This window comes from Talpa occidentalis, unplaced genomic scaffold, assembly GCF_014898055.3.
Source record: "Talpa occidentalis isolate TD23 unplaced genomic scaffold, MPIMG_talOcc4v2.1 talOcc4.7, whole genome shotgun sequence".
Lineage (NCBI taxonomy): Eukaryota > Metazoa > Chordata > Mammalia > Eulipotyphla > Talpidae > Talpa > Talpa occidentalis.
The window spans coordinates 7,328,589-7,864,915 of NW_023605083.1; the positions used below are offsets into that span (position 1 = coordinate 7,328,589).

At 45.2% G+C, this 536,327-nt stretch overlaps 11 protein-coding genes, 2 long non-coding RNA genes and 1 pseudogene across 41 annotated transcripts; 7 read left to right on the top strand and 7 right to left on the bottom strand.

The window, feature by feature from the left end:
- Positions 1 to 7,053: 7,053 nt before the first annotated feature.
- HSPA5 (heat shock protein family A (Hsp70) member 5) lies at positions 7,054 to 11,653 on the top strand. The gene is made up of 9 exons (XM_037493806.2): positions 7,054 to 7,107; positions 7,189 to 7,395; positions 7,491 to 7,722; positions 8,128 to 8,265; positions 8,585 to 8,697; positions 8,789 to 9,179; positions 9,309 to 9,546; positions 10,131 to 10,298; positions 10,736 to 11,653. The coding sequence occupies exons 2-9, from the start codon at positions 7,274 to 7,276 to the stop codon at positions 11,296 to 11,298; spliced, it is 1,965 nt and encodes a 654-aa protein (XP_037349703.1). The 5' UTR covers positions 7,054 to 7,107; positions 7,189 to 7,273; the 3' UTR covers positions 11,299 to 11,653.
- Positions 11,654 to 13,208: 1,555 nt separating this feature from the next.
- RABEPK (Rab9 effector protein with kelch motifs) lies at positions 13,209 to 32,135 on the bottom strand. 6 transcript variants are annotated; one of them, XM_054688640.1, is made up of 8 exons: positions 32,073 to 32,134; positions 25,783 to 25,841; positions 23,723 to 23,880; positions 21,343 to 21,495; positions 18,293 to 18,454; positions 17,217 to 17,366; positions 13,832 to 13,981; positions 13,209 to 13,518 (listed from the first exon to the last, which is right to left on the bottom strand). In XM_054688640.1, the coding sequence occupies exons 1-8, from the start codon at positions 32,121 to 32,123 to the stop codon at positions 13,229 to 13,231; spliced, it is 1,173 nt and encodes a 390-aa protein (XP_054544615.1). In that variant the 5' UTR covers positions 32,124 to 32,134; the 3' UTR covers positions 13,209 to 13,228. The 6 variants fall into 6 exon arrangements, with proteins under 6 accessions (XP_054544615.1, XP_037347915.1, XP_037347913.1 ...); XM_037492018.2 differs by lacking the exon at positions 32,073 to 32,134 and adding an exon at positions 31,814 to 32,055; XM_037492016.2 differs by lacking the exon at positions 32,073 to 32,134 and adding an exon at positions 31,598 to 31,799.
- A 36-nt stretch (positions 32,136 to 32,171) lies between these two features.
- Positions 32,172 to 62,226, top strand: PPP6C (protein phosphatase 6 catalytic subunit). The gene is made up of 7 exons (XM_037492019.1): positions 32,172 to 32,337; positions 49,556 to 49,651; positions 53,408 to 53,473; positions 54,754 to 54,895; positions 60,032 to 60,111; positions 60,283 to 60,492; positions 61,425 to 62,226. Exons 1-7 carry the CDS (start codon positions 32,263 to 32,265, stop codon positions 61,671 to 61,673), a joined length of 918 nt encoding a protein of 305 aa, XP_037347916.1. The 5' UTR covers positions 32,172 to 32,262; the 3' UTR covers positions 61,674 to 62,226.
- A 5,286-nt stretch (positions 62,227 to 67,512) lies between these two features.
- On the top strand, positions 67,513 to 191,219 carry SCAI (suppressor of cancer cell invasion). Its single transcript, XM_037491844.1, has 18 exons — positions 67,513 to 67,639; positions 68,333 to 68,377; positions 126,787 to 126,918; positions 144,037 to 144,132; positions 144,659 to 144,745; positions 145,882 to 145,980; positions 148,454 to 148,550; positions 149,515 to 149,613; positions 150,313 to 150,465; positions 159,295 to 159,396; positions 159,630 to 159,731; positions 160,322 to 160,400; positions 162,321 to 162,420; positions 168,377 to 168,458; positions 178,799 to 178,871; positions 182,843 to 183,016; positions 183,193 to 183,293; positions 190,378 to 191,219. Exons 1-18 carry the CDS (start codon positions 67,587 to 67,589, stop codon positions 190,522 to 190,524), a joined length of 1,821 nt encoding a protein of 606 aa, XP_037347741.1. The 5' UTR covers positions 67,513 to 67,586; the 3' UTR covers positions 190,525 to 191,219.
- Positions 191,220 to 200,046: 8,827 nt separating this feature from the next.
- On the top strand, positions 200,047 to 237,102 carry GOLGA1 (golgin A1). 6 transcript variants are annotated; one of them, XM_037495096.2, is made up of 24 exons: positions 200,047 to 200,121; positions 200,664 to 200,720; positions 200,946 to 200,996; positions 201,855 to 202,155; positions 207,478 to 207,568; positions 209,429 to 209,503; positions 210,348 to 210,445; positions 211,954 to 211,986; positions 214,299 to 214,427; positions 214,741 to 214,910; positions 215,393 to 215,504; positions 217,889 to 218,014; positions 219,967 to 220,062; positions 222,926 to 223,021; positions 223,858 to 223,989; positions 224,471 to 224,566; positions 229,626 to 229,715; positions 230,522 to 230,624; positions 230,736 to 230,881; positions 231,329 to 231,472; positions 233,330 to 233,389; positions 233,736 to 233,906; positions 234,404 to 234,490; positions 234,990 to 237,102. In XM_037495096.2, the coding sequence occupies exons 4-24, from the start codon at positions 202,021 to 202,023 to the stop codon at positions 235,068 to 235,070; spliced, it is 2,271 nt and encodes a 756-aa protein (XP_037350993.1). In that variant the 5' UTR covers positions 200,047 to 200,121; positions 200,664 to 200,720; positions 200,946 to 200,996; positions 201,855 to 202,020; the 3' UTR covers positions 235,071 to 237,102. The 6 variants fall into 6 exon arrangements, with proteins under 6 accessions (XP_037350993.1, XP_037350996.1, XP_054545640.1 ...); XM_054689665.1 differs by lacking the exon at positions 200,047 to 200,121 and adding an exon at positions 200,198 to 200,574 and having other exon boundaries at positions 200,649 to 200,720; XM_037495095.2 differs by lacking the exon at positions 200,047 to 200,121 and adding an exon at positions 200,198 to 200,574.
- Positions 221,370 to 476,097, top strand: NR6A1 (nuclear receptor subfamily 6 group A member 1). 16 transcript variants are annotated; one of them, XM_054689674.1, is made up of 14 exons: positions 221,384 to 221,414; positions 344,908 to 344,949; positions 345,666 to 345,717; positions 349,868 to 350,020; positions 355,559 to 355,628; positions 355,969 to 356,034; positions 445,230 to 445,472; positions 456,248 to 456,303; positions 461,601 to 461,755; positions 462,086 to 462,313; positions 463,613 to 463,867; positions 472,282 to 472,403; positions 473,894 to 474,046; positions 475,729 to 476,097. In XM_054689674.1, the coding sequence occupies exons 5-14, from the start codon at positions 355,610 to 355,612 to the stop codon at positions 475,815 to 475,817; spliced, it is 1,386 nt and encodes a 461-aa protein (XP_054545649.1). In that variant the 5' UTR covers positions 221,384 to 221,414; positions 344,908 to 344,949; positions 345,666 to 345,717; positions 349,868 to 350,020; positions 355,559 to 355,609; the 3' UTR covers positions 475,818 to 476,097. The 16 variants fall into 16 exon arrangements, with proteins under 16 accessions (XP_037348285.1, XP_054545649.1, XP_054545646.1 ...); XM_054689671.1 differs by having other exon boundaries at positions 345,683 to 345,717; XM_054689673.1 differs by lacking the exon at positions 221,384 to 221,414 and adding an exon at positions 338,507 to 338,961 and having other exon boundaries at positions 345,683 to 345,717.
- ARPC5L (actin related protein 2/3 complex subunit 5 like) lies at positions 237,896 to 244,507 on the bottom strand. The gene is made up of 4 exons (XM_054689681.1): positions 244,303 to 244,507; positions 240,739 to 240,810; positions 239,661 to 239,837; positions 237,896 to 238,453 (listed from the first exon to the last, which is right to left on the bottom strand). Exons 1-4 carry the CDS (start codon positions 244,450 to 244,452, stop codon positions 238,391 to 238,393), a joined length of 462 nt encoding a protein of 153 aa, XP_054545656.1. The 5' UTR covers positions 244,453 to 244,507; the 3' UTR covers positions 237,896 to 238,390.
- Positions 246,561 to 251,213, top strand: RPL35 (ribosomal protein L35). The gene is made up of 4 exons (XM_037493724.2): positions 246,561 to 246,616; positions 247,011 to 247,147; positions 248,026 to 248,107; positions 251,031 to 251,213. Exons 1-4 carry the CDS (start codon positions 246,614 to 246,616, stop codon positions 251,178 to 251,180), a joined length of 372 nt encoding a protein of 123 aa, XP_037349621.1. The 5' UTR covers positions 246,561 to 246,613; the 3' UTR covers positions 251,181 to 251,213.
- WDR38 (WD repeat domain 38) lies at positions 251,218 to 255,231 on the bottom strand. 2 transcript variants are annotated; one of them, XM_037493723.2, is made up of 9 exons: positions 255,071 to 255,231; positions 254,490 to 254,610; positions 253,279 to 253,395; positions 253,103 to 253,179; positions 252,674 to 252,754; positions 252,343 to 252,474; positions 252,085 to 252,234; positions 251,674 to 251,721; positions 251,218 to 251,580 (listed from the first exon to the last, which is right to left on the bottom strand). In XM_037493723.2, the coding sequence occupies exons 1-9, from the start codon at positions 255,137 to 255,139 to the stop codon at positions 251,503 to 251,505; spliced, it is 873 nt and encodes a 290-aa protein (XP_037349620.1). In that variant the 5' UTR covers positions 255,140 to 255,231; the 3' UTR covers positions 251,218 to 251,502. The 2 variants fall into 2 exon arrangements, with proteins under 2 accessions (XP_037349620.1, XP_037349619.1); XM_037493722.2 differs by having other exon boundaries at positions 253,082 to 253,179.
- OLFML2A (olfactomedin like 2A) lies at positions 276,787 to 305,738 on the bottom strand. 2 transcript variants are annotated; one of them, XM_037492345.2, is made up of 8 exons: positions 305,634 to 305,738; positions 297,505 to 297,768; positions 292,339 to 292,446; positions 287,852 to 288,070; positions 285,340 to 285,589; positions 283,484 to 283,714; positions 282,288 to 282,473; positions 276,787 to 280,898 (listed from the first exon to the last, which is right to left on the bottom strand). In XM_037492345.2, the coding sequence occupies exons 1-8, from the start codon at positions 305,736 to 305,738 to the stop codon at positions 280,294 to 280,296; spliced, it is 1,968 nt and encodes a 655-aa protein (XP_037348242.1). In that variant the 3' UTR covers positions 276,787 to 280,293. The 2 variants fall into 2 exon arrangements, with proteins under 2 accessions (XP_037348242.1, XP_054545643.1); XM_054689668.1 differs by lacking the exon at positions 305,634 to 305,738 and adding an exon at positions 302,578 to 303,032.
- On the bottom strand, positions 343,172 to 400,466 carry LOC119230856 (uncharacterized). Of its 2 annotated transcripts, XR_005121821.2 has the most exons (5): positions 400,111 to 400,466; positions 369,919 to 370,022; positions 358,958 to 359,065; positions 350,810 to 350,888; positions 343,172 to 343,633 (listed from the first exon to the last, which is right to left on the bottom strand). It is a non-coding gene; the product is annotated as an uncharacterized LOC119230856 (long non-coding RNA). The 2 variants fall into 2 exon arrangements; XR_008549736.1 differs by lacking the exon at positions 358,958 to 359,065.
- On the bottom strand, positions 434,099 to 434,248 carry LOC119233224 (U2 spliceosomal RNA; annotated as a pseudogene).
- A 13,869-nt stretch (positions 476,098 to 489,966) lies between the features above and the next one.
- NR5A1 (nuclear receptor subfamily 5 group A member 1) lies at positions 489,967 to 513,576 on the top strand. The gene is given in 8 exon segments (XM_037491623.2): positions 489,967 to 490,294; positions 494,090 to 494,206; positions 494,340 to 494,481; positions 496,299 to 496,616; positions 496,619 to 496,920; positions 503,380 to 503,499; positions 505,182 to 505,329; positions 511,411 to 513,576. Coding segments are annotated over 8 exon segments (1,665 nt in total). The 5' UTR covers positions 489,967 to 490,024; the 3' UTR covers positions 511,659 to 513,576.
- LOC129144805 (uncharacterized) lies at positions 512,215 to 514,292 on the bottom strand. The gene is made up of 3 exons (XR_008549444.1): positions 514,216 to 514,292; positions 513,860 to 514,049; positions 512,215 to 513,706 (listed from the first exon to the last, which is right to left on the bottom strand). It is a non-coding gene; the product is annotated as an uncharacterized LOC129144805 (long non-coding RNA).
- Positions 514,293 to 536,327: the final 22,035 nt, after the last annotated feature.

Here is a 536,327-nt window from a genome sequence, read left to right on the forward strand (position 1 = left end):
AATGTGTTTCAGTCAGTCTGCCTGTTCTGTTCCCCACTCTATCTCTGGTGAATCCTCTCACCCCAACCCCGCATCTATGGCCTGTACCCCAGCTCTTGTATGCATAAATAAATCTTTTTTTTAAAAAAAGAACTGGGTTACAGGCCAGAGGTGCATGGGGTGGGTGAGAGGACTCACCAGAGACAGAGTGGGGAACAGAACAGGCAGAATGACTGAAATACACTGCTGAGGGGAGCAGCAGGCAAGTCAGGAGAGGTCTGCTGCGCCATGTGGGTAGCTCTCTGGCCGGGGATCAAACTTGTGCTGCAGTGGTTGTGGATAGCTTCATAAGTTGGGTCTTAATCCCTTGCACCAGCAGGGAGGCCCCCGCAAAATGTTGTTGAGGGCGGTGAACATATTGCATGGTAGATGGTTAAGTAAAAAGAGCACTGGGATGGTCACTTAATTGCTCTGGGTCGTACTCTGTCAAATACAAAGAACTTGAATTAGAAATTCATTTTCCAATCTACCACCCGGCACGCCCAAGGAATACAACCCACATATTAGAACAATGGACCACTACAACAGTCATTCTTGTGGAATGGAGAGTAGGTATTATTCTTATCACCTGTTACACATGGGGAAAGAAACTGGAGATGTAAAAAGTTGGTCAAAATCAATAAACAGTCCTCCTCCAGGTTCTGGAAAGTTACAGCCTGCAAGATTAAACTTAGTATCCCATCCAAAAAGTCAAATTATAAACCAGTTGTATAAATATGCCACTTTCATGAATAGAGACCAATACCCCCAGAGATTCCCATCCAGTGGTTATAAGGGTAAAACCAAAGGTTGCAGATGAAAGCTTTGTTTGCTATAAAGCAAAACACAAATGTAAGCTGTTAATAGTATGACTCAAGCAATACAGTTCAAACTGAAGCAGCAGGCAAACATCTAAAACAGCCTATGTTAAAGACCAATATGCTGTTCTGTATTCTGTGACTTGCTTTTTTCATTTAATAATAAATCCTTAATAAAGGATTAAATAAATCTAATTTATTTAATTTAATAATTGCATATCAGTACATAAAAACTACATTATTTTGAAGCTTTACATAATATTTGCGTGGTACACTATGCCACAGTTTATTTAACACACCCTATTAATGAACACTTAGTTTGACTCATTATGCTTTGAATAAACAAAAATATATATGAATTAAGTACACATTTTTAAAAAATATTAATTTATTTATGCATACAAGAACGGGGTTACAGGCCAGAGGTGTCAGGAGTTGGGGGTGGTGAAAGGATTCACCAGAAACAGAGTAGGGAACAGAACAGGCAGATTGACTGAAATACACTGCTGAGGGAAGCAGCGGGCAAGTCAGGAGAGGTCTGCTGCACCATGTGGGTTGCTCCTTTGCCGCCTGGGGATTGAACTTGTGCTGCAGTGGCTGGGGGTAGCTTCATAGGTTGTGTCTTAAGGGAGGCCCCTACACATTATTTTTAATAGGAAAATTTTTCTAAAGTTCTTGAATTTGTCAGTGAAAAAATGCCAAAGACATGCACAGAAATTGTCCTCATCAGGTGGCAGAAAGTATTCCTTGGGCAAAATCTTTTTTTTACTTTACAATCCAATGAAGCAAGGGACTGGACTCCAGTTACAGCCTTGCGCCATGTTCTCTGCCCTTAGTTGTCCTGCACTGGCCCCCACTGGCAGGCTCAGAAATAGTAACACTCAGAGGTTTGTTTACTGTGAAGCTAATGGAGTTTATGACTTAGGGCCCCTCATTTGCCTGGGACCTTCCAAGGTCCTGGCAATGTATTTACATAGTCATACAGATTGATAACACTAGCCGATGAATTTTATATTAACAGCTAAGTCAAGGACAACAAATAAAAACCTAAAACTTGAAAATACTAACATGAGAAAACTGACTCTTATACAATAAGGTTATAAATCATGCTACTCACATTTCAGCCCACTGAAGTCTATACTAAACCCCATTTTTCTCCCAGTACCAAGAATGATCCAATGGCTAGGATCTGTAATGTTAATGCAACATAACACGGTGGTGTATTTGAATTTAACCTATGGTCAATTATAATGCATGAAATGTATTTAATGTAATTATATAATGTAAAATATCTCACTGACATTTTTGTATTCTTAAGTATTACTTTTAGTTTTCCACATTTGGTAAGTTTCTAACAGCTTTTTTAATAACAAGAAAATGTTGCTTTTGAACAAAAAATAACATGCTTAACAGTTTACTCTTTGAAACACATAGGTAACAAGTTTAAAGACCATACAATGTTTTATTAGATTGATGTATCACAATGTCATTTCAAAATGGAAACACAGCTGAGTTCAATCCCTGGCCAGGTCTTCTGCCTCACCCGCTGCTCCCCTCAGCAGTGATTTCAGTAGATGTGCCTGTTCTGCTCCCCACTCTATCTCTGGTGAATCCTCTCACCTTCACCTTCCCCCATACCTCTGGCCTACACCCTAGCTCTTGTATGCATAAATAAATAAAATAAATCTTTTTTAAAAATGATGGAAACTAAATACAATGTATAGTCCTGGTTTTTCAGCTAAAGGTGACATCACCATTGGTAGCTGAGTAAGGAATACATGAGCTCTATTTGCAACTTGCTGTGAGACTGAAATCTTAAAAAAAAAAAAAAAAAAAAAAAACACGTGCGCACACACACACACACACACAGGAATAAAGACACATTCTATATTGTAAGAGCAAAACATAAAATAAAAAATGACTGAATTTTAAAATAGAAATAATTACAAACTAAGAAACTCAATAGAGAAAAGGGTACAATGTCAGAAAAGAAATAGAAATGACCAATAAAAATTGGAAAAAGTACAACACTTCATTTGTGATCAAGGAAATTAAAACCATAGTTAAGATGCCATGAACATACCCCAGATTGAAAAATGAAATATTTGTTTTGTTTTTTAAATTTATTTATGCATACAAGAACTGGGGTGTAAGCCAGAGGTACTGGAGGTGAGGGGATTCACCAGAGACAGAGTGGGGAGCAGAACAGGCAGAGCTACTGAAATATACCACTGAGGGGAGCAGTGGGCAAGACAGGAGAGGTCTGCTGCGCCATGCGTGTGGGTAGCTGGCTGGCCAGGGGATCGAACTCCTGCCTCAGTGGCTGCGGACAGCTTCACAGCACTGTGCTTAATCCCTTGTGCCACCAGGGAGGCCCTTCTTTGAACTTTTGTAAGTGCAGGAATTTTCTTCTTAGTCTTCACCTTTTATTTATTTATTTATTTTTAAAGATGTATTTATTTATGCATACAAGAGCTGGGGTGCAGACCAGAGATGCAAGGGGTGAGAGGATTTACCAGAGATATAGTGAGGAACAGAACAGGCAGTTTGACGAAAGTACACTGCTGAGGGGAGCAGCAGGTGAGTCAGGAGAGGTCTGCTGTGCTATGTGGGTTGCTCCCTGGCCAGCCAGGGATCGAATGCATGCTGCAGAGGCTGCGGACAGCTTCATAGGTTGTGTTTTAACCCCCTGCGCTACCAGGGAGGCCCCTCTTCACCTTTTAAAAAACGAATTCTATAAGTAGTAGAATACCTTCCTCCCCCATCCCCACGCAATTAAAAACAAGTAACAAGTAACAAATAGTACCTTTTCTACTCTTCGCTTTTTTTTTTTTTTTTTTTTTTTTTTTTTTTGTGAGAGAGATTTATGACATGCTGCATCAGATGTTGTGAGAGAGAGGAAAGACCACAGGGTTTTTAGATGCATAAAAATTTTATGAATCAATAGCTGTGACTTAGGAAAAGTCATTTGATCTTTCTGAGTAACTGTTTACTGGTCTGTAAAATGTATGTAATATGCCTCCTCATAGAGCTGTTCCTTATGATTAAGGTAATATATGGAAAAGTATTTGATTAAGGCATTTTAAATTTATACATAAAAATGTTTCTTTTGACTTTTTTAAAGCTTTCCTTTGACTTTACATAAGCTTCAGGGTCTCCCTGATAGCCTAGGGGTTAAGTGTCAGCACAATCACATCTACAGCCTGAGTTTCATCCCCAGCCAGGGAGGTGACCCACATGACACAGCAGACCTCTCCTGTCTTGCCCTTTGTTCCCCTCAGCAGTGTATTTCAGTCAGTCTGCTTGATCTTTTCCCCCACTCTGTCTCTGGTGAATCCTTTCACCCTCCCACACATCTGGCCTGTACCCTGGTTCTTCTATAAATAAATATATCTTTAAAAAAATTCAAAGAAACACTACATGATTTATACCTAGTATTGCTTCTGGTTCAAATGTCAGGGAAATACTTTACTATCAGGATCTAAATATTCAACTTGTCTATGCTCTACACCTTTAATTCCCTTTCAGAAAGAAAGATTTAGGGGCTAAATAACATCCAATTCTCATTAATTATTTTTTAAAGATTTATTTATATATACATACAAGAACTGGGGTACAGGCCAGAGTTGTGGGGGGTTGAGAGGATTCACCATAGACAGAGTGGGGAACAGAACAGGCAGACTGACTGAAACACACTGCTGAAGGGAGCAGCGGGCGAGTCAGGAGAGGTCTGGGCCATGTGTGTCAGCTCCCTGGCTGGGAGCAAACTGGTGCTACTGTGGCTGAAAGCTTCATAGGTTATGTCTTAACCCCTTGCGCCACAAGAGAGCCCCCAATCCTAATTAATTCTAACTGTTCTTATTTTCTGTAATCAAACAGTAAACAAACCTATTTTCTTACCCATAGGAGCACAACGTCTCCTTTTTTCTACTACCCATCATCAAACATTTGCAAAATATGTAACTACTCCATACCCTAAAACAAAATGTCTCATAAACCTGAAGCTCAGGATGACAACCTAGACTGCAGAAATTTAAGAACGTCAAGGCTCCAATCCTGGCTCAGTATCTTCTCAGCTGTGTGATCTCCTGGGCGAATTTCTTTATCTCCTGGGGCTTTAGATTCCTTAACCCTAAAATAGGGATAAAGGAAAAAATGCTTTTATAAGGGTTATAGAAGATAATGCACATGAAGTGTTTAGCATGGTGTTACAGCACTTAGTAAAATATTGATAACTTGGCACTGTTGATATCAGCATTTAACTGTCAGCAAACTAGGCTTATCTGTGCACTTTCTTATTCACTCCTTATGGTCACACTGTGGAATATATGACACATATAATATATAATAAATTGTCTATGTTTTTTAAAAGATACTACAACCACCAGTATACACAATTCCCTTTGGAAATAAGCCAGATACCACTTTTCTAAGTCGTAGAAAATGGAGCATTGTAAAAGGTAACTCTATTAATCAAGGGTGAGGTTGAAAGTTTTGTCGTCAATGGAAATGAACAGTGATATATGTATATACATGTGTATATGTACATATATTACTTTTTATATGAAGTGATGTGAAGCAATTAGTATGCTCTTATCATTTTTAGCTTGCCTATGGACTGATGAAATCTAATGAAGGGTCAGTGTTACAACAGTATTACAAGCCCTGTAGAAAGAGATGGATGATGCAACTTCCATAGTAAGAATGGAGTTAACTGAGTCACCAGTGTAACCTTTGAGGAGCACTAAATGGGAGGGAAACTCCTGAGTATTGACTCCTACACCCCAAGAGTGAACTGTAAGATGCTTCAGTGCTATGTGGACAGTGTTGTCCATACCCATAAATCTCAGTATAATGTCCCATACCTTTTCCATACATATTTCAGAATACTTCGTATCAGGCCTTTTGCCTGCCCATGGTGGTATACCCTCCAAAAACACTACTAGAATTAATTTTTAAAATTATTAAGAGCACTGGCTGGAGTAAAGCCGACTTGGATATTAATCCTAACCCCATCATCACTCACTAAGAGCTCTGTGTCTTTAATAGTTAATACTTTCTTTCAGAATTAATTTTCTCATCTGGAACATGGGAAAGGCCTATCAATTACTGAGCTGAAGTGCAAGAACTGAAACAGATCGGAATTGACCCCGGAAACATAAACAATGTTTGGGCTATAGTAAGTCTAAGGTAAATAGTATAGTACTTTGTTTTTGCTACAGTAGTAGGGCATTCTCAGGAGGCCTTTTATTTATCAATTGCACTGAAGCAGAATTAGACAGGAAAGTATCAAGAATGAAAGCTAGAGTTACAATGAGAAAGTACGAGAGGAAAGGGAAGGCTAGAGGTGGCAAACTGGAAAATGACACTTCTCGGGGTGGGAGTGAGGGCACGGGTGTGCAGAGAGCTGCCGCAGTGGGGAGGCGACTCTGGGCTGGGGGCAATTATTTGGGCCAGGTCTGTCCTGTGACTGACCCTGGGGCAGGACAATGTGAAGAGCCCTGGGATAGAAAGAGACAGCTGGGTGGGGGTATAGGGGCGACATAACTGGCTAGAAGGAGCAACGGTTTGCGGCCGGGCAGTGCCCGCAACAGGCCCATCTCAAGGGCGGCAGGCCGGTGTGCAACAAAGGCCCTGAGGCTCGGACACTCCGGGACTCGCAGAGGCTACGAAGGGCAGAGATGTGCCGGGAAGTGATCCCAGCATCTACGCCGAGACCCGCCTGCCCGGAATGGGCGGGAGGCCGGGAGAAGAGAGCGCTTCTTCCCGCTTCAGGATGCGGGTCGGGGGAGGAGTGGGAGGCCGTGGGCGCGCAGAGGAGTCCAGTCTCACCGCCCCGGGGCACTCAGGGACGCCGGACGAGACCCGGTTCCCCAGGGCCCAACGGGGAGGCGGGATCTCAGCGGTTCCGGCGGAAACGACCTCGGAGTAAGAGGTCAAAAGTGGGACAGGCAGCTGGTGAGCCAATGGAGCCAGCGAACAGAGAGAACGTGGCCTCCCATTGGTGACTGTTGGGCGCGGTCAGCAGCCAATGAGCTCCCTCGATGGGCGGAGCGATGACGTTGTTGCGGAGGGGGCCGCTTCGAATCGGCGGTGGCCAGCTTGGTGGCCTGGACCAATCAGCGACCTCCAACGAGCAGTGCCTTCGCCAATCGGCGGCCTCCACGACGGGGCTGGGGGGAGGGTATATAAGCGGCGTCGGCGACGGCGCGGTCGACGCTAGCCCAGACCTCACTGACTCGTCGACTTGGGAATTTCGTGAGCGTGAGAGGTAAGCGCCGCGGCCTGCCTTTCCGGACCTGTCCTTCGCCTGCCCGCCGCTCCCCCTGAGCCCGGGCCCTGTCGCTCTCAGGCAGCTTCCGAGCGCCCCGGTGCCGCGGCCTGTGGCTGGATTGCCTGCGACTCCTGCTGACCGAGTGGCGACGGGCGCCGCCAAGATGAAGCTCTCCCTGGTGGCTGCGGTGCTGCTGCTGCTCGGCGCGGCGCGGGCCGAGGAGGAGGACAAGAAGGAGGACGTGGGCACGGTGGTTGGCATCGACCTGGGGACCACCTACTCTTGGTAAGTGGGTTCAGGAGAAAGGGGGGAATGGGGCGTGGCCTTCGGGGCGCGGCGAGAAGCTGGGGGCTCATGTCTCTCCTCGGGGTTTCCGCCAGCGTCGGCGTGTTCAAGAACGGCCGCGTGGAGATCATCGCGAACGATCAGGGCAACCGCATCACGCCGTCTTATGTGGCCTTCACCCCCGAAGGGGAGCGTCTGATCGGGGATGCAGCCAAAAACCAGCTCACTTCCAACCCCGAGAACACGGTCTTTGACGCCAAGCGACTGATCGGCCGCACCTGGAACGACCCGTCGGTGCAGCAGGACATCAAGTTCTTGCCTTTCAAGGTAGGACGCACGGGGGTTTGCTCACCCAGGTGTGGGGGCGGGGGGAGCAGTTTAAGATGAAGAAGTGAGTGGGAACGGTGTTGAGACCTAGAACCCAGACGTTGTGTATGCATCCATACTAGCTTTCAATGATCTGTGTGTGTGTTTAAAGAAACTTAAGATGGTAAAGTTGGCTCAGGTAGAAACTTTATCTTTGAGTGCTCTGTCCATAGCTGTAGGATTGAAAGATTGAGTATAGTTGAAGGGGTTTGTCTTTGTAAAATGTCTTAACTCTTTAAGTTTTTCTGGTCAGTATTCAGCTATGAAAGACCAAAATGAACCAAGCTTTGAGGGAGGGAAAGGGTCTTTTAAAGTTTGAAGTGTCATTGCTTCCTCCTCTAAAATGATAATCATTCTTTGAAATAGGTGGTTGAAAAGAAAACGAAACCATACATTCAAGTTGATATTGGAGGTGGGCAAACGAAGACATTTGCCCCTGAAGAAATTTCTGCCATGGTTCTCACTAAAATGAAGGAAACTGCTGAGGCTTATTTGGGCAAGAAGGTAAATATAGTTCTAGAACAACGTTAAGTAATTTGCCATTACTCTTGAGTTGACTGAGTTGTGTAGATACTTTTGTCATTTAATAATGAATTTGACACGCATGTTTATTTAAGGACTGTAGGTTAAACAAAATACTTAGATACTTTCACATTAAGTTACTTCATGCTTGCAAATTTGTGCATGTGAAATAATATGTATTATATCCTCCTGCCTTGAGAACAAACTGGCTTGGAAACTGAAGTGGTAGTTTATAGTGTAACTTAAATAAGGCTAAACCATGTAATAAAGTACACTTAATTACTTTTCGTTACCTTTTTAGGTCACCCATGCAGTTGTTACAGTTCCAGCCTATTTCAATGATGCCCAGCGCCAGGCAACCAAGGATGCTGGCACTATTGCTGGACTGAATGTTATGAGGATCATCAATGAGCCGTAAGTGTTAAGTTTAAGGGTATGGCATATTTGCCAAATAGGGGGAATGTAAACTTGACTAAGTTTTCTTTTTCTATTATTTCCCTAACAGTACGGCAGCTGCTATTGCTTATGGCCTTGATAAGAGGGAAGGGGAGAAGAATATTCTGGTGTTTGACCTTGGTGGTGGAACCTTTGATGTATCTCTTCTCACCATTGATAATGGTGTCTTTGAAGTCGTGGCTACTAATGGAGATACCCATCTTGGTGGAGAAGACTTTGATCAGCGTGTCATGGAACATTTCATCAAACTCTACAAAAAGAAGACTGGAAAAGATGTACGGAAAGACAACAGAGCTGTTCAGAAACTCCGGCGTGAGGTAGAAAAGGCCAAACGTGCCCTGTCTTCTCAGCATCAGGCAAGAATTGAAATTGAGTCCTTCTTTGAAGGAGAAGACTTCTCTGAGACCCTGACTCGGGCCAAATTTGAAGAGCTAAATATGGTATGTCCCTTGTTTTTTGCTTTACTAATGAGATCTAGTTAAACTCTGAACTTAGGACGATGCATTTAGACATTTAGTCATGTCTAGGTCGAACAGACATCATCACCATAATTACGTCTCTTCTTCCAGGACCTGTTCCGTTCTACAATGAAGCCTGTCCAGAAAGTGTTGGAAGATTCTGATTTGAAAAAGTCTGATATTGATGAAATTGTTCTTGTTGGTGGCTCTACTAGAATCCCAAAGATTCAGCAACTGGTTAAAGAGTTCTTCAATGGCAAGGAGCCATCCAGGGGCATCAACCCAGATGAAGCTGTAGCTTATGGTGCTGCTGTCCAGGCTGGTGTACTCTCTGGTGATCAAGATACAGGTAGGTCACTGTCACAGAACCTTCTACAGTGCTTTAACACTTTGATGGGGAAAGTAATATAATTAGCTATTTTAGAAAGCAATAGAATGCAAGCAGCAGGATCACACAGCTAGTTAAAGGGTACAGTGAGAACAAGATCTGGTGCAGTGTCAAGATCCTTAGCAACTGTATTTGCTATTTTTTAAGATTTGTTTATTTATGCATATAAGAACTGGGGTGTAAGCCAGAGGTGCTGGGGGTAAGAGGATTCACCAGAGAGTGGGGAGCAGAACAGGAGGATCTACTGAAATACACTGCTGAGGGGAGCAGCAGGCAAGGCAGGAGAGGTCTGCTGCGCCATGTGGGTTGCTCCCTGGCCAGGGATTGAACTCCTGCTGCAGTGGCTGGCAATAGATAGCTTGATAGTGCTGTCTTTAACCCCTGTGCCACCAGGGAGGCTCTGTATTTGCTGTTTTTAACATGATTTTGCATAGCACCTAATCAAGTGGCAAAATGGAGAAGTGAACTGTCATTGCTTGTGGGGAGATGGCATGGTAGGGCTCTGATGACCCTTAAAACTTACCTTGATTAATTTATCTTTGCAGGTGACCTGGTGCTGCTTGATGTATGTCCCCTTACACTTGGTATTGAAACTGTGGGAGGTGTCATGACCAAATTGATTCCAAGGAATACTGTGGTGCCTACCAAGAAGTCTCAGATCTTCTCTACAGCTTCTGATAACCAGCCAACTGTTACTATCAAAGTTTATGAAGGTGATTGTCTACATAGTTGATCACTGTATGCTTTCAAAGACTGCAACTTCTTAATCTATGATATTGATGTGGCTAAGGAAAAAAGTGTTTGCTCTTCTCAGATTGGGAGAGTTCGTAATTTGACCAAACTGTTGAATTTGGTAGAGTTTGGTACAAAAATCCATTTTTTTAGTTACCCATTAAAGTAACTTCTTTCCCATTAAAGTAACTTCTGAGCTGACACCTGAAAGAATAAGGGTCCACAGTGCTAGGAAGAGGGTGAAATTCAGAGTTATGGGGACTGTTAGTGCCATTTGCTGCTCCTTATGGACCGGTGCTGAGCCACTTCTAGCATTGTAGAGTGTCCTTGATGCTAGGTTTCCAGCAGACTGAAATGTAAGGATCCAGAAATGCTATTTGAACTTAATAACTAATTTCTTTTTGTGTGTAAATTCTAGGTGAACGACCCCTGACAAAAGACAATCATCTTCTGGGAACTTTTGATCTGACTGGAATTCCTCCTGCTCCCCGTGGGGTCCCACAGATTGAGGTCACCTTTGAGATAGATGTGAATGGTATTCTTCGAGTGACAGCTGAAGACAAAGGTACAGGCAACAAAAATAAGATCACAATTACCAATGACCAGAATCGTCTGACACCTGAGGAAATTGAAAGGATGGTTAATGATGCTGAGAAGTTTGCTGAGGAAGACAAAAAGCTTAAGGAACGCATTGACACTAGAAATGAATTGGAAAGCTATGCCTACTCTCTAAAGAATCAGATTGGAGATAAAGAAAAGCTGGGAGGTAAACTTTCCTCGGAAGACAAGGAGATCATGGAAAAAGCTGTAGAAGAAAAGATTGAATGGCTCGAGAGTCACCAAGATGCTGACATCGAAGATTTCAAAGCTAAAAAGAAGGAACTAGAAGAAATTGTTCAGCCAATTATCAGCAAACTCTATGGAAGTGCAGGCCCTCCCCCAACTGGTGATGAGGAACCAGCAGACAAAGATGAGTTGTAGACACTGTTCTGCTAGTGCTGTAATATTGTAAATACTGGACTCAGGAACTTTTGTTAGGAGAAATTGAGAGAACTTAAGTCTCCAATGTAATTGGAATCTTCACCTTGGAGTGGAGTTGAAAATGCTATAGCCGAAGTGGCTGTTTACTGCTTTTCATTAGCAGTTGCTCACATGTCTTTGGGGTGGGGGGAGAGGAGGAATTGGCAATCTTAAAAAGCGGATAAAAATAAAGCTGGGTTAGGGCGTGTGTTCACCTTGGAAATGTTCTATTTAACAATTGGGTCATGTGCATCTGGTGTAGGAACTTTTTTCTACCATAAGTGACACCAATAAATGTTTGTTATTTACACTGGTCTAACTCGTGATGAGCTAATTAGATCAGTCATTTGAGATTGGGGTGGGTGGGTGTGTGTGTGTTGCGGAGGGATATTTGGAATACTGAGGTAAGGAAATCTAAAAATTCAGTACTTGAATTTGCCCTAATATTAAGAAGAGGGGTATCCTTACCTAGGCATGGCCATTTCATAATACCCGAGTAGGGTTTTCTTGAACATGAAAATTACTATTTCCCCCATTATTTTTCTTTCTTTCTTTTTTTTTTTTTGTGGGACCCTAGCTGGCAGCCAGGGAATGAACCAGTGCTGCAGAGGCTGCGGGCAGCCTCGCAGCCCAGTGCTCAACCGCTACGCCACCAGAGGAGGCCCTCCCCCATTATTTTTCTAAAGCTGTTTTCTTAGTGGCTTTCTATTAGAAATACTGCTTTAGAGCAGCTTAGATTCTCTTTAATAATTGGTGGTGATAATTACTGCTGTTAACTTTGTAAGCATGGATCAGCTCATAGCTTAGGATGTAAAAGGCATGTTTTGAACCCTAGCCATATCAGAACGTCCATCTCTGAAATCTGGAAACTGTGGAAACCTACAGCTGGGGGCCAAAGGCAGCAGTTTGTGACAAGACAGTCTCAAGGTTACTTGCGTTGGCTTCCTGAGGAAAGGGATAGTGAATAAAGGGCAGGCGCTCTGGTGCTATAATGAAGTTCGATATTGCCCACAACCCCCAAGGACAGAGACAGCTAGGCAAACAGCAGAAGGTTAATTTGGTGCCTCCCTGGTGGCCCAAGGGGTTAAGTCTCAGCACAGTGAAGCTATCTGCAGCTACTGAAGCTGCAACACTGGGAGTTCGATCCCCAGCCAGGGAGCTGACCCATGTGACAGCAGACAAGTCTCCCCCGCTGTTTCCTTCAGCAGTGAATTTCAGCCAATTCGCCTGTACTGCTCCCCACTGTCTCTAGTGAATCCTCTCACCACCACCCCCCACACACCTCTAACCTATACCCCAGTTCTTGGATGCATAATTTTTTTTTTTTTTTTTTAAGGTTAATTTGCTAAATATGGCAAAACTGGGACCTGGTCCCACACACTTTATTGAGACTCATCTTTGCTTCACTGTCCCCAAAGCCTCCGGGCAGGACTGGAGAGTAATACAGGCAGTTCTCAGGCCAACTTCAATATAAATTGTAACACTTGTTAATGTGGGCAGTGGGAAAGTCAGGGTCAGGCTCATTTCTTGTCTCCAACAGCTCATTACCAAGTGCTAATGGCCTGTACCTTTCAGGAACAGCTACTGAATATTAAAAGGATCTGTCAACCTCTAAGTGTCCACTCTGATTTCTACAGCTGAGTAGCAATTGCAATTCTGTAACATTTTTGTGAGTAGTCTTAACCAATCATACCTACCTGGGTTATGTTACTGGTAAAACCCTTCATAACAGAGGTTTCTGCACTGGGCTATTCATTTCTTCACCTTACCTAATTAGAGCAAGGGAGGTATGTAGTGCAGGGAAAAAGTTGGAGATTATAAAACAGCTAAGGTTTCATGCAACTTTTCTGAAGGTAACTGACATTCAGAATTAATAAAAACATGGCTTTTATTAGTCAACTACGGTCACAATACAATCATCATAGATTTCCCCCTCTGTATTCATCCCACCAAACACAAAACAGAGCAGTATGTCAGTATGACTTTCCTCCAGTGAGTCACCACTTGGGCACATTCCCTCAGCCGCAGAATTCCCTTTGTCAGCACCACAATTCAGAGTGACAGAATCTGAATCTTCTTTCTCAGGAGACATCACTGGCCACGGAATGATACACATAGAATGGTCCAATCGTCCAGCAGGTAGAAAGGTTTCAAATTTAAGCAGGGTCCAATGCTGCTTTTCTGTGTTAGGGAAGACACACACGTACAGAGTTAAGGGATTTCTAGAAATGATCAGTGATTTGCTGTATCAGCTGAGCCCTAACAAAAACAGGAAATAAATGGTGGGGGGGGGGGGTTGGGAACCTAGTGACCGTATTATGGCTTAGATAATGTCATTTCTCTACAAGTTTTTATTTCTTTGGATTTGTTTTTTCTTATTTTTAGTTTATTTCTTTGGATTTTTGACCTCTCCGGACCAGTCAGTTAAAGTGCCATACTTTTCAAAGAATGGGTTCACCCTTTTATTTAAAACCTCCAGGGGGCACCTGCTCACCTATGTGATACTGGTACATTGTGTCCAGCGCACCTGTGGGTGTCATCCCTCCGAAGACATACATGTGTTTTCCCACAGCCACAGCTGAGTGGGCAGCACAGCCTGTGGGAGCTGCCCCAGAGGGACTTAGCTGCTGCCACTTCATGTCACCTGCCAAGAAAAAGAACAAATAAGGCAAAACATGGTCGAAACTGTGGTTTCACACTTACCTATCAGACTCCAGCAATTTGCAAACCAATCACTGATTGGCATTTACTAAGAGCTGTGAGAGTTCACTGTGTGAAACAAAATTATATGGGGTGGTCCAGGGAGGGAGGTGCTCAGTAACCTCTATTTTCAACCAACATCCCAGTGATTCTGGTACAGGTGGTCTTTGGAGTACACAGAGAAATGTGATGCCCTCATGGTGACCAACAACATTAACTATTTTGGAGTCAAGCGATGAGGTTCCAAGAATTGTGTTCATGTGTGTGCACTTGTGCACATGTTATAAACACAGTCCTTTAGGGCCTCCCCAGTGGAGCAGCGGGTTGAGCGCCGTGTTGTGAAGCTGTCTGCAGCCTTGGCAGTGCAGGTTCAATCCTGGCCAGCGAAAATCCCACATGGTGGTGCAGACCTCTCCTGTCTCACCTGCTGCTCCCCTCAGCAATGTATTTCTGTCGTTTGCCTGTTCTGCTCCCTGCTCTGTCTCTAGTGAATCCTCTCACCCTCCCACGCCTCTGATCTGTACCCCAGCTCTTGTATAAAAATAAATAAATCTTAAAAATAAAATAAACACAGTTCTTTAGAAAGCAATTTTGTGAACACTGGCTTGACCCTTTAAATACCTCAGTCACTTAATTCTTGTAACAGTGCTATGAAATTGCTATCCTGCCTACCCCCCCTTTTTTCTTACAGAGGAGGAAACAGGACTAGAGGAAAGGGTAAAAGATTTGTCAGAGATCCCACAGCTAGCAAGTGACAGTGCCAGAACCATACTCAGGTCTGACTCCAAAACCTGTGTTCTTTTTTTTTTTTTTTTTTTTTATAGAGGCATGTTTTATTTATTTATTTGTTTGTTTGGTTGGGTTTTTTTTTTTTTTTTTTGTTTATACATGCACTGGGTACAGTCAGAAGCGCGGGAGGGTGAGAGAATTCACCAGAGCGGGGAGCAGAGCAGGCAGAAGGACCGAAGTACACTGCTGAGGGGAGCAGCGGGCGGCAGGAGAAGTCTGTGCGCCATGTGGGACCCTCCTCCGGTGGCCGGGGAGCAGCCGGGGATTGAACCGGCGCCGCAGAGGCCACAGGCAGCTTTGCAACCCAGCGCTCAACCGCTGCGCCACCGGGGAGGCCCCAAAACCTGTGTTCTTATCCCAATCTCCACAAATGCTCTCAACCTACTTGTGCAGGAATATTTACATCTTTTCTTTCTTTCTTTTTTTTAAAGATTTATTTATTTATGCGTACAAGAGCTGGGGTACAGGCCAGAGGTGTGGGGGGTGAGAGGATTCACCAGAGACAGAGCGGGGAACAGAACAGGCAGACTGACTGAAATACAGTGCTGAGGGGAGCAGCAGGCGAGTCAGGAGAGGTCTGCTGCGCCTTGTGGGTTGCTCCCTGGCCAGCGAATCGAACTTGTGCTGCAGAGGTTGCGGACAGCATCATAGGTTGCATTTTAACCCCTTGTACCACCAGGGAGGCCCAATATTTACATCTTTTCAAACGAGCATCTAAATGAGGCAAACTGTCACTCAATTTGAGGCTTAGAGAACTACTTTGGTGGAAAGGAAGAAGAGGAGCCAGGATCTACTACCTTGGCACACAAGAAAAGGACTTTCTTTTTAAAAATAAACATTAGAACCCCATTTGACTCCCTGCAAGGGACACTTTCTTGGAGTTATTTTTCATGTGTCAACTCAAGAGATCTCAGAGTGGGAAGGAAGAATCACCCAATCCAGTCAAAATTCTAGCCAATACAGGAATCCCAGCCAGAGTCACCTGGTGTCAGATGTCACCAAGCCAGAGAACCAGGCTTGCCCAGGCAGCCTGATCTGCTGCACAGCAGATCGTGTGCCTTCTGTTTCAATTCTTGCTGGAGCAACACAGAACATGGTATTCCTTCATCTGTCCACTCATTTACAGATATGCCCTCATCATCCTTGATATGCCAGTCACTGTGCCAAGTGCTGAAAATATACTTTGGAAACAAGGAGACAAAAATCTCTGCCCTGATAGGAGCTCACAGTTTGAAGGAAGGAGTCAGGACCATGGCCTGAAGAATGGGTCTGGACTCTGCTGGGCATCAGCCCTGTGGACACTTCAAGGAGATTCTCATGTTCTTCTCAACTTTCCCTTTCTACTTGCTTCCTCCTGTTTTTTTAAGTGTTCAGTAGAAAAATTCTGGGTTAAAGACAGAGTTATCAAGCTATTGCCAGCCACTGCAGCATGAGTTCAATCCCCAGCCAGCCAGGGAGCTAACCCACATGGTGCAGCAGACCTCTCCTACCTTGCCCACTGCTCCCCTCAGCAGTGTATTTCAGTAGATCTGCCTGTTCTGCTCCCCACTGTCTCTGGTGAATTCTCCTACCCCGCTGCACCTCTGGCCTACACCTCAGCTCTTGCATGCATAAATAAATAGAAATAAATCTTTTTAAAAAACCCCAAAAACTTGGGTTTAAAATGATAAAATAAACACAAAATATAGTGAATTTTAATTATTATTATTTTTAAATAATAATTTAAACAAGAGAAGTCTACTGTGCCATGTGGGTTAACTCCCTGGCCAGGAATCGAACTTATGCTGCAGTGGCTGCTGGTAGCTTCATAGTGCTGAGACTTAATCCCTTACACCACAAGGGAGGCCCCCTGTAGCGAATTTTAATGAAGGATCAGGATTGTTCAAAGTGAGCAAACACTCAGGAAATGTTTGCTTCCATCATTATTATCAAAGCCATATTTGACAGAACATGGTAAAAATTCCGCTGGTTGGTCAAACTACCTTCACTAAGAATAAGGCTAAATTCTATCAAAGCACATTTTATTTATTTCATTTTAAGAAGACAAGCCCACGGGCCTCCCCTGGTGGCGCAGCGGTTGAGCGCTGGGCTGTGAAGCTGCCTGCAGGCTCTGCAGCGCAGGTTGGATCCCCAGCCACCGGCGAGGGTCCCACATGGCACAACAGACCTCTCCTGCCATGCCCACTGCTCCCCTCAGCAGTGTATTTCATCACTCTGCCTGTTCTGTTCCCGGCTCTGGCTCTGGTGAATTCTCTCACCCTCCCGTGCTTCTGACTGTACCCAGTGCTTGTATAAATAAATAAATAAATCTTAAAAACAAAAACAAAAAAAAACTATTGCAAAAAAAAAAAAAGAAGAAGACAAGCCCTAATGCCTTTTACTCTACTTACTTATGTCAATGCAGTGGAGATCATCATAGAATTTGTCCCCTGACAAGCCTCCATGGATGAAGAGCTTTGTCCCCACTGCCACCATCACATGGCCATGTCGGGGGGATGGAGGCTCTCCAAGTGTCTCTGGCTGTGACCAGGTCAGAGTGCCTAGAAAAGTAATTCACTGACATCAGATGACAAAGCTGAGAAATACACCCAACCTCACTTCCCAGCAAGCAGAGATCCTCCAAGCAGAAAGTGATCTTGGGGAGGGTTATTCACTCCAACTCACTAACCTAATCTGGGTCTCTTTCCCTCCACAGCCTGTACAGCCTCTGCCTGAACACTTCCAGGGCTGCAGAATTCACTACCTAACGTGCCTGCCCCTTCTTCTAGGCATTAGGAAACCATCCCTTGCTTTGAATAAAAAGATCTTCCCCTAGGCCTCCCTGGTTGTGCAGGGGTTAAAGTCTCAGCGCTATCACGCTATCACTAGCCACTGCTGCAAGGGTTCAATCCCTGGCCAGGGAACTGACCCATATGGTGCAGCAGACCTTTCCTGTCTCACCTGCTGCTCCCCTCAGCAGTGTACTTTAGTAGATTGGCCTGTTCTGCTCCCCACTCTGTCTCAGGTGAATCCTCTCACCTCCCATATATATCGCTGGCCTACACCCCAGTTCTTCTATGCAAAAAATGAATAAATAAAATATTTTTTAAAAAGGTAATACAGAAAGTATGTGTCAGGTACAGGGTCCAATGAACTACAGTAGAGGATTTGGGGGCTTTCATTGTGGGCATGGCATAATAACATATTTTTTAAGAAGTGTGAATCTATACCCCTAAAACATATATAGTATTATAAAACGATTCCTTAATAAAATAGTAAAAAAGAAAGTATGTATCAGATCAGGACCTGGGTTCAGGTGCTGTGGTTTCTAAATTCATGCTTTTAACTACTAAGATCTACCCTTATTCTAGCAAAAATAAGACATAGAATAGCATCTATAATCTCTGTTCCCTAAATCAGGAAAGCCGCAGCCCCAGGCAGCCCTGACTTAATTAATGACAACCCCAAGGTGTCCACCAGTTCATACTTGCATCAAACACATGAAGTTTCACATCTTGCACAGGCTGGGCGCCTCTCTCTCCACCCCCAAAGACATACAGCTGGTTTCCAATAGCTGCTGATGATGTGTGGAATGTTCTTGGAGATGGTGGGGGGCTGGTCACCTCTGGCATGGTCCAAGTCCTGGTTTCTGTTCCAGAGAGAAGGCAGGCACCTAAAATATGCAGGCTGTGGGGCCCCTGACCTTGACTCTGGGGCTAGGCAGAGTCACCCTTCAAGCCCCAAACCCCGATGGGGACAGCAAAGCAGACAGGGATCTTTGGTGGTAGGGATCTCATGTTACCAAACTCGAGGGGCAGGTCTACAATACGTAGAATTTGCCAGAGAGACTCATATTCCCAAGATTGAAGAACCACAATTACAATTAAGAATGAAACCAATTTGTTTTTTGGAGGCCTTCAAACACGTTTTCTGAACCCTCTTCCACTCTGCTGACTACCCTGCCCTGTGCCCATGCAGAGGGGCCCAACATGTTAAAATTCCTTCCCACTAGATGCTAGAAACCAAATGTGCCAAATTTCCCAAGATATATGGCCACTAGGAGAACGTAGACCATGTTATCACAGCTTCACTAGTACTAATAATAGTTCCTACCAACAGTAAGTACTAAATAAATATTACTTCACCCATTTTACAGATAAGAGAATTGAAGCAAAGCCAGATTAAATCACTTGTTTAAGGGGACATGGCTAAATTGGGATTCTAATGCTGTCTTAATAACACCAATATCTATGTTCTTTTCATTCTTCTGACTTGAGAATAACATTTCCCCACCTAGGTAGATGTATCCACAAGCTTACCTCTTTTTGGAAAGAAGCATACATTTTACAAACACAGATACAGTAATTGAGTACTTTCTCCAAGCAGAATCATTGCCGGGAGCACTCTGCCATTCCCCCTATGTTCATTTAACCCTGGGAGGTGGGTGGAAAGCAGCCCCACTTTACAGATGAGGGAAGTGAAGCTCAGAAAATTCAAATCCTTTCCCCCAGGTCATAGAGCAGGGGGGTTGAACTCAGATCTGTCAAGACTCTCATAGTTACTCCACCACAGTGTACCTGGAATTATTTCTTGCCTGGGAGATTATATGTCTTTTGTAAAGGTCTTCAGTCAATATATAAACAGCTGCCTGAAGCACTGGTAATATGTATGGGACTTAAATCTGAACCTGGAGACCAAATAAGTCTCAGCTAATCAAAAGCAAAATGTAATTGTCTCTATAGCTACAGGTCTTGGAGAGCTTTTAGATTGAGGGGATTTAGAAGGTTCACAACCTCCAGGATCAGAAGATTCTGTGTTGTGTTGCTGCCAAGCCAAAAACTAGGACAAAAAAAATTACAAAGGAATCTAAAGCCACATGAGGGACTTGCCTTAGTAACAAAAGCAACTAATGACTCACATTTTTCATATTTCTTGGGCATGTATCAAATTATACTTTCTAGGAGAGAAAAAGGATCTGGTACAAAATCAATTCCTTTGACAGAAGCTTTCCAAATTCTCAATGTATTTTATTTAAATGGTTGCCATCATTGAAAATTTAAAAGCTTGGTTTCCAGAACTGATTTCCATCTGCCAAGCCATAGCTACATCAGCCACAACAATTATAAAGCAGTAACTGTGCCGAATATTAAAGTTAATTTAAATATTTGCCAGACTTACCAATGTAGGAATAAATGTTATTATCCCAAAGTGACAAAAAAACAACTATTGTGTAAATAAATATATTGCTGATGGAAGTAGCTGGGCAAGAGCTGGTTTTTATGTGAAAAATGTCCATGTTATGAGCAATGAACAAAATGCATATTTAGACAGTTAGATAAATGTTTCTTTTTCCTAAATCAGTCATGTATAACAATTATAAATTCAATTCCAGTCAGGAGCAAAACACAGTATTAAACACTGCTGGAGAGAAGATAAATTGGAAAAACCTTTCTGGAGAACAACTAGGTAACATGTATCAAAAGTCTAAAAGTTCACAGTGTTTCACTTAGTCTTTATTTCTGGGATTGAGTTGTGAAAGAATTTGAAGTATAGTCAGTGATTTCTGAACAAAGATGGCCATGACTTTGTCCACAAAGTATTAAAAATGTTTACAAAGGGCCTCCCTGGTGGTCGGTGGGTTAAATCTCATCACTGTCACTGTTATGGCCTGAGTTCAATCCCCGGCTAGGGAGCTGACACGCATGGCGCAGCAGATCTCTCCTGTCTCGCTTGCTACTCCCCTCAGCAGTATATTTCAGTAGGTCTGCCTGTTCTGCTCCCCATTCTGTCTCAGGAGAATCCTCTCATCCCCTGCATCTCTGGCTTACACCCCAGCATGCATAAATACAGGGAGAAGCACTGCTAGGTCAGCATTTCTTAACGTGTCAGACCAGATAATTGTTTATTGTGGGAGCACTTGTGCTGCACCTCCCCCTGCAGTGACCCTTAGGGCTAATGGCTTGCGCCACGGTCCCTAGGTCCGGCTGGGCACCTGACCACCCTGCACGCTTCTCTCAACCCTGAGGTGGCCTCATCGTCTACTGCTGTGCTGGTCCGCAGCACACTTGTGCGCATTAGAGGACGCACAGCAGTATCTTCAGCCTCTATCCACCAGATGCCATGAGCAACCTCTCCACCCCAAGTTATGAGAACCAAAAAATGTTTCCTGTCATGACCAAGAGTCCATTGGGGGCCCCAATTGCGACTAGTGACTTAGGTTCTAGTCTGACTCAGTTAATGATTCCTCGGTCTCTTTAGGAAAGTCACTGCTCTTTGCTGGACCTGGGTTGCCCTCTCCATACTGCTGTTCTCTGAAGCTCTTCCAGCTCTGGCTTTTAAGAAGTTGATAACTGTACATGTCAGAGCAATAAAGCATAATTTCATTATTTTCAGATTCTGCCAGAAATTAAAATTCCCATTTTCTATGAGGTCGATAAAGTTAGACATATTAATCAATACAATCCAAATAGGTTTTAGTTTGGTATTTAGAATTAGGTTTACTTATTTAAGTAATTAAAATAATCATTGGCTACTTACCAGGATTTAGCACTTGCAGGCAATTTCGATTTCCTGACTGGTCGGCACCTCCAAATACCCAGATGCTGTCCGGGGTACAGGAGGGAATGAAGCTGGCATGTTCATATCGGGGCAAAAGGCCTTCCAGGGTGGCTAAGTTCCATCGGTGTGTTCCTAGAAAATATTTCACTCAGTTCCTAGACTGGGCTGCCTACTTCTACTTTTTTTTTTTTTTAAAGATTTATTTATTTATGCATACATGAACTGGGGTACAGGCCAGAGGTATGGGGGTGGTGAGAGGATTCACCAGAGACAGAGCGGGGGACAGAACAGGCAGACTCACTGAAATACACTGCTGAGGGGAGCAGAGGGCGAGTGAGGAGAGGTCTGCTGCGCCATGTGGGTAGCTCCCCGGCTGGGGATCAAACTCGTGCTGTAGTGGCTGCGGATAGCTTCATAGGTTGCGCCTTAACCCATGCGCCACCAGGGAGGCCCTGGGCTGACTACTTCTAATACTGGTTGACCAATTTGGGGCAGGGTAGAGAAGAGGGTCAAACACTTAAACAAGTAACTGCAGATCACTCAAGGGAATGTGGTCGACCTCTAAAAAGTTCAGGATGTAACATGGAATAACAAAGACTGCAAGTGCATCATTAGTTTGTCCTGCCATTGTGTATAGTACACAGTGATCACCATTCATTTGTTCATTCACTCAGTCATTCATTCATCTAATATTTATAAAGCTCCTACTCTGTGCCAGGCACTATAGTAGTGGCTGGGGATAAAATGATGAGCAAGTTCCTTGTTAACAAGGAGCTTATACCCCTGCAAAGAAGACAAGAAACAATCATGTGGGAAGGGGAGATAAAAGGGAATAAATTGGGAATGCACAGGATACTATGGAAATAGAGAGTGGTTATGACTTTGTGATTTCTATTAAGAAGTGTATATTTGGGGGGCCTCCCTGGTAGCACAAGGGGTTAAGTCTCAGCACTATGAAGCTATGCAGATAGCAACCACTGCAGCACGAGTTTGAACCCCACGAGGGAGCTACCCACATGGTACAGCAGACATCTCAGGTCTCCCTGCTGCTCCCCTCAGCAGTGTATTTCAGTGTATTTGTCTGTTCTGCTCCCCACTCTGTCTCTGGTGAATCTTCTCACCACCCCCCTGCACCTGTGGCCTCCACCCCAGTTCTTCTATGCAAAAATAAATAAAAAATAAATAAAAAATAAATAAAATCTTAAAAAAAGAAAAGAAAAAGAAATATCTATTTGGTCTTCATCATTTCTGGCTGGTGTTGCAGCCGGAGCTAGAAGTGAAGATTGAGACGAGTGTTGGAAGGAGACATAGGAGCAGAGAAGCAAAAGCAGGGTCTCCTTTACAATGGCACCGAAACTAGTCCAGAGGCTTCAGGGGAAGCTTCCTAATGGAAGTAACATTTAACCCAGGATCTGAAAGATCAACAGTAGCCAAACAATAAGGAAAGGGAAGAGCTTTTCAATCAGAGGGAACAACATGTGCAAAGACTTAGAGCTGGGGGTTCAAGATGTGTTCAAGGAAATGAAGGCTATTCGGTGTCATAAACATGGGCTTGAGAGAGCCAAAAAATGAACCTGGGAAAGGCCTGAAATGTGGAAGTGATGTGGTCAGGTGTGTATTTCAGGTTCTACTCCCTGGCTAGGTGTGGAAAATGTACTGCACTGGGGCAACCTTGCAAGCAGGGAGACAAGAACAGAGCTGTTGTAATAGTCTAATTGAGAGTAGTGAGAATAGACAGACATGGATGAAAAGAGAGATATTTAGTGTGATTAATTGGATGTGTGGATGACAGAGGAGGTGAGGTCATCAATGTCGCCCAGAGAAATATCTGATGAGGGCCTCCCTGGTGGCGCAAGGGGTTAAGCAGCACATTATGAAGCAATCCACAGCCTCTATATCATGAGTTTGATCCCCGGCCGGCCAGGGAGCAACCCACATGACTCAGCAGACCTCTCCTGATTCTCCCGCTGCTCCCCTCAGCAGTATACTTTGGTCAATCTGCCTGTTCTGTTCCCTACTTTGTCTCTGGTGAATCCTCTCATCCCCCTCACCCCCAACTCTGGCCTGTACCTCAGCTCTTGTATGCATAAATAAATCAATCTTTAAAAAAAAAAATCTGATGACAGAATGACTGGATGTTCAGGACTTCTTGGGACTCTTTCCTGCCCAACAAGGAGGTAATGCTTTGATGGGTGAGTTTAGCAGTCTGCTGAGACTGCATGGATCTCTTAGTGATGTTCATTTTCTTTTATAAACTGCTATCTGGTCTGAACTGGTGTGCTTAGGAATGGTCAGGGCTGGGCAGCAAAATCCCTGCTCTCTGGCCACCAGGCATGTGCCCTGCAGCTGCTGGACTTACCCAGATCCATGGTGTGCACATCTGAGAAGCTCCTGTTTGGATCTGCTCCCCCAACAATAAAGACCTTCCCTCTCTTGGCATCACCAACTGGGGGCAAGTATGAGCAGCTATGGCCAACCCGCGCACAGGGGCTGTCTCCAGGGAGGGCCAAGATATACCTGCCAAAAGGAGGACACATTCAGAAGGCCTGAGCAGAAAGTAAATGTGCAAAGTGCTCTTTCTATTCCTCATGAAATATTCACCAGCATGAGGATCTTGCACATACACAGACACTTTAACTTGTATCCAGCAAAGCAGTCTGATTAATAACAGTATCTTCCATTTGCACATAACCTCTGACTTTTTCAATATGACCATTGTTTCCATCTCACAGTAGCCTAGTGGGGATGCACTATCTGTCTCATTTGGCAGATAGGAAAACTGACACCAAGAAATGTTCACTGATATGTCCAGACACAGGGTGGTAGATACAAGCACAGGTGAGGTCGGACAGACCAAGTTCGTCCCAATCCAGGCACTTCCTAGTTGTGTGACCTTTTGGAAGTCACTTAACCTTTCTCAACCTCAGTTTCCTCATTTGTAAAATGAGGAGAGCAACAGCTTTTACCTGGAGAGGTGATTGTCAGAGCTAAGATGAAGTTTTATAATAGTGCAAGGAAGGACCCAGTGAATGGGCCTAGAGATCTATGTGCAATCACATTAGCCAGTGATACATCCCTCTGACCAGGAATGTTCTTAAAAAGCTTGACCTGATGAGAGCCAAAGCTAGAACTTTGAAAAATCAAATATAGGACCCAATCATTCCACTCTTAAAAATTATTCTGATCACTGACTCAGAAAACATTTACTTTAAGCTTCTTGCAGAAGAAAATTCCGTTGCTGGGCCTACCTGGTGGCACAAGGGTTAAAGTCTCAAGGCTATCAAGCTATCACCAGCCATTGTGGCCTGAGTTCCATGCCAGCCAGGCCCAGGCCAGGCACAGCAGACCTCTCCTGTCTCACCCACTGTTCCCCTCAGCAGTGTATTTCAGTAGATCTGCCTGTTCTGCTCCCCACTCTGTCTCTGGTGAATCCTCTCACCCCCTGCACCTCTGGCCTACACCCCAGTTCTTCTATGCATATGTAAATAAATAAATCTTGAGTTAATAATTTTTTTAAAGATTTATTTATTTATACAAGAACTGGGGTACAGGCCAGAGGCATGGGAGGGTGAGAGAATTCACCAGAGACAGAGCAGGGAGGAGAACAGGCAGAAGGATGAAGTCACTGCTGAGGGGAGCAACGGGTGAGACAGGAGAGGTCTGCCGCGCCATCTGGGTATTTCCCTCGCTGGCCAGGAATCAAACCCACACTGCAGAGGCTGCAGACAGCTTCACAGCGCGGCGCTCAACCTGCTGCACCACCGGGGAGGCCCCCCAAAGAAAAGATTTCTGAGGGGAGAATGCCATGGTCAGATTTATGTTGGGTGAAGACCAAGAGCGGAGGCAGGAAAGTCAGCAGAGGCCCTCCAAGGTCTTACAGAGGATGGCCTTCTCTCCCTCATCACTCTGTGTGTCCTGCTTCAGTACCACTCACATTTCATCACCATCACCAGTTTAGTCTGTAGTCCCCACGACACTGAGATTATTCACCTTTGTGCCCTCAGCACCTACACACCAGCTGCCTCTGCCAGGCCAGTGTTAGTTGTCAAATAAAGGGTTGGTTGAACACGCAGTCAAGAAACAGTGAAGCCTGTTTATTCCAAACTCAATTCCCTGAAAATCTTAAAAATGAGCCACAGCTTGGGGGAAGACACAGCATTGGAGCTGAGGGTGCCAGATGGTCAGTGCCTTTCTCTTCCTGGTAAATGGATTTTAATAAAATCAACATCTGCTCTGTGATAATTATTGCCCCACTATCTTTCCTCCAAAGACCTTCTCAGACTGTTTGAGTCTAATTACCAGAAACTGCAGTCAGTTTCATCTCTACACTTTTTCATTGATGATCAAACATGTTAGTAAACTACTTATAAATGAAACAAAAACTCATGTTTTTCTGTGTCTCAATCCTTCCTTACAGACCATGTTGCTTTCCTGGGCTTGTCTCCAGGCTCCAAGACTGGCAGCTGCTTCATGATGTCCTACGCAGAAGAAATAAAAGCACTTTTTAGACATTTATGATTATTTTCTGCCTAAAACACTGAACAAATCATATTCCCCCCTCTTTGAAATCTCTCCTGTTAGGATGCCAAACATTAAGGATGAGTTAATTTGAATAAGCACTGCCAACTCTTTGATATAATCAAATATTTGGGAGGCAATTTTAACAACTTTCTTAACACAGTTTCAGAAGTTTTTTGGCTAGAGTTTTCTGTGTCTGTGATTTCATGAAGGAGGGGTATATATCAAAATAAAATTTCAGGGGCCTCCCTGGTGGCGCAGGGGGTTGAGATGCAACCTATGAAGCTATCGCAGCCACTGAAGCATGGAGTTTCATCCCCGGCTGGCCAGGGAGCAATTCACATGGCACAGCAGACCCTTCTGGCCTCGCCCGCTGCTCCCCTCAGCAGTGTGATTCAGACAGTATGCCAATCTGTTCCTGCTCTCTCTGGTGAATCCTCTCACCTACCCACACCTCTGGCCTGTACTCCAGTTCTTGTATAAATAAATAAATCTTTAAAAAAATAAAATTTAAAAGTCCATAAGATATTTATCAAAACTAACACATTCTAAAGGCTGAGAAAATACTGAACTCTAAATAAATCCTAGCCGCCACAGGCATTCAAAGTCTTCTGGATCCAACCTTCTTTCCAGGAACTTATGTCCAAAATTTTGAGCTATACTGAATTGTTCTTGCTATAGTATTTGTTGTCTAACAGGGCAAGTCCTTTCATAACTTGTAGCCTGTGCTATTTCCCCCATTTCAAATGTTCCTTTCCTTTTGGTCAACCAGCAAACTCCTAGTCAACCTCCAAAGCCCAGTTCAAATGTCCCCTCCTCAACTAACTCTTCCCTGATTTGTTGGTATCCACTTACACCTTCAGGTTATTTCCTTCTCTGTCCTCTGAAGGTACCCATTAAGCCACCATCACTGCAGGCACCACCCTGAGTGTAATTATCTATCTATCTAAAATTCCTAGACTAAATTCTAGGAATTCTAAAGAGCTGGGCGTCTGATTCAGGGTCCCCACACAGAGTAGAGGTGAGGGTTAGTGAGGAAAGAAAATGCATGAGATTTCTGAGAGATGAATGGCGAAACCCGACAAGCATCCTCAGCCACTGACTGCTGCCCCTAAAGCCCAGAGCTCAGTGGGGTCAACTTCGCATGGAGCAGGACATCCTGCAGCCACCTCTGCCAGTCTCCTCCACCTCCCCCTTAAGTCCCAGACCCGCATGGCAGCGACAGGGACCTGAGACAAGGTCGGAAGAGCACAGGCTAATGCCTTCGGTTAGTGTGGCCGGGCCGGAGGCAGGGATCTTCCCCGACGCTTTCCATCCAGCCGGGGCCCACTCCCCGCAGCCCCTGCCCGGAATCGCGCCAGCTCCTGGGCCCGAAGACCCCCCGCAGTCCCCTGGGCCGCATTGCTTTACCTGCGGAGGCTCAGGCCGGACCCGGGCGGTGGCTCCGCCCCAATGGGGGCTGGACTTGGGCCCTCGCCCCGCCCCCAGACCCCGGAAAAGCGCGGCTGTCAACCGCTCCCCTGCTCCCCGCCCCCGGGGCGCGGCCTTGGAGGGGGCAGGGAAGGGTCCTCCCGGCCCGGGTGTCAGCCAGGCTCTGCATTTTGCTGGAACTAAACCTGCCCAGCCGTCCCTGGGGCTCTCCCTCCCCCGCGGGGTAAATAAGCCAGGGCTACTTGGAAACGACTCACAGATGAAAAGCTGGGGGCTGGGTGTCCACTTGGGTGACCCAGTTCCTTGGGCAGCTGGGCGATCCTTAAAGGGCCTAGGCTATTTTCAGTACCCCACGTTGTTAGGGATTGCTTGTGACAGGGAGAGTTAAGGGCACTTTCCTTGGAATGAGATCTGGAGGCACAGTCTTAAGGCTAGTTTGAGCTTTGGCGCCTCAAACAGCTGACTCATTCCCTGATTCGCATCTGTCGCTATGCCAGGGATGCCTGGGACCATGCTGACCGAGACTAGCTAGGCCCCTGACCTCCAGAGGTTTACAATATAACTAGAGAGATGAAAAAACAAACAAAAATAAGGAACTAAGTACAATCGTTAAAAAAGTGCAAGGAATAAAACATCCATCAAATTAGAGTATTCTTGGGGAAGTTATTTTTCTCTTGAGTCTGAGGGACGTCCATCTGCAAAATGTAATTAGTAAGATTTCTGGTAGCAGGTTGTGGTGGGTGTAAAGGGCAGGTGCCAGCAGCAAGTGCAGAGCGGGTCCCTATGAAGTGTAATGCTATGGCGAGTGGTAAATGAACTCTGGACACCGGTCCTGAGTTAGATGTTTTCTCTGCATCACTTTTGGTTTCCTTCATAACCACAGGTTACCTATGGCTTCACCTGTGTGTATATATCAGAGAAATCTACAGTCACTTAAGAGGGCTGAGGCCAATCACTGTTCTAGGAAAGAGAGAATATAACTAAGGAAGTCCACGGAACTCCAAGACAGAGTTATGATGGGATAGTGAGAAACAGTCAGACATACTCAGGCTCAAATTCAAGCTCTAGCAGTAATCATCTAACTCTGACACATGACAAGTTTATTTCCCCTTTTGAGCCACCCTTTCCTCCTCTCTAGAAGGGGAATAGTACAGCCAACTTCACAGAGCGCTGTTGAAGATACGATAGTATAGTTGAAAGGCCAACCTGCTAAATCTTGAAACCATAATGAGAATTTATAGATGAAATGGATTTTGAGGTCTGCAGCTGTCCTCACTGCTCAAATATGCTATTTCAAACACCTGGAGTCTTTGTGAGTTCTCATATAAATAGAAAAATCCCCATCAACTGTCTGCCACAGGAGTTTAGGAGTGCTCCGTCATTTGCTCTCTTTTCGAAAGAAAACCAAGGCCAGGTAGGCTCTGCCATAAGTCCATGTGTATCTAGATGGTGATTTCTGCTCAGAGTCACAGAATGTCCCCTGTATCCTTTGGCTAGGTCTATTTCAAGGTGTCACACTGCACTAGCACATAAACAAGAAAAACTGGAAGGGTTTGCAGGCGAAATAGCAACCAATTTTCATTGCGGGGGCTATGCTTTTAGATAAGAAATCATGTCTCAGAAAGTGCTAGAAGGAACTTTTGAGATCTATTTTTTAAATGGAAATTGAGGCCTAGGCACAGCAGACCACTCCTGTCTCCTGTCTCCCCTTAGCAGTGTATTTCAGTGGATCCACCTGTTCTGCTCCTCACTCTGTCTCTGGTGAATTCTTTCACACCACCATCCTCCTCTTCACCCCCTCTCAATCCCTGTACCCCTGGCCTACACCCCAGTTTTTCTAGCCAAAATAAAATCTTTTAAAAAGGGGCCTCCCTGGTGGCACAAGGGGTTAAGATGCAACCTATGAAGCTATCTGCAGCTTCTGCAGCATGAGTTTGATCCCCGGCCTGCCAGGGAGCAACCCACATGGCACAGCAGACCTCTCCTGAGTCGCCCGCTGCTCCCCTCAGCAGTGTACTTCAGTCAATCCGCCTGTTCTGTTCCCCTATCTCTGGTGAATCCTCTCACCCCCCACACCTCTGGCCTGTACCCCAGTTCTTGTATGCATAAATAAATAAATCTTTTTTTAAAATCTTAAAAAAAAATGAAATTGAGGCTCAGAGAAGTTAAAATGACTAACTCACATAAATAACAGAACCAGGAGCCGAGATCACTGAAGACTGAGAACACATTCCACTTAGCAAGTTCTATACACTGTCTCCATCCCAAACCACCCAATGTGCCTATGATCTCTCCTAAGAGCATGCCCAACACCCTGAGGGATGCTTTCCTTCCTCTCTGCTGTGATGTCAAGATTGAGATTCAGTGAGTGAGGTAGGTCTGTAGGAGGGAACTTCTTATTGCCAGATCATTTGGTAATGAGGACCCCCAGCTATTTTCACTGGAAAGGCACACCATCAGCTTATTACCTACCTGTTCACTATCAGCCAAACAAACAATGATGCTGGTGACACCTTCCTCTTAAGCACTATATAGTTCATAAACAACATCATATCCATCTCCCTATTTGTTTTCCTTCCCAATTTTGAGACGGTATCTTGAGTAGGATTCATTACTGAGGCTCGAGATGAAAAGTGAATTACTGGTTTTCCAAAGAGGGCTGTTAAAAAAAGAAGTCAAACAGCAATTCCTCATTCGGATTTTTTTTCTCCAAGAAACTCTGTGCATATTATCTCTTTGATCCCTCATCTCCTAAATCCTAGATGTACCTCTTTAGAAAGGTCCTTCCTACCCCCACAGTGTTCAGAGCTTACACTTACATTGTACTCACTTTGTACATGCTATTGTTTTAAGCCCTTTCCATATTTTAACTCTGTTAACTTCAGAATGAGTCTGTGAGGTAGGTAATATTCTTATCGCCTCCATGAGGGGTAGGCACTGTTATCTCCATAAGTTGAGAAAACACAGAAAGGATAAATGACTTTGTCAAAGTCACAGAGTAAATAATAGAGCCTGGACCTGTGTTCTAGTCCTCTGGTGCTGGAGTCTCTACACTTTACCTTCACTATATTGACAAGCTAATGAGGTCTCTTCTACTCCACTTTTCTTTCTCCCTATATCCCTTTTCCTTTTTTGTACAAATTACTTTGCAATGAATGAGTTGCTCACTCGTATGTTCATTGTTTTCCCCATGAGCATCTTAACTATCTTACTTACATAACTATTTGTTAAATAAATGAAGAAAGGTATGCTTGCGGCATCATCATTTTCCAACAAATTTAAAAAAATTAATTTTACTTTGAAACAATTTCATACTTACAAAACAGTTGCTTGAGTGATCCAAAGAACTTTGCCCAGAGGCCTAAAGTTAAGCCAAATGTTCCCCCAATATACCCAATATATCTTTTTTTAAAAGATTTTTTTTAAGATTTATTTATTTATGCATACAAGAGCTGGGGTACAGACCGGAGGCACGAGGGGTGAGAGAATTCACCAGAGACAGAGTGGGGAACAGAACAGGCAGATTGACCAAGTACACTGCTGAGGAGAGCAGTGGGTGAGTCAGGAGAGGTCTGCTGCGCCACGTGGGTAGCTCCCCGGCTGGGGATCAAACTCGTGCTGCAGTGGCTGCTGATAGCTTTATAAGTTACATCGTAAGCCTTTGTCCTCCCCCCCCCCCCAATATATCTTAGAGCCAGAGGAGATCCAGCCCAGGTTCACTTACATAACAGACTTATTGATACCTGCTACTATTGGATTATATAACAATTTCCTAATTGGTTTCTCTGATGCAATCATTGTCTCCTACTGTCTCTCATAGCAGCCAGACCGAGTCCAGATATGCTCCTGTCTTAGAGCCTCCCCATCCACATTTTCCTATAATTTCTCTCAGGTCTTTGCATGGTTAATTCCCCCACCTCTTTCTTGGTTCTTAAGATGTATCACCCCATCTACCTTACCCTAATTTTTTCCCTCAGCACTCAAAACTTTCTAATATGCTATGCCGTTACTTATTATATTTATTATGTTCGGTTTTCTCTAGTAGAATAAACCATGGTTGAGAATAGGAATGTTTATCTATTTTGTTGAATATCCCAAGCGCCTACAACTGTACCAGGAGCTTACAGAGAGTGTTCAACAAATAGCTGTTGAACGGACCGAATGTTGGTAAACTGAGTGCCAGGAACTGCCCCGGCAATGCGGAGACCACAAGACAAAAACTCCCTGCCCTCGTGGAACTCACACTGAAGGCTACTTAAGCCAGTCCGACCAATAATACACCAACCTCGGCTCCGCCGACGGTTTCCAGCGAGATTTGGCGGTCAGCTATTCATGAGGATTAAACGGAAAAACAGCTCTGTCTAGCATTGAGCATCAGAAACGCTTTAACGTGCATTTCCCTTCCTGCCGGGCTGGAAGTCTGGTACCTCTGCCACAGGTAGAGGAAAGGTTTTCAAAAGGCCTTGGAAAGGGGCAAATAGGGTATGATGGCCAGGCTTACCCCAACTTTTAACTGATGATGTTCTGGTGACAGAATGCTTAAGAGGGTCGGAGTGACAAACCAGAAAATGAGAGTCGCCTGCTTCTCTGCTTTGCATCGGAAAAGCCACGCTGGGTCCCTAGAGGTGTAACTCTGAAGGAAGGGAAGGACTAGCTGGCCACTACCGAAAACTACAAGTCCCAGCACCCCTCGCGGCAGACAACTACGGATCCCAGCAGGTCTCACTCGCGGGACCGTGTCGGCCTCTAGCGGCCCGTACCCTGCGTTCGGCGGGCGAGGGCTCGGGGCGTGCCGAAGCCGCGGGGAGCATCGAGTCCAGCTTGACGCCGCTGCGCAGACGTCTCTCGCGAGCCGGACGTGACGTAGGAAGACTTCCGGTTCGGCCTCCGCCGCTATCGCCGCTACTAGAGCCGCTGTCGCCGCCGCCGCTGCCGGGGCTTATTTCTAAAATGGCGCCCCTGGACTTGGACAAGTATGTGGAGATCGCGCGGCTGTGCAAGTACCTGCCGGAGAACGATCTGAAGGTGAGCCCTGCCCGGCGCGGGCGCCGCTGGCGGACTCACCCCTTCCGGCAGCGGTCCCGCCGGCCCGCCCTTCCTCTCTCTGCGGGACCCCGACGGACATCCCGTCCCGTCGCGGCGGGCGCCTGACGCGGGCCGGAGCGCCGGGGCCGACTCGGCGTCACGCGGAGCGCCGGGGGCGCCCGTCCCCCGAACGCCGTCCCGCTGCCCGCGGGGTCCGCCAAGGATGTGCGCGGCCTCGGCCCCGCGGCCGCTCGCCCTGACCTTCGGGCTGCCCCGGGCGCCGAGCCCCAGCAGCTTCGCTCGGGAGACGCCTCCGTCCGGCCCCTTCCCTGTTCCCGGAGCCCGGCCGGGCCCCGGCGGGCAGCGCCCGCGGGGTGGGGCGCCCCGCGGCGGGGGTGACAGCGCGGGGGCCGGGCTGACAGGAGCTGCCGCGGGCTCCCGGGAGCGGCCCGCGCGGGCTTCGGAGCCTGAGGGGTGGGCAGGTGCCGGGCCGGGCGGCGGGTCGTGCCGCTTCCCCGCCGCCCCTTCGAGGCGCTGCTCCGAGGAGCGCCGCTTCTCCTCGGCGGCTTCAGAGAATTCCCTTTTCAGGGGCTGTTGAGCTCATGGAAGTGGGGAGAGCGGTAGGTCCTCTGAGTGCGAGTGCTTAGCTGTCTCCCAAGTTTTTTCCCCTGAACTCCTTCTTAACTCGGAGATTTCATTTTCTTGGCTTCCTTTTTTCATTCATTTTCTTGGTTTTCTAAAGGAGAGGAGTTGGTCTTTATTGCTGCCGAGTGCAAGTGACAGTCAGTGTGCGTGTGGTTAAAGGAATGCAAGGCTTCGATAGATAGACTGCTTTTCTTGAAAAAAGTGTGTTTCTTTCAACCAGTGCTAGGGTGTCTAGCAGAGTTTAGCGGCTACTGCCAGTACCTGCTTTTATTTGCTTAGTCAACTTTGGTTTGCTACGTAAACTTGGTAGTTGTCAGTTCGTTTTATTATTTAAGCTGTGGGTGTAAAGCAGTTTGTCCATAGATTCTTTATCTTAAGGAAGATAGTACTTTTTTTTTTTTTTTTTGGCTATTGCTTTTGGTACAGGAAGTTGATGTTTAGCATCAGTTAACAGTATGCAGAATATTTAAGGCCACAGGAGCTGTTATGAATGTAACTTATTTGTGTACATTCAGGTTAGTTATATGCACTATGTGATAGGGAAGTCATTCTTGGGCATTTCCCAAGAATTAAACGGAAAAACAGCTTTGTATAGTATTTAGCATCAGAAGTGCTTTAACGTGCATTTCCCTTCCTTCCAGGCTGGAAGACTGGTAGCGTGACGTCTCTGCCACAGGGAGAGGAAAGGTTTTCAAAAGGCCTTGGAAAGGTGCAAATAGGGTACTATGGCCAGGCTTACCCCAACTTTCAATGTTCTGATGAGAGAATGCTTGGTCAACTTTGGGTACAATACAATTAAGATTCATGGAAAACTGGGGCTCCCTGGTGGCGCAGGGCATTGAGACAACCTATGAAGCTTTCGGCAGCCACTGCAACACAAGTTCAATCCCCAGCCAGGGAGCAATCCACATGGGGCAGCAGACCTCTCCTGTCTCGCCCGCTGCTCCCCTCAGCAGTGTGTTTCAGTCAGTCTGCCTGTTCTGTCCCCCACTCTGTTGCTGGTGAATATCTCACCCCGCACATTCTGTCCTGTACCCCAGTTCTTGTGTGTATAAATAAATAAATCTTAAAAAAAAAAATAAAAGATTCTTGGAAAACTAACCAGACCTCTTTTGGTAGCACTGTTAAAATTCCGTAGGTGAAGTTCATTTTTCCATATCAATGAATTGATGTGAAATTTCTATTATTGATAATGCTGTTGTAAGCCTATTATGAATGTATCTTGATATTAACTTGAAATTGGATACTAATATGATTTGGAAGATAATCAATTGGGATTTCTTTAGGTTTTAGTTTGATAAATAATAGATTTTCTTCCCACCTTAAGAAAGTATAATTATAAAACCATTTCATTTCTCTTTGCAACATAGTTGGATTGTCCTTAGGGTGTATCTGTTTCTTACTCTTCTTTTTTAATCATCTGGGCAACTACTAAGAAAAAAATTCTGAATTTTTCTCTGTAAGTGAAGGCTTTTTTTCTTTGTCTTGGACATTTATCCGATTAGGTTGCTTGTGCTGCTCATCTCTGGTGTTTTCAAGAAAATGTAATTTTGTTTGTTGGCATGAGATGCAAATTAATAGTAGACAAGCCAAGAAAGTATTCCAGGAGCATCTTTTCTGATGCTTTGAAGCCAAAATAAAGATTCTGTCTGAGGAAGAAAACATTGGGGCCACTTAATGGTCGTGATGACAAAGATTTGTCCCAATAGAAAACAGAAATTCACTGGAATTTTTAATTGACGTGAGTTTTAAATCGACTAAAATAGTAAAGAAATTATAAATACATAGGATGTTCTAGATCTAATTACAGTTTCTCTGTATCTAAACAAAGTGGTCAGATCACCACTTCTGGATCAAATCTGTTGATATATTAACTGTTCTGACTGAATAAGGATGGAATATGTAAGTGAGTGGACCGGATGCAATCTTTCTTATAAAGCACTCGTGTGATACTTATCACAATGAAGATATCAGAGAGGATTTTGGAAGATGTAGATTTCATATCTGATGAAGGGAGCGGGGAATGATAAAAGGCAGGTTTACTGAACGCTTAAACTTTTTTTTTTTAAGATTTATTTATTTATGCATACAAGAGCAGGGCTACAGGCCAGAGGTGTGGGGGGTGAGAGGATTCACCAAAGACAGAGTGGGGAGCAGAACAGGCAGATTGACCGAAGTATACTGCTGAGGGGAGTAGCAGGCGCTACAGGAGAGGTCTGCCGCGCCATGTGGGTTTCTCCCTGGCCAAACGGGATCAAACTCATCCTGCAGAGGCTGTAGACAGCTTCATAGGTTGTGTCTTAACCCCTTGTGCCACCAGAGAGACCCCTGAATACTTAAACTTTTTAAAAGTGGTTTTTTTTTTGTTTTGTTTTGTTTTTGGCCAGGGGAGGGATTCTGTAGTTTAGAGATTATCTGATCTCTTGGATAGTTATTTATTTATTTATTTTTTTATAGAGGCATGTTTTCTTTGTTTGTTTGTTTTTTGTTTATACATGCACTGGGTACAGTCAGAAGCGCGGGAGGGTGAGAGAATTCACCAGAGCCAGAGCGGGGAGCAGAACAGGCAGAAGGACCGAAGTACGCTGCTGAGGGGAGAAGCGGGCGGCAGGAGAGGTCTGCGCGCCATGTGGGACCCTCCTCCGGTGGCCGGGGAGCAGCCGGGGATCGAACCGGCGCCGCAGAGGCCGCGGGCAGCTTCGCAACCCAGCGCTCAACCGCTGCGCCACCGGGGAGGCCCTCTTGGATAGTTATTAAAGGCAACACAAAGTAAAGAAATTACATACATATAGCAGCACTGTTTACAATAGCTAAGCTTTGGAAACAACCCAAATGCCCAAAAATAGATGACTGGATCAAGAAGATGTGGTACATATACACAATGGAATATTACTTAGCATTCAAAAAAGATAAACACATGCAATTTGCAGCAACATAGATGGCGCTGGAAGGGATCATGCTCAGCGAAATAAGCCAGAAAGAAAAAGAAAAATACCAGATGGTCTCACTCATAGCAGGAATGTAGAAAACTTAAATAAGAGACCAAGGAAAAGAATAACTATAAGAAAGTAAAAATCAAAATCAACAAACAACTATGAACCAGAGACACTCTGTTGGGGTGGGGGGGGGAGGGAAAAAGGGATTGGGGTCAAAATAAAGAGGTTGCGATTGTATGGGGAATATAAAAATAAAATTAAAATTAAAAAAAATTGCATACAGAATACAGAATTGTTTTTGTTGTTCACGTTTCAGATACTAATCACTGTAAACCCCAATACAATATACTAACATAATTTTTGCATTTAGAGGGGAAGTATTTCTGGGTTAAGTGGAAAATTATTTGGATGGCTTCTGGAAGATCTTCATTTTAAGCAGCTTTGTCGTGAAATATTTCATTTAGAAATATGGTCTTTTTTTAGTTTGCTGTCTTCTGCGTTCACTGAGCAGAACTTGTATTGATCATTGGAACCCAGTTTGTTCCAGGGTTCTTAGGTTATTCTTTCTTACCCAGCTGTTATATGGATAGACACATGACACACAGCACTGCCCCCCTACAGCTCCAGTAACTACGAAGAAGAGGATCAAGCTAGGAGGCTTCTTGGCCTGACTAAGGGTCTGGTGGAGCATGGTTGTGGGATAACTCTTGGGCCAGGAAAAAGGAGAACAAATCAGCAAGGTCCAGGATTATTCTCTCTCTCTCTTTTTTTTTTAAACTGAGGAACTGAAGATGGTTATCCTGGTAGTGTCTTAGAGTTGCAATACAAGGAGTTGTGTGATTCCATAGTAACTTTTATGGATAATAGTTAACATAACATGTTAACTAAACATAACATGTTAACTAAACATAACATGTTTAGTCTGAGCCATCTCTGAGTTTTTCTTTTTTTTTTTTTGTGGGACCCTCACTGGTGGCCGGGGATCGAACTGGTGCTGCAGAGGCCGCGGGCAGCCTCGAAACCCAGTGCTCAACCTCAGTGCCACCAGGGGAGGCCCCTCTGAGTTTTTCTTAAGAGACTCTCCGCTCTACAAAGTTGTACCTCTTTCTGTAATGCCTCCATAAAGCTTTGAAGAATTCTCCCTTGATTTTTTTTTTTTCTTTCTGAGATTGGGTGAACATCTTTTGTACCTCCTCATTCAATTTCTCTCTGATTTTATAGACTCATATGTGAGTTATGATATCTGTCTATATATATATAAGATGTCTTTGTCCTTCCAGACTTGAAGCCTGTTAGTCTTACCACTCACGGCAGTCCCTGTCTTCTTGGTTCTTCTGCTTACCTGAATTTTAGATTTTGTATTGTGTTTTTCTTCAGGTATGCAAGGAAAACTGAACAGAGTATTGCTGTTAGGACATCCCATGGCTTTATATGGGGCTAGCATCTGTCTTTTAGGCCTCAGAATCACATTTCCTATGTCTTCAGAAAATAGTCTGTAAAAATGTCCAATAGAAATAAAATATTCAGAAATCTGAGCCTCATAATTTTTAGTAGCTATGTTAAAAAATGTAAAATGGAATAGTTGAAATTAATTTTAGTAAAAATTTTTCAACCCTATTTCAGTATGTAATGAACATAGAATTATTAATATGTTTTGTCTTTTTTGGTACTAAGTCTAAAACATATGGTGTATATTTTACATTTACCACACATCTCACTTGGGATCAGCCATATTTCAGGTATTCAGTAGCTACATGAGGCTGTAATTATTGTACAGGACAGTGCATGCCTCTATAAAAAAAAAAAAAAGTTAAAAAAAAAAAAAAAGTCCCCAGCCCCTTCCCAGCGGTTTCAGAGCTGGGAGTCAGAAGTCATCTAGTTCTGCACCGTTCTCAATTTACTAAGGGGAAATTGAGCTTTGAAGAGTTTATAATCTCTCTGAGAATGTCCAACTAATTGATGAATAAGGTTGGAAGGCCTCTTTATGCTGAGCTCTTTTTGGTACAGTTAATAACCTTTCCAGTATGCTTTTCTTGGTATGTCTTCTACTTCATTACCTTTCTTTTTAAGCACATTGGGTTGCTCTTCTCTCAACATGCCTGGTAGTTCCCTGCTTCTTTGTGTCAACTCAGTCTTTCATACTTACTTCATAGCACAAATGTGTCATTTAGTGTGCACAATAGTCCTGTGAATTGAGTATTAATATTTGCCCTATTTTAGGGTTAAGTAACTTTCTGAAGTCAGTCAGGTAGTAAGTGGAGGAGCTGAGATTCAGACTCCAGGGTTCACATCCACAACTACCACTTATGCTTCCTCCGTAAAATACCCTCTGTGTTCCCTTTGAACACTAACTTAGATGCCCCTTTTTTCATTCAGGGTTACTATATTCCACAGCTAGAATTGTTAGCAATGATTAGAATTTACATGGCTACTTACAGTTTTCAGAGCACCTTCATATTGTGTATCATTTACACAATCTTTGTGATAGGCAGAAGTTACCAGAGGTCAGACTTGATGTGATTTAAGTGATTTTTTTTTTTGCCATAGTGATTCTACAGAGTATAAGTCTGAATTTATGTGCTCTTAAAAATTTCCATCGTTTCCTTTCTATACTAACATTTGTCTCATAGCTCTTTATTATTCCATTTTACCGCTTACAGTGATCTGTCTTATAGTAAATATGTCTGTTTCTACCATTAGACTATAAGCTTCTTTTTTTTTTTTTAAAGTTTAAAGACTTTATTTATTTTTTTTATAGAGGCATGTTTTATTTATTTATTTGTTTGTTTGTTTTGTTTATACATGCACTGGGTACAGTCAGAAGCACGGGAGGGTGAGAGAATTCACCAGAGCCAGAGCGGGGAGCAGAGCAGGCAGAAGGAGCGAAGTACACTGCTGAGGGGAGCAGCGGGTGGCAGGAGAGGTCTGCGCGCCATGTGGGACCCTCCTCCAGTGGCCGGGGAGCAGCCGGGGATCGAACCGGCGCCGCAGAGGCCGCCGGCAGCTTCGCAACCCAGCGCTCAACCACTGTGCCACCGGGCAGGCCCTTCTTTTTTTTTTTTTTAAAGATTTATTTATACATAAAGAGCTGGGGTATAGGCCAGAGATGTGGGGGGTGAGAGGATTCACCAGAGACAGAGTGGGGAACAGAACAGGCAGATCAACTGAAATACACTGCTGAGGGAAACAGCGGGCAAGACAGGAGGGGTCTGCTGTGCCATGTGGGTTTCTCCCTGGCCAGCCACGGATCAAACTCTGCTGCGGAGGCTGCGGAGGCTGCGGATTGCTTCATAGTGCGGTGCTTAACCCCTTGCGCCACCAGGGAGGCCCTAGACTGTAAGCTTCTTAAGGCCAGGATCTTGTTATGTTTTCTCCAATCTTAGGATCTGCTACTGCCTTGTGTGTGATAGACCATCAGTTAAGGTTTGTGGAATCAACTGTATACTACTTTTCAACAAACATTTCTTTAAACGTCTCCTTGTGTCAAGTACTGTTCCCTGTGATTGCTAGAGCTGGAACCCAATGCTTCCCTCTCTCTTAGAGAGGTTCTCAATATAGTGGGGGACATAGACAGCTAAAGAAATGATTATTGCGTGGTATAGGTGCTCTTGTAGAGGGCTGTCCAAGATATTGGTGAACATTGTGGAAAGCAGCATCTAACTTGGGAGCCAAAGATAGTTTCACATTGGAGAGCAGTAAAAGGATGAGTAGGTACACAGGATGGGAAGGTAACACCAGCAAAATAAATACTATGTGCAGTGGAATAGCTTAATTTGAAAGAACATGGCTTGTCCAGGGAACTTGAAGTAGTTTGGTTTGACTGGAGGTGGTGCTGCGAAGATAGGCAGAGTCCAAAACGTGGAAGACTGGACTGGTGAACTTGGATTTTTATTTTTTGACTTTGTGCTGTTGTTTAAGAATGTGGCTAACTAAAAAAGAATAGTAGATTCAAGGAAAACTAATACTGTTCCAATTGTAGGAATATGTATGACAAAATCATAAAGATGTCTGAGCGGAGTTTGGGAAACACTGCCATAAACTGTGTGTGCTCTTGAGAGATTTTTTTTAAATATATATATATATATATATATATATATGTATTTAGATTTATTTATTTTTTTTTTTTTTCTATAGAGGCATGTTTTATTTATTTATTTATTTGCTTGTTTGTTTGTTTTGTTTATACATGCACTGGGTACAGTCAGAAGCGCGGGAGGGTGAGAGGATTCACCAGAGCCAGAGCCGGGAGCAGAGCAGGCAGAAGGACCGAAGTACACTGCTGAGGGGAGCAGTGGGCGGCAGGAGAGGTCTGCGTGCCACGTGGGACCCTCCTCCGGTGGCCTGGGAGCAGCCGGGGATCGAACCGGCGCCGTAGAGGGCTCGGGCAGCTTCGCAACCCAGCACTTAACCGCTGCGCCACCGGGGAGGCCCCTAGATTTATTTTATTTATATAAGAGCTGGTGTACAGGCCAGAGTCGCAGGAGGATGAGAGGATTCACCAGAGAGAGAGCGGGGAGCAGAACAGGCGGACAGACCGAAGACACTGCTGAGGGGAGCAGCTGGCGAGTCAGGAGAGGTCTGCTGTGCCATGTGGGTTGCTCCCTGGCCGGCCAGGGATCGAACTCATGCTGCAGAGGCTGCGGATTGCTTCATAGTGTGGTGCTTAACCCCTTGTGCCACCAGGGAGGCCCACCCTTGAGAGTTTTTTTTTTTTTAAGATTTATGTATTTATTTATTTATTTATTTATTTATTTATTTATTTATACAAGCACTGGGTAGAAGCGCGGGAGGGTGAGAGAATCCACCAGAGTCAGAGCGGGGAGCAGAGCAGGCAGAAGGACCGAAGTACACTGCCGAGGGGAGCAGCGGGCGGCAGGAGAGGTCTGCGCGCCATGTGGGACCCTCCTCCGGTGGCCGGGGAGCAGCCAGGGATGGAACTGGCTCTGCAGAGGCTGCGGGCAGCTTCGCAACCCAGCGCTCAACCACTATGCCACCGGGGAGGCCCAAATTTTTAACAGACAATGACAGTAGGTTTTGGAAATATTCTGGCCTGGAATGGGGCAAAAACCAAAAATATTTTAGAAGCAATAAACCAGGTGACATAACTTGAAATGAGTCAGTGACAAATGTTTATGTTGGAAAGTAAATGATAGGACTTGTTGACAGATGAGGTCTAAGTTGTGTGGGGTAGAGCAGCATTCGGTGTAGTATCTTAGTTTCTGCCATGTATTATTTAATGAATGCTAAAATGATGAAGGAATGCATGGGAGTTTGGTTTGTGCTGTGCTGAGTTTAGGATGCTGCCAAGTCAGACATTGAGGTGGAGGTGTCCACATGACTGGTACACAGGTTGGTTAGGTAACATATTGACTGCCAAATGTGCTCCAGACACTGTTCTAATAATATTAAAATCAGGAGAAAGATCTCGATAAGTGGTTTTCAATCGGGGGTAATTATTTCCCACAGAGGATATTTGGCAATGTCTGAAGACATTTTTTGATGGTTGTAAATTGGGGGTAGAGGTGCTGAGGTATAGTAGGCAGAGATGTTGCTAAACATCCTGTAGGGCACAGGATGGCAGCCCCTCCCCTATCAGAGAATTATCAGTAGTGCTGTTTGAGAAACTGGTTTAGAGTAACTATACAGATATAACCGAGTTATTAAAGGTGTGTATATCATTGTCATCTTGGATTCCTACTCTTCATTCCCAGTGATTTGTAAACTATATTTGTAGATTACAAAGGCTCTGGAAAATGTAATTTTAGATAGATTTTACTTCCTTTTTTAAGATTTATTTATTTATGCATACAAGATCTGGGGTACAGGCCAGAGGTGTGTGTGGCGAGAGGACTCACCAGAGACAGAGCGGGGAACAGAACAGGCAGACTGACCCAAATACACTGCTGAGGGGAGCAGTGGGCAAGACAGGAGAGGTCTGTTGTGCCATGTGGGTAGCTCCCTGGCTGGGGATCAAACTCGTGCTCCAGTGGCTGCGGACAGCCTCGTAGGTTGTGTCTTAACCCCTTGCGCCACCACAGAGGCCCTAGATTTTACTTCTTAAACTAATGGTACTTTATAGATACCAGTATGTTGAAAGTAAATAAAGAAAATGATATGTTGTGATCACCTAAACAAAGAATTACAAAAATTTAAAACCGAGTATATTTGAGATGCAAGAGTGAACAGAGTGACAGGGGAGAGTAGAATGCAACTGTGGACAGTATCTTTTTTTTTTTTTTAAAGATTTATTTATTTATTTATACATGCACTGGGTACAGTCAGAAGCGCGGGAGGGTGAGAGAATTCACCAGAGCCAGAGCGGGGAGCAGAGCAGGCAGAAGGACCGAAGTACACTGCTGAGGGGAGCAGCGGGCGGCAGGAGAGGTCTGCGCGCCATGTGGGACCCTCCTCCGGTGGCCGGGGAGCAGCTGGGGATCGAACCGGTGCTGCAGAGGCTGCGGGCAGCTTCGCAACCCAGCGCTCAACCGCTGCGCCACCGGGGAGGCCCTGTGGACAGTATCTTGAGGAAAAGGGAGAGACGTTCTTAGGGTCTCCTAAGAATGGGGGGTTATGAATTCTTGCTTAAGGATTAGGAACTGTAGGGATTGATGAGTGTAGTTTGCCCTAAATTTGGAATAAGATCGATAATCTCGCTTCAGAGACTGTTTGGAGCAGTAAGAGAATCCATGCTTCTTACGAGCCAAACAGAGCAACATTACAAAGGACTTTGGAGCAGAGGGTCATGTGTCTTGCCCCTGGCCAGGCTGGGCTCTGTGAGGCCACTGCATATTTAGTTGACTGACCTGCTAGAGACTTAGCTCTTTAAATATCCTTGATTGGGATCTGCAGAATTGGCAGTCACAGGAGGCAGCTATTACTTTACTCAAATTAGCATGCCTGGCCTGGGGTTGGAGGATGCTGCTGAAGTAGTTTACATGTGCTCTCCAGACACTCACTGGCCTTTGAGGTTGGCAGGGTTTCACAGTGATGATCTTTAGTTTATGGTCCAATATTACTTTTCTGATCAGCACTGGGGGTGTGGGTCAGCCACCTGCAGTGACTTTGCAGTTCAGGAGGCATTATTGGCTAGAGGTCCAGTTATTTGTGGGTGCAAAGTTTGGCACATTCAAATATAGGAATCATGGAGTCCCTCAAAAATCTATGCCGCAGTTAGTTTCAAAATGTGATTAAATACACAAGTTTTCCGCTCACCTTTTAGTGGCCTCTTGGTTGGTTTCCAGTTTTGGCCTATTAATAAATAAAGCTACAATGAACATTGTGTCCAAAATGTTAATTCACTTTGTTCCAAAAAGGAGGGTGGTTTACAGAGATGAATTTAATATAGCTAGATAAATTTCATTCAGAATAAGTAAAAGAGAAAAAGAGAAAATAAAGATAGGCTAATAAGATGGAATCAACAGTAAAAATAAGACTAATGTATAAAATGAAAGCTCTGAAATTTTGGTTATTTGTATGAGATTAGACCTTAAGCTTCTTAGAGCCTACAGAAATATGGAAACTGATCAATGAAAAATGTTTGAGATACAAGATGATAAAAACAAGCTTCTCGGGGAAATCACATCTTACTGTAACAGGAGCAAAGAGATATTCTTCCCCTGAGTTTTCCTTGAAGGCTACTGTTTAATTACACTATCTTTTGCACCTTTTTTGTAGTCTAGACAATGGCACTTTGGCGAGGACTCTTTACTATAATGCTGTATAAGGTCTTGGTTGCGAGACTTTAAAATGCATTTGGGGGTAAAGCAATTGGTTAAAGAGGATAGTGTGATTACGTGGTGAGGACACATCTCTGGAGAAGTTATTCAGGGTGGAGTTTATGGTAAGTTGTTTGGGGAACATTTTAAACATCTTTAAAGTAATGTGTACATAGTGAAAGGTAACTAACAGTTTCCTGCCAGTGGGCAAGAAATTAACATTGTAAATAGAGAAATTTTCTCTCTGAGTGATGCATTGTGGACATGGGAGATGAACTTCTGTGGTGCAAATGTGTCAGAGGTTATGTAAGGGGAAAACATTCAAATTATATTCACGGTATGGCAACCTAGTCTTAAAATATATAGATCTGGAGCTTCCCTGGTGGCCTAAGGATTAAGTCTCAGCACTAACAACACCATGGCTTGAGTTCGATCTTCTGCGCCCAGGGAGCTGACCCACATGGCGCAGCAGACCCCTCCTGTCTTGCCTGTTGCTCCCCTCAGCACTGTATTTCAGTAGATGCGCCTATTCTGTTCCCCGCTCTGTCTCTGATGAATCCTCTCATACCCCTGGCCTATACCCCAGTTCTATACAAACTAAAATAAAAAGTCTTTTTTTTTTTTTAAAGATTTATTTACACATATAAGAACTGGGGTGTAGGTCAGTGGTGCAGCAATTGCTGCTGCAGTTGCTGGTGATAGCTTGATAGCACAGACTTTAACCTCTGTTCCACCAGGGAGACCCTTGATGGAATTCTTTTTGAGGAGGAGGTTTTTGAGGAGAAATTCTCTTATGAGGCAATGGAATTCACTTTGATGAATGTTCCTGAAAAAATATTGCAGATAGTATCCATCATAATCAGAGAAATGCACTGATATTTTTTATTTTTAAAATGGCATAGTATCAAGGCAGAGGAGGCAGGGTGGGCAGTTAGAAGCGGGGTGAGTACAGTGGACTATGGTGGAGGGCTAAAGTGATAACACCTTAGGGGAGAAATCCTATACTGTCAACGGACTAACAAAGATGTAAAACAATGGTACTTCATTAAAAAATATAATAAAATGGCATAGCATCTATCAGAGAAGACATTTACAAAGTATTAATTGTGACTTTATGAAGCTAAATTAAAAAGAACAGTGCTCTTTGGCAAGATGAGAAGGGAAGTGGTGATGAAAAGCTTTTAAAAAATGCAGGTCAAACATGACATGTTTATTCTTTTTTTTTTTTTTAAGATTTATTTATTTTTATACAAGAGCTGGGGTTCAGGCCAGAGGTGCGGGAGGATGAGGGAATTCACCAGAGACAGAGTGGGGAGCAGAACAGGCAGAAGATCCAAAATACACTGCTGAGGGGAGCAGTGGGCGAACCAGGAGAGGTCGGGAATCGAACTGGTGCTGCAGAGGCTGCGGGACAGCTTCACAGCGCTGCGCTCAACCCGCTGTGCTCAACCTGCTGCGCCACCAGGGAGGCCCTATTCTTTTGAATTATCCTTAAGCTAGATGGATGTGAGTTAGGGCAAAAAAAAAAAGTTGCAAATATCAGCTTGTAAACTTTGGGGGCTAATTAATATAAAAATAATAAAAATTATATATCACAGATTTAATGGGTTATAATAGAAATAGCATACTGTACAACATTGATCTTTTGAAATTAGCTGGAAGGGCAGCCCTCTCTACCTGTAAGGAGATAATTGAGTTGATGTGGTCTAGGTGGTAATTATTATTTTTTAATAGGTTGTATACATGAATATATATGCTATTTATATAATATCAATGTATGTAATTTATACATCTTGTATATAATTTATTTAAAAATAATAGCTTTATTGAGATGTAATTCAAATGTCATAAAATTAATTTTTTTTTTTAAAGATTTATTTATTTATACAAGCTCTGGGCACAGTCAGAAGCATGGGAGGGTGAGAGAATTCACCAGAGCCAGAGCAGGGAACAGAGCAGGCAGACTGACGAAATACACTGCTGAGGGGAGCAGCGGGCACAGCAGGAGAGGTCTGCGCGCCATGTGGGACCCTCGCTGGTGGCCTGGGATCAAACGGGCGCTGCAGAGGCTGCGGGCAGCCTTGCAGCCCAGCGCTCAACCGCTGCGCCACTGGGGAGGCCCCTATAAAATTCATTTTAAAGGCATACCGTTCATTGAGTTTTAGTTTAAATTCATGGAGTTGTTCAACCATCACTATAATCAGTGTTCTCGTTACCTGAAAGAAAAACTCCGTATCCATCAGCACAACCATCCAAAATCCTCCTCCAAATCTCAGCCTTAGGTCCAGCCTCTAATCTGTTTTCTTTCTCTATGAATTTTTCTGTTCTGAACATTTTATATAAATTGAATCATACTGTTTTGTGGACTTTTGTCCACTTAACATATTATTTCCAAGGTTCATCTATGTTTTCATTCCCTTCTGTGACTGACCGATATTTCATGGTATGTTTGTACATTTCTTTATCCATTTATCTGTTGATGGAAATAGGTTGTTTCCATCTTTTGGTCATTGTGAATCATGGTGCAGTTGACATCAATGTACAAGTGTGTTTGAGTCCCTGCTTTCAATTTTTTTGAGCATATATAGGAGAATGAAATTGTTGGGTCATTTGGAAGTCTTCTTGTAGCATTTTTTATATTTTTATTATTTATGTATGTATTTAAGATTTATTTTTCATGCATACAAGAACCGGGGTACAGGCCAGATTGGCGGGAGGGTGAGAGGATTTATCAGAGACAGAGTGGGAACAGAACAGGCAGACTGACTGAAACATACTGTTGAGGGGAGCCGCGCCATGTGGGATTCTCACTGGCTGGTCCGGGATCGAACAGCTTCACAGCGCTTTGCTCAACCGCCTCCGCCACCAGGGGAGGTCCCTGTAGCATTTTTTTAAATATATTTTTTTACTTTTTACATCATTGTTCATTTTTAAAGAACATTTGCTTCCCCCACCCCTATAGGTAGCATTTTGAGGAACTGTCAAACTGTTTTCTATAGCAACTACCAGCAGTGTATGAGAGTTTCAGTTTCTTCACATCTTTGTCGGCACTTCACATCTTTGTCGGCACTTGTTATATTCTGTTTTTAACAAACAGTAGCCAGGGCCCTCCCTGGTGGCGCAAGGGGTTAAGTCTCAACACCATGAAGCTATCCACGGCCACTGTGTCATGATTTCAATCAGCATGAGTTTGATCCCCAGCCTGGGAGCTGATCCATTTGGCACAGCAGATGGCTCCTGTCTCACCCGCTACTTCCCTCAGCAGTGTATTTCAGTAGATCTGTCTGTTCTGCTCCCCCACTCTGTCTCTGGTGAATCTTCTCACTGCCTCCCCCCCTTCACCTCTGACCTATACCCCAGCTCTTTTATGCATAAATAAATCTTTAAAAAATAAAAAACGATAGCCATCCTAGTACGTATGGTGTTGTATTCCCTTATTTGTATTTATTTATCTAATGACTAATTATATTGAATATTTTTTCATGTGCCTAATATGTATCTTCTTTGGAGATACTTCTATTCAAGTCCTTTGTCCATTTTTAATTAGGTTGTCTTTATTGTGAGTCATAGGAATTCTTTATATATTGTAGATATTTAACTCTCATTGGATATGATATATGATTTCCATATATTTTCTCCCAATCTGTGAGTTGTCTTTTCATTATCCTTTTATACATAGAAGATTTTAATTTTCATCAAGGTCTCTCTCTCCCCCTCTCCCCCCCGCCCCAGTATTAACCTTTATCTAGATCATTGTAGAAGTCTGCTAACTGGTTTCCCTACTTTTCTGTCTTTTCCTCTTCCCTACTCCTCAATTCCCATAGTCCATTTATAGCAGTATAGCAGACGTAAGAGCATGCACTCCTTTGCTCAGAAACTTCTAATGTTTTCTCATTAAAAGCCCAAGTTTTTACATTTAGCCCTGAAAGACATAAAATACATGGTATTCTCATATTTTCTCCTTATTCAGTTCATTCTTGCTTTACCAGCCTTGATATTGTATCTCAGATAGCAAACATGCTTCCACCTCAGGGTTTTTTTTTTTGTTTTTTTTTTTAAGATTGATTCATTTATGCATACAAGAGCTGGGGTGCAGGCCAGAGGTACGGGTGTGTGTGTGTGAGAGGATTCACTAGAGACAGAGTGGAGAGCAGAATAGGTGGATCCATTGAAATACACTGCTGAGGGGAGCAGCGGGCGAGACAGGAGAGGTCTGCTGAGCCATGTGGGTTGCTCCCTGGCCTGGGATGGAACTCATGACACAGTGGCTGTGGATAGCTTCATAGTGCTGAGACTTACCCCCTTGCTCCACCAGGGAGACCCTCTAAGTGGTTTTTATTGAAACCTGAATTTTACAACTGAAGGAAATGAGAGGATAGCTTTCATTATAAAGCCAAGACTCAGAGTTCAGAAACATTGTTTAGCTCACGGGTACTTGTTGCTATTGTGAATAATGGATAGCCTATAGGCTGGGATCTTAGTTAAAGCATCTGAGGGGTGTGGGAATTTAACATAAGAAGGAACTAGCTACTCAGGCCAGGACCAGGACTCTAGACTGAAAGGGAGATGTTGGGTTGAAGATCAGGAAATTATTCTAGTAATAAGAACAAACCATCTTATTTTGAAATTTTCTAAATAGCTCTAGTTCCTCTCATTTTCTCTTGGGGGGCCTTTTTTCTTCCTCCTTCCCCTTTCTAATTGTGAGTTCTCTCCTATGCCTGCCTTTGTAAAGTGTTACAGACATAGCTGTAAAAGTGTGTCTCATATTTATGTAAATTGTAGCATTTAGATTTCTTAATTAATGTTTAAAATCATTTCATTATGCCTTTTTGGCAGACCTGTTATAGAATCCAGGAGGGCCTCTGGCTGTAGTATAAGCTGTTGTCAGATGGAAGGATGGTTCCCCTCCTATTCGCTCGCTCTTTCTTTCTTTTTAAGATTTGTTTATTTATACATACAAGAGCTAGAGTATAGGCCAGAGATGAGGGGAGTGAGAGGATTCACCAGAGACGGAGTGGGGGCAGAATAGGCTGATCTTCTGAAATACAGTGCTGAGGGGAGCTGCAGGTGAGACAAGAGAGATCTGCTGCGCCATGTGGGTCAGCTCCCTGGCCAGGGATTGAACTCATGACTCAGTGGTTGGTGATTGCTTGATAGCGCTGAGACTTTAACCCCTGCACCAACAGGGAGGCCCTGAACATAGATTTTCATTGTCAGGAGTGCAGTAGCTAGGTCATATGATAAGTGCATGGTTTGCAATTAACTTTAAAAATTAGCAGATAGGGCCTCCCCGGTGGCGTAGCGGTTGAGCGCTGGGTTGTGAAGCTCCGTGCAGCCTCTGCGGCGCCGGTTCAATCCCCGGCTGCTCCCCGGCCACCAGAGGAGGGTCCCACATGGCGCGCAGACCTCTCCTGCCGTCCGCTGCTCCCCTCAGCAGTGTACTTTGGTCTTTCTGCCTGCTCTGTTCCCCGCTCTGGCTCTGGTGAATTCTCTCACCCTCCCGCGCTTCTGACTGTACCCAGTGCATGTATAAAACAAACAAACAAACAAATAAAAACAAATAAATAAATAAAAAAAATACGTGCCTCTTTAAAAAAAAGATTAGCAGATAAAAACCTATTCTTGTTAAAATTTTTTTTAACAGGAAAAGCTTTCTTTTTGGTAAAAATCGCCAGTTTACAGTTTCTTCTAAAACAATCTTCTAGAATCTGTTTTTGGAGCCAGAGAGTTTGCATTTCAGAGTTGTCATTGTATCATCTTTAGGCTTTATGAGATGATAGAGGGAATCCCTGGAATCCCAGGGCCCTCAAAAGGTAGTTTCTTTTGCTATCAAACAATATGTACATATTAGTTATTATCTATTTTGCACTCAATACTTAGTGTTAATATTGGAATGAAAGATTACATTTTATTCTCTTTCAGCGGCTCTGTGACTATGTGTGTGACCTCCTCTTGGAAGAGTCAAACGTCCAGCCAGTATCTACGCCAGTAACAGTGTGTGGGGATATACACGGACAGGTAAGATGTCAGGAGCAGAATTTTAGCTTTTGTATAGTCCATAGTTCATTGTGTTTACAATTGTGCTGTAAGAATAAACCAAGTAATATTTTTTCCTGGTTCTAATAAGAAAATTGAGGGGTTGCCTGTATTATCCAGTACTTTGCATGTACAGCTATGATCAGAAGGCAGTAAGTTTGGCACAAATTAAAACTGTTCAAATTAATTGAAATCGTAAACATATATATATATATATATATATATATATATATATATCTTCAGTTAAATTTTTAAAAAAATTTATTTTTGCATAGAAGAACTAGGGTGTAGGCCAGAGGTGTGGGGCAGAGGGGTTGTGAGAGAATTCACCAGAGACAGAGTAGGGAACAGAACAGACGGATTGACTGAAATACACTGCTGAGGGGAGCAGCGGGCGAGACAGGAGAGGTCTGCTGTGCCATGTGTGTAGCTCCCTGGCTGGGGATCGAATTCCTGCAGCAGTGGCTGCGGATAACTTCATAGTACTGACGCTTAGCCCCTTGCTCCACTAGGGAGGTCCCTAACCTTTGTTTTGAGGTTAACAAAATGTACTTTTTCACATATCTCAGGTCAGTTTTTTCAAAATTCTGTGAGATTGAAACTTTTTGTAAAGAAGGGGAAAATTAGCCAAGCTCACCAGCTACTGAGGGACAGACCAGAGATTTGAAACTCATTTGGGTGCCTGGTAGCCCATGTTATTTTAAGTGCCATCAAACTGCAGACATGTTTCTCTTGTATGTCACCCTTTAAAATAATTGCTAATGGAAAGTTTAGAATTTGAGGGACCCTAAACTCTGACAACTGATTAAATCAAATGTAAAATGTATCTTTTGACATTTCTATAGTTGTCTTCCCATTGGGCTAGTTCTGGAATTGCAGGATTGGATTAAGAGTATAAACAAACTTGTTGGCAAAGCATTGGTTGGGAGAAACATTGAAACAGTGTAATCTAGTGAGGAGATTGTAAATTTCAACATCAGAGCATGTTTTAAGTCCCCCTTTGGCTACATAGTAATTATTTAAGAAACCACTTGAGTAGGTCACAGTTCTTTGTCCTTGAGACTCTGTAAAGTGGCATAAAAACAATTGACAGTAAAATTGCTGATGCATCAGTTTGAATTAAGGGAGTGATACTGGACTAATACTCATCACTAGCATGTATGCTTGGTAAAATAAATTTTAAGGACGCTCCCTGTTCTATGGCAAAAGCAACTGTTTTATCCATTTTTTAAAAGATTCATTTTATTTATACAAGAACTGGAGACAGGCCAGAGGTGCTGGAGGGTGGGAGAATGCACCAGAGACAGAGCAGGGAGCAGGGCAGGCAGAGGACCAAAAACACTGCTGAGGGGAGCAGCGGGCAAGTCAGGAGAGGTCTCCTGTGCCTTGTGGGTATCTCCCTGGCTGGCAGGGAATTGAACCCACGCTGCAGAGGCTGCAGACAGCTTCACAGTGCTGTGCTCAACCCGCTGCGCCACCAGGGAGACCCACCATCTTTTTTGTATTCCCTTCCATCCTTTGTGTGTAAACATAGTCAATTTTTACATAGTAAGATTGTTTTTTTTTTTTTTTTAAGATTTATTTATGCATATAAGAACTGGGGTACAGGCCAGAAGTGTCAGGGGGGTGAGAGGATTCACCAGAGACAGAGCAGGGAACAGAACAGGCAGATCCACTGAAATACACTGCTGAGGGGAGCAGTAGGCAAGTCAGGCAAGGTCTGCTGCGCCATGTGGGTTGCTCCCTGGCTGGGGATCGAACTCATGCTACAGTGGCTGTGGATAGCTTCATAGGTTGCGTCTTAACCCCTTGTGCCACCAGGGAGGCCCTACATAGTAAAGTTGTATAGTTATGTAATAGGTATAGTTTTTCCTAATAATTTTTCTATTTTGCTGTAGTTTTGCCAAAACCATTTATGACTGCAATAAGGTACTTGAGTTGGTAGATCTACTTTATTTAAGATATTCCCTTATGTTAATCATAAAGATTGACTCTTCCGTTCTTATAAGTAATGTTGTAACACTTTTTCTGTTGAGCTATAGATATATATTTATATATTTTTTATATATTTAGATTTATTTATTTATTTATGCATACAAGAGCTGGGGTGTTGGCCAGTGGTATAGGGTTGGGGGCTGGGGTATATGTGAGGGGATTCACTAGAGACAGAGTGTCTGCAGCAGAACAGGCAGACTGACTGAAATACACTGCTGAGGGGAGCATCGTGGGAGAGAAAAGAGGTCTGCTGCGCCATGTGGGTCACCTTCCTGGCTGGGGATCGAACTTGTACTGCAGTAGCTATGGATTGCTTCATAGTGCTGACACTTAACCCCTTGCACCACCAGGGAAGCCCTCTGTTGATATCTTTTTATAAGCATTTGGCCTTTTTCTTGATTTTAGGATATAGTCACAGAAATGGCCAAAGTAACACAAACACACACAGTCTGTATCTATGCAATGATGTATATATCAAGTTACATCTTTTTTATTGCTCAAACTGTGTGAATGTATGTATGTATACGTGTATATACACGTATAAATGATATGTGATATAGGTATACATACCATAAATACATTTGTGGGGTGAGAAGTGGGCATTTCTATTCCTTTCAAAGGAAAGGAACTCCACATAAAGAAATGCATAGCATTTTTTTTTTTTAAGATTTATTTTTATTTATTTATGCATACAAGAACTGGAGTGTAGGCCAGAGGGACAGGAGTGAGAGGATTCACCAGAGCAATGAGGCTTTAATCCCTGTGCCAGCAGGGAGGCCAGACAGCACATATTTTGAACAAATAATAGTACCACTCAATTGAGATTAAATGTTTGTTTACTATTTGCTTGTTAATTTTACAAAGACAGGGCACTTTTATTTTAAATTTTCTATATTTTTATTCTCAGCAAGTAATGATTTCAGATTTATGAAACATTGTTACAAAAGGTAGTGCCTTAGTTCTTTCAGTAGTTAATGCTGAAATTTTGCTTTTGTTTACCAGAACTAAGATTCCTTTACTGATTTTTGTTAGAAGTTTAAGCAGTCATTTTGTTTTCAAGTGTAAAAGACAAATGTTAGGAAATTATTAGTTGTATTCTAGTCAATTCCTTTAATCCATAATCCTTTTTCAGAAAAATACTAACATTTTCTTTATGAGTTAGGATTAGGATAATTTGGTTGATTGAACTCACCCAATACACAATTTGCTAGTTACCAGTTTACAGAGTATGATGAAATACACAAGTCTTCTATTTTGTTGATTGTTCAGAACATACTTCACAGCTATGGAGCCTAGGGTACACATTTCCAGTAGTAGAGTATAGAAAGTAAATTTCATGTAAATTCATTTTTTCAAAAAATTCTTAGCCATTTGTTTCCTTATCTTTTGTCTCAATAGATGCTGAGTATGAGGCAGAGTATCTAGGTTACCTTACTTACAGAGTATGTATCTCATAAATGATGTCAGAATTCTCAAGTTATTGGGAAATGTATGAGAGAAATTTGGGGGCTGGGGCTATAACTTTAACAATTACTTTGCAGGTAACTGTGAACTTTAGTTTGTGCTTTTTTTTCCCCTTGAAGACTTGGAAGCTGTGGGCATGGCAGTTTTGCTTATAATTTATTTCTTTTTATAAATGTAAATATTTGAATCAGTAAACTGCTTCTTTATACATTTGTTCTCAGTTTTATTTTACTCTTTCGCAGGAATTTGTAATCAGTATATATTGCCTTTATTTTATAGTTTTATGACCTTTGTGAACTCTTCAGAACTGGAGGCCAGGTTCCTGATACAAACTACATATTTATGGTATGTTTAAATTAATCTGTGGATTGATGAATATACACATATACACTTTAGCTGTTAAGATATTTGCTTATTTTCCTTTTGGAATACAGTATTACTATGGAATTTTTTCTGAATCCTTTTATCATTTTCATTACTTTTGAAAGTTTCTGGGTCACTTTCCCATTCTATATTTTTTTTTCTCAGGATTTATCTTTATGCATACAAAAACTGGGGCTGTAGGCCAGGGGTGCAGGGTATGAGAGGATTTATCAGCAACAGAGTGGGGAGCAGAACAGGCAGATCTACTGAAATACTGCTGAGGAGAGCAGCAGGTGAGACAGAAAACGTCTGCTGTGCCATGTGGGTTAGCCCCCTGGCCAGGGATTGAATTCATGCTGCAGTGGTGATAGCTTGATAACTTGATAGCACTGACTTAACCCTGCATCAATAGGGAGGCCCCATTTTCCCATTCTTTTAGCTCTTTTCTTATTGGTCTAATATTGGACCAAGTACATTAATGGGATGTTTAAATAGTATGTGACCATATGCAGTTGTTAAATACAAAACTAAACCTAGAACACTTAATTTTAATTATGGTACCTCCTTTTACCAAAAAAAAAAAAAATAATAATAATAACAATAAGTTGGTAGCTATTCTTACACAGTTAAAATGATTTTTGAAATTCATTTTAAAACTCATGATTCACACATGACCTTTTAGAAAAATCAATTAAGTAGCAGAAAATTTTAAATTGTGATTTTTATGGGAAAATCCTTGAGAGGATTACACAGCAGGTTTCCTATAGCCTTCTTTTTTTTTTAATTTAAATTTATTTATTCATACAAGCACTGGTTACAGTCAGAAGCGTGGGAGGGTGACAGAATTCACCAGAGCCAGAGCGGAGAACAGAACAGGCAGACTGATGAAATACGCTGCTGAGGGAAGCAGCGGGCACGGCAGGAGAGGTCTGCGTGCCATGTGGGACCATCGCCAGCGGCTGGGGATCCAGCTGGCGCTGCAGAGGCTGCGGGCAGCTTCGCAGCCCAGCCCTCAACCGCTGTGCTACCAGGGGAGGCCCCTCCTATAGCCTTCTTTTGACTCATAAGACTAGCACACACATTTACTTGGAACAGCAATTTACTTCCATTTGAATTTTTTGTTAAAATTTTTTCCAAATAATGTGTAACTTCATTTTTCTTATTTTGGATTATTTGTTATTTTGACCTCCAGTTTGTGCACTTTAGTATAATTTTTAAAATATTATTGCTATTGTTTGTAACTGTAAATATTTACATTACAGGGTGATTTTGTAGACAGAGGTTACTATAGTTTGGAGACCTTCACTTATCTTCTTGCACTAAAGGCTAAATGGCCTGATCGTATTACACTTTTGCGAGGAAATCATGAGAGCAGACAGATAACACAGGTGTATGGATTTTATGGTAAGACCTTCTATTTTTCCAATTCTGAATGCTGTTTCACCTTCCTCTTTGCGGAAAAAAAGCCACACAAGTCTATATTTGCTTTATAGTAAAATACAGAAAATATCTTTTTCCACTTTCTCACTTTTTCTCCCTCTTCTCCCAATCATTTGAAAATCTTACCATAGAAAGAACCATTTTTGGGACTGTATATTCTAAATCAGTCTCAAAGTGGAGTCCTCAATTTACCTCATTGGAAATATCCAGGGTGCTTGTTTATTTTCTTTTATTTTTTTAAAGATTTATTTATTCATGCATACAAGAACCGGGGTACAGGCCAGATGTGCGGAAGGGTGAGAGGATTCACCAGAGACAGAGCATGGAATAGAACAGGCAGAGAGACTGAAATACACTGCTGAGGGGAGCAGTGGACGAGACGGGAGAGGTCTGCTGCGCCTTGTGGGTATCTCCCTGGCCTGCCGGGATGGAACCTGCACTGCAGAGGCTGCGGACAGCTTCACAGCACTCAACTGCCTGCACTACCAGGGACGCCCCAGGGTGCTTGTTTAAAATGTAGATTGCTAGGCCCCACAGCAGACATTTCAGGGTGGGATTCTAGAATCTGCTAAAGGTAAAGGTTCTGTAAACCATAGTTACTTCAATTAAAAAAAATATAATTAAAAAAAAAAAGTTTCAAAAAAAAATGATGATAGTTCTGAGAACTATTCTCTCTGCATATGTGTGTGTATATGTGTGCATACCTAGATGTACACACTATCCTGAAATGGGATTATACCTGCTCTTTTTCACAGTATTACGACCAACATTTTAACTTCATTGATGTTATGTTTACTGTTGCATTTTATAACATCGTATGGATTTACTGTAATTGATTTAACTAGTACTTTTAACATTGGACATTGGGGTTGTTTTTTAAGTTACTGTTACACACATAGCTGAATGAATATGCTTTTACATATATGTGTATATATAATGTTATATATATATGTATTAATATCTGTGTGCTTGGTACATGTGATATCCCAAGGATACAAAATTAGCCTTTTACATATATATGTAACATATATGTAACATATATGTGTGTGTCATAAAACTTTTAGGTGTTTGAAAACTTTAAAAAATAAGGTTTGGAAGCTCTTTGGTGGAGATGTGTTGAGTTACTAATAGGAATTTTCCTTGAGCACAATTAAGGTAGACATTAAGAGATTTTACTGGATTATTTTCTTTGTTTATGGAGCTGGAAGGGATCATGCTCAGCGAAATAAGCCAGAAAGCAAAAGAAAAATACCGGATGGTCTCACTCATAGCAGGAATCTAGAAAACTTAAATAAGAGACCAGGAAAAAGAATAACTATAAGAAAGAAAATATCAAAATCAACAAACAACTATGAACCAGAGACACTCTGTGGGGGTTGGGGGGCGGGGAAAGGAGGGATTGGGGTCAAAATAAGGGGGTTGCAATTGTATGGGGAATATAAAAATAAAATTAAAATTAAAAAAAGAGATTTGAAAATATTGATCTTTAAACTTTAGTTGTAGATTATTTTGAATTGTGTTCTGTCATTATAAAGATAAGCTAAACGCTCTTATATTTAAACTTGTCAGCCATATTATTAAGTTTAGGAATTTTGATAATTGTTTCTATGTACCAAAAGCCATTTTATTTTACTAGGTTTTTGTTTTTTTAAGATATATTTATTTATGCATACAAAAGCTGGGGTAGAGGCCAGAGGTGTGGGGGGTGAGGGGATTCATTAGAGACAGAGTGGGGAACAGAATAGGCAGATTGACTGAAATACACTGCTGAGGGGAGCAGTGGGCGAGTCAGGAGAGGTCTCCTGTGCCATGTGGGTAGCTCCCTGGCTGAGGATCGAACTTGTGCTGCAGTGGCTGTGGACCGCTTCATAGGTTGTATCTTAATCCCTTGCGCCACCAGGGAGTCCCTTATTTTACTAGTTTTTTTTAAGAATTTTTTTTTTATGCATACAAGAGCTGGCGTTTAGGCCAGAGGGGTGTGTGCGTATGTGTGTATGTGTGTGTTTGTGTGAGAAAGGATCCAGCAGAGACAGAGTGGGGAGCAGAACAAGCAGATTGACTGAAATACACTGCCGAGGGGAGCAGTGGGCGAGACAGGAGAGGTCTGCTGCACCATGTGGATCAGCTCCGTAGCCGGGGATTGAACTCGTGCTGCAGTGACTGCAGATTGCTTCATAGTGCTGAGACTTAACCCCTTGAGCCACCAGGGAGGCCCCCCAAATGCCATTTTAAATAAAAGTTTTTGATTCTTTTATAAAATAATGGATAATTTAGATGATATATATTGTTGACTCTGTGAAAGGAACTGACTCCAACTGCCTGACATTAATGTTACACAAATAATTACACCTTAGATTTTGACCAACATTTATCACTATAGGACAAAAGGAATAAAGTAGGGAAAGGAAGATGACATTTTAATTAAGATGCCTTGACTGAAGAAAATGACAACAGCATAACATCTAATACTGAATTTTCTTGTTCCCAAAGCTGTCCTCTTCTAATGAATTTCATGGCTTTGTTTAATAAAGGGGAGCCCACTAACTCCTTAGGTGTGAGGTAATTTTAGTCATCATAGGACTGAGTACTGATTTTCAAATAGTACTGATTAAAAAAAAAATAGGTCTGCAGTTCATACTGACAAACATATACCAAGTGGTTATTATGAACCAAAGGCTGTGCATATGTATCAAGATGAAAATGCAGATTCCTGCCTGCAAACAGTTCATGTTAGAACTTTCTCATAGCAAATTTATGTAAGGTTCATAGAGATAGAGACAACCGTGAAGATTGACCATACCCCATAGTCTTTTGTCCTCTATGCTTTCCAGCTTTACTGAATGCAATAGTGATATGCCCTGCCCCCACTCCAAATTAAGGAAGAAGTCAAATAGCATAGCTTACATGGTATTAATTAAAAGAAGAGAACTATACCTTATTTTTTTTTTTTTTTTTGGTTTGGATTTTTTTTTTTTTTAATAATAAATTTTATTTTTATATTCCCCATACAATTGCAGCCCCCCCATTCTGACCCCAATCCCTCCCCTCCCACCCCTGCCCCCCTAAAAGTGTCTCTGGTTCGTAGTTTTTTGTTGATTTTGATTTTCACTTTCTTATAGTTATTCGTTTTCCTGGTCCCTTATTTAAGTTTTCTAGATTCCTGCTATGAGTGAGACCATCCGGTATTTTTCTTTTTCTTTTTGGCTTATTTCGCTGAGCATGATCCCTTCCAGCGCCATCCATGTTGCTGCAAATTGCATGTGTTTATCTTTTTTGAATGCTGAGTAATATTCCATGGTATATATGTACCACATCTTCTTGATCCAGTCATCTATTTTTGGGCATTTGGGTTGTTTCCAAAGCTTAGCTATTGTAAACAGTGCTGCTATAAACATAGGGGTGCAGGTGTTCTTTGGAATTGATGTTTCTGTGTCCTCTGGGTAAATACCTAGGAGTGGAATTGCTGGATCATATGGAAGCTCTATGTTTAGTAGGTCCAGAAATCTCCACACAGCTCTCCACAGTGGTTGGACCAGTTTGCACTCCCACCAACAGTGCAGAAGAGTTCCTTTTTCTCCACGCCCTCGCCAACATTTGTTGTTGCTAGTTTTTTTAATATGTGCCATTCTCACTGGTGTAAGATGGTATCTCATGGTAGTTTTGATTTGCATTTCCCTGATGACAAGTGATGTTGAACATTTTTTCATATGCCTGTTGGCCATTTGCATTTCCTCTTCAGAGAAGTTTCTTTTTAGCTCTTCTGCCCATTTTTTGACTGGATTCTTTTCTTTGTTGTTGTTAAGTCTCATCAGCTCTTTGCAGATTTTTGTGATCAGTCCTTTATCATTAGTGTTGGGTGCAAAAATGGAGAACTATACCCTATTAACTGTTGTTGACAGTAAGAGAATGCTAAGCTGAGAAAATGTAAGGCAATCGGTAATCAATGTTACTATAGATGTATTTACTGAACCTCAATTATTTAGTTGCACAATTTGACCAAAAACTTAGAAGAGACAACCTAGGCCTGAGAAATGTTGAGATAGGAATTATCCATACTCTTATAATTAAGATGCTTTAGTTTGCTTTATTATCTTGCTGGGGTAAGGAAGTTGTGTTAAATAAATTACACTATTTGATAGAATTGCCTAGTATTAATAACGTAGTAGATGAAAGCATTTGCTTTGGGCTATGTGAAATTAATATTCAGTTATTTATGGTTATAACATTTTTTAAAATTTATGCATATAAGAACTGGGGTATAGGCCAGAGACGTGGGGGGTGGGAGGATCCACCAGAGACAAAGTGGAGAACAGAACAGGCAGACTGACTGAAACACGCTGCTGAGGGGAGCGGCGGGAAAGTCAGGAGAGGTCTGCTGCACCATGTGGGTTGCTACCTGGCCGGGGATCGAACTCGAGCTGCAGTGGCTGAGGATTGTTTCATAGGTTGCATCTTAACTCCTTGCGCCACTAGGGAGGCCCCGATTATAACATTTTTTTTTTTTTTAAAGATTTATTTATTTATTTATACAAGCAGTGGGTACAGTCAGAAGCGCGGGAGGGTGAGAGAATTCACCAGAGCCAGAGCGGGGAGCAGAGCAGGCAGAAGGAGGACACTGCTGAGGGGAGCAGTGGGTGCAGCAGAAGTCTGTCGCGCCATGTGGGACCCTCACCGGCAGCTGGGGATCGAACCGGCACTGCAGAGGCTGCGGGCAGCTTCGCAGCCCAGAGCTCAACCGCTGCGCCAACGGGGAGGCCCCGATTATAACATTTTGACCAGGGATTTTAGCTGCTTCTTAGGGTCCCTTCTGGAATGAAAAAAAAAAAAAAAGGACCACATTCTTTGGATGCATATGTATGCATATATATAAATATATATGTATAAACTTAAAAATACATGTGCATTAAAAAATAGACATCTAGGATCCTTCTGGCTATATTTAGAGAAACTACTGGAATTAAATATGTTTTATAACTTCCTGTCCTTATTTAGGCTGAATTTTCTGTTATCATGATGGCTGCTCCAGTATTGAATGTATTGTTTGTTTTTATTGGCAGATTTAGAATTTCATTAATGAGAGCTCTTACACTTTTTTCATAGATGAGTGCCAAACCAAATATGGAAATGCTAATGCCTGGAGATACTGTACCAAAGTTTTTGACATGCTCACAGTTGCAGCTGTAAGTTGATACAAATTTTTTTGAAACAGCAAGTATTTTTTCCCTGCTATTATACTTTGCATATTTTTTTCTAATTGCCACCTCATTTATATCGATATCATTAGCATTCACTGATGAATTTAAATGTGACTGAATTTATTATTAAATACTCAATTCTTATCCTTTTTGCAGTTAATAGATGAGCAGATTTTGTGTGTTCATGGTGGTTTATCTCCTGACATCAAAACACTGGATCAAATTCGAACCATTGAACGGAATCAGGAAATTCCTCATAAAGGAGCATTTTGTGATCTTGTTTGGTCAGATCCTGAAGATGTGGATACTTGGGCTATCAGTCCCCGAGGAGCAGGTTGGCTGTTTGGCGCAAAGGTCACCAATGAGGTAAAATCAACATTTTGGAAAAGTAATTTGTTGGTTGCTAATGGACTATAGAAAAAACTATGGTAGCAATAATAATAACTTATCTAGTTTGCTTGAACTATGGTAGCTGTGGATATCAATTTTTTCATGTGGTTTATCACTTACAGTTATTTTTTCTTATAGTTATTTTTTTAATGGCTAAGTGAGATTGTGCAGTGAAAGCAACTTCCTTCAGTATCCAATTGATATTAGTAAAAGAGATGTTCCTTTTCTCTCAAATACTGCAATTAAGTAGTGAAATAGCAAGGGTAGATAGGTAACATGTAGTATTTCAAATTGAGATTAATTAACATATTAGTTTTAGGTTTGTGGCATAATGAGTTGATATTGTGAATAGGTAGCTTTTTTAGGATCAACTATTTTCAGTGAAAAATACACACATACTCCCACCCCCACCCCCCGATGACCTACAAATGGGAAGTAATCCATCATAACGGAGGCAGAAAGCTAGGTTCTGATCCCGTTGATGCAACATAACTTAGGTAAGTTATTTATCCTGTCTGAGCATATGTTTCTTTAAGTTGCAATAGGAGAGTAAATATCTTTGAGAATTTTTGCAAGAACCATACTGAACCCTCATTGAAACCAATAGCAATACATTTATTATTAAACCATAAAAAAGGAAATTTTGTTTCATATCTGATAGTATTTGTAAAATTCTTTTCTTCTGGAAACTTCTAATTGTGTGACTATATGATTCCTATAACTCTTTAAGACATAAACATTCATGACTCTTTGTTTATAGCTTATTGAAATTATTGGGGATAATTGTGGCCTGGGTTCTATATCCTTGAGAACTTTTAGTAGTAACAAGATTTATATTTAAATGATTATTTTCTTGTATATGTGACTTGATTTAAAAAATACTTAATGACACCTTTTTTAAATTGCAGTTTGTTCATATCAACAACTTAAAACTCATCTGCAGAGCACACCAACTAGTGCACGAAGGATATAAATTTATGTTTGATGAGAAGTTGGTAACAGTATGGTCTGCTCCTAATTACTGCTATCGATGTGGAAATATTGCTTCAATCATGGTCTTCAAAGATGTAAATACAAGAGAACCAAAGTTATTCCGGGCAGTTCCAGATTCAGAACGTGTTATTCCTCCCAGAACGACGACGCCGTATTTCCTTTGAGGCCTTCACCCATCCTGCTGACCCAATTTTCTGCCCTCTTCTTACCCCAACTTCCGTGTATTACCCTCTACAATATACTTTTTATTGAGCACTTTGCTGCTGAAATGCTGCCTCTTGCCTTTTTTTTTTTAATTTAAAATAATCTAAATTTATTGTTTGTTATGGTATAGATAGCATTTTGTTTTTCTATCAGTTTTCTTCCTCATCCCATCCCAACCTTGGACTCATTTGAGGAGACTTGAGAAATGTCTTAATACTCACACTGCTGCATGTAGCTCTTGCTTATTTACTGGTCTGGGGAAAACAGGATGTTTCCTTTTTTAAAAAAGCCAGTTGACAGAACAGAGTACACCGAAATATTCTTCCTTTTATATCATTCAGCCTTTGTTGTAGTTTGGTAAGTTTTAAAAAATTTCAGCAGCAAAGTTGTTATTCAATGGGCATGATGGACTGCAAATGCCTCGAGTTGTGTATACCTGTCCCAGCTGTAAACTTCATTGTCCTTTGTTGGATGATATTTTAAATGGATATAAAATAAATTGGTCTAAAGGGCTGCCCTCGTTGTGTTTTTAAATTTTAGTTAAAAACTGCTACAGCTTATGACTTTGTACATTAAGATAACTGTATTGATCCTTTTTCAGATTCCTTGTATTTTTTAATAAAGTAATCTTAAATACAACCCAGATAGGTTAAAGTGTTAAAAATTTTAAACCGCTTACATTGTTAGCTTAAAATTATTATTATTTTCTTTTTTCCTAGAGTTCTTGACCCTTTGGTTATTGAGTTTAAAACTTCAACTGAAATTCAATACTTTTTATTTTTTAAAAAAATCACTAAACTGTGCCTAAGAACATAACTGCCATATTAATGTTTTGGTTTATATTCTCCATAGTAATAGAAAAACATTTGATACATGTAATGCTGATGTGTGCATCTGATACAAAGTTGAGTAAAATGTGGTCAGTCCAGTTTACAATCTATCACAAGCATCATTCAGTAAAATTTATGTACTTTTCAATAGGAACCATTCTTCTCTTGCTGTTAACACTTGACCTTAACTTTTAGAAAGTGTTCATTTCTTAACTGCAACTGGAAAGGTTGAAAAGTCAGGACTCTTGTATTTGTAAACTGTAATCTGAAGCAGATTTTTTAAAGTGTAGAAAGAAACAAATTGTCCTTTTTTGTAAAGGTCTGTGATACCATGTTTCGGCTTTCTGTAAGTAATTTGAATATCCAAAGGGTTGTGATGATCAGTTCTTGATATGCAACTGTCCACTTAATAAGGACAAGTGTTCAGTATCTCTTATGACTATGCGCATAAGCTGTTGGAATTTACCATTGTGTAAAATAGTTGGTATCCCTTTACTACTATAATTAATTTTTGTCGTTCCAGGAAATCTTTGTGAAGCCAGCCAATTAATAAGCACTTTAGCATCTGTTCAGGTAGTTTTGAAAACCAACTTTTCCCTGTCAGGAGAGGAACTTCCAGGTCACCTAAAAATGCAATAAAAATCTTTGTAGTCTAAGCTTCTTGGCACATAATTTTTCATCAGGGTTTTCTTTTATTAAATGAGCACAATACTTTTTTATTTTTTCCCTCAACCACCCAGCTCCTTGTATAGTTTTTAATTGTATATCTGTATGATAGAAGTGGCAAGGACATTTGCTGTACACACTTGAACTGTTGGGTCAGTAGCTTGGTATTACTGCCCTGACCCCAGTGTAATTCAGGGGGAAAGGTATTTTTATCTTACAGGGATATGTATTTTAGTAAATGTGAAACACTGGAAACTAACGACACAGACAACTTGGTGTGGTCTTTAAGCAGCTCTCTGCAGTATTTTTTCTGTTACCATAAGTTGTATTTAAATGCTTGCTCTCATTGCTTTTAAGTTGTACCAATAAAGCCAGTAACCTTCGGCTCTCCCTTCCCATTTGACACTCCTTAGCTCAGATTGGTGTAGTTGTTTTAGTTATCCCTGTAATGTGACTCTTACTTTTAAGTCATGGTGTACTGCTTTTGTTTGTCATTAGTTGGGCATGTGCCAATAATATTCTGTCCGTTCCTAATTGCCATCTCTGTTTTGCCCAGTTTTTTTTCTTCAATTGAATAATGGCTTTTTGCATGAAAAGAATAGTTTTTACTATTAGACATGTAAAGGGGAAAGAGAGTGAATGTATTGGACTGTAAGTTTGAAAGGAGTGCTTGCATCCCTCTAATAAATAAGGGCTATGTACTATATCGAATAATCATGTGGTGGAAGATACTTGCAAGTCATAGATTTGTAGGCAGGAGCATCTGTTACTCCCTCTAGGCTGAATGTAAAATTCCCTGTGTTGTATTAATGGGGGTAATAACTATTTTTATTTGCCTATAATATACTTGGTTTCTAATAAAGTGTCCTAGGCTCTAGTGAGAACTGTCTACTTTTAATTGCCAATTATTCCCTTTCCTTATTTGCCTGATATGCTCTTGGCTAGCTTTTTATAGGTTAATGCTTTTTCCTGAAAAATCTCACCACTCTAAATGTGTTCTTTTGGGTGTGATCCTAAAAAGCCTGGATCAAGAGCACATCTAATATGCAACCTGCATCAGCTCCTACTCCGTCTGGATGTCTACAACTGTTGAAAGATTTTTGACGTCTTAAACCCTGGGATTTGCTCTTGAAATAAGGTTTGAAATACTGTTGAATACTTGTGTTTTTGCTTTGTAAGCCCAGCACCAGTTTTTGAAAATGCCTGTATTGTGAAAGCAAATCCGAACTCTTTCTGAGCCATTTTCTTTGTCAGAAGTAGAAGTGCTTTCCATTATCTTCTAGAAAATTGTATATCTGGAATTGAAGAGATTTAACAGCAAGAATCCAGATTTTTAAATGTAATTGTTTTTTAAATGCTAATGTCTGTAAAGCACCTTCAGTTCTTTGGATGAATGGTGCTACATCCTCTCAGTGTAAATTAATAAAGAGATTATAGGAGGTTTGTCAGACTAATGCTTAGTCTGTAGTATGTTCTGACAAGAAGTTAGCATTTTATATAACACAGTTTAAATTAAAAATGCTTATTCCTTCTCTTGGTTGCTTGACTAGTAAACAGAAGTGAAACTCTTCCTTGTTCTGTATTTGACTCTGAGCTAAGTGTTTTAGTTCTTTAAAGGCAATATTCACTGTTACATCTTGGGTCCAGGTCCCAAAATCATGCATCATGAGATGGTCACAACTTTTTCAGTTGTGTTTTTACAGTGTGCAGTCATACTGATGAAATGTGTATCAGTAAACATTAAAAATGATTAGGAAAGCCCCTTAGTACGATGCTAAACACAGTAGATGCTTGGGGAAGGTTCGTCCCTTTTTCAACTGAAGTGTTCTATTTACTTGTCAATGGATGGATATGTAACATTTTCCCCTTGTGAGAGTAAGCTTATGCTGGCTTAGATCATTGTAGTGTTTTCTTAACTTAAAAATGCATGAAATTTATGAATTTGTGTCAACAAAATTATTTCCTACATAAGTATATTCTACTCAATCCCTGGGCACCCACTGTTGTTCTCAGCACTCTACTTTTTAAATTGGGAATGGGATATAAAAGACTGCCCTAGAGCATTGTGGGATAGTGGAAAGAATATAGGCTTTGGGATCCGATCTAAGTAAAGAGCCAGCTCTGCCAGTAAGAGTAGCTAACCTATATTGAGCACACTTAGCTAGATGCTGCACATGCCTTATTTCTACAGCTCTATGACTACACTGTCTTTTTTTCCTTCAGAGAAGGAAACAGGCTTAGAGAGGATAGGTAGTTTGCTGAAAGTTGCCCAAGAAAGCTGGAATTTGAACCCTCGTAGGCCACACGAGAATACATCTTAAACCCTCATAGGTAATATTGGTGTGGTAGCAGTGACCCTGTCTGTGGAAGTTCAATTTCTCTGAATCTTAGAATTCTATGTCTAAAATGGGATTGATTTTAGGATTAAAAGTAGTTCACATAAAGCACCCTGTACCTGTCCTAAAGCTGCCAATTATTGAAGGCTTACTCATATACCATTTGGCCAAATTCAATGCAGTTGGGAAGTAAGAATAATCCAAGGCAATATGTAGTTGATAACACAGTTTAGCTTATGTAAGAACAAATGTGGAGAAGGAAGTTCGATGTAGAGTGGAGTAATTGGGAAAGACTAACAGGATATGTGAGTTAAATGTGGACGAAGGATGGGATCTGTATTTCTTACTAAAAGCATAGACTCAGAGGTTAACTAGAATATACATGATACAAAGACAACTTGAGGGTGTTACTTGGGAAGGCATTATAAATAGCTGGAGTTCTGTTGACAGTAGCCTGTCATGCATTGGCCAATTATGAAAGACCTTGAAAACTACACAAGATTTTAACCCATGTTTTAGGAAGAGTGAGTGATGTTCTAAAATTAGTCTCCTAATGAGTTGACCTCCCCATCAGGATCCCTCACATCTTACTCCCCTAGCCCCCACCACCCTGTGTGACATAATTCTGGGGTTTTCCCCCCTTTTTTGAGTGATGATAATGGGATTGAGGTGGTTTGTGGTTCTTTGATTTGGGGATTACATTAAATGCTAATTTGGGGAACCAATAGAGGTTTCATAACGTTTCCCCCCATCAAAGCCATTTAAGAAATCTCAATACAATTTACTGCTTCGTAGAGTGAAGGTCACTTTGAACATCAAAGAGCCATCATAAAATAAAGGACAACCCTTACATAGAGTAAATTTGTGAACAACTGGTATCCTCATTTTTTTGCCATTTGTGAAGATCAGTAAGGCTGTCACATTTTTGATGCATGAGTGCTCTGATAAAATGGAAGTAGTTTAAATTTTACGCCTCCTAGCTCCAAACAGATGCCAAGAATCTACTAAACAAGGAATGTAGAAAGGTTGAAAGGATACCACATTAAAGAACAATTTTATATGTTAATAAGCTAATTTTCCAAGATGAACTTGTTAAAGTAGAAAAGGAAAGGTAACTAGTACTGTGCTTATGTGCTTGTAGCCTGGCATGCTTAGGTCTGTCAATAATAAAAATGCAGTGAATTTTAAAATAAACTGGCTTAGAACATAATCATCTGCAGTACTACAGGATGGCTAGCACACACCCAAGTTGTATTTAGACGTTTCAAAATGGAACACATTGCTTTTAGTCAAGGCTTCAATCCTATTTACAATGTTGAGGTGTTTTTTCCCCGCCAAGGTAATTTTTTAAATCTCTTGCTTTCTTGGAAACGTGCACCCAAGCTTATGCTCTTTTCTGCAGAGGACTGAGTGAGTAAACCACGCTTTATTTTGGTGAATTCTTAGAATGTCTAGCTGGGTCCTCAATGATGGCTCTCTGAGCTTTGAGGACATTTCAGCATGATGCAGAGATGGGCTGCACACGCGGTGGTTAAAAATGAAGCTCATTTTGGAGAGCCGCCTCGCTGTTGCACCTGCCCGAGAAGTTTGGGAAATGCAGGGCTTGGCTTGGAATCCTGGTGTGGTGCAGTGCTGGGGGCGCCAGCAGGTGTGTGGGATGCTGGATGCAGAGCCCGGAGAACCTGCCGGCAGGTGTCTGGCGCCGAAGGTGCAGTTCCCGCCTTGCGGCGCACGGTGGCGCTCCGGTCCCCTCGGCGCTCCTCGCGCTCGCTGAGGCTCCTCCGCCGCCACCTGCAGTCTCAACCAAACTCTGGGTGGCGGGATGTGACGGCCCGGGCGTCCAATCAGCACCCGGGGTTTCGGCCGCTCTAGGGAGCTGGCCAATGGGAGCCGAGCAAGGGCGCGGGGGCGGGCCCGGCGGCAAGCCCGGCGGAGGCGCGAGACCCCTCCCGCCCCTCCGCCTACTCCAGCCTCCGCCGCCCCGGCTTCCCGAGCGAGCCTGCGGCCGCCGGAGCAGCTCCCGCGGCGGAGCCGGAGCCGAATGGTCAGAGGAGCCCGGCAGCCCCAGCAGCCGCGGAGTCGCCTGGCCCCTAGGTGGGCCGCGCCGGGGGAGGCCGGGCTGCAGCGGGGCGGGAGCGGCCCGGGCAGCGGCGCGGTGCCGCGGAGCATTCGGGGCGCCGAGGCAGGAGGGGCGGGGGGCTCGGGCGCGGGGAGCTCCGGGGGGCGCCTGAGGGCGGAGGGGCGGGCTGGACGGCGTCGCGTCCTCGAGGTCGGAGGCGAGGGGCGTGTGAGGGACGGGGCGCGCAGGGGTGAGCCTGGGGGCGCGGGCGGGAGGGGCCGGCGCGCGCCCCGCGGAGGGGCCGTGGAATGTGGGGGGCGCGGGGCCTGGAGGGGCGGGGTTCTCGGGGGCTCGGCGCGCTCGCCAAGGGGTGGGCACGGCCGAGGGGAGGTCGGAGGGGCTGGCGGGGGTGACGAGGCAGACAATGAGTAGGTGGAGGTGGGTGGTTTGGGGGAGCTGGGCTGTGACAGATAGTTGCTGAGGATGGAGCGAGGGTTCAGACGGCAGAGCGGGGTTTGGGCTGCTGAGAAGACATTCGGGGAGCAGCGAGTCCCAGGATGGCTTGGTAAATAGGGGGCAGCGCTTCAGGCGTCGGCGAGGTCAGGTGTGGCTTTAGCGAGCCTGTAGTCCTGCAGGGTGCACACGGGGCTCCTGGCTGGCTCGGTGGGGTCTGGCGATGTGTTCCTGTTGGTTACTTTTAGTTACCATCTTATTTGTTTGGTCTGTAGACTGACGGGCACAGTGGAGAAACCACCTCGAAAACGGAAAAGCAGGTAAGGCAAAAGGCCTTCCTATTTTGCTTCGTGTTTTTCCATTTGCTTGGCTACACCTATGCTGTGCTGCATAATTATATACTGTCAGCGGATGAAGTTTTTTATTTCGCTCCTGTCCTAATGAATTCAATGCATGTAAGATCTTTTTTTTTTTTTTTTTGAGGACTTCAAAAGTCCTGTACACATTTTTTTTTGTTTGTTTCCAAGATAACATGGGAAAGAGATGTGGGTAATTTTTGAGAATTTACAGTTTTCTTTTACTTTAGTCATAATAATTTCAACTTCTCCACTAGCTCTGTTAAAAAAAAAAAAACAATGTTTATTGAACATGTACTATGTGCCAGGTACTGTGTGCAGATTCTAATTATATATTTTCTTCTGTATTCCTCTAAGTCCGCAAGGAAGTATGTACCATTATCACCGTTTTGCAGAAGAGGGAACTGAGGCATAGAGAGGCCAGATATTTTCCCAAGATCATACATCTAAAAAATGATAGACCCAGCCTTTCAATCCAGGCTGTCTTATTCCACAGCTTACGCCCTGACCTTTATACTATAACGCTGCTAATAAACATGCAGTTGAAAATAGGTTTTCTTATTGCTTTGTCTCTTTTCACTGTAGATAAACTAATAAACATTTGAATCATGGGGAAATAGAAACAGTGGGCTTCTGTAGTCTATAAACAAGTGGATTATTCCTTGAATAATGAAGAAGAGCATATATCTGGCACATAAACATTTTCTAGGGCATTCCATGTGTCAGGTCCTACATAGCAGTTCTGTGTAGTTATTGCAAGATTCCTCTTCACAAGTGTAGGCACTGGCCTAGAGAAAGTTAGCTAGAGTAGTGAGGATGTGACAAGTAGGATTCCTGTCATAATGAATACTTAGTAAGTTATTCATGTTAGAACAGTAGGTAGGTGTGAAATGCTGATGGTGGCAGTGCCAACAGCCCAAGTTCCTTTGCCACTCTTAGGCCTGCACTGTGCAGTATGGTAGCCTCATGTGATGGTTGGTCACTGAAAATGTGACTCACATGACTGAGGAACTGAATTTTTAATTTAATTTAATTGTAATTAATTTAAATTTAAAGACTGAAACTTGACTCCTTTTTGGAAAGTGTTTAAGTATGTTTGGAACAGCTTGGGTTTGGGTATGTGAATCTAATTTTTCATCTGTAAATTTTAAGAAATTTAAATAACAGTAAAATATTTCCAGTGAACATTTCATGGCAAAATGAGATGTGTTCAAAGTATAAAATACATGCCAGATTTGAGGTTAGTACCAAAAAATGTCAAATTTTTCAATACTGATTTTTATACTGATTACATTGTGAAATAATATATTAGATATGTTGGATTAAATAAAAATATTACTAAAGTTTTACTTTTTTTGGCTATTTTTAACATGGCTGTCTGAATATTAAAAAGTACATATATGGCTCGTGTTATATTTCTTTTGGACAGCCCTTATTTAACTCTCACTACCCTGCTACTGGCCCCTCGTAGTAAACTTTTTTTTATTTAGATTGATTTATTTATGCTTACAAGAACTGGGGTACAGGCCAGAGGTTCAGGGGGTGAGAGGATTCACCAGAGATAGAGTGGGGAGCAGAACATGCAAATTGACAGAAATACACTGCTGAGGGGAGCAGTGGGCAAGACAGGAGAGGTCTGCTGCACCATGTGGATCAGCTCCCTGGCTGGCCGGAATCGAACTCATGCTGCAGTGGCTGTGAATGGCTTCACAGTGCTGGGACTTAACCCCTTGTGCCACCAGGGAGGCCCTCATTTGATGGGGTTCCCTATGTGTTCACGTCTATAATTCACTCACTGCATTATCTAAGTTGATCTTGTAATTCTCTTGCTTAAGATCCTTCTGTGGTTCTCCCATTGGTTATTGGACATAATTCAGATGGTTGAACCTATTGAGACTACCTTTATCTCACTCCTTCCTACCTTTCCATCCATAGCTTATTACACTGGGTATGGAAGTTCTCAATAATGGGCCTCTTAAATATCTAGTATTAGGGCCTCCCTGGTGGCGCAAGGGGTTAAGCACCGCACCATGCAGCAATTCGCAGCCTCGGCAGCACAAGTTTGATTCCCGGCGAGCCAGGGAGCAACCCACGTGTTGTGAAACTGCAGCCTCTACAGTGCAGGTTCGATGCCCGCCAGCCGGGGAGATACCCACATGGTAGGGCAGACCTCTCCTGTCTCACCCGCTGCTCCCCTCAGCATTGTACTTTGGTCAATCTGCCTGTTCTGTTCCCCACTCTGTCTCTGGTGAATTCTCTCACCCCCCTGTACCTCTGGCCTATACCCCAGATCTTGTATGCATAAATAAATGAATCTTAAAAAAAGAATAAATGTTTAGAATTAAATGAATTATCTTCCTGGTGAATATTTCACAAGGAGTTAATTGCTGAATGTAGCTCTGCATTCCCTTTGCCATTCCCAGAACTTATATTCTGTTTGCATAGGGGTTTTTGCACATGGTTTCTCTTTCTCTCCAGCATACCTTCTTTTTGCTGCTTGACAGGCAAAAATATTTTAAGATATTTAGAAATTAGCTTAACCATTAACATCCTCAGGGTGGACTTCCCCACCTCACCTCCTTCCTGTGCTCAACCTTATTTGCTCCCATGCTAGCTTTTACACACATCTGTGTTTTATGGTTTGGACTAAATTTGAATCCTAGCTCTGTCAAATATAAATTGTGAGATCATATGCAAGTTAAAGAACCTCTCTGAGCCTCAGTTATCTCCTCTGTATGATGAAATAATAATAGTTCAACCCTTCTAGGGTTGTAAAGGGCTTAGTACCCTGCCTGGCACATATGAATTATACAGTAAATTTCAGGTTTGAAAACACATCAAATATCTATAATTTCCCACCTCTTTTCAAATTATATGTGTATGTGTGTGTGTTTATGTGTGTGTGTGTGTATATAGCCTAAAGGAGTAAAAATAATGATATTAAGGCAAAGAAGAAATGAGAGAAGAATAATAAAATTAAACCAATGGCAAAGTTAGTGTACAGACTATAGAGTATTGCACAGTCATTAAAGGTGGGTTCCATATTTGACTCTGAGTTTCCTAGAACACAGCCAAGAAGAAAATGAAGCTCAGCTTCCAGATTCATGGTGTCTATAAAAGTAAACACATGTTGTTTAAGAGAAGCACAACGTTTTTTGACTCTCGGATCTAAGCAGAATTTCTTTCACTGGTTTTCATAGTGGGGACACTACGTGTGTGTGTGTGTGTGTGTATGCATGTATTTACACATATATAATTTTTACACATATATTTTATATATAATATGTATTTTACATATATATATTTACATATATATAATTTTTTTTTGGTATGTGTGGGGAAATCCCAATGATAGATATAGTAGTGAGTGTTTAAAGATGGCTTATTAAAATGATCTCAAGCTAGGTTCAGGTAATGTCAGTGAACATTCTTTAGAGCTCCAAAGTATGTGATTTAGAGCTAGCTCACAGATGGTTTTGCTAGGATCAGAGATAAAGGGAGATGAATAAGCTGCAAGAACACTGCTTATCCCCAGACCTAGAGGAGTCCCAGGCACCTAGAAAATGGTTGACTGGTGTATTGAATGATTCAGTCATTAAGTCATTCTCAATGAATATTACTTTTTGTGACCAGGATTTGGTAAGCCTCAGGCAGCAGTGAGTCTAAGCCTATATTCTCAGTCAAGAATCATGAGGGTGTGTGTTCTCAATGTCTACTTAAGGTCAGATCTTCACCAGGAAAGGATTTTGACTTGAAGGGACAGCCAGCATACATCTCCAAAGAAGTCCTGTGGGCAAGACTAAGACTCAGAAAAGCAGTTTGGGGACTGCTCTAAAAATAGAAAACAAAAATGGCCCGTTAAAACCCTAAAGATAGGTTATAGAGAAAAGGAGTAATGGTTGTTGCCGGAAATTTTTTATAGTTGTTATTCTCAGCTGCTTACTGTGGTCATAGAAATTCTCAATATCAAGTGATGTGACTTCATGGTGAACACTTAAAGATGAATTAACTGCAGAATGCAGCCTTAGGTATTCCTTTGAGTTGGCCTGCTGTGTAGACCTTTTAACTCTTATACTGTATACCCAGTTATATTTTGGAAAACAGTTGCCAAGTTTTAGGGCAGTGGATTTTAAGCCTTTCTTTTTGATAAACATTAGTGTCCTAGTTATCCTTTGAAAATATTACTTGTGCAGACCAGACTATACGACAGTTAAAAAAAAATAAAGATAATTTGAGACAAGCAGGTACTTCATATCCTATTGTTATTCTTCCCATGTGTTTTTATTTCCCAAATTAAAACTTATATTTCCTTATCTTAGTTGATCTTTGTGCCCCTAGCACTGCAGGGGTGCTCAGGAAACTGTAGTGAACCAATAAATGAATTGGTGGTGAGGGGAAGTTAGTGTGGGATCGAGCTTTGGTGGTCCAAAATAATGTGATACTATTCAGTGCCCCTGATAAACTGTACTAGAATGGAAGAAATTATAGAATTAGGAAATTGGATCTTGTGTAGTTTTGGAAAATTCTGAATTCTTCAATATGTCTGTTAATAATGTCTGAGTTACGAGTTAGAGAATTCTTTCAGATCCTATTTGCAACAAGATCTGTTTGTTTGGATAGGATTCATGTGATTAAAATTTTACTGGATGCTTTGGGGTTTTTTTGTGTGTGTGTGATATGTTTAAAGTAAAGGAATCTAAGCATTGTGATGGTATTTGTGATTTGTTTGATTTATACTTGAATTCAAAAATATTGAAATGCTTCAGGGTTTTAGGGATGTAGCCATGAGTGAGATATGGCCCCTCTTGGGGAGCAGCACATGTAATTAGCGGGCAAGAGAGAGAGACACACAAAAAGAGTATATAACTCACACACGGTAATGATTGTGTGTATATATGCTTATACACACACACATGCACGTATGTATAAAGGGGTTCTAGTAATTCTGCATGTTGGTAGTGAGGGCAATTTCTGTAGACATCATCTAGTTCCCGGGGGTTAGGTTATTTTTGGTGGTTGTGTGACTGTTGTAATGGCAGACAGAGCAGCATGGATATAGACTGCCTGATGATGGGGTGTTAGTAAGCTGAATTCAGGAGCTGAACCTGGGCAGTGTCAGGTCTGGGAAGAAAGGTGTTTTTAAAAACCTGGGCAATGGTGTCAGTGTTTAGAGATTAAGTAGTGTTATTCAGCTGGGGGAGATTTCCCTCCAGGGGGACATTTGACAATGTCTAGAGACATTTTTTGGTTGTTATAACTAGGGGTGTCTAGGGGGCAGAGGCCAGGAATGCTGCCAGATTCCCTGTATTACACAGCATAGCCTCCTACATCTAAGAATTACTTATTTTAGATTGTTCGTGATGCTGAGGTTGAGAAATCCTGGTCTTTGAATCCCAGCTCTTCCAAATGACTTTGGTGCTTGGGCAAAGTGTTTAACCTCTGAACCTGTTTGCTTTTTTGCAAGATGCAGGTTGCAATGTTACCTGCCTTAGACACCTAGGATTGTTACTCCCTAATAGCGTATAAACTGTGAGTGCAGGTTTTGGTCTGTCTTCTTTACTGTTCTAGTCCCAGCACCTGCAACATGCCTCACATAGCATAGGTACTTTAGCAGTAACTCTGCTGGAGAATTCGGTTCAGTGGCTTATTAAGAGAATCCAATGAATTAATAATTACCTGTTTTACCTTGATTCAGTAAATCACTGTGACTATGGTTTGTTTAAATACTTTTATTTTAAAAATCAGCTTTATTGTGGTATTATTTGCATATAATAAAATTCACTCATTTTAAGTATACAATTTTAAAATTTTTTTACGAATATATGTTGTTGTGTCACCTCCCACTTCAGTTTTCACACAGAACATCGTGGCTGCTATGATCCCCACCCCCAAATTTGCACCTTGTAATCATGGTTCTGACAAACTACTGATCTTTTTCCTCAAATCATGGTCGTTTTGTTTTTTCTATAACTTCATATAAGTGAATCCTTCAGTATTTAGTCTTTTGTACACTTGGCATAATTCTTCGTCGTTTTATCCATGTTACTGTTCGTGACTGTAGTTAATTTCTTTTTATTGCTGAGGAGGTATTTATTCCATTGTATGATTTTTCTACAACTTGTTTACACTAGTTGATGGACATTTGGCTTGTTCCTAGTTTGGAGCTAGGATGACTACAACTGTTATGAGCATCTGAGTGAAGTCTTTGTGCAGACATGTGTTTTCATTTCTCTTGAGTAAATGCCTACGAATGGATTTGCTGGGTCTTATGGTAAGTGTATGTTTAACTTTTTAAGATATTGCCAAAGTGTTTTCCACAGTGGCTGTACCATTTTTATATTCCCACCAGCAATGTATGGGATTTCATTTGCTCCATATCCTTGCCAGTAGTTGGTTATTGTCATTCTTTTTCTGTAGTTACATACCATAAACTGTACATAGAGTATACAGTTTTATGTGTTTTGATGCGTATGTCCACCCTTGAAACCATCCCCACGGTCTGTATTCAGGGCCTGTAGAGAGATCCAGGAGCTGTACCATCCACATGGTTGTAATTTTAATTTTTCTTACTTTAATGACTAATGTTGATGTTGAGCCTCCTGTATTTGTTTCCAGTGATATGACAACTTTGGTGAATTTCTGTTCATGTGTTTTGTCAAATTTTTTATCCATTGTTTGTCCTCAGAGTTCTTTATGTAGTCTGGAAACAAATTATCTTTTTTTATTATATATATATTTTTAAGATATATTTATTTATTTATATAAGCACTGGGTATAATCAGAAGCACGGGAGGGTGAGAGAATTCACCAGAGCCAGAGCGGGGAACAGAGCAGGCAGACTGACAAAGTACACTGCTGAGGGGAGTGTGGGCACGGCAGAAGATGTCTGTGCGCCATGTGGGACCCTCGTCTGCTGCTGGGATCGAACCGGGGCTGCAGAGGCTGCGGGCAGCTTCGCAGCCCAGTGCTAAACCGTTGCTCCGCTGGGGAGGCCCTTATCTTTTTTTTTTTTAAGATTTATTTATGCATGCAAGAACTGGGATACAGGCCAGAGGTGTAGGAGGTGAGAGGATCCACTAGAGACAGAGTGGGGAGCAGGACAGGTAGATTGACTGACATACACTGCTGAGGAGAGCAGCGAGTGCTCCAGGAGAGGTCTGCTGCCTCATGTGGGTAGCTCCCTGGCCAGGGATCGAACCTGTGCTGCAGTGGCTGCTGATAGCTTCATAGGTTGTGTCTTAACCCCTTGTGCCACCGGGGAGGCCCTATCTTTTTTTTTTTAAATGAAGTAACATTGCTTTACAGCAATGTTTATGTTTTGGGACTACCTGTTCACACATCTCCAAATGTGTGTTACCACACCATGCCCAGCACCAATGTACAAATAATCCCCCATCACAGTCCATTAGGTCCCCTCCATCTTTTGCTTCCACCTACCCCTTCCCTTCTGGTAACCTCAGTTCTATAGTCACAATCTAAGGATTTGACTTGGTTTAATTTTGTCTGTTCGTTTGCTTGGTTTTTTATATTCCACATATGAGTAGAATATAAGGTATTTTTCTTTCTCTTTCTGACTTATTTCACTTGGCACAGTCACCTTCATTTCCACCTGAGTTGTCACAAATGACAAGACTTCGTCTCTATTTTATTTTATTTTTTTAAAGATTTTATATTTATTATTTTTATACAAGAACTGGGGTACAGGCCAGATGTGTGGGTCAGTGAGAGGATTCACCCGAGATAGAGTGGGGAACAGAACAGGCAGACCGACCAAAATACACTGCTAGGGGGAGCAGCGGGCGAGACAGGAGAGGTCTGCCCTACCATGTGGGTAGCTCCGCGGCTGGCGGGGATCGAACCTGCACTGCAGAGGCTGCAGACAGTTTCAAAACACTGCGCTCAACCACCTGTGCCACCAGGGAGGCCCTCGTCTCTCTTTATAGCTGTGTAGTATTCCATATTGTGTTTATACCACATCTTCTTTAGCCACTCATCTGTTGACATTGATGGGTGCTTAGGTGGTAGAAACAAATTCAAGTTTGGAGGCATAAGATTATATTAGGGGAGGGCCTCCCCGGTGGCGCAGTGGTTGAGGGCTGGGTTGTGAAGCTGCCCGCAGCCTCTGCAGCGCCGGTTTGTTTGTTTTTTTTTTTTTTTTTTAATAGAGGCATGTTTATTTATTTATTTATTTATTTGTTTGTTTGTTTGTTTTGTTTATACATGCACTGGGTACAGTCAGAAGTGCGGGAGGGTGAGAGAATTCACCAGAGCGAGAGCGGGGAGCAGAGCAGGCAGAAAGACCGAAGCACACTGCTGAGGGGAGCAGCGGGTGGCAGGAGAGGTCTGCGCACCATGTGGGACCCTCCTCCGGTGGCCGGGGAGCAGCCGGGGATCGAACCGGCGCCGCAGAGGCCGCGGGCAGCTTCACAACCCAGCACTCAACCGCTGCGCCACCGGGGAGGCCCTGCAGCGCCGGTTTGATCCCCGGCTGTTCCCCAGCCACCAGAGGAGGGTCCCGCATGGCGCGCAGACCTCTCCTGCCGCCTGCTGCTCCCCTCAGCAGTGTACTTTGGTCCTTCTGCCTGCTCTGCACCCCGCTCTGGCTCTGGTGAATTCTCTCACCCTCCCGTGCTTCTATCTGTACCCAGTGCTTGCATAAATAAATAATAAATAAATAAATAATAAATAAATGAATGGATAAATAAATAAATCTTTAAGAAGATTATATTAGGGGAAAGGTAAGCTTATTTTGGCTATGTGGAGTGTAAAATGCTTCAGTGAGCCATCTCTAACCAGGTGGGTGAAGACACAGGATCTGGAGCTGAGAAGAGGTAAGGCTTGAAGTCATCAGTGATTCAAGTCTTGAAAATGTATGAATTACCCTAGCTAGGCCATGTTGAGTAAAAGGTGATGAAGACAATGGAATGTGACAGTAATGTGGAGCGGGTGTAGACCAAACTGCTTCCAGTCCTTAGTATATTCTTTCTTTGCAGTATTTTCTATCCATTGCAGCCTCTCTGTAGGTAGTCAGCAAGCAAGTAGTACTTACCTCTAGGAGATAGATCTGGTAGATCTCTGTCGGTGTCCTTCAGTGAGAAACTGAGATTCTGGAAGTAGTTATATGGAAAACTAGGGAAATGTTTTTCAGTCTATACTGAAACACAGGAATATCCTCTAACTTAGAGTTTCTTTGTGATAGTGTTGTTTTTTGTCTCGACAACATCCCTATAGAAGTGCTGGGGGTTTGGTAAAGCTGTTTCTTACAGTAGGTGTCAGTGAAAGCCTAGGGCATAAAGCCAAAACACTGCTCTGTGAAAAGAGATTCTGCAGGGCCCCAAGATAGCGTGGTCAAGTAGTCAGCAGTTTCATGGTAATATTTTATTCAAAAGTAGACCTTAGAATAACTCAAGCAGTGATGTTGAAAGGTATTCAAAAAGAGCCAAAGGTTCCCTGGGACTAATTCAACATTCCCTGAAGGGTAGGATGCCAGAAGAAGGCTAAGTCGGCTAGCTTCCAACACCCCATTTCTTTTACATACATACTTCTGTATATGTGCACTTATATATATATATATTTTAAGATTTATTTATTTGTTCATACAAGCACTGGATACAGTCAGAAGCACGGGAGGGTGAGAGAATTCACCAGAGCCAAAGCGGGGAACAGAAGAGGCATACCGATAAAATACACTGCTGAGGGGAGCAGCGGGCGTGGCAGGAGAGGTCTGAGTGCCATGTGGGACCCTTGCCAGTGACTGGGGATTGAACCAGCGCTGCAGAGGCTGTGGGCAGCTTCACAACCCAGCGCTCCACCAGGGGAGGCCCTGTGCATTTATATTTTTAATAAGGAAAATTTCAGATACAAATTTAAAATACTATAATTGTTTGTCATCCAGCGTCAGCAATTATCAACTCCTTCCTGTTTCATCCATAATCTCCCTGATCCACATGAAGCATAGTACATGTATATTATTCATTGAATTACTTCATATGTGTTTTTGAAAGATAAGGATAGCTCCATAATACTATTAACAGTTACTTAAAAATTAGCAATATTCCCTTAACGTTATTAAGCATCTCATCAGTGCTCAGGTTTCTGTAGTTGGCTAATGATTTAAAAAATAGTTGTTTATTCAAGTCAGGATTCAGATAAGATTGGTAACTTGTAATTTGTTGATTAGATCTTAAGGTTTTTTAGTCCATAGTTTTCCTACTCTGTCTCTTTTTCCCCATGCTGTTTATTTGTTGATAAAAACACATTTGTTATTAAGAGTTTGCCACAATCTGAATATTTAATTTTCTAAAAAGTTGAGGTATAACTTATTTTTTAAAATATTTATTTATGTATACAAGAGCTGGTGTGTAGGCCAGAGGTGTGGGGGGTGGTGAGAGGATTCACCAGAGACAGAGTGGGGAGCAGAAAAGGCAGATATACTGAAATACACTGCTGAGGGGAGCAGCAGGGAGACAGGAGAGGTCTGCTGTGCTGTGTGGATCAGCTTCCTGGCGAGGATCGAGCTGGTGCTGCAGTGGCTGCTGACAACTTCATAATGTTGAGCCTTAACCCCTGGTGCCACCAGGGAGGGTCCCTGAGGTGTAACTTATATACAGTAAAATGTACTTGTTTTAGTGTGATGCCATTCTGTGAAATTTTGACAAGTGCGTACACTTGGGTAACTCCCACTGCAGTCAACAGAGAACAGTCCACCACTCTCTAGAACCCTCTTCCGTCTCCATTGACTGATGGCAGCTGTGAGCTACTTTTCCTGTCTGAATTTTGCTGACTCCCCAACCCCATCATATCACTTAGCATGTTTCTCTGTTCCCTGAGAGTTTTATAAGTTGGTAGTTAGATCTGGTTTTGCAAGCTTGATGACATTCAAGTTTAACTTTTTTTTTAAAGAACATTTCATAGGAGCACTGTGTACATCCATCACAGCTTCTGGTTTTTTGATGTTAGGAACCCATGGTATTCAGTGTTTATATTTGTATTTTCTTTGTGGGTTATAGATGATGATATTCTTATTCTTTCATTTCTAAACAGAAGGGTCCCTTTGTTGACTTAATTTTTAAATTTTTTATTTTGGAAATTAACGTACAGTGAAATATAATTTTTGTGTGTACAGCTGCATGAAATTGAACACCTGCATAGTCCTGAGTTTTGAAAGTGCAGAACATTTCCACTACCCCCCAGCAGCCACCAGGGCTGTCCCTGCCAGTTACATCCTTCTGCACTCTGGTCTGTTCCCCTTCCCTTCATCAATTTTTGATTTTCCTTAGGTACAGTTTGTAAAAGGAAAAGCGGGATAAGTGCTTGTTCTCTCCTCTCCTTTGTTTACCACATTTTAGTATGAGTTGGTTCCCTAGCATGGGCCAAAGGAGACTTTGATTCTTTGTTGTTTTATTAATAATTCCATTATCAGCCTGTGGATTAAAGCATGTTCAGTGGATTTCAATCCATTATGATTATTTTTCAAATGGATGTTCACATTGACCGTGCTTTGACCAGTGGGAACCCTTTTAAAATTAGCTTCTGGGTCCTTCTGACTCTAGTGCATTTTGGTAGCTTCCTTGCTTCCTGGTTGGACAAGGTATTCCAGGCCCATCTTGTATGTTTTCTGCTCAGACCTAGAATTAGCCATTCTCCAAGGAGAACTATTTCTTGTGGCATCATTCTGCTTCTATCTTTTTTATATCCTGAGCTTCTATTTGGAAAAAAAGGATTGTATAACCTAAAAGTAGTTTTGAAAGCTGCAAAAAATGAATTTTATACTCTGTTCTTCAGTAATCATTGGATAGGAATAATATTAAAAAATTTAGGTTTTTGATAAAAGCTGAGTAGCACACACTTGAGAGTTATATTTTATGTTAAGCTTTTGAAATACAGGTAATCTATGGTAGAATAGATTTTCTTCTTTTTTATGGAAATTTTGGATCCCTAACTTAAATGGATGGCTTTCTCATAAGGCCATGATTTTTCTGGGAGTAGAGCTGAGGGGTGGAGGTGGGGGTGGGAGGACCCATGCAGGTATACATGTAACTAATTGCTTAACATACATTGTATATATTAGGAGAGTGTAGGCTGGAAAAAAATACTGTTATTTTTTATGTAATGATGAGAAAAATCTTACTATTTTGATGGGGCAACTTGTTTGGAAATTTTTTGGAAACAACCAAGATTCATGAGTAATAAAAATATTAGTAAATTATGAACTACATGCTAACTACGGCTCTTAACATCACAAGATAAAGTAACAAAGAAATACTACATTTCCAGGGAGCTACCTACATAGTGCAGCAGACCTCGCCTCTGTTTACCCACTGTTCCCCTCTGCAGTGTATTTCAGTCAGTCCACCTGTTGTGCTCCCCACTCTGTCTCTGGTGAATCCTCTTACCCTGCATATCTGGCCTACACCCCAGTTCTTCTAAGCAAAAAGAAAAAAAAATCTGAGAGCCGGGGAAGGGTAGCAGCAGTCCGTGTCGCTATGACTGAGAAGCACAGTGTCTAAGAGGATGTGGGTCCTTGTCGCATGCCTTTAATAGTTGTAACCAGGGGGCTCCCTGGTGGTGCAGTGGGTTAAGACTCAACCTAAGAAGCTGTCCGCAGCCTCTGCAGCACTAGTTCGATCCCCCTCCAGGGAACAACCCACATGGCGCAGCAGACCTCTCCTGTCTCACCTGCTGCTCCCCTCAGCAGTGTATTTCAGTCGATCTGCCTGTTCTGCCCCCCTCTTTGTCTCTGGTGAATCCTCTCACCCCACTGCATCTCTGGCCTGTACCCCAGCTCTTGTATGCGTAAATAAATGAATCTTTAAAAAAAAATAGTTGTAACCAACTTCAGGCACAAGAACCAGCCTGCGCTGGGGATTCTGGTGAGAGGTTTCTGCATTCCCAGGTACTTCACACACCTGTTTGTTTCCCTCTGCAGACTTTTCATTTATCTAGGGGAGGGGAGTTTTAGGTTCCCTCTCTTATGGTTCCCCAGTGAACTCCCCCCTTCCAGGTAAGTCACCCTCTTTTTTTTTTTCTTGTTTCTGCTTTCTTCCCCTGAAAGGCAGCATCTGCCCACCTTTTCCTCAACATAATCTCCTCAAGGAGTTCACGCTTTCAGAAAACAAGCACAGGCCTCCCATGAGGCAGAGACTGTACTGTCTTCTTGGGGCTCGGGGCACACAGTGAGAACAAAGCAGCCATTGCTGACTAAATAATTTATCCAGCTACTCCCACCCCCCCCAATATTTTTTTTAGTCCTAGTGGTGGTTTTAAAAATCTTTCCATACAGGGCCTCCCCTGGTGGTGCAATGGTTGAGCGCTGGGCTGTGAGGCTGCCCACAGCCTCTGTAGTGCCGGTTCGTTCCCCGGCCGCCGGGGAGGGTCCCACAAAAAAAAAAAAAAATCTGTCCATACATTCTTTGATTCTCTTTTCTTTAAAAAATGGAGTTTAATTCTCCTGCCCTTGAGTTTAGGCAGGATTTAGCAATTTTTTTCCCCCAATAAGTTTTTATTAAGGTTATATTGGTTATGACATTATATAGGTTTTATGTAACTCTCTGTGAACAGTCTATCAGGATCACCCCCAGGTATGTAGCTTCCATCCATCACTGTGCCTCAGTTCCTTTGCCCTTTTCACCCCACTTGTTAAGCCCTTTCCCTGTGGTAACTACCAACTTGTTTTCTGTAGCTGAGAATTTGTTTTTGTTGTTTTGTTAGTTTGCATTGTTTCTTTATATTCACAGGTGACTGGAATCATTGGCATTTGTCTTTTTCTCTTGGGTTTATTTCACTTAGCTTAATACCATGTTGTCATAAATGCCAAGATTTCATCTCTTGTAGTGGAGTAGTCTTCCATTGTGTGTATGTGCATATGCCATCTCTGCCTTGTCCATTCTTCCATAATTGGACACTCAAGTTGTTTCCATATCTTGGCTACTGCAAATAAAAGCCTCTGGTGTATGCCAGAGGCTGGGGGAGAGGCGAATGGGGAGTTGTTTAATGGGTATAGAGTTTCAGTTTTACAAGATTATAACGGCAGCAGGGGATGGAGCAGGTTCTCTATGATTCGAGCAGACGGGGTAAAGGAGAAGTCCTGGAGCCCTCAGTGGCTTTTGCAGGCTTTTATTGGGATTTTACTGGGTACACAGCAGGCAGGGGGACCAAGGGGCTGGGGGACTGGCAGGCCTCCCAGCCCCCAGCAAGTCTTCACTCTGTCTAGGCTCTCTGGCGTTCTCTGGTGGTCTCTGCTTCTCTGCTTCTCTTCTCTGCTCGTCTCATGATTCTGCTGGCGTCCCCGTGATGCTGCCCTTATACGCTCAGTCTCTCAGCCCAGGTGTACCCACTTGCGCATGCCCACACCCCACTCCAGGGGCCCGCCATCAGGCATACATTCAGGACCCCAAGGATCCATCATCAATTCTAACAGCGGGAGGTCAGAAAAGCCTGACACTTTTTCACTTACCCTACGAAGATGAAGGAGGCATGGGGATGGATGGTAGAGGTGGTTACACACTAATGTGAATGTATTTCATGTCACTGAACTGTACACTTAAGAGGGAACTTCTCCTTCTCGACTGCTTGACTTGGGGCATTGGTCTTTTCCTGCCTTTGAACTTGAGCTGAAATGTGCTCTTTTTGGGACTTGAGCCTGTTGGTTCTCTCTCAGGTTGGAACTTACACCATCAGGCCTTTTAGACTTGGACTGGAACTATAACATGGGTTCTCTGAGGGTTTAGCTTGTTGGCTACAGATCTTGGAACTTATCAGTCTCCATAGTTGTGTGAGCCAATTACTTGTAATCTGTCACTTTGTCTATGTCTATCTTAGTTACACACACACACACACACACACACACACACACACACACACACGTTCTGTTTCTCTGGAGAGCCCCAACCCATTCATAAAGAGTTGTAGCTTCTGCATCTCTAGCTTGGGTTCCCTTCTTGGATTCAGTCTGCCAGGGAACAGTCACCTTCACCTCAAGCTGAGCAAAAGTAGAGGTGTTCACATTTTCATAAATTTGGCAACTGTTTTGGAAACATTTCTCTGAAATTCCAGGCACTGTTCTCTGTAGTCTTGTTTTGCATTTGGCTTGCTTTCTCCTAAACTCTCTCCATGTACTCCTTGGGCCTTGAGAGTGTATGTGCCTGTTTGGTAGAGTGTGGGAGGACTTTAGGTGGGAAGCTTATGAGAAAGGTACTCACTCATGGTTTCCCAAAAGCTGCAAAGCGGCAGACTTTGTAACTGTGTGATTCTGGATGGGATTTCCAAAAGGTGGACTTACCAGATAACAGACTTAGAGAACTGCTCAAAACAAAGAATTTAGATTTAGAATGGTTGCCATCATTAACCTGTCTTTGTAACAACAGATAAGCAGATCAATCTATTGGGGTAACTTCTGGCTGAGGATAATAAAATTGTCAACAAGGAAGAGAATTCTTCATTTTTTTTTATAAAATAGGAATATGTATCTATATTTTCCCAAGCCAGTTTTAAATCATTAAGGTAGAAGTTGAAAAGAAAGAGGATGCTTTTGATAATTCATAAGGAATTGTAGAATCCGTGCTGGAGATCAGTGTCAGTTCACCCACAGCACAGTAGGGAAAATCCTACTGTAACATACCTGAAAAGGAACTTCTTAAAAATTCCTCAACCTTAGTCTTGTCAAATATGGTTACTCACATGTTTACCAATAACTGACATGTATTCAGTGTTTCCTAAGAATGTTATATAAATTGAATGTCTTATGTACATTAATGTTGTCTAGAAATGCTCTTATGACAGACTAGAAATAGCACTTAGTAGAGATATTAGTGAAATTGTGGCTCTAGTGTCATTATTGAATTTTCTCAGTAACCATGTAATAATTGTCATATAAATGTGCACAGAATTGTTGCCCTTGAATAAATGCTCTTATACTTGAAAATGTTTGAAACTACTGGCGTCAGTATCTCTGATGAGGAAAAGGGATAATGGCTTAAGGATGGGGTCGTTGTAGAAAAATGTGTTTAAAGAGCATATGGGGTTGTATGCTGGCGAAATCTCCAGAGCTTTGACTGGTTCCTAGTCACTCCTTTCTTTTTTTCCCCTATGTGCCCTGGGGATTTGATTCATCTTTTTTTCCCCAACATCTGTTATGTAATCTGTTGTTCTCTCTGCCCATAAAGCCTTCTTTGAAATAAGATGCAGGTGCCTCAGCTTTTCCCTTACCTTGTTAACTCTGAAAGTGTTCAATGCTTTTTTTTATTTTTAAGGGTTTTTACATAAATTCTAGTAACAACAGAGAATGAAATGAATGAGTAAAAATTTCTGTACTTGGGCCTCCCCAGTGGCGCAGCGGTTGAGCGCTGGGTTGCGAAGCTGCCCGCGGCCTCTGCGGTGCCGGTTCGATCCCCGGCTGCTCCCCGGCCACCGGAGGAGGGTCCCGGGTCCCGCATGGCGCGCAGACCTCTCCTGCCGCCCGCTGCTCCCCTCAGCAGTGTCCTTCGGTCCTTCTGCCTGTTCTGCTCCCTGCTCTGGCTCTGGTGAATCCTCTCACCCTCCCGCGCTTCTGACTGTACCCAGTGCATGTATAAACAAAACAAACAAACAAACAAATAAATAAATAAATAAATAAAAAACCATGCCTTAAAAATTTCTGTACTTTAGAATTAGCTTTACTAAAAGTAAGAGGTTTCCCTAACCTTCATTATGTTAAGTTGGAAAAGCTCAGTTTTTTATGCAGTTGCTGCTGGAATAAGGATGTCAAAAGTTTCTTCTAACTTGAATGTTTAATCTTTAGTGAGAGATTACCCACTTTCTGTATTTTATCACTGTTCTGGGAAGCACCTAATCATCCTTTCTTCTTTTGTTCCTGAAGAGCATGACTTTAGACCACTGAATTTCTTCTTTACTGGGCAAGAGAAGCTCCAGACAATTGTTTTCCATCTTTTTAATCCCTTGCTTTTTTGCATGGCAAGTGTCCTTAATAAAAACGAGTAAACCTTATTAACAGAAAGTCACTTTCAGTCTATATTTTGATACAGAACCATTCCATTGGTGTGATAGGTTGTATTTCCCAAAGATGTCTGCAATAGAGTCTTTCATTCCACAAGTTCTACTAACAAATGTGACCTTGACAGTCTTCCCATCTGGTCGGGAGGGCTGTGTCCCCTCTATGACTGCCTCCACCAATAGAGAGTGACTCACACAGCACTATATGACTTCTGAGGATAGGTCATAGGAATGCCACGTGCTTCCACCTTCCTCTCTTGGGATACTCACTCTTGGAACCTAACGACGAGGCTGTGCTGTCAGAAGCTCAAGAGAGAGACCTTGTAAGAGAGAAACTGAAGCTCCTGGCCTTTCGCCCCAGCTGGGCTCCAGCTGACATCCAGCACCAGCCTGCTAGCCATGTGAGTCGTCCTAAAAGTGGATCCTAATCCTCCAGATCCCCATCATGCCGCCCCAGCCGTGTGTCCCTGGAGAGCAGAAAAGAGCTGTCCCTGTTCTTCCTACCCAAATTGCAGATTCAGGAGACGGTAAAACATTGTTTTTAAGTCACTGAGTTATACAGCAGAAGAGAACTGAGTTAATTGGCATTTTGCTTTGCCGGAGTTTAGAGTGGAGATCATACAGGAAATTGCCTCAGCTTTAAGAATAAGATGCATGCGTATCTTCAGGGGCACTGCTAGTTTAGTAATAGAAGAAAAATAGATTCTGGGTCCTCTTTCCCTTGTAGATGTTTTATCTCTTTGGCTTTCATTTTACATATTTATTATTTTTTTTAATTAGAGAGTAGTATAAAACAAAGTGAAAATCAGGCAATAAGATCCTTGTCCAGATAACGGCATTCTCTTATATTTCTAACTGAGAAGACTGTGTGCAGGTTAGTAGTGAGTGGTGATTTTGAAATGATTCAGGCCAGGTGTTTGACCTTGGAAAATGACCTCTTTGTAACTCAGTCTCTTCATCTATAAAGTGGTTTCTACTTCATAGGGTCCTTGTGAAACTTCAGTGATATACAGTGTCTAGATAGCGCCTGTCACCAAATGTTGGCTGTTTATTAGTACTGCTAATCACTACTACTATTATTGGCATTATTATTTTTAGACTAGGGAGGGGAAGGATACCAGCAGTAAGGTTGCAGTCAGAAATGATGGGAGTTAGGGACAGAGGCAGATTGGGAAGTCTGAAGGGACTAAGAAATTAATAAGCTTGCTTTAGATTTTTCAAAGCTCGCCAGTTCATTTAAGAGGTGAACAGAATGACCTCTTTGGGAAAAGAGATAGAGAAATGTCAAAAACAGGGTAGGGGTGGGCTGGGACTGGATTTTGGACTTTTACTGATCGATCAGTCAGTGATGTCTCAAATACATTACCTTTCTTACTAGTTCATTTTTTAATAAGCCTCTTAAAATTGTTGATGAACACATGCAATAAAATATATTACCAGTTGCACTCACTATGTGTTTCTTTAATCAGTTCTTAATTGTTTAAGTGTGTAGATTGATTACAGAGTAGAATAAATGAACTATATGAAGGAGGGGACCAAGGGAAGCTAACTTAATTCCCAGGGTGCTGTGCTTATCACCAGATAAAATTTGTATTTACTACTTCATTAGAAGACAGATGTCTTAGTGCAATTTACAATAGAGAAACTGAGGCTCAGGGCAGTAAAGTGATTTACCCAAAGTAATAACTAGGAAGTGGAAAACAAACAAACAGTTTTTGTCTGCCATCCTGCAATGTTTACTATTACAGACTAAAATAATGACACTGGAATTAAAAACAAAACAACTCTGGTCTATGGGGGTTTTCCTATGGGGGTTTATTAAAGTCCCACTAGGAGAATGAAGACAGTCCTTGATGTGGATGTATTTGGTTTTCAGTGTGTCAAACTTCCTCAAGCTTCCAAAGCCATTATTTTCTATTTTTTTAAAAAAATTAATTTCTGCATTTGAGATAGTGTAGTTTCATCAGACATTTTTCTCTTATGGCTCAGGTAATTAGGTAAGAATAGTTGTTCGAGGTAACCTAGTACATTTTACTTTTAAGTGTCAAAGAAAATAGAAACAGTTGAAAAGAATTTTGTTTCTAGACAGTTCATGCTGTTACAGGTCTCTTAGATATAATGTTTAAAGGCAGAAATGTAAGCGATGTTACTTAATTTTGCAGCATAGCAGACAAACCTGATGTAGGAGGTTACATGATGTCAAGTAATTTGAAATGTTACTGAGTGATAAATACCTCCAGGACAGGAATGTGGCGTTTGATTGAACCAGCATAGTATTTGTGAAGGTATCGGATTTTTCTTCCTTTTCTTATATTTCAGTTCCTTTATCCTTTGAAGCATGTGAAATAAATTGTTCTATTTGCAAATTGACACAAGATACAGAATAAGGAAAATGGCAAAGGAGCGTTCAGTCATTCATTTTCATAAATTATTTAAAATTTTTTTGTTCATTTTATAGAAAATGCTAGCTTAGAAAATGGGGTAACTAAGAGAGAGTTCATGAGCAATTTATTCAACAGAGAGTATTTACTCAACAAATATTCAACAGATAAGCTAAAAAACCTTTTTTTTTTAACATTCTGAGGACTTTAGATGGACAGTGGACATTCTCACGAATACTGAAAGCAGAGAATGGTTTTCTTTTAATATATTGTTGATGATTTCATCTCAGATTTTTGCAGGTTCTTATAAACTGGTAAAAAGTCTGAGTTTTTAACTGTAGTACAGTTGAAATTTAAACAGAAATTTTAAACATCTCAAGTTAAATTCAGTTTTTTATATTTTACTCTGTCCAATACTTTTGATATGCCTTTCTCTGCTCTATTTTTCTTTTTAAATAAAAAATGCATATGTATACATTTTCCTTCCTTCATTCTGGGTTTTGCTGTATCTTCCTTTGCCAGAATATAAGCTCTGAGGTCAAGGATATTTCTTTGTTCATGAAGGACAGATGGTATCTGAAATATTACAGGTATTCAAGAAATGCTTTGTTGGGTCTCCCTGGTGGCACAGGGTAAAGTCTCAGTGCCGTTAAGCTATCGCCAGCCGTTGCACTGAGGCATGAGTTTGATCCTACACCCCAGTTCTTGTATGCATAAATAAATGAAATAAATCTTTTTTTAAAATGCTTTGTTGGAATAATATTATTAATTAACTTATTTTTGTATAGAAGAACTGGAGTGTAGGCCAGAGGTATGGGGTAGGGGGTGAGAGGATTCACCTGAGACAGAGCAAGAAGCAGAATAGGTGGATTGACTGAAATACCTGCTAAGGGGAGCAGCGAGTGAGACAGGAGAAGTCTGCTGTGCCATATGTGGGTTAGCTCCCTGCCTGGAATCGAACTCAGGCAGTAGTGGGTATAGCACTGATAAGTCAGTGATAGTGCTGAGACTTAACTCCTAGGCCACCATGGAGGCCCAAGAATATTATTTATTTTTAATTATTTGAGATGAAATCTTACATATATACAAAAAAGTATATGTATGCATTACCTGTGTATACATAACTTACTATGTATACTTTAAAGAAAAATAAAATAAGCATCTTTGTTCCCACTGGCCAACTTGGGAAATAGTATGTTATTAGTACTTTGAAAGTTCCTTATATGCCTCTCTCCTATAGGACTCAATTTCTTCCCTCCCCTATCAAAGGAAAACACTATTTTTCTTTTAAAGATTTATTTACTTAAGCATACAAGAACTGGGGTGTAAGCAGAGGTACGGGGAGGTTGGGGGGGTGATTGGATCCACCAGAGAGAATGGTGAACAGAACAGGACTGAGTGAAAATACACTGCTGAGGGGGGGAGCAGCAGGTGAGTCAGGAGAGGTCTGTTGCACTATGTGGGTAGCTCCCTGGCCGACTGGGGAATCAAATTCGTGCTGTAGTGCCTGGCCATAGCTTGATAGTGCTGTCTTTAACCCCTGCGCCACCAGGGAGGCCCCGGAAAACCCTTGTTTTGAAATTGATTTTGTTCCTTGCATCTTTTTCATTCTTTCACTGCATAGGAATATAACTGTAAACATATTGGTTAGCTTTAGATGTTAATCTTTACATATATCTGGAAACATACAGTATGTAGCCTTCAGTTTGCTTTTAACACGAGGAGTTTAAGATTTGTCATGGGCACAGATTTGATCCATTTCCACTGTTACATTGTAGTCAATTATGTGACTATGTCAGTTTATTCATTCTTAGGTCTATGGGTAATCAAATTGTTTCTGTCACAAACAATGTAACCACAAACCTTTATGAAGTATCTCCTGCTGTACATGTTTAGAGTATAAATCTAAAGACTTTTTGGGTCAAACAAGATGGGCATTGTCACCTAAATATTGACAATTGTTTTCTGAAGTGGTTGCACCAATTTTTGATCCCATCAGCTACTTTTGTGACTTATAATATTTCTTTACCGCCTTGCCAGCATTTGGTATTTTAGCATTTTAGCCATTGTGGTTGGTATATAATACTTTGTGGCTTTTTGTGCTTAAATAACCACGATTAAGTACTCCATAACTTCTTTAGCCTCAGAATCATGTTAGACGCCAGCATCTCATTTCTGGTAACACATGATTTTTACATGGTATTTGCTTTCTATGACAGAAACTACTGAAAAACAAGCTTTACAACCATGGGTCATTATTGAAAGGAACGTAAGTGGTCCAATGTTAAAACTGATCTACCTAGGGCCTCTCCTGGTGGCGTAAGCAGTTGAGCGCAGCTCTGTGAAGCTGTTCGCAGCCTCTGCAGTGCCGTTTCCATCCCCACCGGCTGGCGAGGGTCCCACATGGTACAGCAGACCTCTCCTGTGGTGCCGGCTGCTTTCCTCAGCAGTGTATTTCGTCAGTCTGCCTGTTTTGTTTCCTGCTCTGTCTTTGGTGAATCCTCTCACCCTCCTACGCATCTGGCCTGTACCTCGCTTCTTGAATAAACAAACAAACAAATAAATAAATAAACTGATCTACCTAGATTTTGTAGTTTGTGTAGCAGCCAACAGATGTCACTGTGTTTCCCTTGAACCTTTAAAAGGTCCTGCAGCATCCTTGTGAACTTGCTGTGGTGGTTTGAGGTGTCTAGGCACACAGTTTGGGAACTACAGTTGGAATGTTAATCATGGTTACCTCTAGATAGTATAATTTTTATTGATTTCTCTATGCTTTCCGGATTCTCCACGTTTCTTTCATAATGAACAAATAACACCCATGAGAGATCAGAGAAAAAATGATAAATACACTATTAAAAAATAATTTATTAACTGAAGTCTAGCAGGTCCTCAAATAACATCGGTTTTTTTGAACATTGTTTTATTATAAAGCTGATGAGAAAAAACAAATTCCAGGCAATACTGAATGAACTGTTGTTATCCTAACACCTGTTTTCCTTATACATCACTGTATGTCAAGCTCAGTTCCAAGAACCTAGCAATGACATTAAGTGAGGACTTACTGAACTTTATTTAACTTTAATCTTTGCCTAACTTTTTTTTCCTGTTCTGCTCAGGGTATCACATAACTTGCAGTTATCTTATTTATTCAGGAACTTCTCAGTGGTGACAATTTCTCAGATCTTGTTTTTGATGACCATGGCTGATTTGAATACCTGTCAAGTTGTTTGTAGAATGTCTTTGAATTGGTGAAGTCCTCTAAGATAAAATGCCATTCTCATCAGGTCATAACAGAGTCCATGCTGTCCAGGTGACTTTCTCTCTGAATGTTAGCCTGGGTTACCTAGCTGAAGTAGAGTTTGTTGGATTTCTTCCTATAAAATTCCTTTTTTTCATACTGTACTATTGGATAGGAAGTCACTGTGTGTATTTCACACTCAATGGGTGTTATACTGCACTTCCTTCAAGGCCAAGTACACAAATTATATTAATTCCTTTCATAGGAGATTCAGTTATTCCTTTCCTTTTTATTTATGTGTTTATTCAGTCATTTATTTACATGATTGGACTCATGGATTTTTAAAAATAAATTCTCTGAATTGTAGCGCTCTTGTTCTCCCTGGATTCGGCTCCATCTTTTCAGCTTAGGACATCCCTTGAGCCCTTTGTGGGTTCCCCTACTCTGCTCCATACTCTGGAAATCTCAAGCTTGTGAGCTGGGGCAACTATAGAACTTGCTTCGTTTACCCTTAGAGATCACTGTTCTTTACTGCATTCTGTCCAGTGTCTTGAAAACTATTGTTTAGTCTATTTTGTCTGTTTTATGTGGTGTGGTTTTTTATGTAGGAGGATAAATCTGGTTCCTGTTACTACATCTTAGAAGTGGAAATTCTTGAAATATTTTTTAGAATCCTGAATAAATGTTTAATTTTACTAAATGCTTTTTCTGTGTCTATTGAGAAACCATGATTTTCCCCTTCTGTTAATGTGTATTGAATTACATTGATTTTTTTTTTTCTAATGTTAAACCAACCTTGCATTTCTAAAATAAATGTAGTTAGTCATGGTGCTTTATTCTTTTTCTATATATTACTGGATTTGATTTACTAGTATATATTTTTAAGATTTATCTGTCTGTGATTTATCTATCTGTTCATGTTCACATACTACCCTTTAGGTTTTGTCACTATCCTGGTTTTATAAAATGGGTTGGGAAACGTTACCTCTTTTTATCTAGAAATATTTGCATAATATTGGATTTTTTTTTTTCCATAAATTGTTAGGTGAATTCTCTGGTGAAGTCATGTGGTGATTTTATTTGGGAAGCTATTTAAATACAGATCTATTTCTTGAACAACTGTAGGACTATTTGCATTTTTCTTTTGTTTTTGACTGTTTTATTCAGCTATTCTGGGAAGGTAGGTGATCTGTTTAGGGTCATAAATCTAATAATGAATAAACCTTCCAGCCCTATACTTATTTACACTATGCTGAACTAACGTAATATATACTTAAAATTTTGTAGAGTCTTTTATGTTCTCTAGTGGATTATAAACTAGCAGGCAGGTTCTATATCTGATGAAACTTAGTAACATTTGAGGCTGAGGGCCTCAAAAATATATTTGAATTAAATTAAAGCATATTTAGGATTTACATTGAGATTTTAAAAGAATAAAATATGATTTAAGTACATAATTGTTTCAGTAGTTTATTTGGACACTGTAGTTTCTAAACTATCTGTTTTAACTCTTTGGCCATGAGTTATCACTGGTTAGAGTTTGTATTCAATAAAAAGGTATGAAAAGTAAGTTGAAAATACTGGTTTTCAACTTTGGAAATATCACTTACATTGTTGTATTTACTTTTTTCTGTTGTACTCATTTTTAAAAACCCAGCACAATAGATATCTGCCTCTGATTATAAGACAGTTGGAAGAAAGAAAAATAGCTCTAGTCTTGAATATGATTTTCCAAAACTGTTTTTTTGGTTTCTATTTAAAAGGGAATGTAATTTGAATTAAATCTTCTGTTATCAGGGAAATTTTAATGAATATGTAATATTTCTATTTCATAAAATGTGTCCATCTTGTTATGGAAGATTCAGTTTAAGATCCACATGTTAGTGAAGAATGGGAGTTTGAATGGGAAGAGTTCAATTGAAGGTCTGTTTCTGTAAAGTATGTAGTGGTTGCCAAAAGAAATATTACCTAGCAGCAGTTTACATGTGCCAAAAGAGGCCAGGGAAGTCTTGTAGTAGAAATTGTACAGAGAAGCTGTCAAACTATATCCCTAAGGATGTCAGATGGGAAACAAATCTTGTGATGCTAGAGAATTTTACTGGATGGCTAGGCCCTTGGAAATGAATCTTCTGATACGTGTATTTTTTAACCATGTATTTGTGTTGAATAAACTTCCAGTTATGTAATTTAAACTTTACAAGAAATTTAAACCAAAATGTAATGCATTTTCTAAAATCATGTTATATGTAACTATTAACATATTTGAATTCTTTTCCTACAAAGTGTTTATCCTCTGAGATTAAGGTTTGGAAATGTATTAGGAGAAGGGTTTTATGTTCTTGGGAATAAGACATAGAAATATAAGAAATTTAAATTTCCTTTTCTGTGACAGAATGGAAAATGTAATAAAGCAATTGTGCCAAAGTATTTATTCATGATTCTTTTTATATTTAATATTGCAACATTTTCCATTTTTACTATACTCATTCAGGTTTCTGTACAGAATCATAGGAATTTTTAGCATAAAGAACCTTTAAAGGACATCTATTCTTTCATTTTGTGAGAAAGAGAAGCAAGGCAGGTGTCATTAAGATATAAGTTAACATGCCTAGTGTCATGAAGGGAACTGGGACATTTGAGCACTTGGAGAGATAGAGTATTTCCCTTATTGTTATATTGGTGAGTTATTTGAAATTATAAATGTGTGGTGACAGCGTTGGTTTTTCTCACCAGTGGATGACTTCTAAAAGTTGTATCAACTTTCAGCTCACTGCTGGCAAAAGTAAAAAGTATCATTATTCTTCAGGGAACAAAAATAGTGTTGACTCTCAAAATAAGAATAGTTTTAGATGTTTAGAATTGAAAGGTTATTATGAAATGGTTTAATTTGAGTTTTCGGGGCTGCTTCTCCATTGGTGACATCCCTCTCTTCTGTTATGAGTGCCCCTTAAAATTCACAGATATGTCTTAGACTATCTGTGTTATAAAACATTGCAAGAAGTAGAAATGACCCTGTCATTTCAGCTCTAGGTGGTCCTTGCAGTTCTATTGTATGGTTGAATCTTCTCTTGTGAAACAATTAAAATCAGTCTGGTTCACTTTTGGGTCACAGAATGTTGATATTAATTAATTTAAAAATGCATACAATTCCTTACATCATCAAAGGCCTTTTTGAAGAAGCAAAAGAAGATTGCCATTTAATTAGAGAAAAGTTTCTTTTTACAGAAAAGTTTTATTTTGAGCTCAGATTGCAGCTGCATTAGAGCTGGAACAGCAGAGCAGAATGTTGGATTGCAGTTAAGAGAGAGGGCTTTGCCACATACTAGTTCTATCCCATTGGCAAGTTACTTCACTTTTATGTGTCTCGGTTTCTCTTACTGTAAAATGGGAATAATAATAGTATGTACCTTATTGTTGTGTTTTGAGGATTAAATGAATACTTGTGAAGTGCGTAGAAGAGTATTTAACCTATGGTATGCTATTATTCTTACAGCATGCAAATCTCTTAGAACAGATTCTGACTGGATAAATATTTAATAAATGTTAGCTGTTACTGTTATTAGGCTTTATTAACCAGTATGTTATAGACTCAGGTTCTTTAGAGTAAATTTGATGGCGTTAGCTAGCATTTCCCAAAGTACAAGAAGTAATTCAGTATTTTACAATCCACTTTCCTAGTCATAAGTATTTCCTCTCTTTCCCTATGCTTATAAAATCCTTTACTCTTCCTCCCTCCCTAGAGTAGATGTCCCCAAAGCCCCATCTAGTCACAGCATCAGGCTTAAAGTGCAGGGACTTGTGATAGTCTTTTTTTTTTTTTTTTTTAAAGATTTATTTATTTATTTATACAAGCACTGGGTACAGTCAGAAGTGCGGGAGGGTGAGAGAATTCACCAGAGCCAGAGCGGGGAGCAGAGCAGGCAGAAGGACCGAAGCACACTGCTGAGGGGAGCAGCGGGCGGCAGGAGAGGTCTGCGCGCCATGTGGGACCCTCTCCAGTGGCTGGGGATCGAACTGGCGCTGCAGAGGCTGCGGGCAGCTTTCCAGCCCAGTGCTCAACCACTGCGCCACCAGGGGAGGCCCGACTTGTGATAGTCTTGACCTCACTTCTTCATGTGGTTCTTCCTGGGCTTCTGCATGTCCCAGCACTTGCTGGAGGGAAGGGGCAGGGTAACTGCGGTCCACCCTGCTCCTCCTCTACCCTTCCTTCCCTGTCTCTGCCCCTTCTCTTTTCTCCCCATAGCCTTCCTTCCCCGTACCTCCCCCTTTTTCTTTTGTATTCGTTTTTTTCTAGTACTATTTTAAGTTCTAATCTCACACACACACACACACACACACACAATCTTTTAAATTCATTTTCTTGCTTTGGATCAATCATTTTACTTTTAATCTTTTATCTTTGAATTCTTGGTTCACGGAGTTCATTCTTTTTAAAAAGCTTGATTTATTCCACAAATGAGAAGAAATGTACCTGAAGTATGTACTTCTTCATCTCTGTGTTGAATTTTATCTTTTTCAGCTTATTTTTATATCTTACATAATTTTGTATTGGTCCCAAATAACATTCCACTTTTTTAACAGACATGAATGTAAAATCTGTTTCTATCACTTGCTTTTTTTGACTTTCAGCAGTTTGCTTCATCATTTTGAGACTTGGTTTTCTTGTTTTTTTTTAAGATGTTAAAAATATTTTAAGATCAAAACATTTTTATGTTACTAAAATAAAATAGGTAGGTATTGAAATAAATATTTTTTATGTGGCCATCCTGGGTTCTCTGTCCTAGAATTTCATAAACAGGTCAAATTTAGATTGCTTCAACACTTCTAAATGCTACGAGGACTCCATTTTGTAACCATGCTTCTCTAGTTCAGGTTGTAGCTATTGGGAAAAGTCACCTTCTATGTTGTTATCTCCCATTCCTCTCCCAGACATGCTCATCTTCATCTAAGCCAGCCCAGTTTTCCACAGGGAGCCCCTTCAATTCATCTTGCTCCTCCAGGAGACCCAAGTCTATTTTCTCTGACAGTGTATCCCTCTGCAGCCTAAACCTCTCAGGCTGGAAGGGAAGTAGGAATTCTTGCTCTTCCTCACCACTGCTGCCACCTCAGGGGCTGACCCTGGTTTGATTTTTAAAATACTCTTGATAATGTCTTCCTCATAGTGTTATTATAAATTTGAGTTCACTTTTTTTTTCTGATTGATTGATTGATTGATTGATTCGAGCACTGGGTACAGTCAGAAGCGTGGGAGGGTGAGAGAATTTACCAGAGCCAGAGCAGAGCAGACAGACTAACGAAATACACTGCTGAGGGGAGCAGCGGGCGTGGCAGGAGAGGTCTGTCATGCCATGTGGGACCCTCGCTAGTGGCCGGGGATCGAACTGGCACTGCAGTGGCTGCCGGACAGCTTCGCAGCCCAGCGCTCAACCACTGCGCCACCAGGGGAGGGCCGAGTGTTTCTCTTTTAATAATTAAAAAAGCAGAAAAGGTTAAGCTTATACAGATGAATGGGATGAGAACAGAACTGCTGATGAGAGATTTAAAAGAAATGTTCATGTCAGGGACTTGTTAAAGGGACAGAGGGACAGCAGGACAGAGAGATGTGACTGCATTTTAGGCATTACCTTTAGGACCAAAGGAGGCAAGCTGATCCACTCCACAAATTTCCCATGAGGAACCAGGTGCTTCAGCGCTGGAGCTGAGGTAGTGAGCTGAAATGGGGCATCAGTTCAACATCTGAATCCTGAAAGCATACCGTATCCCACCCTATATTATGCAGCCTGACAACTGTCTCCCCAGCACCCGCTCAATTATGCAGAATAAGCTGAAGGTGTATGTGGGGGGTGTCGCTGTCATTAGAGACATCTTAGGATGGAGTGAGACATGGCACAGAGTGAGGATTATCTGTGTACTTAGCTGTGGTCATCTCGCTGGCCACCAGACTTCTGCAGTTCATTCCAGAGACTGAAGGGATCTTCTTCAGAGAAACTAAAGAAGCCACAAGCAAACTTTCTCAGATTGACATTTGAGGGTAGATGATGAAGGAACTTTTTCCTCTAGGGAAGCTCTCTGATTGAAAACCCTCTATATATTCTTTGTATTCTGTGGCTGCAACTCAGATCTTTAAGTCCCTCGTTCTAGAGGCATAGACAATGGGAACCGACCACTATACCATGAGGCACAAGAAAAAGGCTTCAACACTAACAACAGAGACGAAAAGAAACATATCATTAAAAGAAATCTGGGGGACACAGAGATAAGACAGACTCAGAATGCAACTATAAAAAGACAAACAACCAAAACAAAGTAAAAATTTTCTAATTTGTTGTTTCATAGAGATAAGGATTTATAAAATAAGGACTAGAGTCCTTGAAGATGGAACAATTTGGGAATGAGAAAGCTATTGGTTATATGTAACTATGGTAGCTCAAATTTTAAAAAGGTGTGTGTGTTTTTAAATGATAGAAAGGTGATGTTGACGATACCTCCCAGAAAGAAGAAGGAAAACCAATGATAAAAAATAGGAGGGAAGAGATGGCACTTTTAAAAATTAATTGAGGTAGCCCAAAGACAGACTAAGAAACTCTAGCGGGGAGAGACATGCATAATGTAGGGTGGGATACAGTATGCTTTCAGGATTCAGATGTTGAACCGATGCCCCATTTCAGCTCACTGCCTCAGCTCCAGCGCTGAAGCACCTGGTTCCTCTTGGGAAATTTGTGGAGAAAAGAGAAAAACTGTATTAAACAACAACAAAACAAGAAGTCAGTCACAGAAGTCCACATGTTGACCTCTTCCAGCTATATTGAAATACCCTGTTAGGGACACATTCATGGACAAAGAAAGTAGATTCACGGTGGCCAGGGTGAGAGGCTCATGGAAGGTGGGAAGTGACGAGTCGTGAGTATAAGCTTCCTTTTTTGAAGTGATGAAAATGGATAGATAGTGGTGGTCAATGTAGAATCTTGTGAATATAATCAAAACTACTGAGTTACACACTTTAAAAGAGATGAACTGGGGACCTCCCTGCTTCTAGGCCACTGCTACCAGCTGAGTTCGATCCCCGGCCAGGGAGCTACCCACATTTGGCACAGCAGACCTCTCCTGTCTTGCTGGCTGCTCCCCTTAGCAGTGTATTTCAGTAAATTGGCCTGTTCTGCTCCCCACTCTGCCTCTGGTAAATCCTCTCATCCCTGCACCTCTGCCCTACACCCCAGTTCTATGCAAAAATTAAAAAATATACATATAAATTTTAAAAAGAATTAAAAAAGAGGTGAGCTGAATGGTATATGAATTATAACTCAATTAAGCTGTTATAAGAAATACCCTAAGTGTTATGAATGACTTCCCTGAATGACTAATAAAAGATTGTTTTGTGATAAAATATGACTTGGAATTATAAAGCAATTAACCACCTCCACATCAGGTGATGACAGAGAAGCAGCTGAGAAAAAATTGCCTGAGCCTCCGGCATACACCAAATATGGATTTGCTAGTGTATGGCTAAATACAAGGTTACATTTTTGTTTAGTCTAGACTTTGAGGGGATCGGCTGTTTTGTTTTAAATTTGAAGATGTTTGTTAGTTTGAAATATATGTTTTGTGCCTGTAACAAATTTTTACTCCAGTGGGTTAAAGCAACTATTGTAAAGTCAGAATTTGACAGAATAAAACCCGGTCCCTTTAATTCCAATCATCGTCAAATCATTCACTCAACACATAGGAGAAAGAACTCTATTGCACAAATGTCCTGTCTCATTATTGATTAGATAGAAATAGATGCCCTTTGGGAAACAACATGAATTACTTTCAAAATGTATTTGGTGGTTTGCCTGATTGGGTCAGCTCAATATTTTTATCTTAGACCTGACATTTGCTATTTCTGGTGAATATTTGTTTTAAAAAATAGTCTAGCCATCATCCATATTTCTGGAATTGTACCAACACTGCTTTTGCAATTTTATTCATACATTTCCCTAGCTTTATCAACTTTCGTTTATTGCTAGTCTGTGTTAGATCTTAAGGTAGAAATGGAAGCCGAGAGTGATTATCATGTGAGTATCCACTTTGCAATTTCCTTTAATCATTAAAAAAAGATGATCTTAATTTTATAGTATGATTTGACCCATGGGGTTATTTGAAGTAATGCTAAATCCCTCCTAACTTTGTAAAGGTGCATGCTCAGTGATTAATTTGGGAAGTATTTGACTTAGCCAACTACTTTTTTTTTTTTTAAGATTTATTTTTATTTATTTATACAAGCACTGGGTACAGTCAGAAGCGCGGGAGGGTGAGAGAATTCACCAGAGCCAGAGCGGGGAGCAGAGCAGGCAGAAGGACCGAAGTACACTGCTGAGGGGAGCAGCGGGCGGCAGGAGAGTTCTGCACGCCATGCGGGACCCTCCTCTGGTGGCTGGGGAGCAGCCGGGGATCGAACCAGCGCCGCAGAGGTTGCGGGCAGCTTCGCAATCCAGCGCTCAACCGCTGCACCACCGGGAGGCCCCTAGCCAACTACTTTTTGTGTCAGCTCTACCCACTAGCTTAGAGAGAATTATCTTAAAGTGATGTTAGCTGTCTGCTGTAGTAAACAGTATAAATAACTTTTTTAAATACACTGTCAGAAATCTCTACATTTTTCAGCATTTGTAAATTTTTTGCTTTTCTCTCTTTTTTAAGGATTTATTTATTTACGGGCCTCCCTGGTGGCACAAGGGTTTAAAACGCTACCTATGAAGCTATCTACAGCCACTGCAGCAAGAGTTTGATCCCTGGCCAGGGAGCAACCTACATGGCACAGCAGACCTCTCCTGACTCGCCTGCTGCTCCCCTCAGCAGTGTATTTCAGTCATTCTGCCTGTTCTGTTCCTCACTCTGTTTCTGGTGAATCCACACCCCCCCGCCCCCACCCCACACCTCTGGACTGTACCCCAGTTCTTGGATGCATAAATAAATAAATCTTTAAAAAAAGATTATTTATGCATCCAAGAACTGGGGTGTAGGCCAGAGGTGTGGGGGGGTGGTGAGAGGATTCACCAGAGACAGAGTGGGGAGCAGAACAGGTGGACTGACTGAAACACACTGCTGAGGGGAGCAGTAGGGTGACAGGAGAGGTCTACTGAACCATGTGGGTCAGCTCCCTGGTGGGGGATTGAACTCCCCCTTGTGTCACCAGGGAGGCCCTGTTTTTCTCTTAATGTATTGAAAGCCTGCAGAGATGACCTGATTAGCAGAATTAGACTGAAAAGATGGAAGGGGATTAAGATCTGTTTGAATTCTGAAGCCTAGAGCCTAGATGAGGGAATGACAAGGGTGGAACAGTAAATCTCAAAATGTTTCTGACTTCAGATGCACTTGGGGGGCCTCCTTGGTGATGCAAGGTGTTAAGATGCATCACTGTGAAGCTGTCCACAGCCACTGCAGCACAAGTTCGATCCCTGGCCAGGGAGCTGACCCACATGGCACAGCAGACCTCTCTTGTCTTGTCCGCTGCTCCCCTCAGCAGTGTATTTCAGTTGATCCGCCTGTTCTGCTCCCCACTTTGTCTCTGGTGAATTCTCTCACCCCCTGAACCTCTGGTCTGTACTCCACTTCTTGTATGCATAAATAAATAAATCTTTAAAAAAAAAAGGTGCACTCTGGACTCATCTCCACTAAGTTTGGGAGTTAGCTTTTTGAAATTAGTTATAGCCATGTAATATGTACACCTCATACTAGAAACTACTTTGTCATTTTTCTAGTTACTTTTAAACTAGATGGGTTTTAAAATAATAGGAAGAGTATGTGTCAGCCCTTTTGTACTTTGGACTAGAATAAATTTTCCCTGGTCAGCTTGACGAGGAGTTGAATTCCTTCTCTAGTGACTGGCTTTGTATTTGATTGTAGTTTTCAGTGTCCATTTCTGCTTGTGGAGATAATCCTGTTAGGACACATTACCAGCTGTGTATAAAGGTGTAGCTATATGAGCATAAAATTAGACATGCTTCCTGCCTTTGGCTCACAATCTAAACTTAGTAGGTGAGAATCTCCTTTCCTCGATGTCATTAAAAATAGAAGATGCCCATCTGTCTGGAATAGTTAAGATACAGTTCTGCCGACAGGCCTGGAGGATGAACTATATAATGCTGATTTTCTTTTAACCCCAGGAGTCTTAGAAAATTAAGTTTGTTTTTTTTTTCAATACAGAGGCCAAGAGTATATATTTTTTAGTGATTGACCTTAAATTATCCTGTAAGTTTTTGGAAATCAGGAAAACTTAAGATAATTGAATTTTGAGGAAAAGTGTAAGAGATGAGATGAAACAGTATCATCTGATTAAGAAAATTGGTTTTGAAGTGAAATCTAATTCTAGTCTTATATTTATAATTTACTGGTTCCATGAGAAAGTTATTTAACTTCTCTGAGATTATAACCTCATTTATACAGTTGGAATAGTAAGGCCCACTTTATAGGGTTGTTGAAATGAATTAAATGACTTAATATTTATAAAGTACTTCCTTCAGTTACTGATGTAAAAGGCATTATTATTCTTCACATTAATGTTATTTCTGGTCCCTTTTATTAAAAATCCTGCCACCTCACTGTTAAAAATCTTAACGTGGAACTCAGACTGTAATATGGGATCAGAAATAAACAGGGAATTCCTAAGAGTGTTTGAAGTCATGGAAATAATTTAAATGAGTACTGAAAGTCATCCCCAAGGACTGACTGTATTTAAGGGATGCAGAAGAAATTGGGAAATTGAAAAAGCCATCAGTGAGGTATAAAGAAAACTAGAAGAGTAATGCGATAGCAAGAAATGGATCCCTCATTCATTCATTATATCAGTGATTGATGTAAATTTAACTATTTACTGACAGGCACATACATTTCTTGTGTTTATTCCTTGCTTCCAAATGTAGGAATGTTCAAGTCTAAACCAAGCCTAAACCAAGGTAATAGTGATAGTTCTTATGCTTTCTTCAAATGAAAGGTGTGTATTGTTTAGTTTTTAAAAATGATTTTTAAAATTTAAAAAAATGATTTCTGTCTTAATTTTGTAAGAATTACATCATGGTTAGTTTAATTTGGGAGTGTTAACCGCATATTTATATTTCTCCCGCATTTGTATATATGTTCTTAAAGGATGTCAAGGATATATCAAGTGGTGTCAGAAATAACTTCAAAGGAACTGCAGTCGCTTTTCCACATCTCAAGAACATTCCCTACAAGTCAATCTGGTTTTAAAAACCGTCTTAAAAAGCATTTACATCAAAGGCAATATGGGACACATTTATCTATGTTAGCATATATTATTTTTAATCTGTGATTTTCCCAACTGAGAAGAAGTGGAAACAAGAGGGAGATTTTTGATATTGTAGGTGTACTTGCTTATTAAGAGATAAGAGTATAGACACACAACCCAGGAATTATCTTACTTCTGCTACAACAACAACAAAACCCTCAGATCTCTAGTTCTAGCCTATGTAATTGCTTTTGGCATAATAGCTATTACCTCAGACAGACTGAAAGTTTAATAACTAGATTGGAGATTTCCCTTCACAGTGCACAAATAGGAAAAACACCACCATAGATCTTCTCTCCCACATCTGACCTCCTCCATTCCTTTTTTTTTTTTTTTAAGATTTATTTTATTTATTTATGTACACAAGAACTGGAGTGTAGGCCATAGGTGTGGGGGTGGTGGTGGTGAGAAGATTCACCAGAGACAGAGTGGGGAACAGAATAGGCAGTGAAATACACTGCAGAGGGGAGCAGTGGGCTACACAGGAGAGGTCTGCTGTGCCGTGAGGGTGAGCTCCCTGGCCAGGGATCGAACTCAAGCTGCTGTAGCTGGTGATGGCTTGATAGCATGAGACTTTAACCCCTGCGCCACCAGGGAGGTCCTGAACATAGATTTTCATTGTCAGGAGTGCAATTGCTAGGTCTTATGATAAGTGCATGGTTTGCAATTGACTTCAAAAATTAGAGGCTAAGAACCTCCTGTTAAAAATATTTAGTCATGGGCCTCCCTGGTGGCGCAGTGGTTGAGTGCTGGGTTGTGAGGCTGTCCGCAGCCTCTGCAGCACCGGCTCTATCCCTGGCCGCTGGGCAAGGGTCCCACATGACGCGCAGACCTTTCCTGCCATCCGCTGCTTCCCTCAGCAGTGTACTTTGTCAGTCTGCCTGCTCTACTCTCCCCTCTGGCTCTGGTGAATTCTCTCACCCTCCTGCGCTTTTGACTGTACCCAGTGCTTGCATAAATAAATAAATAAATCTTTTAAAAAAAAATCTTAAAAAAATATATATAGTCATTTTTTGGGTGAAAATCATTTTACAGTTCCTTCTAAAACTGTCTTCTAGAACCTGTTGTTTGGAGCCAGTTTGCATTTCAGAGTGGCCATTGTATCATCTTTAGGCTTTATGAGATGATAGCGAGAGCTGACAGAAATGTAATCCAGGGCCCTCAAACAGTAGTTTCCTTTGATATCAAACAGTACCTCCTTAAATCATAGGACTCTAAGGAGGAGCATCCTGATTTTTTTTTTTTAAGATTTATTTTTTATTTATATAATAGCTGGGGTACAGGCCAGAGGCGTGGGAGGGTGGGAGGATTCACCAGAGACAGAGTAGGGATCAGATCAGGCAGACGGACCGAAAGCACTGCTGAGGGGAGCAGCAGGCAAGGCTGGAGAGGTTTGCCGCGCCATTTGGGAATCTCCCTGGCTGGCCGGGAATTGAACCTGCGCTGCAGAGGCTGCAGACAGCTTCACAACCCTGCGCTTAACCTGCTGTGCCACTGGGGAGGCCCAGCATCCTGATTTTTTTTTTAAAGATTAATTTATTTATGCATACAAGAGCTCGGGTACAGGCCAGAGATGCAGGGGGTGAGAGGATCCACCAGAGACAGAGTGGGGAAAAGAACAGGCAGACTGACTGAAATACATTGCTGAGGGGAGCAGTGGGTGAGACAGGAGAGGTTTGCCTCACTAGCATCCTGATTTTTTATATGAATTTTATATGTCCTAAATATATTGCATGTTTAAGTCTTTTTTTTATTTTTAAAGATTGATTTATTTATGCATACAAGAACTGGGGTAAAGGCCAGAGGTGTGGGAGGTGAGAGGATTCACCAGAGACAGAGCGGGGAGCAGAACAGGCAGACTTGACTGAAACACACTGCTGAGGGGAGCAGTGGGCAAGACAGGAGAGAGGTCTGCTGTGCCATGTGGGTTGTTCCCTGGCTGGCCAGGGATCGAACTCATGCTGCAGAGGCTGCGGATTGCTTCCCAGTGTGGTGCTTAACCCCTTGTGCCACCAGAGAGGCCCACATGTTTAAGTTTTAATGTATTGAATGATATCTATGTTGTGTGAGTATATATTTGTATATATATGAAATGTTAATCTTTTTCAGGCTTTTAGACTTAGGAGTTTAAAGAAATAAAGAAGGGATATAATTTAGCTATCATAAAATTGTGAATTACATCTTTTTGGTGTGCTTTGAAGTCAGTTTATATGTAATCTTCTCACGGATGGCCACAAGTATAGGAATGAACCAGTGAAGTTCCCCCCTCGCTTTAAAATTTCTTCATTTCTCAACTCCAAAAATAATTTTGATATTTACACCTTAAATTATAGGCAATGATGCATCCTGAAAAATAATGAGGTGTATATATATTTTACTATATGGTCTGTGGTGCATGAAATATTTTAAGGCAAGGTGTGTAGTTTATATCATATAATTCTGTTTCATTTGAGAGAATCACCATATATTTGTGCAGAAAAAAAGGGTTGAAAGTGTGTATCATTGTTAACTGTGACGAGCTCTAGGGAATGAGTTTCCCAGATAACAGTTCATGGGAAAGTGACTTACTCGGAAGGGTTACAGGGACACTTGGTAGAGAGTAAGGAAGTGGGGCTGGAAAGAGAAGGAGGTTGGAGTCTAAGCAAGGATGTAACAAAGATCAGGCAAAGCTCCAGGGAGGGCTACTGGCTCGGTTTCTGCAGGGGGTTCTAGAGCTAAACTGAAGAGTTGTCACTCACAGAGTCAAAGAAGGAAGGGCCACTCTTTCTACCCCCATACCCATGTGTAATGTCCAGTGAGTGCTGGCAGCCTCGGGGTAGCCCTCCTGCAAAGGCTTGCTGATGCTGGCTCTTGGGAGTAAATGCAGTGTTGGGGGAGATGTAGACAGTTGTACCTGTCACCCAGGTTAGAGAGTTTAGTTCTTATGTAGCCTGGGTTGTCTGGGGCTGATTCGGTAGCTCCCTGGGTTACAGTTCACTTCTGTTTTGTTGGTCTGTCATCACCAGGTTGTTGCTCACACCCACATGGTTCAAAAGGCTCAATACTAGGTCCATATTCCTGTTCGATAAAAGGGGAAAGATTGGAAGGAAGAAGGCACATTAATTCCTCTAAGGACAAGTTGTGGATTTTATACACATCACTTCAGCTCAAATATCATCAAGCAAATCTGGATGCAAGGAAGAATGGTTGGCCTTAGGCCCAGTTAAAAATAGAGAGATAAATAATAAGTAAATTTATAAAATGTGAAGTGGTAATAATTACTTTGGAGAAAAATAGAGCAGAATAAGGAGGGAGATTGCTGTTTTATGCAGAGTGGTTAGGGACGGTTTCTCTGGTAAGGTGATTTGACCAGAGACGAGAGTGAAATATGAACTAGCTCTGTAGCTATTTGGGAAAGAGCTTTCCAAATCGAGATTATAACATAACATGAGACACAAATGTGCAGCCTCTTGGCATGTTTGAGAAACTACAAGGAAGCCAGTGCAGGCAGACAAGAGTGGCTGAGAAAGTAGGAAGTAAAATCTTGGTTGCGGCGGTGGTGGTCAGGCTGTATAAGACCTTGTGAGCCTTTGTAAAGACGGCAGGAGGCTGTGCGAAGGTTTTGAGCTGAAACATGTTCAGGTCTGACTTACATTTTTTTTAAAGATTTATTTATTTATTTATTTATACAAGCACTGAGTACAGTCAGAGGCACGGGAGGGTGAGAGAATTCACCAGAGCGGAGAGTAGAACAGGCAGAATGACAAAACACACTGCTGAGGGGAGTAGTGGGCAGCAGGATAGGTCCATGTGGGACCCTCTCCCAGCAGCCGGGGATCGAACCGGCACTGCAGAGGCTGCGGGCAGCTTCGCAACCCAGCGCTCAACCGCTGCACCACCGGGGAGGCCCTGACTTACATTTTGAAAGGATGTCTCTATCTGCTGTGTTTGGAAAGGATGTCTTGATCTGCTTGAGTAACTGGGAGAATGGAATTGCCTTTCACTGAGAATAGGAGGGTTATGAAGAGTAGATTTGGGGGGAGGGGTGACTGGGATCCAGTTTGGATATGTTTAGTTTGAAATGCCAGATGGAGATGTCACATATGAAGTTGGATGATGGAGTCTGAAATTCAGGAGAGCAAGCCAATGTGTAGATTTAAAAAAATGGAAGCCTCTCAGTGTGTATCAGTACTTAAAGCCACGAGAATGCTTACTGTGACCTACAAAATGAGAGAAGAGAACATTTTGGAGGTTTTCCTTCTAGGGTTGGGCAATGAGGTGAATCAGCAGGGGAGACCAGAGGGAAGGCAACCAGGGAGCTAAGAGGACAAAATGATGTCTTGGAAGAGAAATAAGAATATTAAGAAGAGAACGGCCAACTGTGCCTGGTGCTATGGTGAGTGACGTAAGGTGAGGACTGAGAGCAGCCCTTGGGCTGACCAGCATGGCGGTCTTTGCTATTGACACGTAGTGCTTCAGTGCAGTGATGGGAACAAGTGTGTTTGAGAGAATGGGAGGCACTCAGAGACAGTTTTTTTGAGTATCTTTTCATGAATTACACTGTGAAGGAGGAGAGTAGAGAAATGTATAAAATTTAGGAGAATGAGGGCCTACCCGGTGGCGCAGCGGTTGAGCGTGGGTTGCGAAGCTGCCCTCAGCCTCTGCAGTGCCGGTTCGATCCCCGGCTGCTCCCCGGCCACCGGAGGAGGGTCCCACATGGCGCGCAGACCTCTCCTGCCGCCCGCTGCTCCCCTCAGCAGTGTCCTTCGGTCCTTCTGCCTGCTCTGCTCCCCGCTCTGGCTCTGGTGAATTCTCTCACCCTCCCGCGCTTCTGACTGTACCCAGTGCTTGTATAAATAAATAAATCTTTAAAAAAAAATTTAGGAGAATGAGGGATTTTTAAGTGGGAGATGACATGGCCGGTTTGAAGGCTGGTGACAATTGTGTTGTATGGAGGAGGTGACTGGGAGTAGAGGAAGTATGCTTGCTGGACTGATGTCCTTGAGTGGCAGTATGGGATGTGAGAGCCAGTGGTGGAATAGAGGCTTTGCCCTTCGTTGGAACACAGTCACTTCAACCTGGGGGCTTAGGAGGGGAGAGTAAGGTTTCCAGTTACAGATGACAGCAGGTGGTCCAGGGCTGGTTGGCTGTTTGTGGAAGATATTTACTGCTTGCCTGGTTTTAGTGAGATAAAGAACAGTTGCCATCTGGTGAAAAGTTAGGATAGGGGGTGAGATATTGGATGTCTGAGGAGAAAGCGTCAGATAGTGCTCGAGGAAGGTAGAGGATGAGTGGTCTAGGAGAATGTGGTGGCACTGCCCATTTTGAGGTCATGAATTGAAAATGAGATGTCAGTGTGATTGTGTTTCTGTAGCCCAAGTGTGAGCTCAGTGGAGGTAGAAGGTTGGGCTTATAAATAAAGTTATAAATAAAACTAACTGTTCGCTTAGCTGCTTTCAGAAGGTTGGTGATGTGAATGATATTCAGAATTTCAGCTTTTTAATTATACTTGCTTTTGGAAGGCTAAGATTAGTGGGTGATAGGTCATTAAAACAAAACAAAAAAGGAAAAAGGTTTGGTACTGTTCCAGGAAAGGTTCTTTGTAGAGAATTGTAGACCCTAATTCCAGCCAACTTAAGCAGAAAAGGAATTTATTGGAAAGCCGTCAAGCACCTCAACACTGATGGAAAGACCAGAGAATCTGGTTCAGAAACAGATAGGAACCAAGGGAATTGAACGATCTGGAATTACCACCATGGACACACTGCTGGAAGACCTTGGTGACAGATGCTGCTGTGGTCTGAATGTTTCTGTTCCTGCAGAAATTCTTACGTTGAAATCCTAAGTCCCATAGGTTATGGTGTTAGTAGGTGGGGCTTTTGAGAAGTGCTTCAGTCATGACTGTGGAACCTGAAGATATTGGCGCCTTGTGAAAGAGAGTCTGGAGAGACCCTTTAGCCCCTTTCCACTATGTGGGCCTACAACAAGAAGTGTGGGAAGCAGTAGAGTCTTTACCTGACTTCTAGCCTCCGGAACCATGAGAAACAAGTTTCTGCTGTTTATGTGCTGTCCTGTTTGTGGTATTTTGTTATATCAGCCTGGACAGACTAAGACATGCTGCTGTTGCTGCTGTTGCTCAACTCTGCTAGCCCATCTATGGTGACTTCTGGAAATATTTCTCATTGGAGTCACTGACTCTATTCCAAAGATCTCTAGAGAGATTTTCTAGGCAGCTTTCTGGCCCACCTGTCACTCTGCAGGTGCCTCTCTTTTTCTTTCTCCTTTTCCTAATAAACCTGTCCTTTTAAAATGTGAAAAAGAGGCCTCCCCTGGTGGCGCAGGTGGTTGAGTGCAGCGCTGTGAAGCTGTCTGCAGCCTCTGCAGTGTGAATTCGATCCCAGCTGACCAGAGAGATACCCACATGGCGCGGCAGACCTCTCCTGTCTCACCCCCTGCTCCCCTCAGCAGTGCTTTTGGTCCATCTGTCTGTTCTGCTCCCCACTCTGTCTCTAGTGAATCCTCTCACCCTCCCGCACATCTGGCCTGTACCCTGGTTCTTGTATGCATGAATAAATAAATCTTTAAAAAAAAGAAAAGATAAAAAAGAAAAAAAAGAGATTCTTTGGCTGCTACATTAAGAAGGAAGTATTGAGTTCGGTAGCAGAAGTGGGGTCATGTGAGGTTTCAGTTTAGATGATAGTAGCTTAGATTAGGATAATGGTAGTGGAGAGGAAAAGAAGTGAATCCATTTGTCAAAAGATCCATTAAGCTGCTGCTAAAATTCTTATCTTGGGAAAAAGAATTCTTCCTCTTGCTCTCATTCCCCACCCCCTTTCTCTGTCTTCCTTCCTCTCTCCCCCCGCCTCTTTTCCTCCTTTTTTTTTTTTTTTAAGATTTATTTATTTATGGGGGCCTCCCTGGTGGTGCAAGGGGCCTATGAAGCTGTCCGCAACCACTGCAGCACGAGTTCGATCCCTGGCCTGCCAGGAAGCTACCCACATGGCGCAACAGACCTCTCCTGTCTCGCCCGCTGCTCCCCTCAGCAGTGTACTTCAGTCAGTCTGCCTGTTCTGCTCCCCACTCTGTTTCTCGTGAATCCTCTCACCCCTGCACCTCTGGCCTGTACCCCAGTTCTTGTATGCATAAATAAATTTTAAAAAATCTTTTAAAAAAAAAAGAATAGCGACTCGACAGAAGAGTGGATTGATTTATGCAAACCAGAGGACTGTAGTCTATTTGACGCATGAGAATCCCCCGTCAGCAATGCTGCACTGTCTCTATGAGTCACCATCCTCAGAGCCCATTTTACCCTCCGGGTGGGTTATACACAATAAGAACAGATGAAACTACTCAGCAGCAAAGGATTTTATTTTATTTATTTTTTAATGTGGCAGACTGGTGTTATTTATTTGATTATTTATCATTCTTAAAGTCTGTTGATGAGCACAAAGCTTCTTCCTTTATGCAAGCATTGTATACTTTATTATAATATAATTGCTTTTACTTTTTACTTGGTATTATAAAAGAAAAATGGCTACATTTGATGAGAATTGATCATGACCGCTGGTGAGATAGGGCAGTGTTCCTCATCTTCACTGTACAGGTGAGCAAACTGAAGTTTAAAATGTCAACTCTGTGGGCCTCCCCGGTGGCGCAGCGGTTGAGCGCTGGGCTGCGAAGCTGCCCGTAGCCTCTGCAGTGCCGGATCCATCCTTGGTCGCCAGCGAGGGTCCCACATGACGTGCAGCCCTCTCCTGCCGCCCGCTGCTCCCCTCAGCAGTATACTTCATCAGTCTGCCTGTTCTGCTTCCCACTCTGGCTCTGGTGAATTCTCTCACCCTCCTGCGCTTCTGACTGTACCCAGTGCTTGTATAAATAAATAAATAAATCTGAAAAAAAAGAAAATGTCAACTCTGTGACTTTGGGGAGAACAGCACCGTTGGGACTTATACGTGGGTCATCAGAATCCAGATCCTGTGTATATCACACCTTATTTTAACCTGTTAGAGTAAAAAAAAAAATCATCAATGTCAAGATAAAGGAGAAGAGTGAAAGTGGTGATTACCTCACACAACAGCTTCTTTTTAATGAATGTCATTATAGAATCTGGCTGAACATAATTAGTCTATTTCCATTTCTCATTCGACAGGCCTGTTAACACAGCTTTTATGATTATAGACCCAATAAATCATCCTGAAATGAAAGTCCTGTCGGGGCTGCAGGTAGCCTCTGAGGGTCTTTGTGCTAATTAGGAAAAGGCCATTCCTCTGGTCCCTCTGGGTGGACGAGCAGGGGAAGGACGCAGGTTCCCCACACACCAGGAGGCCCGGCTTGGGCATCAAGTGTCTGCATTTTAGCTTCTACTCTAAAAAGTGGGGCCATGAATCCTGTTCATGTTAATTTATTTATGAGGACCTGGGGTTATCTAGTGTTGTGTTATTCCTCGGAACAGCAGGTGTGTACCTGCCTCAATACCTTGTACGGGTTCCCTGTGCCTGCAGCCTGAAGCCCCCGTCTTCACTCCATCCAGGTCTCTACTCAAATGTTACCTCCTCAGATGTCACCTCACCTGCTTTACCTGAAGTAGCCCCCCCAGACACATTCCCTCCTTTCCTGCTGTATCTTCTTTCTAGCACGTCTTGCCACGGGGAATGTTAACATTTTATTTTTGCCTCTTATGCACTTGTGAAAGCAGGGATTCTGCCTGTTTTATTCACTGTTGTATTTTAGCACCTATAAAAATACCTGGCATGTAGAGGCTCTCAGTCAATATTTGTTAAATGATGAACTAACATCACCTTCTTTGCACTGACTGATAGGAGTATAACTGTATACTAAAATGTTATGAATATTGTCTAATCATGAATAACATGTCAAAGACAAATATCAAGCAATTAGAATTCTTCCTTGGCAGATAGAGAGATCTGATAACCCAAGTCCATTAAAAGAGAATTGTTTTAGTAATTCTTTTGGGTCTTGTAATTTCCTTTCAAAGAGCTGATTCCCAATTACTGGGGAAAAAGTTAAAAATACTATTAGTTGTGTTTTAAGCTATAGGGCCCATGAGATTTGAAGCATTGGGATAAGGAGATCAGACAACCCTATTTTGTGTTCTTTGCATTCTTATTAAATGTGCTGCACTTGAGTGCCTTTGGGGAAGAAGAGCGTGACTTTGGTGTCCTTTTCAACTGTGCAACTGGATAAATAACTTAATCTGAGCCTTTAAAAAAATCTCTAAATTGTGGTAGTAATGCCTATGGGGGGAGGAGGGGATAGGGTGGGGGGTGTGTGTGTGAGTGTGTGTATGTGAAAGAGAGAGAGAGAAGTAAAAAGAGAGAGAGGTGCCTTTTATACTTTCTGGCACTTAGGAGCTTGATGTCACTCATCCCCTAACCTTTTCCTTTTTCCTGTCTTAGTTGCAAGTGACTAAAAACCCAGGGAGTTGAGGGTGATTTCTTCCTTTTTTTTTTTTTAGATTTATTTATTTATTTATACAAGCACTGGGTACAGTCAGAAGCGCGGGAGGGTGAGAGAATTCACCAGAGCCAGAGCGGGGAGCAGAGCAGGCAGAGGGACCGAAGGACACTGCTGAGGGGAGCAGCGGGTGGCAGGAGAGGTCTGCGCGCCATGTGCGACCCTCCTCTGGTGGCCGGGGAGCAGCCGGGGATCGAACCGGCGCTGCAGAGGCTGCGGGCAACTTCGCAACCCAGCGCTCAACTGCTGCGCCACCGGGGAGGCCCTGAGGGTGATTTCTTGATAACTTCCCTCTAGATTAGTCTCCCAAACTTTAAGCTGTTTTTTGTAGTAGGTAGGCAGCCGAGCTACCTGCTATAATGTGCGTGTCATTTTATCATTGGAATTAAGAGTAATTCATCTCCTGTGTTTACAAATGTTACGCTGTGTTCACTTCATAAACCTCAGGATCTGGTTCCAGCCTTTTAATTGAATGTTGCATGAAAACTGAGTGTCCTAACTGGGAAGCCCCCTGTGTAGTGTTTCCCACAGCCTTCTTCCATGTTCCATAAAAGGCAAGTTTTTTTTTTAAGTCACTGACACAACATGTTCACTAACATATGGATTTGGACACTTGTAAGAGTCTTTTATGTGTCATCTTACAACTTCTGTAGTTGTCACCATGTTGGCAGAATGGAGGTGACATACACAGATTCAAGGAGGAGGATTTCCTCAATAGAGTGGCTGGGGTCTGTGTCAAGTGGAGGAAGCCAGACACAAAAAGGGCACATAGGGCCTCCCTGGTGGCACAAGGGGTTAAGGCTCAGCACTATGAAGCTGTCGGCAGCCACTGCAGCACGAGTTCGATCTGCAGCCAGGGAGCTACCCACATGGTACAGCAGACCTCTCCTGTCTTGCCCGCTGTTCCCCTCAGCAGTGTATTTCAGTCAATCTGCCTAGTCGGCTCTCCACTCTCTCTCTGGTGAATCTTCTCACTCCCTGTACCTCTGGCCTAAACCCCAGTTCTTGTATGCATAAATAAATAAAATAAATCTTTTTTTTTTAAAAAGCCACATATTATATGATTCCATTTATGTGAAATACCCAGAACTTAAATTCATAGAGACAGAAATTAGGCTATTAGTTGCTTGAAGGGTGGGAAAGGTTTCAGGAGACAAGAGCATGGTTGTTAGTAGATTGGGGGTTTCTTTTTGGGGTGATGAAAATGTTCTAAAATTGCCTGTGGTGATGGCTGCCTATCTGTGAGTATGTTTTAAAAAACACTTACTTGGTCACTTCAGGTAGGTGAATTGTATGGTCTGTGAATCGTATCTCAATAGTGTTATTACATTACAAAATATATACTTATGTATTTATAAAACCAACTGTTGCTAAATGAAATAGTAACTTTTCTTTTGAGGAAAAATTTATTATTTTCTTACTTCTACTTCCAACTTATTGCAGACAAAATATGCAGTTTAGGAGAGGAAAATTAGAATCATCATAAGTATCTTTTAATAGTTTTTGTTTCTTTTTACTTTGTTGCTTTCTGTTAGGCTATGTCTCGGTTGAATAAATACCGGAATTAGCGTATTTGTGGGTATTAGGTCAAGGCCTCTCTTTCTTCACACTTGGTACGCACATGGATGTGCTTAGAGTATCTTGGACAGTATCTTTTTTTTTTTTTTTTAAAGATTATTTATTTATTTATACAAGCACTGGGTACAGTCAGAAGCGTGGGAGGGTGAGAGAATTCACCAGAGCCAGCGTGGGGAGCAGAGCAGGCAGACTGATGAAATACACTGCTGAGGGGAGCAGCGGGCGGCAGGAGAGGTCTGCGCGCCATGTGGGACCCTCGCCGGGAGCCAGGGATAGAACTGGCACTGCAGAGGCTGCGGGCAGCTTCACAGCCCAGCGCTCAACCGCTGTGCCACCAGGGAGGCCTTCTTGGACAGTATCTTACAGGTAACCTTCTGGCAGTAGGCAGGGCATTGCTGCCTCAGGCCCTCATCCTTTACTTCCTTTCCTTACACTCTCTCTGTCCTCTGTCACTCAATGAACAACACAAATTTTGGTAACTGGGCCTTTCTCCTACAATTATAGCATGAAATTTAACTCCAATCTTATGTTGGAGTAAGTCATCACTCTTTTTTTTTTTCCCCAGAAAATAATTGTGTGTAGTTCATGGTGAATTTTGCTGTCCTTGATACATGAGAATACTTTATACTCCGGTTGGTAAGGACCAGCTTTTTGAGCACTGCCATTTGTTCATATTAAAAGAGTACCATCTGCACCAGGCAGTAGCTTCTTGTTCCTTTTACACTGAATATGGCAGAGCCCATCATCATCACCCCCTCCTCATATACACCCACGGTCAACATTTTTTTATACTGGTATTTTTCAATTTATACTTTGTGGATTTTTTTTTGAGTGCATTTATTATAAAGATGCAACTAATAATTTTAGGGTATGTTATAATTTACAGGGTAATTTCATATCCATTAACTGTTGTCCAAGAGGCTTAAGAAGTAGCTATTATTAACATTCCATTTTTATAGCTGAGAAAATATGTGTAAGACTCTTATGTTGATGTTGAATTAGACAAGCCATTCCATCTTTTTACACGTCTTTTGAGAATCTGAGCACATAAAAAAAAATGATCTTCCTACCAGGTGATTTCTACAAATACATTTTCTTTGTCAGAATAAATCTATTCTATTTTGATTTCATTTCCTATGCACGTCCATTGTTTTCTTGGCCTGTTTCCCTCTTGGGTCTAACCTATCTTTTTGAAATACAAGTGAACTGCAGAGGAATAGCAGTGGTGCTCTGGCACATTACGTGGTGTTTTTAAACTATAGCTTATTGTTTGAGAACACTGTCATGTCTTTCACACCTAAATAATCTCATCCTATCTTTTCAGCATTTATCTGAGACAGGCAGGACAGGTGCAAATTACTTGTTTTTGTGGATTAAAAACCTGTAACTCAAAGTGTTAGCTCAAGTTTTGTGTTTGCTTGTTTGTTTACAATCACCTGCGTAGGAAGTGCTGAACAGGAACCTCCGGTTGTCTCCTGGCCCAGGCCCTTTCCTCTGCTGTCAGGCCTCCGCTGTGTACTGCTGGGACAATGTGATACACACTTAAATCATTTCCACTCAGGGCTTCTTTCATATTTTCATCCTGCCAGCCACCTGATACTCAGAATCAAACACACAGGAGTAATTTCTCGTTGCTTTATCAAAAGATTTTTTTCATAAAGAGATGGCCAACAAGGCAGTCAGGACTGCCAGGTGCTGTGTGTTTAGAAGAACACATCTTCGCCCCTGCCCACGGCTCTCCCACTCGTGTGCCGACTTTGTCAGCCGTGTCAGGACCCTGTCAGATGTGGACTGGCTTCGTAGAGCTGCTGTAACACAGCACCGCAAACTGGGTGGCTTAAAACAACAGAAATTTATGCTCACACATCTTGGAGGCCAGAAGTCCAGAAATCAAGCTGTTGGCATTATTGGTTCCTTGTTAGACACTCAGAGGGAGAGTTTGTTCCATGCCTCTTCCCTAGTGTCGGGGGTTTGCCAGCGATCCTTGGTGTTCTGGGCTTGCAGCTGCCTTAATTCCAGTCTGTCTCCTCCTTCCCACAGCCGTCTCCCCGCTCCTGCCTACGCATGGCCTCTCCTCTCTGTGATGTTGTCTCTGCATCTCTTCTCCTTTGCTTATAAGGACACTGGTCATGTTGGATTCCAGAGTGACCTCATGTTCACTTGCATTTTAATTATGTCTGCAAAGTCCCTGTTTCCAAATAAGGTCACATTCACGGGTACCAGGAGTTAGGATTTGAACATATCTTTTGACGGAGCACAGTTCAAACCACAACAATATCTGTTCTTGTTCTTGTATTTTTCTTCTTACCCTTGTTTACCCTTGTGCTTCCCATAGATGTCTTGTGTGTTGATTTATATGTATATATTTGCTCTCTATAATATCAAAACATGTATTTCATAGATGCATTATATATTTTTATCTGTATGTAAGTTTTATTTAGTTTTTAGTAAACCAGTGAGATTGTGTCTGCCACCTTACATTAAAATTTCAGTTTTCTTTGTATTAATATTACAAACATGTGAGACCAGAAGAACTGTTTATCTAATATGGGCATTGGTGGAATTTTGCTTTTCTGTATTGCCATTCTGTGGCTTTGGTGTCAAGCTTACATTAGCTGTATTAAAATAAATGTTAGGAAGAAAGTATATTCAATGTTATGTGTTTTTTAAATGTTTGGTAAAACGTACTGTAAAACCATATGGGTGTGGTGTTTTTTTCCCTTCCTCCTGCTTCCTTTTTTTTCTTCTCCAAGTCTTTTTATTCAAGAATAACATAGTTGGAAAAGATTATAGATGATATATGAATGCATTTTCACAGTGTTGAGGCCAGGTCAAGAAATGCAGTATTTGTTGCCTCCTCCGTAAAGGTAATCACTCTCACGAGTCATTTGTCAGATGCCACGGAGTAGTCCTGCCTGGCCTGTGTGCCCTCCGTGTCTGCTCCTTCTTCTTCCACGATGGTTGGTTCATCCACGTTGCTGCAGGGGGCCGGACTGTGTTCATTTTTTTTGCACTCCAGTCTTCCACTTATTTTTTTTTTTTTTTAAGATTTATTTTATTTATACAAGCACTGGGTACAGTCAGAAGCGCGGGAGGGTGAGAGAATTCACCAGAGTCAGAGCGGGGAGCAGAACAGGCAGAAGGACCGATGTGCACTGCTGAGGGGAGCAGCGGGCGAGACAGGAGAGGTCTGCGCGCCATGTGGGACCCTCCCCGGTGGCAGGGGATCGAACCAGCGCTGCAGAGGCTGCGGGCAGCTTCACAGCCCAGCGCTCAACCGCTGCGCCACCAAGGAGGCCCCAGTCTTCCACTTATTTATCCATTTTGTTATTGGCAGATAAATTTGATTGCTTCCTGATCTAGCTTCTGGCAGTTACAAATTTTTCTTTCACAAACGTTCCTGTCAATGTCTTCTGGCGCACGCATATTGAGACACACTTCATTGCTGAATAAAAGGGTGCATTTTGGTAGGCACTATTATTAGAGTTCTAGTTGTGCCTGCTGCACATTCTTCTAATGCTAGGGGTGTCAGGTGTGTGTGTTTTTAACATTTGAGACATTCCGGTAGAATTTTGTATACCTCATTTTGGCTTTAATTGCAATAGTAGAGGTCAGCACCTTTCTCTTGACTGTCTCTCTCCTGAAGTGTCTATTCAAGACTTATATTCACCTCACCCTCTTTTTTTATTGGAGTGTTGTTGTTTTACCACTTTGTAGGGGTTATTTATTTTTGGTCTAAGTCCTTTGTGAGACGTGTGTGTGTATGTGTGTGTGAGAGAGAGAAAGATTAGAGAGAGAGAGATTAGAGAGAGAGAGATTAGAGAGAGAGAGATTAGAGAGAGAGAGTTGTGTCTTCTCTTACTCCATGGCTTGCCTTTTCAATTTCTTCATGCTATCTTTTAGTTAACGCAATACTTGGTTTTTGAAATATTCCAGTGTTTCCTTCTTGATGACTGCTTTTGGTAACCTTTTTTAAAAAGATTTATTCATTTATGCATACAAGAACTGAGGTATAGGCCAGAGATGTGGGGGGGGGGCGTGAGAGGATTCACCAGAGACAGAGTGGGGAACAGAACAGGCAGACTAACGAAAATACACTGCTGAGGGGAGCAGCGGGTGAGACAGGAGAGATCTGCTGCGCCATGTGGGTTGCTCCCTGTCTGGCTGGGGATTGAACTCATACTGCAGAGGCTGCGGATTGCTTCATAGTGCTGTGCTCAACCCTTTGCACCACCAGGGAGGCTCTTTGGTAACCTGTTTAAGGGATTTTTTTTTTATTAACTCAGGATCATGAAGATAGCTTCTCATAACATTGAAGAGCTATTTTATTTTACCTTTTATATTTCATCCATCATCCGCCTAGACTTGATTTGGTGTATAGTGTAGATAGGAATCAAGATTCATGTTTTTTTTTTTTTTCCTTTTAGTTTAGATATTCAGTTGACCCAGCACCAGCTCTTTTTATTTATTTAATTATTTTTATGAAACTATTTTTCCTTATTAAATCATGTCAGTGTACATGTGGGTCTGTTTCTTGACTGTAGTCTAGTGTATTGGTTTGCTTATCTTCTCTTGCACCAGTACAAGTCTTTTATTCTGGATTTTTTTTCTTTAAGATTTTTATTTATTTATGCATACAAAACTGGGGTGTAGGCCAGAAATGCAGGGGGTGAGAGGATTCACCAGAGACAGAGTGGGGAGCAGAACAGGTGGATCCACGGAAATACACTGCTGAGGGGAACAGCGGGTGAGACAAGAGAGGTCTGCTGCGCCATGTGGGTCAGCTCCCTTGGTTGGGGATCAAACTCGTGCTGCAGTGACTGCGGACAGCTTCATAGAGCTGAGACTTAACCTCTTGGGCCACCAGGGAGGCCCCCTAATTCTATATTTTTATGAAGGCTTGACCCCCAATGGGGTTAGACCCCCATCTTGTTCTTCAGATTATATTAGCTGCTGTTGGCTCTTTGCATTTCTATGTAAATTCTAGAATTGTCCTTTTTCACAAACAAATCTATTGATATTTTGATTGGTATTACAGTAAATCTATAGAACAATTTAGGGAGTATTGATGTCTTTATAATTTTGAGACTTCTGTGCAGAAATCTGGTGTATTTTTATTTTTCATGATTCTTTAACAGTTTTCAGTGATGAGGTCTTGCATATCTGTGTCATATTTATGCTGGTTACTTGATTTTGTATTATAAATGATATATTTTTTAAAGTTTTACTTTCTAGTTATTTCTTCTTGGAGATAAAGAAATACAATTGACTTTTTTATAGTTACCTTATAAATATATCCAGCAATTTTGCTATACTTACTGGGTAATCCTAATAATTTATATGTAAGTTCTTTTGAAATTTCTATGGAAAGGTTCATATAATCTGTGAATATTGACAACTTCAAATCTTTTATTTTTTTTCAGTCCTTACACTCCTTTTTCTTTTTTCTTATTCAATATTGTATCCCAGATCCTGATGATAACAGTTGTTCATAATGTTGAGGACAAAGATGGCAACATTTCACTACAAAGTATGGTATTTGTCGTGTAGTTTTTAATTCATGTTCTTTATGAAGTAAGGAAGTTCCTTTTCTGTTCCTACTTTGCTGAGTTGATTTTTTTTAAAAAGATGAATCCATGTGAAATTTTACCAAATGCATGCTCTGCATCTGTTGAGCAATTGTCATGTAATTTTCCTTCATTCTACTTATGTGGTAAATTACAGTGATTGATTCTCAAATATCAAACCAACTTTTTGTTCCTAAAATAAACCCAATTTCATCATGTCCTTTTTATATATTGCTGAATTGGACTTGCTAGCATTTGGGTTAGTGTATTTGTGTCTATATTCATTAGTTAGAATAGCCTTTAATTTTTTTTTCTCACAATATCCTTGGTAGGTCTTTGTATCAAAGTTATGTTAGTCTCATAATTAGTTGGGGAGTGTTTCTTCTATGTTCTGTGAGAGTTTTATAAGTTTGGCCTTTTTATTTCTTCTTTAAATATTTTGTAGATTTTGGGGCTTCCCTGATGGCTTGGGGATTTAGTCTCAGTGCTATCGCTCTGATGGCCTGAATTCCATACCCGGGCAGGGGGTTGACCCACATATGGTGTAGGAGACCTCTCCCGTCTTGCTGGCTGCTCCCCTTAGCAGTGTATTTTGGTGGATCCACCTATTTTGCTCCCTGCTCTGTCTCTGGTGAATCCTCTCCCCACCCTGCATCTCTGGCCTGTACCCCAGTTCTATGTGAAAATGAAGAAATAAAAATCTTTAAAAAAAAAAAACCAACAAAAAATGTTTTGCAGATTTTGATGGCAAAGCCTTCTGAGCCTAGAGTTTTCATTGTAGGTAAGCTTTCAATTATGTTCCTAATTTGTTCCATGGATATAGAACTATTCCAAATTTCTGTTTCCTTTGTATCTAGTTCAGTAAGTTCAGTAAGAAGTGTTTATATTGGTCTTTGTTTTACTTAAATGCTCAAATTGGCATTTTTTCTGTTACATTATTTCTGTTACCTATCTTTTTATTACCTATAGTGATACTTCCTTCCTCATTTTTTATATTTATTCTCTTTTTTTTCCTACATCATCAGTAGGAGTGAAATACATTGCTGAGGGGAGCAACGGGCGAGTCAGGAGAGATCTGTTGCACCATGTGGGTAGCTCCCTGGCCGGGGATTGAACTCGTGCTGCAGTGGCTGTGGACAGCTTCATGGGTTGCGTCTTATTTCCTTGCGGCCCCAATTTTCATTCTTCTGTGTAGTTAAGAGAGTGATAAAAGTTTCATATGAGCCCGCAAAACCTTGATTGACCTCAGCTCAAAATAATCCACATACCAAAGTGACACATTGTGGGAAGACCTGCTTTGAACATCTTGGGGAGACCGCTCCTTCAGTCCAAGCTCATAGACTTCATTACATTGAATGACTTATTCCATTGCCATTTACTGACATAACTGCCTTTTCATTTTGCCATCTTACTCATTGCTTTCTGTTTGTCCTGTTTTTTCTATATTGCTTTTCTCTGTTCTTACTTTCCATTTGGTTGGTTTAGTAAAAGCTACTTTATTGTTTTAACCTTATTAACTCGGTATTTATGCAGTTTTAAACTTTTATCTTACTAGTTACCCTAGAGATTAAAGTATGCTCCCTTTGGCCTCCCTGGTGGTGCAAGGGGTTAAGCACCACACTATAAAGCAATCTGCAGTCTCTGCAGCAAGAGTTTGATCCCCGGCCGACCAGGGAGAAACCACATGGCGAAGTAGACCTCTCCTGTCTCGCCCGCTGCTCCTCTCAGCAGTATATTTCAGTGGGTCTGCCTGTTCTGTTCCCCACTTTGTCTATGGTGGGTCCTCTCACCCCCCACATCTCTGGCCTGTACCCCAGCTCTTGTATGTATAAGTAAATAAATTTAAAAAAAAAAGTATGCTCCCTTTACTTAAAATTTAATATCCATTAGCATTTTTGTTACCTCTGGAATAATACAAGGACCTTAGCCCATTTTAACTCCTTTTACTCCCCTTCTGAGTAAGGGGTAACATTGTCGCTTCTTTTCTTTGTAAAGCACAAAAGATATATTATCTTTGTTTTATACCATCAATTTCCATTTGGATTTGCTGACATATTTCCTTTTCCCTTGCTCCTTATTCCTTTCTGCATCTCCAAGCTTCATTTCGGATTATTTTCCTATTTCATAAGGACACTTTTGCAAAGTCCTGTTGGAGATGACTCCTGTCTCTTCCTTCTGCCCTTTTCTTCTGCCACACTTTGCTTCCCTCTGAGTATTTTCCCTTGACCTGTATTCCAGTTCACTAATCCTCATGAGTTTATTAGCTGTGTCTAATTTGCCATTAAGTTAATCTATTAAGTTGTTCATTTCTATTATTGATTTTTTTCGCTTCTGGAATTTCAGTTGATTCTTTTTTTAAAACAGTTTTCAGACCTCTGCTTGTATCCTCCTTTTTTTTTTTTTTTTCTTATCTGGAACATACTAAGCAAAGTTATTTTATAGACTGCATCTGATCCTTGTACTATTTGGATTCTCTGTAGAATTGTTTGTCTCATCCATGTCTCACTAATTTTTTGGTCATGTTGTCTTCCTGTCATTTGCGTGATAATTTTTAAAAACCATCTCATTGTCTCTGTTTGTGTGCTGTGTATCATTTAAGAAGAATTTTAATTTGTTTCTGACTGATGACTAAGGACAGCTGACTACAGAGTCCCTTACAGCTAGTCAGGAATTTTGATGATTTGAAGTTGGATTTCAGTTGCTGTGAGGTCTGGTCTGCCCCTAGACCGTAGGCCTTCTGGATGCTGAAAGAATCTTTCCAGAGTCCTTCTCGCTTCTGGACTCATAACTTCCATTCCCCCACCCCTGAGCATCTTTTAGCTCAGGCATTTCCACTGGTGCAGACACACGTTCTTTATTTATTTATTTTTTTAAATAATAAATTTTATTGTTATATTCCCAATACAATTGCAGCCCCCCCATTCTGACCCCAATCCCTCCCCTCCCGCCCCCGCCCCCCTTAAAGTGTCTCTGGTTCATAGTTTTTTGTTGATTTTGATTTTCACTTTCTTATAGTTGTTCATTTTCCTGGTCCCTTATTTAAGTTTTCTAGATTCCTGCTATGAGTGAGACCATCCGGTATTTTTCTTTTTCTTTCTGGCTTCTTTCGCTGAGCATGATCCCTTCCAGCGCCATCCATGTTGCTGCAAATTGCATGTGTTTATCTTTTTTGAATGCTGAGTAATATTCCATGGTGTATATGGACCACATCTTCTTGATCCAGTCATCTATTTTTGGGCATTTGGGTTGTTTCCAAAGCTTAGCTATTGTAAACAGTGCTGCTGTAAACATAGGGGTGCAGGTGCTCTTTGGAATGGATGTTTCTGAGACACACGTTCTTTAAAGGATCCCCTCTCTTGCTTTCCCTCTCCTAGATCTTGACTCTGTAGTTCTTAATTATTTTAATGGCTGTGATGACAGATTTTATTTAAAGTAAAAAATAAATTTTAGTTGTACTCTGTGGAACTGTTGGTCCAAATCACCTACACTACAATGTATTTTTATAAGTATCACAAGTGACCTTAGTAGAATAATGTCCTTAATATATCATTTGTTTCTTCTCAGTATAATAAACTTCTTGTCACAATTTTAGCATATTAGGCAAAATGTATTTAAAAATATATTAAATGGGGCCTCCCTGGTGGCGCAGCTGGTTGAGACACAACCTATGAAGCTCACCATAGCCACTGCAGCACCAGTTTGATCCCTGGTCAGGGAGCTACCCACATGACGCAGCAGACCTCTCCTGCTTGACCGCTGCTCCTCTCAGCAGTGTATTTCAGTCAGTCTGCCTGTTCTATTCCCCACTCTTTCTCTGGTGAGTCCTCTTACCGCCCCCTCACCTCTGGCCTGTACCCAGTTCTTGTATGCATAAATAAATCTTTAAAAAAAGAAAAAAAGAAAAAGAAAAATATGTTAAATGGCCAGTTCATATGGTGTTCACATTATAGATGGAGAATTGATTAGAAAAATATCATATTAATTTTACTGCTTATTCATTTGGTAAATTTAGAATTTTTTGATAAGCAAAGTAGATTGATGACTCCTTATATTTAAAAAGCCTTCTTTTTAATAAACCTTAATTTAAAATGCTGATTTAAATAAACTACTTTTTATCTGAAGATTGAATAACCCGAGATTTCAGTGATGTTTCCTTACCTGTTCAATAACAACTACATTTTGAAAGTTTAGGGTTTTTATTATCTAAAATTCTTACTGCAATTCAGTTTAATCCACAAGCCTGTAATGAGCACTTATGGTGTTTAAAGTTCTCTTCTGCTTGGAGAATGAGAGTAACTGTAACCCCGAGGAGTTTGGGCTCTGGTGTGACATTAACAACTGATATCTATATTATTAGGGCAGAATGTGATCAATGGCATTACAGGGAAGGACAGACATGCTTATCAAATACTTGAATAGAAAAAGTGAGAAAGTCATGAGAAGCTATTTGTCTTTTGCAGACTAGAATCTGGAATATTTAAAAAAAATTATAAGGGTCTTTTTTATTTTACCTTCCGATTGTACTTCCCCTTGCATAGCAGTTGTAATATTTTGAAAAGCTGTGTTGCCCTGAAGATGACTGTTGAGAATTATCTCAGCAAACATAATGCTGTTGCGAGGGTGACACATCACTACCACCTTTATATAGATATATTTGTTTAGATATATCAATTTTCTTTCACATTTGTCCATGGCTTCCTGCATATTCACACATATTAAAATAATTTCATGTTTACTTTTTCAATATGTCAAGTGTCATAAGTCTTCATGACTAGAGGTTTTGGTATCTGAATTATCAGTCTATGAAGTAACTGGTCCAGAATTGAAATATTCTACTATAATAAAATACTCAAAACTCTTTCCAGTTCTCTCCATGTAGATTTTTTCTTCATTCTGCAAGCATTTGTTGTATACCTGGTGTGTATGGACTCTGTAGATTGTGGGAGATAAAAAGATAAATCTGACCTGTGTTTTAACTTCCAGTTAATCACAGTCTAGTACCGTGCTGTTCAAAAGAAATATAATCGAGTCAGCATGATTATAAATTTTCTAGTAAGCCACCTGAAAAAGTAAAAAATAGATGAAATGGATTTTAAAAATTTATTTTATTAAATCAGAATATTTCAAGATGTAACAAAATAAAAATTAGCCATGAAATTTTTATATACTTATTTTCGTACTAGGTCTTCAAAACCTTGTATATTTTATATTTATAACCCCTCACAATGTGCTCATGTCTCAAGTGCTAGGTAGCCACATGTGTCTAATGACTGTAGTTTTGCCCAGTGTAGGTCTAGAGGGTGAGAGAAACTCTTTTTTTTAAGTAATTGTTTTCTGTATAACTTAAGGAGTCACTGAAGACACCTCTGTTGACTTGCTCAAATGCAAGTGCTGGGAAGAGATTAGATTTTCAAGGAAGGTTTTACTGGAAAATGTGTCATTTGAATAATGTCTTGAACTAGAATATAAATTTGCCAGGTGAACAAAATAGGCAGAGAGAATATCGTGTGAAATTGTGATGATACATGAGTAGCATTTGTTCAGAGACTTACAGATGTTTCCCTGTGGTTCTACCAGCAGTTCTGCACCACTTCCCTGTGTTTTAAATAATCTGTCACTCACGATAGTTGTTCCTTAAGATAAGTTTCCAGAAGTGTAAATGCCGGGTCAGGCAGAATGTATCTATTCCACATGCACATGTGAAACTCAGGGCCTGTGTCTGCACCGCCCTCCGCAGATGTGCTGGTCCCAGTGCATCCTCAGCCGCTGGACTGGGAATGCCCTTCTCACCCTTCAGGGTCTCGCTTCTCCTGCCAGTTCTGCCTCATTCTGTGTGGCTGCAGCCGTCAGGGCCATGTGTGAAGTGGGGCCCTACGGCTGCCTGCTTGTGCACACCTGTGGGACTCTGCCTACTTCGTGGTTGTAGGACTGACTCATTCAGGAAGGGGTGTGGGCTCCCCTGGACTTCTTAAATTTCACTTCCATGTTTCTATCTTTGGGATTATTTCTTTATCTATTTTTGCATTCTCTGAGCTCTTTAAAAAAAAAAAAAAACCCGCCTTATGCATTCTCTGCTTCTGGGAAATTTGCTTCCACAGTATTTCTAAATCCCCCTCACCATGTATTTTTTCCTGTCCTGTCTGTGTGCTGTTATGTGTGTGTGATCTCCCTCATTCTCTATTCCACATCCTTGATTTCCCCCCGTAATTTCTCTCTTCCCAATGTCCTGTCGCATGGTATCTTGAACCCGATATTTTAGCTTATTAACTTGTTCAGCTGCATCCTTTTTGCACATCAGGCCATCCATCTATTATTTTCAGTGATTGTAGTTTTCATGCCCAGTTATTTTTTTGTTTCATTGTGGCATTTTCTTCCTGCTTTATGTCTAATATCCTTTCTTGTTGAATATGTTTATTTTAAACTTACTTTCTTTTTCCCTCTGTGGAAAGTCTGGGGTAACAGCCACCCTGGCTCATGAGGTACAGGAGGGGGTGGAGGGAGGTGCCTTCTGATTTATGCCTTGGTTGTGCTGCTCCTGCTGAGTTTAGAGACTCTAGGTGGGGCTAGTCTGGGGGAGAAGGCTTACCCACGACCCTAACCCTGTGAAACAGCTTCCCAGGCACAGCACTTTTCAAAAGCTGTTTCCCTCTGTTAAAAAGTCCTAGTCTCCTGAGTATGAAAAGAGGTGATGGGGGGAGGGGTCACCAGTGCTGTGGCATGCTGTAAACTACTTCCTACCAGCTGGCTCCCGTGCCCCCTCTATCACCCAGAGTCCCTTGACAATTCTAGGGTTGCAGGCAGTTTTCCCGCCTTGAGACTGCAAGTGTCTGTTCAAGACAATGCTGGAGAAAAAATATGCACCAAAATAACTGCAGCACACTCTGAGGCCCATCTCTGGTCGCTGCACTTGTCTACTCTGCCTGGTTTTTCACTCTAAACGGGGGTCACATTTCTCGTTGTTGACTTCAGGATTGCTAGAATGTCTGTGTATAGACCCAAAAGAATTTTTTGTTTGTTTAGTATAGGTTCATACTGTTTTTGCTGCCTGGCAGCAACTTCTTTTTAAAATAATTAACATGACTGATTTTATATATAAGATAATTTACGTTCAATAAAATATAGATTTAATTTATACTTCTGTGTGTGAGAGGTTTTTATTATCCCCTTTATGTTGAGGTGTTCCCATAGTACTGCCTTAATACCTAAAATGTCATTATAAATTAGTGATAGGATAAAGTATAGTTGTTAATGCCTCACCATTCCCTCTTTGGTTCTTTTAGGTTGTTTGCTGTGTTTAAGTATTACGATATTCAGTGCCCTCAAATTGGATCTCAAAATCTATACTAGCCTGTGTGTTCTTTCTATACACTGTTTTTAGTAAGAGTTTTGGTTTCATTTGCTGATTTATTATGAAAAATTACATCATACACACCGTATCTATGCATATTGAATGAATAACAATTTTAGGAAAAAAATAAGTATTATGATACTAAAATAAATATCACTATGGATAAGCTGGTTTCCATTGGTGGGATCATTTTCTAGGATGGATTTGCAGAATAGGTTAAGTATATAAATAGGTCAAAAGCATTTTTGATTCTTATATATGCAGATGAAAGCCTGGAACATAATAGTGATTCAAATAATATTTATTAGGTGAGAGAATATTGTAAAAATTGCTTTCCTGTGTGGTTGTACCAATTTTCATTCCCATTGGCAATGAGACATTGTCCAATCCCCATACCATCTTACACTTAAAATATTTTGATGATTTGTTTGTAATCAGAAAAATTCTGCCTTTTTCTTGGGGAAAAAATGCTAAAGGATGATGTAACCAAGGTCTCTTTATTTTCACCTGTTGGGTAAATGGATATGTGTTCTTGCAGGACTGAATTTGCTCTTAAAGAAATCATGTCCTCTGGAGGTGTTGAAGATGACATCCCACAGGGAGAGAGGAAAACAGTTACAGATTTTTGTTATCTTCTGGATAAATCTAAGCAGCTGTTCAATGGCTTAAGGTCAGTGGATTCCTGATGCCTTCAACTTTCCTCTAGTTTTGTATTTCCCCTCCCAAGGCTGATGTGTAATACATTTCTGAAAATTATGGCTATTATCTTAAGTGCATATCTGTACTAGAAGAGATCATGCTTTTTTTTTTTTTTCTTCTGTTTCTTCATTTTCAGGTAAAAAAATAGAAAGGGAGGACAACATTGTTTTATTCAAGTTGAAAAGAGCTGTTTTGTTAAATGGTTTTATATAGATGACTCCACATCCTACTCGATTTGCTTCTGATTTTACAAATTGGGACGCTGTTGTCCAGAAGCCTAAATAGGGTTATTTATGCAAGTGGATGTATGTGCTCTCTCGTTGCATTTCTGTACACTTGTTTACATTTGCTTCTTTTTTAAAATTCAGTTTTATGTTTAATTTTAAAGATGTTATTTTATTTTTGTGTAGAAGAGCTGAGGTGTAGGCCAGAGGTGCAAGGATTCAACAGACACAGACTGGGGAGCAGAACAGGCAGATCTACCGAAATACACTGCTAAGGGGAGCAGCAGGTGAAACAGGAGAGGTCTACTGTGCCATATGTGGGTCAGCTCCCTGGCCGGGGATCAAACTTAGGCCATAGTGGTGGTAGTGCTGAGACTTAACCCCTAGGCCACCAGGGAGACCCCTGTGTTTCTTTTTTCAGACTTTCTCTTAGGATAAAATAGCCACTGAGTAAAATAATGATGGCATGTTCTAGATGGTGTTATTTTTACTCTAGTTGTGCATGCCCTGAGCAGATTGGTAGCAGAGATTGTATGCACTTTTCTTAAAATGTATACTTGATTCCTGTGTGTGGTGGGTAAATAATTTCCTACCATTTTGTTTCATGTAAGTGATTTACCCTATAATTCAGTTATTGAGATTCTTTGGATATTGGCTTACTTCAGACTGAAAGCTTCATTAGCTTAGTCTCAGTCACAAATGAATTCATGCTGTAAGTAAAATCTAAGGAGAAGCATAAATTATTTTTGAAGTTTTATATGGGAGTAAATAGCTGCAAAGATAGTGAGTTATTTTTAATGTACAATTCATTTCTGGGTAGAAATGCTATCTTTTTCTTATATGTTTTATAATTTCATTTTGTATCCCTAGGCTTGGAACCATACAGGCAGAGCTTATTTTTTTTTTTTTTTTTTGTTTACACATACCAACCTATATATACATTTATTTTTTAATTTATATATTTTTACATCATTCTTCATTTTTGTACAATGTATGTTTTCTCATCTTGGTTATAGTCCCCATGAAATTCCCATCACCAACTCACCCGTGTTCCATCACCATAGTCTTTTAACCATAGTTTTTTTGAAGGAAAACTTTTATAAGAACATCATGCAGACTATTCCATGGAACAAATTATATCACCACCCTCCTCGGGCACAGGTAGTGGTAGAGAACCATGTGCTTTTTAAGAGGAAAGAACCAGGTGACACTTCACCTCCATTTAGGAAATGGAAGCCTGAAATTCAGAAAGTGCAAGCCAACTGATTTTGGATGTCTATATCTGATGAAGAGGGGAAAACTGCAAGGCAGAGACTCACTGTACTTAATTACACATATTCCTACAGAAGTAAGGCAGCCATAGTGAGCTCCATGGACTGGGATGGACTAGTTGATGCTTCGATCTGGAAAGATCATGAACATAACAGAAACCAACAAGGGGACATTTTATCTTCTTCTTTTTTTTTTTTTTTTTTGCAACCTCCCCATTTTGACCCCAATCCCTCCCCTCCCGCCACCCCCCTCCCAAAAGTGTCTCTGGTTCATAGATATTTGTTGATTTTGATTTTCACTTTCTTATAGTTATTCATTTTCCTGGTCCCTTATTTAAGTTTTCTAGATTCCTGCTATGAGTGAGACCATCCGGTATTTTTCTTTTTCTTTCTGGCTTATTTCGCTGAGCATGATCCCTTCCAGCGCCATCCATGTTGCTGCAAATTGCATGTGTTTATCTTTTTTGAATGCTGAGTAATATTCCATGGTGTATATGTACCACATCTTCTTGATCCAGTCATCTATTTTTGGGCATTTGGGCTGTTTCCAAAGCTTAGCTATTGTAAACAGTGCTGCTATAAACATAGGGGTGCAGGTGTTCTTTGGAATTAATGTTTCTGTGTCCTTTGGGTAAATACCTAGGAGTGGAATTGCTGGATCATGTGGAAGCTCTATGTTTAGTAGGTCCAGAAATCTCCACACAGCAGGCAGAGCTTATTTTTATAGAAGTTAATTGATCTTATTCTCAGTGAAATAAGCCAGATAGATAAAGAAAAATAATGTATGGTCTCTCTTTTAGGAGGAATGTAGAGGATCCAAATAAGGGATCAGGAAAATAAAGAGTAAATATAATAAAGTAAATATCAAAATTAACAAACAACTATAAACCAGAGACATTCTACAGGGGGGATGAGGGGAGTAGGATCAAAACAGGGGTGGGAAGAGCACAAGGGACTATGGTGATGGTACACGGGTGAATTGGTGGTAGGAATTTTGCAGGGACTGTAACCGAGATGAGAAAGCACACATTGTACAGAAATGAAGAATGATATAAAAAATATTCACAAAAGAATTTAATTGATCTTTTAAAAAAGCTTTTGCAATGTTAAATATACTACAAGACCATCAGATGAATCCTCCATGAACATGCTGTCTAAACCTACCCTTTCAGTCCCTCCCTTATCCCAACAGTGATAGTGATAAGTGGGATTTGCTTGTGATGTCTTCCTACATTAAAATGAAATGTCCCTTGGGGCCTCCCCGGTGGCGCAGCAGTTGAGCACTGGGTTGCGAAGCTGCCCACAGCCTCTGCAACGCTGGTTCGATTCCCAGCTGCTCCCCGGCCACCAGAGGAGGGTTCCACGTGGCGCGCAGACCTCTCCTGCCGCCCGCTGCTCCCCTCAGCAGTGTACTTCGGTCCCTCTGCCTACTCTGCTCCCTGCTCTGGCTCTGGTGAATTCTCTCACCCTCCCGCGCTTCTGACTGTACCCAGTGCTTGTATAAATAAATAAATAAATCTTAAAAAAAAAAAAATAACCATCCCTTAAAAAAAAAAAAAAAAGAAAAAGAAAAAGAAATGTCCCTAAGAGCCGGCCCAAGTTTGTCACTCCTCTCATTCCTGAGACAGGGACTGGCCATTGCAGGTGCTTCGCTAACATTTGTTAATTGAAGGCATCCCCAAAACTTGGTTTTTGACTCCTACTCTCAGCTATTTCCTATTTTGTACAACAGAAAAGATCTTTTAAGACAGTCTTTTCTTTTGCTTTATGGATAAATTGCATCCTTTTTTTTTTTTAAAGATTTATTTATTTTTATTTATTTATTTGAAGATTTATTTATTTATTTATACAAGCACTGGGTACAGTCAGAAGCGCGGGAGGGTGAGAGAACTCACCAGAGCCAGAGCGGGGAGCAGAGCAGGCAGAAGGACGAAAGTACACTGCTGAGGGGAGCAGCGGGCGGCAGAAGAGGTCTGTGCGCCATGTGGGATCCTCCTCCGGTGATCAGGAGCAGCCGGGGATCGAACCGGCACTGCAGAGGCCGCGGGCAGCCTCGCAACCCAGTGCTCAACCGCTGCGCCACCGGGGAGGCCCTAAATTGCATCCTTATATAAATAATTATAATTTTAAAAATTGACTCCCAAAAAGCTAAGGTTTTAAGTCTTTTTTTTTTTCTATTTTGTTTTAGTTATTTTGCAACTTTTGGCTGTTATTAATATGACTGTGAACATTTGTGTACAAGTGTTGTGTGGACATGTTTTCAGTTCTCTTGAGAATATACCTAGGAATAGAATTTCTGGGTCTTTTTTTTTTTTAAGATTAATTAATTTATTTATATAAGCACTGGGTACAGTCAGAAGCACAGGAGGGTAAGAGAATTCACCAGAGCCAGAGGGGAGAGCAGAACAGGCAGATTGACGAAGTACACTGCTGAGGGGAGCAGCGGGCGGCAGGAGAGGTCTTTGTGCCATGTGGGACCCTGGCCCAGTGGCCGGGGATTGAACCGGCGCTTCCAGAGGCTGCAGGCAGCTTTGCAACTCAGCGCTCAACCGCTGCGCCATGGGGGAGGCCCAAATATCTGGGTCTTATGGTAACTCTATGTTTATAACCTTCTGAGACTTTACTAGACTGTTCTTCAAAGAAGCTACACCAAGCAGTGTATGGGGATTTCACTTTCTCCGTGTCCTCACCCACACTTGCTATATTCTGTCTTTTTGATGAGAGCCATCCTTGTGGGTGTGAAGTGGTATCTCATTGTGGTTTTGATTTGCATTGCCCTAATGACTAATAATTTATTATTAGTTGGTGGGGTACCTCTATCAGTTTAGTTGTTAAAACTTGAAACTTTACCAAGTTCAAGATTTAATTCTTTTGACACTCATTCTTTGAAATAGTCAATATATAAAGACACATGTACCCCTGACTTGCAATTGCCCCTCTTAGTTTAAGTCATAATTCTGTCAGTAGACACATACACACACACACACACACACACACACACATATAACTTGCAGGTATCATAATTTCCTTGCTACCTGAAAATCATTATGTGCTATACTCATATATTGATTGTCTCCCAGTTGGGAAGTAGTACTTTCCTAAAGTGCTGTTTGAAAATTTGACAAAACTAGTAATAATGATTTGACATGGAAGAGCAGATAAGCAAATCCATCGGGGATTTATTTTCACTACTTTGTGTGACATACCTTCTTCAATTTAAATAAACCTCATTTGTTTTGACAAAAAAATTATCTGATAAGTCAAGTGTATATATTCCCTGAATGCTTTTGGGCTTTTGTTGGAGAGGTGTGAGGCTAATAGTACGTCTGTAGTTTACTGAGACATTTCTACTTTGACCCTCCTTTTTATTTTCATTTTTAAAGAAAATTTGTTTTATGCTCACAAATGGAATAATGTAGAGCTATTGGGTTGCTTGAAAAACATAGAAAAAATACATTGTGACTTTTCTGATAACCTAATATTAGAGATTTTGGTGGAAATATAAATGAAAAATTACCCATTATATATATATATATAATTCATGAAAAAAATGCAAAAATGGTATAATTTACATAATCTTGTTTTATCAAAAATTCTATTAAGGGCCTCCCTGGTGGCATAGGGGTTAAAGTTCCAGCACTGTCAAGCTCTCACCAGGCACTACACTATGAGTTTGATTTCCGGCCAGGGAGCTGACCCACATGGCACAGCAGACCTCTCCTGCCTCGCCCGCTGCTCCCCTCAACATTGTATTTCAGTAGATCCCCTGTTCTGCTCCCCATTCTGTCTCTGTTGAATCCTGTCACCCCCTCACCTCTGTCCTATACCCAAGTTCTTGTATGCATAAATAAATAAAAATAAATCTTTAAAAAATTTTCAATTAAATCTATGTTATGTACAATTGCCATATTAACTTTTAGTGGGAACTGTTTACTCTTAGGACCCAGTTTGGTCTCTTTCTTCTGAGGGACTGGATTTTCTCCCCACGTCTGGCACACTGAGGGTGTGTAGTTTCTGTGCCTGCTTATATAAATGAAAGTGTTTTGTTCACTGTTAGATTTTGATTGGTGAGTCATTGGAAAGGCCTCACTACTCCTCAGTTCTAGGGGTGCTCATTGACGTTCCCCACAGTGGCAGGTTGAGAGTTCAAAGCTTCTCCACACTGCTTCCCCAGTCTTCTTCAAAGGAGCTCTTTGAGATATGTGAATTAAACCTCTCTGCACTTTTAAGTATTGGTATAGTTTTTGAGTATTTCTCCTGAAAGAAGGGTTTTCTTTGGGAATACTTAAAACTCTTAGTCTGAAGAAAAAAACAGAACCTTAGTGCTTACAGAGAAGAAATATATTGGTAGAGGTTCTGGACGAGCATTGGACCTTGAAGAAGTGGGGTGCAGTGGGAATCCAGCTGGAATAGCATCTGCCTTTAGCACTGCACCCGCTCTCCTGCACTCCTTTCACTGCTGGCCTTATCTTGTTGCTCGCCTTCCTTTGTGTTTTATCTTTCTTCAGTTTGAAAGCCGGTTTTCCAATTTATTATAGATGTATAATATTCTCGCAGAAAAGTACACATATTATAAATAGACCAAGGGACACATCCATGTATCTTGTGCAAAATAAAGCGTCCAGCCCTCAGCAGCCCCTGAGGTGCCCTCACATTGGACTTTTTCATTCTTTGTGAGAAGGACAAAAAAGTGTATGTCAGTACCGAAAAGGCTTCATATTTTCTGTATAGTATCTTGTTTGGGACGTAACAGTTCTCTTTTTACTCTTGAAGGTATGTCTTTCCACCTTACATTCAGCCATTCATCCAATTTATCAGAGTCTTTTCATTTTCCCGGCTGTGAACATCTTAATGGAGTATTTTTCTTGACTAAAAATACCTTCTAATAATATGTGCATAATAAATAAGCTCTTCTTTCCACTCACTGTGTAAGAAAACATAGTCCAGAGAATGAGAAATGAATAAAATGAATGGTGTTTTGCTTATAATAGCTCTTGCATGTAGTTACAGTAGTAATGAAGTGAGAATAATGTTAGAAATAGCTTTGAGTACTGTCAGGAAATGATCAAAAGCCCAAGTGCTTGCAGGGTTCTGGTTGCCATGGTGACTAAGGCTGCTGAAGCAGAATGGAATATTTGGTGGGATTATGTAAGGCAGCACCTTGAGACACGTATGTGAGACACACAGCTGTGTCCCCCAGCGATATCCAGCTTTGGGTGCTTTGCAGCAACAGAGGCCTCAAAGTCATGAATTATTTGACTCCAAAGGAGCAAATACATAAAGCCAAATAAGCCTTAGAGGCTGTAAATGTAGCCACATTTACAGAGAAATACACCAAAATGAAGTGTAATGACCTTAGATAAAAGTAATTACTGAAATATTTTTTTTTTTTTATAGAGGCATGCTTTATTTATTTAGTTTGTTTGTTTGTTTGTTTATACATGCACTGGGTACAGTCAGAAGCGCGGGAGGGTGAGAGAATTCACCAGAGCCAGAGCGGGGAGCAGAGCAGGCAGAAGGACCGAAGTACACTGCTGAGGGGAGCAGCGGGCGGCAGGAGAGGTCTGCGCGTCATGTGGGACCCTCCTCCGGTGACCGGGGAGCAGCCGGGGATCGAACCGGCGCCGCAGAGGCCGCGGGCAGCTTCGCAACCCAGCGCTCAACCACTGCGCCACCGGGGAGGCCCTGAAATAATTTTTATTAAATATGCTCCTAATATTCAAATCAAAGAAGAACTTGTCTGTAATGCGTCCTTTAAAGCTCTATGTTTAGAAAAAAATATATAAAGCTCTATGTTTAGGATGTCCTTGCTTCGAAATATGGAGGGATAACTGAACAGTTCACAGCTTGCTCCAAGGGTCTTCCCCTTTCCTGTGAGGGTCTTCCCCTTTCCTCACATTTGCCTTCTTATCTCCCTCTCTTTTTCTTCCCTTCCCTCTTTCTTCACTTTCAAAAAGTCCATACCTTGCTTAAGGCACGTTCTACAGGCTGCTAAGTGAATGGGGTGTGTTATTTCAGGGGTTGTACCCTGAACTGTTTTCCAAGGGCAGCATGTGCTTTCATCTTCCACGGCTTACCTCTCAGCACTGGGCTTGCATTTGAGGTAGGCCGCCGTCAGAGCGCAGAAGATGCCATGATTTGTGTGCCTAAGAGACTGACTAATACAAATATAATGTGAGCCACAGCTGTGGTTTTAAACTACCTTGTGGCCACATTAAGAAAATGTAAAAAGAAACAAGTTAAATTAATTTTAATGCTGTATTTGATCCAAGATATCCAAAATATTTAGTTCAACATAATTAATAAGGAAAAACAACTGAGTTCTTTTTCATACTCTGAAATACACTGGATATTTTATTCTTACCCACATTTTAGTTTATATTTATCATATTTCAAGTACTTGGTAGCCACATGTGGCTTTTACCTCAGGCAAAATTCCTCCTCCTACTTTTAACTTCAGTTCTCGAAATAGTCCACTGTGCTTTCTAGTGAATATACATTGACTGTTTTGGGGTTCTCCTTTCAGGGCCACCAGATGTCCCCACTTGTTCTTCCTGTCTCTCTGGTGCAAGGGTCTTTGCTCTCACTTCTTTGGGCTGTTGGTGATTTGTCTTCATCCAGCAGTATTTTGGAACTTTAGGGGTACATCACTTGTTAGATTCATTTACTAGGCCTGTCTCAACAAAATACTGCAGACTGGATGGTTTAAATGACAGATTTATTGTCTCACAGTTCTGAAGGCTGCAAGCCCAACGTCAAGGTGTCAGCAGAGCTGGTCTCTTTCAAGGCCTCTCTCGTTAGCTTGCAGGGGCTGTGTCCATGCTATGTCCTCGGGGGGTCACCCCTGTGTGCACCTGCACCCTGGCGTCTCTCTGGATGTCCTGACCTCTTCTTACAAGGACACAGACCACATTGGATGAGGATCCCTCCCTCAAGGCCATCTTGTCGTCACTTAATGGCTGCTTTAACAGCCCTGCCCCAACTACAGTCACATTCTGTGGCTCCAGGGGTTAGGCCGTCACCTATGAATGTTAGGAGGGCACAGCTCAGCCCATTACACTTACTTTTGCTGTGAAAATGTTGTCTGTGGATTTTTGGTTTTGTTCTTTAATTGTTCGGTCTGGTTTTACAATGTATTTGAGTAGATTCAAAGCTATGTTGCTATCATTTCCCCAGAATCCAGAGAATCAGCTGTTTGAATGCTATACCAAAATCTTAAACAATTAAATAGATCGGTATGTTTCTCATTACTTCTTTTTAACTAACAAAGCTCAGTGTGACCTGGTCTTATAAGTTAGTTCTCTCTGAGATCTGAATTGTCAGGCCTGACTAGAAACAAAGGTAGGGCATCTTCCCACTCTGCTGCCAGGGGAGCCAGGCCATGGATCGCTTGGTTGGAACAGGGTATTTGTGGTTAGTTTTTTATGATCCTCTAGGAAGACTGTAAAGAGAGAAAAACAAAAAGAGGTATTTTAAGAACCTTGCAGAATTCATTAAATCCTCAAAATAGCCTCATTAGTATCTTGGTTTTCTTCTTTTATTAAGAATTTACTTATTTATGCATACAAGAACTGGGATGTAGGCCAAAGGTGCAGGGGAATGAGAGTATTTGCCAGAGACAGAGTGGGGAGCAGAACAGGCAGATCAACTGAATACACTGCTGAGGGGAGCAGCGGGTGAGACAGGAGAGGTCTGCTGTGCCATGTGGGTAGCTCCCTGGCCGGGAATCAAACTCATGTTGTAGTGGCTGCTGATAGCTTCATAGTGCTGAGACTTCACCCCTTGGGCCACCAGGGAAACCCTAGTGTCTCCTTGGTTTTCTTGATTTTGCATATGAGAGGACCAAAGGTTTGGCAGGTGAAGTAATAACCTGTGTTAATATGACAGACTGTAATTTGGGAAACGATACTTGAGAGTTTTCCCTCAGTGTAAGTATATAGGTGTAAAGACCCCAACTCTCACAGGGCGGCTCTGATAGTCCCTCTTGGAGGAGTAACCTGGGCAAACGCCTCACCCTGGGAACCATGGCAGATGCGCCTGTCGCCTTGCTTTCATCACCTGTGTGCTCAGAGGGCCCATCGAGAGAGTGCCTTTGAGTGTCCTCAGACCTCCAAGATGGCCAGTGCTGTTTGTGGGACAAGGAAGGTACAAGGCACCAGGCATTTAAAATTTGGCAATCTCTTTTTCTATGAGCAAGCTGCTGTTCGAACACGGTTATTAATAGCTATTTCTAACGATAGGAATTTTTATACTTCCCCTGGAGCTGCTTCACAGGAGGAGGAGATGCCTTCCGTAGCTTTGACTTGGATTTGACGTGGCATGTCTAAATCCACACTAGAGGTGATTATTAAGCTTTTCATATTCATGAACCATCATTAGGAAGGGAACAAGGTACTAAATGCCTTCTGTGGGTCAGCACCGGGGCAGGATACAGAGGTAGAAAGGAGACGTCTACCTGCAAGCTGGCCAGGCCCTCCAGCACCTTCCCTCTCTCTAAAAAAGCTTTGTTCCTTCATCAGTCAGTGGAGATTCGGTATTCTCTATATATCTGTCCTTAGTGGCGTCACTCAGCCATAATAGTCTGTGTACTTTCAAACTCACAGTTCCACTCCTAAACTTAAACTTAAAAAACAGATATACCAGTGGGTTACAAAAGGAATACTGGTGCTAAAGCAAGGACATGCTCAAGTGGTTTTTGCAAGTCAGAAACACAGCTTTGTCTGGTAGAACATGATCCCAGAAGCACGCATGGGGCAGAGCTGTCCCTATAATAGTGCCCGCTCTGTGTAAATAAGGTGTGTGATGGGGCATTGGGAGCCTTCTTCCAAGAAGTTGAATTGTTTCTTCATCTTTGACCACAGCTTTGTTGGAAACCAACAGCATCCCAAGACTCGGAGAGCAGAATGAACTCCCAAAATAGAACTTTATGGATGTTGACTCAAAATCTAGGCTGTTTTTCCAAAGGATAGAGAGGATTCACTGGCCACCAGTTCCCTGGCAACTCAAGCTCTGCTCTCATTTGAGAGTGAGCAAGCGCACACGCATGAGACAGAGACAGAGAGAGATAGAGAGAGAGTGTGTGTGCGTGTGTGTGTGTGTGAGTGTGTGTGCACACATCTGCACCTACTTACTGAACATTTAAGGACCAGAGTAAGGAAAGAAAAGCTAATAAAAGATTGGAAGAACAAAGAGAAGAGAGTTACCTGTTGGTGGGAGCTGGGGAACAGCATCTTGCCATAGAGGCCAGGTGGGAGAGCTAAGGAGTGTCTGTTGGGTTTGGATGTTGAGTGTAGGTAGGCGTCAGTGAATGATCTCAGCTAATTCAGGTTAGTAAAGATGGTTGCTTCATAGAAACTTGGAAGCAATTTCCTGACTTCTCAATATTACATTTGAAACATCTCTGAGATTCACATTGAATCATTTGTACCACACTTCTTCCTACCATAGTCTTCTGATTTCTATTAATAGAGCTGAGGATTTTTTAAAAGAGACATTAGTGTCGTATTTTCACTTTCCTATAAAGCCTTAGAAAAAGAATAGGAGCAGCCAATTTATAACATAGGTGCCTTTGCACAATATGAAATATAAGGCCATTTAGCTTATGGGATAATTCTCAGAACCCCATTTAATTTAATTCTATGGATCATTAATTCCCATCTTTACTGACAGTAATAATAACCAAGTGATATATTCAGATCTTCAGGCCAGAGTCAAGCTCTGAATAGTAGAAGAATTTATGTAAAACTCTTTATAAAGCATCTTAGTTAATTTAGAGTCTCATCATAACTTGTGATGTTTCATTGGAAAGGGTGTTGGGCCTCCCTGGTGGCGCAAGGGGTTAAGTCTCAGCACTATGAAGCTATCAGCAGCCTCTGCAGCACAAGTTCTATCCCGGCCAGGGAGCTGACCCACATGGCACAGCAGACCTCTCCTGTCTCACCTGCTGCTCCCCTCAGCAGTGTATTTCAGTGGATCCACCTGTTCTGCTCCCCACTCTGTCTCTGGTGAATCCTCTCACCCCCACACCTCTGGCCTACACCCCAGTTCTTGTATCCATAAATAAATAAATCTTTAAAAATACATATATGTATATTGCAGCTTATTACCAGGAGCCTTATTCTAGCCTTTCAGATCACCTTTTATGTACTTTTAGGCCTCATACAAGATTTCCTTTCCCTAAAATCCTTTTTACTGAACATGTGAAATTATCTAATCATGTAATAAAACACTGCCTTAGCAGCATGTATTACTGAGGTTTATTAAATCTGTCAGTTTTGGAAACTCAAAGGACCTTGAGGCAAACAGTAACCTGAAGAGTTTACACAGTATCTTTAAAGAAGCACTTGAGTTGCCAGTTCTCATGAAGTTCATGCTGCTGCCTAGTGTTTTTATAGGATAATACGGTCTTTCTAGCGGCAGCTACTTGATGTCTTCAAGATTCTAGCAGCAACTTCAGTTTTAAAAGATCTGGCTAGCTCTTCCTAATGCAACCTCTTACTAGAGTTCCTTTGATCCTTTGACATAAAAAAAGATGAAAACTTGCAATATATGGAAACCAGTAGCTATAGTTAACCTATTTCTGTAATCTGAAATGAGTTTCTATTTATCATAGGATAATGGAAATGAATTTTTAAAATGCAATTATTAGCTCATTTTTTACTATGTGTGCATGAAAAGTTGGGGTAGAGAGACCTTTGCTTTTTTTGCTCATTGTTTTAACATCTGCTATGGAAATGCAAAGCTCTCCCTCAATCAATTCCACTTACAGAAGTTTTCCTTTTATTCACATCACTTAACTATTCAGATTTATTACTATTTAGTTGTTTATTACAGCATTTTTATACAGGGAAAAACTAGAAACAATATAACTGTCCATCAGAGGTAATTGGTTAAGTAAATTGGTTATAATACTCTATTACACATAATAAATATTGATATAATTTTATTTTTACATAGAAGAACTGGGGTGTAGGCCAGAAGTACAGGGGGCTGAGAGGATTCATCAGAGACAGAGTGGGGAGCAAAACAGGTGTATTGACACTGCTGAGGGGAGCAGCGGGCAAGACAGGAGAGGTCGGCTGCGCCATATGTGGGTCAGCTCCCTGGCCAGGGATCGAACTTGGGCCCTGATGGTGATAACACTGAGACTTAACCCCTTGGCCACCAGGGAGGCCCAATATAATTTTATGTTGCATTAAAGAAACCTGATATATTACTAAATTTAAAAGGCAATGCACCAAACATTATATATAGTTTTATCCCATTTCTGTTAAAAAAAAAATCCACATACATACGTAAGTATGCATATATAATACATTCATGATAATGGTTATTTCTGGGGATTAGAATTGAGGGGAGAAAAGACTATAAAGCTTTAAATGTGTTGTAGTATTTTTTGTTGTTGTTTGTTTTTTTGAGATTTATTTATACAAGAACCAGGGTATAGGCCAGATGTGTGGGAGGGTGAGAGGATTCACCAGAGCCAGAGTGGGGAACAGAACAGGCAGACAGACCAAAAGCATTGCTGAGGGGAGCAGCAGGCAAGACCGGAGAGGTCTGCTACGCTACTTGGGATTCTCGCCGGCCAGCCGGGATCAAACCTGTGCTGCAGAGGCTGCAGACAGCTTCAGTGTGGCGGTCAACCGCCTGCGCCACCAGGGAAGCCCTGTAGTATTTTTGTTTTCCAAGAGACTGGTGTTATTTTTAAATTTTCGAAAGAAAGAAATATAAGCTCTTTGTGAGAGACAAATAAAAATCATCCCCTCCCCTGTGTCTGTGCCCGTGTGGGCACCTCTTGCTGTGACTCTGGGCTTGGTAGTGTTCAAGAAGGACTTGAGCGGTGCACATTAGAGCTACCCTGCTTCTTGGGGTCCTTGAAGTCCCCCTCATGTTAACAGATCCACTCTAGCCCACTGGGTGAAGAGAAGCCTTGGAACCCAGCATCCTAGCTCCCGGCCAGGCATCTGTTGGACACCCACCAGTCCAGATGAGGGGTCCGTCACTGGGTGCTGTCTATAGGTACACGGTGAGGTCTGGCGTGTGTGCCTCTCCTGTGTGAGTTTTTAATTTAAATCATGTAATACTTAAAAATGACGTAGAACAGTGTCGTAGGATTAACTTTCTCTGGGCTTCTGAGTTGGATCTGTTTTTTTCTGGGTTTTGTGGTCAGTCACCTTTCCTTAGTTTTTTCTTTTATTTTGGTAGAGTATATCCTCAAGCAGCTTTTCAAAAATGGGTGCCTCTGAGTCCTTCCATGTTAGAAAATGTCATTATTTCCCCTCATCCTTACTAGAACTTTAAAGTCAGTTTTCCTTCTTCATTTTAAAATGAAGACTGGTGTTAGTCTGATTCTTATAACCTTGTGATTTACTCCTCCCGTTCGGAAGTTTGATAAAGATGGCTCATTTTTCATTCATCCAATTTGTTAATTGATAGATCCTTAATTTGTATTTCCTCTTTTCAATATTTGCTGTAATCTTGTTACTCTTTCATTGATCTTTTCTCTTTTATGTTCCATCTCATTTATGAGGAGGGGAGAGTCATTGACTTTCCAGAAGATTTCCTCAGCATTATTTTATAGCTCTTCTAATATTTACTTCAGTCATCATAATTTTTAACTTGCAGCCTCTGTCTTTGTTCTGGGTTCATTTTCACATTGAATCTTATCCTTATTTTTGAGTGTGGTAATTCTGAGGATGCTAGTTTAAATTTTGCTGATTTTTTTAAATCCTGTTCTCTGAATTGCCTGTGTTTATCTCATTGCATACTTTCCTTCAATGTCTAGTAATTTCTTCTTCAAGAATGACAATAAGGGCCTCCCCTGGTGGCGCAGGCTGTTGAGTGCCGCGCTGTGAAGCTGTCCACGGCCTCTGCAGCGCCAGTTTGATCCTGGCCGGCCGGTGAGGGTCCCAAATTGCGAAGCAGACCTCTCCTGTCTCGCCCGCTGCTCCCCTCAGCAGTGTATTTCATCAGTCTGCCTGTTCTGTTCCCCTCTCTGTCTCTGGTGAATCCTCTCACCTTCCTGCGCATCTGGCCTGTACCCCAGGTTTGGTATGGATAAATAAATAAATCTTTAAAAAGAAAAAAAAAGAATGACATAATAAAACGTCTGAACAAGAGTCCTGTATACTTAGACTGGGTTTATTGATTGAGAGATTTGCTTTAGGCTAAGCAGATTTGCTTTAAACTAATCTTATTCTGGGTCCACTCCTACCCCAGCCAATAGAATGAGTTTACCCAGTTTCTTTAGTGCAAAACTCTGTCTTTCCTCCTCTTTCCTTCTGGCTCTCTCCTTCACTCTCTCACTTCTTCTCTGCCCCGGAAAGAGAAACCTTTGACTACCCAGTTATTTTGCATTGGTGGGGTGAGGTGGGAGTGGGGTATTTTTGGTTGACCTCTCTATTTGAAACATTTTTCATGTATTTTTTCTTTTGTGACTTCTCTGGCTGGGCTCTTCCTTGGCTGTACCCTTTTTATGTGTTTTCTAGGTTCCAGCTTTCTCTGCTCTGTTATGTCAATCACTGGGTGATACTTTCAGGATGGTCGGAGACCCTTTGGCCTCAGCTTATACGTGCTGGCTCCTGTTGGATTCCACCACTGGGCGGGGTCAGCAGATTAGGGGTAAAAGGAAAGTGGTATTTCCTTACCCCATCTGTATGTTCCAGAACTGTATCCTTCTGCTCCATGAGAGCTCATGAAAAACAAAGCAGCAACAAAAGCAAAAAATGGATCAGTAAAAATGTGAGGCAGCTCATGAGCTGGGATAAGAAGCATACCACACTGTAATCAGAGATCATTGTTCCTTTATAGAACAAATGACCTGACAGTTAAACGCTCACAAATTTAATGGACAGTCTGATTCCATTTAGCTTCCATGTACCAGTAGCCATTACTCAGTTTTTTTGAGACATGTTCTCTCTCTTTTAGACTTTATTACAGATACCTTTAGTTTATTGGCTTTCTAGATAGCAGAATCCTGAGATTCTTTCCCCTGATCTGTTTTGTGGCACTGAAAGAATGGACTTGGTACTACCTTCCTGTCTTCACAGACTTGAAGGAAAAGATTTTGCCCTGAGGGTGAAACTCAGTCTTTAATGGGATGTATAGCTATCATTTATCGATAGGATCTTTTACAGTTATGCGTTCGTATTGTTTTCTTTAATCTTCCATGGTCTGGAATTTGTGTCTTTTTCCCTTTTCCTTTTCAACCCTGCTTGCAGCTAATTCTTAGTTTTGAGTCTGTCATTTTCTCGTATTTTGTTAAGTGCAGCTCATGGCGGCAGGACTGGCAGCACATTATTTCCTGGCCTCTTTGTATAAACTCAGTGGTCACATTGTCTGCTTCTCAGGCACCTGCAGGTACATGCAGTTTTGCCACAGTCTTCTGTAGATGCCGTCATATCTTCAGCCTGCAGTAACAGTTCTTTGCTGCTCAGTGCCCACGCCAGTGTCATACGTGCTCTGTCTCTGTCACTTCTGGTATCCGTGTCTGTACTGGCCTTCCTAAGTAAGTCATCTGTAAAAATTCCAAAATTGTAGTACCTTACTGTAATAGAGATTACTTTCTAGCTCCCAAGTGAGTTACAAGTTGTATGCAATTTTGAGGCTCCATAAATGTGCCTTACTCTGTGTTCCAGGCTGAGCAGCAGCCCTGTCTTGGTGTTAGGTCAAAGGGAAAAGTGAAAATGATGAATCATGTATCATCTCTTAAATAATTTTCTCAGACCTGGTGTAGCCAACTTAAAATTACATATCATTGACCAAAGTGAGTTCCGCAACTAGGCACAGTGTTCGTGTGGTAGGGAAATAGTTGTCTCTAAGGGATGTGTTCCAAGTTACCCGGTCTAGGGACAGGCATGTATAGTTTTTCTTTTGGGGATAGTTCTAGAATAATTGAGAACAGTTCTACCACCTACACACCCACTTCTAGATATATTGCCAACAGCAGTGTTTTTCAAACTGCTGAATTCTTCACTGAAGATAAACATTTAGAAGTTAACAGTTTATAAGTGAGTGCAACTGACATCACCCAGAGAAGGGAAGAGAGTGTTAGAATCTACAAGGAGATGAAGAATGAGATGAAGAGTTAGGAGGAAGAGTAGGAAAGAATGTGTCCTAGATCCTGGTGATAGGATTATTTCTGCTCCAAAATTAAAACTTTTAAAAAAGAAAGCCTGAATGCACATGTTTTCTTTTTTTTTTAAAGCTTTTTTTTTTTTTTTTTTTTTTTTTGGTTAAGATTAATTTATTTATTTATACAAGCACTGGGTACAGTCAGAGGCACGGGAGGGTGAGAGAATTTACCAGAGCCAGAGCGGAGAGTAGAACAGGCAGACTGACAAAGTACACTGCTGAGGGGAGAGCAGCGGGCGGCAGGAGAGGTCTGCGCGCCATGTGGGACCCTCGCCGGTGGCCGGGGATCAAACCGGCTCTGCAGAGACTGCGGGCAGCTTCACAACCCAGTGCTCAACCGCTATGCCACCAGGGAGGCTCTGAATGCACATGTTTTCAATCTGTCCAATTTGTATCTAATAAGACTTAACCTCCAGATAGCCTAAGAGCTTTAAAATTAATGTATGTTTATTTGTTACACAGAGATTTGCCACAATATGGACAGAAGCAGTGGCAGTCCTATTTTGGAAGAACTTTTGATGTTTACACCAAACTCTGGAAATTCCAGCAGCAGCATCGGTAAAGGAATTTTACAGTTAAATGAGTGTGAAGAAAGTCCATTTTTTATCAGTCATAGATTTGACCTTTACTATCTCAGTGCTTTTTAATATGTTTCATCTGTATGATCCAAATGAAAACAAATTGATTTTTTTCCTATTTAAGGTTTTAAAATATAATGTTTCTTACCTGATTTTTAAAGATAATCTGATATCTGAAATGGTTCAAGTTAACTCTAACGTAGGTGGACTGATTCATGATTTCATTCTAAAACAGGTGTTATCTAATGACTAAAGCTATTTGGGAGATACTGCTTCTAATTTTCATATATAAAGCTCAAAGAAGTTTCTTTTTATATTTCAACTTGCTTTAAATAGACTTTTAATAAATGCTTTTGGAATTTAATTGAATGATTATGTTGAAATCTCATGAAAAATTTATGAGTTTTGCTAAATTGGGTGGTATTTTATCCTATGGAACTTACATATTTGGTTATTTTTGAAATTTATAGTCTCATTTCTATGTTCTTATTTCCTATATAAAACAGACAAGTCTTGGATAATCGGTATGGCTTGAAGCGGTGGCAAATAGGGGAAATTGCTTCTAAGATTGGGCAGCTATACTACCATTATTAGTAAGTGAATTGCAAATGAAAAAAATAAAGTGTTTTCCTGGTTTAAATACAGCATGCACAAGTATGCACAGTGTACTTACTAACTAGGAGGGAAAGCTAATGTGTTACACGCGAAACCCTAATAGTTCATGTCGTGTTGATCAAGGCAGCATCCTGAAATGTCCTTTCATAATCAAAGTGACACTCTGTCCTTCAAAAGCTCACCTTCCAAACAATTCATTTGTTCAGACTCACTTATAAAGGAGCCTGAGTTTGGTCTTAGAGAAATGATAAATACTAAATAAATTTATAGTTCTTATAGCTTACTTAATTCTTAATTCTATACAGAGACGTGTCATAACTTGTATGTTTGAGTTTTTAAACACATTTAAAACACATACTTGTGGGATATGTCTAAAAAGTTACACGAAGGATAGAATGATTCTGTTGATTATATTCTTAGAGCAGTAGCATGTATATAGTCCCACCCACGAGTCAAAGAAATAAGAGAGCTCTGTTTGGAAGAGTCTAAATCTTATTATCACGAGGTGACATCAGTTATCCCATAGAATGGTCTGGACCATTTATAGTTTTAATAGGCCAGAAAACTCCTTTTTCTTCCTGTCGTTTGGCATGCCAGCCCACATTGCCACCACGAAAACCTCTCTCTGTTGGGTAGAATGTTTTCTTGAGAAGTCCCTTGTAAAACTGGAAATTTTTAATGGAGAACTGATTTCATTTGAAGATTAATATGGATTAGTCCATTTCTGAGTCTTGTGAGAGAAAAAAATCAAAAGAAGTTAACCAAAGGATAAGGGACTGTGTCAGAATCTGGGGAAAATCCTGAGATGTCTGGGCCTGGTGGGAAGATTTAAGGAGGTGGAATACCGTTTGGAGAGTTTGGAGACTGACAATAACATACTTTTTGGGTTGCCATCAGAAAATGTTTGGGAGCTATGGGGAGGTTTTCTTTGGTAATTATCATTATTTTTACACATTTTAAGGGTTATATGATTAGTGCCTTGCTGATTCGTATTTAGGATAGCTGCTCCCATTCCCTCGTGCAGAGGAATAGAAGAATTGGTACAAGTATTTATCATGGTGAAGAGTTCGAGATTGTCAAATTTAACGTGTGTTTTGTTTTGTTTTTCTCATAGCCTACGCACATCAGAGACGAGCTATCTGAATGAGGCTTTCTCCTTCTATTCTGCAATCAGACAGAGATCTTATTACTCTCAAGTCAATAAAGAGGACAGGTATGTCCCTATCATGTTTTCAGAAAAAGGAAAATAAACCACTCCATTTTTTCACTCCATGTGGAAATTAGAAAAGCACACAGCTGTTTATGACTTTTATTTGCTTAATGGGCTTCCTTGAGTGCATGCTACCAGGCCTTCTTAAGCAAACAGGGGAATGTTACTTAAAAGTAATAAATATTAGAGATGTTGTAACATGTCACAACTGGAGGCAGAACACAAAGAAGGGTTGCATTTTTTTCTTTATGAGAGTTTTATAAAGAAGAAACAAATCCAAAGTGAGGCTTTTCGCCTTGTGTAACCTTAGTTCCTATGCATTCAACAGCCTGTTGACAACTGTCAGCTCCAGAAAAGTTTACAGATGCTGTTTGGATTTTCCTTGACAGAACCAATTCTGTCTTAGAGTTGTGTAGGTTCACTGATGGGGGGAGCAAGACAAATTCTGTAGAATTCCTCCATTCCCAGTCGTAACCCACTGAGCACTTCTCATCTATCTGGCAGTGTGGTCGATGTTTGGGTAGGAGAAAGGAAAAGAAATAAAGATGTGCTGTTGTCTTTTCATAAGGTTATCTTGTCTGGGAGGTGTGGACATTGGGTTACAGGTAGATTATGATGTTATTAATTCCACATGAACATACAGTTGAAGAAAGCAGGGGTCTGCTGGAGATGGTTAGATTCCAACAGCAGCTAGAGGAGTAAGTTCAGTCATAAAAGATCTGAATATTTTCTCTGCTCCAGCAGCAGAACTCACTGCAGTTGTATTGTAAAAAGATAATAGTCTCCTAACGATAAAAAAAAAAACATAGTTTTCACATGCTTTTCTAGCAAACACTTTGTCGTTGGTTGTCATAAGCTAAACAACAACATTTTTGGGAAAAGCCCCACTCTTGTAAATCCCCTTCAATCCACTGCAAATCTTGTTCAAACTTGTATAGAAGAGTTTGCTTGCTACAAGCAAGATATGTAGATGCTGAATTTGAAGTTTACTGCCAGTGTCTTTTTGTTGTCTTTCTTCATTCTTCTATCAGAAGTTCCGCTATTTATTTTCCTTCAGATTTTTCATGGTTTGCTTTATTTATTTTTTACTACATTTTCTCTAACCCTTTTTTCGTTTGTTTGCATTCATGTTGTACAATTTGTCTGCATTCCTGATGAGATCACTTGTATCTCTAAAAAAATGCAAAAGGACTATGTGACATTTTATCAGCATGAAAAATACCTATTAAGTACAGAACTATTTTAGGAAATAGTAAAATATCTTGTATAATTCACTTATCTGAGTTTTCTTATTTGCCAAAGGGGAAATTGGCATTGGGCCTTTGGCTTAATACCCAACAGTTTAACTTATTAAAATCACTTTCCATCCTAAAAGCAAACACCACATCTGAATTGTTTCCCTGTGCTGCCTCCTAGAGCAGGGTGGATGAACAGAGGCAGGGTCAACTGGAACCAGGATGACAAAAATCTCTTGCCTTTGGCCCCTAAATTGCCCTTTTCTCAGGAAGGAGTGTTTTCTGTCTCTGGTGAATTCTCTCACCCTCCCGTGCTTCTGGCCTATACCCCATTCTTGTATAAATAAATAAATCTTAAAAAAAAAAAAAACCCTAAAGTGTATTTGATTAACTGAAAAGAAAGCAAGAAAGGAGCAGCAGAAGAAGATAGCCATACAAGGGGCAAATAGGAGAGATGTTCAAGGAGGCCCGTTCAAGCCCGGCCAAAGCAACAACATTAAATATAAGTGGTCTGAGTTTGCAGAGAGTGATGCAGAGTGTCAATGTAGATTTTAGATAGCCAGGTCTTTGTTTTGCCAGCTGAAAAAAAGATGTATTAAAATGAGAAGACAGAGGTACTGGGAGGGATGGCAAGAGAGAAGGCATACAGACAACAAGCATAAGAAAATGGACTTGGTTATATTAACATCAGGAAAATAAGATCTTGAAACAAAGAATGTTGTTCCAGGAACTCTTTTCCCCTTCTATTTCTCTGACCCTTGTGTTCTACTCTTCGTTCTGCCTCATTGTTGTTATCTTAAACACTTCTCTTTCTAGGAATGCTTTTCCCACCCCAGAGCTAGTCCTGCAGGCACAGGTACCATCCTGTATTCCTCCTGTTGCATTTATTCCACCGTGTGCTAAGCATTTATCTGTCTCTTCTACATTTTAAATACTTTTCTGCCTGTGAGAACTGTGTTTATAGGCTTTTTAAAAATCAATCTCCCTTTATCTCTTAGCACAGTGCCTGGTGCATATGAGTTCTCAATCGATATTTATTGAATTAATGAATATATGAATGAACAACGTAATGAATCAGTAAGAAATATGTTAAAAGACTATAGGTTATATACAGAAATGTTTGCAATTGTGCAAAACAGGATCATAGAACTTAAAAGCTCTTTTAAGCTAGCAGAAAGTGGGAAAAATAAAGTATGTTTTCCCTTTAAAGCTAATGATAATTTTCCATTTATCTGCTACAGACCTGAGCTGGTAGTTAAGAAACTACGATACTATGCAAGATTTATAGTGGTTTGTCTTCTTCTCAACAAAATGGATGTTGTGAAGGATCTGGTTAAGGTAAGTGCACTTTAAAATAATTCAAATCCTAATCCTAATCTCTAATTGTGTGTAGATAATTTTGTTTTGAAAATAGATTTAAGGTTAAAATAATTTTTGAATTCTCTCAATCATTCCAACATTCAAAGTATGATAACTTCTGACACGGGTAATGATTAAAAGAAAATTTCCAACGCTTCATATTTCAAACACACTAATCAGAGATAATTCTCTGAGTTCCTTGCTTTTGTCATTTCAGCATGTTTTATGTCTTACCACCCATCAATGAATGGTTGGGAAATACAAAAAGAAGTTAAAATATTAGGTTTAAGAGAAAATAAATGAAAGGTTAGATCAAGAAAAATTCCAGCATGTTCTACATAGGTATTGTGAGTAAATTTTGTTTTCTTCTTTTCTTTAGTATGGCTATATCACCATATCCTTAGTTAACTCAGGTAGTTAGAGTTAACTGCATTTGGGATACACTTAACATCTATTATCCTTGCAATAAAACATTCTGGTCTTCATGTAGTTAGTGGTTTCTGATTGGTATACTTATCACTTCATAGCATGCTAGGTTTTGGAGAGTCTTCCTTTACCTTCCTCTATGCCCATTTACTGAGATTATTTCCAAGAAGCAGTGTGATATAATTCCAAAGAAAATGAGGTTGACAGTATTTTTTCTAAGGTTAAAATTTTCTTAGAGGGCTTTACCTTTAAGAGTTTTCTATTAGTAAATTCATGGCTGATGTAGCTCTGAGATTTGGGTTTGTGTGGATCTCTATGAAGATCAGAATGTGTTTCATTCTTTAGTTTTTTATTTTGAAGGAAATTCACGTATTTTTCATTCTTTGTTACTGGTTCTAGTTAGAATTATATATTGATATTAATCAAGCTTAACTATATCAGTTTCTTTTAAGAATATGGTACAATATTGCAATCTTTTTTTTTTTCTATATCCTTTTTTGGTGATGTTTTAAAATAGGAATTGTCAGATGAAATTGAAGATTACACACACCGTTTTAATACTGAAGATCAAGTGGAATGGAATCTTGTGCTTCAGGAAGTAGCAGCTTTCATTGAGGTCAGTTTTGAATAAGGTCAAAACCTTATCATGGATAAATAAATGTCTACATGGCACACATTTTTTTTTAAAGATTTATTTTTATTTATGCATACAAGAACTGGGGTGCAGAACAGAGGTGCAGGGGGTGAGAGGATTCACCAGAGACAGGGTGGGGAACAGTACTAATACATGCTGAGGGGAGAAGCGGGCGAGACAGGAGAGGTCTGCTGTGCCGGGCCACAGCAGAACTCAGGCCACAATGGCTGGTGATGGTGCTGAGACTTTAACTCCTGTGCCACCAGGGAGGTCCTATAGGGTACACATTTTTATTGTGTGTGCATGTCAAGAAGAAGAAATAGGGGCTTCCTTGGTGGTGCAAGGGGTTAAGTTCAGCACTATGAAGCTGTCCGCAGCCACTGCAGCACAAGTTCAATCCCCAGTCAGGGAGCTGACCCACATGGTGCGGCAGACCTCTCCTATCTTGCCCACTGCTTCCCTCAGCAGTGTATTTGAGTCAATCTGCCTGTTCTACTTCCCACTCTGTCTCTGGTGAATCCTTTCACACACACACACACACACACACACACCTCCACACCCTTAGCCTTTACCCCAGTTCTTGTATGTGTAAATTAAATAAATCTTTTTAAAAAATAAATACTTGTTATATTGACATTTTATCTTGGCCATCAACTACTTACTGCCTTTTTTTCCCCCCAGGCGGACCCCGTAATGGTATTAAATGATGATAACACCATTGTTATCACATCTAATCGTCTTGCTGAGACAGGAGCCCCTTTGCTGGAGCAGGGCATGATTGTAGGGCAATTGTCTCTGGCTGATGCACTCATTATTGGTAATTGTAACAACCAGGTAAAGAATTATGACAGAATTTTGTCTTCTATTGCTACACAGTTATTACCTTGTAAATATCTTAACATCCATTCTTCTTTTTTTTTTTTTTTATGACAACAATTTTTATTATTAATTGTAACTACTCAAACCCAGGAAAATTTTGCTCTCCAATTTTAAATAGCAAATTAAAAAATTTTATTAAAGGAATATTAGTATTTTTTCATTTTTTCCCATTTTTTTTTTAAATAATAAATTTTATTGTTATATTCCCCATACAATTGCAGCCCCCCCATTCTGACCCCAATCCCTCCCCTCCCGCCCCCCCAAAAAGTGTCTCTGGTTCATAGTTTTTTGTTGATTTTGATTTTCACTTTCTTATAGTTATTCATTTTCCTGGTCCCTTATTTAAGTTTTCTAGATTCCTGCTATGAGTGAGACCATCCGGTATTTTTCTTTTTCTTTTTGGCTTATTTCGCTGAGCATGATCCCTTCCAGCGCCATCCATGTTGCTGCAAATTGCATGTGTTTATCTTTTTTGAATGCTGAGTAATATTCCATGGTATATATGTACCACATCTTCTTGATCCAGTCATCTATTTTTGGGCATTTGGGTTGTTTCCAAAGCTTAGCTATTGTAAACAGTGCTGCTATAAACATAGGGGTGCAGGTGTTCTTTGGAATTGATGTTTCTGTGTCCTTTGGGTAAATACCTAGGAGTGGAATTGCTGGATCATATGGAAGCTCTATGTTTAGTAGGTCCAGAAATCTCCACACAGCTCTCCACAGTGGTTGGACCAGTTTGCACTCCCACCAACAGTGCAGAAGAGTTTCTTTTTCTCCACACCCTCGCCAGCATTTGTTGTTGCTAGTTTTTTTAATATGTGCCATTCTCACTGGTGTAAGATGGTATCTCATGGTAGTTTTGATTTGCATTTCCCTGATGACAAGTGATGTTGAACATTTTTTCATATGCCTGTTGGCCATTTGCATTTCCTCTTCAGAGAAGTTTCTTTTTAGCTCTTCTGCCCATTTTTTGACTGGATTATTTTCTTTGTTGTTGTTGAGTCTCATCAGCTCTTTGCAGATTTTTGTGATCAGTCCTTTATCATTAGTGTTGGGTGCAAAAATGTTCTCCCAGTTGGTGGGGTTTCTCTTTGTTTTTGTTATTGTCTCTTTTGCTGTGCAGAAGCTCTTTAATTTGATGTAGTCCCAGCTGTTTATCTTTGCCTTCACTATCACTGCTTTGGGTGATGTGTCTGTAAAGATGTCTTTGATGTGCAAATCACGTAGTGTTTCGCCTATATTTCCTTCTATATATTTTATGGTTTCAGGTCTTATGTCTAGTTCTTTAATCCATTTTGAGTTGATTTTTGTGTATGGTGTGAGGTAGTGGTCAAGCTTCATTCTTTTGCATGTAGCGACCCAGTTTTCCCAGCACCATTTATTGAACAAACTTTCTTTGCTCCAATGCATAGTCTTTGCTCCTTTGTCAAAGATTAGTTGACCATAAATCTGTGGGTTTATTTCTGGATTTTCTATTCGATTCCATTGGTCTGTATGTCTGTTCTTGTTCCAATACCATGCAGTTTTGATGATTATGGCTTTGTAGTATAGTTTGAAGTCTGGGAGTGTAATGCCTCCATTCCCTTCTTTTTTTTTCAGGAGAGCTTTGGCTATTCGGGGTTTTTTGTGATTCCATATGAATTTCATCAATAATTGTTCTATTTCTTTGAAGAATGACATTGAAATTTTGATTGGAATAGCATTGAATCTGTATATTGCTTTTGGAAGAATGGCCATTTTAATAATGTTTATTCTTCCAATCCACGAGCAGGGGATGTCTCTCCATTTCTTTGTGTCTTCTTCTATTTCTTTTAACAGTGTTTTATAGTTTTCTTTGTATAGGTCCTTTACCTCTTTTGTTAGATTTATTCCCAAATATTTGATTTTTTTTGTTTCAATAACAAAAGGGATGGTTTTTTTGATTTCTTCTTCTTCAGATTTATTGTTTGTGTATAGGAAGGCTACTGACTTTTGCGTGTTGATTTTGTATCCTGCCACTTTACTGAACTGATTGATGAGTTGAATTAGCTTTTCTGTGGAGTTTTTGGGGTTCTCTAAGTATAATATCATATCATCTGCAAATAGTGATAGTTTGACTTCTTCTTTTCCTATTTGGATTCCTTGGATGTCTTTCTCTTGTCTTATTGCCCTGGCTAGGACTTCCAGTATTATATTGAAAAGCAGTGGTGAGAGTGGACATCCTTGTCTTGTTCCAGATCTTAATGGAATTGCTTTCAGCTTTTCACCATTGAGAATGATACTGGCTGTTGGCTTGTCATAGATGGCCTTTATGATGTTGAGGTATGTTCCTTGTATCCCAAGAATTTCAAGGGCTTTTATCATGAATGGGTGTTGCACTTTGTCGAAAGCTTTCTCAGCATCTATTGATATTATCATATGGTTTTTATATTTCTTTTTGTTGATGTGTTGGATAACGTTGATTGATTTTCGGATGTTAAACCATCCTTGTGTCCCTGGAATGAATCCTACTTGGTCGTGGTGAATTATCTTATGGATACATTGTTGGATTCTGATGGCTAAAATTTTATTGAGGATTTTTGCATCAGTGTTCATTAGGGAGATTGGCCTGTAGTTTTCCTTTTTTGTGTTGTCCTTGTTCGGTTTTGGTATTAGTGTAATGTTGGCTTCATAGAACGTGTTTGGTATTGTCCCTTCCTTCTCAATTTTTTGGAAGAGTTTGTGAAGGATAGGCACTAATTCGTCTCTGAATGTTTGGTAGAATTCATTTGTAAATCCATCAGGTCCTGGGCTTTTGTTTTTGGGGAGGTTTTTGATTACCATTTCAATTTCGCTGCTTGTAATTGGTCTGTTTAGGTGTTCTATTTCTTCTTTATCTAGCTTTGGGTGATTGTAGAGTTGTAGGAATTTGTCCATCTCCTCTAGATTGTTAAACTTGTTTCCATATAACTGTTCATAGTAGTTACTGATTATTCTTTTGATTTCTGCTGTGTCCGTTGTGATTTCTCCTCTTTCATTGATGATCCTGTTTATTTGTGCTTTCTCCCTTTTTTCCTTTGTGAGCCTGGCTAGGGGTTTGTCTATTTTATTGATTTTTTCAAAGAACCAGCTCTTGGTTTCATTGATCTTTTGGATTGTTTTTTTAGTTTCAATTTCATTTATTTCTGCCTTGGTTTTTATTATTTCTTTTCTTCTACTGGTTTTGGGGTTTTTTTGTTGTTCTTTTTCTAGATCTTTGAGCTTCGAGATTAGGTTGTTTCTTTGAGTTCTTTCTTGTTTCTTGATGTGAGCTTCTATTGCTATATATTTTCCTCTTATTACTGCTTTTGCTGCATCCCATACATTTAGGATATTGGTGTCCTCCTTGTCGGTCAATTCAAAAAATTTTTTAATTTCTTTTTTTCTTTTCTTTTCTTTTTTTTTTAATATTAAATTTTATTTTTATATTCCCCCACACAATTGCAAACGCCCCATTCTGACCCCAATCCTTCCCCTCCCGCCCCCCACCCCCCAAAAAGTGTCTCTGGTTCATAGTTTTTTGTTGATTTTGATTTTCACTTTCTTATATTCATTTTCCTGGTCCCTTATTTAAGTTTTCTAGATTCCTGCTATGAGTGAGACCATCCGGTATTTTTCTTTTTCTTTTTGGCTTATTTCGCTGAGCATGATCCCTTCCAGCGCCATCCATGTTGCTGCAAATTGCATGTGTTTATCTTTTTTGAATGCTGAGTAATATTCCATGGTATATATGTACCACATCTTCTTGATCCAGTCATCTATTTTTGGGCATTTGGGTTGTTTCCAAAGCTTAGCTATTGTAAACAGTGCTGCTATAAACATAGGGGTGCAGGTGCTCTTTGGAATTGATGTTTCTGTGTCCTTTGGGTAAATACCTAGGAGTGGAATTGCTGGATCATATGGAAGCTCTATGTTTAGTAGGTCCAGAAATCTCCACACAGCTCTCCACAGTGGTTGGACCAGTTTGCACTCCCACCAACAGTGCAGAAGAGTTCCTTTTTCTCCACATCCTCGCCAACATTTGTTGTTGCTAGTTTTTTTAATATGTGCCATTCTCACTGGTGTGAGATGGTATCTTCTTTGATCTCCTCATTAGTCCAGTGGTCTTCCAGTAGTGTGGTTTTTAATCTCCATGAGGTAGGAAAGTTCCTTGCCTTCTTTTTATGGTTTATTTCTAGTTTGATGCCTTCATGGTCAGAAAAGATGGTTGATATGATTTCAATCTTGGTGTATCTGTTGATGTTTGTCTTGTGCCCCAGTATGTGATCGATCCTGGAGAATGATCCGTGTGCGCTTGAGAAAAATGTGTACTCCGTTTTTTTGGGGTTTAGTGTTCTATAGATGTCTGTTAAGCCCAATTGCTCTAGGTCCTTATTTAGAGCTTTGGTTTCTTTACTTATTTTTTGTCTTGTTGATCTATCCATTGTTGATAGTGGTGTGTTGAAGTCTCCCACTACGTATGTGTTTTCTCTGATGTCTGTTTTCAGAGAGGACAACAGTTGTCTGATATATTTTGGTGCTCCTTCGTTTGGTGAGTATATGTTAATGAGTGTTATTTCTTCTTGAAGTATTGTCCCCTTGATCATAATGTAGTGACCATTGGGGTCTCTTTTTATCTTTTTGAGTTTGAAGTCTGTTTTATCTGATATAAGTATAGCTGTTCCTGCTTTCTTTTTTGGTCCATTTGCTTGTAGGATTGTTTTCCATCCTTTAACTTTGAGCCTATTTTTATCTTTTGTAGCTAAATGTGTTTCCTGGAGACAGCAAAAGGTTGGGTTTTGTTTCTTTATCCAGGCTGCAACTCTGTGTCTTTTTATTGAAGAGTTTAGTCCATTTACATTTAGAGTTAATATTGATATGTTAACATCTGTATTTGCCATTGTGTTTGTCTTTCCTTTGATTTTATTTATTTATTCTTTTAATTACTTTTTTTTTTTTTTGGCCTTCTTTCATTGTTATTCGTCCCTCTGAGGTTCTGGCTTTAGGACTCCTTGTAGTATTTTTTGGAGTGGGGGTTTAGTTGCAATGAAATTCCGGAGTTTCTGTTTGTCTGGGAAGGTCCATATTCTTTCTTCAAAGAGGAAGGAGAGCTTTGCGGGATAGAGTATTCTTGGTTGGCATCTGTTTTCTTGGAGTCTGTTGACTATGTCCCTCCACTCTCTCCTTGCCCGTAGTGTTTCTTCGGAGAAGTCTGATGTCAGCCTGATTGGCTTTCCTTTGAATGTTATCTGTTTCTTCCCTCTTGCCAGCTTCATTATTTTTTCCTTGTCCTGGATTCTAGGGAGCTTTACTATTATGTGTCTTGCTGTATTTTTTCTTTCGTCGTGGAAGTTTGGTGTTCTTCTTGCTTCTTGTATATCAATTTTCAGCTCCTTCTTCACATTTGGGAAGTTCTCTTCAATTATCTCTTTGAATATTTTCTCTGTTCCTACTTCTCTCTCCTCTCCTTCTGGTATTCCTATAACTCTTATATTTCCTTTTCTCATGGAGTCAGATAGTTCCCGAAGTCTTTCTTCATTCTTTTTCCTTCGTACTTCTCTTTCCTTTTTTGTTTTGGTTCTTTTTATTTCTGTGTCTTCAAGAGCACTTATTCGTTCTTCCATTTCATCAATTCTGCTTTCATTGCTTTTCCCAGAATTCTTTAGTTCTTCCACTAATTCTTTGATCTCCTGCATTTCTTTTACTTCCCTCTTTAGGGACTCAATTTCATTCTTCTGATCGTTGATTATTTTTCCCTTATCATTGTTTTCCTTTATGACTTCTGTCAGTTTTTTAATCACGGCAATTTTAAATTCTCTTTCTGGAAGGCTCAGAAGTTCTTCCAAGTTACTGTCGTTGCAATCTGGGGGCTGGTTTTCTTTTTGTGGTGTGCTTTTTCTCTGGAGAGTTGCTAGGTTGCGTGTGGTTCTTCTCCTCCCTACTGTCTGTTTTCTAATTTGCTGTATGCGTTGGGACACTGTGTTGATGGGACTGGCCGGCATCTTGGGTGGGCTTCTCTGCTCCCCTCTGGTTCCTCCAGGAGTCATCTGTCAGTTTCAAGCAGTCTTTATTGGAGAAAGGTCCCTGTCCTAAAATGCCGATGTGGGGACACACTCCCCTGTGCGCCTGGTCTGCCCCAGCGGTGGGTTCCTGTTCCCCCTCTGGGCTTGGACTGCAGGCCAGAGGGGGTCTGGCGTGGGCGAACTTCCCCCGCTCACCTCTGGCTCCTGAGGAAGCCTTGTGCAGGTAGTCTTTACTGAAGAAATGTCCCTGTTCTAAAATGGTGATGTGGGACACACTCCCTGCGCGTCCAGTCTCAGGCACACTCTTCTGCGCGCCTGGTCTGCCCCGGCTGTGGGTGCTCGCTCTCCCTGTGGGCTCAGACTACTTGTTCGGAAGGGGCCCGGTGTGGGCTAACTCCCCAGCTGGCCACTAGCTCCTTCAGGAGCCTGTGCTGGCTTCAAGTCACTAGGTGGCGCCAGAGATCTCTCCTAGAGCCCTTGGGGAGCTGATTTTCCACCCCGTGGGACAGGGAGCAGAGCGGGGATGGTAGGGTACACCTCAACGGCTTTGGGGTGCTGTGTCTGCCTTGTGCCCCACCGTCGTGGGGAACCCACGCCCCTAATTTCGTGCCCTGGGTCTCAGTTCCAAAGCCCTCAGTTCCAGGACGTGGGCTGTAGCCCAGTTCAGTGGCGCAGGAATGGCGCCTTTTGCACCGCTCCCGTGCCTGGACGCCTGGTTCCTGCTCACTCAGGGAGGGACCTTCACCTCTGTGAGGACCTCCACGCATCTCCCCGCAAGCCTAGGTCGTCTCCCAAGCCTAGGTCGGAGGCGCGGGGACCTGGGCAGCCGCGATCCCGGTCTGCACTTGCTTTTCAAGAGCGCCAAGCGCGCCGCGTTTCCGCGCCAGCTTACCGGCAGCCCGGGCTGTGTGCGCGTCTCCCGGGGTCTTTGTTCTTCTCTAATGGCGCCCGGAGCCGTTCGCTCACCGCTGCGGCGGATCCTGCAGGGTTCGCCTCAGCTCCCGTTCACGGGGTGTGGTGGCTGCAATAGTTCCTTTCCGCTCACAGTCCCGCTTGCTGCGTCGTTTGTTCTTGTGGGCCGTTTTGGTTTGTTGTTTCCTCCTCTCTGCCGGTCGGAGAGTGCCGCCTCTGTGGGCGGGGGAGGGGAGCAGGGTTCTGCGCTTCCCTCCCTTCTGGTCCTCTTTTATGGCCACTTTCTTCTTCGGGCAGTTCGCTGGCGTCACCCGTTTATCTTCCGTGTCCCACTTCTCACTGGGACCTGCCGCTTTTCCTCCCTATTAACTTTTTTTAATGGGAGATCTTACTCGCAGCGTCTCCTCGCCGCCATGTTGCTCCGCCCCCCTTAACATCCATTCTTGAAGAAACAGCCGATTCAATTATGCCTTGCCCATATAGGAACAGTTCTTGTAGAGCAGGTATGCTGGTCCTGAACTCTTTTGACTTTTTTTTTCATGAAAATAAAAGTTTTTCTTTCATCTTTACTTTCAGGAAGTTATTTTCACTAGCTATATAATTTTAGGTTGGCAATGTTTTATTTCTGCTTGACTATCTCTTTTTATTATTTTATTTTTAGATGCACTTGCAATGGATTTTCCAATTTTTATTTGGTTTAAAATGTCTTTACTTCCCTTTTCTTTTTGAGTTACATAATTTGAATTTGGTATTTGTTTTCTCTTAACACCTCAAAGATTTAACTGCATTGCCTTCTAAGCCTTGTCTAGAGGGTCTTCTCTCATTCCCTGTGTACAGTAACTGGTCATACTGTGCTATAGGGTAGTTTTCTCACATTGCAGAAAACTAAAGTAATGCTTGGTTGAGACATTCTGCCTGGCCACAATATCCAGTCTTTGTGCTTCTCTCTGTGAAATTTTGAAGAAAATTAATTCTTTTGTTCAGTCTGTTTTCAAATGTATTAAATGATTCAAATATTTGAAACTAGAGAATAATCTTTTAAAAATGGATTCTTGACTTCTCTTTTATTTTATAGAAACAGGTCCATTAAAAAATTCTTTAGGGCCTCCCCGGTGGCGCAGCGGTTGAGCGCTGGGTTGCGAAGCTGCCCGCGGCCTCTGCGGCACCGGTTCGATCCCCAGCTGCTCCCCGGCCACCGGAGGAGGGTCCCACATGGCGCGCAGACCTCTCCTGCCGCCTGCTGCTCCCCTCAGCAGTGTGCTTCGGTCCTTCTGCCTGCTCTGCTCCCCGCTCTGGCTCTGGTGAATTCTCTCACCCTCCCGCGCTTCTGACTGTACCCAGTGCATGTATAAACAAAACAAACAAACAAATAAATAAATAAAAAAAAAAAATTCTTTATTTGGTCCTCATATGCCAACCTGAAGTTCTATAGAAGTATTCTTCAAAATAGAAAAGGATGAGTTTTAAGCATTATATAGCACCTAGATGTAATGAATAGGGTATAAAATGTAGACCATAGCCTAACTGTTTTGCCAGAAGTAAGCATGTATGTTAGGATTTAATATAGTTCTCTGTGTTTACATAAGTACTTTCATTGGTTTTCAAAAATACTTGAGGAAAATGATGGCTCGAAAGAAGTAATGATAGATGGGAAGAAGTGTGATAAAGCAAATACAGAAAAATGCTAATGTTATTGGGTCTAGATGATGAGCATTTGGTATCATTGTATAATTCTTTCACCTTTTTTATCTTCTGAAATTCTGGGGAATGAAATACCCAGTGTCATTAGGTACACATGAACATCGTGAGTAGCAACATGACAGAGCCTTCAGGGCTGTGCACAGCAGTAACCATCAGATTGTTCTTCTTGCAGGTTAAGTTCAGTGAACTAACTGTTGACATGTTCCGGATGTTACAAGCCCTGGAAAGGGAGCCTATGAATTTAGCTTCCCAGATGAATAAACCAGGAATGCAGGTGAGCTTTTCCCTACATTTGCAAGGTGGTGACTCGCTCACTGCTCCTCCTGGCATGCTGTTGTTCAACAACTGCTTCAAGTGTCAATGAACAGTTCTTTCCAGGAGAAAGTGATAAGTATCATAACGGTACATTGAGTAAAAAGATATATGATAAAAAGGCTGGTAAGAAAAGGCCTTGATCCTGTCGCATTCAGAATTCCCATGAATATTATTTTCTGTGTGTCAATACAGGAATCGGCTGATAAGCCCACCAGACGGGAAAACCCCCATAAGTATCTGCTCTACAAACCAACCTTCAGCCAACTATACACATTCTTAGCTGCGTCTTTTAAGGTATATATGATCCACCACTTTTTACTATTTAGGGAACGTGTGTCCTAAATGAAATCTGAGCATCACTCCACTTTGAGTTAAGAGTTTAGATAAAATATGAAAATGAGAAATGCCTTTAGAATATCCTAATCGCAGATCTTTTTGGAATGGAAGTTGCTCATGTTTTATGAATATTCCTTACCATTAATTAATGAGGATATTGATTAATTATCGTTCTCCTTCCTCCAGGGTTTTTTTTTTTTTTTTTTAATTACTGTAGTACTTTAGTTATACCAGCCAATGCAGAATTTAAAAAAAGGATCAGATTGCTTTGGCATTTTATATATTCAAAAGGCTCTGGGCAACATTTTGATCATGTGAACAAACTGTAAGAAATAGGGAATTCCTCCCAAAGTTTACATAGGAAAAGCCAAGGATGGAAGTTTGTGTTTTAACCTATACATATCAGGACCTTTTCTTTTTCACTTCAGAGTTTTCAGAGAACATTGTGTAAGTGATCAGGCTTTTGAAGCAGAGACTGTCTTAACTTTAAATAAAACAATTGTTTCCTTTCTTTGTTGTTTTGTATATGTGATTTTCTTTAATTTCAGGAGCTGCCTGCCAATAGTGTGCTTCTGATTTACCTGTCAGCCACTGGTGTTTTCCCCACAGGTCGTTCTGATAGTGAAGGTACAATAAAGGAATGCTCCCTCTTGTGAGCAGGGCTTGAATTCTCTTAACTTTCTACAAGATGATGGCCCGTAGCCCACAGACCATCTCAAGCTTTCTAGAGAGGCCTCCACATTTGAAATCTGTTCTATTTGTTGAATTGGCAATCTTGTAGATATTCTAATTTATTTGCTAAGATCAACGTTGAAGTTCAAAAATCAAACCACATACCAATTGCATGCCTTGCTATCAAATTTGCTAAAAGTATATATACCTATATGGAATTTGGTGTTTGAAACTGTAAAGGGCAGTGAAATAACTAGGCCAAATTATTCACTTTACATCATTGAATTATTCTCAGCATTAGAGCATTTAGGAATTTGGTCAGTGGCTTCATTGTGGCTAAAAGTCTTTGTAGAAATCAGTGCACTTTTGTAACTGTGAAAGTTCAAGTCCTTATCATGATATTTGTTTTCTGTTTTTTGTTTAGTTTGTATGGATTCAACCTGCAGAATATTGGGATGCTATTTCAGAATAAAAACTTAAAACTGGCCAGAATATGTGAAACTGGTCAAAATAGATGCGTAATTTGGATGTAATTAAGACAATTAAATCTTTGCACACACAAAAAAAATTCTTAATACCCTTAACATTTTCCTCTTCATCCGTTTGTTGAAATTTGCATTCCTTTATACAATGCATGTCCCTGCCATCTTCCGTGCATGACCGTCGGATCCTCTTAAGGTGTTAAAATGAAAACAAAGCAAAGTAAATCTCAGAGTCTTTTCATTGCAGTGATTTTTTTAAAGCAATAAAATATTATTCATAACATTAAGAGTGATGCACAGTCATAAACTATTTCAGGATTGTTTTAAATTAAAGTTAGTAATGATAGTTATAAATATTTATTTCTGTGTCTTATATACTTCAAATCAGATTTTCTGGACCCTTTGTTATTGACCTCTTGTTTTACTTTTTCCAAGTATAATAATAGCTACTGACCGAAGGGTTCTTTGTTTTTGTTTTTTTAAAAGATTTATTTATTTATGAATACAAGAACTGGGGTACACGCCGAGGTGTAGGGAGTGATTCACAGAGATAGTAGGTAGCAGAACAGGTGGATCTACACTGCTAAGGGGAGCAGCAGGCAAGACAGGAGAGGTCTGCTGCATCATGTGTGCCAGCTCCATGGCGGGCCGGGGAATCAAATTTGTGCTGCAGTGGCTGATGATAGCTTGATAGCATTGTCTTTAACCCCTGTGCCAGCAGGGAGGCCACTGAAGAGTTCTTTGATAACTGTTATACTGAACCTTCCACAATTCCTATTCATGCAGGCAAGAGTTTCACTAACTCTTATCACCGGCTGGAAAAGGTTAACAACAAAACTGGAACTACAGCGATTGATGTAATGTTAGTCATAATGGATTTGTCACACACTGAAATTACGATTTCTTAAGAAATGATGTTTTTGTCAATGAGAATTTTCAAGTTCCATTCAAAATTTTCCCTAAATTCTACAATTAGTGTCTCACTGAAAATTTTATCTGAGCAATTATTAAGGCTTCATACTGCAACTGTCTTTCTTTTGTTTGTTAAACCTGTGACTAAATTTTGCATAAAATGGAGAGATCACTTTGAACATCCCAGATCCCCAGCCCGTTTATTATTCAGAATAATGGGAAATAGTAGATTGTTGTTTTGTTTCTCATTGTATTCTGTTTGAAGAGCTGATGAATAATTAAATGATTTTTGTTGAAACATGCTGAAATCATTTAAATGCTGCATTAAACTAAAATGTTAACTTTTAAATGAAATGTTTTGTAATAATCTTCCATTTGTAGCAATGAGAGTCACACAGTACTTTTGTAACTTTTATATGTAAACATCAAATTAATGTTATTCTCCAATTAAATTCTAGGATTCCCCTTTTTGTTTTTACAGGTCCTTATGATTTTGGAGGGGTACTTACTAATAGTAACCGGGATATTATAAATGGAGATGCCATCCACAAACGAAATCAGTCCCACAAGGAAATGCACTGGTATGTATTCTGGTGTTTCCCCCATTATGAATGTTGTAGCTCTTGTAAAATATTAAATGAACTGGGGACTTCTTTCTAGTACTAGAAATGTTTCCTTAGACTGCTATTAATGATAATTATTTGGACTCCAGAAATCTTACAGACTCTGACTACCTGAGGAAATTGGAATTTTTGACTGATATTTGTTTAAAAAATATTTTTTGAATGTTTATTATATGTTCAGTTACTATTCAATCCGTTGGGGATATGGCAGTGAACCAAACTATATTCCAGTTGGAAGAGACAGTAAATACATAAATAAATGTCAGGGCCTAGTAATATTAATATGAATCCAGACTTTTTAATATAAAATTCTACAGGTTTGCCAACCTTTTGCTGTCTCCAGGAAACACATTTAGCTACAAAAGATAAAAATAGGCTCAAAGTTAAAGGATGGAAAACAATCCTACAAGCAAATGGACCAAAAAAGAAAGCAGGAACAGCTATACTTATATCAGATAAAACAGACTTCAAACTCAAAAAGATAAAAAGAGACCCCAATGGTCACTACATTATGATCAAGGGGACAATACTTCAAGAAGAAATAACACTCATTAACATATACTCACCAAACGAAGGAGCACCAAAATATATCAGACAACTGTTGTCCTCTCTGAAAACAGACATCAGAGAAAACACATACGTAGTGGGAGACTTCAACACACCACTATCAACAATGGATAGATCAACAAGACAAAAAATAAGTAAAGAAACCAAAGCTCTAAATAAGGACCTAGAGCAATTGGGCTTAACAGACATCTATAGAACACTAAACCCCAAAAAAACGGAGTACACATTTTTCTCAAGCGCACACGGATCATTCTCCAGGATCGATCACATACTGGGGCACAAGACAAACATCAACAGATACACCAAGATTGAAATCATATCAACCATCTTTTCTGACCATGAAGGCATCAAACTAGAAATAAACCATAAAAAGAAGGCAAGGAACTTTCCTACCTCATGGAGATTAAAAACCACACTACTGGAAGACCACTGGACTAATGAGGAGATGAAAGAAGAAATTAAAAAATTTTTTGAATTGACCGACAAGGAGGACACCAATATCCTAAATGTATGGGATGCAGCAAAAGCAGTAATAAGAGGAAAATATATAGCAATAGAAGCTCACATCAAGAAACAAGAAAGAACTCAAAGAAACAACCTAATCTCGAAGCTCAAAGATCTAGAAAAAGAACAACAAAAAAACCCCAAAACCAGTAGAAGAAAAGAAATAATAAAAACCAAGGCAGAAATAAATGAAATTGAAACTAAAAAAACAATCCAAAAGATCAATGAAACCAAGAGCTGGTTCTTTGAAAAAATCAATAAAATAGACAAACCCCTAGCCAGGCTCACAAAGGAAAAAAGGGAGAAAGCACAAATAAACAGGATCATCAATGAAAGAGGAGAAATCACAACGGACACAGCAGAAATCAAAAGAATAATCAGTAACTACTATGAACAGTTATATGGAAACAAGTTTAACAATCTAGAGGAGATGGACAAATTCCTACAACTCTACAATCACCCAAAGCTAGATAAAGAAGAAATAGAACACCTAAACAGACCAATTACAAGCAGCGAAATTGAAATGGTAATCAAAAACCTCCCCAAAAACAAAAGCCCAGGACCTGATGGATTTACAAATGAATTCTACCAAACATTCAGAGACGAATTAGTGCCTATCCTTCACAAACTCTTCCAAAAAATTGAGAAGGAAGGGACAATACCAAACACGTTCTATGAAGCCAACATTACACTAATACCAAAACCGAACAAGGACAACACAAAAAAGGAAAACTACAGGCCAATCTCCCTAATGAACACTGATGCAAAAATCCTCAATAAAATTTTAGCCATCAGAATCCAACAATGTATCCATAAGATAATTCACCACGACCAAGTAGGATTCATTCCAGGGACACAAGGATGGTTTAACATCCGAAAATCAATCAACGTTATCCAACACATCAACAAAAAGAAATATAAAAACCATATGATAATATCAATAGATGCTGAGAAAGCTTTCGACAAAGTGCAACACCCATTCATGATAAAAGCCCTTGAAATTCTTGGGATACAAGGAACATACCTTAACATCATAAAGGCCATCTATGACAAGCCAACAGCCAGTATCATTCTCAATGGTGAAAAGCTGAAAGCAATTCCATTAAGATCTGGAACAAGACAAGGATGTCCACTCTCACCACTGCTTTTCAATATAATACTGGAAGTCCTAGCCAGGGCAATAAGACAAGAGAAAGACATCCAAGGAATCCAAATAGGAAAAGAAGAAGTCAAACTATCACTATTTGCAGACGATATGATATTATACATAGAGAACCCCAAAAACTCCACAGAAAAGCTAATTCAACTCATCAATCAGTTCAGTAAAGTGGCAGGATACAAAATCAACACGCAAAAGTCAGTAGCCTTCCTATACACAAACAATAAATCTGAAGAAGAAGAAATCAAAAAAACCATCCCTTTCGTTATTGAAACAAAAAAAATCAAATATTTGGGAATAAATCTAACAAAAGAGGTAAAGGACCTATACAAAGAAAACTATAAAACACTGTTAAAAGAAATAGAAGAAGACACAAAGAAATGGAGAGACATCCCCTGCTCGTGGATTGGAAGAATAAACATTATTAAAATGGCCATCCTTCCAAAAGCAATATACAGATTCAATGCTATTCCAATCAAAATTTCAATGTCATTCTTCAAAGAAATAGAACAATTATTGATGAAATTCATATGGAATCACAAAAAATCCCGAATAGCCAAAGCTCTCCTGAAAAAAAAAGAAGGGAATGGAGGCATCACACTCCCAGACTTCAAACTCTACTACAAAGCCATAATCATCAAAACTGCATGGTATTGGAACAAGAACAGACATACAGACCAATGGAATCGAATAGAAAATCCAGAAATAAACCCACAGATTTATGGTCAACTAATCTTTGACAAAGGAGCAAAGACTATGCATTGGAGCAAAGAAAGTTTGTTCAATAAATGGTGCTGGGAAAACTGGGTCGCTACATGCAAAAGAATGAAGCTTGACCACTACCTCACACCATACACAAAAATCAACTCAAAATGGATTAAAGAATTAGACATAAGACCTGAAACCATAAAATATATAGAAGGAAATATAGGCGAAACACTACGTGATTTGCACATCAAAGACATCTTTACAGACACATCACCCAAAGCAGTGATAGTGAAGGCAAAGATAAACAGCTGGGACTACATCAAATTAAAGAGCTTCTGCACAGCAAAAGAGACAATAACAAAAACAAAGAGAAACCCCACCAACTGGGAGAACATTTTTGCACCCAACACTAATGATAAAGGACTGATCACAAAAATCTGCAAAGAGCTGATGAGACTCAACAACAACAAAGAAAATAATCCAGTCAAAAAATGGGCAGAAGAGCTAAAAAGAAACTTCTCTGAAGAGGAAATGCAAATGGCCAACAGGCATATGAAAAAATGTTCAACATCACTTGTCATCAGGGAAATGCAAATCAAAACTACCATGAGATACCATCTTACACCAGTGAGAATGGCACATATTAAAAAAACTAGCAACAACAAATGTTGGCGAGGGTGTGGAGAAAAAGGAACTCTTCTGCACTGTTGGTGGGAGTGCAAACTGGTCCAACCACTGTGGAAAGCTGTGTGGAGATTTCTGGACCTACTAAACATAGAGCTTCCATATGATCCAGCAATTCCACTCCTAGGTATTTACCCAAAAGACACAGAAACATCAATTCCAAAGAACACCTGCACCCCTATGTTTATAGCAGCACTGTTTACAATAGCTAAGCTTTGGAAACAACCCAAATGCCCAAAAATAGATGACTGGATCAAGAAGATGTGGTCCATATACACCATGGAATATTACTCAGCATTCAAAAAAGATAAACACATGCAATTTGCAGCAACATGGATGGCGCTGGAAGGGATCATGCTCAGCGAAATAAGCCAAAAAGAAAAAGAAAAATACCGGATGGTCTCACTCATAGCAGGAATCTAGAAAACTTAAATAAGGGACCAGGAAAATGAATAACTATAAGAAAGTGAAAATCAAAATCAACAAAAAACTATGAACCAGAGACACTTTTAGGGGGGCAGGGGCGGGAGGGGAGGGATTGGGGTCAGAATGGGGGCGCTGCAATTGTATGGGGAATATAACAATAAAATTTATTATCTAATAAAAAAAAAATTCTACAGGTTTGCTGTAGCACAAATGAACTTAATTGTGATGATTTTATTTTATTTTTCAAAGATTTATTTATTTATACAAGAGCTGGGGTACAGGCCAGAAGCGCGGGAGGGCGAGAGCATTCACCAGAAACAGAGCGGGAATCAGAACAGGCAGATGGACCAAAAGCACTGCTGAGCAGCGGACCAGACAGGAAAGGTCTGCCACGCCATGTGGGTCTCTCCCTGACTAGCCAGGAATCGAACCCACGCTTCAGAGGCTGCATACAGCCTCACAGCACTGCGTTCAACACTCTGCGCCACCAGGGAGGCCCAATTGTGATGATTTTAAAGAATTTTATCCATGAAAATTTGCTTTTCCAAAGTATGCGTTCTTCACTGCCTGGGCCATTTTTGAAACTAGAATTTCCCTAGGTGTGAGATAAAAATCTGATTATAAAGGAAACTGGATTTTTTGGCAATGTCTTTGCATTTCTAACAGCACTTTGCTTAGAAATGTGAACTGTCGGGCCTCCCCGGTGGCGCAGCGGTTGAGCGCTGGGTTGCGAAGCTGCCCGCGGCCTCTGCGGCGCCGGTTCGATCCCCGGCTGCTCCCCGGCCACTGGAGGAGGGTCCCACATGGCGCGCAGACCTCTCCTGCCGCCCGCTGCTCCCCTCAGCAGTGTACTTCGGTCCTTCTGCCTGCTCTGCTCCCCGCTCTGGCTCTGGTGAATTCTCTCACCCTCCCGCGCTTCTGACTGTACCCAGTGCATGTATAAACAAAACAAACAAACAAACCAGCAAACAAATAAATAAAGCATGCCTCTATTAAAAAAAAAAAAGAAATGTGAACTGTCACACACAAAAAATGGGGAAGGGAGGGTAGATATGATTTTTCAAATCAATGTGTAATAATTAATAGTCCCCAACATATGTCAGTGCTGTTGCTGACCTTAGTTGCAAATTATCTGTATTAAAAAAAATTATATTTGAAATATATTGAGGTTTGGTGATACTGTTTATTGGTGCGTCATTTTATATATTTCAATTTACACTAATATTTAACTTGACCGTTAAGCAGTGGCAAAGAGCATACGCACCAAAGTTGTGACCATCTTAAGCATGTTACTAGAGTTCAGCTGTTGGATCCATTAGGTCTACTGTGGGGTCCAGAATTTTCATGCACCCCAACTGATGGTGATGCAAATATCCAGAGTAAACATAAAGAATTATAAAAGGGAAGTCCCTACTTAGTGTGATAGTAAGATATAAGTTGAAATTTTGAAAAATCTTTAAAATAAGTATAGATTTTGGAAGACTCATTGAAATACAAATTTAGTTGTGTTAGTACATGTTGCTTGCAAAACGTGTTCTCAAAGGGGGCTTTTTAATACTAAGCAGGTATCTGCGTGCTGGCTTCTGAGATTTTCATGTTACGTGTTTAGTCAATCTTTACATATACAAACTTCTCTTTAGCTTCAGTGTTCTTGAATAATTATTGCTGATTTTTTCCCAAATAAAATAGCTAAGTTGTCTATCCCAGTAAATACAGACTTTTTATCCCTGTGCTTAAGTAATCTTTTTCTTTCAGTGTTAAGATGAAACCAAATTGAAGAGTAGACCAAATTGAAGAATAAGATTTTCAAGATCAATGTTATATTTACTCGGTTACTTATTGTCACTGTTGCTGTTGTTTTCCCAGCCTCCATCCTGGGGATCTCTATCCTTTCACCAGGAAGCCTCTGTTTATCATCGTGGATTCATCCAATAGCGTTGCATATAAGGTGAGTCCTGTGAGCTCCGATGCACCTGTAGACACTGTGGAACCAACCCCAGGTAACCACTCTTAATGTGTGCCTTTTTCTTTTGCTTTATTTTATTTCATTTTACACAATTTGTATTTAGTCTTTCTTTTCTTTTGAGGTTGTGCATGCTAGTCAGGATCTGGTGCTATGAATAGAAACAAGAAGAAAACGCATGAATGGACACTCAGTGGAAAATAATAAATCCTTCTGCAGGAAAAAAAATATTCAAGATTTCCAAGATCTCTGGTGGGAGGTTTATTTTTGCTATATAACTCAGAATAATTTTCTTTTATAGAGGTAGAAGTAATGGGCAAATTTTCTGTTCTAGTTTTCCAGCCTTTTCCCTTCTACACTTCTGCTGTAGTTTAGTAAACTTTCTATAGTCTGTTGTACAGCTGTGGTCATTGTGTAGTGATATAAAGTGTTTCAGATGCAGTGAATTGCCTTTTAAATTTATGACAACAGTGAAAAAAGATGACCCTGAATGCTAGGAAAAATAACAGGTTTCTAAATATAACTTGAACATTCTTTGTTTTGTATCTTGGTATTGAAGACATGGTTTGTGATGATTGTATGAAGGATGCCAGCAGTGAAATACTTTAAAGTTGACTATTAGCATTCAAACTATAATAATTTATAGGAAAATGAAACCGAATCTTTCGAGTCCTTTGTGTGTGGTTGAAATATTTCATTAGCGAACAATATGTTCAGAAATAAGCAGAGAGCACAGATCTGCCAACTAAAACCATTTTTGTTGTGGGCATTCATATAATGAGATGGAGAAGCAGATAGTAGCAGGTTTACTTCGGGAGAGCAGTGGAAATGCTTGTGAGCCAAGAGACCTGACCCCAAACATATGTTTTCTATCTAGTTTTCATGTTTAGTTTCACTTTTCAAAGTTAAACTCTGAATTCTAAGCGCATCCACCCCACCCTAAATTTTACAGCATATTTCCTGCAACCACTTTGTCAAGTTTAATATTGCAGTTTTTTATTTTTATGAAAATTAAGCATATCCTTTAATAAATCTCGTGCAGAGATTGTTTTTGTCCCTTTTTGAGGGGATGGAAGGCTGCTAAAGGAAAAACCTTATTGGTTATAAAAACAGAAGAGCCCAGACATTTTGCGTCTTCATACAATTCCAAAGAAACTTTCTGTGTCTTTGTCAGTGAAAAGGAATTATTTGCTGTGTTTGATGATGTGGCAGATCAAATGCCTTACTCAATGTGATGTAGCATGCATGTAGAGTATTTTAGCAATCTATTAATTTTTCTCAATTCAGTTGGACGTTATTCTGTCCAACCTTTCGTAACCTTGGAAACACCATTCACTGACTGTGTCTGTGAACTCCGGAGGTGTTTGGATATAGAATGAGTATTGGGTGCTGATGTTTTTAAAACACCATTGTGCATCATTGGAAATATGTTTACTTAATTACATGTCATGATTTAATTCTACATAGGTTTCAATATCCTGATATCCAGGATAACTGGAATAACAGGGAAGATTTTTTTGTTTGCTTGCTTGCTTGCTTTTGATGGAACATGCAATGCCAGTCCTCTAAAACATTAAATTGTCTAGAACATACTGATCTTCAGAAATGAAATGGGGAGCCTGTATGCAATCGGCAGAGCCGACTGTGGCACAGAACAATTTGATCTTTTTGAAAATTAGTAGTATTTATTGCATTGAATCAACTATGCTCTTCTCTATGGTAACATATAAGGACATCTGGTATTTACTTTTCCGACAAAGCATGTGTAAAGAAATCTTAAACTTCCATTTTGCAAGTTTTTAATGAAAAGTTTTTAAGGGATGACTGATGTATTCTTCCTTGAATACCTATTTTGCTATGTATGACTGTTTCATGAACATGTTTTCTAAATATTTTTTCATTTAAATACAAGTGGTTCAGGTATATTTCCTCACTTAAATATTATAATTTTATTCTTAGGAGAGTAACTCAGGTATATAGTTTAAAGCTGCAGTTCTCAAGTCTCTCAGCACATCAGAAGTATTCAGAGTCCTTTTCAAAACCCTTTGTACCTGGGCCCCAATTCTTGTGATTCTGATTCATTTAACCTGGGGCAGGTCTCAGGTTAAATTATTTGTGTAATTCCTGTGTGTGGTCAGTGAGAACTACTCAGTCCCCAGGGCCGTTACTGAAATCAGTGGTCTCCTGCACCCCCTGCCCTGCTCCTGTTTGCCCCTTGCCAGAGACTACAACTTACATCTTTTTTAGCTGATGATATTGGCATTTGCCACCATTTTTATAAATAACACGCTTTTATCGATAGTCCTGCTCTTTCAGTTTTAGGCATTGTGTATTGATTTCCCATCACACCTTGTTCCCTCATTTATACCCCTTTGTGTCCTTTTATCCACATAACACAGTCAAATCATAATTTCAACTTGTTGACTAGAGGGTTCTTCTATTGTTATGAATATAAAGAGCTTTTAGCAGCTGCGCCACACTGTGCACTGTCATGATGATATCACTGGACCATGTAGTTGGGTACTCTCTGAGCTCAGGATCATCAGGTCTTTCTTTGTGGGCACACTCACCAAGGAGCACTCAACATCCTGCCTGGGAAGTGAAGATGGTTACCAGTGTTAGGCTGTGCTTTCCCTAAAGTCTGTGAGGCTTGTATTTGTATACACATCTCCCTCTAGGTCCCCTAAAGCTCATATTTCAAAGATTTTAAATCAATGTATTGCAAACAATTAAATGAATATAAGCACTATCAGCTTTATTTTGTAGTCGAGAAGATGGTCTGTGGCGGCTAAGTATCTTGCCTAATTGATTCCAGCTCTTATTCCAAAGACCAGGCTCTTTCCATACTTCACTAAGAGGAGCTTTGCATGCTCATCTGGGCCTCGTTTCAGAGAGTGATGGAAATGCCAAGATCTGTGTAACAAGTATGGTCCATATTTTGGCTCACAATTTCCACTTAGGAATAGGCAAGTCACAGTGGCCTTCCCTATAGCAAGGTGTTACTAACAGAAGTAAAATAAATTCCCTCAGTCATTTGGGCAATACTTTGTTCACTTCAGCTTTCTTTGGAAGAAGAAAATCCTTTGAGTATTGAACTGTTTGTGACAGAGCTGGATCCCTGCCAGCGAACGTGACTTACACATTTGTCAAAACAGACATATTTTATCCAAACAGCTTCATCCTAAAAAAGTATTTGACTGATGGCTGCAGATTGCTGCAGTCTATTAAGACTTTCACCTTCGTAACAAGATTGTGGAAGAATCTCCATTTCTTTCTTTTTTTTTTTTTTTTTTTTTTTTTTTTATAGAGGCATGCTTTATTTATTTGTTTGCTGGTTTGTTTGTTTGTTTTTGTTTATACATGCACTGGGTACAGTCAGAAGCGCGGGAGGGTGAGAGAATTCACCAGAGCCAGAGCAGGGAGCAGAGCAGGCAGAAGGACCGAAGTACACTGCTGAGGGGAGCAGCGGGCGGCAGGAGAGGTCTGCGCGCCATGTGGGACCCTCCTCCGGTGGCCGGGGAGCAGCCAGGGATCGAACCGGCGCCGCAGAGGCCGCGGGCAGCTTCGCAACCCAGCGCTCAACCGCTGCGCCACCGGGGAGGCCCCTCCATTTCTTTCTTGCTACTTTGAAAGATCTTGGTTTCGGTTATTCTTCAGTTATACTGTGGTATGTCTAGATTTTGTTTCTTTTTATTTAACCTATTGGTTTTTGGTGAACTTTTTTAAATGGTATGTTGTATTGTTCATTATTGCTGGACAATTCTCAGCCATTGTCTCTTCTAATAGTGACTATGCTTTCTGGAATTCTGATTTTATATATAATGTACATGTATATATGCATATTCATGTATATGTGAATATATACATAGCATTGTCACATCTCTTCCACATTCTTGGCTTCTCATCTGTATTTTTTTTTTAAAGATTTATTTATTTTATTTATACAAGGACTGGGTACAGTCAGAAGCACGGAAAGGTAAGAGAATTCACCAGAGCCAGAGCTGGGAACAGAATAGGCAGACTGACGAAATACACTGCTGAGAGGAGCAGCGGGCATGGCAGGAGAGGTCTGTGCGCCATGTGGGACCCTTGCTGGCAGCCGGGGATCGAACCAGCGCTGCAGAGGCTGCGGGCAGCTTCGCAGCCCAACGCTCAACCTCTATGCCACCAGGGGAGGCCCTCATCTGTATTTTTCATGCTTTTGTTTCTCTAGTTGAGATCTGGATAATTTCTCCTGATCTGTCTTCCACTTCATGAATTCTTTAGGTATATCTAACTTGCTATTAAACCCATTTATTGATTTTTTATATTGGTTTTAGCATTTTTCAACTCTAGAAGTTGTATTTCATTCTTTTTCAGATAATCCACTGTCCTTTTTATTGTTCCCAATTTTTTGTTTTCAAGTTTGTTCTTTTAAACTTAATAAGCATTATTAATTTTGTTAACTGGTAATTCTTATACCTGAAATCTGCTTTTGCTGTTTAAAGTCACATTTTTTTTTCATCCTTATGTGCTTGATTATCTTTATTTCTTTATTTCATTATCCTTAAAAGGTGGGGGAAATTAACTGAGTCCTAGAATGAAGGTACTTTTGTTACAAAACAGGGGAAAGGATACCCCAAAACCCCCAAACCTGTCTGCTCTAAATAAGTTCTGCCATCCGCCACATCAAGACAAAACATATAAGACCTGTAATGGAAAGAAATTTTAATACAATTAGTATGCAACAAAGAAAATGGGAAGAAAATGGTTGCCAAATCAAGCATCTGAAGTTACCCATCCCCTTGTGGGTAAATGCCCAGCTAAACAGGGTTGGCTCAAAGCAGAACCTCTGAGGCTAAAGCCTGCTACAGTCTAAAGCACCTGCTGATGTGGACCATAGGAAGGGGGCAGAAGGGACCCAACATATCTGGAACTAAAGGCGCAAAATCAAGATAAAAGCTGCCATTGTTAACCTCCCCAAGGGTCTCACCCACATCTGTTTCAAGCAGTCCAGGACCAGGACCAAGAAGCAAGTGCGCTTCTTCATACATGTCTGTGCTCCATGTGCCTCCTCCAGATCTCCTTCTGACTCTCCGTCCTTCCTCCCTGCTTCTCCAGTCTCTTCTCCAACTTCTTCTCCCTGCTCAGCTCCACCCTTCCTTGGGTGGGCCAGAGAACCTGGAAACTTCCCTTTTCCTGGGGATCACCCTGTTACACTTTCACCCAGAGGGGGTCTGTGTTCACTTTGGCTAGACACCTAGAAGCACTACCGTTTGGCATCCACAGCTAGGGGTTCCCTAGGTGGTATGAATTTGTGTTGCAAACAAGCAAGAGGACTATATAATTACAACCTCCAGGGACTGTTTTTTGTTACTGGAGTTGGATAAGGCCTTTGAAACCTAAATTCAAGCTACTCCATTGCCTCTGACAAGAGAAGGCTGGTGTTGCCTTGCTTGTTTCCTGTTTGCTTTACTGGTTTTCCCTATTCTCTGACCTCTCACTGGAGTGCCCTTAGGCTCCATCTTTGTTCCTTTTCATTTCCTGCTCCAGCTGACTCTCTTGAAGCTCTTATGTAGTTCATGTCTTTAATTATTATACTGACAATTTTCAAATTTATATCTCCAGCCAGAGAGGCCTCTTTGAATATGATCTTCCTGCTCCATATCTCCGCTGGTAATTGTAATAGAGATTATAAACTTAACATCCCCAGAACAGAACTCCTAGCCTCTTCCACCTTCCGCTTCCTCTGCATCAGTTAATGACTATTATGCCTTTAGATTTGCCCCAGCCCAAATGCTCGGATTCATCCTTGACTCATTTCCCTCACACCCCATATCTTGTCAGGAAATCCTCTTGGCTCTAGCTGCTGATCTAGAATCTTATCACCTTCTCTGCCATCACCCTGGTCCAAGCCAACATCATCTGTCTCCTGAATTATTGCAGTTGCTTCCTAACTAGTCTTCCTCCTTCTGCCCTTGCTCCCCTCCAGGATATGCCTGTAAGTCAGATCACATCACTTATTTTTTTCGTAAAGATTTATTTATTTGTGCATACAAGAACTGGGGTACAGGCCAGAGGTGTTGGGGGTGAGAGGATTCACCAGAAACAGTGGGGAGTAGAACAGGTGGATCTACTGAAATAGACTGCTGAGGGGAGTAGAGGGCATGTCAAGAGAGGTCTGCTGCACCATGTGGGTAGCTCCCTGGCCGGGGATCGAACTCTTTTTGCAGCTGCTGCGGACAGCTTCCCAGGTTGCATCTTAACCCCTTGCATTACCAGGGAGGCCCAGATCACATGACTTCTCAGCACCTCCCAAGCTCCTCATCCTCCACCCTCACACACCTGCCCCATTCTTCTCCAGTCATCTCTGTACTTTCTCTTGTTGATCTCCTGTCATTTGGTTCTCTTTGGCCACAATCACCTTGTTCTTTAACCCTAAGTGGCAGTCCCCTTAGGGTCTTTGTGTTATCTTCCCTCTGACTTGAATCCTCTCGCAAAGATGCATTGTTCTTGGTGTTTGATCAGCTGAAGCCTAGGATAAGGTCTTCCCTAATTTCCCTGTTTAGAATTATATGCCTCCCCACCACTCTTTATCCACCCTTCTTCATTTTTCTTAATAATCATAAGATGGGTTTTCCCTGGTGGCACAGGCGATTGCGCGCAATGCTGTGAAGCTGTCCGCAGCCTCTGCAGTGCTGGTGTCTTCCCCGCCGGCCCCAGAGCAACCCACATGGTGCGGCAGACCTCTCCCGTGTTGCCCACTGCTCCCCTCAGCAGTGTATTTCAGTCTGCCTGCCTGTTATGTTCCCCGCTCTGTCTCTGGTGAATCCTGTCACCCTCCCGCACATCTGGCCTGTACCCCGGTTCTTGAATAAATAAATATATCTTTTAAAAAAATTTGTAAGTTAACTTTTAGATTGTACCATCCATTGTTCTAAGCATGTTCTACAACCCAGTGTGTTACTTTTAATCACATAATCCAGTATGTTACTTTTATTACTCCTCCCATTTTACTGATAAGAAAATCAAGGCACAGAAAGTTAAGTAATTTGGCCACAGTTGCACATACAACTAGTCATACAACTGGTGGCTGATTCAGGATTTAAACACAATCTAATTATAAGTCGGTGCTAGTGGTGCTCTATGCTGTGTTTCCATATGTAGTGCTTGTCACCCTCTATGAGATTACATAACATCCTTATTTTTGTTCTCTACCTGCCACCTCCACCCCCATCTATAAAATTAATTCCTCTAAATCAGCTGGAACAGAAGCATAAGAGGAATCCTTCAAGAAACTATTTTCAGGAGGGAGGGGGCCCAGTGGACAATAGTGGAGGACCGTGGGTGCTGTAGTGGGGGTGGGGGGTAGCTTATATCTGGAGAGGTGGGAACCTGTACCTCTGAATCATATACAGTGTTTTAAACTAATGTTATATCAACTAAAAGAAAGGAAGGACGGAAGAAATACTTTCCCAGGCCTAAAATTTAAATATAGTCTGATAGGAGATATTTATGTCTTTGTGTTGAAGGTCCCCAAGATCACCCCCAGATTGAGTGATTTGTTAGGAGGACTCATAGTTCTCAGTGTATAGTTGGATTCAGCCCTAAGATTTATTACAATGAAAGGATACAGAGCAAAACCAGCAAAGGAAAAAGGCACAAGATGAAGTCCAGAAGAAAAACAGGGGCAAACTTCCAAGAATCTTCTCCCAGTGAAAATCCGACAGGACACGATTAATTCCCCCACAGCAAGGGAGACAGCACAGTGAGTGACTACCCTGGAAGTTCATGAGGGAACTGCCAGTGCAAAGGGCTTTAAATGGAGACTGATCAGAGGGCACCGTCTGCCTGGCAATGCCAAAAGGCTGTACTCCCGGGAAGCAGGTGTTCAGCTTGCTTGTTTGCAAGTTCTAGGTAAAGAACCTCTCTTACCAGTTCTGGGAACTGTGGGAAGCCTTCCCTAATCTAAGCTTCCAGAAACCAGGCAGGGACCAAGCTTGTAAGCAGGGCTTTCAGTTGATAGCAGTAAGACTGTTGCATTAGCTCTTTCTGAACAAATTGTTGTGTTTTGTGTGTGTGTGTGTGTGTGTGTGTGTGTGTGTGTGTGTTTTAAGTGAGAACACAGAGGTTGGTCAACCAGAAAAAGGAAATGTTGGGATGTCAGTAACTGCAGTGTCCATTCTAGGGCTGTCCTGGAGCGGGAGTATCAGGCAAGGGTCCAAGATCATCTCTGTTGTGAGAGAGAAGGGCTCAGCAAGAAGCCATAGCTGAGGACTGCGCCTCAGTATCATTCAGTTTATTCCCTGTGTTTTGATTATAAGAAACTTCTCATTATTTAATTTTTTTATATGGCTATGATATTCACAATGTCACAAAACAAAAAAGTTCCAAAAGGCACAATGTGAAACCTCTTCATCCCTTCCAGTGCAGCTCACACAGTTACCACCTCCCTGCGTTGGCCCTGTTCTTCCTGTTTTAGTATACGTACTACATAGCCTCCCGCTGCAAGGCTGAGCCCCAGTTACTCTTCAGCCCCTTACTGATGACCATTTGGTGCTTTCCAGCCCTTTACTGATATCAACAGCGCTGCAAGGAGTAACTTTGAACTTGTTATTTCACAGATTTGAGAGTATGTCTGTAGGGTCACTTCCTTGTAGAATTGCTATGTTGCTGGAACAATGCATCTGAATTTAATAGACGCTTCCAAATTGTCATAAAAAGACTTTATACCAATTTATACTCCCACCACCCACGTAAGTGTTTAATTCTCCATATTCTTGCCAGCAATGTATATCCTCAAACTTTTGGGAATTTTACTAATCTGATAGGTCAGTAAGTGATATTTTAGCCTAGTTTTGATTTTATTCCTCTTATTATCAGTAAGGTCAACATCTTTTCATATGTTTGAGCCAGTTGTGCTCCCTATTCTGTGACTTCTGTATTTTCTTTGACTGATCTTTTTACCAGATTAGTGGACTTTCTCTTATGGTTTTGGAGAAACTCTTTTTATATTAAGGAGAGTAATCCTTTGTAATATGAGTGGCAAATATTTCCCCAATCCATCATCTGGATTTTGTTTTAGTTTACTTAGGCTGTATTTTATTATGCACAAACCTTTGATTTTGGCAACTGGGTTTATTAATCTTAGTTTAATTATAATAGGAAGATCTTGAGGGTTACAAAAACAACCTTTGTTTTCCGTACTTTCTTTCTGCACTTTCATTGTCTGATTTTTTACATTTAACTTTGCTTTATTTGGGACTTATCCTAGTGTATGACCTGAAGTGTGGAGCCAGCTTTTTCCCCCCTAGATGACTATTCAGTTTTTTCCACTAGTTTGAACTATATTCAAGTCTTATCTGTTTTGGCATCTAATTCTGAGCTCTTCATTAAGTTCCATTGATCTGCCTGTTATGCCAGAGCCACACATTTTAAACTACTGACAATTGAAATTACAATTTGTTTATCTGATGAGACCGATTCTTCCTCTGGCCTCTTCTGCCTCAGAGTCTTTCTGGCTAACCGTATTATTCCATATGACCTTTAGAATCACTTTGTTCAACTGCAAGAAAAAATCTGTGCCCTATTTCGTTGGTTTAAATTTAATAAATTAATGTGAAGACATCTTTAGAATTTACTCCAAGAACATGGTACATCTTTCCTTTTGTTCAAGTCTTCGTTTTTATCATTCAGCATTGTCTTTCAGTTATTTTTGTTTCTCTCGTTTCTCATTGATTTTATTCCTAGAAGTTTTATCTTTCTTGTTGCCTTACCAGTTTGTGATTTTACTTCCCATGCAGATCTATCTTTAGAGAAAGGATATCCTTCATCATGCAAAGAATATTCTGGCTTGTCAGTTTAATTGTCACTGTAAATTAGCACATTGACATCCTGGTTTTATATATCATTCTGTGTGAGCAGTTAATATGACTCACAGTGAGAGACGGATCTAATCGTCACATACCAGTAAGTTAGATCTTACAGCCTTTGAGTCTGAGAGCCAGACTCTCCACCTTAGAAAATTCACCTTTGTAAATATGTTGCCAGGTGGGGTGGCCTCTTGGTAGTCAACCAAATGACCTCTCTCTGTACTACTGCACCCACATCTATTCTTTACTTTAAAAATTAACAGTTTACTAGTCATTTTCACTATTTTAAGAAAGCCTATTATGAAATAGTAATTATATATGAATGACAAGTGTTGGCAGCTGTTGCTGGTGTTTCTGCATCTGCTTGCGAATAAAGGACCCAATCTATACGCTAATGATGTGCTTTGGGAAATTACTTAGTAACTGTCTTTGGTCAAGTCTTTAATGAAAATTTTAAATTCTTATATATTACAGAATTTCACAAACTTATTTGGACAGCCACTAGTCTGCTTGCTTTCTCCTACAGCATACCCAAAAGCTTTACAAGGTATGTCACTGTCTATTACATCTCGAGGTCGCAAATAAAAACTGTCTACATTTTGAATAATACTGTTCTTTCCACACACCCCCCCATAATAATCACATGTGAATGTATAGTGTTTAACGTGGCAGGTGTCAATCCGATAAAGACCCCAAAGTCTTCCCCACAACTAGACTTTTTAATGTGCTGCCATTTAGGCCTTGAGAGAATTCTTTAAAAAATGATCTGTCGTTCCTGAGGAATGAATGGGCGGTTTTGGCCCCTTGCTGTTGGGGAACTCATGATTTGCGAAATTTAAAATATATTTCCAGGCATTAGTTTTGGTGTGTTTGTCATCATCCACGTAACATAGGATTTCCTCTTTCTCTGGCTACATATTTAGGCATCTTTTAAGACCATAGATTTCTGGTCTAGAAAACTTCTCTGCCTCCGCCTCTGAGTTAGGGTAACCTTACTGGCATAACTGAAAGGATTCCTTTTATTCACATTTTTGGCTTTTTTTTTTTTTTTTTTTTTAATAAAAGAAGCTCAGTCTGCCAGAGAGACAAGTCAGTGTTTGGCTGCTTCTCAGAAGGCTGAGAAACGACAAGACTTTTTTGCCCCACATAATTTGTCCTTAATAAGCACACTTAACATTTATTCTAACTCCCAGTCATTACGCTAGGTAAAGTGCTAAACGAACCTTAATGCTGTTTTGGCAGTACTTGTCACTGTTTCACTATCTCCCTAACTGTGAATAGTGCTGATGTCTCTCTGTGGGAGATGGCATTTTACTGCTACTTCCCAGCCAGAAGCCCTGTCTGCTGACATAGTTTGACACAGGAAGTGATGGTCAGCATTTGAATGCCTGAGAGAAGCTGGAGACTTTTCACCGTTGTTTTAAGGTAAGTTCTGCTGTTTAACAGAGAAAAACATATGGAAATATTAAGTTCATGTATCCAAGAGACAGATTGCTAAGAGATAGAACTTACCTTCAAACAACGGTAAAAATTCTCCTGCTTTGAGGACTATGTGAACCTGTTTATTATCATTTCTGGAGAAAAGTAACCCCTTCCAGTTATTTGAGAGTATACTTTTGTTAACAATTTGTCTTGTCAAGATGCAATTTTGTTTAAAGGCATGTGGTCTGATGGGTTAATACCAAGGTTATTTGATCTGAAAAGGCTTTTTTTTGTATAAAGTAAAAACAGACTCTGGAGGCAGATTGAATTTAAATCCTGACTGAACCCCTCACTAACATGTGACCTTGAGAAGTTACTTAGCCATTCTTTTGTTTCTGTTTCTTTATCAAATGGAGATAATAATTGTACCTATCTCATTAAATAATCTGGGCACATAGTATGCATCTAAAATGTGCTATCATTACTATTAATATGCTTAGTTAAGTAATCTATGTCTTTAATGTAGTTTGGTCCAGTGTCCTGTCTTTTGTGCTATGAAGCTTGACCTCTAATCCCTTAAATAAGCCCTGTCTGGACACAAAACTCACACAGATACTAAAAGTATTTAGAATGTTAAATTAGGTTCCATGCCCCGCTGGTATCTAAAACCTACAGTTCTCTTAACGGAGAGTTGCTTCATTCACTCAACATTTACTTACCAGGCTCTGTGCTAGGCCCTGGAGAACAATGAGCAAGCACAGTGCTGCTTCTCACAGAATCAAATGTCCAGTGGGGGATAGACACTGTAGGTGTTGTGAGTGTTTCATGGGCAAAAGCTCATGGAACATGCAAGAGGAGCTCCTAACCAGCACTCCAGGGGGAAGAAAGTAGATGAGATGATGTGGAAAGTGGAGTTGAAAGACTCCACTTTATATAGAATGAGATGGTGTGTCATTATGTGTCCTGGCAGCCCAGTTCCTAAGGGGGGTGTGTGTGGCGGGGGGAGCTTCTGCACCCCCATAAACAATTCTCAGACACCAACTGGGTGTCCAGAAATTCAGTCCTGACACTATCTACCCAGTGTCAGCCTGCACGGATTGAGGGCTCAGTCTCCCAGGTCCACCCTCCACTTCAGATGCTGGCTACAAGCCGCCGGCACGACCATGGCCAACCAACTATGGAGTAGAGACCCCTCGACTTCTCCCCAGGCTTCAGGTGCCCATCACAAACCCAGGTTACCATCCGTGCTTCGGATTGGCTGGCTCTAAATCAGCACTTACCATGACACTCTTCACGTCTGATTAATTTGTTGGAATGACACACAGAGCTCAGGAACATACAGATGGAAGAGATGAAAGAGCAAGGTGTGGAACTTCCATGCAACCCATTTTCCCAAAAATCTTTACTTATTCACCAACCTGTAAGCTCTCTTGAGTCCCTCCTTTGGGGCTTTTGTGGGGCTTCATTCCTTATACATTCATTGGCTATTGGCTTTTAAACTCCACTTCTGGCTCCTCTCCAATGCTAGGAAGTCAGAGGGCAGAACTGAAAGTCTTAACCCTTAATTCGCAAGATTTGGTACCCCGGTAACCAGCCCCCCATTTTCAGGTGTTTTTCCTAACGTTACCTTGATTAAAGTAACAAAAATCACCTTTAACACGCTACATTGAAAAAATTCAAGACTTTGGGGGGAGATATGAGACAGGAGCTGTGAAGGTCAGATACATAGGAGAAATATATGTTTGGTTATCAGAATAAGAAAATACATATTTCTTATAAGTCACAATCTTGCAGGTGGGGATGGGAATGGGAAGTGGTTGAGCAAAAGTGTTTTTGCAGAGAAGTAGCATGTGAACCCTCGGGTAAGGGAATTTATGGAATATGTATTGAAATTATAGTATTGAATAGCTTCTTCTAGCTAGAGGGTAAGCTTGGAATTAGGTGACTGAATTATGAGAAGTCTTTCAAGACATGTCAAAAGATTTAAATGGAGAGCAGTGGGGGTGCCAGCAGGAGATTTTTAACAGAGGAGTGGCATGAAAGAGCATTAAGTCCACCCACAAGGAATGAACTGGAGAGGAGCATTGATGAAAACAAGGAGGTAGTGCTGGCGGAAGCAGGGACAGTGGCTGAGTGAGTGTCTTCAGAAGACACTAAGCGCTGAAGGCCAAGCGGACTTGATGATGGTCTGGGCGTGCACGAATAGGGGAGAAAAGGAGTCGCACTTCCAGGTTTCTAGCCGAGGTGCTGAGAGAAACGATGATTGTGGAGGAGCAGCAGATCCATAAACACACGCACACGGGGAAAGCATTGTGCTTTCATTTGTTGAAATGTTGAGTTTGAGGTGTTAGGTTGAATAGAGTCAACTAGAGCAACTCTGTCCAATAGAAATATAATGGGAGTCAAAAAAAAAAAAAGAAATATAATGGGAGTCACATAGGTAATTTTAAATTTTCAAGTAGCTACATTTGGAAAAATAAAGAAGAAAGAAACAGGTGAATTCCGTGTTGCAATATATCTTTTTGTACAGAGGCTGAAGTCTCACATCTGTTTTAGACTTTGCAGGGAGCCTCTCTTCGGACTGGTCACATTTGAAGTGTCCATTAGCTGCCGTAGGCTGCGAGTCAGGTGTAAGGAGCCCAGCCTAGATGGCCATTGTGATAACTGCAATTATGGGAGTAGGTGAGATCAGCAATATGTGAGCCAAAAAAAAGGAAAACAGTGATATTTAAGGCCTAGACAGAGCACACTAAACTACCAAAGGAATATGAAAAAGGTGGGCAATTCGAGCTCGTGTCTGGGAGTGCGCTCATGAACTGTCCACCATTTGTCTTGTATATGGGTGGAATTTGTTGGGAGGGAAAAGATAAAGGAATATGTTAATTTCATTTCTCATGTTTATGAGACTCTCTCTCTTTAATTTTGTTCAACAGAAAATAATGTGCCTGAGATATGTTTTTGTAGTTCCATGCAGAATCTGCTTTGTGGAATTATGATTTAGTGACGTAGCTTCAATTTAATACGGCAGTATTCCTCAGACTCATCTCTTATCTTTCGTAAAATTGTTGTCTCTCTATAACATGTTTGTTATTACAGATCAATCTCAGCGGGGTAGCCTCTTCACTCTCTTTTTGAACAATCCTCTAATGGCCTTCCTGTTTGTCTCTGGATTGTCAAGCATGCGTAGAGGCCTGTGGGAAAAGTGTCAAGAATATCTTCGAAAAATCAACCGCGATATCGCCCAGCTACTGACCCATTCACGTTCAATAGGTACCCTGCTAATCTAACTGCACATTTACCAGAAAGTACTAGAATGGTTTAAAATTGTTAAAATTTTTTTTCAAGTATTTTCCCCAGGCAGGAAAATTGAGAAGGTTTTCCTAAAGTTTCCTTCCCCTTTTCTCCCGCTTAAACATCCTTTCACTGTCACCTCTCTCCTCTTGCAGATCAGGCATTTCTCCAGTTTTTTGGAGATGAATTTCTTCGCTTGCTTCTCACAAGATTTATCTTTTGTTCAGCCACCATGAGGATGCACAAGATTTTTCGGGTAGGCAAAGAATATTAAAAACCAACTGTACATTTTAGATACTTAATCATCATGTGTTGTATTTATCTGTTTTTTAAAGTAGGTCCAAAAGAGTATTTACACAATAATAGTTCTGAAGATGAGCAATATGAGGCATTTCTAGGTACCTACTACACAGTTTAAGAAGTAGAACATTTTCATGACCTTGGAGGCCCTTGGGGGGTTCTTCCTGATCACTGTCTCCTTCAGTGAAACTAAAATCCTGAATTTTATCATCTTTCAGTTTTCTCTATAGTTTTGCCATGTTATTTGTTTTCCTATACATCATATTGATGAATCGATACTCTGTGTATTTATCTCCACCCTTTTCCCCACTTACTACTATTATATTCCTCAGATTGAGCCATGTTCATGACTGATTGTAACTCTCATTCATTCATTTTCACCGTTGTATATGATTCCATTTTTGTTTCTTGCTTAGAAACAAATGGAGCTACATTGGGAATGCATTGCTAGGCAGTTTCTTTTTTGTGCAAACACTGTAGGGTGTGATGATGTCAACCTCGGTGGTATACCCTGCTGGCTTCATGGTCCAGCCTATTGGCACTATGATTGTATGTATGGTCTGTCTTTAGCGGAAATGTGAAGTGATAACACAACTGTCTATCACAAATTGCTCATCCGTTCTACTGATAATGGATATTAGGTTAGATCCAGTTTTTTATTATTATAAAAATGATGCCACTGTAAAATTTTCTGTTGGTTTCCTGGTACATATATTTAAAGAGTTGCTCTGTGAAAGAGACCTAGTAGTAGAATGTGAGGTCAGAGGGTTTAGGCCTATTCATTTTTACTAAGTAATGCTAAATTGTTTTGCAAAGTGATATCAGTTTACATACACACTAGCAGTGTAGAAGAGTGGCCGTTGCTCTTGCGGTCATACTTTATATTTTATATGAATCTGGTCAGTGCAAAGTAATAGTTCATTGTGATTTTAATCTTCATTTCCTGTGTTCCTATTAAACACAACTTTTCATATGTGCTTTTTTTGGTGTTCTTTGTGAAGAGTGTATTCAAGTTTATGTGTTTTACACTAATGTAGTTTGTTTCTTTCTGTGTTTTCTTCTATGTACACAATTCATTGAGATCTAAAATTTTTTAAATTATATTTTTATAGAATGAAAATCAGACTTTTCATTCTATAAGAAATGTTTAAAAATATCCCTGAATGTTTTTACAAGTTGGTTGCAAGTCTGTTCTAGTTTTAAAATATGAAATTTTTCCATTCTATCATTATAAATTTAAAATGTGAACTTGTTATACAGTGAATACCATTGTATACACTAGCTAGTTGCTGCACGTAACACTGTGGTGTATTTGTCTTCTCATGTATTTCTCCATTCCTCTTTCCATTCACTGCTTCATCTCATTTTTTTAATTTACTTTGAAGTTAATTGTGGCCATCAATAGACTTTATCCCCTTAGCACTTTATCATGCATATAAGTAACTAGAATTTTATGTCTTTTTCTTGTATACACTCTATATTCAGCAAAATACACAAAACTGAAGTTTTACCATTAACAGGTTTTATCAAATAAATACACCTGTGTAAGTCAAGCCCATCAAGTTGTACTACACAGCATTATGAATTATGAATTCAATTTCAAAGTCTATTCATGTTACCTATTTCTTCTTACTTGTGGTCAGCTGTGTCTTACAGTACATCTGTACAATTCATTGTTTATATTCTTCCATTATTCTTTTAATCTTCTGTATGCTCTCAGTTGATCTTCATGCCTCATATTAGAATACATGTCTTGCCTTTTTATTCTTTTTCAGTCTTGCTATTGGTTTATTAGTTTTTATGATCTTTCCAAATAAGCATCTTTTGCTTTCATTCATTCGTTTACTACTTGTCTCTTTTCTATTTATTCCTACTCGTACCTTATTACTTCTTTTTAATTACTTTGATTTTAATTTGAAGCACTGCTATAATTGTATGCTTTTGACACTTGTTGACTGAGATTTGTTTTATGACCTAACATATGAGATATCTTGGTGACAGTTCTGTCTACACTGGGCCAGAATGTGTATCCTGCTATTATTGGGTGGAGTTATGTATGAACTTCAATTTGTACATTTGTACAATTTGATATTGAACTATTGTAAATGATGTTGTTCAAGTCTTGTATAATCCTGATTTTCTGTACACTTGTTCTATCCCTGACAAAAGAGTATCTAAACTCCTTTTCATAATTCTGAGTTGGTAGTTTGTCATTTCTGTGTGTATATGTGCATATGTACATTTTGAAGCTGTTAGTGGGTCATATATGCTTAGGGTTATCATGTCTTCTTATTGTACCCAGTCATTACTGCAAAAAGACAGTCTTTACACACGGCAGTATTTCTGGGATCTCTAAACTTGTTTATTCAATGTTATTATAGCTATTATCTGGTTTTCTTCTGGTTTGTGTTTATATGGCTAATCTTTCTTCATTCTTTTAATCTATGTCTGCCTTCAGAGTAGATTTCTTTCAAACATTAGTTAGGGCCTTCCTGGTGGCGCAGGCGGTTGAATGCAGCGCTGTGAATCTGTCCGCAGCCTCTGCAGTGCTGGTTGGATCCCCGCCGGCCTCAGAGCAACCCACATGGTGAGCAGACCTCTCCTGTATTGCCCGCTGCTCTCCTCAGCAGTGTATTTCGTCAGTCTGCCTGTTCTGTTCCCCGCTCTGCCTCTGGTGAATCCTCTCACCCTCCCGCGCATCTGGCCTATACCCCAGTTCTTGTATAAATAAAAATAAATCTTAAAATAAATAAATAAAACATTAGTTAGGTTTTACACTTTTTATCTAAGTTGACCATCCATCTCTACCTTTTCCATTTTAAGTTTTCAACTACATTTAATTACATTTATATTTAATGCAATTTTCAATATAGTTTGATTTGAGTATGCCATTAGTTATTTTGTCTTGACTGTGTTTGTCCCCTTTTTTCTTTCTTTCCTGTCTTCATCTTCATTTGAATTAATTCAAGTGTTGTTTAGAATTTTATTTTAACAACACTATTGATTTATGATCTATCTTTTGTTTTACTGTTTAGAAGCACTTCACATTTTATATAATTATTTTACAACCATATACTTTCATTTTTTCATACCCATACTCCACACTGTTATCATCATACCTCTGACTTTTACATATAGTATATACTACATGATCCTTTGTGGCTATAATAGCATTAAACAGTTGAATATCTTTTTTCAGAAATTTTAATGAGGAAATAACTTAAGCATCTGAAACACTAATTCTGAAACACTATTTCTTTGTGTAAATTATTTTCCATCTGGTATCATTTTTCTTACTTCAGAATTTCATTTTCATTTTTTTTTTGAAGATTTATTTATTTATGCATATAAGAAGTGGGGTACAGGCCAGATGCACGGGAGGGTGAGAGGATTCACCAGAGACAGAGTGGGGAACGAAACAGGCAGACTGACGAAATACACTGTTGAGCGGAGCAACAGGCGAGACAGGAGAGGTCTGCTTTGTGATGTGGGATTCTTGCCCGCCAACCAGGATCTAACCCGCGCTGCAGAGGCTGCTGACAGCTTCACAGTACAGCGTTCAACCACCTGCACCACCAGGGAGGCCCCCTTTTCATTTCTTATAATGCAAATCTGGTGGTGACAAATTCTCTCATTATGTATTTATGAGAAAGTTTAATTTCACTGATTTTTTTTGAACCATAGTTATTTAGAAATGTATTGTTACCTATCTAAATACTTGAGAATTTTCAAGATTTCCTTATTTTTTTTTTTTTTAAATAGAGGCATGTTTATTTATTTGTTTGTTTGTTTTGTTTATACAAGCACTGGGTACAGTCAGAAGCGCGGGAGGGTGAGAGAATTCACCAGAGCCAGAGCGGGGAGCAGAGCAGGCAGAAGGACCGAAGTACACTGCTGAGGGGAGCAGCGGGCGGCAGGAGAGGTCTGCACGCCATGTGGGACCCTCCTCCGGTGGTAGGGGAGCAGTCGGGGATCGAACCGGCGCCGCAGTGCGCCACCGGGGAGGCCCCAAGATTTCCTTATTGATTTCTAATTTAATTCCTTTGTGGTCAAATAATATACTTAGTAGGGTTGAGTTCTTTTAACTTTGTTATGGTAAATATTTTATGGATACTTCCTGAATGTATATGGTGCTTCTGGGTGAAGCACTCTGTAAAGGTTTGTGAGATCACTTTGGTTTATAGTATTGGTCAGATTCTTTATATCGTTACTAATTTTCTTTACAAAGTTTTTTTTTTTTTAATTTTTTTTAAAGTAGACGCATGAGTTTTATTTATTTATTTTAAGATTTATTTATTATTTATTTATACAAGCACTGGGTAAAGTCAGAAGCGTGGGAGGGTGAGAGAATTCACCAGAGCCAGAGCGGGGAGCAGAACAGGCAGAGTGACAAAGTACATTGCTGAGGGGAGCAGCGGGTGGCAGGAGAGGTCTGCGTGCCATGTGGGACCCTCCTCCAGTGGCCGGGGAGCAGCCGGGGATTGAGCCGGCGCTGTAGAGGCTGCAGGCAGCTTCGCAACCCAGTGCTCAACCGCTGCGCCACCGGGGAGGCCCTCGTTACTAATTTTCTAAATGCTTGTTCTATTACTTTTCTTAATATATAATATACCCATTTGCTTGTGGCTGTTTTTAAGATTTTCTCTTTATGTTGGTTTCCTATAATTTGATTATAATATACCTTGATAAGGTTTTTTTTTATTTTTGTGATTTTCTTTATTGTTTTATTCCAGTTTGGGGTTAATTAAGCATCTGGATCTTATATGAGTCATGATTTTATATTTTATAATATTTTTTGTCATTATTTCTTCAAATATTTTTTCTCTTTTCCTCCTTTCCTCTTTATATAGGACATCACTTACATATTAGTCACACAACCCAGTAGTGCCTAATAGTCACTTGTGTGTTTTTTATTTTTAAGTCTTTTTCTGTTTCAGTTTGTATTGCTGTGTCTTCAAGTTCAGTGGTATTTCCCCTACAGTGTCTAATATGCCATTAACTCTAATCTGTTATTTCTCATTTCAGGGATTATATTTCTTTCATCTCTAGAAGTTCTATTTGGTTCTGTTAATGCCTTCCATTTCTTTCCCTATGTGTGTTTTCCTTGTGTCCTTGAATATATATAATAGCTAAAGTCCTTATCTACTAATATTATAGTCTCTATCATTTCTCATTTGCTTTTGTTTTTCTGATTTGTTAGGGGTCTTGTATACCTAATTCTTCGTATGTTTGTGATTTGCTGTTAGAGTAAGCATTGTGAATTTTATGATGTTGGATATTTGATTTTGTTGTTTTCTTTAGTGTTTAAATAGTGTTTGTTCTTGCTAGTATTACTTGCAAATCTCTGTCTTTTCATGGCTTGTTTTGAAGCTTTTTGGGGGGAGGGGTATAGTGTTAGCGTACAGTTTTGGTTTATATAGCCCCAATACTTAGAGGCATAATTCTTCTGGGGCCTCTTTCATGTTTCCTATTTCAGCAGTTATTCTCCACTCTAGGTGGTGTTTAGTCAGAATTTAAACAAGTCCCAGCTTTGTGTGAGCTGAGGAAATTGTACAGTAGTTTCCTTGTCGTTTTGTGTGTGTGTGTGTGTGTGTGTGTGTGTGTGAACAGGAAAAGGTGGACTTACTGAAATACCCTTCAAGGGCTCGGAGCAAGATGGGAGAGGTCTACACTCCCCCAATAGTTTGTTTCCTCCTGTTTTTTGTCATTTTTCTTAGTGTTTAGTGTGGTAAAACAAAAATTTGGTCTTTGTAATATGTAATGAGTGATGTCCACAGGCAGGAGAGAAAGAAGTGACATTGACATATATGAACTGTCATATATGTAGAAAAGTAGTAACTTATTTCTTCGGGAAATTTTAAATGTCCTGCAAAATTATAGTCTACAGAATGCCAAATTAAAACTTGCATGTGAGAATGACTTGATTATCTCCTCCTTTTGCCTCCATATAATGACACAATTTTTTCCTTTTGATAATTCTGTCCTTTTTTTCTGATATTGTTTACATATACTGCTCAAATATGCCTGTGCAGATACAACTCTGAATTTCAAATTCTGGTTAAGGGAGTGTTCTGTTAAGCTCTGTTTGCTCATTGCCTCAAATTATATCTCTCTCTATATATATCTCTAGTATATATATAGATATAGATAGATAGATAGATATACATATATATAACCTGCAGCTTTTTTTTTTTAAAGATTTATTTATTTATACAAGCATTGGGTACAGTCAGAAGCGCGGGAGGGTGAGAGAATTCACCAGAGCCAGAACGGGGAGCAGAGCAGGCAGAAGGACCGAAAGACAATGCTGAGGGGAGCAGCTGGCGGCAGGAGAGATCTGCGCGCCATGTGGGACCCTCCTCCGGTGGCCGGGGAGCAGCCAGGGATCGAACAGGCGCTGCAGAAGCTGCGGGCAGCTTCGCAACCCAGCGCTCAACCACTGCGCCACCAGGGAGGCCCTAACCTGCAGTTTTATACTATCCCACAATCACCTCCTCTTTTATGTTTCTCTTTCTCTCTCTCTCCCTCCGCTGCCCCCTGTCTTGTGTTGTGTATTCCTGGGGTCTTAAACTCACCTTTGATCGCCCTGCTCCTGTAATTAATTGCCAAGGTCCATGAATTTGATCTTAGAGTATTTCTCATGTCTTTACTGTCATTTAAATTTCTACTGCAACATTATTTACTCAGTCATTTAACACATACCTGCTGCCATTCTGTATATGCTGGAATTTTTCCTCCAGCAAGTAAAAATTAGTATGATTCCCACATAAGACGGAATAGTACCCAGAAATGACAGGCCCCAGTGCATATTTCTGAAATAACTAAATGAGTATATTAGGTTGAGCTATAATTATAAAGATTGTTGTTTTTGAGGTCAAATGGTCATGTCAGGAATTTCATATGTTTAACAAATATATTATTAAAAGAATCATACCAATAAGGAGAAAAATAACCTAACACTCTTATGTTAACAGTAATATTATTGTTGTGTATATACTTTAATTATACTGTAAAACTTGTCTTTTCTCTTCTTTGCCTGCCAGGAAACACGAAATTATCCAGAATCATATCCACAACTGCCAAGGGATGAAACAGTGGAGAACCCTCATCTCCAGAAGCACATTTTGGAATTAGCATCCATTCTGGATGTTCGAAACGTGTTCCTTGAGAATACCATAGATGACTATTAAAACAAAATCTTCTTGTTGAAACAATTTTTCATTTGCCACAGATTTTAAATGGTGCAGTTTTCTAATGTGATGACAGATAACATACATAGTGGTGTTACTTAGTTTTTATTTTTTAATTTAAGATCACCGTTTTAAAGAAGAACTGAAAAAAATTGTTCAAACTTTTAGGGTAACTGTTTTAAAATACAATCTTTCAGGTCTTTTAAAAACAATTAATTTTGGGATTTTTTTGCTTTTGGTTTTGTTTTCGTTTTGAGGTATAGTACTTACCTCCAACATCTAATCCTATTAGATTCACTACTCGAACCCCAAGAAGATTAAATCATTTATTTTTGTATAATGAGGAAAATTCAACTCTTATACTTGGACCTTAAATGTGTGGATTTGGAAAATATGTAATTGTTCACAAAGATGAAACTATCCAGCACGGACTACTAAAAAGCAAGAACAGAGAGTCCTTCCATAATATTCTTTTTATCCCAGCCTAGTAGATAGAAAGATGTGCGACTCTGAAGCATAATCAAGAGAGTTCCTTGAGATCATTTAATTCATTTAAATACTGTTTAAACTTCAGAAACTGTACAGTGTTGATTTGCATCTGATAGCCAAATCTGTAATAGGGGTCTTGAGATGATAAATACCATCTGGAATGTGTGAGTTCTGTTTGCATTGTTGTAGTCTTTGAATGCTGGAAATGAAAAAAATGATCAACAGCTTTTAAATATTTCAGTCAGAAAGTCAGATGTTGGTTTCAGAATACCTTACTTAAGTCCATGAGATCAAGTTTAAAGGCTGCCAGGATTAAGTTCATGGCATACGGTACAGAATTTGTAAACATTTTGCCTGGTACAAATCTGAGACTTCCAAGTCAGAGATGTTATTAATTTTAGTGTGGGGGGGTAACTGAATTGTTATTTAACCAAAAATGGAAGTTGCTTTTGCATTGATAATTTGAAAAGATTTTTTAAACCTCCTTGTATTTAATATTTTATATTCATGCACAAGTTTTTAAATTATTTTAAATAGGACTCAATGTTTAATATAAAGGTTTTTATGTTTTTTTGTCCCCGTCATCCCTTTCATAATTTCACAGGTACTAGCTGTTTTCTTTCCCCTCTTTTGATCCCATGGCATTCAAGTTTAGGAATCTATGAATCAAAAGCCCCTTCTTCCTAATTTTCTACACAGGCTCACATCTACCTCTGGCAGTCCCAGGGGAAATGAGGTGATTGCTTTGGTGCCTCTTTCCTGTGTCCCTAGGGAAATTTTACTGTAATCTTTATAACTGGGGTTTCATTTCTGGCATAGGGATTTGGGTCTAAGTTATTCATATATCTGTTACAATTTGGTTTTTCATCTGAATTCTTGAAGTTACTGTTCTTGGATTTGGGGGACACTGAGGTGTTTCATTAAGTTTTTTATATTAGTTTTGTTTGTTCTTTTTTGGAAGTTACCTTAGAGATTTTCTTTGCTAGTGGGTTGTTTTTCATTGTCAGATAAAGATTGCCTTTTTTTTTTTTTTTTAGAATCTTAATAAACTGCATAGCTTTTGTTTTATAACAGTTTTGCCTGAACTACAGCAATAGACTGACCTTAGTTGTCTGACCTCTTGTTTCAAGTTCACTGAAGTTTGTGCCAGTAATGCCTAACAACATTTTCCTGTTCTCTGATGCTTAAAATAAGCGTTATCACCCTGAGCTTTATCCTCACCAATTTAACATTCAGAACACTGGTCTGAGAAGTAGAAAACCTGAGTTCTAATCTTGGCTTTCTTGGTTCACTTGATACCCTTTGACAGGTGTTCTCATGTCTCTGCTTGTCAGCACTCTCATCTGTAAAATGAAGGTGTTGGTCCCGGGTCCTTTCTAATTCTGTAGTTCTTTAAATCGAACTCTTGGTTCCAAAAGATAGAGACTTTTCCACCCATGTCACCTGCAAAACACAGCATTTTCTTTTCTAAATTGTTTACAAGTTTTTGTTAAGATAATATCAGACCCACTTAGTTGGGTTGAGAATATCCTGAATAAATTAATTTTTGTGATTACAAATATTCTGGTCCAAGATGAGAGGCCTTGGAAATCACAGTGAGGGTTTGGATGGTGACATTGCTCTTTAAACTGAGGGTAGTGTCATTCCTCATTAGTTAAGAATCCAAAGATAAACTCAAGTGATTTTGTATCTTCAAAGAGAGGAAATAAGCCCAAGAAAATTATAAACTGTTGTTTCATTCTCCAGATTTTATTCTAGGCATTGGAGAAGCAGAGTAGACATAAAAATCCATGGCTTCATGAACCTTACATTCTAGTAGGAGTGGTCAGGCAGTATACATTAAATAAATTTCTGTTGGAAAGTTGTGATATGAAGAAAATTTAGAGTATGGTAAAGGAAGTCTTTTGTTTGTGTTGGGAAAAGAACAATGTTTAAATGAGTGGCCATAGTAGGCTTTAAGATTACCTTTGTGCAAACACTTCATGTTTTTGTCTTTTTATTTTTTTACTTTTATTACGAAAGTTTAATTAGCCCTCATATACCATTGCCCAACTTCTGCATTTTAAGGTGTTACTTTAATCAGAGAGAGAAATATAAGTGGACAATAACCCAATGGGCTCAAGATGGAAATGACAAGGAATCCCATTTTTGTAATGCATATAACTCCTCTTTATAAACATAAAAATATTAAGCCCTATATTTATTTATTTTTTAGAATTCATAGAAATTTGAATATTGGAAGAGAGCAAAGCAATGGCAAAGAGCACTTCTTTGTTTTCAAACTGCACAAACTCCCCCTGGAGATTCTGATATAATCTTTCACCTCCCTTAAGAATCACTATAAGCAAAAAAGTGTAAAATTGAAGAATCCAGTTATACACAAAACAAAATTAAGCACAATGAAATTTCTTTCTTTATCTGTATATTTTTGAAGTGGGTGAAGCAACTATCTTCCCTATTTTACAGAAGAGAAAGCTGAGAGACCAAAAATAAAAAACAAAAACCGTCCGTTTATTCATAGTGATAGAGATAGAACTAAAACTCACATCTTCTAATCTCAGCCCAGTCTTTCCAGTTGCTCTGGTTTCTATCATGAGCAAGAAAGAACTAGAGATTTATATTTTGGCACAAAAGATTATGGTATTTTTTTAGTTCAGCAAATACTGAAACCAGTGAATCAGTCAGCCCAAGCAACTATTTGATTAATTTTAAAAAATTCACATTCATACATTTTATCTTTGATTTTAGCCAGGATATATTCTTTGTATGTGTGTTTTCCTCCTAGGAAGTGGTGCTCGCTAAACTTCTCAAAGCACATAGAATTTATCGTACCCTTTATATTTTTACCATGTTGAAATGTTTTGAGATTATAAAAACAAAGTGCAATCTACTCATGACTGAAATTTCCCTGATATATAGGTCTGGATGTAATATTTTGCCAATAGTAGCCCCTTATTTTCTTCTTGCAATAGAATTCCCTGAAACAGATTAGATGGCAAACTTTGTTGCGGTAAACAGAAAAGCAACAAATCTGATTCATATATTAATTATGGAGCTTTCTTTAGCATTCTTGTCCAAGTTTAATCTCTGACCTGTGTCACTTTGAAACTTTCTCTCTTAGAAGGTGTTTGGACTCAGTTGAAAAATGTTGTAATTAGTTATCTACAGAGACATGTAGTCAGCCTGACATACAGAGAACATTCTGGACTGAAAATATAGTAAGGTGCCAAGTCTGCAAACCTGGTTAATGCCAGTGATTCAGAACCACCTCCCCACCTTGAGTGAACAGATTTGATAGGAATGTGAATGGTATGAATCACCTGGTGATGTTTTGGGTGTATATGTTCCTGTGTGTGTGTTTGGAGAGTATAGAGGGTATTTACATTGAGGGCTGTTCTGTTGACCTTATTTATTTGGAATTCTTACTTTTAATGGCATGTGTATATTTTTGTGATGCTAAATGCAATCTGTGTATACTTGTATATATGTATATATCTGTAAATATATTGGTTTGCAGTGATACAGTATGTGTATATTATATACCCATACCCATTTGTGGGCTGAATTTATTTAAGTTCTGTGAGGACATCATAGTGGCATTATTCATGCTGCTGTAATTAGGTTGTGGCTGTATCTCATTCATGAGCCTCTATTTTGAGGGGCTTGTGTTTGGGTAAAATGGGCTAATTTGGAGTTGAAATTAGGATGTAAAGAGCTTGATATCCTTAGCTTTAAAAATCATTTGCCAATTTCCATTTAAACTGATGATACATTAGTGATACCAACCTGAAAAACCCAAGTATGTAACTGAGACACCAGCAGGTTCTTAAACTATAGTAGTCCTTTATTTTCTTGACCCATAGTTGAGTGTTATTACTGAATAGTTAAATATTTATATTGAGTATTAAGGGGCCGTGGAAAAAATTACTTTGATCTCATTTCAAAATAGATAGGAAAATGTCCTGTGAATAGGGAAATACGTTCCTGATTGCCATTAGTACCTTATACTAAATTTTAAGTTTGGAACAAAATTTTTCACTGATGTGTCTCCTTTTATATCTGTCTCTGTGAGGCAGAAAAAAGGGCATTAGCTCAAGGAAGGTTTTGCCTGGGTGGGATGGGATTTAATGAGGAACAGAGGCTGTTAATTAGTATATTTGCAGCAACTCTGATGAACTTAGTCCTTTTTTGGCATTATTGATTATAGATTTTTCTTATTGGAGTTGATATCAAAGATGAGTATGCTCATCTGAGAAAGTGTTTCCAGTAAATAAAATGCCTCCAGTTGTATTTCTTTGTCTCTATGAGACCATTTGTGTTCTGCAAATTGATATATTCATACATGATGTAGGAGTCTTAATATTAGGTGCATGGCATACTAGAAATCCTGAGCCTTCAAATCTCTACGAAGGAAGAACAGTGAGGGGGACAAGGAGGGAAACGTGCAGTGCCAATTTGCAAAGCAGAGGAATCGCAGAGTTATCAGCGAGGTTACTCCTGTCTTCTCTGGGCATGCTCACTTGCATGCTGGCATGTAGGAGATGTTTAATATGCATTTGAATACATGCACAGAAGAAATTAAGTAGAGGTTAATTTTGCATGATAAAATGTAACTGCAAAGCAAAAAACTTTTTACCACTTTATTTGCCAGAAGAGTAAATATGATTCTACTTTAAATTATATCATGTCAAAGAGAAAACTTAGTCAGGAGACCATTTTACCAACCCCAGTCAGCTATTCATAACATTTATCAAATGTTAAATGTTATGATAATGAAATGTTATCAAGTGAAAATGTTATAAGTTCATAACATTTATCAAATATTTCTTAAATATTAGAATTTGGTAACATGCTATTTCTGAAAGGAAAAAAACAATCAGTGAAAACAGCCATAGTCTCTTATATTGTGTTGTTTTAGTAACCACATCATTTATTGCAATTGGAGAGTAGCAGAGCAGATGTTATGTTACTTAAAATTCATGAAACTGACTCAGGCTCAATGGAGATATTAATTTGAGCAGAGTAGCAGCAATAAAATGTACAGTAGATGAGATTAACTGTGAATATCATCTCTGACTCTAACAGTTGCAAAGCTGGTTACTTTGCAGTTAAATAAGGAATGCAAACCTTTTCTTTATTCTCCTGTACTCTTATACAATGATACTTTATACCCATTCTTGCTACACCTCCCAGTTTTTCCTAGATACTGTGATTAAACCTAAAAAAGAAAAAAAAGACAGTTCTTGCTCAAACTAGAATTTCAAAATATATTAGACTATCTTCCAGCTTCACTGAGTTTTTGAACAGAGATTTATCTAAACATGCCTTGCTTAAGGAAAGATAATTGTGTGAATGGAATTAGTTAATTATTGAAGAGAAGAGTGTCAGGATGATATAGGGGGGACATACCCATAATTGGGTAAAATAATTGTATTAAGTATAACTAATTTTTTGGTGTCACAGAATTATTTCCTTTGACATGTTTTCTTACGCTGAAATCAGTGTTTTTTCACTTACTAGTTTAATGTAATATTGACTTTTGAGAATTCCATTTCTGCATATTATTTAATCAAGGTCTGAAGCACCATTTCTTAATTTTAAGATATTTTTGTTAATATTTTTGTTTTTAAAGGTTATTTTACAAATCAGTTATCAAGTTACTCTAAGCAGTGTGATTTTTAAACATACTTGAATAGTAGATTCAGAGGTTTTTAATAATTTGAAATACACATATTAGTTCTACACTCAGACTGACTTAACCAAACTTGAATTTAGTAACCAGACTATAAATTGGGACTATTTTTCCTATTTTGGTGGACAATTCCAGGCTATATCCTAAGACAATCATCTTTTTAGGTGTAATAGGTGGTACCTTCAGGGTTCAGGTTTTTACTTTTCTGACAAGCTTATGGAATAAAAGTTAATAGACTAAGTGATAACATCACTTTCACAATGAGATAGGGAATTATAGCTCGCCCTCCTATAGGTCTACAGTAAATATTAAAGTTTTTATGTTATGTCACTAATACTCTTTTCTTTTTTGAAGCAGTTATGCATGTCTATTTGTCCATGATTGGAAATTAAGATTTGAAAACATTACAATTTGATCCTTAAGTGTTCTCAAAGATCAAATCATTTCCGGCAATCACTGTAAAATGTGAAATGATCCTATATGATAATCCCCAAGTAAATATTTCCAAACCACAAATAACCACTGTATTTTTTTAAAATCCTATCCCTACCCTCCTTTGCATGTTACTGATCTTTTCCCCCTACATTATAGCTAACTATTGTGATTGTACTAAAAATCTGCAGGAAAAGTTGCCTAAAATGTTTAGGACAATAGAGTTCTTACTACTATATTTTCCTTAAGAATGAGGTGAGCCTTTTTTAAAAACTCTTTGTTTCTTTATCTTATTAAAAAGAACTTTTAATGGTTCAGTAAAATGTTAAGGACTTTGTGTTGTGGCCTTTTACAGTTATCTGGATACATTCCTTTTGTTACATAGAAGTATGGCTAGTTCTCTAGGTTTTGTTTGTTTTTAATAAACCTTGCCATTCAACAATTAGAAGCTCTTCTATTTTGGAGACTTCTTTCAGTGGAAATAGAAAGGTCTTAGGTAAGAGGAAAGGCAGATGCAATGTCCTACCGTTTTCACAGTAGAGCTTGCAAGTGAAGAATTTTATCTAAGTAGGTTATCTTCATTGTGTAGCACCAATACAAATAGTGGTTTCATTAATCATTGAATCAAGTGAAGCAGTTATAAATAATTTCTTACTTTGCTGTAAAGGTTATTGTAATGTCAGGCCACATTATTTTCTCTAAGCAATTTCCACAGTAAGGTTGGCTACCATATTTCTTTATTCATATCATCACTAAAGGTTAAGATAATCAAATAAGAGCTAAAATAAGTTACGTTTTATCTTTCTTCCCTAAATATAATGGTGAACCTATTGTCTGTATTAGGGATATTAGGCAGAAATGCACTTGTTTCAATCATAGCAGAAATTACATTTGGAGAATATAATTACTTGACTTTCTAGTGGTGTGAAATACTTTTTAAAAACTGTGCTTGTCTGTAACTGAAATGTTATAGAATTGTAATACTATAGGGATTATAGAGTTATATTTATTAGCTCTCCTCAAGAGTTTGAAGCACAATAATTTTCATGTAACAATTCTAATCCAAGTGCTGCTAATCTGTCGTGCAAATAATGAAGCTATTTGGTTGCCTATCTAGCTATTCACATATCACTGTACTCCTTAAGATGTAGTCTTGTTGCTCATTTGTATTGAATTTTGGATATTGTGGGTTAATACTTTAGAACAAAATCCATCAACTCAACTCTGTGAGACGGCAAATCATTTGAATACATTAGTTTTATATATGTTATCAGTAGAATAAATTTTGAAGGGGCTATTTATTACCAATGACTAAGGGGAAAATTATATTGTCAATATCATTTGACTTGAACATTTGTGCTATTGTAAAAGTCTTGTCTGTTGTGTTTCTAAATTGCTTAAGCCATACACACTCTTAAGGATATTTTCCCTTTTGTTTCTTTTCGGCAGCCTTTTCCTGCTTTGTTATGGTTAACACTTAATAGATTGTAGAAACTGAGAAGTTATTGGGACATTTTAGTTTCCTGAGTTTATCACTTTTGACGCTTGTATGATATGTGATCTGTCATAAAGGGTAGCAATCATTTCACTAACTACTTCACTAAATAAATTTCAGAGTAAACACTGTGATTCTGCAGAGCAGATTCAGTAGGCCCTGTCTTTCCAATGTTTTCTTCTGTTCTAAGGTACCTTCCACCTTGAGGGCGTTTAAATACTAGAGAATGGACAGTTAAATGTTGTTTTCATGTTCACTGAATAACAAGATTACAGAATATTTGAATTTTGTTGTCAGTGTATTGCAGGCATTTTTGCATTGATAAATGTTCTCTAGGAATGTGACCACATCCATCAGGTGTGAACTCTTGTAAATGAATTTTGTATCTTGGATCCACGTATATATTAAGTGTATCATCAATATAAAAATAAACATTATTTGCTTAAAGTTTTTGAAACTTCTTCAGAATTGCTAACAACAGAAGTATTAAACTGCCAATGGTTTGCTTCTTTGATATCTGTAGCAACCACAGACAACTAGCTTGGGGTTAAGGACTCAATACTTACTCTTTCAGTTTGTAAATTTTCTGAGTCCTAGTCTTGATTTTTCTCCCTGTCCTGCTCCTGGTGGTCAGAACTGGGCCACGGAGAGGGAGGGGTGGTTTCAGGGGAACCTGCCAGAAGCTCTGGCTGGTGTTTGGACCGGGGCCAGAACAAGAGCTCCTTCGACGCGGAATGTCTGGTTGGCCTGGAAGAGCTCTGAGACCGGACACAGGCTACTGCTTTGAACAAGGCAGTTTTAACTTTCCAGGCTTTGCTCATCTGTCAAAAACTGGAGGCCTTTTAGTGAACAGTGGGATTCTGGAGAGGGCGATTGCGTGTGTGGCTTGTTTTAAAACGACAAGCGCTGTGCCGAGGGCATCGTTAGAGCCGAGTCTGCGCCGTGTGATGGAGACACCGACCTGCTGGGACCACAGCTACCCGGGACGGGGCGGCTGTGTGGGGTGCAGCGGGAATGGGGTGCGGGGAGCGGGGCGGCGCGGCCGGGGTTCCCCGCACCGCACGCGCAGGCCCCAGGGCTCCAACTGGGTTCCCGCCCTTTTACCTCGCGGCTCTCCTCACTGCCCAGCTCTGCACCGGCCCTTTAAAAAAAAAAAACCAAAAAAAAACAAACTTCGGCCACTCGCTCGTCATCCCGGGCCGGTCGCCGGCTGACGTGGCCACCTGGACGCTGCCTCCGGCCCAGCGCCCGCGCCTCCGGCCGTTCCCGCCCAACCGCCGCCCTGAAACTCGCGCTGACGCCCGCGGAGGGCGCGCTCGGGCGCATGCGCGCGGCGTCTCTCCTCGCGCAGCCACTTCCGGCGCGCGGGCGAAGGTGCGGTTCCGGGTCGCCGCTCTGCTCGCCGCCGGCCGCGGGGGCTGGTGACGCGGGCCGGCTCTCACGAGAGGCCCCGGAGGCGGGGCTCTGCGGGCTGCCCTGAGAGCGGCAGGTGCGCGGGCGGGGCGCCGGAGGCGCGAGCAGGCCCCTCATCCTTCCGGTGGCCTCGATCTGCCCCCGTAGCGGCCCGGACCTGGTGGCCCACGACCCAGGCGGGGGGCGGTACCGGGCTGCTGAGAGGGCAATGGTGGGGGCGGACGCGGGCAGCCAGGCCTGGGAGTCTTAGGGTTCTGGGTACTCCCCCCTGCGCGACCTTGGGCAAGTCGCCCCACCTCCCTGGGTCTCAGTTTCCCTGTTGTCAAATGGGAGAGACGTTGGGGTCCTCCTTTCTTTGACTGTCCAGGCACGGGTGGATCTGGAAGGAGCCTGCGGGAGTGTGAGCCAAAGTGCCGTGGCAGGTACCTGTCTGCCTCCCAGGGCGTTAGGCAGCTGTCTCTTACCCACCTTAGCCATCCTTTTGCTCAGTGAGTCAAGGCCCTGGAACCAGACTGCCAGGTCTGGCCAGGTAAACAATGTGTGACTGTCAGAAGCAACTGAGAAAGAAATTACGGACCGTGGGAAACCTTACTCTCATTCAAGTTTTGTTTTGCTCAGGGCTCCCAAGACCGATTTAGGCACCTTCTGCAAGGAGAGATTGTGTTCTTTGTGTCTGTAAGTGAAACTGTTAGGCAAATCACAAATGCAAAGGAGACCGAGGGTGAGGGAGGGCAGCTCGCTGAGGACTGTAGCAGTGGCAAGTTTTCTCCTTCGCCCTTAACAGTTCTCCCTCCTCTCCCAGCCCCCGACTCCCAACCCCCAACGTTCCCAACCCCCAACGTTTTCGCCTCACACTGTGAAAGGAAGTATCCAATGCGTTTTATCTTTGTCTTCATGCAGGGCAGAATGCTTTGACCGTCAAGCTGTTTTAAATCTAGTAGATTAAGCCAGGTGAGTAGGTGGTTTACAGACCTTGAAAGGTAAAGTTTTGGGAGAATAGTATATACTTAAATGTATCTGAAGTGGTAAGAAGTCGTTTGTAGATCTTAAAGCAGACCTTAGTTATCCTCCACAAAATATGAGAATTTAAAGTTGGAACCAGGTTATTAGTGTTCCATACAACATTGGGAGGAAAAGTTGTTTGATTCTCATGTTGAGTATCTTGTGAAACATTCTGTAGAAAAGAAACTTATTTGAGTTCATTACATAAGACAGCCATTCTGTTTTTCCAGGAACTGTTTAAGGATATCTGATCCTATTTACAATATAGTTGTCTGGTTTGCCTGCTTTTTTCTAGGTTGTCAGCTTTTCCTAGCGGACAGCTGATTGCAGACCATCCTGGAACATTAGACTAGTATACCTTTTCCCCATATTGAGTTACACGTTTTTTGTCTTCCTTTTACCAAAAAACCAAAGAAAACCTAAACTGTAGTTAATATTATTGTGAGAACTCAAAAGTCTGTGTGATAGTGTTTGTACTGGAAAATTTTGCTAAATGTGTTAATATGTGTAGCCAACTTGGTGTAGTAAAAAAAGAATACGGACTTGTGAGTCAGAGTACAAGTTCAAATACCAGCCCTGTCACTTAGCCACATAATCTTTGGCAGGTTACATCATGTCCCAGTGACTGAATTTCCTTGTCTGTGTATATGAAGCACCTACGTGCCTTTAAAGTGTTTAGTAATTGTGTTCTATTAAATGTACCAGTAAAATTATGAAACAATTTTGAAACCTGAAGCTTAACATGGCAACTCAGATGTGAAATCTCTCCAGTGTTTAACCTTGACCTCTCTTTCATCTGATTTATAGATACTGTGTTGCCATAAGTCCTTGGCCCACATTTAAGTAGGGATGCAGCTAGCTTGGATGTCTGGAACTTTTTAGCCTCCTGTCTCTGAATTCCTGATTGCTAGCCTAAGGCCTGCCGTGGTCATTCAAGAGCAGGTCATCAGTGCAGGATAACCGCACAGCAAAAATGTTTGCAAAACTAAAGAAGAAAATTGCAGAAGAGACTGCTGTCTCCCAGAGGCCTGGAGGTGCTACTAGGATCCCAAGGTCGGTGAGCAAGGAATCTGTTGCCTCCATGGGAGCTGACTCAGGAGATGACTTTGTAAGTATCTTCTCTAGTTTTTAATATTTTAGTACAGTCTCAATATATCCCGTAAGTGATACTTCAGAAAATCTATCCAATAAATATTTTCTTTTAAAATGACAACATTATGGGCCTCCCCGATGGCCAGTGGGTTGAGTGCAGCACTGTGAAGCTGTCTGCAGCCTTGGCAGCACCGGTTCAATTCCTGGCAGGCCAGGGAGATACCCGTGTGGCACGGCAGACCTCTCCTGTCTCGCCCACTGCTCCCCTCAGCAGTGTTTTCCATCCTTCTGCCTGTTCAGCTCCTCGTTCTGTCTCTGGTGAATTCTCTCACCCTCCTGCGCCTCTGGCCTGTACCCCAGTGTTTGCGTAAATAAATAAATCTTTAAAAAAAAAAAGTGGAATCTGGTAATAAAATGGGAACAGAAAAGGGTGATAGAATATATTGGTTTAATAAATGTCTATCTAAAAATAAATAAATAAAAAATAAAATGACAACATTATTTGCAGTTTATATCTGATTCTTCTCACTTTGAGGTACTTTTCCACTTTTTCTTGTTTTTCTGTGAATCCCCTTACAGATTCTCTATCCTGTCCTCTTGTACTCTTTTTTCATCTGTACACCTTGTGCGTTTTCTTCCACTTTTCATTTCTCAAAGCGCCTTACTTAGCTTATGGTCTCTACAGACATATAGACTTTTAGTCATTGTTGTTAACAAGGTCTAGGAGTTGCGTGTGGCATTAGCCAGAGTGCAGTTTTGTTGGAAAAGTGGCTGAAAAGATGTCATTGATGACTACAGTGTGTCCCTTATTTGTACAGTACCTTCAGGTTGGAAAGGTTTCAGAAAGTGAGGATGCTGCTATGTCAGGTGAATGTCAGGTCTTAGGACTGAAAGGGTGTCTTTGGTTTATGACAGGATCATTTTAAAGTCAGAGTTTTTTTAAATGATTTATAATGCTTGCTATATGTAAAAAATGTACGCAATTAAATGCATGAGATGAATGGTTGTGAATTTGTCACCTTTCCAATGAACTAGAACATTATCAATATTGTTAAAGCTATTTGTATGCTCCTTCCCAGTCCCTTCACACACATCCCTTCCTTCTAGATAATCACTCTCTTAAGTTGCTTGGCTTTTTAAAATATCCTGTCCAGAAACACACACACACACACATACACACACACACAGTTTGTTGTTCAATGTTGCTTATTTTTTAATTTTATGAAAGTGTTATAGTGTATGTAGTCTTCTTGAACTTTTTTTTGACTCGCTATGTTTCTAGATTGTGTGTTAGATGAAGCTGTTGATCATTTATTTTGCTGCTCTATAAGATTCCAGTATTTGAAAAGCCCACAGTTTATCCTGGCCTTCTCCTGGTGATAGACATTTGAATTATTTCCATGGTCAGATGAGTCTTCCTCCTCCTTTCTTATGCTGCCTGTCCTGGTCAGATTACATGGCAGAAGCTGTTAGGTTATTGGGGTGGAACAATAAGATCACCAGATCTAAATTATCATTGGCTGCTGTATTTAAAGGGCTATATAAATGCACATTTGACCCCAGGCTGAAGTTCCGTGGCAGAGTACCAGCTTTCCCTTCATGCTGACATGCTAAATGAAGTCTCTTATCTAGAATGTATTCCAGATCTAGAGATTGACCTGAATTCAGGAACCACTTTGAGACTTTGAAAGTAACCTATTTGGACTTTATATACACGTGTAATTTCCTGATCCTTACTCCCTATCTGCAGATCCTTATATCTCATAACATATATTTTCCAAGCACGTGCCTCTACTCTCATATCTAATATTGTCAAGTGAACAAAGCTGAATGTATTAACTCCATTTCCAAATGTGCAGCTTCACCCCCCAGGTCAGTAATAAGAAACCTCGGAGGCATTTTAGACTTCCTGGTGTCCAATCAGCCAATGAGTTTTTTGGCTTCCAGCTCCTCAGTGTCTTGAACTCACCCTCTCTATTCCATTTACTAAGTAGTGCATTTACTTCCATTTTATTCTGTCTTTATCCCTTGGACAAATGTGATAACTTATCTGGACTCCCTACCTCCACCAAAGCAGATCTATTCCTCTTTCTCCAGTGCTTAAAACTCAGTGGCTTCCCCATCTTTCAGGGTGAGGTGCAAACTCATTGCTATGGTATAGTGGTGAACTCTTGGGTCTTGTCACAGCTCACCTTTCCATCTCATCTCACTATTTCCTACACCCTGTGCTCTAGCCATATCGAACTTCAAAGGCCTTCCTGAAATAGACAGCATTCCTTCCTGCCTACGAATGTTCACATATGCTGTGTCTTTCCTTGGAATGTCTCCTGTCTCCTCCTCTCACGCCTGCATTTCCCTGACACTCTTGTACGCCCTTCTAGACTGGTCTCACATTACTTCCCAGAAACCCCCTTGACCCTGCTGCCCTTCTCACCCCTCTACCTTATACCCCTCCTGACTGAGTTTCATCCCTTGTCTCTCCTTCCTCCTGTGAAAGCACCTCTCACACTGCCTTGTTGATTGGCTTCTTTGTCTTTCCCACTAAACTGGGAGCTTCACGAGAGGGGACGGTGTTGCAGTTGGCAGCCCAGGGCAGGTTATGGAATCAGACCCAAATCTCAGTCCCTGCCCCATTGTTATTGTGTGATTTGGGGCAGGTTTCTTTGCGTTTCTGTGCCTTTGTTTTCACCCCTATAAAATGGTAGTAGGAAGTGCACCTGTCTTTATTGAATTGTGTTGTGATGGGCATCCCTGGGCTCACCTCGAGGTTCTCTTGTACACTGGGCAGACTCAGGATCCCACGTACTGTAGTTTTCCTCTCTGTTATCCTTCTTAAAGTGAAAGGGAAAAGGTGTATGGGGCAGAGCCTGGAGGAAACTGGGCACAGACTTTCCAGAGCCCTCCTCTTGTTACAAAGGAGTGTTTAATTTCCCCACTTATGAGTGGTAAAATGAGGTTTACCAGGGAAACTCACTAGAGACTCAGTGGCCAGACATTTTATCGGAAACTAGACAGGTACACTTTGCCTGCCTAGTATTTACCAAAATGCCAGACGCCCAGGAGGAAAACAGGTGTTCAGTATAAACCATATCTTTTGTACAAACATTTTCCGTGCAGAGAGCCCTTCTTATCAGGTGTGGTAGCAACTCTTACAAAATCAGAGTTCCTTAGGCTGCCAAGGGCTAACTTTACAAGTAGGCCTTGCTGAGGCTGATGCTAAGGAGAGCACTCTCAGCCTGTGATGTTGATTTTTCTGTTTTCTGCAGCGTATACGAAAGCCTTGCCATAGGCCTGGCTCGTCACAGCATTTCATAATTAGTAGTTGCTGCTGCAGCTGCTGTTGCTGTTTTAGGGTGGGCTGTTTCCTACTCTCCCCAGTGCTTAGCGCAATGCCGAGCATAGGAGCTCTTGGTAACAGTAACGATCATACTTTTACTACAAATAATGGATGATTTGTATTAAAACTAATGGTGTGCCAGCCTCTGTTCTAGGGACATGACAAGTATTGATTATTCAGCCCTCATCACAACTCATTTGTTACCATAGTTTCCAGCTGAGGAAACCAATCTCTCCAAGATCTTGTAACTGATAGGTAGTGAAGATGGGACTTTAGCCCAGGCCTCCCCTCTGCAGACACTCCCTCTTAACTACACTGTGCTGAGTCTCAGTCCATGTTGATGGGCACGTGGCTGGGTTGCCTAATGAATATTTCAGTCAATTGTTCAACCACCTTTGAAGACATTTTGGAAATAAGATGGAGGAAATATGACTAAAGACTATATATTAGATGATACTTTTAATTTTGTTAGGTGTACTAATGTGTTGATGTAACGGACAATGTCCTTATATTTTAGAAGAGGTTGATCAAAGTATTTAGGATGAAATGTCATGATGTCTTATTGAAAGTACTTCAGTAAAACAAAAATAAGGAAGAAAATGTGGGAAAATATCAGCAATTGGTTTTTTTTTTTTTTTTTTTTTTTTATAGAGGCATGCTTATTTATTTATTTGTTTGCTTGTTTGTTTGTTTGTTTGTTTATACATGCACTGGGTACAGTCAGAAGCGCGGGAGGGTGAGAGAATTCACCAGAGCCAGAGCGGGGAGCAGAGCAGGCAGAAGGACCGAAGTACACTGCTGAGGGGAGCAGCGGGCGGCAGGAGAGGTCTGCGCGCCATGCGGGACCCTCCTCCGGTGACCGGGAAGCAGCTGGGGATCGAACCGGCGCCGCAGAGGCCGCGGGCAGCTTCGCAACCCAGCGCTCAACCGCTGCGCCACCGGGGAGGCCCAATATCAGCAATTGTTAAAGTAGATGGAGAATATTCACTAAACCATTCTCTTGACTCTTCTCTTTAAAAAAAATTTCAATCAGGGGCCTCCCGGGTGGCGCAAGAGATTAAATCTCAGCACTATGAAGCTATCTGCAGCCACTGGAGTAAGAGTTCGATCCCCTGCCAGGGAGCTAACCTACATGGCGCAGCAGACCTCTCCTGTCTCGCCTGCTGCTCCCCTCAGCAGTGTATTTCGGTCCTTCTGCCTATTCTGTTTCCCACTCTGTCCTGGTTAATCCTCTCACCCTCTCACCCCCACATCTCTGGCCTGCACTCCAGTTCTTTCATGCATAAATAAATAAATCTTTACAAAAAAAAGTTTTCGATCAGAATAAAAGAAATAGTGAGTTAGTTATTAGTAATAGTAAGTAGTGCTTAAAATAGTAGTGGTGCCCTGTATGTTTTAAGATAATACAGACTGTTGGAGAAATTTGTTGTCTCATTAATATACTGATTTATTAAATACATTTTGTCTGGTAAAATCTTTGGTGCATTTTAGAGAGTTAGATTGACATCCATTTGTTTTATAGATGAAGACACTAAAAATTTTTAAATGTCAGTGATAAATTCTTTATCACAGACCAGCCTTTGATTTCCTCTTTATCCCCCCTTTATCCCAGGACTTTACCTTTGGAAAAATAAAGTGATTTCCTTTTTCACCACTGAAAATAAAAATTTTTTAGTATTATGTACTTGGAATAATATGATCATAATGGATTTATTTACCACCATTTACTCCCTTCTCATACATAACATGCAATTTATCTGTTTAGCCTCATATGCTTTCTTCACACGGTCTAGGCCTATTGATGGAGATAGTGTTGCTTCTACTTTACACATGGAGAAACTAGCTTAGTTCAGTGGCTTTTTGGTGATCACAATTCATTACTGTGTAACAAAACTTAAAATAAGAATTGTCACTTTTTTGGTTCAGTTCTGTGGTCTCACATGCTGAGAACCCCTGTGTAAATATAATCTCTTCTTGTGTCTATTGTGTCTCCCTAAACAGGCTTCTGATGGAAGCAGCTCCAGAGAAGATCTCTCATCTCAGCTTTTGAGAAGGAATGAACAGATACGGAAATTAGAGGCCAGACTTTCTGGTATGTCTAAAAACTCAAAAAGTAAACAAAGGACTTGCTTTGCCTGACCTGCTCTCCCTATAAAATAACCATATGGCATAACCTTATAATTATTTTGACATTTTTTGATCTTTTTAGTTGAAAGGGAGCAATTTGTACCCTCCTGTTCTTTACTACTTTAGTGTGCTAAGTAGTGTAAATTCAAAACTCAGTTTTAAAGTAAAAAAAAAAAACAAACTTCTGTTTTTCTGCTCCCGAGGTTTCTAGCCATGGATAGAAATGGTATTGAAAGCATGTGTGGAATAGATTTGACTGTCTGTCACCTGCTAGCATAGTTTGCATCAGGTGGAGAGGGTCGGGGGAGGACATTATTCACTGGGAATGGCCAAGAGATGTGGGATTCTTCCGACCCTGAGGGCGAGGGAGAGGGTTTTGCCACTTGGTGTAGCTACCTATCACCTGTGTGAGTGTTATTCTGGTCCTTTGGACTGCTTTTCACCAATATTTCAAACTTCAGCTATAACTCATTACATCTTTTTTGTGTGGTTTACAGTTTACACAACCCCCATTAAGTCCTTTGCCTGGACGGGGCATGTTTGTGATAAAGGTGTGAGTTTTTGTTTTGATTTCTACCAATGGATACAGTTTGAAAGCTTCATCCTGTGAAGTGATCAGTGGCTTCTGTGTTTCTTTTTGTCCCTTGGCCTTATGCCCATTTTATTGGAGTGAAAGCAGTGAAGTATAAAATTCACCAAATTTTCTGTAAAACATTTGTATAGGTATCAAAGGCTCATAGCTACCAATTAGTCCATTATCTCATCTTGCTCTCACTGTAGTCTTACTCGGCTTAGAAGTCAGCTCACACAGCTAGCAGGTGGTAGTGCTGGGATCCAAACCCAGATTTGCTAGATACTAGTGTTACTGTTCTGCTACCCCTGTCTATAGGTACTATCAGTACCAGAAATGAAATAACTTTATGTTTAATGTTGTGGAGAAAATTATAAAATGGTCGGTACCATCCCTAATACAAGAGGAAAATTAGTTTGCACTTGGCTTAAGTTAGAGAAGGGACAAGGAAAAGAATTGACATTTATTGAGCCTGTTGATGTTCTAAGTATTATCCTGCAGGCTCAGTATGTATAACAACAATAATAGCTGCTACCTTTTATTAAGTATGTGTGCTGGACCCCCTAAGACATATAGAACATTTAGTTTATTGTCAAGTGAATCCTTTGAGGTAGGTAAAACTAATACTTAGGGTCAATAATTTGCTTAAAGTCTCCCAACTAAGGGCTGACAGAGTTGGGACTTGAACTCAAAGCCTGTCTACCTTTTCACTAAACCATGCTATCTTTGGCCAGCAAGGTGTTGTGCTTCACCTTAATGGGGCATAAGCTGCTCAGTTCCTGTGTAGAAAGGACTCTTTTAGAGAATTAAGTCCTTTCACTATAAAGACTGTGCTATGCCAGGGTATTTGCTATTGTCCTAACCACTGTGATTCAGTTGTGTGGACTCTAAGTGAGCTGGTTAGTGAGTTCCCTTTGCTCCATCCTATTGCTAAGACTGAAAGTGAAAACAGATTTGAAAATAAGTCATGAAAAAAATCGCTGGTTTTCCCAGCCAGCCCCATCCTTATTCTTTATCAAGGCTGAACAAATCTGCCTGTTTGTTTTCATCATTTACACCATGGATAGTTTGTATTTATACCTGTTTGCCTGTCTTGTTCATTGTTAATGGGAGGCTGTCTGCCTAGCTTTCCTTAACAGGAATGGTTTTCAGGTTGAGAAAATCATCATCACTTTCACTCATTTTTTTGTTTAATTAACTTCCTTTCCTGATGTTTGTCCATTCCTGGTATGTGCGTCACCCTCCTCACCCAAGACTATGCTGAACAGGTCCGAAACTTGCAGAAGATAAAAGAGAAGCTTGAGATTGCGTTAGAAAAACACCAGGATTGTACGTATTTTTTTCCTGCTTTTTTTCAATCTTTGTAGGATTTAGTTTCTTTTAATGAAATGATAGTGTGTGATTAAATTTGTCCCTTGTCATAGCGCAAATGATTATTTTTAATCAGGTCACTGTAACATTTGTCTGATATCGGTAAGCACACAACTCGTATTTATGTGCCTCATGTGCATGCTTTTTGGGAGAATGTCATTATGTGTACCAACTTGTCTCCATTCAGTTGACCACTCTTGGCTACCCTTCGATTCTAGTAAAGACTAGAACCTGCCCCTTGGGCGTAGATTAGGAGATTTTGGATCTAGTGGTAACTTCACTGCTGCTGTTTTTAGTAATGGGGAACCTCTGGGGCCCTCCTCGAACAATAGGAGATCCATTTGTCTAGTCTGCATAAATATGTTCTCCTTGGGGTTCAGTCCAAGAAAGATACTAGCACAAGTAGAAAGTCATTTCCTATTAACATAATTTATAAAAAATGAAAGAGGGGTCTTTCTGTTTTCCTGTGTTTGGATTTTTTTATTTTTAATTCTCAAAGTGAAAGTAACCATTACTTAGCAACAACATTGGTGTTTTCAGGCAATTTTCAGTGTTTTATCATTGTGCCACTTAAAAGTGACCTTTTGGCATCTTCTAAACATAAAACAAAAAAACTGTGGTCTATTACTAAGACCAAAAGATTCTTCAGGGAAAGTCAATCAGGTTTGTCCCAACCTCATAATCCATTGATGTGACCTTGGCCTTTTTTTATTAGGTGATATTTAAAAGTAATGACATGGGCTATTTGTCGTGCTGTTCCTGAAATATTTCCATATCTCAAATAGAGCCTTTTTGTTAACAGCTTCCATGCGGAAATTTCAAGAGCAGAATGAGACATTCCAAGCCAACAGAGCCAAAATGGCAGAAGGACTGGCTTTGGCATTAGCCAGAAAAGATCAGGTATTTTATATATGACACTGCCTAACACTCACAGAAAGATTTCACTTAGTGACATGAATTCAACAATTTATACATCTGGTAGAAAATATTTACTACCTGGGAGAAAAAGAATAAGAAACTTTACAGTTATAATCATGAAATGTATAATGTATTCAGAATGTGAGAGTATCATTTTCTACACCTGTGTAGCTTTGTAAAATGGAGAAGGGAAATAGTATGTCTGTAATCGGAGGGGAGCTCCAAGATAAAGAAAAAGGTCTCTGACCTATGAAATCCTGCCTCCCAGCCTAGACTTGCCTTTTATAATGGGAAAGATGTCGTCAGGCGAATCACCATCCAGGATGTATATAGATATTATTGTTTCTGTCTCCAAATTTGTTTAACCCCAGCCAGCTAGACAGAGAGGGACTCCTATAATCTCAACAGAATCATCGTTTGGAAGATGCTGAATGAAGGACAGTAAGCAAGGGAAATAATACTGTTCTGGCTATCACAATAATTATGACGTATACTTTGTTAAATAATACTTTAAGCATTGATATATTGTAATGATAATCCTGATTTATTAAGACTGGATTAATTTATTGTATTGTGTTTCATTTAAGAAAATGTATAATTTATTTCATCAGCAGTAGATAGGGACTATTGGCTGGTTATTTTAAAGTCTATTAGTCACCTCAGACATTTACTAGTCAGAAGAAAAATGTGTTACTCAGTAATACTTAAAGTGTTTAGGTATGAGTGTGTTTGTTTGTGGTATGAGTGTATATAAATGAAGAAAATTGGTGGGTTCTGATTGTAGGCAGTTGGGATATGATCTTTTCTACCAGTGCTTTTTTTTTCACCTGTGATTTGTGCAAAAGGAGCATAAAACCTTTTTTTTTTTTTTTTTTGTGGGACCCTCACCGGTGGCCGGGGTTCGAGCTGGCGCTGCAGAGGCTGTGGGCAGCCTCGCAACCCAGCGCTCAACTGCTGCACCACCAGGGGAGGCCCATAAACCCTTTTAATTTATACTGGATGGCATAAAGCATGTGGGTAAAATGAAGCAGAGAAGGAAAATAGTTAACAGGTGCTGCTGAAGACCCTGCTCCCACCTTGAATGAATTAAATTTCTAAATATCAGTTGCAGAGTTACCAATTCAACTTGTCTCAGCTACCCACTCCCAAGAAATTATAGTAGTACTCGTGGGGAACCATGCAGGGGTAAACTGAAAAGCTGTGTGAGAGTGGCAGATGCAGCTTTGTCTGGGTGTTCTACTCAGTCTAAGTCTGGAGGCTTATATTTGTGTTCTATAATTTTATATAAAGTTTATTTTCTTCTCCTTGTAGGACTCTTGGCTTTTTTCACTGTGTCAGCTGCATGGGTTTTGTTTGTTGATGCCTTTGCGTTGGGGAAAGGGAGTATGGTTGGGGAGAAGGGATAGGGAGTAAAGTGGTTTTGTTTTCTGAAAATCTTGTTATTACTGATACTTTTCCCTGAAATCTACTTTTTTGTTGTTTTGTTTTAGGAATGGTCAGAAAAGATGGATCAAATTGAAAAGGTTAGTTCATCTTTATTTTTGTCTCATTATTTATGTTGGCCTCTTCTCTGGGGTTTGAGAAGGGTTTTCTCCACTTCCCAGTGTCCTGCTTGCTGTACCGCTCCTTGGAAGCAGGGCACTTATACCATAAACCGGGTGATTGGACACCGACACACCAGTGTGTGCTAGTGGGTGTGCCATGTGTGTTTCGTTTGCCTCTCCCCACGTACCTTCCGCCTCCCTCACCTTTCTCTGAACACCTGAAGGCGATAGGGACTGCATCGGCAGAGCTCCAACTTCTAATTGGGTTTCCCTTTATTCCCCCAACCTTCTCCATGTGTGATCCCTTCAGGTGACCCCTGGCTGGAGGTCACAGCTTCTTTTGGAACTGTGGTTTACCCTTTGACATAGTTTCTCTCTGGGTTTCCGGTAACCTCTTCATCCCTGTGCCCCTTCAAGCTCATTGTTAGTGGCACATCATCTCTTTTGGGCGCTGTACCTGGCCTGCCGCTTTGGAAAGTCCCTTTATCAACCTCTCCCCAAAGTGCTTAGTTTGAGTCTGCCCTCTGGTTCCTGCTGGGCCCTGCCTGACCCGTGGCAGCATTACGAATACTTCCTGAAGAGGCAGTGGGAATGGAGGGCCTGTCTTAAGACAGCATTGACTGTGGAGAGGAGAACCTCTTGACTGACACGGTTGAGGAGAACTGACTTTTCTAGCACCATTGCTTGTGTAACCCTGTGTGAGGTTCCTTACATCATGTATTCCTGGCTCCCAGACATGAACAGGAAGATGAAATTTCAAGCCTGCAATTTAAAAAAACATTATAATTTAAAATAGTCGCTAGAGTCATCCCCCTCAGCCGGAATTAGGCTGCGCCTTATCCCTTGTTTTCACTTGAATACTCCTGAATTACTCTTCGTGATAGAAAATTATTCCTTAGATTGATGTTCAGGTACAAAATATATTTACTATTAGCTTTATTAAACAGAGAGTTTTATTATTGCTCCTTTTTTGCAGTGAAAAATTAAGTTAAACCAATGACTTTCTTGGTGCATCCTGAAGGAACCTGATTATAAAGCTATCAGAATACTTTAACATTTATGTAAGAAAAGAACTACAGAAAAATCATGCTGTCTCCCAAAGAAACTTGTGCTCTTAAAATTTAAAAAAAAAAACTCTGAATACATGGTATTAATGACAGTCTTCTTTAATACAGAGGTGTGGGTTAGATTGTTAGATTAAAATTTTCTTATATATCAAAGATTGCATATTTGAAATTCTCATTGGACTATTTATCTTTTAAAATTATGGTGAAGGGGGATCCATATAAAGCTAAGCTAAATAAAACCTACTTGATTTCACTAGGGGATTTTGCTCTTTCCCATCCCTCCCCACAAAGGAAGGGCCAGGAAATACTTTAGACAAGGAAAAAGTGAAACAGTCTATGAGGTCTATGAACCACTGTGATTTTTGGAAATGCTATTTTTGAACTGTTTTAGTATTTTTTCAGTCAGACATTGGAGGCTGCAACAGCAGGGTTTGTGCCAAGAAAATGCATCTTGGGAAACTGTCATTTAGAAAATTGTAACCTGCTGCCACCAGTCAGATCTAATGTGTATTGACTTGCTAAACTGAGTTTGATAACTGAAATCAGTTCTTAATGTGTCAATTTTTTTTTTATAGGCGTTCATTCTTATTCTAGTTGTGCTTGTTATTCAGCCAGATCAGTGTGTCAGGGGGAATAGACATGAAAAAAGGATCTGGGGTTGCTGTCCAAACTTAAGAACTTAAAAGTATTCATTATTGCTGTTGTTACCCTTATTCACAACTACCACTTAGAACACATGTATTTTAACTTGAAGAATCTATAGATAACTTTGTAGATAATTGCCAAAAAACTTCCCATCATCAATGTATTATTATCTACTGACAAGAGATTTCCTTAATTTAAGATTTTCTTGGTCCTCCCTGGTGGCACAGGGGTTAAAGTCTCTAAAAAGTGTCAGTGCTCTCAAGCTATCGCCAGCCACTGTGGCATGAGTTCAATCCCTGGCCAGGGAGGTGACTTACATGGTGCAGCAGACCTCTCCTGTCTTGTCCACTGTTCCCCTCAGCAGTGTATTTCAGTAGATCTGCCTGCTCTGCTCCCCACTCTTGTTTCTATTGAAACCTCTTAACCCCCATACCTCTGGCCTACACCCCAGCTCTTGTATGCATAAATAATAAATCTTTTTTTTAAAAAAAAGAATTTTCTTTTATTAAGAATTCTGCTGAAATAATACGGATTTCTAATGTCCCCGCTACCTAAATTGATTCTTCTTCTTCCACATAGGAGAAAAGGTTCCTGACAGCTCAGTTACAGGAAATGAAGAACCAGAGTTTGAATCTTTTCCAAAGGAGAGATGAAATGGATGAACTTGAGGGGTTCCAGCAGCAGGAACTGAGTAAAGTAAAGCACATGGTGCGCATTGGTGTTTTAGCAGTTAATGCTGATGATTAATTGCTCTGATTTTGCACATCACCACTCGAATTCTGACAAACATACCCGCATTGTCTTTGATATTAATCATACTTGTATATTTTTCAGTTTATTGAAATGGGGATGTTCTGTTTGAAATCTGTTTGAAATCCTTCCCTCTTTTTTAAACAACTGGGCATATAAGCCCCTGATAGGAGTTCAGAGATGTTATTAAACTTTGGATTATCACTTCAAATTTTTTTCAAGTGCATTTCTTGGTAGAGGTCCACTGAAACTTTATGTCTTCATGTATCAGCTTTTAAAAAAAGAAGAAAGTCTCGGGAAAATGGAGCAAGAGTTGGAGACCAGAACCAGAGAACTCAGTCGCACCCAGGAGGAGTTGATGACCTCTAATCAGATGTCTTTAGACTTGCGTCAGAAGCTAGAAGAGTTGCAGAGACACTCCTCAACGCTGGAAGAGCAGAGGTTCTTGCTTGGTCTGTGGGGCCCGGGGGAAGTGGTGTTAGTGTAGCTCTGGCTGTAGCCTGCCCACCTTTTCCCACTGCTCACTGTGGCTCTTTTCTGATCTCAGTTCTGGCAAAACTTCTGGACTTTCCCTCGTCTGCTTAGGCTAAGAATCCCTACCCCAAACCCTCATTCCATCTCACCTGCCTAAGCTCAGAACTACTCCAGCCCAGCAATTGCCCAGCAATTCAGTATATTTTAGTTTCTAAGCTAATGACTAACCAAGGGCAGATCAGGATTTCTTGCTTCAGCCTGGGTGCAGTTATTTTTCTTGTTGGCCTTCTGCTTCAGAGAGAGCCAGAGAGTCTTCTCCATTGATGATGTTCACAAGGTTAATGTCTGCAGCCCTGACATATTAAGAACCATCTGTATTTTTCCTGTGGAAGAGTGTGTCGTAGATGAGATATCCAAATGTGTTCATTGTCTGCTTCCTTTCCATAAAGAGATCATGTGACAGCTTCAAAAACAGGTGCAGAAAATAAGATCACAGCCCTGGAGCAAAAGGAACAGGAGCTGCAAGCATTGATCCAGCAGCTTTCTGCTGATTTGCAAAAGGTAAGGATAGGACTGGGAAGGGCTCCTAGAATGATCCATGAAGAGAGGTCGAAATTGTCGGAAACTCTAGCCTCTCAATGGCTGATGAATGAAACCTGTTTCTCATGTTGTCCTTGTGACCCTTGTTCCTGGTCCAGCCAGGCTACCATCAGGGGAAGTGGCCACATCACTTAACAGTGGTTGCTTCACAGAAGTCAGTGTTGCCCTGACAGGAATTCACAAAGCACACACCATTTCACCTTCTCAAATGTGTCCACCTGATGGACGCTAAACCTCAGAAAACGCTAATGAACACTGGTGGTTGACAAGGGGAGGGCTGTGCTTTTGACATTCCTGTTTCCAATCCAATTTGTCCTGATGCTTGTAAATGATATCATTACAATTCATTTTTTCATTTGATTGACATAAATTTATTGCCCTGTTACTCTAGGCCTGTGCTTAATTCTGAGACTATAAAGATGAATGCTAGTATAATTGAATGTAGAATAGTGTTTCTCAGTGGTATGTTACTTGTCACCATTTGAGCAGAAAAGTGGTTTTTGTATGATTGTCCCTTGCACTGCATACATTTAGCTTTCCTTGCCCTGTGTTCTTTTTTTGTTTTTAAAGATTTATTTATTTTTGCATAGAAGAATTGGGGTGCAGGCCGGAGGTGAGAGGATTCACCAGAGGCAGAATGGGAAGAACAGGCAGATCTACTGAAATACACTGCTGAAGGGAGTGCTGAGGAGAGGTCTGCTGCGCCTTGTGGGTCAGCTCTCTGGCCGGGGATCGAACTCAGGCTGCAGTGGCTGCGGATAATTGATAGTGCTGAGACTTAACCCCTTGCATCACCAGGGAGGCCCGTTGTTTTCCAATTAATTATGTGTATAACTGTCTCTGCCACCAGTCTCTATGCTTTTGTGGTCAGCAACTGAGTCATCTGATTGTATCCCCAGGAAAGAGCATACAGTATAGGCTGGCTTAGAGTCTCTTGAATTATGGGATTTTGAGTCCGTTAGGCAAACCCCTTCTACTACCTATGTTGTCACATCTGTGAGAATTCAGAATGGCAAGTACGTCTTCCCTAAACCCTAGGTCCAAATTGCTGCATCTTATTCTGAGGAGAGATTGACCAGGTTGCAAGCTAAACCTGGAAGTGTGACTTGAGATGGAGGAGCAGAAGTGGCAGGAGAGGGAACTCGAGGAGGTGGAGTATGTGTGAGGAGGTCTAGGTCTGCACGTTGACTGCTGGAGCCACGCAGCCTTTCTTCAGAGGAGAATGGGCTTCCTTCGTGGCTGCAGGAGCCACTAGGGATTTAAGGACTTGTATGTTCAAAACTTCCTTGATGCTCTGCTTTGACATTGAACAGTACTTGAATTAGCAGTGAAAGGACAGAGTCCCAGCATGCCACTGCCTCCCACCATCATTGCTGAAGAGCTAGACTAAAGTAAAGTGGGCAGCGCTGGTCTGGGGCCGAGGTGTGATGCCGGCAGCTCTGCTGTGAGCCAGGATAAAGATCATTTGCTTCACTAATTCTCTCTTCAGCCTTAAGGCAGCTACATTGGCATTTCTGCTCCATCCAGCCTCAGTTTCCAGGACCGTGGTTGTGGGTCACTATTGGGCTGTCTGGGAGCTGCTTGAGTGAGATCCCCTCTGCTGTTTTTGGCATGTTGAGTAATGATATATGTCCCATTGGACTCTGGGTTAACAGGATTAAATGTGCTTGGTGAAAATGGGAAGAGGGGTATTCCTTTGGCTGGCAGATTGTGATAATACAGTTCAGTTATTTTATTTTTTTTTAACTTTTATTTTTTTAATGCATTTATTTATGCATACAAGAACTGAGGCACAGGCCAGAGGTGCGGAGGGTGAGAGGATTCGCCAGAGACAGAGTGGGGAGCAGAACAGGCAGATTCACTGAAATATACTGCTGAGGGGAGCAATGGGCGAGCCAGGAGAGGTCTGTTGTGCCATGTGGTCACCTCCCTGGCTGGGGATCAAACTCATGCTGCAGTGGCTGCGGACAGCTTCATAGGTTGTGTCTTAACCCCTTGTGCCACCAGGGAGGCCCCAGTTCAGTCATTTTAAAGAGGACAGGCATCTGCTGAGGGTCCTGGCTAGATTCTGTAGAGGTAACAGCATTGTTCTTTCCACATTGTCGGTTGGTTAGACTGGGGTGAACATTTGCCTCTTGCTGAACTCTGTCTAAAGTAGATGTCTGTGTGGTGCTGGCTTCTGATCACACATCTTCTGTATCCTTTTTGAGGAGTGATTTCCTGGTGTTTCATCCTTGTAGAATATGCTTGAGAATGGAATTTCCAGGAAACATCGTGGCTGAGAAGTGCCAGAAGGGGGAGAAAGGAGGTTTATCAAGCAGTGTAATTTCTGTTTCCACCTGCAGGCTACTGCTGAAACTCAAGAAAAAGAAAAACTCATCACACATTTGCAAGAGAAGGTTGTGTCCTTGGAGAAGCGACTGGAGCAGAAATTCTCAGGAGAAGAACATGTGCAGGAGCTCCTGAAAGAGGTAGCTAGCTCTTTTGGGCCAGCCTGTGTTGGGAAGGCAGTGTAACTCTGGGGGTCTCATCATATCCTAGAGTTTCAGCACTGCAGAGTGTTTGGTGAGACGAGTACTCCCTCCAGCTTCCAATTTCTATTATTTCTTTATTTCTTCTGTCCTGCAAAAACAGCCTCATGTCACCTGTGTGTGACATGTTTTCCTTGGGGGAAGGGGAAGCATTGTTCAGAGTTGCAAGTGAACCCACCTAGTGATTACTCCACTTGGGCAACTTGTCTCACTGCCCTGCTGTGCTCTCCACCCTTGTGCCTTTCCCACTGCTCTCACCCCTGTGTTGAGAGCAGCAGCTGCCCTGGGCAGCAAGCAGACTCTCCTTAGTGGAGGGAGACACGAGCAGGCTGGCCTAGAGGGCAGGTGAACTTGTTATCAGGTCTGAGCTCATCCTCTGCCCATGTTCTGCTGCTCCTCTTTGGACCCCAGGGATCGGCCTCTCCATGACAAAGCCAAGGCCGTGGGTCCAGATGAAACCATCACCCTGTTTCACTCAATTTCAGCTAAATGTCTCCATCTCCACCACTCTACCTCTGGGCTCCCAGCAGCTCTAGCCCAGTCTGTTAGAAGTCTCCAGACTGGCCTACCCACCTTCGTCCTCTGCCATGGTCTTCCATGTTCATTGCCAAACTGATGTTCCTACACAGCATTTCTGACCACATCACATCTTCCATAACTCCCCTTCAGTCTCCAGTGTATGTAATGTGGGTTCTCGGGTGTACATTGATTTCTGGAATCAGACTGCCTGGATTGGTATCTCACCTCTTCTACTTACTAGTTTGTGATTTAGAGCAAGCAATTTAATTTGCCTTTGTAAAATCACGTTATTAATTGTATCAAAGACACAGAATGGGTAGGATTAAATGAGTTCTAATATATGAAATGCTTAGATTGAGGCTTAGAACATAGAGAGTCTCCATATATTTTAGCTATTATAATCATCACTTTCCTACCATCATTATTACAAAGTTTAGCACACATAGCACTTTCTTGAGGAGTTTGTTTAAAGCATATATCTCTCTGGCCCTACCGCCCAAAATTCTGATTTCAGTAGACTTTGGATAAGACCTCAAGTTTCACAACCACCCACCCCCAGCCCCCAGCTATATCTGACGATGGTATTTGGATGGCCCCACTTAGAAACTTACTCCCTGCAGAGTTAAGTTCAGACCCCTTTCTGCAGCATAAAAAACTTCTAGGGCCTCCATGGTGGCGCAACGATTGAGCACTGGGCTGCGCAGCTGCCGTGGCCTCTGCAGCTCCGGTTCGATCCCTGGCCGCCAGTGAGGGTCCCACTGGGTGCACAGATCTCTCCTGCTGCGCCCGCTGCTCCCTTCAGCAGTGTACTTCGTTAGTCTGCCTGTTTTGCTCCCCGCTCTGGCTCTGGCGAATTCTCTCACCCTCCCGTGCTTCTGACTATACCCCGATTCTTGTATAAATAAATAAATAAATCTTTAAAAAATTTTTTTTCAACATGAAAAAAAAACAAAAAAACTTTTCTAGTTTTGTTTCTTGTCCTGAGTCCGCCATCACTTTAGCTTTTGGCAAGTTTCAGTTCCTAAGTGTCCCAGGCTGTTTCATACCTGAATTGGTTATCCTTCTGCCTGGGCACAGACCATGCCACCCACCCCTGGATTATGAAACCTCCACTTTTCTGAGCTGTAGGGTCCCCAGCTCTGTGGGCCCCTCTTGTACTGTTTTATCTTCTTGTTAGACTTTACCCCCAGCCTCACGGTCAACAAACCGTGGCACATTTGTGTATACTTTATGTAGGTGAATTTTATCTCAGCTGTTTGTTAAAAATTTATTGGTGTCTCACATGCCTAGCACAGATGGTTGTATGTAGCAGTATCAGTAAGCATTTATCCAGCAGAGAAGTTACCGTTTTCTCTTACTCTTTCACCTTACAGAAAGCAGTTGCTGAGCAAAATTTGGAGGATACCAGACAACAGCTCTTGGCAGCCAGAATCAGCCAGGCCAAGACCATAGACATCCTGGAGACTCGGGTACTGCCCTCCTTCCCAGTGATGGAGCGGGGAGGGGGCGGTTTCACATGGTGGTGGCTGAGAATCCTCTTGAATTAGTGGTTTTCTTTTGAAGGGGCTATTTTTTGGATCTTTCTTTAACACACAGGTTGAGTTAGTCACTTTTCTTCGTTTTTGCCACATTAACATCGGTGTTCCACACGAAGTTATTCTTTATTTATTCTCCTTTATCCCTGCTCCCCTTCCTCCCATAGGAAACCATTCCAGTGTGGTTAATAGAGATCATTTTATTGTCGGGTCACCTTAAAATGGGTGGCATTGGTATGTGTGCATGTGTGTTAATTTATGTAAATGATAGAGCTGAGCTATATCTTCTGTTACTTTCCACTCTCCATCTCCCACCTGTGTCAGCTTCATTGTACTTACCTACTCGGCGCTAGACGTCCAGATCGCCGCCTTCTTCCTGCCACCACAGATGGCACTGCCATGAATATCTTGCCCCTGTCTCCTTAAGGCAGACCCAGAATGCGCATGACCTAATGTGACTAAGGAGGGCAAGAGTATCCCCAGAAGGGCTGCACCTGGCCCCACGCCCCCAGCATACATGAAGTTTCCTGTATCTTCATCTCTGCCTTTTCCAGAGTTGGCATTTCCCAACCTTTTAATTTTCTTGCCAGTTCAGTGAGTGTAAAGTGATATTTAATTGTGTTAATTTGCATTGCTATGGTTACTAATGAGTTTGACCATCTCTTCACGTGGCTGTTTGTGTTTTGGGTTTCTACTTTTGGAATTGCCCATTCATATCCTTTGCTTGCATTTTTTTTTCCCTTGCTAAATCTAGATTTCTGATAAATCTGTTCAAATGAAGCTCCACAGCTTTCTTCATTATTTCTGAACATTCTGGATGTTTTTTTGGTAGTAAAATATACATTGAAAAATTTGCCATTTTAATCAGTGTCGGTATATTTCACTATCCTAGGTTCTTCATATAGGTAGAATCAGGCAATATTTGTCCTTTTCTCTCTGGCTTATTTCACTTAATATAATGTCTAAAGGTCCAATCACAGTCTAGCATAAGCCAGTATTTCCTTCTTTTTTTTTTTTAAAGATTTATTTTATTTATGCATGCAAGAGCTGGGGTGTAGGCCAGAGGTGCAGGGGGTGAGAGGACTCACCAGAGACAGAGTGGGGAGCAGAACAGGCAGACTGACTGAAATACATTGCTGAGAGGAACAGAGGTCTGCTGCACCATGTGGATTAGCCAGCCAGGGAGCTACCCACATGGTGCAGCAGACCTCACCTGTCTCACCTACTGCTCTCCTCAGCATTGTATATCAGTCAGCCTGCCTGTTCTGCTCCCCACTCTGTTTCTGGTGAATCCTCTCACCCCCGCCCCCCACACCGCACCTCTGGCCTGTACCCCAGTTCTTGTATGCATAAGTAAATAAATCTTTTTTTTTTAAAAAAAGAAGTAATTCAAACCATGGAAAACTTTTGCATAAAAATGTTAACAACTTGGGCCTCCTTGGTGGCTCAAGAGATTAAATCTCAGCACTATGAAGCTATTGACAGCTACTACAGCACAAGTTCAATCCCTAGCCAATGAGGTGACCCACTTGACTCAGCAGACCCCTCCTGTCTTGCCCGCTGCTCCCTCAGCAGTGTATTTCAGTAGATCTGTCTGTTTTGCTCCCCACTCTGTCTCTGGTGAATCCTCTCACCACTCCACACCTCTGGCCTATACCCCAGCTCTTGTATGCATAAATAAATAAACTAAATCTTTAAAAAAAATGTCAACTACTGCATTTTTTTCAGTGGGGAAATGGAAAACAACCTAAGTACCAGTACAGTAGACAGTGTTCAGTAAATTATGAAACACCCTTTGAGGAGCTAATCTAGGATGTGAAAAGGCACTGTTTCATTGTTTTCAGTAGTTCAGTAGTATTCCATTGAGTATATCTACTAGAATGTCTTTTTTTTTTTTTTTTTAAAGATTCATTTATTTATTTATACAAGCACTGGGTACAGTCAGAAGTGTGGGAGGGTTAAGAGAATTCACCAGAGCCAGAGCGGGGAACAGAACAGGCAGACTGTCGAAGTACACTGTTGAGGGGAGCAACGGGTGAGACAGGAGAGGTCTGCGCGCCATGTGGGACTCTCCCTGGTGGTCGGGAATCGAACCAGCACTGCAGAGGCTGCGGGCAGCTTCACAGCCCAGCACTCAACCGCTGTACCACCCGGGAGGCCCTCTATTAGAATGTCTTTATCCAGTCATCTGTCGATGGGCACTTAGTGCTTTTTAGGGCAATATGGATGGATCTGGGGTGATTATAAGTGAAATTAGTCAGAAACTGAAAAACAGTTGCCAGATGGTTTCACTCATTTGTGGACTGTATGTAACCAGAGAAAACAAACTGGCAAAACATCATAAAATTTAATTCTTAGACTCTGAGAAGAGGCCATGGGAGGGACAGTGATGGGGCAGTGACTCTGGGCCTTGATGGAGGGTGAGCGGCCACGTGTGAGTGTGAAGTTGTTCTCCTAAAAGTGTGTAGTTTTGTAAACAAATGGCAAATTAATATAATTTTATTTTAACAGTAATACTAACCTTAAGTCCAGAACACACTTCTGTGGAAACACAAAAGGAAACCTGAGTGAGGAGAAAAAACACAAAGTTTTGCCAGAATTGTTTAAAAAATAGTGAGATAGCATAGTCAGTGATAGCATTTTGTAATGGTAGATTTGGTTTTTTTTTTTTTTTTTTCCTAATTTAAAATTTTTCCATAATGTACCTGTTTTGCAATTTAAGCAGATTTGCTTTTAAAAGCCATTTTTTATTTTCAGCTTCTTTAGACTGAAAGGAACTCTCTGTTTCCCCCCTCAGGTGAAGGAACTCGAGCAGAGCCTGCAGGCATCTGAGGATAAGCTGAAGCGGAGCAACGATGTGGCAGCAGCTCAAGAAGCACAGATTCAGGAGCTTGTGAGTGGTTCTGGAGGCAGCTGTGTTCAGGCCCTGGTGCACTCTTCCCTCCTGTGCCTTGTAGATTCCCAAACTCACGTCGGGAATGGTATTCAGACCTGCCTTAGATCTGGTAGTGCTGACTGTCAGCAGGTTGAGGGAGTCGGGATCTGCTCTAGGGTCTGAGTCACCCTATAAGGTAGTGACTGGCTGATGACACCCTGGCCACTGCCACAGGGCCCAGCGTTTTTCTGAGGCTGCCAGGACGGTAGCTCCCTGCAGTCAAGACACAGCTTACAGTCAGGGCTCCTCTCCTCTGGAGAGGAGACAGCAAGGACTCGGCCAGTCGTCACAGCCCCGCTGAGGTATTAAGTTTGAAACTCGGCATCTTTTGCATGTTTGCCATGTCCTGGGCTCTGTGCTAAGCACTTCACACATATTTTCATTTAGTCTTCACCGCAGACCTGAGAGGTGTGTACTGTTACCTTCTAAAGGAAACAGACCCAGAAGGACTAGCCATGGTCCCCCAGCTGGTAGAACCATATCCTTCTTAGGTCAGAGGCTTGGTCTTCACCACTATTTTACCCCACCTCTCAGGAAAAAGCCTCAGCCTCCGAGGGCAGCGTTGAGTAGACAGCTGTCCCCCAGCACCATGACCAAACCCAGACTCGAGGCCAGGGTCAGGAGGCCAGGGTCAAGGCCAGGACCTGCAGTGGCAGCACCCGGGCAGAGTAGGTCAGGAAGGAGACGTTTCTGTTGGACACCCATCTTTGAGTCACCAAGGAACAAAATCAGACCCCTCTGAATACCTTTGTCACCATGAGTAACTGTTCTATGTCCCTCTCAACCGCCCCCAGGTGGCCACCAACAAGGAGACCAGCCATGCCCTGGAGCAGCAGTGCTCCCAGCGCACCCAGGAGCTAAAGGCCCAGCTCGAGGCCCTGGAGAGAGAGCGGGCGGCCGAGCTGTCTGCCGCAGAGCAGGGGAAGGTGAGGAGGACAGGAAACACCAGTCCTGTGACAGGAAGACCAGCCCTGCTCTGAAATAGGGATCCACTCTTTGGAACAGTTTTTGCCTTTCCGACAAGATTGCTGTTCAGGAGACTGGATGTTAATAGGCTGCTTTATACCAAAACCCAAACAGACAGGGTTTCCTTTTCATTGGGATTTCTGGATCTTTCTGAGCAGGCTTTCAGCTTCTCCCCACCGCCCTCTAAAGATGACATGGTTCCTCTCTAGGCTTCCTTTTCCCTGGTCTCCCTCCCTGGCCTGCAGTCTTCAGGCTCAAATGTCTTTTTTGTGAGTTTGTCAAGTGGCTCTCTGTGTATGACTGTCACCCCCATCCTCATTTCCCATCAGTAATGGTGCGGGGGGAGACCTTTTCAAGGTGGCATGTCAGAGAGGTAGGACTGTGACCTGGGAGATAGGGTAAAGGCCTTTGCTTTGTATGTATCTTCTTTTCAATTTGCAGAGAGAGCTGGAGCAAGAAAATGCCGCCCTTAAAGAAAGTAGGAGTGAATGTGAACGTTCTTTACAGCATCACCAACTTGAGCTAAAGAAGCTAAAGGTATTTAGCTAATGGAATTAGTTTCACATAGTACATCTTTTACACAAGTGTTTGGAGCAGCCAAGTGGAAGTTCTGTGCTTAGAGTGGAAAAGGAGCGGAACTAGCATTTGGTCAGACTTTGCTAGAAGTTGTCACCACACTGAGTCCTTCAGGGACCCATGATAGTGGGAAGACAGGTGCTCATTTGGCAGCTGCCGTCAAGGTTCCAAACTGGACAGGGAACCTGTCCAGTTCCCTCTGAGAGGGGGGCTGCTCTGCCATCTCACACCCCGGCAGAGGCCTGGCCTTCCTCTGTTGTCAGCAGCTGCCCAGGGGGCTCTGTGGTGCTGACTTTCCCAGGGAGGCCAGTACAGCAAGGCCATAAGGATCCTTATTTGTTCATTTCTATCCGGGCCATGCACAGACATGAAGGAACAATCTGCTGTTTGTTACCCTTTTCCTTCTGACAACTGCTTAATTCCCTGGACATAACTCGAGGATGAGGAAAGAGATCCTGCCATTTGGCTGTCTCTGCTGCATTAGTCTGGGGGGTGCCGCAGTGCTGAACCTGGGGAGCATGTTCTTTGGCATCAGTGTCTTCATGCAGTCCTTCAAGAAACACTTGAAGACCTGTTAAGTGCTATTGTACCATTTAGGCGCCAGGATGTGGCTGTGACCAAGACCAACTCTCTTCCCTGTGGAGCTTGTAGCTGAAAACAGTAGACAAGAATAGTCATAAATGCTCTGAAGAATAAAACAGGTAATAGAGAGTGGAAAGGAGGGGACTCTGAAACATGGAGGTTAGATAGGACTTCGGTGATATTTGTGCAAAAATCTGAACAAGAATGTGAGTGTTTAGGAAAAGAAATGTTCCAGACAGAAGAAATAGCACATATGAAGGCACTAAGGCGGGTGAAAGCTTGGTGTGTTCAGGGAATAGCACAAAGGCCTGTATGGCTCATCTTTCTGGGCTGGGGAGGTATGTGGATGATAGTGAAGGGGGAAGTTACTGGTTTTAAGTGGAAAGTGACTTAAAAAGTTTTATTTTAAAAAAAAGTTTTATTTTAAAAGGATTATTTGAGAGCTCGAATGGGAAGGGAAAAAAAGTTATTCAGCTTCTGTGGAGGAAGCTCCGTAAAGGCGGCAAGGACAGAAGCAGGAAGACCAGTCGAAGGCTTTTCAGTTAACCAGACAAGGTGGTAGTTGCAGATATGGGAAGAAGTATTCAGATCCAAGATGGATTTTAGAGAAGGACCCTTTAGGATTTGCCACTGGCTAAATGGAGGGAGTGAGAGGAAAAGGGATTGGAGATAACTCCCAGACGTGGGTTTTGTGACTCAGGGTTTCTCAGCCTCTGCACTCTTGATATTTAGGGTGGATCATTCTTCTTTGTTGGGGGGCTGGACTGAAACGTGCACTGTAGGCTGTGCGGGAGCATCTTAGTCAGTACCCACTAGGTGTCAGTAGCAGCCCCCACTTTGGCAACCAAAAATATCTGCTGACATTGCAGGTCGAATTTATAGCCAAGGGGCTGTGGAGTGAGTGTTGATGGGAAAGAGGGCCGGCGCTGAGGACCAGCATTCAGAGGTTCAGAACAAAAGGGGAACGAGCGGGATAGCAGGAAGGCCAGGCAAGTGTCGAGTCCTGCGAACCCCAGAAGCCCCGAAGGCCCCGAAGGGGACAGGGGACTCACCAGATCTGGCAAGACTGAGGTCTCTGACACCTTGCCAAGAGTGTGTGCTGTGGAGTGGAGGGGGTGAGGTTGCGCAGAGGAGGGTAAAGTGAGACTGGAGATCCTTCCACTTCGGTAAAGGCAGAGGGGGCCGTTCAGGCCTCTGGCCCCGAGGACTGGCAGGACCGCCAGCCACTATCCATGGGCTGAAGGCACGGGAGCGTCTACCAGGCAGTGAGCCAGCCTTTGGAGCAGCTTTTGCCCTGGGGTGTTTTCTGGTCCTGAAGGAGAAACCGGAAGATCATCCAAGCTTGTTACAGCTTCTCCGAGTTAGGGGAATACAAGCTGGAGTTTAAACTACCCTTGGATCCAGCCTGGGAGATCCTTTGAGCGTTGGTTTGGAACTTTGGACGGCTGCACTCTAGGAGTAAGGGGGACCAAAAGTAGCCAGCGCCCTCTCCCCCCCCCCCCCTTGGACAGCACATCAAAGACATCGGGGCAGCCCAGAAAATCTCATTAGGTACTGCTGAGTTAAGGTGGTCTTAGGTCTGTGCTCCTGGCTGGATGGAAAAAACAAACAAAAATTCTCTGGAAAAATGTGTCATCCCAAGATCTGTAAATATTTCCGCACATACTTTTTGAATTCAAGATCGAAGATTATCCGGCAGGCGGAATACAAACAACATAAACAGAAAAAACCAGACTCTCACAGGGACTTAGGTATCTTACTATTATTTATGGTTAGCCTTTGTTTAAAGGGATAAAAGACAAAATGGAAGATTTGGAAAGTATAATAAAAGACAGCTGTTTTGAAAAGGAATTAGGTAGAATTTTAGTACTGAAAATGTACACCTGAATCCGAGGATGCAGTAGATTACGAATGAGCTGGAGAAAGCTTTTGAGGTGATAGATGTTTCCACTTTTTATTGTGATGGTTTAACCATGAATCATATTTCACACCTTAAATATCTGCAGTTTATTGCTCGTTTTACCTTAGTAAAGCTATTTAAAAATAATGAATGAGTTTAACAGCAGGGTAGAACTAATGAGGGAATTTGTGAAATAGAAAATACAGAAGAGAAATGATATAACACATCCTGGATCCTGAAACAGTAAGACCTCGCCAAGGTAGCACAGGAATCAGCTGCCAACCCTCGGCCTAAGGGAGCAAAGGGAAGAAGTTGAAATGATTACCCTTAGGGATGAACAGGAGCAGCCCCCTGGATTTGACACCCAGACCCCTTGAGGAGGGACACTGGACACTGGGGTGTGTGTTGGGGGATGGGGCAATGAATGAGTCAGCTGCAAAAGTTAGCAAGACTGTATAGAGGATGTAGCTGCTCCTTCAGGAAGAAATTGCTGCCAGGGGGAGCATCGTTGCTGTGATCATGGTGGCAGACAGGAGAGTAAGAAGGAGCAAGTCTTTCTCCCTCCTCCCGCCTTCAGTCGCCCCGGCACGCCCCCTGCTGGCGGAGACTAATATGAGGCCACTGGTCCGAGCAAAGTGTCTTCCCAGGACCCCAGGCACGACCATGACCTGGACCTGCACACACAGGTTTATTTAGAAGCTGGTTCATTTTCAGACCTTTGGGGAATTTTCTTGATACCTTGGATTTCTAGTTTAATCTCATGAAGGTTAGGTAATGCTCTGAATGATTTCCATCTTTTGGTATTTATTTAGATTTGTTTTATGACTCAGCCTTTGGTCTATCCTGGTAAATATTTCAGTGCACTTGAAAAGACTGTCGTTTACTGCTGCTCGCGGGCACACCAAGTGGGTTGATCCATGTATTTTCTGGGCTTTGTTTTTTGGTCTTCTTGTTCCATCAGTTACTGAGAGGGTTGTGCTAAGTCTTCAGCTATGATCATGGATTTGTCTCTTTGTCCCTTTAGTTCTGTCAATCTGGGCTTCAAAACAGCTGTTCCCCCCCACCCCAGCACCTCCGGGTGCAGAAGCTGCTGCACATGGGTGTCCTAGTGGCTCCTGCAGCCTCCCTGAGCCAGGCTGGACCACCTCGAGGGTTACGTAGCTCCACCTCTTGCTCCACCTCTGGTATCAGTGGGGCCCCCATCCCCGCCATGAGAGGTGTGTCTGGGGTAGCCTGAGTCCCACTGTCAGCCTCTTAAGTTCAGGCACCAATATTCCTTGTCTCCCAGAGGACTCTCAGGAGGTCATTCTGACAACTCCATCAAAGGCGCTAGAGTGCCGCTGGCCATGTGGCTGACTTCTTCCCCCATCCCTCTGCCATGGAGGACCCTCAGGTGTCTTCTCTTCCTGCCTCAGGCTCCCTCGCCCTGTCAGTCTCCCAGCATGCATCCTTGCTGGTCTCCGCTGTGGGGCTGCATCCTGCAGGTCAGGGGGCCTCCCCACAGCAGCTCCACACTGTGCAGCTCAGCGGACCCAGCTTCACCATGCAGACGAGGGATCTGATATAAAAGGGGTTTTGGTTCATCTTGGGTGACAGAGTATCCCTTGGACAAGTCGATTTGCCCATGGGGGTGAGGTCCTCTAATTGGCCAAGTCGGAACTTCATGCTATCCCTGTAGCCCCCAAATGGGGCTACAAATTGTCGGGTGGGAGTGGGAAAATCAGCAATGAGGCTCTTACCCACCCCAAAAGGGGGGGGATTCTAGGTAGAGACCTCCAAACACGTTTTCTCCTGAGCACCTCCCTGACCAGTGTCCGGGCAACCCTGTTCACCTGGGGGATGATGGGCCGGCACGCACAGAACATCAATCTTAAGGAGAGGACCAGGGTGCCTGTCTGGGATGGTGTCCGCTCTGGGGAAGGCCACCGAGGCAGCCCTCTTTGTGGCAGGAAACAAGGAGGGCTTCCCCTCCCAACCACCCCCCTCTCCCCACCCTCACCCCCCCACTCCCACCGCTGGGCTCTGAGCTCAGGCAGATGCCGCCTGGCTATGCCACATGCTGCCTCTGGGGCATCAGGCAAATGACAGTGTCTCAAAGCCTCGGTTTGCTTCCTGTTCTCTGGCGTCCTTTTGAGAAGTCAGTGCCTGGTAGTGTTCACGCGTTGCTTATTATTTGTTCTGTATCTGCGTTGTTCCAGTACACTGCTTCGTTCACGTGGGCCTGAGAGGCTATCTTGGTCTGTGTTGATTTCTTCAGGGCAGCTCTTCGGGGCCAGCTTGGCCCCTAAACTTGACCCACGTGCTGGCTGGTGTGCTCCTGGGCTGACTGGCCCTCAGCAGTATGCCCATTCCAGAGAGGTCAGTCGGCTGTCCGGCAGGGCGGTTCTTTGCTGGACGCAGAAGGCATTACAGCAAGAGGGCAGCCTGGGGACCTCAGGAAGAAGTGTACCCTCTGGGGGCTTCGTGGCAAGTGTGCAGCTAAAAAACACGTGGACTGAGTTTTGGGGCTCAGTTTCTTCCCTGTTTCCTGGCTTGTAGGAAGAATGGAGCCAAAGAGAAATTGTGAGCGTGGCCGTGGCTCAGGCCCTAGACGAGGTGCGGAAGCAGAAGGAAGAGTTCCAGCAGCAGGTAGGCCCCATGGGACCACGTGAGGAGTGGCCAAAGGGGTAAGGCCCTGACCTCAGCCCAGGCAGGACCAGCCCAACTCTCCCCGTCTGTACGAGCAAGCGGCAGACGCAGGAATGGCATCAACCCAAGGGCTCCGGCAAGTGGAAAACGATCAGCCCTGACCCGTAGGAAGGTGTTTTTGACTTTTGGTCAGTTAATGCCAGTGGCAGACATCACCTGGGAACGGCTCCCCGGGCCCTGTGGGCCCCAGTTCTGGAAGGTGGGACACTGGTCAGCGCTGCCCGCGGGCCCCAGAGACCACAGCCAGCAGCGCTCCTGGAAGGAAGGGTGGGAAAAGCCTTCCCTGGCTGATGGCCCCAGACCTTCTAGTTGATTGGCTCTAGGCCTTTGGTGAGCCCTTAACAAATCTGAATCGCCTCTGAAAAGACAAGGACAATCACATCTTCCAGGATGGCATCATGGGGGAGGCGGGGTGTCAATGCCCACCCAGAGCTGGGTGCTCACAGGCACTTAGACATGGGAGTTATGGTTGCGGCAGCTTGGGGGAAGGCAAGCAGAATCTGTGGGCTTCGGCTGGGCCTGCTGCAGCCAGGGAGACACCGAGAGCGAGGCCCCGAGCCAAGCCCCGCCAAGGAGCATTGATTTGTGGGTGTTTATAGGATCAGAGGCGAGCTCGGGGCATGTTCTAGGTGCTGGGCTTCAGGGAGGAATTTATGGGGGTGTCTGGGTAGTAGAAAAGTAGAGATTCCTTTGAGGGAAATGGGGTTACTGCTGCTAACTCTCTCATGTTGATTTTTCTCTCCAAGGCTGCTAACTTGACAGCTATAATCGACGAGAAGGAGCAGAATCTGCAGGAAAAGACTGAAGTGATTCTCCAGAAAGAGCAGGAGATTCTCCAGCTGCAGAAAGGTGAGGGGTCTCTGTTCTCCCCTGTTCTGCCCAGCAGCCCACCCTGAGGTGCCGGCTCCCAGGCAGCACGATCCCTGGGCTCACAGCGCTCCCCATCCTCTGTCCGACCAGGTCACGAGTCTGCCCTCCAGCAGATGCACGAGCTGCAGGCTGAGCTGGAGGCCCTGAGGAGCCTGCAGGCAGAGGAGTCGGAGGCCGCGGGCGCACCGGAGGACCTGCTGAGGCTGCCGGGTCAGGAGCAGGGGGTGGCACCTCACGTGAGTCCCAGCTGAGCCTCAGGGGCCCTGGCATGGCAGCAGTGTGTGCTGAGGGAGACTCAGGGCTGCAGGGGACCGGTATGGGTGTGGGGAGACACTGGGGAGCACTCGTGGTCACGTGCTCCTGCCTACGGGGTGTGGGGCAGGACACTGCTCTCCTCTAGCTTCCTTGAAAGTGGGGTACTCACTGACCAGGATGTTGTGAAGCTGGAAATGCCCCAGGGATGTGCAGCGTGTCAGTGTTCGGGCAGCAGAGCCCATCCTTTTGAGCGTGCATGGTGCCTCGGGCAGGGTCTCTGCAGCGGGAGTTTGGGCCCCGCCCGAAGCAGTGCCCGCATCCACCCCCAGGAGCACAGAGTGGAATGAGTCTGGACCTGTCCCTGGGAACCTTGGCTTGGCTTGAGCATTGCCTGGCCTGGCTCTTACCTTTCTGCCCCCTCCCTGCAGGCAACCTTGAGGGCTTCGCAGGACCCCGAGTACCAGCTTCCTGCCCCAGAGGGAATCCCAAATGGGGAGGTTGGCGCCATGGATCTCGAGCAGCTGCAGAAGGAGAAACAGGACTTGGAGCAGCAACTTCTGGAGAAGAATAAGGTGCAGAGCCTCTATCCCAGGCATTTTGTCTCTGCTCTGTGCCTGCCCTTGTGCCTGACCCTCAGTCCGCCCTTGCAGGGTTTCCTGGATGTCCCGGGCTGCTCTGGGGAGACTGCTCTGGTTGCCTCTTTCATCAAAAAGGCTTCTTCCTGATTTTCCTCTTCCGGGGACTCCGTGGTCTTCCTATCACAATCCCCCCAGCACTCCCTTCCCCCACTAGAGATGACGGTGTGGGGGGGGGTTGTTAGGGCTTGAGCAGCGGGAGTCTTGGGCTTGCCCCACCTCTGCTGCAGCCTGCCGGCTCCTGCTGGCCCTTGCTCATCCTGCGCCTTTCTCCAGCGTGGAGTGAGAGCTGTGAGGTCTGCCTTTGAGTGGCTCTGTGGGAACAGGAGAATGAGAGGAAAGTGTGGGAACTGTCCTGTACAATTTCTGCTCCGTGGCAGAAGCTGAATAAATGTCATGATTCTTCCCACTGGCCAGGCCTCTGCGCCTGTCACTGCGGGCCTCGCTGGATCCTGACTTTACAGTGTCTGAGGGGGTTAAGTGACTGCTGATTGTGACTGCTCCGGCCTAGAACTTTGCCCCCAAATTGTGTGAGTGAGTGAGTGTGTGTGTGTGTGTGTGTGCGTGCGTGTGTGTCTTCATTTTTTTTTTTTAAGATTTATTTATGCATACAAGAGCTGGGGTGTAGGCAGAAGTGCAGGGGGTGTGGGAGGGTGAGAGGATTCACCAGAGAGAGAGTGGGGAACAGAACAGGTGGATCTTCATAGTGCTGAGACTTAACCCTTGCACCACCAGGGAGGCCCTGCTTGCTTTATTGCTGTTTCCCCAGCCCCTCGGCCGATGTCTGGCATGTCGTGGGGATATTTGTTGGATGAATAGATGAGCCCAAAGCCCAGAAAATAAGTTACATAAAGTAAGATAGCAAATGTATTGCTACTCTAGGGGCAATTTCTAGCCTCCTGGTCAACCAAGAGAATACAGATTGAAACCACATGAAACATTTATAAAATGGGCTGTTGGAGGTGGTTTAACAGGTTTGACAGGAGCTGGAGGCACTTGCACAGCCCTCTGACCCGGTGCTCTCTAGAGACCAAAGAAGCCTCTCGAGGACACAAGGCTTATACAGCTTTGTTTAAAAAATGGCAGTTCAGCTGCCCAGTGAGACATGGGGCGTCCCCTGCTGTCCCACTTAGTATTACCGTTAGGAAAGCTGTGAAAACTGAGAAATGAAAAATACTGTTCAAAATTCTATCTACTTAAAAATGGTGACATTGGGAAAACAGTTCATCCTTCCTAGTGATGAGTAGAATGTGTATTTGGCGATACTTAAGGTTCAGAAGACAAATTAAACTTACTGAAAAGATCTCAGCCCCTGTGCAGGTGGTCGTGTGGAGCCACGGCCCTCCCACTGCTCCCAGCGCACAGTGCGGGTTCTTAGAGTGTTTCAGGTGAGCAGCGGTGATAATCCACACCTGATGTGCCCTGAATACCCTCCTCGGGGCTCGCGGCGCATAGAGTTGCTAAGGGCAGGGGACACAGCAGACATGTCGCGAGCTCTGGAGCCAGTCCTGAGGGACATGTGGGACGTGACACACGGGGCCGTGACACCTTCACCGCCATGGCCGGGCTGAGAGAGCAGGCGGATGCGGAGCGGCAGCACGCGAGGGCACGGCCCTGGGGTCACAGACACACAGGCGACAGCTGACCCAGCCTCTTGAGAGACAAGGCGGGGACTTCTCTAACAGGTGTATGGGGACCCAGGGGTGTCTGTCTATGCCGTTTTCCTTTGTACCTTAAAGATGGTGAAATGCGCATTTAACAAATGGCTTTTTATGGGGCGGGGGTTTATCTCAGACCATAAAGCAGATGCAGCAGAGGATGCTGGAACTCAAAAAAACCCTGCAGAAGGAATTGGTGAGTGCCCTGCTCGTCCCACCACCTGTGCCATCCCCAGCTCTCTGGTCCTCCTGGGGTCCCTCACTGTCTGATGAGCCCCCCCCCCACTTGATTGTTGATTGCAAAGGGTCTCTGGGAAGTCAGAACAGCTCCCCAGATGGCCTCTCCCCTCCCCCACCCCACCTGGGGGTGGCTGAGCCTAGTTCAGACTCTGGCACTTTCCTCCCAGTGGGGCCTTTTTACCCTGCTGAGTGCAGGGTGTGGCACAGGAACAAGAGGCGCCACAGCCTGGGCCAGGAGACTCCCAGGTGACCTTAGCCCTGTCTCCAAGGTTCCATGTAGCACCTTCCCATTGGTTTTTCAGAAAATCAGACCCGATAACGAGCTTTTTGAAGTCCGCGAGAAGCCTGGTCCTGAGATGGCAAACTTGGCCCCTTCTGTCACAAATAACGCTGACCTGACGGATGCCCGCGAGATTAACTTCGAGTACCTTAAACACGTGGTCTTAAAATTCATGTCCTGTCGTGAATCCGAGGTAATGGGCTTGGGCTCTTTTGGGGCACCGAGGTCCACCCCAGGGCTGGGCTCATTTGATGGCACCCTGCACGGCCTCCCGTCAGGCCCATCTCTCCCTCCCTCCCCACATTTCCACTTGACCCAGTATGGACACTAGGTGTTTCTCCAGCTGCCACTGCCCTGCTGACTGGGCAGCGGCGGCCACGAGGGAACTGGCTCCTGGTAAGTGTGTTGGATGCTGAGGCCGAGTCAGAACGTGCCCAGCGCCCTGCCTCCTGCCAAGGAGCGGGACTCCCAGCTGCTCTGGGCGTCCTGGCCCTGTTGTGGTCCCTGAAGTAAAGATGGCGCGGGAGACTGGACCTGTCCTTGCGTCAGACTTCAGTGCGCTGTGCTGCGCCCTTGCCTGTTCCTTGCTCCCCTCCGTGGGAGCAGGTGCAGGAGCACCAGGAAGTTGCCACCGTGTCGCCCCCAACCCCCACCAAGGCCTACGGCAGCCCAACTTATACTCTCTTTCAGGCTTTTCATCTCATAAAAGCAGTATCAGTGCTGCTCAACTTTTCTCAAGAGGAAGAGAATATGCTCAAAGAAACGCTGGAGTATAAGGTAGGGTCCCCTGCTCTGCTGTCTGGCTCCCCCAGAGCTCGGCTGGAACCCAGCCCTGGCCAGTGAGACCGGTTCCAAGCTGCACTGTCAGCTCAGAGGGTGCTTTTGAGGATGAACTTGCCTCGGGCAGGATTTTCTCAGGATCTGCTTTGTGCCCCAGGCCTGTGCCGTAGTCCCCAACAGGTCTTGTACTTTCCAAAACTTTTTCACTGATACACGTCTTCGGCAGACCCAGGTCTGGCCTAGCACAAAGACTTCAGGGGGAAAAATCCAAAAGTAGTTGCATAAATGATCTAATAGAACAAAATTTAGGGGAAAATGACCTGCAGTTTCACCTACTGGTTGGCTCAGCTGCCGACAGTTAACCACTGGCTTCCCCTGCCCTGCTCACAGCTGCGCCGAGGGCAGGAGGGGGCGCCCAGGCCCGGGGAGGGGCTCCTTCAGCTTCCCCCGGGCCTGGCCCCAGTTCTGGTCTCAGGAGCCTCTGTGTCTCAAACAGATGTCGTGGTTTGGGTCCAAGCCGGCGCCCAAGGGCAGCATCCGGCCATCTATCTCCAACCCGCGGATACCGTGGTCCTAGAGGGAACTTGCCAAGCGCGGAGCTCCGGGGGCGGACACTTTTTCTGTGAAAAGAACACTGATACACCGGCCTGGGTGGGTTTTTAATCACTGTAACTGCAGTATTTTGTACAAGCGTCTAAACATTGTTTACAAGACTCAAGGCCACTTCCCTGCAGACTGCTCTGGCCCGCAGAGGGAGCCGACCCTCGGTCGCCCGGGCCCCCACGGGAGGCCCTGGCGCCGCCTTGCCAGGGCTGTGGAAACGCCAGCTGCGGCCAGCACCCACCTGCTAACGTTAGCACTTTGAACGGAATTGTCTGTCAGAGGCGGCGAGAGACCCATCAGGTGGCCGCGCCCCTGACTGAGATGACGCAGCCCTTGAAGTGGTGCCCAGCCGGCCACACCGCCTGCTTCTGCGCAGTTAACGCCGTGGGGGTGCCTTTTGGAACCCCCCCTTCCCTGGTAGCATGTTTGGTCAGATGAGCTCGAAGAGGCTTTTTAACGTCCTCTCGAGAACACGTCGTTTCGCCTGCTCAGACCACCTGGGGCTTTAGATGGTGCTCGGGCCAGTGTGGATTCAGGAGTACGCGGCGTGCTGAAGCCAAGCAGCAAACGTATTAAAAGATCCTGAGTAAAGCACCAAATACACTCAGTTGCCTTCTAATGAATGTACGTCTCGGATAGGTTGCTGGTAAACCACCCAATATTTTTTATAGCTGAAGCTGTTCTTCATTATAAACATGTCTTCTGATCACAAAATCCACCCAGCTGATGTTCTTGAAGGAAGTCAGCAAGAGGACATGGTTTCTAAGATCGGGATCCCGTCCCTTTGGCATTTGGCTGGCATCCGCGGCGTGCACCTCCCTCTGCCGCAGTGGTGGATTCCGATGCTTTGCTCTCCATGCTGCGCCACGGAGCGAGTGGTCATCCCGTTTCCTGCTGTCAAGGACAGGCTGCTGTCCTCGAGCCGCTCAGGGCCTGCCCTGTAAGCGGAGCCCCCCCCCTCCATGTCCTCGCGCCCGTGCAGGTGACCACCGCCCACCCATACGCGGTGTCAACAGCGGCCCCGGCTGCAGTGCTGCTGGCACTGCCGGCTCCAGGAGGGACGGCAGCCCGCTGGCTTGGGCTCTTAGCGACACGGGAACAGGCTTGCCCTGGATAAGTCACAATGTCAGATCGTTTGATTTAATTTGACACAAGTTTCATTGGTTAAGTGAAACACCAGTACCTGGAGCTCCTAAATTTCTCATCAGTTATCCTGTGATGTAAAGTTGTCTCAGTTCTGCTTAGGGTTAAAACACCAAGTACAGCTCACGGAAAAGCAAGGATTTGTAGGAACCCTCCTGCATTTCCACGGACTTACGGAGCAGGGACAGCATCACCTTCGGCCCGGCTCAGGCTGCCACCCACGCCCCCCACTCCCCAGTCACCTACCTCCTCCCGGGGCCCCTCCCTGCAGCTGTCTGGTGTTTAGAATGCTATTCCCCACTTCCCTGGGGACAGGAACAGGAGTCCCTTCCCTTCTGTAATTGGAGAAGAGGTGGCTTTTTCTATAACACAGGACTTCCTCCTTCCAGCTGTCCCAGGAGAGAACCCCTCAGAAGACTGGGGAGTTCAGGGCTTGCCAGAGCAGCTACAACACGGCTGTGGGAGCCCCCTCAACTCCTCTGTGGCTTCTTCAGCCCCTGAGCTGGCCTCACGCTCACCACCCCCCAGCAGTTCTAGGGCAGTTTAGGGAGCCCATCACTAAGCCCGTTTTCGCTTAGGGAGGATGAGTTCTGATTCAGCTTTCCTCCTGCATGTGGAATTCAGCTTTAAAAAGAATGGAGTAAATATTCTAAGTGATTTAATGCACTTTTACTTGTATAAAATGTTCTGTGATAGACAGTATACATAGCCCTTTATATCAATATTAGATCCGGATCTGTCCCTCCATGTTGTAAATAGGGATTATATTATCTAAAACTGCTGTAGAGAATTCATTTGTGGTGCAATATACTTTTTGATTAAAGCTCTTCAATCCAGATGCAACTGCAGTGGGTTTTACTTGATGTAGTTTGGTGTCACTATCTCCTTCTCTTGTTAAACGTAGTACATCGCCTCTCCTGTTTAATACTTCAGGCCAACTTCAAGGGCCATGTAGAACATTTGTTCTTCAGGAGGAGCCACCCCAGCGGTTTGGAATTGCATACGGAAGTGCAAAGTTATCGAGGGAAGCCAGCGGCCTTCCTACCTCTCTGGAATGCTGGGGTTTCTGCAGGAGTCGGGAGGATTGTGTCACCATGGTCAACGCAGAGCTCCATGGCTTGCATGACTGGGAAGAACTTCAGAAATGTGAATGGGGCCCTCCCCTTTAACAGAATGCGAACTGCACTATGTGGCTGAAAAGGAAGATCATTTTTGCTCTTCTAATGAAACTTACTGTTAGTGGCTGTAGGAGACAGTGTTGCTTTTCTAGCCGAACCCAGTCAGGAACCAGTTACCAGGCCTGAGGCCCACTCCCAAGAGATTCCAATTGCAGTCACACAAATTGAAGACTTTTAAAGCCTAGGTCAATTATTGAATGTTTGGCACTTTATTAAATAAGCTCCAAAATTACATACAAATCAAAGGAGTAAAAACAATAAATAGTTATTCAGCAAAACATCTCCCCCTAGCAGCCAGTAGCACGGTGGCCCAGGCCTGAGGCCCTGCGGTGGCTGGAGGGCTGTGCTTGCTCCCAGGGACGGTGAGGCGGGCATCGGTCTATTCCCTCCACATCCGGTTTCCAGAAGAGTCAACCTCTCACTTATTACCATCCCCTTCACCACGATTCTTGTTTGACATATATAAAACACACTGCAAGTATATCTAATAAGCCAAGAGCTTTATTGATGCAGCAGGCACTTTACAAGGAACCCAAGAGAGCCCGGCTTCTGGGGGAGGTCGGACGCTGTACAAACCCTCAGGGTTTTTCCACTTAAAAAAAAAAAAAAAAACACAACTCTCCCTTTCACCACAGCCCTTGGATCTGCACCTGCCCGGATCATCCCGCTCCCGTTTTAAACAGGCAGTGCACACAGGTATCCCTGACCAACGCTGGCCAGTCCCTCTGGGAGACAGTCACAATGTCAGTTCTGCATTCTTGTGGACAAAGGCATAGACTATCAGATCCTGCAAAGGATTTAGGAAACAGTAAGACGATTTCTCCCTCCACCTTGAAAATAAAATACACTTGAGTGGATGCACGTCCTGCAATAGTTTAGTTGGGAGTCCTAGGAAGATGGTCGTTGTCAATCCCGTCTTCACCGGCTTGGGCATCCAAAATTCTTCGCAAGGTAACAAGAGTCCCTTTTTATTTTAAACAGTCTTTCTCGCTGTAAGAACTCTTATAATGGAGCCTAGTCCTCCTACTGCTAATGCCTGTGGGGCAGGAAAAGGAAAGGTGTGAATGAGACCTGGCTGGCCCAGGGGTGCCCGGCCTCCCCGGGAGAGGGGCCACGATGTAGGACCCGCCATGTCAGACGCTGAGAGAAAGGATTCCCTCGAGAGCAGTTAGGAGGCAGCAACAAAGCCCACATTCTAGGACGCAGCCCTGCCTGGAGTCAAGGATTTCAAGGAGCAGAACTGGGCTTGAGGACACTGTGGCCAAGCACATAGCAGAGCCCCCAAATTTCACTGTGACACACCCATTATTTCCAGCCCCAGGCACCGCTCTAGGCACTTACAGCACTGGTGCTTTGGAGCTGCCCCCCAGAGCCCTCAGAATTGCCAACAGGGTCAGGCATTTGGTGCCTTGAAGGGACCAAAGGGTCTGGCCTCCACCATGCAGTGGGCTCACTTGGTTTGTCCAGCGCCACGGCCACCGCACCCGCTCAGCTCAGCAGCTCACCTGACCAGCGAGGTGCGGCAGGACCGAGGCCACAACTCCAGCCCGGCACTACTGAGGCTGCCCCCGTGGCTGAGCCCTCTGTTAGAGGACCATTCTCTTACAGCTCAACCGCCTTTCTGGAAGGGCAGTCTTAATAATAGGCTGGCCTCCTTTCTTGGCGGATGTGTTTCCTGCCTATCAGGACAGGGGACACAGGCACAGAGACAGGTCACAGGCTTGACGAGGCTTTGCTCTTCTACCGAACCCAGCAGAGGACAGGACAGGCACAGCCTTTTTGGCTTCGTGTAGATGAAGGCCCAATAAGTGACTTGTCAAGGTTTCGGCCACTGCCCCCTCGGCCTGGTCAGGCTGAGGCCAAAGCAGGGAGCCCTGGCAACCATTGCTAAGAGCCCCGTTCCACCAATGCAAAGAAGGATCATGAAGCATCAGCCAGCAGCAAGCCCACCTTCTCCCTCCCACACGGGCCTGCCTGTCTGCCTACCATGCCAAGTCACCCGGCCCCGTGTCTTCACAAGCCAGCAGCTAATGCAATTGCGGTTATCAGAGGCAATAGGCCCCGGTTGGCCCTGACAAGCGCTTCCAGAGGGGAGTATGCAGACATCGTAGGTGGCTAGGCACGACCCCTTATGCTTATACCCTCACAGACCGTCCGTCCGTTTGGGAAGGTCTGACCTGCTGACTTGAACCCTGGGTTGGAGCAAGTCGTGGGCTGTCTGCATGGGTGACGTGTTCACATACCTTTTCATGCCACTGAAGTAACACTGCGCTGCTATTTTCTGTGGGCTTCTCAAACCCTTTATAAATGTACTTCATTAGCAAGTCAATGCCATTTCTGTCCAGTGACTGCACAGCCTGCTCAATTTCGCTGCTCTTAAAATTTGTAAGCACTTTCAGCACAACACCCTGGGCTCGTTCCTAGAGGAGAGAGAGAGGGAGTGAGGCCCAGAGTCACAGCCCAGGCAGATCCACGTCTACCACTGCAGGCAGAACTTACTAGAAAAACTGCACGATTTCTACTGTATTTGGTCTGGGGTGTTTAGAAAAAATAAGAGGGCTGAAGCTCCTGCTGACAAATTCCAAGGTGTCCCTTACTAATAAGTTACCCCACTTGTTCTTGAGGGTGGAGAGTGGTTTACTGTGGAGAAGCATCACTATTATTGATGATACCGGCGAGGCCTAGATGCCATAGGAATCACAACTGTGGAGACCTATTTTCTTTTAAAAAAAAAAAAGGCTGATTTGGTTGCAGCTCCCCACCTTACCCACGCCCGATAACTGGGTTGCTGCCCTGTGCATCTGAGTGCAGCCAAGGGTCACATCAAGACGCTGTCACCATTTGGCTAATCCCACCTTGTGAGAGACCCCTTCCCCTGGACCCCGTTTCTGGCCTCAGTGCAGCAAGCACAGCTGTGTGTATCTTCTCACCTAGTTTTTAAAAGGCAGCAGATCTCAGAAGCACTGAAAATCCTTGTGCGCATCAAGCCTGTTCAAGAGCCTATAAAAGCAGCGCCGCTGAGAAGCCCTGCCATGGCAAGCTGATTTATAATTCTGCTAATCAGCAAGGGCTGGACCGACTTCTCAAAGCCCAGAGGCCCTGGGGAGGAGTGAGCATTTCTTTGGGGAGCTTTTACTATAAACACTGACAGCTTTGACGGCTTCCTTGGAAGCACTGCCCGGTGCCAACTCCCTCCCCGGCAGACACTCACTGGTGCAGAGATGAAACAGAAGCCCCAGGGAGCTCACACACAGTGGGGAGACGATAACCACAGCCAAGCCCCAACACCACCCAGCAGAGCTGCCTGGAGACGCCCTTTACCTTCACAGCTTGATTCTTGGTGTTGACGGGAGAGTTCCGCAACGCGGCGTGAAAGGCCCGGAGCATGTCCCCTGTGCATCGCACCGGTTAAGGATGGCTTGGCCGTTACGTCTGTGCTTTCATTAATGAGCTCTTCGGAAACAGCTCAAGAGCCCCGTCAAACGGCGTCTTATCCATGTCCACCCACCACCCACTGCCGACTTCTTGGTGGGCAAACCTGTTTAGAGGTTAACCTGTAGCTTCCCTGAGCCAACGAGAGGGTAGAGGGCACCTGCAAGTCCCCCTGCTGGCATCCCCGAAACCATCCCCTCAAAGCAAGTTTGGACACACACTCACTCCCTGGAAGGTACAGCAACAAGGTCATCGCCGGAGTGTGCAGCAGAAGCCGACTGCGCTCCCTCACGCCAGGGGGCCCAAGCATTTCCGTCTGTCCGCGTCCTCACAACCATCACAACCACCATGCCGGGTTGTCATTCTCATTCCCAACAGGGAAAGGATGAAAGCACAGGTCTCCTGACTCTTCATCCAATGAGTATTATCAGTTAAACTACTCAAATTAGAATGAGCTAAAACGTCTATCTTCCAAGTCCTACCTAAGATCACTGAGGCCCCAACTGCGACCAGGTCAGGGGAACTTACTCATCTATAAGTGCCTTCTGTCAACAAGCTGGCACCCCCCCCCCCAAAACTTGGTGGCAATCCTGACACCAGTCTTTGCTGATTTCTGAATACTGAGCACTCAAAAGAAAACTACAATCTGGGTTAGGTCCCCAAAGGTGACACCTATTTTAAACTGAGTTACATCATCCGACTTTCATTTCCTCATCTGAAACACTGGCTTCAGCCAAAAAGCTTCAAAAATAGAACAAGGAACGGCTTCTGCCCAATCGGGTCTCTACTGTTCATGCAGGATACCCACGTGTGAACAGACCAAGCCTACAGAGCCGCATCCCAGCTTCCCTGGTGTGGGATCCATGGTGACAGAGCTGGGCCCAGGCTGCCCTGGAGCTGTGCCCAAGGAGCTCCCTGACCCCCTGCTAGGCTCTGAGTAGAAAGAATGCCCTCCCCCACTCCATATCTGCGTGTCTTTGTCCCTGTGTCTTTGTCCCCAGCAGGGCAAGGGTCAGTCTGATATAAACCGCTGATAACTTCTACCAGCTAACGCTTCTCTAACCTTGCATCCCAGAACAGTAAGCAGTCCCAGCAGCCTGAGAGAGACGCAGCTGGCATGCTAGCTGGAAGGACTAGCAACCCAACCATTCAGAAGAGGCATGGGGAAGGGTGACGATAACCAGTGCATGGTGCCAAAAAAGTCACTGCTTTAAAGTCACCTCCTCTCTGTGGTGCAGTCCACCAAGGCTCCACGTGGCTGTAGAAGATGCGCTGCAGGTCAGATCCTCTAGATCAGGGTTCCCAACCTCGCACTGATATTTCAGGGAGGGTGATCTCTGGATGTGAGATCTGTCCTGCATACTGTAGAATATTTAGCAGCAACCTGGCCTCTACCCACTAGAGTCCAGTAACACCCCAAGTTATGACAATGGAAACATCTCCAAAAGGTTGACAAACTTTCCCTGGGGGAAGGAGGAACAGAAATCACTCAAGACCACTGCTCTGGACAGATCCCTGCTCCAGACAGCCAGAACCTGCTTCAGCAAAGCACAAAAGGAACTAATACCAGAAAATCTCTACAAAGTCTCAGAGCCTGCGCCAGGTGCTTTCATATGTCATCTCATTACTGCTAACAACTCTTTGTGGCAAGAATCATTCCTGTTAAAGGCAGTGAGTCTGAGGCTCAGAGAAGGGAACTGACCTATTCAAGGTCACAAAGCTAAGCGGTCCAGCTGGCCTTAAAACCCAAGTACGCCTGACTCCAAAGCCAAGCTCCTTCTATAATCCATTACACTACTCACCCAGAGACCGAAGCCGAATGGCCAGATCTGCTGTGCGCCCAGCACTGTGCAGGAACCTTCCAGGATGTTGCTCAGTGATATCCCCAGGGAACCTGGAAGGCTGGCATGGTTCTCCTCCATTTAGCGGGGGAGGATGCTACCGTCCAGAGAGGGTATGTGACCTATTCAAGGTCACACAGCCCACCGCCCTTCTGTACTTCATCTGGGTGATCTCCCATCTTGACTCTTTCCCTTCCTTGCCCTCCCTCTCTCCAGCCAACCCCTAGCCCTACTCCCCTCGCCTCTCCCCAAGACTCCCAGAAGTCTGTGCTATAAATTTTGTAATCTAAGTCCAACTGTTGCCACAGGGCAGGGACTCAGTAAACATCAGTTCTTTCCTTTTTCCTCTATGACCCCACATTTGCCAGGATTTCAGTTCTCACCTGCTGACCTCCCTTTCCCCAATCCCCAGAGGTACACTCCATGGCAACAAGGCTGACACTGCCCTTAGTGGAGAAACTGCCATGCCCCAGATATGCTAAGCCTGGCCTGCAAGCCACCTCCAGGAACGGATCACATCAGAGGAGTACCAGGCGATGACCTTCCCTAAGTCCAAAGTATCAAGACAGAAGATAACCAGCAAACCTTGTCCTCTCTATTTGTAGATGGTTCTGGCCCACCGGCCTGACCTTGGCGCCCCTGGGCACTAGTGGCCTGCGCCCAGCCAGACTGCAGAATCCACCTTCCCTCCCAGGAGCGCTCATGACTCCATTTCACCGAAGGCGTGAGCAAGGAGAGCCTGAAGGGGCAGGAAATACAAGTTTGAATCCTCACCTTTGAAAACACATTCCTGTTCAAAGGATGACGGCTTCTGTTTTAAAGGCCGTCCACGGCCTGCCTTCCCAAGCTGAGTCAACCGACGAAACTCCCAGAACCTGATTTATACACAGCGTGAACCTCCAGCCCTTCCCTGGCGCGTGGGGGAGGGGCAGGGACTTCCTGCAACACCATCTCAATAAAGAAAAATCCTTCCTGTGAGAATCAGGCAGTTTCCTGTGCTAAACCTGCCAGCGGGCCCCGCGGGCCGTGACGCCCACCTCTATTTTTACTCTTGTTTCTAGATGCCTGTTTTCTGTGACCACAAGCACAGTCACTTCCAGTCACAGGGCTCCACTTTTACACTTCGCTTCGTGCTGTCTGGCTTTTCTTAGCTCTCAACTACCAGCTTCTCCCACCGCTTCCTGCACGAGAGGGGCCTCGGGGGCGGCGCGCGCACGCCCAGGTGCAGGGCCCGGCGCCCCCGACAGGCCGGGCCGGGCGAGCGGCAGCGAGGCGGGGGCGACACTGGCCCCGGGGGCGGCGCACCCTCAGCCCGCAGGTGCCGGACTCGGGGCGCAGCCCGCCTCCCCGGCCTTTCTCCCCCGCAGCCTCCACCCACCTCCTCTCGGGAGCTGCCGCAGTCGCGCCCGCGAGGCTGCGCCCGGGGCGCCCCGGCCGCCCCTTCCCCCGCGGCTCACCTCGCGCTCCCCGTCGGGCCCGCGGCCCCTTCCGCGCGGGGGGCGGCGCGGGGCGCCAGGGCCAGCCGCGGAGGCCCGCGGGGCGCGAGGGGCGGCCGCCTCCCGGGTCTGGGCCGCGGCGCCGGGGCCGGGCCGGGGCCGGCGCGGGAAGGATATTGCCGCAGGAGCCCGTCCACCTCGCCCGGGTCCGGGCCTGGCTCGGTCGCCGCGGCCGCCGCCTCCTCCTGCTCGTCCACGAATTTGTTCTCGTCAAACTCGTCAATGTCCACCCGACGGAAGCGCGAGGACAGGGTGTTCCGGGCCATGGCGGGGCTCGGCGCCCGCTCTGCCCGCTCCGCCGCCGCCCGACCTCGACTCCGCTCCGCACCGGCGCCGGCTCGGGGGCGGGAAGGGCGCCGGCCCCGCCCCCCGCCCCCGCCCCCGCGCGCAGCCGCCGCCCGCCCACTTCCGGCCGGCGCCGGAACCGGAAGCCGGGGGCGGGGCCGGCGCCTGGCCGCGAGGGGAGCCGAGCTGGGGTCGTGCCGGGAGCTGGGGGGCGCCCCCGGCCCCCCGCTGGACTCTCGCCTTCGCCGACCCGGCCTCCGCGTCCGGGGAGCGGGCGCCTAGAGCCGCGCGGGCCCGGCGCCTTCCCGCTTCCCCCTGCGTCGGGAGCCCCCGGCCCCGACGGGCTCGGGGCGCGGCCGCGGACTCAGGGTGATCACGGCCCAGCCTGAAGGGCGCGGGGTGCCCAGGAGAAGGAACCAAGCTCTGCCGGGGCAGCTTCTTGGGAGGCCTTCGCGCTGGACCCCGAGGCATGAGCCGTGGTTCTGCCCGAGGAGCAGCCCCCGCGGCGGCGGCCGGGAGGGAGACCGGGGTCTCGGGTCCCCGACGCCCGGGCCAGCGCCCCGCGCGGAGCGCAGAAGGGCCGGTGCAGAGGGAGGGTCCTGAAGGGCCGGGACGCTGCCAAGGCGTCTGAAGCGCACCCCGAGAGCTGGGGAGATCCTGAAGGCCTTCGGCGTTAGGCCGGCGGGCGGGGGTGGCACGGGGGGGGGACGCTCGGCCCCCATTCAGGGAGGGGAGGCGAGGCCGGGGCCCTGCGAGGGCGGCCCTGGCTGGGGGGGCAGCGCCCTGCAGGAGATGGAGTTCCCCAGGGTCTGAGATGGGAAAGATGGGGGCCGGGGCCGGGGCTGTCGCTTGAGGGTTTTGGTATTGGGCCTTCGCCGCGGACGGAATTGCGCTTGGCTTCCATGTCGTGCTCTGTTTAATAAAGGCCAGTCGTTCACGAAATGTGACTCGTTTTTCCCGAGCACTTGCCCTGGAGCTGCGTCTGCAGGTCAGAAAGTATTGCCAGACCACGCGGCCATTTACTCTCGGGCGCTGAAGACACGGACTCCGCGTGGGAAACAGGAGCTGGAGCCCGGGTCCCGACACCAGGCGGAGCCCGCCTGCCCTTCCGCCCCGGCCCTCCCGCAAGCCGCGGCCCGGGCAGCAGCGCCACCGGCGGCAGGTCCGAGGGGAGGCGCGCGCCGCCCCCGCCCATCCTCACGCGGCCTCGCCGGCCGGTGACCACCCGCACCCCTGCTCGCCCCCGCCCCGCCCGCCACCTCGGGCTTCAGATTCCTCCGAAGCAGGGGCCGAGTTAGTTCAGCGTGGAAAACCCTCCCCTCCCGCCCGGGAGCCCCTCACTCTCCTCCTCACCCCGGGCCCAGGGGTGCGGGTCGGGGCGGCGCGGAGGGCGATCCGCGCGGCGTGGCCGGAGGAGGGAACGAATAAAGAATGAAGCTTCCGGTCCTCGCTGCCATCCCCGGCGAGGTGGCGCTCACCCCGGCCTCGGCTTCCCCTGTCGCGCGGCTCAGGCGGTAACCCCGGGTTACCTCCCGCGCGGGGGCGAGAGCCGGGGGGCGGGGCGGGGCTGGGGGCGGTCCCACGCGCTCTTCGCCGGGAGGGGGCGGGGCTGGGGGTGGTCCCACGCGCTCCGCGCCGGGAGGGGGCGGGGATGTGGGCGGTCCCACGCGCTCCGCGCCGGGAGGGGGCGGGGGTGGTCCCACGCGCTCCGCGCCGGGAGGGGGCGGGGCTGGGGGTGGTCCCACGCGCTCCGCGCCGGGAGGGGGCGGGGATGTGGGCGGTCCCAGGCCCTCCTCGCCGGGAGGGGGCGGGGCTGGGGACTGTTCTACGCGCTCCTCGCCGGGAGGGGTGGGGATGGGGGCGGTCCCACGCGCTCCGCGCCGGGAGGGGGCGGGGCTGAGGGCGGTCCCACGCGCTCCTCGCCAGGAGGGGGCGGGGTTGGGGGCGGTCCCACGCGCTCCTCTCCAGGAGGGGGCGGGGCTGGGGGCGGTCCCACGCGCTCCTCGCCGGGAGGGGGAGGTGTCGGGGGCGGGGCTCCCGCGGGGCTCCTTGGCCACGCCCACCTCCACCCGGCAGTAGTTGCTGAGGTCAGCCCCGCCCCTTCCTCTTTCCCTCGAGCAGGCGGCGGCGGCTTGTGCAGCAATGGTGAGGCTGGGGGAATCGGGCGCCATCCGCGTGCTGTGGGGCTCGGGGGCTAGGGTGGGGGGCGCGGGGTGAGCCCCAGGGTCCTGTTTCCCAACCGGGCTTGGGGGACGCCGTGGGGGGTGGCCTGATGCCTCCACAGACTACCTTATCTTCACCCTCTCGCGTCTGCGGGCCCGGGTCGGGAGAGGCGCGCGCGTTGCCGGGGCCTCCGCCCTCCAGCCCGGGAGTGGGGCTCGCAGCCTCGTAGCGGGCATGCACGACGGCGCGCCCACCGGGCGCTGGTGGCCCCGGGCGAGGCGCGCGCCCTGTGGGGCTGACCGCGACGCAGGTGCCGGGCGGGTGGCCGCGGGGAGCGGCCCCGCGGGCGTCTGACCGGGCCCTGGCGTGCGCGCAGGCCAAGATTAAGGCCCGGGACCTTCGCGGCAAGAAGAAGGAGGAGCTGCTGAAGCAGCTGGACGACCTGAAGGTGGAGCTGTCCCAGCTGCGCGTCGCCAAAGTGACGGGCGGCGCGGCCTCCAAACTCTCCAAGATGTGAGTGACGAGCCGCGGCGGGGGCTGGGCCCGCGCGTCCAGGCCGGGCGCGGTTTCCGGGCAGCCTGAGGGTCGTTTCCAGCGTCCGCCGTGAGGGCGGGGGGGACTGTCGCCCTCCCCGGCGGCCTCCCCGGTCCCCTTGCTCACCTGGCGCGCGGGAGACTCGGGCCTTTTCCTCGAACCTGCGGTTCTTTGCCGAAGTGCCCTTGCTGGAGAGACCCCCGAGACCCTCTTTAATGTGCCTGCAGAGGCCGCTTTGGGCCCCTCACACTTGTGCTTTTTCTTCTTCTGCCTCTTTCATCTGGCAGGTGGGTGCCCTACCCCCCTTTTGGGTTGTACCTTAAGTGGCAGGATCAAGAGTGACTGGAGCGCGGGCTCGCAGCCGGCCCAGCTGGCTCCAAATCCCACTTCTGCCACATCTTCCTTTATGGGCATGTTGGCTCACCCCCCGGAGGTTTTTTCTTACGTGTGATGCCCCCAACACCTTAACTGCTAAGTTGGGAGAAGATGGGATGAGTTGGGGACACTGAAGTAAGTTGCGCGCTGAATCCTCTAGGCCGTTTTTACCAACCACCCCCTGAGGACCCTTCATTTCCCAGTGAGCATCACTCAGCATGACTGGCAGTGAGCTTATCCCCAGCCATAACCCTGAACATAGGTGAAGCTCTTTCCTGCCCTATCCCCACCTGCCAGCTCTTCACCACACCCCTCCAGCTCCTCCACTGGCCTCCCCTCTAGAGCATCTTCCTCCTCCGTGAATGTGGATGCGCTGGTGGAGCTGTCCCCTGCCCTGTGACAGCAGGCGTCGGGCTGGGAATAGGGGAGATGGGGGGAGCTGGGTGTCTTTCCCCATCTTGACCGATGTCTCCGTCTTGTAGCCGAGTTGTTCGCAAATCCATCGCCCGTGTTCTCACCGTCATTAACCAGACTCAGAAAGAGAACCTCAGAAAGTTCTACAAGGTGAGTTTGGGCTGGAAGCTTCGTTTCTGCTGAAGAGGTTCTCCTGGGGGTGCCTGGGTTGGGTCTTCCCAGCTTGCAAATGGCTTCTCCCTCTTCCCAGGGGCTTGACTAGCAAATGGCAGTGCAGGCTGCATTTCCTTGTGCTGCTATCGTCAAGAAGTCCGTGTTGGGATGGAGTCTGGCTGGAGGCTTGGGTTTGAATCCAGCCTGCCTGGGCCATCTAAGGATCAACCTGAACTGTTTCTACTGTCTTATTAGTGCCCTTTGTCCGTCGTTGCCAAGTACCTGACATTCCCATTTTCCAGATGAGGACCCCCAAGATTTGTGTTAAGATGCCTGGGATCATGCATAGTTAACGCGGTCATAGGCCTAGGTTCTGAGCCCTGTCTGGTGGAGAGATGGAGTGAGAGTTCCAGGGAGAATTCTTTAACTATTTTTTGGACTTGTCCCTAAAGTGAATGTCCAGGGATCAAGCAGAGAAGCAAAACCAATCGACGGCTCTATGTGCTGTTGTGTACATGAATGTGTTTTATTACCAGCAAGTCCAAAGACACTAAGGCTGGCTGTCAGGAAAGGGAAGTTGTGGGCAGGCTGGGCCTCAGGACACAGGGCAAAGCTGAAGTTGTTGTCTGGAGAGGACTTCTTAGAAGGGAAAGCACCAGCCTGCCTTTCAAGAGAATGATGAGGGACCTTAACACATCTGAGAAATGGCTTCGCAGCAACAAGTTATTTAAACTTGTGTTTAAATACTGAAGGGCTTCACCTGGCAAAAAAAAAAGGCATCCCAGGGAGCCGGGGCCAGCTGCATGTGGCAGGTGTTGCTGCCCCGGTTGTGTGCGCGTGTGTAGGGATGCTGTTCTGAGGGGACCGCACAGAGGTGGTGCTGTGCAACTGCTCTCGTGCCAGCTAGTGAGTGCAGGGCATTGTGGGTGGAGAAACCCCAGCACCGTCGGGTCAGGTAGAGGGGAGATCTCTGCCTCTGTCAGGGCTGGCCAGTAGGAGTGTTCTGTATCTGACTCCTGTATGGTCAACTCTGACCATGTGTGCCTGTTGAGCACTTAATGTGACTACAGTGACCAGGGGACCGGATTTTTAATATAAAGAGGCTAGTGTGTGGCCAGTGGCTCCTTGTAGACAGCAGAGCTCTAAGAGCCTTAGCAGATGGACTGGGCCTGTGCCTGCCGACCCCGGGAGGGGTGTGCCGGACAAGGCCTTCTGTACTGCAGGTTCCGCCGGAGCGTGCCCTCACATAACCACACACACCTGCCCTTCCAAGATGTTGGCGGTTCTCAGAAAACCTGAACTGTTGTTCTTAGAGGCTTTTGTATTCACTTTTCTTCACCTTGAAGCTGGTGTCCAGTTTGCTTTCCAGGCTGTTAGTATTTGTGAGGTGAAACCTTCCTTAATCTCATTCTTCCTCTACTGGTGTGCTGCTTGTTACCAGTTTTCCCTCTGGGCAGAGAGCTCCTTGAGCAGGGACCAGAAGCTTTCTCGGAGGGTGGACGGGCTGTGAAAGGTCTGCACTTTGCTCCCTGCAGAGATGACCTTTACTCTGTCCCACTTGTTAAGTGGAAGCAGGCCCTCCAGGTTTGCTGAGCCAGACTCTGGGCCTAGTCCCTACGTGCACAACTTGCCTAACTTGAGCTGAGAGCTCTCTGCGCCATGTGGGTGCCACATGCCCCTTTTTGCATTGGCTGTGGTTTTGACGTTGCCTGGGCATCAGCAGGTGGAAAGAGCACTAATTTGGGAGCACACATTCAGCTGTAACTGCGTTGAGGTTTTGGGCAGGCTCATCAACTTAAATAAAATGGGACAATTCCCAGGGACCTTAAAATTGGGGGAATTAGGGCCTAACTGATGGCGCAGGCGGTTGAGCGCCAGACTGTGAGGCTGCCCGCAGCCTCTGCAGCATGGGTTCGATGCCACCTGGCTGGCGAGAATACCACATGGAGAGGCAGACCTCTCCTGTCTCCCGCTGCTCCCCTCAGCAGTGTATTTCGTCAGTCTGCTTGTTCTGCTCCCTGCTCTGTCTCTGGTGAATCCTCTCACCCTCCCATGCATCTGGCCTGTACCCCAGTTCTTGTATAAAAATAAATAAATCTTTGTTAAAAAAAAATTAGGGGGAGGGCCTCCCCGGTGGCACAGTTGAGCGCTGGGCTGCGAATCTGCGCGCAGCCTCTGCAGCGCCAGTTCGATCCCCGGCTGCTCCCGGAGGAGGGTCCCACATGGCGCGCAGGCCTCTCCTGCCACTCCTGCCACCCGCTGCTCCCCTCAACAGTGGACTTCGGTCCTTCTGCCTGCTCTGCTCCCCGCTCTGGCTCTGGTGAATTCTCTCACCCTCCCGCGCTTCTGACTGTACCCAGTGCTTGTATAAATAAATCTTTTTTTAAAAAATGGGAATTAGGGCCTCCCCAGTGGTGCAGCGGTTAAGCGCTGGGTTGAGAAGCTGCCCGCAGCCTCTGCAGCGCCGGTTCGATCCCCGGCTGCTCCCCGGCCACCGGAGGAGGGTCCCACATGGCGCGCAGACCTCTCCTGCCACCCGCTGCTCCCCTCAGCAGTGTACTTCGGTCCTTCTGCCTGCTCTGCTCCCCGCTCTGGCTCTGGTGAATTCTCTCACCCTCCCATGCTTCTGACTGTACCCAGTGCTTGTATGTATGTATAAATAAATAAATAAATAAATAAATCTTTTTTAAAAAATGGGGGGAATTAAATGAATTAGTGATTGAGGTGTGTGGCCTTGTCTGTCTCCAGCGCCGTGTGGCCTGTCCCCCACCGGGTGACTGCCTGTGGTGCATTCATCACACTGTTGCTACACCCACCCCCTTCCAGCTGTGCGCTACTCCATCCATCCCAGCCTCGGGCTGTCTAGCTACCCCAGTAGCTCCTAGCCCTGGTCCTCAATCCCTCACTCTCTACCTCCCAGGGCAAGAAGTACAAACCCCTGGATCTGCGGCCCAAGAAAACGCGCGCCATGCGCCGCCGGCTCACCAAGCACGAGCAGAACCTGAAGACTAAGAAACAGCAGCGGAAGGAACGGCTGTACCCGCTGCGGAAGTATGCGGTCAAGGCCTGAGCAGTGCGGCGTCAATAAAAACAAACTGGCTGACATTGCTTTGTGCATTGGTTTGTACTGCACGGGCAGGTGGCTCGGAGGGGCCTTCTTCTGTCCCCAGGCCAGCCTGCCTCTCCAGCGCCCTGTGTGGGGCGGGGACCTGCTAGGGTTTCTCTGGCCTGTGGCATGGTACAGGGCCTGTACCTGTCCTTTCATGGGCTCGTTCTGCCCTGGGCAGGAAGAGGAGGGGTTTGTGACCCAAGTGCCTTTGTCCGCGTTGATGCATCCGGCGATAGGTTACATTGTGGGTGACTGGATCGCAGTGGACCTGGCATGTTGCCCATCAGCCATCAGCAGCTCCGGACACTAAGAGTCTCCCATCAGGGGTGAAGGTGCAGGTGTGGGGCACATCCAGAACTCCCTGTCAGAGGCATGATGTTGGGCTCCGGGGCTGCACATCCAGCCTGCTACCACCTTCCTCTGCACCCTTGGGCCCAACAGTCACTGGGCTTACCTTCAGGGTCTCCACGCACTCTCCTGTGTTGCAGTCCCAGACTTTGACCTGGAAATAAAATGAGCATAAGGAGGCCTCACTAGGCAAATCTGGCATCTTTGAAACCACCTTGGGGTGAGTTCCAGCCAACATCTAATCTAGATTGTGTGGCCTGAGGTGTATTTAAAATGCTCAGCAGGATAGCTCATGAAAAATTCAAAAATACCTGATGGAGTTTCCTACGAAGTGACCTGAGAGGTGAAAATGTTAGTGCCACTCACCTTTGGGAAAGCCCAGGCTTTAGTTCTGGGCACAGAAGAGGCTGGGTCCTGCACATGGCACCCTCCTACTTGGAGATGAGGGTGTGGGCTTTTCGGTAGAGGGCTCTGCTAGGAGGGAGGGGGCAGGAGGCAAACTGCAGGGGTAGGTTACCATTCCGGAATAGCCGACGCTGGCCAGCTGCTGCTCGTCAGTGGAGAAAGCTATGCTCTTCACCCAGCTGATGTGGCCCTTGAGCTGGACAAGCAGGCTTGCGGTGGAGGGCTTCCAGATGTGAATGGTCTTGTCCCAAGAGCCGGATGCCTGAAGAATGGCACAGCCTCAGGTGTGCGGCCAGAGGTGGCCCATCACCCTCTAAGAGGCATGTAACCAGCAAAGGGCCAGCCTGGACCCCGAGGCTGCCCGGCTCACCAAGAGGCCAGATGCTGAGTAGCAGAGGCAGCTGATGTTGCCTCTATGGCCCTCCAGCTCCTTGTGGACCGTTGCCGGAGCCCCCACTCGTAGGTCCCAGATACGGATGGTGGAGTCCCAGGAACCTGTGGCCTGCAGAGAACTACCATGAGCACAGACCCTAGTTTCTCAACTGGCCAGGCTGCCGGCAGCAGGCACTGTTCTCACTGAGTCTCCCTTCTACAGATGACGGGCTGGCTCAGGAGGTGAGCCACCCAGTGCTCAACCCCAAATGGGAAAGGTGTGGACTCCAGGTTCTCTCAATATGGGCCCCTGAGGCTTTCAGGCTCACCAGGCTTTCTGAGTTGGGTGCGAAGTCACTGCTCTGGATGGAATCTTGATGCCCTGCTAAGTGGCACAGCATCTGGCCAGACTGGAAGGAGAGCCCTGAGCTGCCGGAGGCTGTGGAAGGCAACAGCAGCCTGGCCCCTGCCAGGTTCTAGGCCTTATGGGACAGACTCAGGCCTTCCTGGCGGCCTGCCAGGTGACGTGGGCAGTGCAGGCAAGGGACCTCATGGGCAAAGGTCTTGAGGCACGAGGGCCAGTATGTATGGGGATGTAGCTGCAGCAAGATTTGGGGGGTCTTGGATGCTACATGAGGGCATGGGCAGTAGGTATGACATAGTGGCCAGCCTGAAGGGTCCATGTCAACCTCTGTGTTCCAGATCCCAGGCCTTCCTCTGGCCGCCCGTCCACATACCTGCACCTCCCAGAGCATCACCTGCTTGTCCCAGCCACCTGATGCCAGCCACTTCGAGTCAGGGCTGAAGCTGACCGTCTCCACACTCCGCTGGTGACCTGCAGGTCCCAGGGTCAAGGGGGAGTCGAGGTGGCATAGAACAAAGCAAGGGAACACGGGCTTGACTACTTGGTTCCTGGTCCTACCGGCCCACTCACCCTTCAGGACCTGCAGACACTTGGCTTCTGCTACATCCCACAGGCGGACGGTGCAGTCACAGGAGGTGCTGGCAAAGAGGCGGCCATCCGGGGAGAAACGGCAGAACTTCACGGGGCCTAGGGCGGGCAGCCGTGGTTAGGGAACAGAGTGCCCTCCACCCGCACTCCAGGGGTTATCTCCAGCCTAGTGGCCTACTTCCCCTCCCTGCTCCCAACCTTAATCCTCACCCTCCACCTCCTGGAAATTCCTGGCCTTCCCTGCCTTAGCCTGAAACTCCGACCCCAATTTGCCCATTTGGAAAATACGTACCCAAATCAAGTGCAGGCACCTTCCAGAAAAAACTCCTTAGCAATCCAGCCTAGGCTCATTACCTCCTTTGAGTAGGCCCAGCCTTTGGACTTCACAGCTTAATCAGTCATCGTGATCACCGATTACTTTGTCTTAGTGATAATTACAGTAATTACCTTGACCAAGTCCTTACTGGGTGCTGCGCACTTTGCATTTTCTCATCCCATAAGGTAGAACTATTATCCCTGTTCTAAAGGAGAGCCTCAGAGGTGTTGTGACTTGACAACAGTAATAGCAAAAAGGTGGGTAAAACTGATGAAGGACAATGTGCTAAGTGAAATGACCTAGCAGCAAAGAGAAAGACTCCATGATTTCACTTCAGTGACAGAGCAGAGCAGGAGAGCTGGACAGAAGAGGGTTTTAGTCTTGCCAGACGGAAAGAACTTGGAGGCTAATTGCATAACAGTATAAATACACTTAACACTTCTGAACCAAGTACTTAAAGATCATGAAGACAGGGAAGATGCCCATGTGACAAGAGGCACCTTGGGGTGATAATCTCAAGCCAAGGAATGCCGGGGGTTGACAGCTGTCGCCACAGGTTTGGAAGAGGCAAAGGATTCTTCCCTACAGGTTTCAGGAGAACTTGATACCTTGGCACCTTGCTGACATGTTGATTTCAGACTTACAAACTCTAGAACCATTAGACAAAAAATTTCTATTGTCTTAAGCTAAAGAAAGGCTAAGATGGTAAATATTTTAAAACAACTTGGAAAACTGGCAGGATCTACATCAAGGTTCGTCAGACCCCAGGGACCAGGTCCTATCTCCTTACCCTCCTACCCCAGCCCTGCCAAGGGTCATACATCTATGCCCAGCAGGCCCCAGGCCTCAGTCTTCCACCCAGGCAGAGGAGCCCCACCTGTGTGGCCACCCCGCCGCCACAGTAGTCGTCCGCTGTGGGTCTCCCAGCCATACACACAGCCATCCTCCGAGGCTGTGAGCAGTGTCTGGACGTTGGGAGATAAGGCGGAGGAATTGACCTGGAAGGAGAGCACAAAACAGCCCCATGCCAGGGTGAGAAACACCTGTGTGCTCATCCCCGCCCCCAAACCTTAGGCTCAGGAGCTTGGGGTTGGAGGTCTGGCCTCTTCACTGTACACCTGGAGCCCAGAACCCGGGGATCACTCAGCAGCCAGAGCCCTGGCAGATGCCAGATGTTGACGCCTGGCCCCCAGCACTAATAGCATGTTCTGGAGTTCTGAGCCCAGCACTAGGTATTCACAATCTACCGTAAATCCTGAGTTCACTTGGCACCCAGAGCCGAAAGAACACTGGACTCAGCCAGAAGTTTGAGCCCCCTCTGGAACCAGAGCTTAGAACCTAGAGTCCATTCTGGAGCTGAAGTCCAGAGAACACTCTGGAGTTCTCACTATGCAGGACCAGGACCCAACCACTCTGGGCTACTCTGGACCCCACGCAGGGAGCCCTTCTGGGCCTCACCTCCCCACGGTGCTCACAGAAGAATTTCACCCTTTCCACAGCCAGCGTCCTTGGGGTCCCTGTGCTCATGGGCCCGCTCGTGGGTGCTGGCCCAGCCTGCGGACCCCCCACTTAGGACAGGCCGGAGGAGACGGGCAAAGTGTACAAGTGGTCTCCATGGCAATCGGGGCGGGGCGCGCGCAGGCGAGACCGCGGGCGGCGCCGAGAAGGGACGCCCCGGCCCGGCCCCGGCGGCCGCTAGAGGGCGCGCCAGCCCCACACCCCGCACCTCCTCCCGCCGCGGAACGTGTGCGGCCAGATGGGTTTGCGAAGGGCCCTCAGCAACTTTGGAGACCCGCCCGCCCCTGAGCCACGCACCTGGCCTGCCGCGCGGTAGGGGTTCAGGAGGGCCTGCTCCACAGCCAACACCTTTTCCTTCAGCAGGAGTGTCCAGTGCTGAGGCTGAAGGGCTCCCGTGGAGGGTACTAGAAGTAGTAACTGTCAGAGGTTGTGTGTGTAAAGCACATGGCTTCGAAAGTGGGGTCACTGTTGTTATTCCTGGAAGTGTCAAGTATGCCCTCTGAAATGTGGAGGCAGTGGAGGGAGCCCCAGGAGCGGCCAGGGTCCTGTCGGAGCGTTGACGCTGAGCTGGGAAAGCACTGGGGCATTAGAGCCACAGGTCTGGATTAAACATGGCTCTGCTGGCGACAGCTCTGCAACCTTGGGCCACCACCTGGTCACGAAGTGCCTCTGTTTCCTCTTCTGTAAAATGGGGTTGCTCACCGTTTGGCCTGTTGAAGGGTCAGTGAGATGGTACCTGTCACGAACCCCTGGTGTGCAGCAAGCCCAGCGAGAAGGGGCAGGCCGTGCCATCTTCCTTGTCCCTTTAGCTTAAAACCTGGGTGCAAAGCTCCGGAGACCCTTGGCCAGGCTCACCCAAGGGACCCACAGCCCAAGGCCACCTCACGATACAGAGACGACCTAGTGGCCGAGGTCTGCCTTCAGGCCCGGCAGGGACTGGGGTCTGGCCGGCCCTGGTTGGGACAGGGAACACACCTGCAGGTCATGGCCCATTGGTGGGGCCTCTGATCCCAGTGTGATGGCAGCGGCAGCAGTTCATCGGCTTGGGCTCCCCTCACAGGATTGGAGACCAGCTTCCTGCCTCTCCAGGAGGGTCCTCTAGGCATCTTTTCCACCCCTTGACTGTCTTTTCTGGAAGGAGCCTGCCACATTCCCTCCTGCTTCAGCCCAGGCCATGGGGGAGGAAGCTGGGTTGGAATTCCCAGGATAGATGCTGTGCTGACCTCTCCCTCTGTGGCTCCAGCCCCGAAGGTGACCCTCTGTCCTGGGGCCAGCCCACCTCTCTACGTTTCTGCAAAGCACCTGCCCTCCAGGCTCCTTTGTTCCCTCTGAATCCACCAGCAGTCCCCAGTCACTTCAAAGAGAAAACTAGAGATTCGGAGAGGGAAATGACTCACTCAAGGTCACACAGCTAGTAAATAGTAGAGTTGAGATTCAAATCCAGGTTACCCCAAGCCCCTAGCTCCTTCCTTGTACCACTTTCAACACAGCTTGAAGGAGAAACTGGGGAGGTAGGAAATGAATCTCTCCCCCAAGAACAGCCTCCCCCAGGATGGGGCCTCACTTCCCGTAGGAGGGCTATAAAGTGCTGGGTGAGTCGGAACCTGCCTGCAGGGTCTAGCACAGGGAAGATGGCTGCTCCTGGGACACATCAGCACCTTAGTTCCAAAGGGCTGGAAACAACCAGAGCAAAGACTGTAGCGGTAAATGACTATAGAGTCAAATAATGAAGCGCTACAGGGCCAGGGAAATTCACAAACGACAGGTATGCAATCAACATACAAACAAGATCAGCTAAAGAGCAACATGGCAGAAGACACCCTGGGCACGGTCCTGTCCTGACCAAGACTTGCCAAAGGCAGCCTCCATCCTCAGCGCACATCATTTGTAGTGAGACTGTAGAGAAAAACCACCAGCAGGGCTGGCTATGGGATTGAGGGGAGGGGCAGAACCAGGGCAGGGGCCTGGGATCCTGGTGAGATCCCAGCTGAGCTGGGCAGCAGGCACCCCCATGACTGGGTTACTGTTTTGTAACCCGCCTGCCTATCTGAACAGTGCCCGCTTCTGGCTTGCCCCACCCCCCATTTCTTGTCCCCACCACCCCAAGTCCTGAAGAGTTTAGCGGATCACACAGTGCCACGGCGAGGGTGTTTTCCAGCCACTGCTCCAGAAGCAGAGAAAGCTGACTGTGACAAAAGAGCAAGCAGATTGCGGAGAGGGATGGAGGGTCAGATGGCCCCATTCCTGCCAGCCTTCCAGCCCGAGGCCGCCAGACTAAAACACCTGTTTCTTTTGAGTAAATTCCCTCTTGCAGGGTGAGCTACAATTTGGTTTTGGTTACTTACCACCCAAGGGGCTTTGGTAAAACATCTCTGTAATTTCCACGCCTATCTCTTCATATAATGCTTGTGGGGCTCCTTCTCAGAGGGTCCCTGTAGTTATTTGCACAAAGGGATCATAGCTCCTCAATGGTGAGCAACCCCTTTGAGTCTCCATAGTCTCCCCACAATTCAGGCAACCCTAATGGGATGCATTGTAATTGTCATTGTCCCTCCTAAAGCGTAAAGACCAGAACAAGGTCTCTGGGTGAACTGACAAGTGCCAAGTGTCAGCTCCAGTTTTCTAGACACTCAATCTCTAGTAATGCAGCCCGAATCACTAGAGGCACTTGTGTTTTCAACAGCTACATTATTCTGGTGACTCTCTGAATTTGCAGGGAGAGCTGCTTCCCACGAACGACTGTCTGGTCAACTCTCCCTTTCCCGTCTGATACTCGCACAATGGATTCTTAGGAAAAACACAAAAGACCTTCCATGAGGCTAGTTAAATGTCATCTTCTTGGTGCCCAGCCAGCCCTGAGTTTGAAAGCATTGCAAGTCCGGCTCTATTGCACAAAGCATTCATTCTGCCCGGGTGGCAGCTGCAAATTTTATGAGCAGGCCAACTTATGAAAATGGTGATCCATCCCAGGGGAAGGACAGAGCCTGTGGTCTGTCACTGGAGACCGCCACCGAGCCTCACTTTCTTGCTCCCATACACACCCATCAGGGTCATGGACCAAATGTGGCGTGAGACAGGGCCTGGCTCCCAGCGGAGCAGATCTGGGCGGGGAGGAGGGCTGTGAGACCGACTCGAGCGGGGCTCAGTGGTGGCATACCCCAGAAGCCATCAACAGCCAAAAGGGGCCGTGTGGGAAGCAGCTGAGGGGGCAACAGATGGGGAGCACTGAAAACTGGGTAGCACAGCCAGGGAGAGGCCTGGGGACCCTAGGAGAGCATTGGGTTGGCCCAGCAGGGGTCACGGGCCCAGGGGGTGGGCAGGACATCTTGACAGGCAGTCTAGGTAAGCTGCTGGCGTCTACGCACACCTCCACCCTGCGCTGTTAATCCATCTGGGAGCTCTAGATCGCTTTAAAACCAGTTTTGCCCCTGGGGGCTCTGGAGCCAGGCAGCTGCGTTCAAGTCTGACTCTATGGCCCCACCGCCTGGGACCTCGGGCAAGTCACCCGACTGCCCTGTGCTGCAATGAAGAAAGGGGGGGTTGCCCGTTGTGGCATTCGCTTTGAGGACTGAGTTGGTGCACGTGGAGTGCTGGCGCGTCCTAAGTGGCCTGTGTTGATCAGCCATGTTACTGGAGTAGCATAGTGAGAACCCATATTTCTCCACTGTAGCCCCAAAGGTAAGAAGACATGCTCCCAGGTGTTACAGAAATCCAGGTAGGTGTGTACTTAAAGGAGAGGGGCAGATGTGAACTTACACCTCCAAATCATGTGCTGTGTTGTAAACCAACGTCGCCTCGAAAAAGTGATACTGTAAAGAATTAGAAGTAAATGAATGAATGAATGAATGAATGAATGACAAGAATCACCTCGTTTAACCCCTAGAAGCCCTCATCGGGGTGTCTGGAGTTTTCTGTCCAGAGCACACTCAAAGTCTGTTCACAATTGCTTGGAATTCAGTGTTGGGCTAATTAGTTTCTGGTTTCTGGACCCACCTGTTCTAGAAAAGTTGGGGGACTGTGCTTTCATTTCTCCTGACTCCGGGGTAGTTCTTTGTGGCCTGGGAGTCATACTCTTCACTCTGGTTCTCTTGGGGTACAATTTGCTAGAATTAGACGTTTGGTCTTGTTTATTGACCTTTTGTATTTTTAGTCTGCTTTTTCCCAAAGACAGTTTTTGTTTGTGTAGCAGAGCGACCCTGACGCCAGATGGAACCCAAAATGCTCAGGGGACCTGACCTCCACCCATATTCCCAGTGTGGGCCTGGGGCCAGGGCCTGCGTTCCCAGCCTCGGGTTCCCACTCTTACCCACAGGCCCCGGGGCCTCTCCCACATCCTTGTGACTCTGAGACAAGGCGGAATCTCGGAGGCCCTGGACATATCACTCTCCTGATGCCAGGTCTAGAAGAAAGAAGGAGCCTGGGGTGGAGGCCTGGAGGGGCCTCCAGCTGTGGAGACAGACTTATGGGCCAGCGGAGGGATTTTTATGGGATTTCATTCATTTTGATACAGGGTTGGTAGGTTCGGGGGTTTTGGGGTCCCCTCTCCCTGCCCTGTAACCATTTAACCAAAGATGGAACCTGGGTCTGTCTGACAGGTGCCTCTTCTAGGTCCTATCGCTTTTCTACAGTGCTTTATTCCTAGCGCACAAATCAGTGTTTTTAATTTTTAAGTGTTTAACTTACATGCTGGCTGGAAAATAGGTGTCATAGAGAAGGCTAAAAAAAAGACCCAGGGTCCAGTCAGGTCCATGTGCTCCGTCCTCACTCCTGCAGGCCATCGGTGGGTGCTGTGAGCAGCTGGGGGTGTTAGCTGCAAGTGACTTCTGCGTCTCCCCTCTATAATGTGGACACAGTGACGCGTGGCCCGAGAGGCCCTGAGGACGGCAGGGTTGCCCAGTTAAATGAGGTAAGATGAGCAGCACAGGTGTGGCCTAGCGCCTCACACATAATTGGTGCTCAGGGTTTGACTGCTTCTTTGCCAGCTACCAGTAATTTGTGTGGCCACGGCTATGCCCCTTCAAGCCTCAGCCGTCCGTCTGGCTCCCCAGCTTACACCCGGGGCAGGCCCCACCTGCTGCTTTCTTGCTGCGTCCAGAATTGGTCCCAGTGCAAGAAAATTCAGAGAAGGCCAGGAAGGGAGTAGAACTCTCCATACTCAAGGGGCTTCTTGGGGTGATGGATGTGGATGGAGCTTCAGAAACGTTTACCATTCCAGATTTCCCCAGATGAAAATTCCCACTAAGGTGCGGGGGGCACGGGGGAGTCGCCCAAGACCCCGTTGGGGTGGGCAGCAGAGCCAGAGGGACACCAGGCTGAGTCCTGAACTCAGGTCCTCTCCCGTTCCGCGTGGGTGAGATCAGTTACTCCTGTGCTCGGGCCGGGCCCGGAGCGGGCGCTGGAAGGACTTCTGAGGGAGTGGCTGAGCAGATGGAGGGAGGAAGGAAGGAGAGGTTGAACGGGGACATTATTTATAGCTCCCTTCTGGATAGCTTTGGTTTCTCCCTCCGCACCCTCCTTTCTTGTGGGTTTTCACAATGGCCCTCCCTGGTGGGCTGCTTCACCACCCTCCACAGATGGAGAAACTGAGGCTCCGTTCGCTCCGGGCTCTAGCCCTAGCGCAAGAAGGCGGCAGGGCTGGAACTAAGCCGAGGCCCTGGGATCAGCTTCGTGTGGGTGCCCACTGGCTTCCTCTGCCTTCCCGTTGTGCCAGGGCCAGCTCGGGGCCCCCGAGTCAAGCACTGGCTGGGCAGAAAGGAGGTGCTGGGTAGACACTGAACCGCCAGGTGCTGGTTTGGGCAGAGAGCACAGATCCCCCGAGGAAAGGCCGCAGGAGCAAATAAATGGTGAGGCCTTGGGACACTTGCCCAAGTCCCCTAGACTCTCATCCCTACCCTGCTAGATTCAGCCACTCCTGAGCCCTGAGAGGCTCCAGATGAGGTTGGCGCCCAGCTCTGTGGCCTCCCTGTGTCTACCCGGCTCTGGGGCGGAGGGTGGCGGCGGGACCAAAGAGCTGCTGAGGCCAGGGCAGGCCTGGCTGGGTTCCGGGCGCCTGTGCAGCTTGCAGACCAAGTTCGTCTCTGGTAGCCTTACCTCTTCCTCCTGGGGCTTGGGGGGACACCTGACCCCACCCCAAAAGTAGCGCAGGGAGGCAGATATGTGGGAGCAGAGCCCTGAGAGTTGGAACCGAGCACCCGGGCTGTCTACCCCCGGCACAGCTCCGTTCCTGAGGTGCACCAGCCCCGCCCAGGTTCTTGGGGTCCCGTGGCCCCAGGTGGGACTGGCCCAGGGCTGGCCTGAGTCCATACAGAGAGGACTGAGGACAAGGCCCAGGGTGGGTGGTGACTCTTGTTCCCTGGCCCCCTGGGCTGGCCCATCTTTGGTCCTGAGTGGGGTTCCTGGAACCCTCTTTTCCCTGGAGCTGGGGGCGATGGGCTTGACGTCAGGGCAGGGAGGGGAGAAGGAAAGGGGGGATGGGAGTGTAGCCGGGCCAGGCGGCCAGCTTTCGCCTCGCCCACTCCCTTTCCTTTGGTCTTTGCTTCTGTCCCCCCCCAACCCCCCATGGCCTGCCTTCCACCCGAGCCCCTCCTCAGGGTCTCCCTCTGCGCCTCTGGCCCGGTCACTGTCTGGGCTCTGCAGGCCGCAGGGAGTCAGGGAGGAGGACCAGGCCCCCTTCGGGCAGCAGGGAGGTCTTCTGGGAGGCGCGGGCTTCTAGGTCTCTGGAGAGGAGGAGACCTCGGCCCAGCGCACAACAGGAGGAGAACTGGGAGCCGGACCTGGGAGACAGGACCAGGCTCTGCGAAGGGCTGAGGGGCGAGGTTGCAGACCTGCCTCTGGAGCAGCCAGGAATGGGGCGTAGGGCGCAGTGGGCCCCCGTGGGATGTCTTGGGAGCAAGAATGGGAAGCTGAGGTGAGGGGCGGGGGCCTCGGCTGCCTGCCTGCAGTGGTTCTCAGACTAGATGTCATGGAACCCGGAGGGTGCAAGAAGGTGCTTGGGAGCTACCTTGAGAGGATAAAATGTGGGGAAGGAAGAGACCCAGGGTTGGGATCCTGGGCCCCTGGCCCTGCTCCTGCCAGAATATCTGACAAGATTTATGACCTGTGGTCTGGGCTGTGGGTGAGCAGCGGGGAGCGTGAAGGGTGTGCACAGGCACAAGGGGCAGCCCTGACTGGGCTTTAGGCAGCGAGAAGGGGCTGCCAGAGAGAAGGAGCTGAAGTCCAGGGGTCAAGTACCTCCCACCCCACCAGGTCCCTACACAGAGGTTCTCTGGCCTCCTGACCTTTTCTTCTTGGGTGACCAAGAGGCAGAAATAGTGACCGACTGTCACGACACAACGCGGCAGACGCCACACTGCCCCACTGTGCACCTTGGTGGCGGGGCGGGGACGTGGGGGTGGAGGAGAAGTCCAGCACCCAGAGAGGAAAGACACACCAGGCCTTCCAGATAGCTTCCGAGGAGGTAGAACCTGGACGCAGCCAGGTCTGAGTGCCCGCCGGGTGCCTGGCCCCTCGGGCAGCCCAAAGCAGGCACAGATCCAGTGCCCTGTGGAAATCTGACTGGCCGGGACTGGCCTCCAAGGAGACAGCTGGGAGACAGGGTCTGGGAGACCCTTGGGTGAGAAACCAGACTCAAGCCAGAGAGCGGAGCGTCTCGGCGTGGGGGTGTGGGAGGGGTGGTGGCTGCCACTTCCCGTGCTGTGTGACCTTGAGCTCCTGGCTGAGCCTCTCTGGGCTAGGGCTGTTCTGAGTCCCCTGTCAGCAACTATCTGGGCTCTCTGCTCAATTCTGGAAGCCCAGCTTCGGGGCCCTTCGCCAGTCCTCCAGCCTTAGCAGAGTGACGGAGCTGATGGGCCCTGTGATCCCACTGTATCTTGGCTGGTCTGGCCTCTGCTTCATCAGTAAGTTGTGCGGCTGGTGGCTGGGGTGCCCTGCAGACAGGCCCTTGCTCCTCCACTGGGGCTGAGCCAACAGCCTCACCCAGCCCCCAGGCCCTGACCTTCCTCAGTGGCCATTTTGCATTGTGCCCCGGGCCCTGGGTCCCTGATGTTTGTTCAGTGGCTCCCAACCCTGAGACCTCATGCTAATAGAGTCCTATCAGCATGGGGCCCCAGTGTCTGGGGGCTAGGGTGAGAAACCCTCTTCCAGCCTGTCTTGGGCATTGTCCTGCCCTTCCTGTCTAGGGGGTAGGGGTGGGGGGAGAGGGCATTTGTGGTCATTTCCTCTCAGACTTGTTTCCCTGCTCCAGAAGCACAGGTCTGAATCCCAGCATGCAGCTACCCCCAGCTGTGCATTCCCATGCAAGTCCCAGCAGCCCTGCCTCAGTTTCCCACTCCAAAGGGCATACCACCCCTGTAGACCTGGGTTCAAATCCCTACCTCGAGACCGAGCATTTAATGGCTTGGTGGCGTAAGTTTCGGTTTCCTCTTCCGAAAAATGGGAGCTTGGACCAGCCTCCTAGGTCACGAGAACATGGACTCCAGCAGCCCTGGGCTGCTGGGTGAGTGGGGAGTCCCTCGACCTCTCCAAGACTTGGGTCCCTCCTGTGTGGAAGGGGAAGACTTAGCTGGTGAGAAGTCACGAGAGACAGAGCTGGCATGGACTGGGGGCTTGATACCTGCTGCCCTAGAAAATCAACTCAGGAACTGCAGAGCAAGATGGCCCCATCCCATTGTCCCCACAAATCAAGATAGATGGGGGCTCCGGGGAGCTGCCCCTCCTGGCCCCACGTAAGTCTCTGGGTTTTCCTTGCTGAGTTTTTCCATCTTGACTTGGTCTTTCAAGTGTGCTTCTTAATTTTCAGATGTGTGGGGATTTTCTAGTTGGCCCCTCCGTATTTGTTTCTTGAGTGAATGATGTGGTCAAACCACGCCCAGAGTGAGTTCCAGCCATGGTTTTATGGCTCAATCCTTGGTTACTTTTTGTCAATGTTGCATTGTCCTTGCAAAGGCTGTGCCTTCTGGGAGTGTAGGCTGCAGGCTTCTAGAGGTTTTTTTTTTTTTATCTCATTTAATTTCCTATATTTTTGATGACCTTTTCCCTGCCCTTTTCTACCAACTACTCAGGAAAATATGTTATGATGGGAAGGGGAGGGGGGTGTTGTCTATCTCTCCTTGTATTTCTCCCAATCTTTGTGTTCTATTCAAGTTACCTTACTGGGTGTATATAGTCTAAAAATCACGACTATTCCTGACAAATAAAACCTCTTGTCATTATAAAATGTCTATTTCTTTTTTTTTTAATTTATTTTATTTTATTTTATTTTTTTATAGAGGCATGTTTTATTTATTTATTTATTTGTTTTGTTTGTACAAGCACTGGGTACAGTCAGAAGCGCGGGAGGGTGAGAGAATTCACCAGAGCCAGAGCGGGGAGCAGAGCAGGCAGAAGGACCGAAGTACACTGCTGAGGGGAGCAGCGGGCGGCAGGAGAGGTCTGCGCGCCATGTGGGACCCTCCTCCGGTGGCCGGGGAGCAGCCGGGGATCGAAGCGGCGCTGCAGAGGCCGCGGGCAGCTTCGCAACCCAGCGCTCAACCGCTGCGCCACCGGGGAGGCCCTAAAATGTCTATTTCTAGTCATGGTTATGACCTTAAAGTCCACTTTGTCCACTATTGATCGAGCTTGGCAGATCTTCTTTTGCCTTTCCCCCTAACGCTTTCAGTGGTTATTTGCAGACTTACATATTCCATTCTTTTATTTTCCACTTTGCTGAATTCTTAGGTTTTAGGGGCATCTTTTTAAAAAACATTTATTTATTTACGCATACAAGAGCTGGGGTGCAGGCCAGAGGTGCGGAGGGGTGAGGAGGAGAGTGAGAGGATTCACCAGAGCAGATTAGGGAACAGAACAGGCAGATTGACCAAAGTACACTGCTGAGGGGAGCAGCGGGCAAGGCAGGAGAGGTCTGCTGCGCCATGTGGGTCAGCTCCCTGGCCGGAAATCGAACTCGTGCTGCAGTGGCTGCGGATAGCTTCATCGTGCTATGTCTTAACCCCTTGTGCTACCATGGAGGCCCTGGCCTGGATTTGGCTCCATAATCCCCACTCAAGTCTTGTGCCTCTCTAAGAGGTAGAGTGGAGATTTGAACTCTGGACCTGCTGTGTCCAGGCCCTACTTCTCACTTCCTCTGGGAGTCCATCCACAGCCAGGCCTTAGCCTGTGGGAGGCTCGCAGCACAGCAGGGCAAAAACCACAGCTGGGAAGCCGCCAACCTCTAGGCAGGCTCAGAACTCAAGTGATTCTGCGGAAGTGGCTTTCGCCAGGACCTCTGAAGGGGTGTGGGCTCCCCAGGGCTGTGGCGAGGCAGGGCCTGGGCTCCCCAGATGGCCCAAGAATTGGTAGGCTTGTGCGCTGAGCCAGTGTTTTGCAGAAATTACTGTTTCCAGACTCCCGGGGCTTCCAAGTTCTTACACTTAAATATTTTCAGCAGACGAGTCTTGCCACATCCCTTAAAAAAATAATAAACAAATTTGTTAAGCCTAAAGTTCAGAAACATGTGTTCAGCCATTACCTCTCTTTCTGTAACCTCCATGCTCTCTATAATGACAGTGAAGTCTGCTGTGACTCACCCATGTCCACTTGGAAGGAAAGCTTTGCAGTGGGGCAAAGGTCGTGGGCTCCAGGAGTACTATGAAGCTATCTGCAGCCGCTGCAGCATGAGTTCGATCCCTGGCCAGGGAGGTGACCCACATGGCACAGCAGACCTCTCCTGTCTCGCCCGCTGCTCCCCTCAGCAGTGTATTTCAGTAGATCCACCTGCTCTGCTCCCCACTCTGTCTCTGGTGAATCCTCTCACCCTCTGCACCTCTGGCCTGCACCCCAGCTCTTGTATGCATAAATAAATAAATCTTTACGGAAAAAAAAAGTCATTTCACTTCTCTGAAGCTGGGAGACATGGGCCCCTGGTAGTTGATACTCTTATTATCACCAGGAGTAACAACACCAATTAACCCCAGTGCTTGGTACACCCGAGGACACCCAAAGACACTGTGACTGGGCCTGGCCAGCTGCAAGGGGGTGAGCCGTATCCTGGTGGCCAGACTATTTCTTGGAAGGACGGGTGCCCTTGACACTATCCCTGGGGCTGGTGCCTGAGCTGGGCCTCCCTTCCTTGAGGCCCTTCCTCACGCTGAGGCAATGCCCAGCTGCAGCACCCCACCCAGGCTGCCCTGGGGCTGGGTGTGACACCGTCTGTCACCAATGCTCACAGCTGGCGAGCCCCTAGCACGGTGGGGTCAGGGCCTCAAGCCCAAGAGGCGAGGGATGGGAGGGCGGAGGCTGGAGCAGGGGCCAGCCTTGACCTCTTGGCCTGCACAACGCTGCTGGACGTCTCCTCTCTTCATATTTGAAATCTTGGAGGAAACAATTTACCTGAACAGCCCCTATACCTGCTCTTCCTCAGGGACGGCACCTCCTTCCGCCTCTGCATCGGCCAGAATCCAGGGGTTGTCTCTCTGTCTCCACAGCTCCCCCACTGAGGCTACTCCCAAGTTTCTTCACTCATCATTGGACTCGATTAGTTTGCTCAGGCGACTGTCACGAAATAGCACAGGCTGGTGGCCTGAACAGTGGAATCTATTTTCTCACACTCTGAAGGCTGGAGGTCTGAGGTCAAGGTGTCACGGGGTTGGTTCCTGCTGAGGACTTTTGTCCTTGGCGTGTAGATGGCCTCGTGTCTCACACAGTCCTCCCCGGGGGCTGGCCTCGCCCTCACCGCTCCCTATGCACACTCCAGTCATCCTGGGCTAGGGCTGGTTTCACTTCATTTTACCTTAACTACCACTTTGAAGACCCTAACTAAATACAGCCACATTCTGGGCATGTGGGAGGTTAGGACGTCAACGTAGGGATTTTGAGAGGATAAAATTCAGCCTAAATCCTCCACCTTCTGGGCTCACTGCCTCTGCTGGGTCCGGAGGTGCTCCTACGGAGGTGCTCCCGCCGCTGCGTTGACTCCTCCACCAGCCCCTGCAGGCAGCCTGATCTGATCTTGTTCTCCTGTTGAAAATTCACCCTGACCCCAATCCATGTCTCTAGTTCCAGCTCTGTCTCCCTTCTCTCAGCCCCAGCACCCCCCACTCCAAAGCAGGAGCCATAATCTACCAAACTCAGTGCTGTGCTCAGGCTGGTTTCCGCTGTTTCTGTGGTTGAGCTGCAGTCGTTGCTGTCACTGTCTCTGCTTAGGAGAAATGGTGGCTTGGAGAATAAAAAACTTGCCAAAGGTCCTCCAGCTCAGAGGGGTAAGGCAGTGCTCAAACAGGCAGTCTGGCTAGATATCTGTGCTCTGCGCCTGGCACAGCTGTCCCTCTGCCTGGCATTCCTCTCCATCCAAACTTGGCTGGCAAACTTCTTTTTTTTTTTTTTTTTTTTTTTTGTGGGACCCTCCCCGGTGGTTGTGGAACGAACCAGCGCTGCAGAGGCTGCGGGGGGCCTCGCAGCCCAGCGCCAACCGCTGTGCCACCAGGGGAGGCCCCCGGCTGGCAAACTTCTATGTATTCTTTAAAAAACCCATTGCAAATGTCCCTTCCCTTGCGTGATTGTCAGTCCCTGCCTTACAGGGCACCCACTCTGCTCTTAGTAGAGCACTGATCACAGTGGGAGGGGATCGTCGTGACCCTGTATGTCTCTCGGGGGAGAAGGACCTGATCTGATCCCCCTCCATGTTTTCCACACTCAGAACAGGAAGGCCCGGGGCAGACACCAGCGGATGAGTGAGCTAATGAACAAATGATTGAATATTTTATCACATACGGATTGTTACCCTGGGTATATTTTTGAGAATAGATTCCAACTCTTTATTGAAAGAGCCGGATGCATCAAATCCCCTCCCCCCTTCCTGCTTTGGGAGGGAAAAAAAAAAAGTAAAACTCCAACACCTGTATCCTTTTCTGATGGATGTTTCACCTTTTTGTTTTGCTTTTAATCCTAAACCCAGCACAGCTTCTTGGGCCTTTGTAACAAACTCACCCCTACCCCAAGGTGATCTAACACTCCAGGCACTCCTGCCCCAAGATCTTGGGAGAGGGGTGGGAGGGAAAATAGAACAAGGGAAGGAAGAAATTTTTAGCAACCTGGTTGGCTCCTTCCACACTCCAAGTAGTCAAAAATGATGTTTCTTTGTTTAAAAACATAATAATAAAGACGTCGTTTTTGCAAAAATGACCCAGCCACTTGTAAGTGATGCTAATCACATCATTGATTTAAACCACCCAGAAAAGGACAGAGAGAAAAATAAAATGACGACACATCACACCTTCCAGCTGCTGACACAGTGTCCTCACTATGCGGCGGGACCACGCCTGAGCCGTGAGCACTGTGCTTCGTTAAAAACCTCACCACCCAGAGACAGCGCTTGACACATCTGCCAAACCTCACATCTGCATCTTGTAACGCCAATTCCTTTGTCTGGCCGATACTTGCTTATTGAATGCCCGCTCTGTACCAGGCTCCAGCTGGGTCTTGGGATAAAGGGTGGAGCCCCCTCCAGGGGACAGACTTCAATCAAATAATGATACATGCGATGATTTTGTTAGAGCTATGGTATGAAGTGGGTGCTGGCTCTTTGCCCTCGCGGGTGAGGGTAAGGAGGGCTTTCAGGAGGAGGTGACAGGGTGAGATGAAGGGAAAGGAGGTGTTAACCTGGAGGGAGTGAGAAAGGACATGCCAGGAAGGGGCAAACCCAGTGGGGGAGGAATCTCACAGTTCCCCTTCTGCCACCCCCGCAGAGACCAGATTCTGATCTGGAGGCTACGCCTACACTCACAGATGGGTCTAGGCTCACGGAGGTCCCCGGCTCCCTGCCGGTGCTGGCAGCAGAGAAGTCTGGGGAAGACCAGTCAGCCCCCTTTCTGCCCCTGGACACCGTGGTGAGGCTGTGAGATCTGGAATTGCCATGGCCATCTAGTGCCCGCGAGGATGAGGCCGAAAGGTGAGGGTGATGGAGAAAAAGAGCAGGAATCTGGGTCCTTGATGCCATCACCGTGGGCTGTTCGACCCAGGGCTTCTTGTTCACAAGGATTTTGAGTTGGGTTTTTGAGGAGTGTGTAGTTGGAAGTGGGGGAGGAAGGGTTTACCGGGTATATTGTACCTGGATTATGGGCTGGCCGGGGTAGGAGTGGGGGCTGGTGGAGATCGAGACAGGAGCCAGAGAGTTGTCTCCCCAAAAGCCCATTAAAGGGAGTAGCCTCCAACCCAAGAGGCAATCGGGAGTGAGATATGGCAGGAGAAGTGGGTGTGTGTCTTTGTGCACAGAAGCCTCACCCAGCTTTTCCAGACCCCTTGGGTACTCGGCTAACCCCAGCTCCTCTCCCCACCTCAGTGGGAAATGCCCCTCTTAGGGCCCTGGATTCCCCGGGGACTGGACTCTGCGTGTCCCTGGCTTCCTAATCATTGCCTTGGATTGGTCAGTTGCTCCCGGAAGTCCGATCTAAATGTGCTTTCCTGACACATTCACAAACCATAAAATACACCCTTTTAAAGAGTACCATCCGGTGGCTTTTATAGTCACAAGTTGTGGGATCATCATCACTACCTTCTTCCAGAACACTTTGTCACCCCATAAAGAAACCCCGTGCCCCTCAGCAGTCACTGCCAGCCCTCCTCCCGCAGCCCCTGGCAACCACCCATCTTCCTGCTGCTCTGGAGCTGCCGATTCTGACATGTCACACGCATGGACCCGTACAGTATGTGGCCTCTGGAGAGAGGCCGCCCGACCTCCCCACGCACCCCATCAGGGAATATTCTAAACAAGTGCAAGGGCGATGCCCACCTTCTTACTACACAGAGACATATATATGATGTGTGTGATCCACACAGAAATAAAACCATGCTACACCTTGGTTTTTAATCCCTTTTCCCCAGGGAAGGATCGCAGCTATCGTTCTGTGTCAATACAGGTGTGCGGGGCCCTTTTAAATGTCTGCAAAATAAATGACGTGATCATAGAAGGAAACTGGGCTCAAGCCCAGGGCTCTCTCGATCGTTGGGGGCGGGGGGTGGAGGGGCAGATTTGTGCCCTCCGGACAGACTCTGCTGTGAGTGTGAATGATACACACAAGCTTGGCGCGCATTTCCTTGAAGTCCAGACCCGGGACCACGGGCCAAGTGGTTTGCGTGTTTATTTGTTTATTTTTCTGTTCTGCCCAATTTCTCTCTGGAGAGTTCAGGTCAGGAAGGCTGTCTGCTCCCATGAAGCATGGCGGCCTCTGGGTGCCTTCGGCTTTAATTCCTTCCCACTTGCTTCTCCGCGTTTGGAGTTTAACTGGTCTGTGCCTCCACTTCCTTATCTGTAAAATGGGGTCAATCAAAGTATCCATCTCATAGGATTTTGTGAGATAAATTAGCACGATACCTTTCAGCAGTGGTGGTTCTCAACTGGCAGCCTCCCCCCCCACTGGGAAATGTGGCAATGTCTGGAGATGTTTTTGGTCGTCATAGCTGGGTGGGGTATTAGTACATCTAGTGGGCAGGGGCCAGAGAGGTTGCTAAATATCCTACAATGCACAGCACAGACCCCCCACAGAGAACAATCTAGCTTCCAGTGTCAGTAGTCTGACATTGAGAAATCCCTGTGGAGAGGGCCAGGCCGCTGAAGTCTTGACTCATTGTTTAAGCTCCCACCAGTAGAGCACGAGAATGTTTGCTTCTCCAAATTTGACCAAACCACTTTAAATTTGGATCCTTTGATGGGGAGCACATAATATGGTGGCAGATTTCTTTTTTTTTTTTTATTTTAGTTATTTATGCATACAAGAGCTGGGGTGTATGCCAGAGATGCATGGGGTGAGAGGATTCACCAGAGACGAAGTGGGGAGCAGAACAGGTGGATCTACTGAAATACACTGCTGAGGGGAGCAGCAGGGGAGACAGGAGCATCATGTGGGTATCTCCCTGGCCGGGGATTGAACTCATGCAGGCAGTGGCTGGCAATGGCTTGCTAGCACTGAGACTTTAACACCTGTGCCACCAGGGAAGCCCCAAGGTGGCAGATTTCCAAGCCATGAAAGGAGAATTTCCTTTCCTTCTTCTGGGCCTGGCTTCTGGATTAGCCTCTATTCGGGCTGTGGGTTTCCAGGGAGCTGACAGGAGTTGGGGCCAGCTAAGCAACCTTTGCCCTTATCAGCAAACGCTTCAGAATTCCTGGGATTACCTGCTTGTGGGTTTCTTTGACTAGGTAGAGACAGGACATGTGCTGAGTGGAGAGGGGTTTTGGTCAGCTCTGGATGCAGATGTGCACACTTGTAAAAATAAATTATTCCTCCAAGCCTCAGGTTTTCCCATCTGTAAAATGGGATTATCATGAAGATTAAATAAAAGAATGTAGCACTGTGCCTGCTTCATGGTCACCCTCCAACAATAACAGGCACAATTATCCAGTGATTACAACATCCAAGCCCTGTGCTAAGACTTTTCACAGTTATTCAACTTCACGGTAACTTCTGAGATAGTTATCATATAATCACAGTAAGGTCAAGACCCTGGGTCTATCTATCCAGGTACAAGGGAAAGTCACCAGTGAAGCATTCAGTTAACATTCCACAAATGTTTGCTGAGCATTACTAGGCCCCCACCCAGGAACTGGCAAGTAAAAGGGGCTCCTCTTTCTCCCCCATTCACAAGTAAGAGGTAAACGAAAAACAAACAAGATGTCAGGGCAGAGTCCAGATATATTAACCTTCATTACGAGATGCAGGCTGAGATTCCCGATCAGCAATTCTTCTCATCTGTTCATCGACCAAGTGCACTGAGCGCTTGCATTGTGCCAGCCCTGTGCCCCCAGTGCTCATCCCCCCGCCTGGGCAAGGCTGGAGTTTGTGCAATTGAATGACTGAATGGGGCAGCCAACACGGAGGATGCTGGTGGGTTGGGGACCCTCATGCCTACTCGGATCCTGGACAAGAAAACTTTATTTTTTATTTATTTTTTTTAAGATTTATTTTATTTATTTATGCATACAAGGGCTGGGGTGCAGGCCAGAGGTGTGGGGTGGGGGTGTCTGACCAGAGACAGCGTGGGGAGCAGAATAGGCAGATACACTGAGACACACTCCTGAGGGGAGCAGCAGGCAAGGCAGGAGAGGTTTGCTGTGCCCTGGGGGCATCAAACTCATGCTGCAGTGGCTGCAGATAGATTCATAGTGCTGAGACTTATATAACCCCTTGTGCCACTAGGGAGGCCCAGACAAGAAAACTTTTTACAAAACAGAGCCTGGAAGCCACCATCCAGTGCTTGCTGAGCAAGAGATTTGTCTTGGGCAGGTTATCAGGAGAGAGTGAGCAGGGGAAATTCTCTCTTGGGGGCGAGACTCAGGATAAATCAATGTGTTTAGGGGTGAGCAGGATGCCAGCTTTGCTAAACTGCACTTCAGGGTTCCTTGGAAGTTGACCAGCTCCCTCTGGTCTGTTAAACTTGTGGGTGGTAAATGCCAGGAGGGCTCTGGACTGCCTCTCTGACCTTGAACTGATCTTGTGGGACTGGGCACAAAGTTTCACTTTGATTTTCCAGGCTGCCTCAATTTCTAACATCTCCCTTCTTGAAAAAAATCCCCCGATATTTGGGGCTCAAATTGGGATATTTGAATGAGACTGGGAGGGTGAGTGGAGGCCTTGAATGTCACCCCAGGAGCATGGATTTGATCCTCAGAGCAATGAACCACGGATAGTGATAGGTAATGGAGTGAAATGAACTTTCATTTTAGAAAGTTCACTCTGGCAGCTGAAGTGGAGGATCAGAAGGTAGGAAGAGATAAGCAGAAAGATCAGTGTGGAGGTTGTCACACAAGTCCAGGCAAAAGCCAGAGCAAGACCTTATTTGGACCTTGCCCTATAGTGACAATGACAAAATGTAGCACATCTAACACCACCCTCACTTCCTATTCTCATGGCAGACATTGCTAATCGCTCACTGTCCACCCTCACACCCACCCTACTCTCTGTCACATAAAGTCGTCAGTTCTGAGGATATGTGTGTATTTGCTCATAATTCACCTTGGATCGGCCCTAACCTGAGGCTCTGGGGGTCAAAATGATGGTCACGCATTGTGCCTCTCCCTTCCCAATGCCCTTCTGGCACCCTTTTACTAAGCCTTTCACCTCACAACATTCCTGGAAGATCAAGTTTGTCATCCCCATTTTACAGATGAGGAGACAGAGAGCAGAGAATTCAAGTAGATGCCTGAGATCACAGGTGGTGGGTGGCAGAACTGGGATTCAAATCCAGGGCTGTCTGGCTCCAGAAGCCCTGGCTCGTTCCAGAAGAAGCTTGTCCCAGCTGCAGCCCATTTGCCTCTATCAGGGCATCATGCAGAAGAGCCAGACAGGTTGGGGCCAATATCTTGGTAACAGTAACTTTCCCTGTTGATAAAATCCCTGGCTTTAAAAAACCTGGGAAACTTGGCTTTGGAATCACCCTTATCTAATCTGCTCTGCACTGGGTCATGGAGAAGGAAAACTCTGACCCCTGGGTGGGGGGGGCATTGGGGGATGGTGGAGGGGGTGCTGCAACAGATGGTGAGGGCCAGAGGCCTGTTGCTGTGGAAGAGAATGAAGTTTCTGTCCTTGCACTGTTGGAATGAGAGCCCTGCAGCCAAGCGGCCCAGGGCCAGGGCGGGACCAGCCAACCTTTGGCACGTGAAATGCCACCCCCTGCTCCTGGCAAATCATTCCTGGTAATAGGTCACCCCCTCGGCAGGCATGCATCCTGAAAGCCCTGTCTGTTCCTGCCTCGTGGGGTCCCTGCTGGAATGTAGGGGGTTGAGGGACTGGCTCCAGATATGGCTAGAGTTCAGACGGGTGGGCAGGGAATGGCTGGGTACTGCCTGGGGGCAGAGGGAGCTTTGTGCTCTGTGCCCCAGAACCCCACCCCTCTCCACATTGCCCCACTGGGGAGAAATGGCTGACAAGTCTGGCAAAGGCTGCTCTCTCTGCTCCCTCTTCTGGGGCAGCTAGCATGGAGGATGCTTTCCTGGGTGGCCCCTGGCAGCTGGCAGACCCACCCCATAATGAGTGGGGTGCTTTTCCTGAACATCATGAGGGTGAGGGCAGGGGCCTCAACCCCAAAACATGGTACAATCACCCAGAGAACTTTCAAACACCCCAGATCTCAGTCCCCACCCCAGAGACTACAGTGGTTGGTCTGGGATGACCTGGGCATCGGCCCTTATTAAACTCTGCAGTGATTGTGATGGGAGCCGGGTCTGTGTTTGCAGAGGCGGTGCGGCTGCGCAGCCACCTCCAGCTGTGTGATCTTGAGCCCTGGACGCAGCAGCCCAGCCCTGCTGTCCTCATTTGTGACATCTGGACAGCAAGTTACCCATTTCATGGGGCTCCTGGGAGGTTTCAGAGGGACCTGCCATCGCGCCTCAGCCCCTGTGCAGAGCACCCGCTTGTATGTGTCCTTCTGTGGGCGTCGTGGACAGTTCCTGTGTCTTCCTTTCCCGCCCAGCCAAGATTTTAGGGCAACCAAGCCAGAGAGTCTACCAGGCAGAGAGAGGTCTCTCTCTGACTTGGGGGCAGGTTGGGGGGTGTTGGCCTCTGTGGTTCTTACACCTTGGGGAAGCCCATGCTCCTTGGCAAGCCACATGCAGCCGCTCGGGCTTCCTGCTCGAGGCCCAGGCGCACCATCCAGGTGTAGTCGTTTCTGGCCTCCCCTCCCACCGCAGGCTCTCCTGGGCAGGGTGAGACCCACTCATAGGAGCCAGACACGCAGGAGGGTCCACCTGCCTGATGCCCATGGGTCCTCGGAGTGGCCAGTTCCACACCGCACCTGCATGGCCCCTTCTAAATTCCCGCATGTGCCTGCCTCTCGCTCAGGGCTTACACCCACACATGCCTCGTCCCTCGCTTTCTCTCAGGTGTTGCTGCCCACATCCCGGGAAAGAGTAAGAGGTGAGTCAGGTCGGCTGAGTCCACTGAAAACAGCGGCCTCTGTTTAGCCGCTAAGCTGCCTGAAACGCTGAATCGGGGCACAGAGCTTCTTCTGTGGGTGCTGTGGGAGCATGATGGCCGCGGGCAGCAGAGACGCCCACAGCCGGTGCCTGGGTGTGTTCTGAGGCAGGTGTTTTCCCTCCGAGATGTGTTTTCTTGTTCTCATGCAACTGCAGGATGGAGTCCCTGGAAATAGCCCATCTGTCCTCCAAACTTAAGGACCTGAAATTGCATTCTAGAGATTTCTGCATGGAACCTCACCTATGCAGGTTCTTGACAAAATGCTGCATGAATAAGTGAGAGAATGTAACCCACCTAGTGGCCACGGCTCAGAGCCCAGGCCGGCTTGCCCGGCCAGGCTCCATTGATCACTCGGTCGTTCAGACACATGTTGGGGGGCCCTGGTGTTGATGACCTAGCAGGAGACAAGATCTGCTTTCATGCGCTTCTACAGCTTCCCTGGGGATGGGACACATTAGCTGAGGCCTGAGCCACCAGGAGGAGGCACCCTCGCACAGCTGCAGGCGCTGGTGTCCCAGGCAGGGGGACCTGCTGCTGATGCAAGGGCAGGGAAGGTGGGGCAGCCGAAGGGACTGGGGCAGGTGAAGGGCTGAGGGGGGGCTGGGGTTCAGGTTACCCAAAGCCCAGCTCCCGTTTGGCCTGCCTGCAATGAGGGTCAGCCCCAGGCCTGTGTAGGTGAGAGGCGCCTGGTCCTATCAGCCCACAGTGCACAGTGGCACCATGCTTCTGCCAGTCTGTCCTGTGGGGAATGGGACCTCATCTTCCCCAGGGGCCTCAGGGACAGCCCCCAGCTCGCGGGGGCTCTGTGGAGGCTGGCCTGCAGCTGGGGCAGGTCCAGAAGGGCAAGCCAGGTTGCATGGGTGAGTTTGGAGAGTTTGTTTTAAACCCAAGTCACCCATCAATGGTTTGAGAGCGCGCTGGGTACCTGAGCAGCCATGTGATGATGGGCCAATCCCACCCCTCTGGTGGCATCAAGGACTCTGCCCCCTTGCTGCTGAGTCACTCTTCATGCCCCCTGATGTTTGCTGATCTCCCTTTTCCCACAAAGAGAGACTGGGCTGGGCTCATGGGCATGGTACCCACTGGAATCTAATCCACGGGAACTCACTTTGAATTTGGGGTCACTGACTTTCCTTTTACTATTATAGTCTTCCTCCTTTAACAACTTAAGTTTTTCTTTTGTCAACAAGCATAAAAAGCTCCTCTTTAAAATAAGTCAAAGGAATGAAATAGCAAATCCTGATGCTGGTAACTGCAAATTTTACAGAGGCTGCCCAGGTGAATCACTGAAACTGGGGAGACATGGGGCTTGGAGATGCTCAGCGCCTCCCCCGCAATTCCATGAGACTCTCTTTTTCCCCTTGGGAATATCTTTCTTTTTGTTCTTACCGGTCCTTCTGCCCCATATTCTCTGATGCAGGAGCCAGTGTGAACAGCGATGCTCTCTCTGCAGCTGGCCCAGGGAGAGGGGGGAAGCGGTGAAGCCAGTGTCTGAACCCCTTTGGGAGCAGCTCCCTTCTCTGTGCCAGGAGGGTCTGACTTTCTGCCTGAGTTGGATTCCACACTAGTTCATTATTCAAAACTGGTTCATTATTCAAAACTGTACAAAGACAAAGTCAAGTGACCTAAAAAACTAAATATTTTTTCAAGTTATTAAATATGTATGTTGTGATGAGGAAGCAGAACATAGCACTGAGTCAAGATTTTAAATCAAGTTTTTCATTATGTATTTATTTAGATATATAACACCTTGTTGCAAAAAAGATATTGTGGCAACTTACAAAAACAGATAAAATACCACAGAAGAATAATAAAGAAATCAGGGTAAAAGCAGAAACCTAGAGTCTAGTAGGAGACTCAGTACAATTGTTAAAAATCCTCTCAAAAGTGACTTTGAGCTCCCTAGTAGCCAAAGCAACAAAAGTCAATACAATTTGTTACAACGGTTAGTTTGGAGCTTTGTATAAACTGACCTGGTTCAAATTATGACTCTACTACTTGTTAGATCTATAACCCTGAGCAGGTTGCTTTACCTCTGAACCTGAGGTTCATTACCTGTAAGGGGGAAAAGTAATGCAGTCCTTGGTGGTCCCTGGATGAATTAGCGATAATGTATGTAAAGGTGCCTTCTAGCTCTAGGAGGGTGCTGCCTGGGCGAAAGGACTTGCCCAAGCTTGCAAGTAAGAGGTGGAGCCAACCCAGGACTCCCTAACCCCCATCCAGTGTTGCGTCCTTTTGTCACTAAGTGGTTCCGGGACTGTCCCCGGGGAGGGTGCTTTGGAACACCTGCACCCTCAGGGCCCTCAAATCATGCCTAGTAAAACCTTATGGACTCACCTTAGGTGTAGCCCCCTAGGCAGGGTCCCTGTTATTTCCTCCCCAGACAGAACAGATTAGACATTAAGGCATGGAATCTCTAGAGAGGAGGCAAAGGCTACAGCCAAAGTCTCCTGATGTGCCACATTCAGAAACACCAGAGACAACGTCCTCTGGCTTCCACGCTGTGGTTGGCTAGAGGCGCCAGCCCTCCCCAGTCCAGGCCTGTCCTTGTTTGAAGTACCTGTTGCGAAATGCAGTAAGGTCCAAGGTGGGTCAAAAGAAGTCGATGGGGGTCAGGTTTCCTTGGGAAACCTGTTGCAGGCTCCACTTCCCCACAACAAAGCCCCAACAGCCTCCTATCCCTGGCAGAACAAAACTTGATTGAGAATTTTCCTTTCTCTGTTAAGGTATATTCACCTTCATTCCAAATGTGATTGGAGGCAGTCACTCCTTGGCTTGGCATTCAAGGCTCTTTAACCAGCTAATTCCAACCTCCTCAAGTGTCCCACGTGGCCTGGACACCCTGGGTAAAAGCGACGGTTACAGTTTCTGGGACTGCCACTAGGGCGACGCGCAGTTGGCGAAGAACAAAACTGACCAAGCCGGAAATTCTGACTTGACCAGAGAAGAAAGTGCCGCATCACCTGGGTAAGTCCCTTTACCTCAGTTTCCTCATCTGTGAAATGGGCATATTTAGAGTCTCTGCTTTCCATTGTGGAGATGCAAGGGGAGCATTCAGGTGGCACGTCCTGCCCTCTGCCGATGCTCAGCCAGTGAGGGTGTTGATGTTACCTGGCTTTGCAGCCTGGCTCTCCACCCAACTGCCTACGTGAAAATGACTTAACTTCTCTGGGCCCCACCTCCACCATCTGGAAAATGAGGGAAAAAAACACCATCCCACTCCATAACCCTTGTATTGAAAACAGAAGGGGCCTGGGGAATGTTTGAGGGCTGGAGCCAGCATCCTTCCTCCGATAACACTTGTGTTTGTTATTTAGTTTTTCAAAATAGTCTCTTACTTTTCCTTTTTCAATTTCACGAAGAAAGTGGGGCCTGAACACGTGTCACATGGTTGGGTTGTGATATCATGACAGGCACAGCCTTGTAACCCCCACACCCAGGGCCCAGGGCAACGCCGGGCCGTGCAGCCCCCTGAGGAGTGTCAGCGGAGCCCATGGGTGGGAGAGGCTGGATGGCCATCGCTATGAGTCAGGCCCTGCTTGGCTGGGTGTCATCATTCCCCTTTATTTCACGGGTGAGTTACAGCTTAAACCAAACATTTCACCTGACAATGCCTGCAAGAAATACATCCGGCACAAAGTGCATTTCCTTATACTCTTGGGTGGGCAGCTGAACTTCCTAGCCTAGCATCGCGTGTTCAAATATATAAATACCCCAGAGCTGGCAGGGGGCAGAATGAAGGTCGGAGTTGTATGGGGATCAGAAGTAGATACCCTTCAAGGGTGTTGAGATGGTTTGGGTGCTGGGGAGTCGAGCGCTTTCCAGTCAGATACAGACAAGGCCCTTCTAGAAGGAGATTGGCTGTGTCCTGTTCTCAGCTGACCCTGAGCCACCTTCTAAACCTTTGGTGAAACAGGGAGTGGACTGGAGAACTTCTTTCCTTAAAATACTTCTTTTCTAAAAGTATTGTCCAAAGCAGATCAGGGCAGCTCGAAGGTGCTTGTTTCCTGGGCCCCTGGGTCTGAGACCCCTGAGCCAGCTGCAGCACCAGGCCTGGCCACTTGTGTACCCTCAGCCCCCAGCCTGGTGAGGGCGACGCTGGCCCTGGCATCTCCAGAGCCTTTCCTTCCCTCCTAGCTTGCACCCTTTGGCTTTTCCCTGCAACCAGAGGTTGGAGGCGTCCCTTGGACCCAGCTGCTCATATTTCTCTGCTGTCCCAGCCCCCAGGCTGCTGGGCCACCCATTAAATGACCCGGTCAGCGCTGACAAAGGAAGCATGTTTTGTCCTGGTACCAGCCTGGCTTTGGGCTTGGGTCTTGCTCATGGCAGTGCTAGAGGTATCCCTGAGTACATGAAGGTTGTAGGTCGGGGGGTCAAAGGCCCAGAAAGAAAGGACAAGATGGGCCCCAAACCCAAGGGCTCTGGGAGGGATGGACCTGAGCCTGGACAGGTGGCCAAAGCCAGCACTTCTGGGTGGAGAGGGTGCCTTGGGGCCTGGCCTAGCTCCCTACCCCAGCAGGCAGCTGCCTGCAGCCTTCTCAGCTGCTGCTGCAGAAACAAATGACGGCACTGGTGAAGAGTAAGAAAATAAAATGAGTACAGAGGGAGGGAAACCTTGGAACAGGGGCTGGTGTATTTTCTTAGGGTGTGGTTTCTGCTCAGTGGCTGGGTGACCGTGGATGTTTGGAATGCGGTTGGACAGCGGGTGGGGTGTGGGTGGGAGACTGGCCAAAGGCAAAGAGCAGAGCCATTAGCCCAGGGGCCCAAAGTCCAGGGCCACCAACAGCTCACGCAGCACCAGGGCCTGGGGTGGCGCACAGGCCTCAACCCTAATGGATGAGCCACAAGGGGAGAGGGAAGGCCTGGAGGGAGGGGAGCGCAAGGTCGACTCTCCCCATCTGTCAAGCGGGGCTGTGATGAGAACATGGCCTGCATGATCCAAACGGGGGCCACTTCGGCAAGAGACAGTTGTCTCCGTGCCTCGGTGTCCTCCTCCATGAAATTTAGCGCTCTCCCCTCGCAGGATGGCCTCGGGAGGGGGAAGCGGGTTAGTGCAGGTGCTGGGCACAGTTCTCTGCAGGTGGAAGGGATGAATATTCCACTGGCTGCTGGGTAGTCTGCCCGGCCAAGCCACGCGCCTAGCAGGAGACCCACGCCTGGGTCTCACCGCTTCCCGCCGTGGCGAGCCCCTGCCCCGCACGCCTCTCCTGGGGGCCGGGGCCCGGCTCAGACCACGAAGTGGAGCGCGTAGGTGAGCTGGTGGCCGTTGTCCCAGGCGTACAGCACGCGCTCGCGGGGGTTGTAGTCCACCTGCGTGGTGTAGGCGTGCGCGTTGACGAAGGGCAGCTGCGGGCGCGCGTCGGTGCCCGTGTGCGTGTCGAAGGCGTAGGTCACCTGGCCCTCGCGCTGGCTGTAGGTGTCCACGGCGTACAGGATGCCGCACACCAGGAAGCAGTTGCCGTAGGAGCTGCGGCGCAGCCGCGTCCTCCACGTGGTCTCCCGCTGCACCGACAGGTCGCCGGGGTCCAGGCGGCTCAGCACGATCACCTCGGCCTGCGCGGCGTCGCGGTCGTCGGCGGCGGGGTAGATGACCCACAGGCCGCTCTCGTCCACGGCGAAGTCGATGTCCGAGTGGCCGCGCCACTTCCAGGGCGTGGTGTCCTCGTACACCACGTCGGGCAGCAGCGCCCAGGAGGCCACGAAGCGCTGCCGCAGGTCGTACTTGATGATGTTCTTGGTGAAGGCGCGGTTGTAGTAGAAGGCGCCCTGGTACACCACGTGGCCCGTGCCGATCCAGTTGTAGGGCAGCTTGTACATGTTACTCCAGCGACCTACGCGGGGGGGGGGCGGGGGGTTACATCGCAGCCGGGAGGGGGTGACGGCCGCGGAGCCCTCAGTCTGGCCCAGGCCCTTGAGCTGCCCAGTGAACTGTGGATACTGAGGGTGTCTGGGCCTGGAGCTGGGCCCCTGGTTCTATCATTGGAGGAGGAGGTGCTATTAGCGGCCCTCCTGCGAGGAGAAAACAGGCTCCGAAGGTTCGGGGTCACCCACTGACAGAATGGCACAGCCAGGGTCTAGGCAAAGCCTCCTCTGGCCCACGCTTCCTCTTGGGGTCTTTGCCTGTGCTGTTCCTTCTGTCTGGGCCACTGTCCCCCACCTCATCTACCTGGGGCTAGGCCTCCTTATCTGTTCGAGCCCTTAACCGAGTTAATCTCCCCCAGGAAGCCTTCCCTGATCTCTCCATGCTTGAGTGAGGGGCCTCTCCTCTGGCACCTGTAACCCTCTGCCTCAGCAGCTGTCACTGGGTTCCTTGCTGAGCTGCAGGGAACAGGGGCCAGGTCAATTTTGATAGGAAGGAGGAAGGACTCTGGCTGTTCCAGGTCACGCCTCTGACTCCACAGCTTTCATGATAAGTCCAGACAGTTTGGCGTGGCTCCCCAGCCCACTCATTATAGTCCACCAGCTCCCTTCTGTGCTGCCATGCTTCCTCGTTGCCCGGCCTCTGTGTGCAGGGCCTTCTCTCTGGGACACCTTTCCCTCTTCCTTCTGCAGGACCTACTCCCTGCTCTGCCTTCAGGCTTAGCTCGGCATCACTTCCTCTGGGAAGTCTTCCCTGATCTCCAGGCTGGGTTACCACAGCACCCTCAACTCTCTCTGTAATACTGTACAGCAACTGCCTCTTTAAGTCTTTGCCTCCATATCACACTGTACAATTTTAGAGGAAGGTCATAGCTAAGTGACCCCATCCCCCCATCATGCCCCAGATCAGATAACAAAATTTCTGCCCTTCCCTATTCTAATAGTCCCATGCTGGCCCCTGCCCAGACCTGCAGCTCCTCCTAAGGCCTGGGGCCCTGCTCACCTGGCAAACAGGGTGATAACCCCCACCTCCAGAGTTAGGAAGATGCCATAAGCTGATATGCACAGGGTGATTAGCAGGGAATCAGAACTCAACAAGTGGAAACTCTAAGTGTTGTTCCCCTGACGCTGAGTTACACCCATGAGGGCACCCCTCTTGTTTGCCCCTGACAAAGTCCAGGCCACCACACAGGGGACACCCCCAGATCCCCCTCCTTGGGATGGCTGAACATTCAGAGCTAGGCCAGATGAGGAAATCCGGACCACGGGAAACCACAGGGCAAAGGAGGACCATGTCTCCATGGTGGACCCTTCCCTGGCTATCCTCGCCCTGCCCCCACCCCATTTCTGGGGTCCCTGACCTTGCTTGAAGTTCTCCAGGTTTCGGAACTCCACCAGGCTGTTTCCATAATAGTAGTTGGTGACGTAGATCCTGTCGTCCCGTGCGGTAGGGTCCTTCATCCAGGCTCCCTCGTGGCGCCCGTAGCTGTGGTGCCTCACCGGGGGGTCCACGGCCCTCAGGGTGCCCTCACAGCTGGCCTCTCTGCCTGCAGGAGTGAGGGGTGCAGCTTCGGGTACACGAGCAAGGCCGCGAGCCAGACCAGTGCCGGGAGCGCTATCTGGGTCTGACTGAAATCCCTCCCGGTGTTTGCTTGCACCCCCCACCCGGCACGTTAAAAACCATCCTGATCAGGCAGAAAACACGCAGCCTTCAGAAGGAAGGAGAATGCAGAAAGCAAAAATCATTCAAAATCCCGTTGTCCAAAGAAATGTTTGAGCCGGTTGTATTTCCTTCCTTTTCTTTCTTTGCATGTACAATCACGCAGGCGTACTGAAAAAAACCCCTTCTGAACACATTTTTATGTATCCTGTGTTCGCCTCCACTGAGCATTTTCTCACATCATTAAGTGGCCTTTTACCGACGAGACGGTTTTTTTCCAATTTTCTGACTTTAGAAATAAGCTGTGAGGAGACCAGATCAGCTGCAGCTGTGGTAACCTCTCTGGTGGAAACTTCAGGAAAGATTCCTGGAAGTGGCGTGGCGCTGGGGATGGAGTGCAGGCTTATTATCACAGGTAGCCAAGTGCCTTCCAGAAGGATCGGCGCCCTGACATAATAAGAAACATCTCTACCCAAAGACAAGCCCAAGATCAAAATCGGGCCAGAGAGTGGACAGGGGAAATTAAGAAATGAAAAGAGGTGCTGGATTTGATGAAGGCGTTCTAGGGAGCGTTTGAAGAAGAATTTGTTGAAACTACTGCCTATTTCACTCTAAATGTGGTCAAAGGTTTTCTGTGAGGGATCGGGTAGGAAGCACTTTAGATTTTGCAGACCATGCAACTCCCGACCCATATTCCTCTCTCTCTCTCTCTCTCTCTCTCTCTCTCTCTCTCTCTCTCTCTCACAACCCTTTAAAAATATAAGAACCATTTTTAGCTTGAGGGCTGTGCTGGAAAAACAAACAAACAAAAAAAAAACCCACAAATAACCAACCTGCCAGGCTGCAAGCCGGATTTGGCCAGGGCTGTAGTTGGCTGCCTCTGTGAGGCTCACTCACCTTGGCTGGGGACGTCTGCATGGGAAGGTGGCTCGGTGGGCAAGGGACGGGTGGTGGGAGTGGGGGTGAGGGTGGGAGTGGGGTCCGAGGTGGGGCTGCCCCGGGCCAAGTCCACTCCCTCCGAGGCCACAGGCCCAGCCTCATCATGCTCAGCAGAGTTGGGCTCTGGTGGCCTGCCGTCCGCCCTGGGGGGCGGCTGCTCCAGCCAGGAAGTGCCCTTGAGGGCATTGTCTGTGGAGAGAAGACGGTGTGCTGATATCCCAGCTGCTCAAGGCCCTCCCGGGACCCAGTGGGCTCCCAGCTCTGGGATCCTGAGGCAGAAAAGGGGAGTCCTGGGGAGTGAAGACCTCCAAGTAGGAGGCGGTGGGGGGGCTGGGGAGGCCTTGGTGGTCAGCAGACTGGCTCTGCTCCCCCAACTGAGTAGCCTCAGCAGCTCCCCTGCCTCAGTGGGTCTCAGCGTCCTGCTCTGTAAAACAAGAGGCACGCTGTCCACCTCGTGAGGCTGGAGTGGCGCTGGGGATGGAGTGCAGGCTTATTATCACAGGTAGCCAAGTGCCTTCCAGAAGGATCGGCGCCCTGTCATAACAAGGAAAACATACGCAAACATTGGCGCAGGTGCTGGCAGACACGGACCCCGTTCCTTCCTAAGTGCTGAACTCTGTTCCCCTCGCCCTCATTCCGCAGAATCACCTCCTGGAGGGGAGGTGAATTTTACAGGCTTTTTTTCCCTTTATCCCTGGGTGCCCACCCTCTGCTTCCTTGGACCCAGTTGTCTGACTTCTTGCTTTCTTCTCCCTGCCTGGCATCCGCTCTGTCCAGGGGTCCAGCTGGCCCTGCTGTGTGGCAGCCCGTGGACCCTTCTGGGATGGAGCACACCCTCTGGCCAGGCCGGGGGCCTGGGCTCGTCAGCCTGCCAGGGCAGAGTCACATGCGGCAGCTGTTTCTGGGCAGTGCCCCAGCCAGGGGTCAGAGGTCTGGGCAGTGGCCAGGATGAGCTGGCAGGACTGGGGGCCAGCAGCTGACACCGGGGTTGGAGGCCCCAGAGCCCCCGGGAGATGCAGAACAAGGGAGTCCTTGAAGGAGTCCCTCGCAGACCGTGGCCCTGCCCCCTGGGCATGGGCCGGGCAAGGGGCCTCCCTGAGGAGGTATCAGCAGAACCCATGAAGGGGCACAGAATTGGGTCACCAAAAGAGATCAGGCATCTGGAAAGGGGGGTTCAGGGAGGGATCAGGAGATACCCCAGCAGAGACGGCTCAGAAATGTGGGTACTCAGAACTTTTCTCTTGTCTCTCCATTCATTACTTTGCTGCCCTTCTCTGCTCTGGCAGGAAGCACAGACTACAGTCCATACAGTAGTCTGCGGGGTCTCCTCTGGGAAAAGAAGGCGGAGGAGCTGGAGAGGCTACAAGGCCAGTCTGGAAATGAGAGGGATCCCCAAAGACCCCATGTCACTTGCCAGGAGCCTGGCCCAGCTGTAGCCCCCGGGCTCTCTCACCCCACCTCTGGCATCTGGTCCTGGACATGTTTTTTCCCACTAGACTGTGAGTTTCAAGTTAAGGCAGACTCTTGGAGACATAAGTACATGGTGGACCTTCAGCAAATCTTTGCTTGAAAAGGAAAAAGCAAGCGAGGGGGAAGACGCCTGTAAATTCTGGAGAGGCACCCAGTGGCCCTTTCGAACGGTTTTATCATTTCATCCCCAATACCCCCATGAGGGGTTGAGCAAAGGGCAGCAGCAGGTAACCAGCAGAAGTGAAATCTGGGTCAGTCTGACTGGAGAGGAGACTCCGGGTCAGGGTAGAGAACCATCCATGTGCTAACTCCATTCCCCACGGCTCCAGTTCTCGCCAACTCACCAGCCACGGCCTCGGTCGCTTCCTTCTTGCCTGCCTTGTAGTAGGTGATACCTCGGATCACGGCCTGCTGCTGAGCCAGGGCCCGCGGCTTGGCTGTGGGCTGGGTGGATCTTCCCTTGCTGCCCTCCCTCCTGAGCTTCTCTGCCTTCAGCAGTTTCTCCTTAGGGGGTTTTGAGGGGCCCCTGTCCACAAAGCTCTTCTGCACGTTGCTGTATTTGTCGGTGTCTTTGCGTCTCCCTCCAGCTGTGTCCTGGGAGAGAAAAGAGTCTCAGATTTGCAGATGGTATGGGAGGTGATGTGGGGGCTCAGGGAGGCTAGCCTGGCGGGGGAGGGGGGGGATGCTCTAGACCCTCCATCCCGTGTGCTCACACAGTGAGCCTCCCATGGTGGCTTCCTCCATAACTAGGGTGGGTCTCAGCTTCCCCCTTGGCTCTAGCTCCCCTGCAGGCTTGAGGCCCAGCCTGGGAGGTTGGATTCCTGTCCCCTTTCCCAAATGCTGTCCCCCCCAATTCCAGCGAGGTTGCAGGCCAGCTCCCTGGAGGTAGCCAACCACCAGCCCAGCTTCCCATCTGTCTCTCACTGGTCTTTGTGTGGGGGCAGAGGAGAGGTTCTCAGGCCCCTAGGCGTGGTGACCCACTCAGCTCAGTGTGCCTGGAACTTTCCCAGTTTTAGTGCTGAAAAGTCTGTGTCGGGGAAACCCTTCCATTCTGGGCCCACCGGGCAGGTTGGTCGCCTAGCAATAGGGTGTGCGTGCTTAATGTCTGGTAAGTTATGGTATTTTCTCTTCCTTCTATTTTATTTTTTTTAATAGGCCCGAGATCTTTTATTTATTTACTTTTTCCACTCCTGTCACGCCACGGAGCCACAGGGAGTGGGCCCCAGCAGCCAGTGCACTTCCCAAGCACCTTTCTCCTTGGCTTCCTTTTTGGTCCTTGTCTTTCTCTGTTCCACGCGTTTCAGGACGTGGTCTCGGCTCTGCACGTGCTCAGTGTGCTCAGTTGCAAACGTGGATTCTCTTGGCCAGAATCTTGCCCTTAACTTGTTTGTTTACAACAAAGCCAACTGCATGCTGGGTGGCACCGTAGACACTTCCAGTGTTGCCATGGTAATAGGTGTGTGCCTTCCGTTTTGAACACGGCCCACCCCCTTGATGCCCACAGTGCCACCTTTCCTGTAGTTTCTCATGGATGTGGCCAGAGGGACACCCCAAGTTTCCCGAAAGGCCTGGAGGGCACAGGGCGGGGCCTCTCCTCTTACCCTTTGTGTTGGTCCTTTTGGCCACTGGGAGACCAAGGTTCCGGCCCACAGGCTATTTTCACTTCCTCTTAAACACCCCCTGTGCTGGCCTGGCACGAGAACACAGGGCCTGTGCCATCACCTATTGTTAGGCTGATTTCAGGAGATTCAGCAAGTGGGGTATCTGGCTGCCTTCACTCCTATGGACTTGGCACCAGAATGGGGAGGAAGCCAGCTCTGGGCCAGGGCACCGGCCTCCTCCAGGCTTTATCGGGCTGGAGGAGGTTCCAGCTGCAGACACAAAGGGCCCGTCGTCATGGTGTCAGCCCAGGAGCGGAGGCGTGGGGAGGAAGAACCTGGGCTTGGCACTCACACAGACCCCGAGTGGCCACCCTCTTTCCATGCCTCCTTGTCTGCCAGCTGGGGGTGCATGTCACAGGTGGTCATGGGGTGAACTAGGATCATGTCTGGGCGGAAGTCGGGGTGAGAGCAGGCTCCCCAACAGACGAGGCCGGAGTGGAGAGCGCAGCGGTCTGCGTCCGCCCCCGGCGCCGGTCCTTTGGGAAAGGGGCGGAAATCCACTCGGTGCTGCAACTGCCTTTCCCACCCCGGGGTGTGTCCATCACAGGAGGGGCTCCTCTTTCTAATCTTCTGCCCAGAGGAAGAGCCTTTTCTGTCATCTGTCTGCGGACAGGAGGGCCTTTTGCAAATGCGACCAAGGTGTGGTGTATGTCCCGGGAGCCTCTGCTCACTCTGCTCTGAGCTGGAACCGGGCACGTCTGAGGTGCGCGGCAGGAGTCCACCCCAGGCTGGTTACATGAGCTGGTATAAGTCTGCAGGGCCCCTGAGACAGGGCCCACCTACCCCTGAGCAGGCCTGACCCAGCCAGGCTCCCAACCACAGCAGGGGAGGCGGGAAGAGTTAGCCTGCAGCCCACCTGGTGTCCCAGGCCAGGCAGGGAGGGGATCCCTGCAACCTCTCCACTGGTCTGGAAAAGTGAATGAGAAGACTGCGCACCGCCTGGCTCAGGGGACGGGCATGCGGCGGGATGCCCATGTCTCCTCTCGCTCCCCTGAGCTGACTGCACCCAGTCTATGATAGGCCCCTACCCCCCGACACCCGCCCACCATGGGCTTTCCCTCTGTGCCCGCCCCCAGTCCTGCCCGACAGTCTGGAAACCCTCCGCCCTTCCAACTGGCGCTCAGGGCCGAGGCGCTGGCATACTGGCTCCCGAGCCCACCCGCCTCTGCCCCCACTACCAGAGTTCCGGCCCCACCTGCGCTTTGCTGCCTGGGCCGGTGGTGGCGGCAGCAGGGGCAACGGCAGGGACCGGGGCCCCGTCCTTCTGCAGCAGCTGGAGGCTCAGGCTGGAGAGCTCCTTCTTGAGGCTCGTCATGATGGCCGAGTGGTTCTCGTAGCGCCGCAGCTGCTCGCTGACGTGCCGCATGCTCTCCCGCACCACCTCGTTCTCCCGGCTCAGGTTGGCCTTGACACTCTGTGGGGGCAGGACCTGAGGTCTTTCCTCTGACCCACCCCCTCGTCCTGGGGACAGACACCCCAGCCATCGGGCTTGGTGGCCCAGTCTGCTGAGCAGGGGCTTGCGGGTCACAGTGGGGAGCACCAGTGAGGACAGAGAGGCAAAGCATGCTGCTCAGAGACCCTGTCGTTACTCATTTTTTATCTAAAAAATGAATGAAGGGCCTCCCTGGTGGCGCAGCGGTTGAGCGCCGGGTTGCGAAGCTGCCTGCAGCCTCTGCAGCGCCGGTTCGATCCCCGGGTGCTCCCCGGCCACCGGAGGAGGATCCTGCATGGCACGCAGACCTCTCCTGCCGCCCGCTGCTCCCCTCAGCAGTGTACTTCGGTCTTTCTGCCTGCTCTGCTCCCCGCTCTGGCTCTGGTGAATTCTCTCACCCTCCCGCGCTTCTGACTATACCCAGTGCTTGTATAAATAAATAAATAAATCTTTAAAAAATAAAAAAATAAAAAACGAATGAATAAAAAAACATGGATAAAAACGAATACTTCTCTGCAGTAGCTGGGACATGGACGCAGCTGTGATCTCCCTCCATGGGTGAACAGAGCAAAAAGACACGGTACATCCACGCCATGGAATATCACGCAGCCACAAGAAAGGATGAAACGCAGCCATTTTCAACACAATGGAGGAAATTTGAAAGTCATGTACAGCAGAGCAAGTCAGGATGATAAAAACAAATACTGGACAATTCAACAACAAACGCACTTTCAAAAACTACTGACGTCAGCAAATGTCCTGCGAGCCCTGAGGTGGGTGGGTGGGGAAGGGGAGGGACAAGGAGACACACAGGGTGGTGGTGGGGAAAAGAAATTAAACAAAAAAAGTAGAGGGGCCTCCCTGGTGGCCTCCCTGGTGGTGCAGCGCTGTGAAGCTGTCCGCAGCCTCTGCAGCGAGAGTTCGATCCCTGGCCAGGGAGCTACCCACATGGCACAGCAGACCTCTCCTGACTCGCCCGCTGCTCCCCTCAGCAGTGTATTTCAGTCAGTCTGCCTGTTCTGTTCCCCACTCTGTCCCTGGTGGATCCTCTCACGCCCCACACCTCTGGCCTGTACCCCAGTTCTTGTATGCATACATAAATCTTTTTTTTAAAAAAAGTAGAGAAAAGACAATGACAGATTGGGAGGAATGGTCATAACAAATGCACAACAGTCCTAACGCCCAGTATACACACAGCCTTACGGACTGATGAGGGGGGAAGAAATGGGAGTGCATGATGATGGCACAGAATTAAAAAGATATAACGGGGGGCCTCCCCGGTGGCGCAGCGGTTGAACGCTGGGTTGCGAAGCTGCCCGCAGCCTCTGCAGCGCCGGTCGGTTCGATCCCCACTGCTCCCCGGCCACCGGAGGAGGGTCCCGCATGGCGCGCAGACCTCTCCTGCCACCCGCTGCTCCCCTCAGCAGTGTACCTCGGTCCTTCTGCCTGCTCTGCTCCCCGCTCTGGCTCTGGTGAATTCTCTCACCCTCCCGCGCTTCTGGCTGTACCCAGTGCATGTATAAATAAATAAATAAATCTTTTTAAAAAAATGTTAAGTGCTTTACTGTTTGAAAAGTGTTAATACAATCTTTTTTTTTTAAAAAAAGATATAACGGGGTATAAAAAGTATCTCCCCCACCTTTTTTCTTAGTGTCAACAGCTGTGACAGGTTCCTTCCTTTCCTCTGTCCCCGCTTTCCTTTCCTCCTTCCTTTCTTTTCCAAACTCTGTCCTTTTTCACTTGATCCTGTTTTGCGGAAAGCTCCAGATCTGCACCATTCTGCCTGCCCCGCCCATTCCTTTCACTGGTCAGAGGGTAGGCCATGGTGTAGATGGGCAGTGTTTCATGGAGCCAGTCCTTTATGGATGGTCATGTAAGTTGCTAGAAATCTTTTGCTACTTTATATTTACCTTTTAGTTTCACTTATAGTATATGTATATGAGCGCGCACACACACACACACACACACACACACACACACACACCCCTTCATTTTGTAAAATACCCAAATAGTGGTGCTCTGGGGTTTTGCTATGGGTGATCTCTGATCCTTCCTAGTCTCCAGGCCTTGGGCTGCTCTCCTGTTGGCTCCTCCCACAGCACTAGCCCCACCTGAACCACACTTTTGTTCTCCTGATTCACCTTGTCATCCCCTTGCTGGGCACCCTGCCTGGCTTTTGCCATCCCAGCCTCCTGAGAATCTACCCCTGGTTCTGAATCCTGCTGAGAACAGATGGGCCGGTAGGAGCCACCATGTTCCTCTCTGTGGACGCCCCCTTACCTAGGGATCCCCGTCACCAGGCTGTCACCCAGACTGGCCTGGTTCATGGGGCAGGACTCAGGAAGCCTGGGCAGCCTGGCAGGTATTGGCTCCAGGTGCCCAAAGCCCCAGCAGGTCTGGGGAGTATGTGGAATTCCTTTGTGTGAGTCTACTTCTTAGCTGAAGCAGGAGAGACCACAGGAGATGCAGGAAGCATCTCTTTGCTGTGGACCTGCAAAGTATCAGAATTAGGCGTCCAGAATTTCATTGATAGATATTCTGAGAGGAGAAAATGAGCTAAAAACGATGCATGTGCAGTCAGCCCTGGGTGTAGAGTCAGGTCCCAAGAGGCTGGATTCAAGTCCTTGCTCTCTGCTCCCTGGCTGGGTTACCCTGAGCTAATGACTTTACCTCTCTGAGCCTCAGTTTTGTTTTTAAAGATTTATTTATTTATTTATTTATACATGCACTGGGTACAGTCAGAAGCGTGGGAGGGTGAGAGGATTCACCAGAGCCAGAGCGGGGAACAGAACAGGCAGACTGACGAAACACACTGCTGAGGGGAGCAGCGGGCGGCAGGAGAGGTCTGCGCGCCATGCGGGACACTCACCCGGGGAACGACCGGCGCTGCAGAGGCTGCGGGCAGCTTCGCAACCCAGCGCTCAACGCTGCGCCACCGGGGAGGCCCCTGAGCCTTGGTTTTCTTGCTGGTAAAATGAGGATCATTATGATCATAACAGCTAAAAGTCAGGATTACTGAGAGGACCGGAAAGGCTCCGGATGGGGAAAATGCCTTATGAACTAGCTCGCAGAGAAGTCAGATGGCGTGAGCCGGGTTTCTCGGCCTCGGCACTACGGCCGTGTGTCAGGCTGCTGTGCGTGTGGGGGGCTGTTCTGGGCGTTGCGGGACATCTTGTGTCCTCCCTGGCCCCAACCCCAAGAAGCCAATAGCTTCTCCCCTCTCCCCCAAACTGCGACAACCAAAAATATCTCCAGATATTGCCAACTCTTTCCTGGGGAGCAAAATTGCCTCTGGTTCTGAATTGCTGACGAAGGGAAGAGATCAGGGGGATGCTGGGACCCCAAATGGCTGCCTGAACCCTGGGGTTTTTCCTTGGGCAGAGGGAGCCAGTTCCTCCCAAGTGAGGCTATTCCCCCCTCCTGCCAGGGCTAGCAAAAGGCTTGTTTCCCATAGAGCTTTCAGTGAACAGAAGCAAAGTACAGATAATGCAAAACAGAAGATAATTCACAAATCATTTCTTTGTGGCTGCGGAAATCATGTCTGATTTGTTCCAGTCCCAACAGACATTTCCTTCAGATCCTCTGGCTCAGTTATGTGAAATGAGTTAACATTTCCTAAGATTACAAGAGGAAAGGGCAAAGGAGGATACCTTCAGAGCCACAAGAGAACCTGGCACACTAGGTGCACAGGAAATATTGGTACAATGGAGAAATTCAACAATTGTTACCCTTTTCCCTGCTGACTTGGGCGGGCCCATGGAAGGCACTCATCAAACACATTTTGAATAATTAAAGCCACTGTGACCCCAACCTTGGGGGCTAGTAAGGGGTTAATCCCCACCCCCACCCCGGGTACAGGATGCCCAGGTTGCCCCCTCCTTCTGGAAAGGAAGTGGGAAAGGAAGCCCCCACGCCTGCTCCTGGCAGCTGCATGTCCCCAGGCTCCCCACAGCCCAGCAGAGGCAGGATGCAGGAAACAGGCAGACGCCAGGCTGTGCCAGCAGAGAGGCAAACCCCGACGCTCCAGCCTGACCCTCCATGCTCACCCTGCCTGTCCCTGTCCTTGGGGAAGTCCCTGTCACCCACCCAGCCTTCCAGTACCCTCCATCTCTCTGCCAGCAGCTCCCTGCTGGGGACCCGCCTCCGGTGGCCACCAGGGACTAGCCAGAACTGCCAGACCCCTTTGGACACTGGTCTCACTCCCAGCACCGTATACCACCTTGGCCTCTGGCTCGAACCCCAGCCCTTACCTCTTCCAAGGTGTCCATCTGGGAGGCCACCTTGCGGATGTAGGCATGCACTTTCATCAGGTCCAAGCTGTACAATGTGCCCTCCAGGAGATCCACCATGGACTGCAGCTGCGGGGAAGGCAGAGGCTTAAGGGACAGGCCCAGCGCAGGGTCAGGCACAGAGGGTGCAAAAGGAGCCCCACCACAGCACAGAAGTCCAGGTGGCCTGCTCAGGCCCTCCGTGCTTGCGGGACCCAGCCTGCTAGCAGTCACGAGAAAAGCAACCAATGTCATCTTTACGCATTTCCATGCACCGATGTCATCTTTATGCATTGCCATGTGGTGGGCACTGTGCTAGGGGCTTTAAGGAGTTAATCCACTTCATCCTCACAACCACCCTACCAGTGCACACCGGAGTTGCTCCCCCACAGCCCCTGGCATCCTTCTTTCTCTCGAGCCCACCCCCAGCTTTGTCGTGCCCCCTTGGAGCAGCCTGCATCCCTGAATCTTCAAAGGGCTGTTGCACCCCAGAGCACACGGGAACGTATTCTGTCCTCCTGGGCAGCCCTTGGGTGATGATCTAACTGGTATCGGCGTCTAAGAGCCCAGCTCCCTTGCCCCAGTAAGACAGCTGAGCTGTTTCTCACTCTCCAGCGTCCCCTGGGGCTGAGGCTGGCACCTGGCCAGAGATCACACCCTGGCTGGGCTCTATCCCCTATTGGGGGTTCCCGTCTCCACTTCGGTACCAGTTTATTCTAAGAAATCACCTGCACATGAATCACTCGCCTCAGGGTCTGTTTCGAGGGACCCAACCTAAGACAAGGTTTGGCCAACTTTTATCTTTATCTGACGGATTGGGAAGCCACAGCTGGGAGAGGTGACGTGACTTGTCCAGGCCACCTGGCTGTTTGGGGTAGAGCTGGGAACAGAACCCAAACCTCTTTCCTGTCATGCAGGATGGCTCCTGTCTTATGGGCAGATGGGGAAACTGAGGCCGAGCGAGGACTAGGGCTGGCACAACAGGTCAGTGGCAGACACTAGGTCTCTATCACCCAGCCCAGGGCTCTTCCCTGCAGCTGCCCCTCTCCTCCCCTCCCTGCCACACCTCACAGGGCAGGACACTTCCGTCCAGATGACCAGGATGCCAGCCAGAGCATCAGGGAAACTGTGGCTCAAGATTCCAGTTGGGAAACTGGCTCTCCCTGGTTTTGCAACCCTCCCATGTGGCCCCCTCCGGGCGCTGCATTTCCTGTGGCCTGAGCTGACAGTACGCCTGTCTGGTCCCGACCAGCTGTTTCCAAAACAGATTCACTCTCGCTCCCCCAGGGGTGTTCCGGCTGTTTTAAGCCAGAGAGCTCTTCTCCCATCAGACTCTGATCTCTAAAACAGAAATGGGGGTGAGGGGGTGGAGGTGGGCTCTGATGGAAGCAGGGATGGGGACTTGACTCTTTCTGCTCCTCTGCAAGCTTACTCAGGCCCTGAGGGTTGCATGGCACCCCTAGGACTTTGTGGAACACACTTTGAGAACCACACACTTAACCTCTTAGGTGTCCCAGCTTCCTTCTCTGGGAGACTGGAGACGGTTGTGGTGAGGAACGGGGCTCAGCACAGAGTGGGTGCATGGCAAGTGCTTGGGAAGCAGCCTCCGGGCTTCCCTCCGCTTTGGCCAGGGTCTCTCCACGGCGATATAACTTGACCTGCCTCCTTGCTGGGCGTGTGTGCTCCCTGCTGCCGTTCATGTGCTTGGCATTCGGGCCCTCATGATCAGCCCCTGCCACCCTCCTTGACCTCAGCAAATGTTTACTCTGGGCCTAAGGATGGTGATGAACAAGACAGACATGAGTCTTCACCAACACAGCGAGTAACACACAGGTGCTCAGATCATGAATGATGGGGGGCTGGCCTTATCTGGGAGCAGCTGTGGATTAGGAGTCTGCCAGGAGGAAGTTTTGTTTGAGCCGAGTTCTGAAGGCGGAGCACAGATCAGGCAAAGGTGGGTGGCAAGGGAGGGGCATTCCAGACAGAGGGACAGCTTGTTCAAAGATCTGGAGGGGAGAGACGTGGCATGTTGGAGCCCTGCTTCTCAAAGTGTGGTCTGCGGACCAGTGCCGGTCCAGACTGCTAGTTACTAATCCGAATTATGAAATGTGAAAGGGGTTCTGACAAACTTTAAGAATCATTTGACAATTTTGTATCAATTTTGTAACAATTTTGTATCTGGTAACTCCCTAAGTAAGACTTGGGGCTTGTATTTTGAATGTCTGCTTTCAATTTCATTTCATTTTTCTAATAATTTTTTTTCAAAGTATTTTTTACCAAAGTATTGGTATTGGACAGAGTTTTTAAACAACAGGTCTTTGGACACAGATAATTTGAGAAGCAGTGTGTTGGAGGCATTCATAGCTGCTGTGACAGAGAAACTGCGGGGAAGCAGCCTGCACCAGACAATGCCTTCATTTCTCCTCTGACAGACTCCTACACATCCCTCAAAGCCCAGATCTAATATTATCATCTCCTCCAGGTTCACATGGTACCTGAGACATCCCTTGGCCCGGCACCGATTGCACTGTTGAGGTCAGAAGCTGTGTTCCCACAAGCCTGGGGGTTCTAAAAGGGAAGGCCCATGTCTGGGTCATGTCCAGAAAGAAAGGGAGTGAAGAGGCCAGGGGCAGGCCCTTGCAGACAACCTTCCCAAGAAAAGGGATCAGGGATGCCCTCCCTCCTCTTCAGAGTCATGCAACTAAGGCCAAACCACAGCTGGAGAGCTTAGCTTGAGGAGAAGGCTTGGGGTAGAGGCAAGGGGTGGGTGGAGGGTGGTTGTGCCAGCCCTCCCTTATGGGCTTCCCCTAATGTCCTCCCCTTGGGACTCCTATTCCAGCCTCCTGCTGATGCAGGGAGAGCCAAGTCAATGGGAGAGGCCTCTGTCGCCTTCTCCTCTTCGACTTTTCTGGGTTCCCCTCAGGTATCAGCTCCCCTCAGGTATCAGTTCCCCTCAGGCATCAGAGGGAGAATATCTTCTCTTCCTCTCTAGACCCACCTGCTGGGGCAACCCCACCACCACCCCACTGCAATCCTCTAAGGCTGACTGAAAACCCCCAGGCCATTGCACATGGATGAGGTCTAAGGGACAGTGGGATCCTGGCTGAGAGAGCTGCCTAGTGACCCTGGCAGTGGACATGGGGCCACAGCAGAGATTTCCTGGGGTCAACCTGTAGTGCTGCTAATTTCTTGCTGTGTGATCTTAGTCGAGCCATGATCCCTCTCTGGGCCTCAGATTCCCTCAGAAGTAAAGCCGGGTCCAAAAGTTCCCTCTGCAAAGGGTTGTGGTAATGGTAAAGTAGCTAGCATCAATAGCAAGGTTTTGTGTATCCTCGTGTCAAGGCTGCTTAGTTTAGTTATTGAGGAGCAGATTTGAGTAGGAGTTGGATTTGTTCTGGAGCTGAAATCTGGCTACGGCCTTGGGGTTTGGAGTCGGAGGACCCTGGCCAGGCCCCAGGGAGGGCGATCCAGCCGCTGCCAAGTTGTCAATAGGCCCTTGGCTTAAAATTCAAACACCCTCCCTCTAACTTTGAGAGTTTTGGTATCCATTCAGTTGTTACAAAACTAAAAGTGAAGTGAAAATTTTAAAGGAAAGACTTTTAGCCCAATGCCCAGAGGCAATTATTCAGTCTGCCTGTGTGTCTTGGATGCAGAGCTCCTGACTATCTTCGTTGCAGGCCATCTCAAACCATGAGCCACCCTGGAACACAGAGACGGCGTTTCCTTCTGGAGCAGGGAAGGCTCAGCACCCACTTTAGAAGATGTAGACCCCTTAAGCTCCGAGCTCCTCTCTTGAAAAACAGCCCCTTGGGGTGCACGTGCTGCCCAACCCTCATTGCAGCACCCCGTGGATTCCAGAGTTGGGAGAACCAGTGCAGGAAAATGTGGGTGCTCTGGCCACTGTGAGTAAAAAAGGCCCTTGTCTCTGAACCCGGAGGCTGGGTTCTCCTGTGGCATCTGTGACACTGGCAGTGAACTGGTTAGCTCACCAGCAGGGGAACTTCTCAGCCACCTTCACAGTTCTTGATACCAAAAAAGGCAAAGTAGATACTCATATGTTTGAAAGACATTATAAAAGAAAAAGATGTTGTCAAAAGACACTAAGTAGTCTGTCCCTTTACAAAAGGAGGACAGGAGCAAGGTGGCTTAGGAGCTATGCATTAGACACAGCAGGACCTGGGTTCAAGTCCCACCCCCCGCCCAGCAGCATGGACTTGAGCACGGCACGGATGGCGCAGAGGGGCCTGATGGCTGTGGGGTTGTGATCTAGGCCACACAGGCCAAGCCATGGGTCCTGCTGGCAGGCCCTGGCCTGGGCTGTGTCCCCCAGAGAGGGTGTTTCTTTCTAATCTGCCAGTGGTGGAGGGAGTGGTGGTACAGCCTTCCCGTAAAAGGATAGTGTAGAGGTTCTGTGTCACTTGTGGGAGCTTGGGCAGGTTACCTAATGTCTCCAAACCTTAATTTTCTTGCCCATGAAATGAGGACAGATCCCCTATTTCACAGAGTGGTTTAAAAATTTAGAGAAATAATGTGTTTAGCATGACATCTGGCCTGCAGATGGTCCTTGAACATGGGAAATGTTACTACATTACAGACTACAGAACGCCACAAAATTTACAATTTTAATACTATGCAGGTCGCCCCCATTATCTGAAAATAGAAGGTTCCTATTTGGTGTGATTCAGTAGGTCATTGTTGGGATCTGGGAATTTCAGTACCATTAATTAATATGAAAACTTTTGTGCATTTCCTGACTCCCCAAAACAACCTACCAAATCATACTGGATAGGAACCCTCTATTTTCGAATAGTGGGGAAATCTGTATAAAGGTGCTGACAGATGACCTGGTTAGGGGAAACAGGGGGCACAGGACTAGATGCCAGGGGTTATACTCAGCAAACATCAGAGAATCCTGCCCCCAAACTGGCCCAAAGGCCTTGGGCAAGAAGCGGCACCCCCCTCAGGGAGCCTCTGCTTCCTCACCTGTAAAAAGGGGTGATAACAGCCTCTGCCCTGGTGTGTGTGTGTGTGTGTGTGTGTGTGTGTGGACTTTCCATCAGGACGCCTGGCGCCAGCCTATGCCAGGTACTCCCTATGCCCAGCCTATGCCCAGCTATTCCCATTCTGCGCTCACCCCAGAAAGTCTACCTTGAGCAGCTCGGGTGCCTGCTTCTTGAGTTTCTCCATCTTCCACTCGTTCTCGCAGGGGTTGAGCGAGGAGGGCGGGGCGGTGCAGGAGCAGCGGCAGTCGGTGCCCGAGCTCACGGTCTCCACGGTGTAGAAGTCCTCCACCCGCGCCCGCCCGCTGCGCACCCGGCTGCACGCGTCCTTGGCCAGCGGCCGCAGGATGCACTTGCAGCGGCAGTCGGAGCCCTCCGAGGTCATCCGCACCTGGTCCTCGCCGCCGAGTATCTGCAACGGGGGCTGGGTGAGCCGGAGCTGGGGGCAGGGGAGAGGCGGGAGAGAAGAGGGAGGCGGAGGGTGGCACCACCCGGCCCGCCCGTGACTGGGGAGGAGGAGGGCCGAGAAGCCAGTGACACTTGCAAGGAGATAAACCCCTTCACAATAACAGAAACAAAAGGTGAATCGACACTGTGAGAACCGTCTGGCCGTTCTTCAGGTGGCTAATCATGGAGTTACCATGTGACCCAATAATTCTCCCAGGTATATGCACCCAACATTTGAAATCAGGCTTTCAAACCAGGAGGTGCATGCAAATGTTCACAGCAGCGCTCTTCACACTAGCCACTGGGTGAACACAACCCATGTGTCCTTCATCCCGTGAATGGATAAACACGCAGTATATCCATGCGAGGGAATAGTATTCAGCTGTGAAAAAGGGATGACACGTGCTACAATGTGGATGAGTCTTGAAAACATTATGTTAGATTAAAGAAGCCAGGCACAAAAGTGAACCATGTGACCTCAAAGAGATTATATAACCTCTTGGAACCTCCAACCTGCAGTGACGAAATGCACCCCTCTCTGAACCTGACCTCCTAAGTGAGGACCGAAAGAGGTAAGATGACCTTACCTCTAGTTTTTAGCAGTTTCCCTTCAATCCCACCCTGGAGTGTCACACTTTCCAGATGTGGTCACTGGTCACTGGGGGCAGCAGAACTTTGTGCCCCCAAGAGTCAGCTCAGTGAGATCATTGGCAGGTGCCAGGCTCAGTCACTGCTTCTATCCTGCCTTGCCCTGACACACCAGCTGGTTGTGGGCACCCCAGCCAGCAGCTTCCCCTAGCTGGCTCAGCCAGCCTACCCCGGGCTCCAGGCTCTTGGGATACAGCTGTTCGTGGCCCAGTCACACATATCCCAGGCCTCCTGGCTGCTCTTCTCTCCCTGAAGCCATCTGGACCCAAATGAGTTCATGGCCCCCTTGGGCCTTCCCCGAGTGTCCCAGCGCCCTCTGGGGAAGAGTGGTAGCACTCTGTGTCTGCTATGAGCCCTCAGACACTTTTTTGAGTGTTGTGGCCTCTTCCAGACCCTCAGTGACAGTTGGAGGTGTAAAAGAACTAGATCAAGGTGCATCGACCTTCACAGTCATGGAAGAAGCTGGCATGGTAAGCTCTGAGTCCAGAAAAAGATACCCAAGACTGCTCACCCCTCCTCCCCCAAGTAGGGCACATCTTTAAGGAGGAGAAGGGTCCTGCAGGGAGAACAAATCAGTAATGTGAGTACAAGGGCCTGGCACACTGGGGGCCTAGAGGCAGATCATTCTGGCTGGTGCTGTTAGAGAGTCTGGGCTGGCAGGAGGCGACGCTGCGGGTGGCAGAGCCCAGATCCTGGAGGGTCGTGAAAACTGGCGGAGGATCTTGGTTTCTTCCTGGAAACACTGGGGAGGCCCGGCAAGGGTCAGCAGGAGAGAGCCAGGGTTACATCTGCATCCTGGGAAGCTCACTCAAACCTGCTTGGTGGGCAGACAATGGCTGGAGGGGGCAAGCCTGGGGTAGGCCCTGGGGAAGACGTGACTGAGAGCTCTCTGAGCCTGGGGAGGTGCTGCACGCTGGTTAGGCACACAGTGGGCCACCTACAGCTGCATGCTCTTGAGTGGATTAATCTCTTCTCTGCCCTGCCCACCCCCCCCACCGCCCACGTTCTCTCCTCTGTAAAATGAGGGCGCTACTAGTGGTCCCCAACAAAGGGCTGTGTGAGGAGATGAAATATCAGTATTGTGGCGGGGCCAGTGCCAGGGGCACACGATTACCCAACAGAATTAGCTGTTGTTACTACCCGCAATCCTGAAGGCGGTTGTTTATTTCTGTGTCTCTCCCTGGGGGTATATTTGTAGATATTCTAGGCAGCGCCCTACCCATGAGGAAACTGAGCCCTGGAATCATTAAGTGACTTGTTCAAGGGGTGGAATTCCAGCCCCTGGGGGTGAGGAGGGTGGGGACATGGATAGCTCTGGGTGGAAACTTTTTCCTGGGTCATCTGTGGTCCGAATGTGCTCTGGGCACTGCAGGGCAAGGCTTATTATTATTATTTTGTTTTCAAAGATTTATTTATTTATTTATACAAGCACTGGGTACAGTCAGAAGCGTGGGAGGGTAACAGAATTCACCAGAGCCAGAGCGGGGAACAGAACAGGCAGACTGACGAAGTACACTGCTGAGGGGAGCAGCAGGCACAACAGGAGAGGGCTGCGCGCCATGTGGGACCCTCTCCGGTGGCCGGGGATCGAACCGGCGTTGCAGAGGCTGCGGGCAGCTTCATAGCCCAGCGCTCAACCGCTGCGCCACTGGGGGAGGCCCATTATTTTTTTTTTTTTTGAACAGGACAGATTGTATTTATTTATCTTAGCTTTTCTTTTTTCTCTCAAAATTTGTTGATTTGCCAACACCTTCACCCCTCCACATGTACACAGCTTCACTCTCTCTCCACCTGTGCTCCCAAGCCAAGACCCTCTCACCTTCTCTCCCCTAATCCTCACCCCCCAACCCCTCTAGTAACCAGTATATTTTTCAGAGTCTAAAAATCATTTCTGTTGTGTTTTGCCAGTTTGTTTTCTTTCGTTATTTATATTCTGCAAATGAGTGAAACCATGTGGCAACTGTCTTTCACTTTCTTATTTATTTCACTTAGCATCATCACCTCAAGATCTAGGACTGAACTTAACAAAGGGAATGGAGGACCTATACAATGAACATTTTAAGATGCTGCCAGAGGAAATAAGACACGAAGAAATGGAAAGATATTCCATGTTCACAGATTGAAAGGATAAACATTGTTAAAATATGGTCATATCACCTAAAACAATTTACAGAGTCAATAAAAATCCCATTGACATTTTCCAAGGAAATAGAAGAAATAATTATAAAATTTGAATGGAACCACAAAAGACCCCAAATAGCCAAAATGATTCTGAGACAAAAAAAAGAAAAATGGAGATGTTGTACTCTCTGGTGTCAAACTATACTACACAGTGATAGTAATCAAAACAGTATGGTATTGGAACAAAAAAACAGAAACCAGGGTAACTGGAATAGAATAGAGAGCCCAGAAATAAACCCACACAAAGATGGACCATTCCTCTCTGACTGCAGGGCAGTTCTCCAGTGCCTGCATGGGCTGACTCAGGCTGGGGTCTTGCAGGTTCCATAGACTGTTGCTACGACATCCAGTCAGCCTTCTCTTCGAGACTTGTGGGCACTCTTCCCAGTTTGACTGGATGCCTAGGCACCCCTCCCACTCCCCTGGGTAGGGCTGAGAGCTCAGTGGGTGGATGTAGGAGTGTTCTGTGTGGCCACCCCTCTCAGCAGCAGCCTCCACATCACACTGCAACATTCCTTTCCTCCTCAGATGAGGTGCTACATCCTGATGGGTGTCCAAGGGCTGATGCTGGCCAGGAGCTAGAAGAGGCCCTGGCTCCTAGCCCCAGCTGCCAGGAGCCCCCTTGGGAGCCCTACCTCCTGTGGTTACTCCTCCTAGGGGCTAGACTGGAGGCAATCCCATGGTGGGGTGCCAGGCGCAGGCTCAAATCCCAGCTCCCACATCGCCTACCTCCTGGCATGGCCTCAAACCCTCTGAGCCTCAGCTCTCCTCTGTAATATGGGTAGGATAACCTTCCTTTCCTCATTAGCTTGTCCTGAGGCTGAAAGGAATCCACACATGCAGCGCCTGGCACAGGGTGACTACCAAGCGCTACCTGCTATTAAAATCACTGCCAGTAACATCCTCTCACATTCGCACATTATTTTCAGTCTCTCTACGCTCACAACACAACCCCTTTTTAGAGAGGAGAGAGTTGAGCATCAGAGAAGGCTAGGGGCTTGCCCAAGGTCACACAGCAGTCTGACTCAAAACTTGGTTTACATGGTGTTCTTCCCATGGCCACCCAGAGTCACCAGACCAGGGTTTTTCTACCAGCAAATGAACCTCATTGGGTCATGGAGGTGAGGGGGTTGCCTAGAACTGGGGGTCCCACTGGGCCTGGCCTACCCTGATCTTGGCTTGAGCACTGGAGATGCTGCCAAGTAGGAAAGTCCCTGCCTCAGCCCCCCGATCTGTCCCTGCAGCCTTCTTGGCACTCACAGCTGCCAAAGACCCCCAAAGTGTGGGTGGTTTGTGCTAAGGTCCCTAGATATTTTCAAAGAAATCCCACAAGGAGATGGTGAGAGGGTATACTGGAGATTTTTCTCAACAGATGGATAAATCTGGTGAGGATGGGGGAAGAAAGCAGGTGGCTGCAAGCAGTGAAATGCAGAAACTGGACAGATTTATTGTGTCACCTTGAGGTCTGGTCTTCCCCCCTTCGTGGCTAGCCCAGACTTAGGGTGGCAGGACATTTCCTCCTGCAGGTAGAGACCTCTCCTATAGCCCACTGCCAGCCAGACACCTCCTCCAGGAGGCCCGCAGGCACCCAGATTTAATTCATCCTAAACGGGACCCGATGTCATCTAAGCCCTGTCGACCTACCTTCCTGCCCAACCCAGGCCTCCCAGCCTCCTTCTTACTTTTAACAACCTGTTCGTCGTGGTTTTCTGATTCTTCGTCCTGAAGCTTTCCCACTTCTACCCTTTGCTCTCCCCTCCGGAGCCACAGCCCGCGTTCAGGGAAACAGCGTTCACTGTTACCTGGACGACACAGCAGCCCCCTCTCTGCTGGACTGAGCTTCCCTAAACCATGCTTTGATGATGTCACTCTCTTGCTCTACAAACCTCCATGGCTCCTTATCACGCCCATGCATTCTCAGCTGGGGGATGTGCCTCGGAATTACCTGGGGTGCATCTGGAAAATGCAGTCGCCCTGGTTTTGCTCCACATCCCCTAGATTCAGGCTCTCTCAGGCTGCCCCAGACTATCGGCATGGCAGCGTTCTCCAGACTCCTCTGGCTCCTGTCGAGGATGTTTGAACACCCCCAATCTGACTCTCTTGGGCCTCCATGTTTGAGTCTGTCAAATGGGGAGGAAGGTTGTGTAAGACCCTCGCTATAAGTGCTGGGCAAGGGCTTTGGCACACAGAATGCTCCTTAGGGGTTCCTTCTGGGTGCTCCAGCCAATGGGAGTGTTGGGGCAAGACCTTCCCGGCAGAGGGACTGGCAGGGGTTCGGGGGTATCCGGCTAGGCCCCACACTCTGTGTGTGTGCAGAAGGTGGACACTTACCGGGCAACCCTTGCCTGTTCCAAGCCTCTGTCCAATTACACCCACAGGCAGAACCGCCGGAGCAGAGGCCCAGCAACACCTATGCCCCTGGGGCCGGCCTGACCCAGAACATCGGATCCAGCCCGGGACAGCGCGCCTGCTAGCTCCAGCTCCTCCTGCTCCACTGGCCCAGCTCCCCAGCCTTGGCCTTCCTTCTGTCCTCAGCCTCCTGCTCAAAAGCTGGGGCAGGCCAAAGACCCCCCCAATCCCTGAAAGCAGCCTTCTCACAGATGGGGAAACTGAGGTAGAAATGGAGACTTCTCAGCCATCTTCCAAGATCTCAGCAAAAAGCGGGGTCCTGGGCTGGTGCCAAGCCTGGGTGTCAAGTGCTTACACGTGTGTCCATCCCAGCGTCCACACTAGACACCCCTTCAGAAATGCCAGAGGAGGTGTGAACCCCCTTCTCCCACTCCCAAGCTGGACAAAGCACTTCCTCAGATGGAAACACCAAATCCTGTTTAAGGGAGACCTTGCCATGAACATGAAATTAAAACAGGCTGAGAAAAATGCTGGTGGTGATCACAGGATTCTGGGGTGAGTACTGGGGTGAGCTGCCCTGTACCCCTGAAAGTGTGAGGGGAGGAGAGGCTAGACCTCCTACTGGGGAAAGCTGCGGAGGGGCAAACTTAACCTTTTAGGGCCTAGATAAGCTTCAAGTTCCTTGTCAGCCCTCCAAAGGGCTTCTCCCCAAGCCCCGCCACCAAGAACAGACTTGGAGCGGGAGGAGGGTTGTTATGGGAAGGGAGAGGGTGATAATGAAAACAGCTCCTTCTCCGCAGAGCCAGCAGGAGTCCGGCTGTGCTGAGGAATGCGGAGTAAATTCACCCATCACTTGATTTTTATTTTTCCCAGCTGGCTGCAGCGGTGCTGGGTGGGAGGTGTCTGGGGGAGGGCTGCGTTCAGTTCCCCAGCTGCTTTATCCTCCAGATTCTAGGATGGCCTCCCCACCCCACCAGCCCCAGCTTGCCCCTGGACAGCTAAACACATACACACACACACACACACACACACACACACACCCAGCCTAGCAAGTGTTTGGCTGACTCACTAGATAAACAGCTTGTTGGGTTTTCTTTGTCTGCTTTGTTTTCAATGCAAGCCCCCCCACAAGCTCCACGGCCCTCTGCGGGCTCAGAGGATGCCAAAGACCAACTATTACTCCCAGTTAGAGATGAGAGGTGCAAAGCAATAATCAGGTTACCTGGGTTTGTGCGTGTGTATGTGTTTTCTTGCTCTCTTATTCCCTTACCTGAGTCAGGCCAGGGAATCCTAGAAGGCCACACATGGAAGGGAAGTTGGGGAAACTTTGTTTTTCAGATGAGAGAACTGAGCCCAGAGACAGGCAGTGGTTGCCTCGGGTCACACAGCTAAAGAACAGCAAGTGGGCAGGCCCTAGGTTACTGGGTTACAGGCCCTAGGGTACTGATGCTCAAGACAGCTGCCCCTGTGCCCGAGGTTCCCCAACCTTAAAATGGGAATGACACCCATTCCCTCCTTGTTCCCAGGACTAGCCCACATGTTTTCATACCCTGAGCTGAATCTTCAGCTGAGCGTCTCCCATCACTCACATACCTGCCATGCACTTAGTGGTTTCCTCTACCTGCCCGGCTGGGAAAGAGGCTGGACACGTCCAGCCAGGTCACTCCCCCGCTCTCATGCTCAAACAGGGCCTCCCTCCCTCCCTCCTGCCCTTCTCTTTCTCGGCCTCCTACTTCTCCTTAGGTCTGTTTCCAGAACCCCACAGGGGTTCCTGCTCAGACTGACCCTGTCTCTACATTTTGGATCTCACTCCCTTTTGGGGTGCCTGGGGTAAGAGTTCAGAATCACAGATAAGTTAAATCTTACTAATTTAGAGATTTTCAACCTCTGGGAATGGGAACTACTGTTCTTCTCATATCTACAGAGGCTCCAAAAGGCAAAGGCCCAAGGTCACTCAGTGAAGTGGAGGTGAGGTCTGCACCTAGACCAGAACCTAGAGATTTGAGCCAGAGCAGATCCTTTTGCCACAGCAGAGCACATCAGGTCACTTCTGGAGACCCAGCATCCTGGGAGAGTGAACACATCCATGCAGGAGCGCCGGACCAGGGCAGTCCAACCGGATTCACTGGGCACGGGCTCTGGGGCCCCAGCATAGCCTGAAAACCTTGGTCCAGAGCCCATTGCAAACCTGGGAGTCACTGGGTTGCTGTTACCCGGAGTCTGCCCCGACGTGAGTCAACTTCTCATGGAAACTTCGAGCCAGTGGTCAGGCTGCCCCTGCCCAGCGCTCCTGCCTAGCTCCTGGGAGTCCCGTCCCTAGGCTGGGAACTGAGACACCTGTCGGCGCCCCCTTAAAGTTCCCAGCGCGTCCTCTGTGCCCTCCCTTTCAGAGGGGACCTCCCGGCATCGGACTGGGTCCCAGCGCCCCCTCCTCCCCAGTCTTTGTGCCCAGCGCCGCGACCGTCTCCAGCGCACTCCCCCTGCGCGCTCCCCTCCCGGGGTCCTGGGCCCCTCGGGGCTAAGCTCCAGAGCGACTCTCCGCTCCGCGGTCCTCGTCCGCCGGGCGGGGGCACCCTCTTGGCCCGCACCCCAAGCCAGAGCGCCCCCTCGCGCCCAGCTCCCCCGAGGCGCGCGTCGGGGCGCAGCGCGTACCTTGCCGTCGGCGCGCCCCGGGCCGGCGCGCAGCAGCAGCAGCAGCAGCGACAGCAGCAGCCAGGGCAGCGGCCCGGAGGCGGGCGGGAGCGCGGCCGCAGCCATGGCCGGACGGGCACCGCGGGCGCCTCTGCGAGCTGGTCCGGCGGCCGGCTCTGCCCGCGCGGCGCGCCCCCGGCCCCCCCGCTGCGCCCCGCCGCACCCCGCCCGCGCCCTGGGGGCGGAGCCAAGGCGGAGGGGGCACCCCGCCCTGCCCCGCCGGCTCTGCGCGTCGAAGTGCGTCCCTGCAACCAGAAGGAAAAAAATGGGGGGTGTCTCGTTCAAACCCGCAGGAGCGGGGGGGACAGCGACGGAGCGGGGGCCCTTCCGAGGCAGAGGCCCTGTTCTGGGGGGCGCGGGGCCCTGCGCGGGGCTCTTCACCTCTTGGAGCCCCAGTTTCCTCGGCTGTGAATGGGGGGATAGTGCTTTCCTTTGGGAGGGGTCGTCGGGTTCGGGGGACTGATCCGGGCAGGCGCGCCTCTGCGCCTCTGCGCTCTCCCGGTGCCCGAGCCCCCCGCGCGCCCCGGTCTGCGCCCCGCCGCGATCCCTCCCAATCCCCGACTGAACTCCAGCAGCGCCGTCCGTTAAGCACCCTCGCCCCCTCCCCGCGGGAGCCTCGGGTCTCGGTTTCCCGGCAGCAGAACTTTCCAAGCGGCCCTCGGGGGCGGCCCCCTCGGGGTGCCCCGCCCAAGCGCCGCCCCGGGGCTCCCGGTCTCCTGCGCCACGGAAACGCCGCGCGGAGTCGGGGGCCTCGGCCCCTGCGCCAAGGCGGCCCCTCGCTACCTCCCCAGTCCACGGCGCCGGTCACACCCCCTCTTCCCTCTCCCGGTTTCTTCCCCAGGGCCACCCGTGACTGCCCCGGGGTCCTTCTGCCGGTCCTTTGGCGACTGCACGCCTGGGGGGGCGCGGGGGGGGGCAGACCCCCTTCCCTCCACGCTGTCTCTGTAGTGACTTCTCCCCAGGAACCCAAGACAGCTCTGCGTGTCTACTTGCCCCCCTGGGTGAACTTCCAACAGTTAAAAAGAAGTTGCCCTCAGGCCTCAAATGCTCCCCTGGCCCCTCTCCATTTTCTTCATAGACTGTCATTCTATGAAACTTTTTTTTAAAAGATTTATTTATTTATGCATACGAGAGCTGGGGCACAGGCCTGAGATGCAGGGGGAGGTGGGGGTGAGAGGATTCACCAGAGACAGAGCGGGGAACAGAACAGGCAGACTGACGAAGCACACTGCTGAGGGGAGCAGCGGGCGGCAGGAGAGGTCTGCGCTCCATGCGGGATTCTCGCGCCCTGCCGGGATCGACCCCGTGCTGCAGAGGCTGCGGACAGCTTCACAGCGCAGTGCTCAGCCACCTGCACCACCAGGGAGGCCCTGAGTATATTAAAAAAAATTTTTTGTGTGTGTAGAAGAACTGGGGTGTAGGTCAGAGGTAAGGGAAGGTGAGAAGATTCACTGAAGACAGAGTGGGGAGCAGAGCAGGTGGATCTACTGAAACACACTGTTGAGGGGAGCAGCGGGCGAGTCAGGGGAGGTCTGCCGCCCCATGTGGGTTGCTCCCGGGCCGCTGGGGCTCGAACTCTTGCTGCAGAGGCTGCGGACTGCCTTATAGAGGGGTGCTTAACCCCTTGCGCCACCAGGGAGGCCCGAAACTTTCTTGTTGGCGTGTTCCTTGTGTCCTGCGCATCTTCCCTTGTGGGGGGCATCAAGTAGACTTTGTCTCTCCCCACAAGCAGCTACTAGCTCAGGGTCCCACGGTGCTGTCTCTGTCCTGGGAGCAGCAGCTTCAGCATCACCTGGGGACTGTCTCCCCCTCCAAAGAATGCACATTCTCACAGCCCCCCACAGACCTAATGCAGCGGTAACTTTAGGGGTTAACAAGCACTCCAAGGTTTGAGAACCTCTGGATTGAGACCCCAGGACTCCAGCTGAATTAAAGGATCATGTGCAGTAGGTGTACCCTGATTAGCTTCTTTCATAACTCGGGATCCCCCGGGGGGGCGTCACAGCCAGGACTAGATTAGTGTAAGAAATAAATATGGGGTGTGTGTGTGTGTGTGTGTGTGTGTGTGTGTGTGTTCCCACGCGCGGCTCTCAGAGAGCTACGGCGGTGCTAAGGCTTACCTTTCTTTGAATACTTTTTTTGCATCCTGTGAATTTGCCAGTGTTCGGTTTATTCAAATAAAAACAGACAAAATATACTTGCAACAAACAGAGCCCGCTGGGAGTTAGTTCCTTTTCCCGGACTTTTCTCCCTGTGCTCTGTGACTCGCCTGCCTTCTCCGGGGCTGCAGGAGCCGGTCCCCCGAGCGCTGCCCTCTGCCGGCGGGCTCTCCCCGCGGCCTGCGGTCTCCCCGGGCTCCGGCTGCCCGCGCTGCCCTCCGGCCTTTCCTCAGGGGGCTGCGGCCAGGGCGGCTCCCTCAGTTCCAGCTGGTTCTGGGAACCTCCGCACGGGCTGTTCCTTCCACCGGAAACTCCCTCTCCGCGCGGCCCGACCCCACTCAGCCTTCCCATCTTGTTTCCACGCTCCTTACCCCAGAAATCTTCCCTGACCCCCCCCCCCCAAGGAGCGTCACTCCCGTGGAACCAGCAGTTTCTAAATGTGCTCTCAGCTGTAGCATGGATGCACAGCTGCGGCTTGTGTGATTCTTTGATTTCACTGGTGTCTGTCTCCCCACTTCCCGGCCAGGTCCCATGGGGGCTCACATCTGCCTTGTTTTTAACTGTCTCCCTGTCTGGTCCTGTTTGTCCGTCTGTCTCTAGCCTCAGGCCTGCTCCCCCTTGCAGCTCACCTTCTCCTTGCTTTCCAGCTCTGCGGTGAGTACTGCTGGCCGAAGGGGTTTTTTCCATGTGTTTTCCTGCGCCTAACCCTAACATTTCTGCATTTGTAAATTGGGGGGAAAGTATTGACTGTCTTGGGATTGTTGGGAGGAAAATGTAGGCAAAAGGCGCCTTGAGAGTTGCTGGCCCTGGTAGTCTGAGGACGCTGGCTTGGGTCTCAGTGCATAGTCATTTCTCTCATCTTTCTGCTTGGGGTAATTGATTCTTCTCCAAAAGTATTTTCGGAAGAGAGCTAGCTAGGACTTAGGACCATTCTATAAATAACATTAATAACAGGCCTCACTTCTTAGGTCAGACCTATATTAATTGCTTTGCATGTGTCATCTTACTTAATTCTCATACCAATTTCCTGAGGTAGCAACTATCATTATTATTTCTCCCTCCTTAGCAACCAGGACTTTAAGGCTCAGGGGAACATACCGAAGTCACAGTTATTGAGTAGAAAAGTCAGATGTTTCCTTTTTTTTACTCACTTGAACGTAAATTATTTTATTTACAATTATTTGCTGAGTGTCTACTATGTTCGGGCTCTGTGCTCAGCAGCTGGGGTTATAATGAGAGCAAGAAGGAAGGGACTTGACTGGGGACAGAGAGACCTCGAAAGGCATTTGTAAGGCTAGGCTAGGAGGACAGAGCTGGCGTCTGAAGGATGGGGAGGAGCCTGTCGTCAGGACTGAGTGTTTGGCTGAACGGTCTGCACATTGCTGAGGGTCAGTCAACTTAGAATCTTCTTCCACTGAAACCCCAGGCCTTCCAGAGGTTTCTGCAGTAACAGGATCCCTAAAAGGATCTCCAGTGAAGGGGAACTCACTACTTATGGAGGCTGGAGATAGGAAGGGAATTTCTGGTCTTAGGAAGGCCATTAGACACTTTTTTAAAAAAAGATTTATTTATGCATACAAGAACTGGGGTACAGGCCAGAAGTGGGGGGGAGTGAGAGGATTCACCAGAGACAGAGTGGGGAGCAGAACAGGCAGATTGAAGTACACTGCTGACGGGAGCAGCAGGCTAGTGAGGAGAGGTCTGCTGCGCCATGTGGGTCAGCATCCTGGCCAGGGGTCGAACATGCTGCAGTGGCTGTGGATAGTTTCATTGGTTGCGTCTTAACCCCTGCGCCACCAGGGAGGCCCCCATTAGACACATTTTAAAACCTAGGGTGGAATGGAGGACCAATCTTCTACTCCCCTCCCCCAAACACACACACACACACACACACACACACACACACACACACAGAGGGCTCTGGGCTGGGGAATGCAGTGGGGAAGCAATCACAGAGAGCTCCACAGAGTATGAAGGGAACACAAGGGGATCTCAATGTCTCCTGGTGGGAGATCTCATGGAAGATGTCTCTGAGGAGGTATTTGAACAAAATCCTGAAAAATTAAGGCATTTAGGAGTGGGGTGGGTGAAGCCAGCAGCACCCCAGTTTGAAGTAGCCAAGGGCTGAGGTGCTGTTGTCAGAACTCCTGGGCTTGGAATTCCCGTCACTGGTGGGTGGTGACCTCTTCCTGTGCGGTAGGAGCAATCCTGGCGTTACCTCCGGAGGGGGTTTCGGTGACAGCGGTAATGTCAGCCGCTCAGAACAGCTCAGGCCGATTAAGGATGCAATATGAGTAAGGAACAGCCACCAGCAGGTGCAGGGAAGTGCGAAATATTTGTGCACAGCAGGCGAGGGAAGGGGTGTCATGAGAAACGGGGCAGGGATGGGGTGGGACAGGCACGCCTGCCAGCATGCACACTTTTAAAACATGAAGCAAAGGGTGACACAGGTGAGCCAACGGCCTGAGGGGGGCGGGGAATGGACAGCCGGCGAAGACCTGCGGGCCCAGCCCTGGCGTGCTTCTTTGTCTTCAGGCAGGCCAGGTAGGGCTTGGCCCTCGGGCAGCGGCGCCACGAGCGCCCAGGGGGTCCCTGAAGGCGGACACCCCGCAGGCCCAGACGCCGGTGGCGGCGCGCCACCTGGCGGCCAGAGGAGGGAGGCGCCGCCGAGAGGAGAGCGGGCTCTGCAAAGCCAGGGTTTTGCTCCGGGAAACTGAGGCAGGGCGGTGGGGTGTTGGGGTGAGGGCGTCGGGTGGGGGAGGCGTTGAGGTCCCCCAATTGCAATCACGCTGCACAGATAGGGGAGCTGAGCAGAGGGAAGGCCAGCCTGACCGGGCGGGGCGCCCTCCTTAAAAGGGAGGGGGCGTCGGAACACGGGAGTTGAAGCGTTTGCAGGCGTCTCGGGCAGCGCCCAGGGCTCGGGGCCGCGCCGGCCACTCTGCTCCCCGGGCAGGGGGGAATGAAAGGGAAGGAGGGGAAACGCAGGCCTTCCCGCCCACCCGGAGGTAAAGGCTTTAAAGAGTACCCCGGAAAGCCGCGTTTTATAGATTCCATTTGCATACGAACGCGGTCACCTCGAGTTAAACTCCGGTCCTTTAATCTCGGGTCCAATTTGTCCCGAAGCCGCGCGGGCGGGCCCTCGCCAGCGCCCCGGGCCCCGGGCCCCGGCCCCCCCCCGGCCCCGCCCCCGGGGCCGGGCCTCGCTGCACGTGCTCACCCGGCTCCCCCGCGGCCCGCCTCTTTGGAAGGGCTCATGGCCGGGGCGGGGGGTGCGAGGAGTCATAGGTAACGCTGACCGCGGGTAACTCGGAGTAAACAGAAGCTTCCGAGAATCGCGTGCTCACTTTGTATCCCTGAGTTCTTTTCGTCAGGACTCGCGATGTTGACAGGCCCTGGCTTCCCCTCGCAGGGCGGGCCACCCCTCCGCGCACCCCTGCACTTGGTGCGGTCCCGCGTGGCCGGCCCGGCCGGCCGGACTCCAATCCCCAGCATGCCTCGCGGGGCCGTGCGTGGCAGCGGCGCGTGACGTCGGGGGAGGGAGCTGGCCAGTGCTGAGGGGGCGCGGCGCGGAGGGGCGCGGAGCCGGCGGCTCGGGGCCCAGAGCGCGCCGCGGCCGGGAGCCCGCCGGCCCCTGACAGCCCCCTCCCCCCGGCGGACGACGACGGAGACGACGAGGGCGCCGGTCATGGCGGAGCAGCGAGCCCGGCGCGGGCCCTGAGCACCACCGCATGGAGCGGGACGAACGGCCGCCCAGCGGAGGGGGGGGCGGCGGGGGCTCGGCGGGGTTCCTGGAGCCGCCCGCCGCGCTCCCTCCGCCGCCGCGCAACGGTGGGTGAGGGGCGCGCGGCGCCGGCCTGTGCCCTGCCCGGGGCCCTCGGCGCGCGGCCGGCTGCGGCTCCGGGGCCCCGGCGTGGCCCCTCGCCCCGGTGCCCGCCGCGCCGGCCCGCGCCTTCCCGTCCCCGGCGCGGACCCTCCCCCGCCGGCCTCCCCTCCCCCGGCCCGCACCCCGCTCCCCCGCGCGGCCCCCCGCCCCCCGTCCCGCCCGAGGGGGCTCCCCGCCCGGGGTCCCCCAGCGGGGCCCGCGCCCCGAAGCGCGCCGGCGCCCTCCCCTCCCCTCCCCCCGGCCGCCCGGCGCGCCTCCCGCGGCGGACGCCCCGCGCGCCCCGGCCCGCGCCACGCCCTCGCCCCCGGCCGCGCGGCCCCTCACCTTGCGGGCGCGCCTCCTCCCCGGGCCCCCCCGCCCGCGGCGCTCAGCCTTGCCTTCCCGCACCCCGCGCCCCGCTTCTCCCGGCCGCCTCCCCGCCGGCGAGCCGCGCGCGGGGGCCGGGCCCCGACACCTGCCTCGCGCCCCGCGGGACCGGCCCCCGCTCGCCGCGACCCCGGCCCGGCCGGCGAAGCTTCACCTGCGCGCCCCGGCCCCGGCCCTGCCCCCGCGGCCGCCGGGCCCTCGGCCCCGCGCGCACCTCCCCGCGCCCGCCCCCGGCCGGGGCTTTTATTTGTACGTGTTTGATATTTCCCCTTCGGTGTTTGCCGCGGAATGTTTTTATTGGTAACGTGTAAGGCGCTTTTGTGAGGTCGTAAAAGGTGAACTTTTGAACTTGGAGAGCGCCCTGCAGCAATTAGCGCCGGCGAGAGCCCCGGGAGGCCTGCATTACAAAGGGTGCGCGGACGGGCCGGCAAACGCTCCGGCGGCAAACCCGATTTATTTATTTATTTGCCCTGCCTTCCACCTTTCACATCTCCTCGTTTCCGAATAAAGGGCAGGCCCTCTGGAGATCCGCGCCCCCTCCCCTCTTTGCGCCATAAACGGCGGTTCTCTGAAAGATGCAGGACCGAACAGTGTCTAACAAGTAACAGATTTCAAATTGAATGCGAACCCCCGAGACAGTTAGGAGGCCCTAAAAATTAATTGCTTCAGCAAGAAGTTTCTCAATCAGGACAGTGACCTGGCAGGTGTGAGGCAAGTAACCTGAAAATAGGTCGCTTAAGCGCTCGGCTGCTGCAGGAATGGGGAGCTGCAGAAGGGGAGCGATCTTGGGGCGGATCTGTGCCGTTTTATTTGTTAACTCATCACACATTGCATCTCAGTGGATCTGGTACTTTTACCAATTAAGGGAAACGTCTGTTTAGAAGAGAGTCTGGTTAACTTCACGTTGTGTTACTGACCAAAGAGAGAGAGAGGTTTTCAAAGCTCTTGTCTTTTTTAAAGATGTCTGTGATGTGGTATCTAGGTGCTTGGCAGTCCCGTGGGATGTCTTTGGAGACTAATTTCTGAATGTGAACATGTTTGAGATCAATAAAATCCGGTGTTACAAAGGAGGAAGCCGGAATCCAGCTAGGATGGAAGACTACAGTATCACAGGAACAAAGGAATTCTTTAATGCTTTTGACTTTTTAAGCACTTTAAGTCGGCTTGTTATTAATGTGTGAATGTTGTACGTCTTGAGTTTACCACACTGATATTTTTTACCCGCGCTTCAGATTTTGTCTTACAACCCCGCTTAGTGTGTGTCTTTGCTTACTGCCTTTCTATGTGCACCTGTGCATAACGCTTAGATGATGGATTTTCCTGCAGAAATTACTTTAGTTCTACTTGGGAATATTGTAAGAGGAGTCTAAGAACTGCATTTGCTATTAATTATTCATTAGTACATTTTAAAGAACTCAGCGGTAATTTTAACTCTTAATCAAATTTCCCTTTTATAGTCTCATTTCCTCAATTGGTTAGAACCATTTGAAAGAATGTTATCGAGCAATCCATTTAGGCTAACATGGCTTTAATAGTTTACATCAGTCCAGTTTTGAGCTACAAATATTTCCTTTTTCGCTGGAAACAAAGTGAGGTTTTTGGCAGTTTGATGGGCTTAAGAGAAATTACATTAGTCTGTTGAGGGATTTTATTTTGTTTTTCAGTGCAAAAATAAGCGTTGTATATTGGTTTACAATTTATGTTCCTTGTCTGTATAACTTAACGTGCTCATCGAAGCATTAACAAAAAGGCAAGTTTATCTTTGGGATAGTGTGGACTTATTTTTCTTTTGTACTTCCTAAATAATACTTTTCTCCAAAAGCAAATGAAACTGCTTGAGGTCTAAGCAGGGAAAATTAATTCTATCCTAGTAATTGATTTCCATTCTGTGTGACATATTTGCAGTAGCTAGCTATCTAGATAGGTGGTCTTTTGGTTTGTGTCAGGAAGAAGTAAACTGGTGGTGGAATTTTAGAAATGTTTTCCTGCCGGAAACGCCATAGCTTCTGAATTTACAGTCCTTAAAATGGTTTTTATTATTCTATCAGAACAGAGTTGCTAGCCTTTTGATGGACTTGCTAGCCTTTTGATGGACCATCGCCCCTCCAGGAATTTCTTGTGCTGACTGCGCCAGATATTTTCAATTGTTGCTTGTAGGTTTTCATAACAAACGTGAACTCATTTAATCATAATAGAGGACTGCTCCCTTTTGGGGTTTCAAAGCAGGATGAATGATTTGAGGAAGCATATGGCGAATATTTATTTCATTTGCTCATTTTAAGAGAATGAAGGAATAGCCTTTAAAACATTTCAAGCAAAGGAAGGTATTGTACTCCATTCTCAGTAATTAAAAGCATATTTTATATAATACAACTGTAGAGGATTTGGGGGTTCGCAAAATAACCTGAGGCCATGTTGTCTACCCCCATCCAAATATTTATTCCTGAAAATAACAGGTATTTCTCCATGACAATTGAACTTTGCAGCTGTGGCTTTAAAAATGAAGTTAATTTTGAGTAATCTCAGCTTTCTGCTTCCATTAAAAAGTAATGGGTGCTATATTTCCCATTATTCCTTAGTCCAAGCAGTATGCAGCTTTTTTCCTGTGACTCCATTAAAACACTGAAAGGCAGCAATGAACAGATTCAGGGTGCTTCTGAACAGATGAGGTATGAGACGACCACATTTCCAATCTCAGCTTTTTGCCAAATTCTTTCTGAGCATTTCTGACCCATGTAATCAAAATATGATCATGACATACTTCCTAAATGTATGAATCACTCTGAATTCTGTAGCAAAAAGGTGTGTATGTTCATGTGAATCTTTGTTAGCACATGAAAGGGAGTTAGATGGGGAGAGGGAAGCTAATGAAAAAGAAAAGAAGGTAAAATTACTGAAATATGTCTAAACCATACATTGCCACAGTTTATTAATAATATCTTTCTCAGGTTATCTCCCCCCTCCCCCAGGGGTTGTGTCAAAGATAGAAAGTCAATTTTAGATTAAAATACCAATTTTAGTCTAGTGGAGGATGGAGGGTAGAATGGCCAGCTGCTATTATGATAATGGTAAAGGAAATTTCTAACACCATTTCTAGAGCTATTGTGCAAGTTGGCTAATGATGCCTACATGCTTTGGGGTCTTAGGACTTTGAGCTTTATCCTTTATTAAGACACCATCACTTTGTTTTTTATAAGTAGGTAGTTAATGGTTTGTGTTGAATAAGTTGGTCTGTTAGTAATTGTGTTCAGACGGCAACTTCTGGTTTCAAAATTTTAAAAGTCAGCATACCCCTTCCCTGATAAGCGACTTCATTTTCAGTAAGCTCATCTAGTTCTTGTAAGCCTTGTCATAATTTTTGGTTTTTATGTTTACTGTTGGTGCAGGAGCCAGTTTAATTGATAATTCTCTGAGTATTTTTTTTCCATCTGTATAATTAACTTCAAACTTAAATTTGGGAAGATACTTTTAGGTAAATACTACGTTGGTTGGTGAAATCTACATTTTTAAAGAATTTGTGTGAACTAGTAGTCATATATCTCTGTGAGGAAAGTCAAAGTTCTCAATCAACAGGTAAAATGGAGCTTGCATTTCAGGGAAGAATAAAGTGTCCTTGACACAATTTTAAACAGGAGGTATTTATTGAATATACAGAAAGTCGTGATTTAATATACCCAATTCTTGGTAAGTCTTTGAAATTGTACTTTCAAAGTGTTATAAAACCAACAGGTTGTGAAGGAATCTTTTCTTTGAAATTTCTGTTTTCTTAAGCTCAGCTTTTTCCTGGCTTGGGTTATTTCTTAAGGGTATATGGATGCTTTTGACAACGAGGGTTCAGAAATGCCAGAATTACTGAAAGTTGGCAGTAAGTACTAAATAGGTAAACTAGTTTTTAGGGTGTGGAGCCCTTGTTAGAATCAAGAGTTTTAGATTAATCTTAGATTTAAAAGCCATCTCTGGATGTAACTGACATATTTCTGGAATCAAGTCCAGTCTTCTGTTTATTGCTTATTTTCCAACTTGATTTGCCTTTGTGAAAAAATAGAAGACTGTTAGGTAATGGAAAATTAGGAGAAAACTGTTGTGAGATCTACGTTTCAGGGTGGTTTAGAAATAGCTATGGAATAGAGAACTTTATTTGAAAGAATATAATATTCCTACTTTATTTCATGTTTTCCTTACCTGCTGTTTAACAGCTTAAATTAACTTCTCAAGAAAACAGTTTTTCACTGGTTGTGATTATTTAAATAAGATTTTACTATGTAACCTGGTAATTCTAATTAACAGTGATCTAGTTGGGGAGCGGATAAGGATTTCCTCAGCTGACTGCTGGGGAACTGAATTGCTTTTTTCCCCACCCCCAGCTGCACCAAATCTTTTGATCCCTAAGCTACAGTGGTTGTCATTTGAAAAAGCAAACTGAGAGAAAATTAGTTGTGAAAGTAGCCTACTTTGAGGCTTTATTTGCATTTTGGAATTGTTCTTAAAAAATAATCATTGGAATAATTGAACTTTCAAATTTATCTTGAAGAGAGCAAAGTGACCAGACTCTAATGACTAGGTAGAAAGTTGCTGAATTTCTTTAAAAATTCATTTCTTACTAAAAATTTTGGGAATATTTTAATATTGACATCACTATTTCAAAAGAGGAAATAATCCCAATTATAAATTCACAGGAGGCATTTTAGTGTTTTGATTTATTTTTGTTGGGTGTGTGTGTTTGAAGAATACAAAAGGTAGTCTTCATGCCATGAAAAAATTTTCGTTCAAGGTGGTTTGTGATTTTTACCATCAGTATTGTATAAATTCAAATAGAGATTCACAAATTCTTACATCGTATACTAAATAAACTCTACAATTTGTTAAATTAAGATTAATTTTAAAAAGCATCTTCAGTTGATGAAATTTTTAGATCCTGTTTGCAACTGTACACCCTTCAATTTGTTTACACCAGAGAAGCTATTCAGGCATAAACCACAGATGGCAGTAGTAGCATATTTTTCTTTTTTTTCTGAAGGGATTCTTGCCTTAAAGTTGGTGTCAATTCTTCGGCCACCGTTGATAAGTCAGCTGGCAGGTGTAGTGTTTCCTCAACCAATTCCCTAGGCAGCAACATGTAATATATTTGGGAAACAAATCTGGGCATTTGATTTGAAGATATACTCTGTGTGTGGTTTGAACCATCATAGTGACTTTGCTCTCACAAAGTGAGAAGTTAAAGAAAGAATCTGGTAATAGTAATACAGAAAATTGATTAATAAGCAATAATAGAACATTGGAACTTACAGGGATGGTATTAGCAAGGAGACAACACCTCTGGCCTACACACCAGTTCTTCCATGCCAAAAAAAGAAAAAAAATAATTCATGGGCTCATTTCAGTCATGAAGCTGTGTCACTTTGTAAGAATTAAAATTCAGGGGCTCCCTGGTGGTGCAGGGGGTTAAGCACAGCACTGTGAAGCTATCTGCAGCTCAGGTTGGATTCCCCGCCAGGGAGATAACCACATGGCACAGCAGACCTCTCCTGTCTTGCCCTCTGCTCCCCTCGGCAGTGTATTTCAGCAGATCTGCCTGTTCTGTTCCCTACTCTGTCTCTGGTGAATCCTCTCACCCCCACACCTCTGGCCTGTACCCCAGTTATGGTATGCATAAATAAATAAATCTTTAAAAAAAAAGAATTAAAATTCAGTTTTGACCATTTCTGTGTAAGTCCTTATGCTCTTTTGGATCAGGTGTGGTGGTGGTTTTTTTTTTTTAAATCACAGTTCATTCCAGTTTCTGCAGTTAACAAAAGTAAAAACAAATACGATGCAACATTTTTGTGCAGCCTTTATACACCCAATTCTGCTTCATCTCTTACCTTTTAAAATTTATAAATGATTAATGAAGTAGCACACAGTTGAATTGTATTATTTTCTATCATTTGACATTTGTTGATCCTTGCATTTGTTAATCTTGGCCCATTTACTGATTCCCTAAATTTGTTATTCACTGTGATATTTAAATTTGTTGTTTTCAAAGTGTGATCCACAAACTTCTGGGATTCCTGAGAGCCTTTCAGGAAGTTCTTGTGATCAAAATTATTTTATGATAATATTGATAATGTTTGCTTTTTCACTTTTGCAAGGATATTTCACAAGCAGTGGTGGGTAAAAACTGTTGGTGTTGCCTCTGCAGAAATCAAGGCACCAAACAGTATTAGTAGTAGTATTGTATTCTTTATTTCCATGCATTTGTATTAAAAAACAAAACAAAATATTTTTACTTATAGACTCTCCTTGATGAGAGTCTATATCAGGATTATGCATGTTTAATTTAGAGTATTAGTGATAAAACTATCATTGTATTTTAAGTTAAAAAAACAGCTATTAGTTTCTCCTTCCATTTTCTATAATAACTAACAGCTTTAATAATCATTTTCATTTGCTTCAAAAAAAAAGTCTTTGAGGAAGCAATAACAATGGTTAATTTTTTAAAATCTCAAACCTGAGTACATCATTTTGATTTTTTTATATGTGGGAATGGCAAGTACATACAAAGCATTACTGTTGCATGCCAAAATGGAATTGTTTTAAGCAAAAGTACTTTTACAATTATGTTGTGAAGTGAAATGCTTTTTTTTTTTTTAATGGGATGCCATTTACTTGAAAAAATAATTGACAAACTGTGATTTATTCAGACTTGGGTTATTTGTTAGACTATTTTAAAGAATTTCTTGATGAAATAGTGATACTACTAACAAATGTCATTTTTTTTTTTTTTTGTATTGTCTAGTGAAGTGTGTGAACATTTTCAAGATCTGCAGATTTTTCAGTAAAGGAGTATTTTCCAAATCATTGGCATATGACGTTACAAAATCCTGCATCATGTGTAACAGATCTGTTCAGGGCCTCCCCGGTGGCTCAGCAGGTTGAGCGCTGCACTGTGAAGCTGTCCGCAGCCTCTGCAGTACGGGTTCGATTCCTGGCTGGCTGGGGAGAAACCCACATGGTGCGGCAGACCCCTCCTGCCTCGCCCGCTGCTCCCTTCAGCAGTGTCTTCTGTCTGTCTGCTTGTTCTGCTCTCTGCTCTGTCTCTGGGGAATTCTCTCACCCTCCCGTGCCTCTGACTGTACCCCAGTTCTTATAGAAATAAATAAATCTTTAAAAAAAAAAAAAAAACCTATGAATTAAAAAAAAAGATCTGTTCAAAATGTCAGATCAATTAATGGATTTTAATATAACAGGGTACATAATGAACTAACCTTTAATTGACTACCACTCACTGAGTTTTGGTATAGTATCAAACAGTAATACTCATAATTACTTTAATAAGCAAATGCCCAATGAGGCCAGATTTTCTCCCTATACTTCAAGCCAAACTACATTACAGCATACCAAATGCAGGAGCACATAGGAGAATCTAACTGCCAGAATTAAGCCAGATTGTAAATTAGCAAAAATATAAAACAGTGCCACTCCTTTCGCTATTTTTTTGTCGGAAAGTAATTTTTTTGTGAGAATGTTATATTAATATGCAATAGGTTTATTATTGTTACTTTTAAAGGAATAATACTTAAAGTTCTTTGTAGCTTATTTTCTACTAGGGAAAATAACAACAGATGTAATCCATTAAAAACCTTCGCTCTTTTGGGTCCTATTAATTTTTAAGAGTAAAAGGGGTAATAAGTCCACTCAGATCTAAATATGTGAGAACTCCTGTTTTAAATGAACTGACTTAATGTGTAAGAAAATGGAAATTTCATCAGGTACTATTATTAGTATTTAGTTACTTGGATCTTTTAGGGGGTGGGGGGACCTGGCACACACTAAATGGAGTGTGTGGTAGTTCACCTTCACTGAGTACACTGATAAGGCTTTTGTTACCTGCTACATGAAACCTGTGTCGTTAACAGTTAATTATCTTCTGGCAGAACTTTTCCAATAGAAACTATTTCCTCACCAAGGATAAATTTATAGTTGCGGAGGTAAATCTGATAACACACACACACACACACACACGCAGCTTAATAAGAACTGTCATTGCTATAAAATAATGAAATATTTATGAGGTAAAAATCCTATCTTGCTTTTTAAAGCTTCATTAAGAACAGCTTGCTTGTTTCCTTTCAGTAGACATGTTTGTCTTTCATTACATCTTCTGAAGTTATGATACTGGCAACGTCTTTTTGTAGATTGGTTTGCCTTTTAACCTGGTAGACTGAAGGAATTGGTAATAAAATCTGTGAAGGAAAGCATCACTTCTAGTTTTAGAAAAGAATACCCTTTCATAGAGTGAGTAACATTTTAGTGTAAGTCAGTTACTGTGTTGTTAAAGAGGTGGGGGTTTACTCCTTAGGGTAATTGCTAGGTGGAAGGCTCAGTGGTGGGCTTGCTGGCAGAAGAAATGTCACATAATATTGTGAATAACAAGTTTCTGGATTTGAATTTAAGATGAGGCCTGGTGGGTGATGAAAGATCAGTGAGATATTTGGAATTTCTTCCTGAGAGTGCTGTAATTATGTTGATGTTCCTGGAATTTTACGTAAAGTACCTTTTAAAGTATTTGTTTTCTGTGGGGGTTGTAGCTTGGTCATAAGACAATACAAGCCTTTTCTTTTTCATTTTAATGCTCAGATTTCTTTTCTCAAATAAAATCTTTAAACGCATTCATCAATTGAGTATAATTGTTTTAATCACTAAACCTAATAATAACTGAGGCAGATCAATTTTTTTCCTTTCATATTCTTGCTGTACTCTTGAAATTTAACCTGTAAATTGAGAAACTTACTGCAGTCCTTCAATTCTTACTCCAAAATGCCTTCTTAGCAGGATAATAAACCACCTGGGGAACCCCACTGATTAGAAAGCTTTGTTTTTTGGAAGTTGCTGAGTAGTCTCAGCTAGGGCGAAAGGATTTCGGTCAGTTGGTGTGAGAAGGAAAAAGCAACACAAATGTAGAACAAAGATCATGACCATGTGACTTTGCCACTTACCTGAACTTTAGTGTTCTCATTTAATAGTAATAACAGCTAATGTTTATGTGGTGCTTATTATATAATGTGCTAAGCTTTCTTTACCCTTGTAACGATGAGGTAGGTGTTCTATTTTCTCCATTTTACAGGTGAGAAAACTGAGGCCCACAGGTTAAGCCCCAGGTTTCAGTTAGTAAAGCATCAATCAATAATTGGTTTCCTAGTTTTAATCTCTCCTTCCTTTCTCTCCCCACCCCTCCCCCATATTACAATGTTTCTAAAGCCGATTACAGGGTTATTATGATAAGTGACTAGGTCTGTAAAGTGTCAAGAATAGTGTGTGTCTGCCTGGAGCAGACATTTTTGACTTCAGGGCATTTATAGGTGTGGAGCCTAGAACTTAATTTATAGATTAGCATCACAGAGACCAGCCTTTAAGAGTTGCGAGTAACTTTTTTCTTTCTCACATCTTGGTCTTAATAAGACAACCAGAAAGCAGATTTACAGAATCAGAGACAATCTTGGTAATTCTAAAAAGTGGTAAGGACAGAAAAGGATTTCGAGCTACTCAGGGAGGGTATACCATATATTTTGTAGGTGGTTTATTAACACTAACCACAGAGAATTAGTATTTTAATGAATGTTGAAAGGATAAATGAATCAGGAATCAGAAATCTGCCTTTTGCTTATCTTTTGATAAGCAAATATCTTTTGAATCTGAGTTCTTTGCTTGTAGTCAGAGAAAGTGTACAAAGTATAAGACAAGGGAATGTACTTTTTAGTTACTTCAGAAAATTGTGTCAGCGTCTAAGACCAGCAGTGTTGTTGAAGCTAAATCCAAATTTTGATGGCCCCTCTTGACACTAGAATGCATTTTCTGCTTGGAAATGTGGTTCTCCTTGTAACTGAAGTGACTAGATACACCAGATTAAGACAAGATGACCAATAAACGGACCGTTTGCTTCACTGCGCTGGGGAATGTAGTTTAGGAAAAGGTGGTCTTTGTCCCTTGTACCTTTTTTATTTCTGCCACACAAAAGCTGGCTGTATGAGAGAAGACAGTCAATTCAAGAAGCTTGGCATGTCCCTTTGAAAACAGAAATATAAGAGCCAGTATTCCAAAACTTGTAAAACATAGAAAATGATTCCTTGCAAAAATAGATGTGGTACTGTGGGTAAATAGATTATGACAAGCAATGTGGTTTGCATAGGAAAGGACTTGAAGAGAGGAAGCCAGACACATTATTTGAGGAGATCGATAAGAGTTTCAGGTAATAGTTGATGGGCCTGGGTCTTCTTGAATTCTGATTCTGTTATAAAGGCATGTTTCTATGGGCCCATCTATAAAAATAAGGAAGCCAAATTAGGTAATCCCTGAAGGGATTTTTCCAGCTTTAGGATGGAATGACTTGGTTAAAACAGGAAGTTGCAATTTAGGAAAAGCCTTGTTTGGAGCAGATAGCTCTATAACTCACAACCCCGATTCTCTGGGCTGATTTTGATTTTAGATACTGTTCAGTCTTTCCTCTAAGGACATTTACATTTACCAAACTCTGATTTTCCATGTTTTGATTTTAGAACACCTGATTGCTTTGAAGTCTGTAGGAACATATCATCACATGTAAATTCCTTCTCTTTATAGAAATATTTGCAGTTGAAGTTCTAATGTTGTGGTAATTTGTAATGTAAGAAATTATAGTTGAAATTAGAGTTTTTCTCAAGATTGTTCTTCCCATTTATGACCCTTTCATCACAGATTTTCTCTTTTGTAAGTACACTTTCATTCACTGAATCCAACTCATAGTCAATTTCAGTTTCCTGCATTCCTTGTAAAGAGACTTTTATCTGCAAAATTCATTCATCATTGAGAAGAGTCCTACTAAATGCCTTGCATTTGAGAACATGGACTCATTAAAGAAAATTGCAAACTCGTCTTAAATGCTGTTGGTCCGTAAAAAGGGACCCAGCAGGAAAGTTGGCAGTGCATGGGGGAGGGGTGAAGTGTGTGTTGGGGGGCGGGGTGTAGCAAAGGCGCTGCAGTTGAAATATTCATCAATCATTTTACTGGCACCAGGAAACCAATCAGCCTTTTAGAGGAGAGAACTTAATCAATCACCTAATGTGGGAAATTACAATTGCTTTCCTACAAAAAAATATTTCCTTACTTGCTGACAGATCAAATCTGAAAGATAGTTGGCTGACCTGACCGGAATTCAGAGCTAATTTATGGCAAGCAGTTACTGAAAGTACTATTGTGATGGAGAAATGCATTTAACGTTTGAAGATAAAGTGTCCTATCTATTGTAAGCCTCTTCAAAATATTTCAAAGTAAGTTTGCTTTTCATAAGATGTGCCTGTTACCAAAAAGCAATTAACTAGCATTTATAGGCATTACAAAGCTTATGAAATACTGTAAATTTGCTCTCCAAAGTTAGTTTCAGGAACATACATGGGGCTTCCAACTGGAGAATACCCAGTGTCTCCAATGCCTTGTTTGGAAAGCAACTTTAGAGCTTTGTCTCAGAGACATTTCCTGGGAACACAGTTGGAAGTTTTTGCATATAAATAAAAGGAGGGATTTAGCTGTAATCTTGTATTTAAATTTTTAAGTGGTGTGGTCTCTGAGCTTTGTGCTTTGATTGTCTGTGGCCTTTAGGTCCTTAGGTGTGAGTGCTTAGCAATCTAATGTTTTTAAAATTAGAAATTTATGGTTACAGAGGAAAATACAGAAAATGAAGGGAAAATTACGTATAATCTTTCCTCCAAGCAACTTTCATTAACGTCGTCTTATTTTTCCTTCTAGGCTTTCTTAAAATCCTAGTTTCTTGTTGTGTTTATGATCGGACAGCATATACCATTGTGTTTTATGATTTTTGTTTAATTTTGAGCTTTTTTCCCATGTTATGAACTTTGTTTATTCGACATTATTTTAAACATTTAGTACTTACGTGAAGCCCATTATTTTTTTATTGTGGGATGTTTAGGTAACTTTTAGTTTTCCTTACAGAAATACTGCACAGACCATCTTGTGCTCTATATTGTCTTATTTGGGGGAATAGATTTTTAAAAGTTTGTCTAAGTCAGTATAACTTCATCAATAACCCTTTTAATTTAAACTGAGATCTCTTTTATACTCTTTTAACATCATAAGGGCGATCAACAGTACTTACTTTTTTTAATCAATGACTGGTGTTTGAGTTAGTTAGCCTGTGGTAGGCTATTTGCTCTGTTCTGTTCTCTTTGTTTTAAGAGATAGTCATTTCCAACACCTTTTGTCCCCTGAATCTTTCAGATTTCTCCCACTAATCCTACTGGTTGTTTCTCCTTCTTACCTCCACCCCAGTTTCTTCACTGTAGTCAGAGCAGTGCTTAGGGACCCATCTGAGGCTGCCTTCCTACTACTCTTGTACATTGTGGGAAAATGGGTGGCAAAGACACTCTGGAGCCTTCTAAAAATCTTGGGAGGATAGGTTGGCATGCGTGCTTGTGTCTGTATCTTCTAATACAAAGATACCACCTTTAAGTCTGAAACTTACAACTGAACCTGGTTAGAAATAGCTACAGGAGAGAGATGTTAAGTTTGCTTTCTTTTACAAATCTGGGTAATCTTCCTGAGTTCCTCACTGACTGATTTTTATCTGGATTCTTGCCCAGGGTTTGTTGGTGAGAGGACCTAAATAAATCTTACGCTAATTTGAAAAACATTCACAATTTTAACAGGGCTGGTTTCGGGATGGAAATAGCCAGGTTATCAAAGTATTTCTTTCTGCAAATTTTGATTTAAAAGCATATTTGCTGAAATTAAAATTGAAGGGTCTTCTAGTAATTTTTAAAGTTTATGTCAGTTGAGAGTAAACAGGAATATTTAAAGATCATTTGCCCTTCTTTCTTGTGCTCACCACTGGTGGTCAAAGTGTTAGGGGGAAAGGGCTGCTCTGTAACAAAAGAACTCAAGTAATTTGCCAAGATACTGTTTTTATAATGCTTATTAATAAGAAAATTAATTAACCAGCTGCTCCTTCCTTCAGCTGTACCAATTGCAAATCTCTTCAAATCCTGGTTAGTAGTTAAAAACCTTGAGATGACCTTGAATCTAACTGAACTGCAAAAGCTGTCTTGAGTTAAATATATAGCTTTTGTTGATTCAAAAGAGGTTAGATAGAATCACATTCTATTTGCTAAAACATTAAAGTATAGCCTTGGGTGGTGTACATTGAAAATCAGAAATAATAGTGTTATGGGGCAACCCCGATATAAAACTGGTTGCCTGGCTGTGTGAGAAATGTGGAATGGACTAAAAGAAATGAAGTTGTCATCTCTTTGTTGAGCAGTATGTACTTGAAAGGTTTAAGGTAGGGTGGCATTTTTCAAAGTGTCAGTGTGAGATACCCAGATTTGCTAAAAAAGATCATGCCCCATCTTAACATCAGAGATTTCTTGAGCACAATGGGTAATCAAAACGAATGTTTAATGTTTTTTAAATTATAAACAATTTAATTGGTTTTTAAAATATTTTACAGGAGTGAGAACTTTGTTAGTATAAATTTCTGATTATATTTAGGGACGGTAAGATTACAGTTTTAAAAATGCTTTGATATATGGACTATATCATAAGATCTATAGAAGAGAATTTTTCTGGTACCAAAAAAGGGCAGAATGTATTTTCATTCGTTTAGAGAAAGAAATTGGAATTGTTGTTATAAGAAAAGTCAGTAGGTGAGAAAAGACATGATTCCTGCATCAAAAATGTGATAAATCCCTGAAGAGTACAGCAGCAGGGCAAATGAGTTGGGCACACGTTAGTGCCTTATATAGATCTTGCAGATTCTATTTTTGTTTAGCAGTGTTTTATTTTTTGCATGCATTTAATGAGACTGTCCTATACTTTGATCAAAATAATTCATCATAAATTTGAAATTGTGTGTGTCAGTGTGTGTGTGTGTGCGCGACAGAGCACATGTGTGTGTGAGCGATCGATCGATTGATTTGAGGAGAGGGACACACCAAGATAATGAAAGGAAAAAGTTGTAAATACAATAGGAATTGCTAGCCTGGGAGTCTCTAGAGATTTTAATAGGGGTTCTCAAGCAAGTTAAGTTTTGCAGAATTTGATCTGAAGTCATTTGAGTAGTAAGGTTGTAACAGGGTGGTCCCCAGGAAAGGGGGAAGTTCCAGGTTCCCTGCCCCACCCAAGGGAGGGTGGAGCTGAGCAGGAAGAAGAGAAGCTGAAGAAGAGACTGAGGAAGGAAGCAGGATGGAGCCAGGAGACCTGGAGGAGGCGCGTGGAGCCTAGAAACATGTGAAGAAACTGCGCTTGTCTTTTGGTGGTGGACTGGGTGACACAGATGTGGGTGAGACCCGTGGGGAGGTGACCATGGCAGCTTTTATCTTGATGTTGATTTTGCTCTTTCCTTCCGGGCTTGTCCGGTTGTTTGTGACCCTTTTCTGTGGGTCCCCACTGGAAGATGCTTTAGACTTTCTGTTATAGGACAGAAGGGCAGCCAAACCCGCAAACCTGCCTATTCTAAATGGGTTCTGCCATCCGCCGCATCAACACAAAACATGAGACTTTAATGGGAAGGAACTTTAATAAAACTAGGAAACAATACAGGTAAGCAAAGAGTCTAGTTTCTAAATGAGCACCCAAAGTTACCCATCCCTCGTGGGTAAAACTCCATCCATATGGGATGGCCCAGAACAAGCCCCAAAGCCTACTACAAGTCTAAAGCATCTTCCAGTGGGGACCCACAGAAAAGGGTCACAAACAACCGGACAAGCCCGGAAGGAAAAGAGCAAATCAACATCCAGATAAAGTCCATGGTCACCTCCCACGGGTCTCACCCACATCTGTGTCACCCAGTCCACCACCAAAAGACAAGCGCAGTTTCTTCACATGTTTCTAGGCTCCACGCGCCTCCTCCAGGTCTCCTGGCTCCATCCTGCTTCCTTCCTCAGTCTCTTCTTCAGCTTCTCTTCTTCCTGCTCAGCTCCACCCTCCTTGGTGGGGCAGGGAACCTGGAACTTCCCCCTTTCCTGGGGACCACCCTGTTACAAGGTCATCCAGGGGAAATAAAATAATGTGATCTCAAAACTTTAACTTCTGTTTGAAATTATTTCAATTTACTGTGGCAACAGTGCCACGCACCATCTAAATAGCAGATTTTTTTCCCCAGAAAGGGGTAAATAGTTGGGCCTCCCTGGTGGTGCAGGGGTTAAAGACACAGTACTATGGAGCTATTGAGCTCCATAGCAGCCACAGCAGAAGGAGTTCGATACCCCCAGCTGGCGGGCCAGGGAGCAACCCACATGGCGCAGCAGACCTCACCTGTCTCGCCTGCTGCTCCCCTCAACAGTGTATTTCAGTAGATTTGCCTGTTTTGCTCGCCACTCTCTCTGGTCTACACCCCAGTTCTTATATGCATAAATAAATAAATCTTTAAAAATATTAAAAAAGAAAGGGGTAAATAGTTATTGTTGTATGGTAGACAAGCGGCATCAGTGAGGGTGGCAATTAAAAATTTCAATGAGCAGTTAATATAATGCAGTGATTAGTAGGTGTGTTAGAGCATAAGCTTTAGAGTTAGACTTGCGTTTACATCCTGTTCTTCCTATTTCTATCAATGTGATTTTCTTTTGAGGATGGTGGTGGTGAAGGGATGTAGAATCAGCACACAAAGATTACTGGAGAATAAAAGGAGGTTTAATATATGAAATACTTAGAGCGTGGCTGTATTAACTTTAGGAAACCTGTTTAACATTTCTCAACTTCCTTACCTGTAAGTAGGGTGATGCTTAACTTACTTCATAGGTAAGCAAATCTCTTCACCAACATTCCAGTCATTGAAACTGGTTTCCCAGAGGTCCAGTTTACCCATTATCTATTTCAGCAAAAGCCAATTCACTGAGTCTAATTTGTAGAATTTGTTGTCATTTTCCTTCGCAATTGCTTCTCCATCATTCTTTTCCTTTTCCTTTCTTGTACCTCATCTCTTCCTCTCACCTGTAGCCCAGACCAATGCTGTATCTTTCCACCAGCAGAGATCCTGTTTCTGCCCTAGTTCTTTCCAGCTGCAGCAGCAGAGAGCTGACATAGAGACAAAAGGAACATTCCGCTGTTCCTGTCAGTTTTAATTTGGCAGAAGTCTTTAAAAGTGAATCGAGGGCCTCCCCGGTGGCACAGCGGTTGAGCGCTGGGTTGTGAAGCTGCCCGAGGCCTCTGCAGTGCCAGTTCGATCCCCTGCTGCTCCCCGGCCACCAGAGGAAGGTCCTGCATGGCGCACAGACCTCTCCTGCCGCCCGCTGCTCCCCTCAGCAGTGTACTTCGGTTCCTCTGCCTGCTCTGCTCCCGGCTCTGGCTCTGGCGAATTCTCTCACCCTCCCGCACTTCTGACTGTACCCAGTGCTTGTATAAATAAATAAATAAATCTTAAAAAAAAAAAAAAAAAAAGAATCACGCTGCCCCTTTAATATGAATTGTTATAAATTGTTGAAATAATGAAACATTTTTGGGAACTTTAAGGATTGCCTATTGGGAGATTTGGCCATTTGGAGAATTGACTTAGATATTTGGAGAAATTAGGCAATAAATATGTATAAGGTGCCTATTACTGTACAATGGTTGGGGTGTAGAAAGTACACTCAGTTGATGTCCCTACTGGGAACTGGGAATTGACTCCCCCTCACCCCACCCCAATGACTTTCTCACCTGTGGGCTGTAACTTGAACAATAACAAATGATGAAGGTTGGTTTAGAGACCATCTAAGGACTGCCTCCTGCCTCCCCCACCCCACCCCATAACAGCATTCTTGAATTTGCCCAAATGAAATGCCCTCTTTTAGCTTGGATTTCTGTTATTAAATGGTTTTTTTTTTTAAATGTTGGTCCCCCCCCCTTTTTTTAAAAGATTTATTTATTTATTTATTTAAGCACTGGGTACAGTCAGAAGCGCGGGAGGGTAAGAGAATTCACCAGAGCGGGGAGCAGAGCAGGCAGAAGGACCGAAGTACACTGCTGAGGGGAGCAGCGGGCAGCAGGAGGCGCGCCATGTGGGACCCTCCTCCGGTGGCCAGAGAGCAGCCTGGGATCGAACTGGCGCTGCAGAGGCTGCAGGCAGCTTCGCAACCCAGCGCTCAACCGCTGCGCCACCGGGAGGTCCTGTTATTAAATGGTTTTGCCTCTGGTGCCCTTCAGAACCTGCCTTCTCAGTGATTTAAGAGATGTACCACATTCCTTCAGCATTTCATTTCTAGTCACTTGTAACTAGAATTATGAACCTTAAATTAGACTGCAGCTTTACCAGGGTAAAAAACAAGGCCAGGTCCTTGGAGGTTTTGGTGGTGCATATCAGAACCTGAGCAAATATTCCTATCTCTAATACCAGGAAGTTTGACTTCCCTGCCGCCATCCAAAGCCTCTGTGGAGATTCCTGAAAGGGCTTTCTGGTAATATCCTTAAAATGGGAAGGGGACAAAATGGTTGCTGAATGCTCAGTATGTGTTAGGCACTGTTTGAAACTATTATGTAATCCTTTCCATAATGTTTTCTTTGATAGGTGGTGCTAGTCCCAAATTACAGAAGAGTTAACTAAGCCTTAGAGAATAATAACTTACCACTACTCCACTAAACCAATATTTTCTAAACTTTAGTCTTTTTTTTTAAGATTTATTTTTATGTATTTATGCATGTAAGAACTAGGGTATAGGCCGGAGGGTCAGAGGATGAGAGGATTCACCAGAGACAGAGTGGGGGAGCAGAGCAGGCAGATCTACTGAAATATACTACTGAGGGAGCAGCGGGCGAGACAAGAGAGGTCTGCTGCGCCATGTGGGTCACCTCCCCGGCTGGGGACCTAACTCGTGCTGCAATAGCAGCTGATAGCTTCATAGTGCTGACAATTAACAATTAATCCCCTGTGCCACTAGGGAGGCCTCTGGCCCTTATCTTTCTGTGAAAATTTTGTAGTTAATGGTTTGACTTTTCTTTTTTCTTTCTTTCAAGATTTTTTTTTTAAATTTATTTATACAAGAACCAGGGCACAGCCCAGATGCATAGGAGGGTGAGAGGATTCACCAGAGACAGAATGGGGAACAGAACAGGCAGACTAATGAAATACATTGCTGAGGGGAGCAGTGGGTGAGACAGGAAAGACCTGCCGTGCAATGTGGGTTTCAACCTGGCCGGCTGGGATCGAACCGCGCTGCAGAGACTGCAGACAGCCCCACAGTGCAGCCCCCAACTGCCTGAGCCACCAGGGAGGCCCCTTTTCTTTTTTCTTAAGCTGAAATTTGTTGTGTGCTCTCTGTGTGCTATTTATGTGCAGCAGTCCTATAAAGAAAACCACATTGTCATTTTACAGATGACAGAACTGAGCAAGTTATTTGACTTGGCCTACTAATGGTAAATGCAAACTATAGGATTCAAATCCAGGTCTCTCTGATTCTGGGCTTCATACTCTTGGAATCACAGGTTCTGATAGAGGGGGTTCCTGAGGACCATTTATCTGTACCATTACGAAGTCTAGTGTTTTGGGCCTCCCTGGTGGCGCACGGGGTTAAGTGTAGCACTATGAAGCAATCTGCAGCACAAGTTTGATCCCCAGCCGGCCAGAGAGAAACCCACATGGCGAAGCAGACCTTTCCTGTCTTGCCCGCTGCTCCCCTCAGCACTGTATTTCAGTTAGTCTGCCTGTTCTGCTCCCCACTCTGTCTCTGGTGGATTCTCTCACCCCCTGCATTTCTGGCCTGTACCCCAGCTCTTGTGTACATAAATAAATCAATCTTTAAAAAAGTCTAGTGTTATAGAAGACATAATATTATTTTTATTTTTAATTTTTAAAGATTGATTGATTTATACAAGAAAGTTCAGATGCGCCGGAGGGTGAGAGGATTCACTAGAACAGCGGGGAACAGAACAGGCAGACTGACTGAGATACACTGCTGAGGGGAGCAGCGGGCCGAGACAGGAGAGGTCTGCCATGCCATGTGGGACCGGCTAGAATGGAACCAGCGCTGCAGAGGCTGTGGACAGCTTCACAGCGCTGCGCTGAACCTGCCTGTGCCACCAGGGGAGGCCCAGAAGACATTACTTTAATGGTAGATGCAAAAATTAAAACCAGGGCCTCCCTGGTGGCACAGGGGTTAAAGTCTTAGCACTATGAAGTTATCAGCAGCCCCTGCAGCATGAGTTCGCTCCCCAGCCAGGGAGCTACCCACATGGTACAGCAGACCTCCTATCTCGCCTGCTGCTCTCCTCAGCAGCGTAGATCCGCCTGTTCTCCTCCCCACTCTGTCTCTGGTGAATCCTCTGTAACCCCCCTATACCCCATATTTGTATGCATAAATAAATCTTTAAAAATACTAAAAAAATTAAAACCAAACTTCAGAGCAATGTCTCTCCCACTTTTAGGCATGGGGCAGTTGTACTTCTTGAAAATTGCTTGTTAAAGCTTTTCTCCTCTTGGTCATGATGTTGTTTTTTTTTTTTTTTTTTAAAAGATGCCTTTGTTTTTAAGTAAGTGAGCAAAGTCCAAAGCTAATTTGTGGTGATGGAAACATAGATCCTTGCTAAGGAAAGCAGTGCTGGCCCTGGACATGTGACATAGAAGCAAATCTATGTGTACAATGGGAAGAAATTGTAATATATAATGCTTTTTAGGAAATAAAAAGTAGCATTAGGCTGCTTAAATACTATTTGGACAAGATAAAAAGTGACTAACCTGAAGGAAAACCATGAAGGCTGTGACATGTTCAGGGCTGAAAGTAACCAGTATGTCTACACAGTTTCAGTTTACAGGTCAGCTTGTCTTTGAGCCTGCTTTGTTGACCTTACAAGTATGCTCTTCTCATTTGACATCATTAGCCAATATTTGTTTCTCAAAATTATGGTCACTTTGACTTATTCAGGAATGTGAGGCATATTTAGAAAGAGGATTGCTAAAGTCAGATTAGAGGAGCTATGTGCCAAATTATGTTTTTTTACTCTGAAAGGTCTAGGTATTTTTTAAAAAGATTTATTTATTTATGCATACAAGAACAGGGGTACAGGCCAGAGGTGTGGGGCGGGGGGTGAGAGGATTTACTAGAGACAGAGCGGGGAACAGAATAGGCAGACTGCTGAGGGGAGCAGCGGGTGAGTCAGGAGAGGTCTTCTGCGCCATGTGGGTCATGTCCTTGGCCGGGGATGGAACTTGTGCTGCAGCTGCTGCAGATAGTTTCATAGGTTGCGTCTTAACCCTTTGTGCCACCGGGGAGGCCCAAGGTCTGGGTATTTTACTTAGTTTTCAGTTATACGGAAGTAAGAATGCTACTCTGTGTGCTAGTGCATAATAATGCTAGAACAGGAACTTCAAGTCTGAGCTGATAGAACTTACAACAGGTATCAAAAGCTATGAGAAAAGCATGTATTATACATGATGAGTGTGATTTTAGTGTGGTGCAGTAGACTAGTATCTGTAGCTATGCCCTAATCATTTATTTCCTCGGTCCTGTGATTCAAGACCTGAATGGTTGACATAGAGGTCAATTTTCACAAAAATGCTGTAACCTCATCAAGAAACCAACATTTTTTTTAATAGATTTATTTTTTATTTATGCATACAAGAGCTGCGGTGTAGGCCAGAGGTGCAAGGGGTAGGGGAATGGAGTGAGAGGATTCACCAGAGACAAGAGTGGGGAACAGAGCAGGCAGATCTACTGAAATGCACTGCTGAGGGGAGCAGCGGATGAGACAGGAGAGGTCTGCTGTGTCCTGTTGGATTAACTCCTTGGCCTGGGATTGCCTCAGTGACTGGCAATAATAGCTTAATAAGGTTGAGACTTTAACCCCTGTGCCACCAGGGAGGCCCCAAAGTGGTTGATTTTGGAGAGTTTAGTTAGATTATTTTCTTACAATATTTAAAATGTACACATTCATTTTATGAAAGCAATATATTTTTAACCAGAAAAGTAGAATGAAGGGGGAAAAAAATCAGCCATAATGTCCATGTCCATACTTTGAGATAATTATGGGAAAAAAGACCCCAAAGTGCTTTTCCCCACACAGGAGATAATGTTGAGTTCATTCTGAGAGTACAGTTATAAATGTAAACATTTATGTTTGCAAACTACTCCATTGAATAGTATATCAAAATTTTATTAATTATTTTCCCATGGTAGTATTTTTATGTGGCTACCTATTTTGCACCATTTATTTCTGACTTTTTTTTTTTTTAAAGGTTTATTCTGTTATACAAGCACTGGGGTACAGGCCAGAGGTGCGGGAGGGTGAGAGGATTCACCAGAGACAGAGCAGGAAGCAGAACAGGCAGAAGGACCGAAATACACTGCTGAGGGTAGCAGCGGGCGAGATAGGAGAGGTCTACCACGCCACGTGGGACTCTCCCTGGCCGGCCGGGAATTGAACCAGAGCTGCGGAGGCTGTGGACAACTTCACAGCACTGCGCTCAACCTGCTATGCTACCCGGGAGGCCCTGACTCTTTTTCTTAGGTTAAATTTCCAGCGCTGATTCATAAGGGGCAAGCATATTTAGGGTCTGTCATGCAGCTGCAGCTATGTTCCATTTCATATGGGGTTTTCTTTTTTTTTTTTTTTTTAATATTTATTTATGTATACAAGAGCTGGGGTGTGAGTCAGGTGCAGGGGGGGTGGCAGGGTGGAGGAGGGGGGTGGTGGTAAGAGGATTCCCCAGAGACAGAGTGGAGAGCAGACCAGGCAGATCTACTGAAATACACTGCTGAGGAGAGCAGCGGGCAAGACAGGAGAGGTCTGCTGCGACATGTGGGTCACCTCCTTGGCCAGCCGGGAATTGAACTCATGCTGCAGTGACTGGAGATAGCTTGATAGCGCTGTCTTTAACCCCTATGCCACCAGGGAGGCCCCCATATGGGGGTTTTCAAAGAGAATAAGGAAAAGGTACTTTCTGCTTATGGGGGCATCTCTTTGGTTGCATCTACTCCTCACTAATATATTTGCCTAACAGTTGATGTCTACTGTCCCATCAGACCATCTGTGGTCACTTTCTGAAATGACTTAAGAAATTCTTTGACCATGTTCCAACAAACTCTTTGATCTGTAAGAGTTTTCCTGAGGTAGCCTTTGAAATGGCAACAACAACAAAAATCTTTATTCTCCCTGATCCTTCTGGGAGAAACTTACAATTACTCAAAAGAAGCTAGTTCTTCCCAATTATTAATTCATTTAAAGTTTTATATGTTAGTTTGGCTTGGTTTGTAAAGTTACTCTTAACTGCTTCTGACATGGACATGTTGGATTACCCAGAAGGTTTTAAATATACTCATTTAAGTATGCTTTTGCCTTCTTGGATTTGTGAGGCCTGCTGTTGTAGGAGTGTCAGAGTTTGTTCTTTGAAATAACACCAAATCCCTATATTTCTGGCTGTTGGAAAGCACATACCATGCAAAGGTGGGGTATTATTAGTCAGATGGCTCTGAATAGACCTTCTCTTGTTTTGACTTTTGTGGCTCTTCCCCCTGTAACCCTATAAGACAACAATATGTGAAATAACTCGGAGGGAGAAAGGTAAGTTCTGGATGGTGTCTCTAATACATGGAACATACAGTAACTGAAGTAAGATTCAAATAAAGACAAGTTTAAAAACTTAACCCTTGAGCAGACCTTTCCTGTCTCGCCCGCTGCTTCCCTCAGTAGTGTATTTGAGTCAGTCTGCCTGTTCTGTTCCCCACTCTGTCTCTGGTGAATCCTCTCACCCTCTCGTGCATCTGGCCTGTACCCCGGTTCTTGTATAAATAAATAAATAAATTAAAAAAAAATTTATTTCTTTCTCCCACATTAGTGTTTTTTTTTTTTTTTTTTTAAAAGATTTATTTATTTATACAAGCACTGGGTACAGTCAGAAGTGCAGGAGGGTGAGAGAATTCACCAGAGCGGGGAGCAGAGCAGGCAGAAGGACCAAAGTACACTGCTGAGGGGAGCAGCGGGTGGTAGGAGAGGTCTGCGCGCCATGCGGGACTCTCCCGGTGGCCAAGGAGCAGCCGGGGATTGAACCGGCGCTGCAGAGGCTGCGAGCAGCTTCGCAACCCAACACTCAACCGCTGCGCCACCGGGGAGGCCCAATAAATAAATCTTAAAAAATAAAAAAAGATGGTGATACTAGTAGCTACTTTAGTAATTATCAGAATTCACTTGAAACAATCCAACGCCTGGCATAGAGTCGTCAATAAATGACAACTGACAGATTATTTTATGTTTTCTTGTATGTGTGCATTTTGAAATTTCTTTAACCTCCAGGCTGAAAGAATTATCAAGAGTCCCTTTTGTTACTCCAGAGAACCAGAAAATAGAAATGAAAAATGTCAGAGGTTCATCACTACATGTAGTTTTCTGAGAAATGTTTACACTGTATTTTCATAGAAATACTAATGACCTCTGATTCATCAAATTGCTTTCCTAAACTTTTTTTTAAAAGATTTTATTTATGCATACAAGAACTGGGGTGCAGGCCAGAGATGCGGGGGAGGGGTAGTGAGAGGAGTCACCAGAGACAAGAGCGGGGAGTAGAACAGGTGGATCTAATGAAATACACTGCTGAGGAGAGCAGTAGGCGAGACAGGAGAGGTCTGCTGCTCCAAGTGGGTGAGCTCCTGGGCTGGGGATCGAACTCAGGCTGCAGTAGATTGATAGTGAGAGACTTAACCCCTGCCCCACCAGGAAGGCCCCCTAAACTGTTTTCATCTGATTTTGTAGCCACAGCCTTGAAGCTGTATGCTATTTTTATTTTTTAAAAATGTTTCAAAATTGAGGGCCTCCCCGGTGGCGCAGAGGTTGAGCGCTGGGTCCTCTGCAGCGATGGTTCGATCCCTGGCTGCCGGCGAGAATCCCACATGGTGCTGCAGACCTCTCCTGCCGCGCCCACTGCTCCCCTCAGCAGTGTCCTCCGTCTGGCTGCCTGTTCTGCTCCCCGCTCTGGCTCTGGTGAATTCTCTCACCCTCCCGCTTTTCTGACTGTACCCAGTGCTTGTATAAATAAATAAATAAATAAATCTTTAAAAAAAAAAAAGTTTCATAGTTGAAATGTCATAATCTTGGATTCACTATTTTGCCTTCAGTTTGGTTTCAAGGCTGTACTTAATAATTCTAGAAGCCTCAAAAACTGTACAAAAGGTGATGTAGGTTCATCAGAAGGAAGTTAATTAATATTTCCATAGAAATATAGACACTTCTTATAAGTGGCATTTAAGCTGAGCAAATATGTGGTTATAATAGGTAATATAATTGAGAATCCTTGGCTTCCCCTCCCTCTTCTTTTTTTCCCCACATTAAGAAAATGACATTAGACAAAGGGCACTGTTTTTGTTGCATTTTTTAAAATACGACCTTGACATTTGTAGGCGGAGAAAGTGGAATATGACTTGATGCTCTGCCAGCCAGCTTTTGATATATGTACTTGTGGTGCTCTGTCTCTGCATTCAGAAGCATTTTCTATTATTCCTCAAGTTTTGTCAGGTTGCCTCTGAGAAACAAAAGCTAATGGCCCAAATGACACACTATCCACTGGTCAGAAAGGAAAGAGCAGATTTGAATTTAATGCTCAGCTAATTAAAAGAAAAGTATTTTTGTATCTGCTTGGGTCTCTGGGACTAGCTTGCATTGCTGTAAACCTGACTGCAAGGCAGGCTGTGGGTTGGCTAACTAATGTTTGTGGCAAAAAAACCCCCATGCTTTCTTACCCAGTACCCAAGTACCCAGGTATCCATTGTAACAAGAGTTCAGAAAATAGGGGAGAGCGCAGAAAAAGGGAAGAATTCCTAGAATTTAAGGGGCTATGGATGGTTTGCCTTGTGTATGTTGGCTACCACCACAAAGCTCTTTTTTTATTTTTTTTCCTTGTGCTTTTAAAGATTTATATTTGTTTATGCATATAAGAACTGGGGTGTAGGCCAGAGGTGTGGAGGGTGAGAGGACTTGCTAGAGACAGAGTGGGGAGCAGAACAGGCAGATTTCCTGAAATACACACTGAGGGGAGCTGCAGGCGAGACAGGAGAGGTCTGCTGGGCCATGTAGGTTAGCTCTCTGGTGGGGGATCGAACTTGAGCTGCAGTGGCTGCTGATAGCTTGATAGTGCTGAGATTAATCCCTTGGGCCACCAGGGAAGTTCTCCTTGTGCTTTTAGTTCCTAGTTGAAAATTTAGAGCCACCATATAGAAGTAGTCAGAGTTGGGATGGCTTTGACACACTTCCATGGTTATGTAGATATTTCCTATCTTCAGTGACTCTTGCGTGTGGAACAAAAGCCAAAACTGCCTATATATAGATAGATGGCCGTCAGAACCCTTTACGATATGGCCCTGGTTAGGGTGATAAATCAAGTCACATTACAAAATGGATATTCTTTTCCCCCTCTCTGTTCATGCCTTTGACATGTGGCTTCCTCTGAACATGTTTCTCACAATGGTTTGCCTGATGAATGCTTATCCCTTCTACATGCTCCTAGACTAGTGGGTGCTGCTTCTGTTCTCTCACTAATATTGATCACAGTTACCAACCATTTTCCACTGACCTAAGTGTATTCACTTTGAATTCTCACAGTGATCTGTGGATGAGGAAATGAACTCTGAGAAGTGAAGTAGCTTCCTCAGTGAACACAATTAGTGATGGTGCAAGGGTTTAAACCTAGTCTGATATCAGAATTTATGCTCTTACTACTCTGTACTACTTCCCACTTGTATCTTGACCATTTGTCCGTATATGTGTGTCCATCATTCACTCCCTACAGCTTTTTTTAAAAAAAGAATTTATGCATACAAGAACTGGGGTACAGGTCAGAGGTGCAGGGGGTGAGATGATTCACCAGAGACACAGCGGGGAACAGAACAGACAGATTGACTGAAATACACTGCTGAGGGAGCAGCGGGCAAGATAGGAGAGATCTGCTGTGCCATGTGGGTAGCTCCTAGACGGGGATCAAACTCGTGCTGCTGGACAGCTTCATAGGTTGTGTCCTAACCCCTTGCACCAACAGGGAGGCCCCTACTTCTTATTTTTTGGTCAGGATTATTTTGCCTATTCAGGATCTTTTGTGGTTCCATATAAATTTCAATAGTCAGTTTCTTTGAAGAATGCCATTGGATTGCACTGAATCTGTATATTGCGTTGGGTAAGATGACCATCTTCACAACGTTAATTTTTCCTGTCCATGAACAGGAAATAGCTTTCCATTTCTTTGTGTCATTGTTGTCTTTTTTTTTTTTAATTTTAACATCTTACAGTTTTCATTGTACAGATCTTTGGTAAGTTTATTTCTACATATTTTAATTCTTTTGAGGCAATTGTAAATAGGATTTTTTTTTTTTAATCTTTCGCTTCTATTTTGTTGTTTGAATATAGGAACACAACCAGTTTTTGTATAGTGATCTTACAGCTTGCTACTTCACTGTACTGATTTGTTGTTTCTGACAGTTGTCTTTTAGTGATATTTTTAGGTTTTTTTTTTTTTGTGTGTGTTACTATGTTGTCTACAAATAGTGGTAATTTTACTTCTTATCCAGTCTGGTTTCCTTTTGTATATTTCTCTTGCCTAATTGCTCTTGTTAGGGATTCCAATGCTATAAATAGTAGTGGTGAAAATGGACATTCTTAGCTTATTCCTGACCTTAGAGGAAAATTTTTCAGTTTTCCGCATTGAGTATGATGTATCTGTGGTTTTGGCCTATATGACCTTTATTATGGTGAGGTGTGTTTTTAAAAGTTTCTATCATAAATGAATGTTGAGTCATCAGATGCATTCTCTTCAACTATTGATATGATCATATGATTTTTCTTTTTCTTTTTGCTGATGTAGTGAATTACATTGATTGATTTGTGAATGTTGAACCACTGTATCCTTGGAATAAATCCCACTTGGTCATGATATATGATATGTTTGCTGTATTGTTGAATTCAGTTTGCTAAGGTAGGTATTAGTTCATCTTTGAAGGTTTGGTAGATATGGTCCTGGGCTTTTTTTTTTTTTGACTTTTGATTACTGTTTCAGTTTCCTCGCTTGTAATTGGTCTGTTTAAATTCTCTAGTTCTTCCTGACTCAGATTTGGAAGGTTGTATGCTTTTAAGAATTTGTTCATTCCTGTGTATACAATTTATTGGCATAAAGATGTGCATAGTAATCTCTTACGAGCTTCTTATTTCTGAGGTGTCTGAAACAATCGTTAAAATGAAAACACACCATACTGGATGGGAGAAAATATTTATATATCAAACATCCAACAAGAGGCTAATAACCAAGGTTTCCAAAGAACTCATACAATGTAACCAAAAAAAAAAAAAAAGGCAAAAACAAACAACCCAATCAAAAAATGGATGGAAAAGCTAAATAGGTACTTCTCCAAAGACATACAGATGGACAGTAGGCACATGAAATAATGCTCATCATCACTTATTAGGGAAATGCAAATCAAAACCACAATGAGATAATTTCCTTAGACCTGTGAGGACACATATCAACAAGATCAGAAACAACTAGTGTTTGGGAGGATGTGGAGAGAAAGGAACCCTCATACACTGCTGGTGGGAATGTAGACTAGGCCAGTCCCTATGCAAGACAGTATGGAAGTTTCTCAAAATATTTTTACTCTGTCATGTTATCCAGGAGTTGATTGCCTACATATCCATTAAAGAATGCAAATAAAACATAATTTGAAAGGATATGTACACCCCTTTGTTCTTTGCAACACTGTTTACAGTAGCCATGTTTTGGAAACAACCTAAGTGCCCAGTGACACATAAATGGATTATGAGATGAAATTTTGCCATTTTTGACAATGTGGGTGGAACTGGAGGGGATATTAAGTGAACTGAGTCAGAAGGAGAAAGACAAATACTGGATGTTTTCATTCTATATAGGGAATATAGAGACCAAAACAAAGGAGCAGACAAAACTGGAAAATAAATCCTAGAAATCTGAGGGGAACAATGGGGGGTTTGCATCAAAGTGGGTGGAGGGCCCTGTGGACTACATGGGTACATTATAGTTGCTGCTTTGGTGGTGGGTGAGGTGTGGTAATGTTATCTGAAGAGGTGTGCACCTGTACCTCTGAATCTCATACAGTGTTATGAAGCAACATTACCCCAATAAAAATATAACAGCAGAAAAATACAGAGAAACATTTAACTAGTTTTTGTAAAAGATACATTATAAATTTCTATTAGCTAGTGTTTCAGCCTTGAATTTTTTTCTTTTTGGTATAGAACTGGGGTGTAGGCCAGGAGTGCAGGGGGTGAGAGGACCCACTAGAGACAGAGTGGGGAGCAGAACAGGTGGATCTACCAAAATACACTGCTGAGGGCAGCAGCAGGCAAGACAGGAGAGGTCTGCTGTACCATGTGGGTTAGACCCTGGCCCCGAAGCAAACTCATGCTATAGTGATGATAGTACTGAGACTTAATCCATAGGCCACCAGGGAGGCACAGGCTTGAATTTGTTTAATGACAGTACCCATAAACTTCTATTTGTTCATATTTGGGGAAAAAAACGGATACTCAAAGTTTATTTAAAATCTTTTTTTGGGGCCTCCCTGGTGGCCCAAGGGGTTAAGCACTGCTCTATGAAGCAGTCGACAGCCTCTGCAGCGTGAGTTCCATCTTGGCCTGCCAGGGAGCAACCCACATGGCGCAGCAGACCTCTCCTGACTCGCCTGCTGCTCCCCTCAGTAGTGTATTTCAGTCAGTCTGCCTGTTCTGTTCCCCACTCTGTCTCTGGTGAATCCTCTCACCCCCCGCATCTCTGGCCTGTACCCGAGCTCTTGTATGCATAAACAAAGAAATAAATCTTTAAAAAAAAAATGTTTTTGTATAGTCAAAATAGTAAATAAAGGAAAATAGTATCTTTTAAAGCTGTCACTGTAAGCAATCACAGCTGAGGAATCATCGACCTTTTTTTTTTGCTAAATGTTGTCACTTGGGTCTTCTTTGTAATAAAGAAAATTCCTAGACTTGGAACTGTTTATCAATGGCTGTAAAGTAAATGACTTATGTATATTCACTTAATCTCACAAAATTTGACCAAGATGGTTATTTTTATTTTTTTAGGATTTATTTACTAATGCATACAAGAGCTGGGGTACAGGCCAGAGGTGTGGGGGGTGAGAGGATTCACCAGAGACAGAGTGGGGAACAGAACAGGCAGATTGACTGAAGTACACTGCCGAGGGGCACAGCGGGCAAGACAGGAGAGGTCTGCTGCCCCATGTGGGCAGCTCCCTGGCCGGCTGGGGATCAAATTTGTGCTGCAGAGGCTATGGACATCTTCATAGGTTGTGTCTTAACCCCTTGAGCCAGCAGGGAGGCCCCAAGGTGGTTACTTTTAATCCTCGTTTCTTGAAATAGAGACAGGGTAGTTAATTAAAAATGGTGGCAAATCTAGGATTTGAATCCAAATCTGTCTCAGATTCATGCCTTTTTCATTTTGTATCTGTTTTCTAAGTTAAATCTTTACTGAATTTGAGATTGGTTATAATGATGCTGACTTGGTGATATATTATCTATGCTTCTCTTCTGTCCCTTTTTAAGGCTATTTAAATCACTAGTCATAGAGTGGCGATCTCTCAGAATATTTCGTAGCTCTTTAATGAGTTGCATTCTGGGAGAGAGTTTTTTTGGTGGTATGTTTGTGATTTATGTGGTTTAGGAATCCACTTTTACTAAACAACTCTGATAATCATTTTTTGCCTTTGTGTTGATCTAACTAGGTATAGATTGGGATTACTCTAGCAGTGATTTGGATTCTTCTTGCTGGAATTATTTTGCTAACTAGATATGGTTGCTGATAATTTGGGTGATATTCTTTGAGAATGGTAGCCAGATCTAACTCTTCTATTGACTTGTCAGGATCATGTGCTTTATAGGTGGGATTAACATTGTTATCCATATCTTTTCAGACCTCCTGCCCTATATGATCTGTAAAACCAGAGACAGCATTATTAGTCAGTGGCCTTAGGACTAGATGGAGGGATTATAGGCATAGTTACAGAATTCCATAATCAGGGCTTTCTGAAACTGTTGGAAGAATGTTTTAGGGCAAATTTAAGAGTCCTTCTGTCTTCCTTACCTCAGGGGATAGCTTGTATCTGGAATCACCACCTAAGCAATTTACGGGGGGGGGGGGGGGAATTAAGAATTGTAGAAGATGACTAAAGTGACATTAGGGTTAGGGATCCAACCCAGGTTTTTGAGGATGATGTCACATGGGTCAGTAGTTACTCTCCTAGAATCTGTTTTTGCTGCTGTGGACATTGTTTTGGATGGCCCCTAGGGGTTTAGTTAGAAGTAGCGCCCATATGTTGAACTCTGACTATGTTACATATTTTGTAAAGCCTTTACATGCATGATCTCATTTAATCCTTTCAATAAACTATAGCACCCTGTTTATAGCAGGGTTAAAGTCAATCCTATCTGAGTCATATGGTCTGAGATTGTAGAAGTGGTAAGTCTTCAAAGAAATATACGATGTCATTAACAGAAGAAGATGTAGTTACGAGACTGATAAAATAGATGTCCTGTTTAACTCTTTGTTTTTTTAAGTCACCCTCTCTTTGTGCTTGATTTTAGGTACTCTTGAGTTCAAAATGTTTTCAGAAATTTCAATAGACATGTGTTCTTTCTTGAGACTTCCAGTGCAGTGCTTTCAGTTAAGGTTCAGAATCTGAGATCTAGACTAGGCAGTGATTTACTTAAAGTTATATAACTGAAAGTGCTTTGAATCTCCCTTTTTGTGTTCTTGGCCTGTTTTTGAATCCACTTACATTAAATTAATGTTTATCCTCAATTTCACTTCTGGCAGTGTTGAACCCCCATGTAATGATGAGTTGTTTCATTATTACCTGGCCTTTTCCCACAGCTTTTCGGATTCCTGTAGCTTTTTTTTTTTTTTTTTAAAGCTTTATTTATTTATACAAGCACTGGGTACAGTCAGAAGCGCAGGAGGGTGAGAGAATTCACCAGAGCCAGAGCGGGGAGCAGAGCAGGCAGAAGGACCGAAGTACACTGCTGAGGGGAGCAGCGGGCTTCGGGAGAGGTCTGCGGCCATGCGGGACCCTCCTCCGGTGGCCGGGAGCAGCCGGGGATTGAACCGGCGCTGCAGAGGCTGCGGGCAGCCTTGCAACCCAGCGCTTAAGGGGAGGCCCTCCTGTAGCCTTTATGTAGAAAGTCTGGAAAGTTGCTCTGAGGTGGGCCTTCCTAGGCATTTCAGCCACTTTCAACAGCTTACAAATTCTGGTGCTCCAAATCCAATTTCCTTTTTCAGACTTCCTGCATGTTTTCTAGGCTAGACTTACATTTTCTGAGTCTGTAACTTCCTGTAGACTATGATCATTGAGGCAGGATTATGCTTTTATTTAGTTCATCCTGAATTTGAGCATCTTCCACAATGTGTTGACAGCTGTTCTGACCATAAAAGCAGATCTGCAGATGGATAGGCCATGTTTCTTACCTTGAAGAGCTTATTGTCTAGTGGAGGAGGCCCATATTTAAATTGTTCCTTTGTTCTTCAGTGAATGCTCTCCTTTTCTATGCTTCACACTTCACACTGGTGGTGATATTTAAACTGGATCTTGAGGGATAAATACTTCTCACTAAGTGGAGGAGGAGGAGGAGGAAACAAAGAAGGCAAGAAAGGATGTGGTATGTTTGGTGAATGGTGTGTCCAAAACAGCCTAGGAATATTAGAGGACCTTTGTAAAAGTTGTGGACCTTTTTAAGAGTCTCCCTGCTATTTGAACATCTTTTTCGACACGTGACTCTCAGTTGGCTCTCATCTGGCTTCCCAGTGCTGATCACATAAAATACTCTCACAACCCTCTAGTACTAGTTTTGCTCCATTTTGAAAAAGTTTACCGTTAAGATACTACAATTGATGTTTACTGAAGAACTGCTTTGCGCTAGACTTGTGGGAGATAATGCAGCTATAGCTGTGAATAGGTCAGGTTCCATTCTTTTTGGACAAGTTTAATAGTTGGACATAGTAATTCCTTGTTGATTAGTGCACTAAGTTTTGTAGATACTTATAATAGGACTTGAACCTTGTGTGTATGACAAGGGTAAGGGAGGCAAGAAAAAGCTTTTCTGACAAAATATTTAAAATGAGGAGGAAAAAAAACCTGAAGATAATAGGCACTTGTTGCAGGAAAAAAAAATCTCAGTCATTATGTATAAAACACCTACTGTGTGTTAACCTTTCAATGTGCTTGATTTTCCCCTCCAGTGTGATAGTTCCACACCAATAAGAGAGATGTGGCTCTTAGTTTTGGAACTTGAAATGTGCTTTGAGAGGTGTTTATTCCAACCTGAATAGCATACTCATTAATGAAATAATTGCTTCTCGTTAGTGTGTGTTGATAAATTCTCCAGCATTTGTGAAAATTTTAAGTAAACTTACCCTGTTTGATATTTGTTGTAAGTTCACATGTTGTATATTTTGCTTTCTTTTGGGAAATAATGTTAAGTACAACATTACAGGTAGTTAAGGGGAATTGTAATTTTATATGAATTTATATTCCAGTTGTCATTGGCTACAAGTAAATACTTGTGCAGTTTATTGAGCGCCAAATGTTCTACTGTGTTTCAAAGATTGTGCTAAATAAGCATTTTATATCAATATCTCACGTAATTTTCATTACAACTTTGATAAATGCTATAATTACCCATTTTTATATTAAGATGGTGAAATGAAAGAGGAGAAGATACATTTATATACATATAAATGTTTCAGAGCTAGGGATTCAAATCCAAATTTTACTTCTGAGTCTGGACTTTTCCCCCCTCAATTATGTAATACTTGCTTTTTCATATTTGGAATGCTCTTGAAGTAATTCACGAATCTTAATATCTTCTGTTGTTTTTTCTTTAGGTTTTTGTCAGGACGAATTGGCAGAGCTCGACCCAGGCGCTAGTAAGTTCTGAATATTCTCTAGTGTTCATGGGCAAGACAGGGATGTGTGTGTCCTTCTCAATGTTTAACTTGGGGTGTCATTGGTAGGCTTTATTTTATTGGACTCAGATTTTATTTTACTTTATAATTCGTTCTCTCGTTTCTAGTTGTGCTTTTTTTTTTCCCTCCTAATATTATTCAGTGGCCAGGATCTAGCCATATTTAGAAAGTTGGTTTGCTGAAAATTTCCATGTAATCCTAATCTCCCTGCCCTGTTTTCTCCCTTTTCTCATGAAACCATCAGTGACAAAAACTGTGTTTTCATTTATGCACACATACAGCTATATATATACTCACAACCATTTCTCTAAAGTATTGACTAGTCTTGGTAAAATTTTTTTCAAAGAAGGATTTTGCTTGTTTTAGATGTTTATAATTGATAACTTTTACACAACAATTTAATTCTTAATCACCCTCTACATTCCTATGATTAAAGTATGAGTGACCATTTCATGGTTTAATTAAATGATGTTTTTCAAGATTATTTATTTCTTGATCATTTATATTTCCAGGGTTCTCAAAATGTGGCCTCCATCATTTTGGGACATTGTTTTAACTATTAGAAATAGATCATGGGAATATCCAATGTGTACAGACCTTATTTTACTGTAATGCCAAAAGATTGAATAATAATTTAGATTGGGAATCCATGAGATCATCTAGAGTTATTTTTCTAGTTCTGGAACTTTCTTAGGGTCATGGGAAGACTGTCACCAATCTTCTGTTGAGGTAAGTGTAAAGTTCACTATCCTGGTTTATATTAGTTTTCTGAGGCTGTTGTGGACCTTCTCACATTTTCACTATACACTTTGTAATATTAATAAACATTCACATTTGTTCAACTAATACTTACTAATTGTGAAACAAAATGAGTCCTACAATGCTTATCAGATACTTGAGAAAAAGATTTTTTTCTACAAATCAGAGGTACCTTGACAACTCGGTACTTATAAATGAGCACACTGTTTTCTTTGTCCTTCATTTAGAAGAAGGGAAAGGTAAATTCTTGAGTTTTGGTCCTTTCTTAGAATAGTTTTTCAACACTAGGAAATTCTCTGTAATCTTTCAGACAGAATTTTACACAAAACATACCAAATAATTAAGAACCCAGTTAAATATTGAGTGTTCTCTGTGCTCTAGGCCCAGTTCTAGTCTCCAGAGATATAAAAATAAGTCTAGTTTCTGCCCTCATATACTTAACAGACTATTAGAAAATATTTCCTTATCCAGAATTATTGAAAAAAAAATTTTTAAACCTCTAATTTAGAACATAGTACCCAATCTTATTCTTCTTTTCTGTATTTAGTGGCAACTGAAAATAGCTCTTGCTTAGCTTACAGAAAAGATCCTTGAGATTCTCATGAAGGTTATTAGTGAAATAGTCTTTTTTTCTGCACAGTGTGTTCTAACTCATTTAACATTTCTGCACAGAATCCCTAGCTAGATCTACATAACTATAGATACCATGAGAAGGTATAGATAGTGGATAATTTTATATGTTAGAATAGAATGGAAATGATCTAAAAATCACTTTTAAATGATACTATATGGGCAGTAGTCTCAATATTGTGAAGTTAATATCTTTCTCCTTGAAGAAATATGGAAAGATCTGATTATTGTAATAAATAGAAATAAAAATTTATCATCTTGGTCTGTACCAATTTTGCGTTTTAAATGAGTGTGCTCAGCCCTGATAAGTAATAGGAAACCTCAAGACTGTGTCTTATGTTAAATGGGTTATAGTTGTTGATAGGTAATTCTATGACTTCTGACTGGGAAGGAATCTCCTGTGTTTAAGTCTTACAAATTTTGTACTTTAGATTGAGAATAGGTATTTCACTGTGATGCATCTTTGGAATTTGGAGGTCACGGTGTCTCCTCTACCTCTGAATTCCGGATAGGGACTGCCTGCTCAGGGCAGGCATACTTGTTTATTTTGGAATAGGAAGTGCCATTGTTGCTGATTACTCATTGTGGTTGGCACTGGTTATAGATAGCAAGTCTGGGACAACCTATGTAATGTGTTGGAACTGGGTGAAGGACTATCCTATTTAAATGACTTTTTAAAAAATAACCTTTTCTGTGATGAGCAAATGGGCAACCATGCTTAGAATACAGGCAGCTGTTCACACTTTGCCTTCCTATGATTCTTGGGCTTCCTGGAGTCCAATGTTATGGCACAGGTTCAGGCTAAGTTCATTTCTACAAGAAACATCTCTGTACCCTGCCCATTTAGCATACGTTAGGGACAAGGGCAGTCAAAGGTCAAGAGAAGTTCAAACAGTATAACCTTTCTGTGCTTCTCTTTTCAAGTAACCCTAGTCTGCCCTGCTCCTCAAGTTTTTCCCTCAGCCATCATGCTTACTGTGTAGCTGTAAAACTCAAGAGAACAAGGACCAACTTGATACAGGGGAAGTTAGAAAATAGAAGTCATTGTTGCTTAAAACAGGAGAAATAATTGATTTATGTTTGGGGGCCAATTAGGCTATAAAACAGGAATAGTAAAGGGACCTGTGACTTTAGGACAGCTACTTGGGGCTCTGATTTCTGTCCTACAGACAAGGGACTCCCCAATAAAGGCTGTAAGCTTTCTAGGCTAAATTATTAATTCCTTTCATGCCTCTCAAGGATTGTAAACAGCACATAATACAGGAAAACAATTGATACTGTTCAGTTATTGGCCAGATAGAGGGTCAAAGGGTAAATAGTTGGATTAGCAACAGCTGTTCTTCCTCCTTAGGCTTTTGTACCTTATTATCTATTTCTGGAGAATGGAAAGTGACAATGCCATTCTGGACTTCTTGGCCTCTAAGTTGATCAATCCATTTCTCTTACAGAATAATTCTACAACTAATTAGAGAATAAATATTGACAATTCACTAACATTGAAAATAGTCGTTTTAATTTGGTTTTCAAAGTTGAAGATGAGTATTCCTATTGGTAGGTGGTAACTATGTTGGATGGTCAAAGGGTATTCTAAGGAAAGTAACTACTAAAGTTAAACAAATAGATTAGAGACTTTTTAGCTAATTTTTTTTGACCAATTGCTTGAGGCTCATGGTGAAGCTTAATTTAAAAAGTAACCTTTGTTTAAATTAATAGAATAATTCATGTCATTGTGGAAAACACCAGAGGAAAATCATAAACATCCCTGGACAAAACATCTGGAAATAACAGGCTATGTCATTCCAATGTGTCTGAGCTTATTTTTTACATAATTTAGGAATTGGAATATATATATAATTTTATCCCCTCCTTTTTTTTTCTCCCTCTGAGCATTACATTGGGAATATTGTCCTGTTATGAAACATTTTTCATCAATATTTTTAATGGCAGGATAATATTCATTGTAAGTAGTTTTACCATGAGTTATTTAACTATTATCCTATTTTGGGGGATTTAGGTTGGTTCCTCTTTTTTCTACCTTATAAATAATGCCACAATGAACATATTTTTGTGTAAATTTTTGGTCTGCGTTTCAGATGAGTCCTTTAACTTTTTGTATAACCAGAACTCTTCTGAATTAAGAGCATGGATTCTGGCTCAAAATTATTTGGGTTCTGTAGTCTTGATTGTTATTTACCTTGTGTGCCTTTAATGTTCTCATCTGTAAGATGGGGACAGTAAAAACTTATTATTTACAGGATTGTTGTATGGATTAAATGTAGTGTTGTGTTATTTAGACCAATGCTTGGCAACTATAAACACTTTTAATTAAGTGTGTGCTATTCTAGTTTGTGTAGTATAAAATTGAAATTCTCAGTCTCTCTGTACTCATGGCCTGTTGTATATTGAATTGAATTTTTTTTTTAATTACGCATACAAGAGCTGGGGTACAGGCCAGAGATGCGGGGAGGGGAGGGTGGTGGTTAGAGGATTCACCAGAGACAGAGTGGGGAACAGAACAGGGAGACTAACTGAAATATACCGCTGAGAGGAGCAGCGGGCGAGTCAGGAGAGGTCTGCTGCGCCATGTGGGTTGCTCCCTTTGCTCCCTGGCTGGCTGGGGATCCAACTCGCGCTGCAGAGGCTACAGATTGCTTCATAGTGCAGTGCTTAACCCCTTGCGCCACTGGGGAGGCCCTTAAATTGTTTCTTAATGACACATGATAAATCATTCCAGATGTTATTTGAAGTTAGTGCTTTAAGTAAATCGTTCTCTTGGAAGAGCAGAGCTCATATACTGCTGCTCATATAGCACTTTGGCCAAGACTGTTCTTTAACATTTGATTGACTGTTAGAGTATTTTGGGTCCCTTCCTCTAACAGCAGGTAATCTCCCAAAAGATCATCTGCTAACCCACTTATTTAAACTCTTTGGAGACTGAAGAAGTTAACTCCTCTGCTTTCTTAAAACGACAGTTTGATTATGTATTTCCTCTTTGGTCAGTAGCAAACTTTTAAGAGAGAGCATGATGAGGAAAAAATGTGTACAAATGAAAAATCTGACAATTACCATTTAAAAAACACTCTGTGGGCCTCCCCAGTGGCGGGTTGAGCACATCGCTGTGAAGCTGTCCGCAGCCTCTGCAGCGTAGGTTCGATTCCCGGCTGGCCAGGGAGAATCCCACATGGCATGGTAGACCTCTCCTGTCGTGCCAACCATTCCCCTCAGCAGTGTATTTCGGTCGTCTGCCTGTTCTGTACCCCGCTCTGTCTCTGGTGAATCCTCTCACCCTCCTGTGCCTCTGGCCTGTACCCCAGCTCTTACATAAAAATATTTAAAAAAAAAAAACCACAACACTCCGTATTTGGGATTCTTTCCGACTCAGACTTTAAAATATATGTATTTATAACTGTTTTCTGCTGTTTAAGGACCTAGATAAATGAGCATTGAAAAAGAAACTTGAAAGTTAGAGTAATCTTTGTCATATTGGTAGATACCCACCAAACAGGGAGCCACGGGTAATGGTAGAATGAATAGACAAGATGAAAACAGACTACGTACGACAGCCTGGCACCATAGCTTACTCTGGCCTTGCATTCAACTATCACATGTTTTGAAATTCCAAGAAGACTGTGGATTTTTCAAGGTACAGAAAAAAAATGTACCCCTCAGCTGAAGTACCTATAAGGTTTGACCTAAAAAATTTCCAGTATTCTGTACCATTTCCTAATGGGTCCAAGTTAGAGAAAGAGCTTAAGGTTGAGTGTTAGAGATCAAGGAAGGAAAGAAAAGGAATATTTATTGGGTATTCTTTGTGTGCTAGGCACTTTGTAATTATTTAGTGGGAATGAGAAGAGTTCTATCACATACAATTATCTAATCCTGTTTGACTTTGTATTACCTAATTTATTGTTCTTTTCTTTATCTCCCATTTCTTATTTTTTCTTTATTATATGTGCCAACTTAAAACACTTCTTGTCCTACAATACTCTGGTTTGGTTAGGATGAGTGACAGAAAACTTGATCAGATGTGGCTTCAGTTACATAATAATAATAGGTAATAGGTAATACATACTAAGTGCTCTGCATGCAATTTTAAAAAAGCATCCATAACCCTGTTTTAAAAGATACAATACTATCTTACAGATTAAAACTCTTGAGGCCTGGAGAAATTAAATAAGTCACCCCAGAGTATACACTGGAGAAGTGTTGGAGACCTCAGGGCTGCTGAACAAATGTTTTAGCTTGTCTCTACTTTGTTGATTGTGACAAGTCTTACATACTAATGAAGAATTTAAGGCATGTAGATATAGATGTAGATATAGACATATGGGACTGTTGTGTATAGAATGATAGAGCCTATATCCTCTGTGTCATTTGGACTTACTTGTGTATATTATAAAGATTTTGGACACAAAGTAGAATAATTAATTACTGTGTAATAAGTCGCCAAAGAGATTTCTTCTGTGACTCAGGTTCACGATTAATCCACTGTTTTTCAGCCAGGTTGTTTCCTGAAACAAATGAAGATAAATTTACAAATTTCTTTGTTTTCCCCTTTAAGTCACCTTTTCTTCAACCACATTCTGTTAGTGATTTAGGTTTTTCTTGTTCATATTACTTCTAAGATCCTGCTTCTAAAACTTAAGCTGAATGTGCTAGATCACTATTAGAGCAAGTCTCTTGATGAAGCCTTTTGCTGGGGAGTTCCCTTCTGATAAGGATTCTTTTGAACCTTGTGGGTGTGGGATGAGATCCAGAGCTTACGGTGAGCTCTCATCCCCTTGACCCCTGCCCTTATTTTAGAGGTTTTTTTCCCCCCTGACATGGTAGGGACTCCCGAGGAGCCAAGAGTTTAAGATTTGTTTACAATTGATGAAAAGATAGTTGCATTCAAAAGCAGTTGTTGGGTCCTTGGATAGTAGTGCATCTCTGCCATTATGCCATTATCTCTGATGGGTGTAGGGAATGCTTGAACATCTGGGTCTGGAGATTTGTAATGGATGACTAGGAAGGAATGAGAAGGGACTTTCAAGCTGGATAGTGTGCTGAAAGTGTTCTTTCCATGGGAGCCATATTGTGGTAACATTTTGAGAGTAGACGCATAGAAGCTGTGGCCGCCCTCTAAATGAGCATGCACTCTCAAGCTTGTCACAGACCCGTATGGCCTCCTGCTTCCTTTTGTTTCTTGCTGGCCTTCTGTAGACATTTGAATTTGCAGCTCTTACACGAAAGGAATGAAACTGTGAGAGCAGATGAAAATGTTAGAAAATGGCAACTATTGTGTGATCGAATTATCTGTCAAAACTGAAAATGTGCAGTTTATTTTTGCAGATTCAAAAGTTTAAATTTAAAATTACGGCTTTAGCAATTCATATGACTAGGTATTTATCATGTAAGAAATGATAGATATACAAAATGTATATTCACAGATACACCTTTCAGCATTTATTATAATAGCAAGGAAAAAAAAGAAAGGGCCAGCACAGAAGCTTATTTAACGTCTTTGGAGGTTAATAGGGGTCTTGTTAATTGGATGGTAGTCATTCATGTACGAGGATTACTAAGGAGAAGACTGATTATTAGTCTGGAAAATGATACACTAAATCGTTGGTTAATGGCAGTATCTGGGTAAATGGGGTTGTGGGGTAAGTTTAATTTTTTTCTGTTTTAATTTGTCTTTAACTAGTGTCTTAGATTAAGAAAAAATACATATTGTTAAAAATCTGGCGCTATATATGTGTGCATATATGTATACACACACACACATATATATAAATAAAAGATATATATTGTTTAAAAATTACGGCTAAGTCTACAAGGCTGTTTGCCAAAGTGAGTCGCCCAGGCTCCACCTTCTCTTTTAGTGCACACATTCTGCATTCAGAATTTACTATCTTGAAATTGCTTTAAGGAAGGGTCTTAATTAGCAGGATTCATCTTGAAGCTCAAGAACAGGGTAATGACCCAGAGCTGCATTTTCAGACTTCTTGTAACTCTGCCTCCATTGACTAATCAATTTAACAAAATTGGCCACCTTTTCAGAGTCAGGCACGACACTGCTGTGTTGTGGAGAATGTAGAGCGCCCTAGTGGCTTCTCATATAAATTGTGCCCTTTGGCAGTTGCAGGGTTACTTTGTTAAGAGTGACCCTAATGGGGCCTCCCCTGGTGGTGCAGGCTGTTGAGCACTGGGCTGTGAAGCCAGCAGGGGTCCCACATGGCGCAGCAGACCTCTCCTGTCTCACCCGCTGCTCCCCTCAGCAGTGTATTTCATCAGTCTGCCTGTTCTGTTCCCCACTCTGTCTCTGGTGAATCCTCTCAGCCTCCTGTGCAACTGGCCTGTGCCCCAGTTCTTGTATAAATAAATAAATTTTTTTTTTTTTTTTAAAAGAGTGACCCTGATGGGAAAGAGAGAGCATGGTACAGGGCATCTGAGAGTTTGCATCTCAGGTCTTGTCACTTCTTTGCTGAGTGACCGTAGGCAGTCTGTGAAGCGCAGTTTCTTCAGTCCATAAAGCAGTAAAATCACTGTTGGGAGGTTATCTTAAAATGTAAGTGGGATCATATATGTGAGTTGCATAGTATTTAACTGCTCTAGTCTTTCCTGCATGTTTCTCCTGTGCTGAAATACATGATAAAGGATTTCTAGGTTTTTTGATTAATATTTAGTGAGTTTTACTGCATGCTAATGGCTTTAAAACATCTCATTTTTTCCCGTGGGAAGTTTGTGAGGTTGTTCTTAACTCTTGTTCTGCCCATTTAACAGTGTGGGAAACTGGTAGTTTAACACTTGCCAAGGTCACACAGCTGGTAAGTGGCAGAACTGGAAAAACTGTGATCCCAAAGCCTTTTTATCTCTTTTAAAGTAGTGGTGTGAGGGGCCTCCCTGGTGGCATAGGGGTTAAGGACAGCGCTGTCAAGCTATCGCTAGCCTCTGCAGCATGAGTTTGAATCCTGGCCAGCCAGGTAGCAGCCCACATGGCGCAGCAGACCTCTCCTGCCTCACCCGTTGCTCCCCTCAGCAGTGTATTTTGGTTTGTCTACCTGTTCTGCTCCCCACTCTGTCTCTCGTGAGTCCTCTCACCCCCTGCACCTGTGGCCTGTAGCCCAGTTCTTGTATGCATAAATAAATAAATCTTAAAAAAAATAGTGGTGCAATTGACATGCAGATTTTAAGTAAAAGGTTCAAGAACTTTTCACAAATTCATGCCCCTTTGTATAATCATTGTTCCATCAAAATACAGAGAATATTGCCATCCCTTCTTCCCAGGAGCAGTAACTTCTGACTTCTGTTATGATAGATTAGTTTTGTTTCTTTGAAAATATATAAATGGACTCATACAACGTATGCTCTTTTGTGTTGGTGTTTTTCAGCCTAATAGACTCATTCATGTTGTTGGAGGTGTTAGTTCATTCCTTTGTATTGCTGAATAGCATTCCATTGTACTTTATTCACCTGTTGATATTGGATTCTTTCTAATTTCTGACTATTATGAATAAAGCATCTATGAAAATTCTTACACAATTATTTTCTGAATGTATGTTTTTATTTCTTTTCTACATAACTAAGAATTGGGTCAAATGGTAGATGTGTGTTAATAAACTTTTTATGAAATTCCTGGTTTTCTAAAATTTTTTTTTTCTTTTATGTTTAATGCTTTTTGTGTTCATTATAAGAAATCTTGGCCTCACCTGAGGTTGCAGGGGGATTCTACCATCTTTTCTACAGAAATGTTTTTGTTTTAGTTTTTACATTTATGTTTATAACCTGTCTCAGATTATTGTTATATTATTTTTAGGTATAGTATGAAATAGGAGTCAGTCTTTTTACGTGGCTATTATTTGTTTCAGCACCATAAGTTGAAAAGACTTTCTGCATTGAATTTTTGATGCAGTTGTTGAAAAATTATTTGACCTTGATGAATCTACTTGTCGGCTGTGTTCTCCGCCATTACTCTATAATTTCACCAACACTTCAGTGTCTTCATTTCAGTAGCATTATAATGAATCTTAAAGTCAGGTAGTATTAATTCTCTAACTCCACGCTTCCTTTTCAGAGATATTTTGCCTATTTGGGGTTTTGTTTCCTTTTTTTATAGATTCATTGTGTCTGCTTTTTTTTTTTTTTTAATAAACAAAAAAGCCTGTGGAAATTTTGATTGGATTGGATTTGGAAAGGATTGTTGTCTTAGAATTGTCTTCTAAATACATGATTTCAGTGTATCTTTCCCCTTATTTAGGACTTCTTAATTCTTTTGCAGAAATGTTTTTCAAAGACAAGTGTTGAAATCTTGTACTTCTTTCTTTAAATTTATCCCTATGTCTGTCTTTGTGTCAGTACCACATTCTTTGATTACCATAGCTTCGTATGGTAAGTTTTGAAATCAGGAGGCTATGTTTTTTCGGTTTTCCTTTTTCATCTTGATGAAGTTCCTTTGATTTCCTAATTTGCCATGAGTTTTTTTTTTTTTTTTTTTAATCATGAATGGTACCAAATTTTTTGAATTCTGCTTCTGCATGTTTAGATATTTGGGCAGTTAATATTGTGAATAATGCTGCTTTATTTTTGAACCAGTGTTGCAATCCTGGGCTGAATCTTATGTAGTCATGATGTATTATCATTTTTGTATGTTGCTGATTTCAACTTGGATATCTCTTATTAGGGGTTTTTGCTATATCCTTAACCCCATGCCTTACTGCCTCCAAAAGATTTTTTTTTTAAAGATTTATTTATTTATGCATACAAGAGCTGGGGTGCAGGGCAGAAGTTTGGGGAGTGAGAGCATTCACCAGAGACAGAGTGGGGAACAGAACAGGCAGACCGACCTAAGCACACTGTTGAAGGGAGCAGCAGGCGAGTCTGGAGAGTTCTGCTGCGCCATGTGGGTTGCTCCCTGGCTGGCCGGGAATTGAACTCGTGCTGTAGAGGCTGCGGACTGCTTCATAGTGCCACCAGGGAGGCCCCCCCTCCAAAAGATTTTTATTTAACTCATTCCCTTTTATTGTAATTGTGTGAATCTTAACTAGTTTTATGTGTAGTGAAAACCCAGTTGGTTTTCTAGATTGGTTTATTTAGGAGCTCTCCTACTTCACATTTGAGGTCTCCATCTAGTGGTCTTTTCTGGAAGCAGAGGTGAGAACCTATGATAATGCATTAAAGTTCATTCCCATTTACCCACTAGGTGGCAACAGGCCCTAGCTGAAGCGCCTAGAGGGAGGAATCAGACTGAAAAATGGAAGAAAACTATGCTTGTAAAACTCATAAACAAAATGGAAATTTTTTTTCTCACAATTAATGCTAGTAGGCCCCAAAATATGGGGAAAGGAGTGCTTTTAGTTCTTTCTCAGAGCATGTTTTAAACTAATCACAGATACATGGGAATCAGTTTTATTGCTTACCTTCCCTTGTTACTCAAACTTTCTGTGGTTTATTCAGTGACTAGCCAGTCACTTTTCTTTAAATATGGGTGTGGGGGGGGTGTGATGTGAGGGGGAGGGTTATAGAGTAAAACCTTATAAAAAGGGATCTGAGTTTGGGAGTTGGGGTCAAGAACATTTTCTTATATTCAAGAATTGAAAAATCTACTTCCAGGGAAACTTCAGGAAGAGGCATTAATGACTTCATGCTGTCCCTTGGATCTGAGACTCCTTTCCTTTGGTATGAAGAAAAGAATTTTTATGAATGTGTTACAGTTTAAGGGGTGGGTTTTCCTTATGAAAATAGAAATTGGGGGAGCTGAGAATTTTCTGGACAAGGAATTAAGATAATGGTGAATAAAGATCAGTAAAGGGAATGTGAGAATCCATGATACCATATCATTCATATTTGAGACATAAGGATTCTATTGATGTAATACCCATCATTATACATAGTTTGTATTAAACTAGATTGGAAATGATGATGCCAAAAGAGCCATAATTAAAGATTAAAAAGAAAAAATAGCAGCATTTGAAAACTATCACTAATTCCTTCAACAGTAATAATGGAATTCTTCTGAGAACTGTAGTAGGATCATTGCAACATTGTCACCCATTTTGTGATAGCCAGACTTCTATTTAGAGTACTAGAGTCTCTTATTAATTTTAGTGTATAAATACTAAATTTGTTCGCAGTCAATTTACAAGTTACTTACAAGTAGTAATTTATAAGATGTATGAATGTTGGATTAATTTACCAGGAGGAGCCTTTAGGTTGATACCTTGAGAATCTTGGAGAGGGAGGAGAAGTTAGGGGGAAAAAACCAAACCAGAAGTTAGCTGGAATGAGGCTTAATGCAGTAGGCTTTTGGAGCTAGGTGAAAGAAAAGGATATTATTCTGTGACTTTTAGCAAAAGTGTGTGTGTGTATGTATGTGGTCACTTGGTATGCACATATATTTATAATAGCTCTAATATGTTGATAGGCTTATTGTTTATTATGTGATTAGGTCTTTTGACAGGATTATTTATTGCTATGTGAGTCTCACACCAAATGCTGGTATCTGGGATATGTAGACTAGATGCAAGGGAGGAAAGCTAGAGGCGATCACTGAAGTAGTTGGAAGGAACAGAGATACCCCCTGCCCTCCAATCTAGTTTAAAATGGAGACATTGGTGGGAAATACAAGCTTTCCTTGGGGCCTGAGGACACTGTGAGGGGAGCAGCGGGCGAGGCAGGAGAGTTCTGCTACACCATGTGGGTTTCTCCCTGGCCAGCTGGGAATTGAACCCGTGCAGAAGAGGCTGTGGACATCTTCACAGCGTGGTGCTCAACCTGCTGCGCCACCAGGAAGGCCCTACTTTTTTATTTTTTTTTTTAAGATTTATTTATTTATGCATACAAGAACTGGGGTATAGGCCAGAGTTGTGGGGGGTAAGAGGATTCACCCGACAGAGTGGGGAACAGAACAGACAGACTGAAATACACTATAGAGGGGAGCAGTGGGCAAGACAGGAGAGGTCTGCTGTGCTATGTGGGTAGCTCCCCGGCTGGCTGGAGATCGAACTTATGCTGAGGAGGCTGCGGACAGCTTCACAGTGCTGTGCTTAACCCCTAGCGCCACCAGGGAGGCCCCAATTACTTTTGACAGAGATGTCAAGACAGTAGTAGGGGAAAGAATAGTTTTTTTCCCAACAGTGGATGCTGGGAAAATTGTATAGGAAAACAAAAGCCACCTCAGGCTTTAATTTAGACTAGACACAAAAATTAATTAAAAGTGGATCATACAATTAAATCTAAAAGTACAAAATGTCTTGACTACTTTTGTGACCTTGGGTTAGGTAGTGATTTCCTAGATGTGACACCAATGACAGGAACCATAAAAGAAAAGTTGATAAATGACTTCATTAAAATATACAACTGGGCCTTCCCAGGTGGTGCAGCGGGTTGAGCGCAGTCCTGTGAAGCTGTCCGTAGCCTCTGCAGCACAGGTTCAATTCCCGGCCGGCCAGGGAGATTCCCACATGGCACAGCAGACCTCTCCTGTCTTTCCTGCTGCTCCCCTCAGCAGTGCTTTCGGCCTATCTGCCTGTTCTGCTCCCCGCTTTGTCTCTGGTGAATCCTCTCACTCTCCCACGCCTCTGGCCTGTACCTCAGCTATTGTATAAAAAAAAAAAACTTTAAAAAATTAAAAAAAAATAAAATATACAAGTTTTGCACTTCAGAAGACATAATTAAGAATATGACAAGACATGCTATAGGCTGAGAAAACATTTGTGTATCTGATATGAGTATCCCAAATATATAAAGAATTCTTACAATGCAGGCAGAAGACAATCTGATTTTTTAAAATGGACAAAAAACATATTGTATGAACCCACTTTTATATAAGATATCTAGAATAGAATAGGCAAATTCATAGAGACAGAGAATGGAATAGAGAGGTTACTAGAGGAAGTGGGGAAATATATCGTTATTGTTTAAATGGCACAAAGTTTTTGTTAAGAATTAATAGAAAGTTCTGGAAATATAGTGGTCATGGTTGTGAATTTAATGTTATGGAAATGTACACCTAAAATGGTAAATTTTGTGTTGTTTATTTTACCACAAGAAAGTAAATGAAAGACAATTTAAAACATGTGACAGAGGGGGCCTCCCTGATGGCACAAGGATTACGATGCAACCTATGAAGCAATCCGCAGCCACTGCAGCACGAGTTTGATTCTCAGCCAGCCAGGGAGCTACCCACATGATGCAGCAGACTTCTCATGTCTCGCCTGCTGCTCCCCTCAGCAGTGTACTTCAGTCAGTCTGCCTGTTCTGCTCCCCACTCTGTTTCTGGTGAGTCCTCTCACCCCCCACACCTCTGGCCTGTACCCCAGTTCTTGTATGAGTAAATAAATAATCTTTAAAAAAAAATACATATGATAGAGACTTGAACAGACATTTCATCACACAGAAAGATTCTCATTATAATTAATGATTAGCAGAATGCAAGTTAAAATCATAGTCAATTTCCATTGTGTGCCCCCAGGAATTACTATAGTCAGAAGGCTATAAAAAAAGTTCTTACAAATGTGAGAATTGCTATGGGAATATAAAATGATATAGACACTTTGGAAACCAATTTGACAATTTAATAAAAAGTTAAACATAAACTTACCATATGGTGCAATAATTCCACTCTGCAGGTATCTACCCAAAATATAACTTGTCCACACAAAGACTTGCATTGACTGTTCATAGCAGCATTATTTACAATAGCCAAAATCTGGAAACAATGCAAATGTCCATCCATCAGCAAGTGAATGGATAAACAGAATGTGGAATATTCATTTAATAGAATGCTATTTAACAGTAAAAACAAACTGGTACATGATATCATGTGGATAAATGTCAAAAACATAATGCTATGTGAAAGAACCTGGACTCAAAAGGTTACATATTGTGTGTCCAGGTATATGAGATTTCCAGAAACGGCAAACTTAAAGATCAGAAAACACATCAGAGGTTGTCTAGGGCTTAGGGTAGGAATGGAGATTTATGGGGTGATGAAATGTAAAATTGAATTGAGGTGAAAATTGCACAACTTTATAAATGAATGAAGTCATTGAATTGTACACTTAAAATGGATTAATTTTATGATACAGAAATTATGCCTAAATAACACTTTAAAAAAAAATAAGATTGACTGGAAAGGAGAAGGCTTCTGGATAAAATGGTTTAACATCATCAGTCAGATGATGCCCAATTGGTGATTTTATGATTTCTCTCTTTTGTCTTTAACTTGGAAGCCTGTACTCTTCTCTCAAATCCTTACCTTGTGCGCTGCCCTTTTCCCAAGGAAAAGGACCATTTCCTTGTTTGAGAGACTAACTCAGGTGTTTGGAGATGTTTGGCTGTGAATGATGGACCTCCAGGCTGATGAAACATACATGGAAAAATGCCTTCTTTCAATCCCAGGTTATGGACTAACACTAACTAGACATCTTGTAAACATATGTTGTTGGTTGACAATTAGGTGAGAGTTTGGGGGTTAAGAGAATTTTGTGTACTGAAGATAGAGCATCCATGACTGCTACCACCAAAGATGAGGATGCTTTGGGCTGTACTGCTGTGTGCTTTTTTTGCAGCACACAATTTTAAGTGTATTCTTACTAAGGCCTAATAATCTTGTGAGTGGGTGAGGTATTCTTAGTTCTCCCTTTACAGAGAAGTAAGGCTTAAAAGGGGAGCTAACCTGTCCAAAGGCATACCAACATGGCAGAACAGGACTTTAAATTCATATTTTCTGACTTCATGCCCCAAGTCATTTTGTCTATACTCTCCTGTTCTTGCCTCAACTATTTATTTGGGAAGAGAAGAGAAAGGGGCTTGTAGTTTGATAGGATTGCATGTGTTTTCAGTAGATTTAGTTAGTAGACTAAAGAAAGGGAGATCAATTTGGGCACAGTATAAGTACAGGGGTTCTATAGCAAGTGTAATCAAGATAGGTTTGTTCTTGTATCTGGTAACTATTAAAATTATCCCTGAATGGAATTGTAATTCATGGTGGATGGCTTGATGGTATTTTGTGTTTGGTTTACTTCCTATCTTATAATGATAATTCATGCTAGAAATCATAAGAAAATTTGTTTGACAACTTTGAGTGTCTACTCCATGCCAGACCATTTCCAAGACATGGAATCCCAAGGTCCAGTTGGATCTTTTTTTTTTTTTAAAGATTTATTTATTTATTTATACAAGCACTGGGTATAGTCAGAAGCGCAGGAGGGTGAGAGAATTCACCAGAGCCAGAGCGGGGAGCAGAGCAGGCAGAAAGAACGAACTACACTGCTGAGGGGAGCAGCGGGCAACAGGAAAGGTCTGCTTGCCATGTGGGACCCTCCTCCGTTGGCCGGGGAGCAGCCTGGGATCGAACTGGCGCTGCAGAGACTGCGGGCAGCTTAGCAACCCAGCGCTCAACTGCTGCGCCACCGGGGAGGCCCCAGTTGGATCTTTTTAAGATACAGCCTGAGAGAAGATCAGGAATAAGTTGGTATTTTCATTCTCTGAGGCTGATGTCTTCACCCTCCATAGTGACCACTTCCACCATATGCTTGGAACCCGTGATTTTCTTATCCCTGCAGCTGTGCTTTCTAAAGATCCCTTTCCTTAATGAAAATACTCCAGTTTTCTTGTTTTTCCAGTGTGGATTCTTCCATCTGCCTTTTAGCCAAGCATAGGTAAATATTACATCTAAAGAAACCCTTGCTTTAAAAAAAAAAAAAAAAGACATGGCCTCTCCTGGTAGCGCAGGCAGTTAAGCGCCGCACTGTGAAGCTTGTCCAGAGCCTCTGCAGCGTGGGTTCGATCCCAGCCGGCTGGTGAGAATCCCACATGGCGAAGCAGACCTCTCCTGTCTCGCCAGCTTCTCCCCTCGGCAGTGTATTTCTTCAGTCTTCCTGTTCTGTTCCCCACTCTGTCTCTGGTGAATTCTCTCACCCTCCCATATATCTGGCCTGTGTCCCGGTTCTTATATAAAAATAAATAAATCTTTAAAAAATATTTATAAAAAAAAAAAAGTAAGACATTTAAAAAATATTTTTTTCTTAATTGTTGAAATGACTCTTTGAAAACACAGAGGAGTTATACATAATAAACATAAAAGTCACCTTTAGTTCTACAACTTTGAGATTATCACCTGTTTGTGTTTTTGCTTCCAGTCTGTTTGAACTTGGAGTCTGCTTTTTAACGCCTGTCAGCCAGTGAATTACACATCTGGACACACACACACAGATGTTAGTATTTTGTCATGTCAAACTCTGTGAAACATTTTTATGTATATTCTTAGACCTCAAGTAGCCCAATGAAACAAATGTGATCACATCTCCCATTTACAGATGACACAGCTTCGAAGGGAAATTAACTTGTTTAGGTTCACATAGTTAATAAGTACTGGGGATGACACTTTACATGCATTTAGACCAAACTTTTCACCACTCCACCTTTTTGGAAATTTATTTTCATCCATGACTATTACTCCAAAATACTCAGTAATTTTTTTAAAAGATTTTTTATTTATGCATACAAGAGCTAGGGTGCAGGCCAGAGATGCGGGGGGTATGAGCATTCACCAGAGACTGAGTTGAGTGGGGAGCAGCACAGGCAGATGTACTGAAGTACACTGCTGAGGGGAGCAGCAGGAGAGACGGGAGAGGCCATGTGGGCTCCCTGGCGGGGGATTGAACTTGTGTGGCAGTGGCTGTGGCTAGCTTCGTAGTGCTGCACTTTGACCCCTTGTACCAATACTCAGTAATTTTGTTTCTGTTTTCTTCTCTGGCCTTGTTTCATGATTTTTCCATTTCTATGTGCTTTAACCTGGTTTTCAGTTTTGTAAAAACAATATGCCCCTTTGGCCTGTACACATGTTCTTTCTGTATGTTCTTTCTGCTTGGAATGTTCAACCCCCTGTCTCATCTCCAAGGCAATTATATTTATCCTTCAAGTATTCACTTAAATTTCACTTCTTTGGAGTCACTTCCCAGACCTTTTTCACCCTTATATTATTTGCTCTCATATTACCTTGTTTTCTCTTTTGAGAACTTCTCATGCTTGGGATTATTTGGTCATTAGAATTTGACCTGCCTTTTTTGCTATGTATTTTTCATCCCCTTCATCTTTTCTGGTTTCTTTTTTTTTTTTTTTTAATATTTATTTGTATTTATGCATATAAGAACTGGGGTGTAGGCCAGAGGTGTGGGGGTGTGTGTGAGAGGATTCACCAGAGACAGAGTGGGGAACAGAAGAGGTGGATTGACTGAATTATACTGCTGAGGGAAGCAGTGGGTGAGACAGGAGAGGTCCGCTGCGCCATGTGGGTCAGCTCCCTGGCTAGGGATCTTGCATGCTGCAGTGGCTGTAGATAGCTTGATGGCACTGAGATTTAACCCCTTTGCCACCAGGAAGGACCTCCTTTTCTGGTTTTGATTGCAGTCCTGATGCCTGTTTTGTGTTCGGTAACTTTGTTTCTTTCTGTTCTTAGCTCATTCCCTCTCAGATTCATGTTTGTAAATCACAAGTGTATATGCTCCCTTCAAAAAATGTACTCCTTTCTTCCAATATGCTCATTTTTAGTCCACTCCAGATTTCTGATGTAGTTAAGAGAGGTCGACACCAATTCTTCACTCCTTGTTGTCTTTTCTGATTGAGCCAGTCCCTTGGAAGATGGATTTGGTCTGTTGACTTGAAAAATGGCTACATATTTTAAGTGAAGAAAAGTGTACAAGAGCATTGTGTATACTTGGCGACATTTTCTTTAACTATAAATACATGTATTTTAAGTATTGCTAAAATGTCTGGGGGCATATATACTGAACAGAATGATGAGGAAGGGGCCAACTGGTGGGCTTTGGTATTCTCTTTTTTACGAAATTTTCAGTGACTGCATAATACTAGGTGAACATAATTCTATTTTGAAAAACAAGAAAAGTAAAAATGCCCTTTAAAAATAACCCTTTTTAGTCTTTCCATTCTTGCTGCCTTGATTTTGAGCTTAGCTTAGCTTTTTTTTTTTTCCTTTCCCCTCCCTTTTAGATCTTTTTCTTCCTACTTATCTTGGCAAATCTTTCCAAAGAATTGCTTTCATTATCTTTTAGAGCTCAGCACTTGAAATGGCTCCCTGTTACATGAATTCTACATTTTTTACTAACTCATGAGACCTTTTGTAATTTGTCTGTTTACCTTTTCAGTGCTGCTTTTCATGACTCCTTGTCATGATTTTTGTAGTATGTGCCATTATTTTCTGTTGCAGGTGTTCATATACAGTTTCATCTGTATAAGACACCCTTAAACTCACATAATTGTCTCCCTTACTGTAGCACTTAGTTACCCAAGAGAAAATGCATAGGATTTTGGTTGCTGAAATACATACTTTTTTACTGGCATATTTAAAGATTGCTAGTTCTCTGTGTACATAAATGGCATACTTATTTAGGTGTACATTTTTCAAAGAACTTGTTAGACATTCTTTTCTGATGTTTTCAGAAAATTTGGAAATAATGGATGGTTGAAAATAAATGCCCAGAATGTATGACATTCTTCAAACTGTGGATTTCCTCTTGTGTGTCCACAAGTATGAAGGAAAGAAAACCTTTTGATTTCTGTAAAGACTTCTTTTTTTTTTTTTTTTAAAGATTTATTTTTATTTATTTATACAAGCACTGGGTACAGTCAGAAGCGCGGGAGGGTGAGAGAATTCACCAGAGCCAGAGCGGGGAGTAGAGCAGGCAGAAGGACCAAGGCACACTGCTGAGGGGAGCAGCAGGCGGCAGGAGGGGTCTGCGCGCCATGTGGGACCCTCTTCCAGTGGATGGGGAACAGCTGGGGATTGAACCGGTGCTGCAGAAGCTGTGGGCAGCTTCGTAACCCAGCGCTCAACCGCTGCGCCACCCGGGAGGCCCCTATAAAGACTTCTTTGGGAGAACAATCACCTGAATTTATCTTTGTTCATTCATTAGGTTCTGTAGGTAGGTATTAGTTTTTGAGAGAGCACAAACTCAAATGTGTCTGTTTCTATGAAACATCAGACACAATTTGGTATGTGTTTGGTTCCCACACTATGGTGCAAAGTTTCATGTACTCCAAAGATTCTCAGCAGCAATATAAGTATGGCTATATCTGTCTGTAATGAAGAGAATGGCAGTTTCAGATGGTGACAGAAAAGTTTGAATAAAAGTTAAAAAGGAGGTGACCTGAAGTGTAGTGGTTGGAAACGGGTGTTAAGTTGGTGTACTTGGTTTGTTTTTTTTTGCTTAATCTTCCGTGGCTCAAAAATCACGTGGTGAGCTTGTCATAATAAAATACAGATTCTAGAGCCCTGCCTTTGGGCTAGGATAAAACTCATGATTCTGCATTTTAAAAAACAACTCTAGGTAATTCTGGTACACAACCAGGTACAGGAAACAGTGTCCTGAACCCCATTTTCTTTCTGAATTCTTGTAATTTTTTGCATTTTCTTCTGGCTTTGATTTCTCCTTTTCTTTCTTTCTTTTTTAAAAAAGGATTTATTTATGTATATAAGAACTGGGGTACAGGCCAGAGGTGTTAGGGGGGTGAGAGGATTCACCAGAGACAGAGTGGGAAACAGAACAGGCAGACCGACTGAAATTCACTGCTGGGGGAACAGTGGGCGAGACAGGAGAGGTCTGCTGCGCCATGTGGTTTGCTCCCTGGCCAGCTGGGGATTGAACTCATGCTGCTGTATCTTCATAGTTTGCGTCTTAACCCCTTGTGCCACCAGGGAGGCCCTCTTTTTTTTTTTTGTTAAAAGTGTTATTTATTTATTTTTAAAGTTTTATTTATACAAGAACTGGAGTACAGGCCAAATGTGCTGGAGGGTGACAGGACTCACCAGAGACAGAGCCGGGAACAGACTGACAGACTGGCCGAGGGGAGCAGCGGGTGAGACAGGAGAGGTCTGCCATGCCATGTGGGAATCTCCCTGGCTGGCCTGGATCGAACCCACGCTGCAGAGGCTGCGGACAGTTTCATAGTGCTGCGCTCAACCCCCTGCGCCACTAAGGAGGCCCTCTCCTTTTATTTTCTTATCTTACTAGACCTGCACTTCTCCTTCCTATACCTGAGAAAAATTTTGGAAGGCTGAGTTGACACAACTTTTCTCTTTCTATCTTATTCTGTTTTACTTTTTCCGTAAGAACTTGTTCCTATCTCAGACATAAGTGTATGATGAATTATTAATGACCATGGCATTTGTTTTTCTGTCATCATGAAAGATTTAGTAGCTCAACTCATGTTATAGGATTCAGAGAGTTGAAACTAGGTTTTAATTTTTGTTAAGAAAAATACTGTACTGCTTCAATGGTGATTATTTTTTCCCCTTCATTTGAAGGACATGGTTTACAAAGTTCAGAATGAGTGGGCCTCGTAGTTTGGTAAGAAGAGACTATTTAAGTACATTTGAACATTAATAACCAGGGCATTTATACGAAGGCATACTACATTGTCACTTAGAAGAATGAGAAAGTAATAAGTAATGAGTAAGTAATAAATAATAAGTAATAAGTAATAAGATTGTTTTGGAAGGCTATTCTAGAACATATAACTGAGTAAAAAAGTAGATTGGATAGTTGCAGATCTAGAGTGAGTTTGTTTTTGCTTAAGGGACGCTCCAAAACACCCCAGATTATATGTAGATACACATATAAATGGATCTAGATCTCCAAGGGTGTAAAATAAATGTTTCACTTATTTATATTATTTTAATAATAAATGTAATAAATAATGTATTTATCATAATATTATAGCAAGTTATTAAACTTTTTATTGTATTTATAGGTGATTTCCATCAAGGAAATGGATTGCAGATGATGAGGGTTTCCATTTTTAACATTTTATATTTCTGTATTCAAATTATAAATACTGAGTGTGATTCTTTTTAACATAAAAAATGATGAAAGCATCGATGATGTGATGTTGGGGTATATTCTTCTGATAAAATACCATTTCCTTAAATCCGGGACATCTTTTTTTAAAAAGAAAGTTACTAGGACTTTAGTGTGCTTACTTCACTTCATATTAGAACCAAAGAGAGCAAGAGCGACATTAGCCAATATGTTGGTGACAATAGCAGCTTCTAACCAGCACAGTAGCTGATGCACTCAGGTGACTCTCTGCACATGCTTTTGCTTTTCTTCGGTTATTTGGTCCGCAGTTTGCATTCATTGATCAGTGAGTTGATTTAGACTCAAACCCACCGACAGCAATGAATGTTGAGTGCAGCCATCAGTGTTCCCAGTTGGTGGAGCTGCCTTGGCCCTCCCTCACTCCATGTTCTTCCTTTCCACATTTTGAGGCATGTGTTTGTCATCTCCTTTAGTAAGCAATGGTAAAGGGCCCACATAATTATAGACTACTCTGACATTAGAGCTGAGTGGTTCTTAAAGATGGTGAAACTATGATTCAGAAATGGGAAAGGAGCTTCTGGAGAAACTAATAAACAGCTCTGTAATCACAGAGACAGTGCTTGCATACTGGTAGGCATAAACAAGAACTGAGGCCTGAGAGGTATGAATGCTTTTCAAGGGAAATTAGCACAGATTATATTTTGGGTTAAATAATAATAATAGCTTAATAGATTGAACATTTGCCATGTTCAAGGAATGGCACAAAGCACCTTCTGTGTCATCTCATTGAATCTCAGAATTCCATGAGATAGGTTTCCTATCTTAAACATGAGAAAACTAAGACACTTGCCCAGGGTAATACAACTAGATAGAGAGCTGAGCCGAAATTCTCAGATCTGTCTGATCCCAGACCTTTTACTTAAGTTTAAAAACATTCAAGTGCATAGGTGTGGATGAAAGTAGTGAGGCAATAGTTGATATCAAACAGTTCTTATTCTGATGGGACTGTCAGCCACGTTCATTATAATTGAAGGTGGAATGTGATGAAATTCGTGCAAACATTGGGCAGTTTTGTGGTACTTTTGCTTTTTAAATTCTCCATTTGCCCCTAATTGAAAACTTTGAGGGAATATGAGAGAACTGGGTATAAAATATTTAACTGGGTTTCACACCAAAACCAAAAAGCATTTGTAATTCCTCCTTGCTGTATCTAGTTTCTCACCAGAATGACATATTTCTAGGAAACATTTAAGACGTTAGGCATTGTTATGGAGCTCTCCTTATTGTCTTGAAATTAAATACTAATTTATGAAAAAAAAACACATAATAAGAAGCAAGGGAAATAGAAATAGATGGGAACTTTAAACAAATTTACTGCACCACATTTGGGGGAACAGGCAGCAAGAATGTTTCAGATGATATCATGTGACATATGAAGATAAGCTTGCTCCTTTACTTCAGGAAATGTGATGTCTGTAAAGACCCCAAGGTACAGTCAACGGTCAGTGGTTTTTTCAAATCCAAACTCACCGACAGCGTTGAATGTTCCTTGGAGTCCTCTGAAGGCTGGATCCTGACCCTGGCAGTTCCTTCTTCAGCCTGCACCCACATTCCAGGAGCCACTAGACTACTGTTGATGAAGGCTTTCACATTCTTTTCCAGGTTTCAAGTTTGAGAGTATTTAAATCATGAAATCTATTGTACAGCAGAGAGTTAACAAACTTTAGTATTGTGAGACTGCAGTTACTTATATAGTCAGATTCAAATGACTAAAAATGACTTTGAATGGTATTGTTTTGTAATTATGGGAATGTAAAATAAACCATTTTACAGTTATTTTAATTATTAAAGGACACAGGTGTAAGAAAGCAATTAACATATCGAGAACCTGCTGTGCACTGAGATTTGTATATTTTTATTTCACTAAGGTTTATTTCACTAGAGTATAGTTTTTATGTCATAAAAGTATCAGCATCCCACTTTTATGAGAAAATTGAGTCTTAGAGAAATGTAGTCATTTGCCCAGTAACATAGCCAAGAGCCAAAATTACATGTTAGAACGTGAATACTGAGCTTTGTGATTCCAGAGCTCACTGTCTCCTCCCTTGTCCACCACAAAACTTGTGTATCTGTAGTAGAATCTTCAGTGCATTCCCAGATCAAACAAGTAGCCTCTAAGAAGAGTAGGTAGGTGTGTAGTGAAATGTTTCATAGATAAAGATGAAAAAATTTTCCTCTATACTTGGTGATCTTCCTAGCTAAAACCCTGAATCAGCAAGTTATTGTAGAAGTTCAGTGGTGGTCTAAACTAAAACTTATTTTCCATATTCAAAAAAGCAAATAAAATATCCCTGCTACATAAGAGAAAGCCCACATTGTCTTCCATAAGTTCACTGAGGATAACTGAAACATCAGTTGTCTTTGCTTTTGGCTGAGAGGTTATCCGTGCATTGTAGACATATTGGTTATTGCTTATTGGTGGTTGAATGTTGTTGATGAAAACTCTGGAAAATGAATTAATTATAAGGAACTTCTTAGGGTTTATAATGGGAGGGGTTCAGAAATGCTCAGTAGAAAAGGGGCTGACAGAATTGCTGGCTGAATTGAGGTTAATCTTCAGTCAGGAATGATTATTACCACTTGCTTTAGGTTTAAATATTATAGGTTAACTATTCACGAATTCATTTTTTTAAAATATTTATTTATTTATGCATACAAGAGCTGGTGTACAGGCCAGAGATGTGGGGAGGGGTGAGAGGATTCACCAGGCACAGAGCGGGGAATAGAACAGGCAGACTGACTGAAGTACACTGCTGAGGGGAGCAGCAGGCGAGACAGGAGAGGTCTGCTCCGCCATGTGGTTTCTCCCTGGCCAGCTGGGACTCAAACTCGTGTGGCAGAGGCTGTGGATTGCTTCATAGTGCGGTGCTTAACCTCTTACGCAGTAGGGAGGCCCAATATTCAGACTTTCAAAAACTGGTCTGCTACTCCAAACCATTACATATTTGTAAATTGCCATTGCATGAATTCATGGCATTGGAAGAAGAATGTTTTTCATAGACTTGAAAAACTTTAGAAGAGTGAAAGATGGCATTCTAGAAAGATATAGGGATTTCCATTATGTTTGAGATCATTAACATTAATGACAATAAAGATCTTCACCTACCTCATTATTTAATTTGCTATAAGTCCTTAATTCTAGTTTTTAATCATCAAGCAAATTGAAGGTACACTTTGGGATCTTTTTTTTTTTTAAGATTTATTTATGTATACAAGAACTGGGGTACAGGCCAGAGGTGGGGGGCGGGGTGAGAGGATTCACCAGAGACAAAGAGGGGAACAGAAGAGGCAGATTGCCTGAAATACACTGCTGAGGGGAGCAGTGGGCAAGTCAGGAGAGGTCTGCTGCGCCATGTGGGTATCTCCCTGGCCGGGGATAGAACTCATGCTGCAGTGACTGCGGATAGCTTCATAGGTTGCATCTTAACCCCTTGTGCCACCAGGGAGGCCACATTGGGGTTTTTAAAATTAATTTGACTAAAGGTTTTATGTATTCAATGCCAGGATAAAGTATATGGGTTAAAAAAGTTAAGGGTAAAAGTTAAGGGCTAAACTAATAATTATTGAAGCTAATAATAAGTTGATTCAATTGTTTAATTCCTGATTTAGATTGATTTTGAGTTTGTCAGAACTTATCATGCCATTTTATTATTTCACTTACCTCTTTGCTTTGCTTTTCCAGATGTACTAGGAAATACTGAAACCCACATTGCTCCAACTTGGAGATGTAAATATTTTCATTATCTTCTGTGGCCTCTTGATACACTTGAAAGAAAAAAGAAGCATAAACTCAATGGAATAGTTCATTTGAGGAATTGGTAGCATAGAAAATGGTCACTGTCTAAAGTGGCTGTTTGCCTAGACATTTTCCAAACACTATACAGGGAGCATCTCTAAAAGTATTTTGGGTAGTACTCTTTCTTTGAGGACAAATTCTTAAATTACAAAGATGACAATGGCATGTCAGTATGAATCAGTGTTCTGCTTCCTTCTTTTACCATTTCAGCTGGCCTTTGCCATCCTCAAGCCTACTGTCTACCCAGATCACTAGGCATATACACAGTGCTGGCAGATACAGAGGATGATTGCTCTGCTGGCAGAATGGTATGAACCTTATTAAGGGAGAACAGAGAAGAGAAAGGTTAATTCTGCCTAGCAGAGCCAGGAAAGGCATAACTAAGTGGTCACATTTGATCTGTGCCTCAAAAATTTAGTTGAATCTTCAGTAGACAGAGAAGGTTTATGTATGTGAAGATGTGCAGATGTAATTGCTAGGTTCTCATTGCTTTTGGCTCATAGATGCTGAAATAGAATCAGTAAAGTTCCTTATTATAGGCATTTCCAACTTGAATTCTTATTTGGCTTTCTCTTATTTTTTCTTTTAAAGTGACCATAATTTAAAATTCTCATATATTAAATATTTGGAGAAGCACTATTAAAATATAATAGAGAACATAAACTTTTGAGCCAGAATCTTGACTTTGCTTGCAGCTTATTAGCTATGTCACCTTGGGAAAAAATTTTAACTTTTCTGTTTCCTTATCTATAAAGTGGAGTTGATAGTTGGCCTACCTATAAGACTGTTGTAGGAACTAAATTGGTTAATATCTGTCAGGTGTGTAAAAATAATACCTAATACATGTTAAAAGCTCTATGTTTTTATGTTATTTCAAAATTATTTAAATTGTTAAAATCACTTACAAACTTATTTACATGATAATAAAATACATGTTTTCTCAGAATTTGGTTTCTGGTCTATATACATTAAATGTAAAAACCTTTCATAGTTTGATTCTCTGACTAGCTGTTAAGACTGTATGTGTACACAAGTATGTTTTAAAGAGTTTTTTTTTAATTAATGCTCTACCTCTTTCTTTCTGACCTTAGGTAAAGCTTTTATCTCCCATAAACTTCAGTTTCCTTAGTCCATAAAAATGATAGTGGTGGGCCTCCCCTGGTGGCGCAGCGGTTGCACGCTGGGCTGCGAGGCTGCCCGCAGCCTCTGCAGCGCCAGTTTGTTTCCTGGCCGCCGGTGAGGGTCCCACAAAAAAAAAAAAAAAAAAAAAAAAATTTTTTTGCACGATCTAGTCTTATCACTTGTATAATGTTACTGTTTTTTGGAAGTCTCAATCACCATCTTGTTAGGAATAGCTCCTTGCCCACAGTCACCATTATTTAGTCACACCTTACCCTGTAGCATAACCTGTCTGTTGAAACTGGACAGTAATGACTAGACATTGATGGGCCCTGGGAAATCTATTATTTAGACTTCACTAAGTTCTGCACTACCTGCCATTAACCAATATTGCTGGTACTTACCATTAACCAGTAACTGCTTATTATATAGTTAGAATTTCTGTAAGAAATTGCCAGATGAGAAGTTACATAAAAATAAATGAATTTAACAATCTTTATTTTACAGCAGTTCTCCATTTCTCCCCCCCCTTTCTCCAGCAACCCTGACCCAGCACTATGATAATTCATTATGGCTTTAAGTTAGGTTGGAAGAATTTGTTGTTTCAAAAGGAGTTTACTCAAAGGAGTCTACTAAATTCAGAGTATTGAATATCACTAAGGGAGAAAAAAAAAAGTGTACCAAAGATTGCAGTTGCATATAGGATTACTGGTCATTGTTATATTTATCCTACTTGAGATTTTACCAAGGAATGGAGAGGTAAGGATAGAAATTTAACCCTTTGCACTCCGAACCATTTTACGATATTTTGATTTAATTTCTTGTGCCATTTCAAGATAAAACTTCAGGGAAACATGCATGTCTCAAAAAGTTGCGTTGAAATAACCTTAATTCCCCGTAATCACTAATAAATTGCAATGTCCCCTGAGAGGGGACATCCGAGCGATATGCTAGAATTCTGCTGTCCCCTGAGAGGGGACAGCGGAGTGCAAAGGGTTAAACTGAATAGCTTGGTACATTTTACCATATTTGACATGGCAACTTTCTATCAGGTTATCTAAGATATTTTATTTTTTATTTTATTTATTTTTTAATATTTTATTTTTTATTAAAGATTTATTTTTATTTATTTATTTATTTGTTTGTTTATACAAGCACTGGGTACAGTCAGAAGTGTGGGAGGGTGAGAGAATTCACCAGAGTCAGAGCAGGGAGCAGAGCAGGCAGAAGGACCGAAGTACACTGCTGAGGGGAGCAGCGGGCGGCAGGAGAGGTCTGCGCGCCATGTGGGACCCTCCTCCGGTGGCCGGGGAGCAGCCGGGGATCGAACCGGCGCTGCAGAGACTGCGGGCAGCTTCGCAACCCAGTGCTCAACCTCTGCGCCACCGGGGAGGGCCCTATCTAAGATATTTTAGATGAGTCTGGAAGATAAAGAGGTCAGCAGGCCAAGACCCTGAGCTTGCAAATTGGCCTAAGGCCAAAGGCAGTATTTCTCTTCAAATGGGACATGTACTTCAAAGCCTCTTGAAATATCCTAAGGCTAACTGAGTTCTCCATTCTCCAATTACAGTGACTTTTTGTTTGAGAGATGACTATTTTAGATTATTTTTGCGAACCCACAGGAAGAAGGACTTCATTTTCCCATGATGAATTCACAGGTTATCTGGAACCAATGAACAATTCTTCTAATAACTCTGCACAGAGGATTGTTGTTTAACTGAGTGAAAATGTGAGCTAGGAATACCAAGTCATGAAACAAATAGAATCCAAAATCATACAATACAATAGCTAATATTCATGGGACTTAAGGAATGAGCTGGAGAAAAAATTGGGTTTTATCGAGTGTATGAGAAGTATGGGCAGAGATTTAAAAAGTCCTCTAAAGTCAACGAACTTGTTTTATAATAAACCAGTTGATGGAATAAACAGTGATCACGGGACTCAGTCTATCTTTTTACAATAATGAAACCCTCTCATGTATCGATATTACTATGTATTTCTTCCCTGACCTATTTCAGTTTGTTGGGTTAAAGCTAAGTATATGGCACTTTATGTTTTAAAGTCTTAATATGTGTTCTTACTAAGTTTATTATTGTTTCAAGTAAATTATAGTTTTATGTTAAGGCATTGCAAATTATAGATAACTAGACATACTCATTCTACCACTATTTAGTTATTCATAGCATTTAGAAAAATGTTCTTTAAATGTTTTCCCTTACTATTTCTAGCAAATAGTTGAATCTTTTCAAATGATGTCTTAAAAGTTTTGTTTTTGAATGTACTCTAAAAAAGCTGTTCTTCAATCTACTACTTCATACTTTCATAAATGTAATCATCCTATATTAGATCTGCTAAGCTATCAATAATTGACATATTACTTTTAGCCTTCTGTCTCCGTTGCTAACATGAAATCAGATAATGCTGATGATTGAGTGGGAATACTAATTGTTAATGGGGAGGGGAAATCTAAGTATGAAATAGTAGAAAACAAGTTCTAGTCTATAATTTTTTAAACTTTCAAAGTTCTCCAGGAGTCTTTTAAATCTTTTTTTTTTTAAAGATTTATTTATTTTAAATAAAGTAAGAACTGGGGTACAGGCCATAGGTGTGGGTGGTGAGAGGATTCACCAGAGACAGAGTGGGGAACAGAACAGGCAGATTGACTGAAATACATTGCTTAGAGGAGCAGTGGGTGAGTCAGGAGAGGTCTCCTGTGCTGTGTGGGTATCTCCCTGGCTGGGGATCGAACTTGTACTGCAGTGTCTGCGAACAGCTTCATAGGTTGCATCTTAACCTCTTGTGCCATCAGGGAGGCCCTTAATCTTTTAATCCAGAAGTCATTTAATCTAACGATTTTCAAACTTAACAGTGCATCAGAAGTTAAAGTGGTGGTCTTGGGAAATGTAGCTTGCTAATTGTGCAGAATTCTGGACGTCACCTTTAGGTTTACAGTAAATCAAATCCTTTAGGTGTGAGATGTATAGTGTCAAAAGTCCCCATGTGATTCTGATGTCATTTCATGGACATTTGAGAAGCTCTGATTGAGGCTCAGACCTTTTTTTTTTTTTAAAAAAAGTAAACTATTCAGAAGGGAGATGAAGACCTCAGGCTACATTGCAGTGTCAGAATTGAAATCCTTGACTCTCTGTGTATGTATGTGTTTACTTATAGCATACCACCTCTCCATCATGAAAAAAGCTTGCTTTTTTGGCCAGAAGTTTCCTAGTGTCCTGTTGTCTACCAGCAAAATACTTCCAAGTCAGTCAGTCTGGCAGATAAAACATCTTAGTCTTAGTTAGGGATGTATCCAGGACTAGTGTAAACAGGCAATTGACTTGGATTTGGTATGCTGACCTGAAGCATTTGACTAAGCAGTGCTGTGTGTTGTTGGCTTAAGAACTGTCCATGGTATGAAATGAGAAATGTCTGTAAATGATCAAAACTCTGTGAAGGCCCTGCAGGCTCTTATATTTATCAGTGGCTACTAGCGCCACTTTAACACTTGTTTCTAATCAAAGGTGACTACCACTGGGTGGAAGAGGCTTTCAAAGCCTCTGGCTGCTCTCTAGGGAGGAATTTAATTGTCAGTAGAATGATTTTAATAAACATCAAGAATCTCTAAGACTACTTCGGCTTTGGCTACTGGCCAAGTGTCCATCTTCAGGAGGGAATTGATCTCAGCTGCTGTGACCTGAAGGTATTTTTAAAAAGCCAAAGGCATTAACGAAGTCTTCCTGAGCTGGCAGGCAGGAATGACCCAGGGAAACAAGGCCTGACACATGTCATCAGCCTGGAAAAAGTGGAGTTTGGACTTTAATGATGACTCATTGTGAAAAACCCAGAAGGAATCAGGCTGGGGACTTGTTTGCATCGGAGAGAAGTTATATCTGAGCACCTGCCAAGAGGTTTTTTTTTTGTTGTTTTTTTTTTTTAATGTGAGAGCTGGTTTTTTCTTTTGGTTTTTTTTTCTCAAAGATTTATTTATACAAGCACTGGGTACAGTCAGAAGCGTGGGAGGGTGAGAGAATTCACCAGAGCCAGAGTGGGGAACAGAACAGGCAGGCTGACGAAGAAATACACTGCTGAGGGGAGCAGCGGGCAGCAGGAGAAGTCTGTGCACCATGTGGGGACCCTTGCCGGCGGCCAGGATTGAACCTGCGCTGCAGAGGCTGCAGGCAGCTTCGCAACACAGCGCTCAACTGCTGTGCCACCAGGGGAGGCCCCTACCAAGAGTTTTAACTGCCCGAACTGTATGTGTTAGTGACAAGACCTGCACCCTTACCTCCTGTCACTTTTTAATTGGTGATGAGTAGAGATGCCGGATGAGTTAAGTAGAGAGGTACATATCTAGCACATCTCCCGATTTGCCTGTTATCTTGCTGTTCTCTTTTTAGAACTGTTTGTGTGATCATACTCCAGTGACCATCCATACATTTTGGTGCCACTGCTTTGATCAGGGAAGATAGACATTTTGTTCAGATAAATAGCATAAATTGCTAAATGTTTAGATTAAAACAAGTGTTCCTTAATTCATCATTTGGATAAAAAGTATCTAAATGAAATAATCTAAATGTTAATGTTTTAATAAATTCATTATTTCCTTTTAAAATGGGAATAATAGCCCTATAACCTATGTATTCTAGAAGTGACAGAGTGCATCCATTTTTGGGCGGTGGGGAGGTGACTTTTACTTTCAATCTTTATTTTTGTGTAGAAGAACTGGGGTGTAGGCCAGAGGTGTGTGTGGGAGTGGGTGGGTGAGAGGATTCACCAGAGACTGGAGAGTAGAACAGGCAAATTTACTGAAATCACTGCTCAGGGGGACAGCGGGGTGAGACAGGAGAGGTCTGCTGAGCATGTGGGTTTGTAGGGTGGTAGTGGTGATAGCGCTAAGACTTAACCCTTAGGCCACCAGGGAGGCCCTCAACTCTTAAGCTTGAAAGGCAGTGAAAAAAAGATTGTATTTTATTTATATTATTCTGTTCTTATTGCTAATGTCAAATAAGTACTCTTTGGTGAGACGGTTCTGTGATAAGATAATTGGGAGGAGCTGCTCACTCCAGGTGTTACAACATGGAAATTTTTTTTTTTTTTTTTTGGTGGGACCCTCGCCTGCGCCAGAGAACGAACTGGCGCTGCAGAGGCTATGGGCAGCCTCGCAGCCCAGCGCTCAACCGTTGCGCCACCAGGGGAGGCCCTACAACATGTATTTTTTAGATCAAGGCAGGTGGAAAAAAGTTTTAAAAGTTCAGGTCACTAGTCTTTATAAGAGCTAGCCAATTTGTAGCTTAATGAATTGATTTGGAGATGAAAGTATCCCCCATTAGATGTAAGTCACAGTAAAGCCAGTAACTGGCAGGTGCTTATTTATGTCTCTAAATAAACTGATCAGAAGCAACTAATTATAATAATTGCTTTATTTTTACAGTCTCTATAGAAAGATTATTTAAAGAGTAGTAAGTATATAAGGGATTAGCCATGAATGCTTAGCTAGCATCCTAAGTGGAAATTTGAGATTGGGTTAGAGGAGGGAGAATTGTCAATTCTTTGTTAGCCACATACATTGGGTACCTTTGCTTCTTATACACTGAGCCCATCTATTTGTTTCTAGGAAATTCCTTGGATGGGAACTCTTCCCTATGGTGCTGTCTTCCTTTCTCAAAAGTTTATTTCCACGCTGGAGTTTAAGCTAGGTTATAGGAAAGCAAACTGATTAAAGAAATTTATCCCCAAATTCCCTTTTTAAGTCTTTCAGAGATGCTTGATTACACAAATGAACTCATGAAAGTTTTGGCTGTTAAAAGTACAATATTTATTTGTGCTACTCCAAGATAAGGAGTTGAGGAGAGGGTATTTATCTTAAAATTAGAGGAATGAGGCATGCTGAGAAGGTAAGAGAAGTAATATCCTTTCTTTGTGCTATTAGTAAATGCCTCTGATTTGTCGTTGCTCTGAGAGGATCTCTCCCTGTTTTCCAGTTGACCCCAAAAGTGCTTGATTTGCATGTACGAAAGTAATTTATAGTCATTAATTAGTTACATGAACATATTAATGGTGGTATTACATAGTGCTAAATATATCAGACCAACTGGTTATATCATGTGTTTGAAATGCAGAATTCTATAGTTACTGAAAGGTAATGGTGCGTATCTTTGAAATTTAGGAATCTCCATAAAAAGTTGTTGATTCCATCACATCTTTTAACAAAATGCTAGCCAGGCATTTATGTACTTGTATATTGGAACTAATACTGTCTAGGGATGTGGCTTTTTAAGGAAGAATGTCAGCTTCTGTGCATGGAAACATGACCTTAAAATGGTTGTGAATTTAAAGCAAATGTAATTGAGCTTGGATTTATTCAGACAGGCAATAAAAACAACTTCTTAAGGGTTTAGATTTTAAGTTCTAATATGCTCTTGAAAATGGTTTAAAACGAACACTCATTATAGACTTTCTTACTAGAAAACCAAGTACATTTTCTTCAGGATTTGTTTATATCAAAATGAATTTCACTTTTCCTTTGGTCTCTTTCAAAATAACATTTTTAGTCTTCTGCCCCTTTAAATAAGATGTTGGGGGCCTTATATGCACTGTCAATATGTAGACTTTTTTATATTATGATTTTTAGGTCTTTTGCCTGTTTTGCACTATTGCTGCTTACATAAATATGGGTCTTATATAAACTCCTGTTTAATGGGGTCAGTGTGGCCAAAAATGTGTATGATTGAAATAGACATTGCAAGCTACTCTAAAAACCAGAAAATAAAGGCGAGACCTGATTATTACTGGTAAGAGAAACCTAACAAGGGAAAAATAATGTCTATGAATTCAGACTAATAGATACTCTTTGGGGAGAGCAGTCACAAGGGGATCATGTAGACTGCTGTAAATGTTCCATTTGACCTAGGTAGAGTTACATGTATGCATACATGTGTAAACATTTATCAAATTTAAACTTAAGATTTTTTCACCATACCATATGTAAATTATACCTCAAAAATATTAGTAATTATATTTGAAGTTAATTTGGCAAAATATTCATCACTGTTAAACATGAGTGATAGTTCATTTTATTGCTGTTTCTATGAAAATCTGAAATATTACGTAATAGTAAGAGAAGAAATCCTGTTACCCTAAACATGCTAAATTATATATAGTTTATGAGAGATAAAGACTTTTTTCCTTCTTCTTTAACCTATCTCTTTAGGCTTGGAATTTTTTTTTTTTTTTTTTTTTTTTTTTTTTTTTGGGGTGTTGCTAGAGAGGAATAGAGAATGAAGTCTTTTTTTTTTTTTTATGGTAGCATTTGTTAAAAGAGGACACTCCTAGTTTTGATCTCAAAACCAACTTCTATGTAAATTGTTTTCATTCCTGAATCTTAATGGAGAAGAGTTCAGACCACTTAGGTCTATGAAGCATATGGTTATTCTACTAAAACACCAGTTTTAAAAGTCTGTTTAACATAAGCGTATCTAGTACTTACTGAGACATATCCTCAGTGTTGTGACGTATATTGTGAAGGCTATCTTGTAGAGTGATGTTACTATTTCATTTTGAATTTGAGGACACTGAAGATCTAAGGTCAAATGACTTGCCCAAGTTCTCAATGATGTAGTAGGCAAGTCTCCCCATTCTTGGCTCTAAAGGACAGCTGAGCTGCCAGTATCAGCTCACATTTATTTATTTATTTATTTATTTATTTTTTATTGAGGTAACATTGGTTTGTATCATTTCTCTTTTGGAGTATTGGATTCTCCCCCTTCCAGTGATGTTAGCATAGCGTTCCCTCAGCTCATATTTATATATGAAGGCAATTATCACTCTTTGTAGACTCTACTGCCACAAATGGGTAATCATTATTTTAAGAGACATGCATGTAAATGTTAGAATTCTTCTTTGAGCTTGAATTTGAATGGCCTTTAACATCACAGAACCTTTCCTAATACCTTCTTAATAACCTGTCAGTATAACTTTGTCTTTTAAAATAAAATTGATAAATTAAATACTTATTTCTCTATTATATGAAAAAAAGGCTATTTGTAGGTCATCTTTTTTTTTTTAAAAGGCAGAAATTCTTCTCTAAACCACATTAGAATTCATGCCAACTTGGTACAGGGCCTTTACCAGAGTTATGATGTAAGAATTTGAAAGAGTACATAGTGCTGCTGCCAAAGTTTACACTGTTTGATTTCAACACAGTCTGTCTGCCAGAGTCCATAGCTAGTTTTTTTTTCCATTTGTACTAAATTAGAGTTACATATTTATATCATTGGGGGAGTGAAGTAAGGAGTTACTGTTTGATTAACTTACTGATTTCTGAGGTAATGGAGCTGTCTGTCTCTCACATACTTCTCCGTCTCCCCCACCCTTAACTCCCAGTAGTTACTCTCCTGGATGATTTCTTCCAGAATATGAAACAGAAGGTCAGATAACACCTTGCCTAGTTAATCTTTTGCAAGGAAACCCTTCCCAGTCTACAGTTCTTTATTCAGGCTGTACCATGTGTTACCGTCCATCCATTTGCTAAGTCTTGGATTCATTCAAAGTGCAGTATTTGAGTACACATACGTGTATGGCAACAGCATATATTTTCATGACCTCTCAAAAGAAAACTCAAAACCAGAGGAGCAAATCCAGGTGTTCTTGAGTCTGACATCCTCAATTCAGAATTTAGATGGCAGCTCTTCATTTGGAAGTACACCAGGCTATCTTAGCACCTGCTCTTGCTAAACATCACATTTTTATGACCGAAGATTCTGGAGTTTGCCTCCTTGGTTGAATAGAAAGAACATCACACCAGAGCTGTATAGGAAGTGCCTCTCCATCATTTGAGAGAAAATTTCATTTGCTTCAGCAAGCATGCAGAGGAGGGTAGCCCTGCTCTTGAGAATAAGTCTGAGATGAGAGCAGGTGCAATTGCAGCTGCAGCTTCTTAACCAAATCTGGCTTTGTTTAATTTTTAAATAGTCTAAAACATTTGGCACCAACATAAGTGAACCTTTATGAGCTCTCTGGCACCTAACATAGTACCTTGCACAAGGGGGAGGTACTTATTAACTGTATTCAGTTACCATTTATTGAACACCTCTGTGTGTAACAGGCAATGCACTAGATGCTGGTGATGAATAAGATTGTTTTTCAAGACGCTCACAGTTTGGTAATAGGCAAAGATTCTTAAATTACAGTGTGATTTTACTGGCTGTTGATGCATTTCAGTATTTCATTTTGTAAGTCAGCTACAGAAGCCAGCCTACAGGATTGACTTAATTTTTGCCTCTTTAGATACCTTTTCTGATTTGTGAAATGTGGAGAAGAAAATACCATTGGGTTGTCGGAAAAGTCATGACACATTTTTGCTTGGAAAACAGAAAAAACATGCTATGACTTTTCCAACAACCCAATAGTATAATGTGCTAAGACATTTCTAAGAAGGCTTTCAGAATTGGTTATTCAGTTTTATCTATCTAAAATTGATGTAAAAAGATGTAAGAATACACAAATCTAGTGATGTTGGTTATCAGGATGTTGTAAGATAAAAGTAGGAAAAATTATTTCCTTCTCTCTGTGGAATATAGACTTCCTTCATCTGAGTTGTTGCACAGGACAGAGCCTGAAAGCACCCTCCCCCCCAACTATTTCTGCACAGATGAGGTCAAGTGTAGTTCGTAGCATTATAGTTCCTGTGCTGTAACTTGTTATTCTTTCAACCTTCTGCCTTCCCCACTTTTCAGGATGAGTATATGAATATTTCCATTTGATCTGTCTTAACCATAAGAAGAATGGTAAATTGCTTACGTCTAAACTCATTTCCACACTTCTTTTCATGCAAAGATGTCTCATGCAAAATATGTGTGTATTTGTCTGATCCAAACAACCCAATAAGATAGGGAATTATTTTACCTATGTTATAGATGAAAACAGGAAGGCAAAGTGAGGCAAATAATTTGTCTACGATGATGTAATTGTTTGTGTTCTCAATAAGTACACAATAGCGTGTAGTACTCAGTTTGCCATTAAGTGATACAGAATTCCCTAAAAATAGGAAGTAATTATATCTACCATTTGAGTATCTCTTGTGTAGCTAGGCATTATTCATGTCATTTTACTTCTTTTCAATCTGTGTATATGTGAATTAGTTCCATTTTACAGATTATATCAACTAACATTTATGGAACGCTGTGGGTCAGTCATTGTGCTCAGTGCTTTACTTGTATTATCTCATTTACTGTTCATAGTATTTTTGTGGATAATTACTATTATTCTCATTCTGGATATGAGAAAACTGATACTGGAGAAGGTTACTTGTCTAGAGTCAAATAACTAAGATGGAAACAGAGTTAGAATCTGAATACAAGTTTGCCTGACTCTAGATCTCAAGCTTTTAATGACCACATAATGTCTGGGAAGCAGTAATTAACTGGATATTGCAATGATGAAGTTCGTATCAGATGACAGAGGTTAGCTCCAAATTTTGTTCCTTATCCTAATCTTCACAGTTTGTTGATAAATCATGACTCCAGCTTTTTGAACTTTTGTTTTCACAATGAAGAAACTAGGTGTGAGAGATGGCCTTGTTCTTGTATGAAAACAGATTTTTGTGTTTTTTAATTTTCTTTTTATTGAGGTAACAGTTTATAACACCATAAAGGTTTTAGGTGTACAGTTTCTCACCTCAGCAATTGTGTATTTCTCATGACACCCACCACCAAATACCCAAACACTGTCTACCTACAAGTTGTTGCCCTCCTTCCCCTTTGTGATCCCCATTTTGTTGTCAGTCTTGCTGTTTGTTTTGTTTTCTTATTTGTTTGACTACCTTTGCTTTTCTTTATAGTTTACAAGTGAGTGAAGTCATACAGTATTTGTCTTTCTTCATTTGGCTTATTTTACTTGGCATAATTCTCTCCAGGTCCATCCATGTTGTTAGAATGGCAAGATTTCATCTTTTTTTTTTTTGGTGATGAGTAGTTTCCAGTGTGTGTATGTTCACCACATCTTTTTAAACATTTGGGTTGTATTCATATTTTGCCTATGAATTACTGTCATTGTGCTACAGTGAACAGATGCATATATCTCTTTGAATCTGTGTTTTCATGTTTTCCGGGTAAATATCTAAAAGTGAGGTTCCTGGATCATATCGTAGTTCTATTTTTAATTTTTTGAGGAACCTCCATACTGTTTTCCAGAATGATTATTCTAAAAATTTATATTCCCAGCAGTGCCAGGAGGGTTCCTTTTTCTCCTGATCCACACAGCACCTATTTTTAAAATTTTTTTTAATATTTATTTATTTATACAAGAACTGGGGTACAGGCCAGATGCGCAGGAGGGTGAGAGGATTCACCAGAGACAGAGTGGGGAACAGAACAGGTAGATTTACTGAAATACACTGCTGAGGGGAGCAGCGGGTGGGACAGGAGAGGCCTGCTGGGCCATGTGGCCAGCCCGGATCAAACTTGCACTGCAGAGGCTGCAGACAGCTTCACAGCATTGTGCTCAACCTCCTGCGCCACCAGGGCAGGCCCTTTTCTTTTCTTTCTTTTTTTTTTTTTTTTTTTTTTTTTTGATATAACTGTTTCTAACTGATGTGAAGTGAAATCTCATTGTGCTTTTGATTTGCATTTCTCTTACAATAAGCGTTGCAGAACATCTTTTCATGTGTCTATTGGCCATCTGTGTGTCTTTTTTGGTGAAATGCCTATTTAGATTGCCCATTTTTTCATTGTTTTTTTTTTGTTTGTTTTTGTTACTGAGTTGTATGAATTGTTTATGTATTTTGGAAAAATTTTTTTTATTTAATTTATTTTATTTTTATTTATACAAGCACTGGGTACAGTCAGAAGCGCGGGAAGATGAGAGAATTCACTAGAGCCAGAGGGGAGAGCAGAGCAGGCAGACTGACGAAGTATTCTGTTGAGGGGAGCAGTGGGCAGCAGGAGAGGTCTGCGCGCTATGTGGGACCCTCGCTGGTGGCCGGGGATCGAACCGGCGCTGCAGAGGCTGCAGGCAGCTTCACAGCCCAGCGCTCAACCGCTGCACCACCGGGGAGGCCCGTGTTTATGTATTTTGAATATTAACCTTCTTTCCAGCAGATGGTTTGTAAATATCTTCTCTCATTCAGTAGGCTGCCTTTTCATTTTATTTTTTTTTTTAAAGATTTATTTATTTATGCATACAAGAGCTGGGGTACAGGCCAGAGATACGGGGGTGGGGGGGAGTGCGGAGGGATGAGAGGATTCACCAGAGACACAGCGGGGAACAGAGCAGGCAGAGTGACTAAAGCACACTGCTGAGGGGAGCAATAGGCGAGTCAGGAGAGGTCTACTGTGCCACGTGGGTTGCTCCCTGGCTGGTTGGGGGATTGAACTCGTGCTGTAGAGGCTGTGGATTGCTTCATAGTGCAGTGCTTAACCCTTTGTGCCACCAGGGAGCCCTTGCCTTTTCATTTTAGTTATGGTTTCTTTGTGCAGAAGCTTTTTAGTTTAATTTAGTCCCATTTGCTTACATTCTCTTTTGTTTCTCTTGCTTTTTGAGAGGAATCTACAAAGACTAAATACATCACTAAGGCTTATTTCGAAGTTTATCACCTGTTTTTTCTTTTACCTGTTTTATGGTTTCAGGTCTTACATTCAAGAATTTGATCTATTTTGAATTGGTTTTAGTATATGGTGTAAGATATTGGTCTAGTTTCATTCTTTTGCATGTGGCTGTCCAGTTTTCTACAATTTGTAGATGACTTTCATTTCTCTATTTTATGATCTTGGCTCCTTTGTCATAAACTAGTTATTCATATGGGTTTGGTTTTATTTCTGGACTCTCAGTTCTACTCCTTTGACCTGTGTACCTCCCCCCAGTACCATTCTGTTTTGATTATTGTAGCTTTGTAATATAGTTTGACATCAGGGCGCTTGATACCTTCATTTTTATTTTTTTTTCCTTAGGATTGTTTTGGCTATTCTTAGAAATTTTTTGGTTTATTTCAGTGAAGAATGTGAAAACACTGTTCTTATCTACTGATGTCCTCATAAAGTCAGACATTTTAGTAAACTTGTTTTTTATTAATGTGTTTACTTTTCCCTTTAATTTCATTTGCTATAGATCCATAATTCCATTACTTTTGGTTATTTTCACAGGATTCCTGGAAGTACTTTGGTTTATCTTTATTTTTACCTTTTAGAATTGTATGTTTATTTTCATCCCCACTTAAGATCTGGTTGGTTTTAGAGATTTTAGTTTGATTGATTTGTTTGTTTGTTTATTTTGGGGGGAAGAAGCCTTTATATTTCACTGCAAGTCTCTATACTTGAAGTCAACTATTGAATCTCGTATTTCACTCACTTCCACTGGCAAATTCAAACATAATGGTTCCAAAACAGATCCCTTTTTTCCCTAATTTTTTTTTCACTTTCTGGTATTCTGCAGTTTTTCTTGTCTCTAATCAGTTGGTCACTTAGATTTATGTAAGTCTACCTTCCAAATATCTGTCAGCTGTGGCCCAAGATGCTCAACATCACTAGCCAGAATTTGAAAAAAATTTTTTTCTTTTAAAAGATATGCTACTGCATACCTATCAGAATGGATAAAATTGAAGTAAACAGCAAAACTTCTAGGAGTGACAACATTCCCCTCCATCAAAGTAAGTGGAGTATAAAGTGGCACAAACATTTGAAAACTCTTCAGTTATAGGGCCTCCCCTGGTGGCGCAGCGGTTGAGCGCTGGGCTGCGAGGCTGGCTGCAGCCTCTGCTGCGCCGGCTCGTTCCCTGGCTGCCAGCGACGGTCCCACAAAAAAAAACAAAACAAAACAAACACTCTTCAGTTATAGCTGTGGGAGCTGAACACAAGCAATTCCATTTCTAGTCATATATCCAATTAAAAAATGGATAAAGTATGTGCCAAAAGACATGTATAAGAATTTTTGTAGTGACATTATTTGTAATAGTCCAACTGTATTTATCAGCAGCTAGAATGGATAATTAAATTGGTACAATCTTTAAAGTGGAAACTGTGGCACTGATAAGGATACACAATCACAATATATGCAACACATGAATGAATCTCCTACACAGAATGTTGTGCAAAAGATGTCTTGACAACACAAAAGGTTATGTAACGTGCAATTACCTTATCTAAAGTTCAAAAATAGTCAAAACTGATCTGTGGTGATAAATGTTACAATGGTAGTTACCTGTAGTAAGGGGAGATAATGAATGAGGGGGCAGAAAGGAGGTTTCTGGGTATTATTGATGTTCCATATCTTGATTTGGGTGTTGATTCCCCAACTGTGTTCATTTTTTAAAAATTCATTGACTTTTGCATTTGAGATTAGTGTATTTTTACATGTGAATAAACAATTTTTTTATGTCTAGGCAGTAGCATGGTTTAAAAATACGAGGGTAAACAGCATGGGACGCAAGGATGTTTTAAAATTCTCTCTCTAGTTAATAACTTTGGATTAGTCACTTAAGAGTTGCCTTAATGAATGAGTTTTTTACCCCATGTTTTTATAGTAAAGGTTGGAAGGAATCATAGCAAGCTAATAATACTTTGGATCAAGAGTACAGTTGTGACATCTTGAGGATTTTTTTTTTACTTATATTTTAAGCTTTTGGGGGGGTTGTTCTAAGCAATCACTTTGATGGAGGAATTGTTAAGTAGCACAAGTAAGATATGTAGAACTTGGATGTCCTGTAAGTTAAATCCTATTTAGCCATGTTCATTTTATAATTCAGTAAAATAGCAAGAGATATTACTCAGAGGTTAAATAGAACAAAATGTTAAAACCAAATAAAGAAAGCCTACCCTTCACTTTGCATTTTTTTAAAATTGTGGTAAAAAAAAAGCACAAAATTTACCATGGTAACCCTTTCAAGAAGTACAGTTAAGTAGTGTTAAGTATATTCGTATTGTTGATCCACAGCTCTCTAGAACCTTCTCATTGTGGAAAATTGAAACACTGTACCCATTAAATAATCCCTCTTTTCGCTTTCTCCCTATCCTTGGTCACCACAATTCTACTTTCTGTTTCTGCGAATTTGACTATTTTAAACGCCCAATATAAATGGATTCATACAGTGTTTGTCTTTTGTGACTCTCATTTCACTTAACATAATGTCCTAAAGTTCATCCATGTTGGCGTACATGACAGCCTTTGTATCTTTACTGCTACCACTTTTCATCTGAATGACTAAAACAGACTAAGTGGTTTACTTGCCTACCTCTAATTCATTTTACACCCAGTGGGTAAATGTAAATTTGACTTTGCTTGAAAATTTGATGCCCTGATGACCTGTAGATGAAATCTTAAGTGCTTTAACTGGCATGGGCTTTCAGAGACATTGGACCTTTAGTAGACTACTTGCTAAGCTACAGTGTTTACTCATTGCTCCTAAACTAGATACACCCTTTGCTTCATCTACTCCGAATTTTTTCCTTGATCGTGCTCACTCCTTCATGTTCCCAGTCAGGATTTCTTGACAGTTTTGCTGAAACTAACTGTTTTTGTCAGTTGCCTCTGCATGGATCTAACCTGGAGACTTAATGTCAGAATGTAATAATTTAGTAATAAAATACAGACTTGCCATTTCCTAGTTTTTAGAGCTTTCTCAATAACTAAAATTAATCTGATCTGAAAACAAAAGAATCTTAAGAAGTATGTTGACAAATTTCATGTAAGGGGACGTCTAGGGAGAAAAAAGGAAAGTTTAACAGTTTCATTCCATTTGGTGCTTTAATGAAGAGTAAATACATTAAAGATTTTTTTTCTTTCTCACTATAATTTAATTTAGTGTTTATGGAGATCCTGCTTTATATTCAATTCTATGAGTCAACAAAGTAAAAGTCTGCCAGAGAAGTTTGCACATCTTGAGTAGCTATATATACTTCAATAATTACCCACTTCAAACTTCTTTTTTTTTTTTAAAAGTAGTGTTGTTTCCTGACTGCTAGATGAAAAGTGACTAGTGTTTGGAGTTCATATATCCATCATAAAACGAGGTATGTTAAGTTTTTTTTTTTTTTAAACTAGTTTGATGGAGGGGAAATTAGCACATTAAAATATCAAATGGGAATGAAGTTGCCGTCTGTACATAGTTTAGCAAGTTACTACATAGAGTTAGAATGAATTTCACAGCTTGAGCCTGACAAAAGAAACCTCTACTTTCTTTATCAAGGTTCTCTACTCACCCTAGGCTCTAGCCACTTTGCACATGTGGTTTCTTGGATGTATGATTTGGTCTCTCATATCAGTGCTTTTGCTTATACTATTTCTTATGCTATAAAAGACCTTATATTTTCCTTTTCTGTAAATTTATTTTTCAAGACTCATCTCGGATGTTCCTCCTCCATGTTGTCTTCCTCTAATGAGGTTGAGTGCTTTTACTTTGGGATTCCATATTCCTGGGCTTTTTCCTTTATCATCTCACTTCAGAGCACCATATTTCCTGTCTAAGATTTGTCTCTTCTATTACAATGTGAGCTTTTTTCCCAGCGGATTTACAGCATTTATCCTTCACTTGCCACAAAGTAGCTCAGTGAGTCCTTGAGTAAATAAAAGGTACCATTTAATGCTTGATTAAAAAGTACACTACTGAATAACAAAAGTTATTCCAAAAGTAAGTCCTAAACCTACTGAAAAATGGTTTTTTTCAGCCACACATTTTGGGTAAGAGAAGTCTTGGTTTTCCTACATAGGCCACATCTACCAGCAAACGACCATCTGACTATTTATTTATTTTTAATTAATTTATTTATTTTAAAGATTCATTTATTTTTATACAAGAACTGGGGTACAGGCCAGAGGCATGGGAGGGTGGGAGGATTCACCAGAGAGCAGGGAGCAAGCAGCACGGGAAGACAGAGAGCACTGCTGAGGGGAGCAGTGGGCGAGACAGGAGAGGTCTGCCATGCCATGTGGGTAGCTCCCTGGCCAACTGGGAATCGAACCCACGCTGAAGAGGCTGGTAGGACAGCTCCACAGCAGAGCGCTCAACCCGCTGCGCCACTGGGGAGGCCCATCTTACTCTTTTAAAAGGAAAAACCCTAGTGCCTCCCTGGTGGGGCAAGGGGTTAAGTCTTAGTACTTAGCGGCTCCCCTCAGCAGTGTATTTCAGTAGGTCCATGTGTTCTACTCCCCACTCTGTTTCTGATGAATCCTCTCACCTCCAACTCCTCTAGCCTATACCCCAGCTCTTGTATGCATAAATAAAATAGGGAAAACTTTTATTTAAAATAAAAAACAGGGAAAATTCTAAAAGAATTTTAGCGATAATTGATCACTACTCTGGGCATGAGGCACTGTCATTTTTTTTTTTTTGAAGATTTATTTATTCATGCATACAAGAACTGGGGTACAGGCCAAATGTGCAGGAGGCTGAGAGAATTCACCAGAGACAGAGCGGGGAGCAGAACAGGCAGACTGACTGAAATACACTGATGAGGGGAGCAGCGGGTGAGACAGGAGAGGTCCACCGCGCTATGTGGGATTCTCCCCGGCCAGCTGGGATCAAACCTGCGCTGCAGGGGCTGAGGACAGCTTCACTGAGGACAGCTGCGCTCAACCACCTGTGCCACCAGGGGAGGCCTGAGGCACTTTGTCATTTAAGACTCATATGAGGAATCAGGTACTATTCCACTTTACAGCTGGAGGAACTGAGACTCAGAGGGTTTTAGTTAGAAATTTTGTAATGAAGCTTTAGTTAAACTCATGTTGTCTTACTATGTCTGCTTTTTTCTCCACACTTTGCTGTCTGTACAGAATTAAATGTCTGGTAAATTTAACTGGTAAGTTTTTGGTTATCTGTTATCAAAAGGAAGCTAAATTTCATGAAACTATTTTGAAGCAGAACAAATGCCTTAAAATAATAATGTTAGGGGCCTCCCTGGTGGCTCAGCGTGTTGAGCACAGCGCTGTGAAGCTGTCCACAGCCTCTGCAGCACAGGTTCCATTCCCGGCCGGCCAGGGAGGTACCCACATGGCGTGACAGACCTCTCCTGTCTCGCCCGCTGCTCCCCTCAGTAGTGTCTTCAGTCCATCTGCCTGTTCTGCTCCCCGATCTGTCTCTGGTGAATCTTCCCACCCTCCCGTGCTTCTGGCCTGTACCCCAGTTCTTGTATAAAATAAATATTAAAAAATAAATTAAAAAAATAATGTTATAACAATTTTACGTTACCATTTACAAAAGGCTTTCAGATTCTCATATTGTTTGAGATGCCATTCTTTCAGATACTCCATACTTTTTATTTTTTTATTTATTTATTATTTTTTTTTAAGATTTATTTATTTATTTATTTATTTATTTATTTATTTATTTATTTATTTATTTATACATGCACTGGGTACAGTCAGAAGCGGGAGGGTGAGAGAATTCACCAGAGCCAGAGCGGGGAGCAGAGCAGGCAGAAGGACCGAAGCACACTGCTGAGGGGAGCAGCGGGCGGCAGGAGAGGTCCGCACGCCATGTGGGACCCTCCCTGGCAGCGGGGGATCGAACCGGCGCTGCAGAGGCTGCGGGCAGCTTCGCAGCTCAGCGCTCAACCGCTGCGCCACCGGGGAGGCCCACTACTCCATACTCTTTAAAACAGCATGTGATGGAAACTTTATTTTAGAAGCACTAAATATATGTCTACAAATTAGGCTGTATTGCCATAATTTTTAAGAAATCATATAGTTATAACTTTTTCTGGAGACTTGAAACCTAATAAATAATTAAGAGGGGGGCACCATAGAAAATAAAACTGGTGGGCCTCCGTGGTGGCGCAGCGGTTGAGTGCTGGGCTGCGAAGCTGCCTGCAGCCTCTGCAGCACCAGTTCGATCCCCGGCCACTGGCGAGGGTCCCACAAGGCGTGCAAACCTCTCTTGCCATGCCCACTGCTCCCCTCAGCAGTGTACTTCGTCAGTCTGCCTGTTGTGCTCCCCGCTTGGCTCTGGTGAATTCTCTCACCTTCCCACACTTCTGACTGTACCCAGTGCTTGTATAAATAAACAAATCTTAAAAAAAAAAAAAAAAAAAACCTTTAAAAAAATAAATAAATAAAACTGGTATAGTGATGTGAACAGATCTTCAAGAGCCAGTCACCTGGGTTTAAATTTGGATGTTATTGTTCCCTACCAGTTTCATCAGTGAAAGAGTCATTTCTTTCCAAACTTCAGTATCTTTGTCAATAAAATAGACTAATAAAATAGGGGCTGAATTTTTTAGGTCATTATGATTATTAAAATGACACATCTAGAAAAGCACAGCACCATGCCTGACACATACTAGATCCTTGATACATGTTATTTGCTATTATTTGGAGAGGGTGTATTTTGGAAATACATAAATAGGTATCAGTGTTTTCTAGGAGATGAAAAGCTTTAGTAGAAACCTGACCTTTCACGCTGAACTGATCACTTCTGGAGCATGCAGTTATTGTGGCAATTTCTCTTCTATGTGATATACATATTATTAGATCTTGGGCTTTATTTTCTGTTAGGGATAAATTCCTCTTGTAGGACTTAAAGTAGAATTTGGAGGGAAAATTACAAGGAAATAAAAAATGATTTATTTGTTATTCTGTGGAAAGTAAGAGGTTTTTTTTTTTTTCTTCCTGTCAATATTTGAATTCCTCTTGACTCTAGGTAGTTGGCCAGACATTACTGTGTGTTGGTATCAGGCCATCCAAGCAGAATCTATTCAACTGGATTGTATTAATTTTCATTTCTTTTCTCTCTAAATTTTTATTTTTAAATTGATCATGACAGTGTCCTGGGCAGTTTTCATTTTTCTAGTCATTCTGATATATATGATACATATGATTTCTATATAAATATGTTCACTACTGTATTATTTATAATAAAGAATAACTGGAAACCATCTAGATATCTAAAACCATATTAATGCTTATAGGTGAATAAATCACAATATAAAGCTATATGTAGAGAATTGATTCCATTGTGTATGAAATCTACACCAAGATATTAATAAGGATTTTCTCTTTGAGTAGGATTATAGATGACAATTTTGTTTTTTGCTTTTCCTTATCTAAATTTTCTTTATAAATTAGGTACTATTTGTGTAATGACAGAGAAACACCACTATTTTAAAAATTGACTAATAAATTAACCATAAAATAAGACTGTGGTTATCTTTAGATGGTGGGGTTGTGAAAAACTTTTGTGTGTATGTGTAGAAGAACTGTAGGCCTGAGGTGTGGTGGGTGAGAGGATTAACCAGAGGCATTGGGGAGCAGTACAGGTGGATTTACTGAAATACATGCTAAGGTCAACAGCTGGTGAGACAGGAGAGGTCTGCTGCACCATATATGTGTCAGCTCCCTGACTAGGATCTAACATACGCTGTAGTGGTGATAGTGCTAAGACTTAACCCGTAGGCCACCACGGAGGACCTGAATAATAGTAATCTCTTTTTTGGAGATTAAGAATTGTTCTTTGTCTTTTTATTTTTTGTACTTCCCATCTGTCTACAGTAAGTATTCTATTTTTATAAGATGAAAAAATATTTCTTTAAAAAGTGTATCTCAACAATTAAGAATTTGAAATCAGAGGAATTTCTTTCTGTAACTTTCATCATAATTTGGAAAAGAAAGGTATGTTTTATTTGTCCTTCTTGAAGATTATGGTAACATTGAGATTCCAAATCTTTCAGATGCTTCTTCTGTCCATTTTTTAAAATTAAATGGGCTGAAATAGTAATGCAATTAGAGATAAAGTGCCCTACCCTTTGAAATCTGTGTAACTGCAAAAATCCATTTCACCATTAACATCCCAACTTCAGAGTATTTGTTTTATATATTTTTGCTATCTTAAGTTTAGCATATACAACCAGAATAAATAACCAGAGTTTTTATATTTTATCCATTAATGACTTATTCTGATTAATTCTTAATACCTGAAGCAAATGTTTTAGATAAAGTCAAGCCATTGGAACCTGTTACTTAAAAACTGCTACAGTGGTTCTTACATACATGGATATGAAAATAGGATGGATAGTAGTAATGTCTGCTACTTGTAAAAATCTATAACTACTATTAAGTACCGGTCGTATTCTAGACACTGCTGGACTGTCCAATTTAAATATAATTCTCACTATAGCTCTGTGAAGTGGTGTTATTTTTCCTTTTCTATTCTTGAGGAGAAACCGGAAGTTTCAGAGAGGCAAATTTGTCTGTGGTCATACAGTCAGTTAGTGCTCAAGCTGAGAACTGGATTTAAGTCTTTGTGACTATAATGCCCAAGGATAGAACCTTTGTCTTGTTTATTGTGTCTCCAGTATCTAGAACAGGGGTTGGCACACTCTCAATACTTAATGGATATCTCTTGAATGAATGAAATATATACCTACGAACTTTTAAAGTAACTAAGCAGAAGAAATTTCTCTGTTCTAGTAATTTATGATATACCGAGAATTAAGTCTGACAAAATGTAATGCTTTTGGAAAGGCTTATAGAGGTAATTCTACCAATATCTTGTTCAAAATCTTGATCAAATTGTGACACCACCCCCTCCCGTGTGTGTGTGCGTGTGTGCGTGTGTGTGTGTATGTAAAACTCTAATTTGTTCTGAGTACATTTGCTGTATCTCTTTTCCACTTGATTTAGCGAACAAAGAAAAAGCAAAAGACACATAATATTGAGTTTTAACCAGTGGGGAAAAAAAACCTGGTTTTACGAGTGTCAAGGAACTAAATGGGAATTTCTCGATTAGGACTTTTGGATGTTGGGAGCTGAGCCTTGGGTTCTGTGGAGGTAACATTGTGCCATATGGATCTGCTTAACACCACTGGTAATAACAGCTTTTTTCCGTGGTCTTAGGACATCAAACACTAAATTCCTACTGGATGAGAGGGTAATACTTAGACATGTCATGAACATAGGTGATTCTAGTTTTTAGGGTGAATTGCCACAGAAGCCTAGTTGTGACTTTAGCGTTTCCTCTTTATATTTATCATCAATGTAAAATATATTCTTGGTTGGTAAGAGCCAGATGAGGGCCTCCCCGGTGGCGCAGCGGTTGAGCGCTGGGTTGCGAAGCTGCCCGCAGCCTCTGCAGCGCTGGTTCGATCCCCGGCTGCTCCCCGGCCACCGGAGGAGGGTACCACATGGTGCGCAGACCTCTCCTGCCGCCCACTATTCCCCTCAGGAGTGTACTTTGGTCCTTCTGCCTGCTCTGCTCCCCGCTCTGGCTCTGGTGAATTCTCTCACCCTCCCGCGTTTCTGACTGTACCCAGTGCTTGTATAAATAAATAAATAAATAGAAATTTAAAAATAAATAAATAAAGTTCAATGTACTTTTTCTCCTTTAAAAAAAAAAAAAACAAAAGAGCCAGATGAGTCATTGAGTACTGCTAACTTAGCTGTGCATTCATGTTCGCAGCATGCCGTTACAGGCAATGGTAAGTGTTAAGAACACAGATTTAGGGAAGGAGGCTAATGAAATATGTATGACATTTAATGTTCCATTGTATGATGATCTGCTCCTGGAATGTCATTCCATACCCAGGCCCCCTTTCTCTTGCTTCTCCAGAAATTACCTTGTTCTTAAATATCCATCAAGAGGAGGCTACATTTTTATACGAGTTAGTGGCTTACCACAGATTTGAGTAATGGTCTTTGTGAAACCAGCCTCTGCATTTGAAGGTATTTCAATTCCATAACGGCTTAAAATCTATTAAGATCTTGTAGTTTAACATACTCTTTTTTTGAATCAGAAAAAAGAGGGAGGGTGTACATTTTTCTAAAATCTTAAGTATATTAATTAGTTCACCTTAAACAGATGGCAGAGCCATTTTCCTCAGATCATTGGATCCATTTTTACATTTTTTTCTTTTTTTTCCCCCCCAAGATTTATTTATTTATTTGTTTGTTTGTTTGTTTTATTTATACAAGCACTGGGTACAGTCAGAAGCGCGGGAAGGTGAGAGAATTCACCAGAGCCAGAGCGGGGAGCAGAGCAGGCAGAAGGACCGAAGTACACTGCTGAGGGGAGCAGCGGGCAGCAGGAGAGGTCTGCGCGCCATGTGGGACCCTCCTCTGGTGGCCGGGGAGCAGCTGGGGATCGAACCGGCGCTGCAGAGGCTGCGGGCAGCTTCGCAACCCAGCGCTCAACCGCTGCGCCACCGGGGAGACCCCATTTTTACATTTTTAAAGTTCTTAAGCTCAGAAGGACCATTAAAAAAAAATAATATGGTGCCTCCTCTGGTGGCGCAGTGGTTGAGCACTGGGCTGCGAAGCTCCCTGCAGCCTCTGCAGCGCTGGTTCCATCACCAGCCACCAGCCACCAGCGAGGGTCCCACATGGTGCGCAGACCTTTCCTGCTGTGTCCGCTGCCCTCCTCAGCAGTGCACTTCGTCAGTCTGCCTATTCTGCTTCCCCCTCTGGCTCTGGTGAATTCTCTCACCCTCCCGAGCTTCTGACTGTAACCAGTGCTTGTATAAATAAAATAATTAATTTAAAAAATAATATGGCTTCTAATTATCTCAATTTTTAGCCTGTCTCCTTCATGAGGTGTAGCAAATATTTATTGTTTTGCTCATCAGTCAACCTCGGTCTAGGACTGTGCATGATAAATACTTGAGAACTTAATATTTGTTGCATGAATGACTTGAGAAAAAGGGCTCTACTTGGTCAACATTCAGTAAGAATGTAGAAGTACCTGCTGAGGTTTTCAGGAACCTTTTCCTCTGCAGACTTTTTGTGATTTATTTATTAACGTTGGTGGCATCCATGGAAATTCTTGCAGTGATAATTCATCATCTGTCTGTCTAATCTGTCAGTTATCTAATTACCTAATATCTAATCTACCTGTAAAACTTTTTTTTTTGGTGGGACCCTCGCTGGCGGCCGGGGAACGAACCGGCACTGGAGAAGCTGTGGCAGCCTCGCAGCCCAGCGCTCAACCGCTGTGCCACGAGGGGAGGCGCAGTCCTGTAAAACGTTTTATAGTAGCTACACTGTACAGAGGATGAATTTGAATACTCTGTTGGGAAATCCAGATTTCTCACCTCTAATTTCTAGTTGTCCTTTATTCTCTAGTATAAATACATTTTTTGGGAGATAAATCTGCCTTTTCAGATTTCCCACTACAATACACTATCTCCCTCATACTTCTGCTGTTTGCTTTGGAAAGCCTATTACTACTGTATGTGCTTTAAAAGGTTATATGACATGTCCAACATTTTTCATTTATTTGGCATCATTATGAAACACCTTTTATTTCTGGTTCTGCGAAAGTCTGTAGATATAATAGGAAAACATAGGTTCCAGAAATTTCTTCTGTGGCTTTGATTTTAAAAGGTATGAATTTTCTTTCCTGTACCTGCAGGAGACTACTTTAATTTCCCAATAATGGGTAATATTTTAGAACTTTCTTTTAGGTTTTTGTTTTAATCACCAAGACAAATTAATAGAAATTTTATACCATGAGTCTTTAGGAAATGCTACTTTCAATAAAATGATTTGTGTATTTTTACTTAAGTATTAAATTAGTATAGTATCAAATTATGCTGATAATACTAAAATCTGATGTTATACGTCATTATTCAAGTAATAATTTTCCCATACTCAGTCAATAAGTTTATTATTTGTTTCTGTGATTTGAATTCTTTGCATTGTGTTGACAGCTTTATTGTCACATGTTTGTCTTTATTAAATTAAAACAGAGAATGACCTGTGCTGTAAATCAGCTTGGAACCCTTCTATTTCCAATTGGGAAGAGTTTCAGAAAATCAATTGGACTTCAAATCTTTAACTGTGTTTTAACAGAATTGATATTTTTGAAGTGTTTTCCATGTGCCAGGAAAAGATGTTTCACATAATGACACGTGAGCCTTAAAACTTAAAACTACATGGCAGGAAGATATTAATATTTGTATTTTGTGCATGAAGAGTCTGAGACAAAAGACAGGAAGTGGCCTAAGATCACATAGTAATAACTGGCAGAGCTAGGATTCTAACCCATGCCCGCTTGACCCTACGATCCATGTTTCTTTTGCCCAGCAGGCATAGTACCTAGATACTCATTTTGTACCTTGCAGGATAACTTGAGAATAGCATGAAAATCTAAGAACGTCTTGGCCATGTTTATTATGTCTAGTTCACTTGACATGTAGAGTTGGAGGTTAAGGCATGTAGTCATGATAGAAATCACTTGGATTTTGTTTTGTTAAGCACTAAAACCTTGAGGAGGCATAATTCACTGCAGCTAGTCTTGACCATAAACTGAGTTCATAATTGAAGGCCGTAAGGCACTAAATGTTTTGCCAGTTCATTACTACTATTATTATATTCTAGGTTATTTAAATGTTCCATGAAAAAATGCTTCAGTTTAATATTTCTTCAGAGATTTTCATATGCAGTTTTTCATATGCATATTCTGCTTCAGTAATCTCAACCGGGAGAATGAAGCTTCTAAAATAACCCTTTCCATTTTCTTGAACAGGCATCAGGTTCCCAGTATTTGGAAGCCATTGCTTTATAGTCACTTAGCAATGTGCATGCATTCCTCAGGATAAAGTTTAGTTCTTAGCTACAGATCATTGTTCTTCTATCTGAAACATCACAGGCCCATAGTATAAAAGACTGTGAATACACAGCAACCATGCTGATAATTTGAACCAACTATAGCTTGAGATTTTTCTGGCAAAGTCAGGTTGCATGGTCACACATTGGCTGGGAAAAGCTGGTTAGCAAAGGAACATTTTCATTTTACTCTGGTTGAAATACTGACATAGCCTCCATTAGTATTTTAGGATACTTGATGAATACTTCCCTGTATGTTGAGTATTATCTGTCTACAAAGAGTCATCATGATGATTTAAGGGGGAAAATATAGTAATAAGTAATAGCTATCCTTTTTTTAATTGCAACTGTGTTCATGCCTTACTAGATTCTTTATGTGCTTTATTGTGAATCCTTCCATGTATCCTGTTGGGTGGCTGTTTCCCCATTCTGCAGATAAAGATGCACATCTAAGCAAAGTTAATGCATTTTCCTAGTATCATCTAGCTTGTGTGGTAGATGCTGATAATCAAATCCGGGTTTGACTGATTTTAAAACCTTGTTCTTTGCTGTTCCACATAATCCATAATAGTGATTTTTGTGAGACTATAGACTTAGTTTTTTCATAATTTACAAGGAACTTTTTGACACTGTCACGCTGGAGCATCTTAATTACTCTGGCCACTACTGCATGTGCCACTATCTGAACATTCTCCATAATCTCTTTATTACAGATGAAAAATGAAGTTTGGTTTCAAAATCTTCTTCGAGGTGTCCACTACAGCTTCATTATGCAGGGTCTCCTGTTGAAGTGAACACCCTTCTGGCCTGTTGGCACGCAGGTTGCTGCGTGAGTTGCTGAACAGGGACCCGTGTACTGTTTGCCTCTACCCATTGAGATTGGAGAATTCTCTCTCCCCTTACCTAGAATGTCCGGTGATCTTTTTTATTAACTCTAAAGAGAGGACAGTAGAGGCAGTTTTTAAATTTAGCCAGGGAACTTATTATATACTGATAATCAACAAAGGAAACTTTCTAATATAATAAAATAAATCCTTAGGACTTTGATTATTTTGTTTTGGAAAATATAACCCAGAACTCAGATGTTTTCTTTGTAAGATTAGTTTTTAAGTTGACATATGTCTTCTGAAGAAACTTTGGATGGAGTTAGATGATAGATTTTCTGTATTTTGAAAGAAACATTTCTTTCCCTGGAGTCTTACACCTTTGGTTTCATTTTGATTATCTTGATCTTATGATTTTTTTTTTTTTATAATACTAATTTTTTACTTCTTGTGTTAACAAGCATATTTTTTTCTTTGACAGTGCTTCTCTCCTTTCTACCAAAGTTCACAACTAATCAACTCTGGGTGCTTTTGATTTTTCTGACTGTGCCAGGGTACTGAATGAAGTTCCCTGTAGTGAGAAAAGGGAGCACATGGGACTCGTGACTTTATGTACTCCAACAATAGAGCTTTTATGACACTGGAGGTGGTTAAAAAAAACTAGAGTAGCTCTTAAACATGGCATCGCTGTGTTGCCTTTTTTTTTTTTGTATTCTCAGAGCTGCCAGGAGTGCATCAGGCCTGTAATTTCCTGTTCTCTGAATCCCCCATCTTTCTGCAACGCCAAGCTTTGTGTCCCACAGCCTGTGACTCTGTGCTAACAAATCGCTATTGTCCAGTGGGGCGAATGGTGGCTGGGACTAAAGAATTGCTGTCTGGTTTCTATTCAAATCCAGGTAGTGAGATATATGAATGGACTTTTCGTATCGTCATGTGAATAACATCTGCTTGGCATGAAGACTGAGAGCCACACTAGGAAAGATTAACTCCTAGACTGACCAGCAGTATCCTTTGTCGTAGGAGGTAGAAACATTCCCAAGTATCATTTTATTCACACTTAATTTTCTATTTCATTCCTCCAAAGGTAGGGTTAACTAGTCTATTATCTGGCTACTTTTCTCTTGAGAATTAGTATTTCTGTTGACATATAATACGGAAGTTTGGAGAAATGCTAACTTGTTTTCACGTAGAACACTATTTTCTGTCAAAAGTTTTCTACCTTTCATTTATTATGGCATAAAGGTACCTTTATAACATATACAATCAAAAATGAGGACGAGAACTGCTTTTTCCAAGAAACCGATTCTCTAAAATGCCAGTAAGGGGAAAGTCTTCTGAGTACATACTAGTTATTTGCGTTTTCCCTCCCAAAGTCCAAATTTATACAAAGAAAATTAAAAAACTTAAAAAGTAATATGTTAACCAAACAAAACAAGCCTCTTTCAATTAGGAACCAACTTAAAAGCCTTTTCTAAGTATAGCAAATCAGGAATTTTTTAAAAATAAGATTAGGAAGCTAGACTGTAATTCTTCATTTTCATTTATCCTTTGAAAATTATTATTTTATCTTTGTCCTATATACTTGAAAAAATGTCCACAGGCTTGAAGGGTCATGTTTTCTACATTCTTTCCATATCACAGGTACTATGGAATGGAGAGCCTTTTATGTTTCTTTTTGTCTTAAACTCAGACAGCTTTGTAAGCAGTAGTGTGTAGATTACAAGAGTTAGACAAAAGCAGGCGCGACTGAGAAGAGTTGGGGGGTGGGGGTGAGCTTGGGGCACTTCCTGTCACTCAACACATTCCAGATCACTAAAAAATTTCCACACCCTCGACATTCCCTCTCGCCCACCCCAGAGTTCCAGCATTTTCTGATCCCATATGCCATGGTCTTTATCGTGCTCCGCTCTATCACTGGGCTCTGGCTAGACTGCTTCAGAGGAGATGCATTCCTTTAGATTACACAAAGCATAGCTGGGAAAATGGCTGGCAGTTTCAGAATCTAGTCACGATCGCACGCATGAGCACCTCACACATCCATACCCCTTCCCCTCCCTCCCGCCCTTGCAGCTGGCTGACCTGTCTCACCCACTGCTGGCCTATCGAACGGCCAGGACTGTCTGGTTTTGGCTCATGCCTTTGTCCATGTCTGGCTTAGTTCCTCTCTGTCTACGCTTGCCTCTACCCCCACCGCCCCAGGCGGCACAAGTGTTTGGCCACACAAAACTACAGATAGAAAAGGTGGTAAAAACTTCAAACTTTGCTAGATTCTCCAACAGTTTATTCTTTTGTGAATTTCTCCCTTCTTTAAATAGTGCATTTTAAGAAAACAAATACAAAATTAATTAAAGGCAAAGAATGTAAAGCAACCTTTGTGTTCCTTATAATAACTGACTTCATAACTCTCTCCAGCTGCGTTATGGGGTGTGTATAAAAAGCTTCTGTTCTGAGAACAAAGGAGCACGTGCAGAAATGAGACTAAAAAATCCACTGACAGTATTTCACTACACAAATTACTTAAAAGATTTTAGTCAAGTCTCTCAACAAATTCAATGTTAAAATGGTTTTAGTTAAAAAAAAAAAAATTGAAAGTGCTTACCCAGTAAAAGAACCGAAGTAGTCCTGAACTGTTACGTAAGACTTTTTACAGTTGGATCTTTGTCAAAAAGGGGTGGGGGTGATGGGAAAAAGCAGCAACAACAATCAAAAAAGTTCAAGCTGCTGTGGCTAGAGGACAACTTCTGTGTTTCCAGATAGGATTCTTGCTGTAGAAATGGAACTTCCAGCCAGCACAGCATCCTGTCCCGGTAGAGAAATGAGTTTGTCAGTCAAAAAATTAGATACTGGAACCCAGGCTAGACAAGGTATTGAACCGCGCCAGATTTCCTTGCAGCCCTGTCTGCTCAGCTCGCATTGAACTATATATGACCCAGATGATGGACAGAAGCACATTCAGTCATGTGCGCACTGGAAGAAAGCGGATTTGCTGCTCCCTGGCAGTGCAGGGGTTTGTCTTCTGATTGGGCTGTGCCCTGATGAGTGAAATGTGAAGCCCTCACCATTCAGAGGCTGTAATTCAGGACTGGCAGTTTGAATGTCTGGCTGCCTCTGCTCACTGAGAGAGACTTTGAAGGTGTTGCTTTTGTTTGGTGGCATTACCCACCCAGAGGTTGCTTGCACCTATGTATTTCTGTCAGAAGAAACAGTCTTTCTGAAATGCAAGAAGTCAGGGGATTTTTCTGACTCCTCTCATCTCATTGTTTATGAACTTGGTTCTAACTTTAACCATTTATTAAGAATTATTATGGTGCTAACCATAACTCATGTCCTGACGCCACCCTGTCCTTGATTTTATGATTTGATAGGGTAAAAATAAAGGTAACATTTGACTTTGAAGTATTGTAGATGAAGTAAATTTCTGTTCAAGAAAATTGGATGCAGTAAAGAAGTTATGGATTCTCGAGTCTTTGCAACTAATAGAAAGACATGTCATTTCTTATTTTTCCCTTTGTGAAGTTGTCACTATTATTCCAGTCCTTATTTACCTAGGCAACTGCTGGGAAGAAGCTAGCAGACTATAGATGGCGCTGAGGTAAGCAAGAATTTACAGCAAAACATCCAGATGCTGTACAATGATAGGTTTATTTCCACATGGGAAGAGAGGTAGAAAATAAACCAAAACAGGGCCTGCCTGGGTGGCGCAGGGGGTTAAGTCTCAGCACTGTGAAGCAGTCGGCAGCCACTGCAGCACGAGTGTGCTCCCCAGCCAGGGAGCTGACCCACATGATGCAGCACACCTCTCCTGTCTCGACAGCTGCTCCCCTCAGCAGTTGCATCTCAGTAGATCTGCCTGTTCTGCCCCTCACTCTGTCTCTGGTGACTCCTCTCACCTACCTCCAACCCCTGCACCTCTGGCCTACACCCCAGTTCTTGTATGCATAAATAAATAATATAAATCTCTTTAAAAAAAAAAAGAAAAGAAAAGAAAATACTGGTTTACCTAAGTCCTAAAGAAACGAGAAAGTTCTGAGGAAAAAAATGATTGCTCTATGTAGAGTAAATTTCATATATAAGTGCCAAGTCCTCATAATACAATTTTATTGCTTCAGATTTTTTTTTTAAGATATTTATTTATACAAGAACAGGGGTACAGGCCAGATGCATGGGAGGGTGAGAGGATTCACCAGAAATAGTGGGGAACAGAACAGGCAGACTGACGAAATACACTGCTGAGGGGAGCAGCGGGCGCAATAAGAGAGGTCTGCAGCGCCATGTGGGACCCTCGCCGGTCGGCCAGGATCGAACCGGCGCTGCAGAGGCTGCGGACAGCTTCACAGCATCGTGCTCAATTGCCTGCGCCACCAGGGGAGGCTCTGCTTCAGATTTTTAAGAAACCATTCCTTTAATCATGCAAGACCACAGTCTGCTCTCTATTTTCTGTCTGAAGTAAGTCCTTGGGATTTATTTCCCATCATTCTGGACCATTGGCAAGTCATGTCATTTTATAGGACTATCAGTTGTGGCATTTTTTGTTGAGTATATGAAAGTTGTTTTGTTTAATGAATTAACACTATTTTTTAAAAATTTGAAACAATAAAGTTGTATTATGAGGCCTTGACACTGATACATAAAATTTACTCTACATCGAGCAATTGTTTTTTCCAGAGACTTTTGTGTTTCTTTAGAAATTAGGCAAACAAATGTTTTGTTTTATTTTCTACCTCTCTTACATGTGTGAAAATAAACCTATCAGCATTGTGTAGCATCTGGCTATTTTCCTATAAATTCTTTATATACTCGTAGTTACTAGATTGACTACATTACACAGCATCCTCTGTATGAGGACTGTCTGGGAATTCTTCTCATGTTTTAACCTGGGAGAAGCTGGGTAGATATGCTACCAGATGCAAGAATTATCAGGGAAGTCACTAAAGAGGAGAATGTAGAATCAGTCTCTGTCTCTGTCTCTCTCTCTCTCGCTCGCTCTCTCTCTTTCTCTCTCAGTCACAGGACAATTACTATTTTTTATTGTGGTAAAATATACATGACATAAAATTTACCATTTTAACCATTTTTTTTCATTTTTAAGTGTAGTTCTGTAACATTAAGTATGTCCATTGTTGTATAATCATCACCACTATCCATATCTAGAACTTTATCTTTTTCTCCAGCTGAAACACTCTACCTAACACTAACTTCCTATTTCTCTCACCAGCTTCTGCAACCACATTCTATGTCTTTATGAATATGACTACTATGAATACCTCATAGTTTGTCTTGTCTTTTTGTGGCTGGCTTACTTCATCTAGCATAATGTCCTATAGGTTCACTCCTCACTGTAGCACGTGCCAGAATTTCCCACTTTTTTAAGACTGAATAATACTCCAATGTATGCATATATCACATTTTGTTTTCCTGTTATCTGTTGATGGACCATTTGAGTTGCTTTCACCTTTTGACTTTAATAGTTATTCTTGATCATTCTTTGTTGTTGTTGTTTTCTTAGATTTATTTATTTATGCATACAAGAGCTGGGGTGCAGGCCAGGGGTGAGAACATTCACCACCAGAGACAGAGTGGGGAACAGAATAGGCAGATCTACTGAAATACACTGCTGAGGGGAGTAGCGGGCCAGAAAGGAGAGGTCTGCTGCATCATGTTGGTCACCTCCATGGCCGGGGATTGAACTCATGCTGCAGTGGCTGCAGATAGCCTCATAGTGCTGAGACTTAGCCCCTTGCACTACCAGGGAGGCCCCATTCTTGACCATTCTTATAATCTTGTAAAGACTTCTTTACAGAACTGCTCTGACCCATCGCAGAAGCTATTCCACATTATAAATTGAAATGGTTTTGATGTGCCTTTTTACCCTAGAGACTACTCTCTAATACCAGATTTGATTTGTTAGAGAAGGGCAGATTTTTTTGTCTTTCCTGGATGAGAGTTGGTACATATTACACTCCTAATAATTCTTTATGTTTATTGTTTATGGATTTATCTCCCCGGTTAAACTGTGAGCTCTTCTTGGGTAGGAACTGTAACTAATTCCTCTGGAATTATGCCTGTGCCTCTTGAATAGCCACATGACTTAGAACAAAGTAGATACCAAAATTGTGAGTGAATGAGTAAAAATAATAGCTAATTTCTATTGTGTATCAGACATTGTGGCAGACATTTTAGTTTATTTAATCTTCAGAATAACTCTATGGAAATTACTGTTGTCTTCATTTAGTGGATGAGGAAACTTGCCCAAGACCACATTGGATGTAAAAGATATAATTGGGATTTGAACTCCAGAGCCTTGATGCTAGAGGCAAATTTTATAGTGAGATAATTACCACTGGGTTTGGAATTGGGAGATTGAAGCAAGATTCCAAATCAAATATTCTTTTATTGGGTATCAGGAGCTATAACCCCATGATAAATATGCTTCACAAGTGGATGCTAAGAAGAACCCTTGGCACATTAGGAACTTGGACCTTTTATAGATCTTTAAGCCACTGCTGAACTCAGTGCACAGATAATTCCTGTGTATGTAAATCTCTTTCACTTGTTAATTTGAAAATGCAATTAAGTAGAATGCATTTGATAGATATAAGCACACATATGTGTAAATGAGTAAGTAAACTTACACAGTTTTAAGTGTGTAAGATTCATAAGAACAAAACATAAGATTCTTGCGGAACTTGTATACTAGTGAGGAGATGGAAAAACAAGTTAACAAAGTAACATGAAATAAAATAGGAAACCATGCTTTGAAGAAAATAAAATAGGTTAATGTGGTAGTGGAGAAAGACTTGAGAGTGGGTTGGAAGGGAGGACTCTTAATGAAGGAATAGTGAAGAAATGCTTCTCTGAGAAACATACATACAAGCTGAGGGCCTACTGATACCAAGAGGAAACTTGGCATACAAAGAAGCAGGAAAAGTTTGACTTGGGCAACTGAGAACAAGGTAGGGTTGAAGTTGGCATGCTTGAGAAGCAGGGTACTTAACTTTCTGGAGTGAATGCAGTAGTAGGTGATGGAGAGGTGGGATGGGACCCTGTTGTTGTAGGGCCTTGTTGGCAATGGTAATGAATATGAATTTTTTTCCATTGTATTTTTCCCCAAATATCTTTTTTTTCCCCCAAATAATAGGGAATTGGAAGGTTTTAAGCAGAAGTTTGAGTCTAGCCCTGCCATCTTTGACTTGGCTGTAGTACTGGTTGAGTTAATATTGTGGGAAGGAGTAATTGTATCTTTCTCTCCCTCAGGAACACAGGCTATATCAAAGGGAAAGAGAAGGAAATTAATGCCTGTTGTTATTACTATTTGTCATTCACTATACTTTGGTCACTTTTGGCATTTATTTTAGTTTTATTTTCACAATTCTGTGAAGGGACATTTATCCCCTTTCAGCAGGGAAGAATGTTGAGACTCAGAAGGAGGATATGATTTATAAAGTCACAAAACCAGGTAGTGGCTGAGGTTGGAATAGAGAAACTATTTCAACTTTAAAAAACATACTCTTCATTTTTGTACGAAAAATGAAGTAAAAAAATATATAAAATAAAAAAAAAAACTGACCAAAATAAAACAAGATAAAATCTCCTGGAACAATAAAAATAAAAATAAAACAAGATAAAATAAGATCTCCTGGAACAATAAAAATATATATGTATATATATATAATTGATAGAGGGGAAAAAAAATCTAGTCTTAATTAAAATCTGAAAATAATAAGCATACTCTTTTCCTTAGAGCTGAATTGAAACTCCAAGTTGATGAGACTGTGTTGAAAGAGACATTCCTAGGCCTAGGAAAAAGAGTTTGTCATAGGATGGAAGGCTGTGAAAATCCAATAGTGGGCCTCCCTGGTAGTGCAAGGAATTAAGACACAACCTATGAAGCAGTCCGCAGCCACTGCAGCACAAGTTCGATATCTGGCTAGGGAGCAATCTACATGATGCAGCAGATCGCTCCTGTCTCGCCTGCTGCTCCCCTTAGCAGTGTATTTTGGTCATTCTGCCTGTTATTTTCCCCTCTGTCTCTGGTGAATCCTCTCACCCCCGCACCTCTGGCCTGTACCCCAGTTCTTGTATGCATAAATATATAAATCTTTTTAAAGGGCAGGGCAGGGAATCCAATAGTGTGGAAACTGAACTGCCTTCTTACTCTCGTGCAATGGGGTATTTGCCTGGGATATCTCCAGGACTTTTAATCTGTCCACACTGATGGATTTGGGGCTGGTTTTTAGTCTTCATGCAGAGGCTTTTCAATGAAAAGCAGTTTAACCTTCTGCTGGTTTCATTTATTAACCAGCTGGGGTTTATTTTTTTCCCTTCTACCATGACTCAACATCGTTTTTTCTCTCCTTTGGACTTAAACTGGGTTGAGTCTCCAAATTTCTGGAGCCCTTGTTTTTTGTTATTTTGGTTTTTTTTTTAAAGATTTATTTTTATTTATTTATACAAGCACTGGGTACAGTCAGAAGCACAAGAGGGTGAGAGAATTCACCAGAGCCAGAGCGGGGAGCAGAGCGGGCAGAAGGACCGAAGTACACTGCTGAGGGGAGCAGCGGGCTGCAGAAGAGGTCTGCGCGCCATGTGGGACCCTCTTCCAGTGGCCGGGGAGCAGCTGGGGATCGAACCTGCGCTGCAGAGGCTGTGGGCAGCTTCGCAACCCAGTGCTCAACCGCCGCGCCACCGAGAAGGCCCTCTGGAGCCCTTGTTTCTTGGGTATGTAGAAACGGTGAGGTGTCAATGTCTGCTAGGGATAAAGTAGTAGATAGGATTGGGTTAACGGTACAGATATAAGCCATTACTCCTACAGCTGTCAGAAAAATACTTTTCATGAAGACTGGCTCAATGTTAATCATTTCTATAATTAAAATCAGGGATTTGGGATAATTTCTTAAGATATGTGATAAAGTGTACTTTTCTCCTCCATTTTGGCTTTCCATGGATTATACCTAAGGAAAATAAAGATGGAAAAGTAGATTGTACAGAAAAGTAGATATAAGAACTATTGTGGGGCCTCCCGGTGGCGCAGCGGTTGAGCGCTGGGTTGCAAAGCTGCTGGCAGCTGGTTCAATTCCCGGCTGCTCCCTGGCCACCGGTCCCGCATGGTGCGCAGACCTCTCCTGCTGCCCACTGCTCACCTCAGCAGTGTACTTTGGTCCTTCTGCCTGTTCTGCTCCCTGCTCTGGCCCTGGTGAATCCTCTCACCCTCCCGCGCTTCTGACTGTACCCAGTGCTTGTATAAATAAAAAAATAAATAAATAATAAAAATATGTTGCATTAAAAAAAAAAAAGAACCATTGTGGGCCAGGCCTTATAGTGGGTGCTTTGCACAACATCCTTCTTGAGTTAGTATTGTCATTTCCTCCTTTATACGTAGGAGGAAACTAAGGTGTGTAAAGTTATGAAACTTCAAGATTCATAATATAGTAATCTAACTCAGCTTTTTGTTGTTGTTTGTGTGTTTTTGGTGTTCTTCTTGGTGTTTTTGTTTTGGGGTGGAGGGAGAGTAGGGGGACTTTCCAAAGTCCTCTCTCTTTATTACCTATTTACTGTCTTCACTTAATCCCCTCCAGTGCCTCTCAGGGGCATTGCTCCAGATTAGAGAATAGTGCTGATGGTTTTACTACTTAGGACAGACTTTTCACCCTCTAATGCCAAATCAGTCCTGACCCAAGTTTAAAAAGAAATTCAGTTCAGATTTGTGTTATGGTGACTCAGCAGTGTTTAAAGATACGGTCCTCTACATCTTTAGGAGCTGATTGTAACGTGGAAGGACCTATGGCCATTGTGACCTGGAAAATCCACTGACCCATAGCCTAATGGTTACTGGGCAAAAGGTGACAGGGCAAAAAGGCATTCGACTGTGGGCTGAGCTCACATGGGGTCAGACTGTGTCACAGGAAGAAGCCAACTCTAAATTTCATGACTCCCAAGGGATGTGGTTCTGAGGCAGGCAGTTGGTGACCAGCACTTTGGCCTGACTTCCTATTTGTAATTGCTTCTACTAGGCCTTTGCAAGCAAGCCTGTTAACCTTTTATATAGAGGTTATGTTCAGGAGATACCTGACACCTAAATTACATACTTCAAAGTTTACATGTTCATTATTCCCATTAGAACCATAAGTGCCCTCTGAGAAAATATGGCAGAGATAAATTTACTTAAGCACTTAAGTTACGTACCACTTAAGCAATTCTAAGGTGGTGTTTTTTCACCTCAAAATTTTTTGATATAATTTTCTTCTTTGTAAAGATTACCTTCCCTTTTCCTTCAAAATCTAAAGGCAGAAACTATTAATACTTGAAAACCTCAAAATGTGTATTTTTCCTTTCATAAGTGTCTTATTTAATAAAGTCTGTTTTTAAGAGCAGTTTTAGGTTCATCTCAAAATTGGTTGAAAGTAACGAAGATCCTATATCCCCTGTCTCAACACTCATACCCTCCCCCAACATCAGCATCCAGCCCCAGAAAAGTAAATTTGTTAAAATTGATTAACCTGAACTGATGCTTCATGATCACCCAAAATTCATAGCTTACTTTTGGGATCACTCTTGGTGTTGTACATTCTGTAGATTTTGACAAATGTGTAATGACATGTTCCACCATTGCAGTATTGTACAGATGAATTTCATTGCCCTAAAAATCCTTTGTGCTCTGCCTATTCATGTCTCTCTCCCTCCTAACCAGTGGCAACCATTAATCTTACTATCTCCAGTTTGACCTTTTGCAGATTTCATACAGTTGGAATCAGAGTATTGCCTTTTGTAAGTTGCCTTCTTTCACTTTTCACATGTATATTTAAGCTTTTCATGACTTAATAGCTCATTTCTTTTTAACACTGAATAATATTCCATTATGTGGATATGACACAGACCTCAATCCATTCATCTGCAAAAGGACATCTTGGCTGTGTTCAAGTTTTGGCAGTTATGTATACAGCTGCCATAAACATACATATATGCAGGTTTTTATGTGGACTTACATTTTCAGTTCATTTGGGTAAACACCATCGGAGCATGATTGCTGGGTCATATCTAAGAGTATGGTTTGTTTTGTATGAAACTACCAAACCCTTTCCCAAAGTAGCTATACCAGTTGTCATTCCCACCAGCAATAACTGAGAGTTCCCTGTTGCGCCACATCCTCATTAGCATTTGGTATAGTTGTTATTTGGATTTTGACCATTCTAGTAGGTGTGTAGTGGTATCCCATTGTCGTTTTAATTTGCAGTTTCCTAATAATGAGTTATTGAACATCTCTTTGTGTGTGCACTGACCATCTGTGTATTTTCTTTGAAGAGTTATCAGTTCAATCCTTTTGCCTGTTTTTAAATTGGGTATTCATTTTCTTATTGCCGAAGGTTTTTTCCTTATTGTTGAAATTGTTTCTTTCATAGTTTGGATAACAGTTCTTCATCTGATTTTATCTGATGTGACTTTTGCAAATATTTTCTCTTAGTCTGTGATTTGTCTTCTCACTCTTGTGACTTTGTCTTTTGCAGACCAGAAGTTTTAATTTAAAAAAAAATCCAGGGCCTTCCTGGTGGTGCAAGGGGTTAAGATGCAACCTATGAAGCTGTCTGCGGCCACTGTGGTGCAAGTTCGATCCCTGGCAACACACATGGCACAGCAGACCTCTCCTGACTTGCCAGCTGCTCCCCTCAGCAGTGTATTTTCTCAGTCTGCCTGTTCTGTTCCCCCCTCTGTCTCTGGTGAATCCTCTCGCCCCGTGCACCTCTGGCCTGTATCTCAGCTCTTGTAGTCATAAATAAATTTTTAAAAAAAGAATCAGTTAATTATATTTATGAGTCTATTTCTGGGCTCTCTTTTCTGTTCCACTGATCTGTTCTTTCCTTCCTCGTCACCACACCGTCTTGATTACTTTAGCTTCAGAGTACTTCTTGAAGTCAGATCATGTCTTTCATCTGCTTTTGTTCTTTTTCAATATCATGCTGACTATTGAGGGTGTTTTGCCTCCAAATATACTGATACTTTAGGATCAGTTTGTTGATGTCCACAAAACAATTTACTGTGATTTTGGGTGGTATTGTGTTGAATCTATGAAATGAAGCTGGGAAGAGTTGGCATCTTGACAATAATGAGCCTTCCTACCTATGAACATGGAAAATGTCTCATGTATTTAGAACTTCTTGGTTTTTTTTTAAAGATTTATTTACTTATGCATACAAGAACTGGGGTGCAGACTACAGGTGCAGGAGGGTGAGAGGATTCACCAGAGAGAGCATGGGGAGCAGAACAGGCGGATCTACTGAAATTCACTGCTGAGACAGCAGGGGTGTGCTGTGCCATGTGGGTTGCTCCTGGCTGGCGGGGGAGCTCATGCTGCAGTGGCTGCCCATAGCTTCATAGTGCTGTCTTTAATCCCTGCGCCACCAGGCAGGCCCTGATATTTTTAAAGAGAATAGTTTTCCTCATGTAGATCTTGGATATATTTTGTTATATTTATACTTGCCTATTTTATTGGATGGGGGGGGATTAATGTTAGTGGTGATGTATTTTAAACTTCAAATTCTTCTTGTTGACTGATGGTATATAGAAGCAGTTACTTCTGTTTATAAACCTTGTGTCCTGCAAACTTGTTACAATTACTTATTAGTTCCAGGAGTTTTTTCATTTGATTCTTTCACATTTTCTACTTAGGCAGTCCTGTCATCTGTGAACAAAGACAGTTTTATTTTTTTCCTTCCTAATCTGAATACCTTTTGTTTCCTTGTTTAAGTGCAGTAGCAAGGACTTCCAGTACAGTGTTGAAAAGGAGTGGTGAGAGGGGACATCCTTGTATTGTTCCTAATCTTAGTGGAAAAAGGTTTCTTATCATTAGGTATGTTAGCTGTCGGTTTTCTCTAGATAGTCTTTGTCAAATTGAAAAAGTTCCCCTCTATCCCTAGTTTGCTGAGAGTCCTATCAGAAACAAATGTTATATTTTTATCAAATGCTTTCTCTATACCTGTGGATGTAATCAAGTGATTTTTTTTTCTTCAGCCTTGTTGATATAAATTAGATTCATTTTTCTAATGTTGAACCAAGCTTGCATATCTGCAATAAATCACATTTGGTTGTGATGTGTAAATCTTTTTTATACTGTTGACTTCCATTTGTTAATGTTTTGAGGATTTTTGTGTCTGTATTAATGAGAAATGCCAGTTTGTAAGGTCCTTGCTCAGTTTTTGGCATAAGGGTGATGCTGATTATCCTAATGAGTAGGATATAGTCCCTCTGCTTCTGTATTCTAGGAAAAGTTATAGAGAATTCATTTAATTTCTTGCTTGTGTTTGGTAGAACTCACCAGTGAGCCCATTCGGACCTGGTGTTTTCTGTTTGGAAAAGTTATTAATGATAAATTCAGTTTCTTTAATAGAAAAGGTCCTATCCAGATTGTTTTTTTGTGTGAGTTTTGACATTATGTCTTTCAAGTAATTGTTCTATTTCATCTAGGTTGTCAAATTTGTGGGCATAGAGTTGTTCATAGGTCTCCTTTATTGCCTTTCTAGTATCCATGGGAGCTGTACAAATGTTCCCTATTTTGCTTCTGATGTTAGTGATTTGTACCTTTTTTTCTTAGCCTGGCCTACAGGCTTGTCAATCTCATTGATCTTTTCAAAGAACCAACTTTTGGTTTTGTTGATTTCTTATTTTCAATTTTATTAATTTTTCTCTAATTTTATTATTTCTTCTGCTTGCTTTGCATTTAATTTAGTCTTTCTAGTTTCCTAAAATGGAAGTTTAAATTGAATGATTGCCTTTTCTTATACATGCATTTATGCTATAAATTTCCTTTTAAGGGCTGCTTTTTGATGACACCTACAGATTCTGATTAATTGTATTTTCATTTAGTTCACATTATTTGAACTTTTTCCTTGAGAATTTTTTTTAGTTGGAATTCCTGAATCTTGGAATTTGGAGAATTTTGGTTTCTGGTGACCACAGAACAGAATATTACAAAATGCAAACAATAGCCACCGTATGTAGATCTCTCAGATCAGTTTCAAGGCTTATTTGTTCTGGCTAGGGCTTGAAGAGACCTTGAAATACAGACTACATAGCAGGTGAGCAGAGTAGATGACTCTGACACTAGGCTTTCTTTATCTTGCATATTCAGTTTTTGGCTAATGATGCCAGTGTTCCCTTGGGGGGGGGGAAACAAGTGCTGAAAATGACTGACATGGTATTTTGATTCCAGTATCTCACCCTGATAGTTTCTCATTTAACTCAGTATATGACTGTTTTTCTTTCAAACTGCCAACTTTGCAAAGACTAGAGTAAGTTGGTTCTTCTCCAGGTTGACCTAGCATGTACTGAGTGTGCCAGATATGAGGCTGAACTTGTTTTGCACTTTTTCCTTTTGACTTTTCAGGGCCATGGTGTGGAATTGATCTTAGCAAAATCTGCCTGCATTGTGATACTCTTGAGGAAGGGACTGTGTCTGACTAGCTCTCCACTCTATCCCTAGCACATAGAAAAGTGCCAGTTGCATAAATAATAGTAGATACTCAGTAAGTACTTGAATGATGCATCTACATAGCACACAGATTGTATTTTCTTGATCTGTGTGCACCCTTTGACAGATAACACTTTCTTCTCTCCCCACTAGGAAATTTCTCACCCTTACCCATAACATTTGGCCGTATGCTTCTTTGGCAATCAGCAGTGAAAGTATTGAAATTTTTTCTATTCACCTTTTTAGGGTTTCAGAGTCTGGTTAGGAGGAAAGATTGCTCATGGAATTGGGACTGAAGCAGGTCAAGATGTAGGTTAGCTGCAAAGGAATGTTCTTCCATTTTTCTGTTTAGCCTTCCTGGAATTTTTGAGGCTCAGAAAATCCTAGAGCATGGTGGCGCAAGGGGTTAAGACACAACCTATAAAGCTAGCTGCAACCCCTGCAGCATGAGTTTGATCCCCCTGCTGGCCAGGGAGCAACCCATATGGCGCAGAAGACCTCTCCTGACTCACCCACTGCTCCCCTCAGCAGTGTATTTCTGTTGATCTGCCTGTTCTGATCCCCATTCTGTCTCTGGTGGATCCTCTCACCCTGCACAACTCTGGCCTGTACCCCAGTTCTTGTATATATAAAAAAATAAATCTTTAAAAAATAAAATAAAATCCTAGAGCATCATAGCTGAAAGATATCTTTGCACAGATAACTATCTTATTGTACATATTACCAAACTGCAACCCACAGAGGAGAATATTTTACTTAAGGTTATCCAACAACTTAATGGCTGAGTTTGGACTTAAGACTCAGTCCCAATCACACTGCATTTTTAATTTTTATTTATTTATTTTTAAGATTTATTTATTTGTTTGTACAAGAACCCGGGTACAGGCCAGATGCGCAGGAGGGTGACAGGATTCACCAGAGACAGTGGGGAACAGAACAGGCAGACTCACGAAATTCACTGCTGAGGGGAGCAGCGGGAGCAGCAGGAGAGGTCTGCCACGCCATGTGGTACCCCTGCCGGCCGACCAACGGACAGCTTCACAGTGTGGCGCTCAACCGCCTGCGCCACCAGAGGAGGCCCCACGTTGCATTTTTTACATAAAGATTAAATAACTGGAATAAAGTTCACAAAAAGGAAAACCTTTTTTTTAAATAATGTTTTTTTTTTTTTACTTGAAGTTTTTTTGTGTTTTCTGAAGTCGCTATAATGAGGATGACTTATTTTTATTATTTTTAAAAAATTTATATATTTTTTACATCATTTTTCATTTTTGCACAATGTATGCATTTTCATCTTGGTTATAGTCCCCATACAGTTCCCACCCCACCTTACTTTGATCCCACTCCCTCCTCCCCCGCCCTGCATCTCTGGTTTATAGTTGCTTGTTGATTTTGATTTTTACTTTATTATAATTAGTCTGGAAAACCTTTTGTTTTAATGGGCTTGTATTAGAAGCAGTAATTCTAAGTCATGCATGATACTTCTGTTGTCAGCCCGTTTTATTGTTAATTGACAAAGTGTTTACTGTTTAATAAATGATTAAGGAGATAATGTTGTCCAAAAATTTGGAGGAAAAGTTGGTATCAGTGGAGGTTAATATCACTGATGCCAGTGACTAACTTGATCTAGAAAAACCACGCCAGTGCTTTTGGCAGGCTTAATTTTATTCAAACTTCTTTAAATTGGAATGTCTAAGAAGCTGCAAGTGTAGTATTACGGCATTTATCCAGCATTGCACACAGAATGATACGTTAAGTCAACAGAAAGAAACCATTCTATTCTCATAGGAAATAGAGGGAATTAGAAGTAGGACACCTTGGGCCTCCCCTGGTGGCGCAGCGGTTGAGTGCTGGGTTGCGAGGTTGCCCGCAGCCTCTCTAGCACCAGTTCGATCCCCGGCCACCAGCAAGGGTCCCACCCCAAAAAAAAAAAAAAAAAGGTGAAAGAAGAAGTAGGACACCTTAAGAAATTGAAAGGCCTAGGAAAGACTTTCATAACTTTAGGAAATGGCCTTGAGAAAGGAAAAGTACTCAAAACTTGGAGGAGTCATTTTCTAGCTCTGCCCACTTGGACATTTGCCCGTCTGAGCCTCAGTTTCTTTACTGATAAATGCAGTAATGATATCTTTTTACAGAGTTACTCTCAAGTCATGGTCATAAATGAATTGTTTAATGATCATGATGAAGGAGTCTGTTTTGAAATACTGGAGTTGCAATATTTACTAATGATACAACTAATGCAATTCTAACAGTAATTGCATTTAAATAACCTGCTGTCACACCTTACTGCAGAAAAATACCTTCCCATGCCTTCTTATTATGCAGCTGCTTTCTACTTGGCCTTTTTAAAACTGAATTTATTTGTAGTAGTTTAAACTGAATTTATTTGACCCAATAGCAAATAATTCTTGTTTCATTACTATTCATTTTGCAGGTTTCTGCCTTGATTGGTGGATGGCAAAACAGAACAAAAAGGAAACTTTCCGTCCCCTTTAAGTATATACATTTGTGGCTGAAAAATATTTAGGATGGGTCCTGAGAGGCCTTCTGCGATGAAGAAGGGGAAGCATTCCAGGAGGTAGATCCTCTTGGGCCTGACTCTGGCTTGACTTGTCATTTATACCTGAGACGGTCAGCACACAGGGGATGTGCTGACTTGTTGAGATTATAAAAACAAAGGCCAAACAGGATTCCTGATGCCCTACCCTGTCCCACACTGTCTTTCCGTCATCTACATTTAGTTCATTGGGATCACTGCACTTCCTGTTGCTTTCTTTAAAAAGAAATTTCCCACTCTTGTTTGTGAAGATGTTGCTCTTAACTTGCAGTGTGTTGCTTCAGTGAAACTTCTCACTTTGACATTTGCTGAAAACCCCTCAGACTATAGATTTCCAAAGCTTGCTGCAGCCCAGTGCTTCCTGTTTCCTCCCTTTGGAGCTTTTTTTTTTTGCCACCCTACATTTTAGGAGTGCGTGTTGCCCATCTTTTTGTTCTATTTAGTCTTTCAACTGATTGGATAAGGCCCACCCACATTATGGAGAGCAGTTTGCTTTACTCATTGTCCACCGATTTAAATGTAAATCTCATTCAAAATACCTTCATAGAAACACCCAGAGTAATGTTTGACCAAATATCTGGACACCCAGACAAATTCACCAATTAAATGAACCATCACTCTAGATTTAATGACCAACTTCAGACCTAGAGATTCCTCTCAATAAATTGGTCTTTTTTGTGCCTCATACTAACACGACTGCAGCTCTTTTCAAAGCATTATTACATACATTCTCAGTTGATCTTCACAGCAACTGTGTGAGACTATGAGAGTAGAAATATATCCATTTGTCAGAAGAGAGTCCTTGGACTGAGGCAGATTGGAAGACTTCTCATGTCACAGCAGTGAGTAGCAGGTGGCTACAACTTGTTCAAGTCTGGTAACTTCAAGCCCAGGCAGTTCCTCCTTGTCTGTTCTCTTTGCAGCAGTGGAGAATTCTGAAAATTATTTTGAGAGCTTTGTGGCTTTATTATTTTGCAACTAGTTCATTCCTTCTCAGAACCATTTTGTGATATAAAGTTAACAAAATACATATTGGAGTAACCTGAAGATCTTCTTTTCAAATAACAGTAATGACTGGGAAAGGCAGGAAGGAAGGAAAAGGAGGAGGAAGGGGGAGGGGGCAGGAAGGCAGGGAATGTCAAAAAGCAATTAGAGCAGGACAAATGGGTTGTGCGGCCATGTTCAAGGCTGTTCTTTCTGTAGGCAGGGAGAAGGGAGACACTAATGCAATGTGACAGATCTGGTACAGAATCCAGGGCACGACTGCAGAGAGTCAGCCAGTGGCACAGCTCACATTACAGGGTTTGACTGAACAAAATTTATATTTTGTGTCTCGAAGAGTTGCTTCTTGTTACTAGGAGAACTGTTGTGCTAGGGGATCTGCTTTTTTGATTTCTGCTCTTGGGAACCGGCCTCATGGTCCTGTGTAGGTGGTCACTGTGTCCTAAGATAATGCCCATTCCAGCTTTCCGCCCCTGCACATCCCCTGCCTGGGCCAGGGGCATGATGCAAATAGAAGCTTTAGCAAATAAGTTACTGAATATGAAACTAATTGCGGTATTACCTATTCAGAGAGAGAATGAAATAAAGTTGTCAATATTAAACTTGGTGTTAGAAAACTGACCTTGAAAAAGGTAATAGATGTGTCTGAGGACAGGATGCTTTGACTTGTTGCCTAGTTAACCTGTTAACTGTGGTCCCACCGCTACCTCTTTGTACAATATACCTGTCATAGACCTCAAGAAAAGTAGAACTTTTGTCATTTTCCTAGAAGGAAATCTTCACAAGTAGATTGACTCTCTCCCTTGTAAATTCCCATACCCTTGAGGTCTCTTATTAATTGACTGCCACCACCATGGCATGGTAGTTAAGAATTTGTGCCTTAGTTTTCAGATGTTCCTGGGTTCATATTCTAGCTCTGCCCTTTGTGCGCTATTTGACCTTGAGAAATTTGCCTAATTTCTCAGAGCCTCAGTTTGTTTCTAAAATTCTTGAATCCTACGCTTACTTCCAGACTTCTTAGGATATTTTGTGAGGTGATACACATAAAACTTTAAGCACTGGTGGCAGACACAGAGTTAGGGCCAATAAGGGTGGAAGAAAAGCTGTGGGAAGGGGAAGGTACGTATGTAGGGTAGAGGGAGGCTTCAGTTGTCTAGTCTTGTCAATGGTGAATCCTCTGACCACCTCCCACACTTCTAGCCTACACCCCAGTTCTTGTATGCATAAATACAAGCCCTAATAACCTGCCATTATAATAATACAAACCCTAATAACCTGTCATTGTATCTTTACATTTCCTCGATTTATTCTCTTCCCTTTCATGTCATGCCACTCTCCGCAGAAGCATGGCTGGCAGGAGGGTCAGAGGGAGCCCTGCCACCCCAAACTCAGTGGGGAGTTAGATATGTCTTCAACTCTCTGGTCTACGCAGAGAGAAATGTTTTTTTCCTCAAGTCCCCATAGTACAGAGGTAGGGCTAGTATAGCTCAAACCAGATCTTCTTTACTTAATAAGAGGAAATTAATACCTAGTATTATGATTCTTCAAAATGGGACTGACAAGGTATACATTATTGCTCTGGTCATCTGCAGGGAATCCCCTTTCCTCCCTAGAGCTTGGCTTGTTTGAACTGGCTCTCACCCCCAACTGCATCTCCCACAAGGAAACCCTCTAACAACTCAGAACTGACCAAAGAGCAAACCCTAATAACCTGCCATTATATCTTTACCTTTCCTTGATTTATTCTCTTCCCGTTCTTGCCATGCCACTCTCCCCAGAAGCCTGGCTGGCGGGAGGGTCAGAGGGAGCCCTGCCACCCTTACAGAGACAGCCTGCTTGTCTGGCGCACAGCAGAGGTGGTCGTGTTTCTGTCTGGCGCACAGCAGAGGTGGTCGTGTTTCTGTATCTTTGGGTGTGTCCTCTGCCTGGTCAGGCTGGGCTCATAGACCCTCAGTTGTGATTTTGTACTTACAATACTGTGCGTGTCTCCCAAGGTACCCCAACAATCATGAGCTGATGAACTGTTTCCCAAGTTCCATTTCTCTATCCCTAAAATCGTGTGAAGAATTAAACCCACTTTTACAAGCAAGGGTTAGGATCTGTATCTCTCTGAGGCCTCAGGGTTCAGAGGTGAGCTCAGTTTCCTGCTTTTTTGTAAGTTTTCCAGTACTTTTCTCGGTCTGCCCAGAATTCCAAAATCCTATTTGTTGTAGTTCATGACTTTTACCTGATAGCCTTTACCTTCTTGAGGTATAATTTTATTGCCACATACATTGATTCAATTACGTTTGTGTTTTTTTAAGTTTCATTTGTATTTATGCTACAAGAACTGGCGTGTAGGCTAGAGGTGTGGGGGGAGGTCAGAGGATTCACCATTGACAGAGTAGGGAGCAGAACAGGTGAATCTACTGAAATACACTGCTGAGGGGAGCAGAGGGCGAGACAGGAGAGGTCTGCTGCGCCGTGTGGGTCAGCTCCCTGGCCAGGGATCGAATTCATGTCACAGTGGCTGGCAATATGCTTGATAATGCTGAGACTTTAACCCCGCTGTGCCACCAGGGAGGCCCCTTCAGTTATGTTTTAGAGTTGGGCTTGTCCACTTTACTTGCTGGAGGTGACTATGATCTAATTACATAGTTTCACTAAGCATCATTTTCCATATCTCTTCAAAGGGCATGATCCTTTTTCTGTCTACTTTACACAATACCTTGAAGATTCTCAAAAATCAAATGAAACTCCTTTGGCAAGGAGCAAAGTATTAGATATGAACATAAAATAATGGTTTATAAAGATATCTTTTCTCCCCCTACTTTGCTGAGGCACATTTTACTTATATAATTCACTCTGATTATACAATTAGGTTATGTTTAGTAAATTTACCATTTACCATTGTATAATACGCTGCGTGTTTTGTGTCTCCATTCATTTACTCTTCCCAGATTTGCCTTTTCTGGACACTGCATGTAAGTGGAATATATTATGTGTTCCCTGTGTCTTGCTTCTTAGCATATAGTTTTGAAATTTATCCATGTCATAGCATTTATGAGTAGTTCTGTTACTGAATAGTATTCTGCTGTATAAGATGTGGTGCTTTGTCTATCCATTCACTTACTCTTTCCAGAACTGGTGATGGTAGTAATAATAATTTTCATCATCTTCTGAGTGTTCTAACCATTTGCTATATGCCAGACACTGTGCTGCCTTAAAAGTACATATCTAGTTATGCCATATATTTATGAAATAATCCTTTGAGGGTGATACTGTTTTTGTCCCCTTTTTTTGGTATGAGGAAATTGAAGTTTGAAAATTAACTATAAAGCCACACAGTTGTAAATGGCAGAACCAAAATTTAAAATTGGGCAGTCTGCTCTATGCAGACTTTCTAAAACAGCAGTTTAAAAAAAAAAGCAAGAATTTTTTACTTATTTTATTCTGTGGCTTGTTTATTTTATATATAATTTGTCTTAGATGTGGTTCCATGGTAGGATTCATAGATCTGTCTAGTTATTTCTAAGGTTGCGTGAATGTTTATGCCCAGATTTGTTTAATCCAGTTTTTGTTAGTGGATGTGAGGTTGCCTTTATTTCTTCTCTATTATGAATATGACTGAAGCAGATATTCTGGTCTATTACTTTACTTGTGGCATTTTTTTTTTAAAGATTTATTTATGCATACAAGAACTGGGGTACAAGCCAGAGGTATGGGATGTGAGAGGATTCATCAGAGACAGAGCAGAGAACAGAACAGGCAGATGTACTGAAATACACTGCTGAGGGGAGCAGCGGGCGAGTCAGGAGAGGTCTGCTGTGCCATGTGGGTTGCTTCCTGGCCGGGGATCAAACTCATGCTGCAGTGGCTGCTGATAGCTTCATAGGTTTCGTCTTAACCCCTTGCGCCACCAGGGAGGCCTGCGTTATATTTTTTTTTAAGATTTATTTTATTTATGCTTACAAGAGCTGGGGTGTAGGCCAGAGGTCGGGGCCAGGGGGTGGGGGGAGGGGGCTGCGCTGGAGGAAGAGAGGATTCATCAGAGACAGTGGGGGAGCAGCAGAACAGGCTGATCTACTGAAATATACTGCTGAGGGGCGCAGCAGGGAGACAGAAGAGGTCTGCTGCACCACGTGGGTCAGCTCCCTGGCCAGGGATGGAACTCGTGCTATAGTGGCTGGTGATAACTTCACAGTGCTGAGACTTAACCCCTTGTACCACCAGGGAGGCCCCTTGCGGCATGATTTTTATAGCATAAAATCCTAGAAGTGGAATTTCCAAGTGAAAGGGTTTGTATAGTTGGATTTTGATGCTATTAAATCCCTCCCTCCCTACCCATAGGTGCTAAACAACCCCTCCCTGTTTTCCTCCCCAACATATTTTCCTACTCTCATCAATGCTGTGTTATTTTATCAGTAATGTGGGCTGTGATATCAAGCATATAAATGTACAAAAGAGAAGTTAACATATCACGAGGGAATGTGACAAATAGCATGTAAAATACCAATAGTTTCCAGCCTTTTGATAGAGATTTGGTATGTATCTAGGCTCTCAAGAACTGCTGTATTGGGGCCTCCCCGGTGGCGCAGCGGTTGAGCGCTGGGTTGCGAAGCTGCCCACGGCCCCTGCGGCGCCGGTTCAATCCCCGGCTGCTCCCCGGCCACCAGAGGAGGGTCCCACATGGCGCGCAGACCTCTCCTGCCGCCCGCTGCTCCCCTCAGCAGTGTCCTTCGGTCCTTCTGCCCTCTCTGCTCCCCACTCTGGCTCTGGTGAATTCTCTCACCCTCCCGCGCTTCTGACTGTACCCAGTGCTTGTATAAACAAACAAATAAATAAAAATCTTTAAAAAAAAAAAAAAAAAAGAACTGCTGTATTGAAATAGCCCAAAATTTAATTCAGATTTATGTACAGCAACTCATTTGGTTGATGATCTAAAATGAACACTCAGGGGCCTCACCTGGTGGCGCAGGTGGTTGACCGCAGCGCTGTGAAGCTGTCCGCAGCCTCTGCAGTGCGGGTTCAATCCCGGCTGGCCGGCAAGAATCCCTCATGGCATGGCAGACCTCTCCTGTCTCTCCCGCTGTTCCCCTCAGCAGTATATTTCAGTCAGTCTGCCTGTTCTGCTCCCCGCTCTGTCTCTGGTGATTGCTCTCACCCTCCTGCGCATCTGGTCTGTACCCTGGTTCTTGTATGCATGAATAAATAAATCTTTAAAAAAAAGAAAACACACACAACACTGAAGTATTTCAGCTGTAGTTGTTTCATTTTCTTAGATCTGTACCCTGACCTACTCTGACCTGCTAAATTACCTTTTCCCTCATTACTACCTACTCCCTATTAATTTCCCTCATTACTACCTACCTACTACCTGTCTTGTCCCTGACTCAGTTTATTTTTTTTTTTTGAATCCTACTAAGCTTTTTTTTTTTTTTAATAGAGGCATGTTTTATTTATTTATTTGTTTTGTTTATACATGCACTGGGTACAGTCAGAAGCGCGGGAGGGTGAGAGAATTCACCAGAGCCAGAGCTGGGAGCAGAGCAGGCAGAAGGACCGAAGTACACTGCTGAGGGGAGCAGCGGGCGGCAGGAGAGGTCTGCGCGCCATGCGGAACCCTCCTCGGGGGGCTGGGGAGCAGCCAGGGATCGAACCGGCACCGCAGAGGCCGCGGGCAGCTTCGCAACCCAGCGCTCTACCGCTGCGCCACCGGGGAGGCCCGTCCCTGACTCAGTTTAAAGTGAAGCCAAAAAGAGAGGAGACAACTTGGACACTGATAGGTGTGCTTGCCCTTTTCATTCTTGAACAAAACTGCCAAGTGAAGCTAAGGGCCTAATGAACCCTTTTTTTAGTCTCTCTACAATTAGGACTCCAGTCATCTCTGTTACTGGCAGAAACCAGGTTGGTAAAGTCTTGACATGGTTACTGTGGCCAGTATAGCCACATATATACCCATTTAAGGGGAGGTAAAATTTCCATCTAGCTGTGGATGATCCCCAGTTGTCCTGCAGGAGCTGGGGCCTACAGTGCTTGGGAACATGGGTAACACTGCCCTGTGAATTTTGCCTTTGTCTCTGTACTGCCTCATTCATCTCCTTTCACTGTGCTTGTTGTCTTCATCTGCGAAGCCCTGTTAGTCTGGGGGGTGCTGCCCTCTGCTGGTGAGTGTAGCACACTCACGGCAGTTTGAGTGGCTCTATTACCAGGGCACTGACATGGCTATATGGAGCCAGAGTCATAAAACTTCCTGTAATCTCCAACTTCATGAACCATTCCTAAGACTTTTTTCTATGAAAATAATTCAGCACTAGTACAGAGACTTTCATTGTAATGATATTTATAGTGGCAAAACTTTAAAACCTAGTTGTTCAGCAACCTATGCTTTACAGATGCTAAAAGTGGCATGTAAAAGACAACATAAAATGAAAATATTTATCCCCAAATAAAAACCAGGTAGAGCATACCAACTGGCAGCCATGGGAGCTGTCTTTTAACTGCTGTTTAGTTATCTGAATTCTAAGAACATTTGAATATTGACTGAGAAGCATTCTTCTTTTGGTCATTTCTCTCTTAATGTTTATTTTTCCAGTTTTATTGGTAAACTATCAACAGACATCACTGTTTAAGTTTAAGGTATATCGCGAGATGGCTTGATTTATACGTAATTTGAAATTATTACCATAATAGTTCAGCTAACACTTATCTTCTCCTGTACTGTGTAAAAAGGGAAAAACATTCTTCCTTGTGATGAAAACCCCAAGATCTATTCTCAACAACTTTCCTGTAAATCATATAGCAGTGTGGAATATAGTTTTTGTTTGTTTGTTTGTTTGTTTGTTTTTTTGTGGGACCCTTGCTGGCTGCGGGGGAACGAACCTGCGCTGCAGAGGCTGCGGGCAGCCTTGCAGCCCAGCGCTCAACCACTGCGCTACTAGGGGAGGCCCTCCATGTTCATTTCTTTAAAAAATAAAATTTGTGACTCAGTATCTGTTTACAGTTCTGCATCCTCTTGGGAATAAAATATTGTTTCACCAAGTATTAGGTGCTTTGTGGAGAAATGGAAAGAATTGAAAGGTTGAAGTTGAAATAAATATTGTGTTGCCTTTTAGTTTCCATTGTCTGAATTTTATATAATTTACCATAGATACATGTAGAATTTTAAAGGAACTGGATGGGTCTTTATAGACCAGATTTCACCTCCAGTTCTGTACCTTGTTCCCACCCCAGATCCCCAACTATATGCCCACCCCAGTTGTCTCCAGAAGTTTATCTTGTCATTACTTTGCTGAGTGTTTATTTTCAAATCATTGTGATTCTTGTAATGAAACACCTACTATATAAAGCATCCTATACCTTTTTTGTTTAATTTCTCTTTTCAGTAAGATCTTTACGGTAACATAACTGCATTCTATGCAGTGTCTTAACCTGGAAGTTTAGCAATATCTTTTCATATTGCATCAATCTGAGAATTCTCCATGTTACACCATAAGGGATCTTAGCTCTCCAGCTTGGGTTCATTTGACCTGAACAGAGATGTTCCGTGGAATCCAACCATCTTATTTGTGTGAAAAATGAACTTTACCAGGACTGAGTAAATATCATTAAAAAGGCTTACCCTGACTTTGAATCCATATTTACATCATTAGGACTAAAAGGGCAAGTAAGATTATAAAGAGGTGTTTTCCAGGAATAGGCTAAAAGGATTCCTTAATGCCTTTGAATGTCTCTTGCAAGGAAGGCATGGCAAATGAGGTCATCCTGGGCAGAGTTGTAGAGGCCTCAAAATCAAAAAGAAGGGGAGAGGGCCTCCCCTTGGGTTCAAATGAACCCAAGCTGGAGAGGTGCAGGTGGTTGAGCGCACGCTGTGAAGCTGTCTGCAGCCTCTGCAGCACCAGTTCAATCCCGGCCGGCCAGCGAGGGTCCCACATGGAGCAGCAGACCTCTCCTGTCATGCCTGCTGCTCCCCTCAGCAGTTTATTTCATCAGTCTGCCTGTTCTGTTCCCTGCTCTGTCTCTGGTAAATCCTCTCACCTTCCCACACATCTGGCCTGTACCTCAGTTCTGGTATAAATAAATAAATAAATCTTTTAAAAAAAAAAGAGAGAATATACTATTGTTGTCTTTTTTTTTTTTTTTTAAGATTTATTTATTTATTTATACAAGCACTGGGTACAGTCAGAAGTGCGGGAGGGTGAGAGAATTCACCAGAGCCAGAGCGGGGAGCAGAGCGGGCAGAAGGACCGAAGTACACTGCTGAGGGGAGCAGCGGGCAGCAGGAGAGGTCTGCGAGCCATGTGGGACCCTTGCCCAGTGGCCGGGGAACAGCCGAGGATCGAACCGGTGCTGCAGACTCTGCGAGCAGCTTCGCAACCCAGCGCTCAACCGCTGTGCCACTGGGGAGGCCCTATTGTTGTCTTTATGATCATTTTTGTGCTAAGCTAATACTCAAAGGAGAGTTCTGCTTATAGTGTGGATTCTCTCTCTGTTTTGATTAGGATCTACTCCCTCAACCTGTTGTACTTGCCTCTCTTGTCTCCTGTTGACTTCATCTTTCATTCCACAAGCCAGCCATTACCACTTGTCCTAGATTCTATCCTTTATGGATTGAATGTGGCAAGTGCTTATCTGAGAGACCAATCAGTGTTTTCAGGAGAACATCTGAGGACCTTGTATTGGCAGTATGTGATCAGGCAATATGGGAAATAAATTCTCTAATCTTGAAAGTTTTTCCCTTTGGTTGGTGAAATCAAGTACGATTTCTGGCCCTGTGTGAACCCCCAAAGTAATTTTCCACCGTTCTTTTCTTTCCCCAGCCTTGGGTAGTTTCTCCACATACACTCATCTATAGTCAGCTGAAGGCTCAAGAGAATACTCTGTATATCTAGGTCATGCTCTCTCCATGTAACCTTTTCTCCGTTAGCCTCTCCTTGTTAACTTCAGTCAACTTGACCATCCAAGAAACCATTTCCAGATACTAACCCTCTAAGTGGGTGCCCCTTCCTGTGCTCTCACCTGGAAACTCGGCAGTTAGGTGGGCATTCACACTGACTTGATTTGTTCCCCCTCTCTCAGAAATCACTTTTCTTTGCCGCAAAGCCTGAGGTCTAATACTTAATAATTGTTATTTTCACTATTAAACAGTGCTATTTCAAATTCCATAGTTTCCCCAGTGAGGAGGCCAAAACTGGCCCCCATTAGTCCTTCTTGGCCAGAGGCAGAAGTAAAATTTGTAAATTTTATGTACTTTCAGTATACTTATTTTCACAAAAGAGATCAAACTGATTGATTTTTCATTAGCAATATATTTCAGACTTTTTTACATGCCAGTATGTATATTAGACACCTCAATCTTTGTAATAGCTGCATAACTTACATAGCTTTACTTGCTATCCCTTATTGCTATCAAAGAGTAATCACCCCAGGGCCTCCTTGGAGCGCTGCACTGTGAAGCTGTCCACAGCCTCTGCAGTGTGGGTTTTGATCCCGGCCAACCGGCGAGAATCCCACATGGCGAGGCAGACCTCTCCTGTCTCTCCGGCTGCTCCCCTCAGCAGTGTATTTCAATCAGACTGCCTGTTCTTTTCCCCACTCTGGTCTCTGGTGAATCCTCTCACCACCACCCACTGCCCCCTCCCACCTCTAGCCTCCACCCCAGTTCTTTTATGTGCAAATAAGTAAGTCTTTTAAAAAAAAAAAAAAATACTGGGGGGGAGGGTTTACATACATGATTCTCTTATGGTAACAGCTGTTCTGATCAACATCTAAGATCATTATTTCATAGTAATATTTTAATTTCTGTATTAATTTTGATAGGATGCTTCTATAAAGATAAGTTTTTTCAGAGTTCTTTATTACTCTGTGGTATAGGTCATCTATGAAAGGTGGGATACTTGATTTTTTTCCCTTTATTTAATAGTTTTCAAAATACTGTTGTTGGTTCCCTAGCATTGATCAATGGTGACAAGTTATTTTTTCTCACGGTCACTATTAACTCGTGGATTTAAATATTTGTGTTTCAGTTAATGGTAATTACTGTTTCGTTTTGGTTATTAGAAAGTAAGCAATTTTTGGTTACCTTAATTTGGCAGTTTTTGAGGGTATGGGAAAGACAAGAATGATGACCAGTTAAATGTGGGTGAGGTCAAGGGGGGGAAAGGAATTAACAAAAGGGTCCAAAGTTTTCATTGGGGTGGTTAAATCCATTCACTGAGACCAGAAAGTGGAGAATAGGTTTTACAAGAGCATGTCTTGACGTGTGTGAGGTGCTCATGATAGCTACCTCTAGCTGGAAATGTCCCAGAGGCAGTTGGATATCAAGATGTGAGGCTCAGGAGAGCAATCCGTGCCTCTGGGAGCCAGGATAGGACCCAGGATATTTGCTATGTGTAGTTAACTCAGATTGGGATTATGTATGTTATCTCTTGCTTGATAAAAATCAGTCCCTTTGCCAGCTGAAAACCAGGTTCTGCCTCAAAGTAAGATTGTTAAGCCAGTCTTTTCTACGTGTCTGTTCTTAGAACATCAAATTCATTTACTAATAGAGTAGGAAGGACAGGGTTAGTTGCAGGTAGGATGGTCAGTTGGCTGGTTTTTAACCGGTCCTGTTGGTTTTCAGATTTATTACACCATTCCCTCAATTAGAAATGAGTTCTGTATATAGGTAAGATTTACAGGAGTTGGAATTCAGGCTTGGTAAACTGGTTTTGGCTCTACAGGAATGGCCTAGGGCAACCTTTTTGTGAATATTTGTATTCCTGAAGGCATTTCCTTCCTTCGTGTTCCTGCTTTGTGAAACAATTCCTTTCCTTTCTTCCTCTAGTCAGCAAATACCCCTAGAGCACCTGCTTTTCAGCAGGCACTGGGGATACAATGGTGAAAGGAGTAGAGGGCACAGTCCCTGCCTTCATATAGCTTAGAATCTAGTGGAAACTGTGTAGATAGAGATATATAGACATATATACACACACATTTTATCATACGATTGCACACTAATACAGGTACTCAGCAAATCTGGTGCTGTGTCTTCATTATTGAAAGATTCAATATCAGGTAGCCTCACTAATCAGAGAGTGCATATAAAACAAAGAGTCTGACACATAAGGGAGTCTGAACTGAGTGTGTTTGGAAGAGGGGGACCACCTCTGAGCTAAGGTGAAAAAGTTAGAAAATGTGAAAATGAAGAAGACTGAAATCACTGTTAGTTTGATAAGAGAACCTCATACCACCCACCCACACCAGGGACCTTCGAATTACTTTAGCATATTGTGAATGCCTGCTATATGCTAAACCTGAGACTGGACCCTAGTATTACCAAGCCTTGACTCTTTGGGGTGAAGTCAAACTAAGAAGGAAGATAGAACTTAAAATAAAAATAAGTGATACATATTATCACAGTATTATTTTAAGAATCCAGGCAGCATTTAAGAATAGAAGCAGGGTATGATGTGACTGTGTCAGGACCTGGAAGACTGGAGTCAGAATACTGACATTGGAGGCGATGCTTCATTAAAATTGAGTCCAGAAAAATGAGTAATTGGTAATGGGAACTGTCAAGAAGTGGTGAGAGAAGAATTATTCCCGGCAAACAGAATAGTTTAGCATACTTTCATACAGGTGGGTTGATAAGATTAGAGCGATGGATGCTTATGGGGAGTGAAGAGATCAACCAGCGGCTGGATTGTCAAGGGCCTTGGGAGTATGGACCTTTATACTATAGGTGCCTGGGACCTATCAACTGGGCACAGTGAGGTCATGCCACAGTTACTGGAGGTTTTATCTTGTAGGCTTTTGTCCAGAGTCCTTTCTTGCACAGAACTGAGCTTGTAGGCAGAATCCTCTTGTATCTTCTGACTTCCCCCCCACCCCTAGGTCAGGCAGATGTATGGATGTTCATGTACTATATACTTGGTTCTCTTTCTTTGCATTCAAAAGGAATTGATTTATTCATATTAATTTGTTCTTGATGGTGATATTTTAAAGAGTCACATAAAAATCTTGACGGGTGAAATGGAGATTGTAAGCAGAGGGAGGGCCGTAGAGAGGGTCAACTTTTCCCAGGTCATCAATTTGTAGGTGGGAGATTGAGTACCTTACCTATATTTCAATGTCCTTGATTGTCTCAGAAACTGTTTTGGTTGATTTGTTCAAATCAGGATCCAAATAAGATGCATACATTGCATTTGGCTGATACATAGAAAACTTAACTCACATCTTGTAGCGTTTTCTTCCATTGCCAACCATTTCTTCTGCACATGGAATTAAGTCCTAACTCTCTAGCATAAGCACTAAAACGTCTTTTGAGATTTCCCCAGTTCTATGTATTCCTTCAGGTACTGAAATACCTTTTCTGCCTGTCTAACTGTGGCACTTCGAGGTTCAGCTCAAATGTAATGTCCTCTCCATTCCAATCTAATGAATTGTTGCTTCATCTGTGGTTCCTTAGCACTTAGTGCCAACCTCTCTTACAGCACTCATAACGTCATATTCTTATTTATCTGCTTAGTGTGTTTGTATTACAAGTGAGTTAGTGTGGGGTGGTGCAAAATGAATCTGGAGAGGTCAGCAGATGGTATGCACCTCAAGGGCAAGGATCATACAATAATCATTTCTGTGACCTCAGCCTAGTGCCTTGCTGATAGGAGATATTCAACTTAGGTTCATAGAGAAAAAACCAACTGCTGGAATATTTCTAATTTCCAACTCTGAGTTTTTTGGTTTTTGTTTCTGTTTTTTGCTGAACTGAAGGCAAGACTGGAAGTCATATCTAAGTGTTTTTATTCTTTTCTGTACTGAAGAAGTTTGCTGTTAGTCTCAACTAACACAGACTTTGTTTGATTTTGACCATTATTTCTTTTTAGTTGAAGTAAACTCTTCCCTTGCTATAGGGAATGTCTGTACCAAGGATCTCACAGATGAGAACAGCAATCTTGGGTACTTGTTTTTTGTTGTTGTTCTTTTGTGGTTTGCAGCATTGAGAAGGAATTTAAAGCATTCTCTGCATATTTCTGGTTTTCTAAAATGAGTAGGGGTTTCCTAACACAAGTGCCTTTCCATCAGAATGGTCATATGGTTATCACTTTGCATTAGGCGATCATTGAAACTTCTTAAAAAGAAATAAGGCTGAAATGATTCCAGTGCTGATGTGGCCACCAGGATTGTTATCTTTCGTTATACATTGAAGGATTAAACATTACATTTTGATGTACCTCTTCAATTTCAAAATCTGCAGTCATCTTTGAAAGCTGCAATTGAAATAACAACTGGAAAATGATGTGAATAGTAATATCTTAAAAGAGACTTTGTTTTTGTTTTTGTTTTTTTTCCTGTCCAAGACATGGTTTAATGTAAGAAATGAGGGACTATTATATTTGGTTTTCTTTTCAATTGAGTGATAACTCCTACCTCTTCCTAAAATTGTCCTTAGTTTCCCCATTCTTGAAATGAAAATGAAATCATTCTCTTGCATAGTTAAGGAAGGCTTTGCCTCTCATAATTTACACTCAACCCTTGAATTCTATTAGATGCAGGTATGCAAATGCTGTAGGATGTTGACTGGATGTGGAATTTCATCTACTTTTTATACATTACAAATACTAGCAAGTGGCAAGTATTCCTGGTTTTTAATTTTCTATTTTCTTATTCCCACTGAAATTCCAAAAATCCTTCTAATCCTTTAAAATGATTTTTCTTCTCTACAGTTGTTTTTAATAATAACTGGGAACGCTAATTAAGATTTAAAGTTTGTCGGGCCTCCCCTGGTGGCACAGTGGTTGAGCGCTGGGCTGCGAAGCTGCCCGCAGCCTCTGCAGCACCGGTTTGATCCCTGGCCGCTGGCGAGGGTCCCACATGGCGCGGCAGACCTCTCCTGCCGTGCCCGCTGCTCCCCTCAGCAGTGTATTTCATCGGTCTACCTGTACTGTTCCTCGTTCTGGCTCTGGTGAATCCTCTCACCCTCCTGCACTTCTGACTGTACCCCGGTTCTTGTATAAATAAATAAATAAATCTTTTAAAGAAAAAGATTTAAAGTTTGTCTTTGTATTCACAAGGTCAGTGATGTGCATGTTCATACTCTCCCCTTCCTACCAGTAGCATCTATTAAAGGGCTCTCAAAAGACCTGTGGGACTGAGGATGCTGAAGAAATATGACTTACATCCAAAGATAAGACTTACACATTTATAAACTGTGTTAATTGTTCTCAGGTTTATGGGTACATCAAGGATTATTACTAAGATCCATCCTTAAGAACCAAGGACTCTGCTTCAGTCTTGATCCTAGTAGCTGAAATAATAAGTCTTCATTTCTTTCTTCCTCTGAAAGTTAGTGCAGTAAGCAGAGTGTTTTGCTCTGTATTCTCTGTTGTGGGCAGGTGTTGAGTTCAAATAAACCTGTATGCTTCAAAGAAGCACTTTTGATTGAGTATTACCAACTGAAATTTAAATTTAGTAGTGACTTTTTGCTGGTGGATTTTCCCCTTACTCAGTTTTCTCTCCCCCCTCATTCTTTTTATAGTAATTTTAGTAAAATTATAAGAGCTACATTAAGTTCCACAGGGATGTAGAAGAAAATATTAATCTCTTGTATGAGTGGGAGTAGAGGTGGGAAAGCTGGTTAATGTATTTGTGTTGGAGTGAGGTATGTGATGTCAGAGGCAAAACATTTACTTTTAGGCAAATTATAGCCTTTTCTCTTCCTCTGAATCACTGGTCACTTTCTCTTGAGGCCTTAACTTGTAAGATGATCCTAAAGTGTTCTATTGGTTGGAAAAGCCCTTTAGCAATAGTAGTAATATTTGCCATTCAACTATATGACTGCCAAGTGACAGATTCTACTCCCACCTCAAAAGGGATCTCTCTTTTTTTTTTTCCCCCCTAGAATACTGTTGTAAATGTTCCTTGCCTCTAATTTACTCCCAAGACTAGGCTAGAGAGAACAGGAGATTTCATAGGATGAAACACTTTGCACAGTTAAAAAGCATTTATCCCAGGAATTAGTCTCTCTTTGACCATCCCACCTCAGTGGAACTTGCCTTGTGTTCTGATATCCTAAAGGATGGCTGAATGTTTGACATCATGTGTCATTAGCATATTACTCAGATTTGCCTCTGCATCTCAGTGGCAAGGTTTGAGCCGATATATGAATACCCAGTCTGATGCACTCTGCTGTGTGTTCCTGGGTTGGCTCACAAATCAGAGAGGTATAGGGGATTGCTTAAGATGTTAGAAGTTGTAGAGGAATGAAGCAAGAAGCTTAAAGATATAATCTTTTGACTGGAGTGGGGGATGAAAATTCTAACCTTAGCTTTCTAAAAACATTTTGCATACCTAGTTTCCTTTTTCCACATTCTTTCAAATCAGTGTATATAAACCAGAGCATGGAAATTAAACACCAGAGTTAAAGTAAACCCCACAAATAACTCTGAGCTCCAAGTTTTAATTTTCTCAGAAGAATTTGCCTTGTCATTGTTTATTATAATGACAAAAAGCAGGGGCTCCTGTTCCTACCCCCCTAACATATGCATAACACAGGATTTTTTGTTTTGCCTCTCTTCATACCAAAGGTGTTAACTCTAAATTTTATTATCTAGAGGGTAGAAGGATAAGTATAGAACAATTCTTAAAAGGAAGAAGGGGAGAAAACCAACCGCGCACTAGGACCCCTTTAAATTAAACGAAAACTAAGTCCTTGTAAAATGCTGCCTTTTAATTTTGGGATCTCGGTTTAAAGAAGACTGGAGGAATATTCCCCATTTAATGTTTCCAAATAGTTTTTTGAGAGGCATGCTAGGTGGTGGTGTTAACTGAAGAAAATGTCTATCAGTTCCACTCAGATAACCTTTGGTAATAAACGAACTCCATACACGTTGTGACCTTAGCGCCTGAACTTTGTAATCACATGACTGGCTTGTAAACTGACCTGTGAGGATGACTGTCTTAGACCAGCTAAGAGAGAGATATTGGCCAAGTGTCGGAAGGGTGATCATCAAGCTGGGCTTGTCCTATAATCTCTGTTTCTTCATGGCTGCAATAGAACTTCTCAACAGACTCCGAGAAGCATGAAATGGAGACATGGGAAGGTAAGGGAACTGGTTTAGAAATTTTCTTTCGCGGTTTAGAGCAAATAGCCTTTAGAGAGGAGACGTAGTCCACTCCTTTTCTGTGTCTTAGCTTTGCTATTCTATTAAGTTCAATAAGTTTTCAGTACCTAGCAACTGACTAAATATTTTGGATGAGAAAAATGAGGGAAAAGTGTAGTGAATTGATTGTTGTGGTTGGTGTTTTTAAGAGAAAGCAGAAAACTAGAAAGAAAATATGAATTTAAATTTAGTAGTGACTTGAAAAGTATCTTAAATTTCATTTCTTATCACAGCCTTTAGGTAAAGTTTACATTCAAAAAATTATTCTATTTACGTTGCCTCTTGACAGATTTAATTCCTTAATCCAGTTTACCATCTGCTAAAGCCTTATTTAGTACTGTTAATTGTAGATAGTAGGGGGTCATGAGACCATTGATAAAGCAGCTTCGTTCCTTTTGGAAGAGCTTATATACTTTACGTTTTTGAGTCTAAGACTAAGCCACTGCTAATTTCTTTCCAAATGGGTGGTATTTAAAAATTGCTAAATTCTCCCTCACCCCTCTCTTCCTCCCTCACTTTTTCATAAAAAGGAACCGGTTGGTATTTCAATTCATGTATTTGGACATAGGCTCCCACTTGGGCGAGAAGCCCCTGTGCTTCACAACTTTATTATTTGTGCCAGAAAAGACCTGTAAATCTTAACGAAACAGCTAGGTGATGAATATGTGTTCATGATTTGCTCTATTTGTTTGCAAGGTTTTTGTGGACTCTAAGAGTTTGCCAAGAGTTTGGTTTCTTCTACTTAAACATTGCTTAGGGATAGCCAGAAGAGCTTCCGATTCTTTGAGGCAGCTGGTAAATTTCTAGGAATGGCATTAACCCAGTCCTGGAAAAGCTTCCTCAGCCCTTTTGCTGTTTCATTCTCACTCTGAGGATGAACCGACTAGGGAAATAGCCCCCTCCCCCCACAATAACATTTTTTCCCATAGTAACACTTTACGGTAATACTCACGTATATGTTCTTAGCAGCACCTTATAAACCAGAATCACCTCTTTGGTTTTTATTATAAATTAGTGGAAACATCATTTATAAAAATTATCAATTACATGGAAGACCTGTTATTTTCATCTTGCTTCCTCTCCTTCCTCCAGTTTGCACAGAAATTCTTTGTTAAATTTGTCTGGATATACTACCTTTTCCAGAAAAGGAATAGTGTAAGGAGACTTGCTCTGGACCCATTAAAATAGAAGTTTAGGGGTAGGGCAGGCTAGAGATACCGGGGCAGTGGTTACAAGAGTTTGGAAGGGAGAGCGCTGAAAGAGTAGAATTTTTTCCGTCAGCTTGAATCTCTTAGTGATATGCTGTCCTCCTGTTCTGACAGAGAAAAAAGTTTGAACAGAAAGTTCTTCAGTTTTTCTTTAATTATTGAAACTGAATTTTTAACTAGTTAGCAGAAAATAACATACAGTATAAAGCAAGAACTTTCAAAACAAACAAGGAAATGAATTTAAAATTTTTTACCGGAGTCTTCATTACAAAATTTTAGTAAGGCAAAATGAATCATCCCCACTGAAGTAGGTGTTTGGAAACCTAAAAAGCAAAATCAAACTGCTTATGAAAGAGATTAGTAAAAATGCTACTGTAAAAATGCATTGCCTAGCTTTGGATATTGGGCCCTTGTCCATTTAAATTAACCTTTGTCACAGCTGGGCATACAAATGTTTTGTTTTAGTTCACAGAGGGTTAACTCTATTCAAGCTTTCACTGTGGCAGGCCTGATCTGTGGAGTCATACAATCTGGTCTTTCAGCCCTGCCAGTCGCTAGGCAGGAAGTCTTATTTCTTAAGCTATCTTTCAGAATGGGGGGTTGGGATTTGGAGAAAGGTGGGGGAAGGGCCTTGGAGCATCTGTAAGGATCAATAACAGAGAGAACTCCGCAAGAGAGGCCATTGTGCACACTTCAAGATAGATGCAGCCCTTGTGCATGGCCCCTGCCTGGCAGGACAGACACCTAAGACCAAAACAATACCGCAGATGAATTCCCTATGAAAATTAGATTGCTGCTTAAGGGGGAAAATGTTTAGGAGTGCCCTTTTAATTTTGGGAATATTCTCATTCCTCTACTTGATAGGATCAGGCTGACCTACTAGAAATAACTCCAAATTGATTTTTAAATGTCTTTTGTCCTCATGCTAATACTGTATTGAATTGGAGAGGGTAATCATTTTGCTTTTGGTCACATGCATCAAAGCATTGAGTAATCTTTCTTTCTTTACTCTTTCTTTCCTCCTTTGTTTCTTTTCTAACGTTTGCTTTACTCTATTGGTGTGGGAGGCATGAAAAAACCAAAATTTGCTTAAGATTCAAGTAACACATGTGTGAAATCCCTCCCCCAACAGCTGGTATTGGCTCTTGAAACTTCAACTGAACTAAACAGATGCTCCTAGTATATTATTTTGAGATTGTTTAAAGCAGCTTGTAGCCAAGAAAGCTACAAAAGTCATGGGTCTTTAAAAAATGCACATAAGGTGTGATATCGTAGCACATCTTAATGCATATTATGTGCATTAAATGTTACATATGAGTGTTAGACAGAGATGCCTGAATTTCGGAAAGTGAGCAGTTCTGCACTTGATCTTAGCCAAAAGGCCGAGAAGCGATAAGTGATCAATTCTGGAAATAAAATTCTGATTTAAAAAATACTACCAAGTTTGTTGTTCTTTTACTCCAGCCCAGATTTTCATTGTTGAATTCCTGTTTTCCAAGCCCAACTGTAGCATTCCTGTTTTACTGTACTCTTTGCCAGAGGACCAAGACAGTAATTCAGTAGGTACTTTTATGATGCAAATTCTTTGTGGTAGTTGGAAAGAGTAATGGACTCATTGTCTCCTCTTTCACTAAACCCCCAAAGAATTGGTGACAACTGATGGTCACAACTGTGGAAAATGGAATCATAAAGAGCCTCTAATATCCTTCTCCCAGTTTGAAATCTTCCAGGACTAGATGCAAAAGCCAACTAATGGTTCATAATGTAACTTGGAATATACAACTGGAATAAGGGGTGGGGGGAGGACCTGCATTTGAAATGAGCCCCAAGTTTATTTTATCTTCTTGAAATCTGACATATTCATCTGGGCAGGTTTGAGGCTCAAGAGAGTACTTAGACACTTCACAAGAGCATTTGCATATTTAACCCTTTTCTAACCTGTATCCCTTTCTGTGGAAAGTGATATATAAAAAGAAAATCTAATATAACCATCACAAACAGTGCCTTTGTGAGACCATTGTTTTTGCCTCTCTGATATAATTCTGCATTCATATTTAAACCAAGGGACCAATTCGTCTGTTGGGCATTTTCCACAAAATTAAAAGTATTACTAACTGAATTTAGAAGGTCAGTTACCATTTACATTGTATTAAAATGGGGTATGAAACCTACCATGACCCTTTTGAACAATGTGCTCTTTAATGTGCTTTAGGGGGAGGGCCTAGGGAAGGAAAAGCCATAAAAGTCTTCAGGGTTCAAGATGAGGTTGGGATTTTAGCCCATTGCTTTTGTCATTTTCACACACTAACATTGCTGCAATCATGTTTGATTTAGCATCCTTAATACAATGAGGTGAGAGAACAAAAGGGTATCAGAGGCACCAGTATGGAAGCCAAACACTCGCCCTCCCCCCTAAATTTTTTCAGATCATTCTCTTTTCTCTGTACCCCCCCCCTTTACTAGGGTTTCTTTTTAAGCAAAAAAAAAAAAAAAAATCAGTCTATTTGTTAGAATCATTTGCATGCCTCAGTGGTTTACTTGGCAATTGAAAAACAGATTGCTCCTAAAATACTTTTTGTAAGTAAAAAGTCATGTCCTAAAGACTTGGTAAAAACACTATAATTAGGAAAAACACATCTACTCGTATTTCAAGGTTGAGAGTGTGGGGGCTTTCCTGATGCACAGCTGTTTTACATATTTTGAAAAGCCTGATAGATGTAAAGGTCATTGCTAACTCTATGAGGGTCTTGATGCTCACACTGCGATCCAAGGACCTTGCATTAATTAGGATGAGAAGCATGGAAGGTCAGGAGTCAAATGGCCGGGGAGCCTCAGTGGGTTGTCCATGGGGCCAATCAGTATTTCTATAGGATTTTTAGCCATTAAAACAAAACCAGCAAAACCAAAACCTGCTGCTGCTTCCAAGGCTTCCCTTGGCCACTATGGAAAGGCTCCTTCCTGCTGCCCAGATGGCTCATAAAAACTTGACTGCATCCCTTGCTTCGCTACAGGGTTCCTGGTGCTGGGGAAAGAACCTCAGTGGCCTGACTGTTCACTTGGCCAAGTCACTTGACCCCTGTGAGCCTCAGTTTCCTTATATGTACAGCAGGGGGCAGTAACACCCATCTCAGAGGATGGCTGCAGGAATTAAATAAGAAAACCTCTGTCTAGCCAGCACATGGCTAACATACCTTGAAATCTAAGAGTGTTAAAGAGTAGGATTTACTGCCTGTTTTGTTCCCCACTCTGTCTCTGGTGAATCCCCTCACCACCGCACCTCTGGCCTGTACCCCAGCTCTTGTATGCATAAATAAATAAATCTTTTAAAAAAAAAAAAAGTAGCAGATTTAGGAAGATCAGGAAGGAGAGGATTCTGGGATGAACCTGTATCAGGTGCTGTTTATATTCCTAGTAGAAAAGACTACTGGGAATGCCTCCACCGAATAGGGAACAATCTAGCCTTGAAAACGCTGTACAACCTATGAGACTAGCTGCTGCGCTTTCTCCTACAACATTCAGTGTGCTAATTAATACTCTGTTCCAGGGCTAGTGAACATAGTAGTAAGTGGGTCCCTGCAAAATTTGTGGCTTTTCCGTTAAGAGTTCCCTATAGTTCTGTGATTGGTAGAATGGCGGGGGGGGGGGGGCGCTGTAAGTATGAGCTGGAGGTTGAGTCCTAGGAAAGGAAAAATAGTCAGGTTATCCTTCATTTGTTTTGGTAAAGAGCTGCCCAAACAATTCCTGTGGCCAAGCTTTAATAGCTCCTTCTCAGAAGCCTTACCATGAAATGGTGAAGTGGGAATACTCACATCCTAATCATAGCCCTACTTAACTCTGGAGTCTTCAAGTCTCCCATCTTCTGCAGGTGGGGAGTTTGTAGCAAAGGCTTATTTTTCTGATCTTGTAAGTTTAAATATATAATTTATATAGCGAACATTTATTATGTTCTAAGCTGTAAGAACAGGTGAACCAGACATTATTCCCTACCTGAACCTGCAAAGGGAAAAGAAACCATTAATATTGATGAAGAGATTATTCATCATTGAAGACAAAGTTTTTGAGGGTATTTGGGAGGAGAAGAGAAGCATTTGATTGCCAAAGCACTATTCAAAACTGGCGATGGGGTTTGTTTGCACTTTTTTTTTTTTTTTTTAATTCTGCTTACTGGGCATTTCTTGAAATGCTTTTGCTCTTTGTATGGTTGCAAAGTAGAATACTCAAATATTTTTCTTAACATAGTAAAATTAGAATCCTGACTTGCAATTGGCAAGAGAGACTCTAAACCTCATTTCTCTGTTTCGCTGTTGGCAAATTCTCCTTTCATGACCTTTCTCAGCATGTGCCCTCAGCATGATGGCTACAGCAACCTGATGTTACTTTTCACGGAGCTGATAGCTTACTAAATGTCTGATACGTTTAATCATAGATGTATTTAATTGCAGATTATTAGTAACTGCTCTACAGTAAAAGAAAAAAGTAAACACCATTCTAGTGGTCATTTAATCCCTAAACATGTGCATATGATATGAGTCTGTGTAGAAAAAAGACTTGTACCCACTGGTGCTAGTCTTGAAGTCTTGACCACTGAGAATGTACATACATGTACGTGAATATTCTCATGTGCCTTATGTTTGCTGTGAGCTAGTTGTTCATTGCTGCTGACAAGAAATTATACCATCCTCACTTCTTATTTAATGAGAGCAGGGTGGGGGAGAGATAATGTGCCTGTCCTTGCATATCATCCAACCATGTCATTGTTTTAACTGTATTCTATATTAAAATGGTACTTAAACTGTCACGTTCTACTGTTAGGAGATCCCAGGTTCTTTTTGAGTATGTAGACATTACTTCTCCTTCAGCACCTCTGCTGTCATCCTCACATGCCTTTTGGAATCGGTGTACACTGGAACACTTGCTGTGTGGTTACCAGTCTGATACGAGAGAAAAACTGTCCACCATAGACTGACTTTCATATGGAGAGTACATCAGATGTCATATATTGGAAAATATTTGTACTGAGTTAAGTTCTTTATTTTAACCAGCTCCTGGTATTACCAAAGGAAGAGACACTCATGATGATGTATGTTTAGGGAGTCTTGGGGCAGGGGAGAAGAGTGCTACTTTTATGAAAATATTGATCCAGTGACTCAGGGAAGCAGAGCCCCTTTTTTCTGATGACATTAGTACAGTCATGTTAGTGTAATGTGTCAGATAATGTGTATATGCATTGTTGAAGCTTCTTAATTTGTGACTCATTTTAGTGATGAATGCAGAGAGACTCCAACACTGACTCTGAAAATTGTTTCACACATGGTAGGGTTGTTTTAAGGGCACCTTTTTGGCAGTGGGGGTGCTAGAATGGATATCTACAATAATGTACATGTCTGTGTATTTAAATCTGTTCAGATTTTTATTCTCTGATTCAAATCCGTAATCTCCATGTTCTGTTGCCTTTGCTCCAGAGACTTATAAAACTGATTCTTGTCTCCTTCCCTCCCTTCCCCAAGTTGAGGCCTTGCCATGGAGGCCCAAGATCAACTCTTCACCTTCCTACCCAAACCTATTCCCTGGACTACCAGGCTACCCCACATATCTGTTCACCTAATAACTGTCTTCTCATTGAAAGTTTAAAGCTCTCCGCTTTCTTTTCTTTTGCATGGGGGAGGAGAGAAAGATTCTAGTAGTTTTTACTTTATTTTTTCCTTTTTATTCATTATTCATCAATTTTCAGAATAATGAGTTGGTGTCCTAGCAACCTCTAGTGGTAACTCATGAGGGTTTTCTTTTTAATATTATGAATGCATTGGTTTTTCTATTTGAAGTGTTTTGATCCCATCATTTAATTGCCATCATTATTCTTTTTTGATACATAGATTGCTTCATTTTAGACCAGAGGGGACTTTTTATACAGCTTCCTGTATCTTTTTGACATGACCCCATTGTTAGTCTTGGGTAGCACATTAAGACACATCCTATATATTCTGCCTCAAACCTGGAATCAACCATTTCTCTCAGGAGCCCTGATTCTTGTAAGTCTTCTCTCTAACAACACTATTTTTTTACTCATTGCAATTTTTGTAGATAGCAAACTACCTTGCTCAGAGTTTTAAATGCCTATCATTTTTCAAGCTCTCAGCTTTTCATCTACTCCTTTGTCTCTTACTGACTTATGAGCACTATAGTTACTGTGAATCATAGTCCCCACTTCAAGGTACTTATTTGACTGGTTTTCTTCCCATTATATTTTAGGCGGAATAATACAGATTAGAACACTGAATTAGTAGATGAAGAACACTGGATTAGGAATGGTTGTGAATATTTCCTTTGTGTTAAACTCACTAGTCAGAGAAAGCTGTAGATTTAATGAATCTGGACTTTTAGTGAGGCATATGACACAGTTGTTGGTGATATTCTTATGCTTAAGTTAGAGAAATACAGGCCAGACTGGAATATCTGGTCTAATTAAGAAACAAAACTAGTTGAACAACTGTTTCCAGAAAGCTAATGGTTAAATCAGATTGGAGAAAGGGTTCTCCAATATCTTCCCCAAGGTCACATTCTGGTTAAGGATTCTTTTTTTTTTTTTGGTAAATAAAGTTTTTTTTTTTAAAGATTTATTTATTTATGCATACAGGAGCTTGGGCGCCAGCCAGAGATGCGGGAGGTGTGAGAGAGGATTCACCAGAGACAGAGTGGGGAACAGAATAGGCAGACTGACTAACTGAAATACACTTCTGAGGGGAGCAATAGGCGTAACAGGAGATGTCTGCTGTGCCATGTGGGTAGCTCCCTGGCCAGCTCAGGATCGAACTTGTGCTGCAGTGGCTGCAGATTTCATAGTGCAGAGCTTAACCTCTTGTGCCACCAGGGAGGCCCTGTTTAAGGATTCTGTCTTAAGGATGAGAATGAAAATAATACTGACCATACATGGTGAATGAGCTGGGAAATAACTAATATACTGAGTGGAAGGGCCAGATCCCCCAAGATTTCAATAGACTAGAATGACATATATAATTTATTGTTTTATAAAAATAGAATTGATCAAGGGCAAATGGAAATATCCTAGCCTTGGGTTTAACATTTACCTTCCCAAGAATGGAATAAGAAGTCTGTCAGTTAATGGCACATGTGATAGACACTTCAGGTTTTAGATGTCTGTGAACCAGATGTTGAAGTAAGTGTAGAGAGAGAATGGAGTTTAGAATTCTGATTCCAGCTCCATTCCTGATTGAGTAACCAAAATTAAGTTTTTTTTTTAAAGATTGATTTATTTATACAAGAACTGGGGTACAGGCCAAATGCGCGGGAGGGTGAGAAGATTCACCAGAGACAGAGCAGGGAACAGAACAGGCAGACTAATGAAGTACACTGCTGAGGGGAGAAGCAGGCGAGGCAGGAGAGGTCTGCTGTGCCATGTGGGATTCTCGCCGGCCAGTGGGGATCGAACCCACGCTGCAGACGCCGCAGACAGCCTCACAGTGCAGCACTAAACCGCCTGCGCCACCAGGGAGGCCCCAAAATTAAGTTTCTTTCTTTCTTTCCTTTTTTTTAAAAGATTTATTTATTTATTTATACAAACATTGGGTGCAGTCAGAAGCGCGGGAGGGTGAGAGAATTCACCAGAGCCAGAGCGGGGAACAGAACAGGCTGATGAAATACACTGCTGAGAGGAGCAGCGGGCGCAGCAGGAGAGGTCTGTCACACCATGCAGGACCCTCGCCTGTGGCCAGGGATCAAAGCGGCGCTGCAGAGGCTGTGCGCAGCTTTGCAGCCCAGCACTCAACTGCTGCGCCACCAGGGGAGGCCCAAAAATTAAGTTTCTTTACCCCTTTAAGCTTCAGTTTTCCAACTGTAGAATGTCTCATGGCATTTTTATAGCATCAGTAATTATAAAGTATTACATGTCATTAGCTGGTGTTGATAGGTGCAGAAATATTTAAGGCAAAACTTATTAAGTCTAAAATTGTGTTAAGAGAAACAAACCTGGTCCTCCCTGGTGGCGCAAGGAGTTAAGCACTGCACTATGAAGCAATCCGCAGCCTCTGCAGCACTAATTCTATCCCCTGCCAGCCAGGGAGCAACCCACACTGTGGCTGACCTCTCCTGTCTCGGCCGCTGCTCCCCTCAGCAGTGTGTTTCAGTCAGTCTGCCTGTTCTGTTCCCCACTCTGTCTCTGGTGAATCCTCTTACCCGCTGCATCTCTGGCCTATACCCCAGCTCTGGTATGCATAAATAAATAAATCTTTAAAAAAAAAAAAAAGAGAGAGAGAAACAAACCTGTTCATTTCTGGAAACTTTAAGAGAAATTTTGATACTATTTGATTCATTATGATAAATGGGGGCCTCCCGTTAAAATCTCAGTGCTGTCAAGCTATCCAGCCACTGCGGCATGAGTTAGATTCCCCGGACAGGGAGCTGACCCACATGGCGCAGCAGACCTCTCCTATCTTGCCCGCTGCTCACCTCAGCAGTGTATTTCAGTAGATCTACCTGTTCTGTTCCCCACTCTCTCTGGTAAATCCTCTCACCCCCCACACACCCCAGTTCTTCAACACAAAATAAATAAAAATCTTTAAAAAAAGAAATGAATGAGAAATGGTAGGAGAAAAATTCACATTTGGCAACCTCATGGATCTTTTTTTTTTTTTTTAATAGAGGCATGTTTTTATTTATTTGTTTGTTTGTTCGTTTGTTTTGTTTATACATGCATTGGGTCAGAAGCGCAGGAGGGTGAGAGAATTCACCAGAGCCAGAGCGGGGAGCAGAGCAGGCAGAAGGACCAAAGTACACTGCTGAGGGGAGCAGCGGGCGGCAGGAGAGGTCTGCGCGCCATGTGGGACCCTCCTCCGGTGGCCGGGGAGCAGCCGGGGATCGAACCTGCGCTGCAGAGGCTGCGGGCAGCTTTGCAACCCAGCGCTCAACCGCTGTGCCACCAGGGAGGCCCTCCTTAGAGTTTTTTATAAGAACAGGAGGTACAGAAATCTTTATCTGACTTCTGACCAGACCCTCTTGGGTGCATTTTGCTTTAATTTATTCATTTACAAAGGGAAAGAACCTCACTTACCCACAAATAGAATGGAAGATTTGCCTTGCTGTGGCCATAGAATGTAATCTCTAGTTACATAGATTTGAGGTGTTCCAGCCCTAGCTACCTTTTTTGCTGTAAGCTGGTAACTGTTGGAAAGTAATACCTCATGAGCTTCAATTTCCTCATCTGTAAAATAAGGACACCTCATTTAGGTTTGTTGTGATGATTCAACACTATAATATTTGTGAAGTGCTTGGCGTGGAGCCTGGCACCCAAGTACTCTGTTAACAATAGCTTCTCCTGTTACCATGATCTTTTCCCACATGCTGTGAGAGAAATTTGCCAAATATTTCCTTCAAAGGCTACAAGATTGATCAGGAGGGTTTTTCTTTTGTACCTCAGGAATCAATCTTCTGAGTTAACTCCTGGTCTATGGCATAGGCCAATGCTGTTTGTAGAAACAGAGCATGGCAATAAGAATAGCTTTGGCTAGAGAAGCAGTCACAGTACTGGAAGGAGATCAAGACTTTTATTGTTCCCATTGGTGGAGAAACATGCCCCTCTGGTCTTTTATCCTGAAAAGAACAAGCAGTGTTACAAGACGTGAGCATATTCTCATGGGTCTGTATCTGATTGTTCAAAAGGTCCTTTGCTCTGGACCCAGGTGTACAAAATGCTTCATGAAGAGGTTATGAACTCTAGTTCTGATATTGTCAGATTAGGGTCAGCCACTTCCTAATGGACAAATTACTTTTTTGGGTCTATATTTTGCAAAATGGTGATAGCAGTACCCACCTATGGGATTACGTGAATTGTGTGACAGTGTAAACACAGCACAGTCAGTGCCTAGTTGTGGTGTAGTGCTCAGTGAAATCCTGTCAGTGAAGAGCAAATGCTATTCTTGTAGATACTGACGACAATGATTTTTAATTTCTAGTAGAGTTCAACTTATATTTATATATATATGTAATAGAATATTAAAGGTTTTTATTAAAAATAAGAAAATTTAGATTCTTCTATAGTTCGTCATGATTCCCTGACAGCTGCTTAAGCCCAGTATTTAAACAAAAGCCCAGTATTGTGTTTATCCCAGACACAATAAATACTGCTGTTATGCCATCCGTTTTTCCTGTTTGGCCTTTCCTGGTTTAGTTTTTTGATTTTCTATTTTAATTTTGTTCTGTTTACTTTGAGCTTCCTTTGCATCTTTTAAAGGAAAAGAAAAGGAATACTTATGGTACCGGAGCTATTTTTATAGGATACCTTAGCCAAATTTCTTTTAGTTGCAAATTATAGACACTAACTTAAGTTGGTGTAAGAAAAGTAAAAGAAGATTAAACATTGGATCATCAATTTGCCACAGTTTGGCAATTAGCATCCAAACCTTAGAAAGACCTATATCTAGGAATTATAAAGTCCTCGAGAACCTATGCAATTCCTCTTTCCATATCTTTCTCTCTTTCCCTTGATATGTGGTATCATACCTACTTACCTTCTTTAACTGCTATTTGCCTTGTGACTTTGGGCAGGACACTTAATGTATCTTTTTCTCCTCTGGGAAAATGATTTAATTTCCTGTGCTGCTGTTAAAAAAAATTACCACCAACTGGATTACTTAAAACAACAGAAATTTATTTTCTTACAATTCTTAAGCTGAAAGCCCAAAATCCTAATCACTGGGCTGAAATGAAGATGTCAGTAGAGTTGCATTTCCTCTACAGGTGCTAGGGGAAGAGTTCCTTGTGCCAACCTTTGACACACATTTTGTATGTGTGTATGTGTTTTCCTCTTTTGTCCATGGCAAATCTTCCATTGCCTCTTTCTTAAAGATGTGTGATTGCAAATTGAGCCCACCCTTGAAAACCAGAATAATCTCCTTAACTCAAGATCTTTAATTTGATCGTATCTTCAAAGACGCTTTCCCCATAATAAGGTAAGAGTACAGAGATTAGGACCTGATTTCTTTGGGTGGTCATTTTTCGACCTACTACAAATGGGGATAATAAAGATAGATCTCAGCATTTAATAAAAGGTCCATAAATGCAAGTCATCTTCCTTCTGTGCATCCCTCCTGTATACACCACCGTGCCCCTCCTTTTACATCAATTTCAGTTTACATTACTTCAGACACTTTCCAGGAATGCCACTATCACATTAAATATGGACCTGTTAGGATAACGATGATGAAATAGTAGCTATTATTTATTAAATATCTATTGTAGCTCAAGCACTGTGCTGAGTACTTTATTCAGGTATATGGTACAGTTATAATTCCCATTTTACAGAGGAGAGAAGCTATACTTGAGAGATGAAATAACTTGATTTGCTCAAATTCACTCTGCTAATGTCAGAAATGGGATTCAGATAAGCATCAAATTCTAAGGGATGTGTTCTTAATCATTATACTTTGCCTGTTACTCAGGCATGAAGTTCAAGTGAGGTTTTCTACCTTGGCCTCTAATCAAAGCCTTTCCTGGAGGTTTCTTGCACCTGCTAGGAAGGCCTAATGTCACAATTGACCAAGGTGCTTTTTGTCACATTCTTGTTCATTGGCATATGCTTACTTCTGAATAAGTAGAATTCAAGGGAAGACGTGGAAAGCTATATATTCCAGCCTGATTTTCCTCCTTAACCTCTTTGTAGCTAAGCAGTGATTTCCTTGACTGTGGGGATTATAATGATTTATTTCTGAACTCCCAATACCTAGCACAGGGTCTGGACACATAGTAGATGTTCTCCTTAGTAGATGTTCTCCTAGAATGTATGCTTCCTCAGGGACTTTTATTCACTGTTGTATCCTTGCTTTAGAAGAGTCCTGCTATAGAATAGTTGCTCGAGGCAGGAGACCAGAGATGTAAACGATCTGTTATATGACTAGGTTTTTGGTTTAGCCAGTCATGGTTAAAGCTTCTTCACTTGTTAACAATTATAATTATCATTTATTCGACGTATGTCATGTGCTTGATGCTTGTATACATGATCATTAATCCTTAACGCCTTCCTACAGGGTAGAGGTGATAGGCTGTGATTAAGGGGAGTAGGGGCGGGGGAGGAATCAATGATATCTCCTAGATTTCTGACTTGGATGCCAGGCCAAGTGATGTTGAAACCTAGGGGGAGAATCATGAGTTCTCTTTTTCCTTTCTTTGTTTTTTAAGATAAACTATGCTTGTGGTATCTGCAGATAAATGCAGGTATCTGTTCCTAGGATGAGGTCTCCAAAGGTTACCCTGTAAATGTCAGTTGGCCCAGAGAGGGTGATGATTTACCCAGAGCAGGATTGCTTTTTATAGAACTGCAGGCTTAAAGCCATTATTTCCACTGTGTTCTAACTTGACTATGTTCAGTTTCTGTTCCAGATGATCGGGCTGAACAACGAACCTGTCTCATTTGTGGGGACCGTGCTACAGGCTTGCACTATGGAATCATCTCCTGTGAGGGGTGCAAAGGGTTTTTCAAGCGAAGCATTTGCAACAAGCGGGTATATCGGTGCAGTCGTGATAAGAACTGTGTCATGTCTCGGAAGCAGAGGAACAGGTGCCAGTATTGCCGCCTGCTCAAATGCCTCCAGATGGGGATGAACCGTAAGGGTAAGTGATGCTTGTGGCCCTACTATCCATCCTTTACCATCTCTTCACTTCTCATGTCAGCTATTAAGCTTTCGAGTTGAGCATTTCCCAAGCCTGTGCAAAATGCCAGACCTTGTACTATGTACTCAGAACCCAAAATTGAATCTGGCACAGTTCTTGGCCTATAGGGATCTTCCAGATTAGGTGGAAAGATCGGTGAAACATGAAGGATTCTGTGATATTGAAAGCACAGGCTCCATGTGGCAAAACCCCAATTAATAGCTTCTAACTGGGCTTAATAGCCTCTACTTCTTTCTTGATCTTCTTTTAGAAAGAATGACAGGAAGTAGCAATTTCAGATGAAAAGGCACTTAAACTTACCAACTTTGTCCTCTTTTCTTTCTAACTGCCCTGCCTGTGCTCAGGTTCTTTCCTCTACCCAGAAATCCTCTACTTCCCCACTATCAGTTTCCTCTTACAGAAATCTTTTCCATCACCGCCCAACCAACTAATGTTCTGAAGAGTCTGTGGTCATCTACTCTCCCTCACCTGATTTGGTTTTTGTCCTCAATTTTCTCAGCTTGCTTTCTTGCCCACACTGTATTTTATCGATGCATATTTGTAGGTTGCCGTCTTAACTAGTTTCGCTGATGAATCATCCTGCTTATTCCTTTTGTGTGTGACAGTCTGAGACTTTCACCTAAACTCACATATTTCCAGGAAGAAGACGCTTATCCTCATAACTCTTACCATAGCCAGGAGATGGTGACTTACGGCTGTGAGGAATGGTGAGCTGCCTTCCTCGCTCCTTTTGCGAGCAGAGCAGGCAGGCTCAGTTGCCTGGTGATCTCTGCCTCTCAGAGAGAAACCCTGCCACCTCCTGGTTGGTGCTGAGAGAGCAGAATTAAAATTGTTGTTGCCATTAGAATATTTTGGGCATGATGGGAAGTGTGGTTTTCAACACATAATGCTATGCATTGTCAAAATTTATAGAACTATACACCACCAAACAAGTGAATTTTTCTATTTAGCAGTCTTTTTTTTTTTTTTTAAGCAACCAGTATGGGGTGGGAGTTGGGTTGCAGACTGAGACAGATCTGACACTACAAATAAATCACATAACTATATTGAAGGGAGTGAATGGAGACGAAAGGAATTGACCTTGGAAAACATGTTTTGACTGTATATTATAAGGTTTTGACTGTATATTGTAAAGACAAAAAAGAATTGTATATTAACAAAGTAAATTAGTTTATAAATATGTTTCTCTTAAGGTTATGGGTTAGGAATTCTGTCATTTCTGCTCACTAGAGTTGAGCAGACAAATAAGTATATTCTAGATAATGAGAGTCAAGTTTCTCACATTAGAGAAAGGAGTTATAAATTAGGAAATAAGACTAGAATGAGGGCCTCCCTGGTGGCGCAGCGGTTGAGCGCTGGGTTGCGAAGCTGCCTGCAGCCTCTACAGTGCCAGTTTGATCCCTGGCCGCAGGGTGAGGGTCCCACATGGCGCGCAGACCTCTCCTGCCGCCTGCTGCTCCCCTCAGCAGTGTACTTCGGTCCTTCTGCCTGCTCTGCTCCCCGCTCTGGCTCTGGTGAATTCTCTCACCCTCCCGCGCTTCTGACTGTACCTAGTGCTTGTATAAATAAATAAAATAAATCTTTAAATAAAAGACTAGACTGGCACCCTCTGGTGCTAGTTGGGAATCAGGTATCAGTATGGACTCAGATCTATGTAGATAGGTAACTAAATAGATGAAAAATACAGATATAGGGTCTCCCTGGTGGCGCAAAGAGTTAAGATGCAACTTATAAAGCTGTCCACAGCCTCTGCAGCACGAGTTCGATGCCCTGGCCAGCCAGGGAGCAACCCACATGGCGCAGCAGACCTCTCCTGACTCAACCACTGCTCCTTTCAGCAGTGTACTTTGGTCCATCTGCCTGTTCTGTTCCCCACTCTGTCGCTGGCGAATCGTCTCACCCCACACACACACATCTGGCCTCTACCCCAGCTCTTGTATGCATAAAAAAATACAGATATATGTGTGGATACACAGATCAGAATTCATCCACATATCTTCTGGCTCTAACCATTAACAGAAGCTAGAAGCAATGATGCTCCAAGAGCAGTGAACATACATAGTGCCCAGGTCTTTATAAATATCAGTAAAAGCTCTTAGAATTTCTCAGTGCTGAGGTGGGAAAAATATAGGATGAGCCTGGAGAGCATCTTTTGGTGCCTGAAATTTTGAATGTTCAAGGAAAAAGGTGGGGGGAGCAGGGAAAGGAAATATATCACAAGGGCACAGAAACCAACCTGACAGGACTTCTCATGGCAAAAGTTGGAACAACTTGATTAACAAAATAACTGTGTTTTAGTTTATAATAAAGAATCAAATACCCTGAGTTCATATTGATAGAACTAATTGAGTGACTACAAAAGGGACAATTTTTTCCTTGAAGAATCTTAGTTAATAAATGTTGGAGCAATGAGAGAAATAGATATCACCATTAGAGCACCACAGTAATAATTGCTGCAGGCCAGATGGCTCTGGTGGATGCTAAAATAAGTGAGCTCAAGTTGAAGCAGAAAGAGAATATTTGCAGTCTCATAATATTTAGCGATTACAAGAGGAAGTTTTTACTTAGACTTAGCAAAAGAGTAAGTGTTTACATAGTCTCAGAATAAGTAATAATTACAGTGTAAGCTTCATAGAGAATTCTGAGAGAAGATAACACTTCAGCCAAGAAATCAGGGTTAACACCACCAGTAAAACACTGACTCATATACCCCTGATATGATACACTAGGAAGGGCACGCGCATGTGCACGCGCGTGCACACACACGCAGCACCAGGTTACATTCTTGTCCAATCATGAGAAAGCAGGCAAGTCCAAATTCTAAATAACTCACATTTCTACAAAACATCCTTTCGAAATGTCAGGGTCACAAAAGACAAGGAATGACTGAAAATCTTATGATGGAGGAGACTGTGGAGATATGACAATTAATGAGATGTGGAATCATAGCTTGGATAGAATGGAAAAAAAGGACATCAGTGGAGCTGGGGAAATCTGAATGAAGTCTGTGCTTTGGTTAATAGTATTGTATCAAAGTTAATTTCTTAGTTTTGATGAATAGTTTGTGGTTATGTAAGATGTTAACAGAAGGGGAAGCTAAGTATAAGAGTATATGGTAATTCTCTGAACTATTTTTGCAGCTCTCCTAAATTTATTTCAAAATTTAAGAAATAGACGGTGTTGTCTCCCATCTCTGGACACAGATATCTTTTCATACCTGAATATTGGCCGGCCAGGAAATTAACTAACCCTATTAAATAAGGGTGGTGAACAGGCCCTACCTGTCCATCCCCATTACTACCCAGGTACCCCCCCAAACACATGATCCTCATTATTCAGTTTTCAGTCTTCAGAATAAATCCAGGCTCCTCAGAAAGATTTTTAGGGCCCTACTGACTCTTGCATCAGCCACTTCATTCCTTCCCTTCTCTGCTCCTTCCTACACACAATCCACATTCCATCCTACTTTTCCAAAAACCGTAAGGTATTTTGAGGCTTTCGCACATGTGGGTTCATCTTCCTGGAATTTTTTTTTTTTTTAAGATTTATTTATTTATTGCATACAAGAGCTGGGGTGTAGGCCAGAGGTGTGGGGGTTGAGAGGATTCATCAGAGACAGAGTGGGGAGCAGAACAGGCAGATTCACTGAAATACACTGCTGAGGGGAGCAGCGAGCGAGACAGGAGAAGTCTGCTGCGCTCTGTGGGTCACCTCTCTGGCCTGGCCGGGGATCAAACTTGTGTTACAGTGGCTGCAGGTTGCTTCATAGTGCTGACACTTAACCCCTTGCGCCACCAGGAAGGCCCTCTTCCTGAAATTTTTTATACCTCTTCTTTTTTTAACTATATAGACTTTTCTTTTTATGCTCAGCTTTTATTTGTAACATTCTTTAAGAAACCTTCTTTGACACCACCCCCTACCACCAGGTGACCCTCCTTTACTTCTACAGCCCTTTTTTGCCCCGTCATGACCCTAATACCTTGTGCTTTCTTTATGTGTCTGTTCATACAGTGAGCGGCTCAGGAGCATTGACCAAGTCCAACTTTTCTGTATGCTCCTTAGGATATCACCCTGCTTTAGGGTAGGATGTTTACTGGTTTGATGGATTGACTGTGGTGGGAAGCCAGGACAGTAAAATCATCAGAGATAAGAGGAAGCTTACACTGAGCCTCATGGGGGAATTCATACCAGTTAAGTATGTGCAGATATTTAAAATTCCCTTAACTTTGTTATCTCATAAATTACTAGTTAACTAGTTCCAAGTAAAAAAGGTTAAGAAAACCTTGGAGGAGGTTGATGTTTGTAGAAATCACCTTATGAAACAGTGAGTCTGTGGCATTGCCATATAATACTTTACCAGGATGAAAATAGAGCCCTGAGAAATCTCAGAGATACCGTTTGAGCAGAATCTTTGAAGAATAGAAGTTCAGGCTCTTTACAGACTTAAAGAGCTCTTTAGAAATGTCTCCTCCCGCCCCCTTCTCTCGCTCTGTGTATGTGTGGGTGTTGTAGGTGTCACTCCCCTTTGCTTCTAACAGCTCTGGTACTTTTATCAGATACAGGAAATTCAACATAACATAACACTATTATCTAATTACCAGACCTTATTCAAATTTTTTTTTCTTAGTGCAATTTATTCTCTTCTAGGAGCCAATCCAGGATCACACATTCCTTTCAGTTAGTCTCCTTTAATTTGAAATGGATCCTTGGCCTTTTTTCTTCTTAGTAACATTGTCAGTTTTGAATAAAACATGTCATTTATTTTGTAAATTATGCCTCAATTTGGGTTTGTCAGTTGCTCACAATTATATTGGTTATGCATTTTTGGCAAGAATGCCACAAAAATGATGTGTCATCCTTTCAGTGCATCATATCAAGAGCATGTGGTGTAAGTTTGTCCCATTTGTTAGTCATATTCACTTGAATCACTTGATTAAGATGTGCTTGGGTTAGGTGGGGTTGCCAGATTTTTCTACTACAAAATTTCTGCCGAGTAGTGGCAAAACAGGTACAGAGGCACAACTGTGTGAAATCGCATGGCCTGTTCAGGGACTAAAGAATAGTTTTCTATGGGTGCAGTGTAATGTTTGTAGCAAGAGATGAGGATGGGGAATCCCAGAGGAACTGGATCACGCAGAGTGCCTTGAATGCCAGGCAAGGGCACTTGGACCGACGAGCCCATATACCATAGAGCCACCAGTGGGTTTGAGCAGGGCTTTGAGTAGTTAGCTTGTGTCTCGTTCACTTTTCTGGGTTCTGGATGTGGTTAGCTGCTCAGGCCCAAGCAGGTACATGAGTATGAAATGATAGGTACGTGAGTTCCAGGGAAATAAAAGTACGTGTGCTTCTGAGCAGGCAGACTGACCAAGAAACATGGCTGGTGCCACTCTTAGTTTTGGACAAGAGGCACTGCACGACCATGTCTGTGATCCTGCGCGGTAGCCGTGTATGTGTGTGATCATTACCAGAAAAACTTTCAGCCCCACTGAAAAACTTGCACTTAGCTCAGCGCAGTGTAGCATCCAGGAACAAGTGCACCTTTAGGATCAGAAAACCTAAATTGAAATCCCAGTTCTGTCACTTCTTCCCTGAAAAACCTGGGAGCAGTCCCTTTACCTCTCAACTTCTGTTTCATCATCGTTCCATTGCCTATGGTAAAAAATAATGTATGCCTCCCAGGGTTATTGTGAGGATCAAATGTGATAACATTTATGTAAGTACATTAAAAGCTTTCAAATATGATCCAAGTTTCTGTTTACCATGAGCTCTGTGATACATTGCTTCGTTTCTCTCACTTCTGGCAGTTTCATGCAGTCTTGACAGATTTTGACATCTCTGACTAAGCCAGTACAATGATTTCTTTTATATTCTTTTAAATCAACTTATAAAAAAATCAGTTTTTTTTTTTAATTTTTTTTTAATAGAAGCATATTTATTGATTTATTTATTTTTGTTTGTTTGTTTTGTTTATACATGCGCTGGGTACAGTCAGAAGCGCAGGAGGGTGAGAGAATTCACCAGAGCCAGAGCGGGGAGCAGAGCAGGCAGAAGGACCGAAGTACACTGCTGAGGGGAGCAGTGGGCGGCAGGAGAGGTCTGCGCTCCATGTGGGACCCTCCTCCAGTGGCCGGGGAGCAGCTGGGGATCGAACTGGCGCCGCAGAGGCCGCGGGCAGCTTCGCAACCCAGCGCTCAACCGCTGAGCCACCGGGGAGGCCCTCAGTTAATTTTCAAAGGGGATTTTTTATCACCTTGCTGAGTGAGAAAAGTGGTTTTTTGTTTTTTTTTTTTTTTTTAAAGATTTATTTATTTATATAAGAACCCTGGGGTACAGGCCAGATACGCAAGAGGGTGAGAGGATTCACCAGAGACAGAGCGGGGAACAGACCAGGCAGACTGACCAAAATACACTGCTGAGGGGAGCAGCGGGTGAGACAGAAGAGGTCTGCTGCGCCATGTGGGACCCTCGCCGGCCGGGATCAAACTGGTGCTGCAGAGGCTGCGGGCAGCTTCACAGCGCAGCGCTCAACCGCCTGCGCCACCAGGAGAGGCCTAGAAAAGTGGTGTTTTTTTTAAAGATTGATTTATTTATGCATACAAGAGCTGGGGTATAAGCAAAGGTGCAAGGTGGGTGAGAGGATTCACCAGAAACAAAGTGAGGAGCAGAACAGGCAGACTGACGATATATACTGCTGAGGGGAGCAGCGGGCCATGTGGGTCAGCTCCCTGGCCTGGGATTGAACTCTTGCTACAGTAGCTGCGGATGGCTTCATAGTGCTGATGCTTAACCCCTTGTGCCACCAGGGAGGTGAAAAAAGTGGTATTTTTTTGTGCACCTTAGGATAAATGTTAAATTAAGAATTTAAGCAAAGCACCACCTAAAATTGTTTCTCCTATGAGATGTACACAGACTATGAAAAACACCAGTAGTAGAGAGTCAGTCTAGTTTTCAGTCCTTACTCTGTTCTTCAGTGTCTGTTACCTTAAGCAAAATACTTCATTGCTCTGAGTCTTAGGTCAGTCAGTCCAATGGGAGTGATGCTACTACTGCTGGATTTATTTTACCCAAGATAATACCTAACACAGAAGTCAATATCCATCATATATGAGTGTCCTTACTACAAGTGCAGTTGGGAGACACCATGAGTTTTGAAATACCAGCACATGAAATTGGCAAGATGTAAATCTTTTTAAGATTTGTAGCCTTTTAAAAGACAAAATGGAAAACATGTTGAGTTTTTTCCTTACCTCCAAGACAGTGAGAGTGAGATCAAGTGAAATATATTCCGTGTCTCCCAGTGTTAAATCTTTGTTCTGTACCTGAGAACCAGGGTAGAGACACGTGAGGTTTCAATATTGAAACTCAGTGTCTGAAAACTGTCATTGACCCTGAAAGAGCAAAGAAGGAATTTTTGAAACTTAAAATTAGGTCAAAAGAAAGCTCCCGGACAACCACCAGCACACATCTAGCTCCGCCATAGGCTGTTTCTCACTACTCATTCACACAGCAGCCTTATAGCAGCAGACTCTTGCCTCCATTTCACAGGTGAGGATATAAAGGTTCTAACACAGTTGAAAATAGGACCTGGGTTTTCTCAGTCTTGTATTTGGACAAAAGAGGTTGGAAGAGGAAAGGATTCATTGCTGAGATTTTACATTGTATACCAGACCCTGTGCTTGGTGCCTTAGCTATATTATTTTATATATAATCTTTACAATACCCCATAAGACAGGTTCCAGTAGACCCTCTTTATTTTTCATAAACTTAGGTTCAGAGAAGTGAAAACACTTGTCTATAAGGCAGAGACAGGGTTTAGATCCAATCCTGTCAGATTCTGAATGTACAATCTTCTGAGAATACCAAGAATGATGTCTGCTTCAAGGGAAGTGACCCATGGGAACAGAATGTTATGTATGCTTGGTGCCCTCACCTTTTGAAACAACCCACCCTGACCCAAGGACTTTCTAGAGTCTTCATGTTAAATTTTTTTTTAAAACTGGTAGAGCAGGTGCTCTAATAATGTCACTGCATTCAGCATCAGCTGTAACACTGACAAGAGGGGAAAAGCATCTTCCCCACTGTCTGTGTGGAGTTTGCATATTCTCCCCATGTCTGTATTTGGGTGCCTCCCCCCATCCCAGAGATACAATGTTAGGTTAATTGGCATATCTGAGTTGAGTACAGGGTGCGTGAGTGTGCGCTGCAGTAGAAGGGCATCTTCTTTCCACTTTGCATCCTGCACCGACTCTGGCTATCCACAATGCTAAACTGGAATAAGCAGGTTGGAATATGAATGAATGAATACAAAATATTGTTTAATATTAGAAGTTATTTGTTTGCATCTTTAGATGTTTGGTGATGTTTTTGTGGCCAGAACCACCTCATAGGAGCCGAGTGCTTCTCTGTACCACTTAGCCTTTGGTAAACTTGGTTCTGTTACACATTGTTTTGCTTAACAAGTTGCAGTTTCCAAGAACCTATCTGATATTATTTCTGTATATTACTTCTCTATGTTATAGTGAAGCTTGCTCTCACGTAGTGCCGTTGGCTTGTCCTCTGTCACTGCTACCCCCTCCAAGCACCCGCCACAAAAACAGTACAGAAAAGCCAACCTGTCCCTCTCCTGCATCCCCCCTTGCTCCCAGACTGCCATATGAAGGTCCATTCTCCTCACCTGGCATTCACAGCTCTCTAAGATTTGGCTTCAGTGGACCTCTCCAATCTCTTCTCTTGCCTCAGACACCCTGCCCCATGCTTCAGCTAGATTAAACCACTTAGAAATTCCCAGAAAGAACACTGCATGCTTACTTTCAACTTGAAGCTTTCCTATACATTGTTCACTCAACCTGGAGCACCCTTTCTCTGTATCACTCCTTCGCATCCTTTAAGACTCAATCCAGAAATTGTCTATTCCAGAAAGCTTTGCCAGACATCAAAACTTTATCTAATTGCAAATCAAGAATTCCCTCTCTGTGTTCCATAAACATTTGATGGTAATAGTATTAGCTCTTATCCTTTTCTTTTTTCCTATTTTTTTTTTTTTTTTAAACAGAGGAACCGGGCCAGAGGCCAGAGGTACAGGGCTGAGAGGGGAGGGAAGGTAGGAGGATTCACCAGTGACAGAGTGGGGAGCAGAACAGGCAGATCTACTGACATACACTGCTAAGGGGGTAAGCGCGCAAGACACAGAGGTCTGCTGCGCCATATGTTGGGTCAGCTCCCTGGCTGGGGATCGAACTAAGGCCATAGTGATGATAGCACTGAGACTTATCCCATGGCCACCAGGGATAAGTTGTTATTTTTTTTTTTTAAGATTTATTTATTTATACAAGCACTGGGTACAGTCAGAAGCGCAGGAGGGTGAGAGAATTCACCAGAGCCAGAGTGGAGAGCAGAACAGGCAGAAGGACCGAAGTACACTGCTGAGGGGAGCAGTGGGCGCCGCAGGAGAGGTCTGCGCGCCATGTGGGACCCTCGCCCCCTGTAACCCAATGCTCAACCGCTGCCCACAGGGGAGGCCCTAGTTGTTATTCTTAATGAGGCTGGCACTATTTAAAGAGTGCTTTTTGAGATTTGATTTATTTTTATACAAGAGCTGGGGTACAGGCCAGAGGCGTGGGAGGGTGAGAGGATTCACCAGAGACAGAGCAGGGGAGCAGAACAGGCAGAAGACCGAAATACACTGCTGAGGGGAGCAGCGGGCGCGACAGGAGAGGTCTGCTGCACACACATGGGATTCTCCCTGGCCGGCCAGGATCAAACCCGTGCTGCAGAGGCTGTGGACAGCTTCACCATATGGCGCTTAACCCGCTGCACCACCGGGGAGGCCCTATTAATTGTTATTCTTAATGAGGCTGGCACTATTTAAAGAGTGCTCTTTATAGTAGAAATTGCTTAATGACGTCTTCTTCTTGTAGAATCACCTGGGTGGGAAATGAATTGCAAAGGAACTCCGCTGACTGTCATTGTAGGAAAGAACCAATAAGGTCAAAATTTGGATTAATTAAAAAACAAAACAAAAAAATCTGTTTCCTTATCGTCTAAATTAAACACAAACTTATACTGGAAATAAAAATTTTTCTTTAAAAATGAGAATATCCGGGCCTCCCTGGTGGCACAGGGGGTTAGGATACAACCTATGAGGCTGTCCACAGCCACTGCAACACGAGTTCTGTCGCCAGCCAGGGAGGTGATCCACATGGCGCTGCAGACCTCTTCCTGACTCGCCCACTGCTCCCCTCAGCAGTGTATTTCAGTAGATCTGCCTGTTCTGTTGCCCACTCTGTCTCTGGTGAATCCTCTCACCCCCACCCCACCCCCGCCACACACACCTCTGACCTGTACCCCAGTTCTTGTATTCATAAATAAATAATTTTTTTTTAAAAAGAATATCCTTTCTGTCCCCACCCTTTGAATTTATCAAAACCTTTAGATGCATCATTCTGGTGAGATATTTGTGACTATGAGACTATCAATAATGCTATACCTTTGTTGAGTGTGTTGAATATGTACAGTGTGGCTAGTGTGCATCCAATGATTGGGGCACTCTGCTGCCTATGAGGTAGCCTGGAGTATGCATTGGGTCCAGAAAGACTTATCTTTTAATGTTGGCTTCATCAGTTACTATCTTGTGATTTTGGCCAAGTAAGTTGTCTTTTTGTGGCTCGACTTCTGTGGGCATTCCACTGACTATCTTGGCTTATGTTTCCTTACAGCAATCAGAGAAGATGGCATGCCTGGAGGCAGGAATAAGAGCATTGGGCCAGTCCAGGTGAGTTCTAAGTCTCAGTCGGTGATCCACTCTAGAAACCCAGGATCCACATCTCCTGTAGCTGCTCACCTGACCATCTCCTGCTGTTGAGAGGAGGAACCATTTTTGCTTTAATTTCTATAAAACTGCATATGTCTGGATATAAAAGTGGTTTGAAAATCTTAAATACTTAGGGTAACTATTAAAAACTCTTCTTGTAATCCCTCACCATTCCTAAGGATTTCACAGGAAATGAACCCAATCCTAGTTATAAGCCAGCCAGAGGATTTTTTATGTCACTTAAGGTTGTAGATAACTTAGCCTGGCAGAAATCTGCAAGATTCCTTTGCTGTTAAATGCATCTCAAGATATTTCAACAGAACGTACTCATTCAATCCCACAAGCATTGACTAAGTAGTTATTGCCAGACCCTGTACTGTGAACTCGTGTAAACTGACATGTAAACAGACATCATCATACAGTCAGTGCTAACAGAGGATGTCCAGAGAGTATACAAGGAAGCATGGCTTCTTTTCTGTTTGGACTAGAGCCATGATTAGGGACTTAAGACACTCAGGGAAGGCTTCCTAAAGAAGCTGAAGTTTGCACTGATAGATTGATTTACAGATATTTTATTCTGTAAGTTACCTGTTCACTGTGTTGTTTGTTGCCTTTGCTTTGCAGAAACTTACCATTTATGTAATCACATTTAAGTCTTTAATCCATTAGGAGTTGAGTTTTGTGTATGGTATGAGTTTAATCGCATTCTTTTGCACATGGAGAGACAGCTTTCCCAGTACCTTTTGTTGAAGAAACCATTCTTTCCCCATTGTGTAGTGTTGGCATCTTTGTCAAGGATCTTTTGAACCATACATGAGTGGGTTTATTTGGGGATTCTCTATTCTGTTCCATTGGTCTGCATGTCTTGCATGTCTGCCCTTTTGACAGTACCATACTGTTTTGTATGTAGTTTTGTGTTATGTTCTGAAATCAGGAAGTGTAAGGCCTCCAACTGTTGTTGTTTCTCAGGATTGTTTTGGCTATTTTAGGTTCTTTGTGACTCCGTGTGAATTTTAGCATTTTTTCTCTTTCTACAAAAAAAAAAATAGCCATTAGAATTTTTTTAGGGATTGCATTGAATTTGTAGGTCATTTTCGGTAGTATGGACATTTTTACAGTATATCTTAACTTACAAACATAGATATGTCTTTCCATTATTTATGTCTTTAATTTTTTTGAGCAGTGTTTCAGCAATGTACAAGTATTTCACCTTACTAGTTGAATTTATTCCTAAGTATATTTTTCTTTTTGATACTATTGTAAATGAGATTATTATATTTAGGGGTTTATATATGTGTGTGTACATATATATATATATATATATAATCTGCAAATAAATATAATTTTACTTCTTCCTTTCTGCTTAAGATGCCTTTTATTTCTTTTTCTTGCCTATGGCCTTGCTGGGCTTCCAGTATTAGGTTGACTAGAAGTGGTAGGATTGGGCAGCCTTGTCCTGATCCTAATCTTACAGGAAAAGCTTTCAGTTTTCACCATTGAAAGTGAAAAATATGAAATACATGAAAGCTGTGGGCTTTTCATATAAAGATTTTTATTGGTAGTCGTTCTTTTTATATTTAGATGCAGTTAAAAGTTAATCCACTGGGAAGATTTCTTTAGCATTTCCTCATGAAAAACCTTCCTTAGTGGTACCTAATGTTTTTTGAGTGCTATGTGGTTCTCTGTCTGCTCCAGACTCCATGTTCTCTCTAGAGCTGATGCTCAGAGAAACATACTTCATCTTCATTTGATTTTTTAATACTGGGCTTTTTAATTTTCTTTTTAGTCTTCTATTGTTTCTTAGTGGTGTGTTGGAGAAAGCTATGATCTCCAACTTTTTAACTATTTTTTTTAAAGATTTATTTATTTATGCATACAAGAGCTGTGGTACAGGCCAGCGGCACGGGGTGGTGAGAGGATTCACTAGAGACAGAGTGGGGAACAGAACAGGCAGATTGACCAAAGTACACTGCTGAGGGGAGCAGCGGGTGAGCCAGGAGAGGTTTGCTGTGCCATGTGGGTTGCTCCCTGGCTGGCCGGGAATCAAACTCATGCTGGAGTGGCCGCGGATAGCTTCATAGGTTGTGTCTTAACCCTTTCGCCACCAGGGAGGCCCACTGTATTTTTATTTTTTTTTTTTAACACTTTTTTTTTTTTTTTAATAGAGCCATGTTTTTATTTATTTATTTATTATGTTTGTTTGTTTGTTTTGTTTATACATGCACTGGGTACAGTCAGAAGCGCGGGAGGGTGAGAGAATTCACCAGAGCCAGAGTGGGGAGCAGAGCAGGCAGAAGGACTGAAGCACACTGCTGAGGGGAGCAGCGGGTGGCAGGAGAGGTCTGCGCACCATGTGGGATCCTCCTCCAGTGGTGGCCGGGGAGCAGCCGGGGATCGAACCGGCGCCACAGAGGCCGCGGACAGCTTTGCAACCCAGCGCTCAACCTCTGCGCCACCGGGGGGCCCCCCACTATATTTTTAATAATAAAAATATGAGCTAGAATATTCACCTGGGGTACATTTTGCATGTTATAACTATATCTTAGATTAACCTCCCAAATCTCAAATCTGCATACTTCTTTGCTCCAGCATACTGTAGGAAACCTTGCACTACAAGAGAGGTGGCATTGCCTCCTTTTTTACAGATGAGGGAGGGAGGTGAAACTCAGAAAACTTGAGTGACTTGCCTGACAGTAACATTTTTTTTCCCTTTGGAATCTTTAGGAGGTTTCCATCTGTAAGATCATGTGATCTGCAAATAAAGAATTTTACTTCTTCCTTTCCGATTTAGATGCCTTTTATTTCTCATTTAAGTGACTTGCTCACTGAGTAGCTTGAGTGACTTGCCCTAGAGCCAGCTAGCAGTGACAGGTAAGTGTTGAACCAGATCTAAGCTCTCCTGACTTGCTCTATTCCCTATTCCAACCTCTACTGACAGGCAGAAACAGGTGCAGTGTCACAGCTGGCTCCAGTGGTAACAAACTGACTTTACCAAGATTGGCCCTTTTCACCCAGCTGAAGTACCTTCCTGCTCTCCAAGGTCTAGTCTTAGTCTAATCACCATCACTGAGGCTGCCTCAGTCAGAACTTCAGTTTAATGACTTCATTTGTGTTCACATGTGTTACAAAATGTAACAATGACTTCAGTGTTCTAAGCACTTCTAAGAAAAGATTTGTGTTCTTACTGTTTTTGCTACCTGTGACTAAATAAAGACTACCTCCCCAAGTCAATGTGTGATCCAAGTTGTTTAAGACCACGCAACTTATGTACCTGTAAACGTTTCTTGTTTTCCCTCCAAATTCCTATGTACTGACGGGTTCCCAATTCTAAATGCCTTCTATATTTATGATCATAGCAACTCAAGTTTCCTCACAGGCTGCTGGAATAAAGAAGTATACAGATTTGAGTCGTATAGACTTGGAAGATGATGTCCTTTCAGTCTTTCCTTAGGAACAAGAAATAAAAATTCACTTGGCGCTTCATCTTAGCATTCATTCTCATTCTGTGTACTGAAGTTAGCCAGTTAAGCTTCAACTTTGGGTTAAAGACTTCTCAAAATAAGTATTTATTCACTCCTTTTATGGTATAGTAAGCTAGAGTACTGAACTCTAAATACTTGGATATTCTTCCTCAGATTCCTGCCCAGACATGGCACATAGTGTGATCTTGAGCAAGTCGATTCACTTGCCTGAGCTATAATTTCTTTTTTTAAAGCTTTTTTTTTTTTAAAAAAAAAAAAATTTATTTATTTATGCATACAAGAACTGGGGTACAGGCCAGAGGCGTGGGAGGGTGAGAGGATTCACCAGAGACAGGGTGGGGAACAGAACAGGCAGATTGACTGAAATATACTGCTGAGGGGAGCAGTGGGTGGGTCAGGAGAGGTCTGCTGCGCCATATGGGTGGCTCCCTGGCTGGGGATCAAACTCGTGCTGCCGTGGCTGCAGATTGCTTCATAGGTTGTGTCTTAAGCCCTTGTGCCACCAGGGAGGCCCCTGAGCTACAATTTCTTCTTTAGTTCAGTAGGCTTAGAAATGTCTTTCTTACTAAGAAAATCATGTTCACTACTTAAGTGAATATTTGTTCATTTATACAACATGCATTTTTTGGGTACTCATTGTTTTTTTAGTCCCTATCATAGCCTTAGGTCTTATAGAGGATATTTTTATGATATAATATCATAAGTGCTACAAAAATAACAATGATAATTAAGGTATCATTGACAAGAGGCAATGCCACCTCTCTTGTAAAATTGTTGCATGTCAGGGCCTTTTCTAAACATGTGATAATGTATTAACTAATTTAATCCTCAGTGTCCTGTGAGATAAAAACTATTATATTATTCTCTCCACCATAAAAGTTAAGGTTCATATAGTTAAATGAATTGCCCAAGATTGTACAGCTACATGGTGGCAGAACCTGGATTAGAACAAAGGTGGTCCTGCTCTGAAACTCATACTCTCAACCATTATGCTGTTCTGCCTCACGCAGAATGCAGAATTATGAGTGGCTAGAAAGAGGACCTTAATTTCTAGGAGTGATAATAACGATTCACTAAGGTGGTTTTTGAATTGAGTCTTAAAAGAGCAAATAAGAGTATGTTATTGAAGAGTGTTGTTTCAGGGGTGGGGAAGAATTGACTCAAAGACTGAGTGGCCCATTGAAGAACCTAGCGGGTTTGTGGCCTGAGAGTAGAGCACATGAACAAGAGAAAGGTCACGATTAGCCATGATGCTGAAAGGCAAGCAGCCGAGTTGTGCTAAGGTTAGTGAGAGACCCAGAGTATGGGGGTGGGTAGGAGGGAGTCTGGGTTCATCTTTGGAGACTTCTGGGAATCCTATTAGGTTTATTTATTTATTTATTTATTTTTTAGAGAGGCATGTGTTTTTATTTATTTATTCGTTTGTTTTGTTTATACATGCACTGGGTACAGTCAGAAGTGCAGGAGGGTGAGAGAATTCACCAGAGCCAGAGCGGGGAGCAGAGCAGGCAGAAGGACCGAAGTACACTGCTGAGGGGAGCAGCGGGCGGCAGGAGAGGTCTGCGCGCCATGTGGGACCCTCCTCTGGTGGCCGGGGAGCAGCCGGGGATGGAACCGGCGCTGCAGAGGCCGCGGGCAGCTTCGCAACCCAGCGCTCAACCGCTGCGCCACCGGGGAGGCCCAATCCTATTAGGTTTAAATAAGTTTTTAGTCCTGAAGAAGAAACAGAAGGTATCCTGTACACCTGATCTAACATCTATCAATTCCTTGTCAAAGATATCAGAGGAAGAGATCGAAAGGATCATGTCTGGGCAGGAATTTGAGGAAGAGGCCAATCACTGGAGCAACCATGGTGACAGCGACCACAGTTCCCCTGGGAACAGGGCTTCAGAGAGCAACCAGCCTTCACCAGGCTCAACCCTGTCTTCCAGGTGAGCTTCATCTAGAATCACCCAAAGAGTGGACCCCAAGGGAGCTCTGGGCTAAGTATTCTACCACTCCATCTCAGCCATTGTACTCGCGCTCCCTCAACCTTTTTTTCAGTACCTATTCTGCCAGGTATCCAGTGGTAAGCCACATATACATATGCTTACAGAGTCTGTCTAATAAGGGAGACATGCATATAGCCATTAAATCAGGCACTGACTTGATGAAGACAGACTCCATGGCCAAAGAACACTTGAGCCACCTTCTGGCTCATTTCCTTTGAGTAGGCAATAGACCTGACCTGATTCTGCTTGACATGTGATTTTTCTCTCCAGTAGGTCTGTGGAACTAAATGGATTCATGGCATTCAGGGAGCAGTACATGGGGATGTCTGTGCCTCCACACTATCAGTATATACCACACCTTTTTAGCTATTCTGCCCACTCACCACTTCTGCCCCCACAAGCTCGCAGCCTGGATCCCCAGTCATACAGTCTGATTCATCAGCTGGTGTCAGCTGAGGACCTGGAGCCTTTGGGCACACCTATGCTGATTGAAGATGGGTGAGTGAGCCCTGCCCCATTTTGCCCCTTACAGCCTCAAGATGTTCCCTACCCCATTCCTACCTGAATCCTGGGCTGCTGAACACCAGATTTCAAAATGAGAGGCATCAGAGGACCAAGTTGTACTTATCTTTGATGTCAGTGGGACCTCATTTTTCTGTTGAGCATCTTTTCTTATAGAATTGAGGCTATTTGTCAATCTCTATGAAATTGGAATTAAAGGGCCTTTGTTTCTGCTTGGGCCTATGTAAACCAGGCCCTGGGATGGGTCTGAAAACTTCTGTGCCAGAGACGAGCTTTAAGTATGGGAATAATCATGTCAAGTCGAGGCGCTTTAACAAAGCACTCAAAGCCCTAACTGGTTACAGCCTGTCTGTCACGGGTACCTGGTGCCATGTGACTCCTGTGTGTGGGCCTCAAGTGGGTAGAAGGAATACTTTTCAATCCTCTGATGGCTCTACCTGAGTAAATAATAGTTCAGCCTGTTGCTGCACCAGTTACTCCTTTGACCTGGAACATAAGTTGTTTTGAGTGTTACCCAGGATAGATCCCAACCCTCTCCCTCCCAAAAAAAAAAAAAAAAAAAAAGATACCCTGAGATTATTTTAAACTTATTCTCCAATTTTTCAAGAGGAAATTGAAATCTCTACCTACAGTAAGGACACACAAAATCTTTATTAGTCTGGCACAGCAGTGTGGGGAGTGGGGAAGGATCACACCAAGGGACCTTGAGAAGAAAATCATCCTGCCCAGGGATGAGAAATCCTACCCTTACATCTAGGAGTACCGGGGCTGATCTACTCTAGTTCTGGTTCTGTCACCACCAGAGGGTGCAGTGAGAGCAGGAAAAGTTCACAACGTACTCTGTTCTCTGGCAGACCTTGAGCCTCATTTTATGCCGGTGTCTGTATTGGGTAGGTACCAGATCTACACTTTTGGAGCAGTCACTACTAAAACTGGTGCATATGATTGGGGATTTTCTCTAAGACAAGGAACATTGGTGGGCATCAGTATTAAAATAACCCATACTCCCTGATAATTACACAAATGTCTAAGTCTCCTTTTCTCTCAGCAACGTTTTCTCGCGAAACACACTTCTCTAGCCCTGAGCTTGCTGCTGGCCCCAGTCCTGCCCTTTGTCATTAGACTGAAGTGATTAGAGCTAGAGAGCCATGATCAAAGGCAAGGAATACCCTTTAGGGTATTTATTCCTAAATGCCTTTAGGAATACCCTCTTCCTGTGTCGCCATCCTCACTACTAGCCAATGCAAGTGACTTTCCCCTGCTCTTACCCCTCAGATATGCTGTGACCCAAGCAGAACTGTTTGCCTTACTTTGCCGCCTGGCCGATGAGCTGCTCTTTAGGCAGATTGCCTGGATCAAGAAACTGCCTTTTTTCTGTGAGCTCTCAATCAAGGATTACACATGCCTCCTGAGCTCTACCTGGCAGGAGTTAATCCTTCTGTCCTCCCTCACTGTTTATAGTAAGCAGATCTTTGGGGAGCTGGCTGATGTCACCGCCAAGTATTCACCCTCTGATGAAGAACTGCACAGGTAAGTGCTGCTGATTGAGGAAGAAGTTCCAGGCAACCAACCCACTGTCATCCCCGCAAGATAGTTGCCTGAGTGTTAAAGACACACAGGGCTAGATTTGAATCTTTACCACTGACTAGCTTTGTAACCTTAGTCAAGTCTCTGAGCTTAGATTCTGAATTTATAAAATGGGATCATAATAGTACCTCCCAACAAGGTAGGTATTCTGAGCAATAAATGTTACTGTGCAGCAAGGCTTAACAGAATGCTAAGCTGTTATTTTTATCACTTCTGAATTACTGAGGTACGGCAACAGTGGGAAAAGCAAAAACCCTAAGGTTGTCCATAAGGTAAGGGACTTAGTGCTGTACTTTCCAATCCAGAAATAGACCTAGGAGTTATTGTATCTGCTGTGTGCCAGGCACTGATTTGGTATTTTCTTTCTTTCTCAGCCTTCAGCTTGAGGTAGTATTACACCTATTTTATAGATGAGGAAACTGAAGGTCAGAAAATCTATCCTTTAGAGTTTGGGCTTTGAACCCAGAGTCTGGATTTGAATCTATATCTGGCCTAACTGCAAAGATTCAGCTCTTTCACTGCATTTGAGATGCAGGGAAGTGGTATGAGTATGAGACTAAGAGAGTGAGCTGTTCTCACTATTTTCTGGGATAAAGTCTCATCACAGCTGGCCAGTGTCATCCTAACCTCCCTTTCTACAGCAGGTCATTTAACCTTGAAGACCTGGAGCACATTGGTGACATCCCAAAATCAGGACAAATGACCGTTGATATAAATTTTAAAGTTTAAATAAAGTTTAAATCACATTTAAATAGACATTATAATAAATCACCTTTATTGGACAATTTAAAATACAGACGTCATCAGATTCCAGAGCACCAAGAAAGAGGAAAGAAAAGGTGCCCCCATTGATAAAAGTTGCAGAAAGTGAGTTATCAGTCTCCTCCCACATTTCTACATAGCACTGGGGAGACCCTCAAGGGCTCTTTGTACAGCTGAATGAGGGAGGATTCTGGGCACTGGATTTCTGATATTTCCTTACTCTAATGATGCTTACTGGCTTCGGTGTGATCTGTAAATGACGGAGTTTTGAACCCAGTTGACACTTTGTCCTGTAAACAGAGCTATCTGATTTTGCAGATGACCTAACCCCTTCTCTAGAGCCATTAATTCATTGTTTCCATTAAATTCCTATCTCCTGCTCTGTAACTCTGGGCCCACTAAGTGTTTAGATAGCAGTCAGCTCTCTCTAATATTGTCATAGTTTTCAGAGCTTGCTCATTGAGCCTGGCCTCAGTTCCTGCTGGGATCCACTCATGTAGCCCAGACTTGGCCATACAATCAGTCTGTGGACTCAACTCCTGTAGATGATGAATTTATCCTCTGCAGGTAGGCAGGGCTGACTTACTGTGTAGGGCTTTCTGTGACATTGAACTTCATAACTCACCCCCACCCCACTGTTGCCAAACCCTTGAGCTCCAAAAGCCAGGCAAGAGTTGGTAGCTGAATTATATCATTTTTATTGTCTAGGAAGTTTCCTTGCCAAGGAGAAGCTAGAACTCTATTGTACAGGATAGTGCCCATTAACCTGGGGTGGCTTTTTAAATTTAAATTAGTTAATATTAGAGGTTCAGTTCCTTATTTGCACTAGCCATATTTTAGGTGCTCAGTAGCTACCTTTGCCTAGTGGCTATTGTATGGACAGTGCAGCTATAGGACATTTCCATTATCACGGAAGTTCTGTTGAACACTGCTGACTCCAGAATAAATATTGCTGCTGAGCTTTCAAGTGGGTTCTGAGGATAGGAAATAGATTTGGTGTGAGGACTCTTACTCCTATATGGAATCCTTCCCTGGAAAAACTAACAACTTCAACTTGTTAGTTCTGATTCCATGCCCACTTACTGAGCACTTACTATGTGTGTTGTGGGGAGAGTGCTGGGATCACAGATGATGCAGACAGGGTTTATGGTTTCTGACTCTGAGAGGCCATATTATTGCTTTAGTGGATTGAGAGGCAAATCAAAACAGACACAATCTACAGTGCAGGCTGTGACATTGGTGGAGGTTGAGGGCATGTGAGGGGCGGTGCAAGCGCGGACTGATGAGCACGCGTACGGCTCCTTGGAATGCTTGCCAGGGTAAGGGACTGTAAGAGCTGTATCTAAAGTGGGATTTTTCTTGGTAGATGGTAGAGAACAAGAAGAAGATAAGGCACTAATACAAAGTCCCAGATGTTAGAGAGTCTGGATGGCTTTGCAGGGAACCAAAAGCAATTCTGTGGCAAGGGCATAGAGGTAATGTACCTGGGAAACGGAGAAGTGACTAGAGAGAAAGGTATGAAAAAGACAGGTCCTGGAGGTCCTTGAATGCCGGTCCAATCTAAGGAATTTGGATTTTGTTGTGTGAATAGGGTTAAGTCATAGAGTGTTTTTAAGCAGAGCAATTACATGGTCAGGTTGCACTTCAAAAAGATCCCTGTGGTGGTAAAGCTCAGGAAAGACAGCTTGGCCCAACCAGAGGACGGTGCATGGTACTGTCCCTTGTCCCATAGCCCGGGTGAAAGGAGACAAGCCCTGGGAATAGCGAGGGCAGCAGAGTTAAGATGTCAAGGAGGTGAAGTCAGTGAGCAGGAAAGTTAGGGATGCTGCCCAGCAAGCGGGCACCCAAAGGGTGGAAGGTGAGCCACTCTGAGTTTATGTGTGAGACACTTGTAGAAGTGCCCAGGGGGTCGCAGAAAATGGAAGTTTGGGAACCTCTGGGATCCCGTTCAGCACTGCAGAGCAGTCTGCATTCTCCTGGAAGCCCAGGGTGTACCGTGTGTAATTGGCCGTAGTTCTTTCCTGCCTTGCCTGCTCCTGTGTTACTCCCACTCCCCCAAAATGCCTTTACTTTTTCACAACTCTCAAGTGCAGTGAGTTCCTGCTGTCATGAAAAGACTTTTCCCACATGATACATGTTCGCCTCCTTTTCGCTTCTCAAATATTGAAATCAAATTTATGGTGCCCATTTTCCTTAATCAGGGTGTTATCGCATAGTGAGCTGGGTGAATTTGATTTAAAGCAGATTGTAGCACCAGCCAGTGACTGCTCCTGGCCCTAATCAAGACTCCTTCACGTTCAGAAGAAGCCTTGCACTGGATGGTCCTTAATGGGCAATTCTAGCTCCTGAGCGTTAGCGTTTCTGCCACTTCTTTGGAAAGTAGCCTCCCAACTTCTATGCAGACCCTAGCTGCAAGATTCGGGAAACATGTACAGTCTTATTTTTGCTGTGATAATGGAGTGATGATGAGGGTGGTGGTGGTGGTGGTGCAGTTATTAATAATAGCTAACAATTATAGATTTTATTGTGCCAAATTCTCTCCAGTGCTCTACAAACATTTTTTGTTTAATCCTCACCAGCATCCGCTGAGACCCGCAGTATTATTATCCCTATGCTGCAGATGAAGAACTTGAGGTTCAGAGAGATGAAACGCAAGGCTACAAAACTAGAAAGAGATAGAGTTGAGATTACCCCCTAAGGCTGTTGTGCTCCAAAGCCCAGACACTATTACCTTATGCTAAATTCTTTAGCTTTCTCAAATGTTTGATTGGAGCTGTACGTGCATGCTGAGATGCCTCTTCCTCTCACATGGCTGCGGACTGCTCCTGGGAGTAGGTGCATTTAGATGAATGGAAAAAAAGACAACTCTTAGCCCCCTTAATGGACATAACTTATATAGTGTCAGCTTCAATTGCTGACTGAATGGTCCAGTGGTTTGGGGGATACTGGCAGGAATGTTTTCCTTGTCCCAGCATGCTTGTGTAATAGGAACCTAAAAGAAGAATGGGTGTGTTTGTCCAGCTTTCTGGCTTTGAATGCTGATAATTTGTAGACAGAGAATACAGGGGCGTTGGAGCTGTGGAGTGGGCAGAGGTGGAGGAGGCACGGCTGAGGTAGAAAGCAGGCCCATGGAACAGAGAACAATTTGTTTATCAAAGGGTGGGATGCGGGGTGTGGAGGAAAGCTTTGCAGTCAGGCTGTGGAGACTGAGTGGGGGCTGCTGGGCTGGCTGCCAGCCCCCCACTCCTACCAGGGGTCCATGATGGTTGCCTGTCTATGAAGCTTGGAAAAAGGGCCTGTGTTCTCCCCAGAGAAGGGGATGATCCAGGGCACATGCTCAGATCAGGCACTTGGTAGCTCCTTTGTGTCCCACTGGTGAAGCCTCAGCCAGGAATATGTTTGGCACTGCTGGCAAGGGGTCTGGCTGATAGCCACACACCTGCAGGTTCTGAGTGCCAGAGCGAGCGCTTGGGGCAAGAGGTTGCTGATTAAGGGAGAGAGTGTTATCTTCGCTTGCTACACTGCTCTGCCACCAGACAGATGCCGACCCTGCTGCTCTGCTCATGTGCTCCTTTTCCATACCCTGTCCTGCCCCCATCCTGGCTCTCCAGACAGATATGCTAAAGGGATTGTTTATAAAGACCCATTTTCTGGGGCCTCCCTGGTGGTGAAAGGGGTTAAGACGCAACCTATGAAGCTATCTGCAGCCACTGCAGCCCAAGTTCGATCCCTGGCCAGGGAGCTGCCCACGTGGCGCAGCAGACATCTCCTGACTTGCCCGCTGCTCCCCTCAGCAGTGTATTTCAGTCATTCTGCCTTTCTGTTCCCCACTCTGTCTCTGGTGAATCCTCTCACCCCCCACACCTCTGACTTGTACCCCAGCTCTTGTATACATAAATAAATCCTAAAAAAAAAAAAAAGACCCATTTCCTTTCCAGAACAGAAGTAGCCAGTAAGGTTCTGGAATGAGGTCTTCATTCCCAGGCACACTCCCTCCCGCAACTCTCAGGTCATGGAGGCCTGCAGGGGCAGTTCATGCTCTCGGTTAGGCCCTGCGGGAGTCGTTCCTCAGAGCTCCTGAGGTTGCCTGAGGCAGCATGTGGTAGCCTCTCCCAGTTAAGAACCACACAGTTTGGGAATGGACAGGGTAGTGTTATGAAAGTGACACTTAGAATTAGAAAAATTGTCAAAACCGACCACCACTTACTTAACTGTGTAACTTTGGTAAAACCATTTCTCCTTCCTCATCCCTAATATGGAGGTGCTATTACGTTGGGACAGTAAAATATAAGGGTGCTCGGCACACAGTGAATAACTCTCGGAACCTTTGTTTCCACTTGTGAACAAAGGGGATTATATCCATTTTGTGCACTTACTAGGAATATCCAGTGAAATAATGTGTATAAAGTATTTAACAAAGTGCCTGGCAAGTAACAAATACTCTACAAATGTTAGATAAGGCTATGATAGTGTTTATTCAATATAAACTTGTCAGTCAGTCTGGAAAAGTATTAATAAAGTTGCTAAAGCCATTGGGCCAGGCACAGAGAGAAATGGAGGTAGCCGTCGTTCAGATTAGCAGAATGAAAGAAGCTCCATGTCTGGAGCTGATGCTGTGTGAAACATCTGTGGGTTATAACAACAACAGCAAGCATATACTGGCAATGTACAGCAAAAACAGTTTGTAGACGTAGTGAAAAATTCACTTAGTGAAAAAGCAATTCTTAGATTTAATGAATATTTTACTGGGAGGGAGCAGAGAATGGGGAAGGTAGGGAATAGGGTATTGACGAGGAAGGCTTGGTGGAAGCTGAGTGAAGCGAGTACACATACAGAGAAGTAAAAATGTAACTCCAAAATTATGTAGACATGTAAATGACTGACAAATTTAGTTAAAAAGATAAAAAGGAGGGCCTCCCCGGTGGCACAGCCTGCAGCCTCTGCAGCGCCGGTTCGATCCCCGGCTACTCCCTGGCTGCTCCCCGGCCAACGGGGGAGGGTCCCACAAGGCACGCAGACCTCTCCTGCCCTGCCGGCTGCTCCCTTCAGCAGTGTACTTCGGTCCTTCTGCCTGCTCTGCTACCTGCTCTGGCTCTGGTGAATTCTCTCACCCTCCCGCGCTTCTGACTGTACCCAGTGCTTGTAAAAATAAATAAATAAATCTTTAAAAAAAAAAAAAAGATAAAAAGGAAGCAAGAAACCCTAGCTCAGATTGACTGGGAGTTAAACCTCATTGCAAAGAGCCGGCTCTGTCTTGCATGTAGTCACCGCTGCAGCTCCCCCTGGTGCTTGAGAAATGCAGGTACCTTTAGTCCCAACTAGAGCGAGGCTTTTTCCCCAGAGAAGAGAAAATGTCTTGCTCAAGAAAGCCAAGCCCTCGCAAAGCATTCAGAGTCAACGCAGAAGCAGTAGAGCTCAGACAGCGGCGGTGCATGCTGAGGCGTTCTGGGCACTACCCAATAGGTCCTTCTTGCCTGGCACCAGTCTGTAGTGCCCAGATTTGAACATGTCACCAGAATGTAGCCCTGAGGCTAAACATCATTTTCTCTGACGGAGGTGTGCATCTAAGGCCTGTCTGGAATTCTCTTTGACCCACAATCCCAGCCCTTCCTAGAAGGGGAAATAGAGACTGACCTGACCCCTGCTTTTATAAACTCGCTCTCCCTGTAATTTCAAATCTTTGCCTCCTTGATTTGATGGTATCGCTGTCTCTATTCTGAGATATTTCCCCACTGTGACCCAGATTATTTGTTCCAGAGGTAGTGTAAATTGGGGGTCCTTAAAGTTTGATCTTTTCAGGCCTTCCTGGTGGCACAGGGGGTTATGTCTCAGCACTATGGAGCTATCAGCAGCCACTGCAGTGCGAGTTTAGTCCCCGGCCAGAGAGCTGACCCACTTGGCGCAGCAGACCTCTCCTGGCTCGCCCGCTGCTCCCCTCAGCAGTGTATTTCAGTCAGTCTGCCTGTTCTGCTCCCCACTCTGTCTCTGGTGAATCCTCTCACCTCTCCACACCTCTGGCCTACACACCAGCTCTTGGATGCATAATTAAATAAATCTTTTTTAAAAAATTGGTCTTTCCCCAAGGAGTCTTCCCTGCTAGGGAGTGCCACCTTAGGGACTAGGAAAAAGAATAACTATAATAAAGAAAAAATCAAAATCAACAAGCAACTATAAACCAGAGACACAGTATGGGGGGCAGGTGGGGAGAGGAGGGATTGGAGTCAAAATAAGGGGGGGTGCAATTGTATGGGGAATATAACCAAGATGAAAATGCTTACATTGTGCAAAAATGAAAAATGATGTAAGATATATATATAAATAAAAAATAATAGTGAAACACCCAAACCTTGGAGAGTTTGTGAAAGTTCCAACTTCTACTTCTGCCATCGGCTGAGCTGTGCTTGTGGACCATTCCCTTCCATTCTTTCTTGTTGTTTTTTTTAAAGATTGATTTATGCGTACAAGAACTGGGGTACAGGCCAGAGGTGCATGGGGTGAGAGGATTCACCAGAGACAGAGCGGGGAACAGAACAGGCAGATCGACCCAAGTTCACTGCTTAGGGGAGCAGCGGGCAAGACAGGAGAGGTCTGCTGCACCATGTGGGTAGCTCCCTGGCCAGGGATCGAACTTGTGCTACAGTGACTGGGGGTAGCTTCATAGGTTGCATCTTAACCCCTTGTGCCCCAGGGAGGCCACCCTCTTCCATTCTTTAAACTACAGTTTGTCGTGAGTAATGGTAATCTTAGGGGTTGAGAAAATTAAATAAGATAATGCACATGAATCGTGCAGCACAGAAACTCACATGGTGGGCCTCCCTCGTGGCAGCAGGCCTCTCCTGACTTGCCCGCTGCTCCCCTCAGCAGTGTATTTCAGTAGATCCACCTGTTCCGACCCCCACTCTGTCTAGTGAATCCTCTCACCCCTGTATCTCTGGCCTACACCCCAGCCTTCTACGAATATATAAATCTTTTTTTAAAAAAAGAAAGAAAGAAAGACACTCACATGGCATGGAGTTTTCATTAATATTTCCTTCCCTCCCTAGCAGACTCAGGGCTGCCTGTAAAAATTTTCACTGTGCATAATAATCTCAGCCCTGCTGGAAACAGTGAACTTAAATAGAATCAGCAGCGTTCTCTACATTGTGTCAGAACCTTTACATAGAGTCAACCATAGCAGTTGCCATTGACAGTAAAGGCTTCATTATAACAACAATAATAGTAATATACTAATAGTGTCATATTTCTCCATATTTACAGTTCCAAACTTTCTTTGTCTCTTGTTCGCCCAGGCAGACAAGTGTTGCTATTTTACAGATGAGACCTGCAAAGCTCAAAGAGCAGAGTGACTTTCCCAAGGTTTCATAGCTTACATGCGATCTGAACTTTGGATTTGATTGACCCCACATGACCTTGGGAACAGAAGTTTGTATGAACTTCCTGTATGAACTATCTTGGACTTCAGAAAAATCATGGATCCATTTCCCCCAGGCTCAGCCTCTTTCCTGTTTTAGACACCTTTAAAGACCTGTGGAAGACCTCTGCCTTCTCTCCTCTGGTATCAGAGCCCACTGGTAACGCCTGTGTCTGTTCTCCAGATTCAGCGATGAAGGGATGGAGGTGATCGAGCGGCTCATATACCTGTATCACAAGTTCCATCAGCTGAAGGTCAGCAATGAGGAGTATGCTTGCATGAAAGCAATTAACTTCCTGAATCAAGGTGAGTGGCCAAGAGTGCCGCAAGTATTTGCCTTCATGTCCTCGCCACCCATACCTTCAGGCCCGCCACACGTAATCTGCCGTGCCATGGGTATCCATCTTGGCGGTCCTGTGCTCTCTTCCTCATCACCCTGCTCCTCTATATTGCGGGGAAAGCTTTGGATTTTTTCTTCAAACCTAAATGCCACAGACTCTATAACTCATAGAGGAAGGAAGAGGATTCACTTTGTTTAGTCAGTTTTAATGCATTTAAACGCAGACACCAAGGACAGTACATGCGTCATTTAAAATATGTACCAAGTTTACCAGCAACTGAAGAAGAGCAGGGTGATGAAACTATTGGAGATAAGGCCTCTGTGACAGGCTGGTGGTAGTTCTGACAGCCACTTTGGGGCAGAGTGGGGGTGTGCAAAAACACAATACGTGCATGTTAATCATGGTTTTTCATTAGACGAGTGTTAGGTTTGGTTTATGTACAGTGTTACCTGCAAAGTGGTACTTGTTAGCTGCTGGTAACCAGAGTATGAATTTTTATCTTCTTTTTCCACAGTAGTGTTCTGCTCTCAGAGTATAATTGGGCTGTTTTGCTGCCTTTGAGATTGAAAGTGCTCTCTTCCCATTTTCAGTTAATTAGCCTAGTGAGTCTTGATCCCCTTCTCTTTGCCCACTCCCTGCCCCCTCCCACCTCCTCCTGTTTCTCACCATTCGAGCATTTATGTGGTGTTCTGTGTGCCTCACCTAGACGAGGCCCTGCGTTGAGCATTAAAGACATTGAAATAAGTTAGACCTCAGGCCCCTGACCTCAGGAAGTTTAAAGTCTGATGGCACTACTTGAGCCTCAGATAGGGAGAGTTATCTACTTGAAGGAAGAGAAATCTGAGCTATGCCTCAAAGACTGGGTAAGATTTATATATAGATTATTTATTTTCTGTGTGTGTGTGTGTGTGTGTGTGTGTGTGTGTAAGTAAGAAAAATATGTAATGTAGGGGAAAACTGTAGTGACAAGTCAGGTAGAACAACATGAGCAGACACACACAGGAGACGTGTGTGTGTGTGTGTGTGTGTACATGGATGTGTAGGTATCAGCACACTTTCTGATTGGCTCCAGCAGAGGGCAATTTAAGAATATTATGAAGGCCAAGTTGAGAAAGGTAGATTACTCAGTCTATTGTTCAGCATCCAGTGGTGTCTGTTTTGTAACAAGCCCTGAGCTGGGAGTAAGCTGTGAAGTTGAGAAAGATACAGCCTAGCCCTTAAGGGGCGCAGTTTAGTTACTGTCCTTTACAGTTTTTTCCTTTTTATCTTATTTTTCTTCTCTTATCCAGAGCTTTGTTCCTCTGTGTCAGAAAGAAAAGAGCTCTCTTTTTGTGACAATGTTTAATAACTTTTAATTGAAAGATGCACATATTCAAGGAGTTGATGTTTCTTCCACATTAGAAAATTGCTTCCATTTCCTGTGGGTTTTTTTTTTTTTTTTTTTTTTTTCCACAGATATCAGAGGTCTGACCAGCGCCTCACAGCTGGAGCAGTTGAACAAGCGATATTGGTACATTTGCCAGGATTTCACTGAATACAAATATACTCATCAGCCAAACCGCTTTCCTGATCTCATGATGTGCTTACCTGAGATTCGGTATATTGCAGGTAATATTATGGCTTCTGGTCTTTTATAACCTTTTTTGTTTCCTCTTAGTTTGTGAAGGGAATGAAGCAAGCAGTGTTTCCAGGCTGCTCATTCTAGGTCTGTCACCAACTGTATAAGAGGAGCTGCCCTTCTCCTCAGAAAAGCTACACAATGTGTTTGCATTTCCTTTGTAAGGAAGCGATGTACTGTTTCCTGAATTCCTATGATGTGTAGGTTACTTTGTGGCCTACATCATCTAACCTCAGAATAGCCTCTGGTAATACCATGGCCATGCTGTGCATGGGGAAACAGTCTCAGAGTTTTTCAAATTAACTTTATTTTCTGAATTATATTCTTTAAAAGGGTGAATTTTATGCTATGTTAATAATTTGATATCAGTTTTAAATTTTAATTTCATTTCATAAAATCACCGATAGGTTTTCAGGGACAATTTATTTAAATGGTATCTTCAAAATCATTCTCAAAAGTCCTATTTTGCAAAGGAATTTTTGTTATTTTTGTGGTCTTGCTTCCACAATATCCAAGCTTCCTACAATATCCAAGAAGCTGGGGCCTGCTTTGAATATTCTAATTTTTTCCCCAGTAAATTCCATTTATCCAGAATGCCTGTTTCCATAGGATTTTCATTCATATGGATTGATAGTTTTTTCTGTCAAGAACATTTGACAGAGGGCCTCCCTGGTGGCGCAGCGGTTGAGCGCTGGGTTGCGAAGCTGCCCGCGGCCTCTGCGGCGCCGGTTCAATCCCCGGCTGCTCCCTGGCCACCGGAGGAGGGTCCCACATGGCGCGCAGACCTCTCCTGCCGCCCGCTGCTCCCCTCAGCAGTGTACTTCGGTCCTTCTGCCTGCTCTGTTCCCCACTCTGGCTCTGGTGAATTCTCTCACCCTCCCGTGCTTCTGACTGTACCCAGTGCTTGTATAAACAAAACAAACAAACAAAACCAGCAAACAAATAAATAAAGCATGCCTCTATTAAAAAAAAAAAAAAAGAAGAAGAAGAACATTTGACAGAATATTTTAAAGAATATGCTTTAGGTAAAGTGCTCAGGGTTCAGGTATACAAAATAAGTTTTTACAGTATTGGGAAAATGGAGGATATCAAAAAAATAACAATAAGTGTTTCAATATAAAATCCTGGCTTCTATTATTATTGCTTTGCTCCATCTGGTAAAGATTCTTGTTTGCAGTTATTCAGCATATACTGAGGAACCACTCAGACATGTGACCTGTAGGTTGAGCTTGTTCCTGTAAAATTCAGCAAATTACAATTTTGAAGAAAAAAATTTTCAGTCTGACAGAATTTTTTTCTACTTTTTGGGCCACAGAGTAGCCTAGCAGATGTGAACAGGACCTAAACTATTGGGATTTTAGGGGTATTTGGGTCTTTATGCTTCACCATTTTCAAGAGTTCTACCAAGTGAGAAATTAATCAGGTCCTCTCCAAAATAAAAGGAAGTCAGTAACTGTAGCATGGCTTTTGCCATTGCCAAACTCTCCAGGCACCAAAATGGGCCAATGACCTGATCCCCAGTCTTTTCTAGCTGACATGTGTGACCCTCAAGGCACTCTGTTGCCCCGGTCCCTCAAAAAGGCGACATTCTCCCTTCATTGGCCCAAGAGAAGGGGCAGTTGTGCTTTTCCACTCATGGCCACTGCTAACTCTTTTTTTCCCACCTTCCCAGGAAAGATGGTGAATGTACCCCTGGAACAGCTCCCCCTCCTCTTTAAGGTGGTGCTGCATTCCTGCAAGACAAGTGTGGGCAAAGAATGACCTGTTCCCAGGATCCCTCCTCAGGCCTCCACAATGCCTTGGGTGGGCAGGACAGGCTCCGGAGGAAAGAGCCAGAGAGACCAAGATGGAGGCTGTGGAGCCGCGTTTCCAGATGCTTCCATATCAAGAAGAGTTTTTTGTTTGTTTGTCTGTTTTTTTAACCTCATTTTTCTATATATTTATTTCACGACAGAGTTGAATGTATGGCCTTCAACATGATGCACATGCTTTTGTGTGAATGCAGCCGATGCATTTCCTTGCAGTTTACAGAATGTGAAGATGTTTAATGTCACAGTGTTGTCATTGTTTAGAGATAGGTCTTTTGTATTTTGAGGGAGAGGGTGGGATGGGGCTGAGATGACTATTTCCATAATGTTGATAAAGACGACTACCTCAGTGGAAAGAGAGAGGGGTGTGACCATCCCTGCTTTTTCCACATGTTCTCAGCAGACTCATAAATTTGTCTGTCAGAGAGCAAACTGCCTTTTTTTAAGCCACAGAATTGCCAGGTAAAAGAGCACATTGTAAAGGGGCGAGGTGGTGGTAGGAGGTTTACGACAAAGTGGGTGAGGTGTTGGGAACAGGGCAGGAGATGAGGACTCGCATCTCTCTTCTTTGGAAAATACGAAAGTTGAGAGTGGGGCACAGTGACCAATTCTAAGTTGTTTCCTCCCTCCAAAACAAGTCCTTAAGGAGAAGGGTTTCTGGGCTCACACCCTGCTGCTTCGCCCACTGCCACCATCCGCACTACCACTGCCACACTCTGCCACGGTCAGCTTTTCATCCAGGCACAGTCCTGGCAAGAAGCTAGTCCTTGGGGCTTTCCCGCATGCTCCCGTGGGCCTCACGGCTACCTCATTTCCTTACCTGGGTCTACCAGGGCCTGCTTTCCTCAGGCTCCTCCCCTCTCCCTTACAAACTTGACTTCCTATTGGCAAAGCAACTGAACAGAATGTCCTGCTGAGTCCTGGTGCCCCACGACTAATTTATTCTCTTTTTACCTTGCTTTCTTCAGAGGGTAGTGGGACGAGGGCAGACTGTTAAAGAACAATCTATCTTCCTTTGAGTTCCCCGTTCCCCCACCACGCCAAGCCCGTCCTTCCTCTAGAACTAAATCTAAAAACTATGTCTCTTTTTCAGACAATGGGAAGGACCATTCTCCCGTCTGATGACTAGAATTTCTGCCTCTGCGTTCTACTTGACGTTGTCCTAATCTTTCCAAAGCGAGACCACTCTTCTCAGAACAGAAAGCCCAGGGCCCACAGTCACCCAGCTGCCCTGTAGACCTGACTGACCAAGACCCAGAGGGCTGGAGTCCAAAGCACCTGGAAGGGAAGGGGGGCTTTAAACTACCTCGTGCTCCTAAGGACCTGGCTGCTTCCTCTGCAGAAAAGGCCCGGACCCCTTGTTCTTTCACTACCTGCCCCGCCTAGTCCCAGGAAGTGTTCCTCACCCTCTTGGCTTTGGCCAGCGGCCTCACCGAGTCTCTCTTTAGGTGCTTTCCCTTTCCCTGCTTTATACTGCAGCAGTTTTCCCTGCCTGCACCCAGACACCACCCACGGCCAGTGCAGCCGACAGCCCACATTTCTGAGGGCATCCCCGGGCGGGCTTGAGGAGCCTACAGCACCTGTTTTTGCCTGTTTGGTCAAAGGCCGTTTGCTCTCTCCCCAGCTCAGCCTAGCACACTTACCCAGGGGGCTGCCATCTTGTGTGCATACTGGGTATTATGTTGGGTTGTAAGTTTTTTCTTTCCGGTGAAATGTTACGGGTACCAACAGAGTGATAACTTTGTCCCTTGCTGGATCTGAAACTCAGAGCTTTCCTCTTCAACATCATTTACCCAGCTGCTCTGAGAAGGATAAAAAGAGAGACATATTTCTCAGGAAAAGCTCTGATTAGGATGTTTTCCACATGTCAGTGCGAAGATTTTGTGTGTATGTGTTTTTCTGCTTATTTCTAAGTCCACAGTATTTTTCTTGTCTTTCTGAATTTCCATTTTTAACCAACTAGATCACATTCTTTGGCTACAGGTCAGACTCTGAGCTACTTCGAGAGAGAGAGAGAGAGAGAGAGAGAGAGAGAGAGAGAGAGAAAGAGGACATATCAAGAGACCCATTTTCCAAGATGGCTCCTATCTGCAGCATCTTTCTTTGCTGAGACCTCCCTCTATCAAATGATTATTTCCTGAAATTGCTTTTCTCTTAAATTAAGCATTTTACCCAGCGTGTTTGGTATCAAAGGAAACTGCTCTCTGGTGAGGCAAGAACATGTCTCTCCAATAATGCAGCATTAAACAGAGCAAGTTGTTAATTTGTGTGGTGGAGGAAAGGTTCTGCAAGTTGCCATTGTACAAATCCATTTTTACAAATGTTTGCAGCAGATTCCACAGAACAAAGAGCCCATTCATTGCTGAGAGCCCTGCAGAGTCTCTGAGCCAAGTGGCCGTGTTTTCTGAGCTGGAGCCTGACCTGTGGACCGCCTTTAATGTCTTCTGCACCCAGTCCTTTTATGACGTGGGCTTTTTTTAAACAGGGTAAAGTGAATGTGTTGCATTGCAAACTCAGGTATTATGAGGAAAAGGTAGGAGTGTAGCTAGCAGCGTGGAGACATTAGGTCAGCCACTAGATGTATTTGTGAATTTGGTTTGAAGGACACAGAGAAAGGTTGGAGGGGGAGGTTTGGTGTGTTTGTTTTTCTCCTTTCTTCCCATAATGTTTGGTTAACAGGTAGCCTTTTTGCTAGTGGAAGAAGAAAAAGTTATGCATGTTGTCTCTTAATTCCTCTCTTGATTCTGTCGTCTCTGATTCCCCTGCCACCAGCAGCACTCATTTAAAAACCTGACTCTGAAAGCTGTGTGGAAATGGAGAATCCCACCTCCTTGCACGACGCTGAACCGTGCAAGCTTTCCCCTCCCTTTCCTTCTGAACGGTTCCTGGATCCAAGACAACAGTTTGGAATCTCGGAATTTCACCTATAACTCATGCTCCCTGACGCCTTTATAGACTTTCGGAGTCTTTTCACAAGGTTTGGTGGTCTTGCCCTTCGTCTGGGGAAACCCTCCATAACCTGTATCGGTGCACTTCACCTAGCTGAGAGGGCGTACCAAGCCTCCAGCCCAGGCAAGAACCTTCCTGTCCTGTCCCCCAGAACTGAGTGGAGGAGGATAGAAGGGGAACATTGGGGTCTCTGTGGCATCACTGAAAGTCACCCGCTCCACACCGACCTGCCTCTTACCTGCTGCCCCTTCTCAGGGAAGGGAGTGCCTGCCATGGCCAGTGCTACCACCAGTCCTTAAAATCAGTTTGTTCGTGATTTCCTGGGGGGTGGGACAGATGGAGACAGACAGACCAAGCCTGGGCAACATCTTAAACCATGGCCAAGGTTCTGGGTCCCTGGCCTCCCCTTAGGTCAGGAAGCTGAGCAGTGGCTCCACGTCTTCAGCTCTGGGCTTCCTGTCTGTCTCTTTTTTCCTAGTTGCTTTTTTAAATTTTGCAGTTTAAGAAATCAGTCCTTCAGAATAGCCCTTTTACTAAACTTTGAATTTTTCTTTATTGATTTGTTTAAAGAAAAAAAAAAACCACAAAAAAAAAAAACCACAAAACAAAAAATAAATAAATAAACCACTACTGTTATTTCCCCAACTTGATCCATGGAAGTCTCCCCGCTCTCTCCCCTCTCGTCTGCCTTTGCAGTGGGTTATTCCTCCCGTGTTCCTTGGCTTGAAGCGTCTGTCCAGTGTCTGTGAAATGACGTTTTATCTGTGTCTCGGGGTGAGAAGCGGCCGTCCTTCCACCGGGTGCTGGAAGCTGGTTCGCCTTGAGGCTAGGGTTTCTAGGGCCACAGCTCAGGGATGTGTATTTAATTACAGGGTCCCCAGAAACCCCTCTCTCGGCTGCCATAAGCAACAGCTTCTTTTCTGGGCTTGGGAGCCAGAGGTGGACTATTTTCTCAGAGCCAGAGCCCCCGAGAGCTGCTGTGTCTGAGCAAGCCGTGCTTCCTCTGACGGCACCTGGGCCGCCTTGAGACTTGACGTCTGACTTGTGCAGCGGTGCGCCGCGGCGGCCCTCTCTCTGCTGCCTCCTAACGTGGCCTGGTTGCGCCGCCCACTCCAGTCCCTAGCTGGCCTCCCTCTTCTGGACCTGCAGCCCTAACTGGGCCTCAGTCTGCTCAGGAATCAACTGTAGGTTCAACGGGAAGCTGTGAGTCAGCCCAGAGCTTGCCCCAAGCCCAAGAAAAAAGTTGTTACTGGTGGAGGCTGGTCTTCCAGGTCCCGGAGCTAGCCCTGCCAGCCCAAGGGACACTCTCGCCCTTTGGCGACCTTTGTTTTCTTTCTCTGCAATGTCCTATGATAGGTGATGGTGTGTTGCTCAAATTACCATGAAAAAGAAAAAAAAAAAAAAAAAACTACCTCATCAGTGACATCCTGGTCGATTCCTCTCTGAGGGCTCCTGTGGGAAAAGAACACTGTAGCTCCTGCTCTGTTTACATGTTTCTGTGGGGGGGGAGCCCCGCCTGCCCTGGGCGTTGGTGTTTTTGTCTGTGTTGCCATCCCAGGCCTGCGATAGGGACTGTGGCTGCATTGTAATGTCTGCGCTGTGTCTGGGGAGTCCTCCCCACCTGCCCAGCCGGGACTAGCCACCCCCTTGAAGAGGCCTCCATTTCCTTATGATCCAAGGCACAGGGAGCACCGCTTCCCACGAACACCACCTTCAGGGGCTCATGAGCCTAGCCCTGGGCTGCCCTAGGTTCACCTCTACCCACAGTCCTGTGCAGGAATCGAGTGAATGGGATGTCTCTGTGCCCTTGTCCCCAAAGGGCTGCCTGCCAGCCTGGCTCCATCAACCCTGCATGACCAAATGATAGTTGACGGGCTCTGCAGGCTACCCAGGCCCTCTGCTACCTCCCACCCTGCCAGCTGGTCAGGGATGGGTCCTTTTCTGTGAATTGACTACCTGTGGAAATGTGACCAATTAGTGTGAAATGCATGTTTAGCAACTGTTAGGTACTGTATTTGAACCAATAAATGTGAATCCTGCACATGGCATCTGTCTGTGACGCTTGTCTGGGGTTCTGGGGAGGGACAGTGGGTGTCCTAAGGAGCTGGCTACTGCACGTAGCTAACCCTCAGCTCAACTCCTGGCTCGGGGTCTGGCTGAGAGCTGTCTCTCCCAGAACTGCTTGAGTCAGGAGCCAGCACTGAGGTGCTTGCTCCATGGGCCAGGCGGCGTCTTGGGACTTTTCACAAACTTGAGCTTCAAGGATTGTTGTAAATGAAGAAACTAAGATTAAATAAGGTGGAAGAGATTCATCCAAGGTTACCCAGCCAGAAAGTTGCACAACTAGAAGAGTCTAGCCGGAGAGGCAAACAGACCTTTGCAGTACAGGACAATTGAGGACGTACGTGAGGGTCTGGAGGAGGGAGTGACTTGTTCCCAGGGTGGCCAGGAAGGGCCTGAAAGGAGCGCCTTGAGGGAAATCACCTGAAGAGGAGGCTAGATGGGGGGGCAGCTCAGCAGCGTGTTTGAAGATGCAGCTACGGGTCAGAGACATGGAGGTTCAGTGTAACGGAGCTGACGTGGCGGGAATGGTGGCAGGTGGGAGGGACTGGCTGGAGTTGAGGCTGGAGAAGCACTTGGGAGCCTTGGGCGTCATGTTCAGGAGTTTGGGGAGTGAAAGGCTCTGCTGAGTGTCAGGAAAGAGCAACATCGGTCCATTATTCACCTTTCCAGGAAAGCGGGCTTTTCTAGCACTGAGAAAATGGAGGCTCAGAGCGGGCAAGGGATGTGTCCACAGTCGCACGGATAAAGTGTCGGCACTGGGACTTGAACCCAGGCCCCCCCCCCCCCACGAATTTGAAATCCCAGTTGTCCTATAATCCTGCTGTTCAGTGGCAGAGTTTGGGTTGAGGATTAAACGAAGACAGATGGGAAAGACGAAGGAGCCGCACTTTGGGGGGAGAAAGGCTGAGGAGAGTCTGATCAGAGTCTATTGAATCCTCCGGTGTGACTTGAGGGGAGGCCCAGCTGCCTTCCCACACCTCAGCCTCCTCCAGCACAGGGGCCAGAGAGCCCTTGAGGTTTGAAAGAGATGGTTTCAGAACAAAGGAGATGCTGTGGCACTAATTAACAGACTCTTCCACACCCGCGGGAGGAAAGATAAAGCCCAGAGGTGCAAGGAGAAGGGACCCGTTTGCAGACTGGCGAGCCCATGCCAGGCGCCACGACTGCTGCTTCCCACGCCTCTGTGGTCGCAGCAGCTTGGCAAAGCCGAAGTCTCAGCCCCATTTTAAGCAAATCGAGGCTGGAGGAAGTTAAGCCATTTATGGCCTAAAGCGACACATGAGCAAGTGGCAGAATTGGCTTTCGAATCCGGGTCTATCTGATACCAAAGTTACACCCGGCTTCCTCCCTCTCGGCTCAGCGGTTGAATAGTGCTGAACATGACTGCCTGGAGTTTGCAACAAAGCTCAGTAATGGCCTTTGGTTGAACTTCTTGCCGTTAAAAACAAAACACCATTAGACTAATAAAGGATTAATTTCTGTAAGAAATGGATGAAAGGGGCCTCCCTGGTGGCGCAAGGGGTTAAGCGCCCACGATGAAGCAATCCACAGCCTCTGCAGCACGAGTTCCATCCCCGGCCAGGGAGCAACCCACATGGCAGCGCAGCAGACCTCTCCTGTCTCCCCCGCTGCTCCCCTCAGCAGTGTACTTCGGTCAGTCTGCCTGTTCTGTTCCCCACTCTGTCTCTGGTGGATCTTCTCACCCCCCACATCTCTGGCCTGTACCCCAGCTTTTGTATGCATGCATAAATAAATCTTTAAAAAAAAATAAAAGCTCAGGGCCTCCCCTGGTGGTGCAGCGGTTGAGTGCTGGGCTGAGAGGCTGCCCGCAGCCTCTGCCGCGCCGGTTTGTTCTGTGGCCACTGGCGAGGGTCCCACAAAAAAAAAAAAAAAAAAAAAAAAACACCTTTAAATAAAAAAAAGCTCTACCTGAAGAAAATGCTACCTGAAGAAAACTGATTTTGTTTAGCTGAGGGCCTGCCAAGAGTATTTGAGCATGGAGCCTTTTTCCTCCTGTTAAAATTCTATTGGGACAGCGTGCCATGGAGTACAATTAAGGACACTGCTCTCTAAATGATAGATAAATGGCTACTTGACCAATAGAGAGCATTTGGGTTTCCTTGAGTGCCAGGTAGTAATCTGAAGTAAAGAAGAATCACACCCACCGTAAGGCAAAGCACTGTGATAAGCATTTTGTGTGCGTTTGATTATTGACCCTAATAAGCAACCCTGTATGGTTGATGCTTTAATCACCCCATTTTACAGATAAGAAAACCCGGCCAAGAGGATAAATATTTTGCTAAAGCCTCGATACTAGTATGTTACCTCAGCAATGATTATAATCAGCACTGGGCCTCCCTGGTGGCGCAAGGGGTTTAGTCTCAGCGCTATGACGCTGTCAGCAGCCACTGCTGCATGAGTTCAATCCCCGGCCAGGGAGCTACCCACCTGGCGCAGCAGACCTCCCCTGTCTCGCCCACTGCTCCCCTCAGCAGTGTATGTCAGTAGATCCGCCTGCTCTGCTCCCCACTCTGTCTCTGGTGATTTCTCTCAACCCCCACCTCTGGCCTACACCCCCAGCTCTTTAACGCATAAATAGCTAAAATAAATATATATAACCAGCACTGAGGAGTGCCCATACTTGAGCAGGATCTTTGCCGATATCCTGCAAACCCTCTGAGGTAAGTCAGGTCATCTCTGTAACGGAAGAGGAAATAGGGTGTGCTGGCTGCTGCGGGTTACTTTGAAGTCTGAAGCCAGAATCCCCCCCACCCCAGAAATGATGGGGGGGCGTGAGGCTGGTGTGGCTCCCCAGTGCTCTCCCCCAGGGGTCATTTCCTTGAGCAGCTTGTGTAACAGCAGACAAGCCACTGGGGTCTCACCACCTCAGTTCTGATTCCAGCTCTTCCCCTTACAAGTTCTTCTCTATGTGGGCTTAACCCCAGAGCCAGATCTCTCTGGTCCTCACTTTCTCTTTCAGAAATGGAGGTAACAGTGCCTCGGCCTTAAGGGTTTAAGGAGGATTCATTCTGTCGGGTTCAAAGTCGGGCTCGATGAACTCAACCCATGAAAGAAAGCTGCAGCCCCTCATACCCCGGTGGCAGAAGCCCGGCAGAGCCGAAGCCACTTCTGGTTTGGCCTGGCTGCCCACCAGGGTTTTAGGTCCACAGTGGTAATCAGCCTCTCAAATCCTGTGGCAAAAGTGCCCAACTGTCAGGCCTAGGGCTCTCGGAGTCTTGTTCCCTTAGCAACAAGTCTCACCATGGAGACTACAGCCCATTCTTGCCCTCCTTGCAAGCTCCCTCTCCAAAGACCTTCCCTGTTCAGCTCCTAGTCCTAGGAGCAGTGCAGGAGCTGAGGAACCCTGCAAGGAGGCCCTTCGCTGGCGAGAGGGGCTTGAGGCCCCGTCCACAAGACAGGCAATGGGAGCTCCATCTTTGTGTCCGTGCTGTGCCTGGCGAGGTTCTGACCTATGGGGGCTCCTTTAGGCTGAAAGCCAGGCAGTCACCCGATGTGACGTAAGTTGAGTCTCGAGAAGACAAGATGAACCAAACTCGTCTCACAGCTGGTCAGTGTTGGAGCTAAGAGGAGCCCAGGCTTTCTGACCCAGGAATCTCTGCTTTGTCTCCCCCACCCACATTGTCAAAAACAGCCTCAGCCCCAATCTGGGGAGGGGTGGCTCCTCGGCTGATCCCTCCACCCTCGGCCTCAGCTGGTAGCTCAAGCAGCAGCCAGCAAGCAGCCCACGAAGTCTGGGCTGGGCCTGGCAGCCGCGGCAGAGGAACTGCACTATTTTAAGCCAGGGCCGGCTGGCCCCCTGTGGGCACGGGGAGGGAGACCTCGGGCCCTTGGCCAGCTTCCCGGAAGTCACCATGGCCTCCCTCCTCTCCCCTGAGCAGCTCTCCGAGGCAGTCACTTCCCTCCAAACAGGAAGGAGGCCCTCAGGCCAGGGGACCTCCAGCCCTGGCTTCCTCCTCCTACCCCCCAGCCTTCTGCACTGCACAAGGGGGCCCCCCAGCTTGAGCCCCGGACCAATGCCCGTTACCTGGGCTGAGTTTTAGCTGGCGGGGAGAGGGAAGGGGTCTGGGCTTCCACCGCCTGGGCGGCCCCAGCCCACCCACGGCGAGGCTAGGCCCATCGCCCCAGGTCCTTTGCCCTCTGACCCGCGGCGTCATCCCCAATCAGGCTGGCCGCCGCGAGCCCGAAGGGGGAGCAGAGGGATCCCCAGGTTTGGCCCCACACAAAGACCCCCGAGAGAGACAGACAGCCTGAGAGGCTGAAATGGAAACAAACCAGAAAATGGTGGTGAAAAACAGCGACAGACACAGATTCGTGCGGCAGAAGCAAAATCAGACGTGGAGAGGCCCTCAGAGCGGAGTCCCGCGAAGGGTCGGGGCCGCGAGGGCTCAGGGTGCCCCTGAGGGGTTGCTCCTGACCACCCCCCAAGCACAAGCCCTGTCCCAGAGCTGTGGGGGGCCCACCAGCTGCATGGCTGAGGAGGAATGTGGGGAGCAAGGCTGGGTCACCCCTTGAGGGCCAAGCGTGTGCGCTGGGAGATAAACTCCCCCGGCACGGAGCCCCAGCTGCGACTGCACGCTCCGGGAGCGGGCGAGAGGCCCAGCGGTCCCTCCCGAGGTGCTCCACCAGGGCCCCCTTTCCAGAAGGCGAGCCTCGGAGGGCATCCAGATTCTGAGAGTGGCCCCGTCACAGATCCTGAGCGTCCCAGCCAGCTAGAGCCTGCCTGCTCCAGCCCCAACTGCCTTCCTGGCTGAGGGCAGGGCCTGGGGCTCAGCAGCAGGAGCTGTGGTGCGGGAGCTTTGCACCTGACTGTCTCCAGGGGGCCCTGTGCTTCCTCAACATGGGGGTTCGCAAAGACACGCATGTCCACAGGTTGCCAGGAGCTCCCTCCGCCTCCCAGCCCGCTCACAGGCCAGAGAAGTAGCCCCGGAGGCACCTGGTCTCCTCCCCCACCAGGTGAGCCCGGCCTGGCGAGAGCCCTGAAGCTGAGGAGGAAGAGCGAGCAGGTCCTTTGCGTCCACCGGCCCCTCCCTCCTGCAGCTGAGGCTCCCGCGGCCACGGCCTTGACCCAGCACTGCGGACTTCTCTGACATTGGCATCGGATCTGAACATCTGGCAGCAGGCTGATAAGGGGTGCAGCGGAAACAGCCTCTGTTGCTGCCAGAAGCTCCACCCCCTCCACCGCCTGAGGAGGGTCTCCTCGTCCAGGCTCCCTCACCCCCTCCACCCCCTGAGGAGGGTCTCCTCATCCAGGCTCCTTCACCCCCATCACCCCCTGAGGAGGGTCTCCTCATCCAGGCTCCTTCACCCCCATCACCCCCGAGGAGGGTCTCCTCATCCAGGCTCCCTCACCCCCCATCACCACCTGAGGAGGGTCTCCTCGTCCAGGCTCCCTCACCCCCCTCCACCCCCTGAGGAGGGTCTCCTCGTCCAGGCTCCCTCACCCCCTCCACCGCCCTCCTGCCCCTTCTCTTCTGGGCTCTGCCTCTGCCTCTCTCCTCTTCACCTTTTCCTTTTCCTTCTCCTTCCTCCTCTTCCTCTCCCTGAATTTCTCTCTCTTCCTCCTCCCTCCCCCCTCCCCTCCCCCTCCTCTTGTCCCCCCCAACCATCTCTGAGCCTGTTATGCTGACAGGGGTCTCCTTTGCTTATTTTCTGCCTCCCTTTCTCTAAGGTTTTTGTCTTTTTTACCCTGTACCCCAACCCAGCTTGATGCGTCCATCTCCCCTCCATTTCAGTTTCTGGGTCTCTGTTTTGTTTGTTCCTTGCTCCACCTCCAGGAAACAGGCCTGGCACTGTGGGAAAGTCCCCACTTAGAGGAGAGACCCTGGGCTTTGTTTGCTTGGGGGGGCGGGGGGCCGGGTAACCGGGTTGGGACTGCCCTCTTCTCCTTCCCTTCCCTCGGGATGGGGCCCATGGCCTGGGACCACCTGGGCTGGAGCTTGAGGGAAAGGCAGAGGGTCCCCCCAGGGGCTCCGACAGTGCTGGGAGGACTGAGTCTGCAGGCCCAGGGGCTGGATTCCGGCTGCCTAAATTCTCATCCTGAGCCCATCACATCCCTGCCTTGTGACTCTGGACGACGACGCCCCTCTCTGAAGCTGAGTTTCCTTCTCTCTCAAATGCTGCTCATGAGAAGTGGGGGTGGGGTGTGGGGGAGTCCATTCACCTCCCGGGGGTGGGGGGAGGTTGGGCATGGGGTGGTCAGTAGAGGACCCTGCCCATGGGGGGCACCTTCGTGCTAGGGCCTTGTCATTCTCCTCATGCCTTATCCAGTCAGGGTGAGGGCAGAGGAGGGGCCACACAGAGGAAGAGGAAGGGACGTCAGTGACCAGATCCAAGGGGAGCAGGAGTGGACAGGGTCCCGGCTGAGTGGTGGGAAGTGACAGCTGACTGTCACCAGAGAATGCGACAGGACAGGAAGGCCAGGCAACAAGTGGGGGCCTTGGGCACAGGGGCGAGTAGTCATTCAACAAACACTGATGTTGCTCTGGGCTGGCTGCTGTGCACCGAGAGATAACTCAGCCCTCAGCCTCTCCTTGAGGGTTCCCCAGGCTGGGCTGAGTCACTCTATCACAGAAGGGCAACGAGCATTCGTGATGTCGTAACCTCAGACAGCACAGAAAGGGTCCTAAGGACACCCACCACTCCTTCAGCGGGTTGTTTGTGTTTTGCTAACATTTATTGAGCAAACAGAACATGCCAGGTAGCCACCAAGTATGTTCCGTGGAGTTCCTCACTTATCCCATTTGACAGAAAGGACATGAGTCTCAGAAAAGGAAAGTAACAGGCCCAGGTCCACAGAACAGCAAAACTAGGATTTCCTCCAGTCCCACCACCAGGCCTCAGCCATTCTCCTAGGCCTCATGTCCTCACAGGAGACTGAAAATCAGGCTGGTGCTTTCCCTGGCGCCATGGTGTTGAAAGACCCTGTTTCATCCTGTGGATGAGGAACCAGGCAAGGCAAGCGGACCCATTTCACAAGATCTCCTGCCTGACTGTTGCCCCATGTCTGTGACATGTTGGTGATAGAAGGAACTTGCTGGGATATTTCTTTTATTTTTCTTTTTTCTTTTTTTAAGATTTATGTATTTATTTATACAAGCACTGGGTATAGTCAGAAGCACGGGAGGGTGAGAGAATTCACCAGAGCCAGAGCAGGGAACAGAACAGGCAGACCGACGAAATACACTGCTGAGGGGAGCAGCGGGCGAGACAGGAGAGGTCTGTCGCGCCTTGTGGGACCCTCGCCGGCAGCTGGGAATCGAACCGGCGCTGCAAAGGCTGCAGGCAGCTTCGCAGCCCAGCGCTCAACCGCTGTGCCACCAGGGGAGGCCCCTGGGATATTTCTTTTTTAATTTTTAAAAAATTTTTGCAGGGGCCTCCCTGGTGGCACAAGGGGTTAAGTAAGCACCGCACTATGAAGAAATCTGCAGACTCCCCAACCGACCAAGGAGCAACCTACATGGCGCAGCAGACCTCTCCTGGCTCGCCCGCTGCTCCCCTCAGCAGTATATTTCGTCAGTCTGCCTGTTCTGCTCCCTGCTCTGTCTCTGGTGAATCCTCTCACCACCCCCCGCATCTCTGGCCTATACCCCAGATCTTGTATGCATAAATAAATAAATCTTAAAAAAAATTTTTTTTTTGCATAGAAGAACTGAGCTGTAGGCCAGAGGTGCTGGGGGGGGCGGGGTGAGCGGATTCACCAGAGACAGAGTGGGGAGCAGAAGCAGGCAGATCTACTGAAACACACTGCTGAGGGGAGCAGCAGGCGAGTCGATCCCTGGCTGGGGATCGAACTCAGGCCATAGAGGTGGTGATAGTGCTGAGACTTAACCCCTAGGCCATCAGGGAGGCCCCCCCTCTTTTTTAAATTCAGTGGATGAGTGAGTGAAGTTAATTCAGAAACTAAATTGTATTGCATTATAACAGGACACTAGTCAGATTCAGTCATAAGCAAGAGATGTATGTGTTGTCAGAAAATCTGTGAGTGAAAAACATACTTATGGGGTCACACATGTGGGGAATTAGCTGTATCACACTGCGGGTGGGAGTGGTTGTCAGTAAAATGGCTTTCTTGTGTATATTTTGACAAAAAATGTTTTTTAAGTGACACAGTGAGGAAGCTGCAGCAGGTTCTAAATGGAGTTGACTACAGTTATCCAGAAAACAACCCTCTCACCCCAGGTCAGTGAAGTGAGGTATTCTATATGGTTTGCCTGTTTCCTCCAATGAAGGCGGAATGGGGTGGCTGTCCCCAGTAATCCCCTCCCCAGGGCGACAGCTGGGAGGCAAATCCTCAGAGGACACGGAGCTCTTCCCTCTTCTCCAGTGCCTGTCTCGGGACCTGGCATCTCCAGCGCGCTTGGCGAACGTGCAATGAACAAAGGCACCATCAGGCTGGGCCCAGCTCAGAGCCAGCTGGGCCCTAAGGACCACCACCGTTCAGGACCTGCCTGGGCCTAGAGATGGGGCAGGGACATGCCAGGCCGCTTGGGGAGGCCCGGCCTTCTAGACAAACCCCGCTTCCCTCTCCCCTGCCCTATCCTGGCCTAGCTACCCACAGGGCCCAACCTGGGGCCACGGGAACCAACCCACCGGCCCTGGGGCAGACTTGCCCCCGTCTCAGCAGCTTCGCCAGCCGCTGGCGGGGAGAATCAGCGAAGCAAACCGCGGTGAACGAGGACACGCACGCGGGAGGTGTTCAGCCAGCTCACCTGCTCGCCTTCCGTCCCCTCTCCCTGTCTTCACCTTCCGGAAGAGCATAGCGACCAGGCCAAGAGCAGCAGGACCACCTGGTCACGGCATCTATGCCACCGCCTCCTCTCCCATGGCTGGGCCAGGCCGCACCCCGCAGGGCCAGGCCCCAGGGAGGTAGCCACTCAAGGGGAGAGAGGCCCTGCTGCAGGCCGGGTGGGGGAGCAGCCCATAAATCAGGCCCCACTCCCACCCAGTCGCTAACAAGCGGGGCTGCCTACCCGCCTACGTGGGGTCCCTGCCTCTGGGCCCCCACAGCGGCCTGGAGCGGCCAGCTGGCCAAGGCCTCCAGAGTGCCTTGGCCTCCGCCCCCACCCGCGGCCCCCAGATAGATAGGGGTATTTTTTTTCTTTTAGGAGAAGAAAAAAATAGACCTAAATGAAGAGAAACACCAACAAAGAAGGAGAGAGGCCTGCAGAGTCACGTGGGGGCAGAGACCAATTGGGCCTCCGGCGCCCCCCCCCAGGGCGGGGAGGAGGAGGACGGACGGACAGGGCCAGCCTACTGTCCGCCCGCCGCCCGCCGTGGCGTGAAGGAGCCTGCGTGTGCCCGCGGTCTCCCTGCCCCACCTGGGCCGCCCGAGCCTCCCCGCGGACGCCCGTGCCCACCGGCCACCCTCGCCCAGCGTGGGAGCTCGCCTTCCGCTCCGTAAGTGAGGGCCTGGGCCCAGGCCTCCGACGTCCAGCCTCCCGTCCTCAGTGCCTCCCCGCGGCCTGGGCCGGCCGCTGCCCGCTCTCTGGAGTGACCTATGCCCGCTGCTCTGGCAGGGAAGGGGCCAAAGATATCCCCAGACCTGCCCTCCCACCACGCTGCCCCCTATTTTCCCCTGCGTGGCTGACGGGAGGAGCCAGGCCTAGGGGGCCAGGCCCCGTGGGGGTCTGCGGGTGCCCCAGTGTCTGCTGTGGCGGCTGTTCACAGGGCTGTGCTGGCCCGAGCCCGGTGCCCCGGAGGGTTTCCATGCCCCTCCGCCTGTCTGGGTCTCGGGGCGCCCCGGCCGCGTGACTGTGCTGTCCCTGAGTGTCTGCGGATTCTCGTGTTCGCCCCCAGTGTCCATCTGTCAGTCGGGGTTCTGTGGCTGGGCCAGGTCCCAGTCAGCTTCCCTGGGCAGGTGGGTGGGGGGCTCTGACCCCGGCCTGCTAAGCTGCATGGGGAATGTGAGGGGAGGGTGCAGTGGAGTCCAGAGGGCCAACCCCAAGTTCCCCGACCTGGGATAGGGGAACCCCTGGGGAAGAGGGGAGGGGAAGGAGGGAGAAGGGTTGAACCTGTGCAGAGCCCAGCCCCCACCGCCCCTGGGCCCCCCCACTTGTGCTTACACTGCCTGGTCTTTCTCAATAACATCCAGCTGACCGCGGTGGGCTCCATCCTGCAGGAGTAAACTGGGGAGCACCAGCCCTGTGCTCCCCTCTAGCCCCCTGCACTCCCCTGCAGAGGTGGTGGCGCTCCAGTGGGCCACTTTCTGAGGGCTCCTCCCTGACCGGGAGCTTTCAGAGGCTCCTCCCTACCTCTGGAAGATGCTGTTGTTTCTTGGGGCTTGTGGTCTGGGGGGGTCTGCAACTAATTCAGCGCTGGCTCTCTCCCCTCCCTGCTCACCAAGATCCATGCATGGAATCTCGCGGATCGGCAGAACCCCCTCCGCAGGACCTGTCTCTCCATTCTGTCCGTGGACACCCTTAGACTCTGAGAGGGCAAGCGGTCTGGGGGGCGGGTGCACAGCGAGTCTGCCCCAGCCCCGCCCTCCAGCGCGGTGAGCCAGGTGAGGGTGTCTGTGCGCGGGTGTCCCGGCCTCGCCGCGGGACCTGCGCCCCAGAAGCAGGAGGACGGTGGGCAGGAGGCCCGGGCAAAGCCGCTGTGCCGCCAGCCCAGCCTTCAGACCCGGGCAGAGGGTCGCGGTGGGATTTCTCAGCTTGAAGGTTGCAGCTTGGGGGCACCTGTCAAGGCTTTCTAGGACCCTAGGTGTTCAGGGGGCGGGGCAGGGCGCAGGTAGGTCCCGTGGGCCCCGTCTGTTCTCCCGCCAGGGTATTTTTTAACTTATTTCTGCATACAAGAGGCAGGGGGGGCGTGAGAGGACTCACCAGAGACAGAGTGGGGAACAGAACAGGCAGAGTGAGGGGAGCAGCGGGCGAGGCAGGAGAGGGCTGCTGCGCCATGTGGGTAGCTCCCTGACCGGCCGGGGATCGAACTCGTGCTGCAGAGGCTGCGGACAGCATCATAGTGCGGTGCTTAACCCCTGCGCCACCAGGGAGGCCCCAGCCAGGGTATTTTCTTCTGGAATATGAGCGACCCGATAGACGATCCCCCAGCGATTACTCAGCCCGGCCCGTCCTGCCCCGGGGCCCTTTGTCCTCGAGGCTGCCCCGTTCCTTTTCTCCCGCCCGCCCTGCCGGGTCAGAACGCGGCTCGCCGGGCGGTGCGTCTCCTGTCCCGGCTGCTCCCCAGCTCCCGCGCCCGCGCCTCGGCGGCTTCGGGTCCTCAGCAGACCCGGGAAGCTCAGGGGTGGGACTTGCAGGGTGGCTTCACCTCGACTCCCACTTGCAGCGCAGCAAACTGAGGCTCCGGCCTTGCCGCCCGCGCCGTGGCTCGCTTCTGCCGGGGCGCGCTCTGCGCTGCCGGCACCACCTCGGTTCATCCGCACGAAAGTCCTTGAGGAAATTCAGTCACCACCCCCATTTCACAGATGAGGAGCTCGAGGACCGGAGCAGGGAGACTGGCCTCGGTCTCCAGGGAGGAGACGTGGCGGGGCCCGGGTAAGAACCCGGCTCCCCGCCGTGGACCCGCACCCGCGGGGTTCGCCTTTTCCCGCTTCCACGCGGCGACCGGCCGCTCGCCCTCCCCGCGGGGCTGGGTTTGCGCCCGGGGCCCGCGCCCCGCGCCGCAGGAGGACGGCCGGAGGCCCCAGGCGCCCGCACCTGCTGGGATCCGGGGCCCCGCTGGCGGCGGTCGGGGCGAGCGCGCGGGGACGCGGCGGCCAGGTGTGGGGCGGGCGCGGCGGGGCGGCGGGGCGGCGGGAGGGCGCGGCCGGCCTCCGCCCCCGGATACCGCACGCGCGGATATAGCGGCGCCGCGTCCCGGCCCCGGCGCGGGGTTCGCCAGCGCGCGCAGCGGCGGAGGGCCGGGTCCCAGGTGCGCCCGGCGCGGCCCTGGAGGCGGCGGGCGGCGGGAGGCGGGGGCGTGGGGGGGAGCGCCGGGGCCCCGCGCCCCTCCCCCCCGCCCGAGCGGCCGTCATCGCGGCGGCGGCGCTGCGCCGGGGCGCTCTCGGCGGCGGCGGCGCGGCCGGGAGGTGCGGGGCTCCGCGCGCGCGGGACGCGGGCGCTGCTGCTCCAGGAGCCGCCAGGTGGGCGCCGGCCGGCCCGCCCTCCCCGCGCCCCCCGCGCCCCGGCCGGCTCCGCGCCGTCCTCCGAACTTGGACTCTCCGCCCGAGGCCGCCCCCGGCCCGCGAGGTCTCCGCGCCCGCCCTGCCCGCCGCGCCGCGCGCCTCTCGCCCGACGGGGCCCTCGGGGCGCTGCGCGGTGCCGTCGCCGCGCGGCTTTGTCTCCCCGGCGCGGCCCGGCGGCCGCGGGCCCCGGCCTCCCTCCGCGCGCGACGCCGCGCCTCTCCCCGCGCCGGCCCCGTCCCGGCCGCGTCCTCGGACGCCCTGCCCGGCCCGTCCTCGAGCTCGGGGCCCGGCCCGCCGGGGCGCGCCCTCCCGCCTGCCCGCCCGCCCGCCTCCCGCGCAGCCCGGGGCTCCCCGGGTCCCGCCTCTGCGCCCCGCGGGCCTCGCGTCTCCGCGCCTGGTCGCCGCCGGGTCTCCGCGTCCGCCTGTCGGGTTTTCTCCGCGCCCGTCTCCCGGCGTCCCTGGCTCGCTCCCCTCCGGCCGCTTCCCTCGCCTCGTCTCCCTCCGTCTCGCGCCTCCCCGGGCTGCGTCCCCGGCTCTCGGGCTCTCGTCGTCTCGCCGGGAGGCCTCTCCGGGGGCCGCGTCGGGCGGGGTCTCGCTCCGTCCCCGCGTCTCCGTCTCGGCCCCGGGGCTGGCGGGCGCGCGGCTCTCGGGCCCCTGGCCCGGGTCGCCGGCGCCTCCCGGGCGGCCAAGCGCGTCTCCTTTTCTCAGAACCCGGGTTTTGTTCTCAGACGAACGAAGCCGGATCAAGGCGCATCGAATCCGAGGGTCCCGGATCCGGCGCGGCGGGGGCCGTGCGCCCGCGGAGGGGCGGGGGGCTCGGGGAGCGGCCGCGCGGGCGCGGGGTGCGTGGAGGCCCTCGGCGGGCTGCGCCCCGCACATCCCCGCGCGGGCGCCGGGTGCTCAACGCCCGGCCGCCTCCGGGCCCCGATCGGGGCGCTGCCATGGGGCGCCCGGCCCGGCCCCTCAGCAGGGCACGGCGGGGGCGCGCGGCTGGGGGTGCCGGGCCCCGGGCCCCGGTCGAGGCGCCGCCGGGCGCGGTGCCGCGCGGTGACCCGCTCCCCCCTCGGCAGGCGGACGCCGCGGGCATGGACTATTCGTACGACGAGGACCTGGACGAGCTGTGCCCGGTGTGCGGGGACAAGGTGTCCGGCTACCACTATGGGCTGCTCACGTGCGAGAGCTGCAAGGTGAGCGCGGCGGGCGGCCCGGGCTTCCCGCTCGGAGCGCGCGCGGGCGGGCGGGCGGCCGGGGCCGAGCGGGGGGCGCCGCGCGCGGGAAGACGGACCCTGCCCGCCTCCCGCGCCAACCCCTCGCCCGCAGGGCTTCTTCAAGCGCACGGTGCAGAACAACAAGCACTACACGTGCACCGAGAGCCAGAGCTGCAAGATCGACAAGACGCAGCGCAAGCGCTGTCCCTTCTGCCGCTTCCAGAAGTGCCTGACCGTGGGGATGCGCCTGGAAGGTGCGCCTCTGCCCTTTGCCCTCTGCCTGCCGGAGCGGGGTTCGGGTGGAAGAAGGGGTGAGGGCACCGCTGGCCTCCTGACAGGGTCTGGGGGCCGGCGATGGGACCTCCCGGGTCTGCGCACCAGAGGGTGAGAGCCGCGGTCCCCCTGGGTTAGGGGGTGGATGCAGGACCTGCCTGGGTTGGGCTGAGCAGTGTCGGAAAGGGAACCCCGCGGGGGTGACCCTCTTCCCAGCGCCTGGGAAGGGGGCGCGGGACAGAGCCCCGCAGAGAGGAAGGAGTTCTGCCCCACGCGCACCCCAGAGGCTCTGCGCCCCCCGTCACAGGCTGGGCATTCCCCGCCGGGCGCGCTCCCTTAGCTCTGCGAGCTGCAGATGCCCCGTCTGAAAAAGGGGCTTCATTAGCCGCGGCGCCGCTCCGGTTGTGAGAGGTTTGCATCAAAAGCTCCTGTTTGGGCGCCCGGCACGAAAATGCGGCACAACAGGTCACCCACTGCCGTCATTATCCACGAGCCTTATGCTCTTATTGTTTGTCCACCTCGCTCTCCAGCCCACCCATCTGGCCGTCTGGCCGTCCATCCAAAGGGCCACTCCGTTTCGGCCCTCGGTGGGTGGGGGTGCCCTTCCCACCCTGCTCTTAGCAGGGTCCTGGAAAGGCCAGGGTGTGGGGGAGCATTCCCCCCAGAGGACCCGCGCCCCAGCCCCGGCGCTCCGTCCAGAGGGGAGGGAAGGCATTGCAGCAGGAAGGCTCAAGCTCTTTGAGGGTGGACAGTCGTAGGCTTCCACCCTGCTGGCCCCAGCGGGCTGTGAGCCGAGCAGGCAGCTGTTGGCCAAAGTTTTTAAATAATGTGAAGGCCCGAGCGGCTCGGAGGGCTGCGGCCCACCCGTCCTGCCCCCTCGAGGAAGGAGTCCCGGGTGGGGAGAGCTCCCGTCCACCCGGGGAGCTCCTGTCCCCAGCCTGCGGTCCTCAGGAGAGCTGGGTGCCATGCGCAGGCCTCGGGGAGCAGAGCTGCCCACCCCGAGGCGGGAAGGTTGGCCGGGAGGGTCCAGAGACACGGCGGGCTGAGCCTGGCCTCTCCCTTCTCCTGGCGCCCCCGTGGGGTCCTGTCTGAGCAGGGCCGGGGCCACGCTGCAGATGCAGACATGCACCTGTTGGGTCCGGCTGGTGACACATTCTTGGCCAAACGGAGGGACATCTGGTCAGCAAGGGAGGCCCCTTCTCCAGCAAGGAGCCCGGGCCAGCCTGAACTCCACGTTCAATGTGAAGGCAGTGGGGGAGGCCGAGTCGTTGCGCAGTAGGGGCTTGACAGAGCCAGGCGGTCAGTCAAGAAGCAGCTGGACTCTGGGGACCCAGCTGTGAGGGAGCCGCTCAGGGCCCACTGCCTGTCACTGTCTCCCTGCCGGGCCGTGCCGGGCACCTGAACCCGTGGCTGTGCCCCCCGGAGCTCTCAGCCGCCTCGCAGGCACCACAGCACTTAGCTTGGTGAGCGGCAAGGACGGTGGAGCCTGCCTGACCGCTTGGAGGTGGCCGCCTCAGGGCTTCGTGTTTGGAAGGCGCGAGAGGGCAAGGGTTTGAGGCAGGAGGACTCTCGGAGGCAGGCGGGGAAGATGGAGAAGTCAGAGCAGAGGAGCAGCGGGCTGGTGAGGTGGCATGGCCAGAGCAGGGTGTCAGGAGGTGAGGCGGACGGGGCCAAGGGCATCCACTGCCTCTGTGGGGCGCGCGCCGGGCAGGGAGTGCCAAGGCCAGCTCTGTCTGGGAAGCTCTGCGAGGGCCCGGAGGCCGGGAGGGCCGAGCCTGACCCCTGCCCCTGCCCACAGCCGTGCGCGCCGACCGCATGCGAGGCGGCCGCAACAAGTTTGGGCCCATGTACAAGCGGGACCGGGCCCTGAAGCAGCAGAAGAAGGCGCAGATCCGAGCCAACGGCTTCAAGCTGGAGACAGGCCCCCCCATGGGGGTGCCGCCGCCCCCGCCCCCCCCGGACTACATGCTGCCTCCCGGCCTGCACGCGCCTGAGCCCAAGGGCCTGGGCTCCGCGCCACCTCCCGGGCCACTGGGCGACTTTGGGGCCCCGGCGCTGCCCATGGCCGTGCCCGGCGCCCACGGGCCCCTGGCTGGCTACCTCTACCCCTCCTTCCCGGCCGCGCCATCAAGTCCGAGTACCCCGAGCCTTATGCCAGCCCCCCGCAGCCCGGGCCCCCCTACGGCTACCCGGAGCCCTTCTCTGGAGGGCCTGGCGTGCCCGAGCTCATCCTGCAGCTGCTGCAGCTGGAGCCGGACGAGGAGCAGGTGCGCGCGCGCATCGTGGGCTGCCTGCAGGAGCCCGCCAAGGGCCGCCCCGACCAGCCCGCGCCCTTCAGCCTGCTGTGCAGGATGGCTGACCAGACCTTCATCTCCATCGTGGACTGGGCACGCAGGTGCATGGTCTTCAAGGAGCTGGAGGTGAGTCCCTCCTCCTGCCCGGCTGGGGGTCAGATCTGGGGTGTGCTCAGCCGCCCAAGCCTGTCTCGGTCACCCCTGGTGTGGGGCTGTCCCGGACACCGGGCTCGGGCATGTCGGGGGGCAGGGAGGCCACACGGGGCACATTGGAGAGTCTCTCCGGTCCATCACAGCCTTTCTGGCCCCCTCCCGCCCGCGGGGTCCCGGCTGCCTCCCCTCGCGTGCATTCCTCACTCCTTCCGTCCCTCTCCTCGGCCTCTCACAGGCTGGGCTCCCTTCACCCCGCCTGTCTCCTGCGGTCTCTCGTGGTCTCTCGCTCCTTGGTGTGTGTCTTTTTGTTCCGGTTTCTCCGGCCTCCCCAGGGCCCTCCCAGTCCCGGTCTCTACAGGCCTTTCTCTTGTCATGACACCCTGGGCTCCCCCAGGGGACTAGCTGGGTTCCTTGAGAGACTGTCTCTGGCTTCCCCAGCCCAGGGTCGGGGAGAGGGGCCGGCCCGGCCTGTCCCCCCAGGTGGAGAGGCGCCCGCTCCCTGCCGGCCTCAACTGTAATGCAGGGCTCTCAGCAGCTCTGAGCGGGGCCGCGGGTGTCAGCGCTGTGGCCTTCTCCCCTGCTGCCCCTGCGCCTCTCAGGCCTGACGGCTGAGCCTCTGTCAGCGTGTGTGTGTGTGTGTGTGTGCGCGCGCGCGCACGTGTGTCTGTGTGTGCATGGGGAGCTCGGTGGGAGGGTAGATGGGGGGCCGCAGGGCCAACCACCCATCCTCCAGACAAGGGAGCCTTCCTCTCTGCCACCAGACATTCCATCCTGGGGTTGAGGTACCCGAGGCAACAAAGGAAGCAGAGAGCAGGGGGAGAAACTGAGGCCAGGCCAGGAAGAACTTTCCAGTCAGCCTGCCTAGTGGTTTGAAGGCCCATGGCCTGCGAGCTGCCTCCCGTGCCCCGACTGCCTTGGTCAGGCTGTTCTGACAACCTCAGGGGTTCCCAAGCCCAGCGAGACCCACCCTCTCTGACCTGGGCATGGGCACCCTTCACTCTGGCGTTCGCCAGCCCCAGGCTAGCCCCCCTGGCTGTTCCGGGCCGGGTGTAATCAGCAGGCCCGTGGCCTCCCCGCTGGGGCCGCTGCAGCCTTGAGCGGCATTGTCGGTGCTGACGCCACTCGGGCCTGGGCTTCCTCCAGGGCATGTGGCCGGATGGGCCGGGGGCACTGCCTGCCTGGACTGCGCATGGGGGTGCTGGGGGATGGGCACTGTGCGCCCCTGGGCTGGGGGTGGCGCCGAGTTGCTCTGGAAGACAAGCATTGGTGGTGATGGCTCCCACATCCGCCGCGGAGGGCCTCGTGGCTGCGCCTGGGGCTGCGCCATGTGCGGGGCATGGGGTGGGTTCTCGTCCCCGGCCCCCTCTCTGGGCTGGTCTCGGGTGAGGCAAGGGGTCCGCACTTGAACCCTCCCGTCTGCCTCCCACTCAAGCTGGAGGTCCCGGTGGGGAAAGGATCCCAGGACCCTCGGGTTGGCTGCCAGTTTCCTCCCCAGACTCCCCAAGAGCCCCGAGCAGTGGGGAGGAGGGGCAGCGAGTTCCTGGTTCCCGAACCCTGGGTCCAGGGGCAGGGCACTTCCTCTGGCCCGCGGCCTGGTCTCTCGGGGTTTTTCACGCAGGATGGGAAGGGCTTTTGTCCCAGCTTTGCTGAGTGTTTTTTCCTGCTTTCACTTCTCTGTGGTCCAAACCTTCCTGCTTCCCCTTCCCTGAGGTTCAGCATCGACCCAGGAATCTGAGCCATGGTCACTGCCCTGTAGTGGAGGCTTGCGGAGAGGCACCAGCCCAGCCCTGAGAGCGTCCTTAGCTGCCAGCAGGAACGTCTTTCCCTCTAGCCAGTGAGCCCTGGGCGAAAGCCAGAGTGGGGAGGCAGCGGCATGGAGGGGTGCTGGGTGACACCCTCCTGTCCCTTGTGGCTGGCCACTCACCCCTCCGTCTCCAGGCAGCACATGCCTCAGCGGAGAGGGGGCTCTCGAGTCTGTGAGCGCCGCCCTTGGGCTGGGCACTGGGCACTGAAATGAATGGGATGCAGGAGGCTGCCCGGCTAGCGGAGGGGAGATGTGGACACAGCTGATGCCGGCGCAAGGGGCCAAGGCCCTGAGAGCACTGGGGAGGGACCAAGGTGACGCAGAGGGGGAGCAAATGGCTAATCTAAGGACGTCAGGGAAGGACTATTTAATCTGCCTTTCCAGAAGGCAGCCCAGGAAGGTTAAGGACTTTCTAGGAAGTGGCGACAGGCCCAGATGTGTGAACAGGCCTCACGCGTCAGGGAATCCAGGGAGTCCTGCAAGCTGGGGCTAGAGAGGTTGGCAGGGTCCGAGCCAGAGCTTGGCTGAGAAGTGGGCAGTGGCGAGGGACAGCCTGCGAGGGTGGCCGGCAAGGCGGGGCTCCCACCAGAGTCTGTGCTCTCCCCAGAGGCTACTCAGCATCTGTGAAGCTGGTGACATCTTGCTGCCAGTGTGACGGCCTGGCTCGTTGCTCCGCTGGCAGGGATTCTGGGAGCCTGGGTATTGGGGCTCCATATGTCCTCTTGGGATGTTCCTCCTCCTTTTCTCCGGCCTGGAGGTCCCTCTAGCTCTGCATTTCCTTCTCACAATCACGGATCGCAGTCACAGACGTTAATAACAAAGACCCGAAGCTGAGGGGCCTGCACCCACATTTCAGATCTGCCACTTACCTACCAGCTGAGTGACTTTGGGCAAGTGACTTTACTCCTCTGAGACTCAGTTTCCTCACTTATAAAATAGTCATTGAAACAATATCCACGTCAGAGGGCTGTTGTCAGGGTTGAGCCAACCAGGCTTTTACTGAGCCAGGGCGGGCATGTAGTGGGAGGCCCAGCTGCCAGTCCCCTGGACAGCCTGCTGCCCCCCGGGCTGCGGACAATGTAATCTGTGAGCCCAGGTGTGTGCAGGCCTGGCTGGAAAAGTGAGGAAAGATACTTTGTATCAGGGTCCCCTGAGCCCAGGGGAATTCTGGGAGAGGGAGGCCCACCTGGCCCTGTGCTAACAAAGCCCCTCTTACCTGCGAGGTAGCAGCAGCTCCCTGTGCCTCTGCTGGGTGGGAGGCAGCGTGTAGGCCAGGCGGGGGCTGCCCCTCCCCTGAAGGACAGGCCGCGAGGCTGCAAGATAGGAATCAGGGAGGAGAGACAGGGGCCAAGAGGGCCCCGTAACCCATCTTGATATCAGGGCGACCCTCCATGGGCAGCTCCGAGGCCCTGGGCTGGCAACAGAGTTAACCGCTCAGATATATGGGTTCATTTAAGCGGCAGTAACTGTCAGTCGCAGGCTGACAAACGGCGGCCGCTGACCGCTTGGCCGGGAGGGCCCCGGGGAGCCGAGCCCGCCAGCCGCCGGAGCGTTGCAGAGCCGCCGGCCTTCACCGCCAGCCCGTGGACCCCGGGGGGCTCTGCGGGGTCCTGCAGGGAGGGAGGTCAGCTCGGAGCCCATAAATACCCCGTCTCCGAGGCAGGCCGCAGAGTGTCAAGGCTCCGGGAAGATTTGTGGCAGGAGGGCCGGGCGGCCGGGGCACTGGCCGAGCAGACGGGCTGGGACGAGGGCCCCGGGCCCTGTGCCGCCGTGTCCTTGCTCCCGGGGCGGTAGAGAGGCCTGAGGGTCGAGGGGGAGACGTTTGCCTCCCGAGAAACCTGGGAAGGTGAAAACCAACGCTCTTTGGTAAAGTGAGCCGGCCTCTTAGCCACCTGCTTTCCATGGAGAGGGCTGGCGGCTCCCGCCTCTGGTTTTCTTTTAAATGAAAAGGGAAGAGAGAGAGAGAGAGAGAGAGAGAGAGAGAGAGTGTGTGTGCGCGTGCGCCTGCGTGCGCTGTTGTGGAGTTTGGTGTCTACGTGTCCATCTGTCCGTGCAGGGGAAAGGTGAGTCACAAATCTGGTAGGAAAGGTTGCCCTACGGGGGGCAGGTGAGGCCGCCGGGGCAGGGGCAGCATGGCTGGGAGAACCAACCACCAGGCCCCAGAACCTTCCATTCCTCACGCAGCGTGCGCCTATGTTTTCTCTACCCAGAGAGGGAGGATTTGTTTCCCCATTTCTCAGAACAGGAAATGAGGGCAGAGGAGGATGTGCGGCTGAGCTGGGAGAGAAACAAAAGGCACAGGCCGCCCGAGCTCGGCCGCCATGTTGCCCCTCCGCCCTGGCCACCCCTATCCTATCCGCCCTGCTGGGCAGGGCTGCCCCCGCTCCCAGGGTCTGAGGCCTGGGGACAGAGTCTGCTTCCAGGGCTTGGCCTGCGGGTCACTGTGACCCCTGCTGCTTTCTGCCTGAAACTCGGCCTGCTTATCTCTTAATTCTCCCCCTTATCGCTCCCTCTTCCACCCCCCCACCCCCTGTTCCTTCAATCTGGCACAAGGGTGTCTGCTCCGAGGGCCTCGTGGGGTGTGGGGCAGAGCCCAGTGCTGCATGTCTTCCTCCTCTACCCCAGCCGGGGGGCCGGGGGGCCAGTGTCACTCACCCGGCAGGCCCCTTCTACCTGGGCCTCGGGAGCCCAAGGTCCCCAGAAGACGGGTGCAGTTGGGGCATCTGGGAGACGCCCACTCCTGCGTGCCCCCTGAGGAGAGCCTCTGTTCCTGGAGCATGGCCGGGTCACAGGGCAGGGGTGAGGAGCCCCGGGCTGCTGGGCTGGGCCTGGTCGTCAGGGCTCTCTGGACCTCCCTTCCTACTTGGAACCTGTGGTGGGGAGGCCTCTTTGACCACTTCCTGAGGAGAGATAGGGAGCGGCCTCCGGGATTCACCCCTGCCCTGGTTCTCACTCTCTCCTGGCCACTCCCTCCAGGGCTAGCAGGTCCTCGGGCCCCCTGGCTGGGCTTCCTGTCCTGGCATTGATGGGGTTGTGGCGGGGAGATGGACGGCCTGCGGCCTAGAGTAGGACAGAGACAGATCTTCCCTCTGTAGACTGGCGAGAGGGGGGCCTGAAGGGACCCTGACTTTGTCTGCAGCTGCTCACTTTTCTCTTTGTCCACTTTCTCCTCTCCCTCCATCTGCCTGAGGATAGGCCTCCCCTGGGGTGCTCCTAGCCCAGGAGGGGTCAGAGGAGAGGAGGGGCTTCTACTCCTGAGATGAGAGCTGCTCGTTAGGCCTAGGCCAGTTCAGACGGGGCGGCCTGGGCTCCTGGGAAGCACAACTTGCTCATCAACGACCCACTGACCTCTGCTCTGGGGATCCAAAAATGAGCAGGTGACCAGTCTTGCCTTTCCAGGCGCCACAGGTATTGGGGGAGACAGAGGCATGAGTTAATCAGGTCATGCAGGTGCCCTGTGCAGAGGATGGTGAGGGCACCAAGGGAGGAGGGGGGATCTGGGTGGGCTTCAAGAGGGAAGCGACAAGCCTGCCTGAGTGGCAAAAGTGGATCTTCGTCTATACCTGGTGGTTAAAAGCTCAGATCTGGAGCCAGACAGAGCTGTGTGACCTTGGGCAACTTTCTCGACCTATCTGGGCTCTCCATGGATTGGGGCTAACAGCCGTACCAACTTCTCAGGGCTGTGGAACCGCTGTGCAATGCTGCTAGCTGGCTTGGTTTGCAGAGGTTGCAGGGCCCAGCCCAGGGAGTCGGCTGATGAGCCACAGAGGCTGAGAGGGACTGAGCCTGTACTGTGCCCTCCTAGCTTGCCCTATAACACCCCGTGAGGTTCTGAGCACCCGGAGGGCTCTGTGTGTGTCACTGAGAATGCCAGACGCCGTCCTGCCCTGACTGGCTCTGTGTGTTCCCGGGAGAGGCCCTCGGCCTCCCTGAGTGTCAGAGTCTTCATCTATACCCTGGAGATTTAGGCCAGAGGAGTCCCAGAGGGCTCTTCTGGCTCTTGGCATCCTACAGTCCCGAGTCCCTCAAATGTCCACTGCCATTGCCATGGGTCCCCCAAAGTGGGAGGGACGGGCCCCGTCTGAGCACTGAGTGCCCCCAGCTGTAGCCTGGGTGTTCGGCACCCCCCTGGGGCTCTTCTGTTCTGCTGCCAACAGCAAACCATTGCTCTCCCCTGCTCACTGCCTGGGCGGGACGGGGGGCCTCGCTCCCCCCGAGCCTGAGAGCTCTACAGAAGGTCCAGGGGAGCCCTCTCTTTTCCCTCCAGGGCTCATTTTTGAGCAATTTAGGCTGCTGGCCATGTGACCACCGCCCAGTGGGCACAAGATGAAAATTAATACCACTCCCTGCCATGTTGCCGGGACCCTTCCCAAAGCACTTCCAGGGACGTTCCGGAGTCACATTTATCGAATGCCTAATATGTGCCAAACCAGGTTCTAATGCTCAGCCCACTTTGCAGATGAGAAAACTGAGCCGCAGGAAGGTTCTAGACCTCACGTGGGGCCGTGCGGCTCAGCAGCAGAGCTGGTCCTGAGGCCCCAGGTCCGCTCTGATGAAGTTGGCGGGGACCCTGGCAGGGAACCTCAGCGCTGAGAGCTGGGAGGACCCCGTGCTCCTGTCCCTTGCAGGTGGCCGACCAGATGACCCTGCTGCAGAGCTGCTGGAGCGAGCTGCTGGTGTTCGACCACATCTACCGCCAGATCCAGCACGGCAAGGAGAGCAGCATCCTGCTGGTCACCGGGCAGGAGGTGACCGGGCCTGCCTGTGCTGCCCCTCCCCCCTGCACCCTCCAGAAGGGTCCAGGCTTTTCCGGGGCTGACCCTAGGCACCCCAGATATCGGCCCTTTCCCCAATTTCATGGGATGCCCACTGGCCTGACCCCGCTCTGTCCAGCCTTGGCCCTGGCTGTGAGAAGAGCCGGGCCCTGGGAGCCCCGCTCTGGGTGAAGCAGCTCGGGGGTGTGGGCGGGGGTGGGGAGCACTGGGAGGTCACGCTGGGTCCTGGAGGAATACACAGGGGCTGGTCAGGAAGTGAAAGGCCGTGGGGGCAGAGGGCAGAGCAGGGCAAGACTCAGGGAGGGCAGTTTAGGACGGCTGTGTATGTGGGATTTGGGGAGCAGGTGTCCTGTGGGGTGTGAGGTGAGGGATAAGGCTGGATCCAGGGCCTGCTAGGAGCTGGGTTGGGCAGGACCTTGCCAGCCTTCAATCATGAACAAATGAATGAGTGAATGGATGAACAAACAGGGCTTCTGGGCCCCAAAGCTCAAAGTCAGATTTTGGGTCCCCTTAGGTCAGGGAACATCCCTCTAGGGTGGGAGCCTTGGGCTCCCTGAAATGCCACAGGCATCCACAGGAGAGATTCTAGGGGAGGAACATGATCAGGTTGCATTTGAACAAGCACATGGTTGGGGCAAAGAGGCAGGGAAGGAGGGCCTGGAGGCTGCGCCCCCTGCTCAGTGTTGGGATGCTGGGGGGTGCACTTTCAAGGAGGACCCCCAAGTGGTAAGAGCAGGTGCAGGGGAAATGGAGGAAAGGGAGAAAGCAGAGAAGGGGGGGCTGGCCTGGGTGGGGGACAGCGGAGGAGGAGGGGCCTGACCCGCGCTGTGGGTGTGGGGGGAGAGGCCGAGGTGCTGCTGCCATCCCCTGCTGCCACCCCAGCAGCTTCTTCCTCCTCCCTTCTCAACCCTGGGTGTCGCAGGCTCCCGGGGCCAGGGGACTGCTGAGGCCATCTGGGAGCAGAGGGCAGGTGTGAGGTGTGCGTGTGTTTGGGCTGGCCCGGGTCAGCCACGGGCGTGCTGCGTGCACGTGTGTCTGCCTGCGTGTTATCGTGAGTGTGTGGGTGTTGGGACCTGCCTGTCACATGTGGACATGAGCACACGCGGGTGTTACCCGGTGATGCGACCTCACCGTGTGTGTGTGTGTGTGTACACGCGCGTGCACACGCGTGACAACCTGCAAGTGCGCTGTGTGTGTGTGAAGGTGCACCGAGGTGTGGCCACGTGCCCAGCCCAGTGTCCACGAGTGGGGCTCTGAGCAGGCCCGTGGCCAAGTGCACGTGTGTCGGGCAGGCCCCGGGCCCCACAGCCTGCCCGCTGCCGGGCTGGCTGCAGACACCCCACGAAACGAAGCCCTTTTGTGCCACTGGGTCTGTGGGCGGCCGTGTGTGTGTGAAGGAGCCTCCCGCCTTCCTCTGCGCCCACCTGTCCCACTGGCTCTGCAGCTTCTGGGCCCTCAGCTCCGGACCGGGCACCGAGGATTGCTGGGGCCGCTGTGCCCTCAGTTTCGGGAATGGGAGGGCCTCTGGGGGGGCCTCTGGGGTGGGTCAGCTCCTGGACAGGTGCCTCCGGTCCCTACCGCCCCTGGCCCCGATCAGAACCCCTTGCCGCGTCCTGGCCGCCGCCAGCCCTCTGACCCTGCGCTCCGCCCGCCAGGTGGAGCTGACCACGGTGGCCGCGCAGGCGGGCTCCCTGCTGCACAGCCTGGTGCTGCGGGCGCAGGAGCTGGTGCTGCAGCTGCACGCGCTGCAGCTGGACCGCCAGGAGTTCGTCTGCCTCAAGTTCCTCATCCTCTTCAGCCTCGGTGAGTGGCCGTGGGCCTGGCCCGCCGGGTGGCCGGGGCGGCGTGGGGCGTGGGCGCTCCTGGGGAGGCCAAGCCGGGCTCTGCGGGAGGAGCGGTTGTCGGGGCCGGGCCCCCCTCAGGGTGTGAGGGACCTGGCCCAGGGCCTGGCGTCTAAAATGGGGGCTGCTCCCTCTCTGGGCTTGTTTCTCCGTGGCCAAGATAAAGCCTTAGGCTTGCGGGTTACCGGACAGGGACCCCGCGGAGGCGCCGGTAAATTCCTGGCGGGCAGCCCTGGAAAAGTGCCCGAGGCACCGCCACAGCAGGCCCGTGACTTCAGGAGCTCTTGTTCCCCGGCCCCCACCGTGTTCCCTAAGTTCCTGCTCTGAGGGTCCGAATTCTGACGCTGAGAAATGTGGGAGCTCAGACCCCGTTATCCCAGTCCCTCTCTCCCTCGTTCCTTCATTCTGCCTTTGCCGAGCCTCTGCCGTGTGGAGGCGCTGGGAGCCCCCAGGCCCCGTCTTCACCAGTCGGCCTCCTCTTGGGGAATGGATGAGCCCTAGGGGCAGCCAGTTAGGAGCTGGGGCCCGAGGCTCTTGGAGGAGCCTCAGGACCCCGGCCAGGCCGCCGCCTGCTGGGGGACGCCCCTACTTCCCTTGCTTGTGACCTCGTCTTGGAGAGCCGAGGGGCTCCGGGAGGCGGCTCGGGCCAGAGTCCTGGGTGTGAGCTGCTGGGATGTGGTGACCAGGAGTTGCGTGTTTGTGCCTTTGTGTCGTGTGTCTGTTTGCACTCACGCGTGTGCCTGTGTGTGCAGGCTGCGGATTTCTACGGGGTTGTTAATTTTTACGTCTGAACACTGAGGGGCGATGGGGAGACGTGAAGACACGAGGGGCTTGGAGGGGAGCGTGGTGCTTGGAGGCACATAGATTGGCGTGTGGGGTCAGTGGGGGTCTGGGCGGTTTGTAGGTGATGGTTCTGACCTGCCCACCATCACCAGGCCTCCAGGGAGGCCCTGTGGGGGTGGGGTAGAGGGTGGGTAGCCAGTCACATCTCCCTGGCCAGGGCTCCCTCTGTCCTTGGGTGCCCCCTGCAGAGCAGGACCCTGTCCTGGTTTTCCAGACCACTGGGGCCTGAGACACACGTCCTGCAGCCCCGTCCCCTCTGCCACCAAAACCCCGGGCACCAGAGACCGCCAGGCCCTGCAGTGCTGGCCTCCGCCACGCGATCCCCGGGGACTCCTCCTTCTACGGGGCATGGGGGGGGAGCAGAGCTGGGCCAGGCACGTGACTGGGCTCAGACCCACCCTCCCGTGGCCCAGAGTCTGGGGCTGTCTGCGGTGCTTGGCTGGCATGGGCTGGGAGGAGAGAGGGAGGGATAAGAGTGTGTAGACGTGCACACGCATGTGCGAGGCGATGTGCAAGAGTGGGTGGTGGGGGGATGGTGAGGAATGGGCTGTTTGTGAGGTTAGTGGAGAGCCAGGATTCTAAACCTAAACTCCCTCTGGCATGTGCCACTGCGCATGTCCACCCCTTCTTCGAGCCTCTACTTCCCCATCTGCACATAAGGACCGTAATAATCCTTTGCTGGCAAGAGTCCATGAGAGAATTCCCCAGATGCCCACATGTGGCCTCAGGATGTGCGTCGGGGCTGTTCTGAGCATCACCATCATTGTGAAAGTGAGTGCACCGATGACCGAGCACGAAGGAAGTGGCTGAATGGCGGGGTCAGGCTCCATCTGTATCGCCTGATGCGTGTCCGGCACAGTGCCTGGTTTCGTGGGCAGGGACATGGGTCAGGCTGAGGGGGGTGTTCTGGAGAGGAGATATCAAGTCTACCTAGGATACTGGGCTGGGCTTCTTGGAGGAGGGGCCTCTGAGCTGGGCCTTGTAGTATGAGTAGGAGTGTTCTGGGTGAAACAAAGCAGGCTGCAGTCAGAGCATTCCAGATGGAAGGAGCGGTTAGTACCAAAGTCTGGGGAATTCTGGCTGGTTGTGGCCGCAGGCCAGGGGGAGCTGAGGAGGAGGTGGAGCAGGCTGGGACTGAGCTCTGCGAAGTCTTGAGTGCTGGGCCAAGCACCTTGAACCTGGCCCTGGGAAGGATTTGAAGCTGGAGGAACCTGATCAAATTTGCGTTTATTTTAGCAAGGTCCTTTCACTTCAGGCATGGATGGAGGTGGCAGCCCAGACCTCTGTAAGAGGCTGGGCCCTGGGCTGGGGTGCACTGGGCCAATTTGGGCAGAATGAGGGAGAAGCTTTGCCCGGAGTCTGGAAGAGGGTCGGGAGGCCCCTCTCCCTATGCACCCGGAGCACTGGTCTGCAAGGGAACCTGGCTCCGGGAGAGGGAGGGCCCAAGACCCCAAGACCTCTAGTTGGCACCCTGGGCGTCACTCCCGGGTTGGCGCTTCCCTGGCTGGGCGGCCGTCTCCTGTGATCCCCCCACCGCCTCCTGTCCACTCAGCGCCTCCTTCTCGCCTGCCTCTGCAGAAGGGTACCATTTGGTGTCTAAATAGCCAGTTCAGACAGGCGTGGAGGCAGGTAAGGAGGTTTAATTAAAATTAGTGCCTCTCTCCTGGCAATCGTGGTGTTTATGAAGATGGGCCCGGCTGGCATTGTTCTGCAGAGGACTTAATCGAAGCTTAATGGATTGACCTAACATTCGATTTCCTGACTTCCATTGAGGCGGCGGCAGCAGCATTCCCTTAAGCGTTTGCAATTTACCCACTGCTCTGAGCCAACAAAAGGCGGCCTGAATAGCAGCCCCACTCGAGGGGCCATTGTGCGCGGGGGCGCCTGCCTGAGTCACCGCTATTGGGACAACATTCTTTATGCCTCGCTGGAATGAAAGGATTATTCAAATATTCAATTAAACCGTGAAAAGGGGGCTTTTCTGAGAGCCTGCAGGGCCCCCAGCTCGGCAGAGCTAGCAGGCGGCTCTCCATCGTCGTGGGGGTGTCTTCTCCCAGCCCCCTCCCACCTCCAGGATTGCTGGGAACCGAGCAGGCTTGGGGGGTCTATGAGGCTCATCTCCCACACGCCTGTGTCTAGACTTCTGCACTTCAGGCCCAGAGCTGACACCAAGCAGGTCTGGTTCTTGGACACCCTGGAAGCGGAGACTCACCTGTACCTATTTAGCAGATAACAGGAGACTGAGGCTCGGAGAGGAGAAGGGACTTACCCAAGGTCATCCAGCTGCTGGATGCCGGCGTCTGAAGCCCTGACACGTGAGGGCTGTCTGGTTTGTGCGACCCCGGCTCTGTGTCGGGTGGGCGGTGGGCTGTTGGCTTGGCCGTATCTGTCAGCCCACAGCATCTCCGTCTGTCTCATAAGATCAGTCAAGGGGCAGGGCTTGTCCTTGGTCTCCTCCAAAGTGAGGAAGAAGTCACATCTGGCTCCAGATACACTCTCTGGGGAATCCTGGGCCCCCAGGGTTGAGGGCCCTAGGAATGGACTCCTGGATTGGGTGAACTTGAAGGTGTCATGTCCAGTTCCCCAGGAACCTGAGTGCATATTTGACCCCACCCCTGTTTGCCCACAGGCATGTGGAGCCAGAGAGACCTGGATTTAAATCCAGACATGGGCATCTGCTGTGTTCCTGGGCACACCCCACATCCACGTGCACCCTCTGACCTTCCTGGGCGTCTATTGGGAACACCTGAGCTGGTTCCAGGGTTCCAGGGGCCCAGGACACTGGGTTGCCAGTCATGTGCTGGAGCCCCTGGGGTACAAGCGGTGCCTGTGCTTCCTTTCCCAGTCCTGTAGCCCACCTCATTGGGACAGTGGGGGTCCCCAGCCCACAGAGGGCTGAGGGACCCATAGAACTGCCCCGAGGGGGGCTGTCCCTGAGAGCTGTCCTTGTTCTGCTCCCACACCTTGCACTCCGCTGTCCCTGGCACTGTGCTGCTGAGGACAGTAAATCCTGGTAAAGCCTGATCCTCCCCAGCTCCCCCTCTTCTGCCGCTCCTGCCCCGACTGCAGCATCCCAGTCCAGTCCCCCTCCCACTCCAGCTGTTTTCTCAGGTCCCTCTACCGCTGTGTGGCCTTGAGCTGGTCTCTCCCCTTCTCTGGACCCTCAGCCTCCTATTGGGAATTGTTAGAAAACAATGCCAAGAGAATTGCCCAACCCAGGGAGGGTGAGGGAGCAGGAGAGGTGAAGAGAAGACAAAATTGGGGTAGGGCCAGCAGGCAACTTGCTCCGTGGAGGTCAGTGAGGTGGGAGCAGTCAGCAGGGGGACTTCCCATGACCTTTGAGTGTGTCTGGAGCAGGCGGGGCTAGAGAGCAGGTCTGCTGTGTACAGTCGGGCAGGTTGCTCACTGCACAAAGGCACCGAGGCAGGGGATTGGTCAGGGTGAAATCCAGCTTGTATGCCCTCTGCCAAGTCTCTCTGAGAACTTTCTAATTGGCACAAAGGTGCCTTGTGGCGCTCCTGGGAGGTGAGGAAGAAAATGGCCAGGCCCACTTACTGACGGGAAGTGAGGGGGCCAGCGGTAGGGGTGGAGGATCAGGTCAGGTCTTGCCATATGCCTTGGGCCCAGCTCAGGTTTCCCTAAATCCGACTTGGGACAACACAGGCCTTGGTGGGTGCGCTGGGGGCGGCTGGGGATCAGGGTTGCCAGGAGCATCAAGCCTTCCTGGCGCAGTGGGTGTTAAGAAGGATTAAAGGGCCAAGCGCTGCACATGTCGGCTCCACTGACTCCCCCGCAGCAGCAGGGCCGGGGTGATGGGGGCAGAAGCCAAGGGCATGGACAACCATTTTCTGAGCCGCTGGACACCATATCCCAGGCAAGACTGTGCAGGGATTTGGGGAGCGGGGACAAAGCCTGTGGGTTCCTGCTGACCCTTGGGCCCTGGGCAGGCACCAGCTGGAGAAGCTGCCCAGGAGCTGAAGGAGGCGCGTGAGCAGAAGGAGAACGTCACCCTCCCTGGGCACCCCCCTTTCCTGGAGGAAGAGGGCCTTGTCAGGGCGGGGCGGAGCAAGGCCGTGGCTCCTGAATGGGGGGCTGGATTTGAACCCCCTTCAGCCCCAACTGTTTGTGTCTTCCCTGGACCCCTGTGGGGGGAGGCATTCTTCACCCGCCCGCACCAAAGATCCGGGGTGGCCCTGATGGCCCGGCCCCCCGCGCGGCTGCTTCCCGCACACCGAGCGCCCCGAGCGCGTTCTCAGGAGCGTCTGGGTCATGGAGCTGCGACTCGCCGTCGGTCTCTCTCGGATCTTCCTTTTCTGGTTTTTGTTTTGTGCACTCAGCCCGCGCCTTGAGAGACCCCGTGCGCTCGGTGCTCCAGCTGCGCCTCCCTCTGTCTGCAGCGCAGGCCTCCCGCGGCCGCCTCGCCCAGCCAGACCCCCCTCGGCCTCCCGCGGGCCCAGCTGTGCCCCTCCAGGCGGCGAGGGCCCGTCCCCCGCGGCCGCCCGGCGCCGAGCTCGTGAGGGCACAGTGGCCGCTGCAGCAGGGGCGCGGCTGGCCCTGAGCGGCGCGGGGGGCCACTGCGGGGGTCTTGGCCGTGGGGCCGGGGCCGGGCCTGGGCGAGACAGGAGCCCTTGGCCGTCTCGGCCGGGCTCTGAGCCTCCCCGAGGGCCGGTGGCTGCTCCTCTGCCTCCCGCCGCGTGTCCACTCTGAGGCTCGCAGCAGCCTGGGACGGGGGGCTGCGCCCCGGCTCCCCCGAGAGAGGAGCAGCCTGGTGAGGCGGGGCTGCGGGCGGGTGCCATGGCGACCCGGTGGGCGACGGTTGGGGCGCCCACGGCGGTGACAGGTGCCCGTGCCCGCGCGGCCGACGGCGGGACGTTGGCGCTGGTGGCGGCTGAGGGTGCGGGTGACCTGCTGGCTGGGGCGGCGTCCCCCAGGGTGATGACCCAACAGGGGTGACAGGCGTGCCCTTGGTTGGCTTGTTGGTGGCAGCAGCGGCCACATCCGGGGAAAACAGGGCTGTCCGCGTGGGAGACAGACCCGGGGGTCTCCCTCGGCCGCGGGAGGGTGCCGTGCGGGGAGGGAGGGCGCGGCTGGGGTGTGGGTGGGTGGCAGCTCTCAGGACTCCAGTGCCCACCGGGACGGGGTGCCCGTGAAGGTGGGGGGCCGGGGAGGGGCGGGCTCCAACCGTGCGCCCCCTTTGCAGATGTGAAGTTCCTGAACAACCACGGCCTGGTGAAGGACGCGCAGGAGAAGGCCAACGCCGCGCTGCTCGACTACACCCTGTGCCACTACCCGCACTGCGGGGACAAGTTCCAGCAGCTGCTGCTGTGCCTGGTGGAGGTGCGGGCGCTGAGCATGCAGGCCAAGGAGTACCTGTACCACAAGCACCTGGGCAACGAGATGCCCCGCAACAACCTGCTCATCGAGATGCTCCAAGCCAAGCAGACTTGAGCCTGGCGGAGGGCGGAGAGGGCGGCCGGGCGGGGAGGGGCCGCGGCGCAGCCACCCGGGCCCTCCAGAGGGTTTATTTCATGACGCTGCCCCGGGAGCCCCACCCCACAGGCCCCTGCCCCCAGCTCGGAAGCCCTGTGTTCGGGAAGGCGGGTGTGGGTGGGCAGGGCCTGGTGGAGGGGTGGGCCCTGCTCATCACAGCCTCCTGCCTGCCACGTGGAGCGCCCCAAGGAGGTGATGCTGATCACCCCCTCCTCCCCCTGCTCCCAGCTGTCTGTCCTGGAGTCTGGTGTGCAGGCCCAGGGGGGAGGTTTGGGGTTCCCTGTGGGTACCGCTGTGGCCCTTGGGTCAGAGGTCATTCCTTCTCCTCCTGCAAACAGAGGCAGAGAGAGGTTATGCGGGGGTCAACGGGGGGAGAAGTGGGGGTCTCCAGAGCCTCCCACAGACACCAGGAGGGCAGCCCTCTGTTTTGTGAACTGGGGTCAGCAAAATTGGGCAGGCTGGTCAGGCCCTAGAGGACCCTGGGAGACTGCGTAGGACAAGAAGCCCTCCTCCCCGGCTCTCTACCCCCTCCCCGACTTCTGCAGGGGAAACTTTGCCATGGGGCCTGGAAGAACAGCTCCAATCGCCTTTCTCGCCTTCTCTCTCCAGAGGAGTGGCTGGCACAGTCAGCATTCTTGCCCCGCCCCAAGTGGCCCGCCACGCTGGTATTCACCTGCCTTTTTGTTTTGGTTGGTTTGGTTTTGAATCTCCTAGCTACCCCTCGAAAAGTGTATGTGGGGGGCAGAGGACAGATCTGAGCACTGAGTCTGGGATTTGGGGATTAACACCATGGTCTCTCCCTAAGCACCCTCGTACCAAGCACCCATGGTGGTGCTGGGTCATTATTTCAGAGCCCCACTCCAATCCAGAGGCGCTGTGGCTTGCCCCCACCCCACTAGATGGGCAGCAGGATGCGCTGGGTGGAAGCTCAGGATCTCCATGGGTAGGAATGTGGGTGAACTTGGGGAGGGAGTGGGGGTCTCTAGGTCAGGGACATTGGTGATCAGCCTCTCCTCATTGACCCTATCGCATTGGGTCCCTTGCCGCAACCCCCTGAAGCTGGGCCTTAGCTCCCTGGCCTCCTGCCCGGTGTCCTGACTCTCCGGCCCAGGCACTAGGGCGAGGCCTCGCTGTCCCCGTCCCCGTGTCGGGCCACTGTCTGTCCTGCTTTAATGTTGCTGTTGCAGCTTGTGCTGACCTGCCCATTTGGAAGTGACTGGGTATCCCTACTCCCCCACCACCCTGCCTCAGCCCCTACCCTTGTCCACTGAAGCGTGTGCCCCTGTCAAGGTTGGAGACCCACAGCCCCCAAACGAGAAGTGCCCTTAAGAAGCTCCCCGGCCCTGCCACCCTGGAATAAATTTTGCAATTAGTTTCCAGCTACCTTTGCCTGTTTACTTTCTGGGGCCATAGCAGAACTTCCTAGGAAGGTTTGGGGGGCCTAGGGTAGGGCAGTGCTCTGATTAGGATGGAGGTGACACTCAGATAACCTTTGATTCAAAACAATGGGGAGGCTGACTGGGGTGTGGGAACCAGAATGGGGAACACCACTATGTGGGCCCCACTTCATCTCTGGGACCCCGCCATCCACAGGAGACCTGGGAGATGCTGGGGCCTTCTGGGGCTTCCATCTTAGTTCCACCATGGCCGTAAGAGTCAGTCCCCACCTTGGGCAGGAGGGAGCATTTAATGAGTACCTACTGCATGCACCCCTCTCACTGTCCCTACTGTAGCCCTGAGAGGCAAGGATTATAACCTAAGTAGGAGGAGATATGCGAGGTGTACCCCAATCACTAACCTGGAGGTGAAATTCAGGCAAACCTGGGTCCACCCGGCTCCCGAGCACTGTCCCCTTCCTCTGTGCCGGGAAGGCCTTGTGGGGTCCCTGCTCAGATTCCCGTGCCTCCTCCCCGCCACTGGGTGGCAGCAGTGGGCACAGCTGCCGTCTGAGGCGCCAGGCAGGACTCTGCATCTTCCTGTCCTCCCGTCTGCAATTTGTGGCCACTCTGTTACGTGCAGCCGCAGGTTACAGATGCGGAAAGTGAGGCACAGAGGGGGAAAGCGCTCTGTCCAAGCCACACACCGAGGAGGGGCAGAGCCATCATGCAAACCTCCATCGCCCCGACCCACCTTGACCGACCACGCTGCTCCTTGCCTACCTGGTACCTCTGCAGATTAGGAAAAGGCCCCTCAAGGGCCAGGCAGCCCAAGGCACACAGCTTGGCAGTGGCTTTTATGCGAAGAAAAATGAGTTCCTTTCCCTCTTGCACCTCCAGAAGTGAAACAGACACCTGGTGCTTGCCCCCGGGGGTGCCCCGTCTTTGGAAACTGTCTTAATCGGATCATGTCCTGTGTGAGACATCACATAATGGAACCAGACAACATGAGGATGGGACTGATTCTATCTGGGGACAGGAAGGCTTTGTACGCTGGGACCCCGGCTTCTAGTACCACGGAGGGAGCCGGAGGCACCTTTTCACCTCTACTTTGCCTGCACAACCTCCACTCCACCCACCTGGGTCTGGGTGGCTGCTCTGGTGCACCTCAGCTGGGCAGCAGGGCTGAGTTAGCAGGCTCCACCTGGATCCTAGACGGGGCCCCTCCCTCACCAGGCCCCTGCCTTGGGGCTACCCCCCCCACCCGCCCCAGACCCAACATGTCATCAGGCAGCACCATCTCATCAGACGCGGCGCTTCCTCTCGGCGATCTGCCCGGTGGCTCCCATGCACAATGAGTGCCCCCTGCCCTGCCGTGACCCAGGTCTGAGTCACGGAGACCTCTGAACCTCAGTTTCCTCCTCTGTATGAAAGGGGGATGGTGGCCTCCGGGTGAAGCAGCTGAGGCTGCGGAGGACTCCGGAATGCAGTAGGGGCTGATACATGCTGGCTGCACCCATCCTGAGGGGGACCAGGGTGAAGTGAGTCCCCAGGTGAAGGTGGTAGCCCCTGCTGCCCCCCAGGGAGCCTGGTGTCGTGTCCCCCACCCCGACCAGGGTAACCCCAAAGAGGAAGAGAGCTCCTCAGGGTTTATCACCGCAGGCACCGCGGGCTGCAGAACTGGGGGGGCAGCTGGGGGGAGGGGCGGTCACAGGCAGCCGCGGAGCTGGGCCCCGGTGGGGTGAGTGGGGGCGTCAGCAGGAAGGAGGGGGCCGTGGTCCAGGGGCTGCTCCCCAGGCTCCCTGTCCACTAGAGGCCCGGGAGGACACGCCCTGGGTGGACGGGGCTGCGGGAGAACCTGAGCGAGAGCCCCGAGCCCCCCAGACGGGAGGGAGGTCGCGGAGCCGGGCGGCACCTCCGGAGGGGCCCAGGCCTGCGCGCGTCCCCCTCCCGTCCCGGCCTCAGTTTCTTCACCCCAGGACCCCCGGGCGCCCCGGGGCTTCAGGGCTCGGAGGAGGGCGGGGGGCGGCGGCCTGCGCGCCCCGCACCGGGTGGGGGTGGGGGCGGCCGGGGCCGGCGGGGTGTCCGGCGGGTGGAGCCGCGCGCCAAGGTGGAAGCGGCTCCGTTGCTACGGGCGGCCTTAGCAACCACCCGCTCAGCCCAGACAAAGGCGCCGCCGCCGGAACGCGGAGGGCCCCCGCCGCGCCCCCCCCCGCCGCGCCCCCCGCCACGCCCCCGCGCCCCCGCCGCGCCCCCCGCGCCCCCCGCCGCGCCCCCCGCCGCGCCCCCGCGTCCCCCCCGCCGCGCCCCCCGCCGCGCCCCCGCGCCGCGCCCCCGCCCCCCCGCCGCGCCCCCCGCCGCGCCCCCCGCCGCGCCCCCGCGTCCCCCCGCCGCGCCCCCGCCGCGCCCCCCGCCCGCCCGCCCCCCCCCCCTCCCCGCGCCCCCCCGCCCCCCCGCCCGCGCCCCCCACGACCCCCGCCGCGCCCCCGCGCCCCCCGCCGCGCCCCCGCCGCGCCCCCGCGTCCCCCGCCGCGCCCCTGCTCCCCACGCCGCGCGGCGCCTGCGGGTGGGGAGGGGCGGCGGGCGGGGCAGGCCGGCAGGGGGCGCCTCCGGCCCGTGTTGCAGAAGGGGAAGCGGAGACGCGGGGTGGGGCCCAGGTTGAGGGGTGCCGGCCGCTCGCACCCAGGTGGCCTCCGGCGCCTCCGCTTCCCCACCGCCGGGTGGGGCCCGGCCCAGCCCGGCCCAGCCCGGCCCAGCCCTGCCCCGGCCCTTGGCTGCCGGCATCGATCCTGCCTCGGCTCCTCGACTGCACCGCGAGGGGGCGGTGGCACCTCCCTCCCCCAGGGGGACTCCGGGACCCCTCCAGCCCGGCAGCAGAGCCCAGCCCCGCGGAGGGCGGGAGGCGCCCCTGCTTCAGGGTGCGGGCCCGGCCGGGGGGCTGACCGCTGCCTCTGCCCTGGCCGGGCCAGTCCCCGCCTTGAGCAGCAGGGTGGGGTGTGAGCAGCCTGCTCCACGCGGCCCTCCCGGTGTCACGCCTCCATGCCATGCCCCACTGGGGAAACTGAGGCCTGGGAGGACAGCACTTGCTCCTCCCTGTCTGGGTGCCTCGGCCCCGGGGGCTGGTATCAGGACAGAGGCCCAGGTCAGGAGGCTGGGCTGGGGGGCAGGGGGAGTGTGCCCAGAGGAGGGCCTCTCCGGGAGGGAGGACTCTGCTCATTGTCCCTCCTGGCCGCAGCGGCTCTGGCACGAGCTCCCGCGTGCACTCGTGTTCCCGGGAGCCCACGGTGTGGGTGGAGACGCCCAGGACCCAGCGAGGAGCAGAGGGAGAGGGAGGCCCCTGGAGTTGTGGGGGGCCAGGTGTGGTTGTGCCCCAGCTCTTCTAATTAGAGCACAGTAGGAGGGGGGGGTCCAGGCCCCAAGGGTGAAAGAGGACCCCTCAGGGGGGAGCCGTACCCCAGGCCTTGGATGCTGTCAGCAACACAGTCCGTGGACAGAGGGCCCATCAGGACGCCCCCTCCTTCTGCTCCTCTGTCCTGGGGGCCCTCAGCTACCTTGGCAGTGACTTCCCTACCCCCCGCCCCCAGTGGCCTTGGCATTCACGGTAGCTCCCAGTGCCCTTTTAGCCTGGTAACTGAGGAACCATCCCCTCAGAACCCCAGGGGAAGCCCCCCCAAGCCTGGTCTCCCCTAGTCTCTGGTTTCCCCAACCTTGCAGGTCACACTTGCCAGGTTCTCGGCAAAGCCCAGCAGGGCCCTCCCCACCCCAGCCTCACCGTCTCTTGAGTTCTGCAATGGAGGATGGTGAACATGGTGGATTCTGGGTGTGGATCCCTAATGGGGGAAACACTCCAGTAGGTGAACTTTTGGGAGACCGAGGCAGGAAGCTCTCTCTCTGCTCCCCCCCCCCCCGGGATCATCATTATCAAAGACCCTAAGAATTCACTCAGAGATTTGCCCCACAGATGAGGGATTAGGGAGCTGCGGCCCAGAGAGGGCGGCATCCTGCCCAAGGACGCACAGCAGGTGAAGCAGCAACGGGGGCGGGAACTCCTGGCCTGGCCTTGAACTCATTCAACCCACATCCTGTCTCAGGGCCCCAAATTTCACCTATCCACCTGCGTTCAGGGATCCCCCCCAATCTCAATCCCCTCTTCATGAGCCCCCGGAAAGGACCCCAGGCAAATCCTGCCTCTGGGCTGAGCACCGGGAGGGTCTGTTCCTGGAGCTGGTGGCCAGGAGGGCAGGGGCCCTTTCTAAACCACCCTCTAGGCCCCAAGGTTGCAGAAATCCCCGGCCTCGGTCTCTTTGTCTTTCAGAGGGTCTAATAGGATCTGCCGCTGCCCTCCCAGCCCTGCCTGAGCACTGGGGAGACGGAGCACTGGGGAGCAGGGACCGCAGAGTGGCGAGGCTGGACCTCTGAGAGCCGAGTGTCTCGGGGTGGAGCCAGAGTCCAGCATGGTCCTGGGCTGCCTCTCAGGGACCTGGGGGCCTAGGGTGGGATCCCCTGAAAGGAGAGAGTTGGGTGCTCAGCTGGTGTGGGTGGAGCTGCCTGTCCCTCGGGCCCCCACCTACCTGTGCTGCGAAGGGCTCCGCCTCTCCTTGGTCACCTCTGCAGTGTGCTCAGACCTGGGGGCGGTCATTGGTCAGACTGGGACCTTCCTGCCACCTCTGCCCCAGGCTGAAAGTCCCTTGCAGGCAAGCCTCACCGTTCCCTCTTCTCTCCCCGCCCCCCAACACATACTCACCTCCGGTTGTAGGCCGCACAGACCAGGGAGATGTAGGGCCCCGGGACAGACCCAACAGGTGAGCAGGCATCGCTGGCGGGAAGCATTTCTAACTGATACATGAACACTGACTTGAAGATGCCGTGGGGGGCCTCCCTGGTGGCCTCCCTGGTGGCGCAAGCTATGAAGCTTCTGCAGCCTCTGCAGCACACGTTCGATCCCCAGCCGGCCAGGGAGCAGCCCACATGGGCGCAGACCTCTCCTGTCTCCCCGCTGCTCCCCTCAGCAGTGTTCTTGTTCCATCTGCCTGTTCTGTTCCCTGCTCTGTCTCTGGTGAATCCTTTCAAACCCCCCCCCACACCTCTGGCCTGTACCCCAGCGCTTGTATGCATAAATAAATAAATCTAAAAAAAAAAAACAAAAAAAAGAAAATGCAGTGGGTGGTGCACAAGCTTTGAAAAACCAGGACTCAAATTCCTTTTCCCCCACTTTGAGCCTCAGTTTCCGCAGCCGTGAAATGGAGCCAGCGACACCCACCTGTCGGGCATGTCACGCCCGAACGACGTGCCCGCTTGGAAGCGCTCAGCGCGTGGGAAGGTGACATGGAGTTTCGTCCCATCAAACTCAAAATCTGCTCTAACACAAAACCAAGAAAGGGGCGTCGTTAGAGGCAGGGTATGGCCAGGAATTTCCCCCCTTTCTTTCCTGGCTGCAGAGGCTCGTGAAGCCTCCAGGACGCTGGCCCCTGAGCCCGGGCGGTGGCGGGCACCCCGGGGCCGGTGGCGGGCACCCCGGGGCGGGCCTGTCCCTCGCAGGCGGCGGCAGGCGGCGCTCGAGGCTCGCGGAGCCGGCGCGGGCCCTCACCTGGCTGTCGGGGGGGGGTGCGCGTGGGGGGAGCGGGCTGGGAGGCTGAGCAGCGCCGCTGTGACTCGAGGTAAAAATAATCAGGGCAGGACAGCTGCTTCCTTGTCAGCAACCAAGAGGGAAATAAAGCTCGCGTCCCCTCCAGCGAAAACCTGCTCTCCGGGTCCCCCGGCCCCTGCCACCAACTGCTCGCCGTCCCGGTGCCAATCGGATTGGAGCGTGGCGCTGCACCCCAGAGAGGGCTGGTTTTAACTTCATCAAGCGCCAAGCAAAACATCCAGGCTGGAGAATGCGGGAGGGGGGGAGCAGCTGCTTGGGGGCGCCGCCAGGGATGGGGTTCCCTCCTCCAAATCTAGTTCAACAATTGACCCTTTCCATTCAGCCGGGGTGCCGGGAGCACCCAGGGGTGTGCCCCGAAGTCAAGGGCTGGGAGCCCCAACTCCGAAGTCCTTTGCAATGCCTGCCCCCCACCCTTCTCCCGCCTCCCAAGCAGACTGCGGGGAGCGCCAGGCCCGCCGTGCCCCCTCCCGAGCTGCCTTCCCGGTTCTGCCTGGTGGGTGTCTAGAAATGCTGGGGTTCCCGCCTTTGCCCTTCTGCCCCTGCCTCCGTCCCTAGTCTCCAGCACACACACTGAGCCCCCCTCTGCACCAGGCCCGGGGACAGATGTGAATCCCTCTGGTGGCCTGGCCAGCCGAGGACAGTGTCATCGGAGCGCAGGTGACTCTCAGCCCAGGGGACCGACAGCCGCAGCTGCTGCCCCAACAGCCGCAGTGAAGAAGCGGGGAAGCCCCTTCATTTTTTTTCCCTCCTTTGCTTTTTCCTGGAGGAATCCGACCCCTCCCTCGGATGACAAGAGACTCCCATTTTCAGCTGACCGCTCTCGGTTTTAATGAGCAGGCAGTCTTTCATTCATGAAAACAAGACACTTTTAAATAATAATAGGTATCAAATAACTTGTATTAACATAATTTTCAAATGAAGTTTCCATTTTGCTGGGCTGGTCCCTGCCCTGCCCCTGCCCCCAGACTGTCGGGTGTGCCCCATGGGTAGGAGCCGGCCGGAGTCCTGGGCAGCTGGGGGGTGGGGTGGGAAGAGCTGGACCGAGCTGCACGCAGGTGTCTTTGGCCGCCTCGATGCCCCTGGGAGGGACAGGTGGGGGGTGTTGATTGGGTCCCTGGTGCATCTTACCCTCCCCCTGCCTCCGTCCGCTCCCGCCCCTGGGTGCTGTCCGGCGCAGGCTCGGTGCTGTGCTCTGGGTTGCCCTTGTCTAGTCTGTGTGTTTGGTTGAAAACCTGCAAGTTTGGTTGTTTCTTAGGCTACCTTGGAATGTTCTGGCACAACGGAGAATGTGTTAACACATCCAAGCTAACTACTCCTTGGCTGGGTGTGGTGGGAGCTTTGACTTGAGGTGGGTTTTTGGAGAATGGGGTTTGTGGGGTGAGAGGGTGAGGAGGGAATTTTAGGTGCATGCCGGATAATTTTAGGATGGATGGAGGCAAAACAGCCTGGATCTAGAAATGAGGGAATTGGCTTCATGGTTCAGAGAGGTGAAGCAAGTCACCCAGGTCATACACAGAACGGCTGGGGGGCTTTGGCCTCAGGTCTGTCTGGCTCTCTCCTCGTCTCCCACAGAAGACAAGGCAGGCTGTCTGGCAGGCTGTCTCCAGTCCTGGTCTGGGGGTAAACCTTGGAGCTCCTTCAGGGTCTCACCGCTGAGAGGATGGCTAGAGAAGCCCCTTTTGGTTCAGGCTGATACTGCAGGGTGGTGAGGAAGGACAGGGAGCCAGGCCAACTGGGGTCCACCAAGAGCTAGCTGGGGTGGGCACCCATCACTTTCTATATGCCCGGCACACCCATGTCTTTGGGAGAGTCTCCTCTCTCACCCGCCGTTCATGTGAGTCTAGCCTGCTTCTCCTCGAAAGCAAACAAGTCACACAAACACACTAAAAATGGGCCTGGCCCCTATTCAGCCATTCCCCTCATTCCGTGTGTGTGTGTGTGTGTGTGTGTGTGTGTGTGTGCGCGCGCGCACGCGCGTGCAGCTCTGCTGTTCTGAGCTCTGCTCTATTTGCAGAGTGAGTAGAGCTGGGGTCCTCAGGCTGGGGTTTCTGAGTTGAAAGATATGAATTAGAGTATCTGTGATCATCAGTTGTGGGACTGAGTTTGGGTTAAAAAGCTCTGCATAAAAATGGCCTAAACATGCAAGCATTTTGTTTTTGTTTGTGTGTGTGTGTGTGTGTGTGTGTGTGTGTGTGGGACCCTCCGCTGCAGAGGCTACGGGCAGCCTCGCAGCCCAGCGCTCAACCGCTGCGCCACAGGGGAGGCCCATGCAAGCGCTTTTTATTGAAGTTTTGCGGGTACGGGAAGTCTGGTGGTGGCTAGTCCAGGCTTCCTGTTACAGGCACCGGCATCCAGTTTTGCCTCAGGGCCCAAAGTGGCTGCCAAAGCTTCAGCCATTTTGTTTCAGGCAGCAGGAAGGAGGAGGGGGCAGGGCCCGAGGCAGCCCTTGTGCTGAGTCAGCTTGCCTTCCCTTAGGCAGCCTTCCCAGAAGGGCTCTGGAATACTCGTGTTTCCGTGTCACCGGTGGGAGGGAGTTTAAGTGTCATTTATCATCTGGGCCCTTGGCCGCCCCAAATAGAAGCCGCTTCCGCCCCTGCCACAGGCTGCAGTTCCCATCAGCCTGCAGGAAGTGGGAGGGAGTCCAGCCGAGCTGAGAGGAGGGACACAGGCCAGGAGGCAGAAAGGAAGAACTACTGGGAGCGAGGTGGGGGCGGGTCAGAGAGGGGGTCAGAGGTGAGGGCCTCGCCGGTCTGTGAGCAGAGGGTGCCCGAGGCCAGCCCCGCCCCCACCAGGTAGCAGGATTAACCTGGCTCTGGCTGAATTAGGTTTCTGTCACTTTTGCCTGGGGCAAGGATTTACCTTCTTGAGCCTTGCTTTTTTCTTCTGAGACCTGGGGGTTCTATTGCCCACCAGGTGCCGAGCACTAATTGTGACCATTCCTGCCAGCTGCCAGCCAGGGGGGCTGGGTGAGCAGCATGTGACCCCGAGCACCGGCTCTAACTCCTGCCCAGCTCCAGGCTGCTCCCTGATGGCTGGGGGTTTACATGTGGAACCTACATCAGGTCAGGCCTGGGGAGCTAGCCCCGTTCTGGGGAGGGTTTTGGACACCTGAATAGTGGGGTGAGATGGAGGGAAGGGTGAGGGGAGAGCTGGAGAAATTCCTGGCGCAGAGGAAACAGCCGCCACCTGTTGGGAGGGCACCGGTCATGGGCACGAACAGAAGGAGCTAAGATGGGGCCTGAAGGAGGGGGCTGGAGCTCGGTGAGGGGGGTGACCCCACAGGTCCAGGTGCTCGGCAGTGGGGAATCCACATTCATCTTGGAGTCTTGCCAACCCTGCCCAGTTCCCTTTTTTGCTGCTTCTGAGAACAGCACCCAATTTTCTTTTGGGGAGCCCCCCTTCTGTGAGTGGCCCCGATGGCATTGGAGGGGTGACCCTGTAACAGGGTGGTCCCCAGGAAAGGGGGAGGTTCCCTGCCTCACCCAAGGGAGGGTGGAGCTGAGCAGGAAGAGGAGAAGCAGCAGAAGAGACTGAGGAAGGAAGCAGGATGGAGCCAGGAGACCTGGAGGAGGTGCATGGAGCCTAGAGACACGTGAAGAAACTGCGCTTGTCTTTTGGTCGTGGACTGGGTGACACAGATGTGGGTGAGACCCGTGGGGAGGTGACAGTGGCAGCTTTTATCTTGATGTTGATTTTGCTCTTTTCCTTCCGGGCTTGTCCGGTTGTTTCTGACCCTTTTCTGTGGGTCCCCACTGGAAGGTGCTTTAGACTGGGGGCAGGCTTTGGGGCCTTGCTCTGGGCCAATCCCATTTGGATGGACTTTTACCCACGAGGGGACGGGTGACTTTGGGTGCTTCATTTAGAAACTAAATTTGCCTTTCCTGTATTGTTTCTTAGTTTTATTAAAGTTCCTTCCCACTGAAGTCTCCTATGTTTTGTGTTGATGCGGCGGATGGCAGAACCCATTTAGAATAGGCAGGTTTGTGGGGTTTGGGCTGCCCCTCTCCCTGCCCTATAACAACCCCACCCCGTTGTTCACAGGTGGTGTATTTGCTTTCTACTGCTGTCTCGGCAAGTTATCACAGACATAACAGCTTAAAGCAACACAAATTGAGAATTTCACACTCTGAGGTAGCAGCCCTAGCTCAGAACGCTCCTCTTCTGGCTCAGTTGGTCTCTCTGCTCTGGGTCTCAAGGTGAAGCTCGGCGTGGCCAGGGCAGCCAGGGCAGCGTGCTTTTTGGGAGTAAATCGCTTATCAGCCCATAGCCACATCCCGTTTCTGTGGTGGTGGAGCTGAGGTTTCGGTTTCCTGGCTGCTGTCAATCAGGGCAGCTCTTCATGCCCCTCGGCCACATTCCTACTTGCACTTTGCTATGTGGTTCCTCCAGCAGAACAGGTCAGGGCCCGCTCCCCCTTCACGTTGCTCCGCTGTCCCTTTCTGCTACATTTCCCCACTTTTGTCACATCTCCTTTCTGCTGCTTCTGCCTTTAAGCCCAGTGTGATTACATTAGGCCACCTGGGTAATCCACCATAATCTTATTTTAAGGTCAGCTGATTAGTGACCTTAATTTCATCACACAGTCCACATATCAGAGTTCTCCAGAGAAACAGAACCAACAGGGTGTCGTACACACACACACACACACACACACACACGGAAACACACAAAGGCACACAGATTTATTTCTAGGGATCAGCTCAGGTGATGGCAGAAGCGAGTCTAAAACCTGCAGACCAGTGGTCTAGAGACCAGGCAGAGAGTTGCAGCCCTAGTCTATGGCTGGACCTTCCTACTGTGGGGAAGTTGGTCTTTTTCTCTAAGACCTTGAGCTAATTGGCAGAGGTCCACTCACATTATGAAGGTTAATTTGCTTTGCTCAAAGTCTGCTGATTTAAATGTTAATCTCATTCAAGAACACCTTTACGAAAACTTCCAGAATGATGTTTTACCAACATCTGGATACTTGGCCCAGTCAAGTTGATACATAAAATTAAATTAACCAACTAACCAACAGGGTAGTACCCAGGTTAGTGTTTGGCTGAGTAACCAATGTGGGAATAGGGGAGAGTGGGCACTTTGGAATTCGGCTGCAGGTGGGCATGTCACACAGGTTCATCAGATCAGGGTGCCCCAGGCCCCTGGCCAAGGAGATCCCTTTTAAGATGGTGCATGATGCCAGCGACCCCCCTGGAATTTCTGGGGATGGCCATGTTCTTCCAGCTGGGCAGCCACACCGGAAGAGTGGTGGTCTCTGCCCATTTTAGGGGAAAAGTCAAGTGAGAGCAAAACCAAGAACAAGGAGCCTCCCTGGTGGTGCAAGGGGTTAAGACGCAATCTATGAAGCCATCTGTAGCCTCTGCAGCACGAGTTCATTCCCCGGCCAGGGAGCTACCCACATGGCACAGCAGACCTCTCCCAACTCGCCCGCTGCTCCCCTCAGCAGTGTATTTCAGTCAGTCTGCCTGTTCTGTTCCCCATTCTGTCTCTGGTGAATCCTCTCACCTCTACACCTCTGGCCTGTACCCCAGCTCTTGTATGCATAAATAAATAATCTTTAAAAAAAAAAACAAAAACCAAGAACAAGAAAGAATCCCCCAGGCCAAACATCATATACCGAGTCCAACGTCTGAAGCCACCACTCAGCATTTTTGCTGAAAGTCAATTCTCCCAAAGCCAGCTCGGCAAAAATCAATGAACAAAGGATTGTTACTTAAGAAATGAGCAATTTGCCAAATGAATCAAATGCATCTATTAACAAAGATTAGTTAATTGGGGCTTAGAAGCAGGCCCATTAACTCTAACCCTAAGAAATCAGCGCCTGGCCTCTAGTGGACCCTCGGAGAGAGCCAGCACCTGACCTTGGGCAATCGAGCCACAGTGAGAATTGAGCTGTCCGTCATGAGCGGGTGTTTTGGGCCCTCTAAATCCTAAGGTCAGGTGGGCACAGAAGCACGTCATCTCATCATGAAAACATACATTGGATTTGGGGCTCAATCAAGTCCCAAGGACAGAAGTTCAATGCCCAGGAGACCCAGCCCTCTTTTCACCTCCACCTGTTGCAGGTGTCTCTCCATCAGCGCACACCTAAGAATTCAACTCAACCCCTGCCCCTTGCTTATAAGGACCCAACTGGAGAATCCAGAATGATTTTCCCGTTTTAAGGTTCTTCAAATTATCTGCAATGTCTCTTTTACCATGTAAGGTAACAGCGTCACAGGTTCTGGGCATGAGGACAGCAGCATCTGGGTGGGAGGCATCTTTCAGCCCACCACATCTGCCAGTGATGTGGGTACTTATTCATTCATTTCATTCCTCCATCCCATGGTTCATTGGCCACTTGGATCCTTGCTGGCGATGGTAAGAGGTCCTCACCTGGGAAAACCAGAGGTTGCTGTGTCCTGCCCCCAAGCCTCTGCTCTCAAGCTGCAGCTCCAGTCTGCAGGCGCTTGTGGCTTGCCACTCCTTGCCCTGGTTACAGGCACAAGGAGTCATGCAGGTCTGGTTGCAGGCACATGCAGGTCACGCTGGGCTCATGTCTCTCTCTTGCTTAGAAGATAAATTAAATACAGTCTGTTTCTGATCTAGCAACACTCACAGAGCATGTCATGTGCCTGGAGTTTCATAGTGCATTAGCTATTTTCCAACCCTAGGGGTGGGGCTTCTTACCTCCTTTATAGGCCTGGAAGGCTCAGAGAGGCCAGGTGGTTTGCCCAAGGTCACACAGCATGAAGGCAAATTGGAGCCAATCTCTAGAGGACTCCAGGTCCTGCCTCTTCCCCTGTCACGATGCCATGTTTGGACCTCAAGAATGGCAGCCTTTTCTCATCTCTGAGTCAGTTTTCTTTGGCCCCCCCAATTTAGAGTTCTAGCTCAGTTCCTGTCAGTTCTGCAGGAGTTGGCAGGTGGCTCTTGGGAACAGAAGACATTAAGCTTCCTGGGCCCTGAACTTCGGTTACCTTTTAATAGATTTCTCAGGGAACGAGTAATTTGTGGCTGGTGCTGGCTCGGGTGTGCAGCAGGAAGTCCCTGAGGCCTTAGAAGGTCAATATGGAGCCCTCAAAGGCGACGCTGGAGGAGGATGCCGGCCCTTGCTGGCCCTTAGCGCAGCGCGCCGCCAATTACTGCCCGGCCTGCTTCCTGCCGCAGACGTGCCCAGGGCCAGGGCTTTGAACCCTGGCAGGGAGGCCAGCTTCCAGTAAACAACCCAGGGCAGCAGGCAGATTGACAGCAGACATGCGGGGGGCCGGCTGGCTACTGGTGCTACTCGCAGCTCTGCAGGCAGATGGACAAGACCGAGGTGCTGGGGTGGGGTTGGGGGTGGAAAGCCCTGGTCCGGGGCTCAGGGTCCCCACAGAGTCAGAGTCCCTCTTCTGTGTACGCAAACCCCCGCCACGGCCAGCGGGCCTTCTCGGGCATAGTTTCTGGGCCGCAAAAGGTGTTTTTCTTTGCAGGGAGTGGGTGGGAGTGGGTGAGCCTGATCAGGGTCCCCTTCTCAGTCACCAGCCTAGGAGCAGGGATCTGGGGAGAAAACCCAAAAGGGACATCCATACCCTGCTGTTTCCTCTCTTCTGGAGAGCCTCAGGAACAGTTTTTGGGCAGTGGTTCTGCTGCCAGGCTTTCAATCACCATTTTATCTATTTATTTATTTATAAAGATTTATTTATTTAATTTATTTATACAAGCACTAGGTATAGTCAGAAGCGCAGGAGGGTGAGAGGATTCACCAGAGCCAGAGCGGGGAGCAGAGCAGGCAGAAGGACCGAAGTACACTGCTGAGGGGAGCAGCGGGCGGCAGGAGAGGTCTGCGCGCCATGTGGGACCCTCCTGCGGTGGCCGGGGAGCAGCCGGGGATCGAACCGGCGCTGCAGAGGCCGCGGGCAACATCGCAACCCAGCGCTCAACCACTGCGCCACCGGGGAGGCCCTCAATCACCATTTTATTGGGCAGTGAAGAGGAAGAACCCACGTTCACTGTGCGATTCTGTTTATGTGAGGTTCTAGACCTTTTAGACAGAGAAAGGGGTTGCCTTTACAAGGAATGGACCAGCCGGAGGGAACTTGCTGGGGGTGGTGGAAATGTTCTGTATCTTGGTTAGGGTGCTGGTTGCCGACGTGTCGAGACCCACACAGCCGTATCTTCAGTCTGTGCGTTTTGCTGCGAGCACACTGTGCTGCCACCGGGGCAAAGGCAAGGCAAAGCAGAAGAAAGGGAATGCGAAGGCTTGGGCAGCTGGGGACGCACACACACTCGCAGGCACTGCTGTTCTCCCCCCACCTGAAATCAGGCCATTCTCCCCTTTCTTCCTTTCCTTGGTGAAGTTACAAAAGAACAGAGTTCTTTGTCCCCATCTCTGGACTATAACTAATCTCCTTCTGTGTGCAAGAATTAAATGGAGGTGTGAATGGGAACGTCTAGGCAAAGTGGGTGCCTGTGCCCCCCAAGTAGCAGCTCAAGGCAATGCCCTGGAACGGAAATCCTGGCGTGGTGCTTCTGAGAGAAAGAACCCCAAAGTCCACCCAGACGCTGCAGCTTCTCATGCTGCCCGCTGACCTTCAAGTCTCCAGGGGTCCAGAGTTGAGAAGCTGTTTCTGTGGCCCATGAGGATGGATGAACTAGCAAGAGTGGACTCTATGCCAAGAGCCTTGCACTGAGCCAGAAAAAAATGAGCTCCACTTGGTGGGAGCCAGTGTGAAAGTGACAGATTTGAGACAAACTGAGATCAAGATGATGACGAACAGGAATGGGTTACAGCTCGTAGAATAAAAACAAAGAATACTTGGATTTTAAAAAAGGAATTAAAAAACAGACAGAACAAGGGCCGGTTCTTCCAGATAGAAGAGTGTCCATTAAGGAGGAGGGAAACAGAAAATGACATCTGATAATCAATATCAGAATATTGACTGGGGAGAAATCACCTGTGCATGTGACCGTCCTAGGGAAAAGGCCGTCATGACTAGGCTAGTCATTCAGTCTGGAAAAACCATCCACAGAATCCTTTTTAATTACCAAGAACCAAAGATAGCCTTACAAATGGGGAAATCGCACCCATCCAACCAAAAGATTCTTTTTAAACTTACTTTGTTGGGATAAGGCAGTATCAGGCACCTCTGGTGGTGTCCCTGAGGAAGAAGCACCACTTAGAGGTATGCTAACCAAATGCTTACCTGCCAATATCTTCAGATGAGTCTCTGTTAAGGAATATTCTCCAGGGTCTCCCTGGTGGCGCAAGGGGTTAAGTCTCAGCACTATGAAGCTATTGGCAGCCACTGCAGCACAAGTTTGATCCCCGGCCAGGGAGCTACCCACATGGCGCAGCAGACTCGCCCGCTGCTCCCCTCAGCAGTGTATTTCAGTGGATCCGCCTATCCTGTTCCTCACTCTGTCTCTGGTGAATCCTCTTCCCTCCTTACCTCTGGCCTGCACCCCAGTTCTTGTATGCATAAATAAATCTTAAAAAAATAAAATAAAATGAAAAGGTGCTTTTAAGGCCAAGCAGTTTATGGTCAGAGGAAAAAATATGCTTAAAAAAAAAAGAATATTCTTCAGAACTGACTAGCCAGGCCTCTTTGTGAAAGATTAAAGAAAGAAGAAATATCCGGGAGACTGCTCCAGATGGAAGGCTAAAGGCTTAAGTCAGCTTGAAGACTGGATTCTGAATCACAAAAATCCCAAAGGCCATACTGGGGACATTTGGGTGCAGACTGAATACTCATTTGTAATACTGAACACACGGTCAGTTCCCTGGATTTTGGTGATAAAGGTGGTGTGGCTTTGTAGGAGGACACTCTTGCTTTTAGGAGACACCTGCTGAAGTACTTAGGAGACGACTGATTTCAGGGTGAGCTCTTGGGTCATGGGTCCAAAAAAATCACGAGGATAACTGTTACTGGGATGATTGCAGAAATTTCAAAATGCACTGAATGTGAGATGGTCGTACTGGGCATGGAGGAGAACGTATTTTTGGAACTTATGTGCTAGTATTTAGGGTGTGACTTTCAATTGGTCCAGGAGACAGAGGGGGAGGGGGAGAGGGTAGAGGGGATTGTATACCTCTTGCAACTTTCTGAAGGTTAGAAAAAAATCCAAAATAAAATTGGGGGAAAATAATGACTATGTAGTGTAGAGAATTAAAAAGAAAAAAAGCAGAGGGGCATGAAGAGGAAAATAAGAACTCCTCACCAGCGAGGAATTTTCACTAAGATTTTTTTCACATGTGCAGTGTACACCCATACACGCGGGGTCCCATCGTCACGCTGGAGCCACATAATTGTGCCTGTTTCTCACCCTTTCTTCTGTGTCACTAAACGTGCATTGAATACACAATTTTTAATGGCCTCATATATTCCATCGTAAATTATTTCACCATTCTTTAGTTTGACATTAAAACAGTTTCTGGATTTATTTATTTATTTCTTATTCAAAAGGGCAGGTTTATTATCAACAGGGAGAGAAGAATAAAGGACACTTGCACAGTCACAAGTGGGCTGTAAGTGCTGCCTTGAAAGGGGCAGGTTTCCTGAGAGAGAGGTCTGTATAGTTATGGCGCAGCCTTGGGGGCAGCTGCCCCTACTGCTTTGCACAGGGAGGCATCCCGGGCAGGCAGGAGAGTGGCTCAATTTTTGGATTTCTATTATATTAACGTCATATTACATGTGTATGTATATGCATAACCCGTAATAGCCAATATATGAAATCCATATTCAATATATACCTCACCGTTAACAATGTTAGAATGAACATCTTTGTGCGAAGATGGAGTCCCAGAGGGGGAATCTTGGGGTTAATTAAATGTTTGGAATTTTTTTCAAGGATCTTAACCTCTGCTTTTTATTTTTTATTTTTTTATTTTTTAAAGATTTATTTTTGTATACAAGAGCTGAGGTACAGGCCAGAGGTGTGGGGGGTGAGCGGATTCACCAGAGACAGAGTGGGGAACAGAACAGGCAGATTGACTGAACCACACTGCTGAGGGGAGCAGCAAGCGAGACAGGAGAGGTCTGCCGCGCCATGTGGGTTGCTCCCTGGCCGGGGATCGAACTCATGCTGCAGTGGCTGTGGATAGCTTCATAGGTTTCACCTAAACCTCTTGCGCCACCAGGGAGGCCCCCCAACCTCTGCTTTTTAAAACAGCCTTATTGCAGCATATTTGGTATATTAAAAAAACCTGCATGGGTTTATGTCCATTATTTGAAGAGTCGAGGCCTGTGCACAGAGCCGTGACACTGTTACCACGATCAAGGTGTCAGGTAGATCCGTCGCCACCAAGGCTCCCGGGCCCCTGTTTTTCTCTTAGGAGCGTGTGAAGAACACTCCACAGGAGAGGGAGCCTCTTAACAAAATTTGAAGTGCGACCACCGTGTTGTTAGCGCTGGGTGCTGTGTCATATGGGATCTTGAGCTATTTTGGCAAATGGCTCTCCAGAAAGCTTGTGCCACTTTACGCTCCACTAGCGAACGCAGGAAGTGCTCAGCTCATCGTCACTAAAGCTGAGTATTATTATCAGAAAAAAGACTTTGCTGGGTTGGATGGTGAAAACAGCACAACGGGTGGGAATGGTCCCATGGACTTGTCTGTCCTGCTGGTGCTGGACTGTGGGGGTGATTCTCCCCCATCTCCAGCTTGGCCAGGGAGACATCATTCTGGCTGGTCCCCCCTGCTGGCTCCTTGTCTCCACCCTCTGCCTGCTTTACCTGCCTGGTAAATACCGCCACCCCCTGGCCTCCCTCCTTGGCCTCCTTTTCTCGCTTTGCTCTCGAGGAACTCCTGTGCCTCTCCCCCAGGCCCAGACCACCTACACAACGTGCCAAAGGCACCCGCATACAGCACCCAACCATCCTCCATCCTGCACCCGAGTCACACCCCCGAGACCTATACTCCTGCTCCTCCCGGCTCCTCACGTCCAAGCTCTGCACCCGTCCCACCTGTTTGACCTCCTGTCACCTCTCTGGAGACTGTTCCCTTCCACGGTCCTCATGGCACCACCCAAGTTCAGGCCACCCTCCCCCCTGCTCCCCGTTCCAGTCTCTCCCCGTGCACTCAGTTCCTGCCAGCTGCCAGGTGCATGGCCTGAAGCCCCAGGCGATCACTTCCTGGGGAACCCCATCACCACGGGCACAGGTAATGGGCAGGTCCGTCTCCTCCAAAAGCTCCCCGTGTCCTTGGGGATTGGCTGGCCTCTCCCACCTGCTTCGGTTTCTGGCTTCCCAGCCACGCCCCCTCGTGTAAGCCTCCCCCACCGGGGTTCTGGTCTCCATGTGTCTGCCTAGACCCTCCTCTCCCCCGGAGAGCCCTTTCTGTCCTCCCTGCGGCCAGCCACCCCTGCTCACCTTCGAGTGTGGTTTACAATTCCACTGTTTGTTTGTTTTTTTTTAAGTGCTCTTTCTCCCCAACTTGAGCCTCTCAGCACCCAGTGCATCTAGAATCTTCTGCCTTTTACCTTTCTGACTGATTTCTTCATCCACTTCCCTTAAGGGCAGAGTCTCTATTCCTGGGCCCCCGGCATTCCTAGAGCTTGTGCAGGGAACATGTGGATGAATGAATGAACTAGCCCTTGCCTGGCTGCAGAAGGGCAGGGACCATGGAGACCCCGGAGCGGCATGTGCGGGGGGGCGCCCAGCTCCCACATCCAGAGGCGGAGGCCGCTTGGCTGGGCAGAGAAGGTGCCCATCATTTGTTGTCCAGCAGCCTTCAGGAAACCTTGACTTTAGGGGGGCATGCTCTGCTAAGCTCCCTTCTTCAATCCAAGGGCCTCTCTCCCCAGAGAGGTCCTGTTGCCTCTCTGCAGCTCCTCAGCGCCCTCAGGACGTGCCCAGGCTTCTGCGCCAGCCTACGGGGCCTTCGTGATCGCAGGTGCCCAGCTTGCTAGCCTTACCTCTTGCACCCCGCCCTTGCCCCACACCCACCTGCCTGCTATTCTGCGGACTCCATTTGCCCTGCCACACCCCCATACCTTCACACAAGCGTTCCCTGTCTGGAACGCCCTTTCCTTCTTCCCACTGTTGTCCCCTAAGAGCTTGTTTCCATTTTGCCCCCTAGGAAGTCTGCCCTCATCCACCAGGGAATCCCGTCCGCCTGAATCTCCCTGCTGGTGGGGTAAACAGTCCCGTTTTCTGCAGCCTGCCCTCCAGGACCCAAGTCTCAACTCTGACTCTTCCCCCTGGGTGGCCTCAGGCCAGTCCTTAGGGTTTCTGAGCCTCAGTTTCTCTTTCCGTTCCTTCCCCTCTTCAGGAATCCCATCTGCTGTTCCCCCCTTTTGGGGTTTATTAAGACAACCAAATTCGCTGCAAGGAGAGGTTGGGGTTAAGGACAAGCACTCTGGACAGGACAGGCCTGGGTTCAAATTCCAGTTCCCGTGCTAGGCAGCGGGATGACTTTGAGCTAGCCCCTCCTCTCCCCAACTCATTGGAAATCAAAGCAGTGCCTTCCGCATGCGCGGTGGCAGTTAACGGGGTTGTGGCTTGTGAAGCCCTTAACACAGAGCCTGGTCTCGAGTCCATGTCAGCAGCGATGGTGAAACCAGGGGGGGAAGGGCATGCACATTCTGACACGCTTCCACAGTGGGAGGTGTGGCTCACGGCTTCCTCGTGGCTTCCCCAGGCCCCGCAGGAGGAAGGGATGATCCCCACCCCCCTCCAGCTCATCATCAGCTGGGGTGGCAAGGCCTGGGCTCATCTTCTCTCTGGGGGTTCAGTAATTAAACACCCATCCCAGGCTCTGCTTACAGTGATTGGATTCTGTGGACCCTGGTAGGGCCCCAGCATCTGCTGAGTATCCCAGGACAGTTGAGATGGTGGAGGGGGTCCACACTGCCTGCGCGCCCCTGTGCCCCTCTGAGCCCCTCCCACTGGAGCTTGTTTCCAGGGCCTGTGCTGTGAGGCTTGGTACCTGGGTGCTGGGCTAGGAGTCCTGGAGTCGGAAGCAGCTGCATTAATTCATGCACAGGAAGGAGCCCAGGTTCGCCCTGTCTATTTATAGCTTATTTATGAAGAAGGAAAAACAAGGGCCCAGTTGCCTTAGCAACCAGGAGCATCATGGGCTGCTTTCCCTGCAGTGGGAAGAGGGCCAAGTTTCCTTGTGAGTCCCCCTCCGTCCCCGTGTGTGTGTCCTGCCAGAGGATGGGGTGAGCCTCCCAGGGCATCTCACGCTGGATTCTAGCAGCCTGCAGGTTGGGGAGGTGCTAGCCAGGACCTTGGATAACCCAGGTAGATGCAGGGGCCGCGCACAGCTCCATTCTCTGGGTCAGATGCATTGCTGACCTCTGGTCTTGGAGTTCACTCCTGTCCCCTGGGGTGCCCATCCTGCTGCACCAGGCCCAGTCTCCTGCCCTCTCCTGGCTGTGCTCTGGCAATCCAGCACTACGAACTACAGATGCAGTTCCCAGACCAGCGCCCAGATGGCTGTGATCTGGCCCAGAGCCCCGTAAAGCAACGAGGCGGGTGAATAAATATGGAATAAATAAAACACTGGGTGAATAAATATGGAAAGAGCTTCACGGTTTACTCCGCATGCTCTCATCAGGTATCACGGGGTGAGGGAAAGATCAAAATGTTCTTTCGTTTAATGGATGAGGAAACTAGGGTTCAGAGAGGTGCAGAGACCGGCCTAAGCTCACACAGCTGGCTACTGACCCAGAGGCAATGAGAATTCCAGAGAAGGAAACCTTGCTTTTGCTCTGGTGAAGCCCCAAGGAACATGGGAACTTGGGTTTCATCAGGACTACAATTGTGGGTGCCGGGGACATGGTGCTGCGTGTCTAGGTTTGGGAGGAGTGTGATCTGAATCTTATCAGCTGTGTGACCTGCGAGTCAGTGACGTCACTGCTTGGCCTCAGCGGCCTGGTCTGCAATGTGGGCAGTGATGCCCAGGCCTCGGGGTTGCTTGCTCTCCAGGGGCAGGCATGATTCCTTTCTCTTGATCTCCTGCTTTCCTAGTGTTGGCACATCCTAGGTGCCTGGGGTAGTCACGAGATCCTGGTATAAAGTGGGTGGAACCTGGACACTGGACATGGTGGTTAGTATTTTATTATTCGGGAACTGAGCCCCCGAGAGCCTGATGGCTTCCCGCGGGGTCACACAGTCAAATGCAGGGTGGAAGTGGTGGCTTTACTGGCCAGTCGGTTTGGTGGCACTGACAGGATTGTGTTCAGGCCCCGGAGAGACTGCTGTCCAGGGGGCTGCGGTCCTGTTGGACTGGGAGGCTGGACCAGGGGTCTTTGAGCACCAGGTGCTGGAGCTGCCCCCCACCCGCTGCTGGCACCTTGGCCCTGCTCCTGGTGGAGTGGGGTTTGTGGGCCTCAGGCGCTGCCTCTGGAGGTCCAGGCCCAGGCTGCGTGGAGGTTCTCTATCGCCCTCTGCTGGGCTCCTGCTGCCTCTGCTGGGCCACCTCCAGAGGCCACGCATCAGTGCCACCTCCTCAGCTTGGTCTGGGTGTGAAAACATTACCAAAGAGACCCGTTAAGATGAGAATTACTGGGTGGGGGGCTTCCCTGGTGGCGCAAGGGGTTAAGACGCAACCTATGAAGCTATCCACAGCCACTGCAGCATGAGTTCGATCCCCGGCCAGGGAGCTACACACATGGCACAGCAGACCTTTCCTGTCTTGCCCACTGCTCTCCTCAGCAGTGTGTTTCAGTCAATCTGTCTGTTCTGCTCCCCACTCTGTCTCTGGTGAATCCTCTCATTCGCTGCACCTCTGGCTTATACCCCAGTTCTTGCATGCATGCATAAATAAATCTTTTTTTTTAAAAAAAGAAATGCTGGATGGGCAAAGCAAGCTCACAACAGAAACCTGTTGTCTCACAGTTCTGGAGGCTAGAAGCCTGATACCTGTGAGCAGGCTTGGTTCCTTTTGGGAGGAAGAAACTGTTCTACTCCAGTCGCCTGGCTTGTGCAGATTCTGGCCATCTTTGACGGTCCTGGGCTTGTAGAAGCATCACCTCACCTCTGCCTTCATCTTCACGTGATGGTCTCCCTGTGTGCGTGTCTGTCTCCAGATTTTTCCCTTTAGGAGTACACTGGTCACGATGGACCAGTGCCCACCCTAATGACCTCATTTTAGTTCTATTACCTCTGTCAAGGCCCGATCTCTAAATAAATAAGAAAACCCTGTGAGGTACTGGGAGGAGGAATTCAATATGGTGTTTTTGGGGGGCGGGGACACAATTCAACCCAAAACATGAGGAGAAGAACGGCATCTGATTCATCTTTGTGTTCATTCCCTCAGAGCTGAGCTCAGGAGAGAGAGTGTTTGCGGAGAGGCTGTCCTTCATTCAATAATTATCTACTGACCGTGCAGTATCCAGGCCGCGTCCATTACGACTGGCACAGTCTGTGGAATTGAGTATCTTCAGGAAATGGGCTTCTGGAGAACAGAGCACAAGTCTTTTTACTCTCTACTTTCACTAACAGGGAAAGCTGGATACACAGGAGAGTCACACATGTGTTCACCAGTAGACTCCTACGGAGACAAGGAGGCTTTATTTTCCTGTTTTTACACATATAGACTCAGAGAAGAGTGAAAAAGAATTGAACCTTTAACACCAAATTTATGGAACACATAGTTGTGCTAGACAAAGGTTCTGGAAGACTGGATGCTGTGTGTTCATTCATACCCTGAAATGTGCCTGACACACAGTAGGTACTTAAAAATATTTGCTGATTGAATAAATTAATTGACCCACAAGTTACGGCGGCCATTTCCTTGCTAGGTAAATTTGAGCACATTATTCCACTTGAATGAACCTTAATTCCCAGCAGTAAAATAAGTTTAATTATATTTCTTAGGACTATTGGCAGGGCTAAGTGATTGCATTGACAATGATAGCAATTTATTGAAAAGCTGCAGTGTTCCAGTGTATAATTTTCCATAGGCAATTTTCAATTCTCACAGCAGTCTTTTGAAAACAGAAATCAAATTCACATGACATAAAATCCACTATTTGAAATATAGTGGTTATTATATTTAGTATATTCACAATGCTGTGTGACAGCTGCCATGACCTAATTTCAGAATATTTTCATGACCACAGAAGGAGATTCTGTATCCACCAACAGCCATTCCCCATTCTGTCCCCCCATCTCCTAGCAACTACTACTTTACTATCTGCTATTTGGATTTGCTTATGAAGTACAGTCAGTTCATATAAAGGGAACCATCCTCTTTGTGACTTCCTGTGCCTGACCACTTTCAATGAGCACAGTGGGTGAATGTTATCCCAGTTGGGGCCGGCGTCTGTGCTTTATTCCTTTTTCTGGCTGAAAAATATTCCGTCGTATGGATGTACCACGTTTTCTTATTACAAATAATGCTGCTATGAATATTGGTGTGCAAATCTTTGTGAACATGTTTTTAATTCTTTTGGGTATATATTTCAGAGGGAGATTGCTGGGTGTATGTTTATCTTTTTGGATAATTGCCAAACTGTTTTCTGGAGCTGCTGCACTGATTTACCCTCCCACCCGCCAGGTAGGAGGATTCCAGTTTACCCACATCCTCACCAACATTTGTCATTTTCTGTGTTTTTGGTTACAGCCATCCCAGTGGGTATGAAGTGGTAGCTAATTGTGGTTCTGATTTGCATTTCCCTAATGCAATGACAGTTAA

Excerpts from the sequence above, each read along its gene's own strand:
- HSPA5 (XM_037493806.2), top strand. The coding sequence starts at position 7,274 with ATGAAGCTCTCCCTGGTGGCTGCGGTGCTGCTGCTGCTCGGCGCGGCG. Across the intron at positions 7,723-8,127 it reads TCAAGTTCTTGCCTTTCAAG|GTGGTTGAAAAGAAAACGAA; the intron begins GTAGGACGCACG and ends TCTTTGAAATAG. Across the intron at positions 10,299-10,735 it reads TACTATCAAAGTTTATGAAG|GTGAACGACCCCTGACAAAA; the intron begins GTGATTGTCTAC and ends TGTAAATTCTAG.
- RABEPK (XM_054688640.1), bottom strand. The coding sequence starts at position 32,123 with ATGCTCCCCGCGGCTTCGGCACGCCCCGAGCCCTCGCCCGCCGAACGC. Across the intron at positions 18,455-21,342 it reads CCTGCAAGTGCTAAATCCTG|AAACCAGGACTTGGACCATG; the intron begins GTAAGTAGCCAA and ends TCTCTGGAACAG. Across the intron at positions 13,982-17,216 it reads TCTCCACTGCATTGACATAA|GTGACATGAAGTGGCAGCAG; the intron begins GTAAGTAGAGTA and ends TTTTCTTGGCAG.
- PPP6C (XM_037492019.1), top strand. The coding sequence starts at position 32,263 with ATGGCGCCCCTGGACTTGGACAAGTATGTGGAGATCGCGCGGCTGTGC. Across the intron at positions 32,338-49,555 it reads TGCCGGAGAACGATCTGAAG|CGGCTCTGTGACTATGTGTG; the intron begins GTGAGCCCTGCC and ends ATTCTCTTTCAG. Across the intron at positions 60,112-60,282 it reads ACATGCTCACAGTTGCAGCT|TTAATAGATGAGCAGATTTT; the intron begins GTAAGTTGATAC and ends TCCTTTTTGCAG.
- SCAI (XM_037491844.1), top strand. The coding sequence starts at position 67,587 with ATGGTCAGAGGAGCCCGGCAGCCCCAGCAGCCGCGGAGTCGCCTGGCC. Across the intron at positions 150,466-159,294 it reads TTGGTAATTGTAACAACCAG|GTTAAGTTCAGTGAACTAAC; the intron begins GTAAAGAATTAT and ends TTCTTCTTGCAG. Across the intron at positions 159,732-160,321 it reads TCTTAGCTGCGTCTTTTAAG|GAGCTGCCTGCCAATAGTGT; the intron begins GTATATATGATC and ends CTTTAATTTCAG.
- GOLGA1 (XM_037495096.2), top strand. The coding sequence starts at position 202,021 with ATGTTTGCAAAACTAAAGAAGAAAATTGCAGAAGAGACTGCTGTCTCC. Across the intron at positions 209,504-210,347 it reads GTTAGAAAAACACCAGGATT|CTTCCATGCGGAAATTTCAA; the intron begins GTACGTATTTTT and ends TTTTGTTAACAG. Across the intron at positions 231,473-233,329 it reads AACTTCTGGAGAAGAATAAG|ACCATAAAGCAGATGCAGCA; the intron begins GTGCAGAGCCTC and ends GGTTTATCTCAG.
- ARPC5L (XM_054689681.1), bottom strand. The coding sequence starts at position 244,452 with ATGGCCCGGAACACCCTGTCCTCGCGCTTCCGTCGGGTGGACATTGAC. Across the intron at positions 240,811-244,302 it reads TGGACGGGCTCCTGCGGCAA|GGGGACATGCTCCGGGCCTT; the intron begins TATCCTTCCCGC and ends GTGCGATGCACA. Across the intron at positions 239,838-240,738 it reads CCAAGAATCAAGCTGTGAAG|GAACGAGCCCAGGGTGTTGT; the intron begins GTAAAGGGCGTC and ends TCTCTCCTCTAG.
- RPL35 (XM_037493724.2), top strand. Across the intron at positions 247,148-248,025 it reads GCCTCCAAACTCTCCAAGAT|CCGAGTTGTTCGCAAATCCA; the intron begins GTGAGTGACGAG and ends TCCGTCTTGTAG. Across the intron at positions 248,108-251,030 it reads ACCTCAGAAAGTTCTACAAG|GGCAAGAAGTACAAACCCCT; the intron begins GTGAGTTTGGGC and ends TCTACCTCCCAG.
- WDR38 (XM_037493722.2), bottom strand. The coding sequence starts at position 255,139 with ATGAGCACAGGGACCCCAAGGACGCTGGCTGTGGAAAGGGTGAAATTC. Across the intron at positions 253,180-253,278 it reads GTGTCTGCAGGTCCTGAAGG|GTCACCAGCGGAGTGTGGAG; the intron begins GTGAGTGGGCCG and ends TGGGACCTGCAG. Across the intron at positions 252,755-253,081 it reads TGATGCTCTGGGAGGTGCAG|TCTGGCCAGATGCTGTGCCA; the intron begins GTATGTGGACGG and ends CTCTCCTTCCAG.
- OLFML2A (XM_037492345.2), bottom strand. The coding sequence starts at position 305,738 with ATGGCTGCGGCCGCGCTCCCGCCCGCCTCCGGGCCGCTGCCCTGGCTG. Across the intron at positions 288,071-292,338 it reads AGATGGACACCTTGGAAGAG|AGTGTCAAGGCCAACCTGAG; the intron begins GTAAGGGCTGGG and ends CTGCCCCCACAG. Across the intron at positions 285,590-287,851 it reads GCCCAGGCAGCAAAGCGCAG|GACACAGCTGGAGGGAGACG; the intron begins GTGGGGCCGGAA and ends TTTCTCTCCCAG.
- NR6A1 (XM_037492383.1), top strand. The coding sequence starts at position 311,560 with ATGGAGCGGGACGAACGGCCGCCCAGCGGAGGGGGGGGCGGCGGGGGC. Across the intron at positions 311,660-344,907 it reads CCCTCCGCCGCCGCGCAACG|GTTTTTGTCAGGACGAATTG; the intron begins GTGGGTGAGGGG and ends TTTTTTCTTTAG. Across the intron at positions 463,868-472,281 it reads TCTGATGAAGAACTGCACAG|ATTCAGCGATGAAGGGATGG; the intron begins GTAAGTGCTGCT and ends TCTGTTCTCCAG.